Source organism: Prionailurus bengalensis, chromosome A1, assembly GCF_016509475.1.
Source record: "Prionailurus bengalensis isolate Pbe53 chromosome A1, Fcat_Pben_1.1_paternal_pri, whole genome shotgun sequence".
NCBI classification, from domain to species: domain Eukaryota; kingdom Metazoa; phylum Chordata; class Mammalia; order Carnivora; family Felidae; genus Prionailurus; species Prionailurus bengalensis.
The window spans coordinates 145276816-145712357 of NC_057343.1; the positions used below are offsets into that span (position 1 = coordinate 145276816).

At 40.1% G+C, this 435542-nt stretch overlaps 4 protein-coding genes and 1 long non-coding RNA gene across 10 annotated transcripts; 3 read left to right on the forward strand and 2 right to left on the reverse strand.

Moving 5' to 3' along the window:
* The first annotated feature begins 45052 nt into the window (after positions 1-45052).
* Positions 45053-289549, forward strand: RASGRF2 (Ras protein specific guanine nucleotide releasing factor 2). Of its 2 annotated transcripts, none has more exons than XM_043593136.1 (27): positions 45053-46041; positions 121755-121861; positions 140105-140252; positions 142580-142669; positions 146988-147241; positions 150347-150426; positions 150829-151022; positions 156300-156409; positions 157154-157272; positions 163472-163632; positions 164545-164611; positions 165393-165529; positions 174531-174613; positions 180057-180305; positions 180931-181319; positions 187506-187631; positions 190304-190393; positions 243315-243421; positions 261003-261115; positions 269062-269122; positions 269428-269531; positions 271925-272009; positions 274760-274957; positions 280097-280176; positions 281498-281615; positions 282191-282259; positions 285077-289549. In XM_043593136.1, the coding sequence occupies exons 1-27, from the start codon at positions 45754-45756 to the stop codon at positions 285167-285169; spliced, it is 3720 nt and encodes a 1239-aa protein (XP_043449071.1). In that variant the 5' UTR covers positions 45053-45753; the 3' UTR covers positions 285170-289549. The 2 variants fall into 2 exon arrangements, with proteins under 2 accessions (XP_043449071.1, XP_043449073.1); XM_043593138.1 differs by having other exon boundaries at positions 45178-46041; positions 180931-181193.
* A 3172-nt stretch (positions 289550-292721) lies between these two features.
* CKMT2 (creatine kinase, mitochondrial 2) lies at positions 292722-321414 on the forward strand. The gene is made up of 10 exons (XM_043593169.1): positions 292722-292825; positions 310075-310246; positions 311661-311859; positions 313218-313313; positions 313680-313901; positions 316018-316103; positions 316974-317097; positions 317779-317913; positions 319048-319173; positions 321156-321414. The coding sequence occupies exons 2-10, from the start codon at positions 310095-310097 to the stop codon at positions 321273-321275; spliced, it is 1260 nt and encodes a 419-aa protein (XP_043449104.1). The 5' UTR covers positions 292722-292825; positions 310075-310094; the 3' UTR covers positions 321276-321414.
* LOC122490488 lies at positions 315490-352137 on the reverse strand. Its single transcript, XR_006299157.1, has 3 exons — positions 351907-352137; positions 349768-349830; positions 315490-318027 (listed from the first exon to the last, which is right to left on the reverse strand). It is a non-coding gene; the product is annotated as an uncharacterized LOC122490488 (long non-coding RNA).
* Positions 352122-359409, forward strand: ZCCHC9 (zinc finger CCHC-type containing 9). The gene is made up of 6 exons (XM_043593174.1): positions 352122-352242; positions 353354-353763; positions 354479-354629; positions 354863-354955; positions 356881-356949; positions 358217-359409. Exons 2-6 carry the CDS (start codon positions 353380-353382, stop codon positions 358333-358335), a joined length of 816 nt encoding a protein of 271 aa, XP_043449109.1. The 5' UTR covers positions 352122-352242; positions 353354-353379; the 3' UTR covers positions 358336-359409.
* On the reverse strand, positions 356109-411625 carry ACOT12 (acyl-CoA thioesterase 12). Of its 5 annotated transcripts, XM_043593153.1 has the most exons (16): positions 411154-411623; positions 403948-404017; positions 395192-395252; positions 391564-391665; positions 385651-385786; positions 377093-377249; positions 374691-374810; positions 373429-373579; positions 372719-372774; positions 372344-372407; positions 371581-371664; positions 366514-366647; positions 363662-363790; positions 361939-362065; positions 361552-361678; positions 356109-356697 (listed from the first exon to the last, which is right to left on the reverse strand). In XM_043593153.1, the coding sequence occupies exons 1-16, from the start codon at positions 411278-411280 to the stop codon at positions 356690-356692; spliced, it is 1653 nt and encodes a 550-aa protein (XP_043449088.1). In that variant the 5' UTR covers positions 411281-411623; the 3' UTR covers positions 356109-356689. The 5 variants fall into 5 exon arrangements, with proteins under 5 accessions (XP_043449088.1, XP_043449083.1, XP_043449078.1 ...); XM_043593148.1 differs by lacking the exon at positions 356109-356697 and having other exon boundaries at positions 361121-361678; positions 361939-362062; positions 411154-411624; XM_043593143.1 differs by lacking the exon at positions 356109-356697 and having other exon boundaries at positions 361121-361678; positions 411154-411622.
* Positions 411626-435542: the final 23917 nt, after the last annotated feature.

Below are 435542 nucleotides of genomic sequence, written 5' to 3' on the forward strand. Positions count from 1 at the left end.
TAGGATTTTGAATGTTTCATAATCTTTCTAACAAGATTTTCAAGGTAGTGCTATAACCTTACTGGCAGGCCAGCAAGAAAAGGAGATGGATCCAGGAAGAATCCCATGCCTGAGGGAGCTGCAGGGACCAGCAATCACTGGTAATGTCCAGATGGATATTTCGGGCCATCTCTGGCTTGGCCAGACCAGCGTCAGCATTTAAGCAGGTATGGGCTCCAGGAGCAGTGTGTCCCAGGCAGTGGCAGTACACAGGGTCTGGAAGGTGACAATGTGGATTATTGCAAGGTAGATTCTTGATATCAGCTGGCCAGCCAGTTTGCAAGAGGCCTGCTCCAAGTTTGGGAGAAGGCCAGCACTGCTGAACTGCCTTTCCAGATGAGGCCCATTCCTAATCAGGTTACTGAAGGGAAAGTTGTGGCAGAGTCCCAGTCATGAAGACTGTACAGATGCCATGAAGATTGTCAGGAAAAATGCAGTTGATTGGGTACATACTCCAGATACCAAACTTACGGGTACAATTCTAATGTCCTCCAGATACTAACTTCATTTCCTTTCGATACATACCCAGCACTAGAATTGCTGGATCATGTGGTAGTTCTGTTTTTAATTTTTTTTTAAGTTGATTTATTTACTTTGGGAGAGAGCATGTAAGTGCAGGCTTGAGTGGGGAAGGGGCAGAGAGAGGGGGAGAGAAAGAATCCCAAGCAGACTCTGTGCTGTCCGCATGGAGCTGGGCTCAAAATCATGAAGTATGAGATCATGACCTGAGCTGAAATCAAGACTCAGATGCCTAACTGATTGAGTTACCCAGGCGTCCCTCTGTTTTTAATATTTTGAGAAACCTCCGTACTGTTTTGCATAACGGCTGTACCAGCTTATATTCCTACCAATAATGTACAAGAGTTCACTTTTCCCTACGTCCTCACCAATGCTTGTTATTACTCATCTTTTTTATAATAACCATTTTAACAGGTATAAAGTGATACCTTATTGTAGTTTTCATTTCTATTTCCCTGATGTTTACAGTCAATTTTAGAACATTATCATTACTCTAAAAAAGAAACCTGTACCCATTAGCAGTCTCTCTTCTTTCCTCCCCCAAATCCTTAGTTCTAGATAGCCATTAATCTGCTTTCTGTCACTACAGATTTTCCTCTTTTGGACATTTAATATGAATGGAATCATACCATATATGGAATCTTTTGTATCTGGCTTTCACTTAGCATATTGTTTTCAACGTTCATTCATGTGGTAGCATGCAACAGTATCTTATTCTTTTTATTATTGAAAACCGTTTTTGCTTTATACTACATTTTATTTATTCATCAGCTGATGCATATTTGGGTCGTTTCCATTCTTTGGCTTTATGAGTAATTCTGCCATGAATGTTCATGTACAGTTTTTATGTAGTAAGACAGAATTTTTTAATGTAATTTTTTTTAACTTTTTTATTTTTTTTGTAAGAGAGAGAGAGCCCGAAAGCCCATGTGAGCAGGGGAGGAGCAGAGAGGGAGGGAGAATCCCAAGCAAGCTCCATGCTCAGCACAGAGCTCAACACAGGGCTCAGTCCCAGGAACCATGAGATCATGACCCGAGCTGAAATCAGAAGTCGGACACTCAACCTAGTGAGCCACCCAGGTGCCCCAACACAGGATTGTCTTTTTAAAGCCCCCCCACCAGAAAATTCTCATGTGCAGTCAGGTTGGCGAGCCACTAGTCTCGGTGATTACAGTTGACTAAATGATATTTTTCATTGGATTGACAAGTATATGCTCCCTCTCTCCTTGTGGCATACACTGTAGACTCCCCAATAAGTGTTTGTTGAAAGAGAAGGAAAAACCAAACCCTTCCAGATTAGAAACTCAAGGAAAAGACTCCTTTCACAATCGAGGCACCATTTTACTAAGGGGTCAAGATCCATAAGAAAGTATACTATATCTTAAAATCTTAAAAAAAAAAATTATTCTGGCAGTTCATTTAAGTTTGAGCCTGTTGTCATGATTGTAGTGGTAATGGGGCTGGTGAAACCGTGCCCACTGCATGAATTCCAGAGTAAAGGCTAGATTGAAATCCAATGTGGTACACAAATTAATGTTGACCTTTACTAAGTTCCAAGATCAATATTAATTACTGCTGCGGTATGTAATTATAAAAGTGCTGTTTGATGTTTCACACCAAGGATATGGGTAGAGAGAGAAAGGAGCTTGAATTAATACCATCTGTGGTTTCTAACTTTATAATTAAGGTGCATTCCTCTTTGGAACATTGTGCAGTTAGTATATATGATTATTGTTAGGTTTATTATGCCCCGAGATGTATTACCATTACAAGGATATCCTTTCTGGTTTGGTTCGGACAGTATTGGTCTATACCTTTTTCCCGGCATAGTTATTAAAAGTCTCTTTCACTCAAAAATGTCCTGTTTGGGATAATACGTTATATGGTTATCCCAGTTATAGATCTTGCTTCATGGGCACACTTACTGACTTGATAGATTTTGATTATCATCTTTAAAAAATCCACTTTTTTCTTACCCATTGTATGAACTGATGTTTTATCCTGAAGGCCCTCCAGTTTTTTTTTTTTCTGTTCGTAATAAATGATTTGTATTGTGGCATTTAGAAAATGTGACTGTCTGCTAATTGGCATGTTAGATATTTGTTCCCTAACCTGTTTTGGGACTACATTCCTGAAGTCATCTGCCTTGTGTCCATGAAATCATGGTGAAGAATGTGCACCTACATGACTTCATAAGACACACAGCAGGGCTCTCTTCTTGCAGAAATAATTATTGAGCTTGGAAGGAAGAATCCTTTCTCTGGTTGTTTTGTCCTTTGCTCAGATTCTCCCTTCGTTGCCTTTGACTATATTGTTTTTTTCTGGACATTCAGAACAGTTTATTTCTATATCAGAAATATTACATAACAACCAGTACAACCACTCTGGAAAACAGTATGGAAGTTCCTCAAAAAATTAAAAATTGAACTACCCTATGACCCAGCAATTGCACTAGTGGGTATTTATCCAAGGGATACAGGTATGCTGTTTCCAAGGGACCCCAGTGTTTATGCACCCCAGTATTTATAGCAACATTATCAACAATAGCCAAAGTATGGAAAGAGCCCAAATGTCCATTGGTGGATGAATGGATAAAGAAGATGTGGTGTGTGTATATGTGTGTGTGTGTGTGTGTGTGTGTGTGTGTGTGTGTGTGTGTGTATATAATGGAGTATTACTCAGCAATCAAAAAGAATGAAATCTTGCCATTTGCAACTACGTGGATGGAACTAGAGGGTGTTATGCTAAGCAAAATTAGAGAAAGACAAATATCATATGATTTCACTCATATGAGGACTTTAAGATACAGATGAACATAAAGGAAGGGAAGCAAAAATAATATAGAAACAGGGAGGGAGACAGAACATAAGAGACTCTTAAGTATAGAGAACAAACAGAGGATTGCTGGATGGGTTGTGGGAGAGGAATGGGCTAAATGGGTAAGGGGCAATAATGAATCTACTCCTGAAATCATTGTTGCACCATGTGGTAACTAACTTGGATATTAATTTTAAAAAATAAATTACAGAAAAAAAAAAGAAATATTGCATACTATTTTGCTTCCTTTATCTTAAACCTCCCTTCCCTGAAGCTCCCTCACTGGATCACGGCTGTCCCTCCCTTTATGAGAATCACCTCAGGAACTTTTCAAATGCATATTTCTAGGCTCCACTCTCCTTGTACTGAATCTGAATCTCTAAGGTTGGGACACGGATTGGTCAGTCATTGTTAATTTCCGCCTCCTGTCTTCTCCATTTTCTGTCCCCTTTTCCTTTCTCACCTCTCCCCACACATTAGTAATCTTGTCTCCAAAGCCATTTGCTAAAAATTTTATTCCTTAGATCACAATCCCTTTCCAAGTTTCTGTCTGATTTGGTAGGTGTGGCTTAGGGTCCAGGGAATGTAATTATTTTTTAAATAAACTTTATTTTTTAGAGCAGTTTTAGGCTCACAGCAAAATTGGGCAGATAATACAGAGTTCCTCTATACTCTGTGCCCCCACACAAGCACTGCCTCCCCCATTATCATCATCCCCCACCAGACTGGCATATGTGTTATAATCGATGACCCTACATTGGCACTTCATTTTCACTTAAAGCTCATGTGTATACATTAGGGTTCGCTCTTGGTGTTGTATACTCTGTGCGTTTGGACCAATGCATAATGACGTGTATCTAGCATTGTAGTATCATGCACGACAGTTTCACTGCCCTAAAAATTCTCTGTGCTTTGCCTGTTTTACCCTTCCTCACCTCCAGTCCCTAGAGACCACTAATCTTTTTACTGTTATCTGTTAAGTTTTGCCTTTCCCAGAATGTTACATAGTTGAGATCATATAGCCTTTACAGATAGGCTTTTCTCTCTTAGTAATATGTATTTAAATTTTTTCCATGTTTTTCACAGCTTGACAATTCATTTCTTTTTAGCACCAAATAATATTCCAATATCTGGGTATGCCATAGTTTTTATCCATTCACCTGCTGAAGGATACCATGTTTCCAAACTTTGCCAACTATGAATAAAGCTGCTATAAACATCCACATCCAGGTTTTTGTGTGGACATAGTTTTAAGTTCATTTGGATAACTACCATAGTGCAATTGCTGGATCGGATGGTAAGAGTATATTTAGTTTCAACTGCCAAACTGTCTTCCAAAGTGGTGGAGCCATTTTGCATTCCTCCCAGAATTGAATTGGAGTTTCTCTTAGTTCCCGTCCTCACTGACATTTGATGTTGTCACTATTTTGGATCTGGGCCATTCTGATAAGCATTTAGTAATATCTCATTGGTTTTGTTTGTTTGTTTGTTTTTAAGTTTATTTTTGAGAGAGAGAGCGCACGCATGAGTTGGGGAGGGTCAGATAGAGAGATGGAGAGAGAGAATCCCAAGCATGGCTCAAACCTGACCGGAGCCAAAATCTAGAGTCTGGGACGCTTAACAGCCTAAACCACCAGATGCCCCTCATTGTTTAATTTGCAGTTTTCCTGATGACAGGATGCTGCTCATCTTTTCGTATGCTTATATGCCACGTGTATATCTTTGGGGAGGTATCGGCTCAGTCCTTCTGCTCATTTTTTAATTGGGTTGTTCGTTTTTTTGTTGAGTTTTAAGTGTTCTTTGCATGTTTTGGATAATAGCCCTTTATCAGATTTGTCTTTTGCAAATACGCTGTCCCAGTCTATCTCTTGTCTTCTCGTTCTCTTGATTATGTCTTTTGCAGAGCAGGAGTTTTTAATTTTAATGAAGTCCAGCTTATCAGTTGTTTTTCTCATGGATGGTACCTTTGGTGTTAGGTCTGAAAAGTCATTGGCATACTAAGATCATCTAGATTTTCTCTTATTTTCTGGGAGATTTATAGCTTTGCATTTACATCACGTTTATGATCCCTCTGAGTTAATTTTTGTAAAGGGTGTAAGACCTATATCTAGATTCATTTAAAAAACATTTTTTTAATGTTTATTTATTTTTGGGATAGAGCACGTGCAAGCGAGGGAGGGTCAGAGAGAGAGGGAGACACAGAATCCAAAGCAGGCTCCAGGCTTGGAGCTGTCAGCACAGAGCCCAACACGAGGCTCGAACCCACAAACCATGAGATCATGACCTGACCCGAAGTCAGACGCTTAACCAACTGAGCCACTCAGGCACCCCTAGATTCATTTTTTTAGATAGACTTTATTTTTAGGCAATTTTTGTTTCACAGAAAAATTAAGCAGAAAGTACACAGAGAAAACTTTAAAGAAAAAGAATTGAGTTCTGAGAAGCATGGCCATAATGCCTTCAAATTCTTATCAGAAGAAGCCACTTCTGCAGATAACAGTGAGCCTTTAATTTCTCCAAACTCTTTGTATTTCTTTTTAACAGACTTTCAGGCAAAAGAAGACATTTAAAGTCGTATTTTTGTATTGTGAGACTTAAAAGAATATCTATAAAGAGCATGTGCAATACCTCAAACTGTCCTTAAGCTTTTTGTCATAATGGTATTTTAATAATATTCTAAATACTTTATTCAAATAAGAATAACAGTTAATAATATTCTAAATAATCAAACCAATGTATAGCATAATTAGGAAAGGAGATAATGAAAATATTCCCAAGCACCGTCTCTGTTTCAAGACCTTGAGCACTACGGTTTTCCAGCAATCAGTGGCTTTGGTATTAGTACACAAGCTAGGTTCTCAAATGTTCTTTTTTTGCAGGTACAAAAAACCATGATGGCCTTAGTCAGAAATTAACCTAAGAATTAATGGACACTTTTTAAACAACAGATAAACAGGTCCCTATGTGAATTAATGCTGGTCACTTGTTGGCCGTAGTGTAACTTACACTTGCAGTGTTAATGCTCCTAGAACAGTCACTCCTATGTCACGTAGAGACCTTAGAGTGAGGTCTGAATCAAAAAGTTTTTGAGTTCATGTTCTCTCTCAGTGACAAAATGCAATTCCTTATTTATAGGAAGGAGCAAGTTGAAAATTTTAACTTTAATACAGAGGTAAGTACCAGGGATTGCAAGGCATCTGATTTAAATATAAACATATAAACATATATTTATTAGTAGTAGGTGAGTGTAGGTAGCCAGTTTCAAGGCACCTCATTATATTCAGGTAATTCAGTTACTAGCACCAAAACAGAAGAAATAAAACGTTACATAAATGCCCAACCACAGTTAAGACCTTCTGAAATTAAAATGATCCCTTCAGAATAGCAATGTTTCATAGACTTACTGATCTGTGCATAAATGAATAAATGTAATTTAGTTAATAGTGGTAGACTCAAGTTGCAAGAGCAGAAAGACACTTGAGGAAACATTGAAACTGCAACAGAAACAGCGTAACCTGAGCTAACAGAAGATGATAAGTTGGAATAATTTTCAGAACACAGCATATACAGTTCTCTTTTGTTTATCATTTCATTAGCTGTGGGCTTTCGTTTTTCTCTGCTTGGCGGCTGTTCCACCATTACAGGGAATCAGCTTCTTTCTGTCTTTGTTTCTGTTACTTTTCACTTCCTTTCTGTTCTCTCTCTGTTCCCTGGCCTCTGATTTTCCATCACTTATACTTACTGCCTTCTCTCCAGGGGTGTCCTCATTTCTGTGCCCACTACCAATTTCTTCCTTTGTTCTTCAGCTGTCCCAAGGAGGCTGACCTGATTGGCTCAGTTTGTCATGATTATTCCTGTTGGGTAGTTCTTGTCTTGGACCACCTCCTAGGCTGCTGACTAGCCTGAAAAGTAGCAACCCTTGGATCAAGCAACTACTCTGTACAGTCATTTCTGTCTGGGATGGCAGCTTCACTTTATTCAGAAGGAGCTACAAGCTTGGTGGCAACTTTGATGGCAGTACAGGTGATTGATCTGGTTTCATGAAAGTGCTGAAGGTTTGTACAATATATAAATACGTGGGGCTTCCTAGAAATAAAGGAGTTGACTGGTTCATCCTAGCTGGAGCGGTATATTCACATATGCATCTGAATTAGCGAAATACCTGAATTACATACAGAACGTTTTTCACAATCTATAGATTCAGTAACATCATAAATTTGAAAGGGAGATTGTTAACTGAAACAAAGATAAAAAATTTGGGTTGGTAAAGAGAAAGAAGTGCTTTCTCATTACCATGTTATAAACTTGATGAAATCTTAGTGTTTACATGAATAAAGTCTTTCAATGATGAGTCTAGAGTTAGTGTTAAAATGTATATAAAGTGATATGGAAATTTTGACAGTTTTGGGGGAATGGAATAAAACTAGATACTACTGGGGATAAGTATACTAATGATAATGACAGATCCTTATAATCCCAAATTGTTTAGGATTAAACCTGTTGAGTTGTTAAACAAATCCTGATTGGACACAAATAGGTGAGTCTTTACTTCTTAGCAAATAAAAATTCTCTTAAATCCCACAACTGGGAAAATGTTATAATGGTCCAGTACTTTTTGGTTTTTAGCTGAGTTCTAAATTCCCTTGTTAAAACATAGATGTGCAAGTTGATCTAGAAGATGTGGCATATACAGTTTATTTGTTGGCTACATTAAACAGATTGAGCAGATCATCCTTGAACTTTTAACTAAATGTCTAGATGAAAAAGAATATATTCCTGTCGTAGGAATGGAAGCACTTGCTGGTGTTCATATTCCCCCACAGTAAAGAAGTGAGAAGATTTAATCAACTCTGGACTATCACACTTAATGAACCAAGATTCTTGTACACATGGCTGTGTGAATTAATGGTTAAAATGTCCATTGAATGTGTCTATCCTTTCTTTCTCCATTTCCTCATGTGTTTCCCTTTTTTTCTCTTTTAGTGAATAATTCATAACTACTTAAGTGATGTCCTTTGCTTCTGCCTGTACTTATCACCCTTACATGCCACCTACCATTCCTCTACCTTTTCTTATTATCTCAGATCTGTGATGTTTACTTTCCTAAAATACCTTTCTTCATGGCTTTCCAGTGACTGAACATGCTGAGTGACTTACAGATTTGGGGTTGAAAGGGGATTTTGGAATTCACCCACTGAATCTTGGTTGCCTCGGCGTGTAGTGTGTGTGTTTTATCACTGAGTATCATTTTTGCCAAGAGGAATATCCAAATGGGAACAGGAAGGGCCATCATTGTTCGTGACATCTAGTATTCATTGTAGTAGGAGGAAAGGATAATTGTTCACTCAGCTCAAGATTTCTACCTGAAATGATGATATGCAGAAATAGCACTAAAAAGCCTTCACTTTGGCTCCAAAGGCAATCTTCTAATTATGACTTGCCTGATCATTAATTGAAATATGAATGTGATGTGCATAAAATTAAGGCTCCATGGGTCACTTCAAAGAGCACTGGACAGAGTTAACAGACTAGTTCTGGTGCTGGCCCTACCATTTAGTATCTTTTAAAAAGTCACGTACAATATAAAAATCTCAACAACTCGCAAGAAAAACAAACCTCAGTATGGCTCAAGTGTTAGACTTATCAAACAATGACTTTAAAACAGCTATTATAGCCCAGCTTCAAGAAGTAAGAGAGAATACTCTTGAAATGAATGGAAACGTAGAAATTCTCTAGAGAAATAGAAGCTATAAGAAAGAACCATGGGGGCAGTAGGGAATGGGGAGTTGTTTAATGGGTATAGAGTTTCAGTTTTGCAAGATGAAAAGAGTTCTGAAGATTGATTGCACAACAATGTGAATGTATTTAACACTACTCACCTGTACACTTAAAAATGCATATTTCTAAGTAAAAATAAAGCATATTTCAGAGGAGAGGGGACCAAATGGATATGTACAAACTGAAAACTGCAATAATTGTGAAAAAATTCAGTAGATGGGCTCAGTTGTAGAATGGAAATGATAGAGGAAAGAGTCAGTGAACTTAACCAATATCAACATGTATTATCCAATTTGAGCGACAGAGAAAAAAATTATCAGAGTCTCATGTACTTATCGAACAGTATCAAAGGTATAACATACCTGAGGTCAAAAAATTAAAAATAGAACTATCATGTGCAATCCAGGAATTGCACTACTGGATATTTACCCAAACAATAGGAAAACACTAGTTCAAAGCAATATATGCATCTCTGTGTTTATTGCAGCATTATTTGCAATCGCCAAACTATGGAAACAGTCCAACTGTCCATCAACAGATGAATGGACAAAGTATATGTGGTGTATATATACAATGGAGGAGTATTCAGCCATAAAAAAATGAAATCTTGCCATTTGCAACAACACGGATGGATCTAGAGAGTATAATGCTAAGTGAAATGAGTCAATCAGAGAAAGACATACCATATGATTTCACTCATGTGGAATTTAAGAAACAAAACCAACAAAGGTGGGGGGAAAAGAACACCCAAAAAAGACTGAACTATAGAGAACAAACAGATGGTTACCAGAGGGGAGATGGGTCGGCGGGGATGGGTGAAATAGGTGAAGGGGATTAAGAGTATACTTATCCTGATGAGCACTGAGTAATATATAGAACTGTTGAATTACTGTATTGTACACCTGAAACTAATATAACACTGTGTGTTAACTACACTGGAATTTAAAAAAAGAGAAAAAGGTATAACATACATGTGTTTGGAGTCCCAGAAAGAGAGGGGAAAGAGATTGGTGCAGATAAATATTGTGAGAAATATAGGATGACCTGTCAAAAACATGATTATAAAGATTCAAGAAGTTCCATAAATCCCAAAGAAAGTAAACTGAAATAAACAAAAAACTGTCCAGATGCATTGTAATCAAACTGCTTCAAATTAAAGAAAAACTTGGAAAAAGAAAAATGGCACACTACGTATAGAAGCAAAATGATCAAAATATCATGAGTTGCTCAGCAGAAATCATGGAGATAGAAAGCAATGGAACAACTTAGAAAATGTTTTAAATGCTGAAAGAGAAGAAACATCAACTCTGATTTCTATATTCTGTGAAAATATTCAATGATGAAGGCAAAATAAAGTCTCAGATAAAGGGAAATTAAGAGAATTTATTTCCAATACACCTGCCCTAAAAGAAATGCTAGAGGAAGTTCTTCAGGTCTAAGGGAAATAATACCAGAGGGAAACTTGAAACTTTAGGAGTAAAGGAAGAGCACCAGAAATAGGAAATATATGGGTAAATATAACACTGTACTACTCCTCTTGAGTAGAACTTTAAGTAGTTCTACTCTTGTGTAGTTCTTTAAAATATGTACAACGGTTGGGGCGCCTGAGTGACTCGGCTAAGCATCCGACTTCAGCTCAGGTCATGATCTCACGGTTTGTGAGTTTGAGCCCCACATCAAGCTCTGTGCTGACAGCACTGAGCCTGCATCGGATTCTCTATCTCCCTCTCTATCTCCCCGCTCACGTGGTCTCTCAAATAAATAAACGTTTAAAATATGTATAATGGTTGCAATAAACAATATGACATTAAATGGTAGGATTTTCAGTGTACATAAATGTAATACATTTATGGATAGTTACGTAATGTAATTATATAATGTAAATAGATAATTACAACATAAAGTGTGTAATGTAGCCTATAAGATTGAAAGTTTCCTAGATTTTATTTAGAATAATAAAATATTAATAAGTGGATTATCAAAGTTAAGTATATTTTAATCCTTAGAGCAATCATTACAAATATTATGCAAAGTATATAGTATAAAAAGCCAAAAGATAAGTTAAAATAGTAAACTAAAAGATACTCAAATAATCCAGAAGAAACCAGAAAAGGAGAAACTGAGATATGAAGAAAAAGGGACAAACTGAAAAAAATAATAAACTGTTAAGTCCAACCATATCAGCAATTACATTAAATGGAAATGTTCTGTAAACACCAGTTAAAATACAGTGTCATTTTATTTAAAAATAAAGATCCAATTATATACTATCTGTAAGAAGTCCACTTTGAATAATACAAATAGGTAGAAAGTAGGAGGATGGAAGAACATACATATGCAAAAACTAATAACCAAAATAAATCTGGAGTGGCCATATTAATTAGACAAAATAGACCTCAGAACAAGGAAAATGAACAAGTATAAAGAAGTAAATTACATTATAACAAAATTGTCAATTCACTAAGAAGACATAACAATCCTGAACTGTATACAGCTAGCAACAGAGCTTCAAAATATATAAAACAAAAACTGATAGAATTGAAAGGAGAAAATAGATAAATCCACAATTACAAATGGAGACTTCAACATTCTCTTTCAACAATAGCCAAATTATGGAAAGAGCCTAAGTGTCCATCAACTGATGAATGGATAAAGAAATTGTGGTTTATACACACAATGGAGTACTACGTGGCAATGAGAAAGAATGAAATATGGCCCTTTGTAGCAACATGGATGGAACTTGAGGGTGTTATGCTAAGTGAAATAAGTCCTACAGAGAAAGACAGATGCCATATGTTTTCACTCTTATGTGGATCCTGAGAAACTTAACAGAAGACCATGGGGGGAGGGGAAGGGGAAAAAAAAGTTAGAGAGGAAGGGAGCCAAACCATAAGAGACTCTTAAAAACTGAGAATAAACTGAGGGTTGATGGGCGGGTGGGAGGGAGGAAAGGGTGGGTGATGGGCATCGAGGAGGACACCTGTTGGGATGAGCACTGGGTGTTGTATGGAAACCAATTTGACAATTTCATATTAAAAAAAATAGATTAATAAACTTTAAAAATAATAAAAATAAAAATAAAACACATTATCAAGTACATCAGTTTACAGATTAATAGACTTAAAACCAGGAAATTCTGAACAGGAGGCACCATGGATGAACCTTGGGGACATTATGTTAAATAATATAAGCCAGTTCAAAAGAAAAATATTCTATGATTCCACTTACATGAGTTACCTAAAGCATTCACATTCATAGAGAAGGTAGAATGGTGTTTTGACGGATGGGAGTAATGGCAAATTGATACGTTATGTGTGCCCTATTCAAACTCATTTTGAGTTCTTTAGAGAACAAAAAAAGTTTACTAACTTTCAGAAAAGTCATACATGATTTCTTTAAAATATGTTGCCATAGAAGTTTATTAATCATGAAGTAAATTAAAGTAAGCTCTAAGTGCAAAAGCTTGCTTTAAATGCTTCTGCAAAGTCATAGGCAACAATGAAAGCAATGTTTCCTCCCATAATTAATCGCAGAGAAGTCACAGTTACGTAATTGTCCCGTTTTTTATCCTGAAGATACAGGAGTGGAATGTGAAAGAAAGAATGCTCTGAGAGAATTGCTTTGCAAGGACTTTATCAGGCAGGCTGTGTCCTGGAAGGACTAAGGAGAGCTTTAGGTAGGGTTTTCCCCCAGTATAAATGAGCTTCTCAACAACAAAATGTATCCTTTTTTCAACTAGGCCATGAACTATGAAAGATTAGGCTATTGTGCTTGTGTCAGAACTATCCCTTGAGCCAGCCTAATTCTAGATTAGAAAAAGAACATGAGGGGTTGTAAGGCAGTTAAAAATCCTTTCTGTACCCAGAAGGGCTTAGAGCTGAAGGGAAAAGGGGATGGAGCCCAGGAAATGGGATTTTTTATGGCTGTTTTAAGTTGTTTTTAATATGGTTGCATTGTTTATTGAAAAAAAAATTTAAGAAGAAAACAGTAAATGCTATTATACATTTCCTGGTTCTTCAGGTGGCTTATCATAGGATAAATGGTAAGATCTGGCTGCTATGCTTTAATGGCAACAGAAAGACTCAAACAAGTTTTACAAAAGCTTAATGGTGAGTCACGAATGTGCAGGACCATATTGAAGTGAATAATGGCTAAGTGACACATTCATCTTTTTTTTAAAATACTTATTTTTGAGAGAGAGAGAGAGAGAGAGAGAGAGAGAGAGAGAGCACACAAGCAGGGAAGGGGCAGAGAGAGAGGGGGAGAGAGAATCCCAATCAGGCTCCATGCTGTCAACGTAGAGCCTGATGCAGGGCTCCATCCCAGGAACAGTGAGATCATGACCTGAGCCAAAATCAAGAGTTAGACGCTCAACCAACTGAGCCACCCAGGCACCCCACACATTCATCTTGATAGATTGCATTTTCATTCAAGATATTTGTTGCCCCACCATGAGCTCACCTTCCTGCAGGAGGATAATACACCTGGCTGTTGAACCCAGGCATGGCCAAATGACTTGCTTTAGGCAATAAACTGGGGGTATAAGTGACAGGTATCATTTTGGAGCAAACGTTAAGAACCAGCATCTAGTTCACCGTGGTCTTATTCCTCTGCTGTGAGACCAGCAACATCCTGTATAGGAGCTACTCTGTGAGCCTGGGTCTGTGAGTAGAGTTGCAGTGAACCCATTATGGACATGTTAATTGGGCAGGAAATAAACCTCTTTTTACTTGGAGTTGTTTGTTTCTGCAGCATTACTTAGCCTATCCATGCCACAGCAGCATCATAAACATTTATATAGTCTGTCTTATATCTCACTTAGACTTCTTATTTACCTACTTACGCTTTCCCAAAGGCCAAGTTTGCACAGTTTCTTCTCCATTCCTTAACAGCAGAATCCCAACTTCACTCTAGCTACACACTGTTGCCCAATTAATAGTCTAAGCCAATTGTAACAACTTGGTTCCTTCTTGAAAGTAATGGCCCACAACAGGCACATGAAAAGATGCTCAGCGTCGCTCCTTATCAGGGAAATACAAATCAAAACCACACTCAGGTATCACCTCACGCCAGTCAGAGTGGCCAAAATGAACAAATCAGGAGACTATAGATGCTGGAGAGGATGTGGAGAAACGGGAACCCTCTTGCACTGTTGGTGGGAATGCAAATTGGTGCAGCCGCTCTGGAAAGCAGTGTGGAGGTTCCTCAGAAAATTAAAAATAGACCTACCCTATGACCCAGCAATAGCACTGCTAGGAATTTATCCAAGGGATACAGGAGCACTGATGCATAGGGCCACTTGTACCCCAATGTTCATAGCAGCACTCTCAACAATAGCCAAATTATGGAAAGAGCCTAAATGTCCATCAACTGATGAATGGGTAAAGAAATTGTGGTTTATATACACAATGGAATATTACGTGGCAATGAGAAAAAATGAAATATGGCCTTTTGTAGCAACGTGGATGGAACTGGAGAGTGTGATGCTAAGTGAAATAAGCCATACAGAGAAAGACAGATACCATATGGTTTCACTCTTATGTGGATCCTGAGAAACTTAACAGGAACCCATGGGGGAGGGGAAGGAAAAAAAAAAAAAAGAGGTTAGAATGGGAGAGAGCCAAAGCATAAGAGACTGTTAAAAACTGAGAACAAACTGAGGGTTGATGGGGGGTGGGAGGGAGGAGAGGGTGGGTGATGGGTATTGAGGAGGGCACCTTTTGGGATGAGCACTGGGTGTTGTATGGAAACCAATTTGTCAATAAATTTCATTAAAAAAAAAAAAAAAAGAAAGTAATGGCCCAGGAGTGAGCATGTGATGACTAAGTTCTAAACAATCGATAAGAGGAATCCACTGGAGAATTCAGGAGAAATGCTTCCTTTCTGATAAGAACAACATAATGCAAAGAAAAAGTATTTGTTTACTTTCCTCCACTTTTAGCTTTGAAAGCTGTAATATAAATATGTCGTGCCTGGAACTGTGACCACAAGAATTAACACTAACGCCCTGAGAGGAGTGGACTCAAGCATACAAAGAGCTGGGGAACTGGGGCACCTGGGTGGCTCAGTTAGTTGGGCACCCAACTTTGGCTCAGGTCATGATCTCATGGTTTGTGAGTTCAAGCCCTGCACCTGGCCTGGAGCCTACTTCTCAACCTCTGTTCCCCTCTCTCTCTGCACCTTCCCAACTTGCTGCCTTCTCTCTCTCTCTCAAAAATAAATAAACATTTAGAAAGAGTTGGAGTCCTTGGTGACATAACTGAACAACAAAATCAACCTTAGGACTGATTACCTGGACTTCTTAGTGAACTATTAATGTCCTTGTAATTAAGCCATAAGTGTGATTTTGTTGTTGTTGCTTGTTGCCAAAATCATCCTAACTGATGCAGCACGTGTAAACAAAGCATTGTTGCTTTGGCCAATTTCACAAGGGGTTCATCTTTATGACTGGCTCCAGATAGGCTTAGATTTACCAGTTCTTAAAAAAAAGTACAGTGGAAGTCAAAGGAATTTGGAAACTTTACTGAATTTGGCCACCATAGTAACGGTTGTCACCTTTAAAAAATTTTTTTTTAAATGTTTATTTTTGAGAGAGAGAGAGACAGACAGAGACAATGAACAGGTGAGGGGCAGAGAGAGTTGGAGACACAGAATCCAAAGCAGGCCCCAGGCTCCAAGCTGTCAGCACAGAGCCTCACACGGGGCTTGAGCTCACGAACCACAAGATCATGACCTGAGCTGAAGTCGGCACTTAACTGACTGAGCCACCCAGGTGCCCCCGTACAGTTCTAACCTTGATGAGATCCTCTTTGGTGTATGCGCTGAATGAAGCTCTCTGCTCTCTATGGCCATTTGCTTGGAGTAGGTTCATGTATCTTTAGGTAGGCCTAGAGCTACCTGGACCTCATCTTTTCCCCAATGGGGAAATAAGTCATTTGACCACCAAACCCCAGTATGAGATTTCTCCAGCAAAAGATAGTCAAGCTAGAGGGCTGCCAATGCTATTGTCTTGAGCTCTTTCTGTTATGTTGCATCCTAAAGCTGTAGTATAAATGAGGGCAGAGGGGACCTCATGGCTTAAGTCTCAAGGAGTGCTGTGTGTGTGTCCCTCCTCTAAGGCAAGGCTCTTTCCCCACTGGTCCCAGTAGCTGTCATGAGCAGCAGCACCAACACAGAGTAGATCATGGATTTAGGCAAGTAGGCCTGCATCTAAATGCTCAACGTTAAGTTTAATCTTTTCATAATTTCTTGGAACAACATCCACTTTGGCATTCTGTTACCATCCATTATTTCCAGATGTTCCTTGTTTTCCTTTTACTTTTCTATTTCACAAACCAGGTTTTGTTATTTTTAATCTTTGTCTTTTGTCTGTGTTTGTGGATCCCAGAAAAGGTCTCAGAAATGTGATCCTTCTTTGATTTTTCTAGGTATCTTTTTTCTTTGTTGTCATAGCTGAGTGTGGCTTCTGGACATCATAGAGGAGTGTTACTTCAAGGTTTCTGGAAACATAACAACTTTCTTAATTGTTCTAGGTCTACTTTCCATTTATTTCCATTTTACATGTATTACCCAGTTGCCAAAAATGTTGTTTTAATAGTTGGTGGCCCTTTTGTATTGTCTATGCTACCATATACTTCTTTTCATCCTGTAAATAAGTGAGAAATATACAAAACTTTTCTAATACAGTTATTTAAATCAATATTGTAACTTTTGGAAAATTCCATTAAGAGCAGTTAAGTTGCTATTAAACTAATATAGTCTCCCCGCCCCCCCCCCCTGCTCCCAGTCCTGAATGGTCCAAATTCATACCCATCAAAATAACTTCCTATTTTAAATTTGTATTATCTTTTTTTTTAATGCTTATTTATTTTTGAGACAGAGCATGAATGGGGGAGGGTCAGAGAGAGAGGAAGACACAGAATCTGAAACAGGCCCCAGGCTCTGAGCTGTCAGCACAGAGCCTGACGCAGGACTCGAACTCACGGACCGCAAGATCATGACCTGAGCCGAAGTTGGACGCTCAACTGACTGAGCCACCCCTGTCTTATCTTATTTTAATTTGTTTAGTGTAAGGTAGATAATAATTGGCTATATTTGCTTTTTTTCTCCACTCTCTATATTCTCCATTTTATACTTAGCCTGCCCTTTGGTCAAGTTTTGTTGCTAGTGGGTGCCTGTGAGTTCTTAGCATTCTTTCTTAGATTTATGCCTTGAATCAGAAAAGCCTTTTTAAGAAATCTGTTTCTGCACGCTGTCTCATAAAATTTTCTTTGGATGGACTAATGTGCCAAGCTCATAAGGAGTTTAATGGCTATCTTGCCTTGTTGATTTAATGTGTATTTTGTTGTTGTTGCTAGAGAACTTCTGTTCTCCCCTCAGCTCGCAGAAACCTTGAAACATCTGTGCTTGGGAGAAGGATGATCACATAGAAGTGAAGACACACATGTAACTGCTTTGTTGCTGCATATCGTGTGGCAGTAAAAGTCAAAGGTCCTGACGTTCCAGACAGTCAATGACGTACGAACAGCTTGTGTTCTAACCATCTGTATGTCAGCTGCTTACCTGCACTGCATTTCCCTATGGAAACAAGGTTAAGAGGGGCACTTATGTTTTTAGGTTAGTTCAGAAAAGCCTATTTCACCCAGAATATAGCTAAAATTTTATACATTGCAGTGAATAAGAGCAGAGTATTGTTATAATACTAGTAAGTCTTAAATAGCCAAAAAAGCAATACAACTGAATAAGAAATACCTTTAAAAAACATACAGTGGGTGCCGATAGTCAAGGAAAAAGAAATTTAATCTGATGGGCCTATAGAGGAATATACTTTTAGGAAAATTCCAATGGGGGCAATGGAAGGACAAATGGCACTAGTTTTCTTCCTTCTTTCCTTCCTTTCCTTTCCTTTTCTTTCCTTCCCCACCTCCCTGCCTCCCTTCCTTACTTCCTGAGCATCTCATAGCACAGAAAGCTTTATTCATCCACACTGTACCAGAGAAAGGCAGGCTCACTTTAGCATGCTGTCATCCTCGGCTTCTGCCAGTTCTCCCTCATTCCATTTCTTTTTATCCTTCTTCTCTCTCTCATAAGCTGCCATCCTCCTTTCCTCTTCTGCCCGAGGTTTCAGTAACTATAGCGCTTGTCTCTGTAGGCCATGCCGAGGAACAGGATGGAGTAGTGGCAGAGCTTGATGAAAGGCCTGTACCTGTACCATCGGCCCCATCTTGTCTGTATGACCCTCACACCCACTAGTTTTCTTTATTATGTTTCTCTTTAAAATAAATGCCTTGATATAGTTTCAAAATATTCTTCAATAAGCATTACTTTTTATAACCAGATCAAAGGTGCTGAATGTTAATTTAATAAGAAATTTTTAAGAAATGTAAAACATGATGGTTTTCTTCTTGTTTGAGACAGTTGTTCCAAAGACAATTTTGATGTAATCAACCGGTCATAACTTTAATCTCCTTTGGTTGTTCATGACTGTCCAGTGAGTGACAGGCGCTGCTCTAGGCTCTGAGGATACAGTAGCCAACAAGAGAGATGGAAGTCTGCTTGGCTGGTTTATAGAGAGAATGAAGAACTTCTTTGTGAGAGATTTTCCAATGGAAATGGGGCAAGGAAGAAAACGGTGAAGAGGAAGGGAATTACTGATGTAGATGGGAGTTGGAGATTTCTTGAGAAGAAATGAATTCACCTGGGAATAGGAGAGGACAGAGGGAGAAGGTAACCGCAGAATGTTGGACTCACTGGGGAGAAGAAGAGAAAGTATGAAAGAGGGAACCTGATTAGTAATCAGTCCAAGTCATGGGGTGACTTGTCTACCCCAAGACAACTTGTATGACCCAAGGTGAGAGAGAGAGGTGAAGAAAAGCAGTTTTGGCACAAGCAGAGAGAAGGGGCCGTTTTGCAAGATGGATGTTAGAAACTACAGGAAGTGAATCACAGGAAAAGGGTAGACTGGCAGAGACTTTGCTCAAATATATTCCATGATTTAAAAGAGTAAATCATAAAGAATAATTTGAGAAATTTCCAGAGGTTTCAATTCAGATCTTCTTTTGTTTTGTTTTAATTTTTTCCTAAATATTGTTTTAATTAATTTCTTAAAGTGTTTAGTTTAATTCCAGTTAGTTAACATACAGTAAGATATTAGCTTCAGGTGTACAATATAGTGATTCAACACTTCCATACATCACCATGTGTTCATCCTGACAAGTGCACCTAAATCCCCATCATCTATTTAACCCATCCCCCTACCCACCTCCCCTATGGTAGCCATCAGTTCTCTATAATTAAGAGTTTGTTTCTTGATTTCTCTCTCTTATTTTTTTCCCTTTGCTTGTTTGTTTTGTTTCTTAAATACCACATAGGAGTGAAATCATATGGTGTTTGTCTTTCCTTGCTCAACTTATTTCACTTAGCATTACACTTTCTAGATCCATCCATGTGATTGCAAATGGCAAGATTTCATTCTTTTTGATGGCTGAATAATATTCCATTGGATTTATCCAACACGTCTTCTTTATCCATGGACATTTAGGCTGCTTTCATATCTTCCCTATTGTAAATAATGCTACTATAAACATAGGGGTGCATGTATCCTTTTGAATTAGTGTTTTTGTATTCTTTCGGTAAATGCCCATTAATTAGTATGATTGCTGGATCAGAAGGTCATTATACTTTTAATTCTTTGAGGAGCCTCCATACAGTTTTCCATAGTGGCTATATGTGTTTGCATTCCTACCAACAGTGCACTAGCTTCCTGTTTCTCCACATCCTTGCCAACACCTGTTATTACTAGAGTTGTAAGTTTTAGTCATTCTAACGTGTAAGGTGATATCTCACTGTAGTTTTTTTCACAATAAAACGCTATTTTATATTTGTTATAATGTGGTAATTTGTGGTTGCAAATTGTCTAATATATTTGGAGGGACAGAGGTGGAGAGTGCTAGTTAGGTAACTAGGACTCCACAACAGTGAGTACATAAGAAAGTGGCTCTCTTACTTGTGAGTAAGAACGAGCTCACAAACTGTGACAACTTGCTCACCTGGTTTGCAGCTTCATCCAATTGCATTTATTTTTACTGATATTTCCTCATTTTCACTTTAAGGAGTCCTTGACATTTGTTTTAAATGCATTTAAAGCAATGCAGATTCACCCAGTTCCTACACCATTCACCCAGTTTCTACACCCCACCCCACCCCACATAGTTTCCTAAAAGGGTCAGAAGAATACGATGGTTAAGAACATAGACTCTGGAGTCAGAACATCTCATTTTGAATTGTGACTCCAAGGACACAGTCATTTCCTAGCTGTGTTATGTGACTTTGGGCAAGTTATTTAACTTCTCTGGTCCCCACTTCTTTATATGTAAACTGGGATAATAATAGCACATAGATCATTGTTTACTTTGGAAATTGAATGAGTTAATGTATGGGAAGCTCTTAGAAAAATGCCTGTCTCCAAGTAGTGCTAGTTTTAAAAAGCAAAACAAAACAAATAAAACTAAAAAATAACTACACCATTTACTCACATTAACTAAAACAATAGCAAATGTTGGTGCATGCATATTAATTTGCATATTAATTTACTGGAAACATTCTAGTAAATGCTTGTGTTCATGCAAATGGTTAGAAGCTGGCTCAGCTTTTTAGTCTCAGTGCACCCTCAACACTGATGATCAGAAGAATCTGGGTCACTTCAGTTCCTTGCAGAGGCCAAATTTGTTGGTTGTTCTTTGTTACAGCTGTGTTAGGAGCTGCAAATGTAAGTGCTGTCAGTCTTCCTACTCAAAGATGGGGATGATTTTTTTTTTAATTTTTTTTTTCAACGTTTATTTATTTTTGGGACAGAGAGAGACAGAGCATGAACGGGGGAGGGGCAGAGAGAGAGGGAGACACAGAATCGGAAACAGGCTCCAGGCTCTGAGCCATCAGCCCAGAGCCCGACGCAGGGCTCGAACTCCCGGACCGCGAGATCGTGACCTGGCTGAAGTCGGACGCTTAACCGACTGCGCCACCGAGGCGCCCCAAGATGGGGATGATTTTTGTTTTTTTATTATTATTATTTTTTAATGTTTATTTTTGAGAGAGACAGAGACAGAATGTGAATGGGTTGGGATAGAGAGAAGAGGGAGACACAGAATCCAAAACAGGCTCCAGGCTCTGAGCTGTCAGCACAGAGCCTGACGCGGGGCTCGAACTCACGGACCATGAGATCATGACCTGAGCCGAAGTCGGACGCTCAACCGACTGAGCCACCCAGGCGCCCCAATTTTTATTTGTATGTAGATGTAGCACAATTTCTTTTAAGTGGGTTCATGAGGGAAAAAACCTTAGAACTTTCCCTTTTGTCTTTGGATGCCCTCCTTCTAGCAGAGCTTCTCTGGAAAACAAAAATAAAAACAAAACTGTCTCTCTCAGCAAATCTGGTCCACACGAGCCAGTGATTTAACCAGAATTCATCCTTGGGGAATCTCCACCTAGGTTTTATCCCCCATCCAAGCTTTGTCACAGAGACTCCATAACCACCCTCATCCTCATCTCTGTCTTAAAGAAAACCTATATTTGAACTTGAAACAGGTGACTGTTAGAGGTCAAACATACAGCTCTCTACCTCTGAAAAGCCTGCCTGCCTCTTGCTCTCCTCCCATACTTCCTGTGTCTGCATTTATTTTTTTTTATTTTTAAAAAAAAAATTTTTTTTTTCAACGTTTATTTATTTTTCGGACAGAGAGAGACAGAGCATGAACGGGGGAGGGGCAGAGAGAGAGGGAGACACAGAATCGGAAACAGGCTCCAGGCTCTGAGCCATCAGCCCAGAGCCTGACGCGGGGCTCGAACTCACAGACCGTGAGATCGTGACCTGGCTGAAGTCGGATGCTTAACCGACTGCGCCACCCAGGCACCCCACTGTGTCTGCATTTAGAGAAAATACGCCACTGATTCCAAAGAGATTTGGGGGAGAAAGGTCACCAGTAAAGAAATGGACACCAAATAAAATATTTTTCATCATACTTGGAGGAAGGAGGTAAAGGTAGAGAAAAGCAAGAGCAACAAAGTAGTGGGGGAATGAAAGCAAGAAAGGAATTCAAGAAAGAGAGTGAGGGTAGAGAAAAATGCTAGCTGCTTTTGTGGTTGGTGTCATGAGGAGGAAGCTGAACAAGGTAGGATTTAGGAGATGGTCCACTAGCCTTATATATGAAGTCAGGTAGGGAGAGTTACTAAAAAGCCTTAGTCTTCAGCACATTGAGGTGATAGCATGCTCAGTCAGACTAGGGGTGCAGCAGAGATATTAGGTTAACAGAAGATATGTCCCAAATTGTTGAGGCGGGCTCTGGCTACATAAGTCCTTGTAGCCATTGGGCTGACCTTGGGCAAAGGTCAGCACCATGGATAGTCCCAAAAGGTGATTACTACATGGACCAAAAGGAAGCAAAATGAACCCTAGGTATTCGGAGATAGACTTAAGTGTGTGATTTTTGTTTTGTTTTTGTTTTTTTTTTAGTTTTGCCCCTGTTTAAAAACCTTGTTCTGCCTATATTCAAAAACACTGAAAAAATATTTGTTTGGTGCCTACTGTGTGTCTGGCACACTTACTCGTCCCAGAGAATGACAAGGGAATAAGATAAAGTTCTCTGTCCCTAAGAAGTTTCCTACACCCTGGATAAACTAGAGATTTAAGCAACAACAATAATTATAGCTGAAATTTGTTGATCAATTACTATGCACCAAACATATAATACTAACTGCCATAGATCAATTATTTTATTCTCTCAACAGCTTTATGTGAGAGGGGTTATTATTATTATTATTATTATTTTAGGTGAGGACACTGAGACACACAAAATTTAAGAAATTTTCTTTATAAGAAATAAAACCAGAATGTAAACCTAGACATTCTGACTCCAGTGTCCATTACCACCTCTATTGTCGACTCTACATTAATAAATGCCACCTGTGACAGAGATATACATAAAGTACAGGAGGAACATATTAGAGATGCACCTGAATCAAAACTGGGTTTGGGAACAGGGGGCACATTCTGGGAAGTCATCCAGCAGAGTTGGCATCCGACTTAAATTTTGAAGAACAAGGAGAAGTCAGTCATGGAGAATATATGGGAGAAGTCATGACATGCTTAATCTTACAGTCACAGGCCTATTGACAGTATGAGGAGCCAATCCATTGTCCCCTCCATTCCTCAATGGAGGTTTGGAAAATACAGAGAACAGAGAGATTGGGAGATGGGCCATGCCTTCTTTGCATCCTTGTACCTCAATCAGAAAAGAATTGAGATTTTAGTATAGATTCTGGACAAGACGGGTCATGAGGTAGAGATTCTGAGTATCTTTTCATGTGCTTATTGGCCATTTATGTAACTCCTTTGGAAAACTGTTGATTCAGATCCTTTGCCTGCTTTTTAATTGAGTTGTTTTATTGTTCAGTTATAAGTGTTTTTTATATATTCTGAACACTAGACCCTTATCAGGGTCTTAAATAATTTTGTATAATAAAGAATTGTACCGACCTTTGTCTCTAGCTTCTGGGAGACAACGTCTAAACTCTGGGAGTGTCCCAATGTCTTTATCACTCATGGTGGGCTCCTCAGACCACACCTGACAGTTTGAGTGAATGAGGTGACTCACGGTGCACTCTTTAAAGTAAAATAATCAGAATCACTTTGATAGAAACCATTGGATCTGATATATCTGTTATTGGCTTAGTGAGTTATTCCTCTTTTGATTACACATTCAAGTTTAGATATATTTAAATGCAGCAATGGTCTGCAATTGGCAAACAAGGGAGGTTCATCACAGCCCCTCAAAGTAATGATAAACTGATTAAACAAGGAGGCCATTAGAATGAGGTGGTTCTAAATACTTAGCAGCTTCCATATGCAAAACAAAACCTAAGTCTATAAATGCCTCAAAAACCTAAGAACTTGAAACCTCAGGACAAGCAGTCACCAAGAGCCAACTGGTCTTTCCCAAATAAGGCAATGCTTAAGCTGTAGCCCGTCACATAATTCCCTTGCTTTGCTTCCCCATCTTCCCTATAAAAGTCTCTCCCTTGGCTCCTGTCAGTGGAGCCCTCCTAACCACTTCCAGTGTGGCACTGCCAATTAAAATAGACTTTTGCTCAAATAAACCTTAAAATGTTTAATATGTCTCAGTTTATCTTTTAACAGCCCCCATTTTATGTCTCAGAAGCAGTTTTGGTCACCTCTCAGCCTTCTCAACCCAAGCAAAATAACTCAAACTCTGAAGGCTCTTTCAACTTCTTTAATAATTCTGATGCTTTTTTTGTTCAATGCTTAGATGATCATATCCTGTTAAATTATAAAGATAGGCTCTAGATTCATGTTATGTAGCAATTTCTTAGGATGGTATATTAGGAGAGAGAAAATATGCCTTTTTTCATAAGGAATATGTCGGTTGGAATATAGGTGCAATCAGGGCACCTGGGTGGTTCAGTCGGTTGAGTGTCCGACTTCAGCTCAGGTCATGATCTCACATCAGGTTCTGGTGCTGACAGCTGGGAGCCTGAAGCCTATTTCTGATTCTGTGTCTCCCTCTCTCTCTGCCCCTCCCCTGCTTGCACTCTGCCTCTCACTCTCTCAAAAATAAATAAACATTAAAAAAAAATTTTTTTTTAGGTGCAATCAGCCAGTAGAAGAAGTAGAAAACACATGTTCTTTACTTTTTTTTTTGGCCTCTTAGACAATATTCAACAGCAGTAAGTTGTCTCTATAAAAAATAAAACCTTTGTTTGCATGGAGAACAGGATGACTTCACTGGGTGTAGAAGGACAGCATTTTCCACTTAACGCTGTCAGTTAGAGTTGTCCTCCTTGCCTGAAGTGTCCCCTTCCTTTCGGGTACCTGAGCAACACAATGATCTATTTTTCTTTAACAATGAGTCTTCTGGGTACAAAGGGAAAAACTGTCAGTTTGGACTGAAGCAGTTTAGACTGAAGATTGCAGGGGATCTTGTGAATTTGCCAATACTTTGACTTTAATCCTTCTTTTCTCTCAAAACTAATGAAAATAAAGTAAAAATACAGCAACAAAACAGCCAAAGGAAAAGCCAGCCATTCACAGTTAACACTTCTGAGGGACTACACTATAGAACTGTAATAGTGGAGCAGAATTTAAAGTTTTTCAAGATCCTTTATTATTAATCTGGTTATTCCTGGGTTATTAACCAGTTATTCCCAGATAGTGGCTTTTATTCTGTTCATTATATTTGTGGTACTATCTATTTTTGTTTGCTTCTACAACCAATGTCTTCTTTTTTGTTGATTTCTTTATTGTGGTAAAATGTACTGAATATCTAATTAGGAAAATCAAGCTGTTTCCATTTTAGTATAATTGGAACCTGTATCAATGGAAGAATCTTAACTATGATTTGCGTTAAGACAAGTTCATATGAGGCATAATGGAGTAAACATACACATACTACTGATGATGATATAATTTAGTTGCTGTGCCTTTTAAAACATGGGTACAAAATAGTGTTTCGAGTCCCGGCTGAAGGACCTCATGCCCTCTCTCACTCCCCACTAACGTTAGCTTCTATGGGTGTGTCAGCTTCCTACTGCAGGAGATGGAACAGCCCTTATTTTGTTGTGAGATTTATAGCACTCAGTAGGATGCCTGCCATATAGGAGACACTCAAAAAATGGAGCTATTTCATGTTGATTGGAAAGAACAAATGTTTTGTTCATTTATTTATATGGCCTGATACAGAATTTTATCCAACATTTTGGATTCTGGACACCATTTCTTCCTATTTAAAAATTTTTTTAATGTTTTTATTTATTTTTGAAAGAGAGAAAGACAGAGGGTGAGTGGAGAGGCAGAGAGCGAGAGGGAGACACAGAATCCGAAGCAGGCTCCAGGCTCTGAGCTGTCAGCACAGAGCCCAATGTGGGGCTCAAACTCACGAACTGTGAGATCATGACCTGAGCCAAAGTTGTATGCTCAACTGACTGAGCCATCCAGACACCCCTATTTCTTATTTTTAATGTTTCCTAATGGTCACAACCTTCAGGTTTCCTAGACAACATCTTTTTTTTTTCCCTCAAGAGGTTCTTGACAACTGTATTGTAAGGAAAAGAAGATGTAACTTTCATGATTTACAGTGACATATCTAGGTTGTGCATTGGTCCAGTTTGCATAGAGAGAATAGCCTGCAAGTTCCCACATCGCAGCTTGTCTGTCATGGGGCTGCCCAGTGCCTGCGTTTTCCCACTTCTGACTTAGGTTGAAAAGTCTAAGCATTACCAGACCCCAAACTATAACAGGCCTGGAGGGGTGATGGTGCTTGGGCCCCTTTGCTAGAAGGTGAAAAAGGAGGAGACCTTCAACCTGCTGGGAAACAGGTGATGAATAACAACAGAGTAAAGGGTCAACCCACAAACATCTATTTTATGTAAGGTGCTGGTGCTGGCTGCTTTGGGAACTACAAAAGAAAAAGATAATGTCCTGCCCTTCAAGGAATCAGTCAAGAGGATATCAAGGATCAGTTACATGAATTAAATCGAAGCCAGAGTTAAGTCTCAATACTAAAGATCCCAGTAGGCAGCCTCTGAATACAGCTGATTGATGTGGGTACTGCTAGGGGGATCCAGAGGAAAAAGAGAGAACTGTGGGCTGAGGGCTTGGCAAAGGCTTCCCAGAGGGGGTGGAATTGGACAGATGGTAGAGTCCAAACCTGAGGAGAGCAATGGCATGAGAAAAGGGTGCCAAGGAGTGTTTGGGTAAAGATATCAGAAGCTTTGTGAGAGGAATCAGTGTGGTAGGAGGCTATAGAGATGCTAGGAGCACTTGGCTTTGTTTGTAAAAGTCAGGGGACCTCAGTTTCCTCATCTTCCTGAGAGGATGGAGCATGTGCTCCTTATAGTTCCGACCTTTTATGATCCTGATCCTGAGTACTGACCTGAGGGCAACAACCTACTTAACAAAAAAGGCGTCTATTGGCTCATGTAGACCAGAAAGATGGGTGTGGATTTAGGAAGGCTTTGCCAGTACTTACTCCCCCGCCTGTCCCTCCTCCTTGAAAGACACAAAGGATGCAGTGGCAAGACTGTGGGCTCCTCCCACACTGCCAGGGCTCACTTGGAACTCTTCCTGTTACTAGCTGCACCTCAGTTTTATTCTGCAACAAATGAGGACAGCAACAGCAGCACCCACCTGTCAGGATTCTTGTGTGGAACTGCTTAGAACAGTGCCTGGTGCATAGAGCAAGGGCTTAATAAATCCTAGATATTAGTCTTATCTCTGCTTGGCTGACTCCCTCTGGCTCCAACTACATAGAGGCTTCTGCTCTACAGAGGAGGGTGTGGCTGCTGACTCCACACCCCATCTTTGTGACCCAGTCTTACAGCTAGGAGGTGAGGACGCTAGGATTGGCTGCCCTGGAATCATGAGGGGACCCAGAGAGGAAGGAGCCTGTGGTGGGTCAAAATAGAGTGTTAGGTAGACAAAGAGTAGTTCACTACACGCACATCTGATCTCACAATCAAGTGCATGGAGAAGCAAAGCACATAATCTACATTTGGGGGTGAAGGAACCACGGTACGAAAAACTTACGAGGTTCATAGGAAAGTGACAGAGCCAGGAATCCACCCAGGCCTGTAGCTCCACATAAGCAAATCTCAAAATACTTTGTTACCGTAAAATAAAGGCTGCCTTCTATTTCCTCTGCCTTTCCTATGGCCTTATTTTCAATAAGAATGGAGGTTGCTTCAGCTTCAACACAAGTATTTACTGAGCACCTACTGCATACAGAGTGCCAAGCACTGGCAGAGAAATCGAAGCAGGAAGATGAGTGAGGCATGGCTGTTACACATGCAACGTTCCTAAATACAGTGTAGAAGACAGCACACCCAAATGTGCTTGCCTACAGGGTAGCTTGTAAAAAGAACAGATCAGTGGATCCAAAGATTTTTTTTTTTAATGGAAGTTGGAAAATTGAGGACAGTTTGGTGGTCAGTTCTTTATTTTGCTAAGGATATATATGTTTTTTAAACCTGCTGTCAACAGCCACTATCATTTTATATAAAACGGATGCGTAAATTCCTAAAAAATGAAGGGCAAAATTTTCAGAATTAAATTTTAATAAATACAATTGTATGACAAACTTACTACATTCTTCTTATTTTTCTCATTCCACAGAGGATCAGTGGAAGTTTTTATAAACCAATGTTTTGAGAATCATGGTCTAAATGAATTCCTAAATGTCACTGGTGCCAGATGACATATGGGCACATTTTGGTATTTTTGAAATAAAAGCCTGCTAGAATATGAGGAAGTGCTATTGTTTTATTTCATTGCCCAAGTGGGGCCCTGGCAGTTGTTCTAATGACACTATTCCAGGGGTCCAGGCTTCAGTGGGCAATGGCTCTTTGGATGAGCTTGGTATGGTGCCACTGGGAGAACTCGATATGTTGTATGGAGAGGTTTAGCTGCTTCCTGGTGGGTCAGACCAGTTAACCAGAGGAAGTGCCTTTGATAAAGGACATTGAAAAATAATATTTTTTCTTTTTCTTGACTGTTGTGACAGTTTAGAATGGAAAACGCTCAAGGGATAATGTTACTATGTCATGTAGATAAGTTACTAATAAAGTTCCAAGGGGGTATAAATGGAAATCCAAAATTCCCAGTGGCTCAACATCTATGTTCAACTCTACCGATCCGAATCAGCAAAACTCTCTTTCCAAATACACTGAAGTCTGCCCTGTGTGTCCCTGTATAAGTAGTTTTTTCCACATCTTGATTTCAAGGCAATTTCAATATTACTTTTTTATTATTAAAAAAAAAAGCATATTCTTTGCCATTAAGACAATTGAATAAGGGTGCCTGGGTGGCTCAGTCAGTTAAGCGTCCTACTTTGGTTCAGGTCATGATCTCGTGGTTCGTGCGTTCGAGCCCCAAGTCAGGCTCTGTGCTGACAGCTCAGAGCCTGGAGCCTGCTTCGGATTCTGTGTCTCCCTCTCTCTCTGCCCCTCCCCCACCCACTCTCTTTCTCTTTCTCCGTCTCTCTCTCAAAAATAAACATTAAAAAAAAATTAAAAACAAAGACAATTGAATATACTGTTAAAGTTCCTGTGATCTTTCAAGTTTATTCCTGCAGTAATCTGAGAAGCTATAGTAACAATACGGGAAATTAAACCAAAAGATCATAAGCTGAATTCAGCTCTTTAATTTAAAAAAGGTTATTACCAAAGTAAGGGTGGGGGTTATCATCAGATTTGGGGCCATTTCTTAGTTTTCCTCAGATGCCACTTAAAAATGAAGTTTAAAGTATCCCCAGGATACTTTGTCTTCCATTAAGGCGATCTATAATCCACTTTCCTTGGTCTCTTTCGTGATTACAGTGCTTGCCGTTTGTATTTGAGCTGAAAATAACACAACATAGATGTACTCTAGGAGTGGAAGCCTGGTATGCATACCAACAGGAGCTAATTTTGTCACAAATAATGATCACAGCGGTAGATATCAGCAACTACGCCACCATACAAGTCATAAAAATAATCTCATTGACAGTTAACTTCACACACTCAAGGAAACAAAGGCAAATAAAAGTAATCAAAATGCGTATGTAACACAGTGTAAAAGATCTCAGGCTTGACTTCTGAAGTTATTTCTCTTACTAGCTCAGAGTATATGGATTTTTGAAGTTTTCTTTCTAATGTTTCTGGGTCACATTGCCTTCTTTTTAAATTGATTTGTTTTTGATTTTTTTAAACACATTTTTTTTAATGTTTTATTTTATTTTCAAGAGAGAGCGTGAGCAGGGGAGGGCAGAGAGAGAGGAAGACACAGAATCAGAAGCAGGCTCCAGACACGGAGCGTGTCTGCACAGAGCCGGATGTGGGGCTCGAACCCACGAACCGTGAGATCATGACCTGAGCCGAAGTCGGACGCCCAGCCAACTGAGCCACCCAGGCGCCCCTGTTTTTGATTTTTTAAAAGCACCTTTTTTTTTTTTTTTTAATTTTTTTTTTCAACGTTTTTTATTTATTTTTGGGACAGAGAGAGACAGAGCATGAACGGGGGAGGGGCAGAGAGAGAGGGAGACACAGAATCGGAAGCAGGCTCCAGACTCCGAGCCATCAGCCCAGAGCCTGACGCGGGGCTCGAACTCCCGGACCGCGAGATCGTGACCTGGCTGAAGTCGGACGCTTAACCGACTGCGCCACCCAGGCGCCCCTAAAAGCACCTTTTGAGGTATATGTGACACACCAAAGGCTGTACATAATTAATGTAACTTGATGAGTTTTGAGATAAGTATACATCCACAGAACCATCACCACAATTTATGCCATGAACATTTCCATCACCTCCAAAAGTTTTCTCTCACTCTCTTTATTAGTTAGTTATTATTATTATCATTATTATTTAGTGATAAGAATGCAACATAAGATCTTCCCTTTTACCAAAATGTTAAGTATGCAATATGGTATTATTAAGACATCATAGACAACAATGTGATGTCCAGCAGATCTCTAGAACTTATTCACTTTGTATAACTGAAACTTGTGCCTTTTGACCACTATTTACCTATTTCTCCTGCCCCCTCTATCCCTGGAAACCACTATTCTACTCTCTGCTTCTGTGAGTTTGTTTTAGTTTCCTCATATAAATGGCATCATCTGGCATTTGTTCATCTGTGTCTAGCTTATTTCACTTAGCATAATGTCCTCCAGATTCATCCATGTTGTTCCAAATGGCAAGATTTTCTTTTCTTTTTTCTTTCTTTTTTTTTTTTTTAAAGCTGAATAATATTCTGTTGTGGGCATGTCCAACATTTTCTTTATCCATTCATCTGTGGATGGGCAATTAGGTTGTTTAGCTGTTGTGAATAATGCTGCAGTGAACGTGGGAATGCAGATATTTCTTCAAGATCCTGATTTCCTTTCAATATATACTCTGACGTGTGACTGCTGGATCATGTGGCAGTTCTGTTTTTAATTTTTTTGAGGGACTTCCATGCTACTTTATATAGTGGCACAGGTCATTAGTGAAATATTCAAAACATGTCCCCTAAGATCAGGAACAAGGCAAAGATAACCACTCTCCATCTTCTATTCAATATTTTACTGAAGTTTTAGCTGGTATGAACCATGAAGTTTGGACAGAAAGAAAAAAATGTCTCTGTTTGCAGGGAACAAGACTATCTTCATAGAAATCCTATGGAATCTGTAGTGCAACTGTGAAAACTAGAAGTGGACTTAGGAATTTTTCAAGATACAGTTTTCACACACATAATTCACTTTAATTTCTATACACAGCAGAAAAAACAACATGTAATTTAAGGAAAACATATTTGAGCTTTTTAAAAATCCATACAATAGGTATGAATAAATTTAAGAAAGAAATGTGACATAATTGTACGTTGGAAACTACATAATGCTGCTGAAAGCAGTTTTTGTGTGTGTGTGTTACAAATACAACTCTATTTATATACGAAAGTGGTATCCTACCGTACATGCAATTTCGTAGCATCCTTTCTCTGAAAATGAATACATTAAGGACACGTGTTGACATTCTTAATTATTATTTTCAAACTGTAAAAAAAAAAAAAACAACAAAAAAACTCTGGAGCTTGGAAAATTTCAAGCCTGTATAACAAGAAACACAATACCATCATCAACCTTCATGCCCCCGTCACCCAGATTCAACATTTTGGGTTCACCTGCCACTCTCTTGCCTTCCATGGAGGTATTTTTCTTTTAATGTAGTACAGTTGATATACAATATTCTATTAGTTCCAGGTGTATAACATAGTGATTCAACAATTGTATACATTATGAAATGCTCACCGTGATAAATATAGTTACCATCTGTCACCAAAGTTATTATAATGTTATTGACTATATTCCCTATGCTGTACTTTGCATCCCATTACTTATTTATTTTAGGCGAAACACACCACCTTCTTTTCAGAAACATTTTTTTTTTCTTTTATTTTAGAGAGAGAAAGCACGAGTTGGGGAAAGGGGCAGAGAGAGAGAGAGAGAATCTTCAAAGTGTGGAGCCCGTTGCGGGACTCAATCCCATGACCCTGCGATCATGATCTGAGCCAAAATCAAGAATCAGATGCTCAACCAACTGGGCTACCCAGGTGCGCCAACCCATTGCCATCTTAATAGAAGTATCACAGAATTTTTCAAATGGGTCTACACCTAGAGATTGCTGCTACACAGAGACCAGTTTTATAAAAAGAATGTGCATTTCAGGGCTAATTTCACACTTGACTCCAGAAAAGGAGAGCAGAACTGTAATTTGAACAAAATACAACTATTGAATGCTACAAGAGAAAATGAAACATACTCCTATACCAACTGCCAGGCAATGTTCCTGCCTCCAAAGTACAGCCTGGGGCAATGCCAGATGGTCCTTCCCAGGAAATTGAGCTTGTCTTCCACATAGGAAATCTGAATGACTCTATCCCACAGGAAATGCTTTATTATCCATTACCATGAACATTGTGAGAAATTAAAAAAAAACAACAAAAAACGAGGGCAGCAATAGCTGAAGATTGATCAAAGAAAAAGAGGCTGTTAAATAATTGAGACTTCTGATTTCTTGGCATTTTGGCAGGACCAGGGGATTGTGGCCTTAAAATAATGCGGTAGAATTATTATGGGGGTAGACAGAGCAATAATAGCTAAAAAATGAATATATACTATGTATCTAACACTGTGCTAAAAGTGCACAAATATTACTCTTTACAACAATTCCCTGAAATCAGTGTCATTATTATTATGATCATCTAGCATCCCCGTTTTTAGTTGTGGAGATCAATGAACACATTTCCACTGGATTCTGGGATGCCAGCTCATAGAGTCGCCTAAATTCTTACTTTTGATAAATGGCAGGACCACAGTTTGAACCCTGATCAATTTGACTTTAGAGTCTGAGACTGATATTATGTTTAACAGTGTCATGACCAGGTCCAGCATTTATATAAAATAATACTGCTTCAGACATGCTATTCTTTTGAGTGTTAGGAGGCTCCATTATGCTTTCCCTCGCTCCGATAACATTTGTTGGGGAGCTTTTCTACCTTGCTCTTTGCTCCCCAAAGCTTTACTGAGGTGTTTCATCCAGTCTTGTCTTCTTCAGTTCAAATTATATATGTTTTGGTCTCTGCTAACAACAGGATTATGTTTATCGATCGTTTTTAAAAATGGCTTCAGTGGTGACCTTTCTCCTCTGCTGAAAGGGCCTTTTAATTTTCATGCTGCTACAGGTGAGCCACACCTAAGCTTAGGGGAAAAAACAAAAAACAAAACAAAAAACAAAAAACCAAAAACCTAAAGTAAGCCAAACTCTACAGCTTCTAATATTATTTGGACAATTGAATTCCTATATAAATTCTGAGAGATGATAGGTGGGGTCAGACTTATAATATTGCTCAATATAGGGCCTGGAATCTGCAGTAGAGGTGTGAACATGGATTCATTCCAGCCACCTCTGCTTTCCCTTGAAACTTTCCCTAGCAAGTCTCCTCCCCTGCAATGTCCACAGTGCTCTAGAGTTAAATACAAGGATGAGGGGGCCTCTGGTGGCTCAGTCAGTTAAGCGTCCGACTTCGGCTCAGGTCATGATCTCACAGTTTGTGGGTTCGAGCCTCTCGTCGGGCTCTGTGCGGATAGCTTATGGCCTGGAGTCTGCTTGGGATTCTGTGTCTCCCTTTCTCTCTGCCCCTCCTCTGTGCACGCTCTGTCTTCCTCTCAAAAATAAATAAACTTAAAAAAAAAACAAGAATGAAAAGATATCATTAATTATGGCCAACATGCCTAGTGCGCTTAGTGTGCCAATGTAAGTGTAAGTTATCTTTACCCTTTCAAGAAAGTCCTATGATTCTGAGCAGTTGAGTAATTCCTTTGGGTCACAGGCAGCAAGTGACAGAGTTGTGGGATTTAAATTTTGAACCTGAATACAAGTTGGGTTTGTTTGGGTTTGTGTTTATTTCTTTTTTGCCAGAATCCATGTGTCTAAAAGTTATCAAACACTGTCTGCCTGGGCCAGGCCCTTTGCAACACCTTACAGGGAAAATGGATCAGTCAGTTAGGATCGCTCTTCAGAAAGGTCGCAATCGTAGGCGCACCTGGGTGGCTGAGTCAGCTAAGCGGCTGACTTCGGCTCAGGTCATGATCTCACGGTTTGTGAGTTCGAGCCCTGCGTCAGGCTCTGTGCTGATGGCTCAGAGGCTGGAGCCTGCTTCGGATTCTGTGTCTCCCTCTCTCTCTACCCCTCCCCAACTAGTGCTCTGTCCCTCTCTATCTCTCAAAAATAATAAATGTAAAAAAAAAAAAAAGGTCGCAATCTGACTAGTAAGATAAAATATAAGTATATGAAAGTTTATTGACCACAAAAAAGTTAAGTCCTATTTCAAGAGGGGTTTCTTGGAATACAAAATTGGTTGTCAAATATGTCTTACTAATTGTAATTGCCACTAGGACTTCAGAGGAGGTTGAAGGGTCCCAGGCTCAGGGTACAGGTGGGGTGTAGTCACCTCTGCAGAAAAGATTGGATTTCCCAGAGTTGTCAGATGGTGGGGCTTTCTAGGTGAGAGCAGGGACCAGACCCAGGGGTAGGGTAGGTGAGTACTAGAATTTAATACTGCACTCCACCTCTTTTTCCCCTCCCCCTCTCCAGTTGTTACTCCTTTTGATCCAGGGCTTTCATGCTGCAGTTTCTCTTATTAAGAAGGAATATAAGCTTAGGGGCACCTGGGTGGCTCACTCTTGATTTCAGCTCAGGTCTTGATCTCAGGGTCATGAGTTCAAGCCCAGCATTGGGCTCCATGCTTAAAAAAAAAAAAAAAAAAAAAAAAAAGGAATACAAGGGGCATCTGCATGGCATGGCTCATTCAGTTAGGCATCTGACTTAGGCTCAGGTCATGATCTCAAGATTCTTGAGTTCAAGCCCCCCATCAGGCTCTTTACTGTCAGCACAGAGCCCAATTTGGATCCTGTCTCCCTCTCTCTCTGCCCCTCCCCTGCTCATGTGCATTCTCTCTCTCTCTCAAAAAGAAACATTAAAAAAAAGGAATACGAGCTAATAAATCCATTCATAGAAAGATGTGTACCCTTAGTAGGAGTATTTGCATTTTTACAAAGTACACAGGGGCACAGTAATGATAAAGTGATGACTCACTCACTGATGGTGGAATTTCTCTTGCTCAGTGTCCCTCAGAGGCCTACCCTGCCCGTGTGCACTGCCACTTCTGGATTTCGTGTTGAACCGGTGAGCGTCACTCTGTCCCTCACAGCATTTTCTGGTTCAGATGTTTTTTCTTAGCCCCTGCCAGGGCTGGAGCACCAAAGTCCATCTCTGGTGGATCAAGCCAGAGCGCGTGTTTTGCTAGTGGTGGTGACTGATGTCTTTTTCAAATATAAAGTACACACACATTGTTATTCTTTGTATATTTTTTCAAAACTTTTACCAAATCCTGAGCAAAAAATAATAATCCACATTTTAAAATGATCTTCTCATACTACTTGAGAGCTGAGTAGCAGTTCCAGAATCTCATTTTATTTGCCTCAGGCAAGCATATGCTCCTCTATATGTGTTTTTGACTGACACATTTACTGCTTCAGACTATGACAATTTTGCCATTTAAAATAAACTATGGAAATTTAACTGCATAAGGATTTGATGATAACCTCCAGCATGGTAAGCCTTAGGTCATCCGGTAATTGTCACTTCTACCCTCATGTATTCAGATGGACTTGAACTTTAAATGGGCTTGAAAATAGCCTTGGGAACAAAGAAGTCAGGCACAGACACCAGGGTTAGGGATATCAAGCAACCCATTTCTTGGGCACTTTGGGGTTTCCCAGGATGGAGGATTTCCAATGCTAAACCCAGGAGAGTCCTGGGCAAACTGGGACAAGGTGGTCACCCTATGAAGACAAGTCGCAGGGCAGAGGTGAGGCTCTGAGTCTCACAGGCGGTGTGCTGTGGTGGGCCAGGCTGCCAGCCACATGGAGAGCAGCTCTCTGCATGTGGAGGTCGATGCCCAGAAGGAAAGTTCCTCTCTGATGGGCTGTCCATGGCTGTGTGAGGTTAGCTTTTTGGCCCACAGAGCTGTGGGTATGGGCGAAATAACCCAATAGAAGGGGTAGAGAAGACGAATAGGAAAAGAGAGGGTGAGGAGTGTGAGCACAGCAGTGGTTATAGGCAACCTGCAGTGGACCCTGGCCAGAGAGGAGAGAAAATGAAGAGGAACACGGCAAGCTGTTCTAATATGTGGGGCCCAGATGAGATGAATGGTTTTGTGCAGCTCAGGGAGATGTGCTTCAAAGGCACAGACCAGGACTTCTTAGCCCTAGCCAGCCATTAGAACTACTTGGGCACTTTTGAAAATGCAGATATCTGGGCTATACCCCAGGCTAATTTGAATTAGAATTTCTGGGGGTGGGCACTATCTCTGGTCTTTTTAAAAAACTCCTACATGATCCCAATATGCAGATAAGATTGAAAACCTTTGATCTTGCATACCTGAGTGTCCCTGTGTGTGTGTTCTGGCATTGGAGAAGGCATTTTGATTTCAGTCAACCCAAAGGATATCCCTGTGCACTCCCAATGATACCTGGGCCAGTTTACCTAGCTGTGTGTGTGTGTGTGTGTGTGTGTGTGCGTGTGAGTATATCTAGGCACCAACAGTCAGAGATGGTAAGTAAGGAACATATCCATTAATATTTAGACTACCTATCATTCTTCCCTGCTCCCATCTGGTTTACTGTAGAAACTTCCCCTCCTTAAAATGTTTCCTTATTATTGCTAGGAGGCCACTCTGAGACTTCACACAGAGGTCTGCACATGGTGTCTTCCTCCAGCCTCCTCATTGGGTTACCAGCCCAGGCCTTTGGTCTGTTATCCCCATGAAGCTGAAACCACCTTCTTGCAATTCTGGCCAGTGGGAATGGAGGTTGGCAGGGGCAAGCTCGCCTTCGCCAGTCGATTACAAGCATGGAATAGATCTTTCTGTAGCTTTCCTCAGAACAACAGAGAACTGGAGGGGGGCGGGGGAGAGGGAGCAGAAGACAGAGAATGCAGATGTTAACCTGGAGACTAACTCAGGAGTTCCCTGGTACAGAAGGAGTTTCTCTTTCCTTTCAATCCAAGTTTTCCCTCTCTGGCTGTCATTTCTTATGACATCAACCTCCTCTCAGGATGATTCTGTGGAAGGTAGATTTGCTCTTATTTGTGGAAAAAACCATGTCCTGCCCCAAGGGCTTGCTTTAAGACTCTACTGGGACTTAAAGTCAACATGAGCTATCTGTGGTCTTCAGTGTAAAATAGCACACCTCGGGTAGGTAGGACATCAATACTCCAAGCCACGGTGAGTGCCGGCTGAGCTTGGTACAGCTCCTTTTCAGTCACTTCTACATGAGGGCTAAAGTTCCTACAAAAAAAAAAAAAAGTTTCCTTTGTAGAAATCCCAGTAACATGAACTCTTCCTCATCTCTGAGCAACTGTCAATTAACTTCTCAAGAGCAAAGACAGAACTTCAACTTCTTACCTTAAACAACTAAAACGTAGGACAAAATATACAAAACAGTGGTTTGCAGACATGGGACAATTGACAGTAAAGGACTGTGATTCTTAAGTGAAGGAAGCAAACGAGATGAGCCCTACAAGTGCCTCACCTTGCAGCCTAGAGAGTAGCCAGGCTACAGCACTGCGAGTGAGAACCCAGAGGAAGCCTGCTGGTCTCAATGACTTGAAGAGACAAGATTTAGAGTTTAGAAAAGCAGCAGCTAGAATACACTGGACAGACTGCTAGGCGGGAGACAGTTGCTTAAAGAGAGAGCTCTGAATCTGCAGAAGGTTCCTCTCCAGTATTCAGCTGTGTCCTGACTAGTTCATACATGAGAGAATATGACTAAGGTCAGAAAAAGAACCTCCAGAAAGAAGCAGGAGGAAAAATCTCCAGAGCTTACACCACTTCTTAGAAGTCAGAATGGAAAGGTCTCCTAACTCATGGGGTATGAAGTAGAGTGCTCAGATGGGTAGGCCATATTAACCTACATTAAAAGCTGTTCTGGGCCTACCTAAAAAAGCTTAAAAGCAAGTCTCACATGGATCAAACATTTTCAATTTACTTAACTGGGTTCCAGAACAAAGTAAAAAATACTTAAAGGGATATATTATAATACACAAACAAACAAGACCAATAGAACTCAAAAGGTAAAATTCACAATATCTGGCATCTAACCAAAAATGGCAGAGTAGCAGGCAAAAGTGGCTCATAGGAAGGAGAATATGCAAGCAGTAAGAGCAGAGCCAGAAATGACATAAATGACAAAATTAGTAGAGCAGGACATTAAAACAGCTATTATAAACATACCCCATATGCTCAAGAGGTAGAAGAAAGCATGAGAATGATGAAGAGGAAAATGGAAGACAAAAAGACCCAAATCAAACTTTAGAGATGAAATATACAGTGTTTGAGATTTAAAAAATACACTGAATGGGATAAATAGCAGATAATACATCATGATGAAGTAGAGTTTATGCCAGGAATGCAAGGAGATGTTTTAATGTTTATTTAAAAATTTAAAAATCAACTATTTCTTCACCAAATTGAACAACTAAAAAAGAAAAACCCTATGAATATCAGAAAAAGCATCTGTCAAAATTCTGCATTCGAACATGGTTTTCTAAAAAAAAAAAAACCAAACTCGCAGCAAACCAGGAATCACCGGAAACTTCTTCAGCCTGATTAAGGGCATCTATTAAAAATCTACAGCTAAAATCATACTTAATGGTGAAAAGACTGAATTATTTTCTTCTAAGATCAGGAACCATCAAGGATGTGCACTTTCATCACATCTATTTAACATTTTCTTTTAGAGGCCCTAGCCAGGGCAAAAGACAAGAAATGGAAATTAAAGACATACTGATATAAAAGGGAAAAAATCAAACTATGTTTATTAACAGATAGCATTGTCTCTGTAGAAAATCCTAAACTGTGAAAAGGTTACAAAACCTTGTAAGTGAATATAGCAAGGTTGTAGGATATAAGATCAGTATATCGGGCCTCCTGGCTGGCTCAGTCAGAAGACATGTGACTCTTGATCTCAGGGTCATGAGTTTGAGCCCCACATTGGATGCAGAGATTACTAAAAAAAAAAACCAGTATATGAAAATCAATTTTATTTCTATATAACTATCATTGAACAACCAGAAAATAAATTAGAATGTGATTTATTATTTGTTGTGCACTGAATGCTTGTGTCTCCCCAGAATTCATGTGTTGAAATTTAACCTCCAATGGGATGGTATTTGGAGGTGGGGCCTTTGGGAGGTTATAAGGTTGTGGAGGTAGAACTCTCATGAATGAGATTTGTGTACTAATAAGGTGATAAAGGGACCAGAGCTGGAGTGCTCTCTCTCTGTGCAATGTGAGGATACAAGAAGTCAGTCAACTGGAATTGGGGAGAGGGCTTTCACCCAACCATGCTGACACCATGCCATTGGACTTTTAGCTTCCACAACTGTGAGAAATAAACTTTTTTGTTTGTTGATAAACCACTCAGTTTATGGTATTTTGTTAGAGCAGCCTGAGATAAGACACCATTGCATCAAATAGTATGAAATACTTAGAGATAAATTATACAAGTTGTGCAAGGCCCATGCGCTGAAAACTAACAAAACACTGCTGAGAGAAATTAAAGAAGACCTAAACAAAAGGAGATATATACCAAGTTCATGGATTGGAGGGCTCAACATTGTTAAGATAACAGTTCATCCCAACATGGCCTACAGATTCAACCCAATTCCCATGTAATTCCAGCAAGACTTTTTTTTTGTAGAAATGTATAAGCTGAATCTAAAATTTACAAAGAATTACAAAATATTTAGAATAATCAAAACAATTTTGAAAAGTAAGAAACAAGGTGAAAATCCTAAATGACTTGATTTTAAGTTTTTAGAAAGTTAAAATAATCTAAACAGTGTGAGATTGGTGTAAAGATATACATCAATGTAGATTTGTATATATATATAAAGCTATACATCAATGCAACAGGATAGAGTCCAGAAATAGACTCACATATGTATAGCCAATTGATTTTTAACAAGGATGCCAAGGCAATTCCATAGGGAAAGAATAATTTTTTTAAGAAATGGTGCTAGAACAGTTGGATAGCCATATGCAAAAATATGAACCACAACTCATACCCTATATCATTGGAATAGGATAGTGTAAACGGATAGGGCTAAATGTAAGAGCTAACACCAGAAAAATTCTAAAAGAAAACACAAGAGAAAATCTTAATGTCCTTGGATTAATCCAAAAGACAACCCAGATGTTCATCTACAGAAAAATGGATAAACAAATGTGTTTACCCACTGTTTATCCACTCAGACAGTGCTATGATTAAAATACTATTCAGCAATGAAAAGGAACAAGCTATTGATAACACTCATCAAAATAGATGAATCCAAAATCATTATGCGAAGTGAAAGATGCTAGATAAAAAGAGTACATCAGTACATTTATATAGGCTTCTAGGAAAAGCAAACTGACTCACAGTGACCAAATGGACGAGTGGTTGTATGGGGGTAGGAGGGCAAGGAGAAATAGGACGGGAGGGATTTCAAAGAGGAATGAGGAGACTCCAAAGAGAGATAGAAATGTTTGCTATATTGACTGTGGCCATAGTTCATGGGTATACAAATATGTCAAAACTTATCAAATAGTATTCTTTAAATCTGTGCAGTTAATTGTAAGTCAATCATAATCACAATAAGCCTGGTTTTAAAAAGTACAAAGAACAGTTTGTAGTATAGTGTGCAGTTTAAATCCATGGAGAAGTGTAACAGTCAGGAAATTAACACTAGGAAATGTAATAAGAAACCCAGTATCTCAGGGATTTAACACCACAAAAGTTTATGTTTTGCTTATGTTATATCATCACTTGGGTTATACTCCCCCTGGCACTGAGCCAGCCAATGACTCCAGGACCTTGGCTCCTTCTGTCTTGTAGCTCTGCTGACTTCAACATGTGGTCTTTACTCTTACCAAGTATAAGGAGAAAGAGCAGAGATGATCATGACCAGACCTACAAGGAGGTGCCCTTCAGCTCCTTGCTCATCATCCCTTAGGCCAAAACCTAAGGGTCTTTTCCATGCTAGGAAGTCTTCTCCACGTTAGGAAGTCTTCTCCATGCTAGGAAGAAGGACTAGTGCTTTCATCTATACATCTAGCCAGTTTCTGCCAGAAGAAAAAGAGATGTCAGAATAGTTAAGCACACAATAATGTGTATTACGAAAAAATACTGAGCTTCTGAGCCAAAATACTTGCATTCAGATCCTTTCAGTTTTCTCCCAGAGTGAAAAGGTATTTGCTTTATATTTCTGAACTAAGGGCACCTATTCCAGGAGTTATCTTGAAGGAACAGTTTCTGTGCCTAAAGAGAATCCAAGTCTCTAACTCCTAGGAGGCAGAAAATTGGTATGGTCTTCACATCACTCCCACAGCCTCCCCTACTCCTTTTCTACTTCTGCCCCCAAGGTATACAGCTTGCGCCTACACCATCTGCAACTATAGCACGTCTAGAATGATGTTACAGAGCCACCAAGAAATTTGCTCAGGGGCTTTTGTGCAGTTCAGCAGGATAAAGGGATTCCTTGCCTAAACAGTCCTTTAGCTTCATTGTGTGACCATTTGAACAGGCAGTAACAATGACAAGATGTGGACTCAAGGGCTTATACCACCAGTTGTGGGAACTTGACAAGCTCACTCGCTCTTTCCTCAAATACTTTCTTCACCTGGCTTCTGGGACACCACACTCTCCAGGCCCTCCCTGCCTGCCTGCTGTTTGTTCACTTTTTTTTTTTCCTGCTGTCCTCCTCCTCTTCCTAATCTCTGAATGGTAGTTTGCTCCCAGGGCCCTCTCCTGGAGTGTCATCACATGTATGATTTAGGGATTTTGAAAAGCTATAGAATACATTCTACATTTGTGGAAGTCAGCTCCCTGCCTCCCAAACTGAATAGTTTTTGGACATCAGATAAAAATTGTCCTCCCTCTTTCCCTTTTTTTGGTCAAATTATCTGGATAACTTCTCCCTCTACAAATAATAGAGGAAGGGAACTTATTCCAGATATGTCAGTTAATTGCTAATTTTTTTCTTATACCTTGCCTAGAAAAGGCAAAAAAAAAAAAGACCCTTTCACTGTTATCAGTGAGAAATGCTTTATTGCCCTCGAAAATCAACTTAAACTGACCTTTTCGGGGAAAGAGTCCATAAAATGCAAGAGGGAAAAACAATGAATTCACAGAAGAGCTTTGCTCCCACCCACTTGGAACATAGTCCCTTTAGCCAACCTGTTTGATCAGCTGGGGAAAAAGCATCCTCATTTACATAACCTCCTGACCCTTTGTGTTTCAAGATGGCACCATTCCAGGGAAGCAGTTTCCTTATGAATGAAGGAGGCTAAAGGCCCACCAATGCCCATCAGACCCCATAGGATACTTCTTCTCTAGATTGTCCTGGGATTTCTGGTTGTTTCCATTCAGTCTTGCAAAATGATCTAATATTTGCAAATGTGTGTGCCCTCTAACAATTCAGTGACCAAATAGTATATTAATTTAGGAAATAGTTACTGTAATAACTTTTTGTAATAATGACTTGTGTGCCAGGTGCATATAAGCTCTCCTACTGGGTGCTTCTGGGATTATAGCCCTGTCTTGAAGAAGCAGATAGGCAAGTGAGAAACATCTAAACATTAATTCCTATTCCTAATAGACTGAGCACACCAGGACTAGAGCACTGTCTTTTCTCTGTATCTTCTACATCACCTAAGTTTGAGGACATAAACAGGTGATCAATCAATCAATCTTTCTCACAGTGAATTTCCATAAGTAAAAGCAACAAAGATCACGGAGCCAAATTTCAGAGGAAGCCAGAGCTCCCTTCTGTCACTGTCAGGGGGGCCATGACAGCTACAACATCTTACAGGGTAGGAAGTGATGATGGACAAGAGGCTGAGGTGAATACTTCGTGTGGTTCAAATCCAAAGGACATTTGAGTAGAAAGAAAAGATCAGTTAGTACTGAAATTAGCCTCCACACCAGAGACATTGTTTATTAGGGAAAGAGTGTTTCACATCTGGAGAAAAACCACAAGTGGCTAGAAGGTTTGAATACTCATTGCAAAATTGTTTTTGTACTGAGTTCACACACTAATGGTTTCCACTCAACAATGGAGCCCATCAGCTACACAGGTATCAATTCATGATTCTCAGACCTGGGACTGGACCACAGAGAAGGAAATAAAAGGCCTCCTGAGGCAATTGCCATCTCCTCCTCATCTAGAATAAATGTCCACGTTTATTTATTGTTTCTGTACTATATCTGCTCTAAAGAACAATGCAAGCTCCCAGCTGGGTGAAACCCAAATTAGCACAGCACTGTCCCTAAGACATTTAAAAATGTGCAAAGAGAAATTGACCACTGCTCTCACACTGTAAATTCAAATGGCAATTTCTCTATTGTATAATTTTTAATAGTGAAAGTGTTTTGTTTTTGTTTTTAGGGAAAATGGAAAAAACACTCAGCTGCTCAGTGAGGCAGAGTTAAAATATTCTGCAAAAACAGCACTTATGGAACAGGCAGAACCCCTGGGCCATCAATTTATGAACACACAACTTGTGGCACAAGACAGGTGTATTGTTGCAGATTCATGGTCCGGAAAAGGATTTTATTTTATTAAAAAAATTTTTTAACAATAAACACTTCATGGCAAACTATTTTTATGATAAGTGACTAATGGGAATAAAAAGTATATATAGTAGAATCAAATACTGGCACTCCCTGGGGCTTTCACTAGCTTTCTTCTGCAGCTGCTGGGCACGTTATTTCTTTTCCACTTACATTTTATAATAGGGGTCTCGGTTGTCTGGTCGTACTTGTGAGATTTGTTAATCAAATGCATTCCAGTCCTAGCTAGGGTATCTAGTGAATCTAAGACAGCATGACTTCTGGAGACATTCTGGCAGGGCTCAGCAAGTCTCCCTTGTTTGGGTATTTTTTTCTGGTTGAAAACTCTGCTTAAAATTTAGTTTCTTTCATCTTAATCCTAAGAAACCACATGCATTGAGAAGGGACCAACAGCATCTAGGAACAGGGGGTTGCCCTCATTAACCTTCTCCTCCAGTTTTAAATACAACAATGCAAGTACAACAGGAAACGTCAAGGTTGTCCGTTATGTAAAGCCACCCTGTGACTCCACCTACGGCTATGGAAATGCATGGATGGCTGAGTGTGAGTGTATGGATGTGCAGGTGAGTTGCGAGTTTGAGTGAATGGGTTTGTGAAAGTGTGAATTTGCACGAATGTATATTTGTATGCTTCTGAGTGTTTGTGTATGAGTATGTTTGAGTATGTTTTTTTGAGTGAATGTGTTTGAGTTTGTCTGCTCCCTGTATTTGTGTATGATGATCTGTGTATTACTGTGAATGTATGAGTATAAATAAGTTGCACATGTGTATTTATGTGTAATGCTATGAGTGTGTGTGTATGTTGAGTGTATATATGTGTATATGTCCATTTTGTGTGTGAGTTTGGGCGAGTGTGTATATAAGTATATGGTTGGTTTGTGTGGTAAATGCGTGTTTGGGTGAGTGTATAAGTGTGTGCACGTATGTAGTTGCCCGGGTAAGTGTGTAATTGCATACAAGCAAGTTTGTATTTTTGTGTGAAGTGCTCATTGTGGTTGTATTTGTTTTTATATGATTGCATAATTTTCTGTGGAAGCATTGTGTGTGTAGGAGTGTGACTGAGTTTACGACTGTGTATTTGTGTGTATGTGTATTCTTGTTTGTATGACTGTGAACGTCGTGTGAGGGTGTAATTGTGAAAATGCGAGCGTGGTGTTTCGCCCTGCACGTTGTGTCAGTGTGTTGTGTGCATGTGAGTGTATATATTCGTCTGGGCGTGCGGGCGCGCGTGTGAGCGGGTGAGTGCTGCCGCCGCGCGCCTGCACCTCCCGGCTTTCCGCCCCATCGCGGCGCGGAAACAGAGGCAGCAGCCGGCCAGCCCGGCGAGGGAGGCACTGCGCGCGCCGGGGCGAGCGGGCTGCGCCGCCGTCACCGCCGCCGCGCCGACTTTGCCCTTTAAATCGGTCTCCAAGCCGATTACAGCTGATCTCCCACGTGACGTTTTACCTTCTGTTTCCCGGAGCCAGTTGCCCGAGGACAGTCCTCCTCGGGCTGCCGCGCGTCGCGCCGCCCCAGACCGCCGCGGGGCTCCGGCTCCCGCAACTTCGGGCGAAGCGGAGACGGGTCCGGGCGCCCTCTCGGGGCCATTTTTCCGCGCGGGCGTCGGGGGCTCCCCGGGCTTCGCTCGGCCAGGAGGGCGGCGGTCGCGGTCGAGAACGTGCCCTGGCCGCAGCCGGGAGCCCCTCGGATCCGCGAGGCGCCACGCCTCGAAGGGCGGCGGGGTGCCCTGCGCTCGGCGTCAGGCAAGGGGGCGCCCTTCGCCAGCCCGGACCGGAGCGGGCGCGCCCTGGGGCGAGTTGGCCGAGAGATGGCTTCGAGGCGGCGGTGAGCCCCCCGCGCCCTCACCATGCAGAAGAGCGTGCGCTACAACGAGGGGCACGCCCTGTACCTGGCCTTCCTGGCCCGAAAGGAGGGCACCAAGCGCGGCTTCCTGAGCAAGAAGGCAGCCGAGGCGAGTCGCTGGCACGAGAAGTGGTTCGCTCTCTACCAGAATGTGCTCTTCTACTTCGAGGGCGAGCAGAGCGGCCGCCCGGCGGGCATGTATCTCCTGGAGGGCTGCAGCTGCGAGCGGACGCCCGCGCCGCCCAGGGCCGGGGTCGGGCCGGCCGGCGCCCGGGACGCGCTGGACAAGCAGGTACCATCCGCCCTTCTTCCTCTGTCTCCCTCCCTCCCGCCGTGGAACTCCCTGTTCCAACCCTCGAGGTCTAGGGCTCGACAGAACGCGGGAACCGTGCTCCGAGATCCTAGGTTCCCCTGCGGTGTCGGGGGCAGGACATCTGCACGCGCCTCCCCATCTCCATCCCCCTTTCTCCCCCACCTCCTTGTAATCGGTACTGAGGCCCCGCTTTGTTTCTTTCGCGACCCTGAAAGAGGTCGGCTCTTTTCATTGCGAACCATCCGTTGCTTCGCTAGACCTTGTTCGGAAGGATTTTCTGTGGTGACGTGGGTTGACACCTGTTGGATTTAGATTGGCAAGACGGAACTAACTTATTTGGGAAAGTTTGGTTTCTCCCTTACCCGGCTGGTGCGTGTAGGTCTGTTTTTGGTTTTTTTTTTTTTTTTTTGCCTGCACATGTTTGATGGCTGGTTGTGTAAGGAAGAAACGGGGGCTCCCAGGAAAGGACAGGAACTTTCTGTTGGCCGTTTTCAATCTGTTTTTGTGGTTTATGTCCGTTTACCTTGCTAACATTTGACCTGCTGGGTCTAATTATGAAGGTAAATGTGAATCCATTTCCCTCAGGATTAGTATTTGCTAGCCACATTCCTGTTACGTTTAAACATGTGGGCATTTTTAAAGAATGCTTCTCTGTACTTTTAAATGAATGCTTTGAAAATAAATGTGACCTTTTTATTCCGGGTCATAATTTTATTAGTTTTGCTGTGTTCGCACTCGGGGAGGACAAAAGCCCCTCTAGGTTTAGTACCTCCTGCCCTCCCCCCCCCCCCCCATTCCTGCAAATGCGAAATTTGTATTTTTTTTTCAATCACCATTTAGTTATTAAAGTTAGAGCAGACTAATTTTATGGTCTCAAACGTTCTCACTTCGTTTCTAGATCTCCACCTTGGAAAAAAAGAGGCCGATTGTTTTCGCTGTTGCATAAAAATGTTTCGCAGCTGAATTTTCCCAGCAAGTTAGACCAAACAGCTTCTCCGGCAAGAGAGTGGCTGTGGGAGGCGCTAGCGATGGGATGATGAATAAGATGCCTGCATAACCCCCGGGGCTTATAAAACAATGTGTAAAATTAAGAGGAGTTCAAACTAAACCAGGAGTTTTTTTTTTTTTTTCCCACTTCGGTTTCACTATAAATCATTAACAGACTTATTTGGTTAAACTTGTTATAGCGCATATAAATCTGAAATTTAAAAAATATCCTCTTTGGTTTTTGGGGACATGGTGAGGGTTTTTTGAAAAACTGATTTCCTATTTTGTAGATGTAGATACTGGAAATATAAGTTGAAGTTTCAAGTTCTACATTTTTTAATTTAAATTAAGAGAAGGAAAAGGGTTTTGAGGAAACAGATTTGTTTCAGTATCTATTTTTTTTCTGTTGGTGAGATTTTTTTTTTAAAAAAAGGTATGTGTTCCAAGGCCCCACCGGAGCCATAACTAATAGGTTCTTTTTCTTTCTTTTTTTTTTTTTTAATGTTTATTTATTTCTGAGAGAGAGAGAGAGAGAGAGAGGCACACACAGAGTATGAGTGGGGGAGGGGAAGAGAGAGAGAGGGAGACATAGAATCTAAAGCAGGCTCCAGGCCTTAAACTGTCAGCACAGAGCCCCACAGGGGGCTTGCACCCAGGAACTTCGAGATCATGACCTGAGCCAATGTTGGATGCCTAACCGACTGAGCTACCTTAGATTCTTAAATGTTATTATGTGTGAAAGAAAATATCCTGAATATATCATTGACTTAATTCCAAATTAGGTTTTCTCTTTGTATTTATACTAATATTAGGAGCTAGCCACTACTTTTTTCTTTTTTTGAGTTGGGGGTGGTAAGATGTTACTTGTTGGAACTTGTCTGGCTGGCTGACCAGTTAACGTTATATGAAAACCAATATTTTTCTACTTGGAAAATATCTGTACTGTCCTCTTCTGGACAGTTTTCTTTATACCACACTTTAATAAATAAAGGTAATCTCCAAATAGTTTGACTTTTATGCCACTTTCTAATGGAAATCCTAAGCAAGTCATCCTAGTAAAAAAAAAATTCTGTTGTCATACAAGTTATGAGTATTTCTCACTCATTCTGTACATCTTTAAGAGGATAGAAATGAGAACCTTTGGTCCATGTGAAAACATCTGAGGTACACAGGAGTTGGATTGGGAAATCTGTCAAATTGTGTCTTCTGTTAGCCATGCTTGCCTGACTTAGGTTAGTTTAGCAGGTTGATGCTTTTCTGTAATACTGCCTGTCTGGGTGTGTTTGAAGAATTAAGAAGAAATTGCAAAGATAGGAAACAAAAAGAAACCTTCTACCTTAAGCTTACAGTTTATGCACTGGGTTCCCTTCCAGTTAATTTATGTTGCTGTGTGCTCCCATCTTCTCAAGCACCTAGACTTGAAACTGGCGAAGTTGAGGCACTGAACAGGGACTGTCTTAAGGTTTGCATCTCCAAATATCCTTCTGGAGCTTTCCGAATAAATGTCTCTGTCCAACCCATAAACATAGTTGAAGATCAGGGCTTGAAATGAGATTTAGGGAGGCAGAGTGGTTTTCCTCCACCATGTTGCTGTGACCTCCGTATGCAAATTTCTTAACAGTTCCTCTGTGTTTTTTTTTCTTTCTGTGAATGAAATCTGTTTCTTAATATTTAGAAATTAAGAGTCGGGCTAAGAAGATTTCAAGTTGCCTTTCAGTAATGGTATCTCCTGTTTCTAATGTTGTAACAGCAGCGTGAGCTTTTGCTGTGTAGAGGATGTGACAGACTATTTCATAAGATTTAAAGATTACCATTCTCAGTAATAAATACTAAATCTGAGAAGCTAAGGACAAGCACGTGATCAAAGTGGACATTCTAATAGGTCAGCAGAAGTGCAAACCAACAGCATCGCTAGAACAGAGACATTCTTATTTACATTGGAGGGCGATGTAATGTCATTGACAGTTACTATAGTTAATGCAGTTTTTGCTATAAAATGCCTATAATCATTCTTGTCAGTTTAAATGGTACTTATCCTTCAAATGATTCTTAAATTCTGTTTAATTGTGTTTTAAGGTAAGTCATAAGAAAACACTCACTGGTTTGCTTCTAAATAATTCAAAGGAAGTTGGTTGATGAAAGAAAAAATTAAGGTTTTTATTTTCAACCACTGTTAAAGTGGTTTTTTTTAATTTTTTTTTTCAACGTTTATTTATTTTTGGGACAGAGAGAGACAAAGCATGAACGGGGGAGGGGCAGAGAGAGAGGGAGACACAGAATCGGAAACAGGCTCCAGGCTCTGAGCCATCAGCCCAGAGCCCGACGCGGGGCTCGAACTCATGGACCGCGAGATCGTGACCTGGCTGAAGTCGGACGCTTAACCGACTGCGCCACCCAGGCGCCCCAAAGTGTTTTTTTTTTAAACTGCTTCCGGTTAAGAAGAAAAAAGAAAGGTGTTTTTCACTTTACAAATGTGCCTATGTTGAAGGAATATTTGCCTTGCTCCATTTTTTTCAGGAGTGTCCCAAAGATTTCACTTTGGTAGGTTCTTAGGAGATTGATTGCAAAACTCTCATATCAAGTTTCCTTAGTGGCTACTTTTTTTTTTGTTTTATGTTTATTTATTTTTGAGAAATGGAGAGAGATACAGACATAGGATGAGCAGGGGAGGGGTAAAGAGAGAGAGGGAGACACAGAACCCAAAGCAAGTTCCAGGCTCTGAGCTGTCACCACGGAGCCCTTTGCACGGCTTGAACCAAGAACCACAAGATCGTGACCGCGAGATCATGACCTGAGTCGTGACACCCAACTGACTAAGCCACCCAGGAGCCCCTCCATAGTGGCTACTTTTTAGATACTTTTAGTTATGGTGATATAATTAAGGTGAATTCAGCCAAAAAAAAAAAATTGCAAATAGTGTTCCTTTTCTTGCAAATGTGTGTTGGTGGTACTTATTTCTTTAAAAAAAAAAATCTCCATTTATATAAAATGAAAAACTTTTCGTTCTAGGTAAAGGCGTTCAAGGGGAATGGGAATTTGAGTTTAGTAAGTACCTTCCATGTGCCAGGCTCTGTGTAAGTCTCCATTATCACATCTCATTTGAACCTCACTTCAGCTCTTGGAGATTGGTAATGTTTTATTCGTTTTTACCTATGCTAACACTGAGACTTACAGCATTTTTGGGATATAGAGATGATCCAAGTCCAGCTCCAGGTATGAAGATTGAATCATCTCGAGGAGTGCCTTAGTTAGGAAGCTTTTAAAATAGATTGAGCTTCAAGAAACTTAAAATCTGAGTGGGATGGGGGTTGGGATTGTAGTATGTGAATCACTGTTTTGTTTATTATTTCCCTTTAAAAACTAAAGGGCAGTTGTGATTCTTGAGAAATATAATTGCAGACCATTGCATTTTCAAAGAAAAATGAGATTTATGTTTAAACAAACAATTTAAAATTTTAAACAAACGATTTTGCATGGCATTCATTTCCTTCAATAGGGGATCTGTAAAAATATTTGCACTTAAGTGAAAGTGCATATCCGGTTAGTCTGGTCCATCTAAGTAACTGTATGTGTCTTGCTTATTAGCAGGCAAGACATATAGGAGCAAAGCGGTATTTATTCTTATTTTCCTGGTAATGTTAAGTGTTCCATTCACCCTGATGTCAGTTGTTGTTGGTCTAAAAGATCTCCGTAGTTCTGGAGGTTTAAAGTAGTAGATACTTGTCATATTTGTGCTGAATTAAACATGTTGATTTAATTTTAAAGGGATCAAAGGTTATGTGATTTCCCCTGTCACCTCATTACTAACCAGTCATTTTAGCCTTCCTAACTTGACCACAAGCAGAGGATTTTAATCGTTTTATGGAATTAGGCAGAGCTGTACGCAAGCCCTGAAATACTTGTGGAGGGTGGGGAGTGTGGATGGTGGATTTTAGGTCTAGTTCATGTTGTTTAATTGATGCATAAAAACCAGCTCAATATTTTCTTTTCGACCTTTGCTTCTTGAACATAAATGAAGGGAAATGGGATAAAAATATTTACTAAATGTTATAAAAAGTTTTAAAACGTAATTTAAGGAGGAGAAATGATTTGTTGCCTAAACTTTGTAATCATTCTTTCATTTAAACTTAAATGAAGAAAAATTCTATGGATTAGCAACATGTAGTTATTTTAATTTTGGTTACACTAAACCTTCCTATTTATATTATTGTAACATAATTTGATTTCTTTGGGAATTAAAAAATAGAGATATTTTCCTTTCACTGGGTGATGATAAATTGTAGAGCATGTGTAATAACCACGTTTCTGTTTTTAGCAAGCAAATGTTAATAGTTGGTTAAAACAATTGATATTGCTGTGTGTTTAATGCAGATATGTTTAAGGTGTTTTTGTCCATATTTTTCAGTAAATATGCATGCTTCGGTCAATGTAATTTTAATTTTGTAGAATAGGAAAACCTAGTCCTTAAGATTATTTTGTAATGAAAGAAGACAGGTTGACAAACAATTTGGCTTTACTTACTAGATCTTAAGTCCCAATTTTTACACTTTTAAACTAGCTTTGTGTTTTCATGCTTGTTCATTTGTATTATAAGAAAGGGATATATGTACTTATGTGTGTGTGTTTATTGGGTTTGTTATCTTCTATCATTAAATATGAAACATTTGTTATGCAGTTACATATTTTGGAGTTTACAGATTTTTATTTATATCATTAACATTTTAGGATGTGAATTGTAAATTCAATCTGTCTACAAGTTAAGGAGTTTTATTTTTCAGGACTATATATTCTGTTTCATTAATCGCTATATGAATTCCTCTTTGAAATAAGCTTACCTTAATTTAAGACTGTGTATAGTAAAATATTAGTTAATATTTTAAGTGAAACTAGAAAATGATACTTGTTAGGTATCAATATAGTACTGTTGCAAACATTTGTTTATTTTATAATATTTGGTCATTATTCTAAAATTTACCATTATTCCAAAATTATTTGTTATATTTCAGTTGGTATAATTTTCAAATATGAACCGATTGTGAAGTTATAAATACATGATTTTGGCTCCACCAAAGCGTATATTTTAGCTTTTCTGCCAAACATGATGGTGTGTCTGTTTAGAAAAAAACAGTAGCAGAATTTTCTTTCTTTTTTCTTTTTTTTCTTTGAGAAAACATTGGTATCAGTAGGTGGACCAGAGGGCAGAAAGCACATATTCTCACTTTTCCTTTTTACTGGCACTTGAAAAAATTAATTTTTTTTTTTTGAGCAGCAGGCAAAAGTTTATTAAGAGTATAAGATCAGAAAGGAAGAATGGTATGAAAGCTCTCTTTACAGAGAGGGGGCATTCGAAAGTGAATGCTCGCCGACTACAGACCAGGGACTTTGTTTGTTAGGGTTTTGGTTGACCCTAGGGGTTTAATAAGGGTGGTCTATGGCCAGATGTTCTTTGTGGGTCATACATGGTAAGACTTTTGTCAAATTCCTGAAGGGAACCTGAGGGGGAGTAGGTGGTGTCTGTTACATTCTTAAGAGGAACCTTAAGCCCGAGGGGGTTTGCTATGGTCAGATGCTCCCGGCATTCTTCCAAAGTACGTGCTTTCCCCATCCAGAGACCTCAGGTCCTAACCTTTTCCTTTCTGCCTACAGAATCCTGTCTTTTCCTATCATATTCTCCCCGCCCCGCCTCCCCCCCCACCCCCCCCCCCCGAACATGTGACTGTCACTGCCTTTAGGAATTGGGACAAGGACTGATCTTAACTGCTTCCTGCTGAAGGGGACGGTCAGAGCAGGTTCTAAGGTCAATCCAGAGGTCCGATATAATGGGGAGGTGTTTGGAACATCTGGGCTAGCAAAATTTTCTTGGACGTCTTATTTTTCTTGCATATGCGACGGCTTAGTTAGAAGACATTGATATCTTAGGTGAGCCCCCAAAGAAACGTTGCAGGACTTTTTACCTCAGTATCTGGAGTTCATTGTCTCACAGCTTCAAAGAATGAAGAGGTGGACGGAAAAGGAGCCACAAGCAGAAGTTTATTAAGAGTAGAAGATCAGAAAGGAAGAATAGTAGCAAAACTGTCTTTACCTGCTGAGAGGGGACATTTGAAAGTGAAAAACTTATGATTCAAGGAAAAATAAAGACGCAAATCATTTTTCCTAAAACTCCTCACAGTAATGCCAAACGCCCCAGATATACTTTTAAGGAAAAGGCAGAAAGGCACGCGCGCGCACACACGCACACACACGCACACACACAAGTTTGAGTTGATCAGGGTTTATTTCAATCGTATTTGTTTTCTTTTTGAACTATAAAGAAAGACATGAGAAAGTTGGGGAGTCCTATAAAAGTCTACTTTACAGCATCAGAGTAGAGTCAGTTAATGAAAGTTAGAATTCTCGGAAGATCTAAGAAGACACAGACAGATGAAATGACATTAAAACAGCTATGCTTCAAAATAAAATTTATCGATCCTTTAGTGCTGTATTTTTCTTAAATGTAGGCCACAGTTTCTTTTATTAGCTCTTCCCATACTCCCCAATGTGACATTGCATGAGACCCATGATGATACAAACAGCAGGAGTCCAAGGGACTCTGGTTGCTGGTACTTTGCATGCTTTTCAGATTCCTGAAATGTTTTATTTTGTCATTGGTCTGATTTAATTTAGACAATGCCTGATTCATTTCCTGAGCTGTATTTATGAGCCCGTGCCATTTGTGTGACTAATGTAAACAGAGGGGTTAGTGCTGTCCAATAGAGGGAAGATTGGAAAGCTAAGAGGTTTCCTGGGAATAGCAATGTAGGAATGTGGAGGTGGTAACCTGGTCTACGGCTCATCATGAAAGTAGCATCCGAATTCCTCACGGAAGCCATGCCGAGACCATGTCAATGATGTGTAGGTATAGGAGGCTGTTCACATCTGATAGGAATTTGCTTTCTTTTAACTTTAGGTTTATCAGTTTCCAAGTCCGATGGTAGTATTGTGTATGGCTCGGTTCAAGAGTGAAATTGCCAGGGTTTCTGTCTCAACTTAGCTACTCACCTATATGTGATCTTGAGCAATGTCTCTTTCTAAGCCTGGTCCCTGCCTGAAGACGAGCATCGTGACAGTACCTACGTCATCAGGTTGTTGTCAGGCAGTAGTCCACACCAGGCTCTTAACATGGCATGTGAATAGTCTACACATTTGTCAGCTGGTGTTTCCATTAAATTCTTTCTAATGTAATTCCTTGTTGGTTTTCTACTTTATTTTTTATTTTTTAAAAAGTTTATTTATTTATTTGGAGAGAGACAGAGAGAGCATGAGTGAGGGAGGGGCAGAGACAGAGGGAGACAGAGAATCTCAAGCAGGTTCCGTGCGGTCAGCACGCAGAGCCTGATTTGGGGCTCAATCCCATGAAACTGTGAGATCATGACCTGAGCTGAAATCAAGAGTCTGACTCTTAATCAACTGAGCCACCCAGGCATCCCACTTTTTGTTTTCATTACTCTGGTCATTTAGGAAGTTTTTTCTTTCCTTCCTCTTTAGAAATGTTTTAAATTTAGCACAAAATAGAATAGTTCAGGGAATGCTAATATATCTGTCTTCAGTAATCTCCAGCTTTCTGCTTTCTTGTGATCTTTGTTTCCCTCCACACATGCTTCTTTTTCTCCCCCTAGACTATTTTAAACTAATTTTTTTTTAATTTTTTTTCAACGTTTATTTATTTTTGGGACAGAGAGAGACAGAGCATGAATGGGGGAGGGGCAGAGAGAGAGGGAGACACAGAATCGGAAACAGGCTCCAGGCTCTGAGCCATCAGCCCAGAGCCCGACGCGGGGCTCGAACTCACGGACCGCGAGATCGTGACCTGGCTGAAGTCGGCGCTTAACCGACTGCGCCACCCAGGCGCCCCTCCCCCTAGACTATTTTAAAGCAAGCTCTACACATTGTATTCTTTAACTTATAAATAAGGATTTTTTTTTCTTTTTTGCATAGACCTTGTTTGGCACTGAATATTATGCTAAATGTGGCTCTCAAAAGAATGATCTTGGAAAGAGGATGTAATGTGTTTCTGTTTTAATGTGTGTTGTTATAATGGTCCTCATCTTTTTGCTTCTTTGATATCATTATAAAGGAAACAACTTAAGACAGTAGTTGTGAAGACGTAAAGGTGGTGGAATTAGCTTTTAAATAAATTCCAGTATGTTAAATCCAAAAGAAAAGAAATTTGAAATCAGTTGTTTAGCTGTGATCATAGTGTAAAAATATTTTCATGATTTGACTTCACTCTAGGGGATATTAAATCATAGGGGATTCTCTTACTGAGGGTTCTTCTTTGCTTTATTGAAGTCCATTTTCCAAACTCTTAAGAGCTGTGTAGCTCGAAGAATCTTGTTTAGAGCAAGAATGAGTGCTTCCTCCTGTGGCATCCTTAATGCTGCTTCTCACGAAGCTCAGCTCGTGATTGGGGCTGATTGGCTCAGCTCGTATTTGGGGACTAGACTGATCTCTGACCAGTCCATGGGTTGGCTGTTAAACTAGAGGGGTCATGGGTGAGTTAGTTTTATGGAAAGTTTGGTGGGTGTGATAGACATCATTATTGACATGTCTAGTGTACTCATCAAGCTAGTTAATGCTATCTTCATCAAACTAATACTAATTCGTTATGAGCCACATTCTCTTCCTTCACTAGCAGTTTTATACCCTCACCGTATCAATATGATCTTTCCAATAATATAATTTCTGTTCTCTGGTCTTGATTGACCTCCTGTATTGTTTAGGGATCATGTTCATAATTTTCCCTTACTTTTTAATATTTTAATATTCAAAAATTATTTCAATATTTTTCCTTTAATAATAAATTAAGTATAAACTTTTTTTAAAGTACAGCAAATGTAGAGAAAAATGCACGAATTATAAGGATGCCAGTTGATGCATTTGTGCAACGTGACTGTGTGTAAGCAGCACCCAGATCAAACTATTAACATGATCAGCCCTCCAGAAAGTAACCTCATGTCTGTTCCTCTTCACTACTCCTAGACATAGAAAGCCACCATCCTTACTAATAACATTAGGGATTGCTTTTGCCTGTTTTTGAACTTCATCATGGACTCATGCAGTAAGTACTCCTTTGCGCCAGGCTTCTTTCCCTCAATGTCATCTTTGTGAGCTTGATCTGTGTTGTTGGATGTTGTGGTCCATTTGTTTTCATTTCTTGTAGTATTCTACTGGATGAACATACAAGATCTTCCTTGACTTATAGTAGGGTTATGTCCTAATAAACCACTGTAAGTTAAACATATCATAAGTCAAAAATGCTTTTAATATACCTAACCTACCAAACATAGCTTAGCCTAACGTACCTTAAATGTGCTCAGAACACTTATATTAACCTACAGTTGGGCAAATCATCTATCACAAAGCTTATTCTATATAAAGTGTTGAATATCTCATGTAAATTATTAAATACTGTACTGCAAGCAATAAACAGAATGGGTGCATGAATGCAGAATGGTTATTAGTGCATCAGTTGTTATCACTCATGACCACGTGCATGGCTGACTGGGAGCTGTGGCTCATTGCCACCAGCAAGCATCATGAGAGAGGACCACACTGCATACCAGTAGCCCAGGAAAACATCAAAATTCGGAATTCAAAGTGTGGTTTATACTGAATGTGTATTCCTTTTGTACCATCAAAAAGTCAAAAAAATCCTAAGTCAAACCATTCCAAGTTGGGGACTGTCTGTATAACTTTCTTTATCTCGTGTTGATGGACATTTGGATTGTTCCCACTTTGAAGCTATTTTAAATACTAAGGATACAGAAATTACTGTACAGGTCTTTTGGTGCACATACACATATGCATTTCTGTTGGGTATATACTTGGGAATGAAATTGTTGGTTCATAGGACACACATACATTTGGCTTCAGTAATTTTAGCCAATTTTCTGAAATAGTTTTATATTGGTTGATGTTCCCACCAGCAGTGCAGAAGAATTCCAGTTGCTCTACATCCTTTCTAACCCCTGGTATTATCGATCTTTTAGATTTAAGCATTCTAATGGGTCCGTAGTAGTATCTCCTTTTGGTTTTCATTTTCATTTCTCTGATAATAAGGTTGAACATCTTTTCTATTATTTATTGACCATTTGATTTTTCTCTGCTTTGAAGTGCTTGTTCAATCTTTTGCCCATTTTTATGAGTTATTTTACTGATCTGTAGGAGTTTTAAATATTAATTTAAACTATATGAATTGCCATTTTTGTACATTAAAATTCTTGAATATCATAATTTCATATTGTTCATTCTAATATATTTGAGGACATGATTCCTTTGTTAATTATAGATAGTGCAAATGTGTTTTTACCCTGGCTTGCCTTTCTACTCTCTTAAAGGTGTCTTTTGATGAAGAGAAGTTTAAAAATTTAATGTAGTATAAATTGCCTTTTATTTATGGCATTTGTCTGCCCATGATATGAATGGGGGTAGGGACAATATCTGGAAGTGCTTTGTGTGGAAGGGGCAGGAGCCGGGGCCCTCCCCTGCTGCTCTGTGGTCAGTGCAATCAAGTGGATCACAAATGATGCTGTAGTAAGTAAAATCGAATGTGCTTGCAGCAGTTTCAAATTGCCATGCCAGGGTGTTTTCCCTTTGGGGGAAGGCTGAAGAGGTAATTCTAAAAGACAAAAAATCATAATGTTCTGTCTTCCATATACTTTTTGAGGTCCGAAATAATTCCTCCCCTACTACACCTATACCTTTCATGTGTAAGGGTCAGGTCCAAGAGGGTTAAGGGAGGGCACCTTTATCAAACTTAACCAGACTTAAGCTTGAGTCCCTGATGCCCCTTTCAGCTCGGCTGCCTCTTGGAGTATGTATCAACCAGGCTGGTCTGGAGGTGCTGTAGTGAAAAAAAATATATCATATCCACAGTGCTCAAGATGGAATCCTCAGTTTTCAAAACATAAATACGTAATGCCCTATAACTCTTTCTACTGTTATTCTCATCATTCCCCAGGAAGTTGCCAAGAAAGAATGGTCTCTTCTCTTTCTTGGAATACCTACTTTCAGAGATCAAACTGCTTTACTAAAGCGTATGAATGGGAGGGAATAAGGAAGAGAGAGGTGGACAATCAATCCATTGTTGACTACACAGATTCATTTCAAGGGCCACAATGGTGTGGCTGGGAGCAGCTAATCAGTAACCTGAAAATTATGAACAATGGTGAGGCAGCACTTAGTACCCTGAGAGGGGTTCAGAGGTCTAATGTAGCCAATCTGCCAGGAGTGAGAGGAGGTAACACCCCTGTGACATGGCCTCTTCCATTGTGAGACAAACAGGTCAGCTTGTGGCAGGAGTCACACATCTGCCCTGCAGTGGTAGCCTCTGCCTTAGAAACAGAGTCAGGCTCCATCAGCCTTGATGAATCAGCCTACTTGATTCCAGTAGGTTCACAGCCCTTCCTATGGGCATCTACATGAGTGCTCCAGACAGTTCAGTCAGCAGACTTGGTTTGTTCCTAGGTTCATGTTTCCAAAGAAGGGTCTCTTTAATTTTCCTGTCTGCAGTTTTCCAAGTGGTAGACCAAACAACTAACCAATGGCAACAGCCCAAAAGCATGAGTCCTACCCTCTGACCAGAGTAACTACATCTTCTTTTGCTTCTGCATAGCTGGCACTGAGGCTGAATAGCCACAACACCCAGTGAATACCACTGGGTTTCAGCTTAGCCAAACCATCAATGAACCAGGCCCAGACATTTAGGGAATCTTTTGTGTATTGAAGGCCCCCTTGAATCAATGGCTTTGCTTTAGGTAGCAGAACAGATCAACTTCTCCACAGAGGGATACTTGCTCCTGAGGCCAGACTAGCTACATTCTTGAACATACCTTTCCATTTGATGAGCAAGGTTTGGGCCCTTGTCTTGTTTGTTCTTGAGTCCAAGTTGATTCATCCTAAAATGAGAATTTCAGGTTGGAAAGTTACAAGGCCTCTGTGGGTAAGTATGGACAGGGAATCAACAATAAGCTAATAGTTGTCTGCATGCCTCGTAATTTTGTTTGAATTTTGGGCATTGTGTATGAAAAATCAAAGAAATAATTGAAGGCTCTGCATGATATTATTTTCCTTTGGAGAGGATTTACTTTTGTTTTCTTGCAGGCATAAATGTGGGATTTATGTTACATTAATCCATTCTATGATTGAGCTGGTGAAAGCTAGGTTTCAGGTTTTGTGAGAATATATCCATTTTAAGTTTGCATTAATTTCTGAAGTGTAGCCTTTCCATGATCTTATCTGGAATCCTGGATGTTTACAGAATTCTTCCCTCCTTGGTCTCCTCCATCCCCATGAGACTACCAGAAACTCAGTGCTGGTTTCCAGCCTCTTATCTGCTGATTTCTGGTTGTCCTCCTAGCTTCTTGCTTTGTACCACTTAGAAACTGGCAAATTCCTTGAGAGGAACAACTTCAAAGACGGTCAGACTCACTAGTTTACTTCCCTTTTCTACTGTGTCTTTACACGTTAGGTCCCGGCTTAGGTCTTGTTATCTCCCTGATGCTTTCAAATGGATATTTTTTTTTCCGTGTTGTGTCCAGCTTTTCTAATTGTTCTCAGTGTGTGCGTGTTGGGGGGCTGGAGAGTGAGACAGGGTCTATAACAAGCTGCTTGGCCATTACCACTCAGCAATGAGTTTTAATAATGAATCTACAAATCAGTAAAACTCCTTTCAAAACAGTGGAAGAGTTATTTTGTGTGTGGTGTTTTTCCTGGATATTTGTCTGTTAATTACTTCTTAATCATTAATAATAAAATACTAAGAAGTCAAATCATAATTATACTTATTTTATCAGTTTAATTCTGAACATCTTTGAATATGGTGTTTTTGAAAAAATCAAACGAAAGTGTAATTTTGTAGTCATGAGATTTTTTACAGATGTTTATCTTACTATTTGAGGATACTGAGATGTAAACACCATTTTATTCCTTACACAGTGGATTTAGTTTTAAACTTTTCTTTTAGATAGTTTTCTCATATCTGATGTCTATCTTTCTCCCTCCCCACCTTCACCTATCTATCTGTATGTCTATCTATCATCTTAGTGTATGAGCACTTAATTTAAAGCAATTGTCTTTCTCCTGGCATAAGTTAAACCTTTCTTCTAAGAAAGTAAACCAAAATACAATTAGATAATTTCATTTAGGATATTAACTTGTTAGTTATTTATACACAATGTTTTATACAGTTGTAACAGCTACCATTATTGAGTGCTAATTTTGGATTAAAGAGCCAAGCATTCTACATATATTATCTCATTTAATCTTCATAACCATCTTGAGATGACAGTGTCCTCTTTATTTTGCAGATAAGAATACTGAGACCTAGACTGGTTTACTAATTCACACAGGGAAAAAGTTTACTAAGTGGAAAACTTGGTTAATAGAACCTAATTTAGTAACTTAGCGTTTCTTGAGTTTGGCCCTTAGCTAGGTGCTAGAAACATCTAACCAGGAGAGAAAAGATTTTGTTTTTAGTCTCATTCTTCTCTGTCTTGTTTCATTTGCAGTTTGAGAGGATGTCAATCTCATCTGGCCACATTTGTAAAACCCATAAAGCAAGTTATTATTTCCTTCCCAGATTGATGAACTTATGTCATCAAAGCAAAGCTGTGGTCTCCTATTTACCTAAGGGAAGCATTAGAACCAGTTCACATAACCTCCAATTTCTTATCTGCTTGGCCCTGTGCTGAGGGCCTGAGAGCTGGGTCGTGGTGGAGTAGGATGTTGGGGATCAGGTCAGTCTGTCTCCAGAGCTCCATCTTTCTCCTGTGCTACTGGCTTCCATCACAGGCTTCCTTCTTGGTGTCTGCCCAATACCACGAGGGGCTCAGCACTGCCATTTCAGACCTTGCTTATACTGTGGCTCTTGACTGTGAGAAGATTTCTTTATATTTTGATGTGAGTCCACATCCTCAGTGTCTTGATTTATGCTACCACTTTTTGGCCCCTAGGTCTAACAAGGTTGTAGTCTCCCCTGACCCAGAGCAGTGAATACTGTTGGTGACAGGGAGAAAGGGAGAAAGAGAGAATCCCAAGCAGGCTCTGCACTGTCAGAGCAGAGCCCATTGCGGGGCTCAAACCCACGAACCATGAGATCATGACCTGAGATGATGTCAAGAGTCAGACACTCAACTGAGTGAGCCAACCAGGTGCCCGCCAAAAATAGGGAGAGCAAATTAATTAGGCTAATCTATGTGAACAGTGTTTTGTAAACTAAAATGTTATAAGAATAGTATTAAAAATTTTTCACAATTAAACTTTTTCATGTAAATAAGGGCAATTTAAACAGCAAATTAGTTGGAATTTTGATTAGTACTGATGGTATTCTGTTCATTTTATGGTCCATTTTGAGAACCAGATAGATTCTCTGCCTAGTTTGTGAGTACATAGTTTTTAATTTTGATGGGCAATACTTATCCAAGGTTTTATGAAGCCAAGTTTTTTGTTTCTTTTTCTTCTTTTTTGAGAGAGAGAGAGAGAATGGGTGTGCATGCACATGAGAGGGGGTGGGGCAGACAGAGAGGGAGAGAATCCTAAGCAGGCTCCATGCCTAGTGCAGAGCCCATCTTGGAGCCAGAGACAGGGCTCGATCTCACTACTGTGAGATTATGACCTGAGCCAAAATCCAGAGTTGGATGCTTAACTGACTGACCCACCTGGGTGCCCTGAGTCCAAGGTAAGATTTTTAATTTCTATGGACAATATTTGGTGAATGACAAATTCCTTGAGAAATAGTTGGACGATTACTAAGTATAGGAGAATATTACCTATAAGGATAGATGACTAAAAAGGTTTTTCTTTGTCATTTAAATCCTTTCTGTTTTATGAATCTTTTCGACTGCAATAAATATTAGATATAGGAGAGTGATATTAATAGGTAATTTTTTTCAGAAGAAAGATGTAGCTAAGTTGCCAAATTGCTTTTTGTGCTTTAAAGATTCAAAGATTTTTTTTTAATTTTATTTTTATTTTTTAAAATTTACATCCAAATTAGTTAGCATATAGTGAAACAATGATTTCAGGAGTAGATTCCTTAATGCCCCTTACCCATTTAGCCCATCCCCCCTCCCACAACCCTTCCAGCAACCCTCAGTTTGTTCTCCATATTTATGAGTCTCTTCTGTTTTGTCCCCCTCCCTGTTTTTATATTATTTTTGGTGTTACTTTCATAGGGATTGCATTGAATATGTAGATTGCTTTGGGTAGTATCAGCATTTTTTAAAAAATATATGAAATTTATTGTCAAATTGGCTTCCATACAACACCCAGTGCTCATCCCAAAAGATGCCCTCTTCAATACCCATCACCCACCCTCCCCTCGCTACCACCCCCATCAGCCCTCAGTTTGTTCTCAGTTCTTAAGAGTCTCTTATGCTTTGGCTCTCTCCCACTCTAACCTCTTTTTTTTTTCCTTCCCCTCCTCCATGGGTTTCTGTTAAGTTTCTCAGGATCCACATAAGAGTGAAACCATATGGTATCTGTCTTTCTCTGTATGGCTTATTTCACTTAGCATCACACTCTCCATTTCCGTCCATGTTGCTACAAAAGGCCATATTTCATTCTTTCTCATTGCCACGTGGTACTCCATTGTGTATATAAACCACAATTTCTTTATCCTCAGTTGATGGACATATAGGCTCTTTCCATAATTTGGCTATTGTTGAGAGTGCTGCTATAAACATTGGGGTCCAAGTGCCCCTATGCATCAGTACTCCTGTATCCCTTGGGTAAATTCCTAGCAGTGCTACTACTGGGTCATAGGGTAGGTCTATTTTTAATTTTTTGAGGAACCTGCACACTGTTTTCCAGAGTGGCTGCGCCAGTTTGCATTCCCATCAACAGTGCAAGAGGGTTCCTGTTTCTCTACATCCTCTCCAGCATCTATAGTCTCCTGATTTGTTCATTTTGGCCACTCTGACTGGTGTGAGGTGACATCTGAGTGTGGTTTTGGTTTGTATTTCCCTGATGAGGAGCGATGTTGAGCATCTTTTCATGCATTTTAACAATATTTGTTCTTCCTATCCAGGAGCATGGAATCTTTTTCCATTTTTTTTTGTGTCTTCCTCAATTTCTTTCATAAGCTTTCTATAGTTTTCAGTGTATAGATTTTTCACCTCTTTGGTTAGATTTATTCCTGGGTATTTTATGGATTTTGGTGCAACTGTAAATAGGATCGATTCCTTGATTTCTTTTTCTTTCTCTTTCTGTGCATTGATTTTATATCCTGCAACTTTGCTGAATTCATGAAGATTCAGATTTTTTTTTAATGGAGAATGTTTAAAATGTATACTGAAAGTTAAATAAATCCATAGTTTACTCATTTTTCTCCTTTTTGGTATAAAGTGCCACGTTAACAGAACATTTTTTAAAGCAGTTTTTTATTTATAAAAGTAATGTTCCTTGGATCTAATGTACACAGCGTGGTGACTATAGTTAACAATACTGCATTGTATACTTGAAATTTGCTAGGAGAGTAGGTCTTGAATGTTCTCACCACACACACACACACACACACAGGTAACTTTTTGCAAGTGATAGATTTATTAAGTAACCTTACCATGGTAATCATTTCATAACATATAGTATATCAAATCATCACTTTGTATACTTTAAACTTACACAATATTATTTGTCAATTATATCTCACTAAAGCTAGGGAGAAAAAGGAAATCAGTGAATGGTTATATATAGTGTGTATTTTCTGATTCCATGAATAATGTATAGAAGTGATTCATTGTTCTTGTACCGTTAAATAGACACATTATTTTTTAAATATAATTTATTGTCAGATTGGCTTCAATACAATACCCAGTACTCATCCCAACAAGTGCCCTCCTCAATACCCATCACCCATTTTCCCCTCTCCCCCACCTCCTCATCCACCCTCAGTTTGTTCTCTGTATTTAAGAGTCTTTTAGGGTTTGCCTCCCTCCCTCTCTGTAACTATTTTTTCCTCCTCCTTCCCCCATGGTCTTCTGTTAAGTTTCTCAAGATCTACATATGAGTGAAAATATTTGATATCTGTCCTTTACTGACTGACTTATTTCACTCAGCATAATACCTTCCAGTTCCATCCACATTGCTGCAAATGGCATGGTTTCATTCTTTCTCATTGCCAGTCAGTATTCCATTGTATATATAAACCACATCTTCTTTATCCATTCATCAGGTGATGGACATTTAGGATCTTTCCATCATTTGGCTATTGTTGAAAGCACTGCTATAAACATTGGGGTACATGTGCCCCCATGCATCAGCACTCCTGTATCCCTTGGGTAAATTCCTAGTAGTGCAATTGCTGGGTCATAGGGTAGTTCTATTTTTAATTTTTTGAGGAACCTCCACACTGTTTTCCAGAGCAGCTGCATCAGTTTGCATTCCCATCAACATTGCAAGAGGGTTCCCATTTCTCCACATCCTCGCCAGCATCTGTAGTTTCCTGATTTGTTCATTTTAGCCACTCTGACCGGTGTGAGGTGGTATCTCAATATCTCATGCTTTGATTTGTATTTCCCTGATGATAGTGACGTTGAGCATCTTTTCATGTGTCTGTTAGCCATCTGGATGTCTTCTTTGGAAAGGTGTCTGTTCATGTCTTGTGCCCATTTCTTCACTGGGGTATTTGGTTTTTGGGTGTTGAGTTTGGTAAGTTCTTTATAGACTTTGGATACTAGCCCTTTATCCAATATGTTATTTGCAAATATCTTTTCCCATTCCGTTGGTTGCCTTTTAGTTTTGTTGACGATTTCCTTTGCAGTACAGAAGCTTTTTTATCTTGATGAGGCCCCAATAGTTCATTTTTTCTTTTAATTCCCTTGCCTTTGGAGATGTGTTGAGTAAGAAATTGCTGCGGTAAGGTCAAAGAGGTTGTTGCCTGCTTTCTCCTCTTTTGATGGTTTCCTGTGTAGACACATTATTACATTTTAAAGTTTATTTATTTATTTTGAGAGAGAGAATGTGAGCAGGGGAGAGGCAGAGAAAGAAGGAGAGACAGAATCCCAAGCAGGCTCTGTGCTGTTAGTGCAGAACCCAACACTGGGCTCAGTCCCACGAACCATGAAATTGTGATCTGACCTGAAATCAAGAGTTGGATGCTTAACTGACTGAGCCACCCAGGTGCCCCCCAATTTTACATTCACTCTCAGAAAAGGAGTATAATGTTTACTGTGTATAATTTGGAAACCCAAAGTGAATTATAACATAAGAAAATTAAAATATCCTGAAATGTTATCCCTCAGAGAAAACTATGTTGTTGGAAGAGTTCCTTCAAGGTTTTTTTTTTTCTGTGTATGCATGTAAATAATAGACATTTCTAAGGTGGGACATACTTGGGATCATATTGTATGTAGAGTTTTGGATCCTGATTTATTTTTTATTGAGTTATAGTTGACACACAGGATCCTGATTTTTAAAAATTTTTTGAATGTTTATTTCTTTGAGAGAGAAACAGAGACAGAGATGGAGTGTGAGCGGGGGGCGGGGGCAGAGAGAGAGAGAGAGAGGGAGACACAGAACCCGAAGCAGGCTCCAGGCTCCGAGCTGTCAGCACAGAGCCCGATGTGGGGATTGAACCCATGGATTGGACTGTGAGATCATGACCTGTGCTGAAGCCATACAGCCAACTGACTGAGCCACCCAGGTGCCCCTATCCTTTTTTTTTTTTAATTAAACATTTTGTTGTGAGCATTTTGTTTGCCAGTAAATATTCTTTGAAAACATCATTTTTAATGATTTTACAACATTCTTTGTATCACACAGATAAACATTTCCCTACTGTTGGGTATTTAAGTTGCTTTAATATGAAGTTTTGCTTTGCAATTTTAAGTAACGTTGTAGTGAACAATAGGATTGCACTTGTGAATAAACTTTCAAGGCAGGTGGAGGCACATGCAAGCATGAACAAACAAAAAAGCAAGAAGCGAGAGTCATCCTTTTAACTACCACACTAAGAGGATTTTCCCCAGTTTCTCCACCTTAATTAAAAATTGTGCTCTCGGGGCGCCTGGGTGGCGCAGTCGGTTAAGCGTCCGACTTCAGCCAGGTCACGATCTCGCGGTCCGGGAGTTCGAGCCCCGCGTCAGGCTCTGGGCTGATGGCTCGGAGCCTGGAGCCTGTTTCCGATTCTGTGTCTCCCTCTCTCTCTGCCCCTCCCCCGTTCATGCTCTGTCTCTCTCTGTCCCAAAAATAAATAAACGTTGAAAAATTGTGCTTTCTAATAGATACCCCATTTGGATTTTTTTATGAGTGGTTGAAAACTCAACATAAAACAGATTTCTGGAATGAAACTCAACATAAAAACACGATTTCATCTGTGAATAAAATACAGAAATAAATATGGCCAACTATGATCTTCTAATTTCTAGAAATAAAACTGGACTATGAATGCTTTTTGGTGGAATTTACTCTCCCTAGGGATATTTGTTGTGATTAGTTAGAGGGCCTCAGACCATGATCAATGAGCTCCATTTGAATGAGCAAAGTAAAAATGCCCAGAATTACTATGTTCCATTGATTGTAATCATATTGGATTATAATGTTTTACATTTTTGGAAATTAGGATGTGTTTTCACTCAATGTGCACATTTGATTGATGTGGTAATACTTCTCCTATAAGCTTTTAGTAACTTATGTTGCATTTTACAATACCATCATAGAAACAAACAAACAAAAAAAGTGGTAGCTTCCAGGCTGAAATACTTGGCATTTATTTATGTTTTCAGAGCTTTTTGCTGGGTGCATATTTGCAAAAACATAGAGGTATATGGATGTCTGTGTTGCATTATATATTTTGGGCCTTTGACCTTTTGATAATAATCAAATGTGAGTACAGGGAACACCATGACCATGTGAAAAAGAGGAAAATTCAGTGCTTGGCTTTTGAAGTACTTACCTGAAAAATTTACTTGAAGGATGGCAGATGTTAGTACCAACTGATCTTTACCTTGGTTGGTTTTTATCTCTTCCTGCAGCCCCTCTGGGCCACAAGATCTCTGATCAGTAAAATTCTCACAACACGCTTCTTCATGCAACTACAACATTATTTACATTTTGGCAGTGGGTTTTTGTTTTTCATATTCTTTCATTGTGGTTAGAGAATGGTAAATTTGACTGTTTGGTAATTTTTACCCATCCTTAAATTTGTGTTACCTTTTGTGATTTAGAAAGACCAAAAACAAAACAAAAGTTAGGATACTCACTCTTTCCTACCTTTAATGTTGCTGACAGCTGCTTTGCCTCCTTGGTCCTATTGTTAACCTTACCCCTGAGAGAGAACATTGTATTCCTGGGGCCCCTGACCTGCCCTGCCCCATTGTGGCTCTCCCTGTGGCTTTTGATAATGAGAATAATTTTGGCGCACAGACAGAACTCCTGAAAGAATATTACTGAATTTCTTACGTCCTCCTTCTATTTTAAAATTTAACTCCATTGTGAATTTCAGTAAATGGGCTTTCTAGTTTTAATGGTTAGACAAAACATTTTATTGGAAGATGATTTTAGGGTTCTGGAAGGCAGGTTTGTTTGACTCTCTGTCACTTTGAGTAGAAGAGGAAGGTCCATAGGCTTTTCACTTGGCAGCCTTGTGGGCTAGCAAAGTGAGATGCTTCCAGACAATCTACTCTTCACACATCCTGTGAGCCCAGTTCCCAAATCCCTTAGGATTGCCGCTAATGACATCAGAGTAAAATCCAGGCAGGAATTTTCAAGATACTTTATAATCTGTTTTGCACATTTGTCTAAAAGTCACTTAAAGTTTTGGAGCTGTGTATTTATATATCGATCATGTTACTGTAGTCCCAATATACCAATAGTAGTTACACAGTCACTGTGAAGGGAAACCTTCCCATTTAGATTTTACTAAGACTTGCTGTTGTTAATGCTGATACTGTCTGGTTTCTTAGTGCTTGATTGATACCATAGTATGGCTTTCAAGTTTTTTAAGACAATCTTGATTTAAAATATTCTATTTCTACAGTCTTATAAGAGCATTTGGGTTTTCAGGCCACAAGATTGTGATTTGCTTTGGGAATTATGGTACCTGTACTTCCTGATAGCTTTGAAAAAAAATACACAATGCTAGTTAGACTCTTAAATGGCATTCTCAGCAGTCCGTGTGGTACTGAGCTGGAAAGAGACTTTATTACAGCAAGAGTTGTTTGATGCTGAGGCTTGTGAGTGAGTAGGGGTGTGTGTGTATGTGTGTGTGTGTGTGTGTGTGTGTGTGTGTGTGTGTACCCATGCATGTATTATGGTGCTTTAGTAACATTCTCTTTAGGAGGTATCCCAGACAGTTCCTTTCTCATACTAAAAAGTGCTTTTTAAAAAGCAAAGCATCTAGTTTCAATGGGAAAATTATGATGCATTAAATTTGTCTTTAGAGAACAATATGTAGAGAATAAAGTGTGTTATAAAGGGAAATAGAAGTTTGACCATGAATTAATTCACCAGCAGTGGAGCAATGCAGTGATGTGGCTCATGCCTCAAAATGATAAATCCGCTGGGGATTAGTGTGGCTTTTCTGCATACATACATTGCTTTGTGGGTTGTGTAGAGGACCTTGGAGGGACAGGAGTGTGGGGGAGGGAGAAGCAGGAATGTGTTGAAAAGATAATCCTGCATGGTGTTTGGGGAAAATGGAACAAGGAAAGACGGGAACCTGAGAAGGAGCCTAAGAATTTGGATCTGTGATTAAGGTCTACTGTGTAAAACTTTTCCTGATACCAAACAGGGCTTTACAAAATTAGCCCAAATTTAGTTCAGAGTGGTGCCTCTCAAAGACTGGGCTCTTAGGAAGAGACCTGGGCTAGCTGGGTTTCAGGTTACGGTGATGGCAGCAGCCCTGCCACCCTTGGGCCAGTCATTCTTCATCCTGAGAATGTCTACTGAGAATGTCTCTGGTTGAGCGTACTTGGGTGCAAAGCTGTTCGCTGCCCCGGATGGGCTACCCAGGTAAAGGGTACAGTACGCTTGATTTTGCCTCTTGGCCTGCAAAGCCTAAAATATTTACTATCTCGTTCTTTATAGAATAGGTTTGCTGACCTCTACTTTTAGTCCTGCACTGTCCATTATGGTAGCCACGAGCCATATGTGGCTTTTGAGCACTTAGAACATGGGTAATCTGAATTGAGGTGTGCTGCATGCTTACATTACACATGCTGGAATTTAAAGACTTGGAACAAAAAAAAGGAACAAAATATCTCAATAATTTTTTATATTTCATTAGATGTTGAAAGGATATTTTGGATGCACCAGGTCAAATGAAATGGTTATTGAAATTTATTTCACCTGTTTGGCTTTACTTTTTTCCCATGCGACCACTAGCAAATTTAAAATTTCATGTGTAGCTTGCAGTTGTGGTGCACGTTCTGTGTCTCTTGTACGATGCTTTTATATGGCACCTACATTTGTGGGCCACAGAGCTCTTTTTTCAAGGAACCTCTTGAATAAACCTAAATGTCTTCTCTTGGGGCACAAGTTTAGCAAACATGACAGAGCCCTACACATATTCTAGTTTGGGAGTTTGTGTTTTGTTGACAGCTAAGCTATAGTTTATTTATTTATTTATTTTTAAATTTTTAAACATTTATTCAATTTTTTAAGTGTTTATTTATTTTTTTTTTCAACGTTTATTTATTTTTGGGACAGAGAGAGACAGAACATGAACGGGGGAGGGGCAGAGAGAGAGGGAGACACAGAATCGGAAACAGGCTCCAGGCTCTGAGCCATCAGCCCAGAGCCCGACGCGGGGCTCGAACTCACAGACCGTGAGATCGTGACCTGGCTGAAGTCGGACGCTTAACCGACTGCGCCACCCAGGCGCCCCTAAGTGTTTATTTTTGAGAGAGAGAGAGAGGGAGAGAGAGAGAGAGAGAGAGAGCAAGCAGGAGAGGGGCAGAGACAGAGGCAGACACAGAATCCAAAGCTCCAGGCTCTGAGCTGTCAGCACAGAGCCTGACGCGGGGCTTGAACTCATGAACTGTGAGATCATGACCTGAGTCAAAGTCGGACACTTAACCGACTGAGCCACCCAGGGGTCCCTAACGTTTATTCATTTTTGAGATACAGAGAGCACAAGCAGGGCTGGGGCAGAGAGAGAGGGAGGGACAGAATTTGAAGCGGGCTCCAGGCTCTTAGCTGACAGCACAGAGCCCAGTGCGGGGCTCAAACTCACAGTGAGATCATGGCCTGAGCCCAAGTTGGACACTTAACCGACTGAGTCACTGAGGAGCCCCAACTATTATCTTTAAATAAAGAGATATACTTTCTTTTGTATTTTTCAAATAAAGACACACACACGCACACACATATATTTATGTTTTATTTGAAATTGGGTATTCCTTTATTATTATTCTCCTTTGGTATGTTTTAAACAGTCTGTGAGCTATATATTTCCTGTGATGTAAAAATCATGACCTTATGTCTATTGCAATTCAGCAGTTTCACTTGTAGGATTCTGTCTTAGGGAAACAACTGAATGAGTGTGCAGAGATGTGTGCATATATGTGTGCCTCTTACAGCACTGCTTTTAATACTGAAAAATTGGCAACAACCCTGATGCCCAACTATGAAGATTAATTCCCTAAATTATGGAATACATATGTAATTATTTTGCCAATATAAGTGATGGCAATGAGTTACTAAAGAGTTTTATAGACACTAAGCATTTTATTTATTTATTTATTTGTTTGTTTGTTTATTTATTTATTTATTTATTTTTCAATATATGAAATTTATTGTCAGATTGGTTTCCATACAACACCCAGTGCTCATCCCAAAAGATGCCCTCTTCAATACCCATCACATACACTCCCCTCCCTCCCACCCCCCCATCAGCCCTCAGTTTGTTCTCAGTTTTTAAGAGTCTCTTATGCTTAGACACTAAGCATTTTTAAGAGAAGTATATGAATTTAACTGAAAATTCTGAGAAAAAGAAAACCGTTTATGTTGATTCTCTTTGGTTGGGGAATTTGGGGTTATTTTCATTTTCTTCATGCCTGTTTTTATGGTCTGACTTTCCATAATAGACTTGTATATCTTATATAATTAATTAAAATAATTATTTAACCACACTATAACTAGTGTATGAAATAGCTCCTGGGAAACAGGAAAACTTCAGATTTCTAAGTGAACGTATTTATGTGGTATTGTCATTCACAAAAATAGATTTTATTGTCACATAATGTGGAACATTAGATAAAAAGCATTTTCCTCCAGATTGGTCACATATTGCAAACAAATTTTTCTTATAATAAGTAAGTGGTCATTGGTAGGAAGTAAAGAAGTTTGTACTATCTACAAAGTAAAGCTCTTACTTGAAAACCTGAGATTTATCCTGGGTTCTCCACCTCACCACAAGTGTGACGGCCAGTAATTTTTCCACTGAAATAATTTGCTGAAATTTTAAAATGCTTCATGGCTAGTTATTTTTAAGTGACCCAGGACAGGAAGGATATGGAGGGGGTGGAGTACCATTGGAACTCCTGCCTGTTGATGGAAAATTGTTTCAAAGTGGACTAAGGCATGACAAGTAGTCTGAAGAGATTGCTGTGTAAAAAACTAAGGTTTTTATTGTGGCAGCTAAATACAGAGTGTATGCTTGACCCCAATAGGTCTTTGGGTTTTTTTGGCACTTTGTTTACTTCCATGGTGAAATTCTAAGAATTGGTTCAACCGCTGAAACTTGGACAAGTAAGAAAATGACTTTAGGGGCGCCTGGGTGGCTCAGTAGTTAAGTGTCCGACTTCAGCCAGGTCACGATCTCGCGGTCCGTGAGTTCGAGCCCCGCGTCGGGCTCTGGGCTGATGGCTCAGAGCCTGGAGCCTGCTTCCGATTCTGTGTCTCCCTCTCTCTCTGCCCCTTCCCCACTCATGCTCTGTCTCTCTCTGTCTCAAAAATAAATAAATGTTAAAAAAAATTTAAAAAAAAATTAAAAAGAAAAGAAAAGAAAAGAAAATGACTTTAATCAACAGTAGTTGATAGGAGAGCCCAGGCTGGCAAGCAGGACTCTCCAAATGAGTTTTACCTTTAACATGCACAACAATAAACAGAATTTATAGAATCCATTACATGATGTATTCTGATATTATTTAAATATATTAAATTAAATAAATGTATAATTAAATATATAATTATATTAAACAATTTACATATAACTTCAGCTAAGTTAATGGGAAATGTCACTGGCAATATATATATCATAAAAAATCAGTGATAGGTCCTTTATTTAAATTTTTTTTTAATGTTTATTTTTGAAAGAGAGAGAGAGAGCAAGTAGGGGAGGGGCAGAGAGAGAGACACACACACAGAATCAGAAGCAGGCTTCAGGCTCTGAGCTTTCAGCACAGAGCCCAATGTGGTGCTTGAACTCAAGGATGGTGAACATGACCTGAACCAAAGTTGAACACTTAACTGACTGAGCCATCCAATCACCCTGGTCATAGTTCCTTTAGATTATTAAAACATTAATGGAGTCAGATGTTACCTTCTTCGTCCCAATCAGGCACTTTGTAATTCTCCTCTGTGTACTCTCCGCCTCATACACATCTCTTACAGCATTGTACAGCATCAGGATAATTATCTGTGTAGCCATCTGTCTTCTGCTAAACTCTGAGCTCCTTGACTACTACAGCTGTCTTCCTTGCTTTTGTATCCCTAGCTACCAATACAGGACATGTAGTTTTGCCTATAGATGTTTATTTTATTTTATTTATTTTTTATTTTTTTATTTTAAAAATTTTTTTCAACGTTTATTTATTTTGGGGACAGAGAGACAGAGCATGAACGGGGGAGGGGCAGAGAGAGAGGGAGACACAGAATCGGAAACAGGCTCCAGGCTCTGAGCCATCAGCCCAGAGCCTGACGCGGGGCTCGGACTCACAGACCGCGAGATCGTGACCTGGCTGAAGTCGGATGCTTAACCGACTGCGCCACCCAGGCGCCCCTATAGATGTTTATTGAAAGAAGGAAAGTAGGAGAGAAGCATTATGGATGGTAGAATTATTAATTAGTCCCTGTATTCAAAAGGCAGTAGTCTGGATTGCTCCATTTCAGATGTTTTTGGCATCCAGGAAAGTCCAACATTCTTTAACTGGGAGCTTAAGCTGTGTTTTGCAGGGAGAAATCTGTTAGTATGTGTTAAGGTCCATTCTTTTATCCCGCCCAGCACTATTTGAATTCAGACCCTCATCCTACCTCAGTTGAACTTCAAGGGACCTCCATGCCCATTTCCATTCCATCCTCTATGTTGTCATCACACCTGTCTCTCTCAATTAGTATGAGCAGATTATTCTCCTGCTTAATGTCTGTTACTGGCTCCCTGTACCTGCTAGATAATGTTGACTTCTTTGCAGGACAGTGGAGCCCTCTGTGGTCTGGCCCCGTCACTCCCATGCTCCCCATATTTGTGCCCCTGTCATACCATACAGGGTAGTCCTCATTTTTTAACAGGCCACGTGCTTTGCTGTTTTCCCTGCTTGAAATGCTCTCCAGCTTCCTATTTCTGCCAGATGACAGCCTCTTCTATAGAAGATCGAGGGGCGCCTGGGTGGCTCAGTCGGTTGAGCTGTCGACTTCGGCTCAGGTCATGATCTCGCGGTCCGTGAGTTCGAGCCCTGCATCGGGCTCTGTGCTGACAGCTCAGAGACTGGAGCCTGCTTCGGATTCTGTGTCTCCCTCTCTCTCTCTGACCCTCCCCCATTCATGCTCTGTCTCTCTCTGTCTCAAAAATAAATAAACGTTAAAAAAAATTAAAAAAAAATAGAAGATCGATCATCTGTCTGACCCTTCCAGGATGTTTGCCCCACCCTTCCTGTGGTGCCTGCCCCGTACTCACCAGCTTTCTGATTTACAATGACCTTATATACTTGTCTTTTTGCTTCTTGACCTCTACTTCTTCAACACCCCATCGCTCAGCTATGATGCACAAGAAATTGAAGCTCTCATTTACTGAGTGCTAACTGTATACCAGGCGTTGGGTAGACTTGATTCCTCCTGGATGAAAAAGTACTTGGGGGGAGGAACCAAAGCTTACCCTGGGCTGACCATCTAGTTGGCTAGGGGCTCTCTAAATAAAACATATTGGCTGAATGTAACTTTTTTCCATCGTCTTTTAAAATAAATAAGCAAGTAGCCTAAGTCATTTGAATTCAACACTCATTTAGGCTTCACATAGACAATTTTGGAAGTAAGAGGTGGGTGATTATCACTCATTTACTCTGCTAGTTTTAGAGCAAATCATTGCACTTTGGTGGGAGACAGACCAGGGAGGGAACACAGAGGAATGGTTTTCACTTAATACTTAAAGATTGCTGAGAACGCTGAGATGAAAGGAGAATAAAGCCAGAATAGTGGTAGTGATAAGTGTAAAATGTAGATTCTTGGTTAAAGGAAAACCATGATGAAATAGCTCGTCACATTTTCATATGACTTGAAATATTTTGTGACATACATTCTGTTCTTCAGCTGCCATTCTCCATCTCTCCTGTAACTTTTTGCTTGTTTTCAAGTATGGTGTGAAATTTCCTTACCCCATCATCTGCCAATCCAGGTGGCATTTCCTTAGAGAGCTGCATTAGGGATCACCTCTAAAACACTTTCCGTTATGTCTGTAATCTTTGCCTTTATTTAATTTGTACCACATGGTCATTTTGACTTAGAAGTAGCTTTGAAATGAATGTATTTTATGTAGAGATTTTTGTCTCTTTAGACTGCAAAGTCCTTGTAGCCAACGACTGTATCTTATTTTTCTTTTAAATTACCTAGAGTTCTTAGTACCATTCTATGAAGGTTGTTATTAAATGTTAGAGTCTTGCTGAATTAAGTCATTTTTAAGTGTTTAAAATCTTAGTGGATGGATATATAGTCCAGGCCCTGAAAGATACTGTTTGTATTTATTTGGTAGCAGTTGAGAGAAAAACATGCTGCCTAGCTTCAAATACTGACTTTGCTAGATATTAGTAGTATAACCTTTCTTTTTTGTTTTAGTTTTTTTTTTAATGCTTATTTATTTTTGAGACAGAGAGAGAGAGAGAGAGAGAGAGAGAGAGAGAGAGAGAGAGCATGAATGGGCAAGGGTAGAGAGACAGGGAGACACAGAATCTGAAGCAAACTCCAGGCTCTGAGCTGTCAGCACAGAGCCTGATGAGGGGCTTGAACTTGTGAACCACGAGATCGTGACCTGAGCCGAAGTTGGATGCTTAACCAACTGAGCCACCCAGGTGCCTCTAGCAGTCCAACCTTTCTGTGCTTTAGTTTTTAATCTCTTGGGGCACCTGGATGGCTCAGTCAGTTAAGTGTCCAGCTCTTGGTTTCAACTCAGGTCATGATCTCACTGTTTGTGAGTTTGAGCCCCACATCGGGCTCTGCACTGACAGTGTGGGCCCTGCTTGGGATTCTCTGTCTCCCTCTCTCTTCCTCTCCCCCTCCCCTCAAAAATATATAAATATTAAATTTTTTTTTTTCATCTCTTAATAAGGCCGAAACATCACTTCATCTACCTCATTGATGCGGGATGTTGGTGTTGTGAGGAGTATGTAAAACACTTGACAATGCCTGGCACATGGTAAATGCTCAGTAAATATTAGCCATTATGTATCGTTTGTGCATACAAACACAGGGAAACAAAACACAAAATATGTGTAGTTTATGCATACATAATTTACCCCAATTATAAAATTGACTTATTAAATTGCAGGCATTAAAAAAAATTAAGGTGACATCAGTTTTGAATCGGAAAATGGAACGTTGTTACGGATATTTTTTTGAAAGAAGGAACTCCCTTACTGTGTGTTGATGCTCACAATCAGTTTAAGTCTGCTGCAAGCAGCCTGGCCTAAAGATACCGGATGTTGAAAGAATTGAGCAAAAAACACACTTATAGAAATGCTTTTCATGATTTTGCTCATTTTTTGCAGCTGTTTTTAGTTTAGATGTTCTACTATTGTAGGGGTTCCTTAAAAACTCCTCTGTGTGAGATTCTGTGTTGGAGTGAACTTTATCATTGCAACAGCTAATAACGTGGTTGTAGTTTGGAGCTATTACTGTAAAGTGGTGAAAAAATGTTTTCATAACGTGCCCCGTGCCCCGTTGTGTTAGCAAATGAGGACTGAGGGATAGACCGTGAGCAGAGCAGTTACCTCACCCCACTCCTGTGCTGCAATAAACAGCTTCAGTTTTGAAGCATGGGCTTTATTATATTCTTGCATTTTGAAATGTATGCCATTGCTGCCAACATCATACAGCATGTAGTTTTACTGTAGTTAATCATGCTATCAATTTATAAAGCTCAGTATCATCATTTTCTGGTACAGTGCAATTATAATAAGAGTTATAATGAGATCAGAGGAATGGATGGCTCTTCAGGGAGTCGTTCCTTCCTTCTAGAGTGTTCTCTGTCCAGATTGGGCTCTGGGATTCTTATGCCTGTGTACTCCTCCTTTCTGTTCTTTCCCACCTTAGAGGCTGCCAGAGTGGGGAGGGCAGAAATGGTTTTGTCTAGAAATGTTGCATACAGAAGTATTCCATACTTCTAAGTCATGTGTGCTAGGGGTTGAGCAGGAGTTGTGTCCTCTGGAGGGCCACTTTCTTAGCACACAGGTGTCTTCCATTTGCTAATAAGCCCAGTGCCCCATCACCCAAAGGAAAAGCGTTTTGTTACTTTACCTGCCAGAAGCTTTTTTCTTTCTCTGCCCAGCTGGAGTCCCATTTTCTAAATTGCATAAAGGCACAATGTATTGCCTACTAGTGGCTTGATTCCCAGTTCCGTAGGAAGTAGGTGAGCTCCCTCACACCCAGTTTCATGGCCGACTCAGAGCCCATTCTTGGAGCCCTAAGACTACAGACTCCTGAACACTCCACGTCTGTGTTGTCCATAAGAGGAGTGCGGAGAGACCTCCAGCTGGAAGCAGTCAGGACCCCCTTGCCAGGACCTGGAGGTTGTGAGGCTGGGGCTTCTTCCTGTCTGCTGGGGGCATTTCCCCTCTTGTGGCTGGCTTACATTAGGAGCTCTTTATGGCAGTTGCCCTGTTTTATTGAGCAGGACTGTTGGTCCAGGTGGAAGCCTGGTGGGGGAAGACTTAGGGGTTGTCAAAGCCATTGCCTTGTTCCCCGGCCCTGTGCCGCTCATGCAACCAGTCACAGGGCCTGCACCTGTGGCGGTGCTCCCATATCTCTTCTCCACCAGGCTAAGCTCTTGAGTTCCCTGGAATTCTGGGTCCCTATTTGCTGTTGGCTCTTTCCTACCTACTCCCTGGCTAGGGTTTTCTTTCCCATGGGTTAACTTGCTGGCTGGCTGGCTGGCTGACCAATATGCCGCTCATCATAATGGTTTCTAACCTCTGTCCTGTGGGAATTCCTTGGCATGAGTTTCGGAAAGAGCAGAGTTCAGATTGTCACCGTACATTAGAAGTGCTAAATTCTAATTGGGGTGAGCTGTCTAAGCCTGGGTTAGTGATGGTGTGATGGTGCTTTTGTGGCTTGCAGGGGTTTGTAAATCAGACAAGAGCAGAAAAATTACCTCCAGAAATAGCAAAACCTCATCTTCACCTTACTATAGATTTCTGAGACCCCTTGTTTCTGTCAGTCCCTCCTAATGTGTACGTTCCCTGATAGACGAGCTGAACTTCAGGGACCTTAGAAGAAGCCCTCTCAAACCTTGCAGAGGCCTGCAGATCACCTGGGGCCCTTTCAAACACAGGCAGTGATTCAGTGTGTTGTGGGCAAGGCCTGAGAGTCTGACTTTCTAAGAAGCTCAGGACTTTATCAACCTTCTGTCACCTCTTTTTCACCTCTTCCCAGTTTTACTTGAAAGCCTCCACCTTACACACCCATTTATGTTTTGTTTTGTTTTATTTTGCTAATAGAGCCATTTCTGGTGTAACTGTTTGCTTTATATCACTGAGATCATATGGACATACATTGTAAGAACCTTTTGAACTATTGAGTGTGTTCCCAAGATAGCAGATACCAAAGAAAAATAGTACCTTTTATCTTTAAAATGTTTCCCTTTTTTAAAAATGTTTATTTATTTTTGAGAGAGAGAGAGAGAGACAGAGACAGAGACAGAATGTGAGCAGTCGAGGGGAAGGAGAGAGGGAGACACAGAATCCAAAGTAGGCTCCACGCTATGAGCTGTCAGCACAGAGCCTGATGCAGGGCTTGAACCCACGAACCGTGAGATCATGACCTGAGCCAAAGTCATACGCTTAGCTGACTAAGCCACCCAGGAGCCCCATAAAATGTTTCCCTTTTTAAATTATGGAAACAGGTTCAAGTTTTACAGAAATATTTTGAGAACCTGCAGTTTATAGCTACTTTACCAGGAAAGGTGTCTTAAAAATTTTTTTTTAACATTTATTTATTTTTGAGAGAGAGGGAGAGAGAGCACGAGCAGGGGAAGGGCAGAGAGAGAGGGAGACACAGAATCTGAAGCAGGCTTCAGGCTCTGAGCTGTCAGCATGGAGCCTGACGTGGGGTTTGAACTCACGAACTGTGAGATCATGACCTGAGTCAGGTCAGACACTCAACCAACTGAGCCACCCAGGCGTCCTGGGAAAGGTGTCTTTTAATCTAACAACATTGATATGAATTCTGGAGGCAGAAGCCCCTTAGATAAGTGGGTGCTGCTGAGGCAAGTAAATTTAATAGGCAAGCAGGACCTTATAGATAAGGGAATGACTCTTTGAATGGGTTGTCCTGGGAGGAAATTCCCATCAGGATGGTCATAATGCGGATAGTCTTCCATATGAGTACCTGCCACATTGCTTCCCAGCTTTTCCTGGTCCACTCTCATGGTACCTCCCCTAATCCCCATCCTGGACCAGAGAACCCTCAGTGCCTTAAAATGGAGAATAGCCCTCTTTGTGTGTGTGCATGTTCACACACATGCATGTGTATGTGCACACACACACATGTATACCCACACCCAGACTGAGAGACTGAGATCCTCAGAAAGCCAATACCATCCTCGGCAGGGCCCTGCCTCTTAGATCTGAGTGTTTCCTTTGGTGTTGAGGCTGCAGGAGGCACCTGTGGCCATGTGCCTATCAGACACTTTCACAGAGAATTGACTTTCTTGAGGGTTTCTGCAAGTTTATCCAATGTAGTCTGGTATCTGTTCCACCCTCCCCCCCCCCCCCCCCGGTTAATAAAGTGAAAAATTAGTGTTCTAATTTGCAGAAGAGAATAGGAGGCAGATACAGCCAAGGTCTTACCTGTGAAAGGAGAAGAAAGTCTTCAAGGAATAGGAAGGAATTGGTTCTAGGATAAGTTATAAATGTTGTCATGTCAGTTCGGGCTTCTTTATGGTTCTAATGGAGTTTTATTTATTCATTTATTCATTTATTTATTTAAAGTTTATTTATTTATTTTGAGAGAGAGCACAGGAGGGGAAAAGAGAAAGAGAATCCCCAATAGGCTCTGAGCTGTCAGCACAGAGCCGGACGTGTGGCTTGAACTCACGAACTGTGAGATCATGACCTGAGCCAAAATCAAGATTTGGACCCTGAGCCAACAGAGCCACCCAGGCATCCCTACTGATAGGATCCACGATGGCCCAGAGACTAAGGCCCTTATTCTTAAAGGGAATACTATGTAGTGTAGTGAATGTACTGTGTAGTGAATTACATTCTCAGCAACATTCCTCAAGTAGATGGTAGAGTGTTTTGTGAGACTGTTTTTCAAAAGGTCTTTCAATATAGGTTGATGGCATATGTATACATAATTTAGTGAAGACCTTTCCATAAGAGCCCCCAAATGATGAAGTCTCAATATCCAGCTCTCTGGCTGCTCCGGGGATAAAATTATGTCTGGAGGAATGCATGGGCCCCATATCCTTTATGCAGTCTTTTATGAGGACTGTTTTGCTCCACCGAGCTGTATTTTGAAATCTGTTAAGTTAAATTGCTTAAAAAAGGAAGAAAGTGTGTGGCTTAAGTCTTTTTTTAGGAGAATATTATCAACTTCAGTTTCAGGGACAGTATATACAAAATAGATTAAATCCAGTGGCTGCTACTGATTGCTCAATTTCCTAATACGAACAGTGAGAGGATTTAAATATATCTTTGCGTTCCCTTTTGTCTCCAAAGTCTTCTGTAAGGTCTTGGCAAGTAAGAGTTGATATTCTCAAAGTGGGTAATTGAGGCGACTTCAGCAGACTGTTTACAAAGATGAGGGCAGGATTTGGGGAACCTGGGCACAGTGCAGTGCCTAGGGCTTGCTAGGGCAGGGAGCCATTACCACATCTAGGCTTGAAGCTTAAAGGGAGGAAGTGTTTACAGAAATTGTAGAGATTAGCTTTAGGGAGCTCTTTGAAAAAGCTGCAGAGGGATTGCCACCAATCCTGGGAGGGAGCTGAGTTGGAAGAATGTCTACCCCCCTTTGCTCTTTTCCTCGCCCATCTCCTGATGGTGGTCCTCATGGTCCAAGCCCAGTAGACAACCAGAGGGTTTCCATACACCTCAGCCTCCAGGGACACAGAGTAGGGTGAAAAAGAGTGGAGAGGGTGGAAGGGCAAATGGGAGACACCCAGCACTTTCCCTAACTTCATGCTCCTAAACAAACACTGTATGTTTTCTCAAGGTAAAGAAATTGTGTCTTCAGGTTAGCTTCTTGTCTCTGCCTTACTACTCAAGCTTCTGGGCTTAACATAGGACAGCTGGCCACAAAGTACACAATAAGAAGGGACAGTAAGTAAGTGGCAACAATCAAACTCTGCAGTGCTGAAGAAATAAAACAGAAATGGTGAGCCGATGGCTTTGTCATGTTTCTGCATGTAGTTGTTCCTGTCCTTTTGCAATGTATGAGAGAGTAGTTTTTAGACTGTAGGACAAAAATAAAACCTTCATAAAATTTCACCTGCTGCTTCCATCTTTATAGTGTTGGCGAGAACTCTTCATTTCCTGATCCATAAATCTCACAGATGAATGACAAGATGGCACTGTGGCCTTGTCTGTGTGACAGCCTCTATTGTGAAGAACAGCCCTCTTAGGTTGTATTCATTGACATGATAACTTGAAGCAAAGTTGGCTTTGCCACAAAAATATTATGATTTGCAGTCAAGTATGGGAATATACTCTCTTGAGGGAATTACAGATCTTTCCCCAGTTTCTTAAACAATTAGCACATTTCCCAAGAAGGTCAATTGGAAGATAATTTATATATAATAAACCCCATCCATTCTAAGTATACATTTCTATGAGTTTGGGCACATATAAACAGTTGTGCAATCACCACCACAGTGAAAATACAGAATGTTTTTATCACCCCAAAAACTTGACTGGAGCCACGTTGTGGTCAATCTCCTCCCTGACTCCTGGCCCTGGGCAATCTCTCATCTGAGTTTTGTAACTGTAGCTTTGCCTGGTGTAGAATTTTATATAAATACAATTATATTCACATTTTAGAATAAGCTTTTCAATTTCTACAAAAAGTCTTCTGGGGTTTTATTGTATATTTGTGTGTATATGTTTATACAAGTTAGTAATATTTATTCAAGTATATATACATTATAAAAATGATCTGGGTAGTATAAAATGGTTTAAAATAAAAAGACAAGTTTACCACCCACTCTCTTTCATTTCCAGTCCCACTTCTCAGAGCCTACAGCATTTAACTGTCTCTCTCTTCAGTTATTCTGAAGGTTTTAATTAATATACAAGCCACTCTTTCTTGACAGTGTCTATTGACATTGTGCAGTGAGAGGTGATGATTTTGCTCATTACATTACCTCCTCTACTCTTCCCCTCCTCTCCCTTCTTCCCAGTAGTTGTTAATTAAATCATCATTTGGAATTCCTGTATTGTTACCTTGGAACCTTAAATGCTAATATTTGATTTTATACCTTAAATTAAACTGGTACTTTGCAGAAGAAAATAATTAAATTATAGTTCTTGGACTAAATAGATTATCCTTTATGTAAAATAGCTACTTAACCATAAATTTCAGGGATGGGGTCCAGACATGTCTAGTTAGGTTACTCTGCCATTCGGGGTGTGTGTGTGTGTGTGTGTGTGTGTGTGTGTGTGTGTTAATTGATAATACCCACTTCTGTTTCAGTTATGTATACATATTACATATCTAAGTTAGATATCAGATGTTAAAAACTTAAGTTATATTAACATGACAAAGAAAATTCAGAAGCAAATTGCAGGAGACTTGAAGAGAGCTTTGTTTTACTTCTTTGGTGTACACAGGTTAAGCAAAGCAAAATAAGAAGGAGGTTTTCTCTTTCTAGCAAGAACATGAAATTGAAAGCTTGAGGCATATGAAAAAAATAAGCTAACAATAAAGATTTTACAACTAAGGACTTTTTATATTGGCAACTAGTTGAAACATTAGTTTCATTAAAACATTAGTTTTAACAACGAGTTAAAACATCTTAGCCAAGTTATTAAAAAAAAACACCTTTAAAGTAGTAAAGGTTTATGAATACAAGCATATTTTCTTTGTACTTCTATAAACATCATCTTTGAGATGTTAGAAGTGGATTCTGATTCTAGGTTTCCTCTAGTATAAGGAGCTGCAGGTGCAGACAGGATGGTTTAGTAATTTACCTTCTCTAAATCTTCTTTGTAAGATGACTTCATCATCTGACATCTGGCATCCTTGTGGGTCAGACTTTTCCATGAACTCTACAAACTAGAATGTGTTCACCAAGCGCAGGGTCTTTTCTGTGCTCAAGGATACTATTGACTCTCAATACTTGATGACTTCACTTAAATATAGAGAGACTTTTTAAAAAATTGAAGTACAATTAACATACAGTGTTATGTTAGTTTTAGGTATATAATAATTCTGTACATTTCTCAGTGCTCATCAAGAGAAGTATACTCTTTTTTTATTAAAAAAATTTTTTTTAAATTTACATCCAAGTTAGCATATAGTACAACAATGATTTCAGGAGTAGATTCCTTAATGCCCCTTACCCATTTAGCCCATCCCCCCTCCCACAACCACTCCAGCAACCCTCTGTTTGTTCTCCATATTTAAGAGTCTCTTATGTTTTGTTCCTCTCCCTGTTTTTATATTATTTTTGCTTCCCTTCCCTTGTGTTCATCTGTTCTGTGTCTTTAAGTCCTCAATTAGCCAGTCAGAGAAAGAGAAATATAGTCTTAATCTCTTTTATCTCTTTCACCCACCCCCCACCCGCCTCCCCTCTGAAACCACCAGTTTATTCTCTGTATGTGAGTGTGTGTGTGTGTGTGTGTGTGTCTTTTTCTTTGTTCATTTGTTTTCTTAAATTCCACACGACTGACATCACATGGTGTTTGTCTTTCTCCGACTGACTTATTTCACTTAGCATTATACCCTCTAGATTGATATATGCTGTTGCAAATGGTACAATGGTTCACTGATTTTTATGGTTGGGTAATGTTCCATTATAATGTGTATACCACTACTTTATGTTTATCTAGGAATGGATATTTGGGTTGTTTCCATCCTTGACTATTGTAAATAATGCTGCAATAAATATAGGGGTGCTTATATCTTTTTTGAATTAGTGTTTTCACTTTCTTTGGGTAAATCCTAGTAGTGGACTTACTGGAACATATGGTAATTCTATTTTCAATTTTTTGAGGAACCTCGATGCTGTTTTACACAGTGACTACACCAAGTTAATTCCCACCAACAGTGCATGAGCATTCCTTTTTCTCCACATCCTTACTAACACTAGTTATTTCTTGTGTTTTTTATTTTAGCCATTCAGACTGGTGTAGGGTGATATCTCATTGTGACTTTAACTTTCATTTCCCTGATGATGAGTGATGTTGAGCATCATTTCATGTGTCTTTGGCCATCTTTATGTCTTCTTTGGAAAAATGTGTATTCAGATCTTCTCATTTTTAAATAGGATTTATTTGTTTCTCTGGTGTTGAGTTGTGTAAGTTTTTTATGTATTTTTGATATTAACTCCTTATTGGATATGTCACTTGCAAATATCTTTTCCCATTCACTAGGTTACCTTTTTGTTTTGTAGATGGTTTCTTTTGCTGTGCAAAACGTTTTTATTTTTGTGTCATCCCAGTAGTTTATTCTTGCTTTTGTTTCCCTTGCCTAAGGAGACATATTTAGAAAAAATGTTTCTGTGGCTAATGTAAGAGATTGCTTCCTATGTTTTCTTCTAGGAGTTGTATGTTTTCATGTCTCCCATTTAGGTCTGTAATCCATTTTGAGTTTATTTTTGTGTATTGTGTTAGAAACTGGTTCGGTTTCATTCTTTTGCATATAGCTGTCCAATTTTCCCAGCACCATTTGTTGAAGAGACTCTCTTTTCCCTATTGTATATTCTTCCTCATTTTATATCCTTTGTCATAGATTGATGATACAGGTGTTGGCTTGTTTCTGGTCTCTCAATTTTGTTCCATGAAACTATGTGTTTATTTCTGTGCCAATAACTGTTTTGATTACTACAGCTTTGTAGTAGATCTTGAAATCTGGGATTGTGATTCCTCCAGTTTTGTTCTTCTTTCTCAAGATTGATTTGGTTATTTGGGGGTCTTTTGGGGTTCCATATGGATTTTAGGATTATTAGTTCTAGTTCTGTGAAAAATGTTGTTGGTATTTTGATAGAGATCACATTAAATCTGTAGATTGCTTTGGGTGGTATGGAGATTTTAACAATATTAGTTCTTTCAATCCACATACATGCAATATCTTTCCATTTGTGTCATGCGATGTCTTTCATCAATGTTTTCTAGTTTTTGGAGTACAGGTCTTTCACCTCTTTGGTTAAGTTTATTCCTAGGTATTTTATTATTTTTGTTGCAATTATAAATGGGATTGCTTTTTTAATTTATTTCTGCTACTTCATTACTATTGTATAAAAATGCAACAGATTTCAGATTTCTATATATTAGTATTGTATCCTGCAACTTCACTGAATTCATTTATTCTAGTAGTTTTATGATGGAGTTTTTAGGGTTTCCTATGTATAGTATCATGCCATGTGTAAGTAGTGACAGTTTTACTTTTTCTTTACCAATTTGGATGTTCGTTTTTTTTTTTTTCTTGTCTAATTGCTGTGGTTAGGACTTCATAACCTAAATACTGTGTTGAATAAAAGTGGTGAGAGTGGATATTCTTGCCTTGTTCCTCATCTTAGAGCAAAAACTCTATTTTTCATCACTGAATGTGATGTTAGGATTTTCATAGATAGCCTTTATTATGTTGAGATATGTTCCCTCCTTTTTATCATGGGTGTATGTTGTACTTTGTCAATTGCGTTTTCTGCATCTACTGAGATGATTATATGGTTTTTATCTCTTGTTAATGTGATGTATCACGATTGATTTGTGAATATTGAACCACCCTTGAATAAAATAAATAAATGAATAAAATAAATCTCCCTTGATCATGGTGAGTGATTTCTTTTAATGTATTGTTGAATTTGGTTTACTAATATTTTGTTGAGGATTTTAGCATCTATGTTCACCAGATATATTGACCTGTAGTTCTCTTTTTTGGTAGTGTCTTTGTCTGGTTTTTGTATCAGGGTAATGCTGGCCTTATAGAATGATTCTGGAAGCTTTCCTTCCTCTTCTATTTTTTGGAAATAGTTGGAGAACAGGTATTAATTCTTTAAAATTTTTTTTTAATGTTTATTTTTAAGAGAGAGAGAGAGCACAAGCAGGGGAGGGGCAGCAAGAGAGGTAGACACAGAATCTGAAATAGGCTCCAGGCTCTGAGCTGTCAGCACAGAGCCTGACGCAGGGCTTGAACTCTGAATGACGAGATCATGACCTGAACTGAAGTTCAATGCTAACCAACTGAGCAACCCGGGTGCCCTACTATTAATTCTTCCATTAAATGTTTGGTAGTACTAACGTGTGGAGCCATTTAGTTTTGGATTTGGGGTGGGGGGTGATTTCTGATTCATTTTCATTGGTAGTGATCAGTTTGTTCAAATTTTCTATTTCTTCCTGATTCAGTTTTGAAATATTATATATTTCTAGGAATTTATCTACTCTGAAGAGAATTCTTAATTCAAGACCAGACCCCTCTTATAGAAACCACAGTCTCAAGACGTTTGTTTATTTAAATCTAACAACAACAAAAACATACGATCTTCATGAGGCCCAAACAGCCATTTTATTTTCTTGGGGCATTTATATGGGCAAAATAGCTAAAGTGGGAGATCACTGAAATAGTAGTAGCTTCATAGTTCATATTATGAAGTTCTTTTGTTTTGTCACAAAATGTAACAATTTCTGTAGCTCATACCAATGTGAGATCCAAAGCATAGAATAAAATTATCAAGTATTTCCCTTTAAAGTTGTCAAGGCTTTGATCTCTTCATTGACAACAGCTGCATCTTTAAAATAGGAAGATGACAGTAGGAGTATAGCATAAGAACTGGTGCTGAAGGAGAGTTTTGAATGACTAGAACAAGAAGACATTATGTTTACTAAGCGATTTGTTCCAGAAACTGAAATGCCCAGGGGAAAATGCTCACATGTTGTGCAAATAAAGCCTGAGGTAACCTTCCCACAGTGGTTACCATATTCCTATTTTATAACTTTTAATAATATTTATAAACTTGTAGTTCTTCTTTCATTAACTTTCAACAGCACCTCTTTATTCTCTACTTTCTGCCCTTCCTCCTCCTCTCCTACCCCACCTTTACTGTGAAGTTATTATTGAAAAATACATTCTGAAATTAGTCATCTATGCCTTACATATAGGTTGATTTTTGAAAGACAAAAGCTGAAAGCAGGTTTCATTGCAGCACATAGGGGTATACTGTGGTTAGATTTCTTCCTCCATGGATCCAATGCCATTTTTGTCCTCAAGAAATAATTAAAAAAAAATTATTTTTCGAGTATGCCCACCACATTTGGCCACATTTTAGTGGGTTTCGTATTTGCACTGTGACTTTCTTTTGTATTTTTCCCTCCTTGGAGTTCCTTATTGCCTTTCATTTTTTTCAGTGAGAGACGTGAAATCCCTTCTACTATGTCCCTTTACACCCAGTCTCCACCCTTCTTCACTATACTCTCTGCCTCTATGGATTGTATCAGCAGGCCACCATACCTGATGGCTTCTAGGTGGGTCTAGCCAATGAGGAGACCAAAATGAGATGAACAGGAGTGGGGAGAATGAGGTCAGTGTATGTATTCTGCTGGAAACTTGATCTGTGGAGTTGCCTCAGCCTGGTTACATACTTCTTCTGAAGGTTCAAACTCACAACCCCAAGATCAAGAGTCACATGCTCTACTGACTGAGCCAGCCAGGTGCCCCTCAAGATAGCATTCTTGTGGATTGTTTTGCCATTTTGATTTGGTTAAATACTTATCCTCTGGTCTCTTTCAGGTTAGAGAGTGGTGACAGTCCCACTCTTGCTAGCTCTCCAGTTTACTGCACACTCTTTTCCTCAGTTTTGTAAAAAGACTCCAAATTGTCATAATCTGAGGTGCCACTGATTTCCTGTTGGGATCTTAACTGCTACAGTAGGGTTTCAGGAGGAAGCAAGATCTGGAGTTTGAGGTTTCTGCACCTGTTCTGATTTAACATGTTAGAACCAAGAAGGCTGACTGGGCTCTTTCTACACGGTTGGGGAAATCTTCACTTTTTGGTGATCAGACAGGGAGCTCACTGCCACACACTTCATACTACTCTTAAAACCACCTTTCTCTCAAAACCAAAATGGTAGCAGTTTTCATCCTGGGAGCACCCATATAGCCTTGTTAGCTGCTTCAGTTATCCTCAGTTCAATTTCTTTAAAGAGGAGCCTTCTATTTTTGTTGTTGTTGTTGTTGTTGTTGTTCTTTTGTTTTAATTTTTGTTTGGGCCTATTGATAAACTTCTTGAGCTCTGTGCCCTGGGTTGGGAAAAGCAGAGAGTGGTTGTTTCATAACAACCTCCCTGCCCAAAACTTACCAGCATAAAACATCATTTATTTATTATAATCATGGATTCTTTGGGTCAAGAATTCAGAATGGCCAAAGCAGGGATGGCTTTTTTCTGCTCCGCAAAGTCTGAAGCCTCCACTGGGACCACAGGGGACTGCAACATCTGGTTCTGGAATGGCTGGGGTTGCAACAGCTGGGGTTGGAGGAGAGGAGCCCCTTTTCAGGTGACTTCTTGATTCATATTTCTTATGCCTGGGCTGGGGTTGCTTAAGGAAGACTTGCTTTTGGAGCCTTGAGCCACCAACATTAAAAATCTCCCTACCCTATGAATGCTACTCTGGAGAGGTTACATATCCCTGTTTTGCTTGAAAGTTCCAACGGAGCCAAGACCTCAGTTTACACTTTTATCCATTATGGAAAAAGCACAATCCTAGCTTACTTTTAAACAACTTATTTTAAAACAGTAATGTTAGCAAATTAGCCTCTCATATTAAGTCTAGGAATAGTTCATGCTTTTTTCCTAGTAAAATTCAAGTATCAAAGACTTATCTGGATTTACCCAATACTGGTTTATCCAAGTAATGCAGACAGCTCTGATGGTGTGGGACTGGCGTTTGAATACAACAGACTGGTGTTTGTACCAAGCAGTACCTTGGCTTGGTTGTGTTCTATGTAGCTCTGTATGCTAATGACTCATCAAAGACAGGCTTTGTTCGATGTGGATTTCTTCAATATGATACACAAAACACAGGTAATTACAATCAGTAATGTTGTTGGCCAGCCGCCTTCAAACAGCTGCAGTCCTGACACTCTATCATCTGAGCAAACTCCAAGAAAGACCACAGATGAAACGAGGGCAACACACATAACTGGCTATCAGTTTTTTGCTGTTGTACCTAGCCTCTGTAAATTTGGTGCTATGTGCTTCAAACGTGAGGATATGTGAGTTGTGAGAATGGTGAATTGTTGCATAGCTGAGTTATGCACCAGCGAATACTATTACAGTTTTCTGTTTTTTCTCATTTACCATCTAAATAGATTGGGCATGTCTACCAGACTAAAGGCTGCATGCAGCCTTAGTGAAGGAAGACTATTCTAAAGAGATTGAGATTGAGATGATATTTGTGATCCAACAGGCTTTTTTTCCTTTCTGTGTTGTTAGTATGCCTTCACTTGTGGGAAATAGGGCACCCAGACAATAGCCTTCCAGCCGCAGTCTTTTTAAAAAAATTTTTTATTAGATTTATGAATGAAGCTGGCCTTTATTACACGAGTCTTCTCTGGGATGATTTTAATCAAGGATAAGATACTCTGAACTAATGATGGATTTGAGTAGTGACTTTCCAGCCTTTGTTGGGCTCCTTTGCTAAATTTGGATTCACTGCAGGAGCCCATAGGCATCAGGTACACTATTTGGTATTCCTGCAAAACATGTCCCTACGGTCTTGGTATGTTTGATTCTTTTTACACATGAACATCTCAGTTTTTACTGTCATTTCAGGACTCTTTGTCTTAGTCTGTTTGGGCTTCTGTAACAGAGTAGAATAGACTGGGTGGCTTATAGATGATAGAAATTTATTTCTTACAGTTCTGGAGGCTAGAAGTCCAAGATCCAGGCCAAGGCAGATTGGGCATTTGATGAGAGCTTGCCTCCTGTTTCGCAGCTGACCATCTTTTCACTGTGTCTTTACATAGTGGAAGGAGTGAAGGATCTCTCTGTGATCACTTTTGTAAGGGCACTAATCCCACTCATGAGAGCTTCACTGTCAAGATCTAATCACCCCAAAGGCTCTGCCTGCTGATACCTTCACTCTGGGCATTAGAATTTAACATATGAATTTTGAGGGAACACAAACATTTAGTCTATAGACCCTTAGACCTCATTATGTTTTCCTAGGGACCGTGAAGGTACTCTTCAGTATTTTGAGAGTCAGGTGCTGAGTGTAGATGCTTTCTGAGTGTAGATGCTACTCCTTGGTAATTTAAGAGCTATGATGCAAACATTTGGTGGTTGAAAGGCTGTCTCGTGGGCATGTGCTTTTCTTTTTTGGAAATCCAGAGCAACTTCTTCTTGACACCTAATTTTACCCTGACTTGTATTTATTTTTTTTTCCTGCCTCCATTTTGCTGTAGGATTGTAACTCCCTTGAGGGCTGAGAGGAAAAATTTCTCATGCTGAAAGCCAAACAGCACCCAGCATAGTTTGGGCCATGTGGTAGACACTTAGAAATCTGTGTTACACAGAAGGGAGATATGGGCTTCCCCTCTCTGCTGGTTTGAATATGGTATTTGTCTTCTGTGTCCTTTTGAATGCTGACAGAATTGGTGGTCTCTAGGGAATGGGTGGAAGCTGCTCATACATTTGAGTTGGAAATGGGCTCCTCTGACAGTTTATCTATGAAGGGCCATCGCTATGTGGAATTAGATCATTTGGTTACCACTGTAGGTTTTAGCAAATGACTGTACATCGGTAGCCCAGTGGCAAACTACTGTGCATATTCAGTGAAAAGTCTGTTTTGAAAGGAGTATCCACCAACCTTTCCTTCTTCTGGTTTTGCTTCACTGGAGGAAATAAGGGTGACATTTTTAGCATTTAACTCCCATTTCCATGTATAGAGGGAGCAGTTACCTTAATTTATCAACTTCACATACAGGGCTTTTCTTTCTTTCTTTTTTTTTCCCTCCCCTGCGATACATCTAATTATTTATTTGGTTTTCTTTCCTGCATTTGTATTTGTATACTAGGTTTAGTGCTATGTTTTGATCAAAGAATTTACTAAAATAGCTAGATGGCAATTGAAATGCCATTCCTTTGCTGTTTTATTATTTTTTTATTTTTTATTTTCAATATATGAAATTTATTGTCAAATTGATTTCCATACAACACCCAGTGCTAATCCCAAAAGGTGCCCTCCTCTATACCCATCACCCACCCTCCCCTCCCTCCCTCCCACCCCCCATCAACCCTCAGTTTGTTCTCAGTTTTTAAAAAAATTTTTTTTAACGTTTATTTATTTTTGAGACAGAGAGAGACAGAGCATGAACAGGGGAGGAGCAGAGAGAGAGGGAGACACAGAATCTGAAACAGGCTCCAGGCTCTGAGGTGTCAGCACAGAGCCCGACACGGGATTCAAACTCACGGACCATGAGATCATGACCTGAGCTGAAGTCAGATGATTAACCGACCAAGCCACCCAGGCGCCCCAATGTTCTCAGTGTTTAAGAGTCTCTTATGCTTTGGCTCTCTCCCACTCTAACCTCTTTTTTTTTCCCCTTCCCCTCCCCCATGGGTTCCTGTTAAGTTTCTCAGGATCCACATAAGAGTGAAAACATATGGTATCTGTCTTTCTCTGTATGGCTTATTTCACTTAGCATCACACTCTCCAGTTCCATCCACGTTGCTCCAAAGGGCCATACTTCATTCTTTCTCATTGCCACGTAGTACTCCATTGTGTATATAAACCACAATTTCTTTGCTAACTGTTTTAAATGATCAAATGATAAGGGGCGCCTGGGTGGCTCAGTCAGTTAAGTGTCAGCTCTTGACTTCGGCTCAGATCACGATCTCACGGTTTGCGAGTTCGAGCCCCACATCAAGCTGTGTGCTGACAGCAAGCAAAGCCTGTTTGGGGATTCTCTCTCTCCCTCTTGCTCTCTGCCTCTCCTCCACTCATGTGTTCTGTTCGTTGTCAAAATAAATAAACTAAAAAAAAACTTTAATTAAAAAAAGATGGGTGATGAAGAAAAAAAACTAAGGGATAGTTAAGGAGCATCTGGACAGTAACTTGTGGTGACCTATCCTTTCTTAATATTTCCAGTGGCTCAGAGGGTCCAATTTTGTCATTGTAAGCGAGGGATTCTGTGATATTAAAATGTGGGATTCTATGATTTCTACCGAGTAAATTTGTGTCTTTGGAAGAAGTAAAAGAAGACATATCACTTTACCTTTACTTAGTAACAATCTTGATTTTAAAGTGCATTTTGGAATATCGAAGTACTTATAGAATATCAAGACCATGTAAATAAGAGGATACATTGTATAGACCTGGATATTTTGTAATTAAGCCATTCCCTACCCCCCCCCCCCAGAATATTGCAAGATGTTATCTCACTTGACATGGTGAAATGGAATTGATAATAGGATTATCATTTTCCCTGACAATAGATTTTCAGCATTATGTTACATTTATTATGACAGATTTGGCAAGCAGAATGCCATAACTGGCTTTGGTCATTGGGCTGCTCATGGAAAAAAAGTAGTTTTTTCTATCAAACAGATGGAAACTGTCAATGAGAATCCCTTGAGCTACTTTGTTCAGCGGGCATGGATTTGGACTAAGTAATTGACTCCCTGCCAGAGGAAAGTGGCTATCTTAATTTTTAAAATATATCACAAAGAGTTAGACATTTTTTTTTAATACAGGAAAAGTAAGTTGGTTTGGATTTTAGGTTTATTCACGAAAATAATTATTTCAGCTTTGTTGAGTATAATTGACAAATACAATTGTATGAAAAGAATTTGTTTTAATTTCATGTATTAAAGTAGAAATCTATGTAACATAGGTCAGTGCTGAGGGTGAACTGTAGACCTAAATAAAAAGAGTATCTACTTTTTCTGAATTACCTTAGGATAAAGAAGCCTACACTTTCCTCCCCAAACTGTGGCAAGCCAAGCCTTCTGGCACTTTTACTGTTGCCTTAGGTCTTTGAAGAAAGTCTTGGAGATCACAATTAGGGGGCTTGCCTAGAGAATGCTCATTTAACTTTATTTTCATCAGTGGTGCTAACAAGGGTGCCAGTCATCTGTACACATGTTCACCCTACTTTAAAAACTCCTTTAAAAATTGCTGCCTGAAAGCAGGGTTCTTGCTGCAGAGCTGTTGGTAGCATGAAAACTGGGAGTTGACCTGTGTGCCTTGTGTTTGTGTTAGTGTTGGCAGGAAGAGCCTAAGAGCATTTGAGGTTCTCTGGAATGATTCGAGGCCTGTGGCCACGATAAAGCTCTCCCTTGCTGCTGAACTTGATGTACGCACAATGAGCAGTTTCCTGTCATTTAACAGGCAAGGAAAAGTAGCACTCAGCTACCGAGTTTTGGATGCACTTGTATTATAGGTCTCCTCCTTGATGAGAAATACGATAAGGTGTGGCACATTGCTTATTGTCCACCCTTTTGTTTCTGGGTAGTGATCACGGAGTGGTTTTTCTTTTCTCTTTTTGAAATTTAATTTAGTTTAAATTCCAACACGCTTAACATACGGTGTTATATTAGTTTCAGAGTGGTCTTTCTTTGCTAGTGGGTTCTTAGACTCTGGGTGGGTGAGAAATGGAGCTCACTACGAGGCTCTTTCGGTTGTCGTGTCTGGCCATGAAGCCGCGTGTCCAAAGCAACCTACCAACTGGCCTGTGAGTGAGAATCACCAGACACCTAATTATGTGGTCAAACCATTTAAAGCAGCTTCATTTATTACCTTCTAGTAATATATTGTTCTTTAAAGGAGGTGGCCCTCTTGGCTGAACCTGGCTTGTTCCACAAAACGGTACACACAATTATTTAAATTGGTCATTTCCTCAGCTGAAATGGTTCTGGAGAATTTACTATCTTAACAGATAGAGGCAGGAGTGCCAGGGCCCGGGTAACGTAACCAGTTCCAGTGAAACAAATGTGGAAAAGATAAGTGCTCTGATTGAAATCATAATCTATGTAGATGGTTGTTTTCTCTGTAATGTGACATCATCAGTATTGTTTACTTGAAATAGAAATGCAACACATGCTGATGAATTTTTGTTACTTGTTTTCAGCTGCACTCATCACCACAAAGAATTTAAGAACATTTTTGTGACATTCAAAAAATAAACCTCTCATCCCTTAGCTATATCATCACCTAACCCCCCTAAACTCACCCCCTGCATCCCTAGGCAACTACTAATCTATTTTCTGTCTCTGGAGATTTGCCTCTTCTGGACATTTTATATAAATGGAATCATGTATATGTAGTCCTTTGTGACTGCCTTGTTTCATTTAGCATAGTGTTTCCAGGGCTCATCCATGTATGTATATAGCATGTTATCAGTACCTTCATTCATAAAAGGGAATATTCAGAATATTGTACTGAATAATATTCCATTTTATGGATATGCCACGTTGTTTATCCCTTCATCAATTGATATATATTTGAGTTGTCTCCATTTTTTGTCTGTTAAAATAATGCCTCTGTGAACATTCATATACAAGTTTTTATATGGACACATATTTTCATTTCTCTTGGGTGTGTACCCAAGAGTGAAGAGATGTTATATTTCGCAGTGTTTTTTTTTTTAATTTTTTTTTAATGTTTTATTTATTTTTGAGACAGAGAGAGACAGAGCATGAACGGGGGAGGGGCAGAGAGAGAGGGAGACACAGAATCGGAAGCAGGCTCCAGGCTCTGAGCCATCAGCCCAGAGCCCGACGCGGGGCTCGAACTCACGGACCGCGAGATCGTGACCTGGCTGAAGTCGGACGCTTAACTGACTGCGCCACCCAGGCGCCCCTGCAGTGTTTTTTTCTATCTGGAAATTAGGGGGATGCTTTCCTTGGTGATGTAGACTCAGTATTTGAGATAGCATTGAATAGGAGGCAGGAATTGTGGGTCAGAGTTCCAGGTCTGCCCCTCCTGGCCATTTGTTAGGAAATCCACTCTATTTCCTCAGCTGTTGAATGAGGTCGTTTTTATCAGACAATCTTTAAGGTTGCTTCCAAGTTAAAATATTTTACTGAGTACAATAAAAGACTTTCAAAATACGAAGGAAAATATTTCCAGTGAGTTCTAAATAACAAACCACACCTCACTCAAGTCTCTGGATGGTTTTTTTTTTTGTTTCTTTCCTAGTTTGAAAACAACTTGGACTTTAATATTTATTTAGTTAGTTAAATGTTTGTATGTTTTTCAATAAAAATAAGTAAATGCTCCTTTAAAAAGCTCTATGAATATAGAACCAAAATTACTCCAATGTGTATTACAGAGACATCTACTTTAACATTTTGTGGTATTTCCTGTCAGTTTTTCTTTCCACTTTAGGTTGTTTTGTTATTTATTGAGGTGTAATCACACTCTGTTCACAGTCTTTTTGTTGAGATCCTGTTTTGATTACCCTTCAGACTCATCTTGATTTCACTTTGATGCTTTTTATTCTGATTGAAGGACCTTTGAGAGTGGAAAGTCTTTTGACATAAATCGCTTTGGGAAAGCCACAAAAATTTTGAAAGTGAAAAGGTGTTGCCAAAAGTGTGTTTCAGTTAGAGTAGTAAGTAGAAGAATTTGTACATAGCAGACAGACATGAGGCTGTGTATGAATTAAAATCAGTTTCATGCCACAGGGCAGCTCATCCATTTCCTCTTCCTGCATTTTGACTGATTTAGATGCCATCAAAATCATATGCTTATTCTTTTTCCCATGTAATCTGCTCAAAAAGTTTCTGATTGTATTTCAAATTAACCAAGTCTTCCCAGATTCTTTCCTGTGTTGGAAGGAAGGTTCAACTTGAGTTTCCTTTTCCCTATTTGCTGGTTTTCATACTCAGCAACTTAGGAATTTACATTGACCCTTTCTGGCTCTGGAGAGACCATTCACTCTGTACTGTAGAGCAGGCCCTTCTCCTCTGGGGGCCAGATGGTTCACTTTTTTCTGGGACCTTTCCCAAGCTGAGCCCTGAGGCTCCATCCCTGTCGGCACCAAGGCTTTCAGAGAGCTCCAGTGTTGGTTTCCAGGGACATCATCACCTCCTGTTGCACTGGGAGTTAGCTGGGCGTGCAGTCCCTTACTTTTTTCCCACATTAAAAAAAAACCTTTTTTTTTTTAACGTTTATTCATTTTTGAAAGACAGAGACAGAGCATGAGTGGAGGAGGGGCAGAGACAGGGAGAGACACAGAATATGAAGCAGGCTCCAGGCTCTGAGCTGTCAGCACAGAGCTCAATGCAGGACTTGGACCCACAAACCGCAAAATCATGACCTGAGCTGAAGTTGGACGCTCAACCCACTGAGCCACCCAGGTGACTCCCATTTTTAAAAAAACTTGTGCCATCAAGCCCAGCTTTCTCACAGTGGTCCTTTTGGTGACAGTAAATATTGTTTTGTGTTTATTCAGTCGACATTGTAGAGCACCTATTATGTGTCAGGCACTGGTAGGCAGTGGGATTCAAGAGATCAGACTCATAGTTTCTGCTTTGATGAAATTCAGTACTATATACAGAGTCCTTAAAAATCTGGCTGGAAAATGTGGGGGAAAAAGTGATAGTTTTTATTGTTGTTTAAAAAAACACTGGTTTGGATGAATGTAGAGATTTCGTGCAGAAGATTTATATAGCTGTCAGGTTAATCCTTATGAAACACAGCTTTCATTATCTCATGGTTGCAGCTCAAGAAAACATAATAAATCACTATTACCTATAGATTAAAATTTATTTTATTTCCTAGTAATTTCTGTGTCTCTTTAAAATTGGATACATGAATTGCGACAGGCTTATAGCCCTTCTGTTAGGGGTTTAGATTCCTTTTGCCCTCTAGGGCTTTCACTAATAGACCATGTGTGGAAGAATAGCCAATCAAATGAATAATAAAGGCCATTTAACCTGGGCACACCTCACCCCTCGACTACGTGGAGCTTGACATTTTCTGAAAGAGGAGCCTCCTATTTCCCTGGAGTCTAAAGCTTTGAACCTGTGTGCTCAGGCCCTGTAAATAAAGAGTAAGGCAAATCCCAGTTTGTTGCTGAAAACAGCTCCATGTACATAAATCCTTTACTTGTAAGAAGTCATGCAGTTCTCACAGTAACTCTGTGAGGTAGCTATGACGATTACCCACAAGTTTAGATGAGAAAGCTGAGGCACGTAGAAATTAAGCAACTGGCACAAGGATATGAAAATAAGGGACATTCATGTGACCCAAACCCAGGGAGGCTGACAGGAGGACCAGCAAAATCGACCGTTAAGATCCATTGCCTCTCCATGATGACTGCTAGCCTTGCTGTCTTAGTTGTAGGTGTAACACAGGTGGAAGTGGAACCTTATGCCTGCTCTTCAAAGCAGTCACCCCACCCACAGAGGAAGCCTTCCCACCGAATGCAAAGTGCTGAGTAAGCAGGTCACATTGGGCTCCTCATTTGGGAGGGAGTTAATAGGGGATAGAGGCTGGAATCAGAAGAGCAGCAAGAGTGCCCATGTCCCTTGGCAGTGGCAGTAACAGAGAGGTTCTAAAAGGCCTCAACTTTCCCCAGTGCTATCCAGCAAGAGACCTCTGCCTCATCCTTGCCAGTTTGTTCATACTCACTCTTTTCATATTCTAGACCATCTTTCTTGTCTGGGGCTTACTTAGCTTTTGAGAGAGACTCAGATGTATTTTGATCTGTTTGCACAATGAACTCTTGTGGCATTTATTGTCTTCATCTGTGGTAAACGTTTTCTGATAGGACAAGATCTAACAGGCATGGTCTGATATACAGGACCCACTATCTCAAATGTAAAATAATCTGAAAAAATAAACAATGGTGGTTGCTGTTTTCAGACAGCTTATTTTAGCACTTTGACCTATCTTACAGTGCTGTTTAATCTCATGTTATTTAATTGCTTTATGAGTGATTTAGATCTTTAGCTAAATTGTAGTGTCCTTAAGATGAGCGAGTTAATTTCTATATCTGTATCTATATCCATATCTATCTATATATTATGTTGCATACCAGCAAAGTGGTTGGTAAATATTTAATGGATTTCTTCCTCCATCCTTCTTTGTTTTTTCCCCTTCTTCCTTCTTTTCCTTTTGTAGCACCTCTTGTCTCTTAGGCCATTGATGTAAAGATTGGAAATGAGGATAGAAATGGTTGGGGCAGCAGAGAGGAGCATTATACAACTGAAGGACAGAATAGAACTCTGTAGTCTTGCTAATTCTTGGAAGTTTATTTTCTGGACATACTTACTGTCTCTCCAGGTTCCAGCCCGTCTATTTCTTCCTTCTCATGTGGTCCATCCTTTGGTGGGTCCGCTCAGCATAGTAGACTTTTGAGTCAGAGTCCTGAGTTTTTGACTTACACAACCTGGTTAGCTTTGCCACATACAAAGCTTTCATGGCAGAAAAAAGGAAACAGAATGTGGGTGGATGGTTGTGAGTTCATTACTACTCCTAAGGCCTACAGCTTAAGGCACATGTTCTAGGTGGATTGGGGGTGACCATCATATGTCTATAAATCTACTTTCTCATCTGTAAAATGGGACTAAATCATGGGTCATTGTGAGCATTAAATGAGAGAATGCAGAAGGAATCTTAGTATGATCCCTGGCGTATGTTAAGCACTGAATGGATGTTGTTATTATTATGTCTAGCCATGTGGGCATGAATATTCCCATAGGCTGCTCAGGTTAAAGAAGCTCCCCTGAGAGTGTAAGCCCCTAAAGGGTAGGAACTGCTAAGCTACTTGTAATTTCTAGTTATGGTGCCACATATGGGGCCGCTTAGTTGCTGAAATGATGGTGTGAGTGTTGTTCTGTAGAGACTATCAGGCCTATCAGATGCAGCCTCACATCAACTGTGTCAAACATGTGGAGCAAAGATCCCTAAAGAAAATTTAAAAACAGGTTTTAAAAAAAAGAACTACTCGGGGCACCTGACTAGCGTGGTTGGGAGAGCGTGCAACTCTTGATCTTGGAGTCATGAGTTTGAGCCTTATGTTGGGTGTAGAGATTACCAAAAAAATAAATTAACCCCCCAAACTACTCATATCTTTTGCTCATTCTCGAGAGTCTCAATTAATTGATCAATTCTAAATTCAAATAAAAAATTTTATGTACCAAGGTTTATGAGGAATAATTGAAAACCTTCTAAATATTTCAAAAGTAGGCAACTACATTTAGATAAACTGTGGTATATCCTTTCTATACAGGCTTTAGAAATGTTTTCATGTGACATCAGAAACACTAGAATAGCATTGCAGCATGAGCTCAACTATATTAAGATGGCTTTAGAAAATAGACTGGATTGAAATGCATCAAAATTTGACAGTGGTTATTTTTGAATGATGTTGGGATTAAGGATAAATTCTTCCCTCTAATTTTCCTTCTCTATACTTTCTATATTTACATAATATATGTATATTGTTTTCATGGATAAGAAAAAATAAACTTTTTCATAAGGTGTAAATAATGGACATAGATGGTAGACAAAAGCCATGGTATTTGGCTTGCATTTTCATGATAAAAAACAAATCAAATGCATAAGGCACAGACTGGATTCTTTGTTGTATATTCCTCAGAAAGAAAAAAAAATTAGCATAAGCTAAATTAAAGGCATACTACTTTGGAGAGAGGTTTAGTTTTTTGAGGGTTTTAGAGAGGCAGCAAAAATATAAAGCTCTAGCTAACACACATGTGCGTGAGTCAGTTTTCTTTTCCAGCACTGAAGTTTGGTATTCTTAGCCATTCTGATTATTGGAGATTGGTGACTGTCATTTTCTCTTAAATGTCTGACAGCTGTAAGCTTTCAGCTATCAGAAAATGAAGTGAAAATGTATTTTTGATATTAAAAATTTTCTAGGGAAAGAGACCCAGAAAAACAATCATTAATAGTTCACATGCAGGCAACATTTTAAGCTCCCTTTCTAATCCTGCTCCTATGGTATTTAATAGCCAGGCATGTTCACCAGATGTGCTTCAAGTCCTTTTATTTACATAAATGTTTCCAGCAATTCACTGTATATTTTTCTACTTATAAATAAATACATACCAAATAGCTTTCTTTTTCATATGGCTATGCTTCAGCATATTTGTTTGTTTTAAGGCAGGAAAATATCTAATAGGCCTTGAGTATGTTTTATGTCATTCCCACACATAGAACTATATTTATATCTTTAAAATATATATTCTTATTATGGCTAATTTGGAAAATGCATAAAATATATGAATAAGAAGATGAGGTGTTTAGCCAGCTTAGTTGGTAGCATATGACTCTTGGTGTCAGGGTCATGAGTTTGATCCCCACACTGGGCATAGAGTTTACTTTAAAAACAAGAAGAGAATAGTCAAGGGTAACCACTGTTAACATTTTGGTATATTTCCTTCCCCTTATTTTAATAATGTTTTTTAATAAATGTTACCAATTCTGTATTTTCTATCTTGCATTTATTGCCTGTCCTATTCATGTCCTAAAACTCATTGTTTTAAACTACTTATACATGGGGGCGCCTGGGTAGCTTAGTTGGTTGAGCGTCTGACTGGCTGAGGTCATGATCTCATGGCTTGTGAATTCGAGCCCTGCATCAGGTTCTGTGCTGACAGCTCAGAGCCTACAGCCTAGTTCAGATTCTGTGTCTCCTTCTCTTTCTGCCCCTCCCTACTCACGCTCTGTCTCTCTCTGTCTCAAAAATAAATAAACATTAAAACATTAAAAAAGATAAACTACTTATGCGTGGTATGCTGTAGTTTACTTAACTAAGGTTTTATTGATAGATATTTAGATTATGTTGCTTTTTTGCTGTTAAACAGTATTGCAATGAATATACTTCTTTGTGCTCTTTGAACACATGAGGAAGTAGATTTACTGGATGATGTGGTTTGCTTTTACATTTTCTGTATTTACTATGTGTTTTCAGTATATCTCTTTATCCATTTACAGACATACACATTACATATAAATAGATGTTACATATAGTTATTTTTCTTTGAAAGTAAAGGGCTAGTTACATTACTCTTAGTGCTCTTAATATCACTTTTTTGACTTATTAGCATAATATTGATCTCTTTGCATGTCATATGTTCAGAAGTAGTCTAGTATTACAGGTGGTCTGAACTTTTGCAGCAGATCCACAGATATCTGGAGATAAGACTGAATTTGCCTTCTAGAAACCTAACTTTTAAGAAACTTTGCATTTTGTTATTATTTTAGACTTTAGTAAAATTGCAAGGTAGTACAAAGAACTCCTTATATGCCCTTTACACAGATTCACTAGTAATGAACATTTTGCCCCATTTACTTGCTCTCTCTCTTTTCTTATGGTGGTATCTTTCAGAGTTGTTTACTATAAAGTTATCTGTTTTCTGTTATTTCTTTTAAAAGATTTTTTTTAATGTTTATTTATTTTTGAGAAAGAGAGAGAGAGGAAGACGAGCAGGGAAGGAGCAGAGAGGGGGGAGACACAGAATCTGAGGCAGGCTCCAGGCTCCAAACTGTTAAGCACAAAGCCCAATGTGGGGCTTGAACTCACAAACCGTGAGATCATAACTTGAGCCAAAGTGGGACGCGTAACCAACTGAGCCAACAGGCACCCCTGCTTTCTGTTATTTCTTTTTTTTTTTTTAATTTTTTTTTCAACGTTTTTTAATTTATTTTTGGGACAGAGAGACACAGAGCATGAACGGGGGAGGGGCAGAGAGAGAGGGAGACACAGAATCGGAAACAGGCTCCAGGCTCTGAGCCATCAGCCCAGAGCCTGACGCGGGGCTCGAACTCACGGACTGCGAGATCGTGACCTGGCTGAAGTCGGACGCTTAACCGACTGTGCCACCCAGGCGCCCCTGTTATTTCTAACATTAAGAATTTTTGAGGAGATTCATCCATGTTGATAAAACTATCAGCAGTTATTTTTTCTTGCTGAGGAGTTTTTCATTGTATGAATATACCACACATTGTTTATCTGTGCACCTGCTGATGGATATTTGGGATTTTGCTAGACATGGAGGTACATCAACCTGGTCCTCCTTCAAAGAAGGAGTTGCTGCCCAGCTGTAGATAGTGTAGTCTGCAGATAGCCTGTAGCTGTCATCTCCTTCAGAGTCTACCACAGCTGTAGAGAGCTGCCTTGAAGTTTATGGCTTTCCTGAAGCAGTCACATTCATTCACTAAGTGAGAAGGTGGTATAAGGGTCCAACCATTTCAGCCTGAGGTATACAGTTTACCTCCCTGTCACCCACCACTATTATACCAGCACCCCCTTTCTTAGCTGTCACCTGTGGCTGAATGGGGGATCCTGTACAGCTAGCTGAAGGAGAGGGAAAAAGCCCAAGCTTGGTTATAGATGGGTCAGCAGCTCAAAATGGGGAAATTCTCCCAGTGGACACACCGTCAGGTTATGCACCTAGTCATCTACTTTGTGTAGGAAGAGAAGTGGTCTGAGGTTCACGTTTATACAGACTTATGAAAAGTGATGAATGGCTTGGCTGGCATCAAAGGCCTGGAAAGAAAAGGATTAGAAGTTTGAGGACAACAAAGCCTCAGTAGTAGCATGTGGATGGACACATAGAAATGGGCCCAAAACGTGATGATCTCTGCAGCATCCACCAGAGAGTTTTAAAGACTCTGGATTCTATTATTTTCCTCTGAAGAGTATTCATTTCTTAGTTAGCAGGCACTTTATTTGACATGAAACAACCAAATCAACAAACTGACCTGGCTACTTTATGTTAGCTAATAGTTGTTATTGGCCACCCCAGTGCTGATACGATGAGTATGTGAACAAAATGACATTGTGGCAAAGATGCAGGCTACACATTGTCCCAACAGCATAGATTTCTTTTTACCAAGACTGATCTAGATACTGTTGCTGCTAAATGTCCAAACTGACCACAACAGAGATGCACAACTGAGTCTTCATATGTTGCCATTCCTTAAGGAGATCAGTGGGCTTCTCTGTGGGAGATTTATTGCATTTATTCTTTCATTTGAAACAGCCGTCTCTAATCTTCAGTTATATGAGTCAATTTTTTTTTTATTTTACTTCAGATATAATGGTTTTTAGTTAATTTATATTTGGTCCTTTTTTATAATTTCCATTTCCCTGCTGAGAGTCTCCATCTGTGTACTCATTTTTAATATCTTTACCTTTGTACTCATTTTTAATAGCTGCTTTGAGGTCCTGTTTGCTAATTCCAACATCTGCGTCATATTTTCTCATTATTATGGCTCACATTTTCTTGGGTTTTGCTTGTTTTGTATACCTAGTAACATTTTAGTGTATATTGGACATATTGGATGATACATTTAAAAAAAAATTTTTTTTTTCAACGTTTATTTATTTTTGGGACAGAGAGAGACAGAGCATGAACGGGGGAGGGGCAGAGAGAGAGGGAGACACAGAACCGGAAACAGGCTCCAGGCTCTGAGCCATCAGCCCAGAGCCTGACGCGGGGCTCGAACTCCCGGACCGTGAGATCGTGACCTGGCTGAAGTCGGACGCTTAACCGACTGCGCCACCCAGGCGCCCCATGGATGATACATTTTTAAAGTCTTTTTAATAATATAGAGAGAGAGGAGGAAAGGGAGAGAGAATGGGGGAGACGGAGAGAGAGAGAGAGAGAGAGAGAGAGAGAGAGAGAGAGAGAGAGACGGAGACAGAATCTTAAGCAGGCTCCATGCTCAGCATGGAGCCCAATGCCGGGCTTGATCCCACAACACTGAATTATGACCTGAGCCCAGATCAAGAGGTGGATGCTCAACGGACTGAGCCACCCAGGCACCCCTGGATGATACATTTTAAAGACTAGATTGTGTTGTTTTTCTTTGGAGAGTGTTCATTTTTATTCTACCAGACAGTTTACTTGGCTGACTCAGTCTTGAAACTCTGTCTTCCTGTGGTGGGCAGCAGCTAAAATCATTGATCAGTTTTTTCAGTCTTCTAGCTATTGCTTTCCAGTAGGCTTCTTGGAATCTTTCCTGTGCATGTGCAGTTCAGGGGTCAAAGATACGAGCAAAGCTTTTAATGCAGATTTTGGGACATCTCCTCTGTTGTTTCCACCTTTTCTAGTCTTTTCTTCCATAATTTCTGTTTCTCTGGCACATGTCATTTTTGTCCTTTGACTCCTAAAGTCAGTAAAAATATCGCTGGATTTGTAGCTGTTTTGTACCACTTGGACTGTGGTTCTCATGCAAAAGTTGTATACATGTGAATCTCATTTGATGTAGTTCTCTTCTTTCAAGAATAAAATCCCCTCTTAAATTTTGTTATCAAATAGTTACCAAATATATTTTTGTGTTATACATATATATGCATATATATGATGTATCTTATGTTATATATATATATATATATATATAATCTCGATATATATGTATAGATAGATAGATAGATGTAGATATGCTTTATCTCAAATATGCTTATGTGGTCTATGTTATTTCAAATTTAAAATTGTTCTCTGCTGGAGGGTTAGTTTGATAAAAGCTACCCTGCCAATACCAAAGCCAGAAAATCATTTACAATTTTAATAGATACTGTCAAACAACTCTCCTAAGTCAGTTTTTATCAGTGTTCTCCCACCAGTGTTGTATTGATATTTCCACATCTCCCTATGTTCAATAATATTTATATTGCAAAGCTGTTTTCATAGTACTCTGATGGATAAAAATGTCATTTCAGTGTTTTAATTGGCATTTACCTAAGGTCTAGTGAAATTGAGAATATTTTCATTCCATTGGAAAGTTTTGTTTTCTATTTTGTAATTTGCCTATTTATAGTTTTGCTTTTTTCCTATGGGTTATTTTCTCTATTTTTTTAACATGTATTCATTTTTGAGAGACAGAGAGCGCGAGTGGGGGAGGAGCAGAGAGAGAGGGAGACACAGAATCTGATGCAGACTCCAGACTCTGAGCTGTCAGCGCAGAGCCCCTTGTGGGGCTCGAACTCACTGAGTGCGAGATCATGATCTGAGCTGAAGTCGGATGCTCAACTGACTGAGCCACCCAGGCGCCCCTCCTATGGGTTATTTTCTTATTGATTATATATATGAATTATAATTAATTGTCAGCTGTTTGCATCACAACTTCTCATAGTTTATTTTCACCTTTGCTTTCATGTGTCTTTTATCCTACAACAGTATTAAATTTTAATGCAAACTTTATCTTTTATGTCTCTTGTTTTTTTATGCCAGTGCTTTTCTAGGTATAGATATTAATTTTTTTTTTTTGCAAAATTGTTTCATACTAAGTCTCCAAACTGTGTCGTCCCTGTGATGGGTAGCAACTGAAATGTGCTAGTGTGTTATTTTACTGCCTGCTTTGGCACTTACTATGTAAAATAAGAAATATTCCTAGGAATATTCTTGAAAATCATTCTTAGCAATGATTAAGTAATTGATTGATTGATTAAAGTTTTAAATTATTTTATTTTAGTTCCAGTTAGTTAACATACAGTGTTACATTAGTTTCAAGTGTACAATACAGTGATTGAACAGTGCCATACATCACCCAGGGCTCAACACGACAAATGCAATCCTTAATTCCCATCACCTGTTTTACCCATATCCCCACTCACCTCCCCTCTGGTAAACATCTTTGTTCTCTATAGTTAACAGTCTGTTTGGGGGCGCCTGGGTGGCTCAGTCGGTTGAGCATCTGACTCCAGCTCAGGTCATGATCTTGCTGTCTGTGGGTTCGAGCCCCGCGTCGGGCTCTGTGCTGACAGCTCAGAGCCTGGAGCCTGCTTCCGATTCTGTGTCTCCCTCTCTGTCCCTCTCCCCCTCACGCTCTCTTTCTCTCAAAAATAAATAAATGTTAAAAAAATTAAGAGAGAATCTGTTTGTTGATTTCTCTCTCTCTCTGTCTCTCTCTCCCTATCTCTCTCCCTGTCCCTCTTTTCCCCCTTACTCATTTGTTTTGTTTTTTAAATTCCACATGAGTGAAATCATAATGGCATTTTTCTTTCTCTGACTGACTTACTTTGCTTAGCATTATAATCTGTAGCTCCATCCATGTCATTGCAAATGGCAAGATTTCATTCTTTTTGATGGCTGAATATTATTCCATTGTGTATATACACCACTTCTGTACCCACTCATCAGTTGATGGACACTTGAGCTGCTTCCATATCTTGACTATTGTAAATAATGCTGCTATAAACATAAGGGTGCATGTATCTCTTTGAATCAGTGTTCTTGTATTCTTTAGGTAAATGCCCAGCAGTGTGATTACTGGATTGTAGGGTAGTTGTGTTTTTAACTTTTTGAGGAACCTCCATACTGTTTTCCACAGTGGTCATACCAGTTTGCATTTCTACCAATAATGCAAGTGGGTTCCTTTTTCTCCACATCCTTTCCAACACCTGTTGTGTTTTGTATTGTTGATTTTAGCCATTCTGATGGGTGTGAGGTGATATCTCATCATAGTTTTGATTTGTATTTCCCTGACAATGAGTGATGTTGAGCATCTTTTCTTGTGTCTGTTGGCCATCTGTATGTTTTCTTTTGAACAATGTCTATTCATGTCTTCTGTCCATTTTTTAATTGGATTATTTGTTTTTTGGGTGTTGAGTTTCATAAGTTCCTTTTTTTAAGTTCAAAAAAATTATCTTTTAAAAGTTAACATGTGCATAGAAGAAAGCTAAAAAACAAAAGAAGCAAAGAACAAAGTCAGCCATAATCACAAGCAGTTTACAGTTTGACTTCTAGGTCCCAGTCTGTATCTGCACAACTAAGCATTTTATTTATTTTTTCAACGTTTATTTATTTTTGGGACAGAGAGAGACAGAGCATGAACGGGGGAGGGGCAGAGAGAGAGAGGGAGACACAGAATCGGAAACAGGCTCCAGGCTCTGGGCCATCAGCCCAGAGCCCGACGCGGGGCTCGAACCCACGGACCGCGAGATCGTGACCTGGCTGAAGTCGGACGCTCAACCGACTGCGCCACCCAGGCACCCCACAACTAAGCATTTTAATGTAATTAAGATCATACAGTTATGTATTATGCTTTTTTACACACCATGAATATTTATCATATCATGATATGGTATCATATCATACCCAAAGCTATGAGTATTTTGATAACCTCTGAATACACTATACCAATTCAATCTGAAAGGGAATAAATGTAATCCTGCCTTCTTGGCAACAACAGTTTCATAAAAGACAAATATGGCAACAGGCCCTTAGATAAAGATACTGGCAGAATTACAATTAAAATACTGCATTCCCTTAATTTTCAATTAAAAATGATACATAATGTAGCAGGGTACACAATGTATAATACTTCTAAAAGAATTCATTATCCAGTCTGTACTCTTCAAATGTTAGCAAGGAGGTATGTTTCCCTTGAATCACTTAATGTATTCCTATAGTACTGCCAAAAGAGATGCATATATTAATAGTTATCATTAAAATTTAAATATGAACACATCCACACATTCTCTCCCTTCTGCCCCCTCTGCTGCCAATATAATGCTTAAGTTCAGACATACGTTTCTCTTGGATTTCATATCCAAGATGCTTTCTTCCTACCATTTATAATGAAAAGAAACTTATAAATTGGTTAATTCACTAGCTATACATTTCATCATATATTGTCACCTCAGGACATCCAAAAAGCTTCTATGTTACAAAAGAATGAACCTTATCCACTATAAACACAGGTAGTTTACAAAACACACATACAGTCTTACGGTTATAACCTAAAACGACTTTCTAGATGTGGAGATTCTAGCAAAAAGCCCTTTCATTCATGAGTTTTGTTAGTTCTTTATATACTTTGGATACTAACCCTTTATCAGCTATGTCATTTGCAAATATCTTCTCCCATCACGTAGGTTGCCTTTTAGTTTTGTTGATTGTTTCATTCACTCTGCAGAGGCTTTTATTTTTCTCAAAATTTTATTTAGATTCTAGTTAGTTAACATACAGTGTAATGTTGTTTTCAGCAGTAGAATTTAGTGATTCATCACTTACATATAATACCCAGTGCTCAACACAAAAAGTGTCTTCCTTAATACTCATCACCCATTTAGCCCACCTCCCACCCACTTCCCTCCATCAACCCTCAGTTTGTTCTCTATTGTAAAGAGTCTCTTATGGTTTGTTTCCGTCTTTTTTTCCCCCTTCCCATATGTTCATCTATTTTGTTTCTTAAATTCCACACAAGTGAAATCATATGGTATTTGTCTTTCTCTGCCCGACTTACTTCACTTAGCGTAATATACTCTAGCTCCATCCATGTCATTGCCAATGGCAAGTTTTCATTCCTTTTGACGACTCAGTAAGAAAGTATATGTATTATATATATATGTATATGTATACATATATATGTATATATGTATACATATATATTGTATATGTATATATTATATATGTATTATGTATATTGTATATATAATATATATACATATAATATATATGTATATATATGTATATATTATATGTATATATAATGTATACATATGTATATATTATATATACAATATACATAATACATATATAATATATACATATACAATATATATGTATACATATATGTACATATTATGTATATACAATATACATAATACATATATACATATATATTATATATATGTATTATATATATTACATATAATACATATATATACATATATATTATATGTATATATATTATATATAATATACACATATAATACATATATAATATATACATATATAATTATATATAATATACACATATATAATACATATATAATATATACATATATAATTATATACATATAATCTATATACATATAATAATATTATATATATATACATATATATATATATATATATATATATATATATATATATATTACACCACATTTTCTTTATCCGTTCATCAATTGATGCACATTTGGCTCTCTCAATTGTTTGCCTATTGTTGATAATGCTGCTACAAACATTGGGGAGCATGTATCCATTTGAATCTGTATTTTTGTATCCTTTAGGTAAATACCTAGTAGTGCAGTTGCTGGATCATAGGGTAGTTCTGTTTTTAACTTTTTCAGGAACCTCCATACTGTTTTCCAGAGTGGCTGCACCAGTTTGCATTTCTACCAACCATGCAAGAGGGTTTCCCTTTCTCCACATCCTCACTAACACTTGTTGTTTTTTGTGTTATTGATTTTAGCCATTCTCACAGGTGTGAGGTGGTATTTCATTGTGGTTTTGATTTGTATTTCCCTGATGATGAGTGATGTTGAGCATCTTTTCATGTGTCTGTTAGTCATCTGGATGTCTTTGGAAAAGTGTGTATTCATGTCATCTGCCCATTTCTTCACTGGATTATTTGTTTTTTGGGTGTTGAGTTTGATAAGTTCTTTATAGATTTTGGATACTAACCCTTTATCAGATATGTCACTTGCAAATATCTTCTCTCATTCCATAGGCAGCCTTTTTAGTTTTGTTGTTTCCTTTGCTGTGCAGAAGCTTTTTAAGTTGATGTAGTCTTTAATAGTTTATTTTTGCTTTTGTTTCCCCTGCCTTAGGGGACCTATGTAGAAAAAAGTTGTTGCAGCCAATGTCAGAGAAGTTACTGCCTGTGCTCTCCTCTAGGATTTTTATAGTTTTAGGTCTCACATTCATGTCTTTAATCCATTTTGAGTTTACTTTTATATATGGTGTAAGAAAGTGGTCCAGTTTCATTCTTTTGCATATTACAGTTGTCCAGTCTTCCAAACACCATTTGTTCAAGAGACTTTTTCCCATTGACTGTTCTTTCCTGCTTTGTCAAAGATTAATTGACCATATAATCATTGGTTTATTTTCTGGATTTTCTGTTCTGTTCTGTTGATCTGTTTATTTTTGGGCCTGTACCATACTGTTTTGATTACTACAACTTTGTAATATAACTTGAAGTCCAGAATTGTGATGCCTCCAGCTTTGTTCTTTTTCAAGATTCTTTGGCTGTTCTGGGTCTTTTGTGTTTCCATACAAATTTTAGGATTGTTTGTTCTAGTTCTGTGAAAAAAAGCTTATGGTATTTTGATAAGGATTGCATTAAATGTGTAGAATGCTTTGGATAGTAATGACATTTTAACAATATTTATTCTTCTAATCCATAAACATTGAATGTCTTTCCGTTTATTTGTGTTATCTCTAATTTCTTTCATCAGTGTTTTTAGTTTTCAGACTACTGGTCTTTCACCTCTTTGGTTAGGTTTATTCCTAGGTATCTTATTATTTCTGGTACAATTGTAAATGGGATTGTTTCTTTTAATTTCTCTTTCTGCTGCTTCATTATTGGTGTATAGAAATGCAACAGATTTCTGTACCTTAGTTTTGTATCCTGAATTTGTTTCTTAGTTCCAGCAACTTTTTGGTGGAATCTTTTGGGCTTTATATATATAGTATCTTGTCATTTGCAAATAGTGAAAGTTTTACTTCTTTCTTATCCCTTTGGATGTCTTTTATTTCTTTTTGTTGTCCAATTGCCGTGGAGAGGACTTCCAGTACCATGTTGAATAAAAGTGGTGAGAGTGGACATCCTTGTCTTCTTCCTCACCTAAGGGGGAAAACTCTCAGTTTTTTTCCCATTAAGGATGATACTAGCTCTGAGCACATGATTATTAATTTAATTGTTCAGTGTTCGGCTCAAATATTTCATAATTTATTTAATTTGACATGTCTTTGCATGTTTTTCTAATTATTTCAATCGTATAGATTCCTATATAGAATTGAGAATACTTTAAAGTCTGTGGTACAGATTGCCAATTATCTCCACAAAGATTATAACCATATTTATTTTATTCAGCACATTACACTTCCCAATTCTGGGTTTTATAATTTAAAAAAATTATAATTTAAAAAGAAGGTCTTAATGTACTAATATGCATTTTTTTTCATATTTTCGTATCCTTATATTACTCTTTTGTTTTTGTTTGTAGGTATGTGAATATTCTATTCCTTTGCAAACATCTCTATTAGGGTATTTGACTTTTCCTTATTGATTTAGAAACGTCTTTACATATTTAGTACATTAATTAATCCTCTTATATTATGTAGTTTTGCTTCAGAAGCATATGCAAGTTTGGATATATACAATAATTTTATCATTATTATTTGATTATTATTATTAGGGCTTTCAGTTTTAAGGTTTGCTCAATCAATTTAAGTGCTAATAATTACTAAATAGCATTTAAAATATAAAAAATGAAATAACAGCTCACATAATTTTTTGTCACTTTTGCAGTGTTATGAACCCAGTGCTTCTGATTTAAAACCTTCAGTACAGCAGTGGCTCCTTGTTAATTTGATATGTGTAACTGATGATTATCAATGTAAACCAGGCACAATATCATAAAAGACTTTCCCTCTTAAAAGGCTCTGGTTATTTCTTTACTTAGATAAATATTTTCTTTCATTCCCGTTTTGGTAAATTTTCATGCAATAAAAATGGAAATGTTGAATAGCAAAGTCAGAACAGTGGTCTAACCATTGTTTATATGCATCCTCTATTTCACACCTTCATGGTAAAACTGTAGATTATGTTATAGCTACTAAAGGATTTTGGTAATGTGGGATCTTAGAGGCTCTCTGGTTCCATTTCTCAAGGGCAAGAATCCCTTTTTAAACCCCACTGAGAGATGGCCAACTCATTGCAGCATCTCTTTCCAGTTTTGGAAAGGTTTCTAAGTCTGTAACTTTAACCTATTATTCCTCTTTGTGCCTTCTGGATGCACACAGGGTAGATCTCAAGTCTGTCTCCTTATCCACCTTTCCCCTGCTCATGTTTTGGCATAACCGTGGTCCCTCTTTGTGTACCTCAAGAACTGGCTTGCAGCAGCTTGTAACACTTACTTGTCTCTGTGTCAAAATATTTTCCTTTCTGCCGAGTGGCACTAACTACCCTGGGTATTAACAGCATACATTTTTATTGTATATACTTTCTGCACAGATGGGAATGTAGTTGGCAAAGAAAAAGAAATAAAATCAGTGGTTGAAATGAGAAAGTGATGAAAGTGGTAGGAAGTGAAGGGACTTTGGAGGTTTCATTATTTAGAACTTGTGAAGTTAGGGGTTCCAGATGAGTTCATGAGAGACTGGGATAGAATGGATATTGGCATGGTGATAGAGTTTAGTCACCTGGCTATAAGAGGAGACTATGACCTTGGTGACTGAATTCTCAAGTGTGCTCAGTCAGTGGCTCCAGGCTGACCAGTTAGATGTCTCTCCCTAAAGATAGTAAGTAAATGGGAATGTTGGAGGTAGGGTGAAGGTAATCACGTAGATCAGATGTTATCTTCAGCAACATCCATCCCTGTCTGGAGTGGTAATACAGAAGAAAGACAGGAAATTGTATGAGACTTTTTAAATTTTTTTTTTCAACGTTTTTCATTTATTTTTGGGACAGAGAGAGACAGAGCATGAACAGGGGAGGGGCAGAGAGAGAGGGAGACACAGAATTGGAAACAGGCTCCAGGCTCTGAGCCATCAGCCCAGAGCCCGACGCGGGGCTCGAACTCACGGACCGCGAGATCGTGACCTGGCTGAAGTCGGACGCTTAACCGACTGCGCCACCCAGGCGCCCCTAGACTTTAATGAAACATAGAGAGGAATTGTTACCGTTCCCTTGCCAGTTGGGGATGATGACTTCAACCGCCATGCATCATGCGTCTCTTTCATGAATTTCAGTATGCTTGGTGATTTATGGGAGCTCAGATCCCTTGGCTGATGAAAAGTTTCTCTGTTCCAATTTTTAATGGTGGCCTCTCAAAGATTTGAAAAGCAACCAAATATATCAAGTTCTTTTAGCCATTCTTAAAATGACAGGTTTTCTGGCATCTTGTCTTTGTCACTCATAAATGGGTACAGTTTAATTTAACTCTGCTCTTCATGAAATTTGGAAGCCAGACACAATGTGTCTTTCCTGTTGTAGAAAATCACAGTAGGAAGCCGTTAAACTCTTGCTGTTTAAGCTGGTTTCTAAGTTAAATTCTTATTCAATTAAAATCTAAAATCTGATTAATAGAGAAATGTATACTGAGTCAGTTTTTAAAAACTGATATTATAACACAGTGTGGATTTTACTGTGTCTTATTCATAGTTTCAAATTCACAATCAGTGTATTGGCTTGTGTTGGGACAAATCATTAAGCAAGGTCTTGCATGTCATCGAAGCTTCAAAATATAACTCCTAAGTCTTTGGGAGAATTAGGAATATTTTCATCATGAACATCAAACAACCACATAAAATTTACGAGAACAAAACAACCAACAACAAACACAGTGTGACCTCTTCTTAATTGCCAGGTACCCAGTGTGCTGGTTAATCATTCTAAAACATCCTTTTCTTCTTTTCCCTACGCACTTTTCTCCAAGAAAAATTTTGGGAAAAAAGGAACGAACATTTGAATTACCTAGATTTGTGGATCTGGACCAAGTCCAGTGTCCTACACAGACCTGAGTTGAAGGTAAAATCTGGTAATCCCACCCCCCACAGCAATGACAAGATGTACTCATGCCTTTCAAGGCACTTTTATGTATTATTGCATTTGATCTTTACCTTGGGGTTAGCAGGAGAAGTGGCCTTGTCTTCCTTTCACCTAAGAACAAACTGAGTGCCAGAACTTGGTACATACAGTTCACACTTTGTCTCCAGAGGCAGAAGGAAAAACTTGATGTCCCGCCTTCTAGCCTGGGGCTCTTTCTGCTGAGCTACACTGAGCGCTCAGATGCTGGTGTGAATCTGTGAAGTTGGCTGGTATTGAAGCCAGTATGCCCATGGCAAGGTCTCTGTATCTCCGAGTTAAAAAGGAAGTAAAGCAATAGGGAGAAGAAAAGCCTTCAGCCTTTTAGATCTTTGTGTCTAAGAAGACCTGGAGGAGGTAGTTGGATGATTTGACATATGTTTTAACAACGAAGAGCTTCAACATATAACTATGATATGAAAAGATGGAGTCTATAAAGTAGTTGAGAAATCAATCTCCTTTAACTTACACAGACTCTTCTTTGGAGCTAAACGTTCCTATGAGACAGAGCCGTGGTAAAGAAATGATCCCAGTAGGTAAAAACATTCTTCTTCAGTTAGTGCCACACCAGCTGGCACCCATGGTGACCAGATGCAGTGGGCGGAGAGGTACCTTGCAAGTCACAATTTTGATGACAGGAAGTACAAAAGAGTGAGAATTTGAGGAGGGGAGTGGTATCAAGAAACATAAAGTGTGTCCCCATTTATATTAAAAAAAGTTTTTTTAATGTTTATTTATTTTTGAGACAATGTGAGAAATAGAGTGCAAGCAGCAGAGGGTCAGAGAGAGGGAGACAGAGAATCTGAAGCAGGCTCCAGGCTCTGAGCTGTTAGCCCAGAGCCCGACGTGGGGCTCGAACTCATGAACCGTGAGATCATGACCTGAGCCGAAGTCGGATACTTAACCGACTGAGCCACTCAGGCGCCGCCCCCCCCCCCCCCCCACCTTACTGTTATTTTCAGTCTGTCTTCTTTCACTAGGGCAGTGGCAGCACATCAAGTTGATAGTGATCTGCCTGTGCCTCGAGGGCTCAGGGATGGGATACTTTTCTCTTACGAAGGGCCAGTCACATACTGGAAGAACATTAACTGAGGTTCCTGTGAATGTTAAAGATAGCACAGTTGTCAGGCTGAGTGAAGTTGAACTCAAGAGTCAAAAGTAGTATAGTGTAGTATATAGTATATATATATATACTATATGTATATAGTATAGTATAGTGTAGAAGTCTAGAGCACAAAGTAGTATGGTATGGTATGGTAGTATAGAGCGCATAAAGCTCAATTTCATCAGTAATTTCATCAGGTGTTTCAAATGTATTCCACTTCCACTCTATGAGCAGTTATAGAAGGAAAGAGAGAGAGCAGGAGGTAATGAATCACAGGAAGAACAACATGACCACATGCTATATTATCACTTTGGAAATGGACCTAGAGCCCTATACCCAGCTTTATCCATCTCCACTTCCTCAAACACTTGGAGTCTCCTTTTTGACTGGGATGGACGGCCACAGCAACCCATGAGGGTATATGGGAGAAATCCACTCTGGGCTGCAAAGGGCCACTGAATGGTCTTGTTCACATTCCCAGGGACTCTAGGCCAAACCTCAAGGCTCGGCGAGGATGGAGAGCTCCACCCTGTGTTAGAGCCGTGTTGTGATCCCAGAGGCACTGGCACCCAGGCTGCTGCACTGTCCGGATCCCTGGTCCCCTGGGCCTGAGTCACCCAGCCAGGGACAGTTTGGAGGGCACCCATTTCTTTATCCACCCTATGTTTGCCTTGCAGTGTCAGGCATCTGGGAGGCCCAGAGGAGAAGAATACCACAGTGGACTCCTGTAGGGTGTCTTCCGTCCCTCCTTCCTGACAGGAACAGTGCGAAGGGGATACCAGGAGGGTTTTTTAGCTCAGTGATTGAGCTAAGTCAACACAGGGTTGACTTTGGCTCTCTTAATCTAAAAGTGAAAATTTTCAAGAGCATATGTAGTAATTTAGAACCCTGCAGTACCATCCAAATGGTAATATGCATGGAGCAGCATTTTTAAAAAGAAATTATTTTTCTGCTGTATACTTTTAAGAAAACCCTATTGCTTTTTAATCTGCCTTTGAACATCACTAATTTGACCAATGTAATTTACTTTCTCTAGATATATGGGTAGTATTACAAAGATATGAACAGTTTTTAAAATACATGAGTGCACTTATTGTTGACTATATAGTTGTATGTATCTGTTGTGACTCAAACGATTTAAAAATGGAATGAACATATGTTTGTTGGCTGTATAGCTATAGGTGTTTATTGTAAATGATTCAAACAATATAGAAATGTGGAAAGTGGAAGTGGTCTTGTAGGACTGTTCTTTAGCAATTGCTGCTGTCAGCTATAAATTTGTTTCTAACTTGCAGGAGCTTAAAGACCAGAGTTTTAAGTGAGCTTGTGTTTTCATATTGGGTTATGTTTGTTCTCTCTGCAAAAACACATAGCATAAACAGCAGCAAACCCATTATAATAAAACCCAGAAAACTGAAAAATTAAAATTCATACAAAGCTACAGTAGATACCGGAAAGACCCTGAACATTTAAATGTAATAGGCTTGTTCATTATGTTGTCTTTCTGGAAGTTTATGATCATTGTAGGTAAGAAATAAGAATCTTTGGTAAATCTGCAAACCTAAAGTATCTGTTCTTACTGCTCTTGTAGGTGTTTGTGAGATCATCGTAATGTTTTGACTTTCCATATTTAGGATAAAAAGGTATATTGGTAGTTTAAGCCAATCCCTTTTAAAATCCTTTCTCTAGATGGCTTCACCTGGATCTGATTATACAGTCATGAGGTTTATCACCACATGTGGCTGTCTGAAGCAAGTTTATTAATTTAATTATACCTCATGTTTCTTTACTGATAATTATTTATTCATCAAACAGTATTGAGGGCTTTGTGTGCGTCTAGCACAGAGCTAGGATCAATGGTACAAAAGGACCAGGCTGTGAGTGAAGAGACACACGTGTGGACAACTCTAAGGTGATGTAAGAAGAGGGTCCACAGGATTACTGAAACCCAGAAGACAGAGTGACTCCTTTTGTCAGAGGTGCTGGGGAAGGATTCTTAGAGGAATGACATTTCAGTGACGTGAGTTGTGAAAGTTCAGTAAGAACTTGTAGGTGAAGAGGCTGGGGATGTGGCAAGACAAAAATACACTGATAGAGAAGGAAATTAACATTTGTTAAGGGCCTACTGTGTGCCTGGCACTGCATGTCCGCTAATTTGTTCCTGTAAGGTCTACATCATTGTCCTCATTTTGCCTGGGATGAAACTCAGGCTCAGAAAAGTTATGTGGCTTGCCCAAGTTCTTGAGTTACCGCTTGGGGAGTCAGGATTCGCACTCCTGGTACTATCTGTAGCATGAGGCTGAGGAAGGAGCTTGTCTTCTTGGAGGAGCAATACCTTGGTGTGACTGGAGTATGGCACACACTGAAGGAAACAGAAACAAGTTTAAAAATGGAGAATGGAACTAATTAGTGTAGGACATTTTTAGCCTGCATAAGATTTGCTTTTAGTGTTTGAGAATACCAGTGAGGCTTTGTAAGTAGACATAGAAGCTTGATTTATCTTTTAGAAAGAGAACTCTGGCCACCAAATTTGGGATGAGGGAGTTGGATAGGACTGGAGTTGGTGTCACAGATTTATCTTCATTACTAGGTGTGAAAAGAAAATACTTTTCTAAATTTTACGTCATTTTCTCCTTAAGACCCCTTCTCCACTTAGTAAGTGGAAAAAAAAGAACCTAGATTTCGTTAAGAGTAGGAAACTCAGTCTGCCCCAGTAATGTGGGGAGTCTCTTTTGGAAATTCATTTTTCCCTCTGTACCTCACTAAGATGGTATCTCAGTAAATGGAGTCTCACGTGTCCTTTAGGGTGTGTGTGTGTGTGTGTGTGTGTGTGTGTGTGAATGTGTGAGTGTGTGTGTATGTATCAAAGGTTGGGGGAGTCCTTGCTGGTTCTGACTATGGTCTGGTGTTGTTCTGGCTCTGCCTTGGGCATCTTTTGGTGACTGTTGCTGAAGTGTGTGGCTGCTGTAACTTGCAGTCTGTTTTCTCCTGGGTCAGCCAGGGCCTGGTTGTCCATATGGCTTACATGGTCCCACTTTGGCTCTTCTAGGCCTGCATAACCCCTACCCGATCCCATGGTAAGTTTTGACAGTGCCCTTCCCTTCTTGGGCCTCCATAGTATACTGTATAATTGCAAATGTCCACACCACTTAAAAGCTAGTCAGGCTCTGGAGAGCCAACTTCAAAACTTAGGCCTTTTTTTTCTTTTCACCTAACTGCTGTGACACCAGTTTTGCTGATTTGCAGTGACCACCCTATGTTGTCGTGAGAGTCGGGGGCAGGACATTAGAACGTTCCATGAGGTGACATTGTCTAGATCCCTAAAGGAACAGCGATATAGAAGCTCCTTGGATTTTGGTTTTGTTATCAACCCTTTTAACTCCTCACCCTCCTCCGGGTTTTTAGCCCTGAGTGAGGTGAAGCTGTACCATATGTGTCTCTGTCTCATGATTTCTCTATTTACCTTGACCATTTCTTCTCTCCACACTTCTCCTTGTGTTCCAAACTCACCGGACTTCTTGAGGTCATCCTGTCCTCCTTCGGCAGGGGCCATTAACCTTTTGGCTCTCATAGTGGCCACGATAACAAGGATAGCAAGGAGGGAGAGGGGTCAGCTGTAAGACAATGAGTATCAATTGATAAGTATTTCAAAGCCATCATATTTGTCGCCTGATGGTAAAGCTGCTACAGTAGTCTAGGTGAGGGATAATAAAAGCCCGAAGGGAGTCAGTCCTATGAAAGAGCTTTGGTGAAACCACATGTGGGGCTGATAAGAGGGGGAAGTCGAAGATGACTTTGGGATTCCCAGTTAGGGTCACCATTGAATAAAGATTCACTTGACAGAGAAAAGACAAGAGTATGGGAGGGAGAGAGGGAAGGTAATGAACTCAGTTTTAGATCTGACTGAAATGCTATGTAATAGGAGAAATATATATGGGGCTGGTGCCTGGGAGAGAATCTGCCTGGAGAAATAGATTGGGGAAACAGGTGGGAATGTCTGGGAGAAGAAGAGAAAGTCGTTGTCACTGCGGATGTTAAATTTAAAGACATAAACAAGGTCATCACTGTTTTAATTCTTCCTTGCACTTCATAATGACCCAGTACTTTGGAATTTCTCCAAGTTCTTACAGTGGGACAGGTCTGAGGTCAAGAGTACTGTCAAGGGAGTCTGTTGCTACTTTTGATCCTCAAGGGATTTTTAAAGCCCCAGGTCTGACACATAGATGCATGGTATACTAAGTTTATATCAGAATGAGGCCAGAATATTCTATACAAAGAAAACTTTGATGAAAGGCCAAAAAAAATAAGTTATAGATGCATGCAGAGGCACTATTTAATTTTTTTAAAAATTTAAATGTTTATTAATTATTGAGAGACAGAGAGAGACAGAGCATGAGTATGGGAGGGGCAGAGAGAGGGGGAGACAGAGAATCTGAAGTAAGTCAGCAAGAGCTGTCAGCACAGAGCCCGATGCGGGGCTTAAACTCATAAACCGCAGATCATGACCTGAGCCGAAGTCGGACGCTTAACCGACTGAGCCACCCAGGCCCCCTGGCAGTGTTTAATTTTTTGTAGTTGGGCTGAATTTGTTAAGTGAACTCTTGGAAAGGTAACATGTACTTCTCAAAACCATCATTGTTATGCCTGAGACATGGTCTAACCTTTGGATGTACTCTGCTAATATAATTACTTTGCTGTCTCTGAAAGGTGGCTTTTAATTGGGTTTCTTAGCAGCAGCTGCTGTGGAGCCGCCCGTCACAGCCTTTCAATAGATCGGGCTGGTTCATTACATGTTTCCTCTCCCTGGACTGGGCCGCTGGGCTTGGACAGTAGCCAGCAGTTACTGAAATGCCATCACTTATAGGATTGACCTTTAAGACACTGATTTGTTATTTTGTTGAGTTTCGACTTTTTTCCTCTCAAATTTAAATGGAGCTTTATTGAATAGAGGGCTAAACTCAATTCTTCTCGTTCTCCATGGCCCCTGCATCAGGTTATTTCCCCCTGGTTCATTGCATTTAGTTCTCTGGCTGGACAGGAGGTTTAAGAACTAAAGACAGCTTGTCATTTATGGGGCTCAGGACTGTCCATAGGGAAGTGCGGTGGATTATCACATAGGCAGGTCTCAGAGTCCTCAATGCACTGATGATTTATGCACAGGTAACCTGAGAAGTCTCTTAGTCAGTTTTTTCTTTTTGGTGTAATTGTGTTGAAAATTCTTTTTCTCTGAAGTTTTTATTTTAATTTCAGTTAGATAATATACTATGTATATATTAGTTTCACGTGTACAATATAGTGACTCAACACTTGCATACATTACCCGGTGCTCATCACAAGTGCACTTCTTAATCCCCATCACCTGTTTCACCCATACCCCGACTCACCAACCCTCTGGTAACCATCAGTTTGTTCACTATAGTGAAGAGATTATTTCTTGGTTTGCCTCTCTCTTTTTTTCCCCTTGTGCTGGAAATTCGTATTTCTAGGATTATTGTCCTGAAGGCTTTTAATTCATTTGAAGAAAATGAGTACCTAAGTGTCACACTGAATGAACAAAACTTTGGGAGTAGGTGGGAAGGTGGGACAACAGGAAGAACTCTGTGTTTGGCTTTGGTTCTCCCTTAGAGCAGCTCTGTGGGGCTGGTTCTTTTTATGCGCCATCATGACATCCTGGTGGGTCCAGTGTATTTTCTGAATATTCTCATATAATAAAAAGCTATCTAGTCACATTTCCTTTCCAGACAGTCTCAGTTTGGTAATTAATACATCCAGCCTCAATTAGCCTGGCTTAAAGTGAAAGCTTCTCCCCCGGCTCAGATCTCAGATTCAAATTCCACCAAAAATAAAAACTATTGATATTTTTATTGGAATGCATTGAAACTATAGATTAGTTGACTTCTTAGAGATGATAAACATATTTTCTTGGATTTAGTCCTATTTGTATTTGTTATTACAAATGCTTTGTTTTCAAAATTAAGTTTTGTGTTCGTTGATATTATACCAAAGTGCTGTATATTGATTTTATCCCCAGCAATTTTGTTTGGTGGTCTTATTCTAGTAGTTTTTCAATGAATTTTTTTTTATCAACCCACAGTTCTCTATCTTTAAGAGTCTCTTATGGTGTGTTTCCTCCTCTCTCTCTTTCCGCCTTCCCATATGCTCATCTGTTTTGTTTCTTTTTTTCTTCATTTTTTTTTTAAATTTAATTTTAGTTAACATACAGTGCAATATTGGGTTCAGGAGTAGAATTCAGTGATTCATCACTTAACATCCAGTGCTCATCACAACAGGTGCCCTCCTTAGTACTCGTCACTCATCTAACCTACCTCCCACCCACCTCCATCCATCAACCTAGTTTGTTCTCTGTCATTATGAGTCTCTTGTGGCTTGTTTCCCTCTCTTCTCTCCCCCTCTCCTTCCCGTATGTTCATATGCTTGTTTTCTTAAATTCCACATATAAGTGAAATCATATGGTATTTGTCTTTCTCTGCCTGACTTATTTCGCTTAGCATAATACATTCTTGCCCCATCCATGTCATTGCAAATGGCAAGATTTCATTCTTTTTGATGGCTGAGTAATATTCCATTGTGTGTGTGTGTGTGTGTGTGTGTGTGTGTGTGTGTATTCCAGTGTGTGTGTGTGTGTGTGTGTGTGTATCATCTTTATCCATTCATCAATTGATGCACATTTTGGCTCTCTCCATAGTTTGGCTACTGTTGTTAATAATGCTGCTAGTTTCTTGAGGAACCTCCATACTGTTCTCCAGAGTGGCTGCACCAGTTTGCATTCCCACCAGCAGTGCAAGAACATTTCCCTTTCTCCACATCCATGCCAACACCTGTTTTTTCTTGTGTTGCTAATTTTAGCCATTTTGACAGGTTTAAGGTGATATCTCAATACAGTTTTGATTTGTATTTCTCTGATGATGTGTGATGTTGAGCATCTTTTCATGTGTCTGTTAGCCCTCTGGATGTCTTCTTCAATTAATTTTTAATATAGACAATTATATCAGCTGTGAAAAATGAGTTTTTCCCTTGCTTTCCATTTCTTGTGCCTTTTTTCCTTTATTTTTCTATATTGCCCACCAGAGAGAATTAGCAAATGTAAGTAGTGATAACTGCCATCTTTTTCTTATTTTTGATTTCAGAAAGGTTGCTTGCAGTAGCACACCAATAGGTAAGATGTTTGTCGTAAGGTTTTGGTTAGATATCCTTTATTAGGTTTAGAAATGTCAGCAAGGAGTTTTAATCCTGCATATGTGTAGCCTTATCAAATACCTTGTAGCCTTATCAAATATCTAAATCGAGTGAGGTGTTGCGGGTTGACTCTTACTGAAGGGCGTTAAGATGCAACCTATTGTATCTTCTAGGTGCAAAGTCATTGCCAAGTGGACTGGGAGTGATGTTACATTTTGAAATATGATTTACATAAAGCTGATGCATTTTTTACACATACACCCTTTGTAGGAAAATAGTGTATTATGCGGTCAGGCTTGAAAAATAAAACTAAACTTTGTTTGTTTTTCTCTCTAGTATTACTTTACCGTTCTTTTTGGCCATGAAGGTCAGAAACCCCTGGAGTTGCGCTGTGAGGAGGAGCAGGATGGTAAAGAGTGGATGGAGGCCATTCACCAAGCCAGGTATGGGCTCACATCCTCTGTGTGACACTGGATTGACTGGGTGTCTTGCCTTGGGGTTTTCACTGTTGGCTGTAGTTTCGGAAGAACTTGAAATTCCAAGATGGGTTTCCCCTTGGTACCGCCTCCTTAGTGACATGCGAGATGCTTCTTTGTGCTTTCTACGGCTATATTCTGGCTAAAGATGGAAGGTAATAGATGTAACAATAATAATATCAGGTTACTTTTGTGGATTGTTCCTGTGTGCCAGGCACTCTTCTAAGTGCTTCTCAAGTAAGGCAATTTATTAAAAGTATTGAATTGCTTATCCGCTCAACAATCTGAGAGTGGGATATTATAATTACCCCTCTTTTACAGAGAAGGGAAGTAAGGCCCAGCCGGTTAGTTTGCTTGCCTCAGGTCACACAGGTGGTAAGTGGCAGAGCCCGGATATGGACTCCACCAAGCCCACATTTATAAACTCTGCCCTGGGCAGCCTAGGTATCAAGAAGGTGATGCTTCTTGATCATCAGGTGATGCTGACTTTATCTAGGGAGATAGAAGAGTATGATTTTGTTTCCTCCTAAGAAATATCAGGAAGAAAGAATGCACTCAGCCTCAAACAAGAACGAGAAATCTGAAAGAGACTCAGGCAGATCCTTCTCTTTTATTTTTCATCTTCATTTCTGAAGTCCAGTCCGCTTTTGCTTTAGCTGGCTCCCATGCTGTCTGCTTTCCTGCCTGTCTCATCCTTCGTCCAGTCTTTCGTCTCCTCCCAACTGCCTACTCGTATTCCTGGTGTTTTAGGTGCAAAATTCCAGCTGGTGCACATCTTCTTTTCCTTCCCCTGACATGCCCCCTGCTTCTCGGAAGTGCCTGTTCCTGCCTCTAACCACCCCTGACCCTGAAACTCCCCGGACAAGTTGCCCTCATAGGCCCCTTCTCCATATGGCTGCGGTGCTTGCAGTAGTACACGTCGAATATGTAACAATTGAGCACAATAGAGGTGGGTTTTTGTTTTTGTTTTTTTACGTATTTTGCACGTGTGATTTCTGTTTCTTGAGCTGGATTGTGTGCACCTGGAGAGTAAGGAGGAGGATGCTTCATTTCTGAATGAAGCACGGTGCTAATTATGTGGTAGGTGACCAAGAAATATTTTCAGATTGATTGTAAAGAAGATGAGGTATTTGTTCTGGGTTTAGATGCTTCTTTAACCCTTGAGATTTTTTCTCTGAAAGTTCTCTCGGTCTCATCCCCTCCCACTCCTCTTCTTTCTTAAGCTTCTTTATATTAACCACCTACCTCTCTGTGGCAGGCGGCATGCTAAGTGCTTTACATACTTTGTTTATTCCTCACAACTACCCAGCAGGGTATTATTAGCCCTATTTTGTAGATGAGAAAACAAAGATGCATGATTATTAAGCAGATTGGCCAACATGTAAAACGAAGTTGTTACGCTGCAGAGCTGAGCTTCCCACACATCAGTCTGACTCCAGAACCTTTTACCAGTGTTTTCTATTGTAACTGTCTTTATTATCGTCTCCTTCTCTCTTTACTCTTCCCCTCTTCTGTTTCTTTTTCTCTTTCTCTGTTCACAGATGAAGGTAGATTAGTACGAGGTTAGGGTTGAGAGTAGAAGATGTTATTTGCAAAATATTTCAGTCCCTTTGCTTCCCTCCTCTTCAGAATACTTCTCTGAGATGCCCAGGGTTGGCGACCAAATGCTGCTCACCAAGTGGGCCCTGGGGATAGCTTGCCCACATCGTGATCCTGGCACACTGTTCGGCTGTCTTTTGTGTCATTGTTTCTGTCTGAGGGTTTTGCTCCAGACTGTGCTCTACAGTACAGTGACTTGCTGTAGAAAGAAGGCTGGGTCTTCAAAGGTGAACTAAGTATCAGGTTGGCAAGGTAGAGCTTGGGTTATTTCTGGACACAATCTCTGTGACTGCTTCTGTTCTCTCCTACCTGGGAATTAAAATGATATAAATAAGTTAAAACGTGTGTATTTGCCCCCCCCCCTTTTTTTTTCAACTCCAGAAAAGCCAGATACTCGTAGTAGCCTAGAATGCCTCTGTGGTTGCTGAGCAAATACCATGTTGGACCAAATACAGAGTATGGATTCCTTCAAAAATGGTTAGATTTTAAATCTAATTTTTAAAATTATTTTAAATCATTTTTTAAAAATGTTTTATTTAATTTTGAAAGAGACAGAGACAGAGTGTGAACAGGGTAGGGGCAGAGAGAGGGATACACAGAATCCGAAACAGGCTCCAGGCTCTGAGCTATCAGCCCAGAGCCTGACGCAGGGCTCGAACTCACAAGCATGAGGTCGTGACCTGAGCCAAAGTCGGATGCTCAACCGACTGAGCCACCCAGGCGCCCCATTTTAAATCATTTTTAAATCACTGTTTTTCTATGCTATGGAAACTTTGTCATATACGTGGAAGTGGGTCAGTATTTGGTGTTGATTGACATATGATCGAAACCAGGGCTCGTGTGATCTTGTCAGAAACGTAGACTTTAGAAATCACTTTGGTGATTTAGGAGACCGAATGATAAGAATTCTCTTGTGGATTTGAAGATTTAGTTAATAATTGATTTTTTAAAAAATGTCCTGCCTTTTTGGTCCATTAGATTTGCTTTTCCTTTGATTTGAGGCCCAGGACTGGGTTCTTTGATGATTTCTTTTTAATCAGACTGCTTTATACTTGAGTTCTTGCATTTGACTTTTTGCATTGAGATGCTTCTTACATTTTCTGTTTTATAAATCGGGAGGATAACAACTTTTTCATTTGAGTTTCATTAAGTTGAGTTTTTGGTGTGAACTTGGGTTTGTGAAATTCATTCTGACTGTTCATACATGCGCAGAGCCAGAAAGTAAATGAAGCTGATTCAGAGAAGGAATTTGTCAGCCAGTTTTGCTTGGCATTGTGCTAATTAAACAACTGATTGGATGACTAAATATTTCACCTTTAGAGCGTTAATTTGGTGCCACTGCCTTTTTAATAGAAAATGCTCAATAATTACGGTTTTTTTTAAATCCCTCTTTTTAGGGGCGCCTGGGTGGCGCAGTCGGTTAAGCGTCCGACTTCAGCCAGGTCACGATCTCGCGGTCCGTGAGTTCGAGCCCCGCGTCAGGCTCTGGACTGATGGCTCAGAGCCTGGAGCCAGTTTCCGATTCTGTGTCTCCCTCTCTCTCTGCCCCTCCCCCGTTCATGCTCTCTCTCTCTCTGTCCCAAAAATAAATAAACGTTGAAAAAAAAAATTAAAAAAAAAAAAATCCCTCTTTTTAAAAGTCTGAGCTTTTGACTAACTGATGGCTATTTTAGCCTGAGACTAATTTTTTTTTGAGCTCCCTGCAGACACTACATAGAAACAGGGACTGCTCAGAGCCCTTTTCCTGGTCTCCACTGTTTCACTGGGATGTCTTTTCAGAACTGGCTTGGGCATGCTGTCCTTGTGTGCCACAGATATCACATTCTTGCTGCTGGGTTGTTGTACCTCCGAGATGAATCTACTTGCTCCAGTTTGCCTTCAGAGGATCTTTGGGTCCTTTTCTGGATGTTGAATTGCATGTTTTCTCCCTTAGATCTGGCCCAAGGAAAAATCTTTTTGGAAATTACATTCTCATTCTGAAGCTCCGATGTGGTCCAGAAAACTTGTTTTATGGTTTTTTTTTTTTTTTGAAGTTGGCCAATATTACTTTCTAGAACACTGGCACATTTAAAATATCATTCCATCACATATTATTGGCACCAGTTCATGGGAAGCTGCTAGCAAGACTCAGTCATGTTTTTGTCTGGATGAGCTGAGGCCAGAGCATTTTAACAGCAGTGAAGTCTATGTTTATTCCATAAGTGGTTTGCTAGTTGGGTATGGAATTTTGGACGTTCCTAATAATCTGATTTTTGTTGTTGTTGTCTTCTTGGCCGTATCTGTCTATCGTGGTTGGTTTAGTCATTGACATTAGGATGGTCAAAAACATTGACCCAGGTAATTGCGGGTCCTTAGGGCTCACTGACTGAAAAGACAACATCCACAGCATTGTGTCTCCACTTTTTATCCGCTGGAACACGGACCAAGCGAAGTCTCGGCAGGTAGAAGGTAGCTATGGCCTGGAAGAGGATCTAGGTGTGCAGAGATACCAAAGCTCTCCCCATGCTGGTCTAAGCATAAGACCTGAAGGACCTGGTCTATGACAGTTAAGAAGAGACAGCTAGAAAGTATTCCAGAGATGGGGTGGGGGATGACTTCAGAGGACTTTGTGACCACCTGGATGTGGGCAGTATTAGACCAGGATGATATCTAACACATCTCTCAGGGCCCTAGCATGGATAGTGTCACTTACTGGGAGAAGAAATGACGGATGAAAGTAGGTTTGTGGGGCCAAGATGGTGAGCACTGGTCAGGAGGGGCCTCTGAGGGGAATTGGAGGGTTTGATTGCCTGGAAGGGGCAGTGAGGAGCCGTGTGATTCTGAGGGGTCTCCTTGCCCTTGCTCTTGAAGATATGAGAAAATGAGTATCCGAAGCTACTGGAGAAGTAAGGTATGTCCTGAGGGGAAAGCTGGCTTTAGGTTTCTACCAAAGCTGGGGTTAGAGGAAGACTTTTGAAAAGTTGGAGAGGTGGAGAATATTGCGCCTGGTACAGTGAGCCACAGAACGTGCACAGCTTTTCCTTTTTTCCTCCCTGCAAACGTATGGCTTATGCTTTCAGTGGTTGAGACTGTCCCACCGTACCTTTCCCCTGCTTTCTAATTTTTTAACTGAAACTCTGCTCAAACCCCCATCTTGACAATCTTCCCTCCTCTTGGTGTGTGCATATGGCAGGTGGATCTTAGGCTTTTTTCAGTGGGGAGGGCATTTGCAAGGGAAGAGGAATTCAGTGTGTGCTTCCATTCTATAAAGCTCATGTCAGATTTAGTTTGGCAAGGGTTTGACAGAACCCGTTCCCTCATCCTGTCAGTCCTGAACTTGACGAGCATAGAGACTTAATCCTCCAGTTAAGTCTCTCAGTTAAGTCTTATCCTTTTGTCCACTAAAGAAAGCTCTAATCCAGCCTCTTGGGTCTGTTTTTATCTGTAGTCCTTTTGATGACATGTGCCTCAGGCAGCTTGTTGTTTGTTCTCTCTCTTTCCCCCTCTATCAATCTGTTCCCCCCTCCCCCACAACATACACCACACACACACACACACACACACACACACACAACACACAGCATACACAACCACACACACATACACACACAAGCCATCATGGTAACTGCTCCAGACACCTAGTGCCTGTAGCCTCATCCTTTTAGTTGGATGGAGGCATAATTTAGAGTGAAGTGTATATTATAAAATCTATCCCAACACTAAAGGCCACTGTGTGTATCATATCATCCCCATAAAATCAGCTCTTTATATGATATATGTGCAGGGAGAAATCCTTCACAAATCAGAACAAAGCTAAAAACGCTTTGTGTATCACGGTGAACTGACAGGACTAGAAAATCAGAAATGGACAGTGATGTCATAGCCTAAAGCTATATTTTGTATTCTTCTTGTAATAATAAGACTATCACTACTATTGCTACTTTAAAGCTGAAGATATGGATTTTGTTCATTTGATATATATATATTTTTAATAAGAAGTTTTGTCAGGCCTTTGCCTCAAGATTGGACATGATGAAAGAGACGTCAGCGCTTTCTTCCTTAGAACCCGCGAAGAAAGAGAGAAAAGAGATAATGTGTCTGCAAACTATGAAAGATTTCACTTGATGAGATGGTAGAAACTGTTTTCTACAGGGAAAAGTTGGGCTTGAATTTCTTTATTTTCAGCCTTTGGTTAATACTTTCACCTGCTGGTTCTCTTTCCTATTCTTCATAGTGTTTTTTCTTCAGTTTGTTTGCACGGCACCAGGAGCTTGCAGTAGAACAGGCGCTCTGTCTGTCTGCACATGAACCCCAGCCCGCCTGCAGGGGGCGCCCCCCCAACAGGCTCTTGGCTGCCCCAAGAATTAGTGCTGCTTCAAGGCAAATTTCTTCCTTGAGCCTCTTCCCTCTGATTCCCTTGCTCCATCCGTTATTCCCTTTCTTATACATTCCATCTGTTTACCAAGCCGGCTCTGGCTTTTTTCCTGTATTCTTAGATTCTCTTTGAATCTCTCCCACCTTGAAACAAGAAATTAAAATCCCTCCCTTGGCCCCGCATCCTCCTCCAGCTGCCGTCTCTTGCTGCATAGACAGGCTTCCTGAAGAAATACTTGGGTTGTTCTCCTTCCTCACGCAGCTCCTGCTCCTTTTCCAGCTCTTTGTGATGGGTTTCTGTCCCCACCACACAGAAACTGTTGTTACCCGAGTCGACAGCGTCTTTCCAAAGCTTTTCTTTCCTTATATAACTTCAACTTTCCAGTAATATTTATTTTTTAATTACACAAACAGTACATAAATGCAACCTCTCTAAAAAAAAAAAAAAAGAAAGAAGGAAAGGAAAGGAAAGGAAAGAAAGAAAGAAAGAAAGAAAGAAAGAAAGAAAGAGAATCCAAACAATGAAAAGTAGAGAGAGTAAAAAGTTATTCCATTCATATGCTCCTCCTTCCCCTCCCCACATTCCCCAAGCTCACTTATTCCTCAAAGGTATTTACTGGTAACAGTCTCCTGCTTAGTGTTTTCATACATTTGCATATCTGTTAGATAAATAGATAAGATAGGTAATATTACATACTCTTTTACTGACTATTCATATTATTCTCAACCTTCCTTTCACACTAATTTGGAGGTTGTTTTTTATTTTATTTTATTATTTTTTTAATGTTTATTTATTTTTGAGAGTGTGAGCAGGAGAGGGGCAGAGAGGGGGAGACAGAGGATCTGAAGCAGGCTCCGTACTGACAGCACAGAGCCCGATGCAAGTGCTGGAACTCATGAACGGCAAGATCATGACCTGAGCTGAAGTTGGGTGCTTAACAAATTGAACCACCCAGATGCCTCCTGAAGAGGTTGTTTTTTTTGTTTTGTTTTGTTTTTTAAACATCATTATGTAGAGACCTAAATCTTCTCTTGAAATTCTCTTTCCTTTTGCTTCTAGGACATCACTCCTGATTCTTCTACTCCTTTGATCATTTCTTCTCTTTCACTGTCCCCTGTGTTCTGTCCCTTTCTTTAATGTCACTGCTCTGTGCCCTTGTTCCTTTCTCTCCTCACCAGTCATCCACTGCCAAGGCTTCCCCCAGGTGGATGGAGTCACCCTTTCCCCATGCTTTCATTAATGCTGGGTACCGTGCTAAGTGCTGCATGTTCTCTTCTCACTGAACAGTCACAACGGCCCATGAAATCGGTGGTTCTATCTCCATTGAGTCTGAGGTCTTAGAGGATGAAATAACATCCCAAAGATCACCGGTCTACTAAGTGGCAGAGCTGATCCTCAAATCCAGGTCAGGCTAACTCTGAAACCTATGTACTTAATTAGGAAGATGTATTGCCTCTAGTATGTGTAGGACCATCTTTCTATATTGACCTAACTGTATACCCTCCCCCCCCGCCCCCCGGGTACTAACCTCAAATTTTTTTCCACCTCCCCTTCTTCCTACCAGAGTATAGTCCCCTGTACACATGTACTCAGTCACTCAAGCCAGCAGGATGCCATCCTGTACCCTCTGCCCTCACTGCTCATGTCCATTCAGCCAGATGTGGATTTGAACCCTGGAACATCTGGTCTCTATTCCTGTGCCGACAGTGGTTGCCTGGCTTACTGCTCAGCCACCTCACCTGTCTCACTTCTAAGTTTGCCTCCTAATCCATCCTCCACAGGGGACCAGAGTGCCTTTCTGAAAAGAACATACGTGCTGGTAGAACTCCAGGTTTCATATTAGTAATTTTGGTTATTATATTCAATTGACTTCTTAGTATAGAAAGTTTTAAACAGAGAGACTCAGCTCTCATTCATCTGCATTACCCTCCCTGGGCCACTTTCTTCCCCTGTAGAAAGGACTGACCATTCCCTTCTTTGGGCCCCTACTGCAACCCTTTATTTCTTTTAAAGTACCTTCGAAATTACTGTATTGATTTGTTGTCTGTTGCTCTCTGTCAGTCTGAATTCCTTCAACACAAATCTGTTGCTCACCTCTTATCTCCTGCTTCTGGCACAGTGGCAAATTGCTTTTCAGAAATGTGGGTACCAATTTAATCTCCCTCTGCTAAGACATGAAAAAGCTGGAATCATTTTTTTGAAAAATTTGTATTATATTGATGGGTAAAAAATGGTATCTTGGTGTAATGATAATTTCCTTGATTATTGGTGAAATTGACTATTTTTTGCCATTGTTAATATTTGTTTATGTTTCCTATATGAATTGGCATCTCATGTCCAATGCTTGTTTTTTCTCTTGGTGTTTTTCTTATCAGTTTGTTTATGAGCTTTTTGTATGAAAAAAATATCTGTTTGTATTTGTTCTAAATTCCCTTGCACCATTTTTTTTTGCCCTGTACTTATTTTTTGACAGAGTTTTGAATTATGACACAGTGCAAATATTGCTTTTGGTGGGGAGGTTGTTCCATTGCTTTAAAAAAATACTTAAAAAACTGAAATATAATTCATATGCCATAAAACCTACCATTTTAAAGCATACAACTTAATGGATTTTAGTATATTCACAACGCTGTGTAACCATCACCACTCTCTGATTCTGGAACATTTTCAACATCCCTCAAAACCCCAATATCTGTTATCATTCACTCCCTATTTCCTGCTTTCCCTAGCCCTAGCCAACTACTGATCTACTTTCTGTATCTGTGGATTTGCCCATTGTGGACATTTTGTATAAATGGAATCATACAAGCCTTTTGTGTTTGTCTTCTTTTACTTATAATGTTATCAGAGTTCATCCGTGTTGTAATAGCATAATGAATCCTCTGTTCTTTCTGTGGTGGAATACTATTCCATTGTATGAGTGTACCACATTTTGTTTACCCATTCATTGGTTGATGAACATTTGGATTGTTTTTACTTTTTGCTATCATAAACAATGCTGCTGTGAATATTTGTGTACACATTTTTGTGGACATGTTTTGAATTCTCTTGGGTGTACATAGGAGTTGAGTTATTAAGTCATATGTTAACTCTATGTTTAACTTTCTGAGGAACCAACAAACTGTTTTCCATAGTGGCTGCACCATTTTATATTTCCACTAGCTAGCAATTTATGAGAGTTCTAATTTCTCCACATCCTCACCAACACTTGTTTCCATTGCTATTTTATTTGGAGTCCTTGTAGTGGAAATTGAATATGAGAATTTATAAACTCCTTTAATCCATTTGGGTTTATTGAATATAGTTAGATATATGCTCTTGCTAAAGAATTTTTTGTGATCATAAAGAGAATTCTACCAATACTATTCTGCACATTTATTTGTAAAGAAATAAAAGCATCAGTGTTAAGAAAGAGTCATCGATACAATTTTCTTCAGTTTTATAATACAGCACTATAAAATATTTTTTTTTAGAAATAAATGTTCCTTAAAATTTCTCTGCCCCAAAATGATGATTTTACCACTATTGACTTTCTGTTATATTTCCTTATAGCAATATTTTGCTTGTTTTTTATATTAGATTGTGTTTTGGAAAGGATTATTGACAACTTTCCATATGCCCCATTGTTAGTCAAATGTTTAAATAATGAACTACTAACTGTGAACTGGAAAGAAGGAGCAATATTTAGAACAGGGAATTTTAGTCTTTAAATTTTATTCCTCTTTTTAATCTCTTCTAATGGAGATGCTTGTGTTTCCATTCATTGTAAAGGAGACAAGCTTAGGAGAAAAGAGCCTATCTATCAGTAGAGAGAGAAAAGATTGTTGGGGGTGATACACGGTTAGAAACTTACCCTAATGTGACAGCTAACAAATACTGATTAACCAGTGGAGTAGAACCATTGATGTAAGAGAATTTGAAAGCCAGAAAAAGTGGATAATAGCAATGCTGAAGTGCCCGTGAGTAAATCTACGGAGGCACAGTCTTGTGTAGATAAGCCGGCTGCTGTCAGTGCACAAATACTGTCTAGATGGGAACTGTACTGCCGTTATCCAGGACTGGTTTTTCCCAATTCCCAAAGACATCATGCTCCCCCTGATGTGAAAAATGCTGATTCGAAAGAGTTTTCTCAGTAAAATTGATCATAATCCTGGAGCTGGTGCAAGTTTTTCTTCAGTCACTATGAGTTTTTAGTTTGGGTTTTACTACAGTTCTCATTATACATATCTCATTAGCATATCTATCTATCTATCTATCTATCTATCTATCTATCTCATTAGCAAATAAGTCTTCGATCAAAGTAAGTAGGATGACGGTCTGGCTCATCTAACCATTTCTTGTGAAGCTAATATAATTTTTACTCTTCTATAAAAATAATTAAGGCCTATGCTATTATGCTGTACTTCTCTGGACTCTTTAGGATTCTATTGGAATGCTTCCTTTTCTCCCATATGGAATAGTGGTGTTTTGGTTTTGATTATACATATTACACATGAATATTTTACTCTCCTATATATACCTCAGACTTGCCATCTGTTAGTACTGGACACATGAATTTGGCTTTCATCATGTTGATTTATATGGCTTAATTTTATTATTTCACTTGGCAGCGAAGAGACTATTTTCTCCCCTGGTGGAAGTTAAACTAAACAACACACACACGAAATTAAAAACAATCACAAATAATAAATAGATCAGGCAGAAATTCTTAAACTTGAGCAACTGGAAAATTTAATCAGATAGAAGATACATTGGAGATATAGTAAAATAGAAATACCACTGCTCTGAAAATTCCTACATCGAAGGAAGCATTTCCAGTTGATTTGCACAATCCACTTACTAGTGGCATATATAAGGAAAGCCCTGTGGTATAAAGTGAAGTAGACACACCAGTAAGAGTAGTGAACTAGAGAGAACCAATTAAATAAATTGAATGACTTGAGAATTATGAAAAATGAAAATTATCATGTGAAGAAAAATACAACGTGCAGAGTAAATTATCTTAGGTAACTATTTTTCATTTAGCAATGACCTTTATGTGAATGCCTGTTTTGTGCCAGGCCCCATGTCAGGTGCTGAGCTAATCTTTAATATCTTTGCCTAGATTATTGTGGAGCCTCCAACTGGTCTTCCTTTTTCTGTCCTCGCACTCCACCCCCACCTCTGTCTTTTCCCATTACTGCAGCCTGTGTGATCCTGTTCGAATGTCAGATCTTGCCATGCCTCCAATCAAAGCTCTGAATCTCATTCATGGTGAAAACCTGAGACTTTATGTTGGTCCACAGGGCTTTGCATGGTTTAGAATCCTGTTCCCTCTTCTGCCTCTCATCTTCCTCCCCTCCAGTAAACCAGCCACTCTGCCTTTCCTTGGGCAGCCCAGGCCTGTTCCCACTACGGAGCTTTCACACATGATATTCCCTCTAACGGGAATGCTTTTCCAACCAGCTAGCCACATGGCTCACAGCTTCAGGTCATGACTCCAATAACATCTTCTCAGGGAGACCCTCTCTCACAGCCTGGTTAACATTATAACCCCCGTCTCCCCCACTTCCTATCCTACTCCCCTGGCCCTGCTTTTTCATTTAAGTACTAATCATCACATAACATACTATATATTTTAAAAATTTATTTTATTGTCTCTTGCTCCCTACTACAATGTAAATTCCATGAGGGCACAGATTTTTTTTTCTTCCTATTTTGTTTACTCCTGTCTCCAATACTTTGAACAGTTTTTGGGTATATAACAACATTCAGTACGTACTGAAGAGTGAATTTGGAGTCACAGGAACATATAAAGAAACTACTACATGTTACAGAAGCCCACCTCACAGAGTAAATAACTGCCATTAGGATTTACGTATTTTCTTTTTGCCACTTAATATTGTAGAGATGTTGCAAAATACAGAAAAGCACAAAAGAAGTAATTAAAAATCACCTGTCATTGCTCTAACACATGTGCATATACAAATTATATATACTTTAATCTTCTGGGTTTTTTTTTTTGTTAATTTATTAGTGGGTCTTGAGTACGTTCCATTATGTTAACCATTTTTAAAATATGACTTTAAATGGCTTGTATCATTCCATTGTTTCATCACTTTCATATTGTATGCATCTATATTTAGATTCGGTTTTATTATATTTGTTTTAATGAATGAAAATCTTGTTTTTTTTTATACATCTTTGTGCAAGTCACTGTTTATTTTCCTTGGGTTAGATTATTATACTTGAAACGACTATGACAAAGGATGACATTTTAAGCTGTCTTGATACTTATTGTGATGTTGTCTCCTAGACTGTCTCGCTCTGGTACAGAGTACCCCTTTTGTCTTATCTTTGCCGGTACGGAATATTATCATTCCTGAAGCTCTTGACCAATTTTTTTTTTTAATTTGAGAGAGAGTGCACGCCAGTGGGGGAGAGGGACAGAGGGAGAGAGAGAGAGAGAGAGAGAGAGAAAATCTCGAGCAGGCTCCATAGTCAGTGCAGAGCCCAACATGGGCATGACCTGAGCTGAAATCAGGAGTCGGATGCTCAACTGACTGAGCCACCCAGGTGTCCCAAACTCTTGACCATATTTGATAAACAATTTTTACTCTTTGATTAAGTACGTCCTTTTCTCTCTCGCTATTAATTATTCACGTATTATATTCCATGATGTCCTTAACTTCTTGACTTAATGACTTTGGGCCCTATTATTGGTTCCCCGCTATAAAGATGAAGAATTTAACACCCTTACAAAACCATTTACCTACTCTCCCTTTTCCCCTCAGTTTTTGCTACTTACATATTCTTGGCTTTTAAATTGGTTGTTTATGTCTTAAAATAATATAATTAACTCTCTTTATCAACTTTGAGAAGCGTGTAATGAGTCTCTGCTATGAAAGGTAAGTAAATTAAGACATTTAATGTGTCTTTCTTTATTGTTCTCTTCTTTCCACAAACTGAGGTTTTATTACTTTATTATTTACTCTCTATTTATAAACTTTTAAACATTTACCTTCTGTTCCTAAATTTAATTAAGCCTCTGTTGATTCTCAAAATAAAAAACCAATGAAAGAAAACAAAATAAAAAACCATGGTTTTCTAAAAATTTTCCAAAGTATTAAGACTGGTGTTTGATACCATGGAGAATGAAATATAATCATGCACTTGAATCCTTGCTTTTTGAAGGAGAATATTTTAATTTCTTTCTAGCATTTTTTAAAATTACTTCTGCGGGCTTGTATTCTTGCATTCCATGTTAACTCTTGTCTTTGTATTCTGTTTTGTTTGGTTGGAGAGCCTCCTCATAATTTTTCTCCGATAGTAAGTGTGATGGTTAGTGAACTGCTTCTGTCTTGAACTGGCACTTGCCTGGGTGTAGGAATTTGGGTTCAGACTTTTTCTTCAGTTCTCTACTGTGATCTAGTGTCCCAGGTAACTGATGACAAGTATGTCATTTTGATTCTTGCTTTCTTTAGATAAACTGTGATTTCTCTTTGGAGGCTTTTATAATTTTTCCCTGTCCTTAGAGCTCTGATATTTTACCAGGATGTATCAGGGTATGAAATTTTTTCATTTATCCTGTCTGGCGTTTAGATTATGCTCTCTCTTTGAACTGTGCTGTTTTCAGTTCAGGGAACTTTTCTTCCATTTCTTGCTTATTTCTTCCCCATCACAATCTCTGTTTTTTCCCATTCTGGAACTCCCATAAGGTAGATATTAGATCTCTTGGATCTATACTCATTTTTGCTCAGGTTTTCTTCCCTATTTCCAATCTCTTTGTGTTTTTCTTTTTGTTGTTCTTGTTCAGTGTTCTTTCTGTCTCCAGCCACCTAGCTTAGTTTTCAATCGTGTCTGCTTTATCATTTAGCGCATTCATTGACCTGTGAAATTTTAATAATCATTTTTTGTTTCCAAGAACTCTTCTTGTTACCTAGTTCCTTCTTTTCCATAGCAGCCCCTTGTTACCTTATGACTCTAATATCCTTCCATATCTCTCTACAGGTAATATATCTCTGTTGTTTGGATTATCCTGTTTGTTTATTATATTTTCTGTTTGTTCATTTAGGGCTGTATTTATTTATGTATTGTTGCTTAACAACTTACCCCACAGTGCTTAAAACAGCAAACATTTTATTGTCCTCCCACAGTGTTTGTGGGTCAGGAATTAACTGGGCGTCTCTGCCTGAAGGTCTCTAATAAGGCAACAATTTGGAGGTCTTATCTGAAGGCTCAAAGAGGAAGGATCCACATCCAAGTTTGCTCACATGTTTGTTAGCAAGATTCACTTCCTTATCAGTTGTTGCATTGAAGCCTCAGGTCCTGTCCTCATCAGCTATTGGCCAGAGGCCTCTCTCAGTGTCTGTCTATGTGGACCTCTCCATACAGCAGCTCTTAACATGGTGTAGACTTCCTCAGAACAAACCAGTAGGACAATAAGAGAAGGCAAGCAATAGGGAAGCCAGAGTCTCCTTGTAAACTGATCTTGGAAGTGCCGTTCTATCACTTTTGCCATATTCTAATCCTTGGAAGTGAGTCACCCCGGTCCATCTCACACTGAAGAGAAAGGGGTTACATAGGGTATGAGTACCAGAAAGAAGGAATCACTAAGGGCTGTCTTAGGTACTACTGCCAATTGCAGAGGCCTTTCTTTTGGGGGTTGGTTTTTCCAAGTCTCAAGTGATCTTTCCTTCTAAATGAAGGACCTTGTGGGTTATTATAGGTAGCTGGCCTGTGTTTACATCTGTGCCACTTATACAGACTTCCTTTTCAGGTATGTGGGCAGGCACTGGGGAGGCTAGCTAGAATTCCCCCTTGTGTAATTCCAATACCCTTCAGTGTGTACGGGTGGAACCTGCGATTTGCTATTAGCCATTAGTAAATGACAAACATGCCGAGTGGTCACCCCCTTGATTAGGTTACATTATGTGGCAAAGGAAAAGGGATTTTGCAGACGTAATTATGATCCTAAAAATCTGTTGCTTTGAGTTAATTAAATGGGATTTTCCTGGGTGGGCCTGACTTAATCAGTTGGAAGCCCTCAAGGAGAGACTGGAGTCAGAGATCTCTGGGGTCAGAGATGCTCTCCAAGCTGCATGAGTTGTATACCTTCAGGAAAATGAATTTCCCAATAATCTGAATAAACGTGGAAGTGAGTTCTTCCCTAGTCAAGCCTCCAGGTGAGAATGTACCTTGACTGACACCTCAGTGTTAGGCGTGTCAGTCTCTGAGCTGAGGACCCAGCTAAACTGAGCCTGGACGCCTGATGCACAGATACTGTGAGATAAGAAACCTGTTGTTTTGAACCAGGGAGCTTGTGGTAATTTGTTCACAATAGAAAAAGAATACATGTATTTCACTCCTGGTCCCTCTTAGTGCTGACCCTTTTCTGGTTCTCTGTCCACAGTGGATGTCTGGTGTAAAGTCAAGCTTTGTTCTCTCTGAGTCTAGCATCCTCATTTGGAGCTTTCTTTAGGACGTGGTCCTTTTCCTACAGAGAGCAGATCCTGGGCTGTGACTTGAGGGCATGTCACTACTGCCAGTTGTGCCTTTTATTTCTTTACTTTGGGAGTTGGGAAGAGGAGGAGTCTAACTGCAGATGTTGTGAAGGCACTTGTTTAATGAAAGACTCTAATGATCACCCCTTACTCCATTTCTTTGAATGTTTTGATTCCAACTTTGGAGCTCTGGCCACCTTGGTGGGAAGCGTGCTTATGCGAGGTGTCTCCTTGTGTGGTTTCTCTGCTCTCAATTTCCCCACCACTCGGATTCTACTTGGTTTTCCTCTTCATGGAATTTCTTAAAACTTCTGGTCTGTTGATGGCATATTTTCCTGTTTTATAATGCTGTTATGGTTTCATTCTTTAAACAGAAAATAATTTTCCTAGCACTTCAGTGAGGCCTTGGAAGTGAAGGGAGACAGATGTGGGTAATGAGTCTGCATGAATTCATCCACACAATCTGGACTGGACTTTTTATAAGAGAAAAAAAAATACTGTTTTGCTACCTAATACCAATTTGATATATTAGTAATAAATTTGAAATAAATATATTAGTAATAAATTAGTAAAAAATGATGAAAAGGGCATAATTTTTATTATAATAGCTACTTTTCTCATGTTCTATTACTATTTTCTCCTTTTAAAGTTCCTAAAAGCGTATCTCTCTGAAGACTCTCCTCTTTTTTTTCTTCTTCTTTTTTTAACCTCCTCCCACTCACACAGCCTTTCTTTCTACTCTCTTAGAGTGATTTCTTAGAACAAGTGACTTTAAAATATTGCTGACACTATGTTTTTTTTCTAACACTAATAGCACACATGATGTAAGTGCTGAGGATGTTGAGATCATTGAACTAAAATTGTGATTTTAGAATTGTCTTAAGACTCTTTTAGTTCTAAGTAACACAAACCTATTTCAAAGTAGTTGAGGTTGCGGAGAACTTATTAGACAGAAATTTTAATATCTCACTGAACCCAAGAGTAAAAATTATATTCAATTAACATGAGCGTCAGGAACCAGAAACTAGCAAGTTGACAGGAACACAGATAGTCGTTACCTTTCTGTCTCTCTTATCTCTGTTTTCTTGAACATCTTATTTTCTTTCTCAGCAGACTCACTTTGTTTGGCATGATATGGCCAAATACAGCTTCCTGACAATGGTAACCAGAGTTTCCAAGTTTATATCATATCAGTTCAAGCAAACAGATAAGAGATACAGTACCAGACTCCAAGGAGAAAGACTCTAGTTGGTTTAGCTTGGGCCAGTTACCTCTTTTTAGACCAGTGTAATGTAGTCACGAGGGCAGGTTTTGTGGTAAAAACATGGCTGCTATGACCCAAATTCTCAACGAAGAGGTAAGAGGTAAGTGAATAGAAGATTGGGCAGTATCTCAGGACATGTCTGCTGCAACATTCTTGTTTATATTCATTGTGATATTCCTTATTAGAGAAACAGTTTAGCTTGTGGTTAAGAACATGGGCTTAGGGTCGGGGCACCTAGGTGGCTCAGTTGGTTAAGCGTCCGACTTCACACAGGTCATGATCTCACAGTTCGTGAGTTCGAGCCCTGCATCGGGCTCCGTGCTGACAGCTTGGAGCCTGGAACCTGCTTCAAATTGTGTGACTCCCTCTCTCTTTGTCCTTCACCCACTCACACTATCCCTCTCTCTTTCTCTCTCTTTCTCTCTCTCTCTCTCTCCAAAATAAACAAACATTAAAAAATGAAACAAAACATGGGCTTAGGGTCAAACATATGTTGATTTGATCCCACTTTGCCACTTACTAGCTGTGTGACCTCTGTGAAGATTAAAATCTTTTTGTGTACAATTGGGATGATAAAGCCTATCTCCTGGGGTTGCTGGGGGGATAAAATGAGAATATATATGGGACATCTGAGGCACTCAGTAAATAGTAATTATTGATTATTACAATTATCAGATCATTTGGGAAAGATTACGTGAATGGAGAACATACCTTTTACCACCTCAAATAGTGCAGCAAGATCTAGAGGCAAAATTCCAGGTGCTACAGAATTGCATAGTCAGTAAAAATCTAAGAGGGAGTTTTGGCTTCCCACACACTTGGCCAAAGAAATGGAAACAGGTGAGGCTGATGGTGTTAGGGCCCAAGAATCTACACTTATTTTTAGAATGAAATTTTGCTCCTGTTGATTTGTGAAAGAAATGTTAATGGTCTCACGATCCTAAAGAGAGCCGAGCAGGGCTGGTAGTCACCGGTATAGTCATCATAGTCCATTCCAGCCAGTGCCTGTTCTGATGGTTGCTTCATTCATTCTACTTGGGGGCAGGCCTGTTCTGATTGTCTAGACACTTAGCTAATGAAATATTTTTGAGTATCGTCCCTGGGAACCAAGTGTGTACCATCAGTTCAAGACTTCAGTTTTTTTTTTAAAGGAGAAGCATCATTTTCTTTATGAAATGATAGATTTCCTTTGCACTTTTCTGACTTATATGGCAAAATTGCTAATGGCAGCCATCATTAAATGACCTCTTAGTGAAGGATATGTAAAATGGCAATGATCCAAATTCTGTTGAGTTAAATGAACTCTTAGCTTAGTAAGGGATATGTAAAATGATTCAAATTGTATATTGTTAAATGATACCAAATGCAAGCCCAAAGTTAATATTTACATAAAGCAGAGTTAGCCATCAAACTACATTTATGGTTTCTTTCTAAAATATACTGTATGCTGTTCTATATGAAACTGCCGTAGAACAGTATCTCATTGACTAACTGTGTAATTTTCTCTTAAGTTATGCAGACATTTTGATTGAGAGAGAAGTGTTAATGCAGAAGTACATTCATCTAGTTCAGATCGTAGAGACGGAAAAAATTGCAGCTAACCAACTCCGGCATCAACTTGAAGATCAAGATACAGAAATTGAAAGACTTAAATCAGAGGTACTTCCCAGTTACTAGATTCCTCCTCATTGTTATGCATTTATTGCCATCTCCTCAAAATTACATAAGGCCTATCAGGGAAAAATTTTCATCCCAAACTTGGTTCCTTCGCCATCAGCGAGTACATGTCAGACCACTAATCTGTGTTAGAATAAATCTAGTCTATGTTAGAATTAGTTAAATACACTACATTAAAATACCAGAGTAATATGCTGCTTTTTAATTATTTTGTGCTCCCGATGTCCTTCATTTGATCAGATATTCAGAAGTTGATTATAAAATGTAACTGTTTTTAGATTGACTATAATAGTAATGATAATTGTGAATCTGTCATAGATTAAACTCCCAAACGATAACTAAGGAAGGACCAGAAATGAAGTCAGGAAGACTTTACTGCTTCTCTGTTCTAAGGAGTTCAACTTTCTTCCCCCTGGAATTTTGAAAAACACATTGGAGTTGAAGTATAAGGCATTTCCTCAAGTTGGAATTCCTGTCTCCCTCCATCTCCACCCCCACCCTCTGAGGGTGAACTTCAGAGGCCCTGCACCCCCCGATGTGAGATTGTCCCAAGTGAGAACAGAGCATGGTCATTGTATCTCCAGCCTCAGTGGTGGTCCTGGATCCACCCATGCTCACAAGTGCCTCTGTCCACATATAGAAACCCGAGTGTGCCCGAGTGTTATTTACTACTCGTGGGAAGTGGTAGATAACTGAAGACCTGAAGAGGAATGTGGAAAACAAGATTTCCCCCCTCTTTCTGACTAGAGGTGCATTAGCATTTTCTTAGCTTCAAAGAGCAGATAGGACAGATGAAACCTACTACTAATTGTATCCCATTGACAGAACAATTCAGGATCCTCAGGCCTGAGTTACAAGAAATTTGTAAGTTCTAAGAGCCTCAGCCCTGAGTTACAAGGAAAGTAACTTTTTTGTTACTTTGACAGTCACTGGACAATGATTTCCTCTTTGTTTCCTTATACCTTCCTCCAAGACGCACTGAATCCTGTGAGAGGTTTTCACCTGCTTCTGCCTGTGTACATCACCTCCAGTTTCCAGAGCATGAGTATAAGCTTGATTCCACCTGGGATCTGATTGCTTCTCTGGTGATGAGTCGCAGACCATGTTCACCGTATCATTAGTGTTGTTAACTTCCCGATTCAACCCTGAAATCTCATATAGTGAAAACAACAACAGAAAACTTAGCAAACCTGCATTTTAAAAGACTATATCAGGCACTGTAATTTAAGACAAAATTATTGTGTTCTCTCTTTGCCACAGTAAGCCAGAGCAGATGCTTGTCTGCTAAGTGGCATTTACTCCACAAGAGAAACTCAGCACCAAGCAATGTTCCCCAATATTTATTTGGGCATGCTTATCTGTCTTCACTATGTTCTATTTTAGTCTGAATATAGATTTTGCAGCCCCAAACTGTCAGTAGCAGGTACATCTTGAGTGGTCGCTTCGCAGGAGCCATGATTTATTTTCTACTCCTTTTATTTTCCTACTTCTCTGCCAGAAAATGGCAGAAGTGTGTATTTGTTACTGGTGACAAAATGTAAAGACAGGTCAGAGGAAGCAATTATGATTCTTAACTTTTCAAATGCTTGCTGGTAAGGTTGCGTAGGTTCTTACCTTTCTAAGAGCCTGCAATTGAGCAGTAGGCTAGTGATTTTTGTTGCTAAGTGTATTTGGGCAGCCATCTGGTTTTGAATTGCCCCACAGGTCACATAACTGAGTTGGAGCTATAAGGAGATCCTGGATCATTTCACTCCTTTGTACCTTTTCACCTTTCTTGGTTGTCTTGGGTCAACCCCAGGGCTCTGAAGTTCCGTTTGCAGTTACGATTTTCCCAAGGAATCCTGTGAGCCTGCTGTACTCTGTGTACCTGTGTGGAAGGCTGCAGGCTGATTATGGGAAGCAAGAGCTCTGGGCTGAATGTCATTGCATTTGGGGACCCCAGGGCATTACAGGCAGCTGCCATTGGACAAGATTGGCAAGCAGTATGTCACTCAGCTCCCCCGAAGGCCTTGGCCTAGTCATCACTGGCAGTCAGGGCCAAATTTGGGGCTAACGTTTCTCCTAACACAGATCCCAGTTCACACTTTCCACAGTTGCTTCTCATAAGCACCTTTGTTGGCAACATAACTGAACAGACTTGGTGTGAAGTTCATTCTTTCCTTGACTCAGAACCAGTGGAAGGAAGGATGCATAAAAAGTAAAAGTTTCCTGAGGACCTCCTAAGCTACCTTGTAGGCATTACCTCCTGTGAGTTATGGCTATAAGCTGGTATTTCCCAAATCATGAAATGGGCCAATTTTGTGTTATAGATTATTGCTCTTAATAAAACCAAGGAACGAATGAGGCCTTACCAAAGTAATCAAGAGGATGAGGATCCAGATATCAAGAAGATTAAAAAGGTAGGATGTTGGGCGTTTCTGGCTTTGGAAAAGCATCGTGATCAGTTGTCTGTCCTGTAGTGATGTCTTTGTTCCCCTGTCCCTGAGCTGAGAATCACCTTGGTATATCTGTTCTAATGGCTCTCAGACTTGCCTTTCAGAGTGATACAGGTATGGCTACTTTGGAAAAGTTTCAGCTTGAGATTTTTTTTCCAGTTCTGGGAATCCCCTTATGGACCCTCTGTGGAAAGGATGTCAAAACCAGACATTAAGACAATAGTGTTCTTAAGTTGGGTTAGTAAGTGCTGTAGAACCTCCTGATTTTGTGCTATTTTCATATTTTAGGGGAATATTTTTTTCATGTTTATTTAGTTTTTTGGGAGAGAGAGTACATGTGTGCAGATGGCACGTGAGACAGGGAGGGGCAGAGGGAGAGGAAGAGAGAAAATCCCAAGCAGATGCCACGCTTAGCATGGAGTGTAACATGGAGCTTGATCTCAGGAGCTTGATCATGACCTGAGCTGAAATCAAGAGTGGGAGGCTTGGGGCGCTGGGTGGCTCAGTTGGTTGAGTGTCCCTTCTTGATTTCAGATTGGGTTGTGATCTCCTGGTTTGTCAGATCGAGTCCAGCATCAGGCTCTGTGCTTGTAGCACAGAGCCTGCTTGGGATTCTCTTTCTCCCTCTCTTTTTGCCCCTCCCCCTGCTTTTGTTATCTCTCTCTCAAGACAAACAAACAAACAAACAAACATTAAAAAAAAAAAGAGTCAGATGTTTGACTGAACCACCCAGATGCCCCTAGGGGAGTAGTTTTTTTTTAATTTATTTTTTTAAATATGAAATTTATTGTCAAATTGGTTTCTGTTGTCTGTATAGGGGAGTATTTTTAAGTGACATTTTAAAAATATTTCTTTTAGCTTTAGATTTCAGTGCTTATTTAGAAAGGATTTTTTTGAACATGTGAGACTATTAATTAAATACATCTCAGATTTCTGTTTTATTATCATTATTACTTTCTTGTTTAACATCCACACGATCAACAGATCTTCTTACTAAACTGTCACTTATTCCTGTGTACAACTTAAAAAAAATTTTTGTTTTAATGTTCATTTATTTTTGAGAGACAGAGAGATAGAGCATGAGCAGGGGAGGGGCAGAGAGAGAGGAAGACACAGAATCCAAAGCAGGCTCCAGGTTCTGAGCCGTCAGCACAGAGCCTGATACGGGGCGTGACCGCGAGATTATGACCTGAGCCGAAGTTTGCCGCTTAACCGACTGAGCCACCCAGGTGCCCCTGTGTACAACTTTTGCAGTTAGACAGACGCTGGTACTCACTCTGGTCTACTGTATTTGATTTATGTCATTTTAGGTTTTGAGTTCTATTATCTTAATTCGCTTGTGTAAATCATCTACTTAGCTTTGTGACCATTATGTGAAAAGCTTCACAGTTATAGAACTTTTTTTATGGATATATACCTTCAAATCTTTATTTCATCTTAATGTTTTTCTTATTCTTGTTTTTTATATGCTACATAATTATTCCCCTTTAATTGTAACAAAACTTGAAACATTGCTCAGAGTTTGATACAGAAATGCTTCTAAGAACTAAATTGAAGTGTTTTCATTTTTAAGGAATAAAAAGTGAAATACCACCATTAATTTCTTAGAATTCAAAACATTCTGAATTGAATTGATTTTATGTTATTGTTACAAGATTAATGCTCTTGCCTTTTAGTAGTATGAAGTTGTCTATAAACAAAGAGATGAGTGAAGTACAGTTTTCAGGATTTTTTTTTTTTTTTTTTGGTAGAAACTGGTCTGTTAGTATGAAAAGTACACCAGCTCAGCAGGCAACACCTGACTAAGTAAACAGAAAGATTGTGTTTAACACAAAATTTGATTAAGGTGATTTTTGAAAATATTTCTATTAAATGGAAGAATAGTGATAAAATAAATGCTTTTTACACTTTATACCTTCCTGTTTCTCAGTAGAAGCAATTAAAAAATATATTTTTGAACTTGTTAAGTAGGCTTTGAAATTAATTCTATTGTGCTTTATAGCCCAGTCATTCTAATGTCTGTGTGGCAAAAGTGTTTTAAATGAATTAGTTTCTCTATTCTGATTTGGCAAATATCAACATAATTTTTTATCTTCAAGGAACCAAAAATTGAAATTTATTATATGACAAAGAAGTTTTCCATTAGATTTCTCCAGATAATGTGCATATAAATTCCCCCACATAATTCTATTTAAATGTGGCTAATTTTTATTGTTTGAAGCATCACAGCTGTGTGAATGCCTGCATTAACACTGATAGTATGATGACAACATTGGTAGGTAAATGAAAGAATTTTAAACATTGCAACAGAAGAGCAGTTGTTTAAATACATGACAATTTAGTCCATATGGGTGAAATAGTAGGGAAACAATAAGGAGTGTAAGAATATGTTGACTAGATAACAATAATACTAAAAAGAGATTTGGTAGTCATTTAATGCTGTCAATCATACATGGATTTGCAACCTGCTTTGTGGCTGAATCTGCCACTTAGCTATGACACACCCTAATAAATAATCATATAACTGTTTTATATTTAGCAAGCACTTCAGATTTTTTTTGGTCCATTATTTTGTAGGTGAGAAAATAGAGGACTGGAGTTCAAAGTTACCCAGCAGGTTAGTGCTCAGCCTTGGGGTTAAGGATTATGACATTCACCTTTCTGGCTAGCCGCCAGCATTTACCTGGACACTTGAAAGATGTTTAGTAAATATTTGTTGGCTAAAACGTACAGGTTTGTCTGTTATTTTTCAAATCATACCTAGGGAATTCAGATCAATTTTAGAGGCTATCATGTTGTCTACAGAATCAATTTTTAATTATATTTCATGTTTCTTTTCACAAAATAATCTCCATTGCAAATCATTCATATGTGTTTTCACCGTGTGGCTGAGAGAGAATCCTTAGAGTTAACAAAAAGCAGGTTAAAGAATGCCAACTCTGATTGCATCTTTCCTGTGTGACTTACCATGAAATTTCGTTTACTCATCTATAAACAGAAGGGGTCAGATGAGCTGATGTCTAACACTTATTTTTTTTTTAAGCTTCGTAAAAAAACCCTCAATAACAACAAAGCAAATAACCTGATTTAAAAATGGGCAACGGACATTTCTCCAAAGATGAAATAATATACATGTGATCTTTGGAGAAGTCATATACATATGAAAAGCTGCTCAGTATCACTATACATCAGAGAAATAGAAATCAAAACCACAGTGTAACGTCACCACACACCCATTAGGATGACTACCATAAAAACAATAAACTAAGTGTCGATAAGGATGTTGAGAAATTGGAACCTTTGTGCACTGTTGGTAGGATTGTGAAGTGGTTCAACTGCTGTGGAAAGCAGTACGGTCATTCCTCAAAAAATTAAAAATAGAGCTACCACATGATCCAGCATTTCCACTTCTGGGTATAGATCCAAAAGAATTGAAAACAGGATCTGGAAGAGACATTTGCACTCCCATGATCACTGCAGCATTATTCACAATTGCTGAGAGTTGGAAGCAACTCTAATATCTATCAGCAGACGAATTGATAAACAAAATATACATACAATGGAATATTATTCAGCCGTAAGCAGGGAGGAAATCCTAGCACATGGTACAACATGGATGAACCTTGAGGACAGTATACTAAGTGAAATTAACCAGTCACAAAAAGGTAGATACTGTGTGATTCTACTTACATGAGCTATCTAAAGTGGTTAAATTCACAGCAACAGAAAGTAAAATAGTGGGTCGCAGGGGCTGAGGGAAGGGAGAAGTGGGGAGTTGTTCAGTAGGTATAGAGTATCAGTTTTGCAAGATGAAGTTCTGGAAATCTGTTATGCAACCATGTGAAATATTTAACACTACTGAACTAACTATACACTTAAAAATGGTTAAGATGGTAAATTTTATGTTATGTGCTTTTTTAACACAATTAAAAATTTTTAGTATCTGATTTTATATTATTAAAGAGTAAACCTTCAATGTATTTCTTTATTAACATGTTAATAACGAATTATGTAGTATTATCACATTCTGGTGTCCATATTGGCAGTCTTAAAGAGCTTAAGATACGGAAGAAACTTGTGACACTGAGAAAAATGTTATTTTTAAATCCTATTTTTTCTGCTATCTGGAAAAGCCTGCCACAATTTATTCTAGTGATGGGACCATTAGCGCTGTAACAAAAAAGCAGTGTTTTATATGGCGTGGAATGAAAACCCTTACTGACAGGCTTATTCAAAGACAGCCTCACACCTCCCTGAGATTCTTTTTGTTGTTGTTCTGTAGGTTCAGAGCTTCATGAGAGGATGGTTGTGTAGAAGGAAATGGAAGACCATTGTGCAGGATTACATTTGTTCTCCTCATGCTGAAAGCATGAGGAAGAGAAACCAGATTGTGTTCACCATGGTTGAAGCTGAGTCGGAGTATGTTCACCAGCTCTACATCCTGGTCAATGGCTTCCTCCGGCCCCTGCGAATGGCGGCCAGCTCCAAGAAGCCTCCCATCAGCCATGATGATGTCAGCAGCATTTTTCTCAACAGGTTTGTCTTGGCGTAAATCAAAGAGTCATGTGAAAAACCCATTTCTATTTCTTAAAAGAATTTTTACTTTACTCTTAAAAGAATAGGAATCATAAGTTCACCTTTATGAGCTTATGATATTAAAAATAAGAAAGCTGTCATTTGTGTTTCATTATTTGTGTGAGTTTACATGTCTTTATCTTGAATCATGGCATTTAGTTTTCTGGGTCTTTTCTTTGTGTGACATATGTTTTCTTGTCATTGTGTAGGCGTGTGTGTGTTGGGAAAGATAATCTTCATAAGCTGAGGGAGATGGAGTGAGTAATGGGTCTTTACATGTAATTTATACAGACATACTTTAGGAAGAAGAAAAACTAACAGGGAGCCTGAGAATCTCTAGCAAATTTATTTGCTCAATAAATATTTATAGTGTCCTTCCTGCTGAGTGTTCATCAGTGAACAAAGCAGAAACCCTTGCCTTCATGTAACTTAAATTTTGATGTGGGAAGACAATGAATAGTAAATAAGTGAAATATGTAGTATATTATATGGTGATGAGCACTATGGAAAAAATAAACAAGGGAAGAGGAGAAGGGGAGAAAGGGAGTGCCTGGGTGCTTTACTTAAAAATTATTTATTTTTTTTTAATTCATCTATTTACCTATTTATTTATTTTGAATACATTTATTTGTTTTTGAAGAAATTTACATGGTTCAAAAGTAAAAACAACATGAAAACTTCAAAAACTGTCAAATAATATCAAATATTACAAAGTCATAGAAAGGGATGACTTTGTGTCATCAGAGGGAGTGTGGATGGCCCTGGAACCTGTCACGCTTCTTGAAACACGTTAGACTAAGAAAAACAAATACACATATGATTCCAGTCATTAGTGGGATCTAAAAATAAATAAATAAACAAAAAGCAGAATCGGACCCATAAATACAGAGAATAAACTGGTGGTTGCCACATGAGGATTGAGGAGTTGGGCAAGATGGGTGAAGGGGAGAGAGGGAGATACAGGCCTCCAGTTATGGGATGAAGAAGTCATGGGAATAAAAGGCAGAGCATAAGGAATACAGTCACTTGTATTGTAATAATGATGTAATGGGACTTACTGTAGTTATACTTGTGGTGAGCATAGTATAAGGTATAAACTTGCCAGATCACTAAGTTGTACACCTGAAGGTAATGTAATACTATGTATCAACTCTAGTCAAACAAATTTTTTTTTTAAAAGAAAAAGAACAAAAAGTTAACTGCAATATATTTTAATTTGGCTTTTTAAAGATTTAGGCTTTTTATGCATTTATTTTTTTTACTTTGTTTTATTTTATTTTATTATTGAAGTTTAGTTGACATACAGTGCTATATTAGTTTCAGATGTGCAGTGTAATGACTCAATAGTTCGGTGCATCACTCAGTGCTCAACACAAGAAGTGTGCTCTTAATCTCCTTTATTTCGTCCACCTCCCAGCCTGCATTTAAGGACATTTTAAGGACAAAGGACGTTTAAGGACAAAATTACTGTGTAATTTTCTCTTAAGTTATGCAGACATTTTCACTGCTTATACAATTCTTTGGAAGAGCTGGAAGAGCAAAGCCAGGGAGCTGCTCCCCTGGAGCTTTGAGTTCAAGAGCACAGCGCTGTAGATGTGATTCAGAAGTTAGGAAACTACAGCCACTGCCATTGCCACCATATCTGCCTCTCAGGTCTAGGAAGCTGTTGCCTAGAAACTGGAACACCGAAGCTGGGTGCTGAAATTGCCCCTGAAACACTCCCATCTTCATGACTGATTTTCAGCAATAGGAAGATGGCCTCTCCTACTTTCCATGTCTTACCAGGTGCACCTATTGGTGCAACTGGTGGAACTGAATTTACATTCAGAGCCTCATTTGCAAGGCAGTCTGGGAAGTTTAGCTGTAGCTCTCCATCATGTCCACCTAAAAGGAGAATAGAAAGGAGGTTGAAAGACTAACATACAGTATCTACCAAACTAAGGGCGCCTGGTGGCTCAGTCGGTTGAGCGTCAGACTTTGGCTCAGGTCACGATCTCACAGTTTGTGGGCTCGAGTCTCTTGTCAGGCTCTGTGCTGACAGCTCAGAGCTGGAGCCCGCTTCAGATTCTGTGTCTCCCTCTCTGTCTGCCCTTACTCCACTAGTGTTCCATCTCTTTCTGTCTCTCAAAAATAAATAAAAATGTTAAAAAATAAAAAAATACAAAAAAAAAAACCCAATATCTGCCAAACTAGATTTGGTTGAAATCCTTGAACAACAAACACTGCTTAGTTAAAATTGCTATAAATGAAAAACAAATTATCATCTTCAAGCCATATGTATTTTGTTTCATGGACCATTTGGAAAAAGTTAAGGATTTCCCATTGATGTTTATTGTAATTGAATTTGACTTACAACAAACCAGAATATCTCACTTACATGAATAATTATGTATTTGATTGTGTAGGATGTGCTAGTTAAGAAAAGGCTTTAGAGGCTCAATCCAATGAATTAATTGTAATGAGGAGAAAGCAAAAGTTACTTTGGTAACTGCTCTTCTTGAACCTTGTAGAGATTTGGATCTCTATGCATAGTTCTCCTTATAGCATCTCTGTGTAGGTTTAGTCCTTTTCAGAGGATTCTTTTACATTTCCATCTTGGGCGTCTTAGGAGTGGTTATGGTAGAGTTCTGCCAAATCTTTGCTGTGGATTCTTTTCCCCTCTTTCCTGTCAAAACTCATTTTAGTGAAAGAGGGAGTCTTTTCCCTTAGCTATCATCTAGAATCAAACTGAAGAGAAAAAGGATCATAACTAATTTTTTGATTATCAGTTGAAGTGTTAAATCCTAACAGTAGAAAGATGTTGCTATCAAACATAATGAAGAGGGTTATATGCCAATGATTTGGTGTTTACTGTCTTCCAGTAGTTGAAGCCTAGCTCAGAATTTTCAAGATCGTTTGAAAGACAAATTGGTTTATGAGGGCTAGTATAATCCATGTTATTATTGTGTATACAATTTGGAGGCCCTGGGAGGCATGCAAATCATGTATTTATTAAGGCTTTAAGGACTCAGTGGACTTCTTTGACAAAGAAGTGACTAGATTATATTATTTTTCAATTTTTTATAGTGAAACAATTATGTTTCTTCATGAAATATTTCATCAAGGACTGAAGGCAAGGATAGCAAACTGGCCTACCTTAATTTTAGGTAAGTGCATGCTTTAGAGATAAAAGATTTTCTCTTAATATGTCTACAATTAAAGCAAAATAACTTCAACATTAGTCAGCCTAACCTGTCTGAATTTCCCTCTTGACCTGAGAGCTTCCTTAGGCACTGGGAATCTGTTTTATTGCCCTCTCAGCCCTTTCTCCTGGCCTGTCATTGTTCATTTGGGGCTAGAGTTGGGCTCTGTGCACCCCCTCCCCCTGCCCCCGTGCATTCTACCAAATCAGTCATTCAAGCATTTGGAAGGGGGCCCTGTGCACGTGTGACACATGATGCTGGGAGCCACTCTGTGCCATTTCCACTGAGTGAACACAGTCTCTCCTTGTACCTTAGATAACTTACCAAGGACCAAGAAAAACTGCCATGTTTACTTCTTTTTTCCAGCTGATCTGTTTGATATTTTGCTCCCCATGTTGAACATTTATCAAGAATTTGTGCGTAATCACCAGTACAGCCTCCAAGTGCTTGCCAATTGTAAGCAAAACCGAGATTTCGACAAACTCTTAAAACAGTACGAAGCCAACCCCGCGTGTGAGGGGAGGATGCTGGAAACATTCTTGACCTATCCAATGTTCCAGGTAAGTCATCTGGGATGCATTTTATAAGTCATCGGTTCCAGTTTGGTGGTACTGAAACATAGGGTGACCAGAGTGACAAGTTTAAGTATGCCCCATGTGGAATTATGGCAAATGTGCATCAACTGTCCTGAGCTTGACCCTGAGAGAAACAAATTTATGCCACACATTTTCCCTCTGTGTAGCATATGGGAGAAAAGCAGGCATTTTTTTTTTAAACCAGGCATTTTTGAAGCAATTAAATCAGGAATGGTTTTTGAAAAGTAGCACAGTTTTCTCTTTACAGAAAGATTCCACACAGACTTCTTCCATGGAGTCTCCTCCTCCAGCATGTTTAAAAATATTAACAGGTTTACAGAAATAGGATGCTGTGCAAACGTTCCAGTATATGCTGGTGGCATAAAAGGCTCCTGAGGGGTGGAGTGACTGCTGGGAAAGTCTTTGTTTTCCTTCCCATCCTCCCCTCCCTGTTACAATTGCTGTTGAAGTTGGTCTTGAGTTTGTCTGGAGCTCCGGATACCAAAAGGAGGACATCCTGGGTCACAGAGGCTATGAAAATACAGGGTCTGGAGGCACTGGCTGGACCTGGGGACTCTTGGCCCCTAGTCAGGTTGCTGAATTGAGGCTGGGGCTTGTCATGACATTTACTTTTGGGTGTTAGAGCACCCGGAGGGATCAAGCATACTTGTGTTCTTACCTGTACCTAGAGCTTTACCGTTAAGAGTCCTTGAGTGAGAACAGAGGAGGCCCAAATGTGAATTGAATCTCCTGTTCCTTTGAAAAGTGTCGATTCTGCTCTTTTGGAAAGGCATTGAGTGTTCTTGTTGTGGAATTTATGGGGCTTCTGGCCAGGCCTCCAGATTGTCATGTGGTAAACCGATTCTCCTAATCATGTGTGTTAGGGCTTCTGCAGAGAGTTTTGCCCCCCTGCGCAGGCATTGCTGACCCTGGCTGACCATGTTGTAGCCTGAGAAAGAAATGTTGCTCTGGTTCATAATTGTTTGTCCTAAAGTTTGTCAATCCTTTTTGAAATCATGGAAGTCACCACAGAGGTTTAGCAAGATTTTTTAAAAACCAAAAGGATGTATTTGAAACAACTTAAATATAGTGAAACTTTATAATGGTATTGTGTTTTTTTTTCATGGAACTGAATTGTTTGAACTTTTTGCCTCTCTGAAGAAATATTTTCCAAGAAAAACTTCAAAGCAAAAACAAAAAGTTGCTTTTTTTAACCTTATAAAAATTATAATTTAAGCTTTTATTTATAGTGAAACAAGTTTTATATAATGCAGTGTTCTGAGATTCTGTTTGTGTCTTTGGCAGTTACCTCCAGATTATGATTACAATCCCTAAACTGTGTCTTTTCAGCAACTCGATTTCAGGTGAATATTCAAAGACATGGTTGTGAAAGACACATGGAACATTCTGGGAGGCACCTAGCTCCCTTTCTGACAGTGCACTAATGCCTTCCCACGGGCTATTTAATTTCCCTTTGGTGTCATTTTCTCAGGGTTTTTTTTTTTTTTTAATTTTTTTTTCAACGTTTATTTATTTTTGGGACAGAGAGAGACAGAGCATGAACAGGGGAGGGGCAGAGAGAGAGGGAGACACAGAATCGGAAACAGGCTCCAGGCTCTGAGCCATCAGCCCAGAGCCCGACGCGGGGCTCGAACTCACGGACCGCGAGATCGTGACCTGGCTGAAGTTGGACGCTTAACCAACTGCGCCACCCAGGCGCCCCTCTCAGGGTTTTAAAACAACAGACAGAACCGCACTTGATCTGTAGGGGAGGTGTCCAAACACAGTTGAACGGAGGGCCTTGGAAAGCCCTTTGGATTTCTTGAAATGCTGAGATGCACTTCTGTCACCCTCTCTCCTTTTCCCTGGAGTTTAAGCCCAATAAGAATGGCTTGGCATTTTGATTGACCCCAAGGAATTCCTACAATGTGAGGAAAGGACCATCGGACTACGAATCTTGAGGAGACCTGGATGTCTTGCTCACTCTTCAGTCATAGCATTGAGGAAAATAATTGAACCAATCTAAATCTCTGTTTCTTACTCTTAAAATTGAGGACCTGATCTCCAGTTGTCTCCCAGAGCTCTAGCTATCTGGCTGTGATCCTGGGGGGATCACACGATGGTGGTGCAAGGAGCCTGGTGTTTGTCTAGGAACCCGCATCCTGAGACTGTGGTGGCCCGAAACCCTACAATTTAGCTGAAGGGTCAAATGTTGAGGTCTCTGGCTTCTTCCAGACCAGGGTAACCAAAGGTCTCAGCTTAGGAGAGCCATTTTTCTAGGAGAAGCCTCAAAGTTGAAGAATTTAGCCAGAATTGGTCCAAACTGCAAGATGTGTAAACTGAAAGAACAGCTCTTAATCTATTTGCTGCCCTATCACTATTCTGGATAGATCAAGAGAGGAAGCTATCAGAGTGTGCTACCTAAGAGCCTCATTCTCCTTGGTGCCTCTTCTTTGTCTTGTTTGCTTGGTGTCTCTTCCTTCTGCCTTCTCCCTAGGAGTGACCCTATGGACCACTGAGGGGGAAATTGCACTTTCTAGAAGCTTGGAGGTTTTCTCTTACTGGGTTCATTCTATCCCTCTTGTTCCCTCTTGGTTCTTTCACAAATGAGGTGAAATAGTCATGAAAACATTTGCTTCCTTGGAGGGTCTAGCTGTTTCTACTTCCCTCTGCATGCTAGTTCATGCTACCAAGGGACCTCTGACCAGACTTTTTCTTGAGTCTAGATATGGGGGCAGGGGTTAGGCACAGAGGAGGAGAGGTGATTGGAGCTTTTAGCCTGTGTATGTGTAGACCTTTTACTGGGCTCTTTGTCAAGTAAGTCATTTGCTGCTGTTGATATTCTATGTTGAGCTATGGAAACATAGAGGAATTGTTGAATTTGGATGATGCAGTTAATTTATCCTCAATTTAACCATCAGACAAGTAGTCCAAGTGTTGCCAAGAAATTTGTTATGGAAAATAATGTAGTCATTAATGTAATTTTTAATTAGCAAAGGCAGTGGCTCGACTGGTACTGTTTAAATTGGCTTCAGCTGCTCATAAGTCCATAGGTAAGCCAATCATGAAATCTGCCCCTGACAAGAACAGTGCTGTTAGATGTTCTCCAGAAAGTAGCCTTTTGCGGCTCTAGCCACCTATTTACTGTAATTGGCAAGCAGGCTAATTAATGTCTATAAAGTGACAAGTATTGTTCCATAGTTGAGAGGAGCATTATGATTCATCTAGACAGTACTTACTGTGATTCTTGGGTTTGGGGGGAACAGATTTATAATCAGCTCTTGAATATACACACGAGCTCTTTGGAGAGCCATCCACTTCTCTGCAGAATGTCCTTTCCCTGCTTTTTGGCAGCTTCAGGCTTGTTTGTTCCTATACCAGAAAGTAGAAAGGACCGGCTTCTGAATTTCAGATCTATCTACTTGAACCTTAGCCAAGGAGCTCTCTAAAATAGATTTAATTAATGGGGGAGGATCCTGAAGCTATTGACTAAACTTAGTTTTGTGGGTTTTCAGTGCATGCATTATAAGCGTCAGGCTCTCCCACTCCTACTTTCTTTGTTATGAAAAATTTAGTACATTAGCTGTTGATTGCCTTGATTTTCTTATAGAACTACTGACTTAGAGGCAAACTGTTATCCATCTTGGCACTGTGCAGAAGGGATATTTGAAAGTGTATGTATCCCAAGAGCCTTTACCAGGAGAAGTTTATGGAATGGAGAGGCAGAAAGTGCCCTCCATGTGTCTTACAGGGGAGGGGTCTCCCTCCTATCAGGAGTCTGTCTGAACTTCCAAAACCTTAATATGATGACATTCCTTAGGACCTGATCCCAGAATATCAGCTGCAGAGCCGTGTGTGTGCTGTGGCACTGCCCTTTGTGCTCATGCCTAAACATGGGCCCTCAGTAAACATCAGTAAGTAACCGGTGAAGGCCACCACCTGCACAAGAGCAACAGCAGATCCGTGGGCAGAGCTGCCAGCACCTCAGGACTGGACGGAAGGAGCTAGCCATAGTACCCTGGGAGGCTGTTTCACTTTCTTCATTCTTAGAAGGCCTTTCAAGGGCCTAGTGAGACCTCAGGCCCCAGAGAAGAGACCCCGTGGGTTCCTGCATTGGTCAGAGCCACCATGATCATGGCTGGCTCCGTCATTTGCTGTGACACCATCTTGGGCAAGTTACCAGACCTCTTCACACTTTGTTTCCTTATCTGTGTAAAATGGGCAAATTCCCCTTTTGTTGCTGGAGGTTTAGGTGTACGTGCAAACCTTGAGCTCCAATCTGACCCATAGCAGGTGGGGTTATGGTGCCTGTTGTTCATGTGTGTTGGTATTATAATTAAGCCCACTGCCCCAGCTTTCTAAAAGATTTTAGTTTGTAAGCCAGTAAAAAACAAATATGTAGAGGGGTACCTAGGTGGCTGAGTCAGTTAGGCATATGACTTCGGCTCAGGTCATGATCTCATGGTTCGTGGGTTCGAGCCCCGCTTCGGGCTCTGTGCTGACAGCTCAGCCTGCTTTGGATTCTGGACAGCTGACAGCTGGAGCCTGCTTCAGATTCTGTGTTTCCCCTGTCTCTCTACCCTTCCCCCACTCGTGCTCTGTCTCTCTCATGATCTCAAAAATAAATAAAAATTAAAATAAATAAATATGTAGAATCACTATAACTTTAAAACTCTACTATGTTATATTAACATCTTCATAGGCCTAGTGGAGTTTCTGCCTTTGACAGAATTCAGATAGTTTATCTATAAGCAGAACTACAAGTAAATAATCTAATTAAACAATACTTTTTACTGCTAGAAGAATGAATTAAGGTAAAGTAGGATGAGAATGTAATAAAGGTGAACATATCTTCTTCTCCCAAGTTTTAATTCTTAAACAGAATATTGCAGTAGGATTCCGAATTTAAAAAAAATTGTGAACAAATATACCTAAAATACAGATTCTTGTGATTTGATTATAGCTGTATGTTTCCCCATGAACCAATTTTCAAAATTTGTGATTAAGAAATATATGATTATATTAAAAAACCTAAAGAAACAATTGTTTCTCTGGAACATAATATTTTGTTACTCTTTTTTTGTGCTCTTGGTGAAGTGTGTGTGTGTGTGTGTGTGTGTGTGTGTGTGTGTGGTTTGAAGTATACTTTGTTTCAAAACTCTAAAGGTAGAGATGAGTTTCTCAGACATGATGATGGCACAGTAGAGAGTGTCCCAGTGTTGTTCATCCTGACCTCTTGCTCATGCTGGCCTTTGCATTTAGATCCCCAGGTATATCATCACACTTCATGAACTCCTAGCTCATACACCCCATGAGCATGTGGAAAGGAAAAGTCTGGAGTTTGCTAAGTCAAAACTAGAGGAACTGTCCAGGTATGTGGAGAACTCATAATAAATGCTTGATTAGAGAAAGCAGCAAGTTAGTCTCTGTGGAAACCTAATATATATGTCCAGGCAACAAGAAGCAAGACACAGACCAGCTTCTCAGATTCACCTGAATATTAAATGCTAGCTCTTCAGATGGTACTGAATCAGAATACATGTTAATTTTAACCAAGAAAAATATATATTGTTGAAAATGTTTTTATAGCATGTGAATTTATATAATTGAGATTATAGCTGTATTTGGGTTTATGTTTCTTTCAGGATAATAGGAAAACGACCTTTATTGGAATCCTTGTGTTCATATTTGGCAAGAAGCTAGAGAATGTAGATTTTGCATTTTTCAGTGACTTTTCAGTGTTTCAAGGAATTATTTACATCTGTGTTCCTTTAGCTTATATGGCATAAATGGTATAAAGTCCTCTAATTTGCTCTACCTCTAACAAATGGCATCCTAATTTCAATGAAGGTTGCTGTTCATAAAATAATACTTTGCTTTCCTGTTGCATTCCCCAGGGTATTCACTGGTTTGTGACCCGCTTGTCATTTAGAATCATGTACACTGGCTTTGGTTTGGGTCATGGCTTGTTGAGGCCTGGAAGTCTGCTCTCCCCACAGTCTCTTTTATACTGATGCAAGTCAAAACTGAACTTCCCAGAGGGAACTCTTCTTTGCATACCTGCTAGGGCTACAGAAAATATCTCTTACTGTGATCTGTCTGTGCTGTGTCTATAGGATAATGCATGATGAAGTGAGTGACACTGAAAACATAAGGAAGAACCTTGCCATAGAAAGAATGATCGTAGAGGGTTGTGATATTTTGCTGGACACCAGCCAAACTTTTATCCGCCAAGGTAAGTCCTTGTTTGGTAGACCCACTGTCTTAGTCATCTCTGCGACTTACGCATTATCATTGCCAGATCCCGGAAACCATTTTGGAGCAGGTTTGATGTAGCTGTGTGATTGATACTATTCATGCAGGACACCTCCGTGGCCTTGACTGAGGCTGTGGTTGAGGCCCACCTTTGTGCTGTTTCTTTTCAGGGGCCATGAAAAACAGCAACACAATAATAGTAAAGCACGAGTGGGACAGTAAGTTACATTCTGACTGGACTCTCCTCCTCAGTGGACCAGACATTCTCTACAGCTCCAAGGAGGACAGATCGGTCTGGCCGATGAGAGTGGCAGTGCCAGGTGGCGACGATATACAGGCAAAGGCCCAAGAGAAACTTGCATTGCTCAAAGCCCTTTCACATAGTGGTGGGGACAATGTCCGAAGTGAAAACAGCTGTCTCTTGTTCCCATTCTTCATCAGCACTTCTGGATCAGCCCCCCATGATATGATTTGATTCAGTTGGCAACTCCAGTTGCCAAACGAAATGTCTGTTGACCCCTGACACGCTTTGGTAATGGTGCATGTATCTTGTTTGTGGGATGTGTGCTTTCCGAGCATCACCCAGTATTTTAAGCTTTTGAAGTGTTGAAGATATTTGTGCCAGAAACTTTGGAGAAGCAACAGCCTAACAGTGTCCCTCCCTCCAGGGCCCTCATTGCAGAATGCAAGGAGTAAACCTCATCCAGAGTTCTTTTTTTAAGTGCTTAAGTGTTCTGAGGGAAGGGACCATGCCCCACGGAATTGATTTGAGACAATGCATTGCACACATTTATGATTTTGAACTTGGTGAGCAGTGACACATAGATTTTGGAACTAGGATTAACCTTTAATGTAGTTTTTGTTCAGAATGTGCCAATAACATTTGAAGATATTTGCATTTCCGTTGCCTGCCAAAATGTGCTGCTTAAAATTTTTTTTTTACCTCATCAAATAAGACGTTACTTGTGCTGTGCACATAAATTTTTGCACAGAATACTTTAAAAAGTTTAACACGTGCTGTTCTATTTTCCATTATTTATTTATAAAGAGAGAAAGTACACATATGTTAAAGTTTGGAAGTTTATTTTAGGAAATGATAACTTTTCTCAGTTTTTGGCTTCTGATACTAATTTTCCTTTAAATATAGTGGAATATAATGCTAACAGCATCAGGCCTGCCTAATTCCCCCTGTATTCCTCCGCAGAGACTGTGTTCCCATATTGGCTTTCTGCCTTCCTGGCACTTGCCTGCCTGTGTGCCTTCACGTGTGCTTTCCCCAGCCTGGGGCCTGGGAATGCCCTTTTCCATCCCTTCCGTGCCTATCGAAGGTCTGCTTGGCCTTCCAGGCTCAGGTCAGACACCTCTAGAGAGCCTTTTACAATGTTCCCCCATCTTTCTCTCCCCTTCCCTCCAGTTAGAATGGATTTACCTTCCTCCTGGTTTCGTGCCCCTTGCTCCCGATGCATGTATTTCGTCCTCTTGTGTATTGTAGGTACATGTTTGCACGCCTGTCTCTGCCAGTAATTGTAACTCTGAAGGGCAGTGTTTATGAATTCTCTCCTGCCTTATCTGTTGTTTTCCATTATAGATACCTGAAAGATGGGCATTGGATTAAATTGAATTACTTGTTGAATTGCAGTTTTGATTGTTAGATGTCTTATTTTGTATTTTTCTTGCATTTGGAATTCACTGAAAAAATACTAATTGACTGGAGCTTTATAATATGCAAGAATGCAAATAAATGTTTCTGTAACTAGTATTCTATTTCTGAAAGGGCTTTTGATTGAAAAGTATGATACATCGTAATTTATTTCTATAAACTGAGACTGCTCTTATCTAAGTTTGAAAAAAACATCTATAATGAAAAACGCTAGAAGGTTGAATATATTGAATAAGTCATTTTTTTCAGTACACCCAGAGGAAAAATACTCAGGACCCAGCTCTGCCTTTGATTCATGTCCAGATGTTATTTATTGCTTTTTCTTTGCCACATGTTTAAAGCACTTCTGTTAGCTATTAATACAGCTGATGTTATTATTGTATTGATGTTGATATAATGATTTGCCTTTACAGTATTTTTCTGTATTTTTGGTTGTTAGTGTGTTTAGAAATTATTCAATAAAGTTGGCTTTAAAAAAACAGACCTTAATCCAAAAGTAGAAAGTAATCCAATTACATATAATTTGGGAAGTTTCCATTGTTTTGCTTTGGTTGCTCCTATTATCATTTTTACTACATACCCTTAACAGACTTTTAAACCCATCGAGGTGGGTTTTTTATTCTTTTAAACTTTGATGGATTCCATTTCCTATGAAATGGACTACAAATTATCTCTAATTGTCTGCTAGTATTTGTGTTATTTACTTTTAGGGATAGTATGAGGTATGTTGCAGTGTGTATGTATTTGTGTGTGTACATGTGTGCATATGCACAAATATATGTGTGGTTTCAACCTTAAATGAATGTTTGTTCTGAGGACTAGAAAAAATAAGTCGCCCAGGATGTCGGAAAGGCCTCCTTAGAATAGGGGCATCAGATAATCTTGAATGTCAATCTGTGGGAATTTAGTGATTAAAGTAACAGAAGTTTTATTGTAAATTGATGCTAATCATTAAACAGTTGATGAGCAGGATGCAAAGGACTGTATCGCCATGTAGTCTGATAATGTCATTTATGTTCCAAAATCTACTCAAAGTTTGTTGAACTAAAGTGTAAGAGTCTGAAACAGTAATAGGAAGACAGTATAGCCATGTCACTGGAGGTCAAATTCTGCCTCCACCATCTCCTTGCTGTAGGATATTGAGCAATTTATTTAACTTTTCTTTGTCTCAGTTTCCTCTCCTTAAGTTGGAGTTAATAGCACCTATATTTTAGGGTCGTGGTGAAAATTTAATGAGCTGATACCCACAAAAGCATTTAAACCAGTGCCTGTGAGAGTATGACATAAATTTAAAAACCAAGATCTAAATTTTGGAATGAGTTTCTGTTTTTCAATAACATGAAATATATATGAACATTTAGTAGAAGATGAGGCACTCTAAATTGACATTTTGCTGAAAACCCATTATACATAGCCAATGTCTTGTGGAAATGTGAACCAGGATAATTAAGTGAAGGTTACTGAATTCAGAGTGAAATGCATTCAGAATGAGTCTCGGACCTCTGTGATACCTTAACTATTCCCCGACTCACAGTCATGTCCTTTTGGGGTAGCAGTGTTCTTTGGAGTTGTAACATGGGGTCCACAAATATTTGTACTTTCTCAAATGCCTAACCCAGTAACCTGGAAGTTGCTCATCATTCCTTTTCACACTGGGTGGAATGAAGAATAAGGGCATTAGTCCTGAATGCCATTCTTTGGGAATTTAGTGATTGAAATAACACAAGTTTTGTTGTAAATTGATCCCAATTATTAGGTTGACTGAGAGAGACACAAGGAACTGTGTCATAGCAATGGTCTGATATTGAGGAATTACTAATACAAACTATTCCTTTAATTTTTACTAACTAGAGAGGAATCTTCAAGTCTTAGAGTTGTATTGAAACACCAGGTCAAACATAAAATGAAATATAAAAAAAGTCCACTTAACATGTTTTTCCCAATATGATTATTTTATAAACCGAACAATAGTGTTGAAATCCCTCACTTTTAATTCTGACGTATAGACTTCTGTATAGACTGAATATACAGGATGAACGGTTATCGAGTAAACGTATTAGTGTATCGTTGACAAGGAAATGTTTATTTTTTTACCTCAAAGTTTTAATCCACAGTATTACTAATATATGAGCAAACATGTAGTCTGTAATTTCTGATCTGCAAAATCATTAAATGCTAGAAGCACTTAACGACACATTATATTGAATCTTCATAAACTTGGTTATAACCTTTCTGAAAATGACTCCTGAACCTGTTTATCCACCAGGACATTTATTTGTCTTCAGCTCCAGTCTTTCACTCTGCCCTAGCTGATCTCACGACCCCCCATGGCAAAGCTACAACAGACTGTCTTTTCCTATCCGATCCCTTTCCAGGTGTCATTGTTTATGTTGCTGAATCCACTGCCATCTCTTGGCAGCGTGGCTCACTCAGGTGACGGCTGCTCAGCCCCTCAGGCCTCAGTTTTCCCTTCTATGAGATCAGGGGCGAACCAGGTCCTCCGAAAGAGCTCCTCTGGCTTTGATTCTGCCCCGTGAGCCCCATCAGTGCAGTCCTTCTGCTGTTACTCATTTTCTTATCTAGGCAGTCTGCCTTTTGCTCTCCCCACCCCTCCTCTGCTCTTCAAATTTAATTACTTGCTGCCTGCGCTCTCTGACAGCTTGCTCCCACCTGCCTCACTTCCTTCCTTCGCTCTCCCCTTGCCCGTTCCCTTCGGTGGAGTCAAGCCTTCTCCTACCCTTTGTTCCCAGGGCCCACAGCCTTCCCCAGGACTACTTCCATGCTGTTCTTTAGGCCCCCAAATAGCTGCCTACTTTGCCTTTGTCTAGCAGTCCCACCTAAACATTCACCTGAGGAGATGGAATCTGCACACGGAGGCTTGCTCCTCATCTACCCACCTCCCCACCTTCAGCTCTGTTAAAAAGTAGATGCTGTTTGGAGTATTCATATGCTAACGTGAACATTTTGTGACCCACAGTCATAGTTTTACTACCATTTTACGTATACGAACAACTTTAGTGGGGCTTTCCCCACTTATCAAAGGAATCTGTGGCCATTAAAAAAAAATCAGGAAACGCAGAAAATGTATGAAGAGGAAATGAGGTTGCCTGCAATCTCACTTTTTAGTGCTGACCCCTGTTAATATTTAAGGGTTGAATATGCAGTTAACGGTTCTTATGAGACTGATATGTGTCTTTGTAAGGCTGAATTTTGAGTAGTGGTAGATTGAACAAATAGTAGTAATATCGCTGACTCAGTAATATCACTATTTCTGAAGTCAAGGTATTGACAAGAATCTTTCCTAGTGTTTGTTTTGGTTTGCTGTCTAACTTAGACTGGAATTTTATTTTGTGGGGAGGTCATTATTAGGATGAACTTGTATAAAACCTATGTAGAGATTCTCACATTGAATAGAAGACAGTTTTGTTCACGGGAATGCTCTGGGTATAGACTTTATGAGTTCTTTTCCATTTAAATTCCACAAAATTTTTATCACACATAATTTAAATATAATCTGAAATAGCTGCCCTTTAAAAATGAACTAAGTTGCATTGAATTGTTTAATTTGTTTATTTTTATAATATACATGCAGTGTAAATTTTATTTTTTATTATGTTATTTGTCTACCTACAGTGCCTCAGGAAGAATAAATTCTGTCTTCTTTTTACTATGTTATTTTATTACTATATGTAATTATACAGTATATATCTTGTTCTTTTTTAAATTTCTTTTAAAAATTTTTTAAAATATTTTTTATATGTTTTTGAGAGAGAAGGACAGAGAGACAGAGCACAAGCAAGAGAGGGGCAGAGAGAGAGGGAGACACAGAATCCCAAGCAGGCTCCAGGCTCTCAGCTGTCAGCACAGAGCGTGACACTGGCCTCGAACTTGCGAACCATGAGATCATGACCTGAGCCGAAGTCAGACGCTTAACGGGCTGAGCCATCCAGGCGCCCCATGTATCATTCTTAAATTGATTGAGATAAGATCACCAAGGGACAGATGACACAAGTGCCTTGTTCTCTGAATTCAGTTTGGCTTTCTTTCAAATTTATTTTACAGTTTATTAGTAAATAATCAAGTCTGAAATGTTTTATAAAAATAGTAGGAATTAGGGGTGACTGAGCGGCTCAGTTGGTTAAGCATCCAACTCTTGATACGAGCTCAGGTCATGATCTCACAGCCCATGGGATCGAGCCTCGAGTTGGGCTCTGGGCGGACAGTGTGGAACCTGCTTGGGATTCTCTCTCTCCCTCTCTCTGCTGCTCTGCTGCTTGCTCTCTCTCCCTCTCTCTTTCTCTCTCTGAAATCAATAAATCAAAAAACAGTGACAATTAGTTAGGCCCTTAAAACACAATGCATTCTCTCTTCTGCTCAGTGTAGAGGATTTACTTCCAATGGTGCATCAAATAAATCCTTGGTATCTTGGGAAACAGGTCCTAGAGTTTATTGCATCAAGAATAGTTCTCACTTGAAAAAATTTTAATTGCTGTGTATTCTTCACTTTTGTGATCACCAGGTTCTCTTATTCAAGTACCTTCTGTTGAGAGGGGGAAACTTAGTAAAGTTCGCCTGGGTTCACTGTCTTTGAAAAAGGAAGGAGAAAGACAGTGCTTCTTATTTACAAAACACTTTTTAATTTGTACAAGAAGTTCAGGAGGAAAGCTGCATCTGCTCAAGGTATGGGTTTTATGTGACTATTCCATTTATGTTCCATGCACTTAAGAGGGATTGAGATTAATTTAATTATGGCTTTCCCATATCCAGTATCATAAAACCCAGATTGTCACAATTGCATAGTGAGGTAATGTACAGTTGCTAAGCCTGGCATGTACTTTTTGTTAGTCGAATCCAAAAAATAGAAATTTAAGTGTCCATTTCCATAAAGAAGTGCAATTAAAATCATAACCTAGAAAAAATTACTAGTTGTTGACTACTGAGCTACAAAAATCTTATTAAATCACTGCAGTATATTGATAGAATATTTGCTAAATCCTATTTTATCTTGCTCTATACCAAGAGTCAGCAAACCATGGCCCACAGCCTGCTGCCTGTTAATAAAGTTTTATTGGAACACAGCCATGCTCATTTGTTTATATATTGTCTGGCTGCTTTCATGCTTTTAAAATGGCAGATTTGAATAGTTGCGATAGAGATATGGCTTGTAAAGCCTAAAAGATTTACTGTCTGGCCCTTTATAGAAAAAGTACCTATCTATACCTTTTGTTATTAGTACCTAACAACTATTATCCAACACCAGGATGATGGCTTTCTGCTGCTTAAAGCACTTCCTGGTTGGTGGGTCTAGCTGCATTCACTCTCTCAAGGTGCCATCTAGTCTCCTGTAGGCTGACTTGCTAAATTTATAAACATTGGGAGTGAGAGGCAGTTGGTGCAGAAGAATCATGAAATTCAATGTGTTTAATTACTTTTACACAGCTAACTGTAGTTTTGGAATCTATGAAAAATTATTTGTGATGCAGAATTGCTATGCTTTCTTCTGTGACAATTTGAATATAAGGTTTATGTATCTGAGCTTCCCAACTTATGCAAGACTGTCAGCCTCTTAATAAAAAATTGGTTTTTTTCCAGACAGGTGGGGTTCTCTCTCTAATAGAATGTACTTTGATTGAGGAGCCCGATGCAAGTGATGATGACTGTAAGTCACATTCTATCTCTTAGACTTATGGTAGAATAAAAGGGTCTTACAGTTTTTATTTACTTATAGCTAAGGCGAGCTGCTTAAGGAGGCAGGAGAGATGCTGAGAATAAACTCCCTGAAGTCGTTTATATATGAAAAGTTCTTTTTTTTTTTTTAAATTTTTTTTTTTCAACGTTTATTTTTGGGACAGAGAGAGACAGAGCATGAACGGGGGAGGGGCAGAGAGAGAGGGAGACACAGAATCGGAAACAGGCTCCAGGCTCCGAGCCATCAGCCCAGAGCCTGACGCGGGGCTCGAACTCCCGGACCGCGAGATCGTGACCTGGCTGAAGTCGGACGCTCAACCGACTGCGCCACCCAGGCGCCCCAATATATGAAAAGTTCTGTTGAATCATTTAACCTGTGAGCTTCGTTAAAACCATCTTTGGGAATTCATGTTTTATTGAATTTTTCTCACGATAGTGACTTTTCAGTGGAAGGCAGAAAAGGAATTAAATTAGAGAGTTGTTGGAATTCTGTAGATTATGGAAATTTCAAAAAAAGAAAAGAGGAAATGAGTAGAAGGCAGAGATCCTAGTCCTGAGTAACCTGCTGACCTCAGCTTTTTTGTCTACTTATGAGCTTAGTAAAGGCTTCCCCTTGCCTAAGAAGTGCCATGTTGCTGAAATAAGATTCTGGACTTCAACGGACATCCATCGTATTACCAGAAGTCTGTGAAAGTAGCTATCACACATATTTTTATATTCACATCTAATTGGTTGGTTTGCATGTGTTGAAGCCAAAGGTTCTGGACAAGTGTTTGGACATCTAGATTTTAAAATAGTAGTGGAGCCTCCTGATGCTGCCCCATTCACTGTAGTCCTGTTGGCACCTTCACGTCAGGAGAAAGCTGCCTGGACGAGTGACATAAGTCAGGTAAGCGAGTGGCGTTTGCCATAAATTGTGATTTTGTTTGTTTGTGTATGTGTGTGTTTATCTCACACCTTAAATTTTGGGGGAAGGCTTTTAGTTATTTTATTTTTGTTAAAAAAATACATCTAGTTGCTGTGGACACTGCCATCACCACTGTGTACCTTGCTAGCTGGGATCATTTGTTGTTGTTTGTCTTTCTTTATAAGGCTAAAATTTACCTGAAGTGTGGTACTTGCATTTTAGTTCCTAGGCATTCTTGTACAGCCTGTGAATGTAATCACGTGTATTGAACGGTGTTAAAATTGCCCTGTTAGTAGTAAATTCTCCAGCGACTTCCACTAGCTTATCTTTTGCTTATTTGTTTCTGAGGTAGGAGACTTGTGAGAGATGCAAAAACAGCTAACAAGGGCTCTGATGAGAAATCACAAATTAAAGAATCACATCAAAGAAGAGAAACTGTCTATAGTATGAAATATGCAAATGAGCTTTCCTGTATTTTATATTGAAAAAACTAGGAAACAGATTTGCTTACTTTTCCTTGATCCACAATGCCCAGTTAAGGGATTCCTGCATTTATTCAGAAATTGGAAATATATCAAAACTAGTCGTGATTGGGCTTGTACATTCCTAAATACAAGCTCCACATGATGTTTACTCCATTAGCCAATTTGGAGACAAATGTTCATGTAAGGATAATATTAACAGAAGACTTGGTAATTATCTTCTAAGTTGTTAACTCAAGGAAGACTGGGGCAAATGGAAAAAGCATATACTATAGATTCAATTGCCTTCTATTTTTCTTTTTTTTAGAGGTTTATTTATTTATTTGGAGAGAGAGAGAGAGAGAGAGACAGACAGAGCACACGAGCAGGGGGCGGGGGGGGGAGAGAGAATCCCAGCAGTCTCTGCACTGCCAGCGCAGAGCCCAATGTGGGGCTTGAACCTACAAACTGTGAGATCGTGACCTGAGCTGAAGTCAAGAGATCGACACTTAACTGACTGAACCACCCAAGCGCCCCACCTTATCCTTTTCTGAAGAGCTCATAGTAGTTTGTATATAAAACTTAGGTAAAAATTTGAACTATGTCTTAGTTCTTCAGATACTTAATTTTTTCTGAGTGACTGAAAACTGAGGGAAAACAGACAAGGGAAGGAAAAATTAATTATTTTGCTATGTCAAAGAGCTTTTTACAGACTTAATCTAATTTGATCTTTATACTAGTATTCGGAAGGTAAACAGAAATATCAGTTCCATTTCACAGGTGAGAAATCTAAGGTTTGGAAGGCTAAGTATTTGTCCAAAGTTACACAACTGTGTTGAGTCATAAGTCATATCTAATCCATGTCTTTTATTGGCATTCTAAACAAACTCGACAAGAGTGCTAGATTTTTACTTATATATCCCCAGGACTCCTTTGATGGTGAATAAATAGCTTGAAGTGAAGGTGCTTCTTTTATGGGCAAAAAAGGAATGAAAACATGGGCTCTTCTATATTCGCATAATTATATCCTTGTGATTTATTAATACTTTCATTAGCTCTGTGCCATATGAATTAATACTTTAGACTCTGTAATGCATCTCTTACCTAATGAAATTCTGAATCATTCACTGATTCTATGACTATTTCTGCCAGGTATCTTGTAGTTATCAGAGATATGGTGATGGTCTCTGGTCTCATTGAGATAGGCAGGCCAGTAGGGAAGAAAGGAAAAGTGGACAGCTTAATGCAACACAGTTTTATAGGTGTTGGGAAGCCAAGATGAGTAGGAAGACTGGAGAGAATATGAGGAGGCAAAGGTTTTTTTCCAGCTGCTTCTAGCTTCTACCTTATGATGGAACTGAGGCTCCTAAGGTACAAAATTGATAAAAGCTCTAAATAACCTTACTTAGCATGCCTGGTGAGGCATTGCTAAAGAAAGAAAGACCCTTGAGTGCATGGATGATCCTATGATTGTTTTTTTTTAAAGAAAGGATACAATGCTTTGGCATAAGCATCCAAGTGAGTCTTTCTATTAAACTACATCTTGAGGCAGAAGTACACAACTTGTTCATATTTTTCCAAGTCTCTATGGCTAATATGTTAAGTCCTACTAGATGGTATCTATAAGTGAATTGGAGAATAAAGCTAACGGAAAGTTATATCTTTTTGAGTGACAATGATATAATTCATGAAATTACTATGTTTAATGGAACCTGTTGTTGTATGACTTTAACACATGTTATTTCATGTATTCAGCAAATATATTTTTGCAGTGATACTATATGCCAGGCACTGCTTAGGCACCTGTGATATGTCATGAACAAAAGAGACAACAACAATAAAAATTCACTGACCTTATGTAGCTTACATTCTAGTGTGAGGAAGACTGAAAATAAACAATAAATGTACTAAATAAGTACATACTGTTTTATGTTAGAAGGTGATAGGACAGAGTAGGAAGGATTGCGTTACTCGGGGTAGGTGTGGGTCAGTACAGTTTTAAAATGGTGGTCACCTCAGGCTGCAGGAGACATCTAAACAACGACTGTAGCAGGTGATGGAAATACCATTGTAAATATATGATAAAGGGGAAGTCATTTCAAACAGGGGGAAGAGCCACTGCAAAGACTCTAAAGTAGGAGGACACTGCATGTTTTGAAGAATAGCATGAAATCAGTGTGGTTGAAATGGATTGTGCGAGAGGGACAACAGGAGAAGAGGAAGTCAGAGAGGTAACACAAGTCCAACCAGGGAAGGCCTCCTAAACCAATGAAAGGGCTTTAGCTTGGATTCTGAGTCCAATGAAAAGCTCTTAAAAGGTTTGATGAAGGAATTCCATCATCTGACTTCAGTTTTAAAAGGATCTCTTTACCTGCTGTTTTACCTGCATAGACTGGGAGCAGAGGGCAAGAGTGGAAGTGGGGAGCTGAACGAGAAGGCTACTGTGATAATCCAGGTGAGAAGTCTTGAAGGCTCAGACCAATGGTAGGAATGGAGTTGGAGATAAAGGTTTTGATTCTGGGCTCATTTTTAAGGTCAAACCAACAGGGTTTTATTATGGCTTATATTTGGGGTGTGAGAGAGAAAGAAGATTTAAGGATGTCTTCAGAGTTTTTGGCCTGAGCAATGGGAAGAATGGAGTTGTCATTAACAGGATGGGAAAATCTTCTGGGACAGGGAGATTTTGTGGTGAATTATCAGAAGCTTACTCTGGATATGTTCAGTTTCAGAAGGCTGGTAGACATTTGCACGGAGTTGTTAAGTAAGCAGCAGTCCAGCGTTTAGGAGAGAGGTCTGGGTGGGAGAGTCTGTCTCAGTTAGGTGGTATTTAAGTCTGTGAGAGTATTGAGACCACCCAGAGAGTAAGTACAGATAGAAATGAGAAAAAGTCCATGGACTGACTGAGGAGTCATGGAGAACAGCAAGAGGACTGAGAAGGTTCCACTAGTGTGGTAGGACAGCCAAGAGTGTGTGGTGTCCTGGAAGTCAAGTGAGGAAAGTGTACCAAGGAGGGAGTGGTCACGTGTCAACTGCTATTAAAGGCTGAGTAGAACGGCGAACGCTCTGAGATACTTAGTGATTTTGCCGATGCAAGGTTTGATTGGTGGATGGTAGGGACAGAGTGCTCCACTGTTGATTGAGCCTAGGTTGCTGCCAAGCAGCACATCTCAACTGGCTTTCTTCTCTGCTTGAAGCAATTTCATTTTATGGAGGAAATTATGTGCTACACATACATTGATGCTATTTGTCAGTCTCCCAATATGTCTCTGGACAGATTCATTATTAATAAGACGAGCCCACTGAAAGCTTGAAAATGTACTATTTAATATTTTATTATGTATATGTAAAAATATGGACATAAAAAGGAACTAAAAATATTCTCAATACTCAGCACATTAAATTAATGTTTATCAAAGTATTTCCACAGATAACTATAGTAGAGTTGCCTGAGGGTTTTTGTAAACTTGCAGATTCCTGAGTCTACATTCCAGGCCCTCCCCCACCCTTCCCTGGGTTAACAACTCCACAGATCACTTTTGCACAATTAAATGAAAAAGCTCCACCCTGAAAATTAATGGTTTCCATCTCTAAACCCCCTAGAATCCTGTCATACAGAAATAATTTTACAGTTTGGCTCTCAGTGTATGTATATACATAATTTTCACATTTTACCTCATTTACATCTTTATTCCTGCAGATTCTTCATATTGGTGTCTTCTAATAGCCACACACACACACACACACACACACACACACACACACACTACCACATTAACATACCATTTTTCCAGCTTTTCCTAAATAAATGGATATATCCCAGATTTTAGCATTAATATGTGATGTCATGCTAAACATTGTTTTACAGGGAGTTTCTTCCCCTATCAAAGTCCTTGTTGGCATATCTTCCCCACAGAGGGTAAGGTTGGTACAAAGGGTCTGATCACTTCCGTGATTTCATGATTCATGACTTGACAGGTTGCCAAAATGCATCATCTCACTACATCATTGGCAAGATACCAGTGTAACTTTTTTCTAAGTTCTGTGCCAAGGTTGAGTTTTATCATATTTATCACATCTTCCTATTTAATGGAAAAGTGGTATGATTCTCTAGTGGTTTTAATTTACATTTCTATATTTATCAATGAGATTAACATTTTCTGCCATTTCTGTCTCTTGTCTGTTTATGCCAAATAGACATTTATTCATTGGAGCTATCCTTACAGACTAGGGAAATAAACATCTTTCAATTCAAATTTTGAATATGTTCCCCATTATTTTGTCATTTTATTTTTGTCACTTTTTATTTTGTGGATCTTAATTTTTTCATGACTTGATTTAAAGCCACATTGCTAAGCTATTATACCATGTTATGCTAATCACATGTAGCTCTTATTTAAGATAATAAAGTAGTTCCTGAGTATTGATACATTCCCAGTTTCACATAAAGAACTCTTTACAAAAATTAAGACTATTGATTTTGCCAGGCCTCTTTCTCTGAAGCTGTAATTTTTAGAAGTAACAATTGCTTGAATGATTAATTACACCTTTAGTTACACCAGTAAGCCCATAATTAACTGTTGGCACCTCCAACAAAATGAACAAATGGCTAATGGTCTTGACCAATAATTCTTTTCCTTTTCATCTATTTATAGGGAAAAATTTGAGGCTGAGGATTTGACCATTCATTTCAATATAGTGCATTCATTTATGCTTGTCTTCCTGTCATACATAATGGTATATTAAACAGATTTGTCTATAATTATGGGTATTAACTAAAATGCAGAATTAAAATCCACCTCTGAGCTTGGTTTGGGCAGATGTGTCAAAATGCATACCTTGTGTAGACAAATCCGTAGCACTTTCACATGCTTTCTCCCTTAAAATAGCTTCTCTGGAATCAATAGGGAATTTTTTACTTCAACATAAAAAGGTGAATTAAAAGAGAAAAATTGAATCTAACCTTTCTTCTCAGAAGAAAAAAGCATGGTGACACAGTAGACTACTGACCTTTGAGCAGGTATTGGCTTAAGCAAGATCCTCAAAAGACCTTGCTGGAGAAGTCATTTTCAACAATTGTCCAGGGACCAGTTGCATCAAAACTACCTGGGGCTATTGTGAACATAAAAGTTACTCTATTAACCCTATTAATTTCAAGGTTTACTGTAATTCATGTAAATTTGATACATCCTTAAAGATATGTGACACCTTGCTTATCACGATTCTTCTTGAATGAGTGAAGTATATTCATTTTCCCAGGGCTCAAGTCACTTTTCCCCAGCACAATTAAAAGACAGGCTTATAGGGGCGCCTGGGTGGCGCAGTCGGTTAAGCGTCCGACTTCAGCCAGGTCATGATCTCGCAGTCCGTGAGTTCGAGCCCCGCGTCAGGCTCTGGGCTGATGGCTCAGAGCCTGGAGCCTGTTTCCGATTCTGTGTCTCCCTCTCTCTCTGCCCCTCCCCCGTTCAGGCTCTGTCTCTCTCTGTCCCAAAAAATAAATAAACGTTGAAAAAAAAAATTAAAAAAAAAAAAAGACAGGCTTATATGGTCATGAATAATACCATGCCTTCCAATATAAATATATTCATACACATACTCATATTTATAAATTCTATTATAGTCTTAACTTTTTATGGAAGAGAACCTGTTCTTCAGTGCAGCATTATTGAAAGTCCCAAATGCAAGCAAGATAAAGACAGGATACTCTCGTTGAAATAGAGCTGGTGGACCCAGAGCCCCTGAGAGTTCTGTTTGTTCACACTCATGTTGTCACTGCACCCTGTCTATGGAGCCTCTAGGAAATGAGGATTTTTATTACATGGTCTTTTGAGTTGCGGTTCAGACTACATGTATGTTTTGTTCTCCTGAAACTTGAGTGTAAGTGAAATTTTCCTTTTTTTCTATTGAAAATAATTGTAATGCCTCACAGTAAATCAGAAAGATTTATGAATGGGGTATGACACTGGATAATGAGATGGTCAAAAGTTATCACATAAATCTCTTTTGGATCTAAAATATTTATCTCAGGTTCCAATTCTGACTGTGTGGAGGACTGAGCTGATTTAGATCCTCTCTAGATATAAAAACAGAAGTGCTTAACATATAAAATCAGAATAAAAGGGCGCCTGGCTGGCTCAGTCAGTAGAGTGTTCAGCTCTTGACTTGGCGTTGTGAGTTCAAGCTACATGGGTTGAGAGATTACTTAAATAAATAAATAAATCTTTAAAATCAGTATAAAAGAAAAAAGTTAATACATTGGTTATATTTACAGGAATAAAAGGTAATCTCTGGTTATCAGAAATACCAAAGAAACTTAAAATTAGAGTAGAAAGCTTATTAGCTGAAGACATAGAGGCCTGAGAATGATTTTAGACTGAGTATTGGTCTCAAGCCCAAGGGGTTTTAACTAAAGAGAATGAGAGGCAGCCTTGGGCCCCTTAAAGGAATTAAGCTCCCTGTTTAAGGCCTAGATTTTGGAAGAGTATCACAACTGTGAAATAAGAACTCAAAACCTCTTCCTGTTAGCCCAAAAAATAATTAAGGAAGTTTGTCTTTGTTTTGGGTTCTGAGTTTAAAAAAAATCTCCTTTGAAAAAAAATGAGTGTGTTTCCAGCCTATAGATTTGAAATTTAAATGTATCGTATTCACATGGTATGAAAAATCCAAACTGAGGAATTAATGTAAAAGCGGTTTTTGAGACTCTTGAAATCCTAAGACTTCTTGGTAGAAGCATACACAAAGTTACTCCGTTAGCAACACTTCTCCAATTCAGGGCTCATTACAGTGTGCTCAAAATCAGAAATCACAAGTCTTGTGAGTAAATTATCTATTTTGAGAGAGTCAGAAGCACAGTGAATGATAGAATTAACACTGCTGGTGACAACTTGGAAAAGACTGTAAAATAAGAATGTTTAAAATATAATAAAGCCAGAAAGAAAGAAAGAGAGAGAGAGGGAGGGAGGGAGGAAGGAAGGATGAGAGAACAAGAGAAAGAAAGAAAGAAAGAAAGAAAGAAAGAAAGAAAGAAAGAAAGAGAAAGAGAAGAAAGAAAGGGAGGAAGGAAGGAAGGAAGGAAGGAAAGAAAGAAAAAGATTACTGTGTAAAACGGACCAGGTTGATCTGTCAAAGAACCAAACAGAAAATTTTTTTTTTAACGTTTATTTATTTTTGAGACAGAGAGAGACAGAGCATGATCGGGGGAGGGTCAGAGAGAGAGGGAGACACAGAATCTGAAACAGGCTCCAGGCTCTGAGCTGTCAGCACAGAGCCTGACGCGGGGCTCGAACTCACAGACCGTGAGATCATGACCTGAGCCGAAGTCGGACGCTTAACCGACCAAGCCACCCAGGCGCCCCGAAACAGAAAAATTTAAACATGGAAAATATAATCCTAAATCATCCTAAAGCTGTTGTTTGTGTAACTGTGCCGTTTGCTTAGAATGTTAAAGGAAACTGAAGTAACATTGTTCATTTTCCACAGTTTTCATCAAACACCATCTCTGTCCTCTTGTTTCCTGTGTTGGTTACCCAAGCGGCAGCCTCACTGTGCTTTAGAGATATTAAAAATGAAAAGAAGGCCAGTGGGGTAAAGGATCACTTACCTCACCTCTCCCCTCCCTGTCTGTGTGTGAGCCCTGTCCTCCAAAAGCACTCTTTCCCATCCCCTCCCCCACAATACCAATCAACATCTTCACGCCATTTAACTACAATCATAAATCACTATATGGTAACCTAGTAACTAGAAATATTTTCTGATTTTAAAAATTGCTTAAATCTTTTTTCATTTTCTATTTTGTTCAAAAGGAATATGTGTAATTCAAAATAAATCCTTCTCTAACCCTTCTCTAATTGCAAAGGGAAATTTTAAGTTGATAAGGCGTAAGTAAACAAGACAGAGGAAATTAACAAAATTTCCTGAGTTTTCCTCCTGGAAAGAAAAGAGTAAAAGATAAACAGGGCTTTATGCATTCCAGAGCGGGAGAAATTACACAACGCATCCTCATCAAATCAACATGGTGCCAATAGAAACTGCTAGAGACACTAGTAAAATGGGGGAATTTGTTGGCAAAAAAACCACCTGAGAAGCAGGCACAGAGCTTGCTAGTGAGACAGAAGGTGAATTTCATCCAAGAAAGCCATTATTTTTACTCAGCCTGCCCCAGACCACCCTCGGGCAGAGAATGAATATCGCAGAGGCTGTTACTGTCGGAAGGTACAGACCTCTCAACTAGTACAGCTACTGACAGAGAATAGTGATGATGTGACATCATGGCCAGTGTCCTTAGGAAATACATTCCAGGAAAAAAAAAGCCCCTATCTCTATCCTCAGGTATTTGCCAAGTGCACAGTTCTGGTAACTGGGTATTGAATCTGCTCATCAGTGTACAGTGTTTACCTGTTGCTGTGTGTGTGCGCACAGATGAAATAAGAAACTAAATTGTTTTCATGGCTATAAACAGTTTGGAGAATATATGCTCTGCCTAGGTTTTCATGTGGGTTGTAATTGTTTATTTTTTAATTTCACAGTGTGTGGACAATATACGGTGTAATGGTTTAATGACTATAGTATTTGAAGAGAATTCCAAAGTTACTGTGCCACATATGATTAAGTAAGTGTGATAATCCTTTCCCTTACATTTTAATCAAGATCAAATTGGTAGAGAACATAAAGCCCTGCAAAAATATTGCTTCCATAGGATTCTGCTACATTTTGTGAATATGTTTCTTGGCAGTAATGCAATAATTCATGATATGCTATTATAAATAATATGACTATCAAAATGGGTTTTCAAATTCATAGTTTATTGATTCATAGCATAGAAAAATGTTTTTTATACTGTTACATATGCTTTCATTCAGGAAAAAAACCTATTGAGGTTTTCAAGCACAATATAAAAAGTTGTGACAGCCAGATGTATCCAAGGGTCAGAGGCCGGATCAAAGTATGGCAGATCCTTTTGGCATCTTCCCAGCTGGGTATGAATCATATTACTCAGATTTGATTGTGGAGATATGTTTAGATTCCAAAGACACTTGACATGAATCAACTGGCCTTTCCATGGTACCATCTGCCTGTTCCTTCTATGTGGATTTGCCCAGGGCTGTCATCATGCTATTTGGTTAACAAAATATATCCTATAATTTAAGGTGATCAATAGGGAAATGGTAGTTTAAAATGAGAAATTATATCACTGACTATGTGCCATTGTTCTCTGTATTAATGCTTTTGTCTCTACATACTTTTTTGTTTCCAAATTCAGAAATTGTTTCAGGAGTATTTTGAAGCTGACCAAATTGTTCCCTGTTCTCATTGTTTTGGTTGTTTGAGGTCCAAATTCCTGTTATATCTTTCAACAAAAGTTACATGAAACTAAGGAAATATTTGTGCTCTATGCATTTTTAATGTGGGTTTGTTTGGTTTTTTTTAGGTCTGAGCCGTTTGTCCTAAGGCAATAAATAACATTAATTTTCCTCTTCTAATAGGTAATAAGTGTAATTAGTACCATCCCCAGAGTACAACTTTTAGAACTTACCAATTATTTTATTAGATGAAGGCAGAGTACATTATACTAATGCCATAATTACTACAGAAAAATATAAATTATAAAAGAATGATAATATTTTAAATTACTGGTCAAATTTAGAAACATTTTAGGTAGGATCATTTTAAAGCTCTAGGGTGAAGATTCTTTAAGCGTTCAGTTTTATAAGGTTTTGATTTAGTATGGTTTCTTAAAACCATATTAGTTAAAAATGTGTGATGCTAAGATAGAAACAAAGGATGAAGTATTAAAAGGTCCAAATTGTGACTTAATTTTTATTTTTTATGACTTCTTTTAATATTTATTCATTTTTGAGAGAGAGAGAGAGAGGCAGAGAGATGCAGACAGAGGATCTGAAGCTCTCTCTGTGTTCACAGAAGCAAGCCTGATACAGGGTTCAAACTCATGAGCCCCAAGATCAGGACCTGAGCCGAAGTTGGATGGCCAACCAACTGAGTCACCCAGGAACCCCGTGATTTCATTTTTAAATTCACATCATTGGGTTAGAGTTATTTTAATTTTCTACCACAGGATTCTTATATTAATATTTCACAAAATAGTGTATGTTCCTTTTATCCATTTTTAAAAGTACTTTCTTGAAGGTTAGACAGCCATGAAAGTCCCACCTGCTTTAGAATGAGAATATGTAAGTTGGACACTGCAGCCAAGTCATAAGCTCCTAAAGCCCTAGAGCTACTTCACACGTGCTATACGTACAGTTTGTTGACTTTTGAAATGAATACAGATACAAACTTTAGTTTTGTGCCTGACTGGTTATGGCACAAACACATATTCTGTCCCCTGTGATGTCCGTTTGAGCTTGGTAGACGCATCCACAGAGTCACTCCATTAGCACCCATGTCCAACCTCATATGTATAACTACTTCACGCACAGACCAGGACTTCCCTGCTTTTGGGTGTACAGAGTGACACTTGAATGAGGAGGAACTGCTCTCCTGCTAGAACAGAAACCTGGATCTCGGGCTGTAAGGATTTTCTATTAGAATCACAGATGTTTTTTTTTTTTTTAACGTTTATTTATTATGAGACAGAGAGAGACAGAGCATGAACGGGGGAGGGGCAGAGAGAGAGGGAGACACAGAATCGGAAACAGGCTCCAGGCTCTGAGCCATCAGCCCAGAGCCCGACGCGGGGCCCGAACTCCCGGACCGCGAGATCGTGACCTGGCTGAAGTCGGACGCTTAACCGACTGCGCCACCCAGGCGCCCCTAGAATCACAGATGTTTTGATGACCATCTATACTATTCTAGATGTATTCCCAAGGCAGAGTAATGTCTCATCTATTTATTCCTTCCATTGAACCTGGTTCTCCTCAGTCAGAGGAAAGAGGATAATTTTGCAATCTCCGTTCCTTCTGACAGTTCCATCTGGGGCTCTGTTCTACCCTAAATTCTGTATTGGTGCCTCCCAAGTGCATACTATGAAAAAAAAAAGACATTTTTTTGAGTTAAAAGAAAAACTATCTTAATTGTGTCTTGTTACTGACATGGCATCACTTTGCAGGCACCCACTTCCTTTTAAAACCTAAGTAATTATAATAGGTGATTTGGGTTTGGTGTCTCAAGATTGCATTTTTAAGTGTTTACCAAAATGGAGTTGTTATTATCACAGGAGGCTTAAGTAATGCATTATATCTTTCTTGAGAGTCCCTTAGGAAATAAACATTGTGTTCAGTGTAATAAAAGAAAATTAAATAATTTCATAATATTTAATTTATTTTCTTTTCTTAAAATGAAAATGTAATCATAATTTTGAAGGACAGTGGTATAATTAGTTTTATTTTAATTTTGTATTGTCACAACATACTTTTTTCTCCCAGTGTTTTTGTTGCTGTTTTTAAGTAGGCTCTATTCCCAACGTGAGGCTCTAACTCACGACCCTGAGATCAAGATTTGCAACGCTCTACTGACTGAGCCAGCCAGGTGCCCCATTTATTCCAGTGTTTTGAGTAAAGTAATTATGGTTAAAAGATGCAAAGCTCAAAACTAGTATTAGAATGCAAAATTATGACATTTATTGAGTGAAAATAGCCCTGTAAGTGGTGCTTTACATTTTAGGGTAGGGTAGGGTAAGGCTTGCTTCCTTTTAATAATAGTTGACCTCACCTTTCTTAGAAAATAGAGATTTTTAGTGGGAAAACGGTAGGAGGAGGAGAAAGTGATTACCTTGATCAGCCATCTTCTGGACAGATTGACTTATTTAGTAAAGTTCTAAGGTCTTTTTACTAATGAGAAAATTAAGAACCATAAAAGTAAAGGTGATAAAGGATCACATAGTAAGTGGAAAAAAGAGCCCCACGCTATTTTCAAGAATCTCAAAAAAAGCACTTTTGTTTTTTCGAGATCAGCTATGTGGCTAAAACAAACAGACCACCCTTACTTCCTCAGCAGGGGTAAGCTGCTCATTTAAAATGCTCTTTCGAGCCTGCAAATGAAGTACTTTTGCATGCACCCAGCATTCGTTGGAGTGGGCAATTTCCAAAAGCAAGCTAAGAAAGTTATTGATTCCATTTTATTTGAAAGAAAATAAATATATAATTTAAAATCCCTCCAAGTGCTGAAGGGGCTAATTAAGGGCACTCACAACAAGCGAACTGATTCTCAGCAAGCACTTGCCTCACTGAACGTTCCTGGCCCTGCAGCATGTCCTTTAATCAAGTGGTGAAATCCAGGACTTCACCGATTCACTGATTTTCTGAGATGTGGCAGTGGTGGGAAACAAGGAGTTCTGGAAGGGAATGCGAGGGCTCTGGGCAGTCCTAGCAAAGGGGTGCATTTCTTTGAGCCCCACTTGGATTCAGCCTCTGCTTCCAAGCATGTCCTCTTACAAGCATGTCTTCTCTGTTGGCTTCTTTTGCCCTTTCTAACAAATGTGTACCACGGGCTGAGGGCTCTGAGCACAGCCAAGGATTGTGAGGGCTGCTGTGTGCATCTTCCCCCTGGTGTGTTCATCCACCTGGAGAGGCTGCTCAGGCATCCAGGAAATCTGGTAGGCTTAAAGAACAGCCAGATGGGAGGTTTTATAGAATAAGAAAAAAAAAATAAAAAGCAGAGCACTGCAGGGCGCAATGGTGGATACTGTTCATGGAGAATCTCTCCCATTACTTTTTTTTTTAATGAAGACACTTTTAACACTGCAAAATATTACAAAATAATGAAGACATAACGATTCACACAATTTATGGATCAAACTGTACTCGTAAAATGGATAGCCTTAAATGCATTAATAAGCCAGGAAGAATGAAATGAATTAAGCATTCAGTTCAAGAAGTTACAAAAAAAAAGAAAAGAAAAAATAAGCTGTTAAGAAAGTGTGGGAAGAAAATAATTAAGAACAGACACAAATACATTAAAATATAGAAAAACAGTAGAACTGGTCAAAAAGCCAGTTCTAAAGGGAAAAATACCTAATAATGTAATCTGTTGGTCAGTTTAGTTAAGAAAAATGGGGGGGAAGCACAAATGCTCAGAATTAGAAGTGAGGAAAAAAATAACCACAGATATAGCAGTGTTATCTGTGTCTCCCTCCCCACTTCTATCGGTTTGTGGGAAGAATGTCCCCCATGACTTAGTTTTCAGCACACTTCTGATATTCTGATTTAAGGGTATAAGCAATGCTCCTCCTATATAGGGCTTTTGGCTTCATTTCTCTAATAAAACTTGACTGAACTAGGGAGAAAGGTGAAAGCAGAATGTACCACCCCAAAACATGCTACTTGGGCATATTGACTGAGCTGTAGGCACTTGAAAAATAGCAAATGCAGGGAACTCTGACCTCTTTTTATTTGCGTAAAGACAGATCCTCCAAAAGGCACTCAATTGTCATAAATCCCCTCCCTGAGAATTTCATCAACCAGGGAGGATTGACTTTTATTATAGGGGAGGAGACAAGGAGTCAATATCACACCTAGATGAACTGTCCCCAACTATCCTACCTCCCATCTAGTCTCCTAAGGGCCCATTCATCTTTCCTAAAAATCATTTACTCTCCCCTAAGAGGCCTACACCATCTCTCCCCCCACCTCACCCCCCAACCTTTTCCCTATTAAGATGGTATTTAAACCTGAATTCTAAGCCACCTCTGGAGTTGCTCATTTTTTCCCGGTATCTCCCATGTGTACATGAGGTATGCATGTTAATAAACTTCTGTTTGTTTTTCTCTTGCTAACTTGTCTTTTATTACAAGCGGTTCAGCCAAGAACTCAGAAAGGTTGAGGAAAAAATATTTTTCTTCCCCTGCAGAAGCAGTCCACAGAGTGAAATGAGTTATTATTACCTTCTCCACAATTAATTCTGACCTTTCTAAATTATAATGGCATATTTGATGTTTTTATAGCCCTGCCTATGTAATAAGTCATGTCAACGTATTTTATCAACTACAACGGGAAGCCCACATACATATGTGTGTGTGTTTCCGAATACGGAAATACTCAGTGGCTGAGAGGAAGCCATGTCCTGGTTTTGTTCTTATGTTCCTGCTTTGTGTGTAGGTCTGATGCCCGTCTTCATAAAGATGACACCGACATTTGCTTTAGTAAAACACTCAACTCCTGCAAAGTGCCCCAGATCCGCTATGCCAGCGTGGAGCGCCTTCTGGAGCGGCTGACAGACTTGCGGTTTCTTAGTATTGATTTCCTCAATACCTTTCTGCACACCTATCGTATTTTCACTACGGCAGCTGTGGTGCTGGCGAAACTTTCCGACATATACAAGAGGCCTTTTACCTCCATCCCCGTCAGGTAGGCCCAGGATTTGCCTGTCCTGAAAGTTTGCCCCCTAGTCCCTGGATCTCCGTGCAGATGAGCAGTTGCTCTGTAGAGCAGGATTGTCTTGCCTGGGAACTTACACACCCCACCTGTAGCAGGGGTGGGTGGAGGTCACAGAGAGTTCTCCAGGGACGAAGTTGAGAACCCTAAATTCCCTGTCATCTTTGCCGGCTCTGTGATTACTTGGAAGCTAACTCCATTGTTTTAGGCTTTCGTATTTTTTTAATTTTTTTTTTTAACAGTCGTGCTTTTCAAACTTTAACATGCATAAAAATCACCCAGGGGTCTTGTTAAACTGCAGGCTGTGAGTTAGCATGTCTAGAGCAGAGCCTGAGTTCTGCATTTCTAACAAGCTCCCCAGAGATACCAGTGCTACTAATCTTTGGACCACAGTTTGGTAGTAAGGGATTAGTCAAGGCCTAAAAAAGTGTCTGTCTTCCTTTGCCAAATGTGTGGTGTATACGTAGTGTTAAATGAAGACAACAGAAGTGCCATGATGTTGTGGCCTTTTAATGTAGAGAGTATGTTCTTAAATAACATCAGGGGAATCATTTTCACTTGGCTACAATCTGTTAATAGCTTCTGCTCTTATTTTTAGGTCATTAGAATTGTTTTTTGCTACCAGCCAGAACAGTAGAGGTGAACATTTGGTAGATGGCAAATCCCCACGCCTGTGTCGCAAATTCTCTTCCCCACCACCACTGGCTGTGTCCAGGACGTCCTCCCCAGTGAGGGCCAGAAAGCTGTCCTTGACTTCTCCATTGAACTCAAGGATAGGAGCATTGGACCTGACCACCTGCTCAGCGTCCAGCAGCCCTACCACCACCCACAGCCCTGCTGCATCCCCACCGCCGCACACTGGTAAAGTACCGTTGGATCTTAGCAGAGGCCTTCCTTCTCCAGAACAAAGCCCGGGATCTGTAGAAGAGCATGTAGATAATCCCCGCGTGGATCTGTGTAACAAGCTAAAACGAAGTATTCAAAGAGGTATTATCCAGCTGCCACACCCCGTGTTTGCTGGCCACCTGCTCCCCCACCATTCCTTCTAGAACCCTAGATCCCTTTCTTTTTAGCCCTCCCACCTCCCTGTAGAAAGTAGAATGAGTACAATGGCTAGTTAGAAGAGAAATTCCTGTAAGTCACTCTAGCCTGTATGGAAAAGAGAGCAACTTAAGCTGTCCTGAGATCTTCTACAGTAAAAGGCTAATTATAGTCAGTTGTGTATGGAAGAACAACGTTATCTGAATGGTGTTATTGGAACATTCTTCATGGAATTTGATTAAGGCTGGTTGGATAAAGAGCCTAACATGATACTCTGTGTAGAGGTGAATGGTGGGCACTCTGTTCTTTGAGCTTGGGCCTTCCAGAGCCTTCTGCTCCAGTGTCTGCCTTGAATATCTGTACAGCTTCCAGCCTCCCCTGCTAAGGATGACCCAGCCTGGAAACATTAAGATGGCTTCTTTGGTTTAGTTATCAAGGCAGTGCTTCATATTACAATAGGGATATAGGGAGAGAAATAAAATATGAGACAGTGTTCACGGTCCATGACAGCCAAAATGTGTGTGTGTTTTTTTTTTAAGTGAATTAGATGATATGTTTTCCTGATTAAATTCTCTAATGATTTTCTATGGTACTTAGATTAAAGTACATTCTCCCTCACAAGGCCTCCAGATCCTATGAGACTTGGATCGTCTCTCTCTCCAACCCCTGTTCCTATAATGCTCCCTCATCTACTAGGATATAGTCACATGGATTTTCTTTTTGTGTCTCGGTAACACATCAACCATCTCTGCCTCAGGGACTTTGCACATGATTTTCCCTCTGCCTGGACAGTCTTTCTCCATGTAAGCTCCATAAGATCAGCAAGTTGTCTGTCTTGTTCATCTCTGTACTCTCAGTGCCTTGGCCAGTGCCTGGCTGGTAGTAAATTTTTGTTAAATGAATGAACCAAGCAAAACATTCAGTGAACTAAGAATCCTGTGTTATGTCACCTTGTCTTCTGCAGCTTGGTACATGTAGGGGTCAGAGGAAGTGATCCTTGTTGCTTTTAGTGTTTCTGTGATGAAAATAAAAAAGGTTTCATAGCCAATTAGCAAATAGCTTTTTGTTTTCTGAATGATAACTTATTTCTTTACTGATAACATAAAAAAAATTGGGCATTTAATCTAAGATCACAAATTTCAAGGAGGATCACCCAGATGGAAGCATAAACCCTTGCTTTTCAACCAGCTTAAAGCTTCCAAGTACTTCTTAGCTCAGATAATTTAAAAATAAGCTTCCCGAGTGAAGTACTTAATGGAATTTTAACTGGATGGTTGTCATCATCAAAAGTAACACCCTCTTAAACAAGAAATTCTTTAAATTGACAAGTTAGCAACTAAGGAGGAGGAAAGAAGGAAGATAATTAAAAAGTCATTAGAACAACAAGCTTTGGTAGAATCATGATGGATTCTTCTCAGGAATAATGAGGCATCGCATAAACTGACAAGTGCATCTGGGGTTTGATCCAGCCCCAGTGCTTGGGAACCTCTGTGGAGAGTGTGACTGAAGGAAATTTATCACAGACCTGGGCAGGGTGCCCTGGGAAGTACAGGAGTTTTCCAGAATATGGGAAGTTCTGTTCCTTCCTTTATTGGATTGCAGTAAATAGGAGAGGAGAAGTTTGGGGCTAAGTCTGGATTCTTGTGTTATTTTGAGTGAGGAGAGCTTTAGGAATAAGCATGTTAGTGTCAGACATTCATGGATCTGAGGTTGATCTAAATACGTGCCATTGTTCTAGAGGTCTTAAGTCAAGCTGCCCACTGCCTGCTGTGGTTAATCCTTCCAGTTTAACTTGTTGCCCACAGACTGTGACATTGTTCTCTGACTTCCCTATTCTGGTCTTCAGAGCCCAAGCCCAGGGTGTGTAGTGATGGTCCAGTGTCATACAAAACCTGTTTGCCCTACTGTCTAGGATGGAAGTGTGGTTACTGGTAGGAATTAGCAGTTTTTCCCCTGGATCAAGTTAGATTCAGGGAGACCAAGATAAATGAGAAAGAACTGGATCAAGTTCCTGAGGAAGGACACTGACAAAGTCTGCAGAGGCTGGTTAGTACAGATGTTGGACTGAGGTACGATCATTGTTGACACAGCTAGTGGCAGCTGGAGAGCTTGTCGTGTGGCAGCAATGATCATTTATGACCAGTGGCCGAAAGTGGAGGATGCCTATGAAGAATGGTGTGGTAAAAACATTAGGTTCTTTCCCACATTAGAAAAATAGCTGAGGGCTTAATGCCCCTATTTTCACTGGATTTCCCCCAAACAAATGATTTGCAGTTAGATTTTTCAGGAGTTAGTTTATCCACGTGGTTCGTGAGTTAGAAATGTCTCATTGTTAAGTGCAGAGCTGCTCTCTGGGTGATGGGGAGGTTCCAGGACTGCATCACATGGGGCCCATAGCACTTGATGAAGTGCCCTGCAGCCAGCCTCTCCTCCAGAGAAGTCAGCTCCTCTCCCCTCTGTGTTTCTTGCTCACATCCGCTACTTGTGCACCCCCTTATCACTCACTGATCACCCTCCATTCCTTTCACGCCACTTCTTTACATCTTTATTTCTTTTCCCTTTCTGTAGCTGTCTTCTGATTACTCTTAATGTATTTACTTCCTATGTTGTTCCCACTTGTTCCTAGTAAGTAGTTAAGGTGGTAGTTCAAACAGGAACATGGTACAGCTGGATTAAAAATAAAATGGGTAGGAAAATCAGGCAATGAAGAAAATTGGATGAAGCCAAGGGTATGGTTGGTGAACAGTGAACACAACACTGTGGCCTTCTGCAGTTCCTAGAGTTGCCCTGGTTTTGGTTCTGAAAGTAATCAATTACGTGATTCATGTTGAAACCTAAGAATAGACTGGTGTACAGGCACATTTTTTCTTGCTACTGGGACTGGAGAACAGTTTATCCTGTGCATTCCCATAAAGGAAACATTGTGAGTAGAAAGCTCAGAATTAACACTGGAGGCCAGGCAGCTCTGTGGCATTTTTCTGAAGAGGTGAAACAAAAGAATCATAGACTTAGATTTTTCTTTTATTTTGTATTGGTAAGTGGGCAATATTGGCCAGGAATAGCCCTAAGAAAGTCATGGATAAAATGCTTTACTTCAGAGGCACCTGGGTGGCTCAGTTGGTTAAGGGACTCTTGATTTTGGATTAGGTCATGTTCTCACGGTTCACGGAATTGAACCCCAAATCGGGCTCCGTGCTCACATAGTGGAGCCTGCTTGACATTCTCTGTCTCCCTCTCTCTCTGCCCCTCCCTCCCTCAAAATAAATAAATAAGTTTAAAAATGCTTTACTTCAGCATCAGTCTGACACGTTCTGTGTGTGTGTGTTTTGTGTGTGTGTGAGTGTGTGTGTGTGTGTGTGTGTGTGTGTACACGATGTCTTTAGAAGCCAAGAATGCTGCTGTGTTAACTCCGCTGTCTAGTCTTGAAAATTCTAATTGGCAAAGAAAAGGGAGACACTGATCTGTCTTTAATTTGAAAGATGTTTGCATGTGCTTTGCATAATGTTAACACTTAAAACAGTTGGCAAACTTGAATAAGAATCTCATGCCAACAGTTTATACATTCTTGGCTTTTCACTTCAGGATACAACTCCATACAACCTCATTCCGTAATACAGCTTCCTCCATTAAGTCCCTACTGAGGCCATAGGTCTCTCTCACTAGATCAGCTAGACAGTTTTGGGGTATACCGCTTGAAAAATGCAAGTGACTTTTGTCTAGTTTTATTGCCATTGCAATGATAATGCCAACCTCAAAGTATTTCCTGGCAAGAGAACTTCAAATGACATGAAGGGAAAGAAGAGAAATAGGAACTGTCCTTCAAAGTGAGCAAGACGATGAACTTCAGAGGGGAAAATAATGCACTTTATTTTCCCCCCAACCCAGTCCCCAGATCTGTTCCAGGCTCACTTATTACCCGTTAGTGCCCTCCTTTCTTCCTATCAGGCAGTCCCCACCATATTCTACCCTCGCTTTTCCTACAAAGTGCATATATTAGCCCAACTCACATCTGTGTTCCGCTTGATGGTGGGATCTCAACAAAAATCAGAGCAGAGGCAGGCGCAGAGGGAAAGGTCACAGGACTGCTCACTGTGTTTGGGATTCTTACCCACCAGCATGCACTTGGGTCATGGCTGTGCAACCTAGTGTCAACGTTTGCAGAGCAGTCCGCATCGCTAGTGTCTGTTTCTGTGTTCTTAGCTTGAAAATTGCCTGCCTGTGGGCTGAAAGTGCTCCCAATTTTAGCATTTGTTTTGAGCCCACATCTGCCTACTCGTCTTGAAAGCAAAGCTGTTTGCATGGAACTTGATTGAAAGTGAACATGCCAGAAGGAAATGCTTCTTTCCCCCACCCTGCTGGCATGGATTCTTCTCTCTGTAGCTGCCTGTTTGCTTACAGTGTTATTCTTTGCTTTCCTGCTCTTTCAGGGCATATTCGGAGCCTGACCATCTCTCTCACTGGGAAGTTTTTTGGGTTCAGTATAGCTGACTAAATGATTTTTTCATTTGCCTCAGAGGAGTGAATGGTTGAATCAGACCAAGGACGCGTATTTGATATTCTGCTTGCTCTTGCAAAACAGATGCCTTCCATTACTGAATTTTGAGGGAGTTATTTAGAAAATAATAAAACTCACAGCTAAGCACTGATTTTTTGTCTGTATCCTGCATCATTGCCAGCTTTACTGTAATTATGTCATTCAGGGAAAGAGCCTAAGCATTTCCCTTCCCTGGCCCCTTTCTGTTTCAAAAGAACAGAACTGTGGCCATATTTCCAAAGAAGTAAATCACATGCAAGAAGTCATTAGGGATTTTAGAAGGGTTTATTGAGTGAAATCTTGAATGGAATGGCAGAGGGAGCTGAGTTGAGAACAGTCCTGCTGATGGGGGGGGGGGTGGGTGGGGAGGGGGGATGATGTGAAGTTAGTGGAGGTGACACAGCTCTTAGTGGTTACCGAAAAGCCCAAGGAAGCAGAAATACAGAAGTTGCTGGAAATTTTTGAAATTTTTGTAGTGCTTTTCCATGAAAGAACATCCACAAAGTTGTAGTTTTACCTGGTTAATAAGCCAGTGGGAGGGATACAGAAACATCATCAGTAATAGCCTAATATGACCCTAGAATGATGTGCCTTTTATTCAGAGGATCTTAGCTGCAGTGAAAAGGCTCAAATGATCTTTAACTCTCCCCACAGTTCATTCTAAAAATTTCCACTTGCCTCCTGTTGACCACTAGCTTTAGATTGGGGGTATCCAATGGAACTTTCTGGGGGGACGGAGATGCTCTACATCTATGTCGTCCAGTACTGTAGCCACCAGCCACGTGTGGTACTGAGCACTTAGAGTATGGCTGGTGCAAGTAAGGAGCTGAAATAGTAATGTAACTTCAGTTAATTTTGATTTAAATTTACCCAGACACACTTAGCTAGTGCTAACATATTGGACAGTGCAGCTCTCAATCCTTAGGAGTCCCCAGAGCTTCTTGGGAGCCACATTGGTAGAGATTCAAATTTTAGTTGGCTTAAGGGGGCAACCCAAGCAAAGAATTAGATGAAGTCCCAATTTTGATCCCAGTCTGATACACAATCTGGAAAAGTCCCTCTTCCCCCACTCTTCTGGAAGGCAGGGAACCCACAAGATATCCCCCATTTTTTAATGTTTACTTTTATTTATTTATTTATTTATTTTATTTATTTTATTTTTAGAGAGGGAGAGAGCAGAGAGAGGGGGAGACAGAGGATCCCAAACATGCTCTTCACTAACAGTGGGGCTTGAACTTACAAACTGAGAGATCATGACCTGAGCTGAAGTCAGACACTTAACCCACTGAGCCTCCCAGGTGTCCTTCCCCTGGTCTTTTTAACATCCGCTGTTGTGTTGGATGGAAAGGACTGGGTAGGGTCAGCCAGGTTCAGCAGGGTCAGCAAGACAGGGATAGAGAAGACACTGCATTTAGATTTAGTGACATTAGCACTCTGCCAGGAGGAATGACTTGATTTCATATTAAAGCCCTTTTAAAATGTAGACTAATCCAAAAGGCTGTTCTCCATAACGAACCTTTGTGTTTCTGTGCATAACCCTGACAAGGAGGTGTTGAATTCTTGGCCTTCTTGTTAACATTCATGCTGTTTTCAAGCAGCTGTCCTAGAGTCTGCACCAGTGGACCGAGCAGGAGTGGAAAGCTCCCCGGTGGCGGACAGCTCAGAACTTTCACCTTGCCGGTCACCCTCAACTCCTCAGCACCTCCGCTATCGTCAGCCTGTAGGTGAGCTCAGAAAGGGGGCGTGGAAATATAAAAGTGGAAGATGGTTTCTAGCTTCTAACTTTTTCTTTTGCCTTACTGTTTCACTCCCAAAATATTTTTTTAGTCTCAGTTATGAAAATTCATTGGAAGCAAACAATGTCAGTGTCAAGTAGTGGAGTAATAGATGATTAGAGAATATGTCATTAGTATAACTAATACTGACCCCATTATGGCATTGCACTGTATCTGGAGTAACATGAATCAAGAGGCTTGTCCTTAGGTGATAGCTAGTTGAAGAGCCTCCATGCTGGTTTTATCAAAATGTTCCCAGAGCCCTGATACCTTGTCATAAATCCCAGTGTACTCTATATTAAATAGGCTCACCTGGGGCACCACAATGCGTGGGGGACCTTATTAAGGTCCAGTTGCATGGGACCCTAATTATCATTATTATTCACGTCATAGAACCTGGTATATTTTCTATAGTCACGAAAATTATAAAGAGTCTCCCATAATTTCTTTTAGAACATACCAAATGTCTCTAATTGGAAGACAAACTGTCAGACCAAAAGGTAGAAATCTTTTCTCTCTCCATTGTTTAAATAAAAAATTCACAAAATAGTTGATTTTTGAAACGTTTTGCAGTGGCTTGCCATTAGGGTATGCATTCAAATAATGTTTTCCTATTAAGAGTTACAAACTTTACACACATTTTAAACCTTAGAAATACTTAAAAACAAATTAAGTATATGTTAATCCTTACATTTTTCTTTACTAATAAAAGAAAACAACAGTTGTTTTTGAAATGCTTCCTTCTTTCTCCTCAAGTCAGTTATTTCAAGCTGGAAGAGAAAACTATTTAGTTATGGAACAAGATTCACCCCCAAGTAATCCAAGTAAAATGTAGACATTTTTTGACTTTCATACCTCTGCATATGCTCCAAATGGCCATTTCGTTTGTAACCTTGGCCATGGGGTAGAAGCTGTGGTCATTGCCATCGGATCTAAGAGAGGCTAACCTGGGTCAGGCTGTTGTCAGAAGACTTGCCCAGAAGGATACCAGCCCTTGGGGAGTGGACTGATTTCAGACTTCTGATCAATCACGGGTTACCCTGGCATTTGAGTGGTTCTGGCAAATGAAGGTGGCAAGCAAGACTTCCCTGGTCTACTATGGAGTTAGCCAAATCTCTTTACTACTCTTAGAGCTTTGGTCAGTCCAGGCCTTGGCAACTTTGTTACTACATGGGACAGACCCCCTTTTGAGTTCATGGTAACCTGGAAGAGTTTGGGGTCAAAGCCCATGGAAGCAAAATTCTACCAAGGCAAGAGATAAATGCTCTTCACCTGGTCACTATTATCAGGGCTCTATTTTGTAGTCCCTTTTTATATATTTATTTTTGTATATAAGGTTTTGTAATTTATATAAGCAGTATTTGTAAATCCTATCTTGAATTAAACTGTCTTTTCTTTCTTCTCTGATATGACTAAATTTCACAGACATAGGACCATAGGAAGGAAGCTGAAATCTGTGATAAAATAGAAGATCCAAATAGGGACAGTATCACACATTTTCTTAGTGTGTAGCTGAAATTTTGCCTGTTCATCTGTCCTCTTGCCACCTTACTCTACAAATATTTAAAGTCTACTGCTAAAGGAGTGGGTAGAGCTGTTCTTTCTCCTTGGCTGTATTAAGCAGCTCTTTTCTTCTCTTATTTATTTATTTATTTTAAGCATGGGTACATCACTTTAGGGACAAACTAATAAAAACCCTTCAAGTCAGAATCACAGGGAACTATTTTCACTAAAAGCCTGAATGAGGAAGAACAGTGAAGTTGTCATGAGCATTATCAGATCCTGTGTGTAAAATATCTAAGGAGGGAAGGGACTGCAAACAGGTGCTCAGAGCATCCTTTGATTTTAGAATTCTTCCTAACTTTACAGGTGTTTTGAGAAGAAAACTCTATTGGTAATATGATGTACGACATTTTAAAAAAATATTTTTATATTGAGCTATAATTCACATACCACAAAGTTCACCCTTTTAAAGTATACAGTAAAGTGGTTTTTATTTATCCACAAGATGGGGGTGGCCATCACCACTGTCTCGCTCCAGAGCATTTGTATCACCCCAAAAAGAAACCCTGTACCCATTAGCAGTCTCTCCCCACTCCCATCTTCCCTTAGCCTCTGGCAACCACTAATCTACTTTCTGTCTCTATGGATTTACCTATTCCAAACATTTCATATGGGTAGAATCATAGAAGACATGACTTTTTGTGATTGACTTCTTTCACTTAGCGTAATGTTTTCATGGACCATTCATGTTGTAATATGCATCAGAACTTCATTCCTTTTTGTAGCCCAGTAATATTCCCTTGTATTGATATAGCACATTTGGTTTATCCATTTGATGGTTGATGGACATTTGGGTATTTGTACTTTTGGGCTATTAAGAATAATGCTGCTGGGGATATTCATGTATAAGTTTTTGTTTGGATATGTTTTCACTCCTCTTGGGTATATATCTAGAGTGGAATTACCGATGTAAAATCTTGTTATTTTCCTATTAACAAGGACAGTACAGAGCATTTGGCCCAAGGCTTCATCCAGTGCAGGAATGAAAATGAGAATTTTTATTATCAAATATGATCTATCTGCCTCACCATGCCATTTCCATTCTTTTAAATAACCAGGACAGACGGCTGACAACTCTCACTGCTCGGTTTCGCCTGCTTCTGCTTTTGCAATTGCCACAGCGGCTGCAGGACACGGGAGTCCACCAGGTGAGTAGGGGCGAGCAGCCAGGTACACACTCACAGCAATGTATATTATTAAATCACTGGTCTTTGGCTACCAGTGTGTTGGTGATACACTGGGCAGCTCATCGAGAATGCAGATTCCCAGCTCCCATTCTCAGTGCATCAGACTGTCTTTTATGTATTTATTATTTGTTTATTTACTTATTTTTAATTTTCTTGTTTGTAGTTGACACACAATGTTATACTAGTTTCAGATGTACAACCTAGCGATTCAACATCTATATGTTATGCTGTGCTCACCATAAGTGTAGCTACCATATTATTGACTGTATTCCCTATGCTATGCCTTTTATTCTCATGACTTACTCATTTCATAGCCGAAGCTTCAATCTCCCTCTCCCCTTTGCCCACAGAGGGCATTTATTTATCTTGTAAAAAAGCACCGTCGGGGCGCCTGGGTGGCTCAGTCGGTTGGGCGTCCGACTTCGGCTCAGGTCATGATCTCATGGTCCGTGGGTTCGAGCCCCGTGTCGGGCTCTGTGCCAACAGCTCAGAGCCTGGAGCCTGCTTCGGATTCTGTGTCTCCCTCTCTCTCTGCTCCTCCCCTGTTCACGCTCTGTCTCTCTCTGTCTCAAAAATAAATAAACATTAAAAAAAATTTTTTTTTAAATAAATAAATAAGCACTGTCAGGTGAGTCTCACACAGGTGGTGTGGGGGGATACTATAAAGAACTTCTGTATCACAGAAGGATGTGTTATTTCTCCCATGTTGTTTTCTGGAGTTCTCTAACCTTTTTAGCCAAATTACCAGGCACAAGTGTTTCCTTTTTAATTGAGTACAAGGCTAAAAGCATATGCAAGGTGGGAGGGAAGGCTTGTGGAGGGAAGGAAGATGGAGGGGCTATTGCTTTAGCTGACTCATAATTCACTTCCAGTAGCTTTACGATGCTTTCTGAATTCTCTTGGTTAATTTTCCAGGTAATGAAGTAGTACTTAAAATGAAGGCACAGTATTTTAATAGATGAAAATTATAATTCATTATCTCTGTCTTCTTCTCTCATGTGCAAGAAGGACATTATGTTAAAACAAATCTTTATGTGGTTTCAACAGCCTTGTTGCTGTGAGTATCTTCATCTAAACTAACCCCATGGGTTCTAATCATCATGCTTTGTAGAACCATGAGTGAGGGTATATTTTGTTAATTAGCCATTGTTCACCTACCCCAAAAGAGTCCATTTCTAAAGCCTATGAACCTGTATTCAACAATAGTAACTAGTAGGTACTATCTGTGTGACTTCTTTCTAAATTGAAAAACAGAGAGATGTTCTATAATGAACATGAAGTATATATATATATATATATATATATATATATAAAATACATTATATGAATATATATGAACATGAAGTATATATATAATACATTATATATATAATATAATACATTGTATACATTGTATAATATAATACATTATATATATAATGGAAATCTTTGCAGATTAACCACATTCTGCCTCCAATATTTTGCCACACATGCTGCATTTGATGTGGTATGGAAAATTAGGGTGTTTTTTGCTCTGTTCTCAAAACTTTCTCCCAAAAGTCCCATCAACATAACACGAGACAGCCTGTAATGGTAATAGCACTGATGTCTTGTCAATCCAGTTGACTTCTGTTGTTGACCCCATTCTGTAATAATGAACATTTTTTGGTGAAGTTATAAAGGAATCTTCATTATGCTCTCAGCAGAATTGCTTATCAACTGTGATTCGTTGAGACCTTCTCTTCTGTCTTTCATTATCACAAGCTAGTCTATCTTTGGAAAGAGCCTTCTCATAGGTTTCATAATTTAAATATGGTTCATGAAGGAAAATAGTTTTTATGTTAATTTACAATGACCCTATTTCCGCATTTGCTGGAGGCTGGGTAGGGGAAGGTTTTTCTTTTTCACCTGGGATTGCAGCAAAATGAGCTTTCAAGAATGGCTTTCTGACTTTGACTTGTCTGTGCATAATGGGCCAGAGTGTAAAGTAACCAAAACAACAAAGTCTTCCTCACCATTTGAACACTGCTGTTTCTGCTGCCCTTCTTCTTACTTCTCCCCTGGAACTGAAATAGCTTTAGGAAGAAAACTCTTTTCAGTGAGCCAGCTGAGGAGGGATGGATGGTGACTGACCACAGCCAGTGTGGCTAAGGGCAGGGTAGCCTGACCCTGAGTGAGCAAACTGCTTTTTTTATTATGGTGCTGCTGATGTTGCCTGTAATGTGATGGTGCCCCATAATTCAATTTTAGAAGTAAAGGAATTAAAGATTGGATTTGGCACTGTCTGTGGCCCTACTGTAAGGGTAGCATGTTGCACATGGGTCAGTTGCAATGGCTAATGGTGGTAAGAAAGGGGGTTTCTTCTGGAATGGAGGCCAGTATATTCCTGGGGCTCAGCCATTCCATGGATCCCCGTAGGGGATTCCTGGAGAACTCGACAGAAGGGCTGGTTGCACAGGTGGCTGGGGAAGGTGGACTGGGAGCAGAAACAGGGAGGTGTGAAGGCAAAGATCTAGACTTACTGACAAGCCAGGGAGAGTATTAACTACCCTGTGAAGGGCTAGACCCAGATGTTCAGGTGTTCACGGGAAGGGAGTGCTAGATAGTGGTTAACTCCCAAACCAGACTTTGTGCCCACCCTCTGATTCAGGAATCGCCATCCCAGATTCACTCTAGAACCTAAGGAGTCACCAAGGCAAGCAGAAGGAGAGGTTGTGTAAGTAAGTGAACACTGTGCTTGCATCAGCCTTTACAGGCTCCTGTCTGCTTGTATACTATAATGTGGGCCCACCTGATGGTGGTCTGCTGTGTCCCAGCCCATGGTAGGAAACAAGGTTCCGCCCAGTTAGGCCATGTGGTCTGCAGATTGGGCTTCCATGTTTCAGGCTGTCTTCAGGCTCCCTGCTTCTTTAATCCTCTCCCACGTTCACACCCCCATCCCTACCCCCAACTCTGGGTTAGACCTTCCAATTAATGATTATGTTTTCAAATATTCACTCCAGGCATTTGCAGATTAAGCTGTTTCTCTTTAATTATTGCTTGGAAGGTTTTGCTACTTCATTAAAAGAAATTTCAAATTTAGCAAGAAAGTGGACAGAAATTTTTCTTTGTAAAGACACCAGACAAGCTGCACATGCTTGGCCCTAAAGGCAGAGAAAGATAATTTTATTTGTGGAAGATGGTCTGGGATCCACTCCCTGGGGTCTGAGCCTGCCTAATTTCCACATACAATGGGAAAAGCATGGATTTTACCCACTGCTTTATTTTAGTACCTAGAGCCCTACCCTCTCCAAAGATAGATAAGTCTCTCCTTCCGTGTCATACCCTCTTTGCTTCTGTTGGAGGTTCCTCATTGGAGATGAATGGCCCATTCTGTGGGCGTGATTGCAACCCTAAATCAATCCTTGTTAACTTCATATTATGAGGACTTAACAGCTTATTTAGCGCTTGCCTTCTGATTGGCAGCCAAGTTACATTGGGCCCACTTATGGCAGGATCTAGAATTTGGGGGCCTAACACTTATACAATTTATCTCAAGGAAAAGAATATAAAATCACAAGTACCAACCTTTAGGGCACCTCCCAGGGCTTTGGAAGAAAGCTCAGAAGCTTAAGCGTCATCGGCTTCCTGTTAAATCTGCTTATGAGTCCGCTCCAGGTCATTCTTGGAATTACAGCAGCTATAGGAAATTTTGCTCACTGGGGAGAGGGAATTGGGGGTAGGGGACCAGTCATCCTCAGTCAGTCAAATAAGTGCCCTGTCCTGGAGTGGAGCTTTAACTTTGTACAAGATCAAGATGAAGGGCAATCGACAAGGTCTTGTGTGCGTGCCACTACACTGGTTGCAATATGTATTTTAAGCATCTGCTCAAATTTAGAACCTCTGCATTAAAGTAGAAACTAAACTGTGTGCATTTCAGACGGATGCTGATACAGGGAATCTGCAGGTGCAGTTTGGATATAGTGAAGATATGAATAGAAATGCAAATCCAATGAATACACATATCAAGGCACGTCACTGTACTTACTACACACCTGAAGCTCTAGGGTTAATTATAGAGTATATGAAATGATCTCAAATAACATATGGAAGTGTGAGGTGGGTTCTTTTTATGAGACTAGAAGTAATGGCAGTGGAGTTACCACAAGCAACTCTTGATTATCCATGAGCAGATTATATGTTTTACCATTCTATGCAAGTCAAGGTAAATTAACAAAATAGAGGAATGGTTGAATGTACTTAGAGAAAAATTAATGGCACAGTTACAATTGCTTAGGGAAATAGTGAGTTCTTTACTGGTGATTACTTGGTGCTTATAAAGTAGATTATTCACAATCTGTTTTCTCTTCTGTCAGACCACTCAAGCCAGTGTAATCAATAGTAGATAGTAGCAGGGAACTGCTGGAGTGTAGGAGGTGTGTTTGTTCCTTCTCTGGTTACAGCATTCCCAATTTATTTCACCGAAGCTCTGACCCCTCTAGACTATGTTATTTTCTCCTTATTTTTTAAATGTTTATTTATTTGTTTTTGAGAGAGAGCACGAGCAAGGGAGAGGCAGAGAGAGAGGGGATCTGAAGCGGGCCTTGTGCTGATAGCAGAGAGCCCCCATGTGGGGCTCGAACTCACAAATTGGGAGATCATGACCCTAGCTGAGATCAAGAGTTAGACGCTTAACCTACTGAGCCACTCAGGTGTCCTCGTTATTTTCTCCTTAGATAAGACAGGAAGTGGGAGGGAGACTCTTCCCCAAGCTGAGTAAGGCTTAGACAGTCTTTTTCCCTGGAGAGTAGATCTTTGTTACAGAGAAGGCTCTGGGCATATTTCACAACGGTGCTCTTCCCTCTTACCTACAAGAGCCAGAAGTAGTATGCGGGCCCCTCAGAATGTAGTCCCCAGCAGTTCTACTCTTAGGCTGGTCCACATTCAGCCTCTAGCCGTTGAGCAAAATGACCATTTGCTGTTGCTGCCAGTTCATGGCTTTAGCGACTTCTACACCAGATAAGCAGATATCAGCGATATCTCTCGGGATGTACCTGTCCCTCCAGATTTGAGAGTGGTCATTTGTCCTACAGCCTCAATTTTCTGATGTGGCCAAGAAAAGTCATTGATTTTCAGTTTTTCCAGCTTTTCTTCTTGTAAGGGCAGTTGTGTTAGCTTCTAAGTTCTTTACATGTCAGAGCTGAAATTGAAAGTCTCACTTGAAATTTTTATAGTGATTCTATTGATTCTGTAGGTCAATTTGGGGAGAATTGTCAATCTTAACAATATTTAGTCTTTTAATCTATGAATATGGAATGTGTTTTTATTTATTTAGATCTGTTCTCATTTCAGCATTGTTTTTTAATTTTTCAGCATATGTCTTGCATTTGTTTTGTTGCATTTATTCCTAAATATAAATGACTCTTTTTTTGTTTGTTAGTACCCCCCCCCTTCCCCGCCCCATAGGAGGTATCATAGTTTGGGACATATTTTCCATTGTTTTGTGTTTTTCCAAAATATTTTTAAAAACATTTTTTCATTATTTCACCAAAGATAGATAGCTATTTGAAGTTTAGGGGTTAGAATGTATCTAATTTATATTTTTAAGTAAAACATTATTATCACTATTATTAATGAAAAGTAAAGAGCTTTGGCAAACCAAATTTAAATTAACCATGATTCCAAGTCTTATTTTTAAGCACACACACTGCAATGAGAGTTTTGAAACTGTGAAGTTACATCTTTAACTGTACCAGGCTGAAGAGCAGCTAGAAAGGCTCCTGTCAGGTGGTCACTGCATTCTGTTCCTGGAAAGATGCCCTACAGTAAGCTAGGTCACATGGAACACCTCCTCTGCTCATCATATGTCTTTGATACTCTTTCAAGCAGACCCAGATTCTGATTCCAGCTGGCCTGGGCACCCTCTTTCCTGACTGTGTCGCATTGCCAAGTTCACACTCTTTGTCCTGCCCTTTCCCGGGCTCCATGCAGACCATTCTCCTCTATTACTGTCTCTCCACTGCACAAGTACAATACGGTTGATTGTGCTTGTTCTCTTCTTTAATTCACTCACATTGCTTAATTGCCACTTGATTGCATTACATTTTCATCCATTTTAGGGCCAGGCAGGTAACGGAAGGACGGGCTGGAGAGCTGATGCCATGCGTAGGGGGGACAGCCACCGCTCAGCTCCCCCTGATTTTGCCATGAGAGTACACAGACTAGGGCTGTCATATCTGTTTTCTTTCTTAAAGAAAAGCCAGAAATCTGGATATTTATGTGAAATCTGTTTTTAAACGCTAGAAGTGAATTCATACTTTAAAAATACTGTCCAGGTCAAACAAAGTACTTCTGAGGACCATATTTGGCTGTGAACCACCAGTGTGTGACCTCAGATTTCCTGTAATCACTTACATCTGGAGTGTAGACTGGCGGAGATAAGATTTCCTGAGACATGTCTACATACTAGCAATGGATTCCTGATCTTCTTAAGGACCCTGTCCCTGACCGTTTCCTATTCCTTTGGCCCAGCTGCTCTACAGGAAGTCCATCTCTTCTCCTCCACTTGACCACTTTGGCTTTTACTGGGTAATCTTATCTCGAAGATCTGAAGGATGCCTCATCATCACCCCCTCACCATAGAAGTAATAGCAGGTACCATTTTTCTCCATCTAGTTTTATAGATTTTAAAGTAAGTGTGAGACCCAGCGTGGTAGAGGGCTTGGCCCTCGTACTTGCACTTACTGAGAATGAGGCTCATTCAGATCTGTTCACTGTCAAGTTCCAGCTTTCCTTGTCCTTACGGTTCCCCTAATCCCACATCACATCTCCTTCAGAAAGAACAAGATCTTGGGAAACTCGAATTAATTGATGTTGTTACTGACTCTCCCTCCTGTCTTTGTCTGCAACACACCTGTTTCATCTTCCCACAGATAGGTGTGCTTGGCCCTCACCTGACAGGTTCAGCAGCTGGTGACTCCAGATAGATGAGCTCTGGTGACATTAGTCATCCATGGGTCAATTCTGACTTGGCCAGCCGTGGGCATTGAGGATCTGTGATTTCCTTCACAGGACTGCAGAAGCGAGGGCCTTAGTACAGTGATAGCATCTGGTCGGGGGAAGCGTTTATCTCTGAATTGAGAAGTGGATTAAATTTTCCGGAGGATGTTGATTACCATGAATTAAGCGAATGTCACATACATACCCTGCTATCTGTAGTCTGGTTCAGGATTTGTGAGAACACTCAGCTCTGTTTAAGTAGCTTATCTATTTATTGAGTGATCTTATAAGAAAGGCACAGGATGTGGGCTTTTTCCAGTGTCTGTTTTACAAGCTAAAACTGTAAATGCAGGCAGAAATCACAAATTGATTTCCTGTTTCTAACTCAGAAAGCTAATATCATGTAGATATTTCATTGCAGTGATTCTCAATGGGATGTGGGTAGGGTGGAATGAGAACAGTTAGGGACTTCTTTAAAATACCTTTATCCCCCTGAGGATTCTGATCGGCTTCCTCCCAGAGGCAGGCACTCCAAAACAGATATTGATGGAAATGTGCTGAAATGTGAATTGTGTGAAAACTGAAATAAGGCTAAGAATAACTGCTCTACTATTTGCCATCCTTGGAAAGACTGTGCTCACTTTCTTGATCTGATTCTCAGTCTCCCAGTGTCCTGTGTCCTGGTAATCAGGGCATCGAACGAAACAGGCTGTCTATCTAACCCAAGTTAGCAACGGCGTTCAGAAATCTAAGGTCAGGATGCTGGCTGCATATAGTGTTTCTCATTTGGGGCTCTCCCTATCTTTTCATTTTCTGTGCAACACACCTGGTCAAAGTTCTTATTTATCTCCTCCTTTCCCTATTGTCCAGTTGTCTTTTTTCTTTGGTATGTTCTCATCTCTTGGAGTTCTGCACTATTTCAAGGAGGTATGTCCTATTGCCAAAGCTGGCTAAATACTTTGTAGGGGCCAGTGCAATAAGAAAGTGCTGGTCCCCTTGTTTAAAAAACTATAAAGAATTTTAAGACAGTGATAGTTAAGCATTAAACCAAGTGTGGGCCCTTCTAAGCTTAGGGCACAATGGATTCCAGGTTTCAAACCATGAAGCCAGCCAGGCTTGCATCCTGTAGGCTTGTCAGGAGTCTGATAGAATCTTAATGCTCAGGATATGCCCTTTAGTGCATTTCCAGGGTTATATCCTGGTTCTGTAGAGCTTCTCCACAGTGAAAAAGATACTAATAGTAAAGCAATCCTGTTTGTTTTGAAGGTGAAAAATCTTAGGCTGGAGGAGACTAATTAGAAAGAGAAAAAAAAAATCTAAACCCAGGACTCCTGAATCTTTGAAGATTACAGATTAAAAAAAATTAACATATACTACAGTACTTTTAATAATGAGAGAATGTAATCTCTGATGAGTCAGAAATAATTTCACTAATGATGACTCAGTGATCATAAAACAAAAATAATCCTCATATAAAACTAAAACATTTTCTGGCTTCCTGGACTTTTTGGGGTTTTTTTAACTTTTGTAATAAATGCAAGAAGGCAAATAATCAGTAATAGGCATGTCAACACTATAAAAAATTGGAAATCATTACTCTGTAAAGAGTAGCAGTCCCAACAATATGTAATGAAAAGTGAAAATTTTCAGTGAACTTTCCTTTTTTTAATGTTTATTTATATTTTTTGAGAGAGAAAGAGCATGAGTGAGTGAGGGGTGAAGAGAGAGGGAGACACAGAATCTGAAGCAGCCTCCAACTCATGCAGGGCTTGAACTCCCAGACTTCAGGATCATGATCTGAGCCAAAGTCAGGTGCTTAACTGAACAAGCCACCTAGGTGCCCCAATGAATTTTCTACTGGGAGAAATAAGCAGTGATACTACTGTGGTTATGTAATATTGCATCAGCTCCATACATTAAGAAGGATGAGATAAGCTTTTAGTTACAACTTTTTTCAAAGTAGTATATCAGAGATTAATTGTGGCAGTAGAAGTAACATATAGAAATGTCTGCTTGTGCACAGTTAATGGTGCAAGTCAGCACAGGTGAACCGAATCTTAAAGCTTCTAGAGTCTGTGGTAAGAGAGGAATGGGCTTTTCATCTACCAGGAATATCCCCTGAGAGCACAGGTCCTGCATGTGTCCTAACCTTATGCAGCCCAAAGTGTCTGGTTCAGGTTGTTTCTCTTACCAGCATTTGTGGCCTCGAGCCTTACAATTGGTGGGAAGACCTGAAGAAGCAACTTGTTAGCATGTAATTAGTCTGTTTTATTGATTGTGAATCATTGTAATTGTGGATGGCTTTTGCAGAGCGTCTCCCAAAGTCATACCCACATCTTGTAAACCCCTGTCTTATGCTGCCCTCTTGGGCATTTCTATATACAAATTGAGTCAACATGACAGTAACAGCAACAATAAGGTTACATCATTCTATAGGGTATATATACGAAGCACTGTTTTAAGCTTTACAGATATTAACTATATGTGAAATAGTTACTGGCATTATATTTTCTTGTCACTGGAGGAAATTAAGATACAGAGAGAAGCAAATTATCTAAGGTCACGTAGGTATTAAGTGACTGCTTTGAATCCTGTCATCTGGGGAATGAACAGAGGATGTACAGCACCAATTATCAGTCCCAACCTCTGCCTTGAGTATATAGAGCAGGGCTGGAACTTCATTCTTTGGGTTTCTCCAGTGCCACCATTTTGTTCGGAGAAGGACATGAACATTTCTCTTGAGTGGTCTGGTGGTTTTAAAAATATGCCCCCCAGTTCTTTCAATACTGCTTCCTTCAAGAGGTGGAGTTTAATTTCTTCAACTTTTTATGTGGGTAGCACTCAGTCACTTGCTTTTAACAAATAAAATTAAGCAGAAGTGATCATGTTTGAATTTGACACCTAAATCATCAAAAGGCACACTGACCTCTCTCTTGGTCATTCTCACTTAGATTGCTTGTTTGGGGGTGGCAGAGGTGGGGTGCAGGAAACCATCTTCCATGTCATGAGGAGAGGCCCATGAGGCTAGCAAGAAACTAGAAAGTAGGCCTCTGGCCAACAGCTGCATGAGTGGGCATGGACATAGATTTTCTAGCTCCTGTCGAGCCTTTAGATGACTATAACCCTGGTGGTCATCTGGATGCAACCTCATGAGAAACCATGAGCCAAACTCACCCCTCTGAGCCACTTCTAAAACCTCATCCTGAGGAACCTATGTAACCATAAATGTGTTTGGAGTCTCTAAGTTATAGGATAAGTTGTTGTGCAGCAATAGATAACTACAGGTAGTGTCATGGCCAAGTTATTCATAATCAAATTGAGTTAAGGTGCATATTTTTATTGTGGAAAGAGAAGCATGTCTGGGCTATTCCCTGTGAGACAGAGCACCCTGGGCGTATTCCCTACCAAATATTTTGAAATTGAAGAATATATCTAAAGTTAACATGTAGCTTAAATCTACTTTATATTTCAAGATCTCTAAATAGTCTTTCTCTTCTCCCTTCACCTGTAGTGCTCTGAACTGAATAGACTGATTTTTCAACTGAGAGCTGAGAGCAGTTTGATTTTAACAACTGTTGCTTAGCAATAGGAAGGAATCTAATGGCTCTTCTGCAAACTGAAAGGAGCCTCCCTGTGTAGCTATTGTCTGTCTGTAATGCTGAATTTAAAATTGTAATTACCATTTCTAGATGAAATTGAAGCTGGCCTTTGTGACACATTACACTTACCCTAGCATCTCAGCTACCCAGGGAATTGTACTGCCCCAGTTTAAGGCCCTTCTGCAGAAGTGCTGGTCTCTTGGAATTATGGAGCATTTTAGAAGTGTCAGACAAAGCTCTGAATCAGAAGCTAGTAAACTCTGCACTGGTAGGTGGTTTGTATTCTCTATATACTGACTTTGTGATTCTAGGACCAAAAACTTGGCTCTTGAAATGTTGTGACTAGAAACCAGGCCAATGATATTAGGGGAGGGGACTATGGAGGGATGGGGTTTGCAGACCAATTTTGGGGAGTAGGAGAGGGTGGGAAGTCTAGCTGCCATGTTTTTACTACCCAGCTCTGATGGAAAGGCTCTTAGAAATGTCAGCTGCTTTGAATTTTTAAACAAAAGGTCTGAATCTAGTTGTTCATCAGAGAGGTTGGTATCGAGATTCAGAAATCTCTGCCCGGCTTAAAAATATTATTCTTTCCTGCTCTTTGGATTAAATGATGCACAAGTTTATTTGATTTTATTTAATCTTCAGTTAGTTCTCTAGATCTTTGTGTGTACGCTCTGTGCCATTCCAGGTACTATGGAAAGATAAAAATGAAGTATGAGGCATTTTTTCTACTTTCTAAATACTGACGATCCAGTTGAGGAGATTAGATGAACAGGCATGAAGTAAATCTCAAATGATCAAGATGGGAATGCCAGGTAACTGATAATAATCAGTATAATTATCGGCCATGTTGTAAAACTTTGGACTTGGAAACCAGGAGAAAATGTCACAGAAGCAAAATAACAAGGCTTCAATGCATGACCCTGAAAGAGGAGGTTAATATAGTTTCAGAGTATTTCATACATCCTTCAAATTAGTTAGATCTCTCTGAAAATAGTTGTGTTTTTTTTTTTAACTTGGAGACAGTTTTTTCCTCTGGATCTGCAATTATTCTTTATGGGCACAGGCTCCCTGGTGTGTGTGATAGTCTTAGGAATTTAGCTGGTTTTAGATTAAGTGAAGGCAGCATCTGTCATATTTGACTAAATTAATATTGCCACAATTTCTACACGGGCATCATAATGAGAAGTGGTGAAAGACCTACACTGAAGCAAATTGTATTTAAGTGGCTTCAAAAATCAGGTGCCATAAACTTACAGAAGACCCCAAATAGACTAGTAGAAATAGAGTAAAATAATAGTATTGGTGTGTGTGTGTGTGTGTGTGTGTGTGTGTGTGCATTTTAAATAAATGTAACAGATAGTTGTGGGGGGCTAAATGTCTCCTTGTTCAGATATTACTGGATCATCAGCTGTAAGGAGTCTGAGGGTAGGTATTTAAAGATAGTTTTTAGCATTTGAGTGGCAACATTGCCTATAATCCTCTTTCTCTTCACAGAGTTTTCTTTGTCTTGCATCTGATTTTCAAGATCTTGTACACAATTCAGAACTAATTCAAAATAGTGGTAGAGCATTTGGGATAAACCTTCATCTGGCAAATAATGTTATGTCATATCCCTTGTTGCTGTGGATCGTGCTGTGGATCGTGCATAACACAAACCACAGTCCCCTCAAGAGGCAGGCGCCCAAAAGCAAATAGTTTTAGCAAAGGCTGCTATCTGCTGCCTCCACGAATTTACCTTCCTCAATGCAGTGTTAAAGATTTGTCAGTGATGTCCTCACTTCCTTTTTTCTATCCTAGCATTATGGGTTTAGAAAGACAGTCCTATACCTTATGATTCCAAAGCCCTTTCATAAGTAATGACATGTGTGTCCACCACAGCAAGTCTGGGAAGGGGGAAGGCAGATACAAATTCCTCTTCTGTGTATAATGAAACAGGCTAAACAAGGTAAAGTGACTTACTCATAGGCAGTTATAAATTCCGGAAATAGGACTCGAGTCCAGTTCTCTGGACTCCTGGTCCAGCGCTCATTCTATTAAACCTGGTTGCTTTTGTAAAGTATTTCAGAACCATATACCTCTGACATTTTCAAGAGACAGCTAAACAATTGGTAGGCAGTTCACTTGTATGCAATTAATTAATTGGTTGCCAGTGATTTTTAATTTCTAACCATCTTCAAATATGAATCTCAGTTTCCTTCCCTCCCAGATTGAGTCATTTTCTGTACATTTGGAGGTTTCAGAGACTATCTTTTATTCCTGGTGTCCTGTGTGTGTGTTTCATTGTTTGTGTTTAATTTCCCAGCAGGGCTAAGGACTTAGCACCAAAGCATTCCTGAGGAGGGGTACCTGGATACTGATTGGCACACAGGAAGACATTTTGGGCAGTTTGAACATTATTTCTTTGTTTTCCGAAACATTTCTTCAGGTAAACATCAAGGCCAGTAGAATAAACCCCTGACTTCACCAACCAAATTTTACTTATTTACTCTCTCATTTTAAAATCCACCTACCATGCACTTCCTTAAAATATATTCTGCCATTCACCTCCCCTTGATGGTGACTTAGAGATAGCCTCTCATTTTCAAAGATGGGCTGGCTTCCCTGCTGTTTTGAAATTTTTCAACAGCTGTATTGAGATATATTTCATATACCCTACGACTCACCCATTTAAAGCATAGCTTTAGTACCACCCAGCCATCCTTAGTGCACTTCCAGGCTTGGTTTTGAAAACACTCGGGCTGCCAACTGCAGAAGACAGTTCGGTCAAGATCTGTGATGGACTCGGAGTGTCTGTTCTTCCTCTTGGCACCATGGGGTGGGTGGAGGATACAGTGAAGAAGCCCCTTGCCCTCTCAGGAGTTAATGGCTCATCCTGAGGATTTGACCTTCCGTTGTTACTTTGTTGAGGATGGGAAAGAGAGGCTGTGTGCCTTTTCTCAAGGACAGTGCTCTCTGGAAAAGTAGCCTCTGATTCCTGGTATCTGGTGCTCTGGCAGTGGAACAAGAAGTTCTTCAAGGAAAAGGGGCCATGAGGGCCCTAAAGAGAAGGGATACCAGTTAGAACAGTGAAGAATGTGTCTCTAAGGAGTCAGTAGTGAAAAGTGTTCAGGAGAATGGATTTTGGTGTCACATAAACTTCTAAGTTCTGCTGATTGTCTAGCTGTATGATCTAGGGCAGCCTCTCTAAGTCTCATTGTTTTCATTTTAAAGTGAGGATAATGATTGTATCTTCCTCACAGAGTTGTCAGGAGGATTAAATGAGATGATTCATGGCAGTTCTCCCCGCCCAGAATTTGGAACCAGCTAAGCGCTCAGTGAATATTTCCGGCCGTTGCTACTAGCTGTTTTCATCCGTATGATTTAATTTTTTTTAATGTTTGTTTATTTTTGAGAGAGAGAGAGGGAGAGAGAGATACAGAGACAGAGACAGAGTGGGGGAGGGGCAGAGAGAGGGAGACACAGAATCCAAAGCAGGCTCCAGGCTCTGAGCTGTCAGCACAGAGCCTGATGCGTGGCTTGAACCCACAAACTATGAGATCATGACCTGAGCTGAAGTCTGACGCCCAACTGAGCCACCCAGGCTCCCCTTGTCCACGTGATTTATAAGGTTCTTAAGAATAGGGAGTGTTGTGTTTACCATTAGATCTCCAGCCCCTATCATCATAATGGACCAGTGTTCAACTGGAATGAATGCATTCCCCTGTCACCCACTTATTCCCTCTAATCTCTTCCTGCCTCACTTATTGCACTCCTGTGTGTGTGGGCATATGCACACACACATATGTGCAAACTGCACCCCCTACTGATTGTTATATGGGCAAGAATTAGTAAAATAACTGCAAAGATATCAATTGTTTGTCATCCTGTGGTCATCCCATGAAAGGAGTGTCATTTCTCGGTACAATCAAGAGAATTAGAAATAACTATGTTAAATGAATTCGTGGTATATAGTGGTATTCATTGCAATAGATTCTTGTGTATAATGACAGGTAATTGGGGACAGAGGAGGTGAGAGTCTTGCCAGTATGTTTTTATGGTAGTAATGGTAGGACTTGCACTGGGACTGTTCTGGAAGGGGAAGGAGTCTAAGAATAATGTTAGTGTAGGCATTCTTGATGGATGGTATATAGGAGATGATAAAAAAGAAAGAAGCAATGCAGATGATTCAATTGTGAGTCTAATGCCTGAAAAACGAGTTAGTAATACGATAATGATCTCAATTCACAATTAGCTAAGTGTTAGATGTCAACAAGAAATCTAAGTGGGAAGAACCAGAGAAGGGACTAGATGTACTTCCTAGATGAGCTTGTGCAGCCTCTTTCATTCACCCTTGGAGAGGCATCCCCTGAGGTTGTTTAATTACACCTTATTTCATTTTGGAAAGGGCTTGAGGCAGATCCCTGGCTATACTGTGAGTTAGAAAACATTGCCTGTATTCCACTCTGGATAGGGTGCAAGGGAGATTGAGTTTGGGGTCCATAGGGAACTAGTATCTTAATAATACTAATTATGTTTGCTGCCTTCTATTTTGAAACTGTCACACATGCCAGTGTAAATTGTTGCCATTGTCGAAGACAGGGTCATCTGATGTGGCTTTTGCTGTCATGAATTTCAGTGGATCAAGAGACAGGTGCTCTCACTGCCTGTGTGTATAGCCTTGAATTCTGAGTTAAGTCACTGACTTGCTCAAATTTTGGACATCAGTTTCCTCATAACCAAAAAAGGAATAATTATGTCTAATTTATTGGAGATTTTGAGAATTAACTTTGTTTTCCCCTAGCATAGTGATAATCAGAAGGAAAGGTGCTGTTACATGAATTTGTAGTGTGAGTTGCAGGATGGAAAATGGATTAAGCCCCATGTTTTGGTACCTGGGACTAATTTATGCTTCCTGTTCATTGACACTTTCATACTGTCTGGTTGACCTATGCCCCAAAAAGATGGCTCTGTTGGATATAGAGAATGCTGAGAATGGAGAGGCAGAAGTTTGGAACACAGGAGAACATCTCTAAGATGTCTGAATAGCTTCCAGTCACTTTATTGTACCTACTATGGTCACGCGGGATTTTCTTACACAAGAGTTCCTTGAGGCTTCCCCCTGTACTGCCCCAGCCATGCTAGTATATCACCAGTCCAGCTGCTGGGACTGACATTCCTGTGGATGATTTTTATAGGCAGTATCTTGGACCATATCCAGGGCTGGACTCAGCTATACTGGCGCTGTGATTATGCATGTGCTCCAGAATAGTTTCCAATGTGGTTTAATTCAATCTGTGATGTTTTTAAGTCCTGATTAAATTTTATGCATAATGATTATACTTTATTTGGGTATGTTTATAGTATGAGACACACTAGGTTTTTTTCATTAGTCAGAAGGATCTTGAGAAGCAGTGCTAACTCTGTGGAACAAAGGTATTTTTGTTCAAATTCAGATAAAAATTATAGGTACTAAACTCAGCCTTTGGACAATTATTGCTAATAATATGAGGCTGTTGCCAGTCACCTCAATACTCTTCTTGTCAACTTATGAAATGATGTAACATATCTAAATGGAAAAAAGGGGGGCGCCTGGGTGGCGCAGTCGGTTAAGCGTCCAACTTCAGCCAGGTCATGATCTCGTGGTCCGGGAGTTCGAGCCCCGCATCAGGCTCTGGGCTGATGGCTCAGAGCCTGGAGCCTGTTTCCGATTCTGTATCTCCCTCTCTCTCTGCCCCTCTCCCATTCATGCTCTGTCTCTCTCTGTCCCAAAAATAAATAAACGTTGAAAAAAAAATTTTTTTTAATAAAAAAAATAAATAAATGGAAAAAAGGGCATCCAAAGTTAGGTTATCTTTTTTTTTCAATTCAATGTAGTTAGATTTTTAGGGGGTGTATGACTCTCTTTCCACTACAAAGCTATCAAATTCAGAAACTGGGTGACTTTATCTACTTCAGATAAAGGTTCTGTGGTGTAAGATTTGCTAAAAATTTACATGCTTAAAAAAACATGAGAATGGTGGTATGAAGAGGTTGGTAGATTCTCTGCCCAAAAAGCAAGGATAAAATTGGACATAATTATCAAAACCATTATTTTATGGACTCCTAAAATCAACCACAGCCGTACAAAAAACTGGGATGCTTTTATTAAAGGAAAACTACCGAACCACAGGTAAGAACAGTGGAAGTTTATGGCAATTCAGCCTGGGGATGCTCTCATTCCATCCTTCCCATTTCCTTTGGTATGGGGCAAGCTATGAAAACCAGCAGCTTTATTGTTGGAAGGTGATGACCTGATTTGGAACATAGGAGACTGTGGAAAAAAATCCTTGATGTTGGGTGTCGTCAGAAATATTAGCTATCTCAGTGGCAAACAAACAGGGAACACCAACATTGTAGGTAGCCTGAAGTTGAGATCCTGGCTGAGGGCATGAAAGTCAAAAAAGAAAAAAAAAATGGAATCGGAATGTAAATGGTATATTATAAAAGATTTATTTAACACAAAAGGATGAATAAGGAACAAAAATAAGCCATTAGACATTGTGGTAGGAAGAATAATGGCTTCCAAGCATGTCCACACCTTAGTTAATGTAATCTGTGAGTATGTTATTTTACATGGAAAAGGAAATTAAGATTGAAGTTGGAACTAAGGTTGCTAATCAGAAAGATTATCCTGAATTATTCGGGTAGGCCCAATATAATGAGAAGCATCTGTAAAAGTGGAAGAGGGAGGCTAAAGAGTCAGTGTCAGAGTGATCAGAGCAAAGAAAACCTCAGGCAGCCATAGCTGGCTTTGAAGATGTGAGAGGGCCGCGAGTCAAGGAGCACAGGCAGACTCTAAAAGCAAGAAAAGTCCAGAAAATTCATTCTTCTTTAGAATTTCCAGAAAGGAATGCAATTTTGCCAATACCGTGCTTTTTTTAAAAAATGTTTATTTATTTTGAGAGAGAGAGAGAGAGAGAGAGAGTGTGTGTGTGTGTGTGTGTGTGTGTGTGGTCAGGGGATGGGGGGGCGGAGAGGGAAACCAAAGCAGGCTCCACATTGTTAGTGCAGAGCCTGATGTGGGGCTTGGGTCCACGAACCATGAGATCATGACCTGAGCTGAAATCAAGAGCCACCTAGGTTCTCCAATAACACTTTGCTTTTTGACCAGTGAGACCCATGTCAGAACTAGGATAATTAATTTATGTGGTTTTAAGCCTCTAAATTGGTAACTTGTTACAGCAGCAACAAAACGCTAATACAGAATAAATAAAAAACAAACAGCAAAATGGCAGATGTAAATTCAAGATCTAGCTATATGCTATATATGAGACATATTTTAGATTAAAAGACACAAATATGTTGAAAGTAAAAGAATGGAAAAGATATTTCATTCAGAGAGTAATTATAAGAGGCTGGAGTGGCTCGCTCTACCAGTACCAGGCAAAATAGAATGTAAGACCAAAACAATGTTACTAAAGGCAAAGGGGGGGGGTCACCTGGGTGACTCAGTCAGTTGAGCATCAGACTTCAGCTCAGATCATTATCTCATGGTTCATGAGTCTCAGGGTTGGTGAGTTCAGGCCCCATGTAAGTTGCAGCCTGTTTTGGATTTGGTTTCTTTCTGTATCTCTCTGCCCCTCTCCCTCTCCCTCTCCCTCTCCCTCTCCCTCTCCCTCTCCCTCTCCCCTCCCTCCCTCTTTCTCTCTCTCTCTCTCTCTAAAATAAATATTTTAAAAACTTGTAAAAAAAGAAATAGAAAATCTGAACAAATCAGTAACAGAATTGAATTAGTAATTAAAAATCTTCCCGAAAAGAAAATCCCAGACCAAATGCATTCACAAGTGATTTCTACCAAACATTTAAGGAATAAATAACGTCAACTATTCATAAAATCTTTAGAAAATGGAGGAGGAAATCCTTTCCTACTCATTTTATAAAGCCAGTGTTAATGTGAGACCAAGACAAGACAAAGACATATGAAGACAAAACTACAGACTATTATCTCTCATGAATATAAATTCAGAAATTCTCAATAAGATATTAGCAAACTAAATCCAAGTATTTATGAAAAAGATTAAATACCATGACCAAGGGGGCTTTATCCCAGAAATGCAAGATTGGTTTAACATCAGAAAGCAATTAATATAATCCATTATATAAATATAATAAAGAATAAAAATGATATGATTATCCCCATAGAAACAGATTTCATTTCATAGAATCCAGTTTCATTTCATAGAATCCAATACTCATCCAAGAAATTAGAAATAAGAGTAATTCCTTAGCCTGATAAAAGGCATCTATGAAAAATCTACAGCTAACATCATACTTAATGGTGAAAGAATGAATATTTCTGGTAATCTCAAGAACAATATCCAGATGTTCATTCTTACCACTTCTATGCAACATTGCAGTGGTGTATCTTCAGTGCAATAAGAGAGAGAAAAAAAGATAAAGTCATCTTGATTGGAAGAAAGGAAGTAAACTGATAGATTCAACACAATTCCTTTCAAAATACCAATAGGCTTGTTTGCAGAAATTGACAAACTGATCCTGAAAAAAGTATGTAACTTTAAATGTATATATTAGAAATCTCAGCAAGGTTTTTGTTTTTGTTTTGTTTTGTTTTTGCCAGCATTCCTATGAAAATGCAAAGAACTCAGAATAGTCAAGACATTTTGAAAAATGAGAACTAAGTTGGAAGACTTCCTGATTTCAAAACTGAATAGAAGACTACAATTACTAAGATACTTTGGCACTGGCATAGGATAGTTACATATATCAATGGAACAGGGGCAGGAATCTAGAAATAAATCCTGACCTCAATGGTCCAATGATTTTCTATAAAGGTACCAAAGCAATTCAATGGAAAAAGGATAGTCTTTTCAACAAATGGTGCTGGAAATAATTAGGTGGCTATAAACAAACAGATTAATCCCAAACGTAAGGGCTAAAATTATGAACTTCAATAAAAAACAGCAGAAGTCTGTGTGCATTAATTGGACTAAGAAGTTTTAGATACAACATCAAAAGCAAGATCCACAGGTGAAGAGAAAGGATCAATTGGACTTCACTGAAAGTGAAAACTTTTGTGCTTAAAAGGATACCATCAAGAAGGTGAAAACACCCATAGAAAAAAGTGGAAACACCCATAGAAAGTGAATACACCCATAGAAAGTGAAAACACCTATAAATAATATTCGCAAATCATATATTTGATAAAGGACTTCTATCCAGAATATATAAAGCACTCTTACAACTCAATAATAAGACAAACAAGTAGAGTAAAAACATGTGGAAGATTGAATAGATGTCTCCCCAAAGAAGATGAACAAATTGCTAAAAAGCACATATAAAGATGTTCATTACCCATTAGAGGAAATACAGACTAAAGCCACAATGAGATGTGACTTCATATCCATTACAATAGCTGTAATAAAATTCACAGAAAATAGCAAGGAGCAGTGAGAATGTGGAGAAACAGGAATCCTTATACATTGCTAGTGGGAATTTAAATAGTAGAATCACTTTGGAAAACAGCTTGCCAGTTTCTTAAAAACTTCAAAATAAGGGGCGCCTGGGTGGCGCAGTCGGTTAAGCATCCGACTTCAGCCAGGTCGCGATCTCGCGGTCCGGGAGTTCGAGCCCCGCGTCAGGCTCTGGGCTGATGGCTCAGAGCCTGGAGCCTGTTTCCGATTCTGTGTCCCCCCTCTCTCTCTGCCCCTCGCCCGTTCATGCTCTGTCTCTCTCTGTCCCAAAAATAAATAAACGTTGAAAAAAAATTAAAAAAAAAATACAAAAAACTTCAAAATAAGATTACCACAGGATCCAGCAATTCCATTCCTGGGTACTAGATATCTATGCAAGAGGAATGAAGCTTTATGGTCACATAAAGACTTGTAGATGAGTGTTTATAGCAGCATTATTCCCAGTAGTCCTAAATTAGAAACAATTCAGGTATCCATCAACAAGTGAATGAATAACAAAATGCAGTGGATTAATAGAATAGAATATTACTCTGCAATAAAAAGGAATGTCTGATACATGCTAAACATGAATAAATATCAAAAATATGCTGAGTCAGGAGTAACCAGTTTTTGGGTTTTTTTAATGTTTATTTTTGAGAGAACACAAGTGAGGGAGGAGCGAAGAGAGGGAGACAGAGGATCTGAAGCAGGTTCTGCACCTCACCAACCTCGAGATCATGATCTGAGCCAGTTGGAGGCTCAACGGACTGAGCCACCCAGAAGCCCCATGAGTCAGCAGTTTTGTTTTGTTTTGTTTTTTAAGGGTTAGATAGTAAATATTTTAGGCTTGCGGACCACATGGTCTCGGTTGCCACTTCCTAACTCTACCTTTATGGTTCTAAAGCAGCAAGGGATGATATGCAGATGAATAATGGATGTGACTGTGTTCCAATAAAACTTTATTTACAAAACAGGCAGCAGGTAGTGTGCTAACTTGTGTGCTGATTGAAAGAAGCCAGATGCAAAAGACCACACATAGCAGGATTCCATTTATATGAAAATATAATATATAGAATTTATAGATGTATATAAATCTATAAATCTATAAAAAGTAAAGTTAAGGAAGCAGATTCCCAGTCCTGGCTGGGGGGGTGGGGGTGGGAACAGGGATTGACTGTGTAGGAGTGCTGACAAGACTGACTCCATCTTTTGGCCATCCATCTTGTTCATGTATGCTCCATAATCTGGGTCCCTTGGAGATTAATATACATACCTTAGAAATGCCCACCAAGGCTGGAATGTGGAGAAGCTTGCTTTGAACTTCCATAAATTTCTTAAAGATAACATAACACAGTTTCTCCCATTCCTAATGTACAAATGGCACCACAAGACTAATTAAAGGTTAGCTGTCAATTAGGTGTACGTGAACACTTTGATTCTCTCTACAGTGCCCTTCTGTGCATCCTCTCACTCTGAAAAATCTAGACTAAGGTCTGGACTTTGAGGAGAATAACTGTGCAGCCGTGAATTATCTCATCTGCCCAGTCCTCTCTGTCAGGAAGTTACCCTGGTAAAACTCTGTGTGTAAACTATATGGAATTGCATGCTTTGTTTTTTGGTCTCAAAGTGCCTTCTCAGTTTGGAGGATACTTTACAGTCCTCATCCACCTTCTAACAGATGGCAAATTGGCACCAGGGGTGATGGAAATGTTCTATAGTTGGATTGTGATTAGGGTTGCACAACCCTCTTAAGTTTACTAAATATTGGCTAATTATACACTTAAACTTGATAAACTTCATGGCATGTAAATTATGTCTGAAAAACCCATTAAAATAATATGCCCTTTCATTTATCCGTGTTTTAGTGACCTAGCCATTATATCCATTACTGTTATCTTCAGTGAAAAGCTTATTAGTGACTCTAGTGGTCAGGCTTAGAGCAGTGCTTGGGGAGTTCTACAAGTGCCTTGGAACTTTGAACTCTTCCCTCTAGAGCAAAAGTTGATACGAGTTAAGTGGGTTCTTTTGAACTCTCTCCCAGGGATCTTATTATAAGGAAAACCCTAGTTAGAACTCTGAAAGAAGATTTATGACTTCATCAATGCTGCAGTTCCCTGAACCAAAAGTCAGGGGCTGTGGTTTTGGAGATGGATAAGAAAGGAGCTTTTAATTGTATATATTTTATTCCTGCCTTCTTTTAAAATTCTTATAATAGCTAACTTAGAACAGAGTAGGTTAATTCATCTGATGCTTAAGGAATTTTCCATGTGTTTTGGTAATTATTTTATGCTAAAAAGAGAGCATTTACATGTGCCAGTTGTCTACTGTGATCATTGCATTCCCATCATGTGATCGGAGTTTCAGATGGGTCAAGGATTCAATTCACCATTCAATTCACCATTGGTAATTGCATAATTTCCCCCTGCATCTTACCAAAAGAGTAAGTTCATAAATTGTGGAACCATTAACATTTCTGGTACATAGGCGAGTTCTCATAGAGCTGAAAATTATCTTGCTGGTGACAGAATTGGTCATACTGAAAAAAACAGAGCCACGTGATGGCTGGAGCAATAGTCTGCTGATTGGGTTTTATTCCTTCATCAGAGAGTATTTCTGAGATGTGATCTTGAAAGAAAACAGCCTTTTCTCTGGGCTGATGGTGTGGAATAAGCTCTAATAAATGACCTCACTGTATGATTGAGATTCTGTTAAGTCCTTGCCCTTAGACCTGAGTATATGAGCCAGTTCTTAGAATCTTCAGGAGCCAGAGGTGAAAATGTATTTTCTTAAGAGGACGCTCTAGGTATTAGTCACAGAGCTTTTTTTTTTAAGTTTATTTATTTGTTTTGAGAGAGGGAGAGAGAGAAAAAAAAGGTGAGCAGGGCAGGAGCTGGATCCCACGAGATCACGACTTGAGCCGAAATCAAGAGTTGGACGCTCAACCAACTGAGCTACCCAGGTGCCCCAGAGCTCTTCTAAGCTTAGTGAAATTCGGTAGCTGGAGAGGATCTCTTAGACCAAACACAAATAATGTTTTATGCTTACTGTGGCTTCTCTCCATCTTGTATACAGGGAGTCCTATTTATGAATTGAAATGTGCAGATGACTTGATGCCTTATTTAAATGCTTGTAATGAACATATTGCTGTGAACCTTATTGGCACCAGTGAATTTCTTGACTGTATGTTAGTCTGATATGGACTATCATCTTCTACTTGAATTCTTTCATTTTGTCAGTCATCCGTTTTGTCTGAATCTATAGAATAATCCTGTATAGTGGTTTGGTTCTCATTTGAATGAGAGGCCAGATTCTGGCAGGCAGACATAGACTGAGACAGGCTTTTTAGAACTCTTACAGGCTAACTGTCTTCTAAAGATAGATCAAGAGAGCCTAATGGACCCAGGACTGTCTTCAGGGTCAAGAAAGAAACTCCTCTGTGAAGTCTCCCTACCTCTGCTGAGATTTTTGTTCTTTTTCCTTTGTCTTTCTTTTTTCTTCTGCTTTAAAATTTTTTAGTAGAGGCAGTGGTGGGAAATCAACTGTGAGAAACATGGGTATTTATGTAGAAAGTATACAGGTCTGTTAGAAAATGGGCTTCAGCTCAGCAAAACTGAAGAGCGTCTAGGGATAGTACCTTTGAGTGTGAAATGTGCTGTTTTAATGGAATGTCAAGACTTGCTCAGACACTGTCCCCCTCTCTGACATCTGCCAGGAAAGATATCTCCTGGTTTCTGGTTGCAAATATTGAGCATCATAGGCAGATTCCTGGACATTTATCACTGGGCAGTTGCTATCTGTTATCTCTTAAAGTTTGGTTGTGGGAACCAAGTTAGCTGTTTCTTTTCTTTCTTTCTTTCTTTCTTTCTTTCTTTCTTTCTTTCTTTCTTTTTAATTTATTCATTCTGAGAGAGAGGGAGGGAGAGCATGTGAGTTGGGGAGAGGCAGAGAAAGAGGGAGAGAGAGAATCCCAAGCAGGCTCCATGCTGCTAGTGCAGAGCCCCATATAGGGCTCAATTCCACAAACCACTAGATCATGATCTGAGTAAAAATCAAGAGTCGAACACTTAACCAACTGAGCCACCCAGGTGCCCCAAGGTAGCTGTTTTCTTTGGGAAGAGATTTATTACAGGGAACTGGGTACACAGGCAGGGCTGGAGGAGTAGGCTCCAGGCTGACCTTCCAGGAATCACTTCTGGAATGCCATGTAGAACTGACCACCGAGGGGACTGCTGCCTCTGCTGTCCCGGGACGGTGGACAAGCAGGAGATTGCTGCAGAAAGCACTGAACTGAGAAGACATGGATTTGGCTGCATCGGTGACTAGGAAACTGCTGCTGCGTCTGTGGGCTGAGGCAGTGCAGTGCCGCTGCGGGAGAGTCCTGGCCTCCATGGCCATGCTGCCAGCAGAAATAGCTGCAGCAGCAGCAGAAAGCACCCTCCATCTCACTGCCATCTTCCTTCCAGGCCCTGAGCAGATGCTTTAATTTGCATCGAGGACCTGAGTTGCTAGAAATCCTGGAATTTTTTAGTTTTGAGCCTTCAAGCCTCAGAGTACAGGAAGGAACACCCCTCCATCTTATACCTTTACATGTAATCAGTTATGCTTAAAAGAACATGTGCATTTTTAACCATCTTAATTCAAATAAACATATGAATATATTGGAAGAATATGCAAAAATAAGATAGTCAAATAGGCACATAAAGTGCTTTCAGAAATTTAAATGCACCTCTATTGACTCCCAAACTCCCTAATTTAAAATATCTTCAAGCAAAGCAATTTCTGTGCAATATGTCTAGCTACAAGAAAAAAAAAACATGCAATTAGAGGGCTCTTGTGGGTTCCCTGTTTATGTGCATATGAGTATACAACAAGTCCTGTGCTTAGAATAAGTGACTCTTTTTTTTTCTGACCTGGGGAGAGTAGAGATGTGTTGTGTGTCCCAGCATGTGATGCTGTGTAATCAGAGAGCTAGGCTGGCTGGCTGCACCAGGAGGTTTTTCTCATTCAAGAACTTTTGTAAGATGGGGAAATTAGAACCTATAACTGCTATAGTCACTTTTTAGTTGATATGAATGGTACTTGATGACATTGTGCAATGCAAAAACTCTGCTACCTCAGGAGGTTATTGTGGAGGGGTAAATAAGTTAATATGTGTAAGGTGTTTAGGGTGCTTGGCATATAATAAATACTGTGTAAGCGATTGCTATTATTATTATATCATTATTATTTTCTAAAAAATGGAGATAACCCGGGGCACCTGGGTAGCTCAGTCAGTTAAGCATCCACCATCGGCTCAGGTCATGATCTCGTGGTCCATGAGTTTGAGCTGCGCGTCAGGTCTTCCAGTAGAACCCCGATTCCAAGATGTTAGTTTACTTTTAGAAAATTGTTTTTCTAACCGAAATGAATTTCTACCACACGTATTCAGTATTCACTGTGTGAATTAAGGTCCCTGGCCTTTAAATTGGGGCAAGTTTGATGAAAACAATAGGTCGACCTTGATGAAGCCTAGGAATCCATATGAAGCTTAGGAATTCGTTAATTCACATTTACATCAACAAAATACTTTTATCTGATCTGGCAGAAAACATTTTTGTACATGTATTTGGTAGACTATTGAATCATTTCTAGACTGTTGAATCATTTCTTGCGAGTTAAATAGAAAATACTTTCAGATTTTGTGGTTTTAAGAAAGGACTTTCTCTAGCCTGATGAATAGTGACAGTAACACAGACTTAGGGAATGGAATTCTTGGGGAAGCTTCTGGTACCTTTTTGCAGTTGCATACCCATTAGTAAGGGTTGTCCTGATGAGCAAAGCATGGATTCTGGAGAGCAGAATGATGAAATTCCTGTATGAGAGTTAAAGTTCTTTGTGATTGAGATGAGGTGTCTGGGCGGGGCAAAGAGGAACTTTGAAGGTCTCAAACACGTTTGAAGAATTGTTAGTAATCTATCTGAAAGTTTTCAGCATTGAGCAGTGAGCAGCCATATTCCATTGAAATGATATAAACAGACTTTGCTTGAAACACTCTGCAGAGACATGGAAGTCAGGCGGGGCCGATCCCCAGCTAGGGTGGAGGGTGGGCTGAGGATGGGGCCCAGGATGACCCTGCCCTTGTATGCAGGGTGTTTTCTTGGGGCTGAAGTTTCCACAGCTGTGTACAAGCCTGTCTTCTCAGTCTTCAGCTGCTAAACTGAAAGTACTTTAACGATACCTCAAGTCTTGTGGTTACAGACCCTGGGGAGGGTGGGATGGGAGGAGAAGTGTGGTAAATTCCAAGACAGGGAGGTTCAGGAACCTCCTGACTCAGGAAATACCAAGGTCTTCCAATAAACGGAACCAGCCTGTGTTGGTATATTTATCCACAAATGATAAAGTGAATAAAAAATCTTGGATTTTATAAAATAAGGGTAATTGAACAGATTGAGTACCCACTGTGCATAAGACCCATTGCATGACAAGAGATGTGAACCCAGCCCAGTGTCCCAGGCCTCCAGTGTGGGACCCCAGAGTGAGGCCCAATTTCTTCTGATACTTGAATTACAAAAAAGTAAGAATCGCTTCCCCCATTTTGCATCTAATATGGATCATCACTGGAAAGTGCATCTTTCAAAGAGTTCCTTGGAAATATGTCCAAGAATTCTTGGTGCTGCTTTTTCTTGTCTCTGCTTGCCTGCTGGTGCTCCTCTAGGCCAGCTGTCCCATCCTAACCACGTCAGAGCCTCATCTGTTGGTCCCAGGTGTCTCTGCTGCTGATGCGGAAGCTTCGGCCAATCTACAGAGATGCTCCTATGAAGCCCGCTCTCTTCACTGCCACCCCTGGGGCTTGTGTCTGTTAACTAGCCTGGATCACATGGCTTCCGTCTTCCCTAAGCCCTGGCACTGATTCTGGGGCACCAGTTCCAGCTCAGACTCCTCTTTGCTTCTAGTGACTTGACTCTTAGGAGCCCCTTTCATCCTTTCCTACAGTCTGATCTGGTTCTGTCTGTGCCACATGGGGCTACACGGTGCACCCCGGCCATTGTACCTCCAAAGAAAGAGATGGGATTGTGGTCTCTTTCCACAAAGGAGGCTTTATGGAAACGCACAGGTGCAATCAGATGTATGGAATTGGTGTTACCCAGCTTTCCCAAGAAGCACTGAGGACTAGAACACCAGAGGATTACTGGGGCAAGGGCTACACTTTATTCCTTCTGCTGAAAGCCCTTGCCTGCTTAAAAATACTCTAGAGATACCTAAGATAAGCAAGAAAGACACAGCCTCCTTTGTCACATATGAGGGAGTGGCAGCGTTGAGGAAAGGCCTCCGTAAGCAGAGGGGATGCATCCTTGGAGATTGAGGTGCTAGGAGGAAAGATGGGGGAATGGTGGGGGGGGGCAGGTAATTCATGATGCCTGGGAAGCAAGGCTGTCCAGTGCATGGTGGGACACCTGAGCTTTGTCCAAGGAGACACAAGAGGAAGGGACCCTGGAGGCATCTAAATAAGCAAGCACCTTGTGTTACCAAAGAGGAAAATGAGAACCTGAGAGACAAATCTTCCAAGGCTTCTCAGTGAGATAAGCCCATTAAACAGTTGTTTCTGCCATCACATCATGCTGCCCTCTCCATGGGTGAAGGAGGAGAATAAGGATGGAATTGCGGAGAGATTTTAAAAGAAAGGAGAGTTGTCTCCTGATCTCCTTCATGAGGTGGCTGCAGTCTTCAAGTCCCAGGTGATGTGGCGATGTCTGTGGAGAGTGAAGGACAGGGGTGACCCTGGCAGTATGCACTTAGAGTACTGCCATTTGTGCTGCTAGCAGCATTGAGGCTTTTGCCCTCGGTGGGGAAGGTGATGGATCCAAAGCTGTTGCATAAGGGACCTGTGGCGATCATTGATCAGTCAGCATTGTTAAACTAATCACTAGAGTAGAATTATACTGTAGGCTGCTCAGAATCTGTCTGAAATCCTTGGAGGGTCTTTAAACTGCACACTTCAGTACACAGTTGGATGGCAGTCATATTCTCCTCACTGCACTTTCTGTAAGATTCAAAGCAGGCACAGAATCTAAAACAAAAGACCACAAGAGCAGCTGCGGACACGAATGTCTGCATTCTGACCCTCCACCTCTCTGCAGCTGCCTCCAGGGCACATGAGGAAAAACAGAAGCCTTGCCTGGCAAGTTCTGATGGAATGATCCCAGACAGGGAGTATGGAGCAGCTAAGACTGTAACTGAACGTGATGGAATCAGACGAATTTGGTATTCAGCCATTTTCTGCAGACTCCCAGAGTTGTGCTGCCTTGACTCACTTTCCAACTTCAGATCTCAAATGAGCTTTCCACACTGCCAGCAAATCCTCGTGTCGCTATTTTCCTACACTCTGGGATGACCATTTCATGCCTTCTCTCTTTAGATCTCCACACTCCTCTCCATTCTTGGTTGATGGTCCTATCTCTTATTTCACAGTGAAAAAGAAATACCTCAAAGATAACCTCTTTCCTCCACTAATTTCATAAGCCCACCACACGTGGGCTCTTGATCTACTCTCTCCCTGTGGCACTGGAAGAATCATCCCTGCACTGCCTTTAGGTCATCCCCTCCACTTTACCCCCACCTCACCCCTTGTCTCCTCCTCAAGAACTCTTGTCATGCAGTTACCCTATTCTCCCTGAGCACCAGATTCTCCCTCTATTCGTCATAGCCATCAGCATGCCAACCAGTCTTCAATTCACCCATTTTATCTACTGCTCCATTTTGCTGCCTGTTGGCAAAGCAAAATGTCTTAGAAGAGTTATCCACACTTAACGTCTCCAGTTCATCACCTCCTTTTTTTCCTCTTTTCGGATTTTTACTTTGCCAATCCTGAAATGACTTGTATCTAGATCACCAATGACCTACATCTTGCCAAAGCCAAAGCCCTCATCGTAGTCAACCTCTTGCCAGCATTTGACGGAGATGATCACTTCCTCCTTGTTGAAACGCTTCTCTTCTTTGCCTCCCAGAGTCCACATGTACCTGATTTTCCTTTGACTTTACTCTTCTCCCCCTTTTGGTCTCCTTCTCTGGCTCCTCTTCTGCCAAATCTCTACTGGTTGTGGGGCCACAGGGCTCTTTCTGACCTTTTCCCCTGACTAAAAACTGTCCACGTAAGTAAGCTCATCCAGTGGCAGGATTTTAAGTCCAATTTAAATGTTCAATACTGTCTGATTTACATTTCCAGTCTGAACATTTCTACTTGAGTTTCAGGCTGTTAATGTATAATAGCCCCATTGATTCTGCCACTTAGATATCTATAAGAGACATCTTTCAATTTAAAACCAAAGTCTTGATTTTCTTCCTCAAACCTATCTATCCCTTTCCCATTTCAGGAAATGGCGTCATTATCTACCCAGCTGCGGAGGCCCCAAACAGCGGTACTATTCTTGATTCCTCATTTTCCCTGAGACTTTGTATTAATTTCAATCCACACTTCACAAGGCAGCCAGAGTAACTTGTCCAACATGTGAATCAGATTATTATTCCTGTCAGACACCCCCTGGTGGCTTCCCAGTACCAGAGAACAAAATCCAGCTCTTTAACTTGGCTTAAGACGTGCCTGGTAATCTTGTCTGCTCTCCACCTTCATCACCCTCCCCCTGGCCCTCATGTTCACCAGGCTGCAACCACATGGAATGCTTTCTGTCCCTCTAGGCATGCTGAGCTTCTAGGTCTTTCCATTTGCTGTTCTACTTGAAACACCGTTCGCCCAGGACTTCATGCAACCTTTTCGCTGTTCCTTTTCGCTGTTCAAATCCTAACTCATGAGTCCCCTCCATAGAAAGGGCTTCCCAGCCCTCCTAGCAGATATGCTGTCTCTCTCATAAGCCTCATTATGCTCCACATAGCTCTTCTTTTCAATACCTGATTTACCTTATTTATTTGGTCATAGATGTACTATGAGCCCTCCAATAGATCATAGATTCTGTGAGCAGCCATTTGATTCTCTGTGTCCACTGCTATATCCCAGCTCCTAAAAAGAGACTGCCACAAGATGCTCAATAAATATTTTGGGTCTGACTAAAATGGACTACCTTTTGTGTTTTGTGGCTTCTACCCTCCCTCACAAGGTGTGTTTAATTTCGAATAGTAAAATCCACCATTTTTATGCATTAAAATTTTATACATTTATGCATATAAATTCTTATATGTTAATAGTCACCAACAATCAAGAGGGAGAAGATGGCTTGTTTACACACCTCCTCCCCAACTATCTCTAAAAATTTCTGCTTTGGATCCTTCAGAATATCTCAACTAACTTTGTGGATACCCCTCCCTGTCCCCTACATACATACATGGGTACATGCTCATTCACGACTTTGTACACACTTTATACACACCTTCCCCAGATAAGCCAGCATTCATTCTTCACTCCCATGGAAAAGCACTTCTTGAGTGTGTATAGAATTCTGTAGAAAGAAATATAGAAGGGTTTTTACAATTATTATTTTAGTTTGTGGGGAAATTGACTTGATGTAGAGGGTATAAATATTGTTCCACATTAGTGTCCTGTGTCATATCTTAATCCAAAATAGGTAACAAATGCCTATTGGGGAGTTGAAACTAATGTACAGAAATATCATCTTCCCCTCCTTTTTTAGATAGTTAGTTACAAAGTTCCGCAGAAAAGAAAATGATAAGCAAATTTAAAGTTTGTTTCTTTCTCTCTCTCTCTCTCCCTCTCTCTCTCTTTTGGTATTTTGCATGTTAACCATTTCTAGTGCATTCACTGTATTTTCTTTTTTTATTTTAATTCCGGCACACACAGTATTATATTAGTGTGAGGTACACAATATAGTGATTCAACAATTCTATACCTTCCTCAGTGCTCATCATGATAAGTTTACTTTTGTTTTAATTTTTTTTAACATTTATTCATCTTTGAGAGACAGACAGAGCACAAGTGAGGGAGGGGCAGAGAGAGAGGGAGACACAGAATCTGAAGCAGGCTCCAGGCCTGAGCTGCCAGTACAGAGCCTGACATGGGGCTTGAACCTACGAACTGTGAGATCATGACCTGAGCTGAAGTCGGATGCTCAACAGACTGAGCCACCCAGGCACCCCTATGATAAGTGTACTCTTAATCCCCTTCGCCTATTTTACCCATTTCCTCCTCACCTTCTCTCTGGTAGCCATCAGTTTGTTCTTTAAGAGTCTGTTTTTTGGTTTATCTCTTTTTTTCTTTTTTCATTTATTTTGTTTCTTAAATTCCACATATCAGTGAGATCTTATGGTATCTGTCTTTCTCCAACTTATTTCACTTAGCATTGTACTCTTGAGATCCATTCATGTTGCTGCAAATGGCAAGATTTCATCCTTTTGATGGCAGAATAATATTCTGTTGTATATATATACTGCATGTTCTTTTTTTTTATTTTCTTTGTATTTTTCTGAATTTATTTTTTTTTGTTATTATTTATTTATTTATTTATTTTTATTTATTTATTTTTTATGAAATTTATTGACAAATTGGTTTCCATACAACACCCAGTGCTCATCCCAAAACGTGCCCTCCTCAATACCCATCGCCCACCCTCCCCTCCCTCCCACCCCCCATCAACCCTCAGTTTGTTCTCAGTTTTTAAGTCTCTTATGCTTTGGCTCTCTCCCATTCTAACCTCTTTTTTTTTTTTTTCCTTCCCCTCCCCCATGGGTTCCTGTTAAGTTTCTCAGGATCCACATAAGAGTGAAACCATATGGTATCTGTCTTTCTCTGTATGGCTTATTTCACTTAGCATCACACTCTCCAGTTCCATCCACGTTGCTACAAAAGGCCATATTTCATTTTTTCTCATTGCCACGTAATATTCCATTGTGTATATAAACCACAATTTCTTTATCCATTCATCAGTTGATGGACATTTAGGCTCTTTCCATAATTTAGCTATTGTTGAGAGTGCTGCTATGAACATTGGGGTACAAGTGCCCCTATGCATCAGTGCTCCTGTATCCCTTGGATAAATTCCTAGCAGTGCTATTGCTGGGTCATAGGGTAGGTCTATTTTTAATTTTCTGAGGAACCTCCACACTGCTTTCCAGAGCGGCTGCACCAATTTGCATTCCCACCAACAGTGCAAGAGGGTTCCTGTTTCTCCACATCCTCTCCAGCATCTATAGTCTCCTGATTTGTTGATTTTGGCCACTCTGACTGGCGTGAGGTGATACCTGAGTGTGGTTTTGATTTGTATTTCCCTGATAAGGAGCGACGCTGAACATCTTTTCATGTGCCTGTTGGCCATCCGGATGTCTTCTTTAGAGAAGTGTCTATTCATGTTTTCTGCCCATTTCTTCACTGGGTTATTTGTTTTTCGGGTGTGGAGTTTGGTGAGCTCTTTATAGATTTTGGATACTAGCCCTTTGTCCGATATGTCATTTGCGAATATCTTTTCCCATTCCGTTGGTTGCCTTTGAGTTTTGTTGGTTGTTTCCTTTGCTGTGCAGAAGCTTTTTATCTTCATAAGGTCCCAGTAATTCACTTTTGCTTTTAATTCCCTTGCCTTTGGGGATGTGTCGAGTAAGAGATTGCTACGGCTGAGGTCAGAGAGGTCTTTTCCTGCTTTCTCCTCTAAGGTTTTGATGGTTTCCTGTCTCACATTTAGGTCCTTTATCCATTTTGAGTTTATTTTTGTGAATGGTGTGAGAAAGTGGTCTAGTTTCAACCTTCTGCATGTTGCTGTCCAGTTCTCCCAGCACCATTTGTTAAAGAGGCTGTCTTTTTTCCATTGGATGTTCTTTCCTGCTTTGTCAAAGATGAGTTGGCCATACGTTTGTGGGTCTAGTTCTGGGGTTTCTATTCTATTCCATTGGTCTATGTGTCTGTTTTTGTGCCATGCATGTTCTTTATCCATTCATCCATTGGTGGACACTGGGCTTCTTGTCTTTTAGTTTTGTTGATTGATTCCTTTGCTGTGCAGAAGATTTTTATTTTGATGTAGTCCAAATCATCTATTTGTGCTTTTGTTTCCCTTGCCTCAGGAGATATATCTAGAAAAATGTTGCTATAGCAAATTAATTATAGAAAAGTTACTGCCTATGTTCTAAGATTTTTATGGTTTCAGGTCTCACATTTAGGTCTTTCATCCATTTTGAGTTCATTTTTTGCATGATGTAAGAATAGTTACAGCATATGGCTGTCCAGTTTTCCCAACACCATTTGTTGAAGAGACTTTTTTTCTCCTTGCATATTCTTGCCTCTGTTGTTGAAGATTAATTGACCACATAATTGCGGGTTTATTTCTTGTACTTCTGTTCCATTGATCTATGTTTTTGTCCCGGTGCCATACTGTTTTTATTACTACAGCTTTATGGTATATCTTGAAAGTTAAGATTGTGATACCACCAGTTTTGTTCTTTTTCAAAATTCTTTGGCTATTTCGGGTCTTTAGTGGTTTCATACAAATTTTAGGATTATCTGTTCCAGTTTTGTGAAAAATGCTGTTGGTATTTTGATGGGGACTACATTAAATCTGTAAATGCTTTGGGTGGTATGGACATTTTTTTTTTTAAGTTTACTTAAGTTTATTTGAGAGAGAGAGAGACAGAGAGAGGATCAGAGAGAGAGGGAGACAGAGAGTCCCTAGCAGACTCTGTGCCATCCAGACAGAGCCTGACAGGGAGCTCGATCTCATGAAGCGTGAGATCATGACCTGAGCTGAATCAAGAGTCGGACACTTAACTGACTGAGCCACTCAGGTGCCTGTGGTATGGACATTTTAACATTTGTTCTTTCAATCCATGAGCATAGAGTAACTTTCCATTTGTTCATTGTCACTTTCTTTCATTGATGTTTTAGTTTTCAAAGTGCAGATCTTTTCACCTCTTAGTTGAGTTTATTCCTAGGTATTTTATTATTTTTGGTGCAATTATAAATGGGATTGTTTTCTTAATTTCTCTTCTTGCTACTTCATTATTAGTGTATAAAAATGCAATAAATGTCTGTATACTGATTTTGTATACTGTGAACTTACTGAATTCATTTGGCAGTTCTAGTAGTTTTGTGCTGGAGTCTTTAAGGTTTTCTATATACAGTATTCTGTAATTCAAATAGTAAAAGTTTTACTTCTTCTTTACCAATTTGGATGTCTTTTATTTCTTTTTATTATCTGAGTGCTGTGGCTAGGACTTCCAGTACTATGATGAGTACAAGTGGTGAGAGTGGATATCCTTGTCTTGTTCCTGATCTTAGAGGAAAAGCTCTCAGTTTTTCACCATTGATATGATGTTAGTTGTGGGCTTTTCCTATATGGACTTTATTATGTTGAGGTATGTTCTTTCTAAACCTACTTTGTTGAGGGTTTTTTTCATGAATGGATGTTGTACTTTGTCAAATGCTTCTTCTGCATCTATTGAAATGATCACTTGACTTTTATCCTTCTCTTGTTGATGTCATGTGTCACACTGATTTGCAAATGTTGAATCACCCTTGCATCCCAGGAATAAATCCCACTTGATTGTGGTGAATAGTTTTTTTTTTTTAATGTATTGTTGGAATTCGTTAGCTAATATTTTGTTGAAGATTTTTGCATCTATGTTAATCAGAGATATTGTCCTGTGGTTCTCAGTGCCTTTATCTGGTTTTGGTATCAAGGTAATGCTGGCCTCATAGAGTAAGATTTGAAGCTTTTCTTCCTCTTCTATTTTTTTGGAATAGTTTGAGAAGAATAGGTTTTAACTCTTCTTTAAATGTTTGGTAGAATTCCTACGAAGCCATCTGGTCCTGGACTTTTGTTTGTTGCAAGTTTTTTGATTACTGATGTAATTTCATTGCTGGTAATCAGTCCATTCAAGTTTTCTATTTCTTCCAGTTTTGGAAAGTTATATGCTTCTAGGAATGTCTAGGTTGTCCAATTTGTTGCCATATAATTTTTCATAATTTCTTATAATCGTTTGTATTTCTGTGGTATTGGTTGTTATCTCTCCTCTTTAATTTCTGATTTGTTTGAGATGTCTCTCTCTTTTCTTTTCTTTGATGAGCCTGTCTATCAGTTTTGTTTACTTTGTTGATCTTTTCAAAGAACCAGCTCCTGGTTTCATTGTATTGTTTTTTTTTTATTCTATTTCATTTATTTATGCTCCAATTTTTATTTTTTCCTTCCTCTTGCTAGTTTTGGTGGTTTTTTTTTTCTTTTTCTATCTCCTTTAAGTGTAAGGTTAGATTTGTTTACTTGAGATTTTTCTTGCTTCTTGAGTTAGGCCTGTATTGCTATAAACTTCCCTCTTAGAACAGCTTTTGTGTTCTAAGATGTATGAGCCTGATGATTTTGTGTTTTGTTGTATGAGCCTGGGTGGCTCAGTCAGTTGAGTGTCTGACTCTTGATATCGGCTTAGGTCATGATCTCACAGTTGTGGGATCAAGCCCCTTGTCAGGCTCTGTGCTGAACGTGAAGCCTGCTTGGGATTCTCTCTCTGCCCCTCTTCTGCTCATGTGCGCTCCCCCTCACTCTCTTTCTCTCAAAATAAATAAATAAATTTAAAAAATAGAAAAGAACAACTTTTGCAGACTGCCTGGATGGCTCACTCACTTAAGCATCTGACTCTGATTTCACCTCAGGTCATGATCTCATGGTTCATGAGATCAAGTCCACATCAGACTCTGCACTGACAGTGTGGAGCCTGCTTGCATTCTTTCTCTTCTTCTCTCCCCTCCCTCTCAGAATAAATAAATAAACTTTAAAAACTATGTTTAGGGCACCTGGGTGACTCAGTTAAGCATCTGACTTTGGCTTAGGTCATGATCTCACGGCTCGTGGGTTCGAGCCCCACCTTGGGCTCTGTGCTGACAGCTCAGAGCCTGGATTCTGATTCAGATTCTATGTCTCCCTCTCTCTATGCCCCTCCCCCACTCATGCTCTGCCTCTCTCTCAAAAATAAACATTAAAAAATATGTTAAAAAAATAAAAAGAACAGATTTTGCTGCATCCCAAAGATTTTGGACCATTGTGTTTTCATTTTCATTTGTCTCTCTGTATTTTTTTACTTCCTCTTTGATTTCTTGGTTGCCCCTTTCCTGTTTAGTGCCATGTTATTTAACCACTATGTATTTGGTTCTTTCTAGATGTTTTTCTTGTGGTTCATTTCTAATTTCATAGCTTTGTGGTCAGAGAAGATTCAGAGTATGACTTCAGCCTTTTTGAATTTGTTGAGACTTATTTTGTGGCCTACTATGTGATCTTTGCTGGAGAATATTCCATGCGCACTTGAAAAGAGTGTGTATTCTGCTTTTTTAGGATAGAATGTTCTGAATATATCTGTTAGATCCATCTGGTCCTATGTGTCATTCAGAGCTGCTGTTTGTTGATTTTCTATTTGGATGATCTATCTATTGATATAGTGGGGTGTCACCTGCTCTTATTGTATTACTATCAATCACTTCCTTTATGTTTGTTATTAGCTGATTTATGTATTTTGGTGTTTCCATGTTGGCATAAATATTTACAATTGTTATATCTTGCTGGATTTTTTCCTTTTGATTATATAGTGTCATTCTTTGTCTCTTGTTACAGTCTTTGTTTTAAAGTCTGTTTTGTCTGATATAAAAATTGCTACCCTGGCTTTCTTTTCACTTCTATTTCACTGATAAATGCTTTTCCATCCCTTCCCTTTTCATCTACATGTGTCTTTAGGTCTGAAATGAGTCCCTTGTAGGCAGCATATAGATGGATCTTGCCTTTTTATCCATTCTGTCACCCTACGTCTTTTTACTGGGGTGTTTAGTTCATTTACACTCCCAAGTAATTATTGCCATTTTATTACTTGTTTTATAGTTGTTTTTGTAGTTCTTTTCTCTTACTTTCTTATCGTTCTGTCTTCTCTCATGGTTTGCTGGCTTTCTTTAGTTACATACTTGGATTCCTTTCTCTTTATTTTTTGCATGTGTATTACTGGTTTTCGATTTGTGGTTACCATTAGGTTTATATATAGCATCTTATGCATCTAGCAGTCTATATTAAGTTAATGGTCATGTAAGTTTGAACCCATTCTTTACTCTTCTCCCCTCCTCCATGTTTTAGATATATGGTATCATACTTTACATCCTTTTGTGAATCTTTTGTCTGATTTTTAATAGATATACTAAATTTTACTCTGTGTGCGTCCTACTTTTCTTACTTCTGCTAATGGTTTTTTCTTTTCACTCCAAGAGTCCCCTTTAACATTTCTTGAAGGGCTGGTTTAGTGGTCATGAACTTCCTTAACTTTTGCTTCTCTAGGAAACTCATTATCTCTCCTTCTATTTTGAATGATAGCCTTGCTGAATAGAGTATTCTTGGCTGTAGGTTTTTCCAGTCAGCCCTTTGAGTATTATCATGCCACTTCCCCTTATTTTCTGCTGAGAAATCAGATTATAGCCTTATGAGGTTTCCCTTATATGTAACTATTTACTTTCTTCTTGCTGCCTTAAAATTCCCTCTTTATCCCTACTGTTTGCCCTTTTAATTACTATGTTTCTTGGTGTGGACATCCTTGGGTTGATTTTATTGGGGGCTTATGTGCCTCCTGGATCTGGATTTCTGTTTCCTGGATTTGAGACGTTTTCAGCTGTTATTTCTTCAAATAAATTTTCTGCCCCCTTTTCTCTCTCTCTTCTCCTGGGATTCCTATAATGCAAACGTTATTATGTTTGATGTTGTCTCTGAGTTCCCTATGTCTATTTTAATTTTTTATTTTTCTTTTTCCTCTCCAGTTCAGCTTGATTGGTTTCCATTATTCTGCCCTCCATGTTGCTGATCTGATCTTCTGTTTCCTCTATTCTACTATTAATTCCCTCTACTGTATTTTTAATTTCAGTTATTCAGTTCTTCATCTATGATTGGTTCTTTTTTATGTTCTGTCTCTTTGTTGAAGGCCTGAGATCCTCCACTCTCTCAAGTCCAGTGAGTTTCTTTATGACCATTACTTTGAATTCTCTATCAGGTATATTATTTGTCTCCATTTCATTTACCTCTCTTGCTGTGATTTTTCCTATTCTTTCATTTGGGACATATTCCTTTGTCTCCTCATTTTGTTAAACTCTATGTGTCTGTGTCTCTGTGTTAGGAAAGAGAGCCACATCTCTGCTCTTGAAAGTTGTGGTCTTATGAAAAAGAGGTCCTATAGTGCCCTGCAACACAATGTCCCGTGTTCACCAGAACTGCACTTGAGGGGTGTCTCCTATGTGTGTTTCATGCACCCTACTATTGTGGCTGAGCCACATTTGCCTTCAGTCCAACTGACTACAATGGCTCTCTTTGCCTGTTTTGGGCAGAATAGTCTCTTGTGTTGTTACTGAACCAATCTGGGGCCATTTTGGGCTTGAGTTGAGTCAGAATAGGCATTTGCCAGAGCTACAGTAGCACTGAACTGTGGTGTGCCTTCCCTGTGTTGTCCCCTGAGAAGCTTTTGATAGTGAGCAGGGCCTACAGTCAGTCCGGATGTCTTCCCCTAGCCCCCCTGCTGGGACCATAGTTGGACTGGTGGGTGTGGTTATATTCCCCTCTTCCTAGGGCAGGAGTCACTTGAGAGCAGTGCTGGCCCTTGTTGGGGCTGCTTGTACATTGCCAGGTTTGTGGCACCACTTTGGATGGGCTCTGGCCAAGAGTGTACTGGGGTGGGGGTGGGGAGGGGCAGGTCTGTAGAACACAGGGGCAGGGCATGTGGTGTTAACAAGATTTGCACTTGGGAATGCAAGCTGATGCAGCCACTCTGGAAAGCAGTATGGAGGTTCCTCAAAAAATTAAAAATAGAACTACCCTACGACCCAGCAATTGCACTACTAGGCATCTATCCAAGGGATACAGGTGTGCTGTTTCAAAGGGACACATGCACCCCCATGTTTATAGCAGCACTATCAACAATAGCCAAAGTATGGAAAGAGCCCAAATGTCCCTCGATGGATGAATGGATAAAGAAAATGTGGTATATATATACAATGGAGTATTACTCGGCAATCAAAAAGAATGAAATCTTGCCATTTGCAACTACGTGGATGGAACTGGAGGGTTTTATGCTAAGTTAAATTAGTCAGAGAAAGACAAAAATCATATGACTTCACTCATATGAGGACTTTAAGAGACAAAACAGATGAACATAAGGGAAGGGAAACAAAAATAATATGAAAACAGGGAGGGGGACAAAACAGAAGAGACTCACAAATTTGCAGAACAAACTGAGGGTTATGGGAGGGGTTGGGGGAGGGAGGATGGGCTAAATGGATAAGGTGCACTAAGGAATCTACTCCTGAAATCATTCTCGCACTATAGGCTAACTAATTTGGATATAAATTTAAAACAATAAAAAATAAAATTAAAAAAAATCAATATGAAAAAAAAAAAAGAGTTGTGCTGGTCTGCTCTGTGAGGAGACCTAGTACTGAGAGGGCATGTCCACAGGAGAACACAGGCAGCAGGGCCTACTTTTAGCAACTTAGGTGTAGGGAGTGTTGGTGTTGCATTGGTTCCCACAGGTGTCCATGTGTCTAGGCTGTGGGGCAGTGGAGGGAATGGCATCCATCAGCTCCTTTGTCCCTGGAGAAGTCTCCCAAGGATCAAAGCATGGGCTTTGATATGAGTAAAGAAATTTCCCTTCTGTTTACCCCAGGCATTTTTCAAACTGCTACTTCTATGCTTTGTGTCCGAGGGGCTGCTTGTTGTGCTGTCTCTTTAAGGACATGGACTCTGTTTCCTGCTGCCTTCCAGCTCTCCCAGAGTTGAGCCCACTGATTTTTAAAGTTCCAGGTGTTAAGCCCCACTGGTTGTAAGAACTCATGAAATTATGCCCCTCTGGCTTTCAAAGCCAAATGTCATGCGAATCTGTCTTCCCCATGCAGGCTCCCCATGGCAGGGGTGGCTGGTGTGAGTGTCTTGTTTCTTTCCCCTCTCCACACCCACAGTATCCCTCCCTCCGTGGACAGTCCATGGGTTTGTTTAACTTCTGACTGAGTCTCTGCCCTTCCTATCCTCTTTGATGTTGCCTCTTCTATACATTTAGCTGTGGAGAGCATGTTCTGCAAGTCTTTGGGTTGTTTTCTAGGCTATTTAGACTCATGTGGGTGTTATCTAGTTGTATCTGTGGGATGAGGTCAGCTTCAGGTCCTCCTACTCCACTATCTTCCCCAGTAGTCATTGCATTCACTGTATTTTCAAAGGCCTCTTGGGTAATACTGGTTGTATTGTCAAGAAACTCTGGCATAAAGTATTCTATCTTAATTTGTGTTTTTTTAAATTGCTGTATTTTAGTTTTCAAACTGGTTCAACTTATTATTTCCAGTGAGCCTGTGTTACCTCTCAGTCTTCAGGCTGTTTCTTTCTTTCTTGCCTCTGCAGTAATCTTGAAAATCATTTTGGTTACTTGGTGGCTTCACTTCCCCACTGACTCCTCAAATGCCTTCATTCTGCTTCGGCAGAAGTTACCATCACCCTGTTCACTGGCAGTATGTTCTTTTGCATTCCTGTTCCAGCACAGAAGCTGGTGACAGCAGCAGTGGGAGGGCTGCAGGTTACACAGCAATAAACAGGAGCACCTTGCATTCCTTGGGACCATGCACTCAGGTAGCGTGTTTTAGTGGGAAGAACCTGGATTTTAGAATTGGATCATCTGGCCAAAAGTTCTGTCTCTACTTTTACTATCTGTGACCTTAGGTGGCTGTTGGGCTTTCCTCATCTGTAAGGCTGCTGGACCTTTTCCTCATCTGTAAAAGCAAGGGATATGTTTTCTGGAATTGTGAGAACAGATATAATATACAAACATTCTCATAAGTTTTATTGTAAGTTCAGGATGTAATCATTCCTCTATGAATCTCGACAGCACACATTTTTAAAGATCCATAAAAACAATTCAGCTGACAGTTTTAGTTACTAATTTCCTTGAAAAATGAAAGCAAATGTAAGATATTGATTTTTCCATTCTTCATGTATTTTTTATCACAGACAGTAATAAACCTGCTGAGCTTCTCTTCCCCAGTCTAGAAAAAATATGGGGTTTTTTTCATTGTAATAGTTAATTGCACTCAGAGAAAATCTCAGGTTAATGTGAGTAAGGAGAAGAACTTAAAAACAGAAAGATAAGAACACACTTAAGAATAGGTAAAAGACAAAAAACAGAAACCACTATGCAGCGTTTGTTCGTTGTCTCATGCATGTCTTGCCAATAGAACCTTTGAGAAACTGCCCTTTCACACTCCTGGCTATGTACTTTGAGTGGGAGCTTACATCCCTGCCATACACACACACACACACACACACACACACACACACACACACCTGCTCATCTCCCAGTCATCCCAGCCCTCTATCCTTCATCACCACAGTGATGAGTTTGAGGAAGGCATAGATCCACTTTGGGCCAGTGAAAATACAAGGATTTGTTTGGGGCTTCTGGGATAGAAATTTCTCTCTCTCTTCAGTGAAAGTTACTAGAAAGCACGCCCTCTCATTCCCTGGATGGTGTGATATGAGGTTGTAAGACTGGCAGGACCTTACCCATGTTTGCTACTTGCAAATGAAAAGGGAATTAAGGCACTGAAGAGAAATAGACAGGGGCCAGGCTGACATCATGTGTCCCTGAACTAAATGAATCTAGAACTATCTCCAGATATAAACAATAATTACTTTTTTAATCTAGGCGACTTCAGTTCAGGTGTTCTGTCCCTTTTGCAAACAAAAGATTGCTAACTAATATTCCATTAAAATGGAAGCAACTGAACATACAAATAGATTACTACGCCATCTGTCCTACTCTATACAGACTAAAGTTTAATTTCTGTAATCATAGCTATTTTTCTAGATAATCTCTCAAGAATGAAACTGTCAGTTCATAGACTCAGTGAACACTGTTAGCATGATGTTCAACGTAGTGTATGTGCAAATCCCCTACTTGTCTGCATTTACCTCTTTTTTTCAGTATACTAGCTAAGTGATTTTGAGCAAGTAACTAATCCTCTTCATGTCTAGGAAAATATTTTACATTTGGTTCAGTATGCCATGGGGAGACATTAGAAGTACTTGTGCTGGGGGCGCCTGGGTGGCGCAGTCGGTTAAGCGTCCGACTTCAGCCAGGTCACGATCTCGCGGTCCGTGAGTTCGAGCCCCGCGTCGGGCTCTGGGCTGATGGCTCAGAGCCTGGAGCCTGTTTCCGATTCTGTGTCTCCCTCTCTCTCTGCCCCTCCCCCGTTCATGCTCTGTCTCTCTCTCTGTCCCAAAAATAAATAAAAACGTTGAAAAAAAAGAAGTACTTGTGCTGGAACAGTAACAAGTGAAAGTGATATTTAAGCTGATTTTTGAGAGAAAGGCAACTTGCTTATTTGCAGGGTTTCATTTAGATATTTTGGTGTTTTACTTGTTTTGAGTCTGTCTTCCCCATTTACAGAACAAACTCCTTGAGATCAGGGACCACATCTCTTGTTCACTGAGCACCTGCCCGATATCTGGAACACAGTAGATGCTCTGTAGCTATTGATTAATTGATTTAGAGATGGAGGAAGAATAGAAAGACAGAATGAAAGAAGGAGGAATGTCTAGGAGATAGTAACTATTACACATGTGTAAAGAATCTAGATTTAGGATTGTGGCAGAAGAGTGGAGTTACAGGGATAAATTTGACAGATGCTGTCAAAAAGGTAACAGTATTTGTTGACAGAATGGGAAAAGCAAAAGAGAGACAGAGAAGAGTGAGGTTTCCCACCTGAGAAGCTGAACCCGTGGTGATCTCATTAACTCAACGGGAAAGTTAACATGGGGAGGAGCTTGAGAGCAAGAAACATACATTTAATTCTTGAATGTATTTCTTATGGGGGTAGAATGTGTGATTACTGTGGGAATATTTCATAAGGAGCTTGAAATGAAGGATTTGGGGGACATGTTGGACCTGGTACACAGAAAAACCATGAAATAGAGTTATGTCCATGAGGGAGTGAGAACTGAATGGAGTCAGCTGGAGAACAGACCGAGAACTGAGAATGAGATAGTGGTAGACAAACTGGAGAACTGGGCATGGAGTGGGGAGAGTATTTCATGACAGAAGCAAAAGGGGGACAGGAGGAGAAGAAATACCCTCTGCTTGTTCCTTCAGACATGGTTCAGATAAAGAACACAGTCATCCAGGATTTCTAGACAATTCCTGCAGATAGTTTAAACATAGTCTAATAATCAGATTGTCTAGATCAGTCACTTTCAGACTTTTTTATTGCAACCTATTCTAAGAAATACATTTTGCGTTTTGACTCGGGACACACACACACACACACACACACACACACACGCACACACAACTGATACAAAAGTTTCCCTCAAGAATACTCATTCTCCCTGTGCACAATCTCTTCAGTTAGTTTTCATCTGTTTCACTTTTTTTAATGCTAGTAACAGCCCACCAAACTGGTTTCACTCCCCATTAATAAGTCATGACCAGAAGTTTAAAAAGCAGTAGTCTATATAATGGTCACCTAGGAAAGAAACAATGAATTTGGGGAAAGAACACATTTTGAGAACATTTTACTTCTAATTAGATAAAGGTTTTTGTTTACTATCCATTACAATATGAAACATATATTTCTATGATGGGGCCATTCTGTCAGCACTCCTCAAAATTTAAAAGAAAGAACAGGAATGTGCTTACTTTGCTAGCGTCTTCTGTCAGAGTTTTAAGTGTTGGTTTACCACCTTGCAAGAAAAACTTAAAGTCTAAACTTTGGATCTAATGAGTTGCAATTAAAAGCACTCTGGGTTTGGAAACGGACAAACCTGGGCTCAAATTCTGATTCTGCTGCTTAATAACTATGACCTTTGCCAAGTTTCCCAACCTCTTGTATGTTCTGTTTCTTTATCCCCGAATGAGGATAACATTTACCCCATTTGGTTGCTGTTGTTATTGAAGAAGCCACATTATTCATGGTACTTTACCTAGTACTTGGGGGCACGCATTAAATGGTAATTATTATTATTGTCTTTGGTTGTGAAGGTTAAATTATAGGCCACTTGTAAAGCTCCTAGTACAGTACCTGGCACAAAGCAGCAATACGGTTATAATCCAAGAGCACAGAAATGTACAAACCAATTATATGACATGCTTTTTAGAATATTTGCTGGAGGGGCACCTGGGTGGCACAGATGGTTAAGCGTCCTACTCTTGATCTCGGTTCAGGTCATGATTTCACAGTTCCTGAGTTCAAGCCCCGCATTGGGATCTGCACTGATGGTGCGGAGCCTGCTTGGGATTCTGTCTCTCCTTCTCTCTGACCCACTCCCGCTTGTGCGCTCGCTTTGTCTCTCTCTCTCTCTCTCTCTCAAGATAAATAAATAAACTTAAAAAATATTGAAAAGAATGATATTTGCTGGGTAAGGCAGAGCACATCGATAACATTGATGTTATTGGGGAGATTGAGTTCCATTTGTTTAAAGTGAAAAAAGATGCATCACTGATACACTTTTCTTAATTCCCTCACTAATGTAACCATTAAAGTGATTAGAGTGGGTTTATTCAACAAGTCTAAATATATTAAGACCTACAATGTCAGGTCCTGGAGATAAAAACCCAACAAGAAACAGTTCCTAGATATATGATGAAGTAACCAATAGTGTTTACTTTTTCTCCCAGGCAACCCTCCACCATAGACCACTGATAGCAATATTATTTCTGTGCCTTTTGGCTCTTTCTGATTCTACTCTGGCTTGCTTCACTAATTCAGAAGGATGGCTTAAAGATGCTTCGTTGGAATTAATAAGAGCTCTGTGGTCCAGTTCTTGGTGATCTACTTTTGATGTTAAAATACTTCACCATGCTCAAGAATTCTTTTTCTTTTATAGTGTGTCCTCAGTAGCCTCAGGGTAGCTCTAACTGGCCTAGCTCATCATCAACCTATGTGTAATCTCACCATTATTTTACTTGCCTCTTACAACGTAGACAGTGAAGTTGGCTGAGTATCATATCATTTGAAGAATAAAATGAAACTGTCCTTTTTTCCCCTATTTTCAATGTCCTTGCCTCCCTCCCCACTACTTTATTGTATGTTCTGCTTGTGATGGATTTCGAATACGTGATCATCACGGTAATATGGTGAAAGCATGCCCTTAGTTCAGATATACAGCACTTGCAGACACTTTCAGTTTCCATAGGGAGTGATGCAATTTTTATTAAGAAAAATAACTTCTGAGTGCAGGTGTGCAAAGCTGAAGGGCCTACAAAAATTCTTGAGATGAAATCCCTTCACCAAGGAGTATATAGTTTAATAAGAGAGGTGTCACATCTACCAGTTGCTATACAGGATGGCATGACTCATGAGGCGTCTGGGGGAAGGACCATAAAGTTGAATCTCATTCTGTATAGTGATTCTGCATAGTGATTTGGCTCTTATCACTTCTCCAGATGACTTTTGTTGCCCAAATTAGCCATTCTGACCAGTGCTTACAACTGAAAAAGAATATGCAAAAATTGGAAAGACAGCAATCTTGAGGTGATACTATTCTAGATATGTGTATTGGTAAAAGAAACTCTCCTGGTATGTGTGGTTTCATTGTGCTATCACTCTTGACAATTGAAAGATGTGTAAAGCCCTGCAAAGATATGCTATTTCCTATTGCAAAAAATGCACAAGAACTCCTTGGGGCTAGATCTTTGATTCTAGGACAGAATGGCTTCCACATGGATGTTACCACCACTTAATTGTGTATGTAGTTCATACTTAAATTCAGAAATAAATATTGCCCAAGCAGCTCCCGATTTATATGGTGGCTTGTGATAAGGAGAAAATCTGAAGAGTTTTGGAAGATTGTTGTTCCGATCACATAGCTTCAAAGTCTGTGAAGATGGGGACACAGGCATATCTGATGACATGAGAACACATTAGAGCCCAGTTAAGGCATTAATTTCAGTTAATGAATAAACAGCAGTCCTTTTATAAAACCTGATCTATCAGGATTTGCTACAGGTATGCCCCTCAGAAAGATGGTTCATGTATCTGGTTTAGGGAATTTCTAAGTTGTTGCTGGCTTAAATAGAAGTAAGAGAGTATTTCTCTAAAAAGTCAATGACCTCAAGCAGTGAAAAAAGTTCTTCAGGAAGTTGATGTTCATCAAATCCTTACCGCTTTCACATACACTTACAACTAGCTTTCTGTTATAAGTATTTTGTGAGGAACCACAATGAGATACCGCCTCACACCCATTAGAATGGCTAAAATTAACAACTCAGGATACAACAGGTGTTGGCGAGGATGTGGAGAAAGGGGAGCCCTTTTGCACTGCTGGTGGGAATGCAATTGCACTGTTAACAACTTAACCAGAGGATACAAAATGCTGATTCGAAGGGGCACATGTACCCCAGTGTTTATACCAGTGCTATCAACAGTAGCCAAATTATAGAAAGAGCCCAAGGGTGCCTGGGTGGCTCAGTAGGTTAAGCTTCTGACTCTTGGTTTTGGCTCAGGTCACGATCTTGTGTTTTCATGAGTTTGAGCCCTGCCCTGGGCTCTGTGCTGACAGTGTGAAGGCCTGATTGGGATTCTCTCTCTCTGCCCCTCCCCTGCTCGTGCTGTTTCTGTATCTCTCAAAATAAATACAAAAATACAGAATAATATTAAATAAATACAATAAATGCAAAAAATAAATTAAAAAAAAGAAAGAGCCCAAATGTCCATCAACTGATGAATGGCGTAAGAAGATGTGGTACATATATATACAATGGAATACTACTCAGTATGAAAATGAATGAAATTTTCCCATTTGCAACAATGTGGATGGAAGTGGAGGGTATTATGCTAAGCAAAATAAGTCATAGAAAGACAGATACCGTATGATTTCACTCATGTGGAATTTCAGAAACTAAACAGATGAACATATGGGAAGGGAAGGAAAAATAAGATAAAAACAGAAAGAGAGGCAAACCATAAGAGATTCTTAAAAATCAGAGAACAAACTGAGGGTTGCTGCAGGTAGAGGGGTGAGGAGGGTGGGTAAAATGGGTGATGGGCATTAAGGAGGGCACTTTTCAGGATGAGCAATGGGTGTCATGTAAGAGATAAATCACTGGGTTTACTCCTGAAGCCAAGGCTACGCTGTGTGTTAAGTAACTTGAATATAAATTTTTAAAAAAAGATTAAAAGAATAAGTGTTTTGTGAGGGACACTGGATCAAGGGGATGGATGGATGAAGCCAGCTATAGGTGAGAACATAATTATAATAAATATTATTTCGCTGAGTGCCCTGTTTTACAAGAAGTATTTAATTTTTTTAAATTAGAGAGAGAGTACATGATTGGGGAAGAGAGGGGGAGGGAGAGAGAGAGCGAGAGAGAGAGAGAGAGAGAAAGAGAGAGAGAGAATTGAGAGAGAATCTTAAGCAGGTTCTACACTCAGTGCAGAGCCTGATGCAGGGCTTGATCCCACAACCCTGAGGTCATGACCTGAGCTGAAACCAAGAGTCCGTCGCTCAAAAAATCTGAGCCATGCTGGTGTCACAATTATTTAATTTTTTAAGTTTATTTTTATTTATTTTGAAAGAGAGCAGGGGAGGGGCAGAAGGAGAGACTGAGACTCCTAAGCAAGCTCTGCACTGTCAGTGCAGAGCCTGACACGGGGTTCCATCCCACAGCTGTGAGGTCATGACTTGAGCCAAAACCAAGAGTCAGATGCTTAGCCATTTGAGCCACCCAGGTGCCCCAAATTATTTAATTTTTAAAATGACTCTATGTGGTTTCTTCTGCTCATTTTATTTTATTTATTTATTTTTCTTTTTTTTTTTCAACGTTTTATTTATTTTTGGGACTGAGAGAGACAGAGCATGAACAGGGGAGGGGCAGAGAGAGAGGGAGACACAGAATCGGAAACAGGCTCCAGGCTCTGAGCCATCAGCCCAGAGCCTGACGCGGGGCTCGAACTCACGGACCGCGAGATCGTGACCTGGCTGAAGTCGGACGCTTAACCGACTGCGCCACCCAGGCGCCCCTCTTCTGCTCATTTTAGAAGTTAGGAAACTGAGACACAAACAGGTTGAGTAATTTGCCCCGGACTTTACTTCTTGTCCATCCTGGACCATATTAGGGATGGCCTGCCCTGTGAAGGCTGTAGTAGAATGTGTGTCTTTGGAGCCTTCCCTCCCTCACTGGTTCTCAGAATTCCTGCAGCACCTGGAAGGGTGGTCCTGCCTGCAGCTGGTCCTTCCATCCTAGTCATCTTTACTACTAGCTGTGGATTTTTCCAACTGCACCGACTGAATACGCGTTGTTGAAGATTGCATACGGGAGTACCTGGTTGCTTTCCAAGAGACTGTTGAGTACTGCAAGTGGCAGCAGGTAATGAGCTCTGAGCAGCGGAGACAATGAGAACGTACCAGGCTGTGATCTCCATAGAAAAGATAAATAACATGGTTATTAGAAGGAGTTAGGAAGAACATCCAAGCAGTATAATCAAATCCTAACCTAACTGATGATAGAGGTTGAGATTTGAATTTATGGAAATATTGGAAATTTGATAAAGAAAATCCCTTAAGTGGCCTTTTAACGTATGACACTAAATAACTTGGAGAGCAGAAGAATGTTCCTTGCCTTTCTTGTCTATCTTCAACATAGACTACCCTGTCCACCCACACCTGACACAGACACAAAGAGACCAGTAGGGATAGACGTTTTTTCCAAAATACATTAAGGTAGTAGCAACTCTGTTAAAATGGCTTGTCTTTCTTAACATTTCACCTTGATTTTTATCTTTGTGTCCTGCCCTTGCTCTTATCTTTCACCCATTCTTTTCTCATCTCACTGATTGACCATCCTTATACCTATATATGCAGGTGAGGGACTCTGCCTCATCACCCTTTTTCAGTGTTCAAAGAACTTTTGACTTTCATCCTCCAGCATGATAGTGCCTTATGATTTCCCAGCTCTCACTCCAGTTGAATTCTCTGTTTTAGTTACTTAGAGCCTTCTCATCAACTTTCCTCATTCCCCATACCATTTCCTATCCTTTTCATCTGACTTTTCTTTACAAATAACAGATATATCCTCAGCAGTTGCTTCAAAGTTATCTTTGTCTTAGAGTTCCATCATTTTTCATTATTTCTGGTGTGGTTTTCATCGTATTTATCCTGCTTTGGGATTCATTGCAATTCCTGAACCTGAGGATTCATGTCTTCCAACAAGTCTGAAAAATTCTTTTCCTGTATTATCCTTCTGATTTTTTGCTGGAACTTCTAATTCTTTCCTCCATGTCTTTTAACAACTCTTTTCTGTTTTCTCTCTTTAACTCTTTGTACTGCATTTGAATAATTTTCTGAGACCTGTTTTTAAATCTTTTTCCAGTTTATTCTTTGCTTATTTAGTGGGGTCTGTCTAATCAGTGTTTTTCTACCTTTGAGTTTTCAATTTCAACTCATCTATTTTTCAACAATAATTAAAAGAATAATTCTATTAACTTGAAGTTTTATGTGGTTCTTGTAAAATCTGACTTAAAATTTTTTTTCTGACTTTAAAATTTTTTATTCTTTTATCATGTTTTAAGTTCCTACTTTTGGTTTTTTTTTAATATTTATTTATTTTTGAGAGAGAGAGAGAAGGAAAGAGAGAGAATGAGCGGGGGAGGGGCAGAGAGAGAGGGAGACACAGAATCTGAAGCAGGCTCCAGGCTCTGAGCTGTCCACACAGAGCCCGACGCGGGGCTCAAACTCATGAACTATGAGATCATGACCTGAGCTGAAGTCAGTCACTCAAATGACTGAGCCACCCAGGTGCCCCTCAGTTCCTACTTGTGTATCTTTAGTCTTTGTAAACACTTTAATTTTAGGATGTTTAAACTGGATCTGTGTAATAGTTCTGGTACCTGGAATTCTTGGTAGTGGTGGATGGGTAGGGTGGGAGTTCCTCATTCATGTGTCTACTGATCCTTGTTCATGGTAGATGGTTTGAGTGTTTTGTAATTTTGGACTGTGAGTTTTTCTTCAGGGATTTGGTTAGTGGTGATCCATTACAGGCTGAGCTTGAGTTTCTGTCCCTCCAGAAAAGTTGTGTGTATACTTTTGTCAAGGGTCCCAGGATTAGCACTAGCCTGGGCCACTTTTTAATTTCTCATTTAGAGGGACAGACCACCCAATGGTGGCTGAATCTGAGCTTCATATCTCCGTGAAGTGGGCCTGTGGCTATCAGTTCTCAGGGAGGCTTTTTTTTCCACACCCCCACTGAGATCCAGGCTGAGGCAGGTAAGTTTCTTAACTGTCTCCTTGTGCACTTGGAGCACTTTTCCCCATAGTCCACTCGTTCACAGAGGGGCTGGTCTTTGGGGAGTTCCAGCTTCATGTGGGGTCTCAGTTCCCATTCTCTCACCCATACTTCATGAAGGCCCTGAGGCTTCTCCTGAACCACATGGGATTTACAGTCCAAATCCTGTGTTACCAAGATTGGTAAACTGCTTTCATCTTAGGGAAGCTAGCATCAGTTCAGAGGCTTGGTTCTTGATCTTGGTTTTTTAGATCTCTGTGTGTTTGACTCTAGAAAATTCCTTATTAATAACTCAGCTATGCATTTTAAAAGATATTTGTTATATTTTACCCAGAATTTATAAGCTTTTAATAGCAAAGAATTTTTTTAAATGTATCTTTTCTGCCAAGAGCACATCATCATCATCATCCTCTGACAGTGTCTGCTGTAGGGTTGAAAATGCCTGTCTACATCCAAAGAGCAGTATCGAAAAGGGGCCTCTGCCCTTGAGAAGTTCATAGATTTTTTTAGTCTAACTCATTTGTAAGCTCTGAGGACTATTCATTTAGTTTTTCACTCACTATTCTTTATATGCAAATCATATTCAATAAATACTGAGTAAGTCCTCACTATCCAGGCTTTCATTCATTTATTCAGCAAATACACATTGTGTACAGCATGGCTATGTGCCAGATATGTGCTCGTCATGCTCAGCAAAAATACACCCGATCCCTGACTTCATGGAAGACACCAGTATTGATCAGATAAACTCATAAATAAATGTAATATTGCAACTGTAACAAGTGCCAGAAAGTCAACGTGCTTGGTGCCCTGGGATGTGTAATGTTGATTTGTTCAGCTCAGGCCAGGACAGGCTTAATTGGGGAAGTGAAATAAACAAGAGTAGCTTTCACTGAGTACAAAGGAGAGCAATAATTGTGACAGATCCAGAGCAGTATGTGCAAAGCACATGAAGATGAAGGACTAAAAGAAGGGTGGTGAGAAAGAAGGGGACAAGTGAGAAAATATGGTTCCAGAAAAGGCTGAGAGGGAGCTAGGAGTCAAATCATGGAAAACCTGGTGGGCTATGTTAACTTCTTCTACTTATCATAGGAGTCATGGAAATGCTTTAAACAGGGGGGTGACCCATCTAATTTGGCCTTTGAAAAGATCTTTCTGACTTTAGACAAGAGAACAGATTTGAGGAAGCAAGAATGACAAAGGAGATCAGTTGTCAGTAGACCATTGTCAGTAGACCATTGTCAGTAGACCAGGTTGAGAGTTGCTTGGTGCTGAACTTCAATTTTGACTTTGTAGGAAAGAAGATGTGGAAAGATTTGAGATTTACTTAGCAGGTAAAATTACCAGGAAGAAGCAAAGAGATGGGCCAGGAACGATTACAAAGTTTCTGGTGTCTACATCTGGATGGCTGTTGATGTTCCTTTAATGGAATAGGGAACACTAGATAAGGACAAGGTTTGTTGGAAAGGCCATGGCTTTTTCTTTTATACCTATTGGGTCTGAGGTTTTTGAAACATCTAAGGGAAAAATATCAAGAAGCAGTTGGATAAATTGATCCAGAGATGAGAGAAGAGATCTGGGGATATAAATACATGAGTGATTTGCTTATTGGTGTTAATCAGGTGAGCCTTCCAACGGAGAGATGATGGATATCCCTTGGATATAGAGACATGTAGGTTACTGGTGACCTTAACAGGAGCTGTTTTGGTGGTCATATGGGGTGAGAGGCTTGGAGGGGGATGTAGAGAATGTAGAAGAGGAGGAAATGGAATGAGTAAGTTAGACAACTTTCAAGAAGTTTGCCAGTGAAGTTTTATAAGGCTTTCATCTATCTTTAAAGGAAACAGGTCAGTTAATTATGATTGGAAGGCAAAATCTTTTAAAACGTAGAGTCAGTAGGAAAAAATTTAAATGATTTCTTGATAGAAGGTGGCCAAGACAGGGACATAGGCTGGCACAAAGGGGAACCAAAGACATTCAACCAACATTGGATTGTAGTAACAGCTGATATTTATTGACCTTCCACTATTGTTTCAGGTGCCATTCTAAATGTTTAACATGTATTAACTAACTTAATCTCCAGAACAACTCTGTGGTGTGGGTACACTTATTAGCCCATGCAGGACCTGAGGAAATAGGTCACCAGAGAGGTGCTGTAACTTACCAGGGTAACACAACAGGGATTTGAACTCCCAATCTGGCTGTGAAGTTCATGTTCTTAACCTCTATGCTGTCGTGCTTCTCAATACATGGGTGCATAATAAGCTATTTGTATCATCTATGAGCTAAGGTGTGGGCTAATTCATCTACAAATACTGAAAACGTTATTGGTTATATAACGACTTCTGGGCAAAAGTATAAGTTAATGTTTTCCTAAATGCTTTGTTAAAATTTCCTTGGCTTTATGTTCTAGAACAAGGCAGGCATAAGTGGAAATGTCATTAGATCAGCATTAGTTTTAATCAGTGGCCTTTAATAAGTGTGTGCACATTATTCATTTAATTGCACCTGTAAAGATGTGGTAGCCTCATAACTGCAGTTGTAATAGGTAAGTAAGTGGAATCCATAACAGTCTGAAGCTGCTTGTACCTGTCTGCGAAGATGTGCCATTTGTGAGTTTCCACTAACCAATGTCCCCAAATAAGTGACCTTCCCCAGATTCCTGGGGATTGGCTTTAACCACATGTGTGTGTTTATTCTCCTCCTAAGGATTCAACAACACTGAGAGAACATGCGACAAAGAGTTTATTATTCGGAGAACAGCCACCAATCGAGTACTGAATGTCCTCCGTCACTGGGTCTCAAAGCACGCGCAGGTAATTTAATGGCATCATTCATTACTTTCAAGGATTTTTCTAAACCAACTTTTTAAATTGTTACTTATGTAAACTGCTTTCTGAGTCTTTGGAGTTAGGGTCTGAAACGTTGGAATTAGAGCCAAAGGAAAGAAATAGGAGGATATACACACAGATCAAAGCGAACACATGCACATTTGCCAAACGCACACTGTCTCAGATCTGGCGTGACACAGGAGGCGAAGCAGGGCTCTACGCTTTCCTCATCTTTTCAGGCCACAGCACCCATCTGTGGGCACTCGAGCCACTGTCCTGTGCCACCCAGGGAGTGCCGTTCATGGGGCCCTCACCGTAGGCTGAGCTGTGCCGCCTGCACCCGGTACCCCTGGAGGTTAAGCATCACTCTGGTGCCACATACTCTGGTATCTGGTCGGGGAGTATTTTCTTGGCCCGATTTAGGAGATATTTTGCCCCACGACTTTGATTTTTTGGGTCCTAATATTCTGTTTTTAAATTGCATCATGCTGACAGGACACCTACTTGTTATTTGTATGTTTTCATTACACGTTTGTAGAATTGATACCCATTTCGCAATTTCACAAAATAAAGCAAGGGCCTCCTTTGCTTCATTGGCATGAAACACGCATTGTGCTTTTCTTCCCCACTGCCAAATAATGGGAGGCCTTGCTGGACACGTGCTTGGCTAGTGCCCTGCAAGGAGAATTTTGAAAAGACAAAAGGGGGCCCTGTGTGGCTCAGATCGGAGCACGTTAAACATATAAAATGTGAATAAAATGCTAATGAATAAAGAAAAAGAGAAGAGAGGAGCCCCCACTTCATATATTCCCTGAGGCTGTCCTGGGTCTGCCACATAGCCCTTGGTAATGACAGACCGTGAGATAGGGTCACGAGAGAGCCAGACTCCTGGAATCCCTGTGGTGAGAGAATTCGCTAATTGGGAAAAGTGGGATTTGGGCCTCACCATCAGTTAGCCCATGACAGTTCTTAAATGTTAATTGAAAAAAAAATGAAGGTAGCACATTCAATATAGCATGTAAAAATTTTACTCAACACATCTTAAATAAATAGAAATGGATCCCATATCGCTCAAATTCTGAGAACTGCCCGTAGCCCATTGAAATGTTTAGTCTCTTCCTCATAATCTGAGTGAGCTATTTGTACGTCCCATTTGCCTCATTGCAGATACAGGATAATGAGGTTTCTCCTGTGTCTGACATCCATTCCATTCACTCCTCTCTGGTTTTGGACTTGGGGTCCTGACTTCTGATTCCCTGGGCCTTGGTGGCTTCAGAGATGCAGAGTAGCTTTGGTACACAAGGCTTAGCAGATGCTGCTGGGTTGTCTTCCCTGCTGTGAGAGAAAGCCCAGGTTTACCTGGGTTCAGCTCCCTCCTGTCTGCAAATCTCTCCAAAACCTCTAATCTTGCTTGCCTCTCAGTCTCACCTCCTTTCTGTCAATCCCCAGTGCCCTCTTTTTCTCCTGACCTGAAATGGAAATCCCTCACAATCCACAGAGGACTCTTATAGTAGCTAGAAAAGAGCCACAAAGCAGTTTACAGTATGCTGGGCTTACTTTACTTTGGGTGAAGAGAACTCAGATGGGGGAGATGGGTGTATTGAATCCCTTGCTTGTAATAAAGAGATTTGGAGTAAGGTGTGATCATCTGGCTTGAGAGCTGCATTGTATTTGCATAAATACATATGTACACACAGGCAATATTAGATTGAACAGCACCAAGTCACTGGAATGGAAAATGGATTGATGTGAAAGCAAGGGTCTCTCTATTCAGATTGTGTCCTGGGGCCTTTATCTAATCCAAAAAGCACCCTGTTAGCTGTTGTTTGGAGAGTTCAGATACTTCACAGCCTATTTATTACTTAAGATGTGCTTGTATGTGGGAAAGCATTTGTGATCAGTTCCATTTAGGGTGGGCCACACTGGGAATCCCAGCTTTGTAGACCCTCTACACTGGGGGCATATGTGGATGGTACAGATTGCTCAAGTATTCAGTCTTTTGTCCTGACATGATTATTGTATAACATGTGGACCCTGATGTGCCAGAGGAAGTTCTTCCCATCCACTCATTTCTCTTTCCTTACCTTCCCTGAATGTGTGAGTGGGTTTTAAGGATCTGTGGTTGGTTTCCAATTATCCTGCTATAACTTTAGCATGTGTACATCCTGTACCTTCCTGATTCAAGTGAGTTTTCCATCACTCTCTCTGTAAGCACATGACGTTGAGGACATTTCTGGAACATCTCTGCTTATCTAATTGCTTTAGAGCTTTATTTTATTTTTTATTTTTTTGGCTTCAGTGTCCAGGCTTCTCTTACTCCCTTTACTGATTTTGGCTGACTGGTGCTCATTCAGGCTTCACAGAGGGTAGTTTGAGAAAGACAGGTGGTCCTGGAGGCCACACTGTGTGCCCACCACCTCCTCTCACCTTTGATAGCATGATCTGAATTCAGATTGAATTCAGTTGAATTCAGAGGAGGTATGGAGGATAATCTAGAGAATTGAGTCTGCTACAGAATATTAGATGTCATGTATTTGTTTCTCATTTCTCACCAAAAGTGGCTAATATTAGCAGATACTACCCTGCACTTAATTCAGGAGAAATAAAGAGTCACAGAATTATGAGTGTTGGTTCTCCAGAGAAATAAAATTGCCTTCAACTCCTTCCCTGCAATGTGTGCTAGAATGCCATTCTGGAATCTTTTAGCCTTCCCTTTCGTAAGTGTTTAGTAAGGCTAGGTTGCTTCTTTTTTCTTTTTTTTTTTCCTGATTCTAAAAATTTTCCTCTGTTACACATTCTGTGCTACTTTCACCTCATTTTGTTGTGCTTTTTCACTCACCTGCTGCCTTTCATGTTGAAAGTGAAGCCAGAAGTCCACTCTGGATTTCTCCCACATGCCTTATCTATGGGTTAACAGAAGTAGCAGCACAGGGTCAGGGGTACGTGTATTCTTCTTCCAGCTCTGCCACCGAATCTTCTGTGGAGGCAGAATTAGTCACTCAGCCTCACTGGGTGTTAGTATCTTCTTCTTCTTCTTCTTCTTCTTCTTCTTCTTCTTCTTCTTCTTCTTCTTCTTCTTTTATTAAGTTTTACATTGTTTATTTGAGAGAGACAGAGACAGTGTGAGTGGATGAGGGGCAGAGAGAGGGAGAGAGAGAGAATCTCAACCACGCTCTATGCCACCAGCGCAGAGCCCAGTGCAGGGCTTGAACTCAGGAAACCATGAGTCATGACCTGAGCCGAAACCAAGAGTCAGTTGCTTAACCGACTGAGGCACCCCAATATCATCTTCTGAAAATGAGGACAGCCATTCATCTCTTACCTCCCCCAAGGATCTGGTGAGGATTAAAGGTGACATTGAATGAAGAAGCATGAAAGACATAAAGTACACTGTAGGTGGGTGTGACCAAATCCCTTCCAGTTAAGGACAGGAGATGCACATTTCATCCCCCTCCAAGGAGCTTGTAGTTCCCTGCAGATAGGGCTGTCTCGTTCATCCTGGCATCTCCCTCCTCAGGGCTCTGCAGCTCTGGGCACGTGGGAGATGCCTAGGAATAGTTGTCAAATCGAGTTTGCATTTTAATGTTGCTGTTGTTCATTCTGTCCAGGAAGGTATTCTTGAGTGTTTAAAATTTTCTAAGTCAGTCAAGACAGAGACTAAGGGATGGGAAATCAGAGAGAAAAACTGAGAGAAAGGAGGCACCTGGGTGGCTCAGTCAGTTGAGCATCTGGCTCTTGGTTTCTGCTTAGGTCATGATCTCACAATTTGAGTTTGAGCCCCACATCAGGCTCCATGCTGACGGTGCAGACCCTGCTTGGGATTCTCTCTTTCCCTCTCTTTCTGCTTCTTCCCTTCTCCCTGTCTCTCTCTCAAAATAAATAAATAAACTTTTAAAAAAAGAGAGAATATCTGAGAGAAAGAGGTGTTTTCATTAAGCGTCCACATGCTTCTCAAACATCTCCTGCTAGAGGCCTTGACGTGTCATTTGCATAATTCCAAGGTATCTGCAGGTTCCAGGGCTGTAGTGCTTTTAACCACATGCTTGTGTGATGCTTTGTCTTCTGTGCACAGGAGAGGGAGGGACTTCTAGGCTGGCCCTCCAGTTCCTGTCAAAGGCCTGACCTTGTATGTATAATGTATAGCAACTTTGGTTTTCCTAAACTGTCTTAGTGATCCACTGATTCTGGAAAGATACTCTGTCTAGTTGTTTGAGGAATTTTGCAGACCATGGAATGGCATTAATAAAGGAACCTGCAACAACATCCATAGGTTACAACCCGCTCCATCAGACTCTGGGTACCGTCTGAGTGACAAGTGGCCAAGAATGAAACAGTCACTCATTTTCTTAACTTAAAGGGAATATTTTAAAAGTGTGAGATCAGATAAAATGGCTTACTTACCTAAAAATTTCCTTCCCAGAGGAGTTTATGGAGGGAATGTAGCTACTGTCTTTCTGATTCCTCACCTCCTTTATTCATTCACTAACAAGAATTGAGACCTGGAGTGTGCTGGACACGGAGTAAATGTGAGTGTTGGAGGATCCAGACATTACCTGAGTCAGGGGAGCTCGCCTTAAATCTCCAGTGGAGAGGTCTCCAAAAGTCCCACCAAGTGCCCCATGAGAGGAAGAGTTAGCCACTGTCCATCTGCCGTATCCAGAGGGAGCCTGGGCCAGGCTCCCCCTGCCCCAGCACGTCAGTCTGCGTGCGTTTCCCTGGAGGTCAGAAGTGAAAGCAAGAAGTGGAGAGCTGGTAGTGGGAAAGTACAGGAGGCCTCCTAAATAGGCTTCCAGGCTCAGGACAGGCTAGATTAGGACAGGAAGGAAATGTCTTATTCTGGACCGAACCACAACTTTAATATATTGGACTGGACATTTTTGATTGAAGAGTTGTTCTTATAACTAAAGGTCCCCGAAGACATTGGTCCCTGCCCAAAACTACACGCAGGGTGGGGAAGGATGGTCTACAGAGCAGTTTAATATGATCAGTGACAAGCAGTACTGCTGCTTGATGATTTCATCATTGTTTACGGTACAGGAAGTGTAAGTCACCTCTGGAGAGCAGTTTCACGGAGTATATCAAAGTGACACAGCTGTTATGTTTCAGTCCTCTTACATTCATTGTTTGAGGGGCAAAGAGAGCACATTTAGCTGATGATGAAGAACTCTTCAGCTTATATTTCAGTTTATATGCTTTGTAGCAACTTATTGAGATATTACATTCTCCACATAAAGGGCACTAAACCTATGAGTGTGGCTCAGTGACTTTTTACCTTTGTACACACCTTGTAGCACTACCATTCTGAGCACCGAGGGCCCCCTCCCAGTCCATGCCCCTCTTCCTGGGCATTGCCAAATCTTCTGTTAGTTTTAGTATTGTTCTTCTTGATACTAGGTACTTTTTTCTGTATGAAGGGTAAAACCTTTAATCTGCCAATTACACTGATTTCCCCCAGTTTGCTCCTTTCCTTTGTATTACTCCCCCCCTTTTTTTTAAGTAGGCTTCATGCTCAGCGTGGAGCCCAGTGCAGGGCTTGAACTCACAGCCCTGAGATCAAGACCTGAGCTGAGGTCAAGAGTTGGATGCTTAACCGACTGTGCCACCCAGGGGCCCCTCTTTTACTTTTAACAATGTGTATGATACTTTTTACATACGTACTCACTTCCCCCCACCCCGCCCCCGACCCCCCCATAAGAGGGCTTTATATATACTTTATCATGTAAAAATACTCACATACACAGATACTATGAATCCTTTTGTTAAAATATATGTTCTGTAACACTTCTTGAACACACTTAACAAATAAATGTAGTTTGGGCTGTAAGACAAGAATTAACAGCTCTCACTCCTCCACTTTGTAGTCACTCATAGCAGCTGAGGTGAAAACTTTTATGCCTCCAAATATCCCAGGAGGAGTTGAGCCCGGGGCCGGTGTGTCCATGGAGCATGGATGCCGGAGCAGAGGGGCCTTCAGAAGCCTGCTGGAGAAGCAGGGGGGATGGTGAGGAGCACGGGCTTCAGGGTCAAAGTTATCTGAATTGGAATCCCCGCCCTACCGTTCATTAGCTACGTGGCCCAGCTAACTCTTCAGCTCCTCCAGGCCTCCATTTCTCCTTCCGCGTAAGTGAGCATGGTATCACCTATTTCTTCTGGTGATTGTGAGGATCATGTGAGGTAATACCTGTTAGAGCATCTGTTATATATGAATGCTCAGAACGTTACAAATGGCTGCTTCCTGGCAGAGCCCTGGGAGGGTCTAAGCCCAGGCAAAGGTTGTTACCCCTATTTGACCAGTGAAGCAATTAAGTCACAGAGAGATTTGATCAGTGCTGCCCAGGTGACCTTCTTATAATGGTGGACACATTCTGTGTCTGTAGTGCCAACTACAGTAGTTTCGAGCCACATGAGGCTAACTGAGCCTTGAAATGCAGCCAGGGTGGCTGAAAAATTGCAGTTTTAACATTTAATTTAATTTAATATTTAATTTAATTTAATATAAATAGAAACACGTGACTAATGGCTATGGTATAATTGCACAGTTCTGGACCGCTCAGAAGTACAGCAGCAAGCCAGACCCAGCTCTCTAATTCCTTCCTCTCTCCTGCAGCGCCCCATTCCTCCAAAACAGGAACCTGTGGATCATCCCCACTTGGCCCCAGCAGCAGGCCTGCCAAAGAGGGGCACATCTCCATTGGGTTTACGTAGACAAAGCAAAACCTTTGTGTAACATCGGTGTTGGGGCTATAAATCTCAAAGAAGGTGATGGCTCCTTCCCAGTAAGGGAATGTACCAATGAGCATACTTGCATTTGGGTTTCGAGCCTGCAGCTTCAGGTCAGTGGTCCAGTGGAAACATGCCCTGTGGACCAACTGAGGTGGGAAAGTGATTGCTGCTGGCATGGCAGGGACTTCGTGTGTTCGAAGACCTCAGGGATCAGGGTGTCCTAAAATGAGAGTTTATGTAGTTCGTCTCTTCTGTTAGTTATTCTGACAGATGACAGGGGCCCCTTTTTACATTTTTAATTTTTTTGGCATTGCTTAGTAAGACACTAAATCTAGCATCAAATTAGAGCACTAAGTTCAGATTTACTCTTTATTCCAAATCTGAAACTGAGGTTGGGCCAAGGATGAGCATAGTGCAGACTTTCCATGTGGGCGGGAGAATGAAACGTGTAAGAAAGAGCCAGCTACTAAATAGGCAGCTCCTGTCACCCCAGCTGAAAGCACTGAGCCTGCTTCCAGCCCCATCCTGCCCTCGGGCTCAGCTCCTCACTGTTGTCCATTCCTGCTCCTGCCAGTCCCATGGGGGACTTCCCCTTCCACACTTGAGGGTCAGTCTCTGCTCTTGAGCTGTGGACCTTCTTTTCCACTTACAAGGCCATCTTCAGAGGACAGATGTCTGATCTCTAAGCTCTGTGCTGGAGAAAGAATGCTTCCTGGGCTGCACCACCCTCTGCATTACGTGGGTGCTTCCTGTCCTCATGCTCCTGAAGATGCCCAGGACTTTACAAGGGCCCTTGCCTAGATCCTTTCCATAGCTTGATCAGATTTCCCAATGTCCGCTCCCAGGGAAGATGTGTCGCTGGTGCTGAGCTAGGACAACACAAGCCGTTACATTCCATAGAAATGATTTTTGAGCCAGCCTGAGGTCTGAGGCTTAGTTATGGTGCATGGTCTTTTATAGGCAACTTGAAAACATAACCCCTGACTGAGAAGACTGTTTCCTCTACGAGGGTGAATTCTGAATGACATGACTCCCAATGTTTTAACTATTTAACAGATACTGTATTGCCTACTATTGGGTCAGGCTCTCCTCTAAGCAGTTATTTTCAAATAGTAAGTCATTTACCCTTCACCTCAACCTTTTAAGGGAGGCAAGGTAGATATTGTTATTATCCCAGCTTTACAGATGGGGAAATTGAAGCCTAGGGAGATGAAATAATTTGCCTGTGATGACACAGATAGCAGGTGGCAGAGTGAGGGTGCACACCCAGGCTGCTGGCTGCCCAGCGCATCCTCTAGCCCCTGATCTCACTGGCCAACTTTTGGGGTGCAGACAGCTTGAAATGCAAAACGTACATAGCCATTCCTGACTCAAAACAGTGGGAATATCATATGCTAATACTGACCATGCTTTTTCTATTTCTAAATCATTCCTTGGAAAAATTACTTTTGTCCCAGAGTCTATTCTGTAAAGGATTTGTATGGTTTTATGGGGCAGAGGGCTGCCTCCGTGCTGACAACCAAAACAGCACCTCTTGCATGGAGATGGTGATTTATACGCTCCTGGGCCAGCCTCCCCAGTGCTGGCCATGGCTGAAACTAGAGCTAGTGCTATCTGTGGTTAAGGGTCAGGAGACCACAGGCATCCCACCTAACCGTGGATTAGATGCTGCCCCCCTGCCCAGCAGCCCCAAAGTACAGTGAGGCTCCTGCGGCCTGTCTCCTGCCAGTGGGTGCTGATGGGGGTGCCTGGAATAAAAAGAGAAAATTTAGTTGCTATGTGAGAAGCTGGCAGCTATGAACTATTTCTGTTTAAAATTTTTTTTAATCTTTATTTATTTTTGAGAGAGAGAGAGAGAGAGACAGACAGAGTGTGAGTGAGAGAGGGGCAGAGAGAGAGAGGGAGACACAGAATCCAAAGCAGGCTCCAGGCTCTGATCTGTCAGCACAGAGCCTGACATGGGGCTTGAACCCACAAACTGTGAGATCATGACCTGAGCCGAAGTCGGACGCTTAACCGACTGAGGCACCCAGACACCCTGAACGGTTTGTTTAAATGACAAATTCGTCGTCTCCTGCTTCGCCCTTGCAAATAGCTTTATAAAGCCACTAAATGGGAAGATAATCAATGGATCACACACTTTTTTATGTTAGTCTCATCTTTACTAATTTGTGCTCCTTTGTGTCTAGTTATCCACACCACTGCCCTTTGACCTCTGCATATCCAAGCTAAGAAATCCCAAACGTCCACCAGGTACAAACCAGTGTTTGTTCACAAACTCATATTTCCCATGAAGGCAGCCAAAGTGAAACAGAGAATGCTCTAATTAGGCCAGCCACTTAAGTTCCCTTTGGCTCCTCCTGTTTTCCGGGCACGTAGGCTGGTACTTATTTTCATCACTGTAGTTTCCAATCCTGCCCGTATTGTTTTATCAAAATGTGTCCTTCTCCCTCACAACAAACTGCCTTGGCATCACATTTCACTTTAGTTGCTGGGTCAGGAAGGACTCAGGTGAGGAGAGAAACCTGGAAACCTGAATTCTCATCTAGATTCCCATGCCAGCTTGCTGTCTTCCTCATTCATAAAACTGGCAAAATGATCTTTAAAGGGTTCTTATGCACAAATGAATTATTTGTCAGAGTGCCCTAGAAAATATAACATGTAAGAAACTATGATCTGATAACTATGGTTTTTCTTTTTTCTTTTCTTCTTTTTTTTTTAAGACCTGAAGATAGATTTTCATTTTCTGACTCTCTTTCTGTGATCCAGGCAAACAACCAAGCAAAATCCTACTTCCTTCAACTACTTACCAAAGTTTTTTTTTTTTAATCTTTTATACATCCCTGTTGTTATCCTTTAAACTCTCCTTAAGCTTTCTACTATACTTGTCTTAAAAACAGAAAAGAAAAGAAAACTTGGTGAGAAATTAACAACAGGATTTATTTAAGTCTGTGTGAAATAGAATTAAGAGGTTAATAAACCACTGTCTTAGGGGCATCTGGTTGGCTCAGTTGGTTAAGCATCTGACTTTGTTTGGCTCAGGTCATGATCTCGTGGTCCGTGGGTTCGAGGCCTGGGTCGGGCTCTGTGCTGACAGCTCAGAGCCTGGAGCCTGCTTGGTACTCTTTGTCTCCCTCTTTCTCTGCCCTTCCCCCGCTCACGCTCTGTCTCTGTCAAAAATAAATAATCAGTTAAAAAAAAAGAAACCACTGTGTTAAATGGAACCTATTTTCTGTTCCCATTAGTTGCCAAGACAGAAATTTAGCTTTCTCTGTAAATCCAGTGGGATTCTTTAACCTTCCGTGGATGGGTTTCATGGGCAGAAAACACGGAGGAACACTGTCTGGGACTTTACGTACATTGACAGCTTCTTACTGCCCTCCCAGTTTGCATTCTACATGGATAGAATCACTCGTGGTCCTAGGAGGCATTTCTGGAGACCGTGGCACACAGGACTGAGCTCTCGGTTCCTTTTCTGGACCAGCGCCCCTTCATCATTTTAGGACTCTGTCCCCCAGGTCTCCGAGGAGCCAGTGTGGCAGTAGGGCATCAACTGGTTTGTTCAGGCCTGAAGGTGTTGCCTCCATGTTGCCCTTTGTGCTTCCTCTTCTGCCCAGTCTGCTCCCAGATGCCAACCACCTGTATCTCCTGATCTTTTTGCGTAGTTTCTTCCTGGATGGATGTCAAAGGCTCTGCTTCTGCTACATTCCTGACTCTGGGTCTGTCTTCTCTATGGGGAAAGGGATGAGGTACAGCTTGCCTACCAGCTTTCTTTATCGGTCTTTTCCCCTCTTATGGGTCAGAGGGCACAGCGAACAAAGTATAACTTATAGACCACTCTCTACTAAGACTTATTCTTGACTTAAAGTCAATGATAATTTTGTTGGCATGTGGCATTAATTAACAATGGAAGTTTAAAAATCAAGATTAAAAGCAGGCCTTTCCAAGCTTTTTTTTCATCTCTAATTTTTGTCATTGTCTTGGAAGGTACAGTCTATCAATTAACCACCTATCTAGAAACCAGGGGAAAAACATAGCATCTGGAAAAATTCTCTATCTTCTGATAAATGCTTTTTAAACTGACTGATTGTCTTTGGAGAGGTAAAGCTAGAAGCCTGGGAGTTACGTGATTTCAAGGTTGTGGGCAGTATTTAAAATTCTTATGAGCACAGCTGTTCAGGTCTAGAGGCTGCATTTTAGCAAGTTATTCAGATGAGGAATCATTTGTTAGAAAATGGCCAAATAAATTATTTTCTGCATGATTTCCTCCTTCTCACTCAGTCTGTGTCATTCATTGCCATTTGCCTCTTCCCAGTTATTTTTGTCCCGACAAATCTTCCACATTTTGCACTGTGCCTTCCTCTAGTAGCCTCCCACCTCACATCTGCTAAAATAATTTCCCCAAACGCCAGTTTAAGAAGAATTAGGTAACATATTACCACATGTCTCAAAGTCAAGTATCTTCCCTAGAACTTTTGTCCACTCATTCAACAAACATTTGGGCCCCCACCAGGAGCACCTGGGCCTACCAAATTTGGGGCTTACTTACTATCTGGGTTTTACCACCTTTTCCTGGTGCATAAGCTCCTACATGATGGTCAGTTACACATTCCTATATATTCTGTTCCTCCTTGGAGATTCTAAAACCTTATGAGTAAGTGTTGAACAGGTATTGGAAAGTTTGGAATTACTACGGCATTGCTTTGGAGGATTTTATTCCAAACTTAATGCTCTTCCTTGTGTGTTTTTGAGTAGGTTATTCCTTTTGTATGGCAAACAAAGAGGCTTTTAAAATATTTTTGTAGTTAGTTGATGGGAAATGCTGGAAAACCCTGCCTTTCACGTTTCCAGTGAGAAACTGTGATTCACAGTCAAGGTTGCCCAGAGGTAGCAAGAAGGCAGGCAGACCAAGGGTGGTGTCAGGTAGACGAGGCCAAACAGGTACTGTGCAGGGTCTCCTGTGCCAGCTTTTAGCCAGCACAATCTCCCCTGGGATCACGTTTCAATATTTAAATTCTGAATGAAGTTCCCACTCCCCTTAAAAGAACTGAAAACCACACTGGTTTAGAGGCTTGTTATCTCTAGTTCATTAAAATGAGGAATCCAGAAAAGCGTATCCTCAGCCTATCAAAGTTGATTTGCATAGATCTTGGGAAGATCACTCAGCATCTTTGCCTCAGTTTCCCAGTTGACCAGATGGCCCAGATCTAACCTAAATGTACACTACAATGTAAATTAAATTCTTCATCTTCCCTAGTAAAAGAAGACAGAAACTGCATGCTTTTCATTTTCTTGAAAATCATTGTCAAATCGCAGGCTTTTATTTTTGAGCCTAACACATCCTAAGCCCCTTCTTTATGAGCCCATTTCCCCAGGTTTTAAAATTTTTTGTGGGGTTTTACTCCATTCTGCAGCATTGCCACTTTCCTTTTAAAAACTCTGGCCACTGTTAAGAATACACTGTACTGATTATAGTAAGAAAATTACTCTCATAATTCTCTTTATTGTCAAACTGTGTTTATTGAATCAGATTTTCTTGATGTCCTAGAGTTCCCATGGCCATAAATTGTGTATTAGTAATTATTACCCTGGTCTCCTGAAAGAATGAACGTAATTGCCAACATACCTAAGCTGTGAGCAGGGGATTTTGTTTCAGCGTGCTGGAGAATCTGATTTATTGTGTCTTGTATTATTTTTCTGTTATATGATCCAGTCTTATTAATACAAACCTGAGTTTCAAGATCTCTATCTCAAATGGTTGCTAGTATAGGTGGGAAATAGTTCCAGACTCAGTAGGGCAACCACCTGTTGGATGTGTCTTTTCAGTCCAAGCCACCAGCACTAATTCACTGGTAGCCATGTGTTTTTGGACAGTCTGTGGTGTGCAGTTAAAAACTCAGGTTTCAGCTAACACTGCCTAGGGTGAAGTCCTGAATCTGCCACTTGCTACTGGTGTGACTTTGGGCAAAATAACTTAGCTTCTCTGTACCTTGACTTCCTTGTATGTAAAATGGGAATAGTAATGATTGTAACTGTGTTGCTATCAAGGGTTAAATTGGATCATAAAGTGATTAAAATGTCATCTAGCGTGTGGCACACTCTCACAAAGTCTTAGTTATGATAATGACCTGAGGAATTGCTCAGTAACCAAAGGGAAATGCTGACTTCCTAGTCATTGATGAATGTGTTTGAGCGGAGTCAGTGAAATATTGGTAAAATACCCTCATCTCCCAACAGCTTAACCACTTGAGCAGGATTCTGACATCATTTGTTGGTAACCTTTTGTCCCTAAGCTTTTGCTGTATTTCCTGATACTCTGCTTGAGCTATCACCTCTTTTCAGGGGTTCCCGGGAGCTACATTTCCAGGCCTAGAACCACTCCTCAGACTCAGAGGGGCTGCCCCCTCCCCCCACCCTGGACCCCCGGGTTTCTGGGGTTAATGTTTCCTTCTTCTGTCCGTCACCCAGCCTGCTGTTCTTTGCTCTGCCTTTCCCCCACCGCGAGTGTAGACTGAAATGTAAAAGTCTCGTATTTTCTGGGCTCTCCACCTGTGGAAGCAGGGTCGTTTCTGTTTTCTGATTTTCCGTCTCTTCATCTCTGCTTCAAAAATTGGGAAACAAAAACCAACCTACATGAGCTGTTGCTGTGATAGCTGCGGTGACTGCCTCAGGTCCTCCTGGGTGCCGCAGGGTTCCCTGATCCAGGGCATGAGATAACCGACAGCAGGCAGCTTCTCCCTGCAGGGAGGGCCCTGCTCCCCCAGAGCCAGGCCGGCCAGGTCGCAGCACAAAGGCGGTGGTGAGGTAGCCAGACGACCCTGGCGCGCCATCTTGTGGGCGCCCTTGATTGCTGCCTCTGAGAAGCAGACCGTGTTCTCCCTCCCACCTAGTTAGTATTCTCATTTCCCACTTCCAGGGCCTGGGGAAATGTGACAAAAAATTAGATTCCAGATAATTTTAAAATGGCTGTTAGGCAGACTTATTATGAATAATCCACCTCTGGATTTAATTAGGGCAAGTGCCTTTTAGCTGCTCCAGATTTCTCTTGAAGTAGTAGCTACTGTTTTTAACAGGGACTTTTGAGTGGCCAATTCTGCATTTTACATGCATCGTTAAAAAAGAAACTTTACATTCTAGGTAGTACATCAGAGGATTCAGATAGTTTTTTAGTTCGTTTTTGAGGAGTTGTTGTTTGAGTGAATTTAAAAAAAGTGGCAAAGTGTTGCTACTGAAAGTGTAATCGGCGTCACCCAGGAGCTCATTAGAAAAGTAGAATGTTCCAGACCTACTGCATTAGAATCTGTGGTGATTTGTGGGCATATTGACAGATAGAAGCACAGGTGTAAGCGCGGGTTACCAGAGTCAGATGGAAGACTTGTGTTTTTGTCTGCACGCTGGCACCTCCTTACATGTCTCCTGTCAGCCATATGATCACATCCCTTCAGCCTCAGTGGCCCGTGTATGACACAAGATTATAGGTTTCTGCCTTGTCTGCTCCTGGGTCAGCTGAGGGAGAAATGAAATTATGCATAGCAGTTCAGTTTGAACATGGTAAAAACCTGTGCAAATGTCAGGGGAAACTGTGAGTGAGAATTTTTCCATTTTGTACTCAGCCATCATTAGTTAACCTGTTTTACATCAGCTACATCATCAGCAGAACAAATATTCACCTATAACCTTCATCATGCTCCGAATAGTGTCTGGGCAAATTCCACCAAGTTTTCAGAGCTCTCTCTCAGGCTAGTCTTCCTAGAGCTCAGAATAATAAAATTACATTTTATTTTCCTTAACAAGACCTTTCATACAACTTGCCTTCCTGGGGTCTCAGAACTGTTTCCCCTGTTGAGCCCAGGGTGGGGCACAGTAGGTACCCGCTGGTTGATGAAATTGCTAATTAGCCCTTAGCAAGGTCCAAACACTGGCCTGATGTCCTTCACACTAATCCATTTATGATAATCAGATTATGTGCATCATTAGAGACTGACATAGCTACAGGAGGACTCCCATCGTCTCACTGATGAATATCAAATATTCATTAAGGAAACAGACTCCTGATGGCTGAGAAATCTTTTGGTAGTGTGCAGGGATTGAAGTAAGTGAGGTCATTGACTGTTTACAAACATTCCCTTCACCTTGAAACAGGAGAGGAGGTAGGACAAAGAAAACACAGTAGCAAGATACTACTCTCTTCTCCTAGCATACATGTTAAAACAAAAACCAATAGCCAAGAAGCTGTTGGACAATAAGTAGATGAAATTTTAGGAAGACATACCAGCTAAAGGCCTAAGAATGGTAAGAGATAATAACCTCTGTGTTGCCTGAGGCCCCAATGGTTCCTGTTCTGAAGAAATGATACTGATTGTGAAGCATTAAAAACAAAATATTGAGACAAATCTGTTACATAGTCCTCCACCAAACTGAGGCACAAAAATATTCCACTCAAATTAGGGCAGACTATTGCATTGTCTACAGTTTGTGAAATTATGGACATTTTTGCCCTGAATTTACTAAATATAGGTAAAGCGTGCTGTTTTTCTTTTTACTGGATTCATTCCAATTAGCAATGTTTTCTCTAATTATTTAAAAGAATTCAGAATGTCAGTGCTTCAAAATTACTTTCCTGAAAGTTAAAATGTAGTTATAGCGAGTAACTTTATATAGGAGGGAAAATACGCATTCACTTCTGCTCATGGGAATATAGTCCGTCAGAGTCAGGTCCTTGAAAGCAGGACTTAGCAGTTGTACAGTTCACCTCCGATAACCTGACAGTCGCAGTGTGCTTCCTGCAGGTGTATTTTAAGATAGCGCTAGGGGCGCCTGGGTGGCTCAGTCAGTTAAGCGTCCACCTTCGGCTCAGGTCATGATCTCATGGTCCGCGAGTTCGAGCCCAGCTGACAGCTCTGTGCCGACAGCTCAGAGCCTGGAGCCTGCTTCGGATTCTGTGTCTCCCTCTCTCCCCCGCCCCTCCCCCACTCATGCTTTGACTCTCTCTTTCTGTCTCTCAAAAATGAATAAATGTTAAAGAAAAAATTTTTAAAAAGACTGCAAGAATTTTTAAAAAGTGCAAGTGGAGTGCCTGGCTGGCTCAGCCGGTTAAGCATCGACTTCCGCTCAGGTCATGATTTCATAGTTCGTGGGTTCGAGCCCCGTTTCGGGCTCTCTGCTGTCAATACAGAGGCTGCTTTGGATCCTCTGCCTCCCTCTCTCTCTGCGCCTCCCGTGCTCATGCTCTCCCTCTCTCAAAAATAAACATTAAAAAAAATTAAAAGGGCAAGAAACACATCTTTACCTTATTACTTCTTTCTTTAACTCTTTACCTTGAAAATTTTCAAATCAAGAGAAAAATGCCAGGATAAAACAAACACTAATACACATCTACAGTCACTAATAGTAGTTAACATGTTTACCACATTTGTGTTCTCTCTCTCTCTCTCTCTGTCTGTCTCTTTCCCTCCCTCCTTCCTCCCTGTCTTTGCAAAACAGGAGCCTGCTCTTAGCCTCAGTAAACTGATCAAATTTAGGGCAATCTAACATTGATTATGTTCTCAACCAGGACATAGTCCTGACTTGACTTTTGCCAGTTGTCCCAGTGATGCCCTTTAGAGCGTTTTCCCCTCGATCCCAGGTTTATATACTGCATGTAGCCATGGTCCGTTTGGTGTCCTTTAAAGTAAAACAGTTCCAGTTATTTGTCGTTCATATTATGTTAACATTTTTGAAGAGCACAGTGTGCCTCACAATGCCCATGTGAGATTCTGCATCTTTGGAAAAAATAATAACTGATGATTTTCACAGAGCGTTACATTAGTAGGTACATGATGTTGGTTTGTTCCATTACTAGTGATGGTAATTCTGATCACTTTGTCTCTCTTCGTAATAAATCATTTCTGCCAGGGGTATGTGGGTACTTGGACGTTATTAATTCTCTTTCCCAGTTAATTTCAGCATCCATTCAGCTGCCTGATCCATTATTACTGCTTTGGACAAAATGGTGATTTTTATAAAGCTCTTTTGTTTCTTTGCACTTGCTAATTGGAATTCTACTCTGAGGAAAAGTTCCTCTTCCACCCTCTCTGTGTATTTACCTACTTAGGTCTCTGTGAACATCACTGGTTGTTGTGATTCAGTTGGTTATTATTTATCACTATCATTATTCATTTTGATGCTCACGTGTTCTACCTTTTGCCCAGTGGGCGCCCTTCAGTTTCACTCCTGGGTTTGCTTGGTGCAGCCCCATTGGTTTGTGAGTGTCCTTTATTTAGCCCTTGGCACATCTGTACTGAAGTTCTTAATTCAAGTCACTGCCCAAATGACAGATTTTATTCTTGCAACTGATCTTTTGTGTGTGTGTGTGTGTGTGTGCGTGTGTGTATGAGCCATTGCTCTGCCCAAGTTACCGATCTTACACACGGTCCAGTGGGAAAACAGATGATTATTTCAGCCTGTACAGTGCAGTAGGTAATGCTAGGGGGAACCTTGAGAGCATCGAAACAAAGCCCTTTGCCCCACTAGATTGACAAAGGAAGGCTCCTGGGAGAAAGTATATCACCTCCTAGACATGGAAGGTGAATAGATGTAAACATGGGGAGGAAGTGCTGTGTGGTCCAGGCTATCTCTTTGAGGAATTTCCAGCCCCTGGGGAGCCTGTCAGAAATACTAACAATAGGACCCCATCCCAAACCAGTTAACTCAGGATCTCTGGTGGGGAGAACAGTCCTAGGGTCCATACTTTTTAATTTCCTACATATCACTTTGAGAGAATTTATCGTGAGAAATGGTGCCATGTGTCCTGGAGCTAAAACATCCACAACTAAACTTTTAAAAGATCCATTTTATTTTATAGGATTTTGAGCTCAACAACGAACTAAAAATGAATGTCCTAAATTTGCTAGAAGAAGTTTTGCGAGACCCAGACCTTCTTCCCCAAGAAAGGAAAGCCACGGCGAATATTCTGAGGTAAGTGCAGTTTTCAGGTGCCTCCTAATTACGTTGGTTGGTTTGTGCTTTGTTCCAGAAAATAAGATCCTATCGAATCAGAAAGATGTATCTGAGACTCCTGGGGGCAGCAGGGGTTCTGCTGTCACTGGCAAGGTATTACGTATCGTCTCTTTTCTGGGGGCAGATTGGCGCACGCGGCCTCAGGAACACTTGGACTGGGCGACGTGACTTGTGTGGGGCCCAGGAGTGCAGCTGCTCCTGTTTGTGTGGGCAGAGCGTGGTTTGCTGCAGGACCAAAAGCGGAGAAGAGGATGCCTTGAGGATCCTCTCCTGTGACTCCAGCAGGCATTGCAGAGAGATGATGTTTTCCTGCCGTCGGTTCTAGTTGTTTGTTGTAAGCTCATGTTGATGAGCTGGTGGTGGCATTTCGGTGAGAGTCTTGTGCTCCTGGCTTGTGGATGTGCCACCAGATAGTAGTTGTGTATTTTCTTCAGCTCGTGTCGCAAGTCCTAGACCAGCTTTACTGACTTCTTCTCAGGTTGGGATTCCCACATCATACAGGTTGTATAACTTTGGACGTCTGTGTGATAAAAGCTTGAACTTTGGGTTTCCCACAAGAGACTGTTTGTGTCTGTCATTACACCCAGCATCCAAAGAGGTCACAGACTTTCTTACAGCTTCTTGAACTGGTGGGTGGAGTTCTTTTCTAGTACGCTCTATAGCAGGAGGACAGCCATCAGGGGTTTCGTGCAGACATTTCGGTTATAGCTTTCCTGACTCATGGCTATATCGTCTGTTCCTGCTTGGGGGTGGGAAGCCCAGCATCTATCTGCTAGAGCCTGGTACCCCTTTACCATTTTTACTTCTAGTTCTGTCTTCATTTACAGTCTCTGGAAAGAGGCCTTTCTTTCTTCTAACCTTGAATATATTGTTTCCTTGTTATCCAGCTTTCTAGGAGGAGTCCATCTTAGTTCAGTCTACTATGTTTTTGGAAGTCCCTCTCTGATGCAGCAATGCCAGATTTTGGTCTGCAGCCTTTTAGCAATTGGCTCATAAGTCATTTTTACTACCATTAGCTCAAGATCCCGTCACCAGACACTTCTTTGGTCTAGGGGCTCTTGTGGGTGGAATGTGTCTGCTCTACAACAGGTATGTTGAAGTTCTAACCCTAAGTACCACAAAATGTGATTTGGAAATAGGGCCAATGCAGATGTAATTAATTAAGAGGAAGTCCTACTGGAATAGGGTGGGCCCCTAATCCAATATGACTGGTGTCCTCATAAGAAGATGACCATGTGAAGACAGAGCAAGACACAGAGAGAATGCCGTGTGAAGATGATGCAAAGATGAGAGTGAGGCAGCTGCAAGGCCAGAAATGCCGATTACTGGCAAACCACTAAAAGTTAGAACGAGGCGGGTGCCTGGGTGGCTCAGTCGTTTGAGCATCTGACTTTGGCTCAGGTCATGATGTCACCATTCATGAGTTTGAGCCCTGCGTCAGCTCCGGGCTGTCAGCGCAAAGCCTACTTCATCTCCTCTCGCCCCCTCTCTTTCTGCCCCTCCCCCACTTGTGCGCGCGCGCGCTCTCTCTCTCTCTCTCTCTCTCTCTCAAAAATGGTAAGTGAACATTAAAAAAAGAAGAAGAAGTCTAGAAAGAGGCAAGAGAGGATTCCTCCACAGGATTCAGAGGGAACGTGGCTCTGCCGACACGTTGGTCTTGGGCTTCTGGCCTGCAGAACTCTAAGGCAATGAATTTCTATTGTTTTAATATGCCCAGTTTGTGGTACTTTATTAGGGCAACTCTAGGAATCTATGAAAGGCCCTCTTCACTTTTTCCATGCTATGAAAACACCTAAAGAAGCTTAGGGGCTCTGTTACTATGTTTATTTTCAGATTTAAATTGTAAATACATTTTCAGATAAAGCCTGGTTTCAGTGAATGTGTGGTTATATCTGTGAATGATTACTAGTCCTTTCTTCTTTACGTACACAGGTTATTATGCTCTTTGTATTTAAAACACTAACATTTTGAAACCACTTTCTGGAAGTTTGTGCCCCCAGGGACATTTGACTGGACAGCTGGCAGGGAAATGAGGTGTTCAGACAGGATTGGCGAATGTGCAAACCCATGTTGCCCATTCTCTCACAACATCCACACCAGACATTACTAATCAATCCTGAGGGCTTTCTGCCTGCACCAGGGGGTGAGCTTAGAACTCCACTGACCAGCACGCCATTAATTGGAGTTGGCCTTTAAGATGAATCCTCTTTACCATCCCAAGTCTTTATTATTCATCAGGCTTAAGATGTGCAAATTCTTTTTGTTAAATAAATGGCCTGAGAATTAGAGGTGTGAAATCAATAAGAAATAGAAATGTTAGTAGATGGTACAGCCTGGGAGCATGACACGGAGCAGAGTCTGATTCTTATTTTCACAGGGTTCACGGGTATAATCTTGGTTCAGCCACTTAAAGCTGTCCAGTTTCTTAACCAGTCTAAACCTCAGTTCCCTCAATTATAAAATGAGGCGAATAGTACCTACTATTGAATGGTTATAAAGATTACATGGTATCATATGTTTAAAGAGGTTAACACAATGCCTGAAACATAGCACTTGTATTACTGCTGCACTTATTATTATTATTATTACTATTATTATTAGCACCGACCGTAGCTCTTAGGAAAAATAGTTTCTTCCATCAAGGAAATATGGCCCAAGTAGGAGCTGGCTAGGTCTTAGTCAAACTCGACTTTCCTTGGGCTTCATCATTTTATCTATACAAAAGAGATTATAATAACATTGCAACCCAATTTCATATTGCACAATGATGTGAATGTAATACAAAAATCTTTCAAATGTACACTCCAAGCAGATGAATCATTTAATATGGGAATTATATCTCAATATAGTTGTTACCAAAAAACCATAGTTATAACCCACTTGCTATTTTGTAAACGAGAAGAAAAAAAACAAGTAAAAAGCAAAGCCAAAAGGCAGCTCTGATGATGGGATGGCCCCAGCTGCCCACCCACAATTCTGATCCCTTGCAAAGTCTTCCCCAAATATTCCAAAAGCCCCAAGAAATGTGTACTCAGGAACAAACCCAGTCATTTTTGTGCCTCAGCATCTTTTTAAAAAAATGTTAAATGTTTATTTTATTTTGAGAGAGAGAGAGAGAGGGAGGAAATCTCAAGCAGGCTTTGTTCTTTTGGCACAGAGCCCGATGTGGGGCTCGAACACACAAACCATGAGAGCATGACCTGAGCCAAAATCAAGAGTTGGACACTCAACCGACTGAGCCACCCAGACTCCCCTCTGCCTCAGCATCTTTATTCAAGTTCACTGACCCAAGACCACTTGAGGGAGAGACCTTATCAGTGCCAGCACTGTCTCTGTCTAGCATGCTGCCTGACCGTCTTCTAAAGCCACCATTTCCCTATCAAAAAGCTGGCAAAGATGCCACCTGCCCTATTCCTGAGCCACATGGGCCCCAGAGCATGCCTCACTCAACCTAGAGTCTCAGGCTCTTGTGAAAATAGCTCCTTTAGTTCCTGGTACCACAATTTGTCACCGTTCCACATGTACTCACAGAGCCAAGCAGAGAATAGATATTATGCCATCCATTCTTCTTCCTTTGACCATCTTTATTCCCATGAGGCCAAGTGAAACAAAAGCCTTCGTTTAGCCCTGAGCATATCAACTAAAGCAGACGGATACCATTGCGATCACTAGCCCATTAACTGAGCAGACAACCAGACCCCAAGTTCCGGTTGGGTCAGCTGGTTCTCTGAGACACCTTCCTAGGAAGCTAGGTGGTGCCAGAAAACTACTGATCATTGATTGAGGTTCCCCTGTCAAGTAAGTCATTCCACCGGAACTAAGCTTAAGGGTCCCTGCCCCAGCACACAAGATTGTGATTAAAAGAGGAATAAATGATACATTCATTTGTTAGAGTTTCTGATAACTTACCGAATCAGATACTTATGTTTATATGTATGATACTTATATATTTATAGTTTTATTTCTTCTTTTTAATTTATTTTTGAGAAAAGTGCAAGCTGGGGAGGGGCAGAGAGAGAGGGAGAATCTCAAGCAGGCTCCACATGGTCAGCACAGAGCCTGACATGGAGCTCGAAGTCAAGAAACTGTGAGATCATGACCTGAACCAAAATCAAGAGTTGGACACTTAACCGACTGAGCCACCCAGGCGCCCTTATATTTATATTTTTATAATCATGTCAAAATGATTAGAGGGTGAAGTAGGAAGTAACACCTAGATATAACCATCCCTGATGGGATGCCATCATTCATGAAATCTCTTTGTGAAAAGAAGCCATCATGGAGTATATGAGAAAGAAACAGAAATCAGAAGGATTATTTAGTAACCCTGAAAATTACAAAGATGTTCCTGTTAATTCATTTCTTAATTTGGAAACAAACGGAATTATTTCCAACCAAGCCAGGAGATTTCAGTACTGAAAGTTTCCATGCATTTCTAAGATACACCAGAGCAAGGGTAGCAATGGGCTCAAGAGAGCCTAGAGGGAAGTAAAGCCATGTCTAAGAAAGCAAAGGAAGGAAGAGGTGGTCTGGTAGGTCCCAGAAGGGAAGCAACAAGTGATTAAACCTCACAAAGTGAGGAGGAGCAGAGACTGGGGCAGGCAGGTCATGCCAGGAGCACAAGCCAGCCAGTCTAGTCACAGCAGGCAGCCCAGAGAGTGTGGACCAGTCTGAGGACAGAGGGCAGTTGCTCTTAGCTCAGTTTTTAAGACTATCTGATTTCTCCTGTTGAAGGAGCACTTTTCCAGTCATAGAACTTGAATAATCCCATTTCCTTTAAAATTTTTTATCTGGAGCATCCGACTTCGGCTCAGGTCATGATCTCACAGTTTGTGGGTTCAAGCCCTGCGTCGAGCTGTATGGTGACAGCTTGCAGTCTGGAGTTTACTTTGGATTCTGTGTCTCCCTGTCTCTCTGCCCCTCCCCTAATCACGCTCTGTCTGTCTCACCAAAAATAAATAAAATGATTAAAAACTTTTTTAAATAAAAAATAAAATTAGATAAATAAAATTTATGTGGTGTTGTTAGTATAAACGCACAAATATTAAACAGATCATGCTGACTGGGAGATGTGAGAGAAACCCAGTATCCTGGAGTGGGCATCAAAGCGCTGAAGCTGTCAGGAGACTAGAAGCAAATCCATCCAGTATTGGAGCTGGACCAGAGTTTTCACATCTAAGGGAAAATATGTGAACATACCTCCCAGTGAATACAAGTTGTGGTTGAGAGAGATAAAGACATATCGCACTGTAGTTAGAGGTAGCCCAGACATGAGATATTTATATGCAATCAAGCTGTGTAACAGTGAGATGTAAACATGAAATGTATTTAAACATATATTACCTTTATACAGTAAACTGGACGCTCCCAATGATGAACCATCTCTGCCCCACACGGTCTCACAGGGATTACTTTATGAGGAAGAAACTTAATTGGCATACATAGTTTGTTGTTTTCTTTGTGAATAAAACCCTTGGCTTGAGACTTTTCTATTTCTAAATACTGCTCCCCCTGTGACATTGTATGGACTTGCTGTTTTGAATCTATGTGGCAGAGAGTTTTTGGTAGACAACTAACATGCCATGAAAGGAAAAGAAACAAAGACTGGCTTCATAGGTAGTCAGCTGGAATGGGTCAGGTCATGAAAAGGTGACCCACAAACATCACAAAGCCCCGAGCAGCATCAATAGGCACTTGTGAGAGGAGAAAATGTTAGATAATTTAACCAGACCAGATGTATCTTGGAACATTAACATGAGATCACTGAGGAAAGGAACATTTGATAGAAGCTAACTACTTTCTTGACCACTTCTTTCCAAGGAAAGAATATTACCCAGCCTCATTAAAAAATATCTTTTCCATGGGTACACATAGTTATGTGGCCACCGATCTCTCTCCAGGAACCCAGACTACCCTGGAAAGAATGACATAAGCTTTGGGAAATAGTCACTTTTATCCCGTGTGTGTAATCCTTAGGTAGGGTTTAATAATCTTTGGAGAAAGACTTGTGTTTGCTTATTTTTTCCTCACCTCAATCTGCCTTTTATTGTATTATGAATATTTCTTTTTGATTGCAAATGATTGGCTCATTGCTAAGAAGAGGACCACCACTCCTAGAATCTAGAAGGAATCTTCTCCTTGGTAAACAGTCCTTTGCTCCTCTGCTAAACAGCCAAGAGCTTTTGTAAGAGTGGAAAAGAGAGGAAAGAGACTGGACATTTCTGGATGTGTGTTCTACGCTGGAGCCTTGAAGAGGTGTCTTTATAAGTCTGCCTAAGATAAGCAAGAGCAACAGGACAGCACAGCTGACCAAACCCTGGGCAAGTTAGTCAGTTCCCTTGAGCTTTGGTTTCCTTATCTGTAAAATGGACCTCATAATGCTTACCTCAAAGGGATCTCATATGACACAAGAGAGAGTGTTTGTCAGATGGTTAACGCACGGCTGGCATGTAGTGTGTATATGGTACCCTATCTCTGTTGCTTTTGTATTTTTGAGGGTTGTAGTTCTGTTTTCATCAATTCGGAACACAACAAAACATCACATCATGATTTATTTTAGTTTTTAAGTTTATTTATTTATTTTGAGAGAGAGAGAGAGAGAGCGAAAGAGAGTGCAAGCATGTGCAAGCAGGGGAGGGGCAGAGAGGGAGAGGGATAATCTCAAGCAGGCTCCACACGGTCAGCACAGAGCCTGACATGGAGCTCAAAGTCATGAAACTTGAGATCATGACCTGAGCCAAGATCAAGAGTCAGACACTTAAGCAACTGAGCTACTGAGGTGCCCCCATTATTTCTTTTAAAACTACCTTCCTACAGCAGACAGGCTACATGGTTTGGGACTGTTTAAATATTTCAGTATTTTTAATATGTGATTGTGTCTTCATTTTGGAAGGCTTAAAATGCTTGGCCCAGATGGTAAGTTATGTAATCAGTATAATTCTCCTGGACTCTGAACTTCTGTTGGACATGAAATGTCACTCCCACTCTGAAACCCGCACCCACTTCAGGATTCATTAACTTATGTATTTATTCAGTCATTCATCACTGAAAAAAAATACTGAGAGCTGAATAACTCTGTGTGTGGGGATATAGCACCAAATGCATCTTGGGAAAGTCCATCTGGGAATCAAGGGAAAAGAGTTTACCTGCTGGCTTCTGCTTTGCTCTGTTCAGATTCTTGCCAACCAGGAACTTCTCTGAGCTTCTGTCTACATGTGCAATGGGAGGGGATCCTCTGCCTCTTCTGCCTCAGCATCAGCACGGAAGGGCCAGGGTGGGAGCTAGAGGAGTGTGGATGAGGCACTCAGGCCCATTGGAATCTCTGACTGATGAGATCGCAGGATACTTGAACTCACACCCTGGATCCTCTCGGTAGTGCAGAGCACACCAGCTCACGTTCACCTTGATTATGGATTTTTTTTAATGTTTATTTTTTATTTTTGAGACAGAGAGAGAGACAGAACATGAACGGGGGAGGGTCAGAGAGAGAGGGAGACACAGAATCTGAAACAGGCTCCAGGCTCTGAGCTGTCAGCACAGAGCCCGACACGGGGCTCGAACTCACGGACTGTGAGATCATGACCTGAGCCGAAGTCGGATGCTCAACCGACTGAGCCACCCAGGCACCCCGATTATGGATGTTTTATTTACAACCTTGTGTGTAACAAGTTGGCTCCTCAACATAAGCCAGCTCTCTCTGTGATCTTCTTGTGCCTCTAACGTGTGTGTTTTTCTGTTTCCTTGACTTCCTGTCTCCAGCTTATGTCTCTGCAGGCTCCAGCTGGCAGCACAGCCTCATGGACCCGAACCCCTCAGCTTCCCACCCAGGGAGAACCAAGTGCATGTTGTCATTTTGTTCCTGGCATGTTTCTTTCCATGGATGATACTTTGATTTCATTTTTTAGGGCCCTTTCACAAGATGATCAAGATGACATCCACCTAAAATTAGAGGATATAATTCAACTGGTAAGTCCAGCCATGGTCTTATTCAGCACGATTATTTGCAAACTGCTTCTCAGGGCAAACAACTTGCCCATAACTGATACCTGGATGCTCAACCGTAGTTCTACCAATGAAGCACTGTGAGATGAACTAAATTCGCCCTGGGGTTTAGCTGTTGGTCCATGATATTAATGTTGGCTGATGTTTCTGAGCTTTTTGCCATTTTCTTTGTAGCCCAATCTGTGATGGACTTTGTTCTTGAGCAGCTGCCTTGAGCTGCTGGGCACCTCGCTCTCGGTGTGTTTCATTCCCACCTTCCTCTCTTGCAGACAGACTGTCCGAAGGCTGAGTGCTTTGAGACCTTGTCAGCCATGGAGCTGGCTGAGCAGATCACCCTCCTGGACCACATCATTTTCAGAAGCATTCCCTACGAGTGAGTGTGGCCCTCACGGCTGCAGGCTCCCTCAGGCAGGACTTGTGGGCTTAGAGCCGCCATTATTCCTAAGGCAGATGTGTGTGCACAGAGGTGTGAGTCTTAATCTTACAATGGTTTGGTCCCACTTGAATGCCTTTTGGTCACAGTTTATTCTAGAAATATTGATTTGGCAACACTGAGGACTATCAAGATGGTCACTCTTGTGTTTCTCTATGTTCTGTAGTTCCCGTGGAATGTGAATTTCTTCGTATTCTCACATCCTCGCATTATAGAAACCTCAATATGGCTGTAACAGTGGTTCTCAAACTTCATGGTGTCTAAAATCATTTGGGAAGCTTGTTAAAAATGTACATTCCTAGATACCTCCTTCTGAGATTTGTGATTCTAGGAGGTTTGAGGCCCAGGAAACTGCATTTTCAGTGGGAATCCCAGACAATATTGCGTGATCTAAGACAATACGTTGAGAAGCACCGATGTTGGGTGAAGCTATACATTTTGCTACAACTATTCACCCACTTCCACGAGCCAACAAGTATTGTTGAGCTTTGAGACGCTGCAGCAGCGTAGATTCCCGAGACAGCTTTGCACGGGGTGCATGTGGAGCGTAGACGTGCCGCATGAGCTGCCAAGTAACGAGCATCAGTATCACTGCTGCCCTTTAATCTTCCCATGTAGTGGATGAAGAGGGCCTTTAGACCCTTCAAGCTGTAATAATCCGTAGCTCCACGAACAAGGCCTTTGTCTGGACAAATGACAACTGTTGGCACATGTCCTCTGTGAAATAGCTGGGCTGGGCATGAGATATGAACGGTGACCCATGTTGTATGTAGAAAAGAGGACATCGTGATGATGGAGAGTCAGGTATGGCGATGGGTGGTCAGAGCTGCAGCTGTGTCAGAGAGGCATAAGGGGCGAGGCCAGGAGATGCCCCGGCAGACTTTTATGTGTTTTATCTTCTTCCCGTCCCCGCCTCTCTACCCAGGAACAAGCGGGGCAGGGGATGGAGGGAAGGAATGTGGCCTGTTGGCTCTACAAATGAACCCAGTGACTACTGGAGTGAAGACTTGAGTTAGAAACCACAGTGCCTCTCTCCCCACCCCCCGCCCCACCTCCTCACTCCCCTCTAGTGCAGTGGGGATTTGGTGGGGAGATGAACATGACCTCTGTGGAGGAAGAGAAAGAGAAAGGCTGAACACCCATGGGTGGTGTCTTCCTGGGACCCTTCCTGGGGCCCTTCCTCTCTTCTCCTCTCTGTCCCCACCCTGCTGATGGGAACATCTACCAATTATTTTTGTCTGTGGAACTGGCACACCTTTATGTCCAACAGCCTTGCAGGAACATGAAGGAACAAAAAACCCTTTGCAGGGACTCAGCCAACATTTCTGGATTAAGACTGTGTCAGACTAATTGCATTTCAGGTTATTTTTTGTAATGCCTATACAAAATAATCCCTGTATGCTCCAGCTTGATTGTCCCTTGCTTGCTGTGATCTGGTGGCCTGCTCATGGGTGAAGTGAAGGAGCAGGGATGTTATTCTGAAGAAAGACCTTCCACCAGGCTGAGCTCCCACCCCTGTAACTGCCTTCACTACATGAAGTGGTAACAACAGTGTTTGTTTATTCAGCCTTTACCATGTGTACCGTTCTGGGCTCTGGGGACAATAAAGGAAAATCCCTGCCCGTGGAATTGACATTGTCCTGGAGAATATCAGAGCAAAGTGGAGGAAAACATGTTGTTCTTGGTTAATGTTTTTGGTGGTGATGGATTTTTTTGGACCTTCTGCTAAGGCTTAAGATTTTTCATTTATTTATTTATTTGTTTGTTTGTTTATTTGTTTATTAATGTTTATTTATTTTTGAGAGAGAGAGACAGAGCTTGAGTGGGGAGGAACAGAGGGAGAGGGAGACAGAATATGAAACAGGCTTTAGGCCCTGAGCTGTCAGCACAGAGACCTTTGTGCGGCTCGAAGTCATGAACTGTGAGATCATGACCTGAGCTGAAGTTAGATGCTTAACTTGACTGAGCCACCTAGGCTCCCCAAGGCTTAAGATTTTTTAAAGCTGATCCAGTGAAAATAGTCTTGGTTTCTGAATTAGTACTTTATTCCTTCTGTGTTGGCCATTGTTTACCACTTTCAGAGAAGTTTTTATAATGTTCGTAATCCTTACAAAGTTCAAATTCTTCTAAAAGGTGGAAATTGAAAAATCTTTTTCTTTTGACATCGAGTGGTAAAATGCTAGAGATGAGCAAAAATTCATTTGAGTCGGTCAGGAGCACTAGATGTTGGGCAATGTCAAAGTTAATGTATGTAATAATCATACTCATTGTTCAGGATCATAGCCACCATTTAAGAAACTAAATTGGTCTTGTGTTCTGTTTTGAACTTACAGAGAATTTCTTGGGCAGGGGTGGATGAAGCTGGATAAAAATGAAAGAACACCTTACATTATGAAAACCAGCCAGCACTTCAATGATGTGAGTAGCCATAAAAATAAAATGTGGGCATGTTGTAGGAAGATGAGTCAGGGTCTTAAGACTCCTTCTCTAAAACAGAACTGATGAAATGTTAAAAAAAAAAAAAAAGCTTATATCTTCTCTAAGAGCTCCAAGTTTAATAAGTTCCATTTAACTTCCAGACATGAGGTTCACTCTTGGTGGTACCTAAGTCTGGCAAGTGCTCAATAATGCATAGGTCGCTGCTGTTATTTTAGCATAATCATCATTACTTCATGGTCATACACTGACTAGTTCTAATAGCACATGTGTCACCGGTTCCCAGGGGTGCTCGTGACAGTAAGGTTAGATTAGTACAGATCACCCTCATTATTACTGAACATTCAGCACATATGCATTCCAGGCTTGGAAGGGACCCCTTTGAACATAATTACAGTGTTGCTGTAGCTGTGCACACTGCTGACCAGCTGTCAGTCCATCTCCCGGCTCTGCTTTTCTCCAGCAGTAAGATGGCCTTGCTGTTAAACCCACCAACTCCTAACTCTTAACTGGTTCTGTTCTAATCATCTCAGTCCTTTTGCAGAACCACATATGTGGGAGTATCTTCAGGCTTATCTAGGCAAAGGGAAGGCTCCCTTTCCAGTTCTACTAGATTACAGTAAAAGGAATAATGATGATGTTAAAAAAAAAAAAAGAAGACTATCAGGATCCCTGTAGGTAAATTAATAAGTCATCCAGAATCAAAATGCAAAACAACAACAAATTCCCGAGATGGTATTTTGCACAGGGTACATGCAGACTGCATATACGCTGAGTGAATGTTATCTCATGATGAGCATCCGTGGCCCCGGTGCCTAAAGGACAGGATACATGGCCCCTGTAGGCTACTGTCTGAGAAGCAGAGCCCCTGCTGTAGAAAACAAGCCTGTATTGTCTGTGCCTACATACACTTGGGATATAACGAACAATCAAATCAGAAGTTCATTCCCAGGCTCCAGACTCTCATGTGTCTACCAGGATGGCCACTCATTTTGTGCCTTCAACAGATTGCAAATGGAACTTATCATTCATTGGTACTTCCCAGACCTGCCAAGCCTACTTCTACATCTGATGCTTTATTCTTAGTCTTGGGTAGTGGCCAAGACCACACGCTCACTCATCCAAGCATAGAATCTAGAGGTCATCTTTGACTCCTTCTCTGCTACCCATCCCATCTCGCTCCCGAACATATTAGTGAACCCTAAATCTACATATTTCCCAGACCCTTCTTTTCCCCTTCTTTCCCAGTGCCATGACCGTGATTTGATTTTTCAGCACTTTCTTTAGGAGCTCCTAACTCACTATCGCCCCTGCCATCTTCTTGTCCCCCAAGTCCCTTCTTCATACAGTGTCACAGAAGTTACCTTTCTGGAAGACCAATCTAATTATACCATTTTCATAACAAAATTCTGCCAGTGGCTTCCTCTCACCTTCAGCATACAGTCCCAGCTGCTCAACCAGGCCTACAGGAGCCCTGCTTACCTGGCGTCTGTGCCTCTCATGGCTTCCTTGTGCTCAGATGCCTGCAAGATCCTCTGTTACACCGTGCCTTCTACCTCTGTCCCTTTCCAAATGCTCTTCTCCTTTGATGGAAAGCAGTGGCTAACTCCTGGTCAGCCTTTAGGACTCTGTGCAGGCATGACCTGTTTCTGGAAGCCTCCTCTGTACTTGGCCAAATGCCCCATGCTACCTCCATGTTCTCAAACCCCTCCATGCAGACCTAGCTTTGCATTTCACTATGGGATATTTACTTGTTTATGTCTGTCTCCCTTCACCTTGCTGCCTAACTAGGCTCAGTGCCTTGAGATCAGGTATTCTCATTTATTTGGTCCTGTTTTGAGAACCTAAAAGAAGGCCTTGTCTAGGAGCTCAGTACAAAAATTTTTTTAATGAATATATACAATGATAATTCTGAGGCACTGTGAGATCTAACATACCTATGGAATGGTCAAAGAATGGGTATACCCACTAGATTAAGTGTATGGATGTAAGATTACATATCCTATGTTCTCTGTTAGTCATCAGTCCTAAGCTGTTCTTTTCCTTTCCATATTCTAAATATTGAGCTGCTTCAGCTGCTGCCTCTTTTTCTCTTGGTTTCAATTAATAGAATTACAGTACTTAGCCTTGAAACTGTAAGTCCTGTTAACTCTGATGGAAACAAGTCCAGCGAGATAAAAAGGAATAAATGCTCTCTCTTCCCCTCTCCCTAAATGTGTCTGGCTTCAAAGTGTATTGGGTTAGAATTTGATTTGATTGGGGGTAAATGTGTTTTCTTTCCCATGATAACTGGAGCTTCCTGGTCCCCACATGTTGGGGGCGAAGGAGCATGTGGAGAGCACCCCCCCCAAAAGTGAAACTTTTCGCTTCGTAATCAGCGAAGCTTGCCATTCCTCAAGGGTCAGCTTATTCTATTTCATTTCCTCAATTACTGGAAATAACTCCTTCATCAAAATTACTGATTAAAAAAGTGATCCTTTCCTCCCAACATGTTGATTCCAAACAACCCCTCCTGTTCATTCTGAGGATGAACAGGTTCCCCTTAGTTTCTTGTTGTTACTATTACTATACACTTCAGTCTTTTCAGAAGATTGGTATGTAAATACGGACTGTGATCTCCCTGTCCCTCAGCACCCTGCTTTCCTGACATTTCCGTGGGTAAATTAGGCACTTTGCCTGAATGCATTGCTTTGACTCTTGGCTGGTCTCTCTTGGCTTTTCCACTGTCTCAGATGAGCAACCTGGTGGCCTCCCAGATAATGAATTATGCCGATATCAGCTCCCGTGCCAACGCAATAGAGAAGTGGGTGGCAGTGGCGGACATTTGCCGATGCCTGCACAACTACAATGGCGTGCTGGAGATCACCTCGGCCTTAAACCGAAGTGCCATCTATAGGCTGAAGAAAACCTGGGCCAAGGTGTCCAAGCAGGTGAGCACCAGCGTGTGACACATCCCGCTGCCGAGAGGAGAGGCTGGGAGCCAAGAGCCAAGAGAAATATTACTAATGAGGAAATAATTAACTGAATCGAGCAGCTCAGTTGCCAAAGAAAGGTGCCAGTGCGGGTAATTACTGCGTTCTTACCACTTAATTGATTCCACTCATGTGCACTTCTAATTGGTTCATTTAGAAAAGCAAATACAACCCAAAACATTCATTATAACATATTTGGGACAACTTCAAACAGTGTAGTTGACTGGAGTTGTTTCCAAAATTATTTGGAGAACATACGTTGATTCCGAGTAAACACAGAGATGTCCTGCAGATCCATTCTTTCTCCCCAAAGCAAGGGTATGAGTGCCTTAGGACCTCAATGTTCACTTTTTTTTGTTTGTCCTTTATATAGTAAAGTTTTGGCATAATGACTCAGATGTACAGAAAACCCTCTTAATTTTCTTTTAACTGGATTCAGTTTGTTCATTTTCATTCAATATTTTCAATGTGCAAATTAAATCAGTTTCTTCCGTGCCCTGTCTCCTGGCTTTCTCCCTGGGTGTTGGTGGGTGTTGGGAAGGGCGCCTCCGGGCTTGAGGCAGGCTGTGTGCACCCACCTATTGTAGCCTTCTGCTAGCCGGTCACTGGGTGCGGGCTGCCGTGAATTGCCTATGTCAGGTGTATGTATGGTCTGCCTGGTCTGCCCATCAAAGGGGCACAGCGATTGAGGGCTTAGCTGAGCTCACCTGCCCTTCAGCTCTCACTGGCTCTGCTGGTCCTCTGAAATCGGGTGTGTCCTTCCTTTCCTACAAGGTTCCCTGCCCTTGGTGATCCGTGGTGGGCAGGCTTACTCCTTTATTAGCAGACAGCTACCTTGGGCCTCTCAAAGGGCGTTGGGGGAATTTTCCAGACTCCTTCACATCCTACTGGTGCCAGAGGCAAATTCTTTTTCTGTCAACAAAGCCCGGACCTTGCAAATAAAAGCCACAGCTTCTATAAGTACTGTTTTTAAAAAAACACTTTATATGTTGAGATCATTGTAGGTTCACATACAGTTTGTAAAAGATAATGGAAATCCCCTACACCCTACACCAATTGCTCCCCGATGTAAACTCTTGTGTAAGTATAAACATATCCCACCCATGAGGTTAGCATTGGAAACGTCCACTCACCTCCTTCAAACCATCAGTTTTACATACACTCATTTGTGTCTGTGTGTATTTACATTTATGCCCTTTTATTACCACAGTGGTCAAGATCAACACAGTTTTGGTACCAGGATCCCTCCTGCCACCCTTTTATAGCCATAGCTGCTTCCTCCCTGCCCCTCCCTAACTCCTGGCGACCAAAAATCTGTTTTCCATCTCTATAAAATTTCGTCATTTCAAGAACATTATATAAGTGGAATCATACAGTATATGACATTTTGAGATTGCCCTTTTAAAAATTCCCGTGAGATCCATTCATGGTGTTACATGTATCAGTATTTAGTTTCTTTTTAATGCTAAGTGGTACTCATGGTATAAATACAGGACGTTTTAGCCGTTCACCCCTTGAAGAACATCTGGATTGTTTTCGGGTTGGGGCTATTACAAATAAAACTGCTGTGCACATTCATGTATAGGTTTTGTGTGACTATAACTTTTTGTTTCTCTGGGATAAATGCCTAAGAGTGCAGTTGCTGGATCATATGGTTATTGTGTGTTTAGTTTTATAAGAAACTGTCAAATTCTTTTCCAGAGTGGCTGCGCCACTTTATACTTCTATCGGCCAAGTATGAGTGAGCTAGTTTCTCCAAATTCTTGCCCACATTTGGTGTTATCACAGTTTTTTATTTTAGCCCTTTTGATGTCTCATTATTGTTTTAATTTGCATTTTCCTAATGGCTAATGTTGTTAAACATCTTTTCATAGGCTAGTTTACCATCTGTTTATTCTCTTCAATGAAATGTCTGCAGCTTATTTTTTAATTGGATTTTTTTCTCACCTTTGAGATCTGAGAGTTCTTTCTCTATTCCTCCCACTTTATCCTTCCGTTTCAAAATTATTTTAGCTACTCTAGGTGCTATGACTTTCCATATAAATTTTAGTAAAAAAAATTATGTCTAAAAAAACTGTATTGAGATTTTTTTAATGTTTATTTATTTTGAGAGAGAAAGAGTGAGATCAAGTATGGGAGGGGCAGAGAGAGAGGGAGGGAAAGAATCCCAAGCAGGCTCCGCCCTGTCTGCACAGAGCCCAGTTCATGAACCGTGAGATCGTGATCTGAGCCAAAATCAAGAGTCAGACACTTAATCACCTGTGCCACCCAGTGCCCCTTTATTGACATTTTTATTGAAATTTCATTAAACCAATGTTGAGTCTTATTACTATGTTGAATTTTCCAGTCCACAAACACAGTATGTTTCTCCATTTCTTCAGGCTTTCTTAAACCAGCATTTTGAAATTTTCAGCATGCAAAATCCTGTATATGTTTTGTTAGATTTATGCCTAAATATTTCATTTTCTGTGGGGAAATTTTAAATATTACTGTGGTTTTATTTTTGATTTCCACATGTTCATTGTTAGTATATACAAATGTGATTTTTTTTTTTTTATGTTGGTGATGTGTCTGCAACCTTGCTAAAATCACTTATTAGTCTTAGGAGCTTTTTTGTAGATGCCTTCGGATTTTCTATATAGACAATTGTCACTTGTAAATAGGATCTGTCTTATTTCTTTCTTTCTAATTCATATGCCTTTTATTTCCTTTTCTTGCCTTATTGCTCTGGCTAAACTTCCAATACTATGTTGAATTAGGGTGGTGAGAAAAGACATACTTTCCTTGTCTTCATCCTTGTGGGGAAAACATTCAGTTTTTCACCATTATGGATATTGCTAGCTGTAGGTGTTTTGTAAATGCTTTTTATAAAATTGAGGAAACTATCCTCTCTTCCTAGTTTTTTTTGAGAGATTTCTGTTATCATGGCTGTTGAAATACTGTTTTTAAAACGGGTTTCAGACAGCTGTATCAGAATTGAAAAGCTGGACACTGATGCCCTTGTTGTGGCTAGCTTTTGCCTCCCCCTAAGACAATGTTGGCCTCAGCCATTGGGCATTAGACACAAAGAGCATATTATCCTGTCACACACATTGTCACATTTCCTCGAGGTCAGTAAGTCACTCCTCTGCCTTCTCTTTCATTCACTTTCCCCTATTTCTTTTTCATCTGAAGTTGGTACCAAGGGATTCTTAAATCTTCTTTAAGAAAACATTAGGCCTATGATTCAGCAGTGGCCCTACTAGGTATTTACCCAAAGGATACAAAAATATTGCTTCGGAGGGATACATACACTCTGATGTTTATGGCAGCATTATCTACAATAGCCAAATTATGGAAAGAGCCCAAATGTCCATCAACTGATGAATAGAAAAAGAAGATGTGGTATATTTATATATAATAGAATATTAGCCATAGAAAAGAATGGAATGTTGCCATTTGCAAGACATGGGTGGAGCTAGAGAGTATTATGCCAAGCAAAATAAGTCAGTCAGAGAAAGACAAATACTGAATGATTTCACTCATATGTGGAATTTAAGAAACAAAACAGATGAATATGGGGAGGGGTGGGAAGAGAAAGGCAAAGAGAAAACAGACTAAACTACAGAAAACAAACTGAGAGGGTTACTAGAGAGAAGGTGGGTGGGTGGAGGTGGGTTAAACGGGTGATGGGTATTAAGGAGGGCACTTGTGATGAGCACTGGGTGTTGTGTATAAGTGATGAATCACTGAATTTTACCTCTGAAACTGATATTATACTTTATGTTAACTAACTGGAATTTAAAAACTTGAGAGAAAAAGAAGGAAACGTTAGGCCTTCCCCATAGTTGACTTAAGTGATATTTATGTGTTTGACAGGATGCAGCTTCAGGGATAATGGACTAAGGAATAGGGGTGATAAGACTAATATTAAAATCTTTTTTTTTTTCAAATTTGAATGTACTACCTGTAGGGGCATTAAATAGGCATAATAGATTAAATACCATTTCAATCACATATATATGTATCATCTAAAGGGGCTTTAGGATGGGTGATGGACTATCCTCTGGGGCCCAGGACCTCAGTCTAGTCACAACAGGTAGTGCCTGGTTGCAGATATGCCCTGCTCCAGATGCTCTTGTCATACTGTCTGCTTTGTAGCTGTCTCTTCTTCAGATCTGAGTCCAGTCTGGGCGACATCCAGAAGGCCTGGTAAATGTGAACTATGAAGCCCACTGAATCTGGTCTGTGGCTATAGGACAGACTATATTTCTGCAGCTTCTTTCACCCAAGGCCAGCTCTGGGCCAGGAAGGAGGCCTGCCCAGCCCAGCCCAGCCCCCTCCTATCCTTCCACCCCTGCCCAGACCTTGTTGGCTGTCCTCTTTCAGAGTCCTCAGGAAGCAGGATGAGGAAGGCAGCCCTTTGAGTCGTTCTGAAAGCTCTCCTGAAGCATGCAGCTCCTCCCTAGACTGAGGCAGAGTCATCTGAGGGGTCCCAGCCTGGGCATTCCAAGTGTCCCTGCTCCCTTGCCTGGGCATGGGTGTTACCAGGGGTGGGTCATCACCCCCAAGGGCCACCCTACCATTCTCCCATGTCCGTGGAAGAGACTCCAGATCGATGTCGACAACAGTTTTATTTCTTGGCAAACATCAGTTATACTTCTCTAACAAGTTGATGACTGTGATCACAAAACAAGGGGCTGTAGTAGAAGATAGCCAAGCAACCAAGTCTGTGTTTTGATAATTTGGAAATTAACACACAGAAAGATTCACCCTGAAAACCACCTGACATGAGACCTCTCCTTTAAGGTTCCCTAATTCAACAGTGCTTTGTCAATTCTTTAAATCCCTGCTTCTTGTGCCATTGCAATTTTTTTCTATGGATTTTCCTCTTTTTGGCTAAATGAGCAGTGTAGTCACTTTCTCTTCTCCACATGTTATTTTTTTTAACATGAAATTTAACCATAATGCCCCATGTCTGTCACATAACAACAGTCTGACAAAGGTGTCAGCCCCAGCCACTGTAGAAGGGAATTGAGCATCTTTTGGTAACCCTACCTGTCTTGTCAAAACATAGGAAAATTTTCATGACATACTAATTTATTTGTTTCTTTCTAGACAAAAGCTCTAATGGACAAACTTCAGAAGACTGTTTCATCTGAAGGAAGATTTAAAAATCTCAGAGAAACCCTTAAAAAGTATGTTTATTTTAATTATTAAGTTATTCATAATGCAAAAATATATTTAAATAATGTTTACAATATACACATAGTGGCCTGCCTCCTACTTTGCTTTGAAAAGAAAAACAAACGGGAAATAACTTCCATCATCTAGATATTTTCCTAATTTTTCTTTTCATTTGAAATACTATGCATACAGTGTCTTGTGGATATACTCATGGCATGTAGACTGTCCCAAGCAAGAAGAAAACATCGCCAGCTTTTACTATAAAATCAAACATGTTTTACTATAAGAAGTTTCTTGGTTTGATATTTATTAATCTAAGCACAGCACATGATTTCTTGTGACTTTTCAAAAATATTCTAGGACCTATTAATTATTGTTATGTATTTGTGGCCTTTTATTGCTGGGCCATTACCGTCTCCTGAGACAGACCGAGAGAGAGAGAGAGAGAGAGAGAGAGAGAGAATAGAACCTGTTCTCCTGCAGCTGGTTTTCTTATGATCTACTGCACATACTTGACTTGCTCTGGAAAATGTTAGTCCTGTGATGCCATAAGTAAACAGAAGACTTGTAGGAACAACAACAGCATTAGAAGAACTACACCAGATCCTTACTCCATGACAGACGCCATGCATAGTGCTCCATGTGTCTGATTTAAGCCTGACAGTGAACTAAAGAGATAAGTTTTATTGTCTCCATTTTACAGATGAGGAGACTGTGGTTCATAGAGGTTGACCAGCATCACTCAGTACGTGGTCATACTGGGACTCAGACCCAGTTGTCTCTGGTCCAAAAGTCCATGGCCTCACTCTTGACTCTGAGAAGACCAAGTGCACCCCCCTCAAAAACCAAACACAAGGCATCTATGTAGTGTGCGGTCGTGATGTTAATTAAGTCTATACCTTCTAAAACACTGAAATACTAACTAAATCAGAACGCAAGCTTTACAAGCTCTAATCACATTGATTTTTCTACCCAGTTCTTTAAAGTTTCCTGTTTATACTCTAAGGAGGTGAGGGCTCAGGGGGTTCCTACATGCTCATATGGCTAGTTTCCAAGTACTGCCAGCACCTGTTTTGTATTTGTCTGTAAGGCATCCTATTGTTTGAACGCACCATTGTCTCAAACACATTGTAAAGTACGGGCTGTAATTTTCTATTATAGTCTATTGTGAGATGTATTTAAAACTCTTAATATCAGGAGACTGCTTCTGAAGATGGGATTAAAAGACTTTATTCTTCAGGATTGAAGCAGTATACTACATCCTGTTAAACAGGGGAGGGAATTCGATATTTCTGTGAATGAGCTTGAGAACAGTGTTCCTTGGTTTTGCAGCTGTAACCCCCCAGCTGTTCCTTATCTGGGGATGTACCTGACAGACCTAGCATTTATTGAAGAAGGAACACCAAACTTTACTGAGGAAGGCCTTGTCAATTTCTCCAAAATGAGAATGGTAGGTAGTAATTTCATAATCAGCCTATTTTGATGACTTCAATGGCTTATAGAGAAGAGGGAGGCTAAGTCATGGAGGTTACTGTTTGCATTTTCATTTTGAGGTGAAAGAGTTGGGGGCCATCAGGTTTAATACGTGATGTGGCTGATTGTCAGCAGGGGTATTGCAGCTTGCATTGTGGGCAAAGGGGTGGGGAATAACTCCAGGGATGACTCTCTAAGATGGAGCAGTGATAGGTGCTGAAAGCTTTGTGCTGGACAACCAGGTTCTGAGCACCAAGTTAGAAGCAAGGAGCCCAGGAAAATAACACCCAGAGTTTACCACCTGAGGTAAACCACCTGCTGAACCTGAGGTTACACGGTGCTACCTGTTCTTCTGATTGTGAATGCAATATCTTCTTGCCGTTTACATTTCATGTGACTCTTTGAAGGGCAAGAAACCCCTGGGCATAGAGAATGATAGGGCACGGCTCCAACACTTCACTGGAGAAAATGCCTGACTGCTTGTGGGTAGGGCCCAGAAGAATGTGATGCAATCCTTTTGCTTTGCTTTTGTTGTTATTGTTTCTTTATTAGATATCACACATCATCAGAGAGATACGCCAGTTCCAGCAGACTTGCTATCGAATAGACCATCAGTCAAAGGTAATATTGTGTGGTTGTTAAGGGAATTAATAAATAGAAAAGCGGAAATTAATGAATTAGAAACAGTGGTAAAGTTGATCAATAATGCCAAAAGCTGACTCACAGGAAAGACCAATAAAACAGACAAATCTTTGGCAACTCTGAGAAAGAAGAAGGAAGGAAGGATAGAAAGAGGAAAAAAGAGAGACAGAGAAAGAACGCAGGCAAAAAGAACACCCAATTTATCAAGTTCTAGCAATTGTATATTTTATATTTCTCATTAATGTGTCTACACCACCACCCTGGTCCAAGCTACCAATATCTGTTACTTGGTCTACCTGCATTCACTCTAGGATGTAAAATCCATTCTACAAATTACAGTCAGATAGAACTCTCTGAAACACAAGGTAAAAATATCTTTGTCCCTTGCATAAAATATTTTATAGGTTTTTCATTGCTCTTAGGATAAAGAAAGAAAAGGTCTAGATGTGTCCAAGAAGTGTTACATTACATGGCCCCTGTTCATCTTTCAAGACTCGTCTCACTTTATAGACCCCCTTTCTTTCTCTATCCCAGCCACAGCTGGTCTTCCCTTCCCTTCCTTTTTTCATTTTTAATAGATATTATTTTTTAGAATCATTTTAGCTTTACAGAAAAATAGTACAGAAGATTCCCATATAACTCAAAGCCAGTTTTTCCTTATTATTTTATAGAACTTGACAGACTTATCCTGAAACCCATAAGGAAGCTTAGGAAAAAAAAAAAAAAAAAACCAGACAAGTATTTTTTGAAAAATAAGAAGAATAAGAAAGAGCTTTCCCTACCAGATACAGACATGTGTCTTAAAACTATAGTGAATAGAACAGGACTATATTGGTGCAGGAATACAAATTCAGTGGAGTGGGATACAGTCAAGATGGAGATTTGTCTATATGAAAATCTAATATGGAACAAAGGAGGCATTTACAGAAAGTGCCAGAAAGAAATTGACCATTCAAGTAAATGGAATAGGAATTTTGGCTCTCCATCTGCTACCATTCACACACCCAAAAATCCAGATGAGCTCATTATCTAAATGTAAAAAGAAATATTAAATTACGTGAATAAAATATAGGGCAAAATATTCATGACCTGTAGATTAGAAACACCTTCTTAAGCATTGAATGTAAAAGCTGCAAAAGACAAGATTGGTTAAGCTTGCTGCATCAAAATTAAAAACTTCTATGTGACAAAAGGAAATTATTTTAAAAAGCAAAAATAAAACCAGGAGAGGAGGAGATATTTTATAACATGTAAAAGAGACAGAATAAAAGTATTCTTATTCGTCTGTAAGAAAAGTATAAACAACTCAGTAGAAAGATAGGCAAAGCTGTGAACAGGTGAGGTAACTCACAGAATAAGAACAAAAATGGCCAGTAAATATTTGAAAAATGTTCGGCTTCACTGGTGAGAAGGAAGAGAAATGCAAATTATACTGAGGCATCATTTTCACAAATTTTAGAATATTGGTAATATCTAACATTAGTTACAGTGTGTGATACCAGGTACTCTCATATACTATAGGTACAGCAATTTGGGAGGTTAGTTTACATCATCTTTTAAAATTAAAAATTGACGAACTGAGCAGCCAGACTTCTCCTACATTGCCGGTGAGAAGAACATGGTTCATCTACTTTGGAAAACTGTGTTGTGTGGATGTTTCTTAAAACATTAAATATGCATCTACGTTAGGACCCAGGAATTCCTCTCCTAGGCGTTTATCCAAATGAAAACATGCTCATTGAAAGTCTTGTATAAGATGTTCGTAGCGTTTCTTAATAATAGCCAAAAATTGGAAATAGCCCAGGTGCCCACAAACAGATGAACTGCTAAACGAACGTGGTGTATCTACACCATGCAGCACTGCTCAGCAGTGACAGGACAGACTAATGATACACGCCACAGCATGGATGGACCTCAAAACACTATGCTGAGTGAAAGGAGCTGGACACCAAGCACACACTTACCTCAAATTCTAGAGTCAACAAAACTAATACCTGGTAACAGAAGTCCTAGCGGTGGCTGCTTCTGGGAGCAGATTGACTGGGAAGCTGAAAGAGGGAACTTCGTGGGGTAGCGGGGGTGTCCTGTATTGTGATATATATGCTAGAACCGATCAGACTATTAATTTTACTTATGTAAGTCATATCGGTAAAATTAAAGAAATATTTCCATGGAAATACTCCAGGCCCCAACATTTTTATCTTAGTGTCATTTCATTTCATTTCATTTTGTCTGTCCCAAAGGAACATTCCTGAGTGAGCACAGGAAACGTGCTAAGGAGGATTTCACTGTATTTCACTGTCACATTGGGTAATAGTGGGATACTGACAGCAGCTAAACACCCATCAATAAGAGATCGTTAAATAACCTCTGATCACAGGTTAATACTGTATAGCAGTTAACATTCTGTGTACTGAAATTCTGTGTAATCAGGGCTCTCCCGGACTTACAGTGAAGAGATGAAACCAGAAGAAGATGTACAGTAGGATACCACTAATGAGAGAAAAAAGATTTCTATTAAGTACATTGAATATCTAGAAAGATAGAACCCTCTGGAGGATACAAACCACATGATAGCAGTGCTGCCTGCGGTTAGGAGCTGGGAGAGGACTGGAAATGTGTGATTGTTGTTGGGTTTTTTTTTACAATGAGAAAATATTCATGATTTTTAAGAAGTTACGTAACATTTTTTAAGTGTCTTAAGAGAAAATGTTTAATTGTGTCAGATTCCATTCAGAAAACGTGAGTACTGGTGTTCTGTAAGAACCAAAAGCTCGGATTTCCCTGTTCCTCCAGGTGACTCAGTACCTGCTTGACAAAGCCCTCATCATAGATGAAGATACGCTGTATGAACTGTCACTAAAAATTGAACCTCGGCTCCCTGCTTGAAGATCTGGCCTTGCCCCTGACTCCGTAGAATTCTCATGGAAAGTGGGACGGACAGAACTGAGCCATGCATGCCATGCCTCCCACCGTGCAGTGTGGACCAGGGATAGAGACAAAGCCAGTCTCCTTTGTCCACTGAAGAAGATGGAACCCAACTGGAATTCTGTCTCCAGCCAGGGAAGCCCAGCTGTTTGGGGTCAAAGACAGATGCTTCAGACTTTGGTGGGAAGGTGAAAAGACTGATCCTTAGTAAAGCTGATGGTACATTTTTCATAAGGGAATGTAATATAGGAGATGCTGGTAGCCATTGTAATGAAGCAGGTAAGAAGGTAGATTTCAGGGTTTGCCCGTGTTCCGTTAGAACTCGGGGACAAAGATCTGTGGAAAAGGCCTGAGCTGCTTGTCTGGCACTTTACTGGCTTGGGTACAACTACCAACTTTCTCCTAGGGTTTAACTGCTTCTGTTATGTTTTCTTTATTATAAGCTTCCAGAAAAGCTGAGGCTTCCTCTTCAGGGATGGACCACCACACGAGCAATTTCAGTGTACAAGCATGTGCATGGTTTTCAGTGCATTCTAAATATTTACATTGGAGGGATGGCATGTTCTGAAACTGCTTTTTTGGTTTTTAGGCAACAGGATAGGAAAGACGTGATGAAAGTCAAGTGAATGCAACTTAAAAAAAAAACAAAACAACTCAATAGGCTTTGCCCGTGGTTCCTGCCTGGCAGCTGACTTCAGGTGGGGCGGGGCTTCCTCCTGGGGCTGTGGTGCCCAAGAAGCCAGTGCCCTCAGAGAGGCAGGTGCGGAGTTTGCAAAAAGGTGCCTGCACACCTCCCCAAGAACGCTGTGGGGTAGGACAGAGGGCCACCAAGCGCTGTGGGGGTTTCAGGCTGAGCGATCAGATATCCTTGAAAATTATCACTGCACCTTGCTGTGCTTGTTCCCCACCACCCTCCCCGCAGTAACGTGGGGACTTTTTCTGATTTATACAAACCATTTTTCGGCTCACTATGAATACTGGCTGTGTTTTTAAAACGTTGTTTAATGGGATCTTCTTTTTAAAACCCACACTTCTGTGTGCTGTTGGTAGACAGTTCTTCCCCGGTCATCTTTGTTTTTAACTTTAGGGATATTTATGACTGAAAGTACTGGAAGTGTATGGGAAATGGGACCAACCACTCAACAGCTCTTATATCAGAAAACTAAGGGCAGGACTTAGTTCTTCTGTCGTGTGCTGGGGAAGTGACCTTACGCTTCCCAGGATTGTTGGTTGTTGAAGAAATAGGGCTATCTCATGTTTACCTCCCTCTTCTCTTCTCAGGGAGATCTCTGCTTTAAAAGAAGAAAGAGAAAAAGATACAGAGTTATTGTTACCTGAGCCTATTGCACCTGACATTTTCTCTTAGAGGCATGAAGTATGTTAATGCTGACCATGAAAAAACTGATCTATCTAGCTGCTTTCCTTCCTTCTTTGCACTTTAATTATGTTGTTATAACTAATGGCTGACTAATAAATTCAACTTACTGGCTCATAAGACCCAGTGGAAATTCTAGCCTTCATAATGTACCATAGAGGTGGAGAATGTATATTTTTCCTGCATGGTAAGCGCCATCTCTGTACATAGCTATATAGTGAAATACCAAGTAAGCAAAAGAAAATATTTATAATATTTGAAGACCATTCCAAAAATATTTTCAATAGCTCATATTAGCCAACAGTGTAGCACTAAACCCAAGGAGGGTTATTTATGGATGCTTTATTTTTCTTTTTTTGAAAAGCTGCTTGTCTGTTCTCTTTAGTTTCAAATAAGAGGTTGATGCACCTTGATGCATGATAAGCATGGGTTGTTTGGATCCTAACAATGCGTATCTTGCAATTAATTTCTCAGTGTTCAAAAACTGAGCATTCGAACTAATACATGTCAATTGCACCAAGCACCTCAAGGTCTTGCAGAAGAAAAGGAAAATAAAGGTTAACTTTCTTGGCTCAAAACCAGTCTTGGAAGGTGGACTAAACCAGGAAAAATCCGTGACAGGACCACACGCATAGTAGTTTCAGGCAAAACAACATGTGGAAACGTCCATGCGGTCTGCTTTGAGGTCCCCAGAGTCTTCCAGAGGGGAAGAGGTCACTCTGTGTGCACTTTCCCGGGGAAGTTTGGACCCTTATTTCCCTGACCCAGATGTTCCTGAGGCACTGCAGCCAATCTTACTAAAGAAAAATGGGAGCTAGAGGAATTTCCAAAGGCTCCTCCCCTTTTGGAGAGCTGTGGTTTCCTCAACGAATGACAAAGCTTTCTCGCCTATTTCCTGCAGAATGTTGGAAGCGCCCCCTAGTGGTCACCCACGGGCACTGTCAATTGCTATGGTGACCCTTAGCGTTTTACTGAGTTATGCGTCCTTCCTGCTTTCTGGAGTCTGAAGCCTTTGCTGGAGCTGCGAAAGTGAGGACTCCACCTCCAAGGAGCTCCTTTTCATGACCTGTACCATTTCTGGACCATCTGGGAAAAGAACGTGCATTTTAAAAACCTCACTTTGGTCACGTTTAAAATCCCCAAGAGCAGTTTGCAGTGCTTCTTCTGATTGTTAAAGCACTCATCCTCTTCTGCCTTGCAAGCTTTGTATTTACTGTTGGAGTGTGCACTCCCAGCTGTGTCTGCCTATATTCCATTATATGAGACCCATTTCTAAGAGTAGAAGGCAGGTCAGCCTCTCACAACCAAATAGCAAACACTTGAATTGTTACCAAATTAACCTAGAAAATCAGAAGTAAAAGCCAATTTCATGCTTTCAGATGAATACCCACATTTTGTACTGTCTATGAAATTATCTTGGGGCTTTTAGGGGATGCCTTCGGTTATTAACTAAGACATCCACTTTTGCTGCAGGGACAAATCTCTTACTTAAGCCAGTATATTATGTGACAGACTTAGGCATGCAGTAGAACGTTGTCACTTGTCCTTAGTGTTTCTCTGAAGGAATTTAAAGGGAGAATTTTAAACTACTGTTGCAATAGTTTTGAGTGGCTCTCACACAAAGCCCCCATTACTTTGTTAGATTTCATACATGTTAAAGTACTGCTTAAAAACAAATGAAACTCATAGATACTGAATAACTTGGAAGAGAAAAATCCATCACATTCCAATTTGGAGTATATGATGAGGGACCAGTTCCTCTTCTCTCACAAAACTTTGGGTTGGTAATGACTGGGCCACTTTTAAATTCTTAACTGAAAAGAGTAATACAATAGAGGGGTTATTCCACCCCCCTGCCAAATCAATGTTTATTTTAAACTAAAGGATTTTATTTAGATTTCTTTTCAAAGTTTGATTTTATCCCCCCTGAAAAAAATGATTCTCTTGGCTTTAAATATTTTTTTAATCTAACCTGTGAAGTTTCCCATTTTTACTACTTTTGAAATGGGGTATATTATATATGGGATATATATTATGTGGGATAAATAATACATTATTTATGACTAAAGAATAGAGCCAGAACAGAGCCAGGCTAATGCCCACAGCCAGAAGGAATAAATGAACAAGATTCATTTTCATTTCAATAAGATACCAGACTGTAAGTTTAGATAATGACTGATTACAGATGCCACTACATGAATCCTGATAATAAGACTTGGGTCAATGAAATCTAATCATACTGTCATTTTTCCATGGCTGTGAGTAACTTAAAATTAAGGCAGGGCAAAGCTAAAGTAGAAAACCATTTTGTTGTACGTATAAACACATGGATGATTCAGGAAAGTATTCATCTTGGCTACCACACAGCATGACATTAACATTAGGTTGATTGTACTTGACCTCATCTGCTCAAGAAAAAGAATAGTTCTACTTGATATTGAACCAGTGTCTTTTGCACAGCCCATTTTGTCTATCCCTAGAAAGTCAGTAGTAAAAGAGCTGGATGAGGTGCCCTAGCCCTGAGTCCTAGGCCCAGATCTACATCTGCAAGCTGGGAGACCTTAGGCCAGCGCCGAAGCCTTCTTGAGCCTCAGTTTCCTCATCTGCAAAATGAGCTAAGAGTGAATCCTGTGCTGCCTACCTCACAGGGCTGTCATCAGGACAAAATGGGTTAGACTGTAATCTGTAAAGTGCTGTCCAAATGTGAGGCAACGTGATTACCATCCTCATCTCTCTTTGGCAAAGAATTATTTAAATGTATTTCTTTCTTATTTTTGTGTGCAAGCGTGATGGACAGACCCATGTGTTGCTTTGAGAAGTGTATTGTTTGTGTCCAGTAACTTTGCAAATCTGCTGCCATTTGTGATTCTAACAGAGGGGTTTGTGATGTGTCCTAACACTTGCCAGGTGGGGTGTGGGTTACACCTATATGCAAATTAAATTTCGCCTTTCTTGATTCTCAAAAATCTCATGAGTCTCTTCATTTGATTCTTTTTGCATTTTTCTACCTAGTCTTCTTTGTAGCAATGTGCTTCTTCAGATATTCTTTTACTTCTAAAGCTCAGGAGAAAATAAAGTTTGGAAGAACCCCATGTTGTAGGCACTAAAATATCGGAGAATTAAAGGGAACCTCAAAAAATTTCAAGGGCCATCGGGCCCCATTGTCTTTGCAGTGCTTGAAGCTTTCCTGTGATACCCACAGCTCATGTTTGACCACCTTTGTCTATCCCCAGGCACAAAGAACTCATTACTTGCCAAACAGCTCTGTTCATTTAATGGCAACTCAACATTCATGAACAGACTGAGTGTTCAGGTGGACCTAGCCCAGCCATCACTAGCTCCATCTGAGGCTAAGTTCCTCACCTATAAAAAAAGATGCTTATCTGCCCTTAGAATTACTGTAATGGCTACATGGAACAGTATATTTAAAACTACTCTAACTTGGGGCACCTGGGTGGCTTAGTCGGTTAAGCATCTGACTCTTGATTTCGGCTCAGGTCATGATCTCATGCTTCATGAGATCGAGCCCCACATCAGTCTCTGCACTGACAGCACGGATCAGTGCTTGGGATCTCTCTCTCCCTCTCTCTCTGCCCCTCCCCGTCTGAAATATATAAATATTAAAAAAACATACTCTTAACTTTTGTCAAGTAGGTAAAGTTGTGCTAATATTTGGAGCCGAAGAAAGCATGGTGCAGCTGTTGCACACAAATGAGAACTGAGGTAAGGAAGAATGTGGGTTTCTCCTATTTCACTGGCTTCCTTTTCCAATTCTGAAATGAGCAATCCAGCTGGTGCGGACTCATGAGCACAGGTTCTTCTCATTTTATTATTCGGCCATCCCACACAGCATTACCTTCACCTGCCACCACATCCCAGACTTGGGATTCAGGAATGGAAGAGAGAATGATCCCAGGACAGATTTCCTCTACAGCAAGTTGCAAGCCTCACTTCAGTTCCTGTCCATGTGGCAAGAGTCCGCCAAGTGGCCATACTGGCTAGTAGGTATGGGTAGAGCCCCTGAGCTCTGAAGGGAGTTGGCGGAGATGAGAAAGGGAGAAATGGCATATGAGAGGGATCATGTTTGAAGGATTTTTGAAACTGTGGGATTTCTGTTGAGTCTGTGTAGAGGTTGCCCCCCACCCCGCCCTGTCATAAACTTGAAGATGACCATGTCCCCAAAACAAAAGTGGCACCCCCTTTTCTTAGCAATGTGCCCATTTGTCCTCTTTGGACCTTACTAACTCATCTAGAATTACCCTGTAAAAGATGAAGTGTTCAGGTAAGGGGTGGTGGTGCTGGGAAGTGGGGGTGGGGCACAAAACATCCATTAGTAAGGAATTGGGGAAAAAAGAAGAGGGGTTTCTCATTGTAACTGTCTTTCTTTAAACTCTATATTTCCATAAGCCTCATCATTTTTTGGATCTGGGATCCAGCTATTTCAGGGCCACTGGGTTTATTTCAGTTGGTGTCTGAACTGACTGGAAACTGTGTGCCCACAAAAGAACTACTTTAGGAAGAAATAAGCCTGGGCTCCCCCTGCCCCGCCCCCACACCTTACCCCCCTCACCTCAACTCACAGAGCTCACTGCCTGTTCTGCTGGGGGGAGGCGGGGGGGGGGGGGGCTCCCAGGGGCAGGAGAGGCCACGGTCCATTATGTCAGAACGTGCAAACCAGAAACTCTGACTCTTTAGATCATGCAATCACTTTTGACGGTCCCAATCTGCAGTTGTTTTAATGAAATAACATAGAAGAGCCTAGAAAATATTTGAGTAGATTGTAGAAAGCGTAAATATTACTTTGTAAAATTTTTATTCCGGGGCACCTGGGTGGCTCAGTCAGTTAAGCATCTGACTCTTAATTTTGGCTCTGGTCATGATCTCATGGTTCGTGAGTTCAAGCCCTACATGGGGCACTGCACTGACTGTTGCAGAGCCTGCTTAGGATTGTTGCTTTCTCTGAAAATAAATCAATAAACATTTTTAAAAACTTTCAATTCAGTGTAAGCCTGGTCATGATGATAGCATATATTTTAACTGAGGTATGAGCAATACACAGTAAAGTGCTTGAATCTTATGTGAACAGCTTGAGGAATTTTTACACATGTGTGCACCCACACAATCACCCCCCCCCCAACTCAAGAAACTTTCCAGAGCCCCGAAGGTCCCCTCATGTGCCCTCCCCTCATGTGCCCTCCTCAGTAACCCCATGCAAAGATAAAATATTTATTTTTTGCCTGGTTTAGAATTAAAGGAAGCGGAAACTCTGAAAGGAAATCACTCCAGGTAGGAGGTTATTTCTGGGCTCCACCCCCTGCTCCGGGTTGGATCCTGATTAAAAAGGGAAAGGAACCAGCTGGTAGTGGTGTGCCCCTGGCGTAGAAGCTGGGTACGTGACAGTCGCCAGAGACTTAGGCAGCTCCCTCTGAAAGGTCAGGGCTGCTGCCAAAGTCCTCATGGGTCACAGCTATTTACAGTCAACCTTTCCGGTTTGGGGCGCAAGTCCCAAGGAGGGCTATTTTTAAGCAGGGATGTGGCCTGCAGGGCCTTCTGGGCGATATATTAAACTGGTAACGATTGAAAGTGAAATTGTCTAGCAGTCCACCTCAGATTGCCTGATCTAAAAGAGAAACGTGATTGTTGTCCCCGAACCCAGGCCCTAGACAACAAGTTGGAAGATCGTCTGGTCCCTGCTAATCGCCCAGAGCCTGATTAGCAGCTTGAGAGGGAACTTTAGACGTCGTCCTCTCAGGCCTCAGCTGGTGGGCGGGGGGAGAGCGTAGGGAGTCATTCTCCAGAGCTAGCCGGGGCCCCCGAGATGGCGCTGGTGAGGGAAGGAGGAAACAAATCCCCGAACAGGTGAGGCAGTCTCCCTGCCCGCGCGCTTCCACGCCAAAGCCCGGTGCTGCATGGCTGGGCGGCCAGTCAGCCAGGTTGCAGGCCCAGGAACCTGGAAGAGCCCTGGGAGAGGCCGCCTCCAGCACCGGACTTGGGGGAGGGCAACGCTTGAGAGAAAGGGCAGGTGCTAGAGACAGCCCAGTGGGGAGAGTCCCGGGCCAGCGTTCAAGGGCACCGCTGTGGGATCCAGCGCGCCCTGACCTCCGACGGGAGAGACGCGATTGGCGGAGGCGCGCCCCAGCCCCGCCCAGCCTGGGAGCCTTTTCAAGGCCAAGGCCCGCCAGCTTCCGGTACATTTCTCAGCTGTTTGCGGGCAGCGGGACGCGGGAGACTCCGGCTCCAAGGTCAGTGAGCCCACGCCAGGCTTCATTCCTGCAAAGCGGGGGCATTGCTACAGCCAGTGTGAGGGGCCATGTGTGCAGTGGGCCGAGGGCTGCGGGCGGGACCTCGTAGTCCGGCGATAACAGTTCGTTCTCGTGGGCACTGCTCCCGGGTGAGGAATTGGTGGTGCCTGTCTGAAGAAGCCTTCAGACTGTGGGCCCTAGCCGCAGCCTCCTCCCTTTCCCGCACACAGGCGCAGGTGGCCGTTCTCTGAACAGCCTTGCAGTGAGGTGCTGGCATCCACACGTGTTTGTCTCCTCGTTTTTGTCGGCAAATCAGGAATTTTTCTTGATGGGAAACCTCCATGTCTCTGAATTTGGGACGTTACTCTTCAACGAATCCAATGTTTGCTGGGATTGGTTTTCAACCTCAGTGGCATCAAAGTGCAAATCGGTGACTTGGGATAAGTAGGTGGAAAATGAACATTTTGAGGCCCTCGAAAGGAGCTAATTGCTAATTAACCCAACAGCTGGACCCAATTTAAACTGGTTAACACTATTACTAGAGATTCATTTTTGAAATCGCTAATCCATTAATAACGAGCCAAGTAATTATTTTGCCCCCAGTGGAAGTAAAAATGCTGCACAATTGGCCTAAACGTGTTTCATCTTATTTGCTCGGTTGGCTCGCAGGGGGTTAGTGTCAACCCTGCGTTTGTCCCTTGAGTGGATGACATCTCTGCCTTCAAATGCTCTGGTGGGTTTGGAGAGTGATGTGCTGGGACAAACCCAGATTCTTCAGATCACCTCAGTGCTGCCCTTTAGACCTTCCTTCGAGCGTTGCCCTGGCTCTGCGACCCCGCAGAGGGTCAGCTGGAATCCCATGAGGTGGTAAACCCCTCATGTGCCCTCGTGACTAGGCTTTGCCCGTTCAGCTGCTGCCCTGTTTCCAGAAGTGCCACTTTCCCTGTCTGCAACTCCCACACTTTCTCTGTTTCCGAACCCCTGTCATTGGTCTGTTTCCTCTCTGCTCAAGGAGAACAGACCCACCCTCAGAACTTCGCAAGGGGGCTTCCTGGCCAGGCAGGCTCTTCGAGAGTATATGGGTGTTGATAGCTGTGTGCCCAGCCCACTTCCTCCTCTCCATTTGTAGGTGCTTTTCCCCAAAACTTCAGCCTTTAAAGTTAAGCCTTCTCTGGGTTAAGGCTCCATTTCAGCAAAGGGCACAAGTGCCATCTACACCCGTGGACTCTGCCAGTTGCATGATCAAATCCTATCCGTAGAGATTGGACCGGAGGCCAGGTCAGTTTTCTTGACCTGGGAGGTTCAGAAAATCATGGGTTAGGAGGTGGGGTGCGGAATGGGGAGTCCTGGGCATTCAGAGGTGGGAGGACGGTTGGTTCTGAGACAGACTTTGCCTTGGCTGAGAGCCCCTGGGTCTCCATGTCTGCTATAGCTTGGAGGAGCCATTTGTCTTCTTGGGTCTCACTGCAGGGAGCCAGGCCTAAAGGTGACAGTTAGAGGTCATACCCACCTTTGCCTGGAAGCCACAGAGGATCCTATCCCTGGCCAGGGAAGGAGGCCACTCCTTTATAGCATTTTAAAGGACTAGATGGTTCCTAACTTAATCTTTTCTTGAAAACAATTTAACTATGAGAGGCGAGTCTGATAATAGTCCTGTGTCTTCATTATCAGGAGGCCTACGAAAGGCCTCTGGTTTACAGGGAAAGACTGTAAATATCTCCTGCTTATGACTTGCTACTTGCTGAATAGAACAGAAATGACCAGGGGTGCCCATTAGAGTGACTGTATATCCAGTGGTGGGGAAGTAGCTTGACCCCTGCGCTCTCTGGGAGAATTGGGAGGGGACAGCCATTTTCTGCTGGCCTAGTAGACCAGCATCATGGGAATTTGTTGAGAGTGGTCTGTGGAGCTGGTCCAACCCCAAGGATGTGCTCTGTTTTGGGGTGGCTCTGTGGAACGAGAGCTGACACGTGGTCCTCCCCTTGGCCTTCCACTGCCCTCCAGCCCCAAGGAGTTCAAACACATGGACACCATGTACAGCTGGATTAGAAATAACTCTGAGTCAGCAGAAAGGCACCCGTGGCATCTCTATCCAGGAATCTCAGGCTTGAGGCAGTGACAGAATCTAAGGCCTCCACATTCCAGGATGCGACAGAACTGGACAAAACTCTTAGACCAGACCCCAGACTCTGAGTCTAGCCTAGGACGGAGAGCTATACAGCTCTTAGGCACTCTGACCAAAGGACTTAATATGGTGTGGTTCTTATTTTTTAATGGAAGGGGCAAGTAGCAACAAACATGATATTAAGGCCTTTTGCTGTGATCTTGCACCCCAGAGAGAAACCTCCCTGGCTTGGAGCACTGGAATTCTGTCAGATTTTAGCCATGATGGTGTAACCAATGGTTTTCAAATCTAGAGTCATAGAGGTGTTCCAAGTTAGGGAAACAGGCTGACAGCTTCTATGGAGTGAGGGCCATAGACGACCTCCCTCCTCTCTTCTGCAATCCCTACTTCTGCATAAGGGAGGAGAGAGGAAGGAAGGAGACTAGCTCTACCTGCTTAAGAAAAAGGCAGGCGGGGGGCGCCTGGGTGGCTCAGTCGGTTAAGCGTTTGACTTCGGCTCAGGTCATGATCTCACAGTTCATGAGTTTCAGCCCCGTGTCAGGCTCTGTGCTGACAGCTCAGAGCCTAGAGACTGCTTTGGATTCTCTGTCTCTCTCTCTCTCTCTGCCCCTGCCCCACTGTCTGTCTCTCTTTCTGTCAAAAATAAAAAATTTAAAAATTTTAAAAAAGAAAAAGGGAGGCTGGCTCAGTGTCCCCTAAGTGGCTGGCATGCACATTGGGCACCTGGTGTGTGAATGGAGAACACTGACATCTGGGCCACTTCAGGAGTGTGAGGACAAAGAAGGAGAATGGCTTATAATATTCTGGGACTCTGGGGAGTCACACGCTTTGAGGTAATGTTCCTGTGCCCAGGAGCTGTCATGATAAATGGAAAGACACACCTGGGTTCAAATCCCAGCTCAGTCAACATGCTGTGACACCTGGAGCAGGTCACCTAATCTCTCTTGAGCCTGTTTCCCCATTTCCAAAATAATGCTTACTCGGCAGGATTGTTGCAAAGACTAAAGACAATTTGTAAGACTCCTTGCATGGTGGTGTCTTATGGTAGGAGCTCAATAAATGTTTAAAAAAAAAAAAAAGACAGGTTTGACTGGGCACGCAGGGATGGCGGCAAGGACATCCCAGGTGGAAAGGTAGAGCAGAGGGTTAGAAGTGGGTGAAGCCTGAAGGTTGTAGTAGGTAGGTGAGGGGTTGTCAGCTAGGGGTAAGATCCCCTGATAACAGGTGTCAGAGAACTTAGCCCCACTAGTTAAATCCATTTACTGAACTCAGATGTTGGTTTTCAGAGCATGATCAGTGGATCTGAAAGTATGCACTGGGCTCCTTCTAGAATGTAGTCTTGCTCTCAGATTACAAATCAAACGATTGAATGAAACATTTTAAATGCTAAAAATGTAAGCTAAAATTAACCAACATTCAGAGAAGGGGCAGACCAGTGCCGGTCGAGATAATCAGGGGTGGCTTTGAGGAGAGAGTGGTAAGTGTCCTATAACCTTAGGGTCCTTAGGGAGAAGGGACTCAAATATATTCAATGCTTGCTGCAGCTGTCACTTAATCCTTACAAAATATGGGGAGAGGTTTCGTTGAGCTTGTTATATAGATGGAGTTGCTCACACTCAGGTTCCCAGACCCAGTGAGGTTTGGGAATCACCTGTGAAGCTCTTTGACAGACACATGTGATGGCTCCATTCTTGCAGAAACTCATTCAAAAGATAGAGCCTAGAAATCTGGATTTTTAACACACTTCAGAGTTGATTTACTTTTTAGCTTTTTACCTTTTTCAATCATGAAGTTAGATATGCTGTTTTTACAAGTGACACAATACAGAGTTCTATGAAGAAAAATTAGTAGTCTGCTTCCCCCCAGTCTGTTGCTCTGAAGTAACCCTTTTAGCAGTTTGAATAACTAGTGTGAATAACCTTCAATACTTATGTTCACTTAAATATATGCAAATGCATATATATTTATATTGTTAATAAAACTGGAACCATTCCTAGTCATTATTAAGCAAGTAGTTTTTCCTTTGAGCCTAAAAATATGGCATAAATGTTTATCCAGGTTAAGTGGAGGTGGTTTTAACTAATTCTTGAATAGCTGAGGAATATTCCACTGTCTGAATGTGCCACACTTACTACAACCCTTCTGATGGGCGGGTGACCTCCAGGTTTTGTTTATTTGTTTGCCACTACAAACAGTGCTCCCTCATCCGAGGACTCTCTTCTTATGTACTGGCAGCTGTATTGCTGCAGGATGGATTCCCAAAGTGTGATGCCGGGCCAGTGGGTATGCGCATGTTCATAGATGTTTCTTGGTTCACTTTTCAAAATGGTTGTAGCGGCTCACTGAGCAGTCCAGGTGATTCTGTTCACAGCAGATGAGGGGAGGGCCCTGCAGAGCCACACCCTGTGTCAACTCCTGCCTCCCTAACCCTCTTGCAGGAGCCTTTTGAGACCTAAAGAAAGCCTCTCCTTGTCCTTTGCATGGGCCTTTATTTACTGCTTCCCCGCAGCTTTATTGCAGTGAAATTGACATATGACAGTGTATAATTTTAAAGTATATAGTTGGGTACATGTTTCTATTGTCCAGTGATTGCCAGCATAGCACTAGCTAACACCTTGATAGCATCCCATGGTTACCATTTCTGTTTTGTGGTGAGAACATTTAAGATCTACCCTCTGAGCAACTTTTGAGGATATAATACAGTGTTATTAATTATACTCATTATAGTATACATTAGACACTCATGTTTTTAGTTTTGTAACTGGAAATGTGTACCTTGGACCAACATCTGTCCACGTCCTCCATTCCCCATCCCTAGTAACCACCACTGTACTCTGTTTCTAGGAGTTCATTTTTTAGGTCCCATATAAGTGATATCATACAGTATTCCTTGTTTGACTTAAGTATAAATATAAATATAAATACATATACGGACCACATCTTCTGTATCCATTCATCCTTTGGCAGACCCTGGGTTGTTTCCATATTGTGACTGTTGTGAAAAATGCTCTAATGGACACAAAGATGCAGATGACTCTTTGAGATACTGATTGCATTTCCTTTGAACATATAACCAGCAGTGGGAATGCTGATCATATCGAAGTTCTGTTTAATTTTTGAGTTATCTACATACTGTTTTCCATAGTGGCTATACCAATCCGTTTACATTCCCACCAAGAGTGCACAAAGGTTCCCTTTTTCCACATCCTCACAAATAGTTACATCTTGATTTTATTTTATCTTTTTTACTGAAGTATAATTAACATACAGTGTTATATCAGTTTCCAGTGTACAACATGATTCAACAATTCAGTACATTGCTCTGTGGTCATCACAATAGCGTAGTCGCCACCTGTCACTAAACAATGTTATTAGTATTATTGACTATATTCCCTATGCCGTACTTTTCATCTCTGTAACTTATTTCATAACTGAAATTTTGTACCTCTTAATCCCCACCCGTCATGTATTTCATCCATCCCCCACCCATCTCCCTTCTGACAACTACCAGTTTGTCCTCTGTATTTAAGAGTCTATTTGTTTTTGTCTCTTTTTTCTTGGTTCAGTTGTTTTATTTCTTCAGTTCCACGTATAAGTGAAATCGTGTGGTATTTTTCTTTTTCTCTCTTACTTATTTCACTTCACATTATTAGGTCCACCCATGTTGTTGCAGATGGCAAGATCTCCTGCTTTTTTATGACGTGTGTGTGTGTGTGTGTGTGTGTGTGTATACACACCTCTCTTCTTTATCCATTCATCTATTCATGGGCAGTTGGGTTGTTTCCGTATCTTAGCTATTGTAAATAATGTTGCAATAAACACGGAACTACACATATCTCTTTGAATTATTACTTGTTTTCTTTGGGTAAATACCCAGTAGTAAAATTACTGGGTTCTGTGGTATTTCTATTATCAGTCTTTTGAGGAACTCCCATACTATTTTCCACAGTGGCTGTGCCAATTTGCATTCCCACCAACAGTGCACCAAGGGTTCCTTTTTCTCTACATATTTACCAACACTTGTTATTTCTTGTCTTTTTGATTATAGCCACTCTGATACATATAAGGTGCTATCTCATTGTGGTTTTGATTTGCATTTCCCTTATGATTAGTGATAGAGCATCTTTTCATGTGTCTGTGGGCCATCTGCATAGCATGGATCTTTATTTAGTGGTCTCCACAGAAACAAAATTTCTGATTTGGAGTAGCTAAGTGTAATCATCCTGTAGAAAAGGTCCTGCACTCCAGCCTCAGGGTGCCCTGGGCAAGCAGCAGACCTACGAAGTCCCTGTAGATGGGGCCGAGAAGGAGAAGATACCAGGTCAGGGCTGAAGAAAATGAGCGTTCCTGGAAGGAAACTACAGTTACCAGAAGGGTTGCAGTCTGGAGGGCAGAAACAGTGCATCCTGAAGGACCAGGCATCCTTGGGACAGTGAGGAGCCTAGGGACAAGGCTCAGTCTTGGCTGTGGAAACCCAGGAAAACCCTAGAAGACAGCCTCACCCAGAAAGTGGCCTGACAAAGCACCCTGGGAAGAACGTTATGTGGCTCCAGGCAGGCTCCACAATCATCCCCTTGGCCTTCCCAGGTCACTGGTGGGTGCTTTCTGTGTGTTCAGTTGGTAACCCTGTTAGTCGTAAGGAGTGAAGAAGCCCTCAGACCACTTCCCTGGGACAAAGCTGGGCTGTTTGCTGAGGTGAAGGGACAATGTTCTCAAACACAGTGGCAGCAGGTAGGGGTAACCTCTCAAAAGTAGCACAAAGTAATATTAACAAAAGTGGACACATGTTCAGCCCTTAATAAGTGCCAGATACTGTTGTCCAGGTTGCACATGGACTTCCTTTTGAATCCTTTCTCATTTTTATTATTATTTTCATTTTATATTTGAGAAAAGTAAGACTTGGAAAGCAAAGTAAACCTTTCTCAAGACAGTAGAGAATTGTAAGTGGCAGAGCTGGATATAAATCCAGGATTCTGGCTTCAGAGCCTCCAATCATGATACTACACCTGTGTCTGTTTGTTGTCACTAGTTCCCTGTCACTCTCTGGTGTCCAAACAGGGCCTGGGTGAGCACCCAGGAAGGCTGAATGAGAGGATTTAGAAACAGGGTGGATAGCTGGACAATTGCCATCCTTTCCAGACTAGACCTCTCTTATAAGCCCTCAATCACATTAAAGAACATTCCCTCCAGGGGTGCCTGGCTGGCTTAGTTGGTAGAGCGTGCAACTCTTGATCTTGAGGTTGTGTGTTCAAGCCCCATGTTGGGGGTAGAGCTTACTTTAAAGAAAGGAAAGAAAGAAAAGAAAGACATTCCTTCCAGAATACATCACAGACTCCTTCTGTTCAACCTGATCGTCCTGTCTTTGCCTGACCCCAAGGCTGCTCCCCAGCCAAGATTCCCAGTCAAGTGAAATTCTCAAGTCAGAAGAAATTCTCAGTCCACACCTGATTGGTCAAAAAAGCCCTGTGGGCCCACGCACTAAGTATCTTGGAAATTCTGCCATCTATCTCCATGAAACCTTCCCCACCACCATGGGGAGAAGCCTGGAGAATCTCCTGCTTAGTTTATTCCAGGACACTAGGACATCATTTCCCTGCCTCTAGACCCCTTTCCCTTCCTCACCAATTTAGTAACATCAGCCACAAGAACTTTTTTTTTTAAGTTTATTTATTTATTTTGAGAAAGAGATGAGCAGGAGAGGGTCAGAAAGAGAGGGAGAGTCCAAAGCAGGCTCTGCACTGTCAGCACAGGGCCTGACGCAGAGCTTGAACCCACGAACTGCGAAATCATGATGTGAACTGAAATCAAGAGTCAGATGCTCAACCAACTGAGCCACTCAGGCACCCTGAGCCAGAAGAACGGCTAATGCCTTTATGTCAGTATTTGTGCTAAGGGCTCATTTAATCCTCACAAAACCTCTATGAGTAGGGCCTATGATTAGCCTTATTGTACAGGTGAAGAAACTGAGCAACACTTCTCAAACAATTTGTGGCAAAAGCTGTTATTAATATCTAATCCATAGTACACCAATACATTTGTAAAACACCATAAGGCACAATTACTAGAAAAATAAAAGACCCACAAAATACCAGCTTGAATTTTCTTCATTAAAATTTCTCTATCAATGTGTCATAAGTGTTCTAAATGCTTACTCTCAGTTTCTATACTTCTCTCATCATGAAATGGTTTAACAGTCCACAGACCACACCTTGGCAGCGTTAGTCTGGAGCCAACCTTCCATAAATCTAGTAAAATTATTCCTCTGCAAAAAACCCTGTCCTTTGACCATCTCAGAATCAAGTTACAGGTTTCACAGTGACATTCTTCTTGTTCTGGCTTCTACAGCTCTCTCTGCAGTCTCTACCCCTGCCTTTGATCTCCCTGGCTGCCCACTGCCCTCATGACTCCCTGCCTCTGCATGTTCTCCTCTGTCTGCAGTGTCCTCCTGGCAAAGTGACATCCCCAGAGGTTTTTCACCTTCTCCAGAAAAATCCTCCTGATCCTCCAGCAGACTTGGGTCTTCTCCCCTGTTAATTCTCTTTGCTCATGTCACTTGTGATTATAATCTGTTTTTACAATGATCTCTCACTCTGTCTCTCTTACCAGACCATGAGCTTCGGGAGGGCAGCCCCAGCATCTGACACAGGAATTGATTCTCTAATGTTGTTCAATGGATGGATAGTCAGACAGACAGGTGGACAAACGGGTGGATGAATAAATGAGATTCAAGGCTAGCTCTCAGGCTGCAGTGTGACCCTCTCCACTGCATTCACATTTTGCATTGGTCACTCACTGAGGGGTTGGCCTTGACCTCATTCGGATGTGTCCCTCAAAGCTACAGGTGTTCTAGAATGTAGAATCAGTCAAGGTTGTCCCTAAATCATGGGGTTTTCCTTGGACCTTTGGGGATAGGCAGCCACCACAAATCCTAGGCAGATTCAGTCCCAGTTTAATTCAACTCAAGAAATTTTAGGGCAATTATTTTCCATAGAGTCCCTCCAAAGCCCAATTTAGGTTAGTGACATTGGCCCAGGATGCTGGGTCTTCATTCTGATGATTCTGGACCCAGACAGAGAACAGGGGTACTACAGCATTCAAAGGTAGATTAAGTCTCATGTGTACTAAGGGCAATGGCCATTCTCCCACTTGGAAGATGCCTGGAAAGCAGCTGGCCAGAAAGAGGCAATTCATGTAGGCATCCACAGCCGTGTTTATGCACGTGGGTGTGCAGTGTTGGTCATTGTTTTTGCTCTAATCCTTTGTGGTTTGTGACCTGGTACCAGTCACAGGGCAGGCAAGGGCAAGAAATACCTTGGTCTGAATAACACAAGACAAGCACATTGTAGCTGAATGGTGTGGTCCCAAATCAGACTGTGGTCTCCCAGGAGCTCCCAAGGGGCTCTGGCTTCCCTGGTAGAACACCTCTCCCATGACTTAGAGTGGCCCAGGAATGGTGCTGCTTAAGAGCATAGACTGTGAGAACAAACTGCTGGCCTTGAATTCCAGGAGCAAGTTATGTTATCTTTCTTTACCTCCATTTGCCCATCTGTAAAGTGGGGATAATAAGAACATCAACCGGAGCACCTGGGTGGCTCAGTTGTTTGAGCTTCTGACTTCAGGTTAGGTCATGATCTGGAGGTTCATGAGTTTGAGCCCATACCATCAACATGGAGCCCCAAGCACGGATTATTATCCCCCAAGCAGAGATTCTCTCTCTCTCTCTCTCTCTCTCTCTCTCTCTCTCTTTCTTTCTCTCTGCCCCTCCCTCTAAACAAACAAACAAACTTAAAAAAAAAAAAAAAAAGAGCATCAACCTCATGAGTCTGTTGTGAGGATTGAATGGGCATTATAATAGCCATAAAGCCCAGCACATGAGTGCTACATAGGAATTTTCCCCTCAGACTCTGAGCTCTGTAAAACCTGTCCCATAATAAACACTTAAATATTTATCAACATAAAATAAAAATATACCTATCATCACCACCTCATCATCCTGTCTTCCCTCTCCCTTCATCGCTGCTCACTGTGACTTCTCTCCACCTGAAGCACATCAGTGTCATTCACAGTGACTTTGACCCACACCACCGGACTACTTCTGGGAGTTCGCTGTCAAGATGTTCCTGGAGGGTGGAAGAAGCATTGAGTGTACACCCTTTGGTTCTGCTTTCCCTCAGGGGTGCCCAGAATGATGCCTGTGTGTTGGTTGGCAATTTGGCCGTGAGCTCCCTGTGGAAACCCTGACTGAGAGAAACCATTCAGTATCCCTAAGAAACCATGAAGGACCAATGCAGCTGGAACTGACTAGCAGCTACATTCCTTGGGAGACCAGAGGTTGGCTCCATCCAAACATACTGTAGTTTTGATTATTAAATCTTATAAGTAAAAACACGATCTTCATTTAAATGAGTGCCTACTAAAACTCTATATGTACTTTACCTTCATCTGTGTGACCTTGAGCTGTTTGTTAACCTCTGTCTTTGAGTTCCCTCATCTGTGACATGGGGCAAGATATTTGCTCCTCAAGGCTGTTGTGGAGAAAGTACCTGGCCCTTAGACATACTCCCTAATTTTGATTTTCCGCCCTTATTAAGACATGGGAAAATTTTCAGTAATTATGTAACAGTGAAATGGGTTGTTCTGGGAAGTGGTGAGATGCCCTGCTCTGCTGGTGTTGGAGGAAGGCTGAGGGGAAGGGGGTGCCTGCACTCCAGCCAACTACTGAAGTCCCTTTGACTCTGAGTCACCGTGTTCATTCCCTCACTTAGCATTTATGGCAAACCTTCATGCACAGGCCAGTGGGCTTGAGAAGCAAGAAGAATTGTGACCTCGTCCTATGGTCATTGGGTCTTGTCTCTATGAAGTGTGGGATCAGTTCTGAGGGATGTCCACCCTTGGCTGGAGCCCTGCTGAGCTGCTGACGCAGTACTCCCCCACCCATAGGAAGGGGAGAAAACAAAATTATTGCTTCCTAGTGAAAAAAAGGGAAAGAGCCCCTCCCCTTTTCTTAGAGCATTTTCTTTAGAAAACTTGTAAGTTCTTTCTCTGTCCCTTTGAGATATATATAAATCTTACTAAGAGTAAGCAAGGATCCATACAGTTTTACAACCTAGAAATGTTTTTCTTGAGAGCCTGGGAGCATTTCTTTGAAATGTATACATCAAGAAGGATAGGCCCCTACCTCCCAGTCTCAAGATGCCAGGCTTCAAGTTGTAAAACTACCTGCTGTCATAGCAACAAGAGAAGCTTATTTTTCTTTTGGATAGAGGCAATTAGCTAACACAAATGGCCACCCCAGTTTGAGATGAATTTAGAATAAGCTCTGTGTGACAAATAATGCTGTTGTGTCTTCTTGAGTTACCTCGAGAGCATGTATGTAACGGCCGTATCTGCATGGCTCAATAAAAGGGTGAGATTTAGTTCTGTTTTTGCAACGTCTTTTAGGAGACTGCCTGTGATATGTATCAGTCTGGCTTAGCGCATAGTCAGCAATAAATTTCTTCTCTTTCTTTCCTATAATTTGTGGAGAGGCATTTCTGGATGACAGATTTTAGTTAAATTTCCCCAACACCCAGCACTGGCTCCTCGTCTGCCGTCTCCTTCCCCGCCTGCCTGCTCAGTCAGAGAATTCCTGCTGGAAGGAAGAGAATGTATGTTAGGCTTCTTGCTCTGCTGGGAGGCTTTGCCTGTTGTCTGTGGGACAGCCTCTACTGGATCTCCCTTGGAAACAGCTGAAGTCAGGCTCAATTGGCTCTGAGAGCTCAGTCGGCTATGGCAGAGAGATCAGAGGCCTGCACTGGGCTCCTCTCCTCATGAGCAGCTTGTAGAGACCAGGAACTTGAGCAAGGAAATGCTGAAATCCAGCCTACTCGTCTTGCTTGGTTGCTTTTATGATAGGATTTCAAAAGCAATGGCTGAAATGGATGTGTTTCATATAAGTAGACTTTTTTTTTTTTTCCCTTAAGTTTTGACCGAGGAAGCTAGCTTACAAAATTGATTCTAAGTTGGCTTGGATACCAGGCCTGGGGCTTCATAGCAAATTAAAAGTGCAAATTACTTGGGAGCAAAGGAGCCAGGCAAGAGGGGTAGAGTGCCTTTGGGAATAGCTCATGGTAAAGGGTCCATTCCCTTAGAACTACATGCATTGTCTGAAAGGACATAAGCAGGAGGCTGGTAAGATTTTCTCCTCCTGGAAATCAGGCAAAGCACTGCTCACAAATAATTAAGTCAGAGAAGAAATGTTTATTGAGCAGCTATTATGTTTAAGGATCCCATCATTAAAGATTTTGGCCATCAGCTGGGAAGGCAATGCTAACCTAGTAAGCAGTTCCTTAACATGCCAGGAGATATATGACAGTTGAGTTCACTAACAGGTGTCAAAACACTGTGTAGGGTACATGCAGATGAATGAGCAGCCCACGAGGGCTTTGGAAATTCAGAGAGAAAGCAGTCACCTTGGGCTAGAGGGGCACAGAGAAGTTTTGTGCAGACTGAGGCACCAGGCTATGGTTCAGTCAGGAGAAAGATGGAGAGTAAAGTCCAAATTAGAGAGGCAGTAAGAAACAATACTTTAACCAAACAGTAATGATTTTACAAAAACAAATTTGTGTAGTTTATTGCATTATCACAAAACCACATATAAGTAAACTGATATTTTAAAATATATCTTATTTTATATTATATATATATAGACACTAGAATATCAGATATATGGTATAATATTATATCTATATTACAGAGATTGGTACTGAGATCTATAGCTCTCAACCTGAGAGTCAGGCTGGGGCACTGTGTGTGGCGTTTGGGGCACCCATGACAGTCCCTGACAGTGTGTGTACATGTGCCACGTGAGCTTTCCCAAAATTCCTAATGAGTTTATTTAGTTGACATTTGTGCCTCTCCCCCCAGATAAGTCAGGATTCCTCTCCCAGGGAACACTGGCCACTGAGTATCATAACGCTGAGGGAAAGTGGCTTCTAAACTTCTGTTGCCTGTGTTCCTGTGCCCATCTGTTCAGCTCTCTGGCCTCGCATCCCCCACTCTATCCACTTAGTTGACGCCCGCATTCTCATGTGGATCCCGGCAGCCTCAGAGTGGCTTCCTACCCCAGCAAGAAGCTTACAATTCATTTATGAAATAATGCTACTGGGAGCCTACCAAGTGCCAGGTGCTGTGCTAAGCAATGGTGATGCAACTGTGAGCAAAGGAACCAAGTTCCTTCCTTTGGGGGTTTATAATTTATTTGGGGGAGATGGTCAATAAAAAAGAAAACAGATAAAATAATTATAGGTGGGGATGAGTGCCAAGATGGAAACAGACAGGGTATTATTCAGAGAAACTGGGAATGATGCCAAATTTCAAGCAAGCTGTCAGGCAAAAAGAACAGCAAAAACCAAAACCTTAAAGTGGATCCCTCTCTCCCTGTGGTGAGGGTGCCTGGATGCGGAGGCCTTTGTCCCTGGAGAAGCACCACAGCTGCTCTGGCCCCTCATCTCCTGTCTCCAGCCATCTCTTCACAGAACAGTTCAGTATGTTGCACTAATGCTTGGGGCATGGAGAGAACCAAAAAAATTAAAAAGCTTTGCAAGGAAGCCTCAGATTTCTTTACACATCAAACTTTTGTCCTGATGGTTTCACAAGATATACTGACTTATAAAATCACCATGTTTAGAAACTAGGCAAAGCCAAATAGCGACCACTTTGGTGGACATGGATTATCTCTTATATACCTTTTTCCAGCTTATTTATGCCACATGTTACCTACCATCTTACCATCTGTGTAGGTAACAAATCCAGCCTCTTCTAAGTAGAGGCTTCAGCTGTAGATAGTGCTTATGTAATATTTGGGGCCTTCTGGGTAAAGTAAAGCAATGTTCTTCCTGTGTAGCTTTAAAAAAATTTTTTTTCAATGTTTATTTATTTTTGAGAGACAGAGCATGAGCTGGTGAACTGGGGAGGGGCAGAGAGAGAGAGAGAGAGAGAGAGAGAGAGAGAGAGAGGGAATGAATCCCAAGCAGGCTCCGCCCTGTTAGCACAGAACCTGACACAGGGCCCGACCTCACAAACCGCCAGATCAGGACTTGAGCTGAAATCAAGGGTCGGATGCTTAACCGACTGAGCCACCCAGGCGTCCTGAGGAAAAAATGGTTTTAATGCAAGCCTGGATCTGGCTCTTTGGGGAGCAGCTGTACCCAGGGTCCCCAGGCCATTCAATGAGACCCTTGGCTCAGTCTCACTCCCAAGTGTATCAATTGGGACCTCAACCGTGAAATTCATTGTTCCTGCGTGTCTTGAAGAGTGAACGACATAGAGTCAATGATGTACGAATCTTCACTAAAACTTTGTGTCAGAATCACAGAAAGAGCACTGAGGACTTTGAGCTCCAGGATTCCTTTGCTTGCTGCACCCAAAGCCTCCGCAGGATTACTGGCAGGGATCCTACGCCATTGCTCGGACAGGAGTACAATGTTGGAACTCTTGGATGTAAATTAACATTATTTCCAAACCCAGAATCTAGATAAGATGACATTTCAAACATTAATATTCTGAGTCAGACACCCTCCTACACCTCATCCTCACAGGAAGGCCTTTGAAGACCACTGGTTGTCAGTTGGCTACACACAGACACCATTCCCTCCCCTTCCTCCTGACTCTGCTCAAGATTTATCTTCTCAGGGCGCCTGGGTGGCTCAGTCGGTTGAGTGTCTGACTTCGGCTCAGGTCATCATCTCATGGTTCATGAGTTCCAGCCCCGCGTCAGGCTCTCTGCTGCCCGCACAGAGCCTGCTTGTCCCCAATCTCTCTACCCCTCCCCTACTTGTGCTCTTTCTCTCTCTCAAAAATAAATACACATTAAAAAAAACATTGACCTTCTCAAACAGACTCTGATGTGAATACATATTTGTGTACAAGCAAATTAAGGAAAGAAAAATAAAGATGACATTTGAGTCAGCCTCAGAAACTAATGCATTTCTTTGTCTGAACTGTCCTAGCTTATTTTTTTGCCCATATATTGCTTGAAAAGCATTTGGACAAAGCTTCTTTTACTTTGACGAGTTCTCTGATAAATCTCAGAGATGACAGCATTGCCTTCCTGCTCAGGGAATAGACTGGAGGGTGTGGACAAAGGTGAAACAGACCCTAAAGATGGAGGTTAGTGTTGCCTGCCACACCCGAGGGTCAGGAGGTATCAGTGCAGTTCTTGGAGAAGCCCTCACCTACTCTTGGATAGAGACCAATAGTAATAGCCCAGGTTGTGTGATGGGATTAATGTTGGGCCATTACAAATCCCTAGGACATCTTGAAGAATGGCCCATTTCTCTTGCCTATTGATTAATAAAGTAATTGCTGTTGTCTTTAAGACTTAGGAAATTGTTTTGAGGCATTAGCATAGAGGAAAGGCTCTCTGATTCCCTGGGCTAAAAAAAAAAAAAAAAAAGTCCTCACTTTTTTCAAGGACTTTGGTGCCTTTTGTTGAGAGGTTCAAGTTTCCCTATAGTATTGCTTAAAATGATGTTAAATAGAGACTTCCAGGTGGAGACCCTGGAAGCATAAAAAGTTCAGACTGATCCCAGTTCCCAAAATGCAATCGTGGAAGAGAGTGGATCTCCAAAGTGAATTGTGTGTAAGCCATGTCACCCTGACCTTATTAAAAGTCTGTCTTCCATTGGGTGGCCCAGGGTTTCAGCCACAGCCATACAGTGGGCTCTCTGCACCATCCAACCCAGCCAAGCTTGGAGGATCTTGAAACAGAGTCTCTGGAACCTTCTCAATTTTAGGGAAAAAAATTCACACTCCATGTATGTGGACATCCTAGAGATCAGTATAATGCAAGAGTACTTAGAGTGACCTGCTCTATTGCTCTCTACTCAACAACCCGTATTAAAAAGCTCCCAGCTGGGTGATGATGGATTAACTGGTCATTCTGATCTCTGGGCAATAGCACACACAGCAGGGTATCTGTTTGGGCATGTGCTTATCCTGATTTTTATTCTTTGTTGATATCATGTAATTACTTGTTTAGATGTATATATGTTTTCTCCATTTTGTCTGTATCTCAGGCTGTCCTTCTATTGTCTGCTTTTCTATTTCCTAAAGTATGTATTTTAGTGGCTCCTTCGTTACTGATCTACGCTTTCTTTTCATTCTCATTTTTGAAAGATAGTTTGATTCTGTTGGCTCCTAATTCCTCTTTGTGTGCTTGATCTTTGAGGGCTTGTTGCTTGATCTTCATCTATCTGTAGGAACCCAGAGCCTACACTGAGTATACTTTCCTGATTATGCTCTGCTGGAAGCCAGGGATGGGGTGGGGGTGGGGGTTGCTGACCTTGAACCACTTTAGCTCCTCTCAAGGGTCCTAATTCACTAGGGGAGTCACAGATGGAGCTCTACAACTCACTGTTGGTATCCCAACCTTAGTGCTCAGATGGACAACCGTCCTCAAGATAACCCAAACCTCCTGGCTTGTTACTTGGAGCTGTGACACCATCTCATTTGGGGTGAGTGGAGTAGGAGGGTAGTCCTCAGAGATGTATTCTTCCAAGCCCAGGAACCTTTTTTTTTTTTTTTTTTTTTTAACATTTTTATTTATTTTTGAGACAGGGAGAGACAGAGCATGAACAGGGTAGGGTCAGAGAGAGGGAGACACAGAATCTGAAACAGGCTCCAGGCTCTGAGCTGTCAGCACAGAGCCCGACGCAGGGCTCGAACTCACGGACCGCAAGATCATGACCTGAGCTGAAGTCGGCCGCGCAACCGACTGAGCCACCCAGGCGCCCCGCCCAGGAACCTATCTTACGCAGGCTGTCCTCAGTGTGCAATGGCAGGGTCTGACGGAGCACCTGGTGTGTCAAATAGACAGAAACAGAAACTCTGTTGTTTCTTTTTTTTTTGTATTATTACCGGAGAAAATGGCACGGACTTGAGGCAGTTTGACATTCACAATGTCTAAAACTACCCAGATTTCCCCAACCAGTGTGAAGGGGTGTGGGCAAGGAAAGCAGAAAGAGAAACACAAAGCAAACCAAAAGAGAGGTGATGGCTCCTGAAGTTCTTTCTCTTGCCTGGTGGTCTCTGTGCTATGGTGTCTATCCCGTGAGGCTGTCTAATCCCGTGTCTCTGCTTCCAGACACTCATCCAAGAGGAAGGATGGCCAGTGTCTTCTCTAAGCTGCTAACTGGCCGCAATGCTTCTCTGTTACTTGCTACCGTGGGCACCGGTGCCCTGACCACCGGCTACCTGCTGAACCGGCAGAACCTGTGTGCTGAGGCCCGGGGACAGCACAGGCTGTTCCCACCAAGGTAAGTCCTTTGGATTTAAAAAAAACTCCAAGTGTCAGCCAGAAATATGCTTTCCCCTGCTGGAAACTGTCAGCAAGGGTCCCTCTTTTTGCTTTTGAGAATGATTAAATCAGACTAACAGTTTTAAGACTCACTAAGCACAGTGACCTGTGGTGAACTCAAGGAAGTACAGTGTCTTCATTCCTGCCCACAACTGGTAGTCTAGTTCAACAGCAATAATAGTAATAATTAACCTTTACTGAGCATCTTTGTGTGTTAAACACTATATATGGAGTATCTACTTTATTCATCTTTGCATCCCTTTGTGATAAAGTGGAGGCTTAGAAAAATTAAACAGTGCCCAAGTTCACACAGCTAGTGTGGCCGAGTGCAAATCCGATGACCCTGATTCTAGATCTATCCATCATCCACTGCTGTCCCATCTTCTGGAAAATGAGGCTCTAGTACTTATATGAAGCATCAGCTTTAAAGGACACCGCACAGGGAAAGTGGGGGAGTGGCATGAAGACGGACATGTTTTCTTGGCCCTTGGAACCTTGCCATGAATGAGACTGCACACACGGCATAGAGCTGGAGTGCAGTGGTGACTTGAAGAGGCTCCGCGTGGGCAGGTATGGAGGAGAGAGACAAGGAAGGCCCGATGTTTCGGTCAGAGACATTCACTGGCTCTTGTGGGAATCAGAATCTCTGAGGGAGTCATCATCACCCACCATGTACTTCAGGAATTCCTGAAGGCGATTCCTTGTGTTTGAGCCCGTGATAGTCCGGAATCCCCTATTCTTCAACCAGTACACATCCTAGCAAAAGATTTTATTTCACATCATTTCTTTCTGTGTACTGTTCCAACAGATACGTACCGAATGCCTATTTCAGTAGCCAGGCACTGTTCTCAGCAACGCAGGAGTGTCTGCTGTCCCGGAGCTTGTGTCGTAGGTAGAGGACAGATAAATTACTGAATGTTTATGTAGCTCCATCTGCAGGTTTCTAACCTCTCTACCACAGACCAAAGGGACCAAAATGTGGCTGTTGTGTTTTAACAAAACTTTTGAGTTAAAAAAACAAAGTTCGCATAGGATTTCCACTTATTTTGTCATTTTCACTTTTCACTCTGCTTTTTTTTTTTTTTTTTTTTAGTATATGTGCTGCCGAAGCGAGCATTTCACTCTGCTCTTTACACGAACCTAAGGCAGAGTTTTGTGGGCTCCTGCAGCCGGCATCTTGGAATCCTTAAGCGGGGCCAGGTCCCTTTGTCTGGCTGTTCAGGGGACTGTGTTTTCCCTTTTTTATCTGTCTTACTTAAGTCTTGACTCCTGGTTAAAGAGAGCCTGGGGGAAGGATGGCCAGAAACAAAGCACCTTCCTAGACGGCTTCCCTCAGGCGCTCCTCACTGAAAGCCTCTCTCGTCTGCGTGCAGTGCGGACTACCCTGATCTGCGCAAGCACAACAACTGTATGGCCGAGTGCCTCACCCCAGCCATCTACGCCAAGCTCCGCAACAAGGTGACCCCCAATGGCTACACCCTGGACCAGTGTATCCAGACTGGAGTGGACAACCCAGGCCATCCCTTCATAAAGACTGTGGGCATGGTGGCTGGTGACGAGGAGTCCTATGAGGTAAAACTATTTGCTGCTGATTCGAAAGTGGGGGAGATGCTCTGGGTCCCAGAGTTCGCCTCTTCTCTGTGGGCCCCTGTTCTGCCTGCTCAGGAAAGGTCCCATAAAGGGCAGCCAGCGTCAGCAGAACAGCTGGAATGTTCTGGACAAGGAGGTCTGTAGCTTCCCAGGGACAAGGCTTCTTTTGCTGCCACTCTAGTATCCCACCCCTTGGAGGAATGAGTTGCATGACAGCATGCTCGGAGACTGTCAAGGGGATGAACTGGTACAGAAAAAAAAATCTTGTAATTGGTGATGTACATTTACCAGTAAAACATTGGGGAATCGTGTGTTTGTGGCTAGACTTTATTGAGGAAGGAGGATGGTCTCTGTCTTTAGTTTTGGAGTTACTGATTGCACAGCCACTGGAGTCTCGGCTATCGAGTTCACCAAGTCTCTCCGAGAAATCCCACCGTCCCCGTGTCCTCATCCTTGCGGCAGAAGCGTAGAACGGCCTGCTGCTAGTGCAGCTCAGCCACCACGCAGCCCTCTTCACAGAGCAGCCTCTCTGTCGCAGCAAATTGTAGGGAGACTTCTTTGTGTCCTTCTGTTGCAGGGAGCTGAAGGCAGTTCCCTGGGAAAACAGCTATCAAGAGGAGGGAGGGCGTCCTCCTAAATAAACCAGACGGGTAGCTCACTCACATACAGCACTGCACTACTCTGGGCTCCCAGAGTTTCAGACTGGAGCTGGCTCCCTGGACCTAGCATGCTTCCCCACCCCTGGCCTGCCCACTTCCCATAGTTCCCAAATGCGGCAGGAACCCTATTAGGACTTCTCTTAATGTTATTTTCTTAAAGGATATATCTGAAGCTTTTATTAAAAAAAAAAAAAAAAAGAAAGAAAGAAAGAAAAAAAGATTTGGCACCAGATAGTTTGGGCTGGGGATGGACTTCACAGGGTGAGCGCTCCCAGATTTGCCCTGACTGTTGCTTGTAGTGCAGCTAGCTTTCCATGAATTTATTATGTTGCTTACGCTCTAGAAACTGATCATCCCTTTGGACCACAAAACTGCTTGTGTCAGCTTCTTTGATCTCACAGAGGCAAGAACTTGAGGAAAACCCTCAAATTTTAAACACAAGATTTTCTTGCTTAGTCTCATGGCAGTGAGTTTGGCAGAATCACTGGGAGGTGGTATAAGCCTATTTTTATTATTGATAACCATCAATCCACTCATGCCCATTTCCTGCATGGTAGCCCTGAGAATTACAGAGGAGGGCATCAACTTTGGCCCTGAAGGTAGAAAGGGGTAAATGAAAGGAATGACCTTGCAATAGATGAACGAATTAAAGAGGAAACAGGTGCATCTTCCCTCCTGCAGGTGTTTGCTGACCTTTTTGATCCTGTCATCAAACTAAGGCACAATGGCTATGACCCCAGGGTGATGAAGCACCCCACGGATCTGGATGCATCCAAGGTAGGTTGCAGCCCCCTGTATACTTTGCCGGGAAGCTGGCCTGCCAGAGCCTGAAGTGAGGAGCACCTGACAGGAGGGTGGTGTTGATCACTGAGAATTGTAAGCCTTTCCTAAAGGGTTTTTTTTTTTTTTTTTAATCCCAAAGCTAGTGCGGTAAAGGATTCCAGATGGCATTGCATAAAGTAGCTCTGCCCCTTGTGTATAAGGCTCCGCCCCCCTAATTCCAAAATGTGCTCAGCATGTCCTACACCGTGCCTGAGGGCCCCCTGTAGGGGAACCTGAAGGTCAGAGGGTTGGAACCCACAGTGGTTGTGGCAGGACGGTAGTCCGCAGCTGGTCGTGGTAACCCTGCGCTCTGCTTGGCAGATCACACAGGGGCAGTTTGATGAGCGCTACGTGCTGTCATCTCGGGTGCGTACAGGCCGCAGCATCCGCGGGCTGAGTCTGCCACCTGCCTGCACCCGGGCTGAGCGGAGGGAGGTAGAGAATGTGGCCATCACGGCCCTGGAGGGCCTCAAAGGGGACCTGGCAGGCCGCTACTACAAGCTGTCTGAGATGACGGAGCAGGACCAGCAACGGCTCATAGACGTGAGTGGCCCCTGAACCACCTGGCCCTGCCTGGGGTGGGGATGCGCCCTGAGCTCTAGTTGGTACAGTGAGGCCTCACAGGAAGCCTGCTGGGACTTCATCTTGTTTAGTATAAGGAAGGAAGAGGAGGCCTTAAAACTGGAGATCAAGGGGTGCCTGGGTGGCTCAGTGGGTCGAGCATCTGACTTCTGCTCAGGTCATGATCTCATGGTTCATGGGCTCAAGCCTTGAGTTGGGCTTTGTGGTGACAGCTCAAAGCCTGGAGGCCACTTCAGGTTCTGTGTCTCCCTCTCTCTCTGCCCCTCCCCTGTACCTGCTTTGTCTCTCTCCCCCAAAAATAAACAAACATTAAAAAAAATAAAAAATAAACTGGAGACCAAGCCACAAAAGTAGTCTGTGGTTACAATCTGCAGAGAAAACTCCAATAAGGAATTGGTGGGTTGGGGATCCATGGGTGGGGGTTAATAGAGGATAGCCTTGCTTGTTGATAAATAGGAACAATTAAATGTGGAAATCCTGTGTGTACCTGGAGGACGGTCTCCATTGACACACCCAAATAAAGTCCTGGAAAGTAAGAAAATCTGGAAAGGAAATTAGCCCTGACTCCCATTGGAGCCAGCTCTGGGATTCCTGCCGCCTCCATGAGTCCTCTAAAGCTTCACTCTAACACTGGGGAAGACAAAAACCCAAGTCCTTATTTTCCCTTATTTTTTTTTTTTTAGCACAGCTGAAAAAGGATGGCAATTTCAAAAGTAACTTTTTTTAAGTCTATTTATTGAGTGAGTGCGGCAGGGGGGGGGACATGAGCCAGGGAGGTGCAGGGAGAGGGAGAGAGAGAATCCCAAGCGGAGAGTGCAGAGCCTGATGCAGGGTTCAATCCCATGAATCATGAGATGATGACCTGAGCCAAAATCAAGAGTCAGACACTCAACTAGACCGAGCCATCCAGGTGCCCTTCAAGAGTAACTTTTAATTAAACTCTAAGGAAAAGCAGAAACCAGTATCTGCCATTTCAGGACATGCAATGCCACAAAATAAGTCCCACCGCCAAACCAGATGAACTAGCATGCTTGTCTCTACAGACCACAGTCTCTTGGTCTCTGTAGCCATCAGGCCAACCCTCTGCTTGCTCTGTTAAGACAAGCCCAACTCTGCCTCAGGTAGCCACTGGAGGTTTCCAGCATCAGGTCACCAAGCCTGTTCTAATGTCTCCTACCCCTTTCACTCACAGATTATAAAGGGACTTCCCTCTCCATATTGTCTTTACTTCTTACTTCAATGTAATCATATTTGAATATTCATGTTCTTACTGTATACACACACTAAGAAAAATGCCAGTCTCTAGACACTGATTTTGATATGAAGAGTAGTGTACTGTTGTTAAAGGCACAAACTTGGAAGTCCTACAGGTCAAGTTTGAATCTAGGCTCTGTCACTTCCTAGCTGCCTAATAGTAGGTGGGTTGTTTTTTTACTCTGAATCAGTTTTCCTCACTCATAAAATGATTATACTTGCCTCATAGTGTTGTGAGGATTTAAGAAAATTAAAAGCATATTAATTAATATGCAAGCACAGACTTGGCACCTAGTGACCACTAAATCAATGATAGCTATTTTTATTTACAAATTATTTTACATATCTAATACTTTGTAGTAGAAGGAATGATAATAAAAGAACCAGGAATGCCAGACACATAGAGAGAATGGTGGCTGTGGATAACAGACTTTTCAAGATAGTGTCCCTCACTCACGGCCTACTCTGTCAGGGCATAGCATTGGTGCTGGTGGGTAAACATAATCTATAGTGATTAAGTATTTCTATCTGGGCTAAGCTAATGGTTTTCGGCCTTAGCTGTACACTAGAACCATCTGACGAGCTTTTAAAAATCCCACTGTTCAGGCCGCACCCCATAACAATTAAGACAGTCTCTGGGGGAGGGCAGGAACTAGGTATTAGTATTTTTTACAAAGCACCCAGATTATTCCAGTGGGCAGCCAAGCCTGAGAACCACTGCCTGACAGACCTCAACCAAGTTGAAATTTTGGCCGCGTAGCACTTGTCCTTGTGTCTGATCTCATCCATTTCTCCTTTCTGCTTTGTCCCTTTTGGCCTGCAGGACCACTTTCTATTTGATAAGCCAGTATCCCCTTTATTAACATGTGCTGGGATGGCCCGTGACTGGCCAGATGCCAGGGGAATCTGGTATGGACATAGCATTTTCACATTTGCAATGTGTGCAGAGGATTTCCTTCAGATCACCTGCTTGTCCTAACCTGCATTTGACAGCATGCCTGGCTTGAGCTAAATGAAGAGAGTATTTGGAAATTGTGTCTGTGTATAATACCAAAGTATTGTAATGTTTCTAACATGTGTAAGAATGTATGCTCGTTCATATGAATGATGCATGAGAAAAAGACTATTTTGAAGAAAAATTAGCTTCCTATTATTTGACCTCACAGAGAATCTGTTTCATGACATTAAAACAAAAGAGCAGAAAATGAAATATATTGAGGATTTAAGCAAAACCCTACAAGGAAGAATGGATACCGAGTATACACATATTTTATCTTGGCCAGCAGTCCTCAGTCCACTTTGATTCCTGTACTTTGGTAGGTTGTTATGATACTACCCAAAGGAGCGAAGTGTTCATGAGCACTTGCTCAGTGTGTGGGGACAGTAAGAATCTATGCAGCAAACATATGTGAAATCTTCTATACCCCAAACATCTTGGGTTGTAGATAAAAAAAAAAAAAATTAAGCAGCACAAGATTTTGGTTGAACTTATTAGGAGAATTAATGTCAAAACCAAACGTTATTCATATTTGAATTATTGTCATCCATTATAATCTTGTTGGGCAAAAATATATCTTTAAGGGTTAGAGTTGGTCTTATTCTTCATTATGTCAAGGTAACATCATTTTGTACAACTTGTTCAGGCACAGTGGAAGACTTAGGGCCTTCTAGGAAATGAGGAAGGTGAAATGAAGCAATCAAGCTACAGAAGTAAAGGGAATTTTCATGTGTTGAAACAAATGTAGTTAATGTGCAACACCATATTTCTCTCTTCATTAGGCATAATTATGACAAGACATTTCTCATCTGGATTAATGAAGAAGACCATACCAGGGTAATCTCTATGGAAAAAGGAGGCAATATGAAAAGAGTATTTGAGCGATTCTGTCGTGGACTAAAAGAAGTAAGATGTTATCAGAGATTTCTGAATATTCATTAAAATAAAATCACATTTTCATTCTTGAAAGAAGACACTATAATGAATTCCAAAATGGGGCTAATATTTTCTAGGAATCATGGCACTCTTTGGGGGTAGGACTACCGGGTAGTGCTTCAAAAAATAGGTGACTGTTTTTTTGTTACTAGTAAGTTCCTATGCTTCCCTCCCCAGTCCAGCATGTTTTAGGGAAAAGTCTGTGGATCTTTAATTATTTTCCAATTTCTTTAACAGTGTTCTTGTCTATTCTAAGCATAGAGACAGTATAGGATGTAACTATGCTCATAAGTAAACTGACCACAACCTTACCTGCTGAGAAATCCTATATTCTCCTATTCTCACATGAAAAATAATAACAGCAACTGACATTTATTGAATATTTAGTTTGTGCTAGATACTGTATTCAATGCTTTACGTGGGCATCTAATTTAATTGGATTGGACCATTTTAATATTTTAAATAGTATATAAATACTATTAATATTTTAATACTATTTTAGTAATAGTAATATCATTTTCTATTAAGGAAGTAATACAGATTTACCTAAATTTCATTCACGGCAAACATACAGTACACAAGTCTCTTCCTGGTGTTTGGGATGTAGTGAGTAGATGGATATTTAAGAGTTCCATTTGTTCCTTGTTGTAGGTAGAACGCCTAATCCAAGAGCGAGGCTGGGAATTCATGTGGAATGAGCGACTAGGCTACATCCTGACCTGCCCTTCGAACCTTGGCACAGGATTACGGGCTGGTGTCCATGTTAGGATCCCCAAGCTCAGCAAGGTAATGTCACGTAGCCAATAGCCCTGTCGTGTTCCATCAGGATAAGCTCAGGCATGCCTTCTTTGTGGAGGAAGAAATGGTCACTGATCATTCCTTAACCGTTACTTTCTGCACCTACAATAGAAAATAACAACAAAGGGTTAAGTTTACTTCAAAAGACACTTGTATCAGGACCAAAAGTTAAATGCTGTAAGAAAGAGATGTGGCTTCAAGAACACAGAGTTTAAATTCTCCTTCATGTTACAAGTCAGGATGGGCAGGCAGGCTGCTCTGCCCAGCCCCTTGGAGTTCCTTCCATCTCTGTCTCTCCTGGTATAGGGGTTTTCACACTTGAACCTGCAGACTCAAGGCTGGAGACTTGTAAAAACAGATAGCTTGGCTCACCTGCAATATTTGCATTTTTAACAAGTTTCCAGGTGATGCTATGCTGCTGGTCAGGGAACGGTACCTTGAGGACCACTGTCTTAGTGTCCCCTTTGCATGGTCACAGTCAGGCTCATGTTCCAGCTTGTGCAAAGGGGAGAGAGGATGTGTGTCCATGTAAAGATTTAAAGTCTAGGCCTAGAAGTGTGCACATCACTTGTGTTCATTCCACTAGTAAGAACTTAGCTAGTGGTTATTTCCTGAGCTCCATGTGTGTATTAGTAAGAAAAAGGATTCTGGTAGGCAAATAATACTAGCAAATCACATACTTTAAAACAATTTAAGAAAATGAGCTTCCTACCAAAAACAGAATGAAAATTATTCCAGTGTTAAGAAAATTATTTGATGTGATTTAACTTCATGATTTTAATTATACAGGGAAAACTATTATACAGATGAATAATCAACTCACCAAAGCTGGCATCCAAATGTCAGAAGTGATACAGAAGTTAGTAACAGCTCTGCTACCTTCTGTGTGACTTTGATTAAGTTAATTCCTTTGAGCCTTGGTTTCTTCATCTGTGAAATGAGAATTAAAGCAATACCTACTTCATGGTATAAAGGTTTTAGCATAGTGGCCTGGCACATAGTAAGTATGAGCTTAATAAATACTGTTACTGTCTCTTACAGTACATCTTTTCTAAATGAATGTGCCAATGCTGGTGAATCTGTTGTGCTTCTTATGACACTCAGTATTGTCCCCTGTCCCAGGATCCACGCTTTTCTAAGATCCTGGAAAACCTAAGGCTCCAGAAACGTGGCACAGGTGGTGTGGACACGGCAGCAGTGGCAGATGTTTATGATATTTCCAACATAGATCGAATTGGTCGATCAGAGGTAACTAACATCTCTCTCACTTTCCAAACACGAGCTAAGAGTATTAGCCCAAGAGAAAAAGGGAATAGAGAAGTAGCCTAAAGAGCCTCGCCTTATTCACTAAAGAGCCTTGTCCTGAGTCCTGTTAGTGTTTCATTCCATAGTACCGTTCCTACATGGGAAGTAACTGCATAAAGGTAAGCACAGCATAAGCTGAGAACGTATAGGCGAGTAAAGGAGTTCACGGTGGGACTGTTGTCAGTCCCTCACCCGAGAGGTATTCCAGCAATCTTTCAGCATTAGGAGCTCAGTTATGCAAAAGCATGGTGGTATTTTATCACTGTGATATCACGGAACATGTATGCTCTCTGAGGGTGGTAAAACAGTGGAATTTTCTTTTGATTCTGAACTTACTTTGGTGAAGGCCACATGCTGCATTTTTAGATCCTTGATAGTTTCTAAAATTTTATTTTGGGGGGCTAACGATGGCAAATAATGTATACACTAGGTACATACAAGATTGTGCTCATAAAGTAAGATTCTGTGTATACATAGGATGAACAGCATTCATAAACTGTAGGTAGGCCGGGAGTGATACAGGAGACGAAGCATAAAGAACACACTTAGATAACATGCAGCTAAATCCTAAGCAAGTCCTGATCCCCATAAGTCATACCAATTTATCTGGATATAGTCCTATTGAATGTATTATGCCCATTTTTAATTTAAAAGTCTCTTCCTCTTATAACATACAAATCTTAATAACTTATTGGCTGGTTATTAAATCTTTGCATTATTGATGCTCTTTCTTCTTCCTTGCCAGCTTTCAAATATTTCATTGCCTATTGGTATCCCTACCAAAAAACTGAGAAAAGGGAAGGAGGAAACACTCAAAACAAATCACCTTATGTGCTCCCACCTCTGGTAAAGTACTTGAGGAAAAAGGAGCTATAAATAAATACAGCTTCTGAAATTTACTGAATAATGTATAGTGTAGTGAATAAAGAAGATCTGGAGCCTAGGCCTATCTGCTTCTAATATTAACTAGATTTTTATTACTGGAAAGTAAGGCAGTCACCACCTAGAAACATTTTTTTAAGTCTATAAGTTAATAGGTGACCATTATAAAAGCTCTCACACACACACACACACACACTCTCTCTCTCTCAAAACAAAAATTTATAAAAACCAGGAATTTTTAAAAGTTTATCATAATATAACTTACAAACTTTCCTTTAAGAAGCAAACTTATCTTGGGGCGCCTGGGTGGCTCAGTCAGTTGAGTGTCTGACTTCGATTCAAGTCATGATCTCACAGCTCATGAGTTCAAGCCCCGTGTAGGGTTCTGTGCTGACAACTTGGAGCCTGGAGCCTGCTTCAGATTCTGTGTCTCCCTCTCTCTCTGCCCCTAATCCACTCGCATTCTGTCTCTGTCTCTCTCAAAAATAAACATTGAAAAAAATTTTTCAAAAAAAGCAAACTTACTTGATACAGTGAAAACATGATTTAATTGCCAAACATTTGATTTTAAACAATTTTTCAGAGAGCTATCCACTGTGTAAATAATATCTGAACTACAGATTACTGAGTGCTCAGCTTAGCGGCAGGTCTTAAGAGAGATCCAGGTCAAAGAACAAAACAAGGTGTCAGTTTAATTTTACTTTTAGATAAACTCATAGCAGAGACTGATGGGGAAAAAAGGGTTTGAGAGGCATATTAATGGTTTTCATATATTTAAAGAGTTCTCAAATATAGTAACTCCATCTTTGAAATAATAATAAAAAAAAGACTGAGTAGCCCTGTAATATCTCTGCTCTTCATCTCTGGCAATGACCATCAGATATCCCTCCTCTACAACACTTAGTAACAATTTCTTCTTTCTGATTATTTCTCTCAAGTCCATCTAACATGGTATTTTATTTGTCCCAGTATTGTTCTTATTAATTAATGCCTTGCATGTGTCTTCTATGCAAATTAATCATTTGTCTTTTTCACTATCAAAGGTTGAGCTTGTTCAGATAGTCATCGATGGAGTCAACTATCTGGTGGATTGTGAAAAGAAGTTGGAGAGAGGCCAAGATATTAAGGTCCCACCGCCTCTGCCTCAGTTTGGCAGAAAGTGAACTTTCTCTTTTCCAAACTGTAAATAATTTGTCTGCTGGTATGACAGACATGAAGGTATTTTACTCTGAGAGTTTTTATAGACTTGCAAAAATGTAACACTGTATGTCCTATCTTTACAATAAAACTCTCCTTAATATGTTTAGTTTCCCCGATTTTTTAAAATCCTAAGAAAGGCAAATGCATGAAATTACAAGTAGCAGCAGGCAAAAGTGTTTTAAGGCACTGATAAAACATATTTCTAAGACCACTTACACACCAAGCTAAAAACCCTCCATTCATCTAGATGCTACAATATCAGCACTGTAACAAAACTTTATGGACAACATTGGTAGATTAATTCCTCATTTCCCAATCATGTTTCTGGCAACTAGAACAAGAAGCAATTCATTTTCTTGAGAGTGTGGAAATAATTATAACTACACAAATGAAGACAAACAGAGGTTACTTAGGGATGGCTACAGAAAAGGAGTCAGCCACGATCACTACGTTGATGACAAATTCAAGATAAGCATATAAAAGCATTCTGGTGACAAATATGGGAAAGTTTCAGATACACCCTGATTGGGGTTGTAGGCACTGGAGAAACTCAAGGCAGAATACATGGAAATGGGGTATCCAACAGAACTGGTTTGAAAAGCCAACCTTTGGTTGGTCCTGAGGTGGAAGAAGGGTAAAAATATTAGGGAAGATTGAGGTCACCAAATCCAAATCGAGGATTATTCCCTAAGCCTGAATGGCCTCATTTCAAATCTTGTTATGCTTTTACATTCATGAAGTGATGTCAGAAACATAAAGTGGCATGACAGAAGAGTTGAGAACTCGGTAGCAAGAAATTGTACCACAACATTAAAAATTGTTAACTTCAATGACAGGAATGAGATCAAATTCTACATTCTGTAGGTGACACTGCAGATGCTAGAGTAAAAAAACAATGTGCTCATGCTAGTGCTTACAAGCACTACATTAATTTATGAATGGCAAATTGGTATGTGGTAAAAATTTAGACAAGGAAACTGGACCCAATATAATTGAGGATATTATGTTAAGTACCCTGAATGGGATGGGGTAGAGGGCTGTTCTGCCAACCAAGGCCTGTAGACAGATAAGAAATCAGAACTTCACGTAGTAATGAGCATTCTAGGGGCAGAAAGATAAAGGGTAGAGAACACAGGTATCCTGGCCAAGCATGTTGACTCTATAGCCAGACTGACTAGGCCTAAGTCCCAACTTTCCCACCATATGACATCAAATGATTTAGTTTCTGCATTCCTCAGTTTCCTTTGTATAAAATGAGCACAATGATCATGAACACCTCATAGGGCTGCTGGGAGCAGAACAGTGATCATTGGGAAGTGCATTTAGAAGTGCTCATCACATTGCATGTACAATGTAAGGGGTTTGTAGAAGAAGGCATAATAACTTAACCAATATTGTAATTATTATGATAACTGATCTCTGAATATCCCTTAAACCGTCCTTTGGGCAAACCAACAGACATCAACATCCCTCTTCTGAAAGGACTTACATGAAAATAGGTAGATGAAGGCAAATACATATAGCTAAAGAGAAACATAAGCATACAGGAGTTGAAGAGACCCAACAAAGGGGCATATGCCAACATTATTCCTTTTCTTTTCTTTTCTTTTTTTTTTTTTTGGAATAAGAGCTGAAAAGCAAGCACTGGCATAAAAATATAGGGATACTGATATAAAAAGGAAGCAACCCTTGTGATCTAAATCTACACCACAACATTTACAGAAGAGTTAATACCTATTCTTCTCAAACTATTCCCAAAACCCAAAGAGGAAGGAAAAGTGAAATTCATTCCACAACATCAGCATTAGCCTGATACCAACACCAAAGACAGAAGATAGAAAAACCACAGGCCAACATCCATGATGAATACGGGCAAAACTCCCTGGACAAACAGCAAATTAAATTCAACAATACATGAAAAGGATCATTCACCATGATCAAGTGGGATTTCTGGGATGCACAGTGATTCAATATCCACAAATCAATGAGATATACCACATTAATAAGAGGAAGGATAAAAACCGTATAATCATCTCAATAGATGTGGAAGAAGCATCTGACAAAATATACTACCCATTCATGATACAAATTCTCACCAGAGTGGGTTCAGGAGAAACAGACATCAATATAATAAAGGCCTTATATGAACAACTCACAGCTAACTGCATACTACTTAATAGGTGAAAAATGGAAAGTTTTTCCTCTAAGATTAGGAACACGATGAGCATGTCCACTCTCACTACTTTTATTCACCATAGTACTGGACATCCTAGCCACAGCAGTCAGACAAGGAAAGAAATAAAAGGCATCTAAAGTGGTAATGAACAGGTAAAACTGTCACTACTTGCAGATGATATACTATACATACAAAACCCAAAAGTTCCCATCAAAAAAAAAAAAACAGGAAGAAAGTATAATATGTGAAATCAGTAAAGTTGCAGAATACAAAATTAATATACAGAAATCAGTTGCATTTCTACACACCAATAATGAAATAGCAGAGAGAGAAATTAAGAATGATCCCTTTTACAATTGCACCCAAAAAGAACACACACTGGAATAAATTTAACCAAGGAGGTGAAAGATCTATACTCTGAGAACTGGAAGATACTAATCAAAGAAATTTGAAGATTACACAAATGGAAAGATATAACATGCTCATGAATTGGAAGAATGAATATCAGTGGAATGTCTGGGCTGCTCAAACAACCTACAGATTCAATGCAATACCTATCAAAACACTACTAGTATTTTCCACCAAACTAGAATGAATAATCTCCAAATTTCCACGAAGCCAACAAAGACCTTGAACATCCAAGGCAGCTGTGAGAGAGAAAAACAAAGCTGGAGGTATCACAGTCGCAGATTTCAAGATGTACTGCAAGGCTATAGTCATCATAACACTATGATGCCAGCAGAAAAAGAGACACATAGGTCCATGGAACAAGACAGAATGCTCAGAAATGAATCCATGATCCTGTGATCAGGAAATGTACAGGCAAAGGAGACAAGAGTATATAATGGGGGAAGGACAGTCAATAAATAGTGCTGGGAAAATTGGACTGCTAGATGCAAAAGAATGAAACTGTACCACTTTATTATGCCATATGCAAAAATAAACTCAAGATGGATTAAAGACCCAAATGTGAGGCACGGAACCATAAAACTCCTAAGAGAAAATCTAGGCAGTAAATCCTTGGACACTGGCCTCAGCAGTAGGTCTATGGATAGGTCTCCTCAGGCAAGTAAAACAAAAGCAGTAATAAGCCATTGGGACCACCACAAAATAACAAGCTTTTACACAGTAAAGGAAACCACCAATAGAACAAAAAGACAACCTACCAAATGGGAGAGTATATGTACAAGTGGTATTTCTAATAAGGGGTTCATTTCCAAAATAGCAAAATACTCACACAATTAAAGAAACAACAAATCATCACATGAAAAGATGGGCAGAGCACCTGAATAGATATTTTGCCCCAAGAAGACATACAAATGGCCAGATACATGAAAATATGCTCCACATCACTATCATCAAGGAAATGCAAACCAAAATCATAATGAGATAGCACCTCATACCTGTCATAACGACCAGAATCACAAAGACAAGAAATGACAAGTGTTGGTGAGGATGTGGAAGAAAAGGAGCCCTCGTGCACTGTTGGTAGCAATGTAAATGGGTATAGCCACTGTGGAAAACTATGGAGGTTCCTGAAAACATTAAAAATGTAAACACCATAAAATCTAAGAATTCCACTACTGGCTATTTACCCAAAGAAAACAAAAACACAAATTTGAAAAGATATATTCACCCCTATGTTTACTGCAGCAATATTTACAAGAGACATGATGTAGCAACAGTGTGTCCACTGAGAAGTTGAACAGATTAAGAAGAACTCATCTATGCATACAACAGAATATTACTCAACCATAAAAAAGAATGAGATCTTGCCCTTTGCAACAGCATGGATGCACCTAGAGAGTATTTTGCTAAGTGAAGTAAGTTAGAGAACAAGCAAATACCACATGATTTCACTTATATGTGGAATGACAAACACAAAAGAATAAAAAACTAACAGATCCATAAATACAGAAAAGAAACTATTGTTTGCCAGAGGAGAGGTGAGAATGTGCGTGTGGAATCACTGAAATAAGTGATGTGGGTTAAGACTTACAAACTTCCCGTTATAAAATTAAAAAAAAAAAACAATAACATGAGAAGTACAGTAATGGAAACATAGTCACAGGGGAAAAAAAAAACAAATTTCTGAAATCTGTATTACATCATCCTCAACAGCATAATTAACAGGAAGAATTAACAGCACAGAATGTATGGCGAGTATCTCTTCCTTTTTGTTGTATTTTTACTGAATTCATTTGTCACCTTTGCCACTAATTCTACTCATCAATATCAAAACCACATTTGCATTGAATATTAGTTTGCCCACAGACTTTAATTATCTTACCTACATTTGAAATTCTTGATTTATAAGGCTATTTGACCTTTATTGTATTTCCAGGAATTATTCATCTGTAACTTTCCTTTTTAAGAACAAGATATTCATATCTAAAGACATGCATTTAATAACCATGTCTACAATGAATTCCTAATGCTCAATCTGGCATCTCAATTTTTGTTGAAATCTCCATATTCATTAAATATCCTTCCCTGACTGCTCCTCAGACAATTTTCAGATCATGTAACAGCATCTTAATTAGATAGGAGAACATTCTTTCTCCTCAAGCATTGCCAAATATTTGATAGATATAATCCTGTTTGCAAAAGTTGTGCTAAGTTATACTTCTGGCACACAAAACAAGCACATTGGCAAAATTATAGTACAAATAAAAGATGTTTTATATGAGTCTCCTGAAAGAGATAAAGAGACTTGTAACTATTAAAATTCTAGTTGAATGTCATATTTCAGCCAAAGTAGTCATAGCATGCCAGTAGTTCCCATTTCCTAAGGTCTAGTTCAATCAACATTCATGAAGCAATGATGTGCACAGAATATTGTTCTGAATCACAGGACCTTTTTAATTTGAAACGATCTTTGTATCTGAAGCAGAATGCAGAAAGAATAAGCTTTGGCAGCTGAGAAATCATTCTGGCCCTCTTACGTGGGGAAGAGAAATGTTGTCCTTCTCCTTGACTTCTGTGCTGCCACATCATCATCCTAAGTATGTTGGCTCAAAGGGAATTGGTTATTCTCTCTCAGGCCAAAAGTCACCCAAGAACATGTTTTGGAGGCAGCCACAATACGTTGTTTTGAGGTCAAAAGATTTGCTTTAAATTCAGGCTCTGCCACTAATTGACTATATGACTGAGGGCAAATTTTTTCCATACTTTTATTTTTTTCTTTTTCAGGTTTTTATTTAAATTCAATTTAGTTAATATACACTGCAATATTAGTTTCAGGTGTAGAATTTAGTGATCCATCACTTACTTACAACATCCAGTACTCATCACAAGTGCTCTCCTTAAATACCTACCACCCATTTAACCCACCCCCTGCCCACCTCTCCTCCAGCAATCCTCAGTTTATTCTCTATAGTTAAGAGTCTGTTTTATGGTTTGCCTCTCTTTTTCCCCTTGCATGTTCATCTGTTTTATATCTTAAATTCCACATATGACTGAAATCTTACGGTATTTGTTTTTGAATGACCTATTTTGCTTAGTATGATATTCTCTAGCTCCATCCACATCATTGCAAACGTCAATATTTCATTCTTTTGATGGCTGAGTAATATTTCATACAATATTACATATGTATGTATACATATATATACAGTATACATATAACAACTTTAAGTTTGAGAAAGATGGAGAAAGCAAGTGGGGGAGGGGCTAGAGAGAGGAGCAAAGAGAATCACAAGCAGGCTTTGCACTGCCAGCATGGAGCCTGATGTTGAGCTTGAGCTCATGAACCATAAGATCATGACCTGAGCCAAAACCAAGAGTAAGATGCTTAACCAACTGAGCTACCCAGGTGCCCCAATATACCTCAACTTCTTTATCCATTCATCAGCTGATGGACACTTGGGCTTTGTCCATAGTTTGACTATTGATAATGCTGCTATCAATATTGGGGTGCATATATCACTTCAAATCAGTATTTTTGTATCATTTGGGTAAATACCTAGTAGGGCAATTGCTAGATCATAGGATAGTTCTTTTAACTTTGTGAGGAACCTCCATACTGTTTTCCAGAGTGACTTTACTAGCTTGCATTCCCACCAACAGGGTTTCCCTTCTCTGCATCCTCATCAACATGTTATTTCCTGAGCTGTTAATTTTAGCCATTCTGACAGGTATGAGGGGATATCTCATTGTACCTTTGACTGACATTTCCTGATGGTGAGTTTTTGTACATTTTGGATACTATCTCTTTATCAGATATGTAATTTGAAAGTATCTTCTCCCATTCCAAAGATTGCCTTTTAAGTTTTTTATCTTAAGTGCCAATAGTTCATTTTTGCTTTTGTTCCCTTGCCTCCAGAGATGTATCTAGTAGGAAGTTGCTACAGCCAACATCAAAGACTTTATTGCCTGTATTCTCCTCTAGGATTTTTATGGTTTCACATCTCACATTTAGGTCTTTCATCCCTTTTGAAACTCAGAGTTTTCCCCTTATGATCAGGAACAAGACCAGATGTCCACTCTCACCACTTTTATTCAAAAAGTACTGGAATCCTAGCCACAGCAATCAGTCAAGGAAAAGAAATAAAACATCCAATTAGAAGGGAAGAAGTCAAACTGTCACTATTCACAGATGACATGATACTATACATAGAAAACTCTAATTACTCCCTGAAAAACTACTACGAATTCAATAAGGTTGCAGGATACAAAATCAAAATACAGAAATCCACTGCATTTCTATACCCTAATAATGACGCAGCAGAAAGAGAAATTAAGAAAACAATCCCATTTACAATTGTCCCTCCCCCAATAATAAAATACCTAGGAATCAACTTAACCAAGGAGGTCAAAGACCTATACTCTGAAAACTCTTAAGTCACCGATGAAAGAAATTGAAGATGACACAAACAAATAGAAAGATAGTCTATGCTCATGGATCGGAAGAATATTGCTAAAGTATCTATACTATCCAAAGCAATCTACAGATTTCATTCAATCCTTATCAAAATACCAACAGCATTTTTCACAGAGCTGGTATAATCCTAAAATTTGTATAGAACCACAAAAAACCCCAAATGGCCAGAGCAATCTTGAAAAAGAATAATAAAACTGGAGGCATTACAAACTCAGATTTCAAGATAAACTATAAAGCTGCAGTAATCAAAATAGCATGGTACTGGCACAAAAACAGACACACAGATCAATAGCATAGAACACAGAGCCCAGAAATAAACCCACAATTATAAGGTCGATTATTCTTTGACTAAGGAGGCAAGAGTACGCACTGGGAAAAAGTCTCTTCAACAAATGGTGTTGGGAAAAACTGGACAGCTACATGCAAAAGAATGAAACTGGGCCACTTACACTATACACAAAAATAAGCCCCAAATGAATTTAGGATATAAATGTGAGACCGGAAGCCATAAAAATCCTAGAAGAGAGCACAGGCAGTTTCTCTGACATTGGCTATAGCAACATTTTTTAGGCATCACTTCTGAGGCAAAGGAAACAAAAGCAAAAATAAACTACTGGGACCACATCAAATAAGAAGTTTCTGCACAGAAAAGAAGAATCAGCAAAACTAAAAGATGTAAAACCAAATGCGAGAAGATATTTGCCAATAATGTATCTGCTAAAGGTTTAGCACTCAAAATCTATAAAGAATTTAATACAATTCAACACAAAAATACAAATAATCAAATTGAAAAATAGGCATTTGAACAGACATTTCTCCAAAGTAGATATACAGATGGTCAACAGACACATGAAAAGATGCTCATCATTCCTCATCATCAGGGAATATAAATCAAAACCACAATGAGGTAGCACCTCTCACCTCTGAGAATGGCTAACATAAAAAACACAAAAAACAACTGTAGTAAGGGTGTGGAGAAAAAGAAATCCTGTTGCACTGTTGGTGGGAATGCAAACTGGTGTATCCACTGTGGAATACAGAATGGAGGCTCCTCAAAAAATTAAAAATAGAATTACCATATGATCCAGTAAATTCACTACTGAGTATTTATCTGAAGAACACAAAAACACTAATTTGAAAAGACATATGCACCTCTCTGTTTACTGCAGCATTATTTACAATAGCCAAATTATGGAAGCAGCCCAAGTGTCCACTGCTAGAAGAATGGATAAAGAAGACGTGATATATAAATACTACATTACTCAGACATAAAAAAGAATGAAAGCTTGCCATTTGCAACAAAATAGATGGATCTAGAGAGCATAATGCTAAGTGAAATCAGAGAAAGATAAATCCTACATGATTTCACTCTTATGTACATAATTTAAGAAACAAAACAAAGAAAAAAAAAACAAAACAGACTTAACTACAGAGAACTGACGGTTATGAGAGGGGAGGTGAGTGAGGGGGATGAGTGAAATACATCAAGGGGATTAAGAGTACACTTATCTTGATGAGCACTGAATAATGTATAGAATTGTTCTATACTGAGTAATGTATAGAACTGTATACTGTATTGTATACCTGAAATGAATGTAACACTGTATACTAACTCTTTTGGAATTAAAAATTTAAAAACATAGTAAGTCAGGAGACTGATACCCTGAAGACACTGGAAAATGCAAAAATGCTGATTTTTAAAAAATGTTTATTTTTAAGAGAGAGAGAGCGAGCAAGCAGGGAAGGGACTGAAAAAAGGAAACAGAATCTGAAGCAGGCTTCAGGCTCTGAGCTGTCAGCACAGAGCCCAACACGGGGCTCAAACACAGAAAACATGAGATCATGACCTGAGCCAAAGTTGGTCACTTAACTGATTGAGCCACCCAGGCACCCCCTAAAAATGCTGATTTTGATAATAGTCTGAATCCTACTCAGTGAAAATAACAACAAAAAACTACGGATGCATGCAAAAAAACTGATAAATCTCCAAAACAACAAAAAAAAACCATTCAGCTAAGCCCAGGCAACCCAAATAATCATAAAGGATAATAAAATGGTCCTTGTTTTAAGTCATAAAAAGATACAGGGAGGACATTTTATAATTATACACATGTAAATCCACTAAGAAAACTTAAAAATTCTAAATATGTATCCATTTAGTAAGTTTCAAAATACATGAAGCCCAAACTGACAAAACTTAAAGAGGAAATAAACAAATACCCAACATTCCTTTCTCAGTATTCCATAGGACAATCTGACCAAGTATCAGGAAGAATTCAAAGGACTTAAACCTCAACTGTGTATGGATCTGCAGGGAAAGCAGATGCCATGGCAGGATTCAACATGAAAGTGCTATTTGTAGGAAGGAGCAGGAGAAGCAGATGTGTTTGAATCATGACACTAGACAGAAAAAAGGAAGTCCCACACTACAACACAGGTCCAGGAAAGTTTCATGCAGGCCAATGGGGGTCTTCACACCTGTTAGAAGAGTCATGCAACTCCTAAGGCAAGAATGGGCCTTGCTCATTTATGGGCTGCAAGCAGACCATGAGAACACTGGCCTCAGTACGAACATTATGGTTGATCCAGAGGGGCTGTACCTGGAGCTGTCAGTCAATTATGCCCCCTGCAAGAGAAGATCTCAGTAATACATTTTAACGGCCACTACCATCTACCCTTCGTATCATATACACTTACTTCTAGAAGAAGCTCCTCTGTGGCTTCCAGGAATCTCACTTCCTACAGAAGATCTTAGAAGACAGGTTAGTGGTATGAACTAAATCCCCCTTGTTGCAACTGGTATTTCTCTTCAGCTGCATCCATTACCCATTCTAAATTTTCCTCATTTTCAACTATCACTTTGGCTGATGTTAGGGCCTTTTCTTCTGTGTGAGCAAAACCTTCAATCCTGAGGCCTTGGCAATTGCACCCTTTTTGCATCGGTCTTGTTTTACAATGTTACAACAATACAAGGGAGTACCAGGAGGTACTCCATGTACCTCCAAGTGGACATCTGAATTCCACACCTATTTCTTCCTGTCCCTTTGTATAAAAGCAGCTCTGTACCTCCTTCTCCTGTCACGACTGATTATCCCTTCCACAAACGTGACCACTTCTCACTTGCTTGTACCCGGAAATAAATTTCTTATTCATTTCTGAATGTCAAAAAAAACTTCGTAACTACTTTTTAAAATTTAAAATGGAATCAAGTCTAACTTTTTAATGTGAAGAGATATGTAGCTGTTGTTAATTATAGAATAAAACTTTGGTATAAATTATGGACTATCTATTGTATTTAATTCAATAATCAAGGTAGAAATGAAGTAATCACCATCTCTCCACATTAAAAATACAGTTGACCCTTACACAATGTGGGGGTTAGGGGTGCCGATCCCCTGCACAGTCAAAAATCTATGTATAACTTTTGACTCCCTAAAACTTAACTAGTAGCCTACTGTTGACCAGAAGCCTTATAGAGAGCATAGTCAATTAACACAGATTTTGTATGTTATATGTACTATATACCATATTCTTATAATAAAGTTAGAAAAAAAAGTCAAGAATATCCTAAAGAGAAAATACATTCATAATATTCTACTAAAAAAATCTACATGTAAGTGGATCCATGCAGTTCAAACCCATGCTATTCAAAGGTCATCCAAAATTATTTAATATAGGTAGGTAATTATACATGGGCTTATAATTTAATTGAGATACAAAGCATATATGAGGGAGGCTCAACACTCTCAAGAAAAAAAAAGGTAAATAAATAGTCATCTGAGAATTAAACTAGAAAAATCTGCACATAATGGATACTAGTCATCTGGAAGACCAAACCAAAGAACTCCAAGTCTACAATCAGGTGATTCAGAAGAAGCCAAATTAACTATATTTTATCCTTTCTGCAAAAAAACAAACAAAAGAACAACAATAACAACAACAAAACTTATGTGAAGAGAAGGCTTCTTCTCTTCTGGTAGGGATGGCATTAGACCATTTGATTACCTGCTTTGGACCCCTATGTTTATTGAGTCACTTATCCTAGTGCTGTAAAAATGCCCACAAGAGAGGTCAAAGATTAAAGAGGTAGCACCATAATTATCTATCCTTTCTTTAAGAGTAACTTATGTTTGACAATGAGTAAATCAGTTTGAGAGCTGTAACTAAGGAATTGTAAAAGCAGGATTTAAGAAGATGTGGTATATATATATATACACAATGGAGTATTACTCAGCCATTAAAAAGAATGTAATCTTGTTATTTGACCAAATGGATGGATCTAGAGCGTTTAATGTTAAATGAAATCAGTCACAGAAAGGCAAATGCTCTATGATTTCATTCATATATAGAATTAAAAAAAAGAAATAAACCAGTTTCTTAATATAGAACTTGTGGTTGCCAGATGGGAAGTAGGTAGGGTAGGGAAGGAAACAGGTGAAATAGGTGAATGGGATTAAGAGTATACTTATGATGAGCACTGAGAAATGTATAGAATGACTAAATCATGTTGCACACCTGAAGCTAATATAATACTGTAGACTATACTTGAATTAAAAATTTTACTTTTATGAATCTTAGAGCTACAGTGGAAATGCAATGAACTGATCCTGTTATTTGCTTTTTAACATATACATCAGACTCCTTACTTTTCAAAAAGGCATTGGACTCATATAGGCTATCTGTATATTGAATCTGAAGATATGGGGAAGAAATGTTTTAGCATCTCCACAAAATGTTTGTACAGAACTCGGTTGTATAAAAGCATCTCTGAAAATAGAAATCTATTTTAAATAACATAGGTGAGGTTCAAAAAGAAGACACTGGGCTCCTGGAATGTAAAAGCTGTGCTGAAGACATGGGCAAACATGCATGGAGTAGATGTAAACAGAGACATGTAATTTGCCATCATAGCCTGAATTACTGGGAACTCATCAGTACTGATGAGGCACTAACTACATTCCGGTGCACTTCAATCAGAACCAGATTATACCATTAAAATTAATGAAGCACCACAAGACTTTAATGAGTAAAAGAGAGTTGGTTTTAAAGTCTTTTATGCATTTTATTCATTTCACAACAATTTGGTTGACAGTGCTATCACATTCCTCTTGTAAACAGGTAAGAAGTTTTAGTTACTAAAAGTTTTAAGTAACACATTATATTCAACACACTCCCTGGCACAACTGAACATTCACTTAAATGGTCTAATGCTTTAACTTAATTAAAACAGGTCAATTTGTCTTTTGCCATCATGTCTGCCTTTTAAAAGAAACTAAACAACTGTTCTCTCTCAGATCCCAAATTTTCTCATTATACTGATGAGTTGTTTTTTCTCTTTTAAGCTCCTAGTACCTTTCAAGCCAATAAGGCCCTGTTTTTGTCTTTTCTAGAAGTAGACACATCATGAGTATGTGTGTGTCAGAGGTGGGGGATGGGGAAGGGAGCCCAACCACCTCCAAATAGGACTCCACTATGAGATTCAGCAGAATATTAAACTGGGAAGGACTGGTGAATATTTTTCAGGTATGAATGTACTTTAGCATGTACCTGAAAAATAAGAGAATGAATTAGTAGGCAACCACAGGAAGGTGACATGGCCATATCTCTGAGCACAGGAAAGGGACCAGACATTTTAAATTCTGAATCCAGTTCTGAAAAATGTAATGTTAGTTACGTTCCCCTTAAGTTTTTCCCCAGTGTAAATAACTATTACTGTGCACAAGTATTAGTATATAATGAGTAGTACCATTCATAACTATCTGGGAAGCTTTAGAGCATAAAATGCTTAATAAATAGGATTTTCGGGGCGCCTGGGTGGCGCAGTCGGTTAAGCGTCCGACTTCAGCCAGGTCACGATCTTGCGGTCCGTGAGTTCGAGCCCCGCGTCAGGCTCTGGGCTGATGGCTCAGAGCCTGGAGCCTGTTTCTGATTCTGTGTCTCCCTCTCTCTCTGCCCCTCCCCCGTTCATGCTCTGTCTCTCTCTGTCCCAAAAATAAATAAAGGTTGAAAAAATAAATAAATAAATAGGATTTTCAAAAAGGGCTTTGTTCTCCACAAATAATACTTTCTAAATTCAAATTGGTAACTGATTTTTTTATAAGAAAGCAAGATTATACATAGGTAACAACTTGATTCTTAAAGAACAGCTTCTTAAACAGCAAATAAAAGATGTGAAAGCAAGCTTCAAGAGAATGAAAACACTACTTTTAAAGGGTAAATATCAGTTTTTCTATTTTGTAAATTGTGGTAAAATATACATAAAATTTACCATTTTAACCATTTTTAAGTGTACAATTAAGTGGTACTAAGCACACTCACAGTGCTCCATAACCAGCACCACTATCCTAAATAGGTTTTTAAAACAAATTCCCCATAACAGGAAAAGCAGCAACACTTATAGATTGAAGACTGTAAAATCTGGTTTAAAAGAAGTCCCACTATCTGGTTTGCTTTCCTGCTCCAACACACATTGTTTAGATATCTAAAGGCAACATATGACCAATATAGCTAATGCTCTATTTGAAAACTAGCGAGGGATAACCATACTGAGCTGCTTTGGGCACACCTGGACACAATTCCACATTTGCCCTCCACTTATGCCTTGGGGTATTACTGGCTTAACTGTTTTTCTGGAGGTATGGACTGCTCAACTTGTCTTCATAGAACTCACCATTGTATGGTCACATCTTCCAGAATATACACAATATGATTTTATACACATTCCTAGTCCATAAATATTTCCTAAAATATTTGCAGGACCTTTTTCCCAAGACCATTTATTTTCTATGCCAAACCTTTTGGAGGGCTACTTTTTCCCTACTATGTGGTGCTCTTACATTAGTTCATCCTAAGTCATTTATGATTTTTTACCCAGAGACTTGAAGGTAGATTATTTCTTATGTAGTTATTAAATCTGTACTACACATTTTGATCACTTAGTTATGTTCACTTTCATCCTTTCTAAAGCATTAGCTTAAATTTTTCTCCCTCCCTCTGTGCACACACCTCATTTACCAAAGCATTTCAGCTTACTGGAGAGAATGATTAAATTGACTAGGGCTTTTTTTTTTTTTTTTCAACGTTTTTTATTTATTTTTGGGACAGAGAGAGACAGAGCATGAACGGGGGAGGGGCAGAGAGAGAGGGAGACACAGAATCGGAAACAGGCTCCAGGCTCTGAGCCATCAGCCCAGAGCCTGACGCGGGGCTCGAACTCACGGACTGCGAGATCGTGACCTGGCTGAAGTCGGACGCTTAACCGACTGCGCCACCCAGGCGCCCCTGACTAGGGCTTTTTTATTGACTCCTTCCCATCACCTCTCTTATCTTCCTCCCCAGTTGTCTGCAACACATTCTACTGTGAAGTTTTCTAAAATCTCCCAGAAAGTATGAATTCATCTGTAATCTTTACTACCAGTGTAATTCCTTCACTTACCACCTTACCAGTCGTTTATGAATCTGCATGCCTTACTCTCAAAGGCTATTGGGTAGACTCTGTCGTTTTTGTGTATCTTGCATTCAAGAAGGTACTGACATACAGTAGAGATAAAAAAAAAAAAAAGGAAACAATCAACAAAACTAAAAGGCAACCAACGGAATGGGAAAAGATATTTGCAAATGACATATCAGACAAAGGGCTAGTATCCAAAATCTATAAAGAACTCACCAAACTCCACACCCAAAAAACAAATAATCCAGTGAAGAAATGGCAGAAGACATGAATAGACACTTTTCCAAAGAAGACATCCAGATGGCCAACAAGCACATGAAAAGATGCTCAATGTCGCTCCTCATTAGGGAAATACAAATAAAAACCACACTCAGATATCACCTCACGCCAGTTCAGAGTGGCCAAAATGAACAAATCAGGAGACTATAGATGCTGGAGAGGATATGGAGAAACGGGAACACTCTTGCACTGTTGGTGGGAATGCCAACTGGTGCAGCCACTCTGGAAACCAGTGTGGAGTTTCCTCAAAAAATTAAAAATAGATGTACCCTATGACCCAGCAATAGCACTGCTAGGAATTTACCCAAGGGATACAGGAGTGCTGATGCATAGGGGCACTTGTACCCCAATGTTTACAGCAGCACTTTCAACAATAGCCAAATTATGGAAAGAGCCTAAATGTCCATCAATTGATGAATGGATAAAGAAGTTATGGTTTATATATACAACGGAACACTACTTGGCAATGAGAAAGGATGAAATCTGGCCTTTTGTAGCAACATGGATGGAACTGGAGAGTGTTGTGCTAAGTGTAGTAAGTCATAGAGAGAAAGACAGATACCATATGTTTTCACTCTTATGTGGATCCTGAGAAACTTAACAGAAGACCATGGGGGAGGGAAAGGGAAAAAAAGAGAGGGAGGGAGCCAAACCATAAAAGACTCTTAAAAACTGAGAATAAATTGAGGGTTGATGGGGGTGGGAGGGAGGGAAAAGTGGGTGATGGGCAGCGAGGAAGGCACCTGTTGGGATGAGCACTGGGTATTGTATGGAAACCAATTTGACAATAAATTTCCTATTTAAAAAAAATGCTTCTTCCTCACTTACCCCATTTTATAGGATTCGTAACTACATACCTCCCACTGCTCCCTATGAAGGGACCATCTAGCTCCCAAATCAGGTAGCATTTCCTCAGACATAAGAGGAAGAGAAGTAAGTACTCATTTCAGAGAGGAGAGCCTGGAAATCTCACCACTTACATCTAATTTAGCTTTAAGTATTCACTTGAAGCACTTGATGTCATACCGCTAAAAAGCATGATTAGGAACTTGAACTTGAGAGGTACACCATAAGAGGGTTAGAGTTGAGTCAGAACGCCACGTTACTTTTGTGATTAATATTTCCAATGTTATTCTTTATTTTTACATTTTTTATGTTTTATTTTATTTTTGAGAGAGAGAGTGTGAGTGGGGGAGGGGCAGAGAGAGAGAGGGAGACACAGAATGTGAAGCTGGCTCCAAGCTTCAAGCCGTCAGCACAGAGCCCAACGCGGGGCTCGAATTCATGAACTCTGAGATCATGACCTGAGTCGAAGTTGGACGCTTAACCGACTGAGCTACCCAGGAGCCTCCCAATACTATTCTTACTCATGTTTAAGCAAAGAATAAAGAAAAGATTCAAGCTTTTTCAGGGGAGAATATAAACATCATATTATTCCTATTCCCTATTGCTTAGCCACCTCAAGCAACTTCCATTAATGGGTTTCTCTTATGAAACCCTTCAGATACAATTTTTTTCCATTTTTTTTTTTAAGAGAGAGCATAAGCAAGGAAGAGGAGCAGAGGAATAGAGAGAGAATCTTAAGCAGGATCCATGCTCAGTGTGGAGTCTGATGCAGGGCTCAAGCCCATGACCCTAGGATCATGACCTGTGCTGAAATGGAGTTGGACGGTCTACTGACTAGAGCCACCCAGACACTCTCACTTCTGAAAGAAAGCAGTACTGCTTTTAACTTCCTTACTGAGAAAACCAACACTGCAATTGAAGAAATAAAAAAGTAAGGCCATATCCATGTGCATGTCAGGTAATAAAACTGTCAGTGTGACAGTCACTTAACTTCTCTATCCTTTCATTTACTGACCTGTAAAACAAGAATAGATTTTTTAAAGGTATGTATTTCTATAAATCTGTATATATTGGAAATTCTCATGTGTGGTCTCAAAATTCTCATGTATTAAAAAACTGTTTAGTAAAAATTCTAGGGGGTGCCTGGGTGGATCATTCAATTGGGTATCTGACTCTGGATTTTGGCTCAGGTCACTATCTCACAGTCATGAGATAGAGCCCTGTGTTTAGTGTGGCATGGAGTGCAGAATCTGCTTGGAATTATCTCTCCCTCTCTCTCTGCTCCTCCCCCTCTCGTGTGCATGTTCTCTCTCATGCACGTGCTCTCAAAGTTAATTTAAAAACTTAAAAAGATCAGGAGGAAGATGGCGGAGAAGGACACTGGGCTCACCACGTCCTGCAGATCACTTAGGTTCCACCTACACCTGCCTAAATAAGCCAGAAAACCACCAGAAGACTAGCAGAACAGATTCTCCAGAGTCAAGCGTAGATGAGAGGCCCACGGAAGAGGGAAGGAAGGGTGGAGAGACAGTGCACATTACATGGACTGGCGGGAGGGAGCCGGGGTGGAGGGGCAGCCTGCCAGCAAAGCAGACCCCCCGCCCCCCGAGTGTGGCTTGCAAAAGCGGAGGGGCCGGATGGAGTGTGTTTAGACAGCAAGCAGGACTTAACATCTGGAAGGTTATAAACTAACAGCTCTGCTCGGAGAGCCGGAAGGCTGGAGGACAACGGGAGGGAGAGTTGTTGAGCCCCGGACAACAGAGTTCAGCTTGGTGGGGAACAAAGGCACTCGTCAGCGCCATCTCCCTTGCCCATCCCCCCAGCCAAAATCCCAAAGGGAACCAGTTACTGTTAGGGAACTTGCTTACACCGTGCAAACACCCAACACTGTGCTTCTTTGGATCCATCCCTTCAGCGGGTCTGACTCCTTCCCTGTGCTGCAGGGCCCCTCCTGAAGCGGATCTCCAAGAGGAAAAGTGTGCTGAGACTGCCCATCCTGCCCCTGTACACCTTTCTGATCCACCCCAGCTAGTACGCCAGATCCCCAGCACCACAAGCCTGGCAGTGTGCAAGGAGCCTAGATGGGCCACGCCCCTCCACAGTGAATCCCACCCCTAGGAGAGGAGAAGAGAAAGTACACACCAGTCTGACTGTGGCCCCAGCAGTGAGCTGGGGGCAGACATAGGGTCTGACTGCCGCCCTGCCCACCAACGCAAGTTATTCCAAACAGCACAGGGCAAGTGCCCTGCAGTCCCGCACCACTTCAGGGACTATCCACAATGACAAAACAGAAGAATTCCCCTCAAAAAAACCTCCAGGAAATAACAACAGCTAACGAACTGATCAAAAACTATTTAAACAATATAACAGAAAGTGAATTTAGAATAATAGTCATAAAATGAATCGCTGGGCTTGAAAACAGTATAAAGGACAGCAGAGAATCTATTGCTACAGAGATCAAGGGACTAAGGAACAGCCAGGAGGAGCTAAAAATGCTACTAATGAGGTGCAAAATAAAATGGAGACTACCACAGCTCCGACTGAAGAGGCAGAGGAGAGAATAGGTGAACTACAAGATAAAATTATGGAAAAAGAAGAAGCTGAGAAAGAGATAAAAAAAATCCAGGAGTATGAGGGGAAAATTAGGGAACTAAGTGATGTACTAAAGAGAAATAATCTATGCATAATTGGTATTCCAGAGGAGGAAGAGAGAGGGAAAAGTGCTGAAGGTGTACTTGAAGAAATCATAGCTGAGAACTACCCTGATCTGGGGAAGGAAAAAGGCATTGCAATCCAAGATGCACAGAGAACTCCCTTCATAACTGATTCAATTTCTTCGCTGGTTATGGGTCTGTTCAAGCTTTCTATTTCCTCCTGTTTGAGTTTGGGAAGTGTGTGGGTATTTAGGAATTTGTCCATTTCTTCCAGGTTGTCCAGTTTGTTGGCATATCATTTTTCATAGTATTCCCTGATAATTGCTTCTATTTCTGAGGGATTGGTTGTAATAATTCCATTTTAATTCATGATTTTAACTATTTGGGTCACCTCCCTTTTCCTTTTGAGAAGCCTGGCTAGAGGTTTATCAATTTTGTTTATTTTTTCGAAAAACCAACTCTTGGTTTCGTTAATCTGCTCTACAGTTTTTTTAGATTCTATATTGTTCGTTTCTGCTTTGATCTTTATTATTTCTCTTCTTCTGCTGGGTTTGGGGTGTCTTTGCTGCTCTGCTTCTGTTTCCTTTAGGTGTGCTGTTAGATTTTGTATTTGGGATTTTTCTGGTTTCTTGAGATAGGCCTGGATTGCAATTTTCCTCTCAGGACTGCCTTCACTGCATCCCAAAGTGTTTGGATTGTTGTATTTTCATTTTCCTTTGTTTCCATATCTTTTTTAATTTCTTCTCTAATTGCCTGGTTGACCCAATCATTCTTTAGTAGGGTGTTCTTTAACCTCCATGCTTTTGGAGATTTTCCAGACTTTTTCCTGTGGTTGCTTTCAAGCTTCATAGCATTGTGGTCTGAAAGTATGCATGGTATGATCTCAATTCTTGTATACTTATGAAAGGCTGTTTTGTGACCCAGTACATGGTCTATCTTGGAGAAGGTTCCATGTGCACTCGAGAGGAAAGTATATTCTGTTGTTTTGGGATGCAGAGTTCTAAATATATCTGTCAAGTCCATCTGATCCAATGTATCATTCAGAAGAGAGATCAGTCATGAGTCTTATAGGTCTCCCTTTATATGTTAGGGCATGTTTATCCCTCACTGCTTTCAGAATTTTCTCTTTATATCCTTGTATTTTGCCAGTTTCACTATGATATGTCGTGCAGATTGATTCAAGTTATGTCTGAAGGGAGTTCTCTGTGCCTCTTGGATTTCAATGCCTTTTTCCTTCCCTAGATCAGGGAAGTTCTCAGCTATGATTTCTTCAAGTACACCTTCAGCACCTTTTCCTCTCTCTTCCTCCTTTGGAATACCAATTATGTGTATATTATTTCTCTTTAGTGCATCACTTAGTTCCCTAATTTTCCCCTCATACTCCTGGATTTTTTCTCTTTTTCTCAGCTTCCTCTTTTTCCATAATTTTATCTTCTATTTCACCTATTCTCTCCTCTGCCTCTTCAATCTGAGCCGTGGTCATTTCCATTTTATTTCCCATCTAGTTTATAGCGTTTTTTAGCTTCTCCTGACTATTCCTTAGTCCCTTGATCTCTGTAGCAATAGTTTCTCTGCTGTCCTCTATACTGTTTTCAAGCCCAGCAATTAATTTTATGACTATTATTCTAAATTCACTTTCTGTTATATTGTTTAAATAGTTTTTGATCAGTTCGTTAGCTGTTGTTATTTCCTGGAGATTCTTTTGAGGGGTTTCTTCCGTTTGGTCATTTTGGATAGTCCCTGGAGTAGTGCAGACCTGCAGGGCACTTCCCCTGTGCTGTGTCTTGTATAACTGGAGTTGGTGGACGGGGCCGCAGTCAGACCTGACGTCTGCCCCCTGCCCACCGCTGGGGCCACAGTCAGACTGGTGTGTACTTTCTCTTCCCCTCTCCTAGGGGCAGGATTCACTGTGGGGTGGCGTGGCCCATCTGGGCTCCTTGCACACTGCCAGGCTTGTGGTGCCGGGGATCTGGTGTGTTAGCTGGGGTGGATAGGCAAGGTGCACGGGGGTGGGAGAGGCAGGCTTAGCTCGCTTCTCCTTCAGTGATCCACTTCAGGAGGGGCCCTGTGCAGCAGAAGGGAGTCAGACACGCCACCAGAGCGGTGGCTCCACAAAAGCACAGCGTTGGGTGTTTGCACGGAGCAAGTTCCCTGACAGGAACTGGTTCCCTTTGATTTTGGCTGGGGAATACACGAGGGAGATGGCACTGGCGAGCGCCTTTGTTCCCCACCAAACTGAGCTCTGTCATCCCGGGGCTCAGCAACTCTCCCTCCCGTTGTCCTCCAGCCTTCCCGCTCTCCGAGCAGAACTGTTAACTTATGACCTCCCAGATGCTAAGTCCTGCTTGCTGTCGGAACACACTCTGTCCGGCCCCTCCGCTTTTGCAAGCCAGACTCGGGGGCTCTGCTTGGCCGGCAGACGGCCCCTCCGCCCCGGCTCCCTTCCGCCAGTCCGTGTAGCGTGCACCGCCTCTCCGCCCTTCCTACCCTCTTCCGTGGGCCTCTGGTCTGCGCTTGGCTCCGGACACTTCATTCTGCTAGCCTTTTGGCAGATTTCTGGGTTATTTAGGCAGGTGTAGGTGGAATCTAAGTGATCAGCAGGACGCGTGGTGAGCCCAGCGTCCTCCTACGCCACCATCTTCCCTAGATCCTCCAGAGAACTCCCTTCAGACATAACTTCAATTGATCTTCTGCACGACATATCATAGTGAAACTGGCAAAATACAAGGATAAAGAGAAAATTCTGAAAGCAGTGAGGGACAAATGTGCTCTAACATATAAAGGGAGACCGGTAACACTAGTGACCCATCTCTCTACTGAAACTTGGCAGGCCAGAAAGGAATGGCAGGAAATCTTCTTATGATGAACAAAAAAATATACAGCCAAGAATCCTCTATCCAGCAAATCTGTCATTTAGAATAGAAGGAGAGATAAAGGTCTTCCCAAACAAACAAAAACTGAAGGAATTCATCACCACTAAACCTGCCGGCCCTACAAGAGATCCTAAGGGGGATCCTGTGAGACAAAGTACCAGAGACATCGCTACAAGCATTAAACCTACAGACATCATAATGACTCTAAACCCATATCTTTCTATAATAACACTGAATGTAAATGGACTAAATGCGCCAACCAAAAGACATAGGGTATCAGAATGGATAAAAAAACAAGACCCATCTATTTGCTGTCTACAAGAGACTCATTTTAGACCTGACGACACTTTCAGATTGAACGTGAGGGGATGGAGAACTATGTATCATGCTACTGGAAGTCAAAAGAAAGCTGGAGTAGCCACACTTATATCAGACAAACTAGACTTTAAATTAAAGGCTGTAACAAGAGATGAAGAAGGGCATTATATAGTAATTACAGGGTCTATCCATCAAGAAGAACTAAGAATTATAAATGTCTATGCGCCGAATATGGGAGCCTCCAAATATATAAAACAATTACTCACAAACATAAGCAACCTTATTGACAAGAATGTGATAATTGCAGGGGACTTTAATACCCCACTTACAACAATGGATAGATCATCTAGACACATGGCCAATAAAGAAACAAGGGCCCTGAATGATACATTGGATCAGATGGACTTGACAGATATATTTAGAACTCTGCATCCCAAAACAACAGAATATACTTTCCTCTCGAGTGCACATGGAACCTTCTCCAAGATAGACCACGTACTGGGTCACAAAACACTGCATCCCAAAACAACAGAATATACTTTCCTCTCGAGTGCACATGGAACCTTCTCCAAGATAGACCATGTACTGGGTCACAAAACAGCCTTTCATAAGTATACAAGAATTGAGATCATACCATGCATACTTTCAGACCACAATGCTATGAAGCTTGAAAGCAACCACAGGAAAAAGTCTGGAAAACCTCCAAAAGCATGGAGGTTAAAGAACACCCTACTAAAGAATGATTGGGTCAACCAGGCAATTAGAGAAGAAATTAAAAAAGATATGGAAACAAAGGAAAATGAAAATACAACAATCCAAACACTTTGGGATGCAGTGAAGGCAGTCCTGAGAGGAAAATACATTGCAATCCAGGCCTATCTCAAGAAACCAGAAAAATCCCAAATACAAAATCTAACAGCACACCTAAAGGAAACAGAAGCAGAGCAGCAAAGACACCCCAAACCCAGCAGAAGAAGAGAAATAATAAAGATCAAAGCAGAAACGAACAATATAGAATCTAAAAAAACTGTAGAGCAGATTAACGAAACCAAGAGTTGGTTTTTCGAAAAAATAAACAAAATTGATAAACCTCTAGCCAGGCTTCTCAAAAGGAAAAGGGAGGTGACCCAAATAGTTAAAATCATGAATTAAAATGGAATTATTACAACCAATCCCTCAGAAATAGAAGCAATTATCAGGGAATACTATGAAAAATGATATGCCAACAAACTGGACAACCTGGAAGAAATGGACAAATTCCTAAATACCCACACACTTCCCAAACTCAAACAGGAGGAAATAGAAAGCTTGAACAGACCCATAACCAGTGAAGAAATTGAAGCAGTTATCAAAAATCTCCCAACAAATAAGAGTCCAGGACTAGATGGCTTCCCTGGGGAATTCTACCAGACATTTAAAGCAGAGACAATACCTATCCTTCTCAAGCTATTCCAAAAAATAGAAAGAGAAGGAAAACTTCCAGACTCATTCTATGAAGCCAGTATTACTTTGATTCCTAAACCAGACAGAGACCCAGCAAAAAAAGAGAACTACAGGCCAATATCCCTGATGAATATAGATGCAAACATTCTCAATAAGATACTAGCAAATCAAATTCAGCAGCTTATAAAAAGAATTATTCACCATGATCAAGTGGGATTCATTCCTGGGATGCAGGGCTGGTTCAACATTTGCAAATCAATCAACGTGATACATCACATTAATAAAAGAAAAGGACCATATGATCCTGTCAATCGATGCAGAAAAAGCATTTGACAAAATTCAGCGTCCTTTTGTAATAAAAACCCTCGAAAAATTCGGGATAGAAGGAACATACTTAAACATCATAAAAGCCATTTATGAAAAGCCCACAGCTAATATCATCCTCAATGGGGAAAAACTGAAAGCTTTCCCCCTGAGATAAGGAACCCGACATGGATGTCCACTGTCACCGCTGTTGTTTAACATAGTGTTGGAAGTGCTAGCATCAGCAATCAGACAACAAAAGGAAATCAAAGGCATCAAAATTGGCAAAGATGAAGTCAATCTTTCACTTTTTGAAGATGACATAATATTATACGTGGAAAACCCGACAGACTCCACCAAAAGTCTGCTAGAACTGATACAGGAATTCAGCAAAGTTGCAGGATACAAAATCAATGTACAGAAATCAGTTGCATTCTTATACACTAATAATGAAGCAACAGAAAGACAAATAAAGAAACTGATCCCATTCACAATTGCACCAGGAAGCATAAAATAGCTAGGAATAAATCTAACTAAAGATGTACAAGATCTGTATGCTGAAAACTATAGAAAGCTTATGAAGGAAATTGAAGAAGATATAAAGAAATGGAAAAACATTCCATGCTCATGGATTGGAAGAATATTGTTAAAATGTCAATACTACCCAAAGCTATCTACACATTCAATGCAATCCCAATCAAAATTGCACCAGCATTCTTCTCGAAGCTAGAACAAGCAATCCTAAAATTCATATGGAACCACAAAAGGCTCTGAATAACCAAAGTAATTTTGAAGAAGAAGACCAAAGCAGGAGGCATCACAATCCCAGACTTTAGCCTCTACTACAAAGCTGTCATCATCAAGACAGCATGGTATGGGCACAAAAACAGACACATAGACCAATGGAATAGAATAGAAACCCCAGAACTAGACCCACAAAAGTATGGCCAACTAATCTTTGACAAAGCAGTAAAGAATATCCAATGGAAAAAAGACAGTCTCTTTAACAATTGGTGCTGGGAGAACTGGACAGAAACATGCAGAAGAATGAAACTAGACCACTTTCTCACACCATTCACAAAAATAAACTCAAAATGGATAAAGGACCTGAATGTGAGACAGGAAACCATCAAAACCCTAGAGGAGAAAGCAGGGAAAGACCTCTCTGACCTCAGCCGCAGCAATTTCTTACTTGACACATCCCCAAAGGCAAGGGAATTAAAAGCAAAAATGAACTATTGGGACCTCATGAAGATAAAAATCTTCTGCACAGCAAAGGAAACAATCAACAAAACTTAAAGGCAACCAACGGAATGGGAAAAGATGTTTTCAAATGACATATCGGACAAAGGGCTAGTATCCAAAATCTATAAAGAGCTCACCAAACTCCACACCCAAAAAACAAATAATCCAATGAAGACATGGGCAGATAACATGAATAGACACTTCTATAAAGAAGACATCTAGATGGCCAACAGGCACATGAAAAGATGTTCAACATCGCTCATCAGGGAAATACATATCAAAACCACACTCAGATATCACCTCACGCCAGTCAGAGTGGCCAAAATGAACAAATGGGAGACTATAGATGCTGGAGAGGATGTGGATAAATGGGAACCCTCTTGCACTGTTGGTGGGAATGCAAACTGGTGCAGCCACTCTGGAAAACAGTGTGGAGGTTCCTCAAAAAATTAAAAATAGATGTACCCTATGACCCAGCAATAGCACTGCTAGAATTTACCCAAGGGATACAGGAGTACTGATGCATAGGGGCACTTGTACCCCAATGTTTATAGCAGCACTCTCAACAATAGCCAAATGTGGAAAGAGCCTAAATGTCCATTAACTAATGAATGGATAAAGAAATTGTGGTTTATATACACAATGGAGTACTAAGTGGCAATGAGAAAGAATGAAATATGGCCCTTTGTAGCAATGTGGATGGAACTTGAGTGTTCTGCTAAGTGTAATAAGCCACAGAGAGAAAGACAGATACCGTATGTTTTCACTCCTACGTGGATCCTGAGAAACTTAACAGAAACTCATGGGGGAGGGGAAGGGGAAAAAAAAAAAAGAAAAGAGGTTAGAGTGGGAGAGAGCCAAAGCATAAGAGACTGTTAAAAACTGAGAACAAACTGAGGGTTGATGGGGGGTGGGAGGGAGGGGAGGGTGGGTGATGGGTAATGAAGAGGGCATCTTTTGGGATGAGCACTGGGTGTTGTATGGAAACCAATTTGACAATAAATTTCATATATTAAAAAAAAATAAAACATAAAAACCTAAAAAAATAATTCTAAATGTAAAGCATATTCATTAAAGAGCATTTGTAAAATGCTGAAAGAAGAAAAAAGGAACTCAATTTCTTTACCCATTAGCCTTATTGTAAGGGTTCTAAAGCAGCTTAAATGATTGACAGATTTTGAAGAAAGCAGCTGTTAGAATGTCACTGGTCTGGACCTCTTTTTTATTTCCAACAGTAGGGTCATTACTTCTTTTCCTCTCTCTCTCTAGATGTATTTTTCTGTATATTCCAAAGAAGTTCAGCAGGTGTCAGTGTTCTGAGCACTGCATTGGGTACACGTTTGTACTGTACGTAACCCTCTTCTCTACATCTATCTTAGGAGATGCACTGTATAATCTAAAAAAATATGTATAGTTCTTCATTGCTTAAGCCGTCAAGGACAAAATGCAAACATTTTGTTTTTTGTTTTTTTTAATGTTTGTTTATTTTTGAGAGAGAGACAGAGAGAGCACAAGTTGGGGAGGGGCAGAGAGAGAGGGAGAGAAAGAATCCAGAAGCAGGCTCCAGGCTCTGAGCTGTCAGCACAGAGCCTGATGCGAAGCTTGAACTCCTGAACCTTGAGATAGATCATGACCTGAGCCAAAGTCAGATACTTAACTGACTGAGCCACCCAGGTGCCCCAAAATGCAAACACTTTGATTTAGCATTAAAAAAACACTTCAATTGACAAAATCTGGTCCCACCCATCCTTTCTAGATTCACTATCTTCCATTCCAAATTACAGTTAAACAGCTTGTTTTTTACATTTATTTATTTTGAGAGAGAGAGAGAGAGAGAGAGAGAGAGAGAGAGAGAGAGAAAGAGAGAGAATCCCAAGCAGGCTTGACGCTGTCAGTGGAGCCCAATGTGGGACCCAAACCCATGAACTGTGAGATCATGACCTGTGCTGAGATCAAGAGTCAGACACTTAACCGAATGAGCCACCCAGTTACCCCAAACATCTTGTTTTGAAGCTGCTCACACTGGTTTGAGACTCAGTTAGAGGGCCAGCTCCCTGAGGCTGGGCCTTAGACACTCCTAGTTCTGCAGCACCTAGGCTTATCCAAGCACCTCTCACTCTGAGACAATCTAATCAAGAGTGAAGCTTCAAGGGGCGCCTGGGTGGCTCAGTCGGTTGAGCATCCAACTTTGGCTCAGGTCATGATCTCACAGTCCATGGGTTCAAGCCCCAAGTCGGGCTCTGTGCTGACAGCTCAGAGCCTGGAGCCTGCTTCAGATTCTGTGTCTCCCTCTTTCTCTGCCCCTCCCCGCCCCCCCCCCACCCCGCTCAAGCTCTGTCTCTCTCAAAAATAAACATCAAAAAAATTTTTAAATAAAAAAAAAAAAGAGTGAAGCTTCAAAATTCTAATGGGAGCAGTTCCAATTTCAGGCAAAATGAATTCAGCACACTCCACCCTGTGTCGCCCACTGAATGCATCTATAAAGCATAGATCAGCTATTTGAAGACTTAAAAAATAAGTAGTAGCAGGCAAATTATGGAAGACCAGAATTCAAAGTATCACTGAACCAATGCTAAGTTTACATTCTGGATTTTTATCCTGGACATTGTGGATGTTATTTTGTATATACTCTGAATTGGTTTACTCCTCATGAAAAAAACATTTAAGAAGGCAATTAACTTGTTTAGACTGGCAGTATGGGCTTTGTCTCATTTTTTGTGAGTGGCCATTCAAATCTCAGTTCATTTCTTTAAGCCTCTGAGTTTGTCTTGTGCATGTGGAGTCAGAGCCTAGCTCAACACATCATGTATAGAAGTAGAAGCATCCTTTTTATGGCTCTCTCCCTTTCAAAATTCCCCCTCACTATCCTGGTATGGCTGTTAATTGCCTTTTTTCTCTGGTTCCTGCAGCCAGAAAAATGATGGCAGGCTTTCTTAAAATTTTTAAAAAATTTTTTAACATGTATTCATTTTTGAGAGAGAGACAGAGCATGAGCGGGGTTGGGGCAGAGAGAGGAGAAGACACAGAATCTGAAATAGGCACCAGGCTCTGAGCTGTCCCCACAGAGCCCGACACAGGGATCGAACTCAGGAGCCATGGGACCATGACCTGAGCTGAAGTCAGACACTTAACTGAGCCAGCCAGGCGCCCAGCAGGCTTTGTATTATAGTCTTAACTGCTCATGCACTTTTTGACTGTGGCCCATTTTCAGTGCAAACACACACACACACACACACACACACACACACACACACACACACCCATGTGCTAGTTGCTTCTTCAAAGTTTGACTCCCCTCCACAAGGGTCTGCTTTTATTTACTCTTCAGGATCCTCACACAGTGAATTTTATATTTTTCCCAGAATTTCTAGTTATCAGGATGAGAGTTGGTTTATAGAAATCTTATACCATCACAACTATTTTGTTTGAAACATAAAAATGTGTTGCCCATGTAAAAAATTACATTAACATAATCTGGCAATGGTCAGCTTCTTAAGCTGGGTAGTGTTTACTTGAACTTGTGTTTTATAATTACTTCAGATGTTTTATATTGCTTTCTGTATGCATAATACACTTCACAATTTTCTAAAAATGAGGTACTTCAGCACTTCATAACCGAAACTTTAGCCCCTCACTTAACATTTACCCTGTGGATGATAGTGTTATGAAAATAGCATATTTGTAGTATTTCAATAATATCTGGATAAGACTTAATAAAAAGATAATACCTGCCACTCTAAAAGTGAATACATCCTAAGAAAATAAAGTATTATATGGGCACGGATAACTTAAGTCTGTTTTAACGTGGGTCAAACAGGCAGGCAGGCAATCCCCTGCAGTACTGCAATGTAGGGAAGCTCACACTTTTGAACAGGGATCTTGGTTCAAGTCCTGACTCTACCTCTTACTAGATGTGTGACATTGGGTGAGTTACTTCATCTTTATGAGCCTGTTTCTTCATTGTAAAAATGGAGAATAGTACCTACCTCTCAGGATACTGGGTGAAGGAAGCAATGATTGTAAAGCATTCAGCACACAGTGCTAGGTACCTATAAAATGTTCAATGAAAGTTAGCTATTATTAGTATTGACAGTAATATTTTCTTCTGAAACCCACAGCATTTCTATGACCTATTTACTTAATTACTAATCTTCACTTGATGTATTTCCACAAAAACAACTTGAGATCATGTTCTTTCACTGCCAGGAAATGAATAATTTTCGAGTTTAAAATTCAACATAATACGAAAAAGACAAGTTTTAGTTGAATGCACCCTCTAGTGGTGTACACCTCTAGTGGTGTACATTATATGCAAGTACCTGGCTTCTACAAAAGAAAACCTCTTTATGAAATGTCACTAGGTTGGTGCTTAGACCTTGAAGCCAGCTGGTTGAGAACATGGTATGAAGAGGATGATCATACAACTTTTAGGAAGCTCCCTCTCTTCAAGAGCTGGAGGAATTTTTTACCTTTTAAAACTTCCCCCACTGTAAGACCTAGGATATTTCTGATATTCACCATACCAAATCTTAGTATTCCTACAACATTGACTTTAATCTTTCCTCCTAAACAAAACCAGGTCACTTTCAACTTTGCTGTAACAAGCATTGCAACATACTTACTCTTCATTTAGTTAACAAAAACGTACTGAGCACCAACTATATATACTAGGCAGTGGGAAGACAATAAACAACTTATTCACAATTAATTATGTAATTACTAATTTGAAGCATTGTAAACAAAGATTGCCATGAGCTTACAATAGGGGATTGGTCTAATGGCGGGGGGGGGGGAAGCAGGGAGGGGTACAGGAAAGCTTACTTAAGAATCTAATGTGTAAAGCCCTGAAGGTGAAATACTTAACTAGAAGAAAAGAAGCACCATACAAAGAGAGCAGCATATGTAAAGGACTGGAGATAGCAAGGTACATGCAGCATTTGAGAAACTGAGAAACTGGTCAAAGAAGAGGAAATTGTGCAGGCTGAGGATAGAGAAGTAGTCAAGGATTTAATACCAAGTTAAGGCTGGAGTTCATCTTAAGAACAACAGGAAACTATTAAAGGATTTAAAGCAGAAGAATAACAATCTGATTTACATCTTTAAAAGTTCATTTGGCTAAGGCATGGAAAGGGATTCCAAGAAGTGGTGAAAAAAGTGGATGCCCAGACCAGCTACCAGTAATCCAGGTGAGATGAGATGAAGTCTGGCACAAAGTCAGTGGCAGTTGAGATAAAGTGGACAGATACTGTAAGGGTTAAATTGTAGTGTAGGGCTAATGCTTAGCTTGAAAAATAACAGCTTTGTGTTGACACTGAAGGTTAAGAGATAACAGCCTTGCTTTGCTCTGGTAAACTATGCCTCATACCCTTGTAAATTAGGCTTCACCAATTAAGGAAACAAAAGTTCAAAGAAAAGAGCATCAGAGGCAGGGTCAAGGAGATCCACTGGTTGCAACTTAGAGGCAGAAAGTCTAAAGTAAACACCTCATTAGGCAACTGTTTCTAACTCATCTGGAACCTGTTTCTTTGTTCTGTTCCCAGGTGATGATAAAACGATGTGATTGGTTATAAAAACTCTGTACCCCGGCTGTTCGGGGCCGCACTCTTGTCAAGAGTGTTGGTCCTAATCTGTCGGCCTTGCCTCTCATTGTAATAAACTTTGTTGTGACAGTCACTGGTGCCCGTAGCATTCTGTTTCAGGAGTCGTGTGGATGCAACAATACTTAAGGGGTAAAATGGATTGATCACGATGCTGGGCATCAAAGTGGCAGACCTAGTGAACTGAGTGGGTGTAATAATGCCATTTTTCCCACAAAGTACAGCTTGTGGTGGTAGCTGTTTGGGAGAGGTTGTTGAGACAATGAATTAAGAGGCTAGGGTTTTCCTCTTAAAGAGAACTTGTCTGACTACAAACTAGAATTATTTCCACTGAACTAGCAGTGGCAGGACAATTAGTCACCGACTTCCACCAACTAGGGCCCTAAACGTCTCTTTTATATTTCTATCACAGTGACCCACTACCACTATGCTAAGACTTTACCTTACATCTGCCTGGAAAGCCCTTAACTCACTCCCGCCCCAAATTTCACCAGATTTTTGCTTTTCAAAGTACAGTTCAAAGGTCACCTTCTCAAGGAAGTCTTCCCAGTGTTTTCCACCGCCTCCCCCCAATCCTGCCGTGCATCTCTTCCAACTAGTCGTGGGTTCCAGACACACTTCATCTCTGTGTCCTCGTTGTGCAGCGCTGCACCTTTCAAACGCTAGACGCTCCACAAATATTTACTCATATTCATTTACCCGCCCAGGAAGAGACCCTAGCACCCGCCTGCAGGACCAGCTTGGCCCGCCGGAAGTGACGCGCTCTCAGCGACAACGTATTTCCGGTCCCCAGTACCGACTCGGTCGCAGGGGGACAGACTTCTCTGGTTCGCTAACTCGGCTGTCCTGGAGGATTCATGCGCGGTAAGAATTTGTGCACGGCTGAGCGAGATAGGACCCCGGGACCGCCAGATGCCGTGGAGTCCTCCCGTTCGTTCCCAGGGACGTGATGGGAAGGCACAGCGACTGACTGCTAGGCCCCCAACAGCCCTCAGCGCCAGATGGGTTTGGAATGCCGAGCTGCGCGGCCCGCTGAGGGCGCGGGCGCAGGGGTCGGCCTCAGCTGTAGGGTGCTCACTGCCTGAGCTGGCGCGTCTAGCCCCACTGGGGCCCCCGCCGTGGGAGTGGGTCCCGCCGCCTCGGCCTTCATACCCAAAGCTTCCCCCTTCACGGGTACTCAGGGTGATGCTAGTCCACCTCCTGGATAGCTCCAGCCCCTACTGTGATAGTCGCAGGCTCTGCAATTATGAGCGTGCGCGCGTGGCATGTAGAGTAGCGTGCAACGTCTCACCTAGTCACTGATTCCACCCTTCGGCTTGTGTTGCGGATGTTACTGAGGACGAGAGCTGAAGTTTTAACTCTGGTTGGTACACGGGGTGCCGCCCTAAAAGGGCGCGGCTTAATTGAAAATGATTTGAAACCGCTGGGCTGGAAGCAGTTTATTCTCTAATTAGAAGACCAGCATTATCACGTGACCGCAAACACTTACTTGTCAGTCTATTGGGAAGACTTGTAATGACAAACTTTGCGTCAAGGACAGGATTTCTGTATACTTAATTTGCTATGCAAATTGATTGCTTTGAACTGACAGACTAAGCAATATGATGGGGAGAAAGTAGACCTGGGACTTACAGAGGGGAAACAGCCAGGAAACCTTCAGAATTGGGAAGAGTAACTTCATTCACTTGTATTACTATGTGATACATAATATTTTACAAAGTAATTTTTTTCTTGAATTGTTTTGCAGTTTTAAGCATTTATATACGTGTGTTTCTTTATCTGGTGTGGTAGCTTCTCTGGTAAGGGCTAGATTTACTTCATAGGCATATCTATGCAGCATGTTACAGAATTAAATATACACGAAGTAAAAAGTTTTAATAATTAAAGCGTCAATATATAGGCATAATGTGATGCACTATGTATATTTAGTGGGTTTTTTTTTAATGGTTATTAACCAGCCATGCTTGTCTTAAAGTTTGATAAGGTAACTTTGATGAAATCATGACCAGGTGGGCACGAGTTACTACCACACGTAGCAAGAGACCTTTGGCTGCAACATCATGGGAGGACATGAAGAAGGGGTCCCTTGAGGGAGAAGGCCAAAACCTACCAAAGAGTAAACAACTTGAAGCCAATAGGCTCTCTGCTAAAAATGATACGCCTCAAGCAAAACACAAAAAGAACAAAAAGAAAAAGGAGTACTTAAATGAAGATGTAAATGGATTCCTGGAATACTTAAGGCAAAACCCACAGATGGTTCATAATGGAGAGAGGATAGCAACAGACAGTCAGGAGGTAAGGGAAGAAATTGCAGTTGCTTTAAAGAAAGATAGTCGCCGGGAAGGAAGAAGACTAAAAAGACAAGCAGCAAAGAAAAATGCAATGGTAAGATCATTGCTTCCACCAAACGGTTACTTTATGTAAGTCAAAACTATTATTCATACATTCACACACACACACACACACACACACACACACACATGTGTGTATGTGTGTGTGTGTGTGTGTGTGTGTGTGTATGTGTGTGTATATATATATATATATATATATAAGCCAGAGTATGATTGCTCTTGTGTACGAGATTTGTAAAGCATCTTTTTTTAAGTTTAAGAGAAAGCATGTGCGCGTGCTCAAGGGGACAGGGACAGAGGAGAGAGAGAGAGGAGAGAGAATCCCAAGCAGGTTTTGCACTGTTAGCACAGAGCCTGACCAGGGTTCAGTCCCATGAATCATGAGATGATGACCTGAGCCAAAATCAAGAGTTGGACGCTTAACTGATCCACCCAGGTGCCCCCCCCCTTTTTTTTTCTTAATGTTTATTTATTTATTTTGAGAGAGAGAATGTGAGGCAGGAGAGGGGCAGAGAGAGGAGAGAGAATCCCAAGCAGGCTCCTTGCTATTATAGCAGAGCCCTACACAGGGCTCAGTCTCATGAACTGAGAAATCATGACCTGAGCCAAAATCAAGAGGCAGACACACAACCTTCTGAGCCACCCTGGTGCCCCACAAATGACAAATGTTTTAAGGATATTTTTTATAACAAGAATTGATAAAGCCACTGTAGTTTTGCAACATGGAAACTCATATTTTGTTTTCTCAGGTATGTTTCCATTGTAGAAAACCTGGCCATGGAATTGCAGATTGCCCAGCCGCCCTTGAGAATCAAGATATGGGCACTGGAATATGTTACCGGTGTGGGTCCACAGAGCATGAAATAACCAAGTGCAAAGCCAAAGTAGACCCAGCTCTTGGTACGTTTTCTATCGGTTTTTGATTTGGTTAATGTCAGAAGTGGCCAATACGTAACCAACTGGGTTTTTTTTCTGGACAGAATTTATCATGAGTATGCCACTTAATATTTTGAAATCAAGACTGAATTCTAAGTTGTATTAAAAATAGGGGTTTTCAGAGTATTTAAAATAATATGAATTACATGACTTGTTCTATACTTAGCCAACTTAATAGGAAATGTTGATCCTTACAGGTGAATTTCCTTTCGCAAAATGTTTTGTTTGTGGGGAAATGGGACATCTGTCCAGATCTTGTCCTGATAATCCCAAAGGACTTTATGCTGATGGTGAGTACTGTTAACCTTATATGTCAGAAAAGGTGAGTTACCATGTAGAGTTGTGATTTAATTTGTACTCAATCAGTTCTTGAATAAATTCTTGAACAAATAACAAAACCTTGAGAATTTTAATTTTTATCAAACTATTTTTTGTACTGGAGTTGATGTGTAATATGAGGATGTATTAATCAAATCAGAAATAACTAAAGTGTGTATTTCAAGCATTGTGCTTTCAGCATCATTTGTGGGAGTAGGTTATAAATATCTACTTTTAAACATAACAGAAGTAAAGGGATTATATCTCAAGCTAATATAAGATTTAAAAAATAGTGTGAATTTAATCACAGGCTAGCATATCATTTTGGATAGATGGGCTGGTACACATTCTTCAGTATTTGCAGTAATTTTTATTTCTGAGTGTTTTCCTTGGTCAGTTGTCTACCATGGGATCCTGTAACTTTCTTATCTGTAGCTCAGCTAACATATTAAGGTCCCTGAATAAAGTCTGTGATCTCTAAAGCTTTAAGGAGGAAACTTTCTGGTAATGTGAATAATGTGCTCATGTGATAGCTGGTACCATCAGATTCTAGACATCTCTTGTGTGTCATGTCCTGGGTTCCATGGGACAAGTCCAGTGAAAAGGCACAGCTTTTGGAATCAAGCCGACCAGTTACAGCTGCAGTACCACCACTCACTAGTTGTGGGACTCTGGCTGAGTCATTTAATTTCTCTCATCTCAATTTCCTCCCTCGCCTATAAAATGGAGATGACAAACTGTATTTCATGGACTCTAAGATGAACATTATTTCACATTTTCATGTCCCTGTACTCAGAATGTATCTTACCATTGGTGAGTGACATGTAATTGGCAGATTTTTTTTCCTGAGAGGTATGTAAAATAATTATAATCAATAGTGTATTAGATATGATGAACTATGGTATTTACCTTGAAGAGCTATGAGAATTAAAATATATTGTTCAAAAGTACCTCTTCTATTTCACTATGACATCTACAAGAGTAAGGAAGCCTAACCCTGGAAAATGCCCAAAGGTGCCTTTCAGTTTTGAACTTATGACACAGGTCAGATGGCATGAGTAATGGGCAAAGATGGTTTTGGATGGTTATGCAAAATGACTAGGTATTTTTAAAAGGCGCAGCAAAGAAAACAGATCACACAGAAGTGAGAATTCAGCCACATTTACATCCGGTAGGGTCATTTTTCTGGATAAGTCACTTAACATTATAAGCATGCCATACTTACAATGCTTGACCATTAAGTAACAGTGTTTGACCATTAAGCTAATCTTAGAAACCATATGTGTTGTAATTCACAATCCTGGAATGTTGCTTAAAGTAGGCAGACAGGCATTTTTATTAGGATGAGGCTGCCTGGCAGTCAGAAGGCCCTAAAACAAAAGTTAATTTCATTCCTTTTGTAACTGCTCACCCTTGTCTGACCTGTACAGATGAGCAGTGGGTCCTAACCTTTTTTGAGGTTATTGGTCATTTATTTGATAAGAATTACAGACATCCTCGTCAAAAAATGCATCTGGACACAATTTTTGCCTACAGGTTCAACAGTTCACAACACTTTGCCTTTCTAATCATGGTTTAAGGTCTAGTCTTGTGTGCAGTGGCTCTCGAACACTCCAGAAGACACGTATCTTCTTCCATTGTATCTCTCTTCTCTTTCCTCCTTCTCCCCTGAAGGCCAGGTACGAGAAGTGGTGGGTAGGTACAGTTCAGTGCTCTGTGAGATCAAAAGGAATGGACGATGGACTTACTAACTGGAATGGTGGCACCTACCTATGTCCCTGTTTTCAACTACCTTTACAACTGACAAAGTTGTGAGGACCAAATAAGAAAAGTGTTTTGAGACATTATAACCCCTCCTAAGTATGAGAGATTTTCAGTGACTTTGTTCTTTTAATAGGTGGTTGCTGCAGACTTTGTGGCTCTGTGGAACATTTTAAGAAAGATTGCCCTGAGAGTCAGAATTCAGGTGAGATCTCTTGGCCTCCATTAGATGGGGTGGGATTTATATTCTTTGTTTTTCTTGAAATTTTTTTATGAAGAGTTCATTGAGGTACCACTGATTTTAAGGCAACCTGGTTTCCTACTACAGTGATGACTTAATCATTTCTCTGTCAGGAGTAGACACAATAGTATTAGCTGAGTGTTAGCTAGTATTATTAGGTGAGGAAAAAAAAGTGACCACTAAGTCCTAGAAGACCTTGATTTTATAAAGCATTGTATTCATAAACATTCATATTTGACAACTAATGAATTTAATAATGGAGCCAATTCTGTTACTAAAAGAAAAATACTGATTCACTAATAGAAAATCAGAAATATGAAAATAACTCAATATTTTTATGATTACCATCCTCATATATGCTTTGCTTTGTGTATACCTGAAGGACTCAGAGTTGGTTGTAAAAACTGCCAAAAATATTAAAATTGTGTTAGGTACACTATCTGGCCAGATACATTTTCTTCCTAATGAAATACCCTTCATCACCAAAAACTTCATAAATGTTTGCTGTACCTATTGCATATTTGGGGGGAAGTGGAGACCATTATTATATTAGTTTACCTAAATTAGAATGATGATAATCTTGAGCAAAAGAATGCAAGATAGGATAGCAGTAGTCCTTCTTAAGGAAAAACACATTTCTTTTTATTTCAGATAGTCACAGTACTACCCAATAAGTCTGCCCATTCTTCCTACCTGAACACTTAAATTTGAAAACCAAGAGTTCTTGTTTATGATCTTGTCTAGAAGAAGATGATCTTCACTACATTGTAGCCAGTGAGACTGAAATAATGGAAGTGGAGTTTGAATTCTCCCTCCTGGGAGGATTGCCATTCCCAAATGACAAGACTGACAAGCAGATGTTGTATAATTTCACAGGTGGAATCTTGTGCATTTAAAACTGATGCTTCATAAGTCTTACTGTTTACAGATTCTTAGAATTCATTGACTCTATAATGATGAACTCTGGGAAAGAATGAAAGAGCTTTCTCATCAATTTCTGCATTGCAAAGCAGTTGCTGCATTTCCCTAATTGGGATGAGAAATTGCCTGTGGTACTCCAAAATCAAGTGTTATAATCAATTACAGAATTGCTCACTCTCCTTTAGTGATGGAGTCTTCCCTCCTTGTGATTATTCATGTCAAAACTAATTCCTTTGCTCAGCTAGTACCAATCTGGGTGGATGTATTTGATTACCATTTTTCTTACATTCTAACTTTCATTCCTTAACAGATCGAATGGTCACAGTTGGTCGCTGGGCAATGGGAATGAGTGCAGACTATGAAGAAATTTTGGATGTGCCTGAACCACAGAAACCCAAAACAAAGATACCTAAAGTTGTTAATTTTTGATAATGATTAGTACTATCATTAGTTACCACCTCATTGTGAGCTACTCTGAACTGGGCCTACCTCACATACTGGAGTTGAGCTCCCTTGGAGACCTGTGTTGTAGACATCAGTATGATGTGCATATGGTCAGATAGTTTCCTGAGTGCTGTCCATTAAAGAGTGCCTCTATCACTGGAGAAAATCATTGAAGAAAAGTATAAGATTTTTAAATTGGATTCTCTAAAAGAATATTTTTAACAGGTAGAACTTAGGTATAACTAAGTGGTTACTTACTTGATTGTAACAATCATCTTTTTCTTAAAAACTATGCATTAATGTGAACCACCCTTAAAGTATAACTTTTGCGTTTAGAAATGAAGTTTTGGTTATATTGTTTTCTTGGTTCAATATATCAATTTATTATTATATTAGGAATTTATAAGTTGCCACAATACTGTATTTTTAAAATATTTAATTCAAAAATCATTTGCTATGTACTTATTTTTCTGAATACCTCATTCTGGATTGAACTAGCCATTTTCTGTTTATGTCCAGGTAATCCCTTTGGGACCACAATCTTTTTATGAATTCTAGATGAGATTAATTTTGGTTAATTTTTGTTTTAGTTTTGACATAAAGAAGCACAAATTATTGAGGTAACATAGAAGAATACGTTAACAACAGCTCCTTTGTCCTGGATTTTCAAGAGTGAAATTCTAGCCAAAATTATTTTGGGGTATTTAACCAGAATGATGTTACTTAACAGATTGTATATCACACTTAATAGCATTTTGTTCATGTGTTTTAGATGAGTCTGGGTGAGATGCAGGTAACACCATAATAGAGTTAGAATGCTAATCAGAGACCCATTAGCTTCTTTGTTGGATTTTATGAATACATGCATACTTAATACATGTATTTCACAAGGCTAGGGCTCATATTGTAATGGAATGACTCTAGTGGATTGTGTGTTTCATTTGGAATTTTACCTGATTGGATACATTTGTAACTAAAGGAAACAGCTGTGATTAGTTACTGTAGCTTCAAAAGCAAAATATTTACCAAATAAGAAACACTTTTCTCTGTTTTAATGTCTGCAAAGCTCAACAGTTCTAGTCTTAATAGGAGCTGTTGTTTTATTTTTGGTGTGAGAGGTAAACATGACAGAATACAACTCAGCATCCCAGAATGTAAGGAAAGGAGTGTCATTTAAAAGAAATCACATAAGTCATGCAGCTGGAAAAGGATAGCAATGCTGCCTTAGTCATTTAGCCCCAACACACTCAGATTTATTTCATCTATCCTATCTGGTGTCAAGTCAAAACCTGTCTCCAGGGGTGCCTGGGTGGCTTGGTCGGTTGAGCGTCCGACTTCGGCTCAGGTCATGATCTCACGGTCTGTGGGTTCGAGCCCCGCGTCGGGCTCTGTGCTGACAGCTCAGAGCCTGGAGCCTGTTTCAGATTCTGTGTCTCCCTCTCTCTCTGCTCCTCCCCTGTTCATGCTCTGTCTCTCTCTGTCTCAAGAATAAATAAACGTTAAAAAAAATAAATAAATAAATAAAAAAAAAAAACCTGTCTCCAGTGAGGAAGGCAAGCATTAAATATTTCCCAAGTACCTGCTATATTCCTGGTACTCTCTTAGGCACTAGGGATTGTGACAGTGATGAAGACAAGGTCACATGCTTTCTAATGAGGCTTTAGGATGGAGAGGAGACTTGGGGAGAGATGCATATCAGAAATATCAGTATATCAGAAAAATATCAGATATTTTATTACACTTTAAAAATATTCTACTGAATCGCCTAAGACTTGGTCATTAATCACTCTTCCTTCAGTCCTTTGGAAATGTCACCTCTTACAAGCTTATCATTCACTTTTCTATGGCTGACTCCTAAATCCATCTGGCCCTAATATCCTCAATTACAGTTCCTACTTGGATGTTCCACCAATACCTCAAGTCATTACTGCAGTAATTTTCAAAACAATATAAATTCAAAGACCTACGACAGGCAGAGGTTGGAAGTGTCTCAATTGTAGGAGAGGTGTGAAATTTTACCATACAAAATTTTAGTTAAGTAACTCCATTATAGCTAATTTTTTTGCTTTTTAAAATCTAAAAATATTCTAAAAATTTTTTCTGCTTCTGAAATGTATAGGCATTTAAATCTACATATTCACCCTTAATGTATGTAAGTGTTAATTCATAAAATTGGAGCACAGTCCAAAGTTTATGTAAATGAAAACCTGTGACACGGAATAAAACTAATTAACAACCAGACCTAGGCTGGGTGAGTGGATGGGTTGGGGAAGCGGGTAGGCTGGGGAAGCAGAGGTAGAGATCTGACATACAGCAGGATGTACCTAACCTCTTAAGTGCTCTAAACTCTAATGGAGAAGTCCTTCAACTTTTAAATGCTGTCTTGTAGAGGAGGCTAACTTGACATATGCTGGTTTGTCTTACGGGTTAAGACAAATCACAGAGTAGAGTAATGAATGCTGAAGTCTAGGAAATAAAGTGCTAATGTAATGGTAATGAAAGAAGAGCTCAGTTAATATTCTTTCTCTGAGACATCACATTGTGCAGGTACTTTTCTGTGTGTATATATAGCAATAGATACTAAATTGGCCAGCCACCTTGAATATATGTTAAATGACACTAGTAAAGTAGTTTCTATTACTAAAATTGATTGGATTCCATTATGTTTTAATGTCTTCCTAATTTAAAGCTCTAAACTATGTAATACATCTTGTCAGTTGCTCCTGACATACAGATATCCGCCATATATGGAACAATCCCACACTATTAATCACCTAGCCAACTTATCATTTTTTATTTTGTAAAATTTTGTACAATTTTAAACAGAACACGTTTCATCTCCGTAGCCTAAACATGCTTATGATCATTTTAAACCATATTTGTACCATTTTACAGGACACACAAAATTGAATATGGGCAATTTCCACTGCCTGTGTCCCTGGAAGGAAGCAGAGCCACAGACAATATAAAACAGTTTTAAAGCTCTTTAAATAATGCTATCCAAATCACTGGTGTTTGACCTGAGATGAATTTTATTTTTTAACCCCTTCCTAACTGCATTTTGCTTCAGCCAATATTAAATTACTTTGTGGCCCCAAAGCTTGCCAAAGTGTCAGGGCTAAGGGTACGTGGAATTGAGAGTGGTAAATAAAACTGGAAGTAAGTGACAGTTTACCATTTAAAATGTGTTTATCAACCCACCATCAGTAGCATTCTCTATGAATTTTATACAAGAGGCTGCTGTCTCTTCTATGGATTTTGACCAGCCACCAAGATTTCCAGCAAAGTAAGGAGAGATGCTAGCAGAAATCTGGTTGAAGTATGATACCTGTTTCAAAAAGAAAATACATTATTTTAATTATTTATTGACTTGGAGCTTCTTTCAGCAGGGATCTGAATCTTGTTGGTATAGGGAAGGCTATGACCCTAATCTTCTGGGGACTTTCTGGAATGATCTACAAGGATGACCTCAGGATTCCCCTGATGTGGACACATGACAGAATTTCAATTAATTAGGGAATGTGGGTAAAAGACTTCTCTCTGTATCTGCAGTAGCAAATTCATGTGCAGATGTTCCATCAAACTTACGGTACAGGAGCTGCTGTCAATAGCACGGATGAGAAATCCAGCACATATGATTTCACTTCTGATGTAGTGTGGACAAGGGGGGACTGAAGGCAGAAGAACCGATTTCACTGCTACCGTGTAAGTGCTACTGAAAAATGAAAGGATGTTTTCTAAGTTATTGTGAGAGATTAAAACAATTGTTAGAAAATAAATTTCTAGAGTTAACTAACCTTATTTACGTAGGTAAAAGTGAAACTATAGAGACCCAGATCTTCTAGATGAGGGATCTACATTCAAGTAGACTACATTCAAGTGTAGGAAAGGTAATAAGGGCCACAGGTGTTTTCTGCCTGTGTAAGAATTACTTAATACTTTGCGTAACTCTACAAAGTGGAATCAACTTCCAAGCGTGCTTTATTATGTATGCCCTAATGAGTTGTAATTTCAGGCTCTTCTCCTTTTTTAATTAAAAAACAAAACAAAACAAAACAAAACAAAACAAAACAAAACCCACTGATTTAAAGAAACTTCACACAACAGAGAACCTTATAGACTAGAAAACAGTCTTCCTCAGTCCACCCTAGCCACAGTCCATTCTCATCCTGAAGATGACCACTGTTAATATTTTGCTCTGTAGCCTTCCGGACCTTTTTATAAATATATAACATTGATGTAACCAAATGCAAATATAGATTTTTGCATAAATATTATCATTTAATAAATATCGGTCTATAGTTTGATTTTTCACCTAACAATAAATCTTCGGAGGTATTTCTGTATCAGCACCTCTATAGCTACTTTATCTTTTTTAATGATGGCAGGATGCCTGGGTGGCTCCGTTGGTTGAACAAGCGACTTTGGCTCAGGTCATGAACTCGCCCTTCCAGAGTTCCAGCCCTGCATTGCACTCTGTGCTGACAGCTCAGAGTCTGCAGCCTGTTTTGGATACCCTGTCTCCCTCTCTCTCTACCCCTGGGCTCCTCTGTCTCCCTCTCTGCCCCTCCCCCACTCGTGCTCTGGTCTCTCAAAAATAAACATTTAAAAAAATGATGGCATAGTACTCTGCAATATGGCTCTACCATAATTTATAAGATGGACCCTCAGTTTATGTCCATTTCTTTTTCCATAATAAATGGTACTATACTGAACATCCGTGTGCATTAATAATATTCACACATGTTCGATTATTCTTATAGGCCAGCTTTCACATTGGAAATCATTCTGGCCAGTTCCAGGTGTAGACTTTAACTGTCCTGGAAGCTTCCTCTTCTTATTTATTTGAACACTGACTCTTAGGACACTTCTCTTTAGAACACAGACATTGTGCCATGAAAAGCCCAATGCCCACAGAGAAGTCATGGACAAACACTCCGATCAACAGCCCTACCTAGCAGCCAGACATTTTGGATGTCTAGCACAATTGAGCCTTTCTAAATTCTAAACCTATTCCTAATGTTTTATTTGGAAGTCACATTGCATTCTTACTGATACTGGAAGGTTCCCAAGGTTTGCTAAATACCAATTTTATATGTGCATACAGCAAAAGGAAAGGAACTGCTTTAGGAATCTTGCACACAGGCAGCATTTAATAGGTGATGGTTTTAAATGATAACTAAAGGTCCATCTAGAAAAAATTCAGATGCACATCATTCAAGATCAGAAATGCCTATATTGCCTTCTTATCAACTTTTTCATTTTACCCTCTTCTATAAAACAATACGGCACTTGAATTGCATATACTCACCCATCTTTGAGAGGCCTTCTTCGTGATACAAGTACTACCAAGTCTTTGGGTTTGTCACCATTCACTATAGGACAAGTGATATAATATATCTGATCACCTTCACTCACCCAGTTTATGACTTCACAGGACCTACGTAAATACAACAGTGAAAGAAAGGCCACACTTTTCTACCTGCTTGAATAAGGCATTCGCTTCTTTTGTTTATTTGTAAAACTTCATTACTGAGGTCCACATTCACTCTTCTGCTCACATAACTATCCTGCCAAAGCCAGCATTATTTCTCAAAGTCTATCTTTAGAAAGCTGTTTGGTCAGCAGGAATAATTATGCGTGTGATGGAGAGACTGGTGGGTGCCCAGTCACTGCCCTCAACACTTCAGAGAATAGCATTTATGGTTGTTTAACACAAAATAATTTTTCTCTAGAATCAGGTAACAATATTTGAAGACTAGTGAATTGTTTGGATGTCAAGGAAGGACTCAGGTAAATGAATATGGTACACAGGAAGGAGTACTAAGTTCAGAGCCAAACATCTTTGTCTTTGAATCCCATACACACACTTCATATCAATGTTATGTTAGGTAAGTCACTTTGTTTTTTTTCATTTGTAAAATTAAAACCCCATACCTATGGGGTTATTGTGAGGATTAAATGAAAACACCTGGCCTGAATCACAGTAGGTACACAAGACAAGTAAGCATTCATTCATTCATTCCTCCCTTCATTCAAGTTCAGTTTGGCTGGAATGTCAGGTGACATAGGAAATAGTAACACCAAAATTTAGGCATTGTTCTTGATAAAAGCTTTGTACCTACAGAATATCTACAAATATTGATGCAAGAAAATCATGAAATATTTCCTCTTCTCTCAGAATGTTTTATCATGATAGCATTAACCATGAAGTATTATTCTGGCATCTATGCAAATGTAACACATGACCCCAAAGGTGTTTCACTTTAGTGATACTACATTGCCTCTTACATGGTATTAATCATAATCAGGTTTAGGCATTTTATTTTATTTTATTTTATTTTATTTTATTTTATTTATTTTTTTTTCAACGTTTATTTATTTTTGGGACAGAGAGAGACAGAGCATGAACGGGGGAGGGGCAGAGAGAGGGAGACACAGAATCGGAAACAGGCTCCAGGCTCTGAGCCATCAGCCCAGAGCCCGACGCGGGGCTCGAACTCACGGACCGCGAGATCGTGACCTGGCTGAAGTCGGACACTCAACCGACTGCGCCACCCAGGCGCCCCTAAAGTTTAATTTATTTTTGGGAGCGAGAGAGCAAGCAGGGGAGGAGCAGAGAGAGAGAAAGAGAGAGAGAGAATCCCAAGCAGGTTCCATGCTGTCAGTGCAGAGCCCAATGTGGGGCTTGAACCCAAGAATCATGAGATCATGACCTGAGCCAAGATCAAGAGCTGGACATTTAACCGACTGAGCCATCCAGGTGTCCTAGGTTTAGCCATTTTATTTTATTTTTAAATGTCTTCTTTGTTTTTGAGAGAGAGAGAGAGAGAGAGAGAGAGAGAGAGAGAGAGAACAAGTGGGGGAGGGGCAGAAAGAGAAGGGAACAGAGGATCCAAAGCAGGCTCTGTGCTGAGAGCAGAGAGCTTGATGTGGGGCTCGAACTCATGAACCCTGAAATCATGACCTGAGCCAAAGTCAGATGCTTAGCTGACTGAGCCACCCCAGTGCCCCCAAGGTTTAGTCATTTTAAAAATGAGCTTCTACTTCATCAAGATTAGGAAGTAAATAGTAACGTTTAATAAATAGGAAGCCCATCTCACCAATCCTTCCCTTTCAGCAAGATGCCCAGTGAGGCCCTAGAGTGCTGTATGTAGCCCCAGGAGCTGGAACTTCTTTTTTTTTTTTTTTTTTTTTTTTTTTTTAATTTTTTTTTCAACGTTTTTTTTTTAATTTATTTTTGGGACAGAGAGAGACAGAGCATGAACGGGGGAGGGGCAGAGAGAGAGGGAGACACAGAATCGGAAACAGGCTCCAGGCTCCGAGCCATCAGCCCAGAGCCTGACGCGGGGCTCGAACTCACGGACCGCGAGATCATGACCTGGCTGAAGTCGGACGCTTAACCGACTGCGCCACCCAGGCGCCCCGGAACTGGAACTTCTTGGAGGAGGGGGTGTGGCCTGAGTGTAATCAGACCCAGTCAGTGCAGGTGCCTTGCAATCCAGGAAAGGAGCAAGAATGGAAGAGGCCGGATTGGGATGCAGGAGACAGAAAGTAACAGAAGGAAGAGACTGAGGCTGACAGTGGGCCCTGATCAGACAGGAAAAGCTGGCAGGAATGCCTTTGACTTCAGTTACTCACACAGCTTCGTCTCAGCTTCTCACCAGGGAGTGCTGCTTCACAGAAAAAGAAGGAACCGCTAATTAAATATCCAGAGTGGAAAGTGGGAAGACAATTAGGTAATCACTTTCTCAAGTACACTGAAGCTGTGTGCAAGCGTGTGGAATTCAAAGCCTGATGGATCTGGGTTCCAATTTGGGTTCTGTTGCTTTCCTGCCTGTGCAATCTTGGCAAGTCTCAGAACCTCTCTCGTTGAGTGGGAATAATATCAAACTTGAAGAGTTTTTTGGGAGGAGTACAACAGATGTGGGTAAAGCACATTAACTCAATATAAATGCTAAACGAAGTATTAAGAAAATTTTTGTTTTTACGTCTCTCAGTAGCACTTGATGCAGTTTTCTGTGCAGGGCAAGTTTTAAAACATACTCTTTAATTAATAAGCAATGGGTCATACGCTGGGCAATGGAGATGGACTGCAACATGGAGGTCATCTTTTACATGAAGTCAGAGTTGCTTAAGAAAATACTTTAAATGTATTCTTACACGAAATGAGGGTCCCACAAAGGTCTCTTGGTAAAGTCAGACAGGAGATGGTAAGTCAAGTGTGCTGGTCTTTCCACATGCTTTTCAACGCAAACAGATAAAAGGTCATGCTCTTCCAGGGTATATATTTTTATCTAAAATATAATAACAAGAAAAATAAATTACAAAATAAAAATGGATGTTTTCACTTTAAACACCACACACAGTCACAGGCTGATTGTGCTGGCTAAGGCATCTTGGCACCTGAATAACAATGAAGCCAAATGATGGCAATTTCCCTTCAAATACTTGGATGTCTGGAGCTTGGACCACGGTGATATCCTCTGTGCCCTCTAAACAATATGTGACAGGTTAATTATTGTGCCACAGTCTTCTCTAGAAAAATAAAGAATGTAAGCATTTCTCTTTTTATCTCTTTATTTCCCTGACTCAAATAACGACAGAAAATATCACCAGGCTGATAGGCAACTCAGTGTTTCATCTCCCTTCAGACATCTTAGACACTTTCCCAGGTTGTCAGGCATGCCAACGGGTCCCAGAAAGTAAGCCACCACTTCTAGAACCAACTCAACCTTGCAAAGGGTTGAAAGCACCATGCTTCTTCAGCACAAAGCATTCTTTCAATTGTGAATCACAAGGGCTCATCCTCCTGAGAGCCAATTCCTGGGTTTCTAACGTTGTTATGCCTTAGATAAGAGGAGGCCTGTCTTGGGGAGCCATTTGACACATACTTAAAACAATACATATCCCCTATTACTCCAAACTCTCCTGCCATTGCACTTTCGATAATAATCAGAGATATGTGCTCAGCTAAGAGCACATTTCTGTCCTGCCCATTTTCTCCATCTCTTTCAGGGTGCTTTGAAGTTGGTGTTGAAATGTGCCATCTTATAATCATCCCCATGGCAACAAGCTGTGAGAAGACAAACAAACAGAGGGTTAAGACTTCACTGCAAGAATCAAGCAGATGGACAAGTCAGGCTGTGAGGGAGAAAACCTTTATTTAAACATAAATATCTTCAAGAGAATGAAGAAGTAAGAAACAGACTAAAAGCAGATTAGAAAGAAAGGGAGTATCAATTTGTTTACACATGTTAACTCTCCAGTTAGTTAACCTTTGTGCAAAGACCATCTTTAAATCAAGCCCACAGAGGAGGACATGGCCTGGGCCATAGACACGTGAAACAGAAAGCCACGAATGCAGTTCCAGTGGGGGGCTGAGACTCACCCCAAAATGGCCATGCCTAACTTCGCTCCCCATACAGAGGAAGTAAAAGGAGGTTCCCTGGTGTAAATCCAGAAGGAAGTTATCTTACCAAAACTTGGTGGCCATGTGGCTCTAAGCCAGGTTTCTGGGTTCTATAGTCTCAGAGGGGGCAAGGGTAGGTGGCCAGGGTAAGTTCCTCACCTTCTGTCAGAATCAGACTTTGGGGCAGCCATAGTCTACACTGATGGAAGCAGTATGGAAAAGGATGTAATATTGGGCTAAGCACTTGCCAAGGGTTGAATTGTGTCTCCTCAAATTCATATGTTAAAATTCTCCCAGTACTTTAGAATGTGACCTTATTTGGAAACAGGGTCATTGCAGATATAATTAGTTAAGATGAGGTTATACTGCAGTAGGATGGCCCCTAATCCAATAATGACTGATGTTCTTATAAAAAGGGGAATTTTGGATGCAGATATGCACACTGGGAGAACGCCATATGAAGATGAAGGCAGAAATCAGGTGACACATTTACAAGCCAAGGAACACCAAAGATTGCCAGCAAACCACCAGAAGCTACAAGAGAGGCGTGGAACAGATTCTTTCTCACTTCTTCAGAAGGAATTAATCCTGCCAGCACCTTGAACTCAAACTTCCAGCTTCCATAACTGCGAGACAATACATTTCTGTTGTTTAGGCCACCCATTCTGTGGTACTGTTACAGGAGCCCTAGAAAATGATCACAGTACTTTTTCAGGAAGCTGCTCCCCAGGTCACAGACACATACTGCTGCTTTCTATCCTGGAGCCAAGGCAAACACCAAGCTGAATAGCCACCATGAAACTGCCTCACACAGCTTGCTACGCTTATCCAGTGCTTAGTACATTATCAGAGGAGGGAATGATATTTGATCCTTCTCCCAGAAGATGAAGGGAGCAGGAAGTCCTGCTCACTGCTGTGCTGTGGGAACCCATGACACTGATGTAGACAGAGCAGACGAGTAAAGGCAGCTGTTGGTGTTGATCTCTTTAAACCCTAGTATTTTAGAAAAGCCAACTTCTGCTTAGTGAAAAAATTCTCTAAGACCAACTCTTCAAGAAAACATGTTCTCTTTCATGCTCAGAAGAGTACAGGTTAAATTCCATCTGGAACCAACTCAAACATTTTATCACTTGACGTCTGGCAAATTTTATTCTATGAAACAAAGCTGAAAGTAAATAAGCTCAAAATTGCTAACATTTTATAATGATACTGCTTTTTCATTCTAATAAGATTCCGCTTAATGGATTTGGATATCTTATACAAACAACACAAGAGGAAAGAGTATAATTTTAGAATTTTATACTATCTGTTGACCAATATGCTATGGAGACAACATTGTGGAAAGGAGAACAAAACTGGTTTTTACAGAGGCCTCTGTGGTGAGAGGAAGTGACCTGACCTTCCCTGGGAACCCCCAGGGGCAAAGGGGAGGAGAACTGGTCAGGGGGAGCTGTGAGACCTGGACTCTCCCCAGATTCAGTCAGAATAGCTCCTCTGGTCTGTTTCCTGTACTTGGCTTTGTTCTGTGTAAAGGTTGCCAAGTAGTCCTTGCCATTCTGGCTTTCATCACAGCCTTTCCAGTACACTCTCAGCTGCCCCCTAAATAAAAGGCTACTCCCGTCAGGTCAGTCTCCTACCCATGCTGATTTCTACCACGACGACTGGAATCATACTCCTCATTGCCTAGAGAGCCCCCTTCACCCTCCAGCAATCTACTTACACTATCTTCAAGGAGAAAAGAATTACCCCCTCTCCAAAGTCCTCTGTAAATAACTGTCTTGCTTTACTTTGTTGAAGTGCCTAAGAGCTGACCTTTATGATTTAAATATTATAATCTCTCACTTGTTTATAAACCACCTTAAAGTTACTCTTCAGCTGTTCCTTGTGTATGTGTGATGTTACCCAAATAGACTACAACTACAAGCTCCTTTCAGGTGAGAGTACACATTTTGCTCCTTGTATTACTATACTATGATTAATTCCATGATCATACATAAAAATGAAATATGAGTTAAAGAATAAGTACTGCCCAATTACAGATATCAAAAATCTTACTTTTTCCATTTAACTAATTTGTATCAAAAATAAGTATAGACTTTAAGCCCTGAAATAAATATGACTCCTAACACATAATTGGAAGAATTATTCAACTAAAAGGTGACAGAAAAAAGTAAGAGAGCTGTATTTTAAAATTAAAAGGATACAAACACTTTAAAAAGTAGGAGAGAAGAGGAGGGTAACTCAGAAAGGAAAAAAAAATCAAATTTTTATCATAAATACAATCTAAAGAATTGGAGGGCTTCAAATTCAACAGAAATGACATAAGAATGTTGCTTTAATTATATAATATCTTCTAAAGTATCCACACAAAAATTAAGAATTAATTATTGGTGGCTCTCCTTAGATATGAGCCAATACACCATTTATTACTTTAGATTTATTTCTGGCCCCAAACTCCCAAAGAACTTAAGTTTTTATATATTATATGATTTCACAAAATGTGCGCTCTTCCTTCATTCCAGACACAAGTCTGCCCTTTCCAACACTGCTTAGATGCCAGCAATGATGCAAGAAACAGACTGCATGTTAGTAAAAGAAAACAAAGCCTTGAAGCATCTTTTATGTGGGATAAAGAGAAGAAGATCATTTTATTACGTTTAACCTGTGTTTCTGCATCACTGAATTTGGTATACATGGAAACCTAACTGGATCCAAACAGGGTAAGAGAGACCCTGATAGGATTCAGAAGAAAAGATAAAAACACACTAAAAGCCAACAAACCAGAACAAAACACTGACAAAAGGTCAAGGTGAAAACAATCAGTAAAGTAGCATCTCAGCTTCCTTCAATTTTAGGGTAAGTGACCATATAATTTATTGCCCAAACTGGGCACTGAGGCATTATCAATATGTATGACATCAGATGATGATGGAACAATCACCAATTATGATGGACAACCAGGAATATGGTCACCCCTCTGGTAGGTGCTGCTGCTTCACTGATGCTGAACAACAGTACACACTGAAATATGAGCACAAAGAACTGGCATTACTGAGCCCGTCCTGAGTGCCCGGCACTGCTATGTTCTGGGACCATCTACAGCGGTGAGCTAAATGCCCACAGAGACCTTACAGTCTAGTCTAGTTGTGGGCATCAGCTTCAAAGGGTCTCCTAACCACTTCTGAAATGAGATAAAATTAGAATCCAAATTATATATGTTTACTTAAATTTGATGACCTGCAAAATAGTATAAAAGGTGCTAAGAAAGACACAAAGAAGTCAAGACAAGGCTTCTTTCTTCAAAAGTTCATAATCTTGTTAGGGAAAAAGGCCATGTGTAAAAAGTTAAATTACTATGTAAGACATCAACATCAATTCAACGAAGCAGTGGAAGCACTGTCACAAGACAGGGCATAATTTATTGACAAATTAATTTTGAAAAAGTAATTGCTAAGGGGGTTCCTCCAGGGAAGTTCCTTCAGTCAGGATGATAGGAATTGGCTTTGTGCAGAAAGCATTTGTCCTGGTCTTGAAGACCAGGTTGGACTGAGGCAGATGGAGAGGAGAAAGAGAGAGGAGTGGAATATGACAACGAAGTTCAGAGGCAGGAATGTGTGGGGCAGCCTGGAGGACCACAAATCAACCGGCACGGAGCGGTAGATTCAGCCCTGGAAAGATACCTGCCTCTTAGAAATAGCTCCCCAGAAAGACTTTTTACCTTCTTAAAAGCAGCAGTAGAAGCAGAACCACCACCAGCAGCATGACAACTTTCATTTGTGATGGACAGCAGGTTGTACATAGACCTGGATGCCTCCTACCTTTTCCACAGCACTGGTAACCTCCCAGCCACTCTTGGCTGCCAGATTTTTGAGAGCCTCCACATTGGCATTACTCAGGGATACCTAAAACACAAATATCGTAAAAGTTGAGAGTTCGGTCCACAGATATGTGATCAAACAGTTTCTGCTTAGGAAACGGGAACTGTTAGAGCCAAAGTGATAATGCTAAGCTCAGAACCAAGCTGTCAGTAACATAATTTGTCTCAAACACTTAATTCAGAATTCAGACAAAATAAAATGAGGCCTGCATGCTTAGCAAATTAGTATCATTTTAATTGGTGTCCTGAGCAAAGACAACATAACCTTTCAGTATGACTTATAATCAACATGTAATCAGTAAACTTGGATCTCCTTTTATAATTTATGGGCAAAAACTTTAAAATGACTAATACTTTGTTGTTGTGTTATAAAAATGCAAGCCGGAAGGCATGTCTTTTCAGCACAAATTATGGAGAGACACCGTATCTCAGTGTCATGCTGCTTGAATGCATTTGATGGCAGATCATTCTGAGTCTGTAGTTTGGAAACTGTACATGTAATTCAGACAGGGCACGGAAACTACTAGTTGGTAACCACTTACTAATAGTTTGGTTTTATTTTGAGATGATTGGTTGATATAATTTACCTTTTCATCTAACTTGTATAGGCACAACCTGAAGCAGTTAAACATGGGAACTTTCATGTTTATAATGATACCATTTTCCCTTTTTACACGAAAAGCTCCAAATCATAAAACGGTTACCTGGTTGCTTATGTCCCATTGTACACAAACTGGCACTTCTTCTTTGTGGGAAGTAACATATTTTCTGGAAAAAAATTAAAATGTTACTTAACATGTTATAATAATGTTATAATAATAAAGTTTTCTTCCCTGCATTTGGCACACAACAGTCACCATGACACTTTCTTGAACTGAAATCAGCAGTTTTAAAAGCTACTTTTACTAGTGGAACAATCAAGAAAAAAAAAAATCTGTCACAGTTAGCCTCCAGTCAGAAAATATCAGACCGTCTCATGTTACATTATGTGGGAACTGACACCTAGAGAGGGGCCCTTTGCTGTATAATTTGTTAGATAAGAGAATATAGCCTCAAATCCTTATGCCCACATCCCTTACCTGCCTAGGCGAATTCTCTTGCGTGCAATAGCTCCACGATACCGTCTAAAATCATCCTTTAATAAAAAACAAATTATAATCAATACATTTCTAATTTAATGGTACAATCCTTAAGTGTCTCTCTCTGAATTCAGTTGAAGGGGCTAGTTGGAATACACATGGTGTCTCTGTGTGAACTATACTCAACACCCACAAAGGGCAAGTGCATGGATAAAGACAACCTTTGCAGCCCGTTTTTTTCCCCCTTTTTTAAAGTGGTGACTGTTATCATTTCTGTTATCAGAATTATACATCTATCTCACTATACAGTTTTTAGAAAAGGTGAGGGTGGGCAGCAAGCCCCTCTCAGATAGGGAGAAGATACAGTTCCATTGCATGTAGAGAACCATGGAGAGCTGGAGTAAAGAAGTGGGAGAAGAGAGTCAGAAATAGGACACGGAAGATGATGTTCTTCCCACAGCAGCACATAGCAGAACAGAAGTGAGGTCTCCAGGGCCTCTATCATTCTAACAAATGATGAGAGTGATCGGGGGTGGGCAGGGGGAGAAAAAGTCCATCTTACTTTGTAATGTAAAAAAGAAAAAAAATCTAAAGAGGAATAGCCTTGGAAGTTGTTGCTGGTGTGGGGAGATTCTGGGTAGAGCTCTGCAACCCACCACTTCCCCCAGAATAAGTGGTCTGATTAATGAACTCACGTGCTGATAACTGACCTTTGATATGGGTTTGACTCTGGGAAATGTGACCATTTCTTCCTTATCATTGACAGCATTATAAATGAGAAAAGCACTGTTGATGTGACGGCCTTGGCCCTTAGACCACTCCTGACAGTCAAAGGCTTCCACGCGCACTCCCACTTCAACACTGCAGAGGGCGACACAGAGCTGTGGGCAGAGAACGAGACCCTGCCAGGCCTCCTCTGCCCACGCAGCCACCACTGCTTCTGAGGGAGGAAAAGAATGAGGGCTCTGGGCTTTTCTTTTTGTCATCGCAAATGTATGCAACTGTTAAAATCCATTTCATCAGAGTGATGAATCTGATGCAGAAGCCCCTGGGAGAACTCCCACTTCACTTTCCCACCAAGTGGGAAAAAGGCCAGTTAGGAAGGACTTTCTATACCTTCATGAACATATTTTGATAATGGGGAATGGGGGAGTTAATAGTGCCAAAGTCAAGTTTTCTCCCCTAAACCTAACAGTTCCATATTTAAAAGCATCAAACACTAAAATTGGATAGGAAACATACTCTTTTTCACATTTTAAAAGACTTAAGGCAATTAAATCTTTTCATTGTGTATCAAGAAAAAAATAACTGGGAAGTGGTTCGGGCTTTATGGTGATAAATAAAAGGTTCATTAGGAGTCAGCTGACCATAAAGTCACTGGTACTCTTCTGAGAGTGAAAAAAAGAGTAATAATTATGACAGGTACACACCAAGATGGTACTGGGCTAACTGGGAGTCACCCTTATTATGAGACAAAAACCAACCCATCACAATTTACTAAGTGCAAAGAGGTTCCAAGAAGAAAACAGAGTTAAAATGAGTTGTCTATAGATGTTGAAGATGAGTGAAGTTAAAAAAAAAAAATTAGAAGGAACTTGGTTATTTTATTTTTTTATTTTATTTTATTTTTTTAATTTTTTTTTCAACGTTTTATTTTTTTTATTTTTGGGACAGAGAGAGACAGAGCATGAACGGGGGAGGGGCAGAGAGAGAGGGAGACACAGAATCAGAAACAGGCTCCAGGCTCCGAGCCATCAGCCCAGAGCCTGACGCGGGGCTCGAACTCACGGACCGCGAGATCGTGACCTGGCTGAGGTTGGACGCTTAACCGACTGCGCCACCCAGGCGCCCCAAGGAACTTGGTTATTTTAAAGTAGTCCCTACACTTACCTCTACACTGAAATAAGAAAATTTATTCATTTGCAAGTTTGAATTTGTCCACAGCAGGCTAAGAGCACTAAAAATGCTTTACCAGGTCTGAAATGTATTGTTGACAATGGCATTGAAAACAAGACGATCTCCAACAGCAGATGGTCCCCGAAACTTAAACATGTCCACGGACTTTAGAAGGGGGTGTGCCCTACAGAGGCGGCTGATGAAACAAAGGGAAGAGAGAGAGAAGAAAGAGGTCACTCTTCAAAGTATTTTCATGAACTGCTAATTTGCATAACAAATGCAATGGGCAAATACTTCTTTTTTTTTATAATTTTTTTTTTTAACGTTTATTTATTTTTGGGACAGAGAGAGACAGAGCATGAACGGGGGAGGGGCAGAGAGAGAGGGAGACACAGAATCGGAAACAGGCTCCAGGCTCTGAGCCATCAGCCCAGAGCCTGACGCGGGGCTCGAACTCCCGGACCGCGAGATCGTGACCTGGCTGAAGTCGGACGCTTAACCGACTGCGCCACCCAGGCGCCCCAATACTTCTTTTTTTTTAAAATGTTTTTTAATTGTTTGTTTATATTTTGAGAGAGAGAGAGAGAGAGAGAGAGAGAGAGCAAGAGAGCAGGAGAGGAACAGAGAGAGACGGAGAGAGAATCTGAAGTAGGCTCCAGGCTCTGAGCTGTCAGCACAGAGCCCGACTCGGAGCTTGAACTCACAAGCCGTGAGTTCACGACCCGAGTCGAAGTTGGACACTTAACTGACTGAGCTACCCAGGAGCCCCTCAGTGTGTTTTCTAAATAAACATCTTTTAACTCTTGTAAGAATGAAATAAGTAACTAGATTACATAAGTTGAGAGTGGGTCTGTACAATCCCTGCAAACGTTTTGGGAAATACTATGTCCCCGAGCTGGAGGGTCTTTACTGAGATGCTTGGTGCTTCTGCTCTTGTGGTGACAGTCATGCTCTTGTTTTGTTCCCTATCTCAGTCCCTCTGAAAAACAAACCAAGGTCTTCTGTCCTCATTTGAGGGTTCTATTCATCCTGACAGCTCATGGCCACAATCACAGGAAGTTGTAACTCTCAGGTTGGAGCGGAGCACAGTGAAGGAACTACCAGCTAGTGCTATTCACACTAGTTTCTTAGCTTCAACTGAATTCACTCACATATCAAAAGACTCATATTTTTTTCTATTGGAAAATTACCTAGATTGCTACACAAAGCCTGAAAGGCTACAAGGTACACATTTTACAATTGTGTGTGTGTGTGTGTGAAATTTTGAAATTTTGTAAAGTATATTTAATCTCAGAAAGTTACTTTGGTAATTTTCTACATTTTAGATCCCCACGGTAGTCATTCAATTACTCAAAGGAATTGTGCCAACACTATGTGAACAGATTCTGCCACAGTTAATTATATTGTAAGCCTTACAAAAGAACAGGTTCAAATTCTTTATTGCCATTGAGAACGACAATCTCATTTTAAAAACAAGCTCTCTTATTTGCGCATAATTTATAGGAAGGATTACTACAGGTTTCTAACTATGGTCACAATTATAGACATACTCATCATAAAATTCTTTTCATTTTGGGAAAATAAAATCTTAACAATGTTCCATGGTTATAAGATTGTCAGTAGGGCAATTCCTGTTCAAATGCATTTTCCGAATACACAGTGTTCCTTAAAACTGCTCAACTGCCTACATGGTTCCATTAATAATAAAATACTTTTTTTTGAAACTGAGGAGTACTTAAAAGTATTCTTTCAAGTTCCTCTCTTTGTTATCTTATTTTTCAGTTAATCCTTTGGCCATAATGATTCTAACCAGCACCTTCAAAGGTCAAACCAAATTGTAAAGTGTCTTTAAAAAAGTTTGCAATTTGAGTATTTTTAAGTGTAAAGGTCGTCTTCCATTTCTATTCTGCATCCACCATGTCATAACTATCATTACAAGAAGCTGCAGTGTTACAAGATCAACATTTACAATTCAGAATAAAGTACTAGAACTGTCATTTCATTTTATTTTTGAGCCAAGAACATAAACATTCACCTTTAAACAAAAGGGCAGATTAGGGGCACCTGATTGGCTCAGCAGGTTAAGTGTCCGACTCTTGGTTTCAGTTCAGGTCATAATCTCGTGGTTTGTTGAGTTGGAGCCCCACACCCAGCTCCACATGCAGAGCCCGCTTGGGATTCCCTCTCTTTCATTCTCTCTCTCTCTCTCTCCCTCCCTCTCTCTGCCCATTCTTTGCTCATGCTGTCTCTCTGTCTCTCTGTCTCTCTGTCTCTCTCTCAAAATAAATAAACTTAAAAAATGAAAAAAAAAAGGACAGATTAATCCTAAGGCAAACAGATAAATGACTTATTTTCTCATTTTAATAAATGGCAACACTCTCCTCTCCTTCTCTCCTAGCTCAATAACCAGGACTCAGACCCTTTCTGATCTCTCCCCACTGGACACAACATCACACACCAAAAGTCAAAACCAAGAACCTTGCAGAAATAGTAGCCAGACTCTCCATCCAAGCCATAATTTGGCCACCAAATGTATTTCCATGATGGTTTGCATGGGGTGGGAGGACAAGTTCAATGCTCTGAACAGCGGTGCCACCTGTAGAAACCATTCCTTCCTCTTCATCACAAATGGGATCTGAAGGAGGGATGCAGACATTAATATTGGTGGAATTAACTGCACAAACTGGGACTACTATTTTTCCTTCCTAGCTGTACCCTTAACTCATGGGAATTTTAGAAAAATTAAATTATTCCTGAAGACTTAAATCTCCCGAGGAAATAAACAGGTTTGATTCTAAAGAGTGACCTTCATGAATTCCAGGGAATTGGATAGCTGATTAGAAAGGCCCTTTTAGAGATTGTATTCCAATCTATCATACAAGTTCATTGGAATTTTGATTAAAATAATGATTAAATTTAAACTTGAGTTGTTTGGAGTGGAGAAGGGGCAGATCAGTGTGGGGAAAGTCAGAAAGAAATTTGGGGGTTGATGGTATGTTACTATCTTGATTGTGGTGATGGTTTTATGGGTGTACACGTCTCAAAACAAACTGTATACTTCAAATATGAGCATATGAATTTAGGGTATACCAGTTATTATTTATAATTATAATAATTATTATGTTATTTATAACTGCATTATGTATGCATAATATTATTTATGGTGCATCAATTATACCTCAATAAAGTTGTTAAAATGAAAGGACTTTGAGCTATAAAGGGCCAAAGATACAGAAAATCTGGAATAGTTTGCTCTAGTATAAACTTCAGAATGGGAATGTGGCCTCCATAGTTACTGTTTTGCAATGAATGCAGTCACGAACAGAAATGGCACAATGAGTTGTACTTCTCAGTGTCCTTCTGCTTCCTTCGAATCATATCTGCTTCATTTACTGACAAATTGGTTTTTACTCTCAACAATGGAGAAATCATTTACTCTGGCTGCAAAGCAGTAAAATGTATTCAATTATGCGTCTTGCATCATCTAGTGAATCATCAGCTAGGCCTAAATCTTGTGTGCCTTTGTTGAGGAAGTAGAGGGAGGATTTACAAATCAGGGGGACCATCCCGGTTGTCCTGTCAGAGGCAGAGCTGAGTTTGCAGCCCAAGAGCATAGATTAGGCAGCTGTTGGGAACTGGGAATGGGGCCATTCTTGGCACAGTCACACATAAGTGAGCAGAGAAGTGTGGCTACAAAGACCTGAACTGCATTTCCTCATGAAGTTTTTAGATTTATAATTAATTGATGGTCTTTTGATTTTTTCCCCCTTCATTTCACTGATCATTTCAGTCTCCTACTTGAAAACATGTCAGAAACTTCCAAAAACACCCTAGTACAAAAGCCCAGGGGCGCTTGGGTGGCTCAGTTGGTTAAGTGGCTGCCTTCAGCTTAGGTCATGATCTCAAAGGCTCTGAATTTAGGCCCCACATTGGGCTCTATGCTGACAACTCAGAGCTTAGAGCCTGCTTTAGATTCTGTGTCTCCTTCTCTCTCAGTCCCTCCCCCACTCACACTCTGTCTCTGTCTCAAAAATAATTAAAACATTAAAACTAAATGAAAAATAAATAAAAGCCCAAATCCTTCCCTTGGCTAGGGAAGTCCTTCCTTCCTTGTCTGGTCTGTCTACTTCTCCAGTCCCAGCGAGTCTGATTGCGACTACTACCACTCTCCTCCCATCATATTCTCTTTCACTCTCTCTCTTTGTTCTAGCTATGAGGGCCTTTTTTCAGTCCTATAACTAAGTACTGTCTTCAACATCAGGGAATTTGCACATATTGTTTGCTCTATCAGCAGCACTATCACATTCTTCCACTTATCTCTTATCCCCTATTTTTATAGGGGAGCAAATTTTGCCACCTCAAGATATGCCTCTTTGGCATGTTGCTTCTTTTAGGCTTATTATTTTTAAGAAACCATAGAGAAGCTCTGAAAACCCAGTAGAAATTACCCTTTGGTAAGAGACATTTATGTGTATAAGAAAAATCTCTATTTGTAAGCATATTTCCCTTGCTGTACCAGAAAGAGGGGGATGACTGTAAATCTAGAAACTTACCAGAGAAGACAATGATTTAAATCTACAAAATAACCTTATCCTTGTTTACTGTGCTTTCCTCGGTAACCTCCCATAACTGACCCACCACCCCCAATATCATCTTTTTTCTTTGGCTTTGCCATTTCAATGAGTTACTCATTTTTTTCTGGATCTCTCCCATGTATATAGGCAGTATCCTGTAATTAAACTTTTGTTTGATTTTCTCCTGTTAATCTGTCTCATGACAATTTAATTCCCAGACCAGCTAGAAGAAGCTTATAAAGTAAAACTTTTCCACCTCAACACTATGTTGGCTCATCTCAGTCAACACTTCCTCAGGAAAGCCTTCCAGACCTAATAGCTAATTCCCATTTATGAGCTCACACATGCATCTTTCTTTTATAACTATACTTTTATTTTTCTTTGTGTGATCTTTGACCCGCTAGATCCAAAGCTCCTTTGGACAAGAACTGATTTTCTTTTTAAATTCTAATATAATTCCTTAATATGAGCACTCAGTAAATATTTATTGAATGAATGAATGAATGAATGAACTTAATTTTGCTGATTTATTCCACATTCATAGTCCTTGCTTTCAACAGAATTTTCTAGGTAACAAAGTGTACCAATGTACACTTTTGTATGTTGTTTACTAGAATTCCTACTGCTTTGCATTTTCACTTAAGCAATACTGTAGACTCTTCAAATTTTTCCAGTTTTGTGGGTGTGAAATATCTTATGTTGGTTATAATTTGGATTTCCCTGATTAATGTGGTCCATCATCTTTTCATATGGATACCAAACTTTCTTGTTACCTCTGAATGAAATGTCTACGTCATTTGCTTCAAATGCTATTTTTCTCCCATTCTTCTATCCTTTCTTTCTGGAACTCTGATTAGATGCATGTTAGACTTCTTACTCCTTTCTCTATGTCTCCAAATCTTTCATATATTTCCCAATTCTTTGCCCATCAATCTGCATTCTAGGTAACTCCTTCAGATCTATCTTCCAGTTACTGTCTTATCTGCTGTTTAATTCATTCGTTGAGTTTTAAATTTAAATTATTATATATATTTTTGTATAGAAATTCTCTTTCTTTGTCAAACCTTCTAGGTAATTTTTTTAATCCCTGAATAATACTTTTGATTCTATTTCTTTAAAATATATTAACGTTTTTACTTCAACATTCTTTATATGATAAATGCAGTAATTGTAGTCTTTGTGGGCCTCCTCAAAGGGGGCCCACCTCCCCAAAGCACCTTCAGAAGGTGATTCCTCTAGATTTTGGTGACTTATTTATTTTTATTTTTCAGGATTTTTGACTAGGAGTTCATACGCCTTGGATCTGTATCTGTGGGAATTCTTTAGAGCGGGGCTTAAAGTTATGTCTCCAGAGGTTTGCATTTGTGGCTGCCAGTCACCTGGGGGTACTGTAACACAGTGCCACTTCATAATAAATTTCTCTTGGTCTGTTTCAGTAAAAACAAGTGATGTGGATTCTGATACCAAATCCACCTAAGAATGTACCTGTGATTGAATTCTCAAAGGAAAACAGGTCCCCCCATCCGCAACCCCACCCGTTTTACCTAGGGTTAAGGTCTCAATGAGATAGGAAAGCACCCCTACCAAAGCTCATTGAGGATTGGGCTTTTTTTCAACTGACTCACTGAAAGTATCATTTTTTTAGGTTTTCAGCTCCATTTAAGGTTCCCTGATTCAACCTTTCACCTATCATGGGCCACTGGCTTTGTTTCCTGAGCCTATGCAGGCCCATTAAAACACAAGTTCTAGGTCTTCTAGTTATCTACAGAGTCCCAAGCAAATTTGTGTTTTCCAATTATGGCCGGACTTCAAGATTTTCTCTTATTCTTCTTCCTGCTGAGATGTGTTTGCAAAGATGTTTGTAAATATTTTATCCAGAAATTTTAGCTTGTTCTAGACACCAAATCCACCATATTGCTGTAATCAGAATTGGACTGCTTCCTAAAGTGATATTTAAATACACATGAAATCTTGAATCTTTAAACTTCTTTTTTCTCTCTTTTTTTGCCATAACTGACATTGTCAGATGATGTCCTATTAATACCTAAAACTGTACTGATTTTTTTAGGTTAATATCTCTTGCTTTTTTGTTCCAAATAAATATAAACTATCTCTAAAATGCACTGTTAAATGAAAAAAAAGAAAAGTGCATAGCTATTTGAATATTGTGCTCTAAGTGTGTGTTTGTGTGTGTGTGTGTGTGTGTAATATTGGTTGTCTTTCAAGACAGGAACTGGGCAACTGGGAGATACTGATGGCAGGAAGTCGTAGCTTTTTAAAACAAAAATATTTATTTTGAGAGAGAGCATGCACATGTGTGTGCGTTGGGGAGGAGCAGAGAGAGAGGGAGACAGAAAATCCCAAGCAGGCTCCACATCATCAGTGCAGAGTCTAATGCAGGGCTCAATCCCATGACCATGAGATCATGACCTGAGCCAAAATCAAAATTGGACACTCAACCAACTGAGCCACCAAAGCGCTCTGGAAGTCTTATCTTTTAACTGAATGCCCTCATACCTTTTGAACTTTAGCCCTGTGCATGTGTGCTACCTATTTTTAAATAATTTAAAATAATAAAATAAAAAATTGAGTAGGCAATATATTATGGAAAACATTGTAAAGACACAAATGTAAGGCAATTCCTTCTTTTCTGAGGGATAACTTTAAAGACAAAGCTACTGGATTCTTATAAAGACATACATGGCATACACTGGGATACAAAGAGGTGGGTACTAGGGCAGGTCATGTATGCATAAGCATGTATGCAGAAATATACTGAATACAGATGACCTACGACATGGATGCAAAAATATACTGAGTACAGGTGACCTCAGCGTAGAACCATGCTTATTTACAGGTAACTGCCAATCATTGGAGAAATATAGCTCTCCTAGGCTCAGAGACCAAGTCAGGTCACAGTTCTGTCTGTGTACTCAAGTATGGTAAACAAACCTCACCCTTTCTACAGACTTCCAAATAAGACCATGCCTGTCCAGAGGTCAATTACAATACTTGTACTTTGGATGTTCGTTAAGTATTGTGTCATCATTCTGTTTGGACAATTTTGCATTCATTCTACAATTTCAGGTCAGGAACTTTGACCTGAATTGAGGTCATTTTAACTGTTGTTTTCCTTCTCACAACCAGAAAGAATTAACACAGGTAATGCTCATAAAGGTTTGATTTCTCACTAAAAAAATAATTTAATGCTCCAAATATGAAGTCTTTTCCTATATACCAAGCCTCCAAACAGTGACTCAGTGGTACAAGAACACACTCCAAAGAAGTCCTGCTTTTATGTAATCTAATCTCATCTGTTTCCCTTTTCTTCTGAAAGCATATGATTTGAACTAAAATTTCTCACTGTTCCAATGATATGCATTTCAATCACACAAAATCTTAGAAGAGATTCCAATTAGTTCTGATATTACTATCAATGTTAGAACCCTGGGTTTTCTAAAAACACTGTTCAATAACAGAGATGATCTAGCTGTCTTCCTTCAGAAGGTATTGTCCAGTTCAAGACAAACCCTATCAGATACACTGGGCAGCAGGTGGACAAAACACGCACTCAAGGGCAACTTAGAGTTCTGGGGTCTGGCTCTGACATTAAGAGAAATTGCTTTTAGGTTCTATGGTTGCTTCGGTGGCATGCAAGCTTGTAAAATTTCTAAAAAGATAAAATCAACAAAATTAAGTTAAAAGTTGTATTGTACAAAGGAATGTAGAACAATCCACTTTTACAGCAGATTAGAGGAAACATGATAGAAACAGACTTCTAAAAATCTATAATTCTGAAGGTTTTTTTTACTTTAAAGAGAGAAAGAGATAGTGTAAGCTGGGGAGAGGGCTGAGGGAGAGTGGTAGAGAGGGAAAGAGGGAGAGAAGATAGAGGAGGAGGAGAGAGAGAGAGATGAAGAGAGGGACAGAGGGACAGGGGGAGAGAGGGAAAGAGGGAAAGAGAGAGAGAATGGATCCTAAGCAGGCTCCACGTTCAGCACATAGCCTGATGTGGCACTTCTGGGATCATGACCTGAGGTAAAATCAAGAGTTGGACACTCAATCAACTGAGCCACCCAGGCACCCCTTAAAAATCTGTAATTCTAAACTGAACCAGACCCATAGGGGAGATCTTGCTCAACCTCCTAACACACTGAAACTGAAGTCAATTGCAATCATTTTACCTCTACATTTGAATGGCTGTAGCATGTGAGAATGACTTTTCTATTCCCAATTCAGTGGACAGTTTTTATTCCTCACTTCCTGGAACACAGTTGACCACTCATTTCTTCATGTAACTCTACTCCCTTGACTTATGATGCTAGTCTCTCTGGTTCTCGCTGCATCCCTCCCACTAGTCCCTCTAGGTCTTCTTTGTAGATCCATCCTCCTCCTCTGATCATCTCTTATGGCCATGTTCTGCAGGTTCCACTCTTGGCCCACCACCCTCTTGCCCCTATGAGCCCTCCCTGGGTGACTGTAGGTACTGGCTTCATTTGAATTGCCATCTGTAAGCTGCTGTGTCTCAAACTAAATCTCCCCAGCCTGGTTTTGTCCTTTTGGTTGTTCCACAAGCACATGAGACTAAACTGAACTCATCATCCACCTCATCAAAACTGCCCCTCTCCTGCCCCTCATAGCCATGACCTCAGTTCAAGATACTACCATTAATTAGCTAGTTGCTCACACCAGAAACCTGAGAGTTGTCCTGAACTTCTTCCTCACCCATCTCCCCATCAGTGACCCTATTCTACTGATTTTACCCCTTGTATAATTTTGGACTTTTCTCCTCCTTTCTATACTACCACTGCCTGGAGTAGCCACTCCTCATCCTTTGCCTGGTCTCCCTGCATAGAGTCTCTTCTCCTCTACACAGAATGACCATATTAAGTGCCAGCCTAATCATGCAACAAGTGTGCCCAAATCTGTATCAGCTCTCTTTAAGGAGAGAATAAAGTTTAAGCCTCTTAACTTGACCTAGGAGAGCCTCCATGATACAGTCCTATCTTTTCATGTACTGCCTCCTTCCACCTTGAATTTTCTTTGTAGTTTGCCCTTGTTCTCATGGTTTGGCCACTTTATTACTTTAGCAAAATGCATTTAAAATATATTTTGGTACAGAGACCATCTTTACAAAAGGATGGACTCTTCTCAGCATAGTAAGTTAATGATGAAGTCTTCATTTCTTCTAAAGTAGCTTTGTAGGGCGCCCGGGTGGCTCAGTCAGTTAAGCGTCGGGACTCTTGATTTCGGCTCAGGTCATGATCTCATGCTTCATGAGTTTGAGCCCCACATTGGGCTGACAGCACAAAGCCTGCTTGGGATTCTCTCTCTCCCTTTCTCCCCTTCCCCCATTCGCTCCCATGAGCACACAGGATCTCTCTCAAAATAAATAAAATTTTAAAAAGTAGCTTGGTAATGGGCATTGTCTTTTAAAAGGTCTGCAAGAATAGAAGCCTTTGAAAAACTTTTTTCCAACTGAAAGGTCATCTGTAAGGTCGTCCCCGGGCCATGATGATGTCATGCAGGGCAGAATAAAGCCCACACACAGGTCACCCCTGCTTCTGCCTTTCCTCTCTCCTCTGGCCTCTGTGTCTCCTCTTCTTCCTTCCTCTCTTCTAATATTCTCATTCTGATCCTTTCTCCTCTCCTTTACTTCCTCTTCTACTAGTGGCTGCCTTGGAGCCCAGGAGAGTTGAACCTTCTGGGAACTTCCTGTCTCACCACTGGGAGCAGAGTGGCTCAAGCTAGACCACTCCACTTCCTCCCCTTCACCACTTTGCTCTCCCTGAAAGGTCATCTCCCCTGGGGCTGTAGGAGATGGGGTCAGAAGTAAAGGAAGGGCAGGGGAGGGGCAAAGTAGCCCTCTTTTCCATGCCCTTCTGGCCCCATGAGGCCTCCAAGAGCCTGGGGGTTCGCAGCCAGAGAACTAAGATACTCTGGCTAATCAAACAGTGCTATTGGGGGGAAAAGCCAGGAAACAGAAATAGAATCTTATCGCTTCCATTCATAGCTCCTGTGATCTTTAGCAAGGCTCATCACGGCTCACTTTCAGTTTTCTCCTCTGTTGGTATTATAAGCAGTTCATTTGAAGTAATGAAAGAGAGCCTGCTTAGTAAACTGTGAAGCACTAGATGGACATATCCCTGTGCCGTTGTTCCTTCATTCTTTGATCACTACTGAGTGCATACTTACCAATAAGGACTGCCTGGTCCCTGTGACCCTTCTTTTCCTCTCTCCTCCCCTGTAGATCCTCCAATTTAAAGAGGACTTAGGTATCTGTAGTTATATTTTGAATTGGCCAGGCCCTTCCTTCTCCAGCCACTGAGTTTGTTGGGGAAGACACCTACCATTGCCAGGGCTGAACTGTAATAACAAGGTGAAAATAAATGTACTCTAAGAAAGGACCCCTCTGCTTGTCACAGTCATATAATTAAAGTTCCCATAAGTAGATTTACTGACCATCAAACTCGCTATTTTCTTTCATCAAGTTTTTAAAGGTATCTTCGTGATGTAATCGAACTTTCCTTCTCTCTGAAGCCAGATTATGTTCCACATGATCTTGCTCAGTCAGAAGTGTGACTGGTTTTAAATGAATCTAGAGAAAGAAAAACATTTATCTTTCAGTGCCTTGTTAAATTATAAAAGCGCAGCATGGATTTTGCAAAACCAATGATATGTTACATTGTTTTCTAACTCCAAGTAAATAGAGTATTTCTGGGGGCACCTGGATGGCTCAGTCCATGAAGCATCTGACTTTTGATATCAGGTCAGGTCATGATCTCATGGTTGTGGGATTGGCACCTGTGTTGAGCTCTGTGCTGACAGTGAGCCTGCTTGGGATTCTTTCTCTCCCTTTCTCTCTACTCCTCTCCGGCTTGACTTCACTCTCTGTCTTTCAAAAATAAATAAATAAACAAACAAACAAACAAACAAACAAACTTAAAAATATTTTTTTTAAATATTTATTTTTGAGAGAGTGAGAGAGAGACAGTGCACGAGCAGGGGAGGGCAGAGAGAGAGGCAGACACAGAATCCAAAGCAGGCTCCAGGCTCTGAACTGCCAGCACAGAGCCCGATGCAGGGCTCGAACTCACTGACTGTGAGATCATGACCTGAGCCGAAGTCAGATGTTTAACTGACTGAGCCACCAGTAATAATCTTCTTTAAATACATTATGTGTACATCTCTTTCTTCAGTAGAAAGATCTAGTCTTGTTATATCATAGTTGTCATTATGAAGTGCCCTTACAGTGTATTTTTTATGCACATTTTAGTTTTGCTCTGAGTCCAGAGGGATGCCACTTCCTCTGCCATAATCAAACAGTCATTCCAGTGACAGCCCTTTCCCAGTCTCTAGATACAGGGGTGCTCATCTCCTGAATCAATAGCAAGATAGTTAGGATGGTTGTTCTCACCATGACCTTGCCATCCCAGTTTTCCTATAGTGTGTGAGGGACTGAAATTATCCAAATAAGACTGATTCTCCAAGGGGCAGTATGGTATAACCAGGAGATTTTTAGAAAATTGCATTTATAAAGTTAAATATCATGAACGTTTTTTATTTTCTTATAAAATCATCTGTGTGAACATTTATATTGTTTTCAATATTTTGCTATTAAAACAATGATGCGTGAGGGCTCCTGGGTGGCTCAGTCGGTTAAGCGCCCGACTTGGGCTCAGGTCATGATCTCGCAGTTCGTGGATTCAAGCCCTGTGTTGGGCTCTGTGCTGACAGTTCAGAGCCTGGAGCCTGCTTTGGATTCTGTGTCTCCCTCTCTCTCTTCCCCTCCCCTGCTTGTGCTCTGTCTCTGTGTCTCAAAAAATAAATAAAATGTTAAAAAAGTTAAAAAATTTTTTTAAATAGACCATTCCTGGGTGTTTTCACACATATTATTTGACTAAGTTTTTTTCTTAAAATATTTTTAAACTAAAAAAGTCAATTTAGGCATAATTATTTTTTCATATAATACATGCTTTAAAGAGTTTTCCAAATATTAATTTTCCCTGATTTTTAAAATTTTCAACAGGCTTACAGAATAAAAAATTCTTCAAATTAATGAATGAGGAGAGGAACTTTGAATCTGTTGAATTCTTACTATGAAATGTTTTCTACTTTTTGCAAAATTAAAATCTCAAAGGAAGGGAATAAAGATGTACTTGAGAAAGGTATCATGTACTGAGAGAGATTTCTAATTTGGAAATTTCATCACACAGTGAAAACATTGTCTAATAAGCAAATTGAAAGAATCAGTAGGTCAGAACAAAGCTTTAATTGACCTCCAGAAATCTGGAACTATGGTGCAGCAGAACGAAGGGCTCAAGCTCTGCCAGAAAAGCCTGTCTGCTAACCTACGTGCATGAAAAAGTCACCGTGCAGCTGGTTGGGAATAATTCCATGCTTGTTTCCAGGACACCTAAAGGCTGGCACTGACCCTTAGCCAAGACTACGAAATAGCTAAGGGATTCATAATATGCTGCTTTCAAGTCTAAGATTCCGCTGGAGTACCTTGTCTAATTTGTTTAGGAATATAGAGACTTGATAACTCACACTGGTTTAGCTCTATACAACCTTGTTTTAGTTATGTGACCAGCAGGGTGTAAAAGTCCACCTAGTAAACTTGTGCCTTGCCTCTCCAATCTTCATCCAGATGAAGCATATTTTGTATAACAGAAAAGGACTGTGAGAGTGAAAAACAGAGAGCTTCCCCCTAAGGTCAGGAATAAGACCAGGATGTCCCCTCTCACCACTTCTATTCAACATGGTACTGGAAGTCCTACCCACAACAATCAGACAACAAAAAGAAATAAAAGGTATCTGAATTGGTAAGGAAGAAGTGAAACTCTCACTATTTGTAGATGAAATGATACTATATATATAAAATCTTAACTCCACCCAAAAATTACTAGAACTGAAAAATGAATTCAGTAAAGTTGCAGTGTACAATGTATAGAAATCTGTTGCATTCCATACACTAATGATAAAGCAGCAGAGAATGGAATTAAGAAAACAATCCTATTTACAAATGCACCCCAAACAATAAAACAGCTATCAAAAAACTTAACCAAAGAGGTGAAAAACCTGTACTCTGAAAATTGTAAAACACTGATGAAAGAAATTCAAGACCATGCAAAGAACAGAAAACTCAGAAATAAACCCACAAATACATGGTCAATTAAGCTTTAACAAAGAAGGAATGAATATACGATGGAAAAAAAAGACAGTGTCTTCAACAAATGGTGTTGGGAAAATTGGATAGACACATGCAAAACAATGAAACTGGACCCCTTTCTTTCACCATATACAAAAATAAACTCTAAATGGATTAAAGGCCTAAATATAAGACCTGAAACCATAAAAATCCTTAAAGAGAGCACAGGCAGTAATTTCTTTGACATTGGCTATAGCAACATTTTTCTAGATATGTCTCCTGAGGCAAGGGAAATAAAAACAAAAATAAGCTATTGGGACTGTATCAAAATAAAAAGTTTCCACACAATAAAGAAAACAACAAAACTAAAAGGCTACCTACTGAATGGGAGAAGATATTTGCAAATTAGATAACTGATAAAGGATTCATATCCAAAATATATAAAGAACTGATACAATTCAGCACCCCAAAACAAATAATCCAATAAAAAAGGGACAGAAGACATAAACAGACATTTATCCAAAGAAGATATACAGATGGCCAACAGACAAATGAAAAGATAGTCAACATCACTCATCATTAGGGAAATGCAAATCAAAACTACAATGAGATATCACTTCACACCTGTCAGAATGGCTAAAATCAACAACACAAAAAACAATGGTGTTAGGAGAGGATGTGGAGAAAAAGGAAACCTTGTGCACTGCTGGTGGGAATGCAAACTGGTGCAGCCACTGTGGAAAATAGTAGAGGGGGTTCCTCAAAAAATTAAAAATAAAACTACCCTAGGATCCAGTAATAGCATTTATTAACAAAATACAGTATTTATTAACTTTTATTAATACTATTAACAAAATAGTATTTATTAACAAAATACAGAAACACTAATTCAGAGGGATACATGCATCCCTATGTTTATAGCAGCATTATTTACAATAACCAAACTATGGAAGCATTCTAAGTGTTCACTGATAGATGAATGGATGAAGAAGATGTGGTATATACATATACAATAGACTATTATTCAGCCATCAAAAAGAATGAAATCTTCCCACCTACAACTACGTGGATGGATATAGAGTGTATTATTCTAAGCAAAATAAGTCAGTCAGAGAAAAGACAGATGCCATATGATCTCACTCATATGTGGAATTTAAGAAACAAAACACATGAGCAAAGGAGAAAGAGAGAAAGACAAACCAAGAAACAGACTTAATTACAGAGAATTCCACCCAAGGGAGCTGGGTGGGTGGATGGGTGAAATAAGGGATAGGGATTAAAGAGTACACCTATCATGATGAAAAACAAATAATAATAATAATAATGATAATAATAATAATAAAGGAAAAGAACCCCAAGAGCTATGCCTGAAGTCTTAAACTTCTCTGCTGTTCGCCGGTGCTTTCTTTCTCCTACAAACAACCTCTTCTAGTTTAGTAAGGCCCTGCCCAAGCATACCCTGTGGTGTTCTGTGAGTCCTTCAATGATCCGGCCTATGAAACTGATGAACTAACTAATAAGCCTAGTTAACCACTGCCCGTCTCATCCTGGAACAAACTCACTTTGGATAGAGATGCAGGTAGGCCTGTTGGTTCATACCAAACCACTGACTTTTTGTGGCTCTCTTTGTGATGTGCCCCTGAACAAGAACATTACTAACTGGAAAATAATTCGTTTGGGAAAGCTGTTTTACAATAAAGGTTATCTGAGCCAACCTATAATGGCAGGACCATAAGGCATCTGACTTCCCAGAAATGCTCTCAGAAAAAGTTTCGTCAGGCTCAGGACAGGTTTAACTGAAGTGTTACTATAGTATTCTTATTTCATGAGTCCCTGAAGCCAAAATGAGAAGTCTCAAGCTTGAGAGGAAAAACGATAGTCCTTGTGTTCTTCTCCATGGAAGGAGCAGGATGGGATGGTGATGTGGACTCCTTTCTGTCACTTTTTCTCAGATATGGAAAATCTGCAATCACCCCCATAGTCTCTCATTCTCAGGGTTTGGAGATTTGGGGGGACTCTGGGAAAAAAAAAAACAATGGTTTGCAAGACCTATCTCAATGTCTTAGATTTTAGTGAACATAGGATCCTGGGATGCTTTGTCAAAGTACATATTCCAAGTTCCTATACTAGTGATTCTAATTCAGTAGGTCTGAGACATAGCCCAGAAAGCTGCATTTTCAGTATTAGCTGATATGAACTTCAGTTTCAAATAGAATGCCCTGGGGCAATATGAATATGTCTTGTTGAATGTCTAATATTGGACAGAGACTGGGAGAAGTGCCGTGGTGCACAAAATTCTTCAGGGACACCTGCCACCCAGCCATCAGGATGGACTGAGTCAGATCCATCTATATCTTTGCCTGTTGGCCCAAGTAAGGAGTTGCTGGTGAGTACTGCCCTACTGTCATCTCTGTTGGGTACAGAGAAAATATGGCTTTGTCCCGGCTCGAAAGTTGGATGCAGGCTGAAGAACACTTTTGCAGAGTAAGAAGTACCCCTTGTTGCTTCAATATGGAACTAGGAGAAGCTACTATGCCCATGTTTGAAGTGATCCTTGCAGTGAGAAATTTAATTCTAAATTGGATTATTACCTTTAGACTAAATGGGGACCCTCCCCCTGATCCTAAAAATGAAAGCCAAGAAACAATGAGTAAACCCCCAGCAGACTATAGACAAGCTGCTCTGGGCCCATAGCCAGGCAGGCCTGCTGGGCACACATACGCATATCAGAATAATGCATATATTTTAAGGTTGTTTTTACTCCATATGCCCTGAAGCTTATTTCTAAACTTCAATAGTTCAGCCTCTTTGACGTTCTTCCTTCAGGTATAAACAAATGATTGGACTATAATATGCAAGTGCTGACTAAACTGCTCTTGCTTTTTTAAAAAAAAATTATTTTAACTCAATTTTGAGTTATATAACCATAAAAGAAAAGAACTAACCCAGTAAACACTATTTTTGAGAAACTGATAGGCACTTTGGATCATTTAAAACACAGTGTTTTTTTCCTCTTTAGCAAACTGACTACATCTCCCTTCCTCTAAGGTGCTTAACACTTACCACAGAAAGACAAATTTTATAAAAATATTGATGGATAAAAAATCTTGGGAAAGCATATTGCACAGTAACAAGAAATGTCTTTTTCTCCATAATAATTCTGATGCAATCATTACTATGTCCTTGAATTACATCATAGATACTTCTTCACACAGAAAATTTACCTTTTCTTTTCCAACTGGTTTGGCTACAAATGTAGAGAAAGCCACACTAACAAGTTTCTCAATACCAGTGAGCATGTCCTGTACTATCACCTTGATGCTGATCTAAAATGAAAAGAAAAATAAATAAGTAAACGTTCAGCCATCCAGGAAACAGATGAGATCACAGCAATCGAAATTCAGTTATGCATTTCAATGTTCTTTTGTTTTTGAATTAAATCAGCATTTTAATTTATTTTTAAGCAATACTGTTCTTTCAGTGATGTCCCATAAAATTAAAATATAACTTTTTTTCTGGGGCACCTGGGTGGCTCAGTTGGTTGAGCGTCCAACTTTTGATTTTGGCTCAGGTCATGATCTCACGGTTCATGTGCTGACAGCACGGAGCCTGCTTGTGAGTCTCTCTCTCCTTCTTTCTCTGCCTGTCCCCTGCTTATGCTCTGTCTCTCTCTCTCAAAATAAATAAACTTAAAAAAAACTTTTTTCTTATTAGAAAAATAGACATTTGACATGGAAAATTTGGTAAACATAAAAATACATAAATGATAAAAATGGAATCTGATTACCCAGAGTAAATATTATTAGTAATCCCATTACCCATATTAATAATCACTAATGTTTAGGTGAATTTTATTCCCATTTTATGTGTGTGTATGTATTTACATAAAATTATCACACTGTATTTATAGTTTCATGTTATAATTTTAAAAACTGGCATTATCTGACAAGTATTTTCTAATCCCATTATTACTATATGTGCTTTTGAAAACAAGATACTAATTAATTCCTTGTAGACCATTAAGGAGATACACCATAACTTTTTTTAATCTTCAGTCTCTGGCTTTTATAACTGAGTTAACATGGACAAACTGCATCATGTTATCAGTAGCTTTGTTGCCTTTTTCAGAAATTTTGTTTTTCAGGAAGAGCAAGAAGGTGGCTGAGGCACTTTTTGGTGACACTACAAGGGAATGGATTTCCTTATGGGAAAAGATTTGAAGCTTAGGTCCTGAGGATTTCACTTTGTATAAGTATTGGTAAACTCAGGAATCTATTGTTAGATTTTGGCTAATAAACACTTGCCCCACATATCCTTGATATGTAACACTATCTTCTTGGACTCATGGGCAACCTCAGGCCTCTTAGTTCAGCACTGTATTATTGACTATAGAGAACAGCTGTTTCTACATCTTCACCAACTACCTCATGTGCAAAAATAATCAATAATCCATAATTCATTTTACATCACTTACCTTACGAATGCAAGTGAGTATTTTCACAGTAACACTCAAGTTAACTCGACATTGGTTAACCAAATTTAAACCATCCATTCTCAAGCCCACAATTCTGGAGAGTTTAAACGAGTTCCAAACACTGTCTTCTGTTAGAACAGTTAACTTAGTTATGTATGAGGGCCAAATGTCTCAAAAACAAACGTAAGGGGGACTTTCACTTTGTGTCATGAAAAAGTAGGTCAGATTGGAATTACACCCTGCAAAAACAACTAGAAAACTGAACCAACTATCTTCACACCAGGATAGCAGACAATGTAGAAATGTCACCACTAAGAAGAGGGAAACAGATAAGAGGAACACTTGAATTTCTGGGCTCTCAGCCAGAAGGTAAGTCCCAGACTATGGCCAAGGGGGGGAAACTGAACCTTCCTGAAATGAGGAGGCAGAAATCAAGAAGACCAACGTTCCTGGGATTTGTGGGCATTCCCAGAAAAAAATGTAACTACAAAAGGAAAGAATTCCAAAAATCTGCACACAGTCCTGTTAAGTGTTTGGGATGACACCAGTCTGACGTTTACAAGGTGGACGTTTACAAGGCCAGACATGAGCACCTTCTGAGGCAAAAATGATTCCTGGGGAGTGTAACATGGGCAGTCCCGAGAACTTATACAGAACTGAGAGTCTGGTGTTCCCACCAGCCAGACCTTATTGAATACACAACATATGCAGAGACCACAGAAGACTTCAACTTGGAAGAGGGACTAAATTAGCCCTAGTCAAGGCTAGGATTTACTTTCCTTGGGATCAGAAATCTGTGCTTTTAGGGGTGCCTGGGTGGCTTAGTCAGCTAAGCGACCGACTCTTCATGTTGGCTCAGGTCATGATCTCATGGTTCATGACACAGAGGCCCTTGTTGGGCTCTGTGCTGACAGCATGCAGCATGGAGCCTGCTTAGGTTTCTCTGTACCCCCCCACCCCCCGCCCCGCTCTCTCTGGTCCTCACCCACCTCTCAAGCATGCGTGCATGCTCTCTTTCTCTCAAAAAAATAAACATTTAAAAAAGAAATCTGTGCTTTAAACTCACCGGTTTTTCTTTTCTTAGCTTTTAATCAAATTTCCTTTGGAAATTCTACCTTTTCTCATGGAATAGGAGGGAAAGGATAAAAGAAAAGGAGCTGTTATCCATGTTTGGGCTGAATATAAGGTAGAGTGCTAGCCTGTAGTAGAGAGGCTGAGAAAGTAACATCACGATCGTTGCTGACAGAGCTGACTTTAACACAAAGATTTCCTTTCTGATTTCAAGTGTTTTGTATTCTGTTCATATGGATACTGGGGGAAAGTGACTAACTCAGTGTAAAACCATCACCATTAGGTATGGTTACTGTCAAATAGTTCTGTTGAACAGGAATATGGGTTGAATCCAGTACCTTATAATGTGACCTTATTTTGGAAATAGGGTGGTTCAGATGTAACTGGTTAAGGTGGGGTCATACCAGAGTAGGGTGGGCTCCTAGTCCAATGTCACTGGTGTCCTTCTAAAAAGGAGGGATTTGGACACAGACCCTCAGAACACTATGTGAACATGAAGGCAGAGATCAGGATGATGTGGCAGAAGCCAAGGCAAATCACCAGAAGAAAGCACTGGGACACACTCTCTCACACAGCCCCCAGAAAGAATCAACCCTATAGACTCCTTGATTTAGCACATCTATCCTCTAGAGATGTGAGACAATAAATATCTGTTGTTTAAGCCATCTGGTCTGTGGTATTCTGCTATGCCCTAACAAACAAATATAAGTCCCTATATGTCTTTTGTGCCCAAAGATCAAAGGGACTGCTACAAACCAACCTAGAAGTTGCAAAATGGGATCCAGTAAACCCTTTGCTACTGGTTCAATCAGAACAGAAAATTCAAAAGCCCCTGAGAATGCTGCATTCACAACTATGGTAAAGAAAATAAAACCGAGTGGGTGAAGAAGAAAAATCTAAACTTCCTTTCTCACTTCAGTTACTCTACCTTTCGAAAACTAGTTAATTATGGGGCTAGTTTCCACTGGAGGGTGCAGAGATGGAGAAAAAGCAGAGTCAGTGTAATTAAGAAATAAGACCCATGGCTTGTAAAGAACCGAGAGAGTGCCCTTCTCCCTTATATGTTTACTTCCTATGTAACCTTCTATATAAAAATAGTGTGTCGCATCACATTTAATTTTAGTAGCAGAGTTGACTAGGAAACTCAAGGTCCTTATTATTTACCTGTGACACTGACTCCAGGTTCAAGCACCTTCTGAAATTCAGAACCTCATGAACTCCAAATTATGCCAGGCCTGCTGCTCTGCCCTCTGTACACAATGAAAAGAGAGCACCAATAGGCAGAAGTAAGAAAAGAGGTCTCTTACCTCCATGCTTGTGCTGAATGCTCTGGTAACTTTCGCTTTGATGGTTATCACTTGTCCAACTCTAGTTAAAAAAAAGAGGGAGGGGCCTTAGTAATCCTAGTACCTCTCATTTCAGACCTAAAGATTCACTTAAATGCATGTGCAATCACTCCTTATCACGCTGATAATGATTATGCATGAAACTTCAGGTTAATGATAACAGAAAAAGACAGTTCTACAAACAGATGCCAGTCATTGTAAACCACACATATGTTGGTTGCCTACTTCTTTTCAAACAGAAAGAGGCCTTTGCAAAGTTGACGTGCAAAAGGACTTCCACAATCTGCAAAGGATACTTTGAGTGTCTCACAGCTGTTTCCTTAAGAGAAGTTAAAATAGACAAGCAAACCTATACAAATGACATTTCTTTTTTAAATGTCTGTTAACAAATACATGGAGAAACATGCAAACTGATCAACTTCACCAGGTTTACATGGACCCTCCATTCACTCTTCATGATTATAGGGATTCTGGTCATATAGTCTGAAGTTGTTCCAAACCTTCTGTGTTCAGTCCCCTCAGTTACCACTGATCCTTTAACCTTAGCAGAAGGTAAGGGTCTTCCTAATGCAATCCTCTTCAATTTTTCTCAATGACTTTCAAACTTGAACTATATCCTCCTTACTTTTCTGTTTCAGAGGAAGAACGTTAGATCTCTTTCAGAACCTCTTTCTGTACCTGTGCCCTTGTTACCTCTTCTCAGCCACCATGGCCGGCTTAGTCAGCTCTTTCCTCTTTCGCCTCATCCTCTGCCCCTTCCCTGACTCTCCTTACTAGTCTATGAAAATGTCCAAGGCTACTTCTTTCTAAAAACGTTTCTCTCAAGCCGATTCTATCTCAAATTTTTTCTCTTCTTCTCCATATTCAAACTTCCTAAAATACTCATTTCTTTTTCTAACTCACAGATTTAAAATAAAATAATAAAATTAGAGTCATTCCTCTGGAAAAAAAATAAAGCTTACACAAATCAGGGAAAGAAAAAGAAATGTTTACTGAAATGTTTAAGAAATGTTTACAACTAGTCCTGGCATTAAGCTAAGACTTCAGGATACCGTGATGAACAAGATGGGGCTCCTGACTTCAAGGAGACCAGTCTTCACTTAGGTCACCAGAATGTAAACAGATGAAGTGCAGTGCCATGAAATTTTTCAAAAGAAAAGATCGAGTATTACAAAGATAACCATAAGAAGAAGCTAATTCAGAAAGCTGGGAAAGGAGTCACAGAAGAGGTGACGTTTGAGATGGGTCTTCAAAGATGAGGATTTTGCCAGGTGCAGAGGTTTGAGGCCTTCGTTTCCACTTCTCAGCCACTTGAACCTGGCTATTGCCTCCACATCTCACTTCTGGTCCCTGTCATTTCCTAAAAGCTAAATCCAACATCTCACCTCTTTAATGTCTTTCTTCAGGAGGCTTTCTCTTCCCTTGGATTCCAGACCAGTGTTCTCTTCTCTATCTCAGCTTCCTTCACTGGTTTCTCTTCCTTAATCCATCCCTTCAGGGTCAACATCTCCTAAATTTCTGTCCTTTATCCTATTCTCTTCTCACTACACCCTCTTCTTAGAAGACCTTGTTCTTGTCCATGATTCCGTCATCTCTATTAAAATGATTCTCTAATCTCCATCTTTAGCCTGGACATCATTCTTGAACTCAGAGCCATATTTCCAAATTCTCTCAACAGATTCAACTAATAGTTATGGAGGCTCTACTAGACTTAGTGTTAACAACCTCCACACACATTCCCAATTTAACTTAATCTTCACATCCAGCATATGCAACCAAACCAATTTTCTTTTTTCTTATATTTGTTCCTTTTAAAGTTCCTAGCTCTGTTTGGTAAAGTTTCTAGAAGAGATTTGCAGTAATAGTGCCAGGCAGAGTTAGAGTCTCTCTCCAAAGCTACTATGATGCTTTGTACTCATCAACTACTAAAATGTTATGCTTCTCTGTCTCTCAGACTTGGAGTTGGGGTGGGGGTGGGGGCAGAGCAGAAGCCATTCTTCTTGTTTTGTGAACCTGTCCTGCCTTTAAAAGTAGGAGAATTCCAAGAACCTGGTTCTCCACACCAATCTTCCGATACTGAATGTCAAATGAATGGAATAACTGAAATCTCAACTAAATAAAACCAATTTCATAGCATGGCATTCAAGGTCTTCTGTTATGTAGCTCCAGTCCACTGCTGGGCATCACGTCTCTGCAGACCAGGCTCTTCCTGAACACTGTCTGCTCCTTCCCATCTTGGTGCTTAGGTTCTTACAAGTGCCTCATTGTGTGAAGTCCTTTTCCTATTCACCAGAAAAAAAGTCTATGCCTCAGTTAAGGCACACATCAAACGCTACTCCTCTATGGTAAAATTCTCATTGATTTTCTAATCAAAATGTGCACCTTTTAAACTACCCCACAGAATGGAATTTGTATCTCACCCAAGGGCTGCATCCTAGCATGCTGTCTATTCTGATGATTATGTGTTTGTCTGACTCTCACCAGACTGAGTGACCACTGCACTTCAAAATTGTGCCATAATCAAATATTTATGTATCTTACTGAGTCCATTGCAGTATTTTTTGTATAGGCAATAAATACTGAAGAATTTAACTTAAATTAATTTAATTAATTACTTAATATCTGATATGGTTTATAAACAAATACATGGTTTTGTTTAACTTTTTTTTAAATATGAAATTTATTGTCAAATTGGTTTCCATACAACACCCAGTACTCATTCCAACAGGTGCCCTCCTCAAAACCCATCACCCACCCTCCCCTCCCTTCCACCCCCCATCAACCCTCAGTTTGTTCTCAGTTTTTAAGAGTCTCTTATGTTTTGGCTCCCTTCCTCTCTCTCTTTTTTTTTTTCCTTCCCCTCCCCCATGGTCTTCTGTTAAGTTTCTCAGGATCCACCTAAGAGTGAAAGCATACGTTATCTGTCTTTCTCTCTATGACTTATTTCACTTAGCATCACACTCTCCAGTTCCATCCACGTTGCTACAAATGGCCAGATTTCATTCTTTCTCATTGCCAAGTAGTATTCCATTGTGTATATAAACCACAATTTCTTTATCCATTCATCAGTTGATGGACCTTTAGGTTCTTTGCATAATTTGGCTATTGTTGAGAGTGCTGCTATAAACATTGGGGTACAGGTGCCCCTATGCATCAGCATTCCTGTATCCCTTGGGCAAATTCTTAGCAGTGCTATTGCTGGGTCATAGGGTAGGTCTATTTTTAATTTTTTGAGGAACCTCCACACTGTTTTCCAGAGTGGCTATACCAATTTGCATTCCCACCAACAGTGCAAGAGGGTTCCCATTTCTCCACATCCTCTCCAGCATCTAGAGTCTCCCGATTTGTTCATTTTGGCCACTCTGACTGGCGTGAGGTGGTATCTGAGTGTGGTTTTGATTTGTGTTTCCCTGATGAAGAGCGACGTTGAGCATGTTTTCATGTGCCTGTTGGCCATCTAGATGTCTTCTTTAGAGAAGTGTCTTTTCATGTTTTCTGCCCATTTTTTCACTGGATTACTTGTTTTTCGGGTGTGGAGTTTGGTGAGCTCTTTATACATTTTGGATACTAGCCCTTTGTCCGATATGTCGTTTGCAAATATCTTTTCCCATTCCGTGGTTGCCTTTTAGTTTTGTTGGTTGTTTCCTTGGCAGTGCAGAAGCTTTTTATCTTCATAAGGTCCCAATAGTTCATTTTTGTTTTTAATTCCCTTGTCTTTGGAGATGTGCCAAGTAAGAAATTGCTGCGGCTGAGGTCAGAGAGGTCTTTTCCTGCTTTCTCCTCTAGGGTTTTGATGGTTTCCTGTCTCACATTTAGGTCCTTTATCCATTTTGAGTTTATTTTTGTGAATGGTATAAGAAAGTGGTCTAGTTTCATCCTTCTGCATGTTGCTGTCCAGTTCTCCCAGCACCATTTGTTAAAGAGACTGTCTTTTTTCCATTGGGTATTCTTTCCTGCTTTGTCAAACATTAGTTGGCCACACTTTTGTGGGCCTAGTTCTGGGGTTTCTATTCTATTCCATTGGTCTATGTGTCTGTTTTTGTGCCAATACCATGCTGTCTTGATGATTACAGCTTTGTAGTAAAGGCTAAAGTCTGGGATTGTGACGCCTCCTGCTTTGGTCTTCTTCAAAATTACTTTGGCTATTGGGGGTCTTTTGTGGTTCCATACAAATTTTAGGATTGCTTGTTCTAGCTTTGAGAAGAATGCTGGTGCAATTTTGATTGGGATTGCATTGAATGTGTAGATAGCTTTGGGTAGTATTGACATTTTGACAATATTTATTTTTCCGACACATGAGCACGGAATGTTTTTCCATTTCTTTACATCTTCTTCAATTTCCTTCATAAGCTTTCTATAGTCTTCAGCATACGGATCTTTTACACCTTTGGCTAGATTTATTCCTAGGTATTTTATGCTCCTTGGTGCAATTGTGAATGGGATCAGTTTCTTTATTTGTCTTTCAGTTGCTTCATTATTAGTGTATAAGAATGCAACTGATTTCTGTACATTGATTTTGTATCCTGCGACTTTGCTGAAGTCATGTATCAGTTCTAGCAGACTTTTGGTGGAGTCTATCGGGTTCTCCATGCATAATATCATGACATCTGCAAAAAGTGAACGCTTGACATCATCATTGCCAATTTTGATGCCTTTGATTTCCTTTTGTTGTCTGATTGCTGATGCTAGCACTTCCAACACTATGTTAAACAACAGCGGTGAGAGTGGACATCCCTGTCATGTTCCTGATCTCAGGGGGAAAGCTCTCAGTTTTTCCCCATTGAGGATATTAGCTGTGGGCTTTTCATAAATGGCTTTTATGATGTTTAAGTATGTTCCTTCTATCCTGACTTTCTCGAGGGTTTTTATTAAGAAAGGGTGCTGAATTTTGTCAAATGCTTTTTCTGCATCGATTGACAGGATCATATGGTTCTTTTCTTTTATTAATGTGATGTATCACATTGATTAATTTGCAAATGTTGAACCAGCCCTGCATCTGTCTGGGCTACTTGCACACTGCCAGGCTTATGGTGCTGCTTTGATGGGATCTGGTGTATTAGCCAGGGTGGATCTTCAAGGTGCACAGGGGTGGGAGGGGCAGACTCAGCTCGCTTTGCCTTTGGTGGTCCGCTTTGGGAGGGGCCCTGTGGCACTGGGAGGTAGGCAGATCTGTTGGAGGGATGGATCCACAGAAGCACAGCGTTGGGTGTTTGTGCAGTGCAAACAAGTTCCATGAGGGGAACTGGTTCCCTTTGGAGTTTGGCTGGGGGATGGGCGAGGGAGATGGCACTGGCCAGCACCTTTGTTCCCAACCAAGCTGAGCTCTGTCTTCCAGGGCTCAACACCTCTCCCTCCCAGTGTCCTCTCGCCCTCCCGCTCTCCAAGCAGAGCTGTTGACTTTTAACATTTCAGATGTTAAGTCCCGCTGGCTGTCAGAACTCATGCAGTCCGGCCCCTCAGCTTTTGCAAGTCAGACTCGGGGACTCTGCCTTGCCGGGCAGGCTGCCCTCCACTGCCCCGGCTCCATCCTACCAGTCCGTGTAGCGCGCACCGCCTTGCCGCCCTTCTTACCCTCCTCCGTGGGCCTCTTATCTACGCTTGGCTCCAGAGAGTCCTTTTGCCTAGTCTTCTGGCGTTTTTCTGGGTTATTTAGGCAGATGTGGGTGGAATCTAAGTGATCAGCAGGACGTGGTGAGCCCAGTGTCCTTGTACGCCACCATCTTCTCCCAATCCATCAATATATGGTTTTCTGTAGGTAGCTTTCAATTTTCTCTTTTTATGATTCAGGTCCCATGTAAAAAATAGAAGAAGGCCCCTTTCCATGATGTTAGTGGCCACAAATCCTTTTTGATAACACCAACACAAAATGGCATAAAAAAACTAACCCATATTTCAGTGATGAGATTGCTAGTTAAGTGTAAGTTACAGAATTTAAGTTTGGAAAGTACGTGATAGATACATTATTACAATACACTTTTGGAACTCCTAAATTAATATGGCACTTCATCTAGTCTTAAGTAAGTTTGGGTTTATAGTAATTTGTAATTTTGCTGATATACAAACACCTATCAATTTCTTCTACTTCAAGGAAAATCACATAGCTAGTATGTGAGCTTAGTCAGTGGGTCTCTATCTGCATCTACAAGACTCTAGAATGTCTAGAGCTCTTTCAGTGACACTGCAGCTGCCTGTGAGAACAACCATTGAGAAGTGTTCAGTAAAAGTTGTTGATCACAAAAGCAGAAGCAGTGGGTTGGGAAAAGCACTGGATTAAGCATAAGGAAATCCAGACTCTAAGCACCCTCTGTCTCCTGGCTTGCTTGGGGAATTAGGCCTCAGTTTCTTGTTGTTACAAAGAGAAAGCTGGGCTGACCTATAAAGGTCTCTCCATGTCTATGATTCTAATTTCTACCAAAAATTTCTTCTGTATCAGCTTTGAAGAAGTGATTTTTTAACGCATGTGGTTTCATTTAACTTAATTTTGCTTGTATCTAAATAAATAAATGCCAAACAGGTAAATGTAAATAGTAAGGTTGGGGAGATAAACTGAGTATCTCATTGGACAAGACTACTTAGGGCTTGAAAACAATGCCAATTACCCCCATGGTCCTTGAGAACCATCCAAGACCGGAAACAGATGACTTTCTCTCTTCCTTTTCCTTTTAAGTTATGTTCATGTCTTCAAGGATCAAGATATTCAGGGAAAAACAAAAACAAAACCAGAGATACAAACATAAAAACATATAATCCTCCTTAAAAAAAACATATAACGCTAATTTATTACAGTTATTAGTATAAACTATTTATTTTTTAAATGTTTACATTTATTTATTTTGAGACAGGGAGAGACAGCACGAGAGGGACAGATGGGGAGAGGGAGAGAGAAAGAATCCCAAGCAGGCTCCCTGCTGTCAGCATAGAGCCTCATGTGGGGCTCAACCCCACAAACGAGAAGATCATGACCTGAACCGAAATCCAGAGTCAAACACTCAACCAACTGAGCCGCCCAGACACCCCTAGTATAAACTCTTTAAAAAACAAATAATTCTTAATTCTGTCCACTGGAAAAAAATCTAGAAACAATGACCAACCCTATATAAATGAGCACATTTTCTGCCCAAATTGTGATCTCTACTTACAATTTCTTTTGAAGAAATGTATGACTAAGTTTTTGTAAGGAAATGTAAAAGATGAGCCCATCTTGTCAGAATTGAAATGCATCAAATATGTTAAAATCCGTGGGCTTACAATGACACTAAATAAAGAGAAAGAATTAAGCTTGTCTTTCCTAGACAAACTTTACTTAAGGGTAACCAAGTAATTAATGAGATAACAAGTCTCTCTACACAAATACTTCAGAAAATAAATGAAGAACAAATGATAGTATTAGCACATTACCATTCTGCCAATATGTAATGAAATAATGGTTCTAAGTAATGATCATTAGACATTACGTGCTCTTGACAAGAACTAATTTTACCAAAATATCAAACCTTCATCTGACCAATTTTTAGATGTAACTATCATTGTATAAGAAATACAAAGGGTGGGTGAACAGGTTAAACAGGGATACAATGAGCAAATACAAAATGTAAACTCTACAGAACAAATGACCAGGTTTCTTTAAAAAAAAAAAAAAGTAGGAGAAAGGAAAGAAGAGAAATTTTATGTTAAAAGCCCTATCAACCATATTCAATCCTGATTCAAGAAACCAATTGTTTAATTTTTTAAAAAATATCTTTTGAGGTCATTGGGAATGATTTCTGTTAATGGTATTGTTATTATATTATTATGTTTTCTAAAAGAGTCCTTATCATATAGAAATATATAATGAAATATTCATAAGTGATGCCTGGGATTTCCTTTCACAATAATCTAGGTGTGTGGGGAAGTATGGAGAAGTAGTGATAAAACAAGAGTTTCCATGAGCTTATTATTATTGTAGTTAGGTGATGGTCCTTGGGGATATACTGTACTCTTCTATTTTTGTATATGTTTGAAACATTTGTTAATCTTGAAATTTTCTACAATAGGAGATGGCAAAGCACATAAACGCTCTCACACATTAAATGTTTTTCATAATTTAACATTTGTATTCACATGAATTAACGTTCACTCAACAACTTAATGATGAAATTCACCATCATGGATACTCTTATTATCATTAATTATTCTTCTTGTAGAGGAAGGAGCCATTAAGAATCAGCTTTTAGGGGCGCCTGGGTGGCGCAGTCGGTTAAGCGTCCGACTTCAGCCAGGTCACGATCTCGTGGTCCGTGAGTTCGAGCCCCGCGTCAGGCTCTGGGCTGATCGCTCAGAGCCTGGAGCCTGTTTCCGATTCTGTGTCTCCCTCTCTCTCTGCCCCTCCCCTGTTCATGCTCTGTCTCTCTCTGTCCCCCCAAAAATAAATAAACGTTGAAAAAAAAATTAAAAAAAAAAAAAAGAATCAGCTTTTAGAAATCCAGCTCTGCCTCATACCAGAATGCATCTATTTGGAGAGCTATTTCTCAATAAAATCAGGACTATGAATTTCTACTTCAAAGTGTTTACTAAAAGTAGGTCTTGCAATTACTATTTTATTGATTTACATTAGGTCAAATATTTAATTAACAAATTGGATCATTGACTCCAAATAAACAAGCATAGGTAATGCAAATATATGTTGTAAATGAGCCAAAAAGCCCAGGAGAAAGGTGTGATAGAGCAATACCACTTACCTAGCTGTCTCCTCAAATTGTATGTCATCCACTGAGGCTGTAACACAGGAAATCCCAGCATGCTTTTCAGCTTCAAAAACAGGCAAAAATGTGTTAATTAATAGTTATGTTTAAATATTTCAGCATAAGGGAAAAGAATAAAAGTTAAATGGATGTATTCTAGTAACTCATCCTCTGGTTCAGTGAAGTACCACTATGCCCACACTTAGAGATGACCTGGATCAATGACAGTTCTTTTGATCTGTAAGTTGTACTTCTACTGAATGGAAATTATTGTACTGTCTTTGATTTGAAATTCAAAACCAATACCTAGTATATCTAGCTATTTAAATAGCAATTTTATTAAGTTAGTACCTACTTTAAATATTTTGTTAGATATGACCCTTCTTTTGTTTTAAAAACAATTCATCAAAGCTGTATCCATTATCCCACATAACCAGAAGCTGATTATATTTAGACCACTTAACAAGTATAAGTACTGAATAGTATAGGAGACACTGACATCAGACCCCAAATTGGAGAACAACTTCTCTTGAGTAGCAGAGAAATATTCAGCATCTATTAGGTATTTAGTCAATATTTATTGTTCATTATTACCAAATTCTGTATGCAGTAATTATGTTGGAGAGGAGAATATTTAAATAGGGTATAAAGAGATTAGGGAAGAACCCTAGCTATCCATATTCCATGCCTGCATTTAATTTGTTGAGATATTTTTTGATTGTTGATTTTGCTTTATATAAAAATATCATAACTTAATCTCTTTAGGAAAAATGTTGACATGTGCTTCTGTCAGAATTTGATTTTGACGAACATTCAGTTAAAACCCAAATAGACTGCACCGGCTTTTTAAGTGCTTTGAACCTCATTTTAATTTTGGAGACTTCACTCTTTATTCTTCACACTTTTAGAGACATGAAAAAGAAAGACAGCGAATTATACTAAAGTTGTATTCTTTGTGTGGATTACTTTAACTACAATATTACTTGATAGTGCCAGGTAAAGAGACATGGGGAAATACTCCAGAGAGTAGCTATTTAGAACACTCCTCTCTATAATCTAATTCGTAGAAAATTGTACATTCTGGTTTTTAAGTTGGAGATAACTAGCTGTTCTTCCAAACATGCACATAATACAAACTGAGTTACCAGAAAACTAACCATAGTTAGTGTGTGATTGATGGAGAGGGAATGACTGCCTTCCCAGCTATAAAGTTCAATGAGAGGAAGGGAATGTAAAAGTACCAGACTCTAGAAATACTCAAGAGGGGCTCAATTGAATTCAGTGTATCAAACATTTGTTAAATTCCTACTGATTTCCCAATACTGAGAAGTCAGTGTTATTATCTCTTAATAAGTTTGCTCAGTGGCAATTAGAGAGCCAGCTACAGTAGATGCCATTTTAGAGCTTAAGATTTCCAGAGAACTACCAGATCCTTGCAAATACAGGATGTAAGACATTCACTAAGGAGTACCTAATAGACATTCATTCCAGTTACCTGAGAGAACAGGATGTTGAGTTTATTAAACTATTCTTGTTAATAAAATGTTACCATGTATGCCAATATGAATAACCAGTTTTGAATGATTTAAATGATAACTAAAGTGCAATAATCAATAAGACTAATTTTTTTAATTTTTATATATTTTGATTGTATATATCGAATATCTATTATGTATATACAGTACTATACTAGATTGCATTAGGGATCATGAACAAATATTATCATAATAATAGTTGCCATTTATTAAGCATTTATTATTGACCAGGCACTGAACTAAGTATTTATGCATGTCAATTACATGAGGTTGGTACTATTACTAGTTTCATTTTACAAACGAGGAAATCCAGGCTTGGAAAGATTGAATACAATGTTCTAAATAGTGATTTTGACTACAGAAGCAATAGGAACTCTCAGAAAAGACCAACCAAGGAACACTCTTCAGAGAAGTGCTTAGCTAAAGATGGGCTTCAGATGCTCAACAGCCATGGTTTACGCTATAGACTTTTAAGGGTCATGAAGTTAAAAATAGAAATATAGGGAACCAACATATGATTACAATTTTTATGTGTGATTATATGCAGTTGTTTTTTTTACAAGTGTGTCAGATATTAATTTAACAGGACCAGCTTGGGGCGCCTGGGTGGCGCAGTCGGTTAAGCAACCGACTTCAGCCAGGTCACCATCTCGAGGTCCGTGAGTTCGAGCCCCGCGTCAGGCTCTGGGCTGATGGCTCAGAGCCTGGAGCCTGTTTCCGATTCTGTGTCTCCCTCTCTCTCTGCCCCTCCCCCGTTCATGCTCTGTCTCTCTCTGTCCCCAAAATAAATAAATGTTGAAAAAAAAAATTAAAAAAAAAACAGGACCAGCTTGCTCTGGTTCTTGATTTTGATTGTCTTTCATACAGTATGCTAATCAAAGTGGAGAAACTCTAAAGCTATTACTGATTTCCTGGGGGAAACAGAGAAGCTGGAAACAGTAGCAGACTAGGTAAGTGGTTGTAATCCAGGTATGAGATGATGACTGATTAAAATGGTGGCATCTCCATTCATTCATTCCTTTAACTAATATTGACTGAATACCTGTGCTGTTGTTAGCCTCTATGTAAGGTGATGGAAATGTAAAACAGCCATGATCTCTGTTCTCTTGGAGACTAGTGGAAGCCATGGATTAATTAAAGGAATAAATAACAAAATGAATTAAGTGCCCTGAAGAAAACATCAATTTTATGGGAGTCATAACATGAGAAACTAGACCTAGGGAGGATGTCAGGGCAGATGTCCAAGTGGAGGGGATGCTTCAGCTGACATGTGAAGGATGAGTAGGATAAAAATAGATGTGTTGAGGAGGAAGAAGAGAGAAAAGGAGAGCACACTGAGCAAAAGGAACTGCAAAGATCCTGATCAAAGTCTTTAAGGATAAAATGCAGAAAGCAAGAAGGAGAGCTGGTACGGTAAGGCTGAAGGGTCGGCTGAGAATGGACTATGCACAGGGCCTTGAAGCTCTTGGTTGACAGTTTTATAATTATTATTGAAGATATTGGTTCACTGTCTTATGGATTCCATTGTTTCTGATGAGGTCATAAGTAATTCTAACCAGTGTTCTCCTATGTATAGCACAGTGTTTTTCTCTGCCAGCTTTTAAGATTTTCTTTTCATCATAGTTTGCCTGTGATAGATGTGAGGTTTTGTTTTGTTTTGTGTTTGTATTAATCTTGCTTGGTGTCCTATGATCTCGAATCTGTAAATGTATGTCTTTCACCACATATGAAAAATTTCAGCTACTATTTCTTTAAATGTTTGTTTTATGCCTCAGACTTTCTCTCATTTCTTTTGGGGCTTCTTTTACATGTATGTTATACTTTTTGATGTGGTTTTGATATATCTGTTTACTTGTTCATTTTTTAAATTCATCTTTTCCCTTTTCTTCAGACTGAATAATTTTTATTGTCCATCTTTATGTTCACTTACTCTCCTCCAATCAGCTGTTAAACCTATCCAGTGAATTTTTAAATTTCAGATACTGTAATTTTCAGTTTGGGAATTTTCATTTGGTTCTTTTTTTAGTTTCTACTTCTCTCTTGAGACTTACTATCTTTTCATTCTTTATGATGATTTTTATTTTATGATGAGTTTTTATTACATCCTCAAGCATACTTATTATAGCTGCTATAGAATAATGGATGCTTAATTCTAACACTCGGATCATCGAGGCTTGATCACCATTATCTTTTCACTTAAGAATGCATCATATTTTCCTGTTTCTTTGTATATAAAGTAATTTTGGACTATATCCTAGCCATGGTGAGTGATACACTGTAGAAATTATGGGTTCTTACATGTTTCTCTAAACAGTATTGTTTTGTTTTGTTTTGTTTTTCCAAGTAAGTACTTAACTAAATTCCCACTATAAAACTCTATCTCCCTAGAGGTTGTAACAGCCCTTTCCCAATTCTTTTGGCATCATCTAGCAAGGCTGGAGTTTCTTCTATGCATGCATGATTCAAGCTTCACCAGAGATTTGAGCCAAAAATATAGATTATACAGCTCTGCCTCTTCAGTTCTCTCCTCTCTTGAAACTTCCTCCTCACATTTAAGTAGCTGTGTTTTCCCCAAATCCTATAGCTCTTCAAATCAGCAAGTCTGTGGGTTTTCCATCAAAAATTTAGCTGGGAGCAGAGTAAGGTCTTTCTTCAGGCTTAAAGGCATTAAAAAACTAAAACAAAACAGAGAAAGTTAGCTAGTACCATTCTCTTCTTCCAAGTGTTGACTTCCAAGTGTTTAAATCTGCTTTTTTTCACCTGTCAGTTGCCCATAAGTAGGTTTTATTTACTGTTTTATCCAGAGTTTATAGCAGTTATCTATGTGCCTTTTTTTTTTTCTAATAGGAGATACTTACTATGCCAGAAGAGGAATGCTTGTAACTCTTGATAAAGAAGACGGCGGGGGGGGGGGGGGGGGGGGGAAGATAAACAACAATGATATGATCAGATTAGCACCTTCAAAAAATATTTTAGATGTAGTGTGGAGAGGACACCAGAATGAATGGAGATGATCAGTTTAGAAACCACTGCTGAAGTTCCTGTGAAGGATGATGATAGGTTGGCCTAGGTGGTGGCAGTGGAGCCACAGCAAGGTGGTTGGGTTTGAGTGATTTCTTTAAGGTAACACTGATAGGACTTAGTTCATGGGTTGAGTATGTGGAGGGGGAAGCAAGGTAGACAGAGGTATCAAGAAGGGGTGACTCCTAGATTTTTGACTTGTGTTACTGGATGGACTGCATGCCATTCCTAAGAGAGTGAACCCTGGACAAGATTCAGAAATGCAATAGAGAAAAGGGTGAGTTTGTGATATTTCAAAATAAGAAATGTATACAGAGGGTGGAGAATGACTCAGAAATGGTTTCATTCCTCTAGGCTTAAGGAACGACTAGAAAAATGGGACTACTGACAGAAATGAGGTTTAATGCCAAAATGATAGTGAACATATTTAATCTTGAAATATTGAGAAGATCTTTTGGAATCTAGCAGTGTCTGGGTGTCACAGAAGAGCCTTAGGTCTATGGCTGGGATCATTATTTATCATAGTAATGGGCCTGTGGAAAAGTGCTGGTCAACAAGGAACTCTGGCTGGGAAAATGCCAGGAAAACCAGTTTTTGTACTACTCTTATCAAAGAAAGGACAGCACTATGGCGGAGCATTTCTCTGCCACAGATTCTGTCGCACCTTGACTAAATAACGTCCCTTGCTTATGTGGTGCTTCTCACCATAGAGTGTTTAACACAGGTATTTCCATGTTTCCAAACTAACTTTATCATAAAGGTTTATTTAATGTTGTATTATTAGCAACAGAGCTATTAATCCAAAGCAGTTGGTTATCAATTGAATCAGTCTATGGCCTGAGTTTCCAAAGATGTAAAAAGGCAGACACTTTTCTGACAATTGCAGCACAGCAATTGTTTATTCTTTACAGGACAGAAGCACAAAATGATCAATTCATTATTCACATAATGTATTCAGTTGCCTTGGCAATAGGCATCATTTTTATTAGCAACCTCAGTGATTTTTACACTTGTTTCCCTTAGATGTGAATTAATTTTACATTTATTCTTCCATTATTTATGTTATTATAATCAACCTCAAGTACTAATAAAAACTGTTAAGAGAGAAACCAAACAGACCTATCAACAAACAGAAAACAAACAAACAGATTGGCATGAATATGTGACTAAATTTTGGGGGCTGTTAACACACAGGGGATTAGAAACTCTGTTGTTACTCAGTGAGAAAAGCGGGGTTCTGTCATCATCTGAACTTTACTTTTGTAAAGTAAAGTAAGAGTCCTAAGAAACATGATCTTTGTAAAATAAGAGTCCTAAGAAACATGATCTTAAGCTCCTTCCAGCTTTAGTTTTTAATCTTAACATATTTTCCTTCACAATATACCTTTGCCGGGTCTGTTCCTGCGTTATGAAAAGCCTGACTTCATTTCAGAAATGAGATTCCAAGTTTTGGACCCATTCATCACCAACCTACCTATCCATGAAAGCAGAGGTTTTTGTTTAGTGCTTACTAAGCACTGGAGAACTAACTTTAGCTTACATGCGAATTGGCCAGGCAGAAAATAAAGAGGTGAAGAGATCAACACACAAAATAATTACAGATTGTGCTAAGCAGTAGGAAGGAAATAAAAAAGGGCATTCTGCTAAAACTGCTGGAAGAGTACAAATGTAAACAAGTGGTCAAGAAAAACTTCTCTGAGGAAAGGCTGTTTAAGCTGAGATGTAATGCATGGAAAGGGCAAAAGAAGGTCATAATGGTAAAATGAGAAGCAGGTGCAAAGGTCCTGAGAGGAGACGAAATAAGGTGTGGTAGCAACAAACTGAATGCAGAAGCAGATATAAGAAAGGAGTAATCTATCAAACTAGATAGTAAAGAGATTTGCAAAAATGTAAACCAAGAGCATGCCTTTAAGCATAGTTTTATTACTGGTGAAAATAGTTATTTTTTCAATAAAATTATGTCATGGGTTTATTCTTGTTCTTTTAAAATGAATTCATTTTAAAAGATTTTGAGGGTCTCCTGGGTGGCTCAGTCAGTAGGGCATCTAAGTTCGTCTCAGGTCATGATCTCAGGGTTGCTGAGTTTGAGCCCATCATCAGGCTCACTGCTGTCAGCCCATAGCCCGCTTGGGATCCTCTGCCCCCCCCCCCCCACCTCTCTCTGCTGCCCCAACCCAGCTTGTGCCCTCTCAAAAAATAAATATTTTTAAAAATAACAAAAGATTTCGGTGATGGTCAATATCAACAAAATAACCCACATAAACAAAAGTGCGGGGTCCTCACTTACCTAATGGGGTAAAGGAGTCCTGAGGCTGAAAGGTTTGAGAATCACTGGTCTAGGTCATTCCCGGTGTTGGATGAACTACCGCAACCGTTAGGGTCCCCAACTACTCACAGCTGGAAATACCCTCTCCTTGCCTCTCTCTCCTCACGGACCCCGGGTCCAGGAATGGTGAGGACTGGGGCGCCAAGCGTCTGCTTCCGTACTGGGGTGGGTCGGCCTGCACCCCTGGCCTCGGGATCCTCTCATGTCCCGACCCCCACCACCCCACATCCCGGTATCCAAGCCGGCCGCCACCCCCGCCACGCCGGCCTTCCGCGCTCCCCTTCCGCCCCCGCCCAGCGTCCCTCCGCGTCGGCCCCCTACCAGCCAGGCAGGCGGTGGCGTCGATCCACTTGAGAAGCTGCCCCGCGCTCAGCTCGCCGCGCGGGTTGGCGTGCGCGGGCTGGATGGCCTGGCTCATGCGCACCTCGGCGGGCTCGGGGCGCTCCATAGCCGGGCCCGCCGCGAAGCCTCTGGGCTGAGGGCGTCGGGCCGAGCAGGTCAGCGCGGAAACCACGCTCGCTCCGCAGGGCACCGGCGCCGCAGCCCTGGGCCCGAGCCCCGCGCTCCGCGGGCCGCCAGGGCCCGTCCGGTGCACTGGCACGTGGGATTCGAGGTGCCGGGAATATCGCGAGGAGCGGGAAAGAGATCTCTCTTGGGTGTCAGAAGCCAAATCCCGGGCCACCAAGCTTGGCAAAGCTGAAAGCAGCCCGAATTTCTCAAGTGTAAAGGGAGGACAGCAGTACTTAGGTCAGAGGACTGTAGAGAGAATTAAATGAAGTAATGTATGTAACTCAGCGGGTGCCTGGCTGAGGTAATACAGGTGTTTGCTAAGTAAATAAGTAGTGAGGATAACAGCCATCTGAAGAACTTGACAGACGGTGGGAGGTTAAGGATTGATTTGTTAAATGTTGTCCAGAGAATGCGGACATTTTGCTTTAGAAACTGATTTTAGAGTGTTGGACTACCTTTTCTTCCCCCTGGCTGTTGACTGCCAGGTAGAGTGGACCCTCACTCCTCAAGCCCTAGTTCAAAATACACCTTCTGGTTCTTAGGATGTTAAAATAGCTCCCCCAAACCCTTTGTTATTGATCAGTTTGTTGTGAAATTACCCCCACTGCCAAGCAAACACAAAGTGCTGATGTTTGCAGGGACATGAGAGTCACTCAACAAAGAAAGGCAATCTTTTGGTTTTAATCTAGAGAATTTAAGATTAGAAACTGTCGCCTCACTATTAATGATGCCAGCAAATCCCAAGAGACTCTTTTCAGGAGACAAAATCTAGAATATTAAATGAGAATTTTCATTCTCAGCTGTTAACACAAAGCAGCCATTACACTTTCTAGAGCTGAAATCAGTGAATTTACAAAGCAGTTCTCATTCAGGAAATAGAGACACCAGAAAACCTCCAGCATATAATAGATTCATAGTTATTGTATTGTTAGGGGTGGCTGCACCCAGGAGAGCATTTGCAGGTGAAGAAATGGAAGCCTGGAGAGATGAAGCAACATGTCAGACATAATAGGAACAGCTAAGAAAGTAGGAGCATGTGGCTTAAACTTGGGGCTCCTGATTGTCCAAAGTAGCTTACCACAAAACCTAATCGCTTTCAACAAATTGGTGATGCTTTCTCATTCCTTTACAGCCTGCTAAGCCCCAGCCTAGAGACGTTGGAATGGGACATTCTGGCAATTTTGCTTTTCCTTTTTTTTTTTTTTTTCTGGTTTTTTTTTTTTTTGCAAAGATCCATATTTCTTTTTTCTTTTTTTTCAATATATTGCTTTTCCTTTTAAAGATGTTTTGAGGGAGAGAGCCAAACCATAAGAGACTCTTAAAAATGAGGATAAACTGAGGATTGATGGGCGGTGGGAGGGGGGAGGGTGGGGGATGGGCATTGAGGAGGGCAACCATTGGGATGAGCACTGGGTGTTGTATGGAAACCAATTTGACAATAAATTTCATATTAAAAAAATAACAGGGCTATAAAAATCTTAAAAAATATGTTTTGAAAGAGGTTTCCATCCCACATAAGCATACATACAAACTGGATGCATTGTTAGGCAAGAATTAAGTTTGGCTTTTATATAAAGCATAAAAATGACTTTTAATTGTTTATTTTAATGTTTTTATTTATTTTTGAGAGAAGGAGAGACAGAGCATGAGCACAGAAAGAGGCAGACTCTAGGCTCTGAACTGTCAGCATGGAGCCTGACGCGGGGCTGGAACTCGTGAACTGCGAGATCATGACCTGAGCCGAAGTTGGACAGATAAAAATGACTTTTTAAAACAAAGTCAAACCCATGCCTCCAAGATGGTCCTCATATGCAGTTGCATACTTATTTCAATAACAGTGTTATTACTCGTATCAACCCTTCTTGGAAAATGCCTCTAGAGTTGTTAATGCCATTTTGGCAGATCACAGTATTCAGTACATATTCATTCTGTTCGCTGATAACTTCACGGGAGGCACTTATTAATGTTGGGCTTTGGCCACATGACTTGCTTTGGAATGGAACACAGTGAGTTAAGGGGGTACCAGTTCCAAGCCTAGCCTTCAAAGCACCACATGTACCTGTTCTTGGGTATGTCTTACCTCTGCCATGGGAAGTTCATATGCCTGAGCGGCTTTCCATATCAGCATCTGGGTGCTATACTGGATCCACCTATTGCAGAGCCAGGCACCCAACCTACAGACTTGCAGCATGAAGCTGAGCTACCCAGCAGGCACACACACTCATGAATGAGACATAAGTACTTATTGTTGTTAGGTTCTGTGATTTGGGGATTATTTGTTGCACAGCCATAACTGATGGTTACATGTATGAATTTCATGTATTAATATTTTAGGAAATGCCTGAAGTTACCAAAAGTAAGGTTTTTGTCCTGTTGGTTTATTTTGCATTAAAAAATGGCGACTAAAGTGGTAATATTATATATGTATTCATTTCTTTGGTTTCTTGTAAACTAGAGGAATTTCAAACTGTTTTAAGCATAGGTGTAAGAAGGTAGCTTTCCAAAGGGACTATCGGAGGCAGGCAGCTTGTATCTGCATATGTATGTGAAGGGATGTTTGATCCAAAAGCAGACAAGTTCACACACTCACTATTGTGTTTTCTATGTGTATTATCTCCTATTTAGATGTCCTTTGATTATGGTTTCATATCTTTTGTTGGTTTCTCACTGATTTTTGTTTTCAGCCTCTGCCTGAAACTACTATTCTTATGTTTTTCTGAATGGTCTCTTTTTCTCCCACACAATGAAAATGTCATCTGCATGTGTGAACATTTGCTGTATCCTTTATCTGTCAAGGATTTTTGCTATTATGTTTAAAGAAAAGGCTTCCATTTTCCATTTCTGTTTAGAGCCATCTTTTGAAGATGAGCAGAATGTGAAGCCAGCTTGATTTTAAAAGGTCATGCACAAGAGCAGGAAAGCAGATCGGGAGGAGTGTGGAAAGTATGATAATAACCAGAATAAAGAGAACTTGTTTAGAATGTTGGAGTAGGAAGGAAACTAGACAGTCTAACCCCCTCATTCTGGAGATGAGGAAATGAAGTGTTTGCCCTGGGTCAGCCTTTTAGAGGTAGAGGTCAGCCTTTTAGAAAACTGAGAACAAGGGACATAAAATATAAGAAGAGAGATGGAACAAAGTGCTTCCCCTGAAGCACACCCTCCAACAAGAATTTGAAAGCAAACAGTTTATTTGGGAGGAAACTGCAGAGGGCATTAATAGGGGAATCAAAGTGTGGTCCCCAGACGAGCAGCATGGGCACTGCCTGGGAGCTTGTTAGAAATGCAGAATCTCAGGCTTCATCCCAGACCTGCTGAATCAGAATCTGAAATTTATTAAGATTCTCACGTGAGTCATAAGCACATTAAAGTTTGTGAAGAACAGCCTAAGTTACCCCTCCTGGAGAAAAGGGAGCTGGAGGATAAAGACTTCATTGACTAAGGGCTGCTCTGGGGAGCATTAACTCCCCAGCACTTATGCTGACCGCAGGGCAAGGGCGCTCAGAGCATTGCATCAGTAGGCATTAAGACACTGTCAGTGTGTACTGGGCACTGGCATAGTGGGTGCTGAGGGAATTCACACAAGGCACAGAAAGCCATGATACTTACACTGTGCTGAATATCAGAAGCAGCTGGGAGTCTTTTCATTTTAGGAGATGAATCCCAGGCAGAAAGTTTGGTAACTCAAAGAATTTCATATGGAGATGAACTTTATTAGTTATCAGACTTGATTCTACCTTTGGTATGTTATGCATGGTGTCAGGCCAATGTTTTCAAGTTCAAATTTCAGTTATAAGGATGCAGTTCAAAGCTTAAACACAGAGTCCTAAGCAAAAATTCCAGAATGGGCTTTCTTGTATTTCAGTTGCCAACTTTTTCCAGGGTCTCTTCCTCTTCTTCACTCCTGGACTCTACTCTTGGAATCAGTCTCCTCTTGGGGCCATTGGACTGTCCCATTTAGCACCTGGGGCCTCAAGCCAACCTTTCTCCTGTTTGTCCCTGTGCTTCCAGTGGCCCCAGCTCTCAGAGAGACAAGCATTAGGTGTGAAACCTGGGAGTCACCTATGCATGTGGAGTGTAGCACTTTATTTTGTTTGAACACAAGCCGTGTACATACAGACTGATTTTTTCACTTCCCCAAAATTGCTAGGCCCCACCTACATCCTAGGCACTGCTTAGTGGAGTCCCCTGGATGCCACCAACACTACCTGTCAATATGGGGGACTGCAGTGATTGTTTTCAAATATTGAACCAGGCTCTCATCCTAGAATAAATCCCTCTTGGTCATGGTGTATAATTCTTTTTATATACTGCCGAATTCTATTTCCTAACATTTTGTTAAGGGTTTTTGTATCTATATTTTTGATACTGGTCTATAGTTTGTTTACTCTCTCTCGCTTGCTTGCTTGCTACTGTCTTTGTCTGGTTTTGATGTTACATTCATAAAGTGAATCAGGAAGCATTCCCTCTATATTCTGGGAGACATTGTGCAGATTTGGTGTTCTTTATATGTTTTCTAGAATTCTCCAGTGAAACCATCTGAATGCTGGAGATTTTTTTTGATAGGTTTCTAAACTATAAATTCAAATTTTATAAATAGTTTTAGAGCTACTCGACTTAATGTTATTTGGTATGGGTTGAGTTTTGGTAGTTTGTGACTTTAGAGGAATTGGCCTGTTTTGTCTCAGAGACAAAGGTAGAGACTGAGCTAACATCTGATGGCAGAGCCCTCCCATCTTTTCTTAGCCCCTGAAGCTGACCTTCCTTTGCCTCTAGGTTTACTCATATCCTTCAATCTCCTGCCCTCAGCATTTCCTTGCTTTCTAAGCTGACTCTCAACTAATTCCCTCCCTGGCGGTTGTTCTCTGGCAAAATTCTCTGGCCCTTCCCAGACATGCTGAATACATACTGAATACAATACTGAATACTGAATTAGAAACTGTGGAGTGGGGGGGTGCCTGGGTGGCGCAGCCGGTTAAGCGTCCGACTTCAGCCAGGTCACAATCTCGAGGTCCGTGAGTTCGAGCCCCGCGTCAGGCTCTGGGCTGATGGCTCGGAGCCTGGAGCCTGTTTCCGATTCTGTGCCTCCCTCTCTCTCTGCCCCTCCCCCGTTCATGCTCTGTCTCTCTCTGTCCCAAAAATAAATAAAAAACGTTGAAAAAAAATTAAAAAAAAAAAAGAAACTGTGGAGTGGGGGCAATAATCTGTGTTTGAACAAAAATTGCATGTGATTCTGTTGCACACTAATGTTTGCTTTTGTCTTTTGTCAAGGAGATAGAACTTTCATCGCAATCTTTTCCCGAGCATGTATTCAGTTTAACAAGAGCCCTTTACAATCACTAAAGGAAGTAGTGATGCAGGAGAAAGAGCCACATCTTGGTCCAGGGAGATGTGTTTGTGTCTGAGGTGGACTCTCCTCTTACTGGTGTTGACCTTGAATATGTCACTCAGTTGATCCGAGTTAAGAACTCAAGCCCAGATAATTTCATCAATACTCATAACATGCTACACAGGCCTGTGAAGTGTGGGAACTATTATAGTTGCCATTTCATAGATAAGGAAACTGAAGCAACTTGCCCGAGACCATATAAGGTAGTAGTAGATCCCAGATTCAAACCCATTAGTCTAGCTGTTGTCTCAGCTACTCCAAAGGTCATGCTTTTTCTAGACTAAGCTACTTCGTTCATTCATTCATTCATTCATTCACTCATTCATTCATCATTCAACTGGTGCACATTCATGAGTGCCTACTGTGACCCGGAGACTATTCTAGGCATTGGATAAATGAAATGGTATGTGAGACAGATGGAATCTCTGACTTTATAGAATTTATAGTTTATAGAGTTTATAGAGTTTACAACACATGTGAAAGTGCTACATAAACACAAATCATTCTAATAAAGATGAGACAGAATGATAAATATGGATGGAAGCTGGCTGTGGACAACTCTTCAGATTGTATCCTTCCACTGACCATTTACTAGACTAAAGATCAATCTTGATTTGTGTCCATGTTTTAAAATTTTTTTAATTTTTATTTATTTTTTACATTTATTTATTTTTTGAGAGACATAGAGAGACAGAGCACAAGTTGGAGAGGGGCAGAGAGAGAAGGAGACACAGAATCCAAATCAGGCTCCAGGCTCCAAGCTGTTAGCACAGAGCCCGACATGGAGCTCGAACTCACAAATTGTGAGATCATGACGTGAGATGAAGTCAGACGCTTAACTGACTGAGCCACCCAGGGGCCCCATGTTTCCATGTCTTTTAAATAATCACAAACTTACAGAAAAGTTGAAGTACCTATGCAAATGTTTTCCCTAAAACATATGAGAGTAAGTTGCCAACTTGATGATCTATTACTCCTAAATACTATAGTTTGAATTTCCTATAAGCCAGACATTCTCCTGTTTAACCAGAATACACTGCCAAAGTGAGGACGTTAACATTTACACTTTATTACCACTGATCCTTGGGCTCCCTTCTGTGTCACCAATGGTCCCAAGGGAGACAGTGCTTTGTGTTACATTCAGTTGTCATTTCTGTCGTCTTCCTTCAGTCCAGGAGTCTTCGATCTTTTTGTGACTTTCATGACCTTGCCACTTTTGAAGGTTCCAGGCCAGAATTTTTGTCGAATGACCCTCAATTTGGGTTTGTCTGATGTCTCCTTGTAACTAGATAGAGTTTATGCATCTTCAGCAGGAATGGCACAAAACGATGCTGCATTCTTTGTGCATTTTATCAGGTAATGCACAATTTCTTTTTTTTTAATGTGTATTATTTATTTTTGAGAGAGAAAGACAGAGTGTGAGCAGGGGAAGGGCAGAGAGAGAGGGAGGCACAGAATCCGAAGCAGCTACAGGCTCCAAGCTGTCAGCACAGAGCCGGACGCGGGGCTCGAACTCACAAACCATGAGATCATGACCTGAGCTGAAGTCGGAAGCTCAGCCGACTGAGCCACCCAGGTGCCCCTGCACAGTTTCAGTCTGTCCCATTTTTGATGATTTTCATTTGTAAAAATAACTTTTTTAAAGTTTATTTATTTTGAGAAAGAGAGAGAGAAAGGGGCATCGAGAGGCTGAGAGAGAGAATTCTAAGCAGGTTCACGCTGTCAGAGCAGAGCCTGACATGGGGCTCGATCCCACAAACTCTAAGATCATGACCTGAGCCGAAATCGAGAGTTGGATGCTCAACTGACTGAGCCAGCCAGGTGCCCCAATGATGTTCATGTTGGTCATTTGATTGAGGTGGTATCTCCAGGCTTTTTAATTTATAAGCATTTGTGTGGAGGTACTTTGAAACTATGTAAATATCTCATTCTTCATTAAAATTTAAATTTATACATTATTTATATCTCTGTGGACTCATTGTTTCCTATTTTATTCAATGGGCTATACTCTCTTATTACCATTATTCATTTTGAAGCTCAAATTGTCCTCGGTTGGGTCAGAGGGAACCCCCCCAAGCTGGCTTCTGTGTTGTTGTTGTTGTTGTTGAAATACCTCTTTTCTCCTTTTGTTATTCTTCATTTCCCAGTACAAACAGATGTTGCAGGCTCATCTTGTATTTTTTGCTTCCCCAGCCCTGAAACTAGGCATTTCTTTAAGGAAGACTGGTTCCTTTTAGTGGGAAACAAAGAGTGTGCAATGACTTCTCACAAAGCAGCCTAAAAATGTTCTTTCTGGCAGTTCCACACTTTGTAGAGCCCTTACGCTTTCTGCTTAACAATATACTGCCTTAAATTTTAGAATCATTTAATACTGACATGTCTTTTCTCTCCAAATAGATTAATTAAATACATTATTTTATATACCTCATACTGACCACACACTGGGATAAGCATAAGCCAAGGCCCCTGTTCTCAGGGAGCTGTCAGTCTGGTAGGGAACACAGGTGGATAAGTCAGTAGTGTAATGTGGTGAGGGCATATCAAAGGATAGGATATACAGCTCCATGGGGACACAGAGATGGGAAGCTCTCCTCTGGATGGCCATGTCCAAGAAGCCTTCATTGCTTTGGAAATCAAGCAGCAGGGCCTAAGCATCCTAAGCAAGGAAGATGCTTTTGCTGCTCTCAGAATTGACTAGATTTGGAAAACCAGGCTTAACAGCAGGCAGAAACAAAGGCTGTGCTTCAGGACTGGGAAGCATAGCAAAGTTGCTTATTATACCACAAGATACTGGTATGGTCTTGCCCGTTTTCCTTCCTTGGTCAAGAACTAAAGACCCGAGAGAACATTTGCCCGGCCAAGTTTAGGTCATATGCCTATTCATGACCCTAGGGCTTAGGAAGAAAAAAGTATAGGAAGGGGTGAAATCAGTTTCTCTCAGTTTCAGTAGAGATGAGACAAGTAACTAGAATTGCCTTTTCACTAAGATTAAACAATTATTTCCTAAAAGGAGATTGAGCTCTGAATGGGAATGGAGAGTGGAAGCAAGACAAATTTTTAAAATTACCAATGAGCCATACAGGGGTATTCAAGCATGTGGAAGACTATAGGGAAAGGCAAGTTCTTGATAATTTTGTTGAACTGCTAGGTCAAGTCTCACCTGAAATCACTTTGGAGATTTCCAGTTACATGAACAAATAAATCTTTCCTATGTTCCCTTCTACTCTCTCTCCCCCTCTTAGTCCTTTAAGACCATTTGCCTTTGGCTATCTGTCATGTGTCACCAAAAGATTTCTAGCTGATACACCACCACAATGCTTTTATAATTGCTGTTCTTTTATTTCCTATGAAAATATTCACTTCTATTTTTCAATCTCTGAGTGACATCAGGCTGTTCATTGTTAGCTCATATTAGGTGAGTGATCAATCTAGCTTATAATATCATACTTTCATTTTAGGTCAATTGTCTCAGATAGGTGATATACTTGTATAATGATGTTGGATTGTACCCTGTGTAGTATCCTAATAAAACAAAGGAAACATTATATTGGAAATCGTTTTTTCTTACATCAATTTTGAAATCAATTTTTCAACCATGTAGCTAATCGTGCTAGAGATGCAGGAACCTACACAGTCATCCGTGTGTTCTCAAATCAGGCAAATGGTCAGTTTCCACTGGGCTTTACCTCACCAGCTGTACATGGGTGCTACTGGGTATGGAAAGCAGTGTCAAACAGATCCAGATCAGTTCCTGCCCCTATGGGAGACTAAGAAAGTAACCTAAGAAGAATGGGGACTTGATACTTCTCACATTGAAAGATGGGGTCTTTGTCCATTCTCCTTAAATCTGTCAGGACTGTGACAGCTTCCCACAATAGGGTACATACTTTGTGACTACGTGATATTATGTGACTTCCTAGGCTTGGTCATAAAAGACCATGCATTTCTGCCTGGTTCTCTTGGGACTCTTTCTGGAGGCAGCCAGCCTGTAAAATCCAAGTTCCTTTCAAACGCCATGTTGAAGAGGTATGTAATGGCCTCTGGTCAATAGTCCCAGCTTAGCTCCAGGCTGATGGCCAGCTTTAACTGCCAGTCAACTGAGTGAGCCTTCTTGGATAACCAACCTTGTCAAGCCTTGAGAATGACACTGCTCAGTTGATATTTTCTTACAAATGCATCAGAGACACCAAGCAAAAACTACCCAAAGAGTTCCTATATTGCTGATACACACAATTATTTTCATAATAAAATGGTTGTTGTAAGCTGCTGAGTTTGGGGGTAATTTGTTAGGCAGTAATAGTAACCAGAACAGGGATCCAGGGCAGAGCATACTCTCTTTATTTGTAGTCCTGTCTCTAAAAATTGTGGGTCTTAGAGCAAAAGTCCAAGTGGAGCCCCATATACCATATGTCTAAATATTTAAGACTATACATCAAGTGAGCGAATTGTTAAATAAAATTTGTGCTGTCATCTCATTTTAAAAATATACATTCATGATGACAAAATAGAAAGTTGGCAAAATGCAAAACACAACTGAATTTAATTAATGATATACATGTCTGTTCTGTTGATGAGCTGGTGATGTTTGGATGAATAACTGTTCCATGTTGCAGAAAGTTACACGGCTACTATGTGCCACTGTTATAAGTACTGCCTTAATTCCCAAGGATCCCCTGAGTCAGGAATTAGAACATGAGGATGGAGGGCAGAGATAGCATTCTTGAGAAATATCTTGGTATGCAATAGAGTCTATTGTATACATAACCATCCCACAGTAAAGTTTTGGCAAGTGAGTTAATTTCTCTTTTCACTCACCTGAGAATTTCTCTCACTCGGATTCTCATACTCTCTAAAGCAGTGTTTATTGCTGACACTGAAAAAAAACAAACCTTTATTAAATTCAAACACAGCCCCCTCTTGATTGAGAACATAAGGCAAACAAGGTGGAGAGGCATTTTCCTAGGGCCTGAAGAGTATTACCATCAGAGTGGATATTTAGGCTTAAGGATAATGCCATGTCACTGCCGAAGGCCAGATTCCGAGGCAGAGTATCTCATATACTTTAATACTAATTTAGGTGAGTGAACTTGTGATATGTGGGGCCCTTTAAAGTGCAGTGGTTCAGTTGGTTAAGCATCCTACTTGGCTCAGGTCATGATCTCACGGTGCGTGGGTTCGAGCCCCACACTGGGCTCTCCATTCTCAGCACAGGGCCTGCTCAGATCCTCTGTCCCCGTCTCTCTCTCTGCCCCTCCGCTGCTCTCTCTCTGTCTCTCTCTCAAAAATAAACACTAACACCTTTTTTTTTTTTAAGTGCAGGATTAAGGCAGAGGCCCCTTTTGCTGTAAGGGCATTGTCACTTCATTGTTCTATGATATAGGGACAGGTATCTGGGAAACAATGGTGGGAATCTATGTGGGGTTTTATCCACCTCCAACCCCCAAGCCCCAGTAGAGAACAATGATGAGGATGCAAACCTACTGTTTAGTGATTGATAATCAGCCACTGTTTTCATTTATTGAACCCTTACTATGTGCCAGAAGCTTTTCTTGGCACAGCAATGAGCAAGGCAGTCAGAGTTCCTGCTTTCAGAGAGCTCACATGCTAATGAGAAAAGACCAAAGACAAACACACAGATTAACTAATAAGTAAGATAATTTAACATCAAAATGAATGCTAAAAAGAAAATAAAGCATGAAATGGGGGGTGGGAACAGACAACTTTGGCTGTGTGGTCAGGGAGGAGCTCTCTGGGGGAGGTGACCTTTGGGCTGAGACCCAGAATAAGAACAGGAAGCAATAATGCAAACATTGGGCAGATAAGGTAACTGGATTTCTTGATATTAGAGGGTTAAGAAAAACCACTTTTTAAACTTCAGTACTTGCTGAACTTAAGTACTTTGGCCCACTTTCTTGGTATAGTCTATAGTATCGCAAATATAAAATCTTTTATTCTTATGGATGTTGTGCCACCTTGATTAATGCATAGAATATAGATGTAGATTATGTTGTGATGAGACCAATCCAGAACATACCCTACAAAATACATAGCTCTAATAGATTTTTTTATATTAGCTTACTTTTCTGCTTCTGTTTCTCAAGCAGCAAATTAATAGCAAATTATGTCTTTGAGACTTCTGTCTATAACTGATTGTCTATAACAACTTAGCTAGGTAAATTTTTAAAAAGCTAAACCTACTTAGAATGTGATTCTTTAGTCCTATACACATGTCATGAGATTTTTAATTAAAGATACTTGAAGTTGTAAGTTCTTAGCCAGTTTATTTTATAGGCTGAAATAAAGCAAAATCTTATTGTTTTTCAAATTAAAAGGAAATTTACCAGTTGATTTTAAGAGAAATATGCATGTATAATTGTTTTTTTGATAAACAATAAATATTAATTCATATAATTAAATCAACCTAAGAATTTTCAATGTTCTAATTATAAAGAATCAGTAGACTTTGTTAGTAATCTTAGCAATATTTATAGTTGTGTGTGCCAGACAGTATACAAAGTGATTTATATGCATGATTCCATATAATTGTCATGAGGCCCTGCATGGAGTTTTGTAGGTACTGTTAATAATTACTATTTTATATATCGAAAATAAGCACAAGTTAATACCTTGTTACATAATGGGAAATGGTAGAGCCAGCAATTGAACTGACTTCAGAGTCAACTTAGTGCTTGAGATTATGACAATAGTTTTCTGGATATTTTGTACTATTTTATTTATTATTCTTTATAATATTTCCATGATTGTATTCTTATTTTAATAATTAATTTGAAACTTATTTCATCCCTAAGAGTTTGGGTTTTTTAAGTTATTATAACTTCAGAAATTCAGCATAATTTATCAATTTTTTTCTGTAAAATGAACCTTTATTCTAAAACATATCCAAAATTGCAAGACACAAGTATCACTGAAACAGGTGAATGTATAATAGAGGATGGTTAAACATACAAAATATAACTTTAGCCTTTTAAAGAAGTCTTCATCAATAAAACCCAATTAAAAATTTTTGCTTTAAAACAGTTTAAATTATGTACATTAATTCTTGTGTAATTCCCAAAACATAGTCAAAGTAAAATCCAAAACTATACACAAACTGTGAATTCAAGTACAAAAAAACCCCGTTTGTATCTACCTTTAACGAATCTGTGCAGATATAGAGTGCACCAAATTAACTGTAGTCTAATTCAGAACAAATTGCACAATGAAGTAAGGAAAAATGTCCGTAACAAATCATACACAAAAGATCAAAGATTTTATAAAATGACTGTCAACGATTACATGATCTGGTAGTTGCCTCCTTCTTCCTCTTTCCCTATGTACAAAATCAAGTTCTGTCAAGTCTGATGTTAACCACTTGCATGCCTTTTAGACACTGGGTTTTTTAAAAGACTTTTTCATTAAAATTACTCTCCTGTGACATCTTCTTCTCATCAGTATGTCTTCTTCATATTCTAAACATTTCAGGTATTAAAATCTCATTACTACATCAGTATATTCTTCAGGGAGTTTTCTTCCCTGAAGTAGACATTTAAAGTTCTCTTCACATGAATGAAAAAGAATAGGCAATCTCCACAAGAACAAGATGACATCACAGAAATGTATTTTTATGCTTTAATACCTCAGTTCTTGAAATATTATTAGCAACTTCACCAGGTTAACGTTTTAGAGCTTAGACACAATAAAAGTTCAGAATGTAGTCAAGGGGACAATCCTTGTCCAGACATAGGCATTTTTTTTTTTTCATTCTTGTTAAATATGTGACTAGGTTTAATGCAATGGGCAGAGGACATATTTAATCATGTCACTTCCGGCTCATCACTTCTTAAGTGATTCTTTATTTAGAAACCTAGTTATCTGAAAAAACTGGTATTATTAGACTATTTTCTTGGCATTTTCAATGAGAATTGACTGTTATATACAGGAAAATGACCTTAAAAAATTAAGGTGGTAAATTTAAATTTAAAATTAAGTGGTAAATTTTCAATAAACCAGACCCCCAAACTTGCTCTTATTAGCAGATTAAAAAAAAAGATTAAAACTTTTTTTCTGATTATTCTTCTACATCAATACAATTTTCTAGCTATTTATAAGATCTTATCTTCACATTAATTATGTTAGATACAGCATTATTATAGTATCAAAATGTAATAGCACTAAGAAGTATTTTATCACTTTTAATTCCTTGAGATGGTGCTTAGAGATTTTTCAAACCAGTGTTCTTATTTTAGAGCTGAGCAAACTGAGGCTTGGAGGGAACATAAATAACCTGTTCAGAGTATAACCCACACTTTCTCTCTGCTGAGACTGTGGTTTGTCTCTCTGTGACACTACCTACAGTGCTAGAATAGGAGATCTTTCCTTTTTTTTTAAATTTTAGGTAATCAAGATATTCTTAATAAGCAAAAGTAATATAGAAAGTCAGTATCTGAAGGTTTTTTGGTTTTTTTTTTCCTAGAGGTTACACATATTCCATCTTCCTGTTTGGGGGGAGTCAAATTTTTATGTTTTGTTTCACCTGAACATAAAACCTGAAATCATAACACTCCTAGAAGGAAACAGAGTAAAAGCTCTTTGGCGGTGGTCTTGGCAGTGTTTTTTGGTTAGGACACCAAAAGAACAGGCAGCAAAAGCAAAATAATTAAGAGGGATTATATCAAACTAAAAAACCTCTGCACAGCGAAGGAAACAATCAGCAACATGGCAAAGTAACCTACAGAATGGGAGAAAATATTTTTAAGCCATATACAGTAAAACCTGGGATTGCAACTAACTTGTTCTGTGAGTGTTCCACAAGATGAGCAAACATTCCTAACAAATTTTAACTTGATAAACGAGTGATGTCTTGCAATATGAGTAGTACATGAGGCTGAACATCACATTGTCACAACTGAGCCAATGGTTCTTGAAATTCGCTTTGATATACAAGTGCTTTGGATTATAAACATGCTTCTGGAATGAATTATGCTTGCAAACCAAGGTTTTACTGTATCTGATAAGGATTTAATATTCAAAATATAAAAGGACTCCTATAATTCAATAGCAAAATAATCTGATAACCTGATTAAAAAATGGGCAGACTTGGGGCGCCTGGGTGGCGCAGTCGGTTAAGCGTCCGACTTCAGCCAGGTCACGATCTCGCGGTCTGTGAGTTCTAGCCCCGCGTCAGGCTCTGGGCTGATGGCTCAGAGCCTGGAGCCTGTTTCCGGTTCTGTGTCTCCCTCTCTCTCTGCCCCTCCCCCGTTCATGCATTGTCTCTCTCTGTCTCAAAAATAAATAAACGTTGAAAAAAAAATTTATAAAAAAAAAAAAAAAAAAAAAAAAAATGGGCAGACTTGAAGAAGACATACAAATGGCCAAGAGATGCTCAACATCACTCATTATCAGGGAAATGCATATCAAAACTACAGTGAAATATCACCTCACACCTGTTAGGATGTAGCTTATTAAAAAAACAACAACAAAAGCTAAAAAGTGTTAACAAGGAGGTGGAGAAAAGGGACACTTTGTATACTGTTGGTGAGAACGTAAATTGGTGCAGCCACTGTGGAAAACATTATTTAGGTTTTTCAGAAAATTGAAAATAAAGCTACCATATGATCCAGTTATCCTGTTTCTGTTTATCTGAAGAAATTGACACCAGGATTCCAGAGACATCCATTTGTTCCCATGTTCATTGCAGCATTATGCACAATAGCCAAGATATGAAAACTACCTAAATGGCTAGATTTAAAAAATGTTATCTATATACACAATGGAAAATTATTCAGCCTTAACCAAAGAAGGAAATACTGCTATTTGCAACAACACGGATTGATCTGGAGAATTTTATGCTAAGTGAAATAAACAACAACGAATACTGCATGATCTTACTTATGGTGGAAACTAAAATAGTGAAACTGATAGAAACAGAGGATAGAATGGTGATTACCAGGAGTTGGGGTAAGGGGAAAATGGGGAGGTGATGTACAAAGGGTAGAAAGTTGTAATTGTACAAGGTAAGTTCTGGAGATCTGATACACAGTATAGTGCCTATAGCTAACAATACTGTATTATAGACTTAAACATTTCTAAGACGGTATATCTTCTGTTAACTGTTGTTACCACCACACACACACACACACACACACACACACACACACACACACACACAAATAATAATAATCAAGGGGTGGGAGGAGCGTATACTTATCTCCAAATTCACTTAGTTGTATATATTAGATATGTACAGCTTTTTACCTGTCAAGCATACCTCAGTAAAATGGTTTAAAACAAGCAAAACAAAAAGAAAAAAAAAACATGTAAGCTTTAAAAGTTTTAAGAACTTTACCGCTTTTTGATGTCAGTCACCCACTGGGAATATACAAATGGTGCTATGTCTCGAGACCTCTGTGCTCTCACATACCTTTTATGTTCAGGGAGAGGAAACTTAACTTTGGCAGTGAGTGTGTGCATACTCATTTGCTGCCCAGCAGCTGTGTCTGCAATACCAGCCAGAGGTGCTGTCTGCGTGCACTCTCTACCTTGCCTACCCCTCACCCTTTAACCTTAGCCTTTGAGTGTACATGTGAGTCATTTGGGATGCAATAAGTTCATCCCATTTTAATCAGCATATTCCCTAGTTAATTTTACTTGCCTATCTGTAAAGGAGGAAGTCTTATCTCATGGACATAGGAGTTAGTTATTGTAAACAACCATTAAGTAATCAGGTTTCAGGAATATGACTTAATTATTTTCCTTAAGAACATACTATTTTAATTTTTGAAAGCCAAACAATTAATCAGTTGTAACTAGGTATGATTGCTTCACTGCCAACAGCTGCCCCTTCCCCTTATGTCAGGTGTTGAAGTAACTGAATGAATGTGTTTGCATGAAAATACTGTAATAGCATGATTTGATGAAATAGATTTACAGAAAAAATGTTCATAGGTGAAATGAGCATCCATCTCAAAAAGATTTAGATTATTTATATGTACAGATTTTTGTGAGTCTTAGAAGCCTAGATACATTTACTGTAAATCATAATTAGGAGCTGTTGATTGAAGAGGTGAGTGTGGCTTTTTATAAAGCAATCAGGTCATACTTCATTCGTGTAAAAGACCAATAATTACAGATGAGTGGGCATGCTCTCTCTCTCTCCTCTGGTCTCTCCTATTGTTTCAAAACATTGATAAGTGTTACCACACTTTCATAATATTCCATTACAGACAAGATATAAAATATTAATAGGCATTTGTTTCAATGTTGTACTATGCTATTAAAAGGCAGAGAGAACTCAGGACCTTCAGAAAATCATATGCCTCCCTAATATTACATACCTAACATTTATTGTAGAAACCAGGAATCCTGTTTAAGAAAAACAAAATGTAACCAGCTCATTGTTGAGCTCTCATTTTCTACCAATCACAGAACACTTCCCTTGTTTCTTTCCCTAAAAACTGCTCAAATCCAGGTGGGCAAATAAAAGTAAAAACAAAACAAAACCCCAAGAAATAAAACCAAGCTTATACAACATAAACTATAAATTCCTCAAAATGTCTTAATAAGGAATTAGAAGTCAAAGGTAAGATTTACAACAGGTTGTGTAGGTTTCTGTGAGAACTAACAGAGGGGCATTGGTGCCAGCGAGGCAGTGATGCTAAGCGAGGCTAAGTAGCTGCTAACTTGTGTTGTATTGACTGAAGGAACAACCTGATAAGTGTTTACTAACATTGTTTCTATAATAGGACTCCAGGGACCAATGGGGAGAGACACAAGTAGTAAGAGATTGAGAAAGATTATTGTCAACTGGCTTGGATGTAAACAGTGGGTCTTGTGGTAGAGATGGGGAGTTTGGTTTATGCCAAAGCAAAACATCTTGAAAAATTGCTTAATGGAGAAATGAATTCTTTTATAAAAATGTAATCATTCACCACAGGAAAAAAATGCAGTAATTGTGTGAGAGGCCATTACCACTTATTATGGTAGTTTAAGATCTGATCGACTTGGCTTTTAGTTAACTATGTTTTCCTGGAGTCTTTTTTTGTCTTATAATATTTCAAAAAAGACTGGACTTTTTTTTCCCCACTCTTTTTCCAGTTTTTCCCCAGTTTTTTTTTATTCCTTGAGGAATAAAGTAGGTGTTTTCAAGAGCCACATTAATCCATTTAAAGTAATAGTTACTTATGAAGGTGCATTAACTTTTCAATAATTCTAAATAATACCTTAACTACAAGGACTAACTGTAGGTACTAGTGATAACTAGAGAGAGAGAAGTAGATACATAGAGAGGATTTAATGCAGTTCTACTCATGAAATTTATGTGAATTTCTTCCTGAGCAAGTTAGATTTCAGTTGCAAGATAATGCATGATTGGATAACTTATATTTCTTCATTGACCTGCAGGAGTATTTTCTATGCACTCTACTACTGTGAAAGGAAAATAGATGTCTTTTTTAGTCCTGTTTTAGATGTTTCTATTCCCACTCCCAACCTAACGACACCCTTTGCCTTAGACTTGGCTTGAGAAATGAGTCCTGTGATGCAGGCAGAGGCTGTCCAACTTTTAGCCACAGGAAAAGGAGTGTTGTGCTCAGGCCAGGTAAGCGAATAGAATTCTTTCAAAGGAAGATGGATGGAGGAGCCAACCCTGCAAATAAATGCCTTGGTCCTTTGCACTTAAGACTCCTCCTCTGGCCTCATTTCTTCTGCAATATCAAGGTCAAAGGAAACTTCACACAGTCACCTTTACATCTCAGGGTACTGGCTAAATATCTGAGGAGAATAAAGAACTCCTAATGAGAAACTAAACTTATAATTCTTTGTTTGCATTCCAGAATTGTGCAGACTATATTTTCCATTTCAAACAGTTCTACATATAAAGATTCTCAGAAAACAGGTTTTCACATCTCTGATTTGTCTTATATTTGAGTTTGAAAATTTTTTCTATATACTCTTTTTGTTTTCTTTTTGAGAGAGAGAGAGAGCATGAGCTGGGGAGAGGGGCAGAAGGGGAAGAAGACAGTTGGGGGGGTGATGGAGAGACAGAGAGAGAGACAGAGAGAGAGGGAGAATGAGAATCTTAAGTAGGCTCCACGCTCAGCACAGAGCCCAATGTGGGGCTTGATCCCACAAATCTGGGATCATGACCGAGCCAAAACCAAGAGTCAGATGGCTCAACCAACTGAACTACCAGGCACCCCTCTATATAGTCTTTTAACATAATCACTGAAAATAAAAATTAGTAGCCAAGTAGCTATGAAAGGAATGTCTTGAACTCTAAGCACATTTTGAATATTTAAGTTCATTTTCATCTTTTAAACAAATGGTAAAATACAAATTCAACTTATAAAGTAAGGAAGCATTTACTCTGAAGAGTTTGAAAGTTGAAATATGTTAATAAGTCACTGCACAAATATACTCTCTCCAAAGCCAAAATTACTTAGGTGTTTTTTTAAAAATCTCTTTTGGTCAAGTTCCTAGTTTCTGAATTCTGTATATTTTTTGTGTATAGGTTTTTATGCCAGAAATAGATTTGAGTGTGTAAATTATTGAAATTTACATCTAAAAACAGTTGAAACCATGTAGCTTATTTTTGGCAAGTGGAATCAAGATCACCACAACGGGTTCTATAATATAAAGCCTAGAGTATACATTTTCATCTACAGCTGGAAGAAATGCTGCATAATAGGTTAGGAATTGACACTATGCCTTTAACTTCTGAACTGAAGTTTATGTGGCAGTTTATGATTAATCATTCGTCTTAGTAAATGCCAATTTTCTACTCATTAGGAGTGTTAACCATAAAAATAAAGCTATCAGTTATTTTACCAGTAAAAATGGTTTATTTGGGAATAGGAGAGAATTGCAGTTTGGGACCTACAAGTCATGGCAAAACCAAAGGCAAGACTGGAGAACAGAGGAGAGGAAAGCTCTTTTTTCTAGAGGAAAGAGGGTGGTTGGGAGGGACCTTTATAAACAAAAAATCCATTGGAATAGACTGGGAGTTTGAAGGGTAGTGGCTTTTCACTGGCTGCATTGTGACAGTCTTTCATTGGCTGGGTTGTTGCTAAGCAAGAAGAAAACCTTCCTGCCTTCAGCTGGCGTAGTGAAGTGTAGGCTTCTTTCTGTCAGGAATGCAAGGTATTCTAGACCTAGGAAGGGTCTACAATCGACCACTAGCAGTAAAACACGAGAGCTCCCCCTGTTGGTGTCCCCGCTCCCCCTTCTTAAATGAAGTTTCCTTTCAATTATTTTCACATGAGTAAGAACATCTATCTGTGAAACGACAGGGAAGACTATCTGACTTAATCATTGTCTGCTACAAAACTCCTCTTCAGTTGGATAAACTCATACATTTCCAGTGCCACTCTAATGCGTAAGTAGGATGAACAGAACCTCCTTTTTGAGGCCCAGGGTAAACTTGATGAGAAGTAGTCCTGCCAAGTAAACCAGAAAGATATTTTAAACAGATTTCAAATGAACATTTATGTTTTCTAGAACATATACCTTTCCAATCTGTATTTCATGTTTTCTGAAGTGCCTGTTGCCAGAGCAAAACTACACAATATTTCTGGTTACTTGAAGGAAAAACTGTCGCTATTAGTTATTCATTTTTGCAAATACACAGTTCAGTAACTCTCTCCTACACAGAAACATTATGCAAATCTTTCTAGCATTTGAAAATATGGTAGCAAATACCTTTCCAAACAAGGTTTTAAATCATCTGGGAAGTGAGGCAATCAGACAGCTTGCCAGACCTCTCTTCACCCTGAACCATTTCCCCTCTGAGATGATTTAAGAAGCTCATTTTAGAGATACTCATGGCATACAAGTTCTGTAGACACTTGGGCTTTGCATGCTTTATATTCTAAAGTGAGCTTTACTGGACCATGTAATTTTGCACCCAGAAATCTTTCAGCAAGATTACTATTTTTGAGAAGAGCCCGAGATTATTGTGCTGGCTCTATTTCACATGGTATTTTTGCTAAATGGATTGAATTTTAAACTCTGATGAGTCAATACTGAGAATTTGGTTATGGCCTGATTTTGTGGAGTAATTACCTTAGAAATACCAGCAGTGGATGTACAAATCTGTCTTTGGTGTAAATTAGATTTGGCTTCTATGTTGGTTTTGATTTGGTTATTTATTTGGTCCAACAAATTTCTTATTAGTAACTGTTATACTGAGCATTTCAGGTTTGAATCTGGATATTAGTATGAGAACTTTTATGGTGAGACAGATCTCTTGCAATTGCTAATGCTCCAATTTTCATTTAACACTTTCATATATGCCTTATATTTTTTAAAGTGTTAACTGGATTCTCTTTTTTCAACAGGTATCAATTTAGCTCTCTGGGGGTTTTTCATTGAATCAAAAAGTATGCTTAGGTAAATACTTCTCAAATAAAGATGAAGTAAATGTATAAAATCTTTGACTAGTAACTGCTTGTCATAATAGCATGCTGAGTTTTAATTTCAAAATTAAAATCACTCTCAATGATTAACAATATGTTCTGTTGAACCAATTTTGAGACCATTAAGTATGCGTAATATCCCTTTAGTCACAAGTGAATAATAACCAACTTGATGACAAAACAGTGAGCACCACAAAAGACTATATAGAGAATACATATGATACTTAAAATTCTTAAGTCATTTCTTTCTCTGAAACAATATTTACGTAAATAAGCAATGTTGAATTCTTTTATGCAACCTATCCTAATTTATATATGTGATAAATGAGATTATATTGTAAGCACATTTAAATGCAAATTTTTTTCATGTGACATGACTAGACGTTAAGAGTTCCCTCTCTCATCTGAGATCAACGTACATTGAGAAGGGCCGCGTAGTGAAGCAGAGCCAATACGCACTGTGAGGGAAGCTTTGCAAACTAAATGAGACAGCTAAACATTTATATGTAGCATGTCTGTTGGTTCTAGATCTTTCCAAAAAGGGATGCCATGTTTCTTATCAGACAATCTGCGTAGGAAGTAAAACTTCTGGAATTTCCTTATAAATCTTCATGGCTCTGGGCAGAACCGGCAAGGATTGAAATAAACGAGTTTTAAAGTACAGTGACACAAGATTAAAATAAGTAAATAAATAAATCTTTATGCCTCTTTTGACGTATAGGGTTTCTTTACTTTTAAGAATATATTGAGAGTTGGGGGGAGGGGGAATTGGGGGAAGGTGGTCAAAAGGTACAAACTTCCAGTTATAAGATCAGTAAGTACTGGAGATGCGGTGTGTAACATGGTGACTGTGTCTAACACTGCTGTATAATAAATAGAAAAGTTATGAACAGAGTAGATCCTAAGTGTTCTCATCACAAGGAAAACATTTTTTCCCTTTGTTTTCTTTTTATTATATCTATATGTTAGCTGAACCTACTCTGGTAATCATTTCACAATATATGTAACTCAAACTGTCATGCTATATATGCCATAAACTTAGTGATGTATTGTAATTATTTCTCAGTAAAAATAGGGAAAAACCTGACAGCTGCAACACAGACATTTGGGGACTACTGTAAAAATTTCAACTGGTTAGATAATATTAGGGAATTTTTGTTAACTTTGGTTGTGATAATAGTGTTATTTATATAGAAGTCAGCAACCTATAGTTGACAATTCACTTCATTGTGAATCACATGCCTACCTTTGTAAATAAAGTTTTATTAAAATACATAAAGAACATATTGAGCTATGAGAACAAATATTTGATTACTCATATTATTTGGGGCTGGATATGCAGACATTCTAACCTCTTTTCCTTCATTTTGGACTCTTACACTGTTGTTTCATTCACCAAGAGTTGCTGAGGGGGAACTGAACTAATTCTGCTGGCTTTTATCTCTCTGTGCCAATCTTGCCCCGAATCTACATAATGCAGCTATCACTAAAAACCATTTTTGCACAATTAAAAATAGCAGAAAAGTTCTTAGTTACAGGACTTTTACCTGTCTTAAATTCAGGTACTATTCAGATGCCTTGCTACCTACCCTCCATCTCCCAGAAATCCAGACACCTTGCTAAAATTGCCTGACAAGTTACTTTAGGTAACCCTTGGCTCAGTAAAGTGTCTGGCCATTAGAATTTATAACATTTTTCTTTCTAATCACTATGTTCAAATGTGCTGCCTCGCTGAACTAGAAAACCTCATTTGGATCAAAACCATAATACTCAAAACACTTGGTATTTAAATACTCTTAAATACTGTGTAACCAGTATTAAAGAATTTATTGAAAACAGATTTCTATATTTAATTTAAATCTAGGATGAATTTTTAATTTCAATTATAGATCTTCCTCCTCCTAAGTTTTAATTTATCTACAGAGGAGTATACAGAACCTACTTCAGAATCTTTATTTGGGCAACGGTGAACTGAGACAACCATCTGTACAATTCATCAGAAAGATAAATGCACTTGAGGAGAAGCATAGTTTTGCATGAATTATCTGCATAATTGCTTCAGATTTCCACATCATGTGTAATACTATTTGGAACAAAATATAAAACTATTATCCATTAATGGATATTTGCTAACAATATTAGTTATTTTTGGTATTTGGTTTAGTTATCTGACCACATAGAACCCGCTACACATAGCCGTTTCTTAAGGCATATAAATTCTTTGATAGTATAGACTCCTGGTTTTTACATGAGGCATAATGTCTGCTTCAGTCATATACACAGATCCACATTAGCTATATTTTGATTTATAATTCAGAAACACTTAAGGCTAGCTTCATACAAAACAATTTTCTTTACTTTTTCTATGGGTAATAAAGCAGAGTCTAGAAATGAAAGGGTAGAAACTATAAATGAAAAGTTGTATTTTTAAAATTAAATGTGAAAACAGGTACCAAATCAAGGGCCATTTATGTACATTTTTATGGCAACTTTTCCCATTACATGAATAGCTCAAGTATTTGTACAAAAACATTAAGTGAGAAGTCCATTTGAGAATAAATGTAATCACAGACACGTGTGCATGCACGCACATGCAAATGCGTGTACGCTAAATTTACAGAATGGGTCAGGTAGCTGATGACCACGATTGAATTAAGGATAGTAGATTACTGAGAATCATCCCAGATTCCAATTGTATTTATACATTAATTATGCATTTGTAAAAATCTTACAAATAATTCTATTTTCCCAGGATGACGTTATAGGTAACAATTTAATACACGTGGTAAAAAAAAACCATATTAAGTTCTTAAAATCATAATTAGATAAATTAAATACCTCAATAATCTGATAGTTATCATAAATAAAGAATTCTATGAATAAAGTCTTTTCCATTTTCCATGTTGACAACAACAGCATGTCCTTTATATATCATTCTAATATACAGTTTCTGTGAAGATTTTAGTTGTCCCAATGCATGGAAAGTAAAACGTCTTGAAATATGATTTGACAGAAAGCAATATACACATTTTAATCAGTTTTTATTAAGAAAATTTCTAAGGTATTGCTAAATGTAAAGTTGATTTGTTTTCAAATTATGTAAATTGGACAGATTACTTGAATTGTTTCCTAATAAGTAGCTGGTTAATTAAACGTTACTGAGCAATTTTACCAGGACATGATGGAAATTTAGCTGACAACATATTGTATTGTGTTCTGAGAACATTATGAGGAATCCAAATTTCACTTCCTTGGCAATGTCCTGAGGTCATATGATGCAAAAGACAATGTGGGATAAAGTTTTAATATTAACTAGGAATAAATCCTCGATATCATTTTTTTCTAGGAATGTTAATAATACTTTTCTCATGTTAATTGCACATTTTATTTAAAAAATGAAGTGC

What these genes read in the sequence shown, in the direction of transcription:
- RASGRF2 (XM_043593136.1), top strand. Translation starts at nt 45,754, where the DNA reads ATGCAGAAGAGCGTGCGCTACAACGAGGGGCACGCCCTGTACCTGGCC. An exon ending in TGACCTATCCAATGTTCCAG is followed by an intron (nt 151,023 to 156,299) that starts GTAAGTCATCTG and finishes CTTTGCATTTAG; the next exon opens with ATCCCCAGGTATATCATCAC. An exon ending in AGGACACGGGAGTCCACCAG is followed by an intron (nt 190,394 to 243,314) that starts GTGAGTAGGGGC and finishes TCTCCTCCTAAG; the next exon opens with GATTCAACAACACTGAGAGA.
- CKMT2 (XM_043593169.1), top strand. Translation starts at nt 310,095, where the DNA reads ATGGCCAGTGTCTTCTCTAAGCTGCTAACTGGCCGCAATGCTTCTCTG. An exon ending in CCAGATGCCAGGGGAATCTG is followed by an intron (nt 316,104 to 316,973) that starts GTATGGACATAG and finishes TCTCTTCATTAG; the next exon opens with GCATAATTATGACAAGACAT. An exon ending in TCTGTCGTGGACTAAAAGAA is followed by an intron (nt 317,098 to 317,778) that starts GTAAGATGTTAT and finishes TCCTTGTTGTAG; the next exon opens with GTAGAACGCCTAATCCAAGA.
- ZCCHC9 (XM_043593174.1), top strand. Translation starts at nt 353,380, where the DNA reads ATGACCAGGTGGGCACGAGTTACTACCACACGTAGCAAGAGACCTTTG. An exon ending in CAGCAAAGAAAAATGCAATG is followed by an intron (nt 353,764 to 354,478) that starts GTAAGATCATTG and finishes TTGTTTTCTCAG; the next exon opens with GTATGTTTCCATTGTAGAAA. An exon ending in CAAAGTAGACCCAGCTCTTG is followed by an intron (nt 354,630 to 354,862) that starts GTACGTTTTCTA and finishes TGATCCTTACAG; the next exon opens with GTGAATTTCCTTTCGCAAAA.
- ACOT12 (XM_043593143.1), bottom strand. Translation starts at nt 411,280, where the DNA reads ATGGAGCGCCCCGAGCCCGCCGAGGTGCGCATGAGCCAGGCCATCCAG. An exon ending in TTGTGGGACCCTCATTTCGT is followed by an intron (nt 363,791 to 366,513) that starts GTAAGAATACAT and finishes GTATTTACGTAG; the next exon opens with GTCCTGTGAAGTCATAAACT. An exon ending in AGAAGGCCTCTCAAAGATGG is followed by an intron (nt 362,066 to 363,661) that starts GTGAGTATATGC and finishes TTCATTTTTCAG; the next exon opens with TAGCACTTACACGGTAGCAG.